Source organism: Carettochelys insculpta, chromosome 1 (genome assembly GCF_033958435.1).
Source record: "Carettochelys insculpta isolate YL-2023 chromosome 1, ASM3395843v1, whole genome shotgun sequence".
In the NCBI taxonomy this organism is placed as follows: Eukaryota; Metazoa; Chordata; order Testudines; family Carettochelyidae; genus Carettochelys; species Carettochelys insculpta.
This window is the reverse complement of record NC_134137.1, coordinates 67,423,182-67,999,897: the sequence shown is the minus strand read 5'-3', so window position 1 is coordinate 67,999,897 and position 576,716 is coordinate 67,423,182. Positions and strand designations below refer to the sequence as shown.

At 44.2% G+C, this 576,716-nt stretch overlaps 2 protein-coding genes across 8 annotated transcripts in view; one reads left to right on the top strand and one right to left on the bottom strand.

Moving 5' to 3' along the window:
* Window positions 1–192,289, bottom strand: part of VWA8 (von Willebrand factor A domain containing 8) — a 279,042-nt gene extending 86,753 nt beyond the window's left edge. For all 6 annotated transcript variants that reach the window (XM_074988426.1, XM_074988442.1, XM_074988464.1 and 3 more), the window contains exons 1-25: window positions 192,104–192,289; window positions 171,133–171,210; window positions 156,036–156,166; window positions 153,099–153,209; window positions 139,668–139,835; window positions 128,366–128,530; window positions 127,729–127,778; window positions 127,296–127,404; window positions 121,727–121,831; window positions 112,251–112,382; window positions 105,075–105,209; window positions 104,909–104,986; window positions 88,700–88,860; window positions 84,277–84,390; window positions 68,992–69,160; window positions 68,494–68,571; window positions 61,828–61,943; window positions 59,129–59,235; window positions 56,439–56,545; window positions 46,394–46,465; window positions 37,766–37,842; window positions 22,850–22,925; window positions 14,540–14,675; window positions 12,751–12,870; window positions 9,330–9,535 (exon numbers count right to left, since the gene is read on the bottom strand). In XM_074988426.1, the coding sequence (XP_074844527.1) occupies window positions 9,330–9,535; window positions 12,751–12,870; window positions 14,540–14,675; window positions 22,850–22,925; window positions 37,766–37,842; window positions 46,394–46,465; window positions 56,439–56,545; window positions 59,129–59,235; window positions 61,828–61,943; window positions 68,494–68,571; window positions 68,992–69,160; window positions 84,277–84,390; window positions 88,700–88,860; window positions 104,909–104,986; window positions 105,075–105,209; window positions 112,251–112,382; window positions 121,727–121,831; window positions 127,296–127,404; window positions 127,729–127,778; window positions 128,366–128,530; window positions 139,668–139,835; window positions 153,099–153,209; window positions 156,036–156,166; window positions 171,133–171,210; window positions 192,104–192,248 (2,946 nt within the window). In that variant the 5' untranslated portion in view covers window positions 192,249–192,289. The remainder of the gene's footprint in view (window positions 1–9,329; window positions 9,536–12,750; window positions 12,871–14,539; window positions 14,676–22,849; window positions 22,926–37,765; window positions 37,843–46,393; window positions 46,466–56,438; window positions 56,546–59,128; window positions 59,236–61,827; window positions 61,944–68,493; window positions 68,572–68,991; window positions 69,161–84,276; window positions 84,391–88,699; window positions 88,861–104,908; window positions 104,987–105,074; window positions 105,210–112,250; window positions 112,383–121,726; window positions 121,832–127,295; window positions 127,405–127,728; window positions 127,779–128,365; window positions 128,531–139,667; window positions 139,836–153,098; window positions 153,210–156,035; window positions 156,167–171,132; window positions 171,211–192,103) is intronic.
* A 69,849-nt stretch (window positions 192,290–262,138) lies between these two features.
* Window positions 262,139–559,874, top strand: DGKH (diacylglycerol kinase eta). Of its 2 annotated transcripts, XM_074988410.1 has the most exons (31): window positions 262,139–262,314; window positions 281,011–281,193; window positions 411,776–411,886; window positions 413,550–413,630; window positions 446,943–447,047; window positions 447,383–447,515; window positions 471,222–471,328; window positions 472,039–472,164; window positions 473,262–473,364; window positions 475,514–475,676; window positions 479,689–479,797; window positions 480,057–480,196; window positions 486,166–486,253; window positions 489,269–489,354; window positions 491,767–491,866; window positions 493,509–493,785; window positions 495,806–495,934; window positions 502,123–502,257; window positions 504,448–504,565; window positions 505,353–505,463; window positions 505,625–505,721; window positions 513,574–513,681; window positions 518,427–518,540; window positions 518,819–518,953; window positions 529,374–529,540; window positions 530,067–530,172; window positions 532,027–532,119; window positions 536,183–536,302; window positions 536,428–536,536; window positions 538,249–538,379; window positions 547,363–559,874. In XM_074988410.1, the coding sequence occupies exons 1-31, from the start codon at window positions 262,258–262,260 to the stop codon at window positions 547,450–547,452; spliced, it is 3,732 nt and encodes a 1,243-aa protein (XP_074844511.1). In that variant the 5' UTR covers window positions 262,139–262,257; the 3' UTR covers window positions 547,453–559,874. The 2 variants fall into 2 exon arrangements, with proteins under 2 accessions (XP_074844511.1, XP_074844517.1); XM_074988416.1 differs by lacking the exon at window positions 538,249–538,379.
* The last annotated feature ends 16,842 nt before the right edge of the window (window positions 559,875–576,716 follow it).

Below are 576,716 nucleotides of genomic sequence, written 5' to 3'. Positions count from 1 at the left end.
TTAAGCACCAGGTCCAAGTTCCACGAAGGTGGAAGCACATTCCGAGGGGGGTATAGGTTTACCGACCCTTTGAGGAACCTGGTTACCATGGGATGGGCAAACACCGTGTGCCCTTTCTCCTCGTGTCTGAACGCCAAAATGGCGGCAACGTGGACCTTTAATGAGGATAGTGAGAGTCCTCCTCTCTTGAGGTCCAGTAAATACTCTAATATTACAGGTATAGGCACCGAAAGGGGGGCCAGCTGTTTGGTAGAACACCAAGCCGTGAAGCGAGTCCATTTCTGCTTGTAGATCTTCCTGGTGGAAGTCCTCCTGCTACTTTCTAGGACTTGTTGCACTTCCTCTGTGCATGTGCTCTCTAGGGAGCTGAGCCATGGATTAACCACGCTTGTAGTCGCAGGCCTTGGGGGTGCAGATGCACTATGGACCCCTGGGCTTGTGTGAGCAGATCCGGCGCCACCGGAAGAGGCATCGGTGGACGGTCCGACATGCGCAGGAGTAGGGGGAACCATTACTGTCGATCCCACGTTGGGACTATCAGGATCATTCGGGCTCCTTCCCTCCTGGCTTCCTGCAAGACTTTGTGGATCAGCACTGTGGGAGGAAAAGCGTAAAGCAGGGGGCCCCTCCACGAGATCGCGAACGCGTCCCCCAGGCACCCCCATCCCAGTCCTGCCCTGGAGCAGAATCGTGGGCACTTCTTGTTGTGTTGAGTGGCAAACAGGTCTATCTGGGGAAAACCCCATGCGTGGAAAATGGGTCATAGCAGATTGGGACGGATCTGCCACTCGTGCGTCAGTGCAAAACGCCTGCTCAGCTGGTCTGCCTTCACATTGTGAGCGCCTGGTAAGTACGAGGCTTTCAAGGTTATATTGTTGGCGATGCACCAGTTCCATAACCGGACTGCTTCCGCACATAAGGCACGGGACCGAGCTCCTCCTTGCCGGTTTATATAAAACATGGTGGAGGTATTGTCTGTACTGATCCCGACGACTTTGCCTTGTATATGGTCTCTAAAGTGTCTGCAGGCATTGAACACTGCTCTGAGCTCCAGTATATTTATGTGCAGTGACTGCTCCGTGGAGGACCACAGCCCTTGAGTCACCTCTTCGCCCATGTGTGCTCCCCACCCTATGAGGGAGGCATCTGTAGTAAGAAAAACCGATATTTGTGGTGGGTGGAAGGGTACCCCTGTTAGCAAGTTCTTGGGTTTACCCACCATTGCAGGGATTTGCGCACCTCTGCTGTGGGCGACACCACCCTGTGAACAGTGTGTGCTGCCGGTTTGTATACACTCGCCAGCCAGTGCTGCATGCTGCGCATGTGTAACCTGGCGTTCTGTACTACGAACGTCGCCGCTGCCATGTGGCCCAGCAGCTGTAAGCACGTCAGGACCGGCACCGTAGGGCTGAAGGTGATGACCTGCACGAGGAAGCCGATGGCCCGGAAGCGAGTCTCTGGTAGATATACTCTCGCTGTAATAGAATTTACACGTGCCCCTATGAACTCTATGTCCTGTGTGGGGTCTATCTTTGATTTTGCCAGATTGATAACCAGGCCGAGCGAAGAGAACGTGCCAAGGTCTTGGTGAAGACTCTGGGGGCCGAGGAGAGGCCAAACGGTAGGACCTTGTATTGAAAATGTTCTTTGCCTACCATGAACCGGAGGAATCGCCGGTGAGCCGGATGGATAGTTATGTGAAAATATGCGTCTTGTAAATCGAGGACTGCGAACCAATCTCCATCGTCCAGTGCCGTAAGGATGGAGGCGATTGTGATCATCCGATAGCGTTGCTTGCGCAGGTACCGGCTGAGGCCTCAAAGATCTAAGATGGGCCTCCAGCCTCCTGTCTTTTTCTCCATGAGGAAGTACCTCGAGTAGAACCCTTTTCCTTGCACTTGCTCCGGCACTCTTTCCACTGCCCCTATGAGCATGAGATGGTCTACCTCCTGCTTGAGCCTCGCTACGTGGGAGGCCTCCTGGAGGTGGGGCCTGGGTGGAGGTCGTGGCGGTGGGAGCGACTGGAAGGGGATGGCGTGCGCCGTGGCTATGATCTCCAGCACCCATTTGTCTGTGGTGATCCTTTGCCACTGGTCGTAGAATGGTCAGAGGCGATGGTGGAATAGCCGCTTCAGATGACCTTGTGCAATGGTAGTGATGGCGCAGCCCTAGATCTGTGTGTCAAACTTGTGGCCTTTGGCCCTGCCCCGAGGACGCACGGCTCTGTTGGGAACGTCGCCTGGGAGTTCTGTACTGCTGGTGCTGTTGATGTCGCCCTTGCTCGTAACCCCTGTGGTACTGGGGACGCTGTTGCTGGTACTGGTACCGTCTTTGTTGAGGGTAGTACTTTTTCTTTCTGTATGGAGGGGTGTAAATCCCCAGGGTCCTAAGTGTGGCTCTTGAATCTTTACTGGAATGAAGGACCGAGTCAGTTGATTCAGCAAACAGCTTCTGCGAGTCGAAGGGAAGATCGACTATCTTTGCCTGCAGATCCCTCGGTATACCCGAAGTCTGGAGCCAGGACTCCCTTCGCATCACCACTGCGGTAGCTGTGGAACGTGCTGCTGTGTCCGCAACATCCAGGGAGATCTGAACTCCCGTCCTCGAGGCCGCGTAGCCTTCTTGCACGATGGCCTTGAGCACCGGTTTCTTGTCCTCTGGAAGCAAGTCCATGAGGGAGGTTAACCTAGTGTAGTTGTCAAAATTATGGTTCGCTAAATGCGCTGCGTAATTTGCCATTCGCAACAGTAGAGTGGAGGAGGAGTAGACCTTTCTGCCGAACAGCTCTAGCTTCTTGGCATCCTTGTCTGTTCCCCCTGTCCTGAATTGAGATGTCTTTGATCTTTGTTGCGACGACTCCACCACCAAGGAATTTGGTTGTGGGTGGCTGAACAGGAACTCCATGCCCTTCGCCGGCACGAAGTATTTCTTATCCGCTCTCTTGTGGACAGGCGGAATAGTTGCAGGGGTCTGCCATATCGTAGTGGCAGACTCCAAGATTGCTTCATCAAGCGGTATTGCTATTTTGGAGGAGGCCGGAGGTCTCAGATTTTTGAGGAGCTTATGGTGTTTCTCTTGCACCTCTGCTGTCTGGATGCCTTGCGTGAAGGCCACCCTCTTAAACAGCTCTTGAAACTGTTTGAGATCGTCCGGAGGATGGACATCCCCCGGGGCCGCAGCCTCGTCTGGGGAGGAGAGCAAGGAACCACTGGGGTACGCCTCTCTGGACCCTTCCGGTTCCTGTTGGTGATGGTACACCCTCTCGCTAGAGGCTTGCGAGGGAAAATCTCGGGGTTCCATAACCAGTTCCCCCTGAGATACTTGAGTCTCTTTCCCCGTTCGCGATTGCCCTCGGGGATACGAGATCGTCTGTAGGGATCTTTCCCTCGTAGATTGCTGGTGGTGTCTATGCCCCGCGTGATAGGGGTGACCATGGCAGTATAGGCACTGTTCTTGGGAAGGTGACCTAGAGCACTCCCTTGGTGCATACCCTCTGTGTCTGGGGGAGCAAGATCGTCGAGAGATCTGGGACACTGAAGAGAGCGATTTTGGATAGTATTCCAGCGGCTCAAACCCCAGGAAGGGTGAAGGTGGTCCCAGCCAGGGCGAGGCTGGTTGTAAAAATGGAAACGGGGGCTCCGGGTAGGCTAGGGGGGACCCCTGCCTTCTGGTTGGAGTCTGCAGCATAAGCGGAGGGCTGAAACAAAGCAACTCCGCAGCCCTGTCTGGAGAGGGGCTGCGGTACCTCGTTTTGTGTGCAGTCTTCCCCCTCCCTTGAGGACGTAACTCCGCCCCCTGGTGTGTAGGGGATCTCTGCCCCGTCCGCGCCGTGCTCGGCACGCTCATGGGCGGTGCCGCACGTGCGGTGTCCTCCGGTGCCTGCAGGCTGCGTGCCTGCGCGCTCTGCACCGCCGGTTCCCCGGGGGTCGGTGCCGCTGCTTGCAGTGCCGCCGGTACCGGCGCTTGTTTAGCCGCCACCCTGCCTGCGGTGTGGGGCGGCTGTTTGATTATCGGAGGCTGAGCCACTTCCACGTGGCTCTCCGTGCCGCTGCCGATCAGATGTTGCTGCGGCTGGGGGCTGCGCGCTCCTCCCGTCCCGCTCGCTGTTGCTGCCGGCAGGGATCAGGCTGGGGAGGCTTTCCTCCGTTTTTGCGCTGATGGGGTGAGGGAGGCGGCTTTCATTTTATGGGCCCCGGAGGGTCCCTCCTGCTGCGGCCGCTCCGGCACGTCTGGCTGGAGGGCCTTGTCGAAGAGCAGCATGTTAAGCCGCATCTCCCTGTCCTTCCTTGCTCTGGCTGTTAGTTTTGCACAGAAGGAGCATTTCAGCGTGACATGGGACTCCCCCAGGCACCTTATGCATTGACTGTGCCCATCAGACGCTGGCATTGTCTCTCGGCAGGACTCACACTTCTTAAATCCTGAAGAGGACATTGTTGGTGAGTCTTTCAGTTGTTAACGGGTACTTAGCACCTTCTCTGTGCTGTTTTTCCCCTTCTCCGATGGCCTGCCACGGCAGGAGGGCTGATGGCCCTAGGCTCCTGGCCTCCGGTGTTCCGCTTGTTACTGGGACTGGACTGAATGCCGTCCCGCTTTTTTTTTTTTGAAAATAACAACTGGCTAACTTGCAGTAGCCTAAGAACTTGAAAACTTTAAAGAAAAAACAGTTAAAACCATTGAATACGCTAACTTGGCCTTAGCCTAGTTCGGATTCCGTCCGCAGCCGACGGCAGTTAAGAGGACCTGGCGGGGACCGGATCGCGCACGTGGCCAGGAGTGTGCAAGGGAGCGGCGCATGCCGGCGCATGCGCGGTCTGGCAGAAACTGCTTGGAAGATCCGATCTGCGGCGCCGGGCGAGCCCGACACCTATTGTGGAGCACCCACGGGGACACTCGAAGAGGAATAGACTCTTTCAAAAGGAAACGTGTAGATGCTGTGTGGGCTGCTCTTTCAAAAGGGCAGTCCTCCATGGCACCAGCCAGCTGGCACATGCAGACGCCCCGGCCAGCAGTAGCTGAGTCTGACTGCGTTTAAAGCTGTATGGACCCAGACACTCTGTGGCAGGAAGCTGACAGCGTGCTAGGAGCAGCCGTAGCACAAGCTCCTGCAGCATGCCCTCATTGCAGCCGCAGAGCAGCAACTGGCATGGATGGCCAGCAGCCAGCCACCCCAGGAGACCCAGGGTCCCCTCTCAGAACCCTCACAGGGCTCACAGCGCTCCAGGCAGCCCCTGAAAAACAAGGGCACCCTAATGAACCGAGCCTGAGCTGAGAGATCTGCTCAGGCTCTGGAAGGAGAAGGAGGTGCTTGAGCAGATGGGGGTGAAGAGGTGGAATGCAGGTGCTTTCACTCACCTGGCAAAGGGTTGTCTGCCTGAGGCCAACCTGTCCGCACCCCAGACCAAGTATGCAGCAAAGTGAAGGAGCAGTGGCAGGGATACACCCAGACCCAGTTTCTGCCAGACACTCAGGAGCAGGTCCCATGACCTGCCCCTATTCCAAGGAGCTCCATTGCCTCCTGGGGCCTAGGGACAGCTCCCCCCAACCCTTTGTCCTCGACACAGTGGCGGATGAACTGCACCCTGAGGATGAGGAGGAGTCCACTCCTGCACAACACCCCATGCACCCGGAGCCAGAGGCTGCCACCTAGGTCTTGAACGAGGAAGGGGACCTGGTGATAAGGGTTCCCATCCCGGTCATTGAGCTGGGCGATGGGCAGCCAGGCATCACCAGACTGTGGTGAGGGACCCTCAGGTAAGTACCTGGCAAGGAACACACCCTGGCCTGTAGGACGGGGGCAGCGCAGCCACCAGTGACCCACCCACATGCCCAGTAGACCTGGGCCGGACACAGCACAGGTGGCCGTGGCTCCCAGAATACCATAACAGCCACCAGCAACATCCAGCACCCACTCCTCTGGATGGCGCTGTGAGTTGCATGCATGAGGAGTGGCGGATGACGACGGACCACGGCCGAGGACAGCCCCTTATTGCAAGGACCCTTGTGGCAAGTGAGATACCCCATGGCCACCTGTGGCTGGACGGGGGCAGGTGCCTGCCTGGGGAGAGGGGGCCATGGCCCTCGTACCATAACATGAGACTGATTGCGTCCTCCTCTACATCCCTGCAGCCACGCCACAGGAGGGCTGGGAGAGCCCTGACCCATTCATGGCCCTAGACAGCTCGGCAGAGAAAGGGGGCCACTGACCACCCCCGGCTGCACCACGAGAGGCCCACAGCAGGAGGGCAAGACGGCAGGCTGGTGAGGATGATGCCACCCATTGCCAGACAGAGCTGGCAGAGCAGTGCCTCTGCATGGACAAGGCACACCATGCATGGCGGAGGGCTGCATGGGTGACATGCTGGGCCGCCTGCAGAGACGTCCGTGGTCCAACAGGAGCACTCAGGGCTCCTGGACCACCTGGTCCCCACACCCCCGGCCGAGCCCCCCTTGCCCCTGCCCCTGCTGTGTCTGTCCCCACAATGTCCTACCTCCCCGTACTGAATGCCCCTTACCAGCCCTGTTGGAGACTCCGGACCAGGGGTGGGAGAGGAACCTGGTGCCAATGTGGCTCGCGGCCATCAACCCCCACCCCGGAGTAGTGCCCCCTCCCCTTCCATGTTGAGATCCCCCCTTTTCCCTCCAGGCTGAGGTCCCTCCCTTCCCCCCTCAGATGCTCTGTCTCCTCCTTGCCCAGACCCCTCATTGTAAATAGTTTGCCCCTGCTCCCTGCTGTAGCTAGTTTTGTTGCAGTATTATTAGACCTCATGAAGTTGATAGTGAAAGCTAAAGTTTTATTTTTGCATCAGCCCTGTGTCCCATGTTCCTGTTAGTGGGGGTGGTGGAGGGTGTATCTGTATGTGTGAATGTTTGTGGGATGGTGAGGAGTGTATGTGCAGGGGCCTCCAAGGTGTGCTGTGGGTGGACAGTCCCCATAGCCCATGTGTGAAGGCCTCCCAGAGGGCCTCCCTAATGCAGCTCCTGTCCTGCTGGGCCTGGCAGGTCAGGGCAGGGACTGGCTGTTCAGGGGCGGGGGTCAGACTCAGCCAGCCACCGCTGGGGGGATGCCTCGCCCTTTCCTTCCACAACGTTGCAGAGGACACAGCAGGTGCCCACCCCCTGCGGGATGTTCTGGAGGCCAACTTTGTCTCAGGGTGGGGGTGAGCCAGTGGCAGAGTTCTTTGAAGGTCCACCTGCTCATGCGGTAGTTTTGCACCCACCTGGAATCATTCCAGTCTCCCACCACCAGCTGCTCCCACCAGTCCATGCTGCTGGGGTGGCTCCAGAGATGGCGGGGTGCTCGGGGGCGGAAGGGGGTTGGATCCAGGCTTGAGGGGCTCCAGAGCCCCAGTGAGAGGGGTTGCCCACAAGAGGAGGTGGAGGGTGGCCATGAGCACTGTGGTCAACTGACAGAGCACGGAGCCAAGTATGGCCAGCTCAACGAGGAGGAGCTGCTGCTGGATGTCCATGGGAATGGATTTCAGGCACCGTCAGACTCTGCAGGGTTTGTGACAGCTCTGCAGGTCTCAGTGTTTGCGGGGCAAAGATGCTTGGGAGAAGCCCTTTAAGGGAGCAGCTGGCTGCGGGGCCTGGAAGGGCTTGTCTACCACGCTACCCCCTCTGCAGTGTTTCCAGGGCCGTTCTTTCAAAAGGGTGCCTGCAGAGCTGTGTGGACGCCCTCTTTTGAAAGAGCAGGCAAGTCTTTCGAAGGGGTAAATTGCAAGTTTGATCTGCTTTTTCTGTGCAGATGCATACTTTCGAAAGGCAAACAGTGGTTTTCAAAAGATTACCTTCCAAAAGCGTGCTGTAGTGTAGACATAGCCTTATTGCGCACTACAAAAAAAACCCTTACAAAGCTGTGTAACCATGTCATTTTGTGACACCCATCAGTACAAAATATATGCTATTTATACAATATTTGGGGCCATAGCATTAGGAAGGAAAAAACAAAAGGGTTACTTTTCTTCTCAACAAGTCTTCCTTTCAGCAGTTTGGCTGCCCCTTCTTCCCTCTTTCACTTCAATTTCACTATTTGTTTTAAAATATTACTAACAACATGGGAGTAGTTTCTATTAATTTAGTACATCACTATACCCTTGCCAATAAGGTATTCCCACTTTCAAGTTTATTTGATGGGAAGATCTCAATTATTAGACCTGTAGTTTATTCATCCCAGGATAGTTATTAATTCATAAACATTTAAATTATCAGCATTGTGATGCTTTATTATATTACAATATCAAGCAATGGCCTCACCTACATTAAACAACTATCGTCTTAGGAACAACTAAGATTGCAAAATGACAAAGTTCCTGCTCCAGAAGTCTAGAATTACTAGGTATAAGTGTCACTGTAACTTAAAAAATACCATATTATTTCTGAGTCTTAATAACCTAGTCACAAACACACATAAATTTGGCACTCCTCCACCCCCTGGCCCACCACCCTGCAGTTCCATTTTACTGTATGAACACATAGGCACAAAAAGCACTTGTGCCAAAGAACTGAAAATAAAAGACATTATATTAAACTAATTATTAAAAGCCTACTTCTGAGAAATATATTTTTAGCCTTTAACATCTTAAATCTAAGGACCAGCAATAAAATATTTAAATTACCTACATCACAGATTTTAAAAATACAAATATCCCTCATTCCAAATAAGCAAAAATATGCATCAAATTATAAAGCTATTCTTTTATTAGCACATATCAGAACCCACCTTTAACCTTTTAATTTTACTATTTCATCAGAATTCAAGAGACTGCACTTAAAACTGCCTTTGTGAGGCAGTCAAGTTACATGACCAACTGTTTGCCAAGTGCAAATTCATGTATAATTTTGACAATAAAATTCGATTTTTGATCTATTATTCTTAAGCAACAGTGTTCAATTTCCCATAAAGGCATTGTAAATCAAAAACAAAACAGCAGGGAACAGTGTAAATCATTATATTATATTATTCTTACAAAGCACAGGGAAATCTATCAGATACACCAATATGAACAATGCATAATAGGCTCCCTTCTTCTCTCACAACAAAGAGCACAATGAAAGATAAAAACGTACTGTATGCATTGTACTCACTTACAAGTAAATGTTCAAAAAATATAACTACATAAGGCCCCTATCCCTGTGCTATCTGAGTATCTAGGTCATGTTACCCTTTTCAAAATGCAGTTATTGGATAAATCCTTCCACCCAAAAGTTAGATGTATCACTTTTTTTTTTTTTTTAAATTGTTATATTTATACATTTTTCAAAAAGTAAACTGCATGACTGTTCATTTAATTTGTTCCACTTCTTTGAATTCAAGATAAAGGATATTGTACCTGTAAATGTTTTACTATATTTACAACTTCTCTGGTTGAATAAGGATAGTTAATAATTCCTTGATCAGCCAAGCTTCTCAGTTCTCCAAAAGCAGCCACCAGTTTCTGAAGGATTGGCTCAGGAACACGTGGACCATATTGTCTAAGCATGGCCAGTTCAGACTGTGGTTTGGGATTATCAACTGCATGGCAGCTAAAAATATCACCTATAATAAAAAGAAAAAAATACATATATATACACACACACACAGAGGCCGTGTCTACACTAGCCCCAAACTTCAAAATGGCCATACAAATGGCCATTTCGAAGTTTACTAATGAAGCACTGAAATACATATTCAGTGCTTCATTAGCATGCGGGTGGCCGCGGCACTTCGAAATTGACTTGGCTCGCCCCGACGGGGCTCCTTTTCGAAAGGACCCCACCTACTTCGAAGTCCCCTTATTCCCATGAGCAGATAGGAATAAGGGGACTTTGAAGTAGGCAGGGTCCTTTCGAAAAGGAGCCCCATCGGGACGAGCTGCGTGGCGGCGAGCCGCGTCAATTTCGAAGTGCCACAGCTGCCAGCATGCTAATAAGGCGCTGAATATGTATTTCAGCGCTTCATTAGTAAACTTCGAAATGGCCATTTGCCTGGCCATTTCGAAGTTTGGGGCTAGTGTAGACATAGCCAGAGAGAGAGAGAGAGAGAGAGCGCGAGAGAGAGCATGAATTTAAGCCTTTATAAAAAAGATTTAATAAAATACTTAAATCTTACACAGTATTCCACCAAATATAGTTGAAAAACCCTGAAAGCTGTCACAAAATACTGAGCACCCGCCCACTGAAAAATCAGGTCACTTGAAGTCATCTCATGTTGGTCACACAAAAATGAGGCATTCACAAATCACTATACACCTTTGAAAACACAAAATTTTAAATCACTTTTCCTGAATAAAGAATCTGAAAACTGAACTAGAAATAAGACAAGACTGGGGGGCATGGGGTTGTAAGGGGGTGGCGATAAACAGGTACCTCTGACCTTGCACCACAGTTCCCCTGAAAGGAAAACTTCTTCATGAATTTCTGTTTTAAGCACTCTGCAGATGACTGCTATCTCCACAAATGCCTGGCTGGCTGTTTAACTGTTAGCATCCAATGAAAGGCCCCAGGGGGTAGCTTTTTACAAAGCTTGTCCACTATCACCATCCCTCAGTCAACAAAGTGGAATGGACAGTAAACTTCAGTACACAGATCATTTCTGAAGGCCCATGGAAACTAGACCGGATCAATTTGGCCACCATGTAGCAAGTCTTTCCTTGAACTCTTGAAGAGAATGAAAAAAAGAGATCTATTATCCTGTTTCTAGCCTTTCTAAATGAACTTTAAATGTGCTTCTGAAGTCAAAGAGATAAGCCGTTTTCCCTTCCTGGTTCAGAATTGGGAAAATCATAAGGGAAATGTTTACATGAACAGGAGCAAGCTTTTTGGCAAAAACTTGGACAAGTAGAAAGGGCCAACTTGGTACTACAAAGAACCAATACTGGCAGCTGCAGGAAAGTACAGAGAATTCTACTATTGTTTTGGCTAAGGACATCATATCTAGAAATTACTGTCAACAATAAGCAGCACAAATTGGCTGACTGAAGACTGGCTGGTCCCAGGAAAGGAAGGAGTTGCATCTGCTCGGTGCTAGCACATATTCTCCCAATTATTAAGGTGGGCTCCCAGTACTGAAACACAAAGGAAAAAGAGCCTCAGAGAAAAAGCCCTTAGGAGGTACTCTCTTAAAGGAATACAGGACAATCCTTAGGCCTTGAAGCAGGAGAAACTGAAAGACAAAAAGTAATGTCCTCAGAAAGCTCTACCCCATAGTGTGATCAGAAATAGTTTTGTTCTTTTTGCTTATATAGGCAAACAGCACTTATCTAACCCCAGGTATGCAACACCCCATTTAAACCGACACCGTCTGAGGCAGTGTGAGATGAAACGGAATGGTGGATAATCAGGGGGGTTTGATAATCTCCCTCAGCACCACACAGCCCAGTCTGGGCAGCCAGCAGCCCCACAGGGGATGGGTCGGGCTTCCAGCCTAGGGCTAGCACCATCTGACTGCCCAGAGCATCACAGGCTGCCCATCCAGGGAGCTGGCTAGGGGAGACGGAGCTGGGGCAACCCGCCTCACTCACCAGGGCTCTACGCCCTGGGGCTGGCGACAGCTCCACTCCCCAGCCACTGGGGGGAGCTAGCAGCCCGCCTCAGACTGGTGGGGGCTGCCCGCCTGTGGCAACTTGGGCTCCATGCTCCATCCGCCAGGGCTCTCCTACCCTGGGCTGGCTGGGGCTCCAGCCCTCGGATCAGCCAGGGTTCAGTGCCCTGGGACCAGCAGTGGCTGCGCACCTAGGGAGCTATTCCCCCATGGCTGGCATCCTGCAGCCCACCCGAGCGATCCAACACCCATAATTTCTGAAGGGGCCCTGGCAGCACCCCTCTCCATCCCCCTGCTCCCCCATTATCCATCATTCGGTCCTGACTATGTTGGATTACTGGGGTTTTACCATATTTGGGAAATGAAAGTGTCACAGAAATGGACTGGGGACAAGATATGGTTTTACAAGAGGGTTGAACAGAAGATCACAAAACCTGAGGAAAATCACTTTTATAAGACATGCAAGGCATCAAGGAGCTACATGAGTAGTGGAGAAAGATCAGTTCTTTCGGGAGTGCTCTGATCCAAACCTCAGAGGCTTAGGGCATAGTGATCAAAACCAACTAGTGGGTCCTGCTAATGGAAATCTTCTCATGAAAGAAGAGCAATTTTGAGCACTAGAAAGGGCATCAAAAGGCAGAACTAAGCTTTAGCTAGCGTTTCTTGGGTAGTGTCCATGTGAGCAGGAGGAGAAGAAATAGTTACCCTGGGAAAGTTCTGTGGAATGGTAAAGATATCCTGAGCGAGCGTTGCTGGGTAAATTTCAATAGAACAGGTCTACACAGTGCCTTTTTTGTAAAAAGAGATGGTACTCGGCCAACTCTCCACCCTTACACCCCAGTCAATCCTGTGGCAGGGGCTGCCAACGTGCCAGTACTCAGTACCAGCAAGTACCAGCACAAAAAATGCACAGGATCTACAACTCCATTAGGGCAGCATTACATTGCTCTTGAGGATCACTTCCCTGGAAGAGTCTTGAATTGCCCATGCCCACCATAAATATGTGGAACTTACTTATCCTGTCGATCCCAAACAGGGTCATGTTTGAAGCAATGAGCATCCTGCATTGAACTTGGAAGCAGTCGATTCAGAGATTTTCTTACCACCCCAGCCACCCTTTGCTTCCTTATACCATGAGATGAAGTAAAACAAAGAAAGCCAGTGTTCTCCCACACTCAACCTCATTTTGTGTACCTGACTTACAGTGCTCCCATTTAATACAAATGACTTACCTAGTGTGCCAAAAAAGTCATTGCCCAAAAAGGGAAATCCCGGTCTATTTGCTAGAACTATCATCCTAAAATCAGGATGAATTACTATTACATTTTCTCTCCCATCTACGTTAGCAGGATCTGCAAAAACAGATGTTTTAAAATGTTTTCAATTTGCAATTTATGAACCAAACACAAGAAATGTGCACATCTTCAAAAAAGCACCAAGGGCTTTATCAGCATGCTGCTCTGCTATGACAGCTCTAGGCACTTGCTTATAATTATTTTGTTTCATAAAGTGCTGGACTTTAACCCTAGACAAATAATTTGTTCCAAGTTCAATGATGAATTGAGTATCTCAGGACCAGAACTACTTGTGCCTTTAGTAAACCTTGTGGGAGACGTCTGGTAGAGGAAATATCCATGAGAAACCCCTTGTTGAGATTTCCACACACTGTCTTGTGTGCCCCGTGCAAGGAGAAGAGATCTGGTGCTTGTCCTCATAGAAAAAACTGCATCCACAAACTTGAAGATGCTGGCAATCTGTAGGCAGGACTACACTGCAAATAAGAGGTAGATCTAAGCTTCAAAATTTGAGTTACATTAGTAGTGTAAATCGATGTAGCTTAGATCTACTTATAGTGGGCCCCATGCCGCAGGCGGCTGACAGAAAAACTTTCCTGTCAACTCCCCTTACTCGTCTTGTTCTGCTGGAGTTGACCGCTGATCACTCTCTTGTCAATTTAGTGGGTCTTTATTAGATTTGCTAAATCGACCGGCAGTGGATCAGTCACTGCAGCATCAATCCATTCCGTAGTGGAGACAAGCTCTGCGAGGAGCCAGAGCCACATGTACAGAAAATGTGCAAACTGCCTTAGGCTGAGCTTCTCCATCAGCTCCTTGGCAGCATACCTGCATTGATACCACAGGAGTCTTCTCATGATTACATAATCAAGATATTAATTTAAGCAGCCAAACACTATTCCTCTTAAATGACACTCTTGAGATTTGTGGTTATGCAGCACAATTTTAGTTTTGAATCATTTGAACACTGAATAATTACTTCATTCACAATTGTATCAGTGCTCTCAATCTGTATAAGAGAAAGAGAACACCTCCATTTTCACCACACATAACATAGTATTGACTAACTGCACATACACTTCAAATACAGTCCCGCTCTGACAAGTAATTGTAAAACTTGCAAAATATTTCATTTTTTCCTCTAATGATTAACATGATGAAGTTTTAATGATGACATTTCCTGAGCATACAACTAAAACAGCAAAAATAACACTCCTCCGCAACCAACAACAATAGCAATAACAAAAGCCACACACACAATGATTTTTGCTAACTGCCAGCCCTGAAAAAAACTGGGATCCAAAACCTTAAGAGACAGGTATCTTCAGAAACCTTAAGATATCAGTGACTAAAATATGCTCTAGGCAATAGTACTGCACAGATGTAACCAAAGGCACTTGGACAAATGCTTCCTTATTACTGGAAGTGATGAAGATAGAGCTCATTTTAATTTGGTTGCCAAGTAGGAAAAACCTCTTTTTTCCCTCCTAAAATGACAAATTTTCCATAACAGTAACTGACATACTTAACATTGTGTCCCACAGACAAGTTTATGGAGTTATTCTGCAGAGAAGTACCAAACTTAATACTCTTTAATTGCTAACTTTTGCACAGCAAACATTTTTTTTCCAACCACTAAGCCCTTTCGAAGCTATGGCTCAGTAAAAACAATTACTGCAATATGGCAACACACTATGTCTTACCAAAGGCTATAAAAGCAACTTACTGGCAATAAGGCGCCTTCCATCTGACAGAACCATTTCTCCATTTTCCACAAGAGTTTTTAAAATACAGGTAACGTTTGTAGGTGCTTTGTCTGCCTCATCGATAACCAGAATATGCCCCAACTTGACTGCTTTCACCTAAAAGACAGAAGAAATTAACTTTCATACAAACACACACAACTGCAGTACTGATTTCTCAGTTCCTTGTGGTAACAACTTGCATCTGACCTCTGTTAGTTAACACAGAAAAACAAAAAAAGCAGTAAGCGACTACTAACGTAACAATATTAAAGCAGTGATAAACCGTTGTTTAATAAACTACAGAAACAAAAGGCACTAGTAATACCAAAAAGAAAGGTTACTCGCTGTAGTAACGGTGGTTCTTCGAGATGTGTCCCTGTGGGTGCTCCACATTAGGTGTCGGGCTCGCCCGGCGCCGCAGATCGGATCTTCCAAGCAGTTTATGCCAGACCGCGCATGCGCCAGTGCGCGCCGCTCCCTTGCGCGCTCCTGGCCACGTGCGCGATCCGGTCCCCGCCAGTTCCTTGACCAACCACCTCGGATGCTCCTGCAAAATACTAAACAGAGATCCGAAGCGGGGAGGATGGGCGGGTGGTGGAGCACCCACGGGGACACATCTCGAAGAACCACCGTTACTAAGCTGAGTAACCTCTCTTTCTTCTTCGAGTGTCCCCGTGGGTGCTCCACATTAGGTGACTACCCAGCAGTAACCCAAGATAGGAGGTGGGTAATCGGATTATGTGCAGCTTGTCCCCGAGAGGACCGCTGTCGAGAGACGGGTATCCTCTTGGAATACCCTGTGAAGGGCGTAATGTTTGGCGAAGGTGTCATAGGATGACCAGCTCGCCGCTCTGCAAATGTCTTTTAGCGCAACGCCCTTGAAAAAGGCTGTTGATGCCGCCACCGCCCTAGTGGAATGAGCCCTGGGCGTGGCCAGTAAAGGAGTCTTTTTGAGTTCGTAGCACATTTTTATGCAGGACACGATGTGCTTCGAGATTCTCTGCGAAGAGAGACCTTCTCCTTTCGATTTGGGAGCGAGAGAGACTAGGAGTCTATCCGTTTTCCGGAAGGACTTGGTCCTGTCTATATAGAAGACTAGCGCCCTCCTCACGTCCAGGAGGTGTAGGCGTGCCTCTTTGTTAGAGTTATGAGGCTTTGGATAAAACAAGGGGAAAACAATAGGTTCGTTAATATGAAAGTCAGAAGAAACTTTAGGAGCAAAGGCTGGATGCAGCCGTATGGTTACCGCCTCCTTGGAAAAAACAGTGCAGGGTGGCGTTGCCATAACTGCTGCAAGCTCGCTCACCCTGTGAGCTGACGTGATTGTGAGAAGAAAGGTCGTCTTTATCGTAAGGAGGCGGAGGGAAACCATGGCCAAAGGCTCTAACGGTGGTCCCGTTAGCGCGTTAAGCACCAGGTCCAAGTTCCACGAAGGTGGAAGCGGTTTCCGAGGGGGGTATAGGTTTACCAAGCCTTTGAGGAACCTGGTAATCATGGGATGGGCAAACACCGTGTGCCCTTCCTCTTCGTGTCTGAATGCCGAAATGGCGGCAAGGTGGACCTTTAACGAGGGTAGTGAGAGTCCTCCTCTCTTGAGGTCCAGTAAATACTCTAATATTACAGGTATAGGCACCGAAAAGGGGGCTAGCTGTTTAGTAGAACACCATGCCGTGAAGCGAGTCCATTTCTGCTTGTAGGTCTTCCTGGTGGAAGTCCTCCTGCTACTTTCTAGGACTTGTTGCACTTCCTCCATACATGTGCTCTCTAGGGAGCTGAGCCATGGATTAACCACGCTTGTAGTCGCAGGCCTTGGGGGTGCGGATGCACTATGGACCCCTGGGCTTGCGTGAGCAGATCCGGTGCCACCGGAAGGGGCATTGGTGGACGGTCCGACATGCGCAGGAGTAGGAGGAACCATTGCTGTCGATCCCACGTGGGGACTATCAGGATCATTCGGGCTCCTTCCCTCCTGGCTTTCTGCAAGACTTTGTGGATCAGCACTGTGGGAAGAAAAGCGTAAAGCAGGGGGCCCCTCCAGGAAATCGCGAATGCGTCCCCCGGGACCCCCGTCCCAGTCCAGCCCTGGAGCAGAATCGTGGGCACTTCTTGTCGTGTTGAGTGGCAAACAGGTCTATCTGGGGAAAACCCAATGTGTGAAAAATCGGTCGTAGCAGATCGGGACGGATCTGCCACTCGTGCGTGAGTGCGAAACACCTGCTCAGCTGGTCTGCCTTCACACTGTGAGTGCCTGGTAAGTACGAGGCTTTCAAGGTTATATTGTTGGCGATGCACCAGTTCCACAACCGGACTGCTTCCGCACATAAGGCACAGGACCGAGCTCCTCCTTGCCGATTTATATAAAACATGGTGGAGGTATTGTCTGTACTGATCCCGACGACTTTGCCTTGTATATGGTCTCGAAAGTGTCTGCAGGCGTTGAACACTGCTCTGAGCTCCAGTATATTTATGTGCAGTGACTGCTCCGTGGAGGACCACAGCCCTTGCGTCACCTCTTCGCCCATGTGTGCTCCCCACCCTATGAGGGACGCATCTGTAGTAAGAAAAACCGATATTTGTGGTTGGTGGAAGGGTACCCCTGTTAGCAAGTTCTTGGGGTTTACCCACCATTGCAGGGATTTGCGCACCTCTGTTGTGAGCGACACCACCCCATGAACGGTGTGTGCTGCCGGTTTGTATACGCTCGCCAGCCAGTGCTGCATGCTGCGCATGTGTAACCTGGCGTTCTGTACTACGAACGTTGCTGCTGCCATGTGGCCCAGCAGCTGTAAGCACGTCAGAACTGGCACCGTAGGGCTGAAGGTGATGACTTGCACGAGGGAGCCAATGGCCCGAAAGCGTGTCTCTGGTAGATACACTCTCGCTGTAATAGAATTTATGTGTGCCCCTATGAACTCTATGTCCTGTGTGGGGTCTATCTTTGATTTTGCCAGATTGATAACCAGGCCGAGCGAAGAGAACGTGCCTGCTGTGACGCGTATCATGCGTAGTACCTCCTCCTTCGAGGCCCCTTTGAGTAGGCAGTCGTCCAGATACGGGAATATAAATACCCCGTCTGTGCAGGTAGGCTGACACCACTGCCAACGTCTTGGTGAAGACTCTGGGGGCCGAGGAGAGGCCAAACGGTAGGACCTTGTATTGAAAATGTTCTTTGCCTATCATGAACCGGAGGAATCGTCAGTGAGCCGGATGGATAGTTATGTGAAAATACGTGTCTTGTAAGTCGAGGGCTGCAAACCAATGTCCATCGTCTAGCGCCGTAAGGATGGAGGCGATTGTGATCATCCGAAAGCGTTGCTTGCGCAGGTACAGGTTGAGGCCTCGAAGATCTAAGATGGGCCTCCAGTCTCCTGTCTTTTTCTCCGTGAGGAAGTACCTCGAGTAGAACCCTTTCCCTTGCAGTTGCTCCGGCACTCTTTCCACTGCCCCTATGAGCATGAGATGGTCTACCTCCTGCTTGAGCCTTGCTACGTGGGAGGCCTCCTGGAGGTGGGGCCTGGGTGGAGGTCGTGGCGGTGGGAGCGACTGGAAGGGGATGGCGTACCCCGTGGCTATGATCTCCAGCACCCATTTGTCTGTGGTGATCCTTTGCCACTGGTCGTAGAATGGTCGGCGGCGACGGTGGAATAACCGCTTTGGATGACCTTGTGCAATGGTAGTGATGGCGCAGCCCTGGATCTGTGTGTCAAACTTGTGGCCTTTGGCCCTGCCCCGAGGACGCACGGCTCTGTTGGGAACGTCGCCTGGGAGTTCTGTACTGCTGGTGCTGTTGATGTCGCCCTTGCTCGTAACCCCTGTGGTACTGGGGACGCTGTTGCTGGTACTGGTACCGTCTTTGTTGAGGGTAGTACTTTTTCTTTCTGTATGGAGGGGTGTAAATCCCCAGGGTCCTAAGTGTGGCTCTTGAATCTTTACTGGAATGAAAGACCGAGTCAGTTGATTCAGCAAACAGCTTCTGCGAGTCGAAGAGAAGATCGACTATCTTTGCCTGCAGATCCCTCGGTATACCCGAAGTCTGGAGCTAGGACTCCCTTCGCATCACCACTGCCGTAGCTGTGGAGTGTGCTGCTGTGTCCGCAACATCCAGGGCAATCTGAACTCCCGTCCTTGAGGCCACGTAGCCTTCTTGTACGATGGCCTTGAGCACCGGTTTCTTGTCCTCTGGAAGCGAGTCCATGAGGGAGGTTAACCTAGTGTAGTTGTCGAAATTGTGGTTCGCTAGATGCGCTGCGTAATTTGCCATTCGCAACAGTAGTGTGGAGGAGGAGAAGACCTTTCTGCCGAACAGCTCTAGCTTGTTGGCATCTTTGTCCGTTCCCCCTGTCTTGAATTGAGATGTCTTTGATCTTTGTTGCGACGACTCTACCACCAAGGAATTTGGTTGTGGGTGGCTGAACAGGAACTCCATGCCCTTCGCCGGCATGAAGTATTTCTTGTCCACTCTCTTGTGGACAGGCGGAATAGTCGCAGGGGTCTGCCATATCATAGCGGCGGACTCCAAGATTGCTTCGTCAAGCAGTATTGCTATTTTGGAGGAGGCCGGAGGGCTCAGATTTTTGAGGAGCTTATGGTGTTTCTCTTGCACCTCTGCTGTCTGGATGCCTTGCGTGAAGGCCACCCTTTTAAACAGCTCTTGAAACTGTTTGAGATCGTCCGGAAGATGGACGTCCCCCGGGGTCGTAGCCTCGTCCGGGGAGGAGAGCGAGGAACCACTAGGATACGCCTCTCTAGACCCTTCTGGTTCCTGTTGGTGATGGTACATCCGCTCGCTGGAAGCTTGCAAGGGAAAATCTTGGGGTTCCATAACCAGTTCCCCCTGAGATACTTGAGTCTCTGTCCCCGTTCGCGATTGCCCTCGGGGATACGGGACCGTCTGTGGGGATCTTTCCCTGGTAGACTGCCGGTGGTGTCTACGCCCCGCGTGATAGGGACGACCATGGCAGCATGGGCATGGTTCTTGGGAAGGTGATCTGGACCACTCCCTTGGTGCATACCCACTGCATCTGGGGGAGCGAGATCGTCGAGAGACCTGGGACACTGGAGAGAGCGATTTGTGATAGTTCTCCAGCGGCTCAAACCCCAAGAAGGGTGAAGGTGGTCCCAGCCAGGGTGAGGCTGGTTGTAAAAATGGAGACGGGGGCTCCGGGTAGGCTAGCGGGGACCCCTGCCTTCTAGTTGGAGTCTGCAGCATGAGCGGAGGGCTGAGAGAAAGCAACTCTGCAGCCCTGTCTGGAGAGGGGCTGTGGTGCCTTGTTTTCTGTGCAGTCGTCCCCCTCCCTTGAGGGGGCGGCTCCGCCCCCTGACGTGCAGGGGATCTAGGTCCCGTCCGCACCGCACTCGGCATGCTCATGGGCGGTGTCCTCCGGTGCCTGCGCGCTCTGCACCGCCGGTTCCCCAGGGGTCGGTGCCGCTGCCTGCGGTGCCGCTGGTACCGGCGCTTGTTTAGCCGCCGCCCTGCCTGCGGTGCGGGGCGGCTGTTTGATCATCGGAGGCTGAGCCGCCTCCACGTGGCTCTCTGTGCCGCCGCCGATCAGCTGTTGCTGCGGCTGGGGGCTGCGCGCTCCTCCCGTCCCGCTCGCTGTTGCTGCCGGCAGGGATCGGGTTGGGGAGACTTTCCTCCGTTTTTGCGCTGATGGGGTGAGGGAGGCGGCTTTCCTTTTATGGGCCCTGGAGTGTCCCTCCTGCTGCAGCCGCTCCGGCACGTCTGGCTGGATGGCCTTGTCGAATAGCAGCATGTTAAGCCGCATCTCTCTGTCCTTCCTTGCTCTGGCTGTTAATTTTGCACAGAAGGAGCATTTCTGCGTGACATGGGACTCCCCAAGGCACCTTATACAGTGACTGTGCCCATCAGACGCTGGCATTGCCTCTCGGCAAGACTCACATTTCTTGAATCCTGAAGACGACATTGTTGGTGAGTCCTTTAGTTGTTAATGGGGTACTTAGCACCTTCTCTGTGCTGTTTTCCCACTCTCAGATAGCCTGCCGTGGCAGGAGGGCTAATGGCCCTAGGCTCCTGGCCTCCGGTGCTCCGCTTGTTACTAGGACTGGACTGAATGCCGTCCCGCTTGTTGTTTCTTGTTTTTTTTTTTGTTTTTTTTTTGAAAATAACAACTAGCTAACTTAACAATAGACTAAGAACTTCAAAACTTTAAAGAAAACAGCTAAAACCATTGAATACGCTAACTTGGCCATAGCCTAGTCGGATTCCGTCTGCAGCCGACGGCGGTTAAGAGGCACTGGCGGGGACCGGATCGCGCACGTGGCCAGGAGCGCGCAAGGGAGCGGAGCGCACTGGCGCATGCGCAGTCCGGCAGAAACTGCTTGGAAGATCTGATCTGCGGCGCCGGGCAAGCCCGACACCTAATGTGGAGCACCCACGGGGACACTCGAAGAAGAAAGTGTGTTTTCCTTACAGCTGTCAATCACCGATAACACAAATAACCATGATAAATCAGAAGTTTAATTGAAAAGTTAAACAATAATGGAACACCAATTGAAATGTATTGTATTTTTTCATGTTTTTCTACATTTTCAAATATATTGATTTCAATTACAACATAGAATACAAAGTGCTCACTTTTATAGTATTATTTTCATTACAAATATTTTAACTGCAAAGGAGATAAACAAAAAAAATAGTATTTTTCAATTCACTTCATGCAAATGCAGTAGTGCTATCTCTTTATTAAATGTGCAATTTAAAACTATAGATTTTTAGTTACCTAACTGCATTCAAAACACAAGAATGTAAAACTTTAGAGCCTACCAGTCTAATCAGTTCTACTTCTTGTTCAGCCAATCGCTAAGACAAACACATTTGTTTATATTTACAGGAGTTAATGCTGCTCCCTTCTTATTTACGTCACCTGAAAGTGAGAGCACGTGTTCGCATGGCACTTTTGTAGCTGGCACTGCAAGGTATTAACATGCCAAAAATGTTAAACATTTGTATGCCCCTTCACGCTTTGGCTATTATTCCAGAGGACATGTGTCCGTACTGATGACACTCATTAAAACAATAATGCATTAATTAATGTGCATACACAAACACAGCAATTTGAATTAAAACATACTTTAGTTGTGTATGAACCCGTTTTGTTTTCCTTTGCATTTTTAATTAAAAATAGGTAAATTATACATCAAAGCCACAATTTCCAAAATTGGATGCCTAAAGTTAGACTCCTAAATCCATGTTCCGGCACTTAAATCAGTGGTCTGAACTCTCAGCAGCTCTCACTAACTTCCATTATCCTTCCAGATGGTGAACGAAAACTGTAGAGTGTTCAGCATTTTGAAAAACTGACTGCTGATGTTGGTGTTTGAACAGGAGGCTCCCATGTAAACAAAAAAAATCTTAACATATATTATTGATGACTCGCCTCTGGATTCTGTCTAGCTAATGGAGTTCATGTAGGGCAAATACTGCTGGAAAAGGCAGCCTCATCTATCACAGCAGAAGCTAAACTCAGTATATGGCACAACATACAGAAACCACAAGATTCTCTTGCATATGTGCACACAACATGCCTGTTGATGGTCTGTGTACAAATGGAAAAGGCTTTGCCAACATGCAATGCAATGGAGTGCAGGAAGGAGAAGCAACAGGTGGTAGTGAAACTAGGAGGGGATTCTACAGGAGGATGAAGAGATGCAACAGCCCTGGGGTGAGGTGAAGCTGACATGACAGGCAAGAGTTATTCTGGTAGAGCAGAACTGGGTGGAACGGGGTACTGGAGGTGGTCAGGATTGGAGGTAAGGTCTGAGGCAAACTGAAGCTAACACAAGCAGTCTGGGCCCTGATTGCTTGGGAGGATGGTGCAGAAGGCAGTACAGGGTTTAGAGAGTAGGGCATAAGTGTTAGGAGGCTGATTCACTGGTTATATAGGATGTGTGTCTAGAAGTTGAAAGAGAGACATGGGAAAATTTCAGTGCATCAGCATATCAGGAGTATCAAGTAATTCCAGAGTTAAATAATATGTTCCTTTTCTTTACACCAGGACCCCAGAATAATACACTGACTGGATTGTGTCACAGGAAATATATGCGAAATGATCAGTAAGTTGTCCAAAACTGCCATTGTCTTGCTACTTTGGATTCTTGCTTCTGAATGATAATATTCTTGTGAAAAATTACAGCACCCAGACCACATGAATAATAATATTATAGCTTAGCCCAGAATTCCCTGGCATTTCAGGAGGCGCCAATATATTTTTAGCGTAATTTTATAAAGGAAAATAGATTTTCAAATCTACAAACATAGCTTAACTACTGACCAGTGGCGAGTCTTCATATGTAATACGTCCATCCTTAACAGAAGGCTGCAGAGTAAGGCTCTGTACAGTGGTATCCCTGAAATTAAAAAAGAAAAGAATTGGAAACATCAAAAATAAAACTGACCAATAATTACAAACTTAAAGGAAAAAACTAAACTGAAAGCCCTATTTGGAATCAATATTGTGGAACTTTCACTCCTGTAAGACGGAAAGCAATGATAACGGCAAAGTCCACGCACCTTGAGCCAACGATACCCAGAGTGCAGAAATTCATGTAGCCAGCCTACAGGGTTGAGTGTCACTGAGATGTCATGCATGACATTTTCAATTCAATTCAATTCAAATTTCAATTAAATTATACTAAGCCCTTGATTCAACAGACCCTGATTTAATGGAAGTCAGAAATAATGGATGCTGTCTACCCCACCCCACCCCAAATAAATGACAGCAACTGTCCGGAGCCACTTGAGCTGGAGCTGCCATCACCCCTGGGGCTGCTGGAGAGGCAGGAGCCAGCAGGGGTTGAGGAGCTGCTGGGGACACTGCAGCGGCTGGGACTGCCTGAGTTGGAGGGGCTGCCACAGTGGCTGGGGCCACCAGGGCCACTGCAGCAGCTGGGGCAACTGGGGCTAGAGGAGCTGCCAGAGTGGCTGGGGCTGTCAGAGGCTTGGGTGGTGATGAGCAAGCGGCTCATGGCAGGAGAGCCCAGAAGCTCTGCTCTGTAAACACTGCAATGAGCCCGCTGCTGAGCTCTCTCCTGAGCCTGCTGTGTTCCTCCCAAGCCTCGGACGGAGCACTCCCTAGTGCATCTTGCAAGGTGCCTCCACTCCTGCAGATTTGGATTTAAAGGACTTTCAACATTAACAGACACCCCTTCCCCCATTAGTCCATTAAATAGAGGGTTTACGATATTTTTCAAAGTAACAGGTGCTTGGGAGAGCATCATTTTTCCGTTCTGCTTTCTAAGAGTGTGAAAAAAAAAACCAGACAGAGGATAGTTAGACCATCCACCTCCATGATCCCCATATGGTCAGAGAAGCCACTGTTCAGCAATTCCTCTTCTTCACTCAAGTTTTTCATAGCAATTCCAAGTCCTTTGAATCTGGAAGTGCGAAATCTAAATGCTGAAGCCCACCTCTCATGTATGGAAGTACACAGTGTTCTCCCACTAGTTCTGGGTATAGCAATGCATGTTTTAAATGATAAATTTTATAGAAAACATTCCCAAATGTCAAAGAATCCCTTGAGGTAAAGCAAACTTCTTAGCTGTGTGAAACTGAAGTCCAGTAAATATTTTAACTGCCTGACTTCATACTCGTATCTCTAAGAGAAAGTGATATAAGAAAATAATTTGTTTTAAAAACTTTACTACTTTAACTGCACCAGGATGGAATAACTATTTTACTAGCACTTGCTACAGCACTTTATGATAAAGTGCTAAATTTAGTTGTTGGGCTTTTTGGTTTTAAATGGCGTGGTGTTTCTTTCTTTTCAAAACAAGATACATTTTAAGTTAAAAAAAAACAGTCTGATGAAAGCATGGGGAGCGTACATCCCATAGGTTCATTTAGTACAATCAACTTCAATTAAAACTAAATGTGCAGCAAATGAAGAATGAGAAAGGTCAAACACAATAGATCTTTATCTGTTTAAACCACAAATCTTATTATGAGACTTAATTTAACAAAAATCACATTTGCCTTTATAGCCATCTATTAAATCAGTGTTGCTTGCTTAATAAGGCTATGCATCACTCAAAACTTCAACATTACATGTATCTTCAGATTCGTCACATGTTTGTAAAAACCAGCAAGAATTCAGATTGGCTTCAAAAACACAGGAAAATCAAACATAGCATTGCTTGTAACAAAATGTAAAATGATCAGCTTCTAATTTTAGCTGAAATCTCGACGTAGTCAACACCAAACTCTCCTTTATTTCCTGTTAGTAGCATTTATATTCCCCTCAACTAAAGCCTTGCTTAATAAAAGTCACAACTGACCATCCCCAAAGTCTCCAGTAAAAACAAAAACTAGGAAAATACCCCAAGCAAGATAATAAAAATACAAACTGTTGATTAAACTTTTACAGTGGGGTATTTTTTGCAAATAAAGGCAACGTGAAACATCATTTTCCTACTATCTTAGACAACACTAGTTCTATCTTGCCCAGAGAACTCAGTGTTAGATACAGCAACAACCTAAACCATGGACATGTTATAAAACCCCCTTTCTTTTGTTTGATCACTAATTATTTATATATACCAAATTCTCAGGTTCTATAATTTGGCATAATTCCATTTATGTTATAATCTTTAGTCCAAATCCATAGTGCCTTAAGGGTACACACACCTTCTGATACATAAACCATGCCAATCAAAAATTAGAAGACACTCATCCAGCGATCAATTAAATCAGAAATAAATGAGTTTTCAAGTCTTTCAAGGGAAGATACTGTTCCTGTACTAACAGGACTGTTCAAAATATTAATGGGGGCATAATAAAAGCACAAATATGGGAGGACTGGGGGAGAGGAGACAAATGATGCAATCACGGAGAAAGCCTGGACAGAACATGAGGTACAGAGGAAGGTGATACAGAAGGCTTTTAAGACCGATCTTCATAAAAAAAGGGAGGGAAACTGCAGACAGAAAAGAAGTGAGGTAACTTCTGTTGACAGATCGCTGTAGTGTAGATGTAACCAAAGAGCAGAAATGTTTTAATTGTCAGAGAGCCTGCAAAATAACTGTAGAATTGCTCCTGCGAGCATGCAGGAGTTACAGCATATGCATAACAAATTCCAATACCTCCTCATAGAAGTGCAGTAAATCTGAAGAAAAACAGTTTGCATGGAATTAGAAACTATCCAGGGAAGCCACAAAGCAGTTTCAAATCCCTTCTCAATTCCCTGGCTATTCTCCATTCCTTCCCTTAGCACAATATTTGCAAAAGAGTATTTGGAGGACTTGCAGTTAATTAGGGAATCTAAATGTCTGGCCTAGCCTGGAACTAATTCCCCCAAAAAACAAAGAGAAGTCCTGTGGCACATTATAGACTAACAGATTTATTCGAATACAAACTTTGGGGGGGCAAAGACCCACTTCATCAGATATTAATTTATAAGGTGCCACAGGACTTCTTGTTTTTGCGGATATACACACTAACATGGCTATCCCTCTGATATGTGAACTAATTCCCATGATTTCTCTCCCATCCTGAAGATCACTACAACTGATTGCCAAAATCCAATATTTGCTTAGAGTATCAGGTGCAGTAGATATTAACAACCTGCTTGATTCTGCTGGCTTTCGTGACTCCTTTAATAAAAACATAAAATATGCAGTTAGATTTTGGTAATTTCCACTTTTCTTCAACCTGTAGAGTGTGGATTAAATGCCTGAAAAGATACACAAAGCTGAGTCTTTTAGAAAATCTTCAGCTTGTGCTGAACTACTTAGAGACATACACGTTGAAGCTATGACTACATTACTGCAATCTGCTGACACAAGTTTTTGTTGGAAGACACCGTCCAACAAAACTTCTGTAAATGGATTGTGGTCAAACTGCCAAGTGGATGGCAAGAGCGATCTGTTTTGTCGTCAGAGAGCACATGAGCTGCCCAGCTGCTCTCTCGAAAAAATGGTCAACTGGAAGCACATCAGACAGGGCTGCCCAGAAGCCCAGTCTGTCAACAGAGAGCCCTTAGGAACATCCAGACCAGATTTATGTCAACAGATCTCTGTAGACAAAGGCACCATGCCTCCTGGGGAGTAGGATAAGACTGTCGACAAAAGTGCTGCATTCTGTCCATTTACTGTCTATTGAATGCCTTGGGAATCTGGACACTCCCCAGGTTTCATTGACAAAACACCAGTTTTGTTGACAAAACCCTCTAGGGTAGACATAGCCCAAGTGACTACAGCAGAACCTCAGAGTTACAGAGTTATGAACTGACCAGTCCAACACACACCTTATTTGGAATATGCAATCAGGCAGCAGCAGACAAAACAAAACTAACCAAAAAAGAAAAACCCTCCCCAGAAACTACTAAACTTCTAAAATAACGTAAAGAAAAAGTAGCATTTTTTCTCTTTGTGGTAAAGTTGTAAAGCTGCATTAAATCAATATTCAACAGTAAACTTTGGAAGACCAATCTCAGTTTTGTTCAGAGTTATGAACATTTCAGAGGTATTAACAACTTTCAGTCCCAAGGACTCTGAGGTTCTATTGTATGCTAAATTTGAAAGACTTCTCAACATTGCTGACTATTGTTTTTTTAAGCTAAAACTATAAATAACTAGCATTTTTATCACCCAAATGCAAAATTTCACATTCACACCACATGCCCTAACTCTCAGTTTCCTTAGTTTATGTTTACTAATTAATATCACTCAACGTTATGTGGGATCTCACAGAGCCTTGCAGCCTCATTATACTCCTCACATAAGCAAGGAAGTGGGAATATAGGAGCAGGTGAGAAAAAACTGTCATCCTGCTTAACTGAGACAATTTGTTCTGTCCTATTAAAAGCAGACTCCAAAAATGACATAGCGTCATTTCCTACTGGCTTATTTTTACTTCTACAAAAAGCAAAACTCTTCTGTATCAAAATTCTGCTGGGATCATGACAGTGTTTCCAAGATGCTTGTTGACAATTTTTTCCTTACTCCATCCCACAACTGGACTTGTTTTACCTAGGCAAGTTGTCCCTCTGGTAGATGTGATTTGCTGCTGGTGCTGCATTTAGCCCAGATTGATTTTTTTTTTTCACCTAGGCCACATCTACACTACAGAGGTTTGTCAACAAAACTGGGCTTTTGTTAACAAAACTCATGGAGCGTCTACACCCAAAATGTGTTTTGTGGACAGTCTCTTGACAAAACAGACCACTTTCCTCAACAGCCTCATCCCTCTCTGTGTTGAGGAATAACGCTTCTGTTGACAGAGCACTGTCAACAAAAGCACAAGGTAGGCACTCTGGGCCCCCTCCGTTGACAGACAGGTCCTCCATGATGTCAGCCAGCTGGAGCCAGGAGGCCCCAGAAACAGGGCTCTATGGCTTGTGACTATGGAGGACCGTTAAAGCACAGGGAGCCCTGTTCCAGGAAGCGGACAGCGTGGAAGCTGCCCAGGCTCTAAGTTGTTGGCAGCTGCACCCCAGCACCTAACAGCAGCAGCCAGAGTGACGGTACAGGCAGCCAGAGGCATGCCCCCTGGGCTTCCCAAGCCCTCCAGGAACCCCACTAAGGGATCGCAAGAGCCACGCCAGGCCACAAAAGAGCTGGTGCCCTCCTGGTCCAGGGCAGAACTCAAGGACTAGCTGGCCCTGTGGGAAGACAAGGCCGAGCTGCTGGACCTGTCAGCCAAGTGGCGCAACGCACTGGGCTATGCCCACGTCACTGAAGCCCTGGCAGAGCGTGGCCACAATGCCTGCACTTTGGAGCAAGGGCGGACAAAGGTGATAGCGCTCCGCCAGGGCTATATGAGGACCCAGGACATGAGGTGGCAGTTGGGTGCAGTGACAGCAACATACCCCGTTTAGGAGGAGTTCACCAGCTCCTGGGGGTGAAGATGGCTCCCCTTGCAAGCGCACTCTGAATACAGGGGAGGTGTCCCCCCATCACAGCCTGAGCTAGAGCCCCAGCAGGCACCCACCGCCCAGGAAGACTCCAATGTTTCAAGCAAGGGGGTCCTGATAATCTCCCTGCAGTCTGGGCAAATTCCAGGGCACTCTCAGACCTATTTGAAGGATCAGGTGAGTACCACACGGACACACACTCTGGGTGTGGGGGGTGGGCAGGTGGAAGCTACAGGTCAGACGCAGGGGCAGCACTCTCACCAGTGGACAGCACCCTGGGCCACACATGTGTTTGTGGCAGGGGGAGGGTCGCCGTGTGCGCTGCTCGTTCACCATCTACCCTGGCACTCCTCAGCAGTCATACACCCTCTGGGCCACAGCCTCATTGGGTGGAGGTGCTGGAGCAGGTTGACACGTTCCTGTGTGGCAGGGGCTGCCACTCACAGTGGGTGGTGAGACATGCCCTTGGGGGCCGTGTGGCAGGAGGGACTCCCCATGTTCCCCTTTCTCCTTACAGCTGCAGAATCAGAGGGCCATGACAGACCGTCCCACAGCCTGCTAGGGTCAGCCAGTCCCATGACTGGACTAGAACTGGATAGCCCCGGAGCACCACCCACCCTGTTGGTTCCAGAATATAAGAAAGAAGACGGGTGAGATAATATCTTTTATTAAACCAACTTCTGTCAGTGTGAGAGGCAAGCTTCTGAGCCACACAGAACTGCTCTTTATGGCTTGAAAGCTTGTTTCCTCACCAATGGTACTTGTAAAATGGGCACCCCTGCCAAACTCAAGTAAGCATGCAGATATAGTTTGCCATTTAAATTGTTCCCTTCTGTCGTAGAGTCTATTAGAGTAAGAGAAAGATGTCCACCAAATATCAGTTTGTAAGAAAAACTATGTCTTAATTGGAATGAAGGGTCCTGTGTCACCTTATAGACTAAGAGAAAAGTTTTCAGCATGAGCTTTGGTGAGCACAGACTCACTTCATCCTGTCTGTGCTCACGAAAGCTCATGCTCAAAACTTTTCTGTTAGTCTATAAGGTGCCACAGGACCCTTCGTTGATGTTACAGATCCAAACTAACACGGCTACCCCTCCGATACTATGTCTTAATTGTACTATATAAGCCGTCCTAGATCACTAAATCTCTTCTTTCTTAAATCAACTTTTTAACTGAAAATTTAAAAAGAAAAAAAAAAAGCCCTGAAGTCGTATTTGAAGGGTAATTTTAAATTATCCCAACTGGGAATACAGACAATTAGATTTTAGAGTGATTATGTGATCTGCAAAGAGCAGAAAGAAAATTATCAAAAAGATTAACACACAATTTACACTAGCCATTGCTTGTAGGGACACCAAACCTTGTTCCCCCTCCCACTTTCATTTGATTGTTAAAGATCCCAAAATAATCCTGTTTATTTTGAAAAGGGCAGCATGTGTCAAGTCAGTTTCTTCTTTTAAAAACTGTAACAATTCAGTAATTTATCAGTGAAGGAGAAAAGTCACAAGACACCCTGTATAGCTTTTCTAAACAGAAATTAATATAATCCCTTTAATTATCAATCACTAAAACAAATATAGTAGCTATGACAGGGAGGTGCAGCTGTACATTACAGTTTCTCAGCTAAAAAGAAGCAAACAGCAAAAATAGGAAAGCCCAGCAGCAAATCAGTGAAAATAATTTTAATAGTAGTAAGAAAGTCTACCAAACACCTAACACTGCTGCATCCCTCTAATATTGGTATTTTGTTACCATTGATAAAAATATCATGTAAAATAATTTACCAGCAAAGCCACTATACACTTCAGCACTTCAGATATAAACAGTGCAGGGGAAGAGGAGAGATCACCCTGATTAAAGCTACTTCTATATATCTATTCAGTTAAAAAAGAGATTCTATAAACTCTAGTTCCATGAAAAGGTACAGTCATCTATATTCTCACAGCCAGTTTCAGTCTTCCAGAGGAGGGCGTAGAGAACAACTTGTGCCTCATAAAGTAAAGGCAAGAGCTAGGATTTTCAGTGTGACCCCCCACCCCCTTTTATAGGCATCAACTCATTTCAGTTTTCTCAGGCACAGGTGCCCAAAGTGGGAGGTGGGCTGTGAAATTTTGAAAAGGACACAGCATGATTGGCTGCTGGGTCTCAGGCTTATCTATCATTACTGTTTTGATGTATGGGTATTCACTTTTACATACCAATTAATAAAGTTTTTACATTCTGCATACTTACTTTCTTACACATACCAAAAGGTTTTGGTTTTTTTTTCGCATTTGAACATAACCAAAATTTCCATTGGTTTGGATTACATCAGACAGGTTGTCGGGGCCTAACTGCTGACTGCAGAGACAAAAAGTAGGGCCTGACATAAAAAGTTTGCTCACCCTTGTTTTAGGGAGTATTCTCTCGATACTCTTCCACCTATAAATATTGATCATCATCAAAAGTAATACTTTTAACTATCAGAGTACATATGGTGAAATAGAGCTTTACACTTACTGACAAATCTAATCCTTCCAAGCACATTGATACATTACTAAATGTTTAAATAATAGAAGATATCTGCCCTTCAGCAAAAGCCATTTTCAATATATAATTGCCTTCTAATGTGATAGTAGAAGAGAAGCAAAATGATTCTCTTCTATTTTATTACATCAAGGGAACCAGCAGACAGCGCTCCATGATACCTTCTTATGTAGCTTTTCTATAGCAGCTGGCAGCTTGCATCTTCACGTTTATCTTTTGCTCTCAGTGCTAAGAAGGGTTTAATAGTCTAACAAGGCATATGTGTTTTCTTGAGTCTTCTGAAAAGGTTTAACATTTTTTCCACTGCAGAATCTTTTTGCCATGAGAGGCTTTGTAAATTTTAAGTAAGTGTTGTCACATTTATTTTTTTCAAACCTCTGAAGGCTTTCCCTTTTCCTGATCTCCTCCCGCCCCAGCCTCTATTTAAATAAAACCATATTTTTAGAGTAATTTATTCTCCTAACTTTGGCATCAGTTTTTTAATACACATTTTTTTCATTTCTCCTCATCTGATGACAATTTTTTAACAACTAATATAACAGACATCAGAAGTTAGCAATGTCAAAAAAAGAACATTATTAACAATAGTTTATAACTTTAAGAAAACCCTAAATACAGGTGGTCCCCTATTCATGAACACATCGATTTCTGACCATTCGTACTTACTACCAACCTCCAATTCACCCCCTCCATGCACCCCAGCTCACCTCCCCCAGCGGGGGGCTCCAGTTGCATGCCTGGGACTCCCCTCCAACCCCTGCGGACCTGGGACCCAACCTCCCCAACCCCCATTTGGCCCCAGATCAGCACGCATGGGACTCCAACCTGCCCCCGCTCAAGCACCCTGCCCCGGTGCATCCCCGTTCAACCCCTCCCCTGGCTAACCCTGCCCCTGCAGCACTAACTCACCCCCCCACCTGGGGCTCCAACTTCAACCTGTGCCTGGGGCTCCAACTCTCATTCCCTGGTGGAGCTTCCACCACTCTCCACTCAACCACCGCACCCCAGTACACCCCCCATTCAACCCTCCCACCCAGCTCAACTCCTCCCTCCTGTGGCCCCAGCTCACACCCACCCCCCCGTGCTTGAAGCTTCGGCTGTCAGCCGCTGGTGGCATGTGCAGGGGCTCTATCCGTCCTGCCAGGTCAACCCACCCCCACATTGGTTCACCCCCATTCAATCTCCCCTCCACCAGGCTCAATGCTCCATCCCCAGCTGACCCGCCAGAAGCACATGTTGGGCTGTCAGCTGCCAGCGCACACAGGGCTCAAGCTGTTAGCCACTGCAGGTGCATGAGGCTGTACCCTGCCGCCAGGTAACCCCCCTCCCCGTCCCAGTTCACCCTGTTCAACCCCTTCAATCCCGCAAGGCCCCAGCTCTCACTCCCTGGCATGGTGGGGGGGTGCTTCAGCTTCAACCCATGCCTCGAGCTTCCAGCCCACGGTGCATGGGGCTCCAGCTCCAACCTCCCTACCCACCACCTCCGCAGCCCTGGCTCTAAACCCCTGGCTGGGCTCAATCACCGCCCCAACCCCCTGCTGCCCGGGTCCAACCCCCTGCAAGCCCCAGATCAACTGCGCCCTCCCACCACCCCTGCTTAACAGGGCGCCAACCCAAGCCCTCCCCAGCTTAGGTGAAATTCAAGGTAAGCAAGGGTTGTGTGGAATGCAACCCTCACATACCTGGAGGGACTACAGTATAAGGGTATTTCCGACTTATGACCAAATCCAGATACGACCAGGTGTTCAAAATGTAACCTGTTCGTAAGTCGGGGACTATCTGTACTTGATTTTGAATTTACATTTTATACACATAAAAACCTTTCATCTAGTGGAATCACAAAGTTCCTCATAAACTTCACTAATGGATTTTTTCCCCTCTGTGTAAGAATCAGTTTAGCCATAAATTAAGTAGTATCTTATATAGGGTGACAAGTGACAACAATTCAACAGCACCACACAACACTAAAGAACAGTTTAGGAGAGTAAGTAAAACAATAAAACAGGCAACTGAAACTAAAGCCAGAACGTAATATCTAAAAAAATGATCCAGACAGGGTTTCACATAAGACTTCTCACTCTTGTAAATAAAAATGTCATGGAATCTTCAATGACCATGAATGGTCAGGATCTCAAAGCTGTCCCTCATTTAAAGCATAATTGCTGATTAGCCTCAACATTGCTTCAGAAGCAACAGTATGACTAACCATATTCATTAACTACAAATGATTTTCTTCTTGGAGGTCTCCCATACTTAATTCAACCTTACTTATTCTATGAGTTCAAAGCCAGGCATTCTTGCATGTCATTTAATAGCTGCACGCAAATTTTACCATAGATAACACCACACCACCCCTGTTTGGGGTTGATGTGGCCAACAGTTTAAGTGATATTTTGTTAGTCAAACATGTTCTGGAGGTTCTTCCCCATTAATTTAATCTACACCTCCCCTAAAAAAAAAATCATGTGTGCCAGTTTTAGTGTCTGACAATAAAAAAATACATAAAATACTCAGGAAATTAGGAAGACTTGGTTAAGAACTGTAAGAATTGCTGGGAAGAATTATTTATGATTTATTTGTGCTACCCCTTGCATGTGAATCAGAAACAATACAAATAAACCCAAATGTCAGAAGGGATCCTGTTTATTCTGCCTTTCAGTTTCCCTCATCGTTCCCATGAACCAATGTATTTATGAAATGTGACTTTAAAATTACTCCTAGTATCAGCTCACAGACTCTCATTAGGAAAGTTTCCTCTGATGTTAGAATGGAATTACAGATACTCTATCATTTACATAATCACACAAAATTCAATTTACATTATGTAAAATAACTTCTGGTAGATCATTAGAACTCTTTATGTTATCGTACCAATGAAATAAAAACAAATATTTCAACAGCACTTTTAGCTGCATAGCTGCCCATTTGCTGAGAAAAGAGTTGGGGATTTCTTACATAACATATACTTACATCTTATAACAAGGCATATTACAGTGTTTTTTTCTATTTCCCACTTAACGGAAAGTAAAATTTTCAACAGTTGTCTTACAGTGTGTCTACATGGGTGCATCCAGGAAAGTTAATCTAAATTAACAGAAGAGGTGAATTTGAAGTTGATTAGTTAAACTGCACAAAGTGTATTTCCAATGGGAGCAGATCAAAGAGTTTTAATGCACAGTTACTGCACATTAGCAGGGTCTATACAGACACCTAATATAAATAAGTGTTAGACTGACCTACCTACATTGCTCACACTACAAAATTTTTTTCACTCTATGCATCTTAGTTAGGTCATCTTATTCCATAGATGCAAATACATCCACTGAATGTCTTCCATCAACCTAGCTTCAGCTGGATTACCTATACTAATGGAAAAATCCCTTCCATCAATGTAAGAAGTATCTATACTACATGACACAGCTGCAGCACATTAGCTATACTGCTGTAGCTGCTATGGAACAGACATACCCGTATTCAGCATGCTAGTTTGGGGTAGAGTCACATGCTAGCTTGTTGAGAACTCAGGCTATGGTTATACTATACCACTCGGTCAACAGAAGTTACTGTTGGAAGAGATTTCCCAACAAAACTTCTGTTGACAGAGTGCAGCCACACACAAAAGCAAATCAGAAGAGCACTCCACTCTGTCGACAGAACAGCCGGGCTGCCTGGCTGCTCTCTTGACAAAATAGACACCCAGAAGCACAGCAGATAGGGCTGCCCATCATTGTGGGTGCTCCGTCTGTTGAGAGAAGCTCTTGGGGGTGGGGGCGTGGGGGGGTGCAGGCAGTTACACAGCTGTTTTGTCGATAGAATCTGTCAACATCTACGTTACACCTCAAAGCATTGAGGCAGAATGCTGCCGGCCAAAAGTGCTGTGTTTTGTCAAGATACTGTCGATAAATCCCATTTTGTGTTTGCATGCTCCACGAGTTTTGCTGACAAAACTTGCTAGTGTAACTGTAGCCTAAATAATTATGTGAATAAGCCCTTAATGCCACTGAAAGTATTAAAACTGCTCAAGAGCTACAGCTGTACCACTGCAACAGCATAGCCTAAACCAGAGTTTCTCAACCTTTTTTTTTATATAGAGTATCCCTTTCAAAAAACAAAAACAAAAACCATACCCCAGAGTTCTCTTGTGTACCCTAAGGGCACATGTTCCATCCGTTGAGAAACATGATCCTAAGGTAATCTGAGGTCTCAAAACAAGTGACATTCAACCTTCCCATCTTACTGTACCCTTTTCAGGAGTAAGATTTGTTTTGCATACCACCAAGATACACCTCTCTCAAAAACTACTTACAAAAAAATGCACAAATATTACAGAAGACTTCTACTGAAAACTTGCTGACTTTCTACCAACTTATTATCAGATGAATGAACTGGAATTAGAAATACTGTACTTACATTTCAGCTTGAGGCATATGAAGCACTAGAAGAAAGTCATTGTCTGAATGAACTTTTAGATTATACTGACTTTGCTAGAGTTTTTTATGTAGGCTGTTGTAAAACTAATCCAAAAGCTATATGGGTTGCTGTACCCTCTGGAAGACCTCAGTGTACTCAAAAGCATGTGGCTGGGGCTGCCGAGGTGCTAGTAGTTAGTACCAGCAACTACTTGCACAAAAAAAGCACTGCAAGTAGGCATCTACTTACAGTAAAACCCCCAAGTTACACGGGGGTTGCTTTCCTGCAACCTCAACATAACTCAAATTTTTGCACAAGCTAGGGTGGGGAGCCAGGAACTACGCTGCCACTTGGTTCCCAGATCCCCGCCACTTGCAGGACCTGGGAAACTGACCAGCCCACCACTATGTCTGCTTCTCCCTGGCCTTCCACAGCCGCGTAACTGTCAGCCTGACAGCGGTGCTGCTGGGGGAAGGCAGGGAGAAAGGGCTGTTAGCCTGCTTAGCTGACCACAGCTGCAGGCAGCTAGGCAGGCGGACAGCTGCAGAGCAGTATCAAGTTGTGTTTACCTCACATTAAAGCAAGTTATGTGCAACTTGAAACCATGCATTTTGGGGGTTTACTGTATCTTTAAAAATCAGGCTCATGGCTCCTACCTTGAGAGCTTCCAGCCCAGCATAAATATTTAATAATATAGTAAAGCAGAGCAATTCAGATGCAAAAGGATATATGCTATGACAGTCACAAAGAAAATAAATTTGTGAAAAACAAGTTGTGAAGAAGAGGTGTTTCATACACAGGAGTAGGAGGGTGTTTCATGCAGAGGAGATGGCATGAAAGCAGGCACAAAGCTAACAATAAGAAGTAATAAATACTGCATTTAGAATGGAAGGTGACAGCAGAGAGACAGGGAGATAGAACTATACCAAGTCTTGACTGTTAGGACAGGAAGCTTATCGTTCATGTGTAAGTAGATCAAGCCAGTGAAGGGAAATGAGAGGGTAGTGATAAATGGCTTATGTGGACAAATGGCAGGAGTGAAACTTTTCAGTAGCACTGCTTTACATACATTGGGGCAGACAGGAGCAAAAACAGACTGGCTGAATTTAAGCACTGTATGAAACTAGGCTAACAGGGATGCAATTTGATCCAAAAATCTTTCTTTATTCAGATAGTCCAATGCATTGGACTACTGATGTCCTAGCCATCATTCCAGTGTCTCCAGATGAAACAGACAGGACCTCTGCAGCTTAACTTCTGAAAACTGAGCATGTTAATTGTTGATATGACATTATATCTCAAAGATTTACCACCTGTTGTAGATTTTGAATGATTTTCGTTTGTGAGTTTAAAGGGTTTTGTTTTTTATTGCTTGCATGTTAGAAAGCATCATACTCCCACCATGCCCCTTCTCTGTATGTTTGTGATGGAAGTGAGGGAGGGATAGACTGAGATGGGGAATAGGTGTGTAAAAAGAAAAAGAGAAAACTAGCTACAACTTCCAGCCTCCACTATCCAGTTGATAAATTCTCAAATACTTTTCTGTTTTTTCTCTTGTTTGGGGGGAGCTCCCTCTAAACATCTGCAAAGTATTCCATCACCTTCCTTTGAATCCTTTCTTAAGGCTCTCCTTTACTCTGATGCTTAAAATAAACCAGATAACAGACAGGGCCAGGTGTAATGAGACAACCATCTATCACAGTGACCAGTACTGTCTCAATGATGAAAGGTCTAGAGAATGTGACCTATGAAAAAAGGTTGAAAGAATTGGGCTTGTTTAGTTTGGAAAAGAGAAGATTGAGGGGAGACATGATAGCGGTTTTCAGGTATCTAAAAGGGAGTCATAAGGAGGAAGGAGAAAACTTGTTCTTCTTGGCCTCTGAGGATAGAACAAGAGGCAATGGGCTTAAACTGCAGCAAGGGAGGTTTAGGTTGGACATTAGGAAAAAGTTCCTAACTGTCAGGGCGGTCAAACAGTGGAATAAATTGCCAAGGGAGGTTGTGGAATCTCCATCGCTGGAGATATTTAAGAACAGGTTAGATAGATGTCTGTCAGGGATGGTTTAGATAGTACTTGGTCCTGCCATTAGGGCAGGGGGCTGGACTCGATGGCCTCCCGAGGTCCCTTCCAGTCCTAGTGTTCTATGATTTTATCATTGTTTCCTTGTACTCTTCCATACGCCTTCTGCAGACAGTAAGTTCTTTAGGGAAGAAAATGTTTTTTTCTGTTTGTGCAGCAGCCAGTCTACTCAGATGCTGCTGTCTAATTAGGGCTCTTATGTATTACAACAATATAAATAATAAAAAAGACTTCAGGAATATCAGATGTAAACAGCTAAAATCTAAGTAATGAAAATAAAGAGGACACTAAAATAAACACATCATATAAAGTGACATTCTTACCTATGAAGCTGTAAATATTCTCGAGGTCTATTTAACAGATGAAGGAATCGGTCAACGATCTTGTTTTTTCCCACGCCCTGTCATAAGGTATATTTAAAAAATTACAAACAAAGAGGAGTGTTTTAACATCCAAGCATTGTCAAGAGTGTAAGATCATAATCCTTTACAACCTAGCAAAATCTCACACAATTATATGATAGCATTTACAATACTATCTTATTAGGTTTACACCAACATTTATTTTGAAAAAGAGAGAGAAATTATATTCTTTGTAACTACATATATTGTCTGTCCTACTATATATCTCCAATAAAATATTATATTATGAAGTATATATTATACAAGTAATAGTTGAATAGAAATAGGTATGCAGCAATTTTCAAATTATGAGTTGTATTTCCTGCTTAGAAATATGATTATTAGTTTTGTAGTTCTTATTTCTACAGGCTTTATTTCATATTAGCCAAGTCTACACTAGCTGGCTATTTCGAAATAGCCGGACCAACTTTGAAATAGCACCCGATGCGTCTACACGTGCCGAGCGCTATTTCAAAGTTGAAATCGACATAAGATGGCGAGATGTTGAAATCGTTATCCCCATCAGAAGGTGGGAACAGCACCCTACTTCAACATCCAACATCGAAGTAAGGCACGTGTAGACGATCCGCATCCCACTATGTCGAAATAGCGGGGTCCTCCATGGCGGCCATCAGCTGAGGGGTTGAGAGATGCTCTGTCCAGCCCCTGAGCTCTATGGTCGCCACGTGCAGCAGCCCCTTAAAGTTCCCTGCCCCCTTATTTCCTGTGGCAGGAAGCTGAGAGCATGCAGGCAGCAGCACAGACACATGCACAGCCTGCACGCCCTCCAGATGTCCCGATCCACCACCCAGCACCCATGGCACCCAGCCAGCGGAGGGGTGGGGGGACGTGGGCTGTCTCCGCTCTTCCCCCCTCTATTCTGCAGCCGCACCATCTGAAGGCCTCGACAGCATGGGTGCTGCATCTGTTGTGCTGGACAGCCCACTGGAGCCATCGCATTGGGGCAGCCCAGCGGCAGAGCAGGGACCGGCCCCAGGACGAGCCCGCCACAGCCGGAGCCAGCCCTGGGCGACCGCTGACCCCCAAGCTCCTTGCCACCCACCGGCGTCAAGTGGAGGTTTCAGAGCACCGCTTGCAAGTGGAGGAGCACTGGCTCCACTTGCAGGAGTGAGTGCTGGCCTGGTGCCAGGAGGCTTGGGGATCCTTCACGAGGACTTTCGAATGGATCGCCGAGCAGATGGCACCCCCTGCCACTCCAGACGCCATCCCTCTCAGCTGCCCTCCACCTGTCCTGCTGGAGCCTGCTGAGGAGGGGGACCACGGGGCTCAGGAACAAGCCCGGCCATACTTGCTGGTTCTCCCAGCCCCCATTCAGCCTCAACGGGGCCTCTGGCCCAGACGTGGGTCACGTCCCCCTCACGCCGGGCACTGGACAGTAGGGGTGAAGGAGGCCAAGGACTGGGCCCCCCAGGCCTCCCTTTGTACATATTTCCCCCCATTAATTGTACATAGTTGCCTTGTCCCACCCTCCTTTAGTAGCTGTCCCCGCCCTCGATGTACATACTTCCCCATTAACGTAAAAGTTCATCGTTTTGTTTCAAGAAGGTTTGGTTTATTTAAAACAAAACAAACGTGTGGTGGTGTGTGCTCTTTGGTGCTCAGTGGTGTGGGCGTGGGGGCAGGAAGTGTTGTGGGGGGGCGATGGGTGGCTCACCAGCTGGCCCTGCCAGCGTTCACCCTGCAGCCTGGTCAAAATGGGCCCGCAGGGCCTCCTGGACCTGGATCCCCTCATGGTCGGCTTGGCGAGTGGGGGCGGCGGGCGGCTGGGCGTAGGCCATGCCAGCCTCCACAGCCCAGCCCTGCACGAATGCCTGCCCGTTGCTCTCCACCAGGTTGTGGAGTGCGCAGCACACACCCACAACCTGGGGGATGTTGGGGAGCCCTGCATCCAGGTGGGTAAGGAGGCACCTCCAGCGGCCTCTGAGTTGGCCGAAAGTCCTCTCGACCACCTGGCATGCATAGTTCAGGTGGGTGTTGAACCGCTCCTGGCTGGCATTGAGGTGGCCCGTGTAGGGGCGCATAAGCCAGGGCCGGAGGGGGGAGGCCGCATCTGCGACAAGGCAGAGGGGCACGGTGGTGTCCCCCAGAGGGATCTCCCGCTGGGGCATGTAGGTCCCTGCCTCCAGCCGGTGGCACAGGCCCGAATTCCTAAACACCCGGGAGTCATGGGTGCTGTCAGGCCAGCCAACATCTATGTCCAAGAAGCAGCCTCGGCTGTCCACCATGGCCTGGAGGACCACCGAATGGTAGCTCTTTCTATTCAGGAAGCATCCTCCACTGTGCTCCGAGGCACGGAAGGGGATGTGGGACCCATCCAGTGCCCCGAAGCAATTAGGGAACCCCATGCTAGCAAACCCCGCGATGGCAGCATCCAGGTCCCCAAGCCAACGAGCCTGCTGAGCAGCAGGGCATTCAGTGTGCACCACCTGCAGGGGAAGGACATGAGCACCCGTGAGGGGTGTGCAAGTTGTGCCTGGCCCTCCCCCTGACACCCCCCAGGTCCCTCCTTCCCTATGGGCTCCCCTCTTGGCTCCCCCCCAACGTTCCCTCCCTGGGTTCCCCCTCCCGCCCAGCTCCCCCCTCCCCCGGTCTCTACCCCTCCCCCTGGGGTCCCCTTACCTCCATGACGACAGCTCCGATGCTGGCCTTGCCCAAACTGAACTGCTGTCCTATGGATCGGTAGCTGTCTGGAGTGGCCAGCTTCCAGACAGCGATGCCAACCCATCTCTCGACGGTAAGGGCACATCACATGAGGGTGTCCTGGTGCTTCAGGGCAGAGGTGAGCCACTGGCAGAGCTCGAGGAACGTCTGCTGGCTCATCCAGAAATTCCGGAGCCAGCGGTCATTGTCCTACTCCCCAAGCACCAGCCATTCCCACCACTCTGTGCTGGTGGGGCACCTCCATAGCCGGCATCCGGCGGGGGGAGGCCGGGAGAGCTACATGGTCTGGGGTGGCTTCTTCATCCCCCGAGGAGGACAGCACATCTTCTTCAGCTCTGGGGGCGGCTGTGTGGGCTTCTGTCTGCTGCTGCTGCTGCTGGGGGGTCCATGCTGCATGCACAGGGTGCAAGTGGTTGTGGGATCTGCAGACCTGTGCTGTGAAGGCAGAGTCTGCCTGGGAGGGGCCCTTTAAGGGAGCAGCTTGCTGTTGCCCTGGAAGGGCTAGTCCACCCTGTGACCCTGTCCACAGGCTTTCCTAGCCCCCTTATTTCAATTGGGGCTGCTTTTGTGTGTAGGCGCTCCCCTGCAGGGCCTATTTTGATTTAGTGCTGTCCTACGTCAAAGCTGAAGGTCGACGCCACCAGCCCTGGAGGATGTGTGGATGTTACGTGTCGAAATAGCTTATTTAGATTTCGCTACGTCGAAATAAGCTATTTCGATGTAGCGTCCCAGTGTAGACGTAGCCATTTAGTGCTACTGATTTAAAACACAGCAGAATAACATTTAGTACCCAAAGCAAAGGAAAAAGCGAACAGCAAATACGGAATGCAAATATAATCTACAACCATACTTTGTCTGTGTTATCAGTATTTAGTTGACTGAACTCTACATCTCCATTTAGTGAATTTCTAGTAATCTAATCCCTGTAATCAAACAGCATTTGTCAAAGATACAGTCAGGGAGGGTTTACACTAAAAACAGAGTAGTAAATATAGTAGTCACGAGATACACTTATGTGCAACTGCATGTGACTTGAGCTTTGCCTTTTGTTCAATGTCTACTTAAGTTAGTGGCAAAAGTGCCAACTCCATAACTGAAGTTAGGGCTCATGTTGATCCACTGTTTCTCTTGGACTATGAGATAACAGTAGAGGCAAGTGAAAACTTTCTCCATCTCTCACTCAGAGGGTGAAATTATTATTATTGTGACAATAACATAGTGGTCACAAACATGACAGATGCGAAAGATACTAGAGTTGTCAATCAGAGAAAAAATAAAGGAAAGCAATCAGGAGGAAAAATAATTCACAGTTTTGGAAAATAAGGAGATTATGATAAACATCTAAGACACTTTAAAGAGACATTTGAAAATGTAAAACTGAACAAAGAAGAAGATTTGAGACACATTTGCATAAATGTAGCAATTGAGATCACAGAAACACATAAGGTTGCCAAGAAAAAACAGATTTAAAAAAACCCCAAAACCGGCGACCAAATAGAACCACAATGTATTTTACAATTAACTTAATATGCAACTGATTGACAGACCACACTCATTGAGTTGCCTCCTGTCAAAATGGAAGGCTATATCTAGCAGAGTCCTGGTACTATCCAATATTTTCAGGAATGACTTGGGATAATGGAGTAGAGTGTACGCTTACAAAATATGCAGATGACACTAAGCTAAGAGAGGTTGCAAGCACTTTGAAGGATAGGACTAGAATTAAAAAATCTTGATATATTGGAGAACTGTTCCAAAATTAACAAGATGAATTCAATAAAGATAAATGCAAACTATTTCACTAAATCAAAGGCACAACTACAAAATGGGGAATAAAAAGCAGAGAGAGGATGGCTGAAATGGATGTGGAAATTATAGTAGATCACAAATTAAATGTGAGTCAGGAACGTGACACTGTTGTGGAAAAGGTTAATATTTTTATGGCTGTGTTAAGGGAAGTGTCCTATGTAAAACATGGGAGGTAAAAGGTCCTGCTCTATTTGGCACTCATGAGGCCTCAGCGGGAGTACTGTATCCAGTTCTTGATACATCATCTCAGCAAGATGTGACTCTGAAGAGTCCAGAACAAAGCAACAAAAAAGATGACCGGTTTAAAAAATCTTGATCTCTGAGGAGAAATTAAAAAAAAATGGGCACATTTAGTCTTGAGAAAAGACAGAAGGTTACAGAATTCTTATCATTGAGGGATTCCCCACAATTTTAAAAATAGGTTAGACAAATCATCTCTTACGGATCATCTAAATTTACTTATTTCTTCCTCAGGATAGGGTGCTGGATTTGATGAGTTTTTGCAATCCATTTCAACTTTACATTTCTATGATTCTGCAATACCTCTATATTTCCTGCTTTAAATTCTACTTATGCATAAATAAAATCTTTCAAGATTTCTTGCCATTAGAATCTGTAAATGTAGTCATAGCTTTATATGCAGATGTGACAAGGGGATAACATATGTTTCATATTAGTGGCATTTTTATTTTCAATAATTGCCAGTATCCTGTAATCACATGCTTAAAAAATTATAGGACTTCTAAAGTCCTCTAGTATTTGGAACCAAACATAATATAGTGAAATCTTAATTTCTATAAAGTTAAAGAACACACATTTTTATCAGGTAGAAATAAAACATAGCTGGATACTTGTAATATCACATATGGAGATGCTTACATACCCATTTGCTGCTTTTACTACTGCTGAGAGATTTTTTAAAAATTTATAAATGGGCTGATACACTAAATTCTCCATCTAGTTTCAGCACAGCTACACCGATGGAGAACTGCATACTGCATTTTTAAAAAGATCTCTATAAACCATGTCAGATAGTTGCAGTCCCTATGTGCCAATCCCCAACAGATTTCATGTCTAATTTTTTTCAGAATGAGTCGCAAGCCAATTGTGGCAGAAACCAAGCTGAACAGAGACTGATCAACATAAGGAATCAGCACAGAATACATCAAATTGGATATTTTACAAGAAGGCTTTTTTTGGCAAGAGAGTGTGAGTTATCTGTAATACTGTTGTAGAAATTCATACACCCACACGTCAGCTATTTCCCAACTTCTAAAGAACGCTGTTGTTTCCTCCATCTCTCTCAAACGGAACACAGGAAAACACGGTTGCCTTTTGTTTACTTCTTCTGAAGCTGTCAGTGACAATGATGCTTAGCCTCCACAAGAATGCTGATGCTAAATGGACTGAACAGAGCTAAATACCACTAAGGGTGAAATCCTGCCCTATGAAGCCAGTAGGCAGGAGCTTCCCATTGACTCCAGTAAAGCCAGGATTTCACCTTAGAATTTGTGTGTGTGTTTCATCAAATACAGGCCCTTTTTTCTTGTAGCTTTATTTTACATCAGTGATAATTACGTGTTTTTAAAATGTGAATATAAAATTCATAAACGAAAAGTCATTCCCCACTAGATCCTAGCAATTATAAAAATGTTAAAGTTGGTCAACTTTTAAACTTAGCTGCCTGAAGGAGTACAATATGTTCCTGCACAGATATTGTGGTGTACCACACAAAATCCTTGTCTGGAAAAAAGTGGTTAGGGAAATCAGAGTCAAAAGCTTTTTCATTCTATTCCTGGTTCTCCCACAGACTTGTTCTGGAACAAGCCACCAGCTCTGTTTGCCTTAGATATTCTTATAAAATGGGAATACCGCACTGGAGCCCAAGAGTGATTAATGAAGTGTTTGTAGACCAGATCCCTGGATGCAAAAGCTTCATGTAAGTGTAAACTAGGCAGCACCGGCACAGTAGCACAAAAGTAAGAGTAACAGCATCACAGCTCCCCTTATCGTAACCTTTTGAACACCAGCCCTCCACTCCCTTTGGGGTGGATCAGGACCCCTACAATCATAATGCCTTAAAATTTCAGCTGAAATCATGAAACTTGTGATTTTAAACATCCTCTGACTATGAAATTGACCAAAATGGAATCTTAATTTGGTTGGGCCCTAACTATGATGTGATAATTATTAGCATTGAAAACTACAATGGAGTGATGAAATTCAGAGCCTGGAGGGAGCAGAGAGCATGTGTGCCTGGTGGTCAGGAACAGGGAATGGCACTGGTGAGCAGGGCTGATGTGGATCATCCTGCAATGCATCTCTGAGTCCCACTCCTTATTCACACAGAGCACCTGAACTACCCTGACTCCTGTTATGGTTTTCTGTCCTCTTCATGGGCAGAGCAATGAAGAGGATACCCATAATTTTGAGAATATTCACACAACCACTCCATTTCTCTCTGGCCATGCCCCCTTTTCTCTACTATGCTACCTGCTGTGCTGCGCAATGGCAGGGACTGCATTACAGATGATATATGCAGGTAGAGAATTACTAAGTACACTGTGCACATGACTTCATAGGTTATGTTTTCTAGACTTTAATCATTTTTGTTAAACTTCTCGGGACCTTCTCCAATTTGTTCACATCTTTTCTGAAATTCGGTGCCCAGAACTAAACACAATACTCCAGCTGAGACCCAGCCAGTGAGAAGTACTGTGGAAGAATTATGTCTGGTATCTTGCTTACAACACACCTGTCAATCTATGTTTACTAAATTAATGTTTTGTTGTAAGTGTAAGGTTGTATTAATTCCAGAACTGGGAGAGCACTTGATGATAGAGAAGATTTAAAACATGACTACTTTGCATTTTCCACAAAGTGTGTTTTGTGGATTCCGAGTGTCCCATGGCTCTCAACACATGGCAGAACCACTTGTGGATGACCTGATACAAGATTATCATACAACCATTCTGACAAAGGTGAATTTTAAACAGGAATTTGAATGAAGAAAATAAAGTGTCCCTGTGTACCAAAGCAGATATTGTTTGTTATGAAACATTTCTATATACTAATTGAGCATTCAAAGAAGGGTTCTTAGGGCACCTCTACACTATAGAGTTATTTAGAAACAACAGCTGTTATTCCAAAATAATTTTGCCAGAGTCTACAGCATGCACATGCTATTTTGAAATAAATTCAAAATAGCAGGCGCCTTATTTTGAAATCGGTAAACCTCAATGGAGCAGGAATAATGCCTACTTCAAAAGAGACGATATTAAGACATGGACTAGTGCTATTTTGACATAAGCCGTAATGACATCCAATGGCGCTATTTCAAAATAGCTGTGTGTGTCCGGAAATGCTATTTTGAAGGGCTGGGTACTATTTTGAAATGCATTTTGTGGGCAGCTGTGGTATTTTGAAATAAGATAAAATATCTAAAGTATCTTAAAATACTTCTGTACCGTAGATATAGCCTTAGAGAACAAGGGACACTAAGGATATGTCTACACAGCAGATATTTTGGGAAAACTTATATCAGTCAGGAGTGTGAAAAAACCACACACACAAACAAAAATATGTCAACTGGATTAATAACCTCTTCTTACTTAAACTTCTGTGATGGAAGTGATCAGCAAGCTGGATTGTACAGACACATATACAACACAAAAAACTGAAGCAAAAATCCTCAGATCCTCAATTCGGAGCAGGATTAACCAGATAAAAGAAAAAGTGTCCTTTTCAACTCTTAAGAGCACATGAAGTGACTGAATCAGATATACAATCAGTTTTCTGTGTTGCTTCACAGAAGTAATTGAGGTACTTTTCCAATAAGGCTGGCTGGATACTAATATATCTGTCTTTCAGTTTTAGATTTCTCTGTATTTGTTTTCTTAATATAAAACTAGATTCCAATAATGTTCTCAGATATAGGCACATGAAACTGAAGGTTAATCAATGTCACAATTGATGCAACTTGAAAGAAGCAAACGAGAGTTTCACCTGCTTATACCAATGGTTAATTGGTCCATGCACTTAAAGAGATATTCAACTTACCTGGTTTCCAACAAGAAGAAGGTGTTCTCCCAACAGAAAGTCTTTTAGCATATCTTCCATCACCATCATATGCTAGATACCAAGGAAACAAGAATTTTGACTATCGTTTTTACACACATTAAATAAAGGCAAGATCATTAATTAAATTATTTTGCACCAGAACCCTTATCACAAGCATTTCCTGTAAGATGTGTGTGCTTGTGCAGCCACTCAGGAGAGATTCAAATGCTGCCCAGCTGATCAGCAGAGCGCCCATGGCTAAGTTTTATTTCTACTGGTGGTGCATGTTCTCAAATGCCTCATAGTACACAATTTTTTCCCTCATGCACAGATAGAAAAGATTAGTGGGAATGATTTATGGATCCTACACGTTTATCGCAACCTGCGGCGTACTTCATTCAGTGCACTAAATGCCCCAATAACAGTTGTGTGAGTGAAACCAGACAACTACTGCATTCTAGAATGAACTCATATGTGATAGTGATAGAAGACAAAACTATCTTACCACCTGCGGATGAACACTTTTGACAAAGCAATTTTTACCTATCTGATTTACCATGCCAGGCCTCATTCCCAAAAGAAATCAGCTCAATCTTGCAAAAGATGAACCTGGGAGCTTAAATGCATAACTCCAATAGACAATAAAAACCATGGACTGAAGACAGACATTGGATTTATAGATTCATTTATTACAAGAATCTGTAACCTACTAACCTCTTTTTGTCCTACCACTGCAGATGTGTTAAAGAGCCACACTACCTCCAGTGGTCCCTTAGAATATGTGCTAACTACTTAATTATATGTTCTGTTCCATCCTTCAGTTACCTGTGATGCTCAATACTTTTCTCAAGGCACCTCTTTATTTATGTGAAGGTTGACTCTCTGGAGGTTGATCTTCTGAGATTCAGTTTAGTGTTTCTACTGGGGACACATTAAATCAAAGGTTGAGGGCATGCCTGCCGACTCTGGTACTCCTCGATGAGAGAATTTTGCCTGTTGACCTCCTGCACTGGGTTCATGGCAGAAATTTAACACAAGGTATGACAACTCCAGCTACACAATTCTTGTAGTTGGAGTTGCATATCTTAAGTCAACTTTCTTTTTTAGCATAGACCTGGCCTCAGATATAGAGCTCTTCTTCAAGTAGTTTGAAAGCTTGTCTCGGCAGCAGAAGTTGGCCCAATATTAGGTATTACCTCACCTGCCTTGTCTCTATAATCACTAACGATAAGATTTAGGCTATGTCTACACTGAGATTCAAATTTATTAAAATCAATTTTGTAATGCTGGGTTTTATAAATTTGAATTTGAGTATTTTCACCGCCCCACAAAGTCAACTTATTGCTGCCACACTCAATTGCCAAACATCAACTGTTGCAGCAGTGCATTGTGGGAACCCATTCAATAGTTCCCTCAGCCCCATAGCATTCTGGATATTTTCATAGTGCAGTATGGGGGAAAAATTGCCCCACAAGTGCTTGTAAGTAAGTGATGTCATCTTCCCATATTGCATTGCCCTCATTCCCCTTTCATGGAAAGCAAACTGTCATTTTTCCAGAAGGAAAGAAAGAAAAGTAGGGAATCACGATGTATATGTGCTCTGGGTTCACCCACACAACTATTCCATGTCAACTGGTCCCTCAGCTACTTTTTCCTGCTTGGTATGGTATAACCTGCCTTAAGAAGGCCATCTGATAAGGAATTTGCCAAAAGAAACCAAAACTGGAAAGAAAGCATCAACAAAGATTGCCAAATTAACTGAAATATCTTGCTTTTATAATTAAATTATCAAAGATTTTACAAAACCCAGCAACTGTCTGTGTCTTCTCAACTGGCCCTCCAGCCACTGTCCCCCTCCTTGATTAAAGAAACATCATCCCTGAAAACATTACAAATCTTGGAGAAAGAGGAGGATAAAAAAGGTTTGGAAAAATGACATTTTGTGATGCAGGGTTTTTGGCTTCCTACTTCGTTACAGAGACATGTCCAACATGGGGGGATGGAGCTCACCAAATTCACACATACATGAATGACTCTGTGTGCTGGGATCACTCAGGTGTCTGTGTCTTTTCAACTGGCCCTCCAGCCACTGTCCCCCCACCTCTTGATTCTAGAAACATCATCCCTGAAAATATTCCAGGAACAATGCAAAACTAAAAGAAAGAGAAGGATAGAAAACATTAGGAAAAAAGACATGTTTGGTGCAGGACTTTTGGCTTCCCATTAGACTATACAGAGGTGTCCAACCCGGGGGATGGGGATCACCAAATTTCAACATGCAGCATTGCTCAGGCAGGGGGCTAGCCCTGAGTGACTGTGACAGAGCTGCCCCTCCTCAGCCCATTAGTGGGATATTGTAGGGTGTGGGGTTGTTGGTTGAAGAGCCAGCTGACATTGTCACTTCAGTGTTGCTCAGGTGCGGGGAGGAGGGCAGACTCAATTGACTGTGAGGGGGCCAGCCCTCCATCCCATTAGGGGGTGTTGTGGGGTCGTTGGTTGAACAGCCAGTTGAAATGGTCCCTTTAGTTTGATCAGGCAGGGGGTGGGACCCCTGAAAATCTTTGCAATGTGGAGAGACTTCTCCTTGGTGGCAGCAAGCACCCAAAAACCTTTCCTGCCTTTGGAACCCTCACTGCATGCAAGCCACGACATGATGCTGCCTGACAGCATGGTCCACACGGAACATCACGCACATCTCTCTGTTGCATGGTTTCCCAAACTGGGGGGCGTGTCCCCCTGAGGTGGCATGAAGAAATTCCAGGGGGGCATGAGATAATTCAGCTCCCCCCACCCGTCATTCCCCCCACTCCAAGAGAGAGACAGCCTTTGCTTCTGCCTCAGTCCCTGCCATTTTACGTGGGGATCCTGGCGCAGCTGCTATAAAAATCAGACAGACGGTGAAGACCCAAGTGGAGCTAGCTATCTCCTGCAAAGGAGTGTGGGTTGTGGGAGGGGGGAGGAAGAGGATGGGGTTAAATGAGGGGCTGGGGGAGTCTGGCTTGGAGGAAGGGGGGCATGACAGTGGGGGGCTGGTGGTGCCTGTCTTTGGGGGAGGGTAGGTGCTTGGATGGGTGGCACACAAGGCTCAGGTGGCTGTCCCCAGCTCGGGTTGCTTAGCCTGGTGGGCGGGCAGCTGGCCCTGGCAGTGTGGGGCTCAGGTGGCTGACCCACAGCTTGGGTATGCAGCCCAGGCAGCTGGCAAGCGGGCAGTTGGCCCCGGTGTCGGGCGGGTGGATGGGCGGGCGGCTCAGAAGAGGCAGGTGGGCAGTTGGTGTGGGCAGCTCTGGCGGCTGGCATGGAGCTCAGGCGGCTGGCCAGCTGGGGCTGCACCAGGAACCCAAAAGGTGGGGGCTGTGCCGTTAGCCTGGCCAGTCTACAGTCAGACTCCAGGCTGGGATGGGGCCAGCACAGTGTCCAGTACCCGGCCAGGACTGCAGCTGGTCTCTGCAGGGCCCAGGCTGCTCCTGCAGCTCTGGGGCCATGCCAGCAGCCCATTCAGGATTGAGCTGGTACTCATAGGGCCAGGGCCATGTCCAGCATGGGGCTGGAACCAGCCTTCGCAGCCTGTGGCTGGGCTGGTGTCAGCCCAGCAGGGTCAAGGTCTGGCAGGAGGTAAGGGGCCCCTGGGGCTGCAGGGGGCACTAAGGCTCTGGCAGTTGGCATGCGGCTCAGGATAGGGCAGCACAGCTTCATTGAGTCTGCTATCCACTATTTTCCAGACAACTTTTCTGTCATAAATTAGTATACAATACATTAAATGTTGATGTCGATACATTGCCAGAAGCATTGCAAGAACATGCACTCGAAATAAAATATGATTCAAGTGCAACAGATAATTTCGAAAACTCAAGCTTGGAGGAATTTTGGATAAAATATTTCCCAACATACTTGGAAGGTGATAAAAGCACTACGTATTATTCTTTCATTTTGAGTGTCAACGTACCTTTGTGAAAAAATACCACAACCTTGGAACGCTTTCCCAGCATGCACTGGACCAAAATAATTTGAATTTGTTGAAATTCAAGGCATGCCGCTAGAGCCAGGTGTGCATGTTGATATGACATAATTGTTGACTTTCTACTCAGAGATTATTTGTATTTAAATATGTAGTTAAATTATATCACTACTATTATTAGAAACAATTTAACATTTAGCAGTTGTTTTTGTCATCTCTCATTTAGTATGTGAATACATATATATTTTCAAATACTTTATTTGAGAATGTTTCTTGTTGAACAGATAACTATTATGCAGGGATGAGTGCTTTTTTGCTGTACACACCTCAAATTTATTCAGCTCAGAATATTACCACCATATAAAATGTGATGCACATTCAAATTATTATAATAATATAACAATAATAATAATAATACTGCAGTAGACCACAAGGGCAAATTTCTCTCTGGTATAATTCCATTGAAGCCAAGAGATGAATTTGATCTAATGTATTTATAATTACACAAATTTATATCACTTCAACCTGAGCCACTGATCTCAAATACAAGTTTATTCCAATTACATTTATTTTCAAGAAAAAAGAAAGAAAATCCATTCCAAATCAAAAGTTTGGGGCCACGCTACAGTTCTCAATTTCTCACTAATTCTCTGAACTAGTCTAGCTAATCAAAGTCACTGTTAAAATGCTTGTGTTGTATTTCATACCCTGTATTTTATTGTAACTAAATGCTTTAAAACATTTTAACACGTAAAATTAGTAATTACGTGAAAACAAAAATCCAGCTAAACAGATTTCTTGCAAATAAAGATGATGCAACATTTTTATGGAGCTTGAAAACATGACAAATGCAGGCTGCTTTACTTGCATAAAAATCTTGTGTATCCTCTGTATTTAGTGAAAATAGGTCACCTGTAAATGGGTCAAATACGATACTCAGAAAAAAGGAGTGACTATCTTTACATAAATGTAACATAATACTATTTTTTTCAACATTATAATCCTGCCACAAGTATTTGCTTCCTGAATTCAGTAACTCCTGTATCAATACTCAGAATATAGAAATATTCAATTTATAACACTGCAAAATCTATTTTGGTTTTCCAAATCTCTCTAGACCAGAACAAAAGACAAAATTCTAATGATGCTGATAATCAAAGCTTAATACCGCAAAATCCTATCTAGTCATGTCAAGAGACTCTCAAATGCATCATTAAATAGGAGGGAAACCTTCAGGATAAATTATTATATTTTCTTGCATATACATACACCGTAAATTTATGGCTGACCAGGTTCATTTTAGTCTAGATTGTACTCCAGCAAGCCAAGTCCATTATACTTTCAGAGTTACTTGCTAAAAACATGTGAATACTTCCTCACATTTCTTTATTTAAACAAACAAATCCCAAACTGCAGAAGTAGCTGTGATCAAGTTGTTTCCCTCAAACAACTGTTTTTGCACAATAAATGTAAGTACTAGAAACTGTCTACTTTTCCCACCAATCACGTCCAAGCTATTATTGTATTGAGATATACAGCAAATGCTTACAATCATGTCATGTTCACATAAAAGATTGGCAAATGGAAATGTCAAAATTCCACTAGCCTTAGCAAGAACTATTCACACACATCCTCCTCCTGCAGTAGCTAGGCTGAGCGGGGCATTTAGTGTGTATCTAAAAATCATTGTTCTTCTTTTGAGCCTCACAATATGCAAACCAGTTCAGACAGCTGGACCTATATCTTCAGTTGCAACATGCTATAGTTTTACAGAAATGCTGAAACCCAAATGGAATACAAAATGTTTTGGGGCTGAGCATGCATATCTAAATACTGGGTTTTAAACCGCAGCACACAAAAATGATATACATTGCTTTACTGCTCATAAATCAGTTTGATTCTCAAGCAGATTTTCATGGTTCTGAAATAATCATGAGAACACTTTAGTGTGTCATACTGGGATGGGAGCTAGCAATACAGGAAAAAAGAAGAAAACTAATTTTAATCATTAAAATACTGCTTTCTGACTGTTTTTGGAAAAAAAAAATCACAAACACATTGCTATCGTTGTTAGCTGTCACCGGATGTCAAGGAGTATGGAGGTCACTGGGCCCTGCACCCCATCCACAGTCAGATGTAACTCTCTTTCAGCAGGTAGAACATAAGTTTTATTTAGGGCCAGGGACCCAGCATTGAACAGACCTGTCAGCACCAAAATCAGAAGCAAGCAATATTATATCATGAGGAGAGGGGAACCAAGGAGGGCTCCTGAGCTGGGGCCCTGGCCCTCCTTCCTTGCTTTCACGTCAGACATGACTGCCCCACTCAACTGCCCAGTTACACTTCAAACCAGCCAGGCCCCTCCTCCCTCCTTTGTCCCGTTTCCCAAGGAAGAAAGGTGTCACTTGGTTGCTTAGGTTACAAATGGTATGGAAGCCCATTGCCTACATGCAAGAAGTCATCACAGTGAAACTCCCATCACCAACTATGCATTGATGTTGTGCATAGGGAAACTGAGGCACACACCTGTTGTCACTACAGCACAGTAGGAAACACATGCAACCTAACCAGGGGAATAAAATCCCCACAACTACTTTGTCGTACCTAGTCAACATGTCTAACGAAAGTGACACCTAAACAAAGCAGATAAAAAATATTCTACCATAAGGTTCACATTTTTTCAGTGCTTTCAATTTGTAATCACTGTAATTATTGTCTCCTTAAACAAGATGGAAAGGGCATCAATATAAGATTTAGGGATTTCAGCTGTAAGAGCACCGAACTAAAAGAACATTACTGAAATGGCAGCACAGAACAAAACCTAAACCATGGAACCGAGTAAGAAAGATTAACAAGATTCTCATAAATTCATATTGCCAACAGGGCCCGTGCAGTGGAGGCTGCATTCATTGCTCTGTAGCGGAACAGGAAGCGGTGTGTGTGGGGGGGGTGATACAAAAATGAAGGGAAGGAAAGTAAAGCACAGTTGTACCTCTCTGACCCAGCTTGGTTGGGACTTGACTGGCCCCGAACAAGAGAGTTCGCCAGACCAGTGGATTTTCCCTGCCTCCAGCCCCCAAGCTGGTATCCCCTACACCTGGCTGCTCACCCTTCTGCTGCTTGGTGGGCACTCTGGCCTGTGCTGCTGCTGGGACTCCTGCCTATGTCGCCCACCACAAGGCTGCCAGGGGAAGCCAGCTCCAGCCACGGCCCCGTGAGGCTGCAGGGGACGTGGCTGCAGCCCTGCAGGGCTGCCTCCAGCCTCAGCCCCAGAGGGCTGGCCAGGACACGGCACCAGCACCATGAGGCTGCTGGGGGAAGCTGGTTTTGGCACCTAGTGGCTGCCACCAATGCCATAGAGCTGTCAGGGGAGGCTGGCTGGGTCCTGTATGGCTCTGCCTCCTCACCCATAAGGTTGCCCACTGTGAGGCTCCCAGGGATGTCAGCTCCAGCCCCCAGGCAGGGCTGCTGGAGGACACGGGCTGCAGCTTGCCCTCCTGCCCAACCCTCTGGCTTAGCAACATTGCTGGTCCTGCTGGACGAGAGATGTTGCCAGACTACAGAGGTGCAACGTGTACCTAAGGAATAGGCCCTGCCAAGGCTCTAAAAGCTAAGCCTAATAGGCAAACACTTCATCAGAGAGCTCTAGCTGCCTGTGTTGCCTTTGTAACGGACAGCATTTTGGAGATTCACTCAGTGGGGAGGTCCTATGGCCAAGCATGCCCTGGGGACCGAAAGCTATAGCTTTAGCACTGTGGTGATCAGAAGCCTATGTTATCTTGTGAACAGTAGTTCAGCTGCCTAGGCTAGAGAAAAACACTTCTCCTTTCACAGCATGAGCTCAGACCTACTTCTTTGCTTTTTTGTTATTCTTAGTCTCTTTCCCCTCATAAACTTTTTGGAATTTCTCTACATCAGCTGAAGAGTGCGAGAGGATGAAGGCAACACTTCTGTCAACAGCCAATCAGAACAGAGATTTCACAGAATCATAGGACTGGAAGGGATCTTGAGAGATATCTAGTCCAGTCCCCTGCACTCATGGCACCCAAGCACCCATGACAGGTGTTTGTCTAACCTGCTCTTAAATATCTTCAATGATGGAGATTCCACAACCTCCCAAGGCAATTTATTCCAGTGTATAACCATCCTGACAGTTAGGAAGTTTTTCCTAATGTCCAAACTAAACTTCTGTTCCTACAGTTTAAGCCGAGTGCTTTCTGTCATATCCTCAGAGGTTAAGAAAAATTTCTTCTCCTGTCCTCCTTGTAACAACCTTTTATGTACTTGGAAACCGTTAGTGTGTCCCCATCTCAAACTTCTCTTTTCCAGACTAAAACTTTTTTTTAATTTTCCCGCTTAGGTCATATTTTCAGGTCATCATTTCTGTTGCTCTTCTCTGGACTATCTTCAAGTTGTCCACATCTGTCCTGAAATGTGGTGCCCAGAAGAGGACACAATACTCCAGTCAAAGCCTAATCAGTGTGGAATAGAGCAGAATACTTCCTGTTCTTTACTTACAACACACCTGTTAATACATCCCAGAGTGATGTTCCCCCCAACCTTTTTTTTGCAACAGTATCACACTGACGACTCATATTTAGCTTGTAGTCCACTATAACCCCCAGATCCTTTCCTGCAGCACTCCCTTCTAGACAGTCATTTCCTATTTCGTATATGTGCAACTGATTTTTCTGTCGTGAGTGGAGTACTTCGCATTTGTCCTTATTAAATTTAATCTTATTTACTTCAGACCACTTCTCCAGTTTGTCCAGATAATTTTGACTTTTAATTCCTTCCTTCAAAGCACTCACAGCCTCTCTCAGGTTGGTGTCATCTGTAAACTTTGTAAGTGGATTCTATGTCATGATATAAATCATTGCTGAACATATTGAAAAGAACCAGACCCAGAACTGATCCCAACACACACCCCTTGTTACACTCTTCCAGTATGACTATGAACCATCGATCATTACTCTCTGGGAATGGTTTTCTAACTTGTTATGCAAGCACCTCTTAGTAGCTCCATCTATGTTTTAACCATTAGTAGACATACTAAAGAGATTTCCATATATACAGCCTAGTCCTTCAGCAATTCTTGAGCTCTGATTAGCAAAAAATGGCTGTCAGCCAATTAGGATCCTTGGATTTGCACATAATATGTCTATTAAAAAGACCATACAGTAGACACTCAGAACCAGAGAGACTGTGCAGGCTATATACCTGGAGGAAAACTGAATGCTGCAGCAACTCTTGTCATACTCCTGCACTCTAATTGGGAGATTCTATCTTAGAATAATAACTAAATATTATTTAAGCAGAAGCACATCAGCCTCAGATTTGGCTCAGTAAGCTGTTGAGAAGCATACTGCTTGTTCAAGGTTCCTTATAAGTTTCTTCTATCCATGGGCAGAATAAATTTTGTTGTGTGTACGAAGGCATCTGGAATGTGCACCACCAGAAGAAATAAATGTTGCCAGCTTTAAATGCAGTGGGAGCTCTGCTAATCAGCTGGGCAGCACCTGAATCTCTGATGTGCAGCTGACCCAGCACTGAACTTACAGGGAATGCTGTGTTTGTGTATTAAAAAGTGTTACATATAGAATTACTATGAATAGTGGTAGATTTTCAAAAATTTATTTGGATTTGTATTTAAAAGGTATCCTTGTAATTCCTAATCCAAACTGTGTGCTGCAAGCAATAAAACTTCAAGCTGCAACCTTCCAAAAATAGGGTCTTTAAAAAGAACTGTTCACCTATAACAAAAGTGGTTTAGGCAACCAGCAATAGTAAATCCTCTCAACACAGTATTTTATTGATTCACTATAAATAAAATACAGGTTCAAGAGCTGTTTGTTTATTTTTTTTTTTAATTTCTACAGGCTTTATATAATCTCTTCATAAAGGGATGGGTTAAGAAACTTGATCTCCAATCATCTGAAATGAGAATCACATTTACCAATAAGATGAAAATGTTTAAGGGTCACTGTTTCAGTCTGATGCACCCACTCCAAAAACATTCTCTTTAAAAAGTCATTATTACACTATTTATCAAACTCTATTGCACTTGTAGTGTCAGACAACTGCACTTACCTGGGTGTTCTCATAAAACAGAACATCAGGCACTTTCATTTTTTCGTTGGGATTATAAACGGGCATTGTGGTAGATCCAATTCTAAGAACCCCATTATTTACTTCACCTATTTTATGAAAAACAAGAAATTACTTATTACACTGATCTGCAGATATGCAGTCAACCATACTGACAATGAGGCAGTGCATACATTTGTTGAAATGTATGGGTAACAGTAAAGCATCCAGAAATATTTTGTTTCTTGTAGTTCAGAAGAAAGAAGATGTGTGTGAAACTTTAAGGCTTAAAATGAGCACTATTTAAAGATATGACAAACTGGTGGTGATAGGGGAACAAATACCAGAAAGAAGTGGGTCTATCCATGAAAGGTTGTCACCTAATAAATTATTTTGTTAATCTTTATAGTGCTGCATGACTGTTTTTTTTGTTTGATGAAGATGCAGACTAACACAGCTACCTCTCTTTGAGTATGTAGACTATGACAACAGCTTTGGCTGAAGCCCTAACGTGGTACTCCCTTCCTCTAATAATTCAGTCATTTCCTTTAAACTTTAAGCAAGATAAAGTCACTGTTGATATCTCCATTCAGTACACTATATACAAATTTGTCAACACCATAAAATAGGTACAAGTAAAATACTGGTGAAAAGTGGCTAAATTTGTTGGAGAAACCTTCAGCAAAAGTTTGGAGAGAAAAATAATTAAAACTACTGTACTGAGCAACCACAACTGTCTAATATAAGTAACTATGCTACAACACAGCAGTTCCAGATAGTCAGCTCCGCTTCCCACAGATGCTTGCCCTTTTCTGCTATTCAGACATCCTGTTGAGTTGGATAAACCTGAACTGTAATACTGAGAAATTGCTCTCCATTGTTTGTTTTGATTTCTTTAGTTTAAATTTGCAAACGGCAGAGTTATGAAATTGCTGGTAATTTGAACTTCCTAAATCTGCTGTATTTTGTCAGTTCTAATGTTGAACATAATAATGAACCAAGTTCAAAACAGATTTATAAAGAAGTATAAGTTGGCATATTAGTGTCAGCTTTGCAAAAAATTAAATGTTAGCACAGGACTGAATATTTAGTTGTATCACTATAATTTAAAATATCCAGTTAAGTACTTGGCACCAATTTCTACCATATATGTTTTGAAACAAAAGAGTCATCTTCAGCTACTGTGTGTAGTAATGCAATTTTTTTACTGGGTGCAGCCATTTTCTAACTATATTTTAAGACATATCCTCTGTTTTAAAGGCCCAGCAAAGAAAAGCAGACAAGAGAAACACATGTAAGACAAAGCCCTTAACAACTGTGCAGGAGAGGAAAAGCAAAGAGAGCACTGGTGAGGCAACAAGGAAATTAAGTATGCGGATAGGATTGAATGGACAGGAAGTGCCAGACTGTGTTACATGACAGAAAGCATGAAGCTGAGTGTGAGAAAAAAAATAGAAAGAAAACAGGAAGGCCCAGGGATAGACATGAGTAAATTTGGAGAGTGAGACAACACAGGAAATGAGATAAAAGATGTAAGCAGAAACGATATATATACAAAATTGAATGCAAAAACAAACAAAAAAAAGCACAAAATTCATGTGGTAAGAAACAAACTCAAAGATGTGAACTAACAAAGAGAAAGAAATGTTACAGATTGATGGGAGAGGAAGTTGTCTATAATGGTAGGATTTCAGATAGTATGGAGAGAGAGAGAGAGAGAGCACTCAGAAGAGGGAAAACCAGATTACCATCATCAGAGTGATAGAAGACCAAGGGCTTGTGCAGATGTGTTAACAAAAGAAAACAGCTTATTTGGATCATAGTGAGGAAGAGGAAGAATAGAGTACTGGGGAGGTGGAAGAATGGAGAAATATACAGAAGACTCAACTACCCAAAAAAATATAATCCTGGTGTAGTTGTCAAGAGTGCTAACAGAGGAAGGTAGCAAAGTGACCCACTAAAACCTACGAACAAACCCACTAATCTCAGAGGCCGTGTCTACACTAGCCAAAAACTTCAAAATGGCCATGCAAATGGCCATTTCAAAGTTTACTAATGAAGCGCTGAAATACATATTCAGTGTCTCATTAGCATGCAGGTGGCTGCAGCACTTCAAAATTGACGCGGCTCGCCGCCGCATGGCTCGTCCAGATGGGTCTCCTTTTTGAAAGGACCCCGGCTACTTCGAAGTCCCCTTATTCCCATCTGCTCATAGGAATAAGGGGACTTCGAAGTAGCCGGGGTCCTTTCGAAAAGGAGTCCTGTCTAGACGAGCCGCATGGCTGCAAGCTGTGTCAATTTCAAAGTGCTGCGGCTGCCCGCATGCTAATGAGGCGCTGAATATATATTTCAGCGCTTCATTAGTAAACTTCAAAATGGCCATTTGAATGGCCATTTTGAAGTTTTTGGCTAGTGTAGACATAGCCAGAGACTTACAAATGTAAAGAACACATATAAAAGTAAGCGGGCCAGGCTACACTAAAGAATCACTTGGGTTTAGGAAGTTTTGCAGTTATGAAAACATAGAGAACATATACAGAGAGATATAGGCACATCTTTCAGCAACATAAGGGCCAAGACATGTACCTAAATCAAATCACGCTTAACTAAGTGAACATTTAATACATCATTGTGTGTTCAAACAATTGAGTAATCTTCATGAAAGATTAAAACAAAAGGTGACAGAAGCTTACAACTATAATCCTTCTCCTCTTGTTTCTGAATATCATCCAGGTTTATCTCAATCCCTGAATCCAGCAGATTCTTATGTAAAGCTGATCTTGCAAGGTTTGGCAAAAATCTAAACAAAGGGGGAGAAAAAAAAAGGTCAGTTTTTACTTTTCTCAGAGTTATTTTTGCCTTCCAAGATGAATGTGACACTATACTGTGACTTCACATGCTCAATTCCTGTCCCACTCTAACAGTTTCCAAATCCTCAACTACTCTATCTGTGCTTAGGAAAGGAAATGGGACATCACGCTACTGGGAACTTTGAAAACTCCTCTCCCCACATCATTAACTCCTAATTCCAAAGGTATCTGGGTACATAAAAAAATACAATCACAACACTAGGAAGAAAAAAGCAGTCCAGTAGCACTTTAAAGACTAACACAATAATTTATGAGGTGAGCTTTCGTGGGACAGACCCACTTCTTCAAACCATAGCCATATCAGAACAGACTCAATATTTAAGGCACAGAGAACCAAAAATAGTAATCAAGGTGGACAAATCAGAAAAAAAATTATCAAGGTGAGCAAACCAGAGGGTAGAAGGGCAGGGGGCGGGGGGGAGAAGTCAAGGATTAGATTAAGCCAAGTATACAAATGAGCCCCTATAATGACTCAGAAATTTCCCATCCCGATTCAAACCATGTGTTAATGTGTCGAATTTGAATATAAAAGAGAGTTCAGCAGCCTCTCTTTCCAGAGTGTTGTGAAAATTCCTCTTCAGTAAGACACAAACTTTTAAGTCATTAACAGAAAGGCCCTCTCCATTGAAATGCTGGCTGATCGATTTGTGGATCGGGGTATTCTTATGTCCGTTTTGTGCCCATTAACTCTTTGTCTAAGAGAGTTTGAAGTCTGTCCAACATACAAAGCATCTGGGCATTGTTGGCATATGATGGCATAGATGATGTTAGTTGAGGAACATGAGAATGTGCCCGTGATTCTGTGACTGACCTGTTTAGGTCCAGTGATGGTATCTCCAGAATAGATATGTGGACAAAGCTGGCAGCAGGCTTTGTTTCAAGGAAAAGTTCCAGGACTGAAGCACTAGAATGAGATGCCACACTCCAGAAGGCCCTAGGTGACAGGTCTGTTCTCTCCTACTGGCAAACTCCCAACCTTATGAGGATTCTCACCCACAACCACAGTCTATACCGCAGGAACATCAGTGCTGGAACTTTTACTTGCAACAAAGCCCACTACCAGCTATGTCCACATATCTATTCTGGAGATACCATCACTGGAACTAAACAGGTTAGTCACAGAATCATGGGTACATTCTCATGTTCCTCAACTACATCATATATGCCATCATGTGCCAACAATGCCCAGATGCTTTGTATATTGGACAGACTTCAAACTCTCTTAGACAAAGAATTAATGGGCATAAAACAGACATAAAAACACTCCTGATTCACAGACCGATCAGCCAGCATTTCAATGGAGAAGGCCTTTCTGTTAATGACTTAAAAGTTTGTGTCTTACTGAAGAGGAATTTTCACAACACTCTGGAACGGGAGGCTGCTGAACTCTCTTTTATATTCAAATTCGACACATTAACACATGGTTTGAATCGGGATGGGAATTTTTTGGGTCATTATAGGGGCTCATTTGCATACTTGGCTTAATTTAATTCTTGACACTCCACCTCCCTTCTGCCCGTCTACTCTCTGATTTGCTCACCTTGATGATTTTTTTTCTGATTTGTCCACCTTGTTACTATTTTTGGTTCTCTGTGCCTTAAATATTGAGTCTGTTCTGATATGGCTATGGTCTGAAGAAGTGGGTCTGTCCCACGAAAGCTCACCTAATAAATTATTGTGTTAGTCTTTAAAGTGCTACTAGACTGCTTTTTTGTTTTGATAGTATATAGACTAGCACGGCTTTCTCTCTGTTACTATTTAACATTAGGAAGGTTGTAGTACTCATGTATTATTTAGATCTAATCTAAACTTCAGTCCCGAAATTATATTAATATAAATGCTTCTTTTAAAAAATTACATTGTTATGTTGGATTTTACTGAAGAAACTGTAACGGTGAATGAGTTAGGATGATGGGAACAATGACCTAGTTCCTTTCACAGTCAGTGGGAGCCAGATCACTAAGCTGTGTCTTTCTTTTTGACTGATGCCAGATGACACAGTCCCCAGGCTTCGACAGCTCAAGATTCTCAGTACCTCGAAGAACTACTCATCACTCATGTTCCTCAAAAATTTTCATAGCTGTTATAGCTTTCCTTTGCAAAATCTGAATTGTTTACAATGTCTTAACAAAGCAAAGCCTAAAATTAAATACAGTTCTCAAACTGGCACTCATTTTAGACTGTATTCCATTAATACAACCCAGAGTAGTATTTTCTCTTTTTCGAGACACCATCACAAAGTTGACAATCATTAGTTCTTAAAACATATTTCTCTAAAGTCAGCAAGTACTTGAAACACATACAGAGACTAAAAAGTGCTGAATGATTTGTTTCAAATAATGTCTGAAGTCTAGGAATTCCACAGAAGTGACATCTAACATGCTGTGATCAGGGAGAATCAGAGTAGTACCTTTGCTAATATTAATGCCTAATTCTTAAAAAAAAAAAAATTAACCATTTTTAGCTTATTAGCAGTTGTTTTATGGAATTTTAAACGGTTACCGTAAAATTAGCATGGCTACCTGGAAAGACAGGCCTTATTGACAGCATGGTAGAGACTTTCATTTGGATACTGTGACAGACGGCGACAAATTCGTAATAGCTGTCGTGTGGACAAAGATGATGCCAATGACTGTGCCTGCAAAAATAAAAGGCAAGTTTATTAACAGTCCTCTTAGATTTTAAAAAGCAACAAACCTGGAAGAAAACCATTTACACTGAAGGCAATTATTTCAAATTATGATCTTAAACACTTGCTTTTTTCCTCAGATCCCAGTGTTAACTGCTTAATCCTTCAGAGGTCTTAATTCTGTGTTTGTTGCAGGAATCAACTACTATGGAAATTAGTAGGTCACCAAAATGTCAGCACTACAATTTCAACTAATGAGCCAACATGGAGAAAAATGTATTGCTACACAAGACATGTTATTATTGTTATTATTATTACTATTATTATTATTAAATAAATTAAATCAAAATGACAAACAAGTGAAAGTTAAATTGTGTGTGTTAAAGCTAATTTATGTGAAAGTTTTTTGCACCAGTGTATGGCAGTGTCTTAACAAATATGACATGCCTCTGCGTTTATTAGAGACATAGCATCCCGATTCAAGATATCGTGTCCATTATTTTTAAATGAATTTAGCATTTGTAACAGAATTGACATCCTGGAAATTGAAGTCTTCTATTTATTACTAGATGAATCTGAGCTCCCCATGTGATGCTCTAGCAAAAAAGAGCTAGTACAGTCATACCCCGTGATATGCCCATTCAGGCTACAAGAATTCAAGTTTACGAGCGGCTTGATTAAGAACCATTACTTCGCCTCATGAGGCATTTACTCAAGTTTACGAGTGCCTCAGTGGGATGCGGACACCCTGCAGCTAGACAAAGTCAGCCCATCCTGTCCCCGCCCCTGCTGTTCACTCCTCAGGTGGCTAGGGGGCCTCCTCCGCCCACCCTGCACAGCTGCGCCTCAGGCGCTGCTTGCCACCTGGCAGCAGTTTCCTGGAGCCCCCAGCCCATCCTTTAGCTGGGGCTGGTCTGGTTTCTGCCTCAGCGCCGCAGCAGTGGTGCGCCCCGGCCCAGCTGGCAGCCGCAGGCTCCCAGGCGTTTCTGGGAGATGTGGCTGCTGGGCACACAGTCCATCCTGGCCCCGCCCTTGCCGCTTGCTCCCTGGGCGGCTAGGGAGCTGCCGCCACCTGCTCTGCGCAGTTGTGCCCTCTGCTAGGTAAGCATAAGTGGGTGTAAATTTTGGGGCTCAGGAATGCATAAAATTTTTTTCCATTGAAATTAATGGTAATTACATTTTCGACTTACAAGAATTCACCCTAAGAGGAGTTTTTCAGGAACGAATTACCCTCGTAAGGCGGGGGAAGACTATATTATACCTTACATAGTACTGTGCAGGCCATTACTGGAACAGTGTGTCAAGTTCTGATAACCACATATTAAAATTAATATTGAAATGTAGAAACAATTCAAACACAAGTTATGAAAATTATTCACAATATGGAATAACGATGCCTTAAAATGATTACTAAAGGAGCTCAATCTGCTTAATTTACCAAACAAAGGGTTAAGAGATAACTTGATTGCAGTCTATATTTATTTGCACACAAAGTTCTTGTTTCATCTGAGGGTACATCTATGCTATGGAGACTATACTGTCATAGCTATGTTGGTGCGGATATGCAAGGATAATCCCATAATTCCAATATGGCCTCCATCATGGCAGAGGTTTTTCTATTGGTATAGAAACACTACTTCCACAAAAAGAAAAGCTACGTTAACAGCAGCATTCTTCCATCCGCACTGCTATGTCTATACCAGGGGTTAGATCAGCACAGTTATGTTGGCTAGGGCCAATGAATGGTTACTAAGCTACTAATGGATACTTTAATCTAGCAACAAAGACAAAAAACGTCTGAAAAGTTCCAAAAGTTGAAGTATAGCGTCCAAGATGGAGCCGTATGTGCTGGATGACGTAAATAGAGAACGGAGGAGTTTCTGGCCAGAGACCAACCTGCGGGCCCAAGGTCTTTAGCCACCTGGGCAGATTTGGGCATTAAAGGACCCAGGAGAAGCTTGCTTCTCCCAGAAGTTGGAAGTGGCTCCCTGGCTGGGGTTCAACAGGGGTGAGAAAACTCTTGACTCATGGGCCACAAATGGTTTATCAGTGTTAGCTGCTGGTGGGCCATAAGATACTTTGTTTAGGAGTGTCTACAGGCACAGCCACTCATAGCTTCCAGGGCCATGGTTTGTTGTTCCTGAGCAACGGGAGCTGCACAAAGCAGTGAGATGTTAGGTGGGAGAGAGATGCAGGCCTCCCACCAAGAGAAGCGATGACTGAGGTGCTGGCAATGTAGGGGTGGTTTCTTTACTGGACCACAAAGGGGAAATACAGGTGTAATTAACCTAAACTGTGAAAGGTGCTGCCCGAGTAGTTAACGTACTTCAACTTGCTTGATATTTTTGCCTTCTAATGTGATGTTACTATTTGATGTATGCATTTTCAGACAAGTTTGGTTTAGCTATTCTGAGCCCTGTTTGATTTGCTATTGCTGGAAAATTGTCTGCCATTGGCTACGTCTACACTAGCCCCAAGCTTCGAAATCGCCACACAAATGGCCATTTCGAAGTTTACTTATGAAGCGCTGAAATGCATATTCAGCGCTTCATTAGCATGCGGGCAGCCATGGCATTTCAAAATTGACGCGCCTTGCTGCCGCGCGGCTCATCCCAACGGGGCTTCTTTTCCAAAGGACCCCACTTACGTCGAAGTCCCCTTATTCCCATCAGCTCATGGGAATAAGGGGACTTCGAAGTAGGCGGGGTCCTTTCGAAAAGAAGCCCTGTCGGGACGAGCCGCATGGCGGCAAGGCTCGTCAATTTGGAAGTGCCACGGCCGCCCGCATGCTAATGAAGCACTGAATATGCATTTCAGCGCTTCATTAGTAAACTTTGAAATGGCCATTTGTGTGGCCATTTCGAAGTTTGGGGCTAGTGTAGACATGGCCATTGTAATGCAACTTTTTGTGAGAGTCACTCAGTAGCACAATATCATCAGCTAAATTTAGGTCTTTTAAACATATGCCAGCTACCTGTCCTAATCCATGTTTGTCTTATTAACAAACTTCTTCATTATCCAGTCTATGGCAATGCCAAATGACAACACAGATAAAATGCAGGTCTATTTCACGCCTGTATTCACAGTAAAACATCCTATTGTCTGATTGTTCATGCTAACAGAGTGCCTCTAACCTCTCACCATGGCCTAGATGTTGCTGACAACTTTAGCTTGGATTCCATAGGACTAAAGACTATTCCACAATTAGTCTGGGGGAATTCTGTAATTTTTAGATTTGAAGCCATAGTAAAATTTCAGAATTCCCCCAGGACTGCACAATGTATGTTTATGCAGGCTGTCAAATGTCTTTTGAAAAGCTTCTCTGGACCCTCACTAAACTTCAACTATCCTTTAAAAATGTGGACACCAGAACTGAAAGCATAAGTCTACTATCAGTCTCACCAGCACTGCATATAGAGGTAAAAATCACTTCTCTGCTCCTTTGTTTACATATCCATGGTATTAGCTCTATTTACCACATCACACATGGAGCTCATGTTGAGTCACTGTGAGTTTTACCGTATAGCATGCAGTCCCCTGATCTGTAGCTATAGCTGCATTCCTTGTTCCTAGAGGACTAACTTTGAACTACTTTGTATTTTATTTCAATGGGCCCAGCTAACTAAGCAATTCACAACATTCTGTATGACTGCCTTGTCTTCATTAATATTTATCATTCTGTCAATCGTTGTTATGCACAAACTTCATATTTACTTTCAGAGCACTGGTGAAAAAATTGAGTAGCTCTGGGCTTAGAACCAAACCCTGAGGAAGCCCACTAGAGATGCCCCTATTCAGTGATGACACCCTCATTGACAATTCTTTTTGAGACCTGTCAGTTAGTTAGTTATCAATCCACTGGCATTGTATAATGCTATTTTTAATCAAAATGTCATATGGTGTTAACTCAAATGCCTGACAAAAAGTCTGAGTAAATTACCTCACTGCACTTTATTAACCAAAGTTGTAATTTCATTCAAGAATGAAATCTTTGTGCGTGTGTGTGATAGACCTATTTTTCTATAAAACCACATTGATTGGTCCTAATTATACTTCTAACCTTCATTTTAGATCAGCTTTTCCATTATTTTGCCTAGGAATGATGTCAGGCCTATACTTACCAGGTCATCCCACGTACCCTTTTTGAATATTGGCCCAATATTAAAATTTTTCCAGTCTTAGGGAATTTCCTCAACATTCCATTAGTTACGAAAAATGAACAGTACCAGGCCAGAGAGCTTCTCAGTCACCTTTTTTGAGGACTCTTGTTGTAGGTCTACACAGCGAAGTTAGCTCAAAATAACTAGCCTAGCAGCTACACAAGGCAAGCACTATTTCAAAATAATTTCAAAATAGCGGTTGGCTTATTTAAAAATAGGTTAAGACAGGGAATAGAGTCTATTTTGAAATAAGCCACAATGCAGCCAATGGCTTTATTTCAAAACAGGCTCTGTGTGTGTAGACCCTGTACTTCAAAACAGCAAAGTGCTATTTCAAAATGCATTTTCGTGTAGCAGCATTATTTTGAAATAAGCTATTTTGGAATTGCTCTTCCAGAACAGCTTATTTCGAAATAAGGTTGCTGTGTACACATACCCTTGGATGGAACTCAGACAGCCCTGCTGATTTTAAAATATTTAATCACGAAGCTCATCCTTTGTTATCAATGGACTACAAAATATTTCATCTCATAGGAAACAAAATTGATGTCTGCTAAGAAGCGGACTATGTACTTTATTTTTTTCCTGTAAAGCAGTCAATCAAAAATATAAACACTAACTTGCTGGAAAACTATTTCTAGTGCTAAACTCCTGAGAGTTGAGGAAAGTAGATTACTCTGTGCAACCTACTTAACCTAACACATATTACTTTTGCACTGATGTAATATACTGACGTTAGGTGAATCCAATAAAATGTTTTAAACATTTTGTTTAAAAAATTGATACACTACATCATTTGCCATTTAAATTAATTTTTAAAACTGAGTTGATTGTATCAGTTTCAAAAGAAAATCTGCAGTTTTTGTACCAGTAATTTTTTTTCCATTGCTGCTTTAATAGAACTGCCTGCCACAGTAATGCTAACACTTCTGAGACCCTTCTCCAACTTCCTACATCCCTGTCTCCATTTTCTAACTGTTAGATAGTCCTCTCTGCTCAAGTAATCGCAAAACAAATCCAGGTATCAAATTTACAATTACTGAAACACTGGATTATATGTAACAGCAGTTTTTACAGGGAGGTAATTTTAAATAATTCAGCAAACAACTTAACCACATGCTTCAGTCCTGTGCTCAGCAACCATTATCACCTTGTGGCACACTTCATCTCTCGCTATAATTCATGGCACACCCAATATACGTAACTCAATCCCCTCCCACTCCCCCAGCCTCCCCAAACCCAGCTCTAACTCAGCGCTCTCCCTCTTCCCCAACACCAGGCAGCCCCAGCTCCTGGCTCTGACCCAACCCCCCTCTCCTCCTCCAGAATCAGGCACTCCCAGCTCCCCACTATAACCCAATCTTCCACTTCTCCCCCAGAGCCAGGCAACCCTAGCCCCCTCCCCATCTAACTCGATGCTGGTGACTCATCAGAGCTGCCACTGCCACTGTCGCTGCCCCAGAGCTGCCTCTGCTGCCACCGCTGCCACCACACACAAGCAGTGGGGTCCATGTGCAGAGCAGCAGACGGCACTCCCAGCATGCGGCTGTGAGGCACACCACTGTCCCACGGTACACCAGTTGAGGAGTACTGCTTTCGTCCATCCCTGTTCAATAAAACAGCTTAGCATATGCTTTTAAGTCCCATTCCTGCTTTATGCATTTGCTTCAGACACATTGACCACAACGTATACATAATACAAGTTGAACCTCTCTCGCTGGGCATGATTGGGACCTGACCAATGCCAGACAAGAGAATTTGCTGGACCACAGAAGGTCAATATTGTCTAGCACATTACCAACACTTCCACCACCTACACAGTTAGGTGTAAATTACAGCTTAATAACAGCACAGAGCACTGAAAACCAGGACTGGCGGTTGTAAACAAATGTTACAGGACCGTGGGAAATTTGTCCACACCTACCATGCCTGATTAAGGATGTTGCCAGACGAGAGAGTTCCGGATTAGAGAGGTTCAACCTGTACCTCATGACTTCACTAGAACTTGAAATCACATGTTTAAAATTATACACATGCTTAAATAATTTGTTAAATCAGGTCCTTTGTATTACAAATAGAAAAGTTTCCACATGTATTATATAGCACAAGAAACCCGAGTTGGCTTTCCAGGGCTTGTTACTCAAATCCTATTGAGGCAGGCATAAAGAGATATTACTGTGGCCATGCAAGAAGTGAAGAGATGGACTCCAGATTGAGCCCAATCCACCCTCCACTGGTCAAGACAGATCAGCATAATGCAAGAAATTTAGGAAACAGGACGCATCCTCACATTGCTGGAAAAAATAACTCCTTTCTTAAGCAGAGATATAACTGACTTTGAAAACAGATATACACATAATGACAACAAGTAGAATGCAAATCTGAAAAACCAGACTCACCGTGGGGTCATTTGTCTCCCGAAGCTTATGTGTTAATAACAACAACTGTTCCACTGCAACCTTGGGCACATTTGGAATCTGTGTGAAAGAAAAAAGAAAGTGTGTGAGTGTGTGTGCATGCACGTGCACACCCCCCCATATATATTTCATGTTAGTGTGCATATGTAATTTACATAGGCACACATATATACACCTGCCTAGACACAGCATGCATATATGCAGTGAATATACATTTATTTTGAATAACCAGAAAGAAGGAATTGTGTAACAAAATATGAGAATATACTATAATAGAAAACTATTGCAATCAATGTATAGTAATTGTAGTAGAAAATACCCTTGACTTAAAAATCAAGAAATCAATTATGTTGTGTGGAGGATTTCACATCACATAAGAAAAGGGAGTATCTGTTGTATATTAAAATATTGCAGTTCATAAACATTCAACATTTTAAATAGAAACCAATACTAATATCTGTCCAAATGGCAAGCACTTACCATTTCTTTAATAACTTGAATTTCTTCATTCCTGGTTAAGGGCTTAACATTATGGAACAGAAACAGAGTTAGAAACTCTGGGCCCAACCACTGTTTTGTGCTGCTTCCTATGACAGGAGGTTCTGCCAAAGCAACTATTCTGAATGAAGAATGGATAGGAAAGATGGACCTGCAAGAAAATATTTTTAAAATGTATTACCTGGTCAAAGCAGCGAACAACAAATCTGAACTAGAAAATACAATCAATCTGCAAGTGAATTATCATTATATTAAAACACAGACATATTTTTATTCAGGATGTTAGTAGTGCAACTTCACAAAAATCCAAACCAACAAAAATTGCATACCGTAACTAGTAATATAAAAAGCTAAATGTATTTTTCATAATTTGTAATGCCTCCAAGGTCACCCAAGTTTTGGCTTCACCTACCACAACTTAGATGCTTCAAGTTGAGTAAATACAGTAATCACGCTAACATTTGTTTACTATTTATATGTATGTATGAAACAGGCAAAATTTACAAATGTGATGAATTTTGAATCATTCTCAATTGGTAGCACCTAAAACAACATTACTAGAACAAAGATCAGTGGGTTCGAATAGATGACCTCTCGAGGTCTCTTCCAACCCCACACTTCTATGATTCTATGGCTACGTCTACACGTGCACGCTACATCGAAATAGTCTATTTCGATGAATAACGTCTACACGTCCTCCAGGGCTGGTAACGTCGACGTTCAACTTCGACGTTGGGCAGCACCACATCGAAATAGGTGCTGTGAGGGAACGTCTACACGCCAAAGTAGCACACATCGAAATAAGGGTGCCAGGAACAGCTGCAGACAGGGTCACTGGGCAGACTCAACAGCAAGCCGCTCCCTTAAAGGGTCCCTCCCAGACACAGTTGCACTAAACAACACAAGATCCACAGAGCCGACAACTGGTTGCAGACCCTGTGCATGCAGCATGGATCCCCAGCTGCAGCAGCAGCAGCCAGAAGCCCTGGGCTAAGGGCTGCTGCACACGATGACCATAGAGCCCCGCAGGGGCTGGAGAGAGAGCGTCTCTCAACCCCTCAGCTGATGGCCGCCATGGCGGACCCCGCTATTTCGATGTTGTGGGACGTGGATCGTCTACACGTGCCCTACTTCGATGTTCAACTTCAAAGTAGGGCGCTATTCCCATCCCCTCATGGGGTTAGCGACTTCGACGTCTCGCCACCTAACGTCGATTTCAACTTCGAAATAGCGCCCAACACGTGTAGCCGTGACGGGCGCTATTTCGAAGTTGGCGCCGCTACTTTGAAGTAGCGTGCACGTGTAGACACGGCCTATGACTGGAACTCAGGGAAGATGTGGCTTTAATTCTCAGCTCTCTCAAATACTAACTTCCTGTATGATTTTGAGCAAATCAGTTAAAACTCTCTGGATGTGTCTACACTAGGAACTAACTTTGCAATTAACTTCAAAGTTAGGCACTACTTCGAAGTAGCCAGCAGACAGTCTATACACATTTTCCCTTACTTCGAAGTAGGGAGCCCAACTTCGAAGTCTTATTCCATTCCCAAGAATGGAGTTGTGCTCTACTTCAAAGTTTAACTTTGAAGTAGGGTGTGTGTAGATGCTCAACTTCGAAGTTCCTTATTTCAAGTTGTACTTCGAAGTAAGCAATGTCAAAGTTATTTTTGAAGTGCAGACACAGCCTCTGTGTCTGAGGGCTTGTCTTCACTCTATGGTGGATTGACAATGCATTAGCTTAGATGCAGCAAATCAATCTACGAGTGCTCTACTGTTGTCTCTAGAACTCTACCAGGATAAGAAAGGTAGCCAGAACCAATGGGAAAGTAGCCCCTCATCCCATGGAAGACATCACAGCAGGTACATCAACTTCAGCTATGCTATTTGAGTAGCTGAAGGTGAGTATGTTAAATTGACAGGGGAATTGAGTGTAGACAAGTACTCAGTTCCCCATCTGTAAAATGGAGATGATACCATCTCCTAGTCTATTGCTCTCTTTTCTATTCAGTTAAGGTCTTCAGGACAGGTATTGTCTTTTAATATGTTTTTATACCATGCCTACCACAATGTGACCATGATTTCAGTTAGGGTCTCAAAATGCAACTGTTTATACAAATAACTATACTAACTACTGGTTGAAGCTCTCTAGACCAGCATTCTCTTGTTCAGCAACATCCATAATCCAACATGATTTTAGTTAGCTGGGTGCCCACTTATCACAGTGTGGCCAAGTTTCTGGTGGTCGCAAAAACTTTGTTTACAGCCACCAGTTCTGGCTCTGGGTGTTCTGTGCTGTTATTTAGCTGTAATTTATCCCTAAATGTCTTCTAAGAGCCCAGCAAGCAGTGCAAATATTGGTAATCCTGCTAGACGATATTTACCAACCGTAGCCTGACAAATTCTCTCGTTTGGCACTAGTCAGGGTGCCGGACTAGAGAGGTTCAACCTGTAGTTGGATTCTGTGATGATATGCAACATTTACTCAACACCTCAATTACAATTCCAGACAAATAATTTAGTAGTCAAAAATGAGAAATTTGCAACGTAATCATTTATATTTCTCCTGTCTATTATTACATGCTATTTTCCACATTTCTGTTTGAAATGAGAATGGACCAGGAAATTCCACCTTTACTCTCTAGGAGAAATGAGGTGTAAAGAGAGTAACTGTAGACAGACTCTGACCCTTTAATTTAAACCAATGTACAGCCTAGTACAATGTACAAATCTGGTAGCTATAACAAGGATTCTGAAATAGCACAGCACAGGCAGTGAACATTCTTGGAAAACTGTTTGCAGTATAGGCTGTTGTGTCTCAGACTCTGAAATCAAAGCAAACCAAGTGGGTGGCATGAGTCTTTCTCATCCTGAAGTCATATGCCCAGAAGCTACACACTTATTGATTAAAAAAATATAGAAGGAAATGTCTGAAATTATGTGAAACATGAACCAATGGGTGTGTCATTGGCTCTATGCACAGAAAAGGCCATGGATCACTGACCAACCTTACAGAAGCAATGATTTTGAAGATAGGATAAGCCATGTTTAATTTTAGATTAACTTCTCTTTTTCATTAGTAATAAAAAACAAACAAACACACATTGAGCTCACTCGTGGCCCTGGTCCTTTTGCAACGTTCCTGTGTCAAAGCATCCAAATACAGTCAGATTTCCTCCACTACGGAACCTACATGGAGGACTCTCCCAGTGCAGCTGGGGCCATTCTGGCATGTGGGAGGGAGTGGAAGAGATGGGTAACGCAGCCACATCACACTGCACTTTGTTAATCCTCATTATGGGTATGGCCAGTTGGGCCCAGGTTTGAGCTGTTCTGAGCAACAAGCAAGCAAAGGCGCCAGAGACCAGGCTTGGGGAGACACAAACAGCATGAACATTGCCCCCAGCTCCTCTCAGGGATAAAGAGCACATATCTGAGGACTGAACCCATTAATTCTTCATTAGCTACTATCAACAATATTTAAAAAAAAACTTTGAATTTGTAAACTGCATATTTTAACAACTTACAAACAGAAATTACCTTGGTAAAGGAATGTTTAGTAAACCAGCTATTCACTCGAGGAAGTTCTCTAACACTAAAGGTGACTGCACTTTGCACAGCTACTTACAAATGCATAGCTTTTTGTTCTCATTAACTAATCTTAGTGCTTTATTTTTATATTCAACTCTTCACCATTTGCTCTGAGGTCTTGTGCAAGTCACAACATCTGCTTCAGTTTCCCAGTTGGTAAATGGGAACAACATTCATGTGCTTCACAAGGGTGTTGGTTGGATTAATGTTTGTGCAATCTCTTTAAAATATAAAGCCAAATATTTAATTACTATTTTACAAGAGTCTTAAATGTACAAGCTGGAGAGAACCTTCCATTCCCCATCACTGTCAGCCGGAGATGACATTCAGTACTGTGCAGGATCAGGCTCTAATCCATCATAGCCACTGTTTCTTTGTGGAGTTATGTTTATTAAATTCATGCACTATTTGATCAATCTGCCGTCAGAAGTCATATGAATAACCCTAAAGCCTAACACACTCAGACCTAGAATATAACTCGCTGAGGGGTTTGGCTATACTTTTTTAATGCTAATCCTTTCCTCTTGCCTGTTCAAGCTGTAGGTCAGACAAATAGGGGAGATATGAGACCATATGGGTGAGCATAAACACAAGCCTGTTTTTCTCCACCAGGAGGTAAGAAAAATCTGACAAAAAATAACCTCGCTAAAGGTCAAGCAGAGAATGCAGTCTCTCCAGTCTCATACTAAAGACAGATATTTTGTTTTTGACACACAGAAAGCATTCCCTTGCCATCTCACATACTTTTCAATTATTTGTATTTTCCTCATATGCAGTTTCACAAGCCATCATTTATTACTGCAAACAAAATAAGAACAAATGTCTGAATAGTGATCTTTTGTAAAAGAGTTTGGCCACGAGAGAATATAAGTGTGTGTCAGAAAGTTAAGTGTTGACATATGATATACATATACAGTTCATGTATTAACAATGCAAACCTAACAATAACTATAATTTAAAGGCTCTTAAGACAGATGATATATATTTCAATTGAAGAGAAAAACTATGCTGTACCTTTTCAAGTATTCCACCATTTAACCATGCCAGAATAAGCAGTTATCAAATATTTTCTGCAACGCATTAAACACAGGCTTGGATCACTGAGGGTTTTTTTGTAAGTAGCTGACTGCTTTAGTGTATGCTCAGATACATTAAAATTAAAAAACAAAGTGAAAATAAACAACTCAGAACTTAAGGGTGATGAACATATTCAGTGAAAAATATAACAATATATGAGTTTCTATTTGCTACGAAATTCATATCCTGCTACATTCCTTGCATTTGTCTCGTCTGCTGTATGTGCTCTCTTTTAGCCTAGTCACATGGGCAGTAATTCATTGCCTTAAGGGTGTAAAGAATACCCACCCATGCAGCATTATAATCAGCTCCTTTCAGCTTCTGAGGCAAATCCGATTATGTAACCATTTCTATCTTTTTCTCTAACAGTTGCCTTTCTGTTTCCTATACTAAATGCTTAACATGTGGAAAAGTCTAAAAGAAAAACAAAAAACCCAAACAGATTAGCATACTGTCTCAGGCTATGTCTCGATCAGAGCAATTTGTCGACAGAAGTTTTTGTCAGAAGATACTTTGCGACAAAACTTTTGTCAACGGATCACATCCAGAAAACAAAGCGGATTAAAAGAGGGATTCACTCTGTTGACAGAGAGCGGCCAGACTCGTTGGCCACTCTACTGCAAAACGGCCACCTGGAAGCACAGCAGACAGGGTCGCAGGTCACCATTGCCTTCCAGGAGCCCCAACAAGATGCTCCCTTAAAGGGATCCCACCCCACCCCACTCCCTACATATGCTGCAGATCATAGAATCATAGAACACTAGGACCGGAAGGGGCCTCGAGAGGCCATCGAGTCCAGTCCCCTGCCCCGACGGCAGGACCGACCACTATCTACACCATCCTTGATAGACATCTATCTAATCTGTTCTTAAATATCTCCAGCGAGGGAGATTCCACAACCTCCCTTGGCAACTTATTCCAGTACTTGACCACCCTGACAGTTAGGAACTTTTTCCTAATGTCCAACCTAAACTTCCCTTGCTGCAGCTTAAGTCCATTGCCTCTTGTTCTCTCTTCAGAGGCCAAGAAGAACAAGTTTTCTCCCTCCTCCTTATGACACCCTTTAAGATATCTGAAAACCGCTATCATGTCCCCCCTCAATCTTCTTTTTTCCAAGCTAAACAAGCCCAATTCTTTCAGCCTTTCTTCATAAGTCATGTTCTCCAGACCTTTTATCATTCTAGTTGCTCTTCTCTGGACCTTCTCTAATTTCTCCACATCTTTCTTGAATTGGGGTGCCCAGAACTGGACACAATATTCCAGCTGAGGTCTAACCAGCGCAGAGTAGAGGTCTAACCTCTACCTTCTTGTGTCTACCTTCTTGAGGAACAGCATAGCCAGAGCAGAGCTTGGACTCTTCCTGGGAGACACAGCTCATTCCCGGGAGCCAATACTGCCAGAGCTTGCAATGGCCCCACAGAGAGGTGCTTCAGCACCTGCTGCACCTCCTGATGGCTGTCCTCCCCCTCACCCAAGACATGAGCATTCAACATAGGCATATCTCGAGTTTAGGTGACGGGTTGGGAAGAGATTGCCACAGGGGGCAGGGAGACCCACAGCCCCATGGCTGGCTCTGCTCCAGCCAAAGAGTCCCTGGCGAGCGTGCAGGGAGATCCGCAGCCCTGTGGCTTGAAGCCGTCCATGTAATGCCTGGCCAGCAGAGTCCCTGGATGGGAAGATCCGCAGCCGGCTCTGCTCGAGTGGTGGGGTTCCTGGCTGGGGAGCAGGGAGATCCACAGCCCTGTGGCAGGAGCCTTCTCCCTCCCTTCCCTCAGACATGCAGTTGTCTGACACCCCTTCAGCTGGGGAAAGAGAGGGAGAAGGCTCTTAGCCTGGTTCCCGGCTCCCCTGTGCTGGTGGGAACCTGAAACTCACCAGCCACGAGCTGATCAGTTTCCTGGTCTCTCAAGCCATGGGGAGACTGGAACCAGCCTGCCCCTGGTTCCCAGCTCCTGCCACTTTGGAAGCCAGGAAACTGATCAGCCCTGGTTGTTCCTGGTTCCCCTCTCGTTGCAGGAAAATTTGAGTTATACAGGGGTTGCAGGTTACTGTATTAGTCCCTCCCACCTGCCCCACACACCTCACCCTGGGCCAGGTTTTAACCCCCCCACATGGTCCCAAACTGCCCCCACCTTTTAACTCTCCCCAGCCACCCCAACCCCAAACCCAAGGTTCACTTACCTTTCAAAAGGAGTGCCACATGCTGCTACTCCTTCCTGGCCTGCAAAGTTCGTTCCTGCCTGACTGCGCATCTCTCCCCTGCTCTCTGGCTCCTGCAGTTTACAATGCAGCAGGGGCACCTCCCTGACCTGCTGCTCTGAAAGAGCAGGTCTCAGTTTAATGGGGTTAAGGACTGGTAACGTGAGTCCTGCTCTTTCAGAGGCAGGCAGGGAGCTGATGCCAGAGCTGAAGGAGCTGCCAGTGGCTGGTCAAAGATGCGTTTTAAAAATGATTGCCCTGGGAAAAAAGGTGGTGAGGAAAAAAAGGCTTGCGTGTGTATCTTGTGATGTCACACACTCCCAGGATGCTCTTCGGTGCATCAGAGTGGGTCTTGTGTTGGTGGTCGCTGTGCACCCCTTAAACACTCTTAAGCTGCGTCTACACGTGCACGCTACTTCGAAGTAGCGGCACCAACTTCGACGTTAGGCGGCGAGACGTCGAAGTCGCTAACCTCATGAGGAGATAGGAATAGCGCCCTACTTCGACGTTCAACGTCGAAGTAGGGACCGTGTAGACGATCCGCGTCCCGCAACGTCGAAATTGCTGGGTCCTCCATGGCGGCCATCAGCTGGGGGGTTGAGAGATGCTCTCTCTCTAGCCCCTGCGGGGCTCTATGGTCACCGTGGGCAGCAGCCCTTAGCCCAGGGCTTCTGGCTGCTTCTGCGGCAGCTGGGGATCTATGCTGCAGGCACAGGGTCTGCAACCAGTTGTCAGCTCTGTGTATCTTGTGTTGTTTAGTGCAACTGTGTCTGGGAGGGGCCCTTTAAGGGAGCGGCTTGCTGTTGAGTCCGCCCTGTGACCCTGTCTGCAGCTGTGCCTGGCATCCCTATTTCGATGTGTGCTACTTTGACGTGTAGACGTTCCCTCGCTGCGCCTATTTCGATGTTGGGCTGAGCAACATCGAAGTTGAACATCGACGTTGCTGGCCCTGGAGGACGTGTAGACGTTATTCATCGAAATAGACTATTTCGATGTCGCAACATCGAAATAAGCTATTTCGATGTTGGCTGCACGTGTAGACGTAGCCTTACAGTGGTATGTTTTATCTTGAATCACCATCTTTATTTTCTGAAACATGGGTCCAAAACTCATTGCAAGTGATTCCCATAATGGTAAACCAAAGAAAGCAAGAAGGCCATTAAGTGTAGCTCAGAAACTAGAAATTATAGAGTATACTGAAAAAGGTGAACGTAACAGGGACATATATGCAGCCATGAACCTATCTTCTTCAACTGTGAGTACAATTATTTCTCAAAAAGATAAGTTGAAAGAAGTTGCTGAGAGCTCTGTTGGTGGTATGAAACTGAAGAGTAGAACACGAACAAGAGATTTCATTGTGCATAAACTAAAAAGACTTTTGACCCATTGAATCGACAGCCACAACCTACATAACATGAATTTGAGCTTTCTTATCATCTAAGAGAAAGCTATATCGGTGTTTCAAGATTTAAAGCTGAAGTCTCAAGGAGGAGGATTGGCAGGTGTGGAGGATCTTAAATTTGAGGCACGCCGTGGTTGGTTTGAGAGATTCAAGAATCATAGTAATTTGCATAGCATTCGTACATCAGGCGAAAGGGCGAGTGCTGATGTCGCAGGTGCAATGAAGTTTCCCCAAGAGGTGATGAAGGTAGTCGAAGAAGGGGGCTATTCAGCCAAGCAGATTTTCAATATTGATGAGAGGGGGTTCTTTTGGAAGAGAATGCCTTCTTGAACATTTATTTCTAGAGAAGAAAAGAAAGCACCAGACTTTAAAGTATCTAAAGACCGTCTCACACTACTACTCGGTGGTAATATTGAAGGTGATGTCAAGCTACGTCTCTACTTGTGAATCACTCACAAAACCAAGGAGCACTGAAAGGATGGAATAAAGCATCAAACCAGTGGCTGTGGAGATCCAACAAGAAGGCATAGGTGACAATACAAGTATTTACAGACTACATAACCAATTCTCTCGCTCTCCCTTTATTGCATCTTATAGTGCCAAAGACAACTTGGACAATAGATGTCTCTTAATAATTGATAATGCTCCTGGCCATCCTATTAATGTGGAAGACTATGCCGATAATATTAAAGTGGTTTTCTTGCCTCCTAATACCACCTTGATCCTTCAGCCGATGGATCAAGGTGTAACAGCAACTTTCGAGGCATATTATTTACAACTGGTCATAAGATACCTCATTTCAGAATTTGACAGTGAAAACAAACCAACAGTATGAGAGTCATGGAAGAAATACAGTCATACCCCGAAATACACCCATTCGGGTTATGAGAATTCAAGTTTACCAGGAGTTTGATTTAAAACCTGTACCTTGTCTTACAATGCATTCCCTCGAATTTACAAGGACCAATTTCAATTTTGTGCGCCTCAGGGGGACGCGGATGCCCTGCAGCGGGAGAAAGGCTGCAGCTCCAGGCAATGGCTGCCCGCAGCTGCTTTCCGCCCAGCGCATCTCTCCGCAGCGCCCAGTGGCGGTTTCCCGGAGCCCCCGGCCCAGCCTTTACCTGTGGCTGGTCTCGGTCTCCGCCTCGGCTCTGCAGCAATGGTGCGTCCCGGCCTGGCCGGCAGCCGTGGGGTCCCAGGTTCTCATGTGAGACGTGGCTGCTGAGTGCGCAGCCCACCCCATCCCCACCCCTGCTGCTCGATCCCTGGGTGGCTAGGGGGCCACCGCAGCCCGCCCTGCGCAGCTGTGCCTCGGGCGCCGCTTGCCGCCTGTGGCATTCCTTTGCATTGAGTGCCTCGGCCACTGCTGGCAGAGCCTCTCTGCTGCGCAGCCCTGCACGAGTGAGGCATCGCCCCTTGCCAACTGGGGGTCTCCTGTGCCTGCCTAACTCCGACGCGGCCAGCCCCTGACACTGCCCCCTCCCCACTTAACCTAAGCTGCACTCAGGCCGGGCAGCCTCCCCGTGCCCTGCTTTGACCTCTTGCACCAGCCCTGCTTCTGCAGCCACAGGCAGCTACCCAGCTTTGTGCCCCTCTCCCAGGTACTCTTTGATTTCCGTTCCCCTGTATCTGCAGGTAAACAGACATATTGTAGAGTAATTAATGAAGGGAAAATGCCTTGTTAGGTTGTGTTATGATAATTAATGTTAACTATTGAAGTAATTGTGTTCATTTTAATGGGATTTGGTTTTGTTTCAGCGTAAATGGGTGTAAATTTCGGGGCTCAGGAACGCATAAGATTTTTTCCCATTGAAATTAATGGTAATTACATTTTCGACTTCCAAGAATTTGCCCCAAGAGGAGTTTTTCAGGAACGAATTACCCTCGTAAAGCAGGGGAAGACTGTACCACATAAAAACGGCAATAGATAATATTGCTTTAGTCTGGAACAAAGTCACTCAAAAATACGAATCGTGTGCAGAAAGCCTAGCTACCAAAATCTGTGCATGACTTCATTGCCTTTGATGAGGTCATGGAAGGCATTCAGGAAAAAATTGTAAAACTGGCACTTGAAGCTGGATTTGAAGAAGTTTACAAAGATGATGTTCAGGAAGTTTTACACTCTCACAAAGAGAAATTGTCCAACAAAGAACGCATTCAACTCGACAAAGAAAAGTAAAGAGGATGAAGATGCTGACTCTTATGATGAAGGCACTGCAGTCATGAGAACAAAGACACCAAAAAACTCTCTAAAGTGTTAAAATATTGTGAAGTAGAAATGGCAATACTGGATGAAAAGAGTCCACATTTGGAAAGCAGTTTTGCTTTCAAGCATGAACTAAATGCTTCCCTAGCCTGTTATCGTGAACTTTATAAACGAAAAAACAGACTGCCAAACAGACCACACTTGACCTTTTTTTCATTCAAAAACTTCTGATCCTCAGCCTTCCATATCAAAAAATTCTACTACACCAACTAAAGATATGGAAGTTGATGTACCTGTGGAGAAAGATGCTGACGACCCCTCACAAACTACCAATTGACAGCTGCCACAACAACCCCCACCCAATCAATTCTGACTTCTTTTGGTGACTTAAATTTCTTTTTTCACTTTTAATAAGTAAAATAAAAAATTTAATTTAAGGTTCTAGTATGGAATCTGGTTACTCTAGTCTACGTACATACACTACATCCTATTTCTGGTGCCAAACTATTCACATACTTCAGGAAAGTACCTAATCTCAACTGGTTTATGTCAAGTTACAAGCACTTGGAATGAGTTGGAGACTTTTACATGTATTTTAATGGGAATTTAGTGTCGATCTTATGAGTTTTCACCTACAAGCAGAAATTGGGGAACCAATTGTGCCCGTATAACAAGGGATGGGTGTATTCTTCTCTTTCTTAACAAGGGAAAACATTAAAGAATTCACCCCTTATCATCCAATCTCCCCAATTAATTTGGATTTGAGAACTTTTACAAAAGTTTTGAAACACTGTTCTCCCATGTCTTATATCCACTGACCTAAGAGGTTTTTATTTAAAAAAAAAACAAAAAACAGAATTCAGTTTTAATAGTCCTATAGAAGTCTAAGTGGGTGACCAAAAAATAGTATAAAGTTGCTTTTTTCAAGTCCACTAGAAGTGTTTTCTCACCTACTTTACTACCACTCTACTACAAAGAGTCACCTTATCATTGAGGTAAAAGTTATAGGGAATCATAGGGAAGAACAAAAGAGGGTTTTTTTTTATTTTACTTCAAAATCCAAATATTATATAAAAGACCTATGCAACTGTACCCTTTATATAGTTGACATACAACCCTTAATGTGTATTTTCCTGCTATACATAAGACTGCTCTGATTACAGGCAACCATAATGTTGTGTATATTGTAAAAAATATGCTATTACTCTTGATTGCTTTAAAACAAGTACTGTCATTTATCACAACATAATAAGTATAAAACCGACATTATTTAAACTGTTGTGCCAGCTAAGAATTACAAGAGACTCAGTTCTTCAGAATTTTTGAAAGATTGCATTAGATTACATTTGTTTTGGGTAACGTAAAATAGAACCCTGGCCATTAACTGAAATCAGTCAGTACAATGACTGTGCATCTGTCTGGCCATCAAAGGATTCAAATATTTCAACACAGAATATTTCCAGCAGATGACTGGAAGAAAAAAAGCAAAAAAATAAGCATGACAGGCCTCAACTCATCCTTATGATTTCATGTCCCCATTTTAATTCTCAATTACATACCAGCTTTTCAGCTAATCTTTTGAAAGAATTAAAATAATTCAGCTTCTTGTTTAACTCTCAATGACTCTCAATAAGATGCTTCAAAACAGTGCAGTGCATCTATAGGTATCTACTGTAGCCAGACAAAATCTCCCCACTACAGACCAGCTTTTGCCTCCCCTCTAAGGTGCCTCAGAGCACACAGGGCACTGAACAGCAGTTAAACAGCACAGTCTTTGATGTCGCTCACTGGGGCCCAGATGTGCTGGCTCATCGTGACCCTGAGAAACAGAAAACACAGATAGAGGTCTAGCAGGCTAACTGTCAATAAGGGGGGCCTCAGGAAATGACCCCAGCTGGCATTGATGGATTTGATGCACTCACACAGCCATCCCAGAAGGGAAATCTCCGCCCTTGTAAAAGAATGTCCTGTACTCCCAAATTGCTTATCTCCTGTCTTACAAGTGCAAATTAAGTAAGACTTGCCCTTGTAAAACTGGCGTTACAAAAGACAGACTAGTACGATCTGGCACCATAGATAAGAAAGAGAATACATAACCCAGGGGGTATAAAGATGGGCCCAGCAGCACTCTGACTTTGAGTGCATTCCACCAGCTACCTGCTGGTCAGGTCACGTGATTGCCTCCTGAAGTCTGCAACTGGGGACGCCCAACCTCGTATTCGTCTTTCCATGGAATTGCGTGACTGATCCTGGCTTGGCTACGCAGGTATCGAGAGATGCAAGGAGGGTAAGATACACCCACATTAAGGTCTCCTTTTTGGTGTACACAGATAAAGAATTAGAGCTCTGTAACTAGATGTTGTTGTATTAAGATATCATTGTGTTAGATGGTAACAGATATCTTTTTATTGGATTGTAACGTAACCTGTAAACACCTGTACTCTGCTAGCATATAAGAAGTAGACAATAGCCTTTTGTAACCGCACGCTTATAACTGTAGCTTAATAAACTTGTAACTAGTTAAGATCTGAGCCTGACTGTTGTTACTCTTTGTCACTGCAACACAGCCAGCACAATAAAAAGAACTTTAACCGTTTGGTTACCACAGCCTGGCCATAGGTGAGAGTGCTAGGAGCTTCCTGCTCTAGCAGTAAAAACTGGGTTGTTTAGGACCCAGGGGCATCTGTCAGCCTGGCCTGACTGCCCGCAGCGACGAGCTCCGTGCTCTTGCAGTTAAAGACTCGGATGGTAACAAGGGCGTAGTTGGTACCTCACCGCACATTACCTGGCCACAGGCTAACATCTACATAGCGAAGAAAACCCCACAACTGGCCTATGCCAGCCAACTTGGGCTCACAGTGCTCAGAAAACAGGGCTATTTCACTTTTGTGTAAACTTTTGTGTGTGGGTTGGAACACCAGCTCTGGGATCTTCCTATCCCACAGGGTCCTAAAGCCTAGGGATCCAACCTAAGCCAGGAAGTCTACACAGTGATAATACAGCCTGGAAGGCTGAGCTCTGTGACATTATCACAGGTCCGAACCACATCAGCCACACCATCAGTGGCTCATACACCCGCATATCCACTAATGTGATAAATACCATCTTGTGCCATCAACGCCCCTCTGCCATGTAAATGAGACAAACCAGACAGTCTCTACTTCATAAGAACATAAGAACATAAGAATGGCCATACTGGGTCAGACCAAAGGTCCATCCAGCCCAGCATCCCATCTGCTGACGGTGGCCAATGCCAGGTGCCCCAGAGAAGGAGAACAGAAGACAATGATCAAGTGATTTATCTCCTGCCATCCATCTCCTGCCCTTGTTCAGAAGGCTAGGGCACCATACTTTATCCCTGGCTAATAGCCATTTATGGACCTAACCTGCAAAAATTTATCAAGCTCTTTTTTAAACCCTAATAGAGTCCTGGCCTTCACAGCCTCCTCCGGCAAGGAGTTCCACAGGTTGACTGTGCGCTGTGTGAAGAAAAATTTCCTTTTATTAGTTTTGAACCTACTACCCATCAATTTCATTTGGTGTCCCCTACTTCTTGTATTATGGGAAAAGGTAAATAATTTTTCTATATTCACTTTCTCCACACCATTCATGATTTTATATACCTCTATCATATCGCCCCTCAATCGCCTCTTTTCCAAACTGAAAAGTCCCAGTCTCTCTAGCCTCTCCCCATATGGGACCCGTTCCAAGCCCCTAATCATCTTAGTTGCCCTTTTCTGAACCTTTTCTAATGCCAATATATCTTTTTTGAGGTGAGGAGACCACATCTGCACGCAGTACTCAAGATGTGGGCGTACCAGAGTTTTATATAGGGGAAGTATGATATCTTTTGTCTTATTATCGATCCCTTTTTTAATAATTCCTAACATCCTATTTGCCTTACTAACTGCCGCTGCACACTGCGTGGATGTCTTCAGAGAACTATCCACTATAACGTCAAGATCCCTTTCCTGATCTGTCGTAGCTAAATTTGACCCCATTACCCACGTGTAATTTGGGTTATTTTTTCCAACATGCATTACCTTACACTTACCCACATTAAATTTCATTTGCCATTTTGCTGCCCAATCACTCAGTTTGCTGAGATCTTTTTGTAGTTCTTCACAATCTGTTTTGGTTTTGACTGTCCTGAACAACTTGGTGTCATCTGCAAACTTTGCCACCTCACTGCTTACCTCATTTTCTAGATCATTGATGAACAAGTTGAACAGGATCGGTCCCAGGACTGACCCCTGGGGAACACCACTAGTTACCCTCCTCCATTGTGAAAATTTACCATTATTTACCATCACTTCAAAGGATAAATGGACATAAATCTTACATCAGAAAAGGTTACACACACAAACCTCTAAATGATCATTTTAACTTCTCTGGACATTCAATAATGGATTTAAAAGGGGGAATTCTTCTAGAAAAGAATTTTACAAGATTACAGAGGGAGGCATCTGAATCGGAATTCATTTACAAGTTTAACGCCTTTAAACTTCACCTGAATAGAGCTCTTAACTGGCTTATGCATTACAAGCACAATTTCCCCACCATCCAACTGAACTGCTTCACTAACAGGTCTTACTAGTGATAGGTAACTTCCTTTTCCCTCCCTGCCCCACTAGTTCCCTGCAATATAAACCCTGGATTCTGTTTTTCCACTCCACTTCCATCTGATGAAGGGGTTTTACCCATGAAAGCTCATGACCGAATACATTTTTCTTAGTCCCTAAGGTGCCACAGGAGTGATTATTATTTGTATACCATGTTATTCTCCATTAATTACCTCTGTTGTAGTTCCTTATCTGAGAGCTGCAGTTCTTCTTTCAAACTTTGATACCTGTCTTCCCTTAGTAATCTGGTGCCATCATAAAGAGTCAGTTCTCTGTCATGAATTAGCCTGTTTGGGAATTCAAAAGCAAACAAATTTAGTATTTAATTGCCTTGGTGTTTACAGTTACCTCAAGAAATGTTACTTTAATAAGGTATTCTTTCCAGTAAGTCTTAATTTTAATACTTGAATTATTAACAAAAGTTGGGACCTATAAGCTTTTAGCAAAGGACATTGTGAGGAGAAAAATGCCAGTTAAATTGCATACTTAAGAAAGAATTTAAAATATTTTCTGTAATTACAGCACATAACATCATTTATGATCAAATTTTATTTCATGGCACACCATACAGGCAGGCTTTCTATTATATCATTACAGTGTATGCTACGAAATTCAGAATATTGTTGTCTGACTGGTACACAGTTAGTATTCCTATTTTGCTCCTAGAAACTTTATATTTTAGCAGTCCTCTTAACTGATACATATTCTCCTAGGCTATGTCTACATTAGAAGCGTCTGTCAACAGAGAGAGAGTGTATCTACAGACAAAAGCAGATTAACAGAGTAATGCACTCTGCCAGACTGCCCTGCCATCAGAACAAATGACTGGAAGCTCTGCAAACAGGGCTGCCCAGTGAACAAGAAGCCCTCTCTGTCAACAGAAGTCCCTGCACAGCACTAGTTCACAGAGCGTTATGCCTCAAATTTTCAAGGATTAACACTGCTGAGACAAAGGCAGAGTTCTGTCAAGACTCTGTCAACAGAAACCTTTATGAGTGCAGACGTTCCCTGAGGTGTCAACAAAAAGCCCCTTCATTTGACAAAACTCGCTAGTGTAGACGCAGCCTTAGTGAAAATTAAAAGAATCAGAGATGAACAAAACAAAATGCAAAGGAGAAAAAAATGGACTTATGTCCTGCCCTGTACTGCCTTGTCCTACTTTTTGTAATGTGTTAAGAGGGCATGGGGTTATGCTTAAGTTTTATTATAGAATTTCAGGTTTTATCAGGTTGTGTTTTGTTTTGGTTGTCGATAAAAGAACTACTAACAAGGAATTTTGCCAGCACAGATACCAGGGAAATAAACTCTTGCTGAAAGAGAGGAAATAATTTTTATTTTGAATTTTGGTTTTGCTAAAGCTATGTAACTACAAAACTTGAAATAAAAGCTATTTTTGTTAAGGATTCAACACCATTTCCCCATTAGCACTAGGCTGACAATTTCCCTATAGTTGTAACCTTGTCAGCCACAGGATACTAGTGAAGTTATAAATAAAGTTGACTTTATTAAAGTCGACTTTATACCAGTTGGTTTTTTGAAAGACCATGGTGAATGTTCACACGTTTAGAAAGTCAAAATAGTATGTTCTCATTACTGTTGCTAAGTTTGACTGTGTCGGCAGTGAAATGTGGGTACCTATCCCACAGTTCCTGCACTTCCCATTGCATTCTGGATTTCTGTGCCATTGTGTTATGGGAAAAATGCACCACAAGTGGTTTTGGGAGTCTGATATAATCCAAGAGCACATTGCCCTCAACTCCCTGCTCCTGTTGAAAACAAACTGTCAAATGCATCTCTGCTCCACTTTCCCATAGCCTGCCGCGGCACACGCCATTACAATTTTGGTGGGCCAATCCTGAGAAATGTAAAATGCAGAAATAAAAATTGGATAGATTTCATTTTGGAGCTATTGAAAAGTTGTTTTTTGGTACTATTGAAATAGTTCATTTTGATAGTGTTATTTTGATTCATTTTGACCCGGTAGCACATGGTGGATGGTGAGGGGGAGAACTAGAGAGCCTGAAAGACATGTGGTGTGTGCGTGGGCGGGGGTGGGAGCTGCAGAGCCTGGCAGCTGTGTGGTGCGGCGGACAGGCACCCTGGTGCAGAGGACAGAAGGAGAGCCTGGGATGATTCCTGTTTCCTACTTCCTGCTCACCTGGAGAACAGCAGAGGTGAAAGCAATAGTCAGAACCAACACAATCGGGGCATTGTGGGATACTTCTGGAGGCCAATAAAATCAAATTAAATAATGCTGTGTCTACACTAGCATTAAGTCAACCTTGTAAATTTGAATTTGGTGTTACGCTTCATGAAAAAGCTGGAGTACAAAAGTCAGCCTTAGGGCCCCTTAAAATCAACCTAATATTTGTAGCGAAGATAGTTACTTTATCAAATCAGCCTAACTCCCTTTAACCAACCTTTATGCTCTAGCATAGACAGAGCCGAAGTGTGTGAGGACCAACTGATGTTAGTGAGAGAGACAAGTTTTCGAGTCAGAAAGATCTATAGAGGAGCTCTGTGTACCTCGGAAGCTTGTCTCTCACTAACAGAATTCTGTTCAATAAAAGATACCACCTCTCCCACAGCCCCGCCCCACACATTTGAGTCATCCATGAAGTGCATCATCATGATCAACAACAATAAAGGGAAGACAAGACTTGTCATTCTTGTTATTTCTAGAAAAAACAAAGTACAATATTTTCTTTTTGACAAGAAAGAGGGAAAAACATTCGGGTCTTTATGTAACATATCACAAAGAACCAAACCCATAAGCTTTTCCCTTTTCAGATCACTTGAGTCAAAGAAAAGAAAAGCAGAACAGAAAACAAAGGAAATATTTTTCATGTTTATCAAATTACAGTGAAATTGACAGGGTTTAAGCAATAGTAATTTGGAACTACAGTCTTCCTAATTACATATTATGGTATAAATACGGTTCAAAAATAAAATAGTCTGGGTATGTCTAATGTAAGGATCACCTTGGTGTCTAATTAAAAAACTGAAGATCAGAAGAGATTTTTAAGTTATCAGAAAGTTCAGATGTTAAATGAATTTTCTAATTTATGCAGTAGTAGCAGATTTCCCTGGCATTACTCTAGTCCTTAACTCAAGCGAGCCTTTGAGGTGGGGTGTAAAATGAAGTGGAAAACATTCCCTATTCACTTCCTCCAGACTATTCATGATTTTATAGATCAGGAGTGAAACTACTGGGACATCCTGGTATGCAACCTGGGACAGTCAGGGTCCTGGGCCACGGAGAACGGTGGCTTTCGATCCCAGGAAGGAGAGGAATACACTGAGGACTACAGTCTCCCGGTCAGCCCTTCATGGCTGCCACAGCCACCACGAGCCCCAGGGCAGTGGCAGTAGCAACCAGAAGCCCTGGAATTCTGGGAGCAATTTGAAGAGTTTGGGGCTCTGGCCACCACTGCTTCAGTAGTAGCAGCTGGGAGCCCTGCTTCCTTTAAAAATAGCCAACCCAGCGGCACCTGCCTCTTTTGCTCCCCTTGTCAGTGGCCTCAATGGACTCTACCAGCAGAGCTGACAACAGGGGTAGTGACATTAAAGCACTGCTGCAGTGGCACTTTAACATTATCTGTGTATGGGCTGCTACCAGCAGTGTGCCACACTGGCCCACTTTTACCACTGTCGCTTAACACACACCCCTTCCTCAGTCATCTCTTTTCTAATCAGAACAGGGGCTGATTTAATAAGTCTCTGTACAGAAACTGCTCTTTCGCCAAATCAATTTGACTTTCTCTGCACCCTTTCAAATTCTATTTTTTTAATGGGGTGACCAGAATTGCACACAATAATCAAAGTGTGGGTGTATGATGTATACATATAGTAGCATTATGACATGTTCTGACTTAGTAGTTATCCCTTTCCTCATGGCTCTCAACATTCCATTAGCTTTTTTCACTGCCAGTGCACACTGAGCAGATGTTTTCAGAGAACTATCCACAACCACTCCAAGATCTCTTCCATATTAACGGTTAAGTTAGAGTCCATCATTTTGTTTGTGTAGTTCAGATTATGTTTTCCAGTGTGTTTACTTTCCATTTAGCAACACTGAATTTCACCCAGTTTAATGAGATCCTTTAGTAACTCCAGCACTCAGCTTTGGACTTAAACTGCCTTTTCCAGATTCTTTTACTCAGTGTCCTAAATAATTCCAAAAAAAGCATTTTTCAGAATAAGCTTAATTAATTAGTTATTTATAAGCAGAATACATTTTCAAACAACATTTATAATTTATTTACTACTGAATAAATATTAATCTTAGATTACATGGATATGACAAGGATAGAAACAAATACATTTTCTAATTCAGTTAGTACAGCACGAACAAACAGGTGCCATTTCCAACATTAATAAAGGTTTGCATAATACAGTTGTGGCTTGCTTCTGCTCTCGGATATCTGAGGTCCCAACATGATGTATTGTGTAAACATCCAATACCCTTACTGCAATGCTATAACATACCTGGAGTTGCACAGCTGTGTATTTGCAAACAGGATACCAGCTTCTCAGCATGAATGTCCTACCTAAACAAGTCTCAGTCACTCAGCTTAACACAGCTCCCATACTGACCTTTGTAGTACAGCCAGGGTACCAGCATTGACCCGATGAATACCATCAAGGATAACAAGCTTCCCATCCAAGGCAGCCGTAACAAGTGGAGATGGTCTCCAAGCAGTGTCTCCATTAGGAAGTGTATACCTTTGCTGCACCAAATCTCGAGCTGTCATATCCTATGAGCAGCAATCATTTAAAAATGCATTTAAATTACATTTTACTGACCTTTCGGAGCTTGACTTCACCTGAAAGTACTGTATGTGGGTATCTGCCCCTTAGGAAGCCAAATGGATTTAGGCAAGAAATTTTGGACCACTTTCCCATAGAACTCTAGATGTCAACATTCACAGTGTTTTAAATAAAATTTTAGTTTAAACACACACTAACATTCCCTTTTCAATACTAGAACAAATGGTAAAGATTTAAAATAATTTTTAACTGATTTTTGTTTGTTTCTAATAAATGTTTTTGAGAACTATAAAAGTGCTCAGCAATTGTTACCTGGCATTAACTGAATTCACTCAGACTGCAGAAATTACCATTAAATCAAGTACTGATTTCATTAATGTGAAATATAGGTTAAAAAAATAGGTAAAAAGTCTTACTCATTTAACGCTTCCACAGATATGTAAACTACCATAAAAACACAACTTCTTTTTACTATTGTTCTTATTCACCATTTTGCTATACTACTGAAACACTTCAGGCTAAGTCTATGCTACAGAGATCTTTCAAAAGAAGTCCTTCCGGAAGATTTGTTCCAAAAGAACTTTGTTCAAAAGAATGCATCCATACACAAAAAAGTGGATCAGAAGAGTGATCTGCTCTTTTGAAAGAGAGTGCCCACACAGCCACCGTTCTTTAGAAAGAACGAGCTAGGGATTGAAAAATCCAGCACCATGAGGACTGCTCTTTTGAAAAAAAAAAGGCCTGAGGAGCATCTACACGTTTTCTTTCGCAAGAAGTTTCAAAAGAAGGTACTTTTCCCGAAACAGGAGTGGAAGAGTGTTTTCAAAAGGACCACTGTGTTCTTGCTAAATTAATTTCGAAAGAATGCTTTTTGTGTGTAGACCCTCCGCTGTATTTTGAAAGAACTTGCTGGTGTAGACGTGGCCTAAGTGTACACGCAAAATAAGAAACATATCTTTATGAAAACAAAGAAATATATATCAAATATTTGAGTCCTTGAACTGCCACTTACTTCAGAAATTCACTACACATTTTGTAGTTAGTTAATAACTGATGCACAGAATAATCTACTATAATTCAAAATTAGATTAATTTTCACTTTGTATCACACTCCACTTTATGAATGAAATTAATCATGTGTAGTATGAATTCATTATACTAAGACTAATATTCAAAGCACACCAATACCCCAAACGGTAAACCTAAATTTGGTGAAGATTTAAAAAAAAAAAAGAGAGAGAACAGCAGAGTGCAACACATTGTAATTCAGAAATAAAATCAAACTTCACATCGTATTCCAAATGACTTTAACTGGATTTGATCTGGTTAGGTAGAGATGAAAAATCTATCATTCAATTTCCGTGCTGGAGTTAAAGTTATTCTTTTTTGTCCAAATATTTCTTATTTGTATTTATTTAAACCTCATTAATAATAAAAGTATTAAACATAATATATTCCATACTGTCATATTCTGAAGTTGAAAAACAAGTGAATGTTTAATTTTTTTTTATGTTTTGAGCCAAACTAGATTTGATTTCTAGGATAGAAAAGTTATTCCTTTTCAGTTTGGACTCAAGCTTCTTGTATGTTATTCTATTTCGAAGATATTAATTCGTTTGATTGATTGACTGACTGACTGATTGATTGGTTGGTTGATTGATTTTACACCAAATATTTCAATTAATTCTTCATACTCACTTTGTAACTCTATCTTTACAAGTGATTTGAATTCTGAAAATCTTTTGTATCAAAAGAAGTCTGAAGCAGCAATTCCCAATTTTTTTCATAAAGTAGACTTTTAATCCAGAGATTGCCTTATGGACACCTTTCTCTTGCATATTGTTCTCATGTGCCACCTCATCTCCCATTTCTGACTGCACAAAATCCCTGAAGCAAGTACAGCAATTGCTTACATGGGAAAGTAATTTTAGGAAAATATTTAATTTATTTTTAGCTCTCTTTGAATGCACTTAAGTAACTGGAAATGAGGAGAAGCAGTACCATGTGACCAGCCAGCAATTTGTGGACAATAGTTTGGGAAGGACTACTATAAATTATTTAAAAAAAAAAAAAAAAAACCTTTAAACATTCCACCCCTGCAGATGTTGCAGAAAAATCTAAGATTCTAATAATAGTAGCTTTAACACAATTCTAAACACTTTGGGGTTATTTTAGTAGAAAATAATTAACATTTATATGCATTTTTATGTTTAATAATGTGTATCTTTTACTAAAATAGCTATTTGTTGTTTTGGAATCACAAAATTTTGTCTACTGCTTCATTCTTGCTTTCTGTTTGAGAAACCTCAGAACATTTTCTGTACATCAAAAGTAAAATCCTAAACTCTTAAGTCTCTGAATTCCAAGAAAATGATCACTGTTGGCAAAGCAATGGAAAATGGCTAAGTATGATGTTTCTATTGCCATAATTGCTGATGCGGAGTGAGATGTAATAAAGGATATACTGTTTGTCATCAGATCCTTGGCAGCCATGCAAAGGTCACCAAGTAAAAATTTGCTCCTTTTTTGTTTGTTTATTTGTTTTTTGCTTTATGGAAACATTGTAGGAAATAAATGATAAGATATTTCAATTCCTTCTGCAACCTTTTTCCCCAAAATTAAGAATGAAGCCTAAAGAGGAAAAAATGTATTTCTTGAGCTGAACTTTACTTTGTTATATATATTATTACCTCAGGAATTATAATTAATTATGACAAAATTTATTGAATTTTCGGATTAAGCTGATCACAAGACATTTTGGCCTCTCAAAGAAGCAAAGATGTTTTTCTGACCCAAAATGGTGAAATATCTGATAAAGTTATTAAACTCACTAATATCTAGTTCTTGAATGAGTACATGTATTTAATAACTGTTCCAGTATAAGATTCCATAAATACATTTCTGTGCAATGTTAATTACTTATTACCATACTTTTTTGTTTTTTAAAGAAACCAGACATTTCCTTCCTTTTTTTATGTTTATCTCTAGGTTGTTCCAAGTTCTTAGTAATTTCCAGTAAAAACTGGATATTTCTGAGATATACTTAACATTTGTCTTAGAAAGATTAGCTACAATTTGTGTTTTAATGTTTATGATCCTTTACTTCTTGTCTTGAGTTTGTTATTTCTATAATACAGCTGCTGAAGTTATATAAGAACACCAGTATATATTTCAAAAATATATGGAAAATTACTCCCTACTCTGGAAGACCACACATACGTGTGCAAACACACACTGAATAACAAGTTTAGAAATTGTCATATGTTCATCTTATTAATATCACCTAAGTGTAGCTTTACTATTCCAAAAAGTCAGGGAAATGTCTTTGCAAATTCTGTTTCCTTATAATTTGATTCAACTTGTACTGAAATCATTGCTAAGACTTCTTCTCACTTTAGCCAGATTTGGATCAGGCTCTTTTGTGTAGGCATCACAGATATTCTTTTGAAAGTTGAAGTTTTAACTACTTTACAACGTGAATTCATTTACAGCTGTATCTGGCACAGGCCCACAAATGGTAAGTCCTTAGCTGCCTTTATGTATATCCATACAGGCTTGAGGTGGAGTCTGGAGAAACTTGTCTGACCCATGGGTATTTGTAGCCACATTCCTAAATTTCCAAGACCAGTACGCTTCCCATACTGGTGATGGGTCAATACACTGACACTGTGTATACAAATATCAAAGATTTCCCTTAGTATTTTACAAAGGCCAGGGGTCATCTGTCATGAGTGGATTCATTTGTCAAGCCCCAAAGAGCACATAATCCCTTGACACCCATTAGCTGATATTCTCAGACTCTTATTTTGGATAAACCCTGAGCCACTGTGCAGAGAAACAAGACCCATCTCCTGGGAAACATATATCGATAAACCCATTGAAAGTGAAGAACTGTACAGGAAGGGGAAATTATGTGCACAATAACTAGCTTGAGAGAACTTTAAACATCATCATTTAATTCCCTCTGGGGCATCAGGCATTGGCCTCTGTCAAAAGACAGGATATTGGGCTAGATGGACCTTTGGTCTCACCCAGTGTGACTGTTCTTATGTTAATCCTGAGATAAACACCACAAAAGAGAGGTTGATCTATCCATCACTTAAACACATGTAAATGTGAACAGAAATAAACCAATAGGATTGTGTAGGAAAATCTTTCTTCAATAAATGTTTGTCTTCAGAGTTAGTGTTTGTACTTTATTCAGACATTTGACAGTGCTGGAAGTTTTCTCCCATCACATTCCCTTAAGTGGAATATCTGAAGATATGGAATCACCTGAGGATCTGGAATGTCATGCAGACACTGAGGTTAATTTTGACTTATGTCTCATTCAAAACTGAGTCTTTCAGATGATTCTCAGCAATCTCCTAATCCTCTGCAGGCTGATCATTTGAGGAATATGTGTTTATTTAAAATCTACTTGAACTTCAGGATCCTGAGAAAATTATGAGAGCAATATTACAAAAATAAGGAAAGATATACTTTCATATTCTTTTATTGAAGACCAGTTTTACAGACAGAAAGAAAAAAGGCATGGGTGGAATTGGAAACCAAGCCTTAACTGTAAGAAATACCCCACAGCCATTGTCTATTCTGCAAAATTATGTGACAGCAAATGACAAAAAGATGGTAACCAGGGAATAACTTGTCAGACTCAGAAGTCAGAACAGATATCAACTCTGGATTTGCAATTCTCCCAAATATGTTCCTGTCAACCTTTCCATTGTGAAGATCTAAAATTTAAGTTTGGTCCGTAGGCAGAAATGTGCCAGATTTCAGTTTCAGACAGGATTTCCATAAGCTGTTTTCTTGGTCTTTTTTAGTAATATTTACAGTGATGGTGTCCCTAGCATCTGTTTTCCAGGATGACAGTAAATGGATTGCTTGATGATAACCTGTTCTGTTCTTTCCCTCTAGGTCACCTGGCACTGGCAACTTCTGAAAGACAAGATTCTTGTCTGTCGTCTGACTCAGTGTGGCCATTCTTACACTCCTCTGCTCTTGTCTAACAGCTCTTTACAAAATCTGCTCAAATGGTGAACTATTTGAGAACACATAGATTTCAGAATGTGATTATATCCATCCATTCTAAGAGGAGGAAATAAGCTTTTCAAATTAATGTTTGGAATTTGAGATCTGCTGGCTATAATTTAGCAATTTAAAGAGAGATTTATTATTTCTGGAATAAAATATTTTTATTTCACAGTTATTTGAAAAGAGAATTTAAATCATACACTACTGAGACGGTTTCTTCCATATCCTCCCCTCCATTCCCAGATGGGGAACTTGACAGGTCACTGGTTCTCCTCTTTACCAAGCTCAAGGAGGGTGGCCATGATTGCGTAGGAGGCCTGTGACTAAGAAACGCTTAAGCCTATCCCTCATGCTTGTTACACTGGCAGGTGTCTATTTCAACCCACCAGCTGGCATCCAGCAACTGCCCAGTCAGAGCCTCAGGTACTCTGTACTAAAGAGAAAAAGAGAGATGCAGGGATAAAGGAAGGAGCAAAATTGAAAAAGGACAAAAGGAAATGACAGAAAGAAAGGAAACAGTGCTGCTGGGATTCCCAGTAAGACGAAACATTGGTAGCTAAAAAGTAGGATCTCAGAAGCTGCCCCACCTGGCGACTGTAGAGGCAGAACATTTTTGCGAAGGAATATTGAGGGAGGGTCCTTCTAGACTTGCCAACTTTGACAGGCCTGTGTAATTTCAAAATCTTGACTCTCCCACCATCAGAAGTTGTCCAATAACATAGCATCTCACCCATCTTGTCTCTCTAATATCCTGTGACTAACATACCTACAACACCCCGGCAAACAACTCTAGCTGCCTTAGTCGTTGCAGTGAAAGAAACTTGCTCTGTGATTAAAGATGAGTAAACATATCCAGGTGCTGAAGACTTTGCATTTACACGAGCATTTGCAATACTGCTGTCTTGTAGGACTTGTATTTGTGAACTGAGCAAGACAAGAACCAATTGACACTGAAATCAAGAGAAGAAAGTGGGGATAGATAAGCCACACTCTCAGGAAACCATCATCCAGCATAGTCCATCAAGCTCTCACATGGAAACCACAAGGAGAATGCAAAAGAGGAAGACCTCGGACAAAGTGGCGAAGGTCTACTGAGATTGAAGGACAACAACTGGGGTACACCTTGAACCAGCTAGCAGTTTTGTCCCAAGACAGAGTAAAGTCGAGGAGACTTGTAGATGACCTACCCTCCATGCAAAGTACAAGGCCTAAGTAGTAGTAGTAGTATTTTTGCATAGTTTGTAGTAGCATGAATACTGGAAAAAAAAAGAGTTTCTCTCTGTGCAATCCCACATTCATCTTGCTATCAACTCCTTGTAAATGTCTCCCTGTTTATGTATATGGATAACAGAACAAGAAGCAATGGGCTTAAATTGCAGGAAATACTTGGACTGAACATTCACCCTGCACTGACATAATGAGTTTCCACATCAGAATCTGTCCTCCGTACTATGTTGGCCCTAACTAAGCACCCAGCCCACTCCACAACTTGTCTTGGCCAATCTGATGGTTAGAGAAACAGAGCTTCCCCAGCTCTCAAGAAAAGAGCAACTAACATAATGCTCATGACAAATCATGATAAAAACCTGTGTTTATCTACATTCCCAGTGGAACGGGTGAGTGGGTGCTGTTTTGATGAGTGGAGGTAAAACTTTACCTGACATAAGAACTCGGATGAGAAAATACAATTTGTAACAATTTATCTCAGTGTATCAGTCCTAGCTGAGTATTTTATTTTAGCTTAGTAACTTACTTGGATCTAATTTACTTGAAGACTCTGCCCTTTCTCAGGGACTCTTTCTTTGTCCCACCACCCCCACAAACTTGGCACAGTTCTGCAGGGATCTGGAAGCCTGGGTGTGCCGTCTCTGACTCAGGGAATACTTCCAACATGACAGTGAACAGCACACTGACCCCCATGCTACTGACCTCCCACCTACGGTACAAGAAAAAGAGTTCTTCATGGACTCTCCCTGATGGTTGAAATCACAGACTAGACCTATACGTAGAATGCTTCCACCAACGTGCACATGCAGAAATTGTGGAAAAGCGGCATTGCTTACCCCATAACCTCATCCATGCAGGTTGCAAGGCCATCAACAGCCTCAGAAACAACTCTGACATTGTCATCCAAGAGGACAGCAAAGGAGGTGCTGTTGTCATCGTGAATAAGACAGACTACTAAAAGGAGGCTGCCAGGCAACTCTCCAATACCATATTCTACAAGCCACTGTCCCAGGATCTCACTGAGGAGTACACAAAGAAACTACTGCATCTGCTCAAGACCCTCTCTATAAAAACACTGGAACAAATCTACACAGACATGCCCCTAGAAACCCAACCAGGTTTATTCTATCTACTAACTACGATCCATAAGATCCAAGGAACCCTGGATACCCCATCATCTCAGGCATTGGCACTCTCATTACAGGGGTGTCTGGATAGATAGACTCTCTACTCAGACCCCACACTACCAGCACTCCGAGCTTCCTTCGAGATACCACTGACTTCCTTAGGAAACTACAGTTCATCGGTGACCTTTCTGAAAACGCCATCCTGGCCACCATGGATGTCGAGGCCCTTTACACCAAAATTCCACACGAAGATGGACTTCATGCTGTTAGAAATATTATCCCTGATCAGACCGAAGCACAAACGGTGGTGGAGCTTTGTGACTTTGTCCTCACCCACAACTATTTCAGATTTGAGGACAATTTATACCTTCAAATCAGTGACACTGCTATGGGCACCTGCATGGCCCCACAGTATGCCAACATTTTTATGGCTGATCTGACACAATGCTTCCTCAGATCTCGTCCCCCAGCGCCTCTCCTCTACTTGCACTTCACTGAAGACATCTTCATCATCTGGACCCATGAGAAAGAGGCTGTTGAAGAGTTCCACTGTGATTTCAACAGTTGCTACCGCACCATCAACCTCAGCCTGGAGCAGTCCACACAAGAGATCTACTTCCTGGACACTACTATGCGAATAAGTGATGGTCACATAATACTACCCTATACCAGAAATCCATGGACCGCTATGCTTGCTTACATGCCTTCTGCTTCCATCCCGGGCACACTATAGAACCCATTGTCTACAGCCAGGCACTAAGGTACAACTGCATTTGCTCCAATCCCTCACACAGAGACAAACATCTACAAGACCTTTACCAAGCTTTTCTGAAACTACAATACCCACCTGAGGAAGTGAAGAAACAGACTGCAGAACCAGATGTGTGTACCCAGAAGCCATCTACTACAAGACAGGCCCAACAAGGTAAACAACAGAACACCACTGGCCATCACATACAGCCCCCAGCTAAAGCCTCTCCAGAGCATCATCAGTGATCTACAGTCCATCCTGGACAACAATCCTTCGCGCTCACAGACCGTGGGAGACAGTCCTCTCCTCATCTACAGACAACCCTGCCAACCTTAAAGAAATACTCACCAGCAACTATAGACCACACCACAGTAACTCTAAACCTGGAACCAATCCCTGCAACAAAACTTGCTGCCAACTCTGTTCACATATCTACACCAGCAATATCATCACAAGACCTAACCTCATCAAGCCATCATCAGGGGCTCAGTCACCTGTACATCTCCTAATGTAATATGTGCCATCACGTGCCAGCAATGCCCCACTGCAATTTACATTGGCCAAACTGGACAGTCTCCACACAAAAGAATAAATGGAAATAAATCAGATATCAGGAATGGTAACATACAAAAACCTGTAGGAAAACACTTCAGTCTCCCTGGACACTCAGTAACAGATTTAAAAGTAGCCGTCCTACCACAAAAATTCAAAAATAAACTCCAAAGAGAAACTGCAGAGCTTCAATTCATTTGCAAATTTGACACCATCAACCAAGGATTGAACAGAAACTGGGAGTGGTTGGCCAATTACAAAAGCAGTTTCTCCTCTCCTAATGCTCACACCTCCATGTTAGCTACTGATAATGGGCCACAAGCTCCCTGACTTGATTTCTCCTTTCTTGGGGTGCATCTACACTAGCCGGCTACTTCGAAGTAGCCAGCACAACGTCGAAATAGCACCCGTAGCGTCTACATGCACTGGGTGCTATTTCGACTTTGGGCGGCGAAACGTCGAAGTCGCTATTCTCATCCTCAGATGGGAATAGCACCCTACATCGTTCAACGTTGAAGTAGGGTGTATGTAGACGATCTGCGTCCCGCTACTTCAAAATTGCAGGGTCCTCCATGGCAGCCATCAGCTGAGGGGTTGAGAGACACTCTCTCCAGCCCCTGTGGGGCTCTATGGTCACCATGCAGCAGCCTTAAAGGCACCACCGACCCAGATTTCCTGTGGCAGGAAGCTGAGAGAGTGCAGGCAGCAGCACAGGCATGTGCTAGCCCTGCATGCTTCTCAGAGACCCCAATCCCTGCTGCCTTCATCCATGGCCTCAAGGCAGCCCCCCGAGCACCCCCAGGGCTCCCCTCCTGAGGGGACCCAGGCACCCCAGCAGCCAGGCAGGGGGTCAAAAGGACATGCAGCCCCTCCTGGTTGGAGGCCGAGCTCCGAGACCTGCTGGGGCTCTGGGGCGAGGAGGAGGTGCTCCATGTGATGGGGAGCAAGCAGTGGAATGCAGAAGCATTCACCTGACTGGCCGAGGGCCTGGCCGCCTGGGGTCACCCCGCCCGCACTCCAGATCATGTCCAGAGTAAAGTGAAGGAGCTGCAGCAGGGGTATGCCCGGGCTCGGGACTCGGCCAGCCGGTCTGGGGCTGCCCCCCACCACTTGCCCCTATTACAGGGAGCTCAGGGCCATCCTGGGCCCCTGGGACACCTCCTCCCCCCGGCCACCCTTGACACCACGGCCGACGAGCCCCAGCAGGCCTCGGAGCCGGAGTCCGGCCCAGAGGCCAGCCCCACACCCCAGGGCCCACCCGAGGAGCACCCCCTGGGGACAGCAGAGGAGGGGTCCAGCAGAGAGGAGGGGGGGCTCCTCATCGACTTCCCCTTCTGGAGCACCAGCCGGACATCCGCCCACCAGGCTTCCCCCAACCGCGGCAATGGACGGTCAGGTACATACCCCACAGAGCACACACCCATGGGCCACAGGGCGGGGGCACCAGCCATGACCGGGAGCCTCGCACACCCCCAGTGGACCCCAACCCGCAACTGCCCAGCCACAGTACAGTCCCAGGACGGCGGCACGGCCATCAGCACCCGTACCCATGGACAGAACTCAGTCCTGACCCCAGGGGTGGGGGGACAATGCCATGGTGACAGCCAACAGGGACATCAAACCCACCGACAGGGACAGAGACCCAGCACGCAAGAGGGGGCGGGGAGAACGGGCCACAGGCCAGGGCACTATACTAATAGCCTTCCCCTCCTTCTCTCCCTCTCTCCAGCTGCAGCATCCGACGCCCCAGGCAGCCAGGCACCCTCTGTTGTCCCCGACAGCCCGCTGGAGGCCAGCCACTGCCAATGCCCGGAGACACCCCCAAGGCCAGTGGGATGGTCCCGCCATCGCCGGACTCTGGGGACGGCCCGGGTGAACCCTCAGCTCCTGGCACCTCTCTAGCGGCAGACGGAGGTGGCGGAGGAAAGGCTCCGTTTTGAGCAGGCAGTGTCCACCCAGCGGTGGACAGCATGGGAGGACTTTATGGGGGTTTTCAGGTACATAGCTGGGTTGATGCGGGAGGCCGTCGCCGGGCTCCCGCCCCCTGCTGCCCCCAGGGCCGCCCTCCCTGCCGCTCCACCTGCCTCGCTGCCTGCTGCCCCAACTGCCGCCCCACCTGCCTCGCCACCTTGCTGACCCGCCTGCCGCCCCACCCACCTCACCACCGCCAAGCTCCACAGAGCCCACTGGGGCTGAAGACCGGCCAGCAGAGGCATCCCGGCCCTACCTGCCAGTCCTCCCAGCCCCCACCCGGCCATGCCGGGGACCATGGACAATGGCGGGGGGTTGGTTGTGAGCCGTACCCACCGGGGCTCACGACCCTCTACCCCCGCCCCGGACTGATGGGGGCCCGGCGGACGGCTCGGCTGTTGGCCCCCTTTTTGTATATAGTTCTCCCCCTTTTTGTAGATTAGTTGCAGTTTCTTTGTTGGTTCACACAAGTTATCCAGTTTAAAAAAAAAAAGGTTTAATTTCCAAAAAGCTGGAGGCGTGTGCTTGTTGAGGGGGTGGCGTGCGGGTGTTGGGGGCGGTGTGCGGGCATTGCAGGCTGTGGGGGGGGGCGGGTCTTCTGGGGAAGGCCAGGGAGGTGCTCAGGGGTCTCCCTGATCGAAGTGGGCCCGCAGGGCCTCACGGACCTATACCCCCTCATGGTGGGCCTGGCGGCTGGGTGCGGCGGCCGGCTCGGGGAAGCCCGTGCCGGCGTCGACCGCCCACCCCTGGACGAAAGCCTCCCCCTTGCTCTCAACGATGTTGTGAAGCATGCAGCACGCACCCACAACCTGGGGGATGTTTTGGAGGCTGACGTCCAGTCGGGCAAGGAGGCACCTCCAGCGGCCCTTCAGATGGCCAAATGTTCTCTCCACCACCTGGCGGGCGTGGTTCAGGTGGGCATTGAACCACTCCTGGCTGGCGTTGAGGTGGCCGGTGTACGGGCGTATGAGCCAGGGCTGGAGGGCGTAGGTCGCATCTGCCACGAGGCAGAGGGGCATGGTGGTGTCCCCCAGAGGGATCTCCCTCTGGGGGATGTAGGTCCCCGCCTCCAGCCAGCGGCACAGGCCCAAGTTCCTAAAAACACGGGCATCATGTGTGCAGCCGGGCCAGCCCATGTACACGTCCTGGAAGCGGCCCCGACTGTCCACCATGGCCTGCAGGACCACGGAGTGGTAGCCCCTGCGGTTTATGTATCTTCCTCCGCTGTGGTCTGGGGCGCAGATGGGGATGTGGGTCCCATCCAGGGCCCCGAAGCAGTTGGAGAACCCCATGGAGGCGAATCCGGCGACGGCTGTGTCCAGGTCCCCAAGTTGGATGACCCTCTGGAGCAACATGGCGCTAAGTGCACGGACCACCTGTTGGGAGGGAACACAGGTGCCCATGAGGCTGTGCAGGGTGCCCCAGGGCCCTTCCCCCAGGCCCCCCTCCCAGACACCTCCCCGGGTACCCCACTTGCACAGCCCGTCCCTCCCCGGTACCCGTCCCTTTCCAGTCCCACACCCGGCCCCTCCCTCCCTCCCTCCCCAAGCCCACACCCAGCCCCACCTCGCCCCCCAGTGGGTGCATGCCCAGGCCTCCTTACCTCCATGACGACGACCCTGACCGTGGCCTTTCCCACTCCAAACTGGTGTCCCATGGAGCAATAGCTGTCTGGAGCGGCCAGCTTCCAGACGGCTATTGCGACCCTCCTCTTGATGGGGAGGGCATGCCGCATCCGGGTGTCGTGGTGCCTCATTGCTGGGGTGAGCCACTGGCAGAGCTCGAGAAAGGTCTGACGGTTTATGCGGAAGTTCCGGAGCCACATATTGTCGTCCCAGTCCCGCATGACGAGTTGCTCCCACCCCTCGGAGCTGGTGGGGTAGCTCCAGAGGCAGGGGAGCAGCCGGTGAGGGAGGAAGAGGGGAGCCCAGTGGTCAGGGGCGTCCCCGTCTGCCTCTGGGGTAGGCTTCTCTGGCAGGAGCCATTGGGTGGCCTCCTGGGCAGCACCTAGCAGGGCGCTTGCCCCCTGGATGACTACCTGGAGGACCTCTACTTCCTGCTGCTGGGCGTCCATATCTGTTGTGACTTGGTCTGCGAGAGAGTGGCTACTGCTCTGCAGACCTCATGCTGTGCAGGCCAGGTGTGTCTGGGAGGGGCCCTTTAAAGGAGCGGCTTGCAGCTGCCCCGGAAGGGCTAGTGTGCTCTGTGACCCGGTCTGCAGTCTGTCCTGGCCCCTTATTTTCAAAGAGGGTGCTTGTGTGTGTGGACGCTCTGCATTTCCTTCCAGGGCGGCTCCTTTCAACATTCCCCGTCACTACTTCGACGTTGAATGTCGACGTTGCCAGCCCTGGAGGACGTGTAGACGATAATCGTCGAAGTAGCCTATTTCGATGTTCTTACTTCGAAACAGGCTACTTCGACGTAATGTGCTAGTGTAGACGTAGCCTTGATGTCCACAACTTCACATTAACTGCTGATAATGGGCCACATCCTCCATGACTGAACTGACCTTGTTAACTCTGGCCCTCCCCTTGACTAAGACTCCCTCTTTAAACCGTCCTCTGGAACGTCCCCACTCATGCATCTGACGAAGCGGATATTTGCCCATGAAAGTTTATGCTCCAAAATATCTGTTAGTCTATAACATGGGTGTCCAACCTTCTGGCTTGCCTGGGACGCATTGAGTGAAGATAGTCTTGGGCCACGTACAAAATATATAATATAGTTAAGGTATATAAATCACATAATAATGTTAAAAGTTTACGATCTTGTGGGGCCGCATTACTAGCTGTCCAGGGCTGCATGCGGCCCACGGGCTGCAGGTTGGACACGCCTGGTTATAAGGTACCACAGGACTTCTTGTTCTTTTTAGTTGGATCTGTCTGTCATCAGTTGTAACCACTTAAATCCTTCCTCTTATATTTAGTAAAATCACTTCTGTTTATTATCAAATCCAGTGTAAATAATTGTTATGGAGCGGGAGTGGGGACAGGGTTATAACAGCTATGAATCTCCCCCTTTCATTGATAAACAGAGCAAACTTTATGAGCGTTCTCTGTGTAAAACTTTTATACAGAGTAAGACAGATTTACCTGGGGTTCTGATCCCACTGGGGCTGTGCATCAAAGTAATGGGTCAAGCACCAGAGCAGAGCTGTCCACACTCCCACTGCTAGGGGGCTGTTACCCCAATTCTGTGCTTTTGCCAGGGAAGACCAGGACTTCTTGCACAGCAGGTCAGGGAAGTGGGGTACCCCAGCAGCCATGTAGGTGGGCTCAATAGTGTGATCAGCCTACCAGGTAGCAGTCAAGGGAAGGTCTGTGACCTTACCCACATTCTTGCAAAAACGTGTCTATCTTCTTCTATTCTCTCCCTGAACAGCTCTCAGTCTTTAAACATGTCCTCCAAATATCTCCAAATTCCACCTCTGATGCAGCACATAGTTTACCAGCCAAACAGTGATGGCTAGGCTGATCAGTGAAAGAGACAGTGGGACTTACAATATCTCTTTACAATGAAAAAGCAGTGCAAAGGCTTGGGGGTACTCAGAGGAAATGAGGGAGAAGGAAGTGATTGCTAGGAAGGAGCCTGTGTGTGAACCTGGAAGGTTGTTGGATGCGAGTGGGAAAATTATGGAAGTTTTTTGGTCAGTGAAAAGGTGGGTTTGTTAGGAAGCCTTCCCCAGCCAAACCCTGGCTGAACTCTAGCCTCTATCATTCAGTCAGACATATCTGCCTCCGTTTTGATGTCTCCCCAAACGACCCACACGCCCACTCAGCCAATCCCCACCCCTCATGTGGTTCTGCACTCTTCTCTGGTTGTCCCATGTGTCCCTGCACCCGCCACTCAGCCACCAGTCTCCCTCATGCCCTCCAGTTTCCCTGTACCACCACTCCCATTCAGCCCCCATCCTAATCTGTCTTCCCACCTCTAGCCCTCTAGAACCACCTGTGGACCCCCTCTCAGTAGCCCTATGTGCCCCACATTGCCCATCCCCTCATATCCCACACTTCCTGACCTAACCCCCACACACAAGGTACCATCTTCTTCTCTTCCCTACCAGAGACGCTCTTTGTTCTGGCACCACAGTATCCCCTGCTGGGCAAAAGGCATAAATAAACCATCTACCAGACAGAACGAATATTTTGAAGAGAAAAGAAAAATTCTGCACAGGACTTGAATTCAGCATGTGTGCAATATCGCAGAATTCACTCACGTGCATATAGAGAATAAAAAGTAATGTAAACAGAATCTCTCTGCAAAAGATAAAAGCATTTATGCATTTTCAACACAATAAAGAAAGTGTCTTCCAAAATAGAAAAAGTGGAGATGATAGAGAACGTCATTTCGTAATTATACAGAAAATGGACAAACAAAATTATAGGAAGGGGAAAACAGGCTACCACTCAGACCCCAGGGCTGGAATCACAGGAGAAAAACATCCTAACACTAGAAGGAAAAAAAACTTCTACTACAGTAACTTATGTCAATTCATAGCATCAGCTTTTTGCAGGTGAGAAATATCTAAATTCACTTTACTGAACAAATCTGCTTACACTATACTCACTGAAGTTTTCTCTGCCTATCTACTAAGGGCCTGAAGTCAATGAGAGCTTTGCTACTAACTTCACTGGATGTAACATAAGGTCCTACACACACAACATAACCTTTCTTAAATTTGTATTTTACACCTTCTATAACAATCTCTCTATGTAGCCTCAGCTTAGCATTCTGACATTAAGCCTGTGTCTACACGTGCCCCAAACTTCGAAATGGCCATGCAAATGGCCATTTCGAAGTTTACTAATGAAGCGCTGAAATGCATATTCAGCGCTTCATTAGCATGCGGGCGGAAGCCGCGCTTCGAAATTGATGCTCCTTGCCGCCGCGCGGCGCGTCCAGACGGGGCTCCTTTTCGAAAGGACCCCGCCTACTTCGAAGTCCTCTTATTCCCATGAGCTCATGGGAATAAGGGGACTTCGAAGTAGGCAGCATCCTTTCGAAAAGGAGCCCCGTCTGCACGCGCCGCGCGGCGGCAAGGAGCTTCTATTTCGAAGCGCGGCTGCCGCCCGCATGCTAATGAAGCGCTGAATATGCATTTCAGCGCTTCATTAGTAAACTTCGAAATGGCCATTTGCATGGCCATTTCGAAGTTTGGGGCACGTGTAGACACAGCCTATGTGAGCAAAGTATCTCAAGAATTACCTACATTTCATTCTTAAATTATTTTTACTTCTTTACTTAGATGAGAGATCTTTTTCCAAAGGTTGTATTCTTACACAGAAATTCCATCTAGTTTCTTTCATCTGTAACCTACACATCAGATGTCGGTCCATTTGTAACACATATATACCACTGAATAATTAATTTTACCTGATACAGCATGACAGGCTCTATGTTGTACCCTAACATATCAGCAAACTCCTTAGCAATCACTGTTTTGCCACAGCCCTGTAATGTAAGCAGTAAAATAAAAATTAAGAAATTATATCAAAATATCTTGCAAGGAAGGAAAAAAAGAAAAATTTACAGTTCTTACTTTTCCACCTATCAAACAGATGTCCTTAACCATATGTGACTGCATCATTTCTGCCAACAGCTGGTTATAGCTGGTGGTCTTTATGAAAGTGTCTGATCCAGAACACAATCTTAGTGGTCTAGTTCCTGCCGGGACCTACAAGAAGGAAAAAGAAGACAAAACAAGTTATACGGAGATAGCTTAGCCTCAGAAGTCAGATTGGTTTACATTGTGCCAGTAACCCTATAACTTTTCACTGGTGACTGCAATCTTGTGCTCCAAAATCTAAACCTTAATAAAGGCTACCATGACATAGGAATTGAATGTAAATCCATGCAATGGTATTTAGTTTGGTTTGCAGTCAACATGAATCAACACTTCTGAGAAGACTCAGATTTACCTCAATGCAGTATTAATATTGAAAACCAATTATGAAGTGAACACTGTCATCAGTTATTGCTGATTTGGGCACAAGGAAAATGATCGTATGGTGAATATATGAACATTCCACTTGGACGAAATCTCACTCTAGAGCCGCGTCTACACGTGCAGGCTACTTTGAAGTAGTGGCGCCAACTTTGAAATAGCGCCCGTAACGGCTACACGTGTTGGGTGCTATTTCGAAGTTAACATCGACGTTAGGCGGTGAGACATCGAAGTCGCTAACCCCATAAGGGGATGGGAATAGCACCCTACTTCGACGCTCAACGTCGAAGTAGGGAACGTGTAGACGATCCACGTCCCGCAACATCGAAATTGCGGGGTCCTCCATGGCAGCCATCAGCTGAGGGGTTGACAGACGCTCTCTCCAGCCCCTGAGCTCGATGGTGGCCGCGTGGAGCAGCCCCTTAAAGCTCCCCGCCCCCTCCCTTCCTGTGCAGGAAGCTGAGAGAACGTGCAGGCGGCAGCCCAGACACGCGGCCAGCCTGCACGTCCCTCAGCTGCCACAGACACACCCCCAGCTGCGATGGCCACAAACCAGCCCCGGAAGCACCCCCAGGGGACCCCCCCCAAGGGGAGCCAGGGCTCCCAGCCCAGCAGCCAGGCGGGGAAGCGGCAGCAGGGCTCCTCCTGGACAGAGGCCGAGCTTCAGGACCTGCTGGGGCTCTACAGCAAGGAGGAGGTGCTCCAGGTAATGGGGAGCAAGAGGCGGAATGCGGATGCGTTCGCTCGGCTGGCCAAGGGCCTGGCTGCCCGGGGTCACCCTGCCCGCACTCTGGATCATGTCCGGAGTAAAGTGAAGGAGCTGCGGCAGGGTTACACCCGGGCCCGGGATGTGGCCGGCCAATCTGGGGCCAGCCCCGTCACTTGCCCCTTTTACAGGGAGCTCAGGGACATCCTGGGCCCACGGCACACCTCCTTCCCTCCGGCCACTCTTGATACCTTGGCCGACGAGGCCCAGCAGGCCCCGGAGGCAGAGTCCGCCCTGGAGGCAAGCCCCGCACCCCGGGGGCACCCCCCCAGGACACCGGAGGAGGAGGAGGAGTCCTCCTCCAGTGACACCAGCCTCCAGATCATCCTGCCATCCAGGAGCTCCAGCCGGGCGTCCGCCCCCTGGGTGTCCCCCGACCATGGGAGTGGACCCTCAGGTATGTACCCGCCCGGTGCACACCCCCGGGGTTGAGGGGTGGGGGTAATAGATATGACCAGGGCCCTCCACATGCCCAGATGACCATGGCCCCAAGGACAGCAGTGGCATGTCCCTCAGAAGAATGCATCAGCCCCTGCCCGCCCCGCCCCGCCCCCCCCCCCAGCATGACAGTGCCATGCCCCATCCCCGGGGCAGGGGGGAGCGGAACCTCGAGGGTCCCCCAAGGGGAGGGGGTGGGACACCCAGCAGCAGCAGCAGCAGCATGTGATGGAGTGGGGGGAGTGCAAATGCGAGACTCAGGCTACACATGAGAAACAAGCAGAATAGCTCCCAGTGGCTAAGGATGATCCTGGGGCTACAACTGGCAGGTTACACCTCTGCCCTGAACAAAGAGGAGGGAGGAGCCAAGCTGGGTTTGAACAGGGGGCGGCAGTTAGAGGCTAGGGGAAGGGAGAGCCAGAAGGCAGCCAGCCTGAGGAGGGGGAAAGCTACACCCCAGAGGGGCACTCCTCGGGGTCTTCTCCCCAGGACGGGTTGGAAGGACTGTCTCTGACTGCTGTACTGTCGCTTCTGTGAGAAACTGGGCATCTGTTGCCTAATAAACCTCCTGTTGTACCTGCTGAGTGAGAGTCACTCCTGCCAGCGGACGGGTTGCAGTGTAGGGGGACCCCTGAACCCCACCACAGCAGCATCTCCCGGGGACGGGGATGGGGAACCTGCAGCAGAGGGGTGAGGGGACAAGGTCCACCGCTCAGGGCCCACACTAACGGCTGTCTCCACTCTTCTTCCCCCCCTCCTGTGTTCCGCAGCTGCACCATCGGAAGGACCGGAGAGCGCCGGCAATGCGTCAGTGGTCCCGGACAGCCCTCCGGGGCCATCACTCCAGGCCAGCCCCTTGGCGGAGGACCGACCAGCCCCACGGCGGGGAAGACGGCGGACCCAGCACCATCAGCCGACGGCGATGGACCCCCAGCTGCTGGCCCTCCACCGTCGGCAGCTGGAGGTTGCCGAGCAGCGGCTGCGAATGGAGAAACACCGCCTCCAGCTGCAGGAGCGGGCGCTGGCCTGGTGCCAGGGGGCATGGGGGGCCTACATGTGGACCTTCAACCGTATCGCGGACTACCTGGCCCCCCATGCCGCGCCGGCCTCCGCTGCGCCTGCCCTGCCTGCTCCACCTGCTGCTCCACCCGCTGCTCCAGCCGCTGCGCCGTCCGCCGTCGCACCGCCACCCGCCACCGAGGGGCCTTCCGCCGAGGGGGACCTGGGGCCAGCTGACACCCGCCGGCCATATTTCCCGGTCCCCCTGGCCCCCAGCCAGGGCTGAGGCCGAGGCGGGGATCCCGGCCGCCCACCCCCAGCGCTGGACTTTAGGGGGTGTGGGGCCCAGGACGTGGCCCCCCACACCCCCTTTGTATATATTCCCCCCAGTTTTAAGTTAGTTTGTGGTAAATAGTTTGTATATTTGACCCCTGTTACTATGCTGATCCTTACCCCCCCATGTAAATAGTTCTCCCCTTCCTTGTCTTCCCCTTTCATCTTATCCCTATTTATAATATATATATATATATATATATATATATATATATATATATAAATAAAAGTTAGATTTTGCCTGTAAATAGTTTGTCTTGTTGATGATAATAATAAGAGTTCTACAGATATCTGAGTTGACGAACAACTGTCTGCTTTTATTTACAAGAAAAGTGTGGGGGGGGGTGCTCTTGGGTGCTCTGTGGTGTGGGCGTAGGGGCAGGGAGTGTTGCGGCGGATGGGGGGGGCAGTGGGGGGGCCTGCCAGCGTTCATCCCGCTGCCTCGTTGAACTGGGCCCGCAGGGCCTCCCGGACCCGGGTCCCTTCGGGGTCCACCTGGCGACTGGGGGCAGCGGGTGGCTGCACATCGGCCCTGCCGGCCTCCACAGCCCAGCCCTGAAAGAAGGCCTCCCCCTTGCTCTCCACCAGGTTGTGGAGGGCGCTGCATGTGCCCACAATCTGGGGGATGTTGGTGGGGCCTGCATCAAGGCGGGTGAGGAGACACCTCCAGCGCCCTTTGAGGAGGCCAAATGTGCGCTCCACCACCTGGCGCGCGTGGTTCAGGCGCTGGTTGAAGCGCTCCTGGCTGGCAGACAGATGGGCCCATGTACAGGTGCATGAGCCAGGGCCGGAGGGGCATGCCGCATCTGCGATGATGCAGAGGGGCATGGTGGTGTCCCCCACAGGGATCTCCCGCTGGGGGATGTAGGTCCCTGCCTCCAGCCGGCGGCACAGGCCCAAGTTCCGGAATACCCGGGCGTTGTGGGTGCTGCCAGGCCAGCCCACATAAATGTCCAGGAAACAGCCCCGGCTGTCCACCATGGCCTGGAGGACCACTGAGTGGTAGCCCTTCCTGTTTAAGTAGCGTCCTCCACTGTGTTCTGGGGCATGGATGGGGATGTGAGTCCCATCCAGAGCCCCGAAGCAATTGGGGAAGCCCAGGGTGGCAAAGCCCGCAATGGCGGCATCCGGGTCCCCAAGCCTCACGAGCCTGTGGAGGAGCAGGGCGTTGATGGCGCGGACGACCTGCAAGGGAAGCACATGGGAGAGCACCAATGAGGGGTGTGCAGGGTGTGTGTGGCCCTCTCCTGCCAGGGCCCCCCTCCCCTTCCCTCCCCCCGTGGGTCCTCTTACCTCCATGAGGACAGCCCTGACGGTGGCCTTGCCCACGCCAAACTGCTGGCCCATGGATCAGTAGCTGTCTGGAGTGGCCAGCTTCCAGACAGCGATGCCAACCCGTTCCTCCACAGTGAGGGCACGCCGCATGAAGGTGTCCTGGTGCCTGAGTGCGGGGGTGAGCCACTGGCATAGCTCCAGAAATGTCTGCCAGCTCATGTGAAAGTTCTGGAGCCAGCGGTCATCGTCGCACTCTCCGAGCACCAGCCGCTCCCACCAGTCGGTGCTCGTGGGGTAGCTCCACAGATGGCGGCGTGTGCGGCGGGGTGGGGGGGGCGGGGTGCTGCACGGTTGGGGGTTGCGTCCTCCTCCCCTGCGGGCAGCTCCTCCTCTGTGGCAAGGAGGTGCTCAGCTGCCTCCTGCATGGCATGGAGCAGGGCGAGCACTGCTCCTGCAGGGGCGGCTGTGTGGACCTCTGGCTGCTGCTGCTGCTGCTGCCGGGGGTCCATGACTGCGTCGCTCGAGGTGTGCATGCCTATGGCTCTGCAGACCGCGTGCTGTGCAGGCTGCGTGTGTCTGGGAGGGGCCCTTTAAGGGAGCAGCTAGCTGTTGCCCCGGAAGCACTAACCAGCCCTGTGACCCTGTCTGCAGCTGTTCCTGGCACCCTTACTTCGATGTGTGCTACTTTGGCATGTAGACGTTCCCTCGCAGCGCCTATTTTGATGTGGTGCTGTGCAACGTCGACGTTGAACGTTGACGTTGCCAGCCCTGGAGGACGTGTAGACGTTATTCATCGAAATAGCCTATTTCGATATAGCATGCACGTGTAGACATAGCCTAGGTTATAAATGAACAGAGCTTTAGAGAGCAGCAACACACTTTTGCTCCAGTTTAACCCTTGCTTAAAACACCAAATTGTTTCTTCCTCCCCATCCCCCCAATCACACTGGTCACTGCTTCCCCTTCTAATTCCTCATCTACACTTGTTCCCAAAGAGACTGTTTACTACTGAGAGAAACTGCTCAATGAACTCTAAGTTCATCCTGTGACCTATTGAAGCTGTTTCCCTCAAACCAGCTTTCCAAATCAGCTTCACATCAATTTTACACAACTTGCTCCTCCTCTCCAACCTCCTTTTTCACTTCCATCACACAAACTCTCTAACAACAACCTTCCCCAGCAATGTTCCTTCTAACCTTTTCCATCCATGTGCAGATTATTTCCATCCATGTGCAGAATAAATTTTATGTGCACCAAGGCACGTGCACCACTAGTAAAAACAAAAAACTACCTCTGGGTGAACTGCTAATTAGCTGGGTGGCATTTGGCTCTGCAACAGCTACACAAGTATCCAGCTTACAGGGAACACTGCTCCCCAGTGTGACTCAGATCTCTTTCTGCTTCCTACTAACTCTCCTCTAGTTATGTTGTTACCTCAGTCTCATTGAATTCATCGTCCACTTTGAGATCAACATGTGTTTTCTACAAACTGTCTTATTTCAAAACCTAGCACACCATAAACTTCAGTGGAAGAAATTCAGTCTAACTGTGGATGTGGTTCCCTCAATCTTCAGAGAGCATGGGTAATGCACCCCCGAAGGGTAAAGCGTTTACTCATTTAGTCTTATTGTAGCTGAGAGCATGACTGAAGAGACCCTCTTGGGAAAGTATTCTGACACATCTGTCACATTTAAAGGTGATGTTTCAACCCTTTGAGCTTTGTCTATTGCAAGCTCTTCTCTCCTCTGCTGATCTGGACTGCTTCTTCTCATAAATCCAGAGACCTTTATTAAGCTTGTTGTTTACAAATCCTGTGGTCTTGCAGGTGATCTTATTTATGCACATTTGAGGACACACTTGCACATATCCTTGAAATGCAATTTTGGGCATCCTTTAGGTAATTTTTCATATGCCAACTGGTCAAAGAGGATGATCTTTGGAATGTGCCCACCACTCACGCGTACATGCCTAAGTCCTGAAGGCATCTCTCATTAAGAAACATTTGCATGCTGGCCCATTTTAGCACCTCAGAGTTGGTGACTCTGTCCCTATAGAAGATTCCACGAAGGCAACACTTAAGAAAACCATTAAGCCTCTTCTCCTCATGAGTGTATAAGGTCATGTCTCACTCCCATGTAAAAGTGTGCTAGTAACACATGCAGGATGCACACAGATATCTTTGTGTGTTCTATCAGTTTGTTGTTTTTGCCATATGCTTTTGTTCAGTTTAGACATTGTTGTAGCAGCTCTTCCAATGTGGACGTTGAATTCTGTTTCACGTGAAAGGTAGTCTGTGACAGTAGGTCCCTGTTTTGTGGACTCATTCTCCACTTCAAGTTCATAGTTGTTGATCAGAGAGGGCAATAACCTTTGATGGAGAAGCTTATCCAAGAATCTGGTAAGTGGTCGAGGGCTGCACTCTTTCATGGTATTAATGGAGCCAGTGCAGAGTCTGGGTCTTTTACTTCATCTTCTCTTTCAATATCCTCTGTTGGAATAATGCTACCAAGCACATTTTATTTGATGTGGTGAACAAAAGGAAAGAAATTACTATTGTTTTTCCAGTGAAATAAACTGATACTTTCAGAAAACACAACTATATAGAAGGCAGCCACCAGAGCTACCCCAAATGCTTTGTGTTGTGCTGTTCAGTGGTGTGACCCAAAACAAGCCATTAAGAAAGTACTTTTCCATAAATACTTAAGTAATTGATTAACTAAAAAGAACACGTTGTTGAAAGACCTGAATGAGTTACTTGAAAATAAAGCCTTACTTTTCATGATCTAATACTCTTCAGTTCATAAATGACTGTTGCTAAATATTACCATTAAAACGGGATATTCACGGACAGTCAAGTTCCTCATCAAAATGTATGTAGGAGTCAACAGAAAGTAGTATAACAAATCTGAGCTAGTGACCAGAAATCAAGAATACAGCCTGTTGAATCTGTGAATTATTACCTGGAATTTCACTTCTTTTTCAGCAATCTGGACAGTTACATCAGCCTGTAAGATCTTGCTTCCAGGTATTCTTTCTACTTTTATAATCCTGCTGGGAAGCAAAGGGCTTTTGGAGTCTTGGAGCTCAAAACGCTGTAAAAATTGATAAAACACAATAATTATTTAATACAGTGCTGTGCTTTCAAATGGTTCCACTAAAAACATGGCAGAAATTGATGGAAGAGTAAGTTAAATATCAATTTGCTGAAAGAACTTTAATACTATAAAAGTTCAAGTGCACCATTTAAGATGTTAATATCAGTATCTACCTATTTAGTGTTTTCTTTCCAACTATGACCTTGCTGCTCCTCTTGTGAGAGCAAATTAAAAATCAAGTCAAGAGCTGAGACAACAGAAATATGTGAATTTTGAAAAATCCACGGCTTCCAGATCTTTGTGTCAAGTTTTCTAAAATACAAGCTGTACCTCATAAAGCCAGCACTCTCTGGTCTGGCAACAGCTGTGATCCGGCAGGACTACAGCTGCTTCTGGACCAGAGAGCCCAGGAGCTTGAGGTCAGCAGGGCCAGGGGACTCAGCAACCCAGCTAAGGGCAGCCCAGTACTGAGGCTGGAGCCCTGCAGCAGTCCCGGGGAGCGTAGGGCCAATTCCTTTGGCAGCTCTGCAGCAGCATGGGGCTGGGCTGGGGGGGTGTCACCTTCATAGACTTTTACATTTCTTTTTGAAATAAAAAATCTAGCTTATTCTGGCTGCAGGAGAGCCGGGCAACTTGTAAACATTGTAAACTTCCCATTGCTGCCATGTTGACTTTGGAGCCAGCCAGACTGAAATAAAGCACCAAGCCTCCAGCACTTATGTTAATTCAACACTTATCTTTAAGAGCCATTAGGACCACTTGGGTACTAGAAACATCCAACTTAAAAATAACATGCATCAGATTAGGATGTTTGTTTAGTTTGACAGCCTTGTGTGTAATGAGAGTTGAGGACTCTCTACACACAAGAATCTTCTATTAAATAACATTTAATATTCAAGGGAATAAATATTGGGCTTTTGCCTTATTACCACCCACTCCGTCTTCTCTCCCACACCCATTTCTCAAGAAGGCTTGAAATATTTTTTGTTAAAAAGGTGGTCCTGTGACTCCCAGAGTCAGCTACCTGAGGCTACCTAAATAGATACCCCAGAGACCTCCAGCCGCTCTGTTCCTAAATTCAGCTGCAACACCCACTGCAGAAGTCACAGAGGTCCCAGAAAAATCACAGAACCCATGACCGCCAGGAAAGATTCTCAGCCTTGGGCTATATCTACACTACCAGATAAATTCAATTTTATTAAATTTGATTTTATAACACTGGGTTTTATAAATTCGAGTTTGAGTATCCTCACTTCCCACAAAGTTGAGTTAGTGCTGCCACACTAAAGTGTCTGAACATCGAATGCTGCAGCAGTGCATTGTGGGAACCTATCCCATAGTTCCCTCAGCCCTGCATTCTGTACCCTCCCCCACACCCTGCTGCAAACCCACCACTGTCAGCGCTCACCCTGCTGCCTGGTTCCCAGGTCCCCACAGATTGGGGGAGCAAGGAAACTGACCAGCACTGCTGTGCCTGGCTCGCGGGTGCTGGGAGACAGGTGCTGCACTAGTTAATTTCCCAGCTCCTGCGAGTGGTGGGGAGCCTGGAGCCAAATGCAGCAGCATCATAGTTTTCCCAGCTCTCCACCAGTGGTGGGAGCTGGGAAACTGATTAGAGCTGCTGCACTGGTCAGTTTCTTGGCTCCTGAGAGTCACAGACAGCCGGAAGCCAGGAGCAACAGCGCCAGTCAGCCTCTAGCTGATGATTTTGATTCACAGACATGGCACTTCCACATTAACCTTTATTCAAACCGTTAAAATTGAGCTTGACACTACACCCAGTTGCTTCTAATGATATTATATCAATATTAGTGCTCCCTAAATCGAGCTAATGGTATTTATGGTGAAGACAGTCACTTGGTACAATCAAGCTAACTGCCTTAAATTCAAATTTATCTCATAGTGTAGATGTAGCCTTAGTTACCAAAGATCAGATCTTTTATTCTGGTAATTAAGACAATGAAGAAGATTGCAGCTTTGATGAAAACATTTGATACAGTGTTGTTGTAACCATGTTGTGTGATATTTTTATTGTAACTACTTCCCTGGTGAGAGAGAGAGAGATAAGCTTTCAAGCTTTGTGTAAGCTTGACTCTCTTACTTTCAGAAGTTGGTCCAGTAAAAAATATTACCTAATACACCTTGTCTCTGGAAAACATTTGAGTAAGCGTCACATTATTTTAAGCACATTTTACTGCTTTTATTACAAGTATGTTGCAAAGAATAAAAACTATTTATCTTTATTTCCATAAGATACCATGGCATTTAAAATTATGGTTAGAAACACAATTATGGTTTGTAATGCAATGAGACACATTTTGGCTCTTCACACTTAAATTCACATTCTGGACTAAAAGACTACAAACATTTCATTTTTAAACATGAACTTCTGAAAAAAGCATAAGTGTATTTTAGTGTAAAGTTCAATGAAGGAAATGAAAAGACTCCCATTGAGTTCAATAGACTGTGGATCAAACCAAAGCTATTTCCACATGCAGTGCAGACAGGCTCTTACAATAAATTCCAGATGCATTTATAACAAGAGAAGAAAACATTGTATTTCCTCTCATTTCTAAACTACAACCATAGATGGCCCTCTAATGCTCTGGGTGACAACAACATAAATTAACAATTACAACATAGGCAAGACTGCCCATAAATACATTAAAATTTCAATCTTCAATCCTTACTATAAAATTAAATTGAAATTAAAGAAAATAGCATGTAACAGATAAAGACTGAATGGGTACAGACCGACAACTTATTCGAGAATAAGCTAGCTGAGTCCTTAACCACCTATTTACATAAGATGTAAGGGAAAATTGTACTGTGTGATTTCAATCTGAGTAACATAATGCTGGTGATTAGGGGTGGTATTTTCAACAGGGAATTTTTCAATTAAATTTCATTTCACAGGAAGACAAGTAATGGAACGCAAAACTTTTCACTGGAAATGGTCGGTTTCAATGAATTTGAGAGGTATCACTCAGTAGTTTGAGCATTGGCCTGCTAAACTCAGGGCTGTAAATTTAATCCTTGAAGGGGCCACTTAAAGATCTGGGGTAAATAGATTTTGTTTTTCTTAAACAGGGGGGATAGTGCTTGATCCTGCCAGGAGGGCAGGGGACTTTATTCAATGACCTCCCAAGGTCCCTTCCAGCTCTATGAGATGTGTGTGTATCTATCTATTAAATTTCTTGATTCAAAACATTTTGAAATGTTTTCAAAATAATTTTATGTTTTGTTTTGACATTTTACACATAAAATATCCAGTCTTCCAGGTCCAAATGAATTCAGTATCAAAGCCTCTGCTAATTATAATAAAATAAAATAAAATTAAGCATTTTGGTTGATCTGAACTTGTTATTTTCCCCAGGATTTTTCAGTTCACAAAAAATTCCAAGATTGATTTTTTTGTCCCTATCAGAAATAAGAAAATACTTCAAAATCTCAAAAATTTTCATAGGATGAAAAAACACATTTTCTGCCCAGCACAGTTCAACACCGCCTGTTATTAATACTAAAACTTCTTTTGATGTAGTATAAATTGTTGCCTGATCCTAGATTAGTTATATATTTCCAGTTATCTTCAGGGTTGACCTTTGTTCCAGAATCAGGCCCAGTATTTAATTATTCTGTAATTGGGAACCCTGATATATACAGTTGCAACATTCACACTATAAGAACTCTTTTATATTTACAAATATAGCGTGTTAATACATTTAGCACAAACACCCATGAAAGATAGGAAATGTACATCTATATTTTCATTCCATATACTTACACCATTCCTTCAAGAACAACCTGAGGTGTCAGTCATCATTTTCCTCATCACCTTCACCCACCCCATCACTACCAGTGGCCATCATTCTGATGCCTCCTAAGGACTACATCTTCCGCTGTCAGCCTAGGATGTCACATTTACCATATGTTACACTCGCATTGTTATGTTTGACACATACAGTCTTCCCCCGCCTTACGAGGGTAATTGGTTCCTGAAAAACCCCTCTTAGGGCAAATTCTCGTAAATCGAAAATGTAATTACTACTAACTCCAATGGGAAAAAAATTTATGCGCTCCTGAGCCCCAAAATTTACACCCATTTATGCTAAAACAACACCGAATCCCATTAAACCTGGTGCAAGGGGAGAGCACGGCAGAGCAGGGCACGGGGAGGCAGCCCAGCCTGAGCACAGCTTAGGTTAAGCGGGGAGGGGGCGCTGCCAGGGTCTGGCCACGCGGGGAGCTAGGCAGGCACAGGGGGCCCCCGGCTGGTGAGGGGCGATGTCTTGCTCACGTGGGGCTGTGCGGCAGAGAGGCCCCGCCGGTGGCAGCCGAGGCGGCAGCAGCGGGCAAGTCAGGCGCTAAATGGGAGGGAGTGCCACAGACGGCGAGTGGAGCCTGAGGCACAGCTGCACAGGGCAGGCAGCGGCGGCCCCCTAGCCGCCCAGGGTGTGAGCGGCAGCAGCAGGGCCGGGATGGGCTGCGCGCCCAGCATCCATGTCTTGCAGAGCAGTGTGATCTACGGCCAGGACTCGGACAAGTCTACCTCTCCGCACCAGACTGCCACCCTCTCGCAAGGTGCCGCTGCCCCCCTGCATGGCCTCTGCGTCAAAACCAATGCAGCCAACTCCACTCCCTCAGTGCTTGCCAACCAGAGCTGCCAGCCTCCAAATCGGCCCTCGTAAATGTGAAGAAATGCCTTGTAAGCTGAAGTAGGGGTATTAAATGAAACTCCTTGTAAAGTCAAATTCTCATAACTCGAATGGGAGTATCTTGGGGTATGACTGTATTCAGTAGGTGATGTTTCCTCTTCTTCTTGTTTCCTCACATTCGTAATAGCGAAGTGGGTCTTTTCCCCTTGTAGAGGGGCAGAGTGACCGCCCCCTACCCAGCAGGGGAGGAACCCTTTCAGGAGCCATTTTGCAGTGGCCCCTCCCAGTCATCTGACCTGAAGTCAGGAGGTGGGGCCAGGACTCTAAAAGCCCAAGCTGAGGACTCAGTTTGGCCTGAGCCTCCAGAGGAGCCAGAGGATGGCTCTGGGCTCCCTGCCTGGGAGACTGAAGAGTGGCTGAACAGGGCTGAGGCCTGAATTGGGCCTCCTGGGCTCCTGCCAGTCCTGGCAACCTGTGGACCCCAGTGGAACCTGCCTGCAGAAGACCAGTCAGACCCTGGGGACTGGCCTGAGCACTGGCCTCAGCCTGAACCCTGTGCCAGCCTGAGGCAGTGGAACTGATAGGCCATGCAGGCCAGGATCAGGCCACCTGGACCCTAGCCAGATCTGGCACCTCGTGAGCACTGAGAAGTTGGCAGGACACTGGGTATGTGCCAGACTCGGGGGGACTGAGAGTGGCCCAGGGGGTAAGAGGACCGTTAAAGGCTCTTGGGTCAGCATGTTGTAGTGTGGATTCCCTGCTGACCAGTGCAGCAGACTGTGCTGCTGAGACCAGGGCCCCTGGGCCAGGACATGGTGGAGTGGGCGGGCCCACATCCCCCCTGCCACCTACCTGCTGGGTGGCAGATTCCCCCATCTCTGCTGGCCTGGGCAGAATATCTGTGCAGGTCTTGAAACTCTGATTCTGTTTGTGCTGTTGCCATGCCGTGAGCTAGGGCCTGGGCCACCAATGAACTGTTGTTTGCCGCGCCACCCCAACCTGAGCTAGGGCCTGGGCATTCTAGACTGTTTGTTGTCCCACCCTGCACCAGGGCTTGGGCCTGCCCCACCTTGCACCATGGCTTAGGCTCTTCTGTTGGTTTGCTATCCCAACCTGAGCTAGGGCCTGGGCATTCTAAGGATGTTGGTTTTGTTGCCCTGCCCTGCACTAAGGCATGGGCTCCTTTTTGGCTGTTTGTTGCCCCACCCTGAGCTAGAGCTGGGAGCCTTCTGAGACTGTGGATTTGTTTTCCTGCCCTGAGCTAGGGCTGGGGCCTTCTAAGATGGGGGGCTTGCTGTTGCCCCAACCTAGGGCTAGGCCCTGAGGTGAGCTAATTTTCCCCAGCACCCGCCTGAAGTAAGGCAAGGCTTTGACTATCACCTCTCAGCCACTTGAGGCAAGGTAGGAGCCCCCTGAACTAGTGACCTGGGGTTGTTGTGGCACTGGTGGCAGTGGGGTGCAGTGGCCACCCACTGACCTGGAAAGGGAGGAACCCTTACAGGAGCTCTGAACCAACTACACCCTATACATCAGTGCATTACTGATCTCAACTTATTATCATATCCATCAATTTGTTACCATGGGCCTTTTGTGGCTGTCTATCACATGTGTTATTTCTGTCCTACCTGGTTATTTAGTCTGGTCTTAACTGGTTGTTTCAGGTTTATCTAAGTAGTAATACACTTGCTAAGTCTGAGCATATTCTTGGACTCTCCTGTGCTGCTCAAGGTTTCTTTATCTAGAAGAAAGGTCCTGAATAGATGCACATTGACTCTGTATCTGGGCGTAAGGTTCCAGACATGTGCATGCTAGCTTTGCCATAGCTCAACATACAGGATATGGCCTGTAAGTCTCTTCTGTTACAGACAAACTGCCAATATGAACCTACTGTAACTTTTGATAATAAACATATAATCAAAACCATAAAAAAAACAGTAAAGCTACATATCTACAGGCAAGCAAGCCGGTTAGTCCTGTAGGCTACAAAATGACTATTACCTAACACACAGAACATTGCATCTAACATAAAAGGAATTCTGTATCAGACAGCTAGCAGAGGAGAAGTGAGCACACAGAAAGCACACTAAGGACTTGCCAGACACCCACCACATCTGCAAGAGATGCAGCAAGGACTGTCACTCTCGTGTGGGTCTTCATAGTCAGACGCTGTAAATGAAGTCCTCGATTGAAACTATAAAGGGCGCGATCCATAGTCTATGCAGACTGAAGGATGCCTACACACTATATTAGACCTCATCTTGACAGACACAGGAAACGATCATAGAACTAAATGTCAGTGGTTGGTTTGGTGCAAGTAATTATATTTGTTATGTGCAAACAGAATATAATTCCAACCAGTAATAAATATACTGGATGCTTTTAATAAGGCCAGTTTCACAGAGCTGAAAACAATTATGAGCCAAATCAGCTGGGAGAATTTAAATAGAAAAAAACAAAACCGTTAATGGAGGGATGTTGAAATACATTTTACTGAATTCAAAACCAAAAAACCACAAGTGAGGTAGAACACTACAGAAGTTAAAAACCAGCCTGGCTCAGGGAAGTAAAAGCAGCAATAAATACATTTTAAAATGGGAAAGAAAGGAGATGTTAATAGTATATATTAATATAAATTAAAAGCTGCACATTGTAGAAAATTAGCAGCAGAAGCAGAACACAAGGAAGTACCCATTAGTAGCAGAGTTAAGGATACAAAAAATGTTTTTATAGGGCTGTCAATCACAGTTAACTCATGTGATTAATTCAAAAATATTTACTGTGCTTAAAAAATAATTACGCTTAATCACTTAACTACAATACCACTTGAAATCTATTATGTTTTTTTCTGTTTTCAAATGTATGAATTTCTATTATGCCACAGGATACAAAATGTGCAGAGTTCACCTTTTATTACTTTTATTACAAGTATTTGTACTGTGAAAATGACAAACAAAAGAAATAATATTTTCCCATTTACCTCATACAAATACTACAGTACAGGTTGAACCTCTCTAATCAGGCACCCTCAGGACCTGACCAGTGCAGGCATGAGGATTTTTTGAATCATGGGAGATCAATATTGTCTTGCAGCATTACCAATGTTTCTGCTGCTTACTGGTCTCTTAAAAGACATTCAGGGGTAAATTACAGCTAAACAACAACACAGAACACTGAGATCCAGGACTGGTGGCTGTGAAAAAACTTTATGGGACCACAGGAAACTTGTCCACACTGCACCAGAGTTCGAAATAAGTGCTTATGTCGAGCTTCCCGGTAACCTTTGTGCAACCCAGGAACGAAACACTGCTATTTCACAACCCTGCTATTTTGAGCACAGTGTTTTGCCGCACAGTTTCTATTTTGTGAAAGAAACGTATCCCGAAATAAAAAAAAATTCCATACCCTTAGCCTCAGTGTGTTTGCAGAGTGATTCTCTGCTGAGCCCAGGGCAGACCACTCTGTCACTGTTTGGGCCATAGGCTGAGATGTGGTGGAGCTAGGCAGGCCCACAATCCCCTTCCCTACCACCTCGTCCTGGTTTGGCAATACTCCCCCACCATCGGCTAGGAGGCCTGCGCTTCTGAGTCAACCCTGCTGGAGCCCCAGAGACAGCGCCTGGCACCCCTCTCTATCAGAGCTGCAGAGACAGTGCTTGGTGCCTCCACCAGGGCCTCAAAAACTTTATTTAGTGCTAAATCTGTGGGTGACTACAGGCCAGAGCCCTTACTGTTTGTGGCCATGCCCTGCTTGCAGGTGGGGCCCATCTGAGTACAACTAATGTCCCCGTTCTTTGTTTTTAAAATGTATTCTAGCGGAACAGACCATGGCCTCCTTTAGAGGCAGATGGGGAGGGACAGACACGCCATCTACAACATCTAAGCACAATCCTAACTTTAAATATGTAAATAGTCCCATTGAAATCAATGGGACCATCACTTTGTTAAAGTTATGCACAGGTTTGAGAACCTTTGTGAATTATACCCTAAATCGACTAAAATATACAAACCACTCATCACCTAATGAAATCTGTTGGTTTACGAAAATATTTTTGAAACTCTTTTTTAATATCAGCATTAACATATACTATTTACATCATCATCACTACTTTGTTGCCTGATTAAAATCAATCAAATACAGCAGTGCCTCAGTTTACGTGAGGGTTCTGTTCCCACACACCCTCGCGTAATTGGGATTTTGCATAAGTCAGGGAGTGGGGTTTTTCCCTGGTGGAATGTACATTCTGCAGCCAGGGAAGCAGCAGGAGCATCTGAAGCTCCTTTTGAAAGGTAAATCCTGGGGTTGAGGGGCAGCTGGGGAGGGTTAAGCCTGGGGTGGATTAAGGCTGCAGGGGGGCAGGGGGGCAGGGGGATAGAGTTGAGCTAGAGCCACGCACACAGGGGGGTGGGGGAATGGTTGAACGGGGGGAGGTGTTTGAGCTAGAGCCACAAAAGCTGTGCTCAGGTGGGGAGGTGGGCCGCAGGGGGTTTGAACTGGGGCTGGGAGAGTTGAGCCAGGCATGGGGGTGTGGAGGGAGTGGGATTTTGAGCTGCGCTTAACTTGAGTTAATGCAAATTAAGTGCAACTCGAAATCGTTCACTTCAAGGGTTTACTGTAGCGTGATTTAGTGGAGCTACCGTAGTAATTCACTACTCTCTAGAATTTGTATACAAAGCATACAGTACTTACTTTTAATGCATCTTCTACTGCAGTCCTGCCTTCCTTTCCTAGTAGGATGTTATAAGGGTAAAGCCATTTGATTATGTGCTGGACTGACATCATAGGGAAGGAATCCTAATTAGAAATAAAAAGCAGGGAGAATTAATTCCATTAACCTAGAACACATTATGTTGACATAACTGCAGAAGAGGAATGACAACAAACAAGTGCACCACACAGCTTTTGAGATAAAACCAGGGACACTTTCATCCATGCTTCTCCTATGGCCATCTGGCCAACTTACCCACCCACACTCCTACTGGGCCTCGCTCTTTTCTGGTGGTGGAGGGAGGGGTCAATTGTTGAAACTCCAGAAGCTAAAAAAAAACCCTCTATCTGAATTGAAGAATGAACCACCAGCTGTTCATTTCAAACATCACGCAGGGGAGGCAAGGTAGCTGTAAGATACGACAGCACCGGCTGCTGTTTTCCCTGCTGGTGCTCTGCCCTACTTGACTCCCTTGAGGTCTTGGAAGAAATCAGGGAGAGTAAAGAGTGTTGCAACTGCTAACTATATTTACCATCCTCCTCTGCAGAACCTGTTGTTTGGAATGCCCAGCTTAAAGGGGGTCCTGGCAGCTCCATTCTGCACCACTGATGGGGCTGTCACAAGTCCAGTCAGCAGTACAGTTGCCCCCTGGCCTGCCCCAGCTTCACCAATAAGTGGCAGCTGTGTCCCAAATCCCTGCTGCCCCTAGGCGCAAGGGTAACCAGGTTGCACCGCATGCAGCCCTCACCCTGAGCACCACCTCCACAGTTGCCACTAGCTGGCTACTGTGGCTAATGGATGCTGCTGACACGGTGCAGAGCCCCCTGGCTATGCCTCTTCCTTGGGGCTAGATGTGCCAGCTGCTTCCAGGAGCAGTACAGTGCCAGGAAAGACATGGCACCTGCCTTAGCTCCACTGTGCCATGGTCCAAGAGCCATCTCAGGCAAGCAGTGCCCAGCTGGAGCACACATGCCAAATTCCCTGCCTCAAGTTCCAATACCTGGCAACCAGCATCCCCACTCCAATCCCCTTCCCGAGCCCTGAGACCCCTTTCTTCCCACCCAACTCCCTTCTGGAACCAGTATTCTGCGCCTGTTCAGCATTCCTACCCCCTGCCACAGGCCTGAGCCTGCTCCCACATTCCAAATCCCTGGGCCTCAGCCTGGAGCTTGTACTCCAAAGCTCTTGTCTCCAACCCAATACCAGAGTCCACACAACCACCCAAACCCTGCACCCCTAAGTTCCAGCCACATACAAGCCTGTACCCCAAGCCAGAGCCCTCATTCCTTCTCACATATCAACTCCCTGCATAACCCCAGTAAAATAAGTAAGTGACGGAGAGAGTGAGTAATAGAAGGAAGGGTCTGGACTGAGTGGGGGGCAGGACCATGAGGAAGGAAAAGGGCAGGGACAGGGCATTTCATTTCATGCAATTAGAAAATTGGCAAGCCTAGTATTTTAAAAAGTGCTGTAACCAAGAAATTTCATATACTTGGACTTTTGTGAGCAAATAAGATTTTGTTCTTGTTGTTTCTGCTGTAGTATAAGCAGGGCTTTATTTGTACCAGTATGGGATGAAATGCCAGCCCCACAGTTAGGAGCCCAAGAGTGCAGAGCCCCACTATCAGCTCCAACTCTGGGGACCCAGGTGGGGGTGGGGAAACCCCCATAGCCCCAGGGCTGGGAGCCAGCCAGGGTGCAGAGCCCCACTAGCAGCTCCAGCCCCAGGGACCTTGGTGGGGGGTAGAGTGGGTGAGGGTGGAGGCTGCAAACCAGCTCCTTTTTTTTTTTACAAAAATCACTGGCTACAGGTGCAAATGGTGCGAAAAAGACAAATCTCAGCCTCCAAGAGCTTAACGTCTATGGTAGGCAACATAATGAGGAAGCTCTGGATGCAACAGTTACATTACTGTCCATTGTAGAGATTAGGCATGCATCTACAGGTTGAACATCTCTAATCTGACACTCACTGATCTGGCAACAGCCATGGTCCTGCAGGATTTTAGTTAGCCGGACACCCACTTATCATGGGTGCAGCCAAGTTTCCCGTAGTCCCATAAAGGTTTTTTACAGCCACCAGTCCTGGGTCTCAGTGCTCTGTGCTGTTCCTTAGCTCTATTTTACCCTGAAATGTCTTCCAAGAACAAGTAAGCAGTGAAAGTGTTGGTAATGCCTCCAGACAATATTGACCTCTCAAGGTTCAGCAAATTCACTGGTTCAGCACCAGTCAGGTCCTGTGGGTGCTGGACTAGACAGATTTAACCTGTAGTAATTGGATTTTAACAATTTGACTGGATTTTAACAGGATTGATAGAGTATGACTATTTAGTAGACTGGGGGTTGTGTAGTGTAGACCTGGCCATAGATAAGAGCAATGTAACTCAATCTCAACAGTGAGAAGGAGGAACATGGACTTCACGTGGAAGCACAGTAAGCCAGCAAGGTGATTCAAACAAGATTGGAAACAAATTAAACCATAAGAAAAGGAAGATGCATTTTGGCTGCAGCATGTTGAAGGCTGAGAGGAGAATAATTATTTAGAACGCAAGCCAAAAAGAGAACTACCATAGGAAAGATCAATAAAATTAATGGCAATAGATGCCATTAAACTCCAGAAAGACACTGTTCCATCAAAGTTGATAGGAGTGTGATACTATAAAAAGGACAGAGAAGACTCATATGAAAGGGAAGACTAAAATTTTCCAATTTTTAAGTTTAAAACTGGATACAGTCTATAAACATTTTAAAACCTGAAACTCAGCTGTCACTTTGCACCTCCCCACTTTTCTTTTATCTTCAGTTTTCCATTTCAATCCATTTTCACATGTAAATCAAGTGATCTGACCCATTTCTCTCACTTCTCATACCTTCACTCTGCTTTTCTTGGGAGTTGAGGCTTAACTTTATATACAGTGACAAAAGAACTTCTCTCAGGAAGAATTACTGATAGTATATAGACTAGCATGGCTCCCTCTCTGTTACTGCTTACAAAATGTTAACATTATTAAATTCTAATGTTTTGGGATCCTATAACGCATACTTTTAACCATTTCTGAGAAAGGAAATAGAACTAATAGTAGCCAACACTGTAGTAAAGCAAGCTTTTCATGAGGAAACTCAGCTGACATTTAAGTTTACACTATACTGACCATTAGGTACTTGGGTCTTAAAAGGCTCTTTCTCCTTCCCTACAATATACTTATAAATTGTCTTATTTCACTGAGACTGCTGTGCTTAGCTGAGACATCCTGTTTACAGCACACCATAATATATATAATAAATTACGCTTACATAAAGTAAACCCTTATACAACACGGCAATTACATTCCTAGAAAACTGTGTTAAATAAAATGAAGAATAAATGGGAAAAACGGTTGCATTCCCAGGCATGACGAAGTTGCATATATTGGGAGTGCAGAAGGTGGTATGCGGCACAGACTCTGGGAAGGTGCTTGGGCGAGGGGGTTAGGGAACAGTAGAGTGCTTAGGATGCCAGATCCAGAGCAAGTTCACATCAGTAGCTCCCTACAAACAACTTTCCATGCATGTTGTTCTTGGCAGAGAAATGGCAAGGCAGGCCTGTGTGCTACCCTCATCCTTTCCTGAATGCTGACTGAAGGTGGAGGCAGGGTGTGGAGCTGCCTGGCGGTGCCTCCATCTCTGCCAGGAATAGCAGAAGCAGGCAGCCCCTTGAGGAGAGTCAACTGAAGCGAGCAGCCCTAATCTGGTCCTCAGCCCCCCATCCCCTGACCTAACCTCTTACCCTGATCACCCTTCCATACCTAAACTCTCTTCTGTGAGCATACACTATATAAAAAAGTGCATGCCAAATAAAAATGGATAACTAAAGGAAAACAATGTTATATCAAAAGCATACCATGTAAACCATGGGTGTCCAACCTTTTGGCTTGCCTGGGCCGCATTGAGTGAAGAGGAATTGTCTTGGGCCGCATATAAAATATATAAAATAGTTAATGTATATAAATCACATAATAATGTTTAAAGTTTACAATCCTGTGGGGCCGCATTACTAGCTGTCCAGGGCCGCGGGTTGGACACGCCTGGTGTAAACGGTGTAAACACTGTTCTGGTCTGGCTATGGTCTGAAGAAGTGGGTCTGTCCCACGAAAGCTCACCTAATAAACTATTTTGCTAGTCTTTAAAAAGTTCTACTTGACTGCTTTTTGCTTTGATAGTGTATAGACTAGCAATGCTTCCTCTCTGTTACTATACACCGTGTAAATGTTCCTTGTAAATATTTACTGTGTATTTTCTAAATATCTCTGAGTAAAGAAAGGCAATACAATGAGCAGTTTCATGGAACTAACTAATAAATAACTGTATTACAGAAATCTGCAGGATGGTTTAGTCAGTTGTAACTATTAAGAATAACAAAATGTTGATTCTATTACATTGTGCAGATTTTATTTCACAATTTAATTACTGAATAGTTCACAGTTAATACTGTTTAGCTTAGAAACAGGTTACTAAAATACTACATTTTTCTTCCAGCTACTTGCAGAAAAAATAAATAGTATCAGTCGTTTAAGAGTAAGTAATAACTAGTTTGTTTCTCTATGTCTACTTTCTTTTGGCAGACGGGATACTAGGCAAGCCCATAAATAACTGAATTGTCAACAAAAACAGACAAAGCTGATCATAGTGAAACACTCTCTCTTTCTCACACACTTTAATAGGAGAAAAAGAAACTACAGAAAATTCAAATGTCAATCAATGCTCAGTTTACCTTATCCAATCCTTACACAGATGAATGAAAATACTTGTTTAAATGCACAGCAAGATTAAGGGTTGCATAATCAAACTCTTAATTAAATAGATTTTTCATTCAAAATTCTCTAGTTTCTTTTGTTTGCAAATATCACTAATGTATAACGGAAAAACAGCAATGAACTATCCTGGCAAAAGGATATTTTTGTGTAATATGTAATTCAGCTCATTTTTTTTATTCCGTGGTGCTCCTTGAATCTGGTGCATTATCAATAGCTGCACTAAAAATCATCCATTTGAGTGCATTCTAGGTAAAATGTATTGCTCGGGTGACCAGACATTTACTTAGTATTATTGCATTTAAAAAGCTCTTTGTGTAAGGGACACCATATTCTTTGCCAAGGTCTCAAAAAGACCATAACTGCAATAGCACACAAGCAATTAGACTCCTCATCACTCCTCACTAGAAAAAGCCTTATGTTTCAGTGGGGAGCAAGCAACAACTGTACCCTTTCCGTACTGCTAACCAGTCAATGGTCTCAGCCAGATGAGGGGAGGAACCCGAGGTCCTTGACAGGAATTATATGGAAGAAACTGAGAACCTGGTTTAAGAAGCTGTAAATAGACCAGAATATTTTGGCTGGATTTTAATGGATGTGCAGAAAGAGATCCCATTAACAGACACTCACTTTTTTTAAATGTTATCAGTCTACGTCCAAACACACTGTAGTAAGGTAGGAACACTTCAAACTGTATCTGAAGACATTCCTCACTTTTAAAATAAGCTCATACAATTTTACTTCACAAGTTACATGCACTTACCAGAATTTGAACTGCAGCTGATAAACTGTCTAAAGGAAAATCTGGAAGTCCCAATGTAGAAGATTCTTGAGAGCAGAGGGTTGTAGCAAAAGATAAGAGCTGAGAGATTCTGGGAAGTAAACAAGAAATGGTAATGTTTCATACATGCAAAATAGACTTTAAAATTTTAATTCCTATGAAAAACACAATATAAGATGTTGTCACTACTTCTGAGTACAAGTGTTTTTATCTGATAAAGTTCTAAAGCATTAAGGATCACAATACGAAAACTGTGACTCTGTATGAAAAACTGTTTCAGAGTATTCTCGTATTTACTAAAAATTCACTCAGTTCTGATCAGGACATATATACAGAACACAAATAGCAAATAATCGTGATAGGATATAACCCTGACTTGCTCAAATGCTATTTTTTCATACTTATGAAAATTTACCTCTGTGCAGAAACATTTGATCCAACCGAGTATAATAGCTTAAGATGGTCCTGAAAATAGAACATAGCATCACATATCAAATTAATTTTTGGGTTATACCACGGACCACAGTGAATACTATTCAAGGCATTTTTTATTTCTCTTCTAATCAGACACCAAGCCTTTTGTAGCAAACAGCCTGGTCTTGGAACAAACAAAGTTGGCATATGTTTGTTTTAGGGTTGTATTGTTTTACTGAGGCTAGTTTTTGCTACAATGTAAGAGTAGCCATTATGGATCAGACCAAAGGTCCAGCTACCCCGGTATCATGTCTTCTGGTGCTTCAAAGGGAATGAAAGGAACATGATGATCCATCATCTGTCGCTCATTCCAAAATTGTGGCAAGCAGAGGGTAGGGACACCTCAGATATATGATTTTCATCCTGCCCATCCTGGTTAACAGCCATTGATAAACCTATCCTCCAAGAACTTACTCTTCCTTTGCAGTACCTAACTGGGCATCCATTTCATCCCCTTCCAAAAAAGGATTAAAATATTCTATTTATGCTCAATTATGTATATTTGAACGAATAATATATAAAATGCAAAATTAAAGTACCAATTAGTTCTGCTACAACTGATCTACAATGGCACATACCTTAAAGGGAAGATGATAAACATCTCTTGCTTGAAATCTAGAACGAAGAGGAGGGTCCAATGGGTTACCAGAATATCTGGGTACCGGTAGGCCCAGTCCTATAACACGAAAATCTTCACTTACTCGAACGATCTTCCATGCATCTAGCTCAGTTTTAGTATGTTCCTGAATCAATTAAAATAAAATAGTAACTAGAATGCAATGACATCTTTGGGGAAGGCCATGATGCCAGACATACAGACTAAAAACCTATAGTCAAGTATCAAAAAATATGGTCTTCCATTTAAACCGATGAGCCTGTGCAAGCTCAAGACGTCATCGTCAGACACAACGGACTATCTACATCTTTAATATGGTCGGGACAAGAGGCAATGTTTCATCTTGATTGGAAGTATTCAGTTTGTGGACTTCTAAGAGAAGGGTGACTGAAACATGCTTCACAAAGTTGATCAGTCAAGCTAATGATGAATCTCCACAGATGCTCAAAGTTAGGAAGCTATGAACTAGAATTACAAATATCTTTTTGTATATAAAGAATAGAACACCAGTGTAATTTTGTTTCTGTATTTCTTTCTATAGAATTAAAAGTCTTTAGCAAGTTTGGGGTATTTTTAACTACAATGAAAGGATGCTCTTCGGAGTAGGAAAACATTTGGTCTGCAAGGAATAATACAGGTTTATTACTGTACTCATTTCTGAAGAGTATATCTATTTAATATTTTATACTTCAATCATGTTGCCAGGAAAAGATTCATTGAGGACAAAGATGAGTTTTGCAGTCTTCCCACATTACAGTCAAGTCCTGCTTGAAATTGCACGACTACTTCCTCCAGACCCAGAATAATGATTCACATAGGAATAGAAAATGAGCCATATCTTGCGTAATACAATATTCCCTAAACAACAAAACTACATTATTAGATTTAATATCACTGTAAGAGACTTATTCAAATGAGATAACATTAGCAGTATACCTAAGGGACTAACTTAGAGCCATTTGATCATTAGCAAGGTAGGAAAAAAATGAACTGTACAATCTCATCAATTAATTTTTGAATGTAAAGTCAGTTTTCATGTCTTCTCCTTAAATATAGTATGCTTTTTTAAAAACACATTATTTTGTATTCCAATAAGTTAATTACACTTTCATGAGTTACTTTTCCTAACTTACACAGACTAGAATGGAGCAGAACGACTCTGAAAGCAGAAAGTGGCATAACCACCAACCACAAATGTTCCAGAGATGAGTTATAGTACTAATGACTTGGTGGGCAATAATACCTAGGAACACGGATGTATTTAAATTGGAGTAGAGCAAACAATTTTGGATGAAGATTATTTGTTGAAAAATGCAATTTTAGGTCATCTGAAATCGTTCATGAATTCAATATACATTTACGAATTGTTTCTGCCAAACATTTCCAAGGCAGATTCATGAAGCAAAAGGAGAAGCAGCTTGTAGCACCAGCCCCATATGTCCTATTGCCTGGAGGCTGAGCAGTCACCTGGAATGCTGGAGACCAGATTCAGCTCTCTGCTCTGCATGATTTGGAAATGGAATTTCAACTTTGATTTCCCAGATTCCTGGTGAGTGCCCTAACCATGTACTGCATATAAGGTATTCTGGAGTCTCTCCCTCTCTCTGTTGCCCGCTCCCCCAACTGAAGCTGGTACACGTGTAAAATACTTAGGGTACAGCTATACTTACCAGGAGATAGACCTAGTCAGGGTGGATCTTCCAGGGTTTGATTTCACATGCCTAATGGGGAACACACAAAATCAAACTATCCGGGCTTGACAGTCGACCCTGGTACGCCTCCTTTGTTCTGGGGATGGCCTGATAAGTTGATGTTAAATAAGTCGATTCCAGCTACGCAGCTGTCACATCTAGGATTGACTTTCAGGTGTTGTATTGACTGGGCCTTAAATAGTCACTGGAGCAGAGACTGAAATCCAGGATTTCCCCTTCCAGGTGAGTCACCTAACTACCACTCTCTCTCTCTCTGTCTCTCTCTCCAGCCTAGTGACTATTTAATTACAGGTTGGATCTCTCATGTCTGGCACCCTCGGAACCTCACCAATAAGAGGCCTCTGACACCGGCCCCCAGCCCTCCTACACCCCAGTTCCAGCCCAGGCTGGCCCTCCTACCTCTGGCACTGGCCTGGTTGCTGCCTGCTACAACCGACTGATGGCAGCCCTAGATCAGCCCCGCTGCTGCTGGCCATGGGCTGCAGCTCCAGATACAGCCCTACCACCCAGGGCTCCAGTCCGGCCATAGCTGCAGCTTCGCAGCTCCACAGCTCCAGCCCCAGCTGCAGGGCGCCAGCCACCACCGAGGGCTCCAGCCCAGAGTTCTCTGGTCTGGGAACAAGTGTGGTCCTGCCACGCCACAGATGTTGCTGAACCAGAGAAAGAGAAGTTACTCACCTGTAGTAACGTGGTTCTTCGAGATGTGTCCCCGTGGGTGCTCCACAATAGGTGTCGGGCTCGCCTGGCGCCGCATATCGGAAATCTTCTAGCAGTTTCTCCTGGATCGCGCATGCGCCGGCGCGCGCCGTCCCCCTGCACACCTCCGGCAGCGTGCACGATCCGGTCCCCGCCAGTTCTTTGACCAACCGCCTCGGATGCTCCTGAAAAACACTAGACAGAGATCCGAAGCGGGGAGGATGGGCAGGTGGTGGAGCACCCACGGGGACACATCTCGAAGAACCATCGTTACTACAGGTGAGTAACTTCTCTTTCTTCTTCGAGTGGTCCCCATGGGTGCTCCACAATAGGTGATTACCCAGCAGTAACCCAAGTAAGGAGGTGGGTAATCGGTTTATGTGCAGCTTGCCCCCGAGAGGACTGCTGTCGACAGACGGGTATCCTCTTGGAATACCCGAGGCAGGGCATAATGCTTGGCGAAGGTGTCGTAGGCTGACCAGGTCGCCACTCTACAGATGTCTGTTAATGCGATGCCTTGAAGAAGGCCGTTGACGCCGCCACCACCCTGGTGGAGTGAGCCCTGGGCGGGGCCAGCAAAGGAGTCTTTCGAAGTTCGAAGCACATTTTTATACAGGACACAATGTGCTTTGAGATTCTCTGTGAAGAGAGACCTTCTCCCTTTGACCCGGGAGCGAGAGAGACTAGAAGTCTGTCCGTTTTCTGGAAGGACTTAATTCTGTCTGTGTAGAAGGCCAACGCCCTCCTCATATCTAGGAGGTGCAGGCGTGCCTCCTTGCCGGAGCTGTGAGGCTTCGGGTAAAACGAGGGTAAAACTATTGGCTCTTTAAGATTGGACTCCAAAGAGACTTTTGCAACAAAGGCTGGGTGCAGCCTTAAGGTTACCGCCTCCTTTGAGAATACTGTGCAGTGTGGTGTTGCCATCACTGCCGCGAGCTCACACACCTTGCGGGCTGACGTAGTTGCAAGGAGGAAGGTTGTTTTTATCGTAAGGAGACGTAGGGGAACTGTGGCTAATGGTGCAAAAGGTGGACCCACTAGCGTGCTGAGCACCAAGTCCAAATTCCACGATGGTGGAAGCGGTTTCCGAGGGGGGGTGCAGGTTTACCAGCCCCTTCAAGGACCCGGTAACGATAGGATGGGCAAATACCGTGGGCCCTCCCTCTGTACGCCGAAAGGTTGATATAGCGGCGAGGTGGACCTTTAGCAAGGATAGAGAAAAACCTGCCTCTCTTGACATCCAATAAGTATTCTAGTATTACAGGTATAGGGACGTCCAAGGGGAGCTAACTGCTTGGCGGAACACCAGGCTGTGAATCGAGTCCATTTCTGCTTGCAAGTCCTCCTGGTGGAGGTCCTTCGGCTACATTCCAAGACTTGTTGTGCTCCCTCCGTACATGTGCTCTTTAAGGAGCTGAGACATGGATTAGCCATGCTTGTAGGTGCAGACCCTGAGGGTGTGGGTGCACTATGGACCCTTGAGACCGCGTGAGTAAGTCCAGCGCCACCGGTAGAGGGAGCGGTGGGCGGTCCGACATGCACAGAAGCAAGCAAAAACATTGCTGCCTATCCCAAGCGGGACTATGAGTATCATGCGAGCTCTCTCCCTTCTGGCTATGTGCAAGACTTTGTGGATAAGAGCTGCGGGGGAAACGTGTAAAGTAGGGAGCCCTTCCATGAAAACATGAATGCGTGCCCCAGGGACCCCCGCCCCACTCCTGGCCTGGAGCAGTACTGGGGGCACTTTTTTTTTTTGTACTGGGTGGCAAACAAATCGATCTGGGGAAAACCCCCATGTACGAAAATGTGCTGTAGCAGATCAGAGCGGATCTGCCATTCATGCGTGATTGCGCAGCGCCTGCTCGGCTGATCTGCATTCACGTTGTGAGCGCCCGGCAAGTGCGAGGCTTTCAACATTATGATGTTGGCGATTCACCGATTCCACGACCGGAGTGCTTCCACACATAGGGCATGGGATCGTGCTCCTCCTTGTCGATTGATGTAGAACATAATGGAGGTATTGTCGGTATTGAATCCTGACTACTTTGCCAGGTAGGTAATCTCGAAAATGTTTGCAGGTATTGAACACTGCTCTGAGCTCCAGTATGGATATGTGCAGTGCCTGTTCCGCAGAGGACCATAGCCCTTGCGTTACCTTGTCGCCGATGTGCACTCCCCATCCCATGTGGGAGGTGTCGGTGGTAAGAAAAATAGAAATTTGTGGTTGGTGAAAAGGCACCCCCACTAGCAGATTCTCGGGGTTTTCCCACCACGCCAGGGATCTGCGCACCCCTGTTGTGGGCAACACCACCCTGTGGACAGTGTGGGATGCCGGTTTGTAAACGCTCACCAGCCAATGCTACAGGCTTGTCATGTGCAACCTGGCATTCTGTACCGCAAACATCGCTGCTGCCATATGGCCCAGCAGCTGTAGGCACGTTAAGACCGGCACTGTGGGGCTGTATGTAATGACTTTCACCAGCGAACTGATTGCACGGAAGCGAGTGTCGGGTAGGTACACCCCTGCTGTGATAGAGTTTCTGCGTGCCCCTATAAACTCTATATATTGTGTGGGTTCGGACTTTGACTTTGCGAGGTTGATGACAAGACCCAGCGAAGAAATGTGTCCGCTGTGACGCGTATCATGCGTGAGACCTCTGCCTTCGAGGTCCCCTTTCAGCAGGCAGTCGCCCAGATCTGGGAAAAATAAACACCCCGTCTGTGCAGGTAGGCTGACACCACTGCCAGGGTTTTGGTGAAGACTCTGGGGGCCGAGGAGAGACCAAACAGAAGAACCCTGTGCTGGAAGCACTCCTGGCCGACCGTGAAGCAGAGGAAGCGTCTGTGTGCCGGGTGGATTGTTATATGAAAGTAAGCATCTCGTAAGTCGAGTGCTGCAACCCAGTCTCCATTGTCCAGTGCCGTGAGTATCAAAGCAACTGTGATCATCCAAAACCGTTGCTTGTGCAAGTAACGGTTGAGGCCCCAAAGATCTAAGATGGGCCTCCAGTGTCCTGTTTTCTTCTCTGGTAGGAAGTAGCGTGAATAAAAACCTTCCCCTAGAATTATTCCAGCACTCTTTCCACCACCCTTATGAACAGAAGGTGAGTCACCTTCGGCTTGAGCCTCGCCTCGTGGCAGCGTCCCTGAGGTGAGGCCTGGTGGGAGGCTTCGTCGGTGGAAGCGACTGGGAAGGGATCGCGTAACCCGTGGCTATGATCTCCAGCACCCATATGTCTGTGGTGATCTTTTGCCTTTGGGAGTGGAACGGTCTGAGACGATGATGGAACATGAGACGAAAATGGCATTGAGTAAGGGTATTGATAGTGCAGCCCCCGACATACCCATCAAACTTGTTGCCTTTGAGGCCTGACCTGAGGGCGTACGGCTTTGTTGAGAACGTCGCCTAGGAGTTCTGTACTGTTGTCACTATTGATAGCACCCTTGGCCGTAGCCCCGTTGATATTGAGCACGCTGTGGTTGTAAGTGTAGCGTCTTTGCTGAGGATAAAATTTTTCCCCTCCTGTATGGGGGAGTATAAATGTCCGAGGTTCTAAGTGTAGCTCTTGAGTCCTTACTGGAGTGAGGGACCGAGTCCGTTGAGTCTGCGAACAGCTTTTGTGTATCAAAGGAAAGGTCCACGATCTTCGCCTGTAGGTCCCTCGAGATACCCGACGTCTGGGGCCAGAATTCTCTACGCATGACCACTGCTGTAGCCGTTGAATGTGCCGCCGTGTCCGCCACGTCCAGGGCAATCTGGGCTCCCGTCCGCGATGCTGCATAGCCCTCTTGAACAATCGCCTTTAACACCAGCTTTTTGTCTTCCGGAAGTGAATCCATGAGGGGAGTAAGCCCGGAGTAATTATAAAAATTATGATTTGCTAGGTGTGCCCATAATTTGTCATTCTCAATCGTAGGATAGGAGAGGAATATACCTTCCTGCCAAACAGCTCTAGCTTCTTAGCATCCTTGTCCGATCCACCGATTTGTACTGAGAAGCCTTTGACCGCTGCTGGGACGACCCAACCACCAAAGGATTTGGTTGTGGGTGACTGAAGAGAAACTCCATGCCCTTTGCTGGGACAAAGTATTTCTTATCCGCTCTCTCATTCGTAGGCGGAACAGAGGCCGGAGTCTGCCATATAGTAATGGCTGACTCCAGAATGGCTTCGTCCAGCGGAATAGCAATTTTGGATGAAGCCAGAGGTCACAAATTTTTCAGGAGTTTGTGATGTTTCTCCTGCACCTCTGCCATTTGAATGTCATGCGTGAAAGCCACCCTTTAAAACAGCTCCTGAAACTGTTTAAGGTCATCCAGGGGGCAGACATCCCCAGGGGCCATGGCCCCGTCTGGGGAGGATGAGGAGGAACCCCTAAGGTAAACCTCCCTCGAACCCTCGGGTTCCCACGGGCGATGACACACTTGCTCGCTGGAGGACTGTGAAGGAAAGTCTCGGGGTTCTAAAATTAACTCCCCTTGAGACAACTGTGTTTCCGTCCCCGATCGGGAGTGCCCACGGGGGTACTGAGCAGCCGGGGGGGGGGGACCTGCCCCTGGGTGCAGGCCTGTGGTTTGTCTGTGTCCAGCATGATAGGACGACCATGGCAGCATGGGCAAGGGTCCGGGGATGGAGACCTGGACCACTCACGGGGTGTGTACCCCCAATGTCTGGGAGAGCAACACCTCCACGACGACACCGATAGAGGTGAAACTGGTTTGTGATAGTACTCCAGGAGATCCAATCCCAGAAAATGGTGAAGGTGGCCCAAGCCATGGTGACATTGGTTGGAGGAATGGAGAAGGAGAAGGAGGTGTTTTGGTTTTTTTTTCCTTTTTCCCCTGATGGGCCAGTGGAGACACAGGCCTTCGGTGCGGCATGTGTATCACAGGGGGAGGGCTTGGTGCTAACAGCAGCGCAGCCCTGTCCAGAGATGGACTGAGGTGCCGGGTTTTTGACGTTGCCTTGCCCCTCTGCTGCGGGGCCGGCAGCACCCCCTCCCGTGCCGGGGATCTCGGCCCCGCCGTCAGCGCCGCGCTCGGCACCATCAGCTGCGGTGCTGCGCGGGTATCCCCCTCCGGTGCCTGGCACCCCTGTACCGCTGGTGCCATGGGGGTCTGTGCTGCCTGTGACGGTGCCGCCACCTGAGTATGCGGTCGGTAGCTGTGTGCTCCGCTCGTCCTGCTCACTGCAGATGCACGGCAAGGATCAAGCCAGGGAGAGTTCCCTCCGTTTCTGCACTGAGGGTGGGGGCGGTCAGAGCACAGTGAGAATGCGGCCGGGTAGCCTGTAATTCCCCCAGGCGTCGGATGCCTTTGCTATGCCCCACGGAGGCCAGCATAGCTTCACGGCATGACTCACGCTGTGTAAAACCTGAAGAGGCCATTGTGGTGAGTCCTTTATTGTTAAGAGGGTACTTAGCACTTAATCTGTGCCTTTCCACCCCAAAGAGTGATCAGCGGCTTGCGGCAGCGGGTGGCCTAATGGCCTTCACGTCCACTCTTTTCTTCTCCGCTCCTCTCTGTTTCCTTTTTTTTTTTCTGGTATTCTCTTTGTCTTTGCTTTCTCTCCTTTTTTTTTTAATAACCGAAAAACAACAAATCACACGTGGGGGGAAAAAAAAAAACCACTAAGTAATCTGACTCTGGCCTTAGCCTGAGTGGATTCCGTCTGCAGCCGATGGCGGTTGAGAAGCAACTGGCGGGGACCGGATCGTGCATGTGGCCGGAGGCGCGCAGGGGGGCGGTGCGCGCCAGCGCATGCGCAATCCAGGAGAAACTGCTAGAAGATTTCCGATCTGCGGCACCGGGCGAGCCCAACACCTATTGTGGAGCACCCAAGGGGACCACTCGAAGAAGAATCCCAGTTTTTAGAGGTACAACTTGTATTTAATGCACATGAAACAGACTCAACAGGCTCCCCCTGGAAAGCCCTACAACCTGGTAGGTTAGGACACTCATTTACAAGGGAGGAGGACCCAAGTTCAAGTTGCTGCTTTGAGTCTTAAACCTAGGACATCCTGGTGAGTGCCCTAGAACAATATAGTATAAAGGAACCAAATCACCACTTCTTCATCTTTGGATGAGTTTGTCAACGGTATTTCTAAATTGCCCTTCCTTTTTTTTTATTTTTTAATTAAAAGTTAAATTACCCAAAAGCCAAATTAACCATTTTAGTCCAACAGAATGTTTTGTTAGACCCAAGGCAATTTTTAATTCCTCTTTTGCTGAAGGAATTTAAAAAGGTTGGTTTCACATTGATCTGAAACCATTCTTTTCCATTTTTTGTTTGGCCAGCAAGCAGAAAAATCAGTTATTCAATTGTTCTATTGTCAGTTTTCCTTCCTATGACTCATGTGGGCTGAGAGCCATTTTGGGTTCCACCTCAGCCCAGCACTGAGGTTTTATGGGAATTTTAGTAACTATCAGAATGAGGAAATTTAAAGTCATGTTTTCAAATGTATTGATTTAATATTTCTAACTTGCACTAGTTCAGAATAAGGAATATCCCACACTAAGACAGGGTTAGAAAAAAGAGAAATTTAAATGTGGAGGGGGAAAAGAGACTACTTGCCCAGTTCAGCTACACTAAAGAGGCAGGAAGGAATGAAGAATTGAAAAGCTGATAAACTACATACATTTCTTAACAGACAAAGTTTTGGGGGTTTTATCTGTGGTTTAAAGCAAGTTTAAGCTACTCCTTGTTTGCCCGGTTTTTGGAATTTCGCAGAAGTATGCCTAGTACTAACTGGCTGTACATTAGCTGCGGTAGAAAAACACTCCATGCAGAGGTATGTGCCCATCTAAGTGAGAAGCTACGTTTTGTTTGCATTCCCCACCTCAGCTTTTCAGTTCCCTGAAGTCACAAGACTGGCCATGTTCCCAGCCAGCCCTGAATGAAGGAATTTGCCTGACTGGGGAGGCCCCTGCCTCTTGAACTCCAGCCTAATGCCCCTCTCCACTGCTGACTCTGCTTCCAGTCTGGCTGGCCACTCTGCCTTTGGCACCTCTATATCCCACCCTGATCAGCACTCTGACCATTGGTCTGGGTGGGTGTCTGGCCCCAGCCCCACTGCAGCCCGAGTCCAGCTCCAGCTGGGCTGCCAGACACCAGATGCTGGCCCCACAGACACTAATCTCATCAGGCTCCCAGCTCAGCAGTGATCCCAGCAGGACTCACAGCCCTTGACCCTCCTGCCACTAGGCTCATGTACCAAGGGCTCTCAGATCCTTGAACTGGATGTCACGGGACCAGAAAGTCCTGGATTTGGGAAGTGCAACATGTACAGAGGTGTTTTCATAAATACACAGACCAAAAGCTAAAATTATTACAAACCTGATATGCTACAGCTCATACAGCAGATGGGGACAGATATAATAAAAAGAAATATGGATAGGTGAGAGTCACGTGGATGGTTCAAACCTGACCAACTATGGGACAGAAAACCATGGGACATGGAAGTGGAGTACAAACAACTGGCAACCACCAGCTCAAACTTAATTTTGCTTCATAAAACTTGAAGAAACACACCAATGGTCAAAGTCATCAGTCACAAATTATAAGATCCCATTTCCTATTCAAATGCTCAACATTCAATAATCTCCCCCCCTCCAGCAGCAGCAAGCCCCCAGATATCTTAGCCACCGAGGGAGACTTCCCCCCCGTGGTTGCAACCCCTGAAATTCTTTCCACTGTGCACAAGCTAGGACATGGTGCTGCCTGGCAGCCTGGTCAGCACGGAATGGCAGGCACACCCATTTATTGGGTTGGAGGCTATGCATGTGATGTGGCTGAGCACAGGAAAGACCCCAACTGCATGGCACCTGTGGGGGAGGAAGGGAGGTTCGTGCACAAATGTAAACTGCTGAGAAGAATTTCTCAGCATCTTATGCAAGCATGACTCCCCCCAAGAGACTTGTTGCCAGACGGTGCGGCAGGGCAGTGGGTGGCTGCCGGGAAGTGCAGAAAAAAATAACAAGTGTAGAGATAAAACCACAAATGCCATGCTGGGGATATTTGTAATGGGTAGATGCGCTCACAGAGCTAATAGCAAAGACAGAAAGACATTTCTCAGGCTCTCATACAAACATCACCCCACAGCCACAGGCTTCCTGGTCCCGATTTAAAATTCATGGTCTTCCTGTTACCTAATTCCTGCTAATCTGGAGAGCAGAGGCTAGAAGGGAGCAGTGAGGGACATTGTGGGTTAAATACAGGGCACCTCTGGAGGCTAACTAATTCGATTTTAAGATGTGGCACTTCCACACTGGCCTTTAATCAAACTTTTGAATTCAAGATTGACACTATAGCCATCAGGTAACAACAGTATTGTAATCTCGATATTAGTGCTCCCTAAATCAAGCTAATGGTATTTACAGTGAACATAGTCATATGGTAATGTTGCACTAACTGCCTTAAATTTAAATTTATCTCCTAATGTAGACACACCCTAGGATTGTTAGAGATTGTAAAGAGAGAAATGTTATATTGAAGCATTAGCTCAACTCTACTGGTACACTTCCAACCTCAAGGTTTTTTTCCACAATTTTTTTTCTCTTAAAATCAGAATACAAGGCACTTACAGGAAGAAAGCAGAATTAAGTTCAAGGTCATGCTTTCTATATGAGAATAAAGGACACAGAGGATGACTTTTTTAAAATTATTTTTAAATGGTGACCTGGCTGATTTTACCCATAACATTTTTAGCTGGCTATCGTCTGGAGTCACACTCTCACACAGGTGAAGACACCTCTTTTGGATGTACCCTGCTTATCTCAGGACAACTCTTACTTTCTGAATAGAATCACTTCCCTGTCAAAAGGGGACAAAGTCAAAACAGCATAATGCTTTCCTGTACCTGTAGCAGCTTGTCATAACGTTCTGCAGACATAAGAAAGCGTCCATCTTCGAGCTGCATTTCTCTGTTCTCCAACAAATTGTTTAACACAGGCAAGACATTCCTCTCTGCCTTCTCCAAACCTTCCAAGACAAGGATTCTGCCTTCTGTAGCTGCCCGGACTGCACACTTTTTCACCAAAAATTGAAACAAAATACACAATGTTGCATTTGAAATCCATCTGAAAATGAAGGGCCTAATTCTCTATGCATTCCAAACATCAATACCGAAGTAATCTGAGCCAGTGGGATTTAGGATAGTAGTAAATACTGTTTGCATTAGTAAGTATTGGAGGGATCTCACCCTTACATAACAATTAATTGAACACATTTTTCTGTAGAAAGAACAGTCGCCGTAACTGTTTCTCTAAGAAACTAAGCCAAGAAATAAAACAGCATCAAAACAAACAATGGAAATTGATCATACAATACATTTTTTTTTAAAAATCTAATAATCTAAAACTAAATATTAAAAGTTAAAACAATAAAAAATTCCAAATAGGGTTAACGTGTTCCATGTTCACAAAGCATAGCTTTGCTACACCAAAAGGTAGGGAAGACAAACACATCTGACAGTTACATTGGGTGGTGCCTCACTGTATGCAAGCAGTCCCATTGAAATCAACCACCCTTATGCATACAAGCTAGTAATTCAAGCCAGAGACAGCACAATGCTAGATACCTGTCTGCTGAACTGGACAGTGAAATGTTGTGTCAGTGAAATGTATTTTAAGTCACTACTCAAGGAGCTAACAAAAATCAGTTAACTGAAGATATTTTGAATGCCTTTTAAAATGTAAAATACTTTGAAAATATAAATAGTCAATATTTGGTGTTAGGTATTCAAATTTGCCAATGAATATTTAGTATTTTGGATGCTTTTGATATTTTCCCTGCATTTTTCATTTACTTTTAGCTTGCTCAAGAACTCTAGACCAAAGATATTTAGAAGTTTAAAAAAAAAGTAGAAAATTCAATATTATTTTTACAATACTCCCACGTTTATAAACTGAATCACCAGTTTCATGACAGTATAACTATATCTCTACTCTGCTGCTCCAGTTTTAGACCAATGCAACTAGATTAAAACCAAAGGTTGATTGCTTATCCTGTGGCAAAACAGAAATAATACAGTGATGACTCAAGCCCAATAACATTTTATAGCAACATATTTAGAAGACATCAACAACAAGATACTTAAACTATTAACTGAAATACTCTGCTCCTAAATGTAGAGAAAAATATTCAAAACATTTGGGGATAGTTTGGAACACTTTCTGAAATTGAAGCCTGCCTCATAATGATGTTCTCTTATCCAGATTTCACAATAGTTTAGTTTGGGGGATTGTTTATTGTTGGATATTGATTTATAGTACACAGTTTGAGACATATTCAAAAAACTGATCCTTAATGCTGTAATTGCCTCCACCCTCCTCAATGCTCATCATCTTAGTTTCTATGAACTTAGAGCACTTCATATTCAAATATTCCAAATTACTATCCTGAATTCTAATACTAAACTATTTAAAATAACTGATTTACACGACAGAGCTACTTATCACCCATGTTTAGAAAGTAAGAACAGAGCCTGGTTTAGGCACAGGCAGCCTCTTACAGAACCACAGCAAAGAGCTTTTTCCTTAAAGCACTTTCCCATATAGACACAGCTAGAAAGGAAAGATTACCAAAGTCCTTTCCCAGAATCTCTTCAAAATATCCTCAGGAGTACTTTAAGTCCTCCCAGCATCAAGCCTTTTGTCAAATAAGAAAGGGAAATAGAGGGAGAGTAAAGCAAGGAGCAGGAGGTGAAGTAGGAGAGCAGGTAAAAACAGGGAGAGAAGACAGAGGAGTGAACTGGAAGAGAAGGCAAGAAAGGAAAGAAATAAGAAAACCAAGAAGTAAAAGTAGGAAAAATTGGAAATCAGAAGAGTTGGCAACTGGAAGAAAGTGGAGAGGCTAAGAACTGGGTGAGAAAGACTGAAATGAAGAGAACTAAGCGAAAGGCATTTAGAAGCAGCAGCACAGACAACAAAAATCAGAATGAAAAATGGAAAGCAAAACACAACGGAGATGAAAAGGCGGCAAGGGACACGATACAGCAGGGAGAGAGAAGGGCCCAAAACCAAGCAAGATGCAATCACATGTGGGTGTGTAGCATTGTGGATACGCTAGGAATCACAATGCAGGCCTCTCACAACAGGCAACTCATTGAGCAATTCCACCCTGAAAAGACCGACTCCATTGTCTCAGTTCTATTTATGCACAGAAGAGTTAAAGTTCAAGGAGCAGCAGTGCAAGCACCTCATATTACTAATAACTTAGTATATCTAAAACTGTTTGGGTCGATGAACTTCAGTGTGGAAGATGATTTCTTCTGAAATCCTCCACTTTTCTGATAAGATTACAAATAATTGCAATGGGTATTTTATAGTATATGTCCACAGGCTCATTTTGCAAAGGTTAGGAAATCATCCGATACTAAGGACTCCTGAATACTATCCTCTATAAACTGGATTGAAGCCAGTGACTTAGAGGAGAGAGGCAATCTGGATATCCTCGTACCTGCCTGCAAATTAAGTCCCCTTCTCTTGCACCTGCAAATAGATTCTATAGAAATTTCTGATTGAGTATCTAGCTTGAAAATAAACATCTGAGGAATATGAAATGAAACTAGCAAACAACCAGCATCCCTCATGTTATTTTCCTTTAAATTGAATCAGTAAGTGGACATAAATTAATGACTTTCAAAAGCAAAAGATTTCTAAATTAGCTTTATTCTGCTGACCCAGAGCAAAAGCTCATTTTTAAAACACCACCCCGACATACCTCAAAATGTCCTCCTATCTCCTACCCTCCCTCTCCAACTATACACTTCTTGTATCAAAATTATTTTTTTATTGCAATAATATTGAAAATTATTTTGATATTCTTTTTGAGGGAAATAAATGGTCACGTCAGTAAAATTCTCCAACTGGCTTAACCGTCAGACTTTAATCTCCAAAGGTGTCTATCCAAGAACTTGCTTGAACAAAATGCTCCTACTTTATGTAAATAGGAGGTGCGAACAAAGGTAAAGTAAACTTCAACAATCTACTAGTTTGCTAACTTAGTAGGAATCCACACACTATAAAGCTATAAAGATTTTATGACTGAGTTTTGCTAGTCAAGGGAAAATACACAAACTGGTCATTACAGTTTCAAAATATTTTGAATATCCATAGTACCTTTTTGCCTTAGTTAAGACATGTAATACTTATGTAGATTTGCAGAATTTATAGCCTACCAATATCAGTGCAAATTCATTGTAAGGGTTAAACATGAAAGGAACCTATGTTTTTTCTTGCATATTGGCTACGTCTACACGTGAAGCCTACATCGAAGTAGCAACATCGAAATAGGCTATTTCGATGAATAACGTCTACACGTCCTCCAGGGCTGGCAACGTCGATGTTCAACTTCGACGTTGCGCAGCACCACATCGAAATAGGCGCTGCGAGGGAACGTCTACACGCCAAAGTAGCACACATCGAAATAAGGGTGCCAGCACAGCTGCACACAGGGTCACAGGGCGGACTCAACAGCAAGCCGCTCCCTTAAAGGGCCCCTCCCAGACACAGTTGCACTAAACAACACAAGATCCACAGAGACGACAACTGGTTGCAGACCCTGTGCCTGCAGCATGGATCCCCAGCTGCAGCAGCAGCAGCCAGAAGCCCTAGGCTAAGGGCTGCTGCCCACGGTGACCATAGAGCCCCGCAGGGGCTGGAGAGAGAGCGTCTCTCAACCCCTCAGCTGATGGCCGCCATGGCGGACCCCGCTATTTCAAAGTTGCGGGACGCGCAATGACTACACGGTCCCTACTTCGACGTTGAACGTTGAAGTAGGGCGCTATCCCCATCTCCTGATGAGGATAGCGACTTCAACGTCTCGCTGCTTAACGTCGAAGTTAACTTCGAAATAGCGCCCGACGCATGTAGCCGTGACGGGCGCTATTTCGAAGTTAGTGCCGCTACTTTGAAGTAGCGTGCACGTGTAGACACGGCTATTATGAGCAGGTGCATGACAGAATCACTAACTTGGACGAATGAGCAGGCTACCATTGAATAATAGGCTCAGAATCTTAATAAGAAACATTTGCTACATAAAGTGTTTTTAAAATTGAAAATGAGTCTGAAGTACCAAATTTTAATAATGAATTAAAATTCTGTGTATAACTTCTTCTGGACATAGCAAATTACTTAAAATTTTCCTTAAATATATTTCTCAATATATAACATAACTTTAAATATTATTGCTATATCTTATTTTACTTCTTATCTTGTATTATAATTTTACTTACTATCCATTTGTCTGCCTATTGCTAATATATTAGCAATATATAAAGTAGTTCTAGTGCATCCATCACTATAAGATGTGTTAATTTTATCACTATCCTATTCATCAGACAATGTTCCCTATAGATTTCCACAGCAAAGCTACGCAATATTAGAAACCTCTCTCCAAAATCCTGTGAAAGATGCACACAGCATTTTATCTAATCTCTAGATAATTCACTGAAAGTAGTATTAACATTATATCCAATGAACGCTACTCCGAAAACTGAGAAAGCTATAAATCTTCTTTTAAAAAATGTTTATGCATTCTGGTGGCTTATAAGTAGAGTCTTTTTAATAAACCACATACACTGCAAAACAACCTTTTAATCATTATTTCAGTTTTCTCTCCATGAATATATGTGTTCTAGCTTCCAAAAAATCTAAAAATAAAAGGGGGAGGAGAGAGGGACAGTAAAAGTTTGCAATCTCTCTCTGAAGATCTTTTAAAAGATGTTTCCAACTAACTGTCTATAGTACATATATAATAAAAATACTGAGATTGTTGTGGTTCCTCAGCCTCCTGCCAGGCTCACTGTAATATTTGTTAAACACGTTCAAAATAAAATATCAATCATGAGGTTTTAAAACTATGCAACAAATCATCTTGACAATCTGGAGATTTGGAATTCTTGTTACAAGGGTGAGGGGAATTAGTGAAATGTTTGTCTTTAGGTTCGTTGTAGATGTAGCTAGGGTCTATTTTGCTAATCTGGTAGAAATGAGTGCTTTCCTTCCAACCACCCACCTGTGCCCAGAAGCAATGACAGCATGGTTACCGGGATACCTGCTTTGGAGGATAGACACTGTAAAGATTCAGTGGGTAAAACAGGCTGATTTGTTGTGTGAAAGAAGAAAACTTTATTAAAATGTTATATTGTTGGTACTGGCTTATAGAAGAAATATGTTATGGATATTGCTTATTACCCTCTATGCCGCACCTTTAAAGTCATGAATTCTTAAAAACAAAAATCCCAGAACCTTGTCTTTAATCTCACAACTCTGTCTTACTTTGTACTGATCTCCAAACGATCAATGCAAAGTAAGACAACTACAAGACTCTGTGAATCCTGCTATGACATAAACAGTGGGCATGGAGCAAACTACATTGTGACAAAATCCATGAACTGTAATTTGTAAAGAGGTAAAGCTAGTGAATGTAATCAGCTGTCGCAGGATGTTGAAAAAAAAGGAGGGAATGGAGCTGTAAGCTGTTAGGTAGCTTAGTTTATAAGAAATATATTAGTAATTATAAAAACTTAAAAAGGTGATGAAAGCACCTCATAAAGGCTACATATACTGTAGAGAGTTTTAAGTATCAGAGAGGCAGCTGAGATAGTCTGTATCTTCAAAGACAACAAGAAGTCCTGTAGCACTTTATAGACCAACAGATCATAGAATCATAGAATGAAAGGACTGGAAGGGACCTTGAGAGGTCATTGAGTCCAGACGCCTGCCCTCATGGCAGGACCAAATACTGTCTAGACCATCCCTGATAGACATCTATCTAACCTGTTCCTAAATATCTCCAGAGATGGAGATTCCACAACCTCCCTAGACAATTTATTCCAGTGTTTGACAACCCTGACAGTTAGGAACTTTTTCCTAATGTCCAACCTAAACCTCCCTTACTGCAGTTTAAGCCCATTGCTTCTTGTTCTAGCCTCAGAGGCTAAGAAGAACAACTTTTCTCCCTCCTCCTAACAATACCCTTTTAGATTCCTGAAAACCACTATCATGTCCCCCGTCAATCTTCTTTTTTCCAAACTAAACAAGCCCAATTCTTTCAGCCTTTCTTCATAGGTCATGTTCTCTAGACCTTTGATCATTCTTGTTGGTCTTTTCTGGACCCTTTCCAATTTCTCCACATCCTTCTTGAAATGCGGCGCCCAGAACTGGACACAATACTCCAACTGAGGCCTAACCAGAGCAGAGCAGAGTGGAGTGGAAGAATGACTTCTCGTGTCTTGTTTACAACACACCTGTTAATGCATCCCAGAATCATGTTTGCTTTTTTTGCAACAGCATCACACTGTTAACTCATCTTTAACTTGTGGTCCACTATAACCCCTGGATCCCTTTCTGTCACACTCCTTCCTAGACAGTCACTTCCCATTCTGTATGCATGAAACTGATAGTTCCTTCCTAAGTGGAGCACGTTGCATTTGTCTTTATTAAACTGTATCCTGTTTACTTCAGACCATTTCTCCAATTTGTCCAGATCATTTTGAATTTTGACCCTATCCTCCAAAGCAGTTGCAACCCCTCCTAGCTTGGTATCATCTGCAAACTTAGTAAACGTACTTTCTATGGCAATATCTAAATCATTGATGAAGGTATTGAACAGAACTGGTCCCAATACAGACCCCTGCGGAACCCCTCGTTATATCTTTCCAGCAGGACTGAGAACCGTTAATAACTACTGTCTGGGTATCCAGCTAGTTTTGCACCCTCCTTATAGTAGCCCCATCTAAGCTGTATTTGACTAGTTCATTGATAAGAATATCATGTGAGACCATATCAAATGCCTTACTAAAATGTAGTTATACCACATCCATCGCTTCTCCCTTATCCACAAGGATCGTTATCCTATCAAAGAAAGCTATCAGATTGGTTTGACATGATTTGTTCTTTGCAAATCCATGCTGGCTGTTCCCTATCAGTTTACCACCTTCCGAGTGTTTGCAGATGATTTCCTTAATTACTTTTCCATTATCTTTCCTGGCACAGAAGTTAAACTGACTGGTCTGTAGTTTCCAGCGTTGTTCTTATTCCCCTGTTTATAGATGGGTCTATATTTGCCTTTTTCCAGCCTTCTGGAATCTCTCCTGTCTCCTGATATTTTGGAGCATCAGCTTTTGTGGGCAAAGACCCACTTTGTCAGATGCATGAGTGGGGGGGAGGGGGTTCCAGAGAAGGGTCTAAATTTATAGGCTTATGAAAAGGAGGGAATCCCAGTCCAAAGGAGAATGAGAGCTGACAGGGTCAATTCAGTCACAAAGAATGTGGCCCATTATCCGATGCTAATGTGGAGTTGTGAACATCAAGAGAGGAGAAACTGCTTTTGTAATTGGCCAACCACTCCCAGTCTCTATTTAATTCTTGGTTGATGGTGTCAAATTTGCAAATGAATTGAAGCTCTGCAGTTTCTCTTTGGAGTTTATTTTTGAATTTTTGTTGTAGGACTGCTACTTTTAAATCTGTTACTGACTGTCCAGGGAGACTGAAGTGTTCTACAGGTTTTTTTATGTTAACATTCCTGATATCTGATTTGTGTCCATTTATTTTTTACATAGAAACTGTTCAGTTTGGCCAACCTATATTGCACTGGGGCATTGCTGGCACATGATGGCACACACTATATTAGCAAATGTGCAGGTGAATGAGCCCCTGATGGTGTGGTTGATGTGATTAGGTCTGTGATAATGTTGCTGGTGCAGATATGTGAGCAGATTTGGCAGCGAGTTTTGTTGCAGGGATTGGTTCCAGGTTTAGCGTTACTGCGGTGTTGTCTATAGTTGCTGATGAGAATTTGTTTCAGGTTGGCGGGCTGTTTGTAGGTGAGGACCAGACCGCCTCCCGAGGTCTGTGAGAGTGAAGGATTGTTGTTCAGGATGGATTGTAGGTCACTGATGATGCACTGGAGAGGTTTTGGCTGGGGGCTGTACATGATGGCCAGTGGTGTTCTGTAGTTTTTCTTGTTGGGGCTGTCTTGTAGCAAGTGGCTTCTGGGTACATATCTGGCTCTATCAATCTGTTTCTTCACTTCCTCAGGTGGGTATTATAGTTTCAGGAAAGCTTGGTAAAAGTCTTGTAGGTGTTTGTCTCTGTCTGAGGGATTGGACCAAATGTGGTTGTACCTTAGTGCTTGGCTGTAGACAATGGGTCATGTGATGTGCTCTGGATGGAAGCTGGAGGCATGCAGGTACGCATAGCGGTCCGTGGGCTTATGGTATGGGGGGTGTTTATGGGACCACCACTTATTTGCACAGTAGTATCCAGGAAGTGGAACCTTCCACTTGTGTATCTGATGAAGCAGGTCTTTGCCCACAAAAGCTTATGCTCCAAAATATCTGTTAGTCTATAACGTGCCACAAGACTTCTTGTTGTCATTAGCGAGTTTTGTCAACAAAACCCCAGTTCTGTCAACAAAAACTGTGGAGCATCCACACTAAAAATGTGTTCCTGCAACAGTAAATAGACAGAACACGGCACTTTTGTCAACAGACAACTGCCTCCAGTGATATTGGGTGTATTTTAGTATCTGGGTTAAGGCTGAGAGAATAACTAGCAAGATTTTGAGGGACAACGGAAAGAATTGAGTTTGTTTAGCTTGTAACAGATAAGACTGAAAGGGGACATCATATCAGCTTTATAGTATCTAAAAGATTGTTAGAAGGAGGAAGAAGAAAAATTATTCTCCTTAAACTCTGAGGGTAGGACAAGGAGCAATGGGCTTAGACTGATGCAGTATGGAAGATTTAGGATTTACAAAAACTTCCTGTCAGGGTGGTGAAACACTGGAATAAATTGCCTAGGGAACTTACAGAATCTCCATTGTTGGAGATATTGAAGATGAGATGAGATAAACATCTGTCAGGGATGATCTAAATGGTGCTTGGTCCTGCTGTGAGGGCAGGGGACTGCACTTGACTTCCTGAAGTTCCTTTCAATTCTAGTGTTTTCTATTAAGCTTTTGTTTAATAATAGTACTCTCATGGCTCAATTTTTAGGTGATGACAAAGAGTCCAGAGTATTTCACACAATATTATCCAGATTTAATGAGAGCCGCAAATTAAGGCATATCCACTCTATAATGGAAAGTCAACTTAAGTTACGCAGTTCTACCATAATAATGCAGTAATAGTTACGCAGCTAGAGTTGACATACCTTAATTTGGGCTTCAGTGCCATTTCCGCTAAGGGAGGTCAACAGGAGCTTGTGCTCCTGTTGACTTCCTTTACTTACTCCTAACAGCAGGCAGGAGTACCAGCGTCAATGCAGAAGTCCTATAAATTCGATTTAGCACATCCTTTCTAGGTGCACTAAATCTAACTCAGGAAAATCAACCATGGTAGGGTCAATCTTCCCTGTAGTGATGTATCCTTAGTTAGGGTAATGAAGATTTAGCAAGGATCCACAGGTTGGTACTGGCATAGCAATTAATTCACAATTAAATGGCAGATCAAGAGACAATTTGCATAAGAATTTCAAGAAACTGTGTTGTTCTTGCCCAAATCTTTTTACTGCAGTACATAATACTTTGTGCTATATGCAGTCAAACTTATGCAATCATCTCAACTCTTTCATGTGATTAACTCCACATCTGATTTCATTTTTCTTAATTAGCTTTTTTATCTTTTCTGATTAAGAGAAACGGAAGTCAGCTCTCTGTGGTGCTATCTTCAGGGACTTCTTGTCACATTCATTTTCTAGACTGGATAGTTTAACTGTCATTTCTGTCACTTTTCACATTTAACTGATTATTACAGTAAATCTTGAAACCTACGGCAGAAAATCCTCTGTTTTTCGACTGCTTAGGCAATCAGAATTATGCAAATAATTTATTTTACAACTTACGATGCAGGTGATACATAAGGACACAAACCTACTGTATTTAAAATACTGTGTTCACATATTTTGCATATGTCCCAGACTTTATGGCTAGCTATGTATTTCCACACACAAAATGGACAATGATATACACAATTACTCCTTCTGTGAACAAAATTTAAATAGCAAATATTTAAAAACCACTGAGGTAATTTTTCTGGATTCCCCATGTGAGGTACCTGGGCTCTTATTCAGAAAAGCACATACATTTGTAGATTCAACTGAGGCAAATGAGATGTTAACCTTCTTCCCATATAGTTTCTTTGCATGCAGTAATTAATACTAAAGTGTATAAGGTCACTTAAGGATTTGCATTGGGTGCAATTTTTAAGTTGACACACATATTATTCACTGGTATGTGCAGTGTAAGAAGATAAATAAGAAAGAGAACAGTGCTACCACAAAAACAAGTTAGATCTAAATCCCGCAAATTTACCAAAGTAAGATATACTTGTATAAGCAGCTTCATACAGATTAACTGTATCCCCAGTAAGGTATTGCACTGGTTTAACTTGAATGTTTTTGCAAGGGGGCCTGGAGTGAGCAGCCTTTGTACTAAGGAGACACACCTGAGCTGATTCCCAGCCCCACAAAGAGCAGCAGAAAATTCCAGAGAGGGGGAATGCTATGGGACACCAAATGGAAGTACAAAGGCTGCTGGGAGCAAGTAGACTCCACCAGAATAAACTTGGACATAAGAAGAGACTACAGATGAGAGAATATGGGGGGGAGGGATAAGGGGGAGACCTGTGTGTGACCTAATCAAAGGCTAAATAAATGGATTTGAGAACTTTATTTTTAAACTGTTTTAATAATCAAACCAGACCTCCAAAGAGAGATGGTATTTCTGTGTATGTGTGGCAGTTAGTTAAGGAGTCCCTAAAAGAGGAAAAGTCAGGCAGGGTGACGCAAAGCCACCCCTGGCTATGAGGGGACACCCAAAAGAATGTATGACCTGACAGGTTCTTAAGAGAGATAATTAAAGTAGCACAAAAACTCTCTGGAGAACAGCTCTTCTATTTATAATAACAACAAAGTATGAAGAACAGGTTATCTGAATGTTTAGGTAACACAAGACAATAAAAAGTAATTACTTCACACACAACATAATTAGCACATGTAATAAATTACAGCTCAAGAGGTTACTTAATTGTCTTCATAACAGCAATGATGACATTTCTGGAGGCTTGTAACAGACATTTAATGACTGAATAGATAAGTTAATGGCCCAAGACAAAGCCAAGAACATAACCGTTTACTGCCATTACCTTGCAGGGGCCAAGTAAGTGGTCATTAACCCATTATACATTTTTTTTATTTTACACGATTTAAAACACAAACTAAGTATAATATACAAATTTGAGGTTTTCCATTATTTCAGCATAGATTACTTTTCTCAGCTTTTGAAGTAATTTACCTATCCAAAAGTAAACACTTGTTCAATCATCAAACAGGCTTTCCTAAGGGCTTGTCTACACTAGCTCCCTACTCCGAAGGGAGCATGGTAAGTAAGGTGCGGGAGATTATTAACGAAGTGCTGTGCTGCATATGTAGCACTTCATTAAGCTAATTCTCCCCAGCGGCAACTGCAACGTGTCAAACTTCAAAGTGCCAGCTCAAGTGTAGCTGCAGCTAACCCACCGGTACTTCCAAGTTTTAGAGGAGTAAAGGGACTTGGAAGTTGCCCAGGCACTTGGAAGTACTGGTGGGTTAGCCGCAGCTACATGTGAGCCGCCACTTCAAAGTTTAACACTTCACAGTTGCCGTGGGGGAGAATTAGCTTAATGAAGTGCTGCATACGCAGTGCAGCACTTTATTAATAATCTCCTGACACCCTACTTGTCATCCTCCCTTCAAAGTATGGAGATAGTCTAGACACAGCCTAAGAGTTTTATAATTGCGGAATCATTTCCAACAGCATCCAGAAAAGTATTAAGATACCATCATTTTAAAAAATATTCAACCCATTGCTTCATAAGAAAAATACACAGATGAGTTTGATATTTCTAGTTAATTAAGATATCTCAAACCTACGTCAAAAATCACATTTAAGATTAGAACCTCATATTTATATACTCTTTGTAAAAAAGACCACATTCAAATATGTATGATTTCTAAGAAGTCAAATTGCAGTATTCTCTCTCTCTGTATTTATACACATAGGTAAAAATTAAACTGAGTGATATAAATAAGAACATTATTTTCTAAGTCTAGAGACACAAGTTCATCAAAATTCTATAGCTCAGGGATACCAGAGCCTAATCCTGATGCACTATTTTACAATAATTTCTGCTAACAGGATGCTAGCAGTAGTTTTGGTACATTATTATTTATTTGCAGCATAAGACTGTAACTAAATGTTGAAAGATGTCAGCTTTCAGTGAAATTATTTTGGCATAAACTGTGCTCGACAGTCTCACTTATCTTCAGCACATGAGAAATACAGAGGGTTTTTTTCCCCCACCAACAGAACTCAGGCCACAGGCTTCCCCTGTGTTTAGAACTTAAAGATAATCTCCATTTTCTGGGGAGGCAGAAGCAGTCGGCACTCAGATATCAGAATGATGGGCCAGGTATAAGAACCTAAATAGAATAGAACACTGCCATAACATTTTCCCCATGGGTGAATCTCACTCTGGCTCAGTTGTGCCAATAGAATCAAATCCAAGGGCTATGCTATACATTAATTTACATCTGACTTTTGAGTTATGTTTCAAGACAGCCTGAACAGAGAGTCCTCTATTTTGAAACGAACCATATTGTTTGGATCACACAAACTACAGGTTAAACCTCCCTGGTCCAGTACCCTTGGGAACTGAGCTGTCCCAGACAAGGGATTTTTCCAGACCAGGGTGATCAAATCTGCTCCACCCCCAGCAGTCAAGCCCCTGTTCCAGGGCTCCCCTCCCTGCTGTCAAGTGCAGCTCTCTAACTCTCCCCTCCTCCTGCCGCTTGCAGGATCCCTGACTGCTGGCTCATGACCCCTGCCCAGCCCTGAGGATGAGTCATCATTCCCCGGCCTGGAGCTTCTCACCCAGCCCCTGCCATGGCTTCCCCAGGCCAGCTTCCTGCCTGGCCAGCCCTGGCCACTGCTCCTAGCCCAGGGCGAGGGTATCTTGCTGCAGCTCCCTGACAACCCTCCCCCACTTGCCACCAGACTAGCTATGGCTGACCTGCCCTGGACTCCTGCAACTGGTCTGGCTGAGGCAATATTTTCAGAAGCAGCAAAATGAAATGGACTACATCAGCCTTTCTGTCTTACATCTTAAGAAAAAAGCATCTTCCATCAGCATTTCTGGAATCCAGATTCACCCACTTGGCATGTACTTCTCTTTAATATTTCAGACTGCAATTTCCTTTGTATTAGCTGTAAACACTAAGACGTTTGGGATGTGATAGCAACTTGCCTGATCAATATAAAAAGCAGTCCCAGCTCGGATCTCTCGGCGCTGTTTGAGATCAGTTTCTGTGGTGTCCCTCGAAAGTGCAATATATTCAACCTCTCGTTTAGTCAGCTCCTGTGGGTAGTAGTGAGAAATTACTACAGAGCCATAGACTTCAGCACAGTCATTTAAAGTAACTCTGAACAAAAGTTTAATAGCTCTTAGTTGTAAGATGTATTTAGTGTGTTTCTTCCTCATACATAATAGTTTGAATTTTTGCCCAATAAATATTTTATACAGATAAGTCCCTGACTTACAAATGGGTTACGTCCGAACACCTGGTCATAACTTGATTTGGTCGTAAGTCGGAAATACCCTTATACTGTAATCCCTCGAGGAACATGAGGGTTGCATTCCACGCAACCCTCGCATACCTTGAATTTCACATAAGTCGGGGAGGGCTTGGGTTGGGGCCCTGGGAGGGGGCAGGGGAGTTAAGCCTGGGATGGGTTAGTGCAGAAGGGGTGGTGGGATGGCACAGTCGATCTGGGGCTTGCATGGGGTTGGACCCAAGCAGCAGGTGGCTGGGGTGGGGGTTGAGCCCAGCCAGGGGGTTGGAGCCAGGGCTGCAGGGGTGGTGGGTAGAGGGATTGGAGTTGGAGCCCCAGGTGCAGGTTGAAACTGAAGCCCCACATGCTGGGGAGTGAGAGCTGGAGCCTTGGGGCAGTGGAACGGGGTGAACTGGGGCAGGGCAGTTAGCTGGGGGGATAGAGCCTCATGCATGTGCAGCGGCTAACAGCTGAAGCCCCACGCGCTCTGGGGGGGGGGTCAGTTGGGTGGAGGGGGCATTGCACAGGGGTAAACTGGGGCAGGGGTGGGTTGAGCTGGCAGAGGGGACAGAGCCCCTGTGCAAGTCAGAGGCAACTGACAGCCAGAGCCCCAAGCACACAGGGGCGGGGATAAGCTTGGGCCATGGGAGGGAGAGGTTGAGTTGGGGGTGGGGGGTTGAATGGGGTGTGCACCAGGATGGGGTGGTTGAGTGGATGGGGTTTGGAGCCCTGCTGGAGCCCCAGGAACAGGTTGAAGCCAGAGCCCCATACATGGAGGACAGCTGGGGCTGCAGGGGGGAGGGGTGAGCCAGGCGGGGGAGGATGTTTGAGCTGGGGGCAGGTTGGAGCCCCACGCTTGCTGAGCTAGATGCATGGGGGGTGATCTGGGGCCACACGGGGGTTGCGGCCAAGTGTGCAGGGGTTTGGCCTGAGTGTGTGTGGGTTGGAGCCGGGGGAATTGAGGCCCGAGCGTGTGAGCGGAGTTCGGGGATGGGGGTTGGAGTTGATCATAAGTACGAATGGTCGTAAGTCAATGTGTTTGTAAGTGGGGGACTGCCCGTATTCCCCTAGCCTTTTCTAAAATTCACCACAACCAGCCACAAATTATCTAAACTGAAAAGTTGAGCCCTGTAAAATACTGTTTCTCCAACATGACTTTCTAGCATTGGCCACTGAAAAGCAATGAGGATCTATAAATTATAAACAAAAATTCAAAGGCTTCTTATTAAGTTCAATAGGAGACATGTAAGTTCCCACCCTGCTTCTGTTCAGTGATGTTAATATTGTTACTCAGAAAGACAATCACTGAATTTCAATATCCTTGTGAGTGTGTTGGGAACTACATTCTTCTACTACTGAATCATGCTGTTAGCTTTTGTAAGCTTTTTGAAGCATGAACTGTTTTTTTTGTTCTGTGATTATACAGTGCCTGGGCACAATGGGGTCCTAATCCATGAATGGGCTCCTGGCTCCTATAATATATATTATTTCTATTAATAACAACTGAAGTTTTAAAATGTGGAAATTAACAAAATTACTTTTGTGAGGAAAAAAATGGGCTTGGGTCATTTTGCTTCTTTATGAAATAGGTTTGAGTTTTTTCCCCTTATGTTTGTATCCTATTTGGCTTTTTTGCCCTTAGAAATAGCAGAAATCCTGTGAAAGACTCTTGCTCTGAAGGCCTCAGTGGGGTCTCAGATATACACCAAGAATGCTCTCAGCTGAAAGACAAGTGGCATCTTCCCAGATAGCTCATTTGAAGAGTTGTAAGCAAAACATTCCAACAAAAGATTTGTAAGCAATCTGAATGCCATTTAATTACATTTTACTGTCTTGACATCTAGTAAGTTATAATGATACCAGTTCTCTCATGGCCCATTCAGCTCCCAAGACAGACACAATCTGCATTTCTAATATAAACAAACAAAATGTGGCAAGTAAACTGCAGGCAGGCTTCTTTTGCACAACATGAGGAAGCACAAAAGGACACGATGCAGTAGTTTTCTGAGTCAATGGGTGAAGCCACAGACTTATGGATCAAAGTGGGGTGGGCCGGAAATCTCAGAAATGGTGCAGTCACATGACTTCCAACAGATCCTTTAAGCTCAGGGTGTGGGTGACACACTGCCTCCTCTTTCCCCAGTGGCAGAGGAGAAAATCCCAAGCACACCTCTCTACCTATGCACTATAAGGAAAACTTGCAAGGGAAATATCAAAATACTCCTTCCCTCTCAAGCCCTTCCCTCGGTTTTTCGATTTGGCTCACTGTATTTTATATCACACAGAGACCTTAATTCTGAAAGATGTGAAACTTAAAGTATACGCTGTTTTTTTCCATTTGTGATTGTGTATGTTAAAACTTTATCAACTGTTCTTTCTTACTACATTTGAGTGCTTAAGCAAACATAATAGTCACTTAAATTTTTGCACTTTTCATACACTGTAAATCAAACTTTGAAAAGCATGTGTATGGAATAAGATTTTGGCAACTAAGTTTTAAAGCAAGTCATATAAACCTAATACTATATTTTACAATTCAACAAACACTAGAATACACACAAAAACACACAACAACTAAATTATCTTAATTACTTCAATTCTCCAGTAATATATATAGGATTTTAAAATGTACCAGGTACTGCATAGCAATAGAGCGTCGAAGAGGTCCTGGGGGGCCTATGAGAAAGACATCTTGCCCCAAAAGATCTTTTTGCATTATCCATCTTAGATGTTGGACTACAGACTGGGCCAAATTGTCTGACACTGTAAGACAAAAAAATTACAAATTAACTCCAGTCTAAATTATGCAGTTTTAAACAAATACTATTAAATGAGGTTGGTGATCGCTAAGGATTACTGATATACTCCTTTATTTAGCCTTTACAACCTGAATAAATCAATCAACCAACTGTATATTTGAAAGAGTTTGCCTGTCTTTCTGTGCTCAAGAATTCTTCCTAAATGGTAAGATGTGGGATCACCAGTTTTGTATGCAGCCTCCTCCTATGTAACTTTAAGTTAGGTAAGTGTTTGATTGTATCAGGAAAATAGACTGTTCCCCGAATGAGACTGCTTCCCCTAAAACCACAAAGAAAGGAGAGACAATCACCAGTCAAGGTGAGAGGAGCTGGACAGTGATACAGCCCATCCACATCCAGAACTGACCCAGCTGCAAGCCTGCTATCCCCCAGGCATCCTTTAAGGACCCAAACATTGCTGGGTAAATTTAGTACAAAAAAATCTTAAATTGAATAACTCAAACGCAGCTAATTTTTACAGTCTCTGTAACCACTTATCTATCCAACCTACCCTCATTCTCCCTGCCTCACTCCATTCGTTTGTTACAATTTGTCTCCATTAGGTTTTAAGCTCTTCAGGGCAGGTACTGTCTCTTATTATGAGTTTGTTCAGCAGCTTGCACAATCTGGCTGCAGTTTTGATTACTGTAACATGAATAATACACGAATGATTATTATTGTTATTAGAGAAACAGGACTTATGTGGCCTGTATTTAATTGCTTTCCATACAAAATGACATTTAATAGGTAATAAAGTCTGTACCAGATCTAGCAGCCTAAGTTTCAGAGACAAATAATGTCTAATTTAGTAAGGGTTTTTAAAATCAAATTTTTCTATACATTATGATCTACTATAATACAGTTAAGTGGCTGTGCAGAGTTAAATATTCTAAGTATAGTCAAATCTTAGTATTTTAGTCTTCAACAATATTCAGTCTCCAAAGACAGACAAACTTACCAGCCTCAAAGCAAACCCAATGGCTCTGCATTAGAGCTGCTGAAGTCAGAGATGGAAGCACACCAGAAAAATACCACTTATCCTGCTAATCTACATTCCAGTATATTCCTCAAAGCATAGTCTGATAAAATTCATAGTTTTTGATTTCAGTATTTCTATTTACTCTCTGAGATGCAAAAGTTGGTCATTTGGAATAGATTTCTCAACCATAAATAAAAACTAACAATCTTCTTCTGTGCCCTTTTTTAATTCTTCCCATGTTTTGCCACAGCCATTTAGCACACAACCATAAATCTGCTTACATTACAGTACATTACTAAACATGGCAATGGACTTACAAACAAAAAATGTGCCCAAAGCATTTGATAAAATTAAAAACAAAAAACAAAAACACATGCAAAAGCAATTGGTTTCTATGAATGGTTACACCACAAACAACTTTACCAGTCAATCTCTCCTGGAGATTGGAACTGTCACAGAAGACACTGTCCCTTCTGCAGTGCATCCAAGCCTCACCTCAGCATATTCCCAAATTAGCTTCCAAGATAAAAGCAATACAAAAGTTAACCTGTTCTTTAACTCCAACATGCTAATAAAGAACTCCTCTGGGGAGCCAGGTGCAACAGTGTCAGGCTCCCAAGCACAATGAATTCGATTCAAAGACATGGTGCTTTCACATCAGCCTTCATTCAAACTTTTAAATTCAAACTTGACACTACACCCACCTGGTTCCGACGATGTTATGATATTGATATTAGTGCTCCCTAAATTGAGTGAAATGGTATTTACAATGAAGGTAGTCACTTGGTATAAGCCAGCTAACTGCCTTAAATTTGAATTTCTCTGGTAGTGTAGATGTAGTCTAAGTGCTGGGCAAGCTACTGAGTCTCTGAGTCATACAAAATAATTAGCTGTTAGGAACTTCATATGTTTCGTCTGAGACTTCTCACTGCAGCAGACTGTGAGCCTGTTTAGAGGCAATGAAGAAACACAGAAAGGAGGCAGGGACAAACCAAGTTCCCTCACTTTTTCCTTCCATTTACAGAGGACTTTCCGAGATGGTGGGTGAAATCCTGATCCCACTCAAGTCAATGAGCATTCAGCCATTGACTTCAATGAAGCAAGGATTCCACCCAGTGCCTTTAGCTGACACGGCACAAACCAAAACTTTATGCTGCCCTTACATGAGCTCCCAGAATATGCAAAGATTGTCACATATCGAACTTGTGTAACTTTTTCACTTAGATTTCACTGTCTCCATCCATGAAAGCAGACAAGTCTGGTAGAATGCAGAAGTGTTAAGGGAAGAAATGGTCCGAGCCCTCTGGTTAAGCTGAACCACAAATTTAGAATTAGCCCTCAAAGATAACAAAGAGTCAAGCATTCAAAAAAAACCAGGACGTGAAGCAGAAAATCATAAATGCTCTGAAATGAAATGTCAGAGTTACCATATCTCCTTTGATTTAAGCTGTACAAATGGTCTTCATTCCCTAAAATCTGTGCCAGAAAAATCCTTTGTATCTTTGGTCCAGAACAATTTCAATCCAAGAATTATCCACACAGGAGTGCCAAGAAGCTGGGAGCACCATCATTACCAAAGAGGGTTACAAATGGATTGGCCATGGGTTTCATATGGAAATGTATTCCATCACCAGACTAGCAAAATGGATATCCAAAGGCCAATGAAAAGAAGGCTGCCTGAAAACAACATGGTGATGCTGAGCTGAAAAATCCATGGCACATCTGGGGAACCACTGAAAGACTTGCCACAAACAGACATGAGCGGAGGTGTTCTGTCACTGCCTTAAACCGTAGAGACATACTGGGTAGTAACTAAACTAGCCTGTACAGTCAGTAAGAAGCATGAATTAATACACACAACTACTTTGTTTCTATCCACGACTAATAAGCACAGAACAGAGCTATCTGCTGTCTTCTGAGGCAATTGCTATAGGCAAGTCTTTGCAGAAACAGGGCCTTAAAGCAAGAGAGGGACATCCCTTAGACAACTTCAGATGCTGGATATGTATCCAAGCTGCGCAGAAGAAACAAAGGAACCAGAACTTGAAAAATAAGTATGTACAAAATTATTTTCTAACATCTGGTTCCCTTTTCATTATTATATTTTATGGGATGATCCAGCCATTTCAACGTTGCTCTGAAAAATTAAATTCTATATGCGTGCCCAAAGCATAAAATGAGCATCTGTTTCAGGGGTGGGGACGCCCTGGCCCGTGGACCAGATCTGAAGCTCAAGACTCAGGGCACCCGTCCACAGAAGTTGGCCCACAGCACAGTAGGCTGTATCTGGCAGGACCCCGTGCCCCTAGACAACTCCTGAGGCCTCCTCCCATCCAGACCTTCACTCTCACACATTTCCTTCACACTCCCTTCCAAACCCCTCACACCACCCTGACCTGTCCCTCCCACCTAGACCCCCCCCCCCCGACACCCCCAACCCACCCAGGCTCCCCATCTGCACCCTGTTTCTGTTCCCTCCCTCTCAGACCCCGCCTTCTAGACCACACTTCTCAAACGCTCCCACACCCTTACTCTCACCTAGACCCATATCCCCAGCCTGTTCATGCTCTCCCCTCAGCCCACACCCCCATCCCTCTCCTCTATCCCCCACTTGCCCACATCCTCTACACCCACCACTCTTTTATACCCCCTACCAGCCAGATCCCCCCCACACAGCCCACTCCTGCACCCCATTCTGGCCCAGATCACCCACCCCCAACCAACTCCAGCACCCTCCCACCCAAGTTCCCAAACTGCTCCTGCATTCTCCCTCCCACCCAAACCCCACAGCCCTAGCCCTCATAGAGTCAGGGACCACATCAGTGAGGTGGGTTTTTTGCTTCTCACTTCTGTGACCCCAGACTGATCTGTGTATGGGCCAGTGGCCCCTGACCTGAAATCTATTTATTTCATAAATCTGAATAAATGCAATAAATTCCAAACACATACAAATTACTTATCCTTTCAGCTTATCTAGATTTTCTGCTAAAGACAGAATTTTGTAGTTATTCATTTTAAAAGCCTTTTAATTCACCTTTAAAGTTAATCGTATTTCTTGTACAAAAGCACCTGTTTAAAGCATTATGTGGATGTAGAGGGTACAGGAAAATACAGCACACTTTTGTTGTTTAGATAAGATTCTCAGTGCAGAACAAAGAGATTCAAAGCTGAATGTTTTTGACCTGCCAACCAGGAAAACCACTAAAAGCTTGATCCTGCTTCCACTGCCATCAATCGGATTTTGCTCACTGATTTTAATGGGAAAAATAGTGGGCCCTAAGCACTAATTGTATAAAAGAATGTGCATATTTGTAACACACAATCAAAGGAAAGCGACAATGCAAGTAAATGTTTTTAAACAAAAGATTATTTATGGACACAAATGATAAAATATGATTTGTTCCATCTGGTGTCAGCAGAGAAACGTAGCTATGCTGGAATAATATTTTCTTCAAATGCAATACGCATTTTACATACATAGAACATACACATGGTGGAATTATGAAAAATGAGAACAGAATGTTGAGAATTATTTAGAAATGAACAGATAGGACAGAAAGTATATTGCCTCTATACAAATCCATGGTACAACCACTTCATCAACACTGTGGTCACCCACCCCATCTCAAAAAAGATATACTGGAATTGGAAAAGACACAGAAAAGGGCAACAAAAATGATCACGGATATGTAATGGCTGCCCACATATGGCAGATTAACAAAAAAGGGATTTTTCAGCTTAGACAAAAGATGATTGGGGATTGGTGGAGGCGCATATATGACAGAGGGCGTAATTGTTGTAGAGAAAGTAAGCAAATACAAATTATTTACTCCTCAGAACACAAGAGCTAGGGGGTCACAAAACACAATAAGGTTACATCTACGATACAGTAGGGAGGTCGATGCACTGGTGGCCAATTTAGCAGATCTCATGAAGCCCCATCAAATCAACCATGGATTGCTCTCCAGTTGACTCTGGTACTTTACCCATGGCAAAAAGAGTAAAGTACTTGATGGGAGAGTTTCTCTCACCAGTCTTTCCGTCCTCTCCTCCCCAACCCTCCATAGTCTACGCCCTGCAGTAACTCTACCTATGCTATGTCAACTCCAGTTACATGAGTTACGTTGCTGGAATTGAAGAATTTAGGTCAACTTTCTGCAGCAGTGTAGACCTAATCTAATAGGCAACTGGTTTAAAACACAAAATAATTTCTTCACACAATGCACAGTCAATCTGAGGAACTCCCTGCCAGAGGATATTATAAATGCCAAGACTAAAACAGGATGGGTAGGGAAGGCAACCCTTAGTCACTGTTAGCCAGAATGGGAAAGATTTCCTCTTCTATTCACGTCTACTGAAGCATCTGGCATTGCCCACTGTTAGAAAACAGCATACTGGCCTATATGGAACTTAAAACTGGCTGTACTTAGACTAATGATCTAATAGCGTGAAACTTTCAAGGACAGCCTGTAGGAAATTTTTAAAAAGCTGCATAATAAAACATGGCTCAAGAAGAGAGGGTTCAAGCAGCAAATCAAACAAACTGCACTAGCCAAAGATTGCTATTGATAATTACTGAAAAAAATATTTCATTTTTAAATTACAAGATGATTTACCCAACATTGCTTGGGTCATTACCTCAATTAAGTTTTGTTTTTTGGGCAAATAAAATTAAAATGTGCATGCTTCCTTTAAATCATAGCTCGGGGTGGGGCTGTGGATAGGCAGATCAGTATGCAGGCTGCCCCAGAGAAAGAGGACTACCCCAGCCCTCTCACTGAAGCAGATTGGGGCCAGGTGAGAAGCACCTTTCCGTGGCCATTGCAATTCCAGAGGGTACAGCTGGGGAAGGGGTGCAGGTCCCCTTCTAGGACTGGTACAAGTATGTCCACCCCATGTGCTCCCCAGCCAGAGTGAAGAATGCAAATAACTGTGCACTTCCCCTTGGCTCCCTGACTATGGGAAAAAGGCAGCACTGTTCCCTTAAGAATTTGAGGGCAGGGAGGAGTAAGCTTCACCCTAAAGGACACTGGTGGTGGTGGGGAGGCTCAGGATGAGGGGAGTCCCAAACAGGAGTGAGACTAGCCCCCAAGCAGCACTTTTCACATGCCTGGTGATTCTATCTCTTTGCTTCTTATAAAACCATACAGAAATCCTGTTCCAGGCCTATCCCATTTACCTGGCACAATCCAACCCTTACCTTGCTTTAAGTGCAATAAAGGGAAGCTGCACAGTAAATTTGATGCTCTTAGCTTTTGGGCTATGTCTACACTACAGTGATCTATTGACAGACATTTCTGTTGGAAAATATCTTCCAACAAAACTTCTGTTGACAGACTGCGACCAGACATGAGAGCAGATTGCCCTGCTGATCTGCTCTGCTGCCAGATCGTGGCTGGACTGCCCAGCCCTTTCTCGACAGAACGGACAATTGGAAGCACAGCAGACAAGGCTGCCTAGTGATCTCGAGGCCCTGTCTGTCCACACAAGGCCCCCCAGACTATCCATACAATTTTTTTGTTGACTGATTTTGTTGAGAAAGGCTGTCAATAAAATATATTGTCTGTGGATGTTCCACAAGTTTCGTCAAAAAGCTCTCTAGTGTAGACGTAGGCTTAATGTTTAGGAGGAGTTCTTGAACAGACAGGATAAACTCTTTAATATAGAGTTTATATTTATATCTATATTTATAGATAGCCACAAAAATAAAACTGTTTTATTTAATAAACTTATTCTGGAAAATGTAAGATACAGACGATCTTTGAAAGACATTAGTTCTAGTCTTTAACCTGTTTCTGAACTTGTCCCGTATGTTTTTTTTGTGATAACTGCTCTTCATTAAGACGGCTACAATATTTATAGATAAGGTTCTAGGTAGGTAGGAACTCTTGCAGCAAAACTGAACTCTTCAATGTCAAAAATCATGCAATAAAAAAGCATGGCAAAGGCAGCTGTCATGCAGCGTGACTGTGAATGCCTCTGGAGTATTTCACAATAATATGTGTAGCCAGTTTTATTTTTAGGGTGGCCTCAGGAAAAAAACTTGGGTCAGACTTAAAAGCAACACCAGAAATAGAAACAAGATTTAAGAATGTACAGCAACATCTGCAAAACAAACTGTCATGCAGAACAGAACATAAACGCTGTACTGCATACAAAAAAAACCTCTAATGTCTCTGGGACATTCCCCTGAAGATTTAATGTACTCCAATGCACTTATGTTCTCTTGATTCTGTTTCAGCAGCTTGTAGTATTTACCCTGGATCATTAATATCCAAAAATACTGGCTACTAAATTCCTACAAAATTTCGTAATTTCCCTTTTTAGGGATAATGACACCAGAAGCAGCATTCTTAATTGACATATTGAGTAGCCAGGAGCTGGAAAAATGTTTCTATGCTTACTCATTCTAAATCATGGTAATAGAACACAGGTTAAATGTCTTTCAATTAAAGTACATTTTGAAAAGTAACAAAAGTTAGTCATAGGTAGTCCGTCATGTCCGACGATGACGTCTTGAGCTTGCACAGGCTCATCCGTCGTGGACTCGCATGTGGCTGAGGAGTCCAAGCTTTGAATGGCATGGGCATTCACAGTGGGAGCAAGGGAATTGTCCTGGCTCTGTTGGTGCAGCTGCTGCTGTTGCTTTCTTCCTCTCACAAGCATCAATGAGGCGTACGTGTCGCTGCTCTTCAAAGTTGTCATGCACATGTCATACGAGAGCACGCCAACCTGTTCAGTCTTTTGCACGCTGCTCCAGCTGATCTGGTTTTAAACCAGCATGAGCAACGTTAGCCTTCATGCAGTCTTTGTACCTCTTGTGAGGCCTACCTTGATTCCTTTGCCCTGGGAGAGTTCACCGTAGAGGAGTTGCTTAGGGATTCTCGACTCCTCCAAAAGTCAGCACACTATTTTGAAAACCAAACAGTGGCAATATGTTTCAAATAAATGTGGAAAAGTCATCAAGAAACCAAACGGTCATAGAATACTAAAACTGGAAGGACCCTGAGAGGTCATTGAGTCCAGTCTCCCATACTCACAACAGGACCAAGCACTATCTAGATCATCCTTGACAGATGGTTGTCTAACCTGCTCTTAAATATCTCCAATGATGGAGATTCCACAACCTCCCTAAGCAATTTATTCCAGCGCTTAACCATCCTCACAGTTAGGAAGTTTTTCCTAAAGTCCAACCTAAATCTCCCTTGCTGCAATTTAGGCCCAATGCTTCTTGTCCTGACCTCAGAGGTTAAAGAGAGTATTATTCCCCCTCTTGTAACAGCCTTTTAGGTACTTGAAAGCTATAATCATGTCCCGTCTCATTCTTCTTTATTTTAGACTAAACAAATATTTGAGGCTGCCTTTTTCCTTGCAAGTGTCACACTCATGTTTAGCTTGTGGTCTTCTATGACCCCAAGGTCCCCTTGTGCAGTACTCCTTCCTAGACAGTTATGTCCCATTTTTATGGGCGAAACTGATTGTTTCTTCCAAAGCGGAGTACATTGCATTTGTCCTTAATGAACTTCAGCCTGTTTATCTCAGATCCTTTCACTACTTTATCGACATCATTTTGAATTATAACCCTATTCTCCAAGGCACTTGGCTTGGTATCACCTGCAAACTTAATAAACACACTCTCTATGCCACTATCTAAATAATTTATGAAGATACTTAACAGAACTGGTCCCAAAACCCTCTTCATGGCTGGGTGTGGTATAATTTCTCTCATCTGTAGGCACCCCCGACCAATGTAATACCAGCAGCTCCCTGTTGACAGTGTGTAGGATTGAGCCTAGGCATTCTAAAGCTAAAGAGGCCCAGGTATTTAGCTATGGCTATAGCAAACTCATTAATCGCTTGGTGTAATGACAGGGGAAGATATTTAACAGAACTGGTCCCACAACCCCACTCCTTATGCCCTTTCCAGCATGACTGTGAACCATTGAAAACTACTCTCTGAGAATGATTATCCAACCAGTCACACACCCATTGTCTAGTAATCCCACCTGCACTGTATTCCCCTAGTTTATTGATAAGAAGATCATGTGAGACTATATCAAATGCTTCAATAAATTCTAGGTGTACCACATCTACTGCTTTGCCTTACCCACAAGGCTTGTAATCCTATCAAAGATAGCTGTTGGGTTAGTTTGACATAATTTGTTCATGGCATGTCCATGCTGAATGTTCTTTATCACCTTGGTATCTTCCAGATGTTTCCAGACAGACTCCTTAAACATTTGCTCCATTACCTTTCCTGGCACAGAAGTTAAGCTGACTGGTCTGTATTGTTCTGGGTTATCTTTATATCTCTTTTTTTTTTTTTATGGGTAGGCGTTGTATTTGCCCATTTCCAGTCTTCTGGTATCTCTCCTGGCTTTTCAAGATGTGAACTCCTTGACAGTCTCCCAGGACATACTCTTGAACTGACAAACATTTTTTCTACACTGAACTAGTCTAACCTCTATACATCACTGATCCTCTCTAGTCACATAGTCTCCATATTAACTGTGCTTAAATTACACAGTTAAGCAGAAATTCAGGAAATTATGAAGTTATGGTTGTACATATGACCTCACCTCTCCTTGTACCTATGCATTACATGAAGTAGGTAATCATATTTTTTCTACACTTTCTTTAGCAACTTACACTCCACAACTGCTTCTCACTTACATTATTTGTTGTGTGCTTATGCTATTTTCATTGTCACAATGATCCAATATGATCATATTGAGTTACTATATTGACTTTGTACATGGTGACGTTTATGGGATGAAGCAAACTATGTGCCTCTTGATGTTCATTATTATTCAGTGTAGCTCTATTGACTTCAATGACACTAAACTGATTAACACCAGTTGAGGATCTGGCACAATATTTTTGAGCCTGTAAGATGTATAAGAAGAGTTTGCAATACATTTTGTGAAAAACAGTCAAAGACCATGAGGCACACACAGAATAATATAGAGTGCTACAGGTTACTATACTTGTATATCTAGGCTGGTGGAAAGAATGTGTGAGATATTATACAGTATTATGTGAGAGGAACAGGACACGTTACAAAGTTTGTATGCATCACTTGTAAAATAAGCAGTCATGCGTGAGCTGAGAATCCTCAAAAACGCCTGTAGGTTGCTCTCCAGCCTCTTTTGAGTGGTAAATTTTTTGAGAAGGGTTAAGGGCCTCAGTTTCAGACTTTGTGCTATAGAATATTTATGTGACCCTGACACAGTGGCCTGTGCTATCAACAGGAGAGACTGCAGGAGAAGTCCTGCATAGCCCCATGTGTTAAAGCATGTCCAGTCAGCAGGTAGGAGCTGCAAGGGAATGGAATACACTCACTACAGAATCTTTAGTGAATTTAGTGGCCAAACTCTAACAAGCTTCTATGGAGTATGCATGAACTGAGATTTTTTTTTCCCCCAAGTCTTATAAATTGGTTAAATTTGACTAAAGTATCCCACAACCAGAAAAAAGAATGTCTGATACTTTCCCCATTCCCATATTTTAAGCCCCTGAATATGCTAGATTTCTGATCTAAATACCTGTAAGAAATGGTTTTTTTAACTTGCCCAAACAACCTTTTTCTCTAAACTTGTTCCCGAAAATTGCTGAATCAGTATATGTGAAACAACGAAGGGTCCTGTGGCACCTTATAGACTAACAGAAAAGTTTAGAGCATGAGCTTTCGTGAGTTAACTCACTTCTTCAGATCAAAAAGAAGATCTGAAGAAGTGAGTTAACTCACGAAAGCTCATGCTCTAAACTTTTCTGTTAGTCTATAAGGTGCCACAGGACCCTTCGTTGCTCTACAGATCCAGACTAACACGGCTACCCCTCTGATATATGTGAAACAAACGCACACACGTACACAGAGCCAGTCTTTGGCAGATACCTGGCTTGGGAAACTGTAGCCCAAACAGTTTAAGTATACCAAAATTATAAGAAACTTAAATCAGAGTTATTTTGGAAAGAGACACATGAAATTTTGGAATGTTTTTGTACTGGGCAGAGGGTGTTAACTGTAGGACGTAACAGGTGCACCAGTGCTCTGAGACACAATCTTCTTTTTTAGATATCTGTCTGGTACATATTGCTTACATGCTCAGGGTCAAACTAATAGTAAGATTCCAGGGTCGTGAAAGAATTTTCATCCCAAGTAATAGTACAGGAACCTTGCATATTTTCACCTTCGTCTTCAGCATGGAATGCGAATCATCCACACTTACTCATATCTCACCTAATCTGCCATTGCATGGCTCCCAGGCATTGGTGGTACCTTAGTCTCACTGCTCTGTCTCATATCTAATACAAAATCTAAAAAGGATGAAAAATTAAGCTAACCAACAGTGCATATCCCTCAACTCCTCTATACCATTAGGTTGGGGGTAAGAGTGCGAAAAACTCATTCTTCTTTAAAATTCAGCCTAATTTAATTTGAGATCACAAACACTAAAACTCCTTAACTGTAATTATACGGCTGTTACATGGTGACACTAAAGGGCAGAGTTTAGGTTTTTCAGGTTACCCAGCTGCACATTTCCATGCCTTAATATGTTTAGATTTTTTTAACTTAATCTTAACTCTAATTTTCTTGTATTTATAATTAGGGCCCTACCAAATTCCAGGTCCATTTTGATTACTCTCGTGGTCATAGGATTTAAAAGTCATACACGTCATGATTTCCACAGTTTAAATCTGAAGTTTCATGGTGTGGTAACCATTAGGGTCCTCCTGACCCAAAAAGGAACTGTGGAGGGGTCACAAAGTTATTGTAGAGAGTGGGTTGCAGTACTACTATTATTATCTCTGTGCTGCTACTGGCAGCAGTGCTGCCTTCAGAGCTGGGCAGCTGGAGAGCTGGCAGCCCAGCTCTGAAGGCAGAGCTGTTGCCAGCGGCAACGCAGAAGTAAGGACGGCAAGTCATGATATGTAGCCAATCTTGCTTCTGCACTGCTGCCTGCAGAGATGGGCCTTCAGTCAGCAGCTGCCAGTCGCTAGCCGCTCAACTCTGAAGGCATCAGCACAGACGTTAAAGTAACATGGTATTACTTCTGCACTACTGCTGGAATAGGCACTACCTTCATAGATGTCAGCTGGGCCAACAGCTGCCCAGCTCTGAAAGCGACACTGCAACCAGCAGCAGCACAGAGGCAATAGTAGCAATATTATCACCCCCTCTATAGCTCTGAAGTGACAATACCACAATATCTCTAAAATAATCTTACCACCCATCCCCCTGCAACTCTCTTTTGGATCAGCACCCCCAATTTAAGAAATACTGGTCTTCCACATGAAATCTGTACAGTATAGTAAAAGCACACAAAAGACCAGATTCTGTCGTCTGGTGAATTTTTTCACAGCCATGAATTTGGTAGGGCCTATTTATAATGTTCAGTTTTGGAATAATTACAACTTCCCTGTTAAGTGTTTTACCCTAAATTACAAACAGGTTCTCTCAAACTTTCGTCTGAACATAGTTTGTCTAACAATACAACTACAACAGCAGCGGCAACATCCTGACATGCAAAAATAGTGAACTGGATTTCTAGTGCTGCAAATATTCCAATTAAACTTAAAAGAAAATTTGGATGTTGTCTGAAGAAAATTAGGCAGGTAGCTAGATACTTTAAAAAGCATTAGGCACAATAATAAAAAATGCCAAAAAATGTCAAATTTTGGTTTGCAGATCAATATGCAAACATGAAAATGAATCTGTTTTTAAACTGAGACAAATTCTATATCTACAAACAACCACAGCACAAGACAACTTTCAATACAGTTTAAAACTTGAAAAATAATCCTCGGTAAATGCAAATGTCCATATATTCTTGATAACCAAGGCATATTGCTCTCAGATATATGATAAAAAGACAAAATTCAAGAAAAGCCAAAAAACTATAATTTCATAAATTATTATGGTTTTGACCTCCCACAGTAATACAACCATTTAAGCTAAAGATTATAAAAACTACACATAAAAGTAATTGTACTTAATTGTATAAAAAGAATAATTTTTCAGCCTTGCTATTAAATGTGTATAGGATAACTGCTACATTCTGACAGAGACCATTTTATCTGCGTTTCAGAAGCAGCTTCACAGTTAAAATTCCAGGAGGCGACGGACATATGTTCCAATGTTTATCCTCTAAATTTTTGCAAAACAATGCCTTTGGAGATGAACATTTTTCACCTTGCAATCATATGGTGAATTTGCTTAGCAAATTCTGTCACTTAACCATATGTCCTCATGCCAAAAACTAAGACACTATGTGACAGGTAAAGCCACAAGTTTAGATTACAGAAAATACATACATACTCATATAGGTTTACAAAACCTAATAAAGTTTAAATATTACAACTGAAAGGAAACCATCTGTAGTAGTGCATCAGGACTGGAAACAGACTAAACAAAAGTGAAATGGACTAGTGTGTTTTCATCGTAAAAATCGGATGAAATGCAAAAATAAATGTACAGCAGAAATGATATAAAGTAAAATTAGATGTTTAGGAATTGTAAAATTTTAAATAATGTAAAGCAGTATTTATCATTTGGTGGGTCACAGCCCCCAGGGAAGTCCTAAGGCACTGAAAGAGTTATTACAAGCTAAAGCAAAGAAATCTCACTTCTCTGCTTCCCGCACACCCTCACCGTTCAAGGTCCAATATTCTCTGTCTACCTCTTGATACAGACAGACCTATTGTTACTGATACGTTTTGTACTCTGACTTGTATAGCAAATGTGTGAAAGCGTTGCGAAAATATTTTACTTCAAATAAGCGGTTGCCAACCTGAGAAGATTGAGAAATACTTATCTATGGTGTTAAAAACACAAAACAGCAGTCGTGCAGCACTCTAAAGACTAACAAAATGATTTATTAGGTGATGGACTTTCATGGTGTTAAAAGTAATGACCATAAGTAACTTAATCTGCCAGCTTTGTCCACATATCTATTCTGGCAATACCATCACTGGACCTAACCAGGTTATTCACAGAATCACGGGCACATTCTCATGTTCCTCAATTAACATCATATATGCCATCATGTGCCAACAATGCCCAGATGCTTTGTATATTGTCAGACTTCAAACTCTCTCAGACAAAGAGTTAATAGGCACATAACAGACATTAAAACATTCCTGATTCACAAACCAGTTAGTCTACATTTTAATGGACTGGGCCATTCTGTTAATGACTTAAGAGTTTGTGTCTTACTGAAGAAGAATTTTCAGTCTGCTTTGGAAAGAGAAACTGCTGAGCTCTCTTTCGTATTCAAATTCAACACATTAACATGTGGTTTGAACCAGGATGCAAATTTTCTGGGACATTATAAGGGCTCTTTTGCATACTTGGCTTAATCTAATTCCTGACTTCCTACCCCACCACCCCTCTGCTCTCTGATTTGCTCACCTTGATAATTTTTTTCTGATTTGTCAACCTTGATTACTGTTTTTGGTTCTCTATGCCTTAAATATTTTGAGTCTGTTCTGGTATGGCTATGGTCTGCGGAAGTGGGTCTGTCCCACACAAGCTCACCTAATAAATTATTTTGTCAGTCTTTAAAGTGCTACTTCACTGCTTTTTTGTTTTAATCTGAAGATACTGTAACATCAAGAGTATATGAAGGATGAAGCAAGACTAAAGAGCCAAGTACTTTAATGCAACCACAGTCCTATCAGAGCAGCTCCTGCCTCCCTAGTGCCAGCCCCATGCTCACCACAGGCAGCATTTCTATTCCCCCAGCTCTCTTAATGGGGATGGCAGGAGAGGGTGAACACCAATTACAGTTTTAATTAGCATCCCTCTAAAAAGATATCCTTCTCAGTTTCTGTTCTAAAACATTGAGCGATAAGTTGAGACACTTTGAGTAAGGGTAAGTATTTGTAGGATTGGGCCCCAATATTCCAGATATATTACGTATTCAGCTAGCCAAAAGAAAGTCATTTCTTACTGTACTTCAGTGGCACAAGTTCAGGACTCTTCGGCGTTTTGAGTTTAAATGATACATCTCCAATAGTAACAGTATCACCTTAAAAAAAGAAAGAAAAGTTATTAAAATATACTGTATACTTAAAAAAAATAGCATACACGTTTCCAATAATGCTGACACTATAGGTCTAAAAGTGAGGAAGGGTAGGGCTGCAGATTCAGGGAACTGCATCTGCTAAGTTTCAGAACTATTACTGGACTAGCATCTAACACTTTCAAGAGCTCAAGCACCAGAATATTTGTGGTTTAATTAATAACTGAACACTCCTACAGATAGTACTTTTGCTGTTACAGCTAAGGCCCTCTGTATTTCACAGCTGTGCAATTTACTCAGACACAGAGCGCTGCTCCAGAACTCAGATTTCATCTTTTAAAAAATAATCTTCTAGCCCTCTTGACTGCAGAAGCTCGAAAATGTGAAATGAGCACTGGTGATTTTTCAGAGCCTGAAACAATACTTCTGAGGTGTGAAATCTAACCCATTCATCTCAAGCATTGCCCCATTAACTCAATAGTTGCATATCTGCAGAATCTGCTGTCTTCCTCAGATGCCACAATACTCTGCATTTTTGCTATGGAGTTCTCTGCTTTCCTGAAGCCAAGCAGCTGACATCTTATTTTCCATCCCCCTGGCTTCCTGGCATCTGTCTGCAACTGCCTTTTGTGCTTCAGCTTGCTGCATGACAGGAAGACAGTTGAATTAAAGGTAACAGAGAGGGAGCCGTGCTAGTCTATATACTATCAAAACAAAAGAGCAGTCAAGCAGTACTTTAAAGACTAACAAAATAGTTTATTAGATGAGCTTTCATGGAACAGACCCACTTCTTCAGACCACAGTCATACCAGAACAGACTCAATATTTAAGGCACGGAGAACCAAAAACAGTAATCAAGGTGGACAAATCAGAAAAAAGTGATCAAGGTAAGCAAATCAGAGAGTAGAAGGGTAGAAGCAGGGGAGGTCAAGAATTAGATTAAGCCAAGTATGCAAACGAGCCCCTTTAGAGACTCAGAAAATTCCCATCCCGGTTCAAACCACGGGTTAATGTTCCGAATTTGAACATACACTAAAAGACAGTTTGGTGGTCTCCCTTTCAAGACTGGCGTGAAAATTCTTCTTCAGTAACATGCAAACTCTTAAGTCATTAAGAGAATGGCCCACTCCATTAAAATGTTGACTAACTGGTTTGTGGATCTGGCGTGTTTTTATGTCTGTTTTGTGCCCATTAACTCTTTGTCTAAGAGAGCTGAAGTCCCTTGCACTGTTGCATGGCTAACGTTCAACTTGAGGCCAAGGAATAGGGGATAACTAGAAGTATAGCTGGCAATCCTGGAGATCAGAAGCTGAGGTGAGTTGCGGAACCAGACAACACACTAGCTCATATGAGGGAAGAAAGCTCTGAACTGGATCATTTGGACAACATTAACACTATTAAAACCATGGAGCCAGCCTGTCTGGGGAGCACAGTGTAAAAAACCACTGTCAGAAATCCCCATTTGCCAAAAATAATCATAAATAAATTTTACATGAGTATTTTCAGCAACAAGCCACAACTCTACTTGCTTCAGGGAGAGAGATGTGAATGAATTTAGAAGCTCTTGATGTGGGACTGAAGAGTTCTTGCCATAGAATTTGGCCCTGTCAAGCCACAACCACAGCCACTAAGTCCTATAAGCTCTTGTGAAGTTTACTGTTATTTATTTCTGAGACACTGGGTTGGTAAATATTTGGCCTGAAGTCAGAGCCAGCACCCAGCTCAGCCCATGTGTTTCAGAATGATCTTGGATAGAGCTGCCTGTCTGCAGCCATTCACAAGAAGCCACGGGACACAATAAATGCATTTATTTATTAAATACATAAAATAAATACATGTATTTTAACATGCATACAAAACGTCTGACATTGATTGTATATATTCAGGGCTTCCAAGTCTGCATTTATCCATGGTTATTTTAGAGGGTCTTGCACCTCCTATCTTGACTCGTTGATTTTTCACACAAACCTTTTTTTAGTTCGTACGGTTCTCTGAGGATTTTTTAGAACGTTTTTAAAAGCTCATTACTTCAGATGATTTGTAACCATGAGATGAAGATATGCCCCTCTACATTTTAAGCCATTAGGGACCACACTATGCAGCAGAATAAGGGAACATAAAAATGCCACAATACAGTAAACCCTTGAGATATGCACAACTTGGGTTAATACAACTGCTGCCCCTGACAGGAGTGGGAGATCGCTCCTGTCAGGGGTGTCAACCAAGAGTAGAAAGTCAGACAACCGAGAGTCAGGCTGCCATCCCTGACAGAAGCAGAGAAACTGACTCTAGCTGACTTTTACCTTAAGCAGTAGAGGGTCATTCACTAAGCTCTAGAGCACGGTTTCCCAAACTGAGGGGGGTGAAGAAATTTCAGAGAGGGAGGTGATGCAACCCAGGCCCCCTCCATCATTCCTCCCACCCGAAGAAAGAGATGGCCTTTGCTTCTGGCTCCCAGGCCCTGCCATTTTACGTGGATCATCCGGCGCAGCCACTATAAGAATCAGGCAGCCAGCAAAGACCGACGTGGAGCTAGCTGTCTCCTGCAAAGATCAATGAATGTGGGTTGGAGTGGGGAGAGAGAGGAGGAGGAGGATGGGATTAGATGGGGGCCTGGGGATGGGGTAAGAGCAGGGACTAGTGGTGCCTGGCTTTGTGGGAGGGGAGTGGCTCAGGCAGGTGGCTTGCAGAGCTTGTGGGGCTTGGGCTGGTGTGCAGCTGGCCCTGGCAGCACCAGGCAGCTTAGGCTGGCGGGCAGGCAGCTGGCTGCAGCAGCCTGGGGCTCAGAAGGCTGGCACATAGCTGGGTTGGGTGGCTGGAGGGCAGGCAGCTGGTCCTGGCAGTGTGGGGCTCAAGATTCTGGCAAAACCATCTAGTCCTTAATAAGGGACTTTCTCTCAGGTCTTAAAAGTTTTCCATAATAAATTCTAAAATCCTAACTATTCCCCTGGACTCTTTGAACCAGCGTGTGCTCATTCTCCAGCTTTGCTGCTTTTATCTTTTCCCAGCACCACTTTATTGACCGTATTGTCGGTAAGTTGCACTTGTCATTTTTCCATTTCCAGTACAGATTTATATTTTATTTTGAACTTAAAGTCCTCACTTAGGTGGGGGAAGGACAGCTCAGTGGTGCAACATTGGCTTTGCAGAACCAGGATTGTGAGTTCACTCCCTGAATGGGCCTTTGATTAGATTATAGATTAACAACAACAACAAATCTGTGAGGGATCTGTGCCTGGGCTGTTGAGAGTGCAGGAGAGAGGACTCAAGGTCCCTTCCAGCTCTTTGAGCTACATATCCCTCAAGAAAGCACACTAGCAACTTCTTCTTACACTCTTCTCTTTTGGATCAACAGTAATGTACTATGTCTGAATTATGATATTTTGTAGACTCCTTTCATGCTACTGTATTTTATTATCATATTCCTCTTGCTATTTCCTCGTATCTGGCTCTTAAAGTACTTGAACAAATCTAACATTCATTATTTAATGCCCTTTAACAGTCTACAAGAAGCACCATATTGATGAAAAAAACTTGGCAGTATTTTCTATAATAACCACACTTACCATCAATATAAAAGACAGTCTTTCCCTGTGGCTATTAAATGTCATTGTACCTTTAAGTTCAGGATCCCTTTAAAACTTACTCTCTCAACAGACTCCTTACAAAAAAATAGTAAACCAGCACTTTAGGTCTGAAAACAAGTCTAAGCTTCAGCTAAGACTCCCCTTATGTGTGTGTGCAGCTTAAAATTCTCAGGAGTAATAATAAAGGGTTTAGAAGCCTGGATTCAAGTAGGTGGAAAACAGCTGAAATCTGATCAAGTGTCCTCAGCTTGGGGGTGCAGTGCTTGTCTGAAGCCCGTATCCCCCTTCTTCAGGTCATCTTCATGAACCTTAAAATTCCTCTTAAAACAGATTTTCTGATTGTCTGCCTCAGGAAATCAGTGTCAGTTTGTTTTCTCACCTTCCCCCAGCCAACAAGAGATTAAACAAGTGTACATGACTGATAAGCTTCTAGCTTCAATCATTTAAATTCAAGTTGCGAACAAACTTGCTCTCCCCATACAAATGGTTCTTTCAAAACACAGAAGGCCTGAGGCACAGGATGAAAGGACAAGATGTGAGATACCAGACAAACAGAAGACTAATTAAAAAGAAAAAAGAAAAAGAAAAAAACCAAAATATTTTCCTTCTATTTCTGATATTTCTGTACACAAAACACAACTCCGTAAGATTTAGGATCACAACAAAAAAATACTTTTACTTCACCAACTGCTCATTAACAGAAGTTGCTCCAATAAAAGATATTACCTCACCCATCTTGTCTTTTTAATATACTGGGACTGACACGGCTATGCTGTATACAACAGAAACTACAGCAGTGTTTTAGCTATTTTATTCACCAAGCAAAGCAAGGTCTTACATTCAACTAGATGGCATCTCTCTGTCTTTCTGGAACATAATATATTCTGGAAACCACGTCCCATCAATTCCAAGAGTTTTATGGACTGGTCTATGTATCAAAGAGCAGAGCCTATTGATTTTGATGAAAATCTGAAAAAAAGAAAAGCCTGAAATTCCATTAAAATCAGGCCCACAGGGTGCCTGTTTGATGACAATGGAGAATATGGAAGGTGGAAGTAGGGGGCCACAGAGCTCCTGGTATCTGGTTAACAAATGCATCAGCTTTCACCAGCTCTTATGTCTAGCCTTCAGAGAACCATAGGTCTGAGAGGGGGACCTCCAACATGCCAGATGTAGGCGGTTCATCAGGGTTAGTTGCTGGTGGGCCACCAGACGGTTTGTTTATCTGAATACCCACAGGTATGGCTGCTTGTAGGTTCCAGTGGCCACCGTTCACCATTCCTGGCCACTAGGAGCCAGCCCTGAAGACTCTCAAGTAAGCAAAACATGTGGGGGCCCACCAGAGGTCAACCCTGATGAATCATATGTGGCCCACGGATTGGAGGTTCCCCATGCCTGCTAAAGATAATTCATTTCCCCAAAACTGGAGGTTGACAGAAGTGTGCTATCAAGCTAGCACAGGAGTGTACAATAAGCCAGAGGCAATTCATCTGGGTTAGTCTCTGGCAGGCCGCTGGCACTTCATTTATCTACCTATCCATACGTACATCCGCTTGCAGCTCCTGTAGCCCATGGATCACTCACACTGGCTAATGGGAGCTGCAGGAAGCAGCATGAACCGGACACTGCTTCCCACAGCTCCCATTGGTTGGGAACAGTGATCCACAGCCAACAGGAGTTGCAAGCGGCTGTACGTATGAATGGGCAGGTAAATACGGTGCCAGCAGATGGGCAGGAGCTAACGCTGGTGAACCACATCTGGCCCAATGGCCACTTAGCACCCAGTCATGATCTAGAGCAGCGGTTCCCAACTTTTACAGTAACACATCATACTTCAGTGACACAAACAATTCCACAGCATACCTACTTTTTTCCTTGTGTGAAAGCCTGCCATGATAGGAGCAACATCTGAGAATTTCAGTGGTTACTTGATTACTTGTGGGGGAGGAGGCAGCTCTCGAGAGCAGGTTCCCCTCCTCACCAGGCCACTCAACCACGGTTGGTCAATTTTCCTACACCCCCTGCACCAACCCTGCAGAGTTACAGCAGGGGGAGGGGGAATGGATGACCCTGCACCAGCTAGGAGATCAAGCAGCAAGGCTGCCTGAGTCTCAGCTGGCGTGTCATCAATTTCCCTCCCCCAGCTGCTTTGCAAAGCCTCTGGAAGTGGAAACTGAGCAGCCCCAAGATAGCTGGGAATCAAGCAGCCTTGCTGCTTGAGCCCCAGCTGGCCCAGGGTTGGTCAATTTCTCCTTCCCTCTCCTTTGCAGAGTGGTGGGGAACTGACCACCCACAAGCATCAAGGCTTCCTGAGTTCCAGCTAGCATGGGATTGTCAAGTTCCCTTCCACAGCTGCTTTGCAAAGCCTCCGAGAGGGGAAAATGACCAACCCTGCACCAGCTGGGAATCAGGCAACATTGCTGCTTGAGCCCCAAGCTAGCAAGGGGTCATCTAAGCAGGCCATGAAATTTCATCAATTCCCACCCAACTTGGCTCTGCAACAGTTTTCACTGCTCACCAGTTGAAAACCACAGATCTAGTGCTGCCTACACTGGGAGTTAGGCTGATATAGCTACTTCTCTCAAATGCATTTTTCACACATCTGAGAGGTAAAGACTACATCTACACTACAGCAGAGATGAATGCTCTGAGATCAACCAATCAGACGACAATTTAGCAGGTTTAGCGAAGGCCTGCCAAATCAACTGCAGATCACTCTGCAGTTGACCCTATGCTCCATCCCTGATAGAAGAGCAAGGGAAGTTAATGGGAGAGTCTGTCCATTGACATGCTCTGTCCCCGCTCAGTGGAGACCCAGCAGTAACTTAACCTTAGGTACATCGACCCCAGCTTCATTATTCACCTAGCTAGAACTGAATACTTTAAGTTGACTTTCTGCAGTAGTGTAGACATAGGCATAGTTATACCAGTTCAAATTCCTAGTCTAGGCCAAGTCCTAGAATGAGCGCAGGTGAACTCCTAAAAACCACAGCTGAACAGACAGCTGGCGGCAGGGGGAGTGTCAGTTTAAAACTGAGCCTTAACACAGCATCTCAACAGCACCTTCCTGCAGCTGTTCAATGTTTAACTCTCATTCATGCACTTCAGAAGCATTGGAAAGTTAGTTTCTAAATAAAGATATTTGTCTATCTCGAGTTAATTTAGCTAATAAAAATTTGACAATCCATAGAAACTAACATACTCTATTTTTCCAGAACTGTAATTTAGACTGAACAAGACATTTAATACACACCTATTCTTACAAGAAGGGACAAAATTCATGTCTACTTGGTGGCTGCTATAGCAAACATTCTATAATCCTATAGTGTAGGCAGAGACTACAGTTTGAAAAGGAGGTTTCCACTGCTGTAAGAACTCTGCCAAACAAGTGTCAGTAAATAGCGTTCTTATATTGACCGAGCTGCAGCTACATGAAGGAATGAGTGACCATAATTGTAACTGAAGACTGTAGATTTTTCTCACCTTTGAGTGCTGTACAGAGGTGACAAGGGGGAGCAAAGGGGACAATTGCTCACGGATCCAGGCAATTTAAAAGGGCTCTGGGACCTCCAGCTGCTGTCAACAGCAGCACAACAGGGCTAAGGTAGGCTTCCTACCCGCCCTCATTGCATGTGGCTACCAGAAACGGTCAGCATGTCCCTGCAACCTGGGGGAAGTTGGTCTCCATGTACAGCCCCTGAGCACCAACTCTGCATCTCTCATTGGCCAGAAACAGCAGCCAATGGGAACCGCAGAGGCAGTGACTGCAAGCAGCAGTGCACAAAGACCCCCTGGCCTCCCTTCCTAGAAGCTACCACCACAGGTGTGTGCCTGTTGCTTTTGGGAGCTGCCAAGGTGACAGCCAACCCCTGACTCCCTTCTACACTGGGGGTGTGCAAACTGAGGGGGCACAAAATCTCAAAAGCGGGGTGGCAGCACAACTGGCTCCCCCCACCAGGGGCTCTCTGCTGCCTCCCTGAAGCCTCTGTCAGCTCAGGAGCCCTGAGCAGCATTGCCTGCTTCCGCAGTCTCTGCCATTGGTAGAGGGGTGACACTTTCCTGTCCCCTCTTCGTCACCCCTCTTCCCCATGGGGGGGCCTCTTGCAGCCTTCCTGCAGTCTCTTTGGGCTAGGCTGACCTGTGTTGCCAGCCCCCTGTCCCCTAGGGATCCACCATCCACTGGAAGGGCTGGAATCATTTCCAGCCTTTCCATAATCTTCCAGCCTAAGCAAGCTTGGAGGTACATGTGGCAGAGGCAGCTGAGTGGGGGTAAGATGCGAGCTTCTACTGGGACAGTCCTTTTGTTCAGCTTCCTGAGTAAGTTCAGGCTTTTTATTTTATTTTTTGAAGTGCAATTATGTTGATCTTCTGTTCTGTTCTTTTATTTAACTTTGCCTGGGAGGGCTGGAGAAGGGGGAGGGAGGGAGGAGCAGGCTCTTTAAACAGCACGGAAATGCCCACCCCCCACACCAACATAAAGAGTTTTTAATACATAAAGCACTCTCCATGTCATCAAAAATTTTGAAATATGCTACTGCTTTTATGTATGTATAGTTGCATTTATATACCGACCAATAAAGTTTACACATTCTACATACTTATTTTCTTATATGTGCTGAAAGTTTTGTTGTTGGTTTTTTTGTTTTTGTTTTTTATTTTTATTAACGTAACTGAAATTTCCATTGGTTTGGATTTTATTAGACAGGTTGGGGGCCCTGGTTAATTGCAGGTACAAAAAGGGAGACGACATAAAAAGTTTGCTCACCCCTGCACTACACCCCAACCCATGTCCCAGTCCCAACTTCTTCCCACCATCACCCACACCCAAACTCTCTCCAAGATCTTGTACCCTGCACTCCCTCCTGCACCCAAACCGTCTACCCCAGCCCAGACCCCAAATATCCTCCCAGAGCCAGACCTTTCACTCCCTTCTGCACCCAAACTTCATCCCAGAGGTTGGGGAAGGTGAGGCACTGGAAGGGAAAGAGGGAGCTGAGAGAGGGACTGCCAGTTGGTGCTCAGCTGGGTGCCCCAGCCCCAGAGCATCCACTGAGTCAGTGTCTGTAGGCCCACTGACGCTTTGGTCCTGAAGCCCATAACTGCTGTCAGTGCATCCGGCTGTACCTAAGTGTTAAATATAGAAGAAGCTGATCATTGGTTTTCCTAATGATCAGAAGTGGTCAAGAATTAGATCTATCTGTCAGACTATCAAGCCCGTGCCCATTGCTACATAATAACAGAATTTCATGTCACCAATATGTATCACATCTGTCCACCCACATGGATCACAATCGCAGGATTGGAGATGCAGGTTTACAAGTCATTTAAAAGCACACATATTACTAAGTTTTTCCACCTCCACCAAATTACTTTTCCTAAAAGTGGAGAATAAAGAGCTAGTGTTACCTCTAGTTTCAATAACTGTGAGACACATATGTTTGATCTATACTTAAAATTAAGATCCACATAGCTGCACTGCTCAGGCATGGCACAATTCACAACCCAGACTGACAGTTATCCCAACCTAACCTAATGTTGCCCTTACTATCATTGTTCATGGAGGTGGCACTCCTAAACTGACATAAAAATCCCTTATGTTGGTATAGGTTGAGTCTACACTATGAGATTATGCTGGCATAGCTATAGCGACATAGCTATGCCAGTATGATCTCTCAAATGTAGACATACACTACAGTGATATGAGTCATATAAAAGCCAAAATAGATTATATCTTCATCACAATTTACAGAAAGCAAAGTAGCAGAAAATATTTACCCTACATTTTCCCTATGGCTCCTTTGGTAAAACCATACATCATGAAAAACAAAAGAAATAATTTAAAATGGCCATTTTAATACAAAGACTTCCCTGCACAATTTTAGACTGCTACCTCTGAAGATGTATATATGTATATAAGTTTACCCTCTGTGAGTAGTCCCACTGAGGTCTGTAATACTATGCATACAAATAATTCCAGGCACATGTGTTAGCTTTTGCAGGATCTAATGAGACTCTGGAAGGTTCAAACTGCATTTTTACTGAGTGATTGAGGGTACTACCTTTTGGCCTCTTTAGGTCTAAAATTATATGACTGCCACATAGGAAAAATTATCTAAAAATAGCTGTAATTCAGTTTAACATGAAATAGTCATCTGGTCCTTGCAATTAACAGCAGACACATTTAAAATATGGTGTTATTCACCGCTAATGCTGACTTCTGTGCAATTATAGCACATCTGTTTGAGAATAGTTCAAAAGTTAAATTACATCTGTATATATATTTTTAGATCCTCATTTCATCCTAAAGGAAAGAAAAAAATAATGCTTCAACTGGTATCATTTACAAAAGGATATGTAGCAAAGAGACTGTCATTTCAGGTTTAGAGATCCAATTTAAGCTTCAAAAGGGTACTAATATTAAGATTTGGGGTTTTTTTCCCCTTTTTCTCAGCCTTTTTGAACAAATTATTACAAAAGCACAGCAAGCATGTATCTTCAGCTGAATGCCTGATTTCATACTCATTGAAATAGTTCTGTACTTCTATTTTAGCTCGCCGACTACAGTCTTTAGTTACAAATGCCATTATGCTTGCAAACCTATTCTATACACATCTGAGGGACAACTGTGGTCTTGAGAGTATGAGGGGTGTTTGGTTCTGTTTTACTGAAGTGTTCCAGAAAAAGCAAAAGCTTGTTCCACTGCTTACTTTCTTGGGTTAACTGAGGAGGTTCTCTTTGTCTTCCCTGCATTAAACAGTCTTCAGACACTGAAAAGTTGGAGGCTACTTGCTAGCAAATAAGGATACCTACTTTGAAATTCTACTTCATTTATTCATGTGATGCTGATTAGCGTAGGCGATCATGGCCCTCCACCCATCTATCACAAGTATTCTGGAGCATCTCCACAGTACTGTGGCAATGCAACCATGAAGTGATACTATCCAATATTTTCTCACGTTGTCTACCTCATCCTCGCTTTCCATTATACTTTCCTGTTGTCACTAAATTTTCAAGTGCAGAATTTCTAATTATATGGCCTATAAATTTTGCCTGACTTGTTCTTATCCTATCTAGCAGTGTTCTTTTGCTGTTGGCTTCATTTAAGACAGACTCACTTGTCCTTTTGGTTGTCCACGAGATGCACAACATCCTTCTTAAAAACCATATTTTGTGGCTTCGACGTACTTCTCAACTTGTTTACTGATAGCTCATGATTCACATCCATACATGAGGACTGGTTCTACATAACATCGCAGCACTCTTTTCCTAACCTCCAACGATAAAGATCTGTTTGTGAGAATGCTTCTCATTTTCTGAAATGCTGCTATCGTTTGAGCGATTCTGCATTTCACTTCAGTTAAACACCTACCATCGGATGTGATGTAGGATCCTAAGTACTTGAATTTAGTCACTCGACGAAGAACTGTTCCTTTTGCTAGTACCTCACATGTTGGCAGTACCTTCATCTGCGTAATAACCATTACTTCCATCTTCGAGATGTTCAGCTTGAGTCCCATCACCTTCCTTTCTTTATTGACAACATTAACCAGTTGCTGAAGATCTTTTTTCACTTTCTGCTATTAAAACAGTATCACTGGCATACCTCAGGTTGTTGATGTTACATCCTCCAATGTTTAATCCTGTCAGACCTTCTATTTTACACATTATTCTTTCACTGTACATGAGTTGCTACCTTGGCATGGTAAGAGGGCTCATGAGTCCCAGTGAGCTATGCCGGCGGGAGTTTAACCCCTGGCAGGGACACCCATGCTGGACAAGTCTGATGGTAGGGGCCAGACAAAGCACAACTCAAGCTGCTGCCTTGCAGGAAGGTACGGGAGTATCAAAAGCTAATGGAGACAATCAAAGATAACTGATGGAAGCCAAGGGGAAACCACCATTGTATCACTCCCAAGCACATCATGAACCAAAACCACTGTCTATTTAATGAGAATGATGTAAAGGGCTGTTGCAAAACATCCTCGTCCACTAGGATATGTCATGTGCTACAGGTGACACCAGACCGTCATCAAGCGACTGTTAGCAAACCGCAAATGAAACGAAAATACAATAACAACATCATAAAGATTGCTACTTGGAATGTGAGAACTATGCTGGAAAGTGGGAGATTGGAGAACATCAAGGAAGAAATGAAAAGACTAAAGGCAGATGTAATGGGATTCTGTGAAGTGAGAAGGAAGGGAGATGGAATTTTTACATCGGATGAGCACAAAATAGTCTATTCAGGAGGAGAGAAACATGAAAGCGGTGTGGGAATCATCTTAAATTCAAAAAAAGCAAATAGTTTAAAGGGTTATTGGACAGTATCCGATAGGGTCTTGTTAGCTAAACTTGAAAGCAAGCCCTTTGCTGTGAATATAATCCAGGTCTATGCTCCAACTGCAGACAGCACTAGGGAAGACACAGACAGATTTTATGAAGAACTCGAACAAACCAAATCAAGTGAAGTTCTAAGCGTTCAAGGAGACTTTAATGCTAAGGTGGTTGGCTGTGTACCGACAGAAGACATAACAGGACCTCATAGTCTAGGTTCAAGAAACGAGAGAAGTGAAAGACTGGTAAGATGGGCTAGAATTCATGATTTGATCATAGGAAACACATGATTCAAGCAACATCCAAGGAGACTATGGACGTGGAAAAGTCCAGGAGAGAACGTGAAGAACCAAATCGATTTTATTCTTATAAATAAAAGGTTTAGAATTTCTCTCATATCAGCTAAAACAATGCCAGGTGCTGATTGCTATAGTGATCATGCCCCAGTCGTAGGCAAACTGAGAGTAAAATTAAAGAAAATTCAAAATGTTGTAAGAAACATCAAACTTGATCTGAAATTGCTCCAAACAGTTCGAGATCAATTTGCCTTAGCAGTCAAAAATAGATTCTGTGCCTTACGAGACCTAACTGATATTAACAGACAATGGTAATTATTAAAAGAATCCATTGTTACATCTGCAGATGAAAACAGTCCAAGAAATAAAACCGTTATTAAGAAGAAGTAGATGACTGAGGAAATTTTGCAACTCATGGAAGAAAGAAGAGTAAAGAAAAAGAAATCCTCTGAATATGAAAAGTTAAATAAAGAAATAAAGTTAAAATGTGCAGCTGCAAAGGAGAACACGTTAAATGAACAGTGTAAGATAACTGAACAGCAAATGGAAGTGATACAAAAGAGATGCATACGCAAATCCAGGAGGTAACAGGAAGGAAAACATGTTCAACATCTGGCTGTCTGAAGCTGAAGGATGGCAGTATAATAGTGGAAAAGGGTAACATTTTGGAAAGGTGGTCAGAATACGTTTCAGAACTCTATGATGATGAGAGAGTGGAAAAACTGAGTCCCTCTAAGAATGCAGATGGTCCACTTATACTCAAGGAAGAAGTAAGAAAAGCTTTGAAATACATGAAGAGAGGAAAAGCACCTGGTCCGGACAAACTCACAAGTGAGATGTTTGAAGCCTTTTCTAGACTTTGGTATTGACACAATTACGAAACTCTTAAATCATATTTACAGTACAGGGCACGTCCCAGAAGACCTATCAACATTCGTTTTTATTGTCTTGCCAAAGAAACCATGTGCAACTGAACGTGCACGGCCTAGGACAATCAGTCTCATGAGTCACATGACCAAAATTGTTTTGAAGATTATTATGAACCGGATTCTAAATCAAATACAGTCTGAGATCTCTGATGAACAATGTGGATTTGTGGAAGACAGAGGTACTGGTAACGCTATCTACATTTTAAGGTCATTAATCGAAAGAACACTGGAAGTTATATATTTGTGCTTCATTGACTATGAGCAAGCGTTCAGAGTAAAACATGAAGAAATGATGAAACTGTTGGAAGAACTGGATATAGAAGGAAAGGATTTGAGAATAATTAAAAACATCTACTGGGAGCAGACAGCAATCCTCAGGGTCAGAAAAAAACTTGGTAGATACGTGAAGATAAAACAAGGAGGGAGACATGGTTGTGTTCTTTCACCTGATCTCTGTAACTTGTACAGTGAAAGAATAATGCACAAAATAGAAGGTCTGCCAGGATTAAACATTGGAGGATGTAACATCAACAACCTGAGGTATGCAGATGATACTGTTTTAATAGCAGAAATTCTACTAAAGTTTCTAAAAAGTCTCCTGCCTTAGTTACCAAAACTTCTGCAAACAAGAACCAATGCTTTTCTGGACCAAATATGTGGAGTTTAATTTCATTCACAGGAAACATAAGTGCTGACTTTCAGCATTTAATGTTTTCATAATATATAATGTCATTTCCAATTAACATTAGCTATGTTAGAACCAGAGAAGTTCTGATTGTTTGGGCTGTCTTATTTTTCTCCTGTGGCCTGTAATGAATTAATGATTTTCTTCACTAGTTAAAGGTCTATAATGTAATTGAAAACAATGTACATTTGCATTTACCTGAGAATGGATTTTAAAGTCAATGATCAGGGCAAGCTGAACTTTAAAACATCAGCGCTACAGCTACACTATATTCCCCTTTCGAAAGGGGAATGCAAATGAGAGATCAAAAATGTAAACGAAGCACTGATCTACCAATCTCACACTTCATTTCCATAATCATGCATGATTGCATTTTCACAAGAGACTTCTTCAAAAGAAAAAACAGCTATGTAGACAGGGTTCTTTTGAAAATAAACCCTGTTTCCGAAAGAATCCTTCTTCCTATTTTGTTTCAGGAAGGAAGGATCTCGTGAAAAGAGGGTTTATTTTCGAAAGAACCCCGTTTTTTCCCCTAAAAAGTCTTCCAAAAACACGATTGTGCAAGATTATTCAAATGAAGCATGAGATTTGCAAATCAGGACTTCATTTGCATTTTCAATCTCTGTCAGTTGCATTCCGCTTTTGAAAGGGGAATGTAGTGTGGATGTACTGTCTTCTCTTGCAGAACTAACAAGTACAGTACTGCTATACTCCTTTTTCTCCCTGTTTCTGAACCTATTATTATGGATTGATATATTCACTGGACACCTAACAATCATTTATATGATTAAAGAAATTAGCATAAAGTAGAATTTATATACTTTCAAATCATTATAAATTTTGGCAGCTTATGAAAACAAGCACAATTACTATAGAATGACTGATGATGCTCTGTTAAGAAACTGTATACTTAATTGATAAATCAATTTAAATATGTTAATACTAAAATAATTACTAGTAATCTTTGTACTTACTGTGCATACCTTGGTTTTGCTCTGTATTTGTAATGTGTTGTAAAAATAGGTTACAAGATTTGTTTTAAATATCAATTCTGACCAAAAAATGAGTTGCCTTCTGTTGTTTTCTCTCAGACCTCCAACTTGAGAGGGAATTCTCTGAATCATAGTGACTTGCAGGGAGTATATGCCAGGCAGTTTATTTGTCCAGTAAAAGTATTAATTTAACAGACAAAAATTATCTGGCTAAGAGAAGATGAGATTGTGGGCTAAACAATTAAGACTAGTCCTGTGCACCAATTAAGTTGTTGTCACTTTCTACTAGCGTGCTTTATCAGCCTTAAGCTGTCCAGCCTGGTCAGTAATATGAACAATAACCTAGTGTCTCAATAAAAAGCAGGATTTTTCAAAGTACCATTTGTTCAAAGTGGAATATCCAAGCTACCAACCTATTCTTAAATGAGCTTAAATATCAAACATAATTGATCACTAGTGTATTTTCAGTGATGTACTAAAAGAAAATAAACCATGTCTGAAAATCAAAGAGACCTATTAAAAAAATCGTCCTTTTGTTGAAAACAGGCTGCAACACCCTTCAAAAATTCACCCTGGAAGTTTTGCTAAAGTGCTAATGGACTGCTTTTTTGTTTTGGAGATTCTTACGTGACCATTAATAAGCATCCTCAAGGCATGCTTGAATTAGCCAAACAAGTTCAACTTCACAATAACAAGGTTTATCTATTAACCCAAGCAATATTTGTAAAACAAATCACCAACCAACCATTGCCATAATTAAACATTTACTAAATATTAGAAATTAAATTTAAAACAATTACCAGATTTGAAGCTCACTGCCTTTTACTGACTTTTACTCACACAGAATGACCAAGAAGCCACAGTTATTGAGTATTTACCCTGTTAAGATGTGCTATGTCTAGGTCTACACAGAACACCTTACAGAAACACAGCTGTGCCTCTGTAAGATATGCAGTGTAGCTACTCTGTATGTAGGCCAGGTCTCCTGCTTACAAAATAAGAACACCCCAAATGAGGCAAGGTAGCTTTGTCAGCAGGAGACTCTCCCACCAACAAAGTGCCATCCACAACAACACTTTTCTTCAGTAAAACTTTTGTCAGGGTATGCTTCCCATGACTTTAACCACCAAAAGTGTTACCAATGAAAGTGCAGTGGGGAGACAGCCTAGCTTACAGCCTCATCTTCCAAAAGTCATATAAAATAGTGGCAAGTATCAGACAGATAGCCATGTTGGTCTGTACCTTTGAGAACAACAAGAAGTCTTGTGGCACCTTACAGACTAACAGATATTTTGGAGCATAAGCTTTTGTGGGCAAAGACCCGCTTCTCTTTGCCCATGAAAGCTTATGCTTCAAAATATCTGTTAGTCTGTAAGGTGCCACAAGACTTCTTGTTGTTCATAAAATAGTGGCATACTTTGCAGTTTGCAAGGTCTGCAATCACTGTATATTCCAGCATCCCTGCAATTTTCCTTAAAAGCTCCCAGTGTACCATCCTCACCTGCTATTTTGGAGACTCCCCACTGCAATTTCCCTACTCCCATCAATATGTCACAAACTCTGTATGTTCCTCCTCCCCATTCTCCTTTTCACCAAATGCCAGGAGCTCAGTCTTCTTCATTTCTCTTAAGACTGATCATCTTACAAGGGTAGCAACTTACAAGCATCTTACAAGGGTGGCACACAGGAGGTGGTTCTTGCGGCCTGCCATTCCCCTCTGCCCTTTGGAATTTGTAAAATTACATCTTTACTATCTGGGACACAAATCATTTCAGGCTGTCAACATTTTAAACACCTTTGAAACAATGGAAAGAGCTGAAAAATGGGATACTTGTTACACCAGAAGGCGTTAATGGCTGTCGTCAACTTTTTTTAAAAAATTCTTTAGAAAACAACAGATCTGATTAAAGCTGAGTGTGTGGTAACCAAATGCTAAAAGCTCTCTGTCCCTCCCACCCATTTCTCATTTTCACCAAAAATCAATATGGTTCTTCCCACTGTTGTCTAGACCAGGGGTCTGCAACCCCCAGCACATGTGCCACTCCTTGAGTTACCTTGGCACATGAGGTGGGAGCTCAGCCTTTCCCCTCCCCTCTATGCAGACAGCATGAAATCAGAAAAACTGGGATCTCCCATTTAAACTGCACACATGTAAATTTCTCACAAGTGTTTTCATTGTGTGTTCTCTCTCCATGACTTCCTCACTTACTGACCCTGGCTACCTCCATCCATTCTACGGCAGCTCTTCGTAAGTTGCCTATTTCAATGAAAGGTGTTGACAGGAGTCCCATCCCTTCGCCTTTACAAAACTGTGACAAGCAACCGTTCTGTCCCAATACTGAGGAGCTACTGCCACCACACCAGTATCTGGGAAGTTTCTCAGCTTCAGGTAAACAGGAAGCCAAACTGATTGCTGTTTCTCTATCTGGCTTCATTTTCCAGCCATTCCCAAAATCTCCTCTGCATAGGGGAAGAGAAGAAAAATTGTATCAAGAAGCATCCTAGCGGGAGCAGCCCCCGAAGACCTACAAAAAAGGTAGTGAAAGTATCCATTGGGGCAAAAGAGGAGTAGCTGGGTATCTAACTGCACATCTAAAGTTTTCTAAGGTACAGGAGTCCTAGGGTCCTGAAAGAGGATGTGGAGAGAACCTACAGAAAGTGAGACCAGGGGATGGGAATAGACAATGCAGAGTGCTCTTAATATCGAGATTTCAAAATTCATAGGAACGTGAGACTTGTCTACTGACTGAGAGCAAAGATCCACCTACACCAGTAGCCAGTCTCCAGTAGCCAGCTTGAGCCCTGCAGCTGGCAGATGTGGAATAATCTTCCCACATACTAGGTCTCATTCGGATCTCTAGAAGTTAGAGTGCCTTAAACACTCCAAACTTAAACTGAAACATAAGACTTATTACTCTTTAAAAAATTATCATAATTAGTTATGATGACAAGAACAGAGGTAGCCATCTTCCTCTGAATCTCTTTCAAATCTTACCTCAGTGCCATGCTGTGGCACAATTTTATAATCTTTTTAAGCATTAAGTTAAAAAGTTTTCCAGTCTAATTGTGGAATGGGTCAAAAACTACTTCTTTTTATCAGGATTTAAATTTTCCACCTTTTAATTTAGTTGAATGCCTTCCTGAGTTATGAGATGGGAGAACTGAGCTCCTGATGTACATTCACTATACTGTTACTTAGGTAACTTTCAACTTGCCCCCCTCTTATGCATCTTTTCTAAAGTAAAAAAATCCCATTCTTTTCATTCTCACTTTTATACATTTTTCCTGTTCAAACATCCTCTGAATATTATACTAGCTCATTATGTTCGTTCCTCAGACTAGCTCCTTCCTTGATTAACTCAAACTTGTTGCAGTGTTTGATTGATTGTCTCATTATCTGGCAGCCAATATGAGTAATAGTGCTGTAAGAATTAAAACAAGTTTTACATTTAAGAGACCATCAAAATCTCTCAAAAGGATTCTAGCTCCATACTTCATAATTAATCATCATTCATTCTATATTTAGGAACTGTGATGCCTTTGGCACACACCCAGAAAAGTAACACCTACCGTTTGCACGTTATTGTTTTCAGAGCCAGTTCTAATTTGTGTGAAACTGTCACATATCTTGAACGTCATTATCAAATATTCTGGGATTGTTCAAGGAATAGCATTGCCACCCACTCCAAAATATGCAAGTTAATCATTTGTCCTCATAGTATTGTTTAAGAGAACGTTTACAGGTCCTGACACCACTTTTTAAACCTGTAAAGTTGCCTCAAGATAGGCACATATTCTACAGACAACTCCAATGCTGCAGAGGTCAAGAGAGGAGGACCCCTGAATTTAGTGGGGTTCTGTCTCCATAGGGTGGCCAACCTCTGCAATGTATCAGTATGGGCAATGACTTTCTAGGCAGGACTGTAGCAGAAAAGGATCTAGGGGGCATAGTACACCAAAAGCTAAATATAAATCAACAGTGTGACATTGTTACAAAAAAGCAAACATCATTCTGGGATGTATTAAAAGGAGTGTCATAAGCAAGACATGAGAATTAATCCTTCTTCTCTACTCTGCTCAGCCTCAACTACTATGTCCAGTTCCGGGTGCCACATTTCATGAAATAAGTAGACAAATTGGAGAAGGTCAAGAAAAAAGCAACAACAAATGATTAGAGGTCTAGAATACATGACCTATGAGGGAAGATGGAAAAAATGGGTCTGTTTAGTCTGAAAACAAGAAGACTGGGAGGAGGCATAACAGCTTTCAAGTACCTAAAAGAGGGAGGGACAAAAAATTTGTTCTCCTTAAGTTCTGATGGTAGAACAAGAAGCAATGGGCTTAAATTGCAGCAAGAGAGGTTTATGCTGGACATTAGGAAAAATTTCCTAAATGTCAGAGTGGTTAAGCAGTGGAATAAGTTGCCTAGGGAGGTTGTGGAATCTCCTTCATTGCAGATTTTTAAGAGCAGGTTAGACCAGCAGTGGCCAGTTCGTAGGCCCCATGGAGACTTTTCATCTGACCCACAGAGCCCCCCAGTGGTGCCATTCTGAAAGCCAGCTGGGCAGCTCTGAGCCACATGAGGCTCTTTAAGGAGCCATTTGCAGCTCTGGATGCTGCTGCCGCTCACTTTTCCTCCAGTTCCCTGCCCTACCGTGCTGAAAGAGTGGAACTCAATTTAGTCGGTTTAACAGCTGACAAGAGAGATCCAGCCATTAAACCAATTAAACGGAGTCCTATTATTTCAGTGCGGCAGGGTAGAGAGCAGCATGCACGACATGTGGGGGAAGGGAGTAGGAGGATGGGGGTCGACATGCACCTGTGGCAAGGAAGAGCTGGCGGCCTGGCAAAGGTCCAGCAAGCAGAGCTCGTCTGCGAGATAAATTAATCTTGGGTTTGGTGCTGAGAGGGGTTAAGCCTGGGGGTGGGGACAGTTTGGGGATGCAAGGGGTTAAACCTGGGTATGTGGGGGCTGAGAGGGGTTAAGCCAGAGGGTGGCAGTTTGGGGCTCAGAGGGGTTAAGCCAGAGAGTGGGAGGTGGCTTGAAATGTGCATAACTTTTTTACAATATGAAATATTAATTGAACAATGATGTTTGAAACGTGCATGTGGATGAAATTACATCCACCCCGTCACTGCAAAGTGACTTGTTTGATGTTTCATGCAGCTAAGCCTGGGAACGGGAGGGGTCAGTCTGAGGTTGACAGGGATTAAGCCTGGAGGCGGCGGTGCAATTTGGGGCTGAGAAGGGTTAAACCTGGGGATGGGGGACTATTTTCTGCTCAATCCCTAGAATATTTAAAAATTGCCATGTGCCTCCCCCCCCCCATGACAAAAGGCTGGCCACCGCTGGGTTGCACAAACAGCTGTCAGGGACAGTCTAGATCAGTGATAGGCCACATGTGGCCCACTGGGGCTCCACCTGTAGTCTGTGAACTCCTTGTCTACTCTCACTCACACAGTGCTGGGCACTGAAACCCCACACTTCCTACTGTTCCTCCTCCCTCCCAGCACTTTTGGAGAACCACAAATCACCTGATCTTCACTCTGTCCCTGCACCTCCCCCACCCTCCCAGACCTAAGTATAAACCCTTTCCTGCTGTAGACTGAGATTTGAGAGTAATGGAGATTAACAGTGAGAGGTGGAAGGGGCATTAGAGGCCAATAGTGACTGGATATGGGTACTGAGAGGCTAACGGTAAATGGAAGGGAAACTAATACTTGGTTTATTGTTGAAGCTCTGAGGGCTGACAGTAGGATCTGCGGTCAGTGGGGGCTGAGAGTGGTGGGAGTTGGGGAGACTGAGAGTTGATGGGGATTCGATTAGGAAGCAATAAGGGCTGACAGTAGGATATGGAGGGGTGGAGTTTAGAGGGGGCCTGATAGTGGGGGATGGAGGAGCTAGTTTGGGGGCTGTGGGGACCGAAAGGGCTGTGAGCAGAGCGGGCGTTCTGGGAGACTGGGGAGGCTGATGGGCCTGTATAGGGAACTGGAGCTTAGGGGCTGTGGAGGGGGCTGGAGCTGGGGGGGCGCAGTCACGCCCGTACCCCCATCAACCCGCGGCGGGCGCAGTTACCTGCGGCGGCTCCGGTGCCGTGCAGCGCCCTGATCTCCGGCTGCAGGTTGCCCGTGGCCAGGCGGCCCGGCACCACCTGCCGCAGAAGCAGCCGGACCCTCCGCGCTGCGGGGCCGCCGCGGAGGCGCAGCAGCCGGGACTGCATAGGGAGGCCGGGCTGGAGACGCGCAGTGAGCGGCGAGCCGGTGCCGGTGCCGGGGGAAGGGAAACGCCGAGGCACAACGTCCCTCCGGAAATAGGCGCCGGGCGGCTAGGCTGCCCGGGGCGGCCAATCCCGCCCGGAGGGGGCATCCCAGCGCCTCGCCAGCCGCGTGGCTGGGAGCCCGCACGGCCCCCACTCCGTCGGGACGGGCACAGGGGGCTGGGCAGGGGACGCTGCTCCGTGCGGGGTCTGCGCCTCCCGCCAGCGCTCAGCGAGCCGCATCGTTCTCTTGCTCCATCCCCGCCCGGTCCCGCTTCCCGGGGCGCGTGGTGGCTTCGCGCCACGGTGACCCTATGTGCGGTTCGGGGCGCCTGGTAACACTGCGGGGCGTTAAGCGAGTTGCCTGGCAATGCAGCAGAGCCCCGCAGCACAAACGGTCAGTACAACAGCAGGTTGCCTGCGCCCCATTAGACCGCGTGCTGCAGGACTGGAACCCAGAGAAGTACAACTTAAAGCCCGGGCTGCAAGTGAGTGGTTACCGGCCTGCACAGTGTGGGCTGGGAGGGAGGAAGGTGCAGGAGCCAGAGCCAGGGCGGTGGCATGGGGCAGGGCTGAGGCTCGCAGGATGACGTTCGGGGCGCCCGAGGATTTCCTGCCTCCTGAGGCGAGTGTCTTACGCGCCTCACCTTTCTTACTCTGCCCCAGGCTGCTCCCGGTAGGGAGGGGGAAGCAGGGCAGGGCTGCGTCGGGGGCAGGCGGTGGAGGTGGTGCGGCCCGAGTCCCGCGCTGGCTTGGAGCCTGTGCTGGGTGGCCACGCGCCACCCGGCTGTGCACGGGCCCCCACCGCCAGGCACCAGTGGCAGGAGGGATGATGCCAACAGGGTTGATGGCAGTGATGTAACATACACTGAACTTACAACACAAACAGGAATCTCAACTAGACACCCCTGCCCCTGTGTTTCTGAAGGGCTCAAGGCGGGAAGACAGAGAGCAGACATTAGCAAAGAGATTTTATAACCAAAATATAAAACCAGCAGGTGTCTGCAATGGACAGCAAGCTCCCCAAAAATATAGTTGGTGTGGTGTGGGGACAGAGGGGTGCTGTGGTCTGCAGCTGCTGAAGTATTCCCCCCCGAATATCTTAGCCACTGGGGGAGACTTCCCAAGGTCGTTGCAAGCCCCCAAATATCTCATCTGTTAGGGGAGACTTCCCCACAATGCCAGCAAACCTCAGGTGTCTTAGCCGCCAGGGGAGACCTTCCCATGGCGGCTGCAAGCTCCTGAATATCTCTCCTGCCCTAGGAGCCGTAAACACATGCAAACTATGACATGGTGCTGCCTGGAAGCATGGTCACCACTGAATGGCAGACACACCCTTTTATTGGTTTGGGGGCTACCCACGTGATGTGGCAGAGTGCGGGAGAAACCCGGACTGCATGGTGCCTGACGGGGAAAGAAGGGGAATTTGCACACAAATGTAAACCAGAGAGAAGAAGTTTCTTGGCGTCTTATGCAAGCACGACCCCTACCATAGCCTTGTTGACATGTGGTATGGTGGGGCAGCGGTTGGTGCCAGGCAGCACAGAAAAAAATAACAGGTGTAGAGACAGAGCCACAAACTCCCTGCTGGGGTTCTCTGTAATGGGTAGATGCGCTCACAGCACTAATAGCAAAGAAAGAAAGAAAGACATTTTCAGGCTGTTTTACAAACATGAGCCCACAGCCAAAGGCTCACTGCTCCCACTTGGAAATTTACGGTCTTTCTGTTACTGGAGAGCAGTAGCCAGAGCAGAACAGAGCAGTGAGGGGCATTGTGCGTTACATACAGGTCACCCGTGGAGGCTAATAAATTTGATTTTAAGATGTGGCACTTCCACGTTGGCCTTTAATCTAACTTCTGAATTCGAGCTTGACGCTATACCCGTCAGGTAACTGCGATTTTGTAATCTCGAAATTAGTGCACCCAACATTGAGATAATGGTCTTTACAGTGAAGACAGTCACTTGGTACTATCAAGCTAACTGCCTTAAATTCAAATTTATCTCATAGTGTAGAAACAGTCATAGTCTGCATTACATTGCCTTCACTTGCATGTATTGCATCACAAAAGGAAGACTCGCTGGTGGAAAATCAAAGACGACCATCTAAAGTCTTAATCCTGCAGTTTACTGTGTGGATGCAATCAGGCTCCTTACATGCTCTGCAAAATGCAGGACTGGGGCCCCAATGAATAAGGCCAGAAATGATTAATTTATAAGGAAAAAGCTAAAATAACTAAATATGAATAATATCTACCTTGGTTCTCACATTCTGTCCCATTTCCATAGTGTCTTAATTTGACTAAGTTATGATAATATTTGACGGACATAAACAATGAAGACAGGAATGTTCTAATATGGCACAGGGTACAACTAGAAGAAATTAGTTAAGATTTTTGCAACAGCAGACAAAAGCTTCACAAGTTACTCATATTTCCTTGTATGAACCAAGAGAGGAATAGTCTTCAAAAATAACTGGTTGAACCGCCATGTGTTTGTATGTATCAAACACTTGGTATCTTCTTCAGGAGTGCCACTAGGGAACAGGCAGAGGGGACAGTAGCCCCTCCCTCCCAAAGAACCCTGCCATCGCAGGATATTGACTCCTGTCCCCAGCTACCCAGGAATGTGAGGAAAGTAGGACACTATGTTTGTGCATCTCTGGCTCTGCTGTATTTCTGAGGCTGCCCACACACACCTGGAGCTGCACTGACTGAGAAATTAGTTCACTCTTCTCTCTCCTTCCCTTCCCCCTGTGCTGGCTATTCTTTGTTCTGTCTCCTAGGAATGCTTCAGTGCAAGAGCAGCAAAGCTAAAGAATGACCCCCTGCTGGGATCTTTCCCTGCTGTCAAGAAACAAACATGCTCTCACACCACAAACATTGCTTAAATTACACATAAAACTTTATTTTTTCAGCTCTCCAGTTTTGGGGGGAATGACAGTACGCTAGGGTGGGGCATCTATTCTTCCATTTGGTTCCACTTTGCGCTTGTCTGAGAGACTCCTTCCATTACAATGGGCTGGGTCAGATTACCAGGTAGGCCCCAGACTGTGACACAGAAATGTTTGGCAGGATAGCAAATGCACTTTTGAATTCTAAGGACTTTTTCCCAGAACATATACTGCTTCTGGTTACTGCTCAGAAACAACAAATCCTTGCTCTAAATAGCTTGCCAGCCATTTTATAGCCATGTGTCTCCTGTCCTAGCCTTCTCTTTCAACTGATAAGTAACCTTAGCTCCTGTTTACCATTTAATGTTTCTGAGGGCAGTCAAGTCTCAAACTTGAGTACCTTCAGGGAATGTCATGGAGGTGATCTTTATACCCTCAGATCCTTAGAGAAGTACTAGGATTGGAACCTCCTTCCAATTCTTTGTATTTATTCATAACCAGGGTGAAGGTAGCAAATTTCTTATAGGTAGTGTATTATCACAATCTGTTCCTTTCCCTTTGGGGTGGGTGTATGTGTGCGGGGGAGGAATGTTGTGATAAAACAGTGCAGGTAGGAAATTTAAGTACTGGGTGGAGTGTGGGGGTTCAGGGCAGAAGAATGGGGTATGTGGGGCAGAGGTGCAGGAGGCAAGGGTTTGGGGTGTGGGCACTGTCCCCCTAAGACTTTTCATCCATGAGTGGAGTGTTTTCTCTTGATACCAATACTGAGGTCATGTGTGCTCATTCAAATGTGTGCCACCATGGCATCGCACCCATCAGTTACTAACAGAGGCCTATTTAATGCGTGTGCGTGTGCACGCACACACACACACACACACACACACACACACAGAAGAAAGAAGGGACCCCAGCCCCCTTCCTCAACCCATAATGAAGAGGGGAGCTCAGCCACAGAGTAGGGGTAAAAAGGGGAAATAACCACTGGGCCAGCCTTTCAAGGATGGCTGGGATCCCCTGGTCTTTTGAACTGCTGTGTGGAGCAGTTCACAGGGGCTGGAGCAGTGCTGTGCTAGGGGATCTGAGGCCTCACTGCCCTCAGCCCTGCCTCTTCCTGGGCATGGAGCCTGGCCTCCTCCCACTCTGCCTGGGGGCCCAGTGTGGCTGTCAACCCCACTGCCCCTTTCCTACCAAACCTAAAATGACACCCCTGAAGCCCTGCACCCAATCTAAAGATGGTGTCTATATCAGGGAAAAACAACTAGCTTATAGTTCCAAGAATTGCCTAGATAAGCTGCCTGGGGTCAGAAGGTAGAAAAAAACATGAGCTGGTTCTTTGCTGCTAGAAATGCCAGGAACAGGCAGAAGTCAGCTACAGCCCAGCAGGTAAAATGAAAAGGATTGGCTGCTTCTTCTAGGGTCTGCTTCTGGATGGGACTGGATAAGGAGGAAGCATATTCCCCAATCTTAACTTACCTGCTCTCATCATTGGCTTCACTCTTAGTGTACTTTTTAAGTTTTCAGCAAAGAATTGTTTTCAGTGTTTAAAATAGACTGCTGTTATGAGTTATCATCAGAGGCTGTGTCTACATTACAAAAATAACTTCAAAGTTGCTTTGAAGTAAGCAACGTCCACATTGAGCATCTACATATACCATGCTTCAAAGTAGGGCACTGCTCCATTCCCAGGAATGGAGTAAGGACTTCGAAGTTGGGCTCCCTACTTCTAAGTTAACTGTGAAATAAGGGAAAATGCGTGTAGACTCTCTGCTGGCTACTTTGATGTAGTGCCTCACTTTGAAGTTAATTCCTAGTGTAGCCACACCCAATGGCTACGTCTACACGTAAAGCCTACATTGAAGTAGCCTATTTCGATGTGGCGACATCGAAATAGGCTATTTCGATGAATAGCGTCTACACGTCCTCCAGGGCCGGCAACGTCGATGTTCAACTTCGACGTTGCGCAGCCCAACATCGAAATAGGCGCAGCGAGGGAACGTCTACACGGCCAAGTAGCACACATCGAAATAGGGATGCCAGGCACAGCTGCAGACAGGGTCACTGGGCGGACTAGCGCTTCCGGGGCAACAGCTAGCCGCTCCCTTAAAGGGCCCCTCCCAGACACACTCAGCCTGCACAGCATGCGGTCTGAGGAGCCATAGGCACACAGACCCCGGGCGCCGCAGTCATGGACCCCCAGCAGCAGCAGCAGCAGCAGCAGCAGCAGCAGCTAGAGGTCCATCCAGCCCTCCCGGCAGGAGCAGGGCTTGCCCTGCTCCGTGCCATGCGGGAGGCAGCTGAGCACCTCCTTGCCCCAGAGGAGGAGATGCCCCCAGGGCAGCAGGGCTCAACCCCTACCCCTGCAGCACCCCGCCCACCCCCACCCCCCCGCCTCACACGCCGGCGGCTGTGGAGCTACCCCACCAGCACTGACTGGTGGGAGCGTCTGGTGCTTGGGGAGTGGGACGACGACCGCTGGCTCAGGAACTTCAGGATGAGCCAGCAGACATTCCTGGAGCTGTGCCAGTGGCTCACCCCCGCACTCAGGCACCAGGACACCGTCATGCGGCATGCCCTCACAGTGCAGAAACGGGTCGGCATCGCTGTCTGGAAGCTGGCCACTCCAGACAGCTACCGATCCGTGGGCCAGCAGTTTGGAGTCGGCAAGGCCACCGTTGGGGCTGTCTTCATGGAGGTAAGCGAACCCACGGGGGGAGGGCAGGGCAGGGCAGGGGAGGCCAGGGCAGGGCAGGGCATGGGGGCCAGGGCAGGGGGGCCAGAGCAGAGCAGGGCAGGGCAGGACAGGGCAGCGGGGCCAGAGCAGGGCAGGGCAGGGCAGGGCAGGGCAGGGCCTGGGGGCCAGGGCAGGGCAGGGCCACGCACACCCTGCTCACCCCTCATTGGTGCTGTCCCATGTGCTTTCTCTGCAGGTTGTGCGTGCCATCAATGCCATGCTCCTGCACAGGCTCGTGAGGCTGGGGGACCCAGATGCCACCATCGCCGCCTTTGCCACCCTGGGCTTCCCCAACTGCTTCGGGGCTCTGGATGGGACTCACATCCCCATCCGCGCCCCACATCACAGTGGAGGACGATACCTCAATCGAAAGGGCTACCATTCTGTCGTCCTCCAGGCCTTGGTGGACAGCCGGGGACGTTTCCAGGACATTTACGTGGGCTGGCCTGGCAGCACCCACGACACCCGGGTTTTCTGGAACTCGGGCCTGTGCCACCGGCTGGAGGCGGGGACCTACATCCCCCAGCGGGAGATCCCTCTGGGGGACACCACCATGCCCTTCTGCGTCATCGCAGATGTGGCCTACCCCCTCCGGCCCTGGCTCATGCACCCCTACACGGGCCATCTCTCCGCTAGCCAGGAGCGCTTCAACGAGCGCCTGAACCACACGCGCCAGGTGGTGGAGTGCTCATTTGGCCGCCTAAAGGGACGCTGGAGATGTCTCCTGACCCGCCTGGATGCGGGCCCCAACAACATCCCCCAGATTGTGGGTGCCTGCTGCGCCCTGCACAATTTGGTCGAGAGCAAGGGGGAGACCTTTTTCCAGGGCTGGGCTGCGGAGGCTGGCAGGGCACACGTCCAGCCACCTGCTGCCCCCAGTCGGCAGGTGGACCCCGAGGGGACCCAGGTCCGGGAGGCCCTGCGGGCCCACTTTGATGAACAGGCCGCAGGGTAAACTCTGCCCAGGCCCCCTACTGCCCACCCCTTCCTCCCCCACACTCCTGCCCCAACGCCTACACCATGGAGCACCCCCCCCCCACTTGTCCTGGACAAATGACAGCACGCACTTGTGGCTGAAAGTAAACTTTTTTTTTTCCTTCCGAAGCTTTTTTTTTTATGACTGTAAATAAATATGTGAACCACAAACCAAAAGCTATGTACAAACGTAGAACAAAAGCAATATGTACAAAAATAAAACAATACAAAGAAACAACTGTCCGCAATAATAAAAAGAAAACCAGGGAGGATAAAGGGGAGAACTATTTACATGGGGGGGACGGGGCAAACTGGGGGCCGAAAAAAACAGGGCCCAACTATATACAAGGGGGGGGGCACGTCCCGGGCCCCTCGCCCCTATAGCCCGGCACCGGGCGTTGGTGGCCGGGAGCCCCGCCGCGCTCGCAGCCTGGTCCGTGGCTGGGTGGGAGCGGGCTGGACCGGAAGGTACGGTGGCCGGCAAGTGTCAGGTGGCTCCAGGGGTCCCTCGGCGCTCCGGCCCTTGCCGGTGGGTGGTGGGGCAACAGCGGACGGGACGGCGACGGGCGGAGCAGCTGGTGTTGGGGCTGCAGGAGCAGGCAGGGCGGGCGATGTTGCGGCCGGCGCGGCATGGGGGGCCAGGTAGTCCACTAGGCAGTTAAATGTGTCCATGTAGGCCCCCCGTGCCTCCTGGCGCCAGGCCAGCGCCCGCTCCTGCAGCTGGAGGTGCTGCTCCGCGACCTCCAGCTGCCGAAGGTGGATGGCCAGCAGCGGGGGGTTCGTCGCCATCGGCGGTTGGTGGCGCGGGGTCCACCGTCTAGCCCGCCGTGGGGCCAGTCGGTCCTTGGCCGAGGGGCTGCCCTGGAGCGATGGTCCCGGAGGGCTCTCCGGGACGACTGACGCCTCGCCGGCGCTCTCTTCCGGTCCTTCTGATGGTGCAGGTGCAGGACACAGGAGAGGAGGGGGGGAAGAAGAATGGAGACAGGCGTTAGTGTGGGCCCCGAGCCGTGGCCTTTGTCCCCCCAGCCCTGTGCTGCAGGTTCCCCATCCCCGTCCCCGGGAGATGCTGCTGTGATGGATGGGGTTCAGGGGTCCCCCTGCCCTGCACCCCGTCCCCTGGTGGGAGCGACTCTCACTTCACCCTGCAGGGTCTGAGAGCAGGAGCAGGAGAGGTTTCTTAGGCCACAGATGCCCAGTTTCTGCCAGGAGTGACAGCACCAGCTGTCGGAAGAGACAGTCCTTCCAACCCGTCGTGGGGAGAAGACCCCAAGGGTTGCCCCTCGGGGATGCAGCTTTCCCCCTCCTCAGGCTGGCTGCCTTCCAGCTCTCCCTTCCCCTAGCCTCTACCTGTGGGCCCCGCCCTCGCCCCCCAAGTCCAAGCCAGCTCGGCTCCTCCTTCCTGTTTGTTCAGGGCAGAGGTGTCACCTGCCAGCTGTAGCCCCAGGATCCTCCTTTGCCCCTGGGAGCTATTCGGCTCTTGGTGCTCATATGTAGCCTGAGTCTCCCTTTGGCACTCCCCCCACTCCATCACATGCTGCTGCTGCGGGGTGTCACACCCCCTCCTCCCTGGGGCCCCTCGAGGTTCCGCTTCCCCCTGGCCCGGGGATGGGAAATGGCACTGTCATGCGGGGTGCGGGGGGGCAGGGGCTGATGGATGCAGTGCTGTGAGGGCCATGGCCCTGGTGTCTTTGGGGCCATGGCCATGTGAGCATGTGGGGGGCCCTGGACACATATCTCTTACCCCCGCCCCTCAAGCCCAGGGGTGTCCACCAGAGGTGGGTACCTACCTGTTGGTCCGCTCCCACGGTCCGGAGATCCCCGGGGGGCGGAGGCCCTGCTGCTGCTCCGGGATGGCAGGAGGAGGATCTGCAGGCCGGATTCTGCCGCGATGTCTCGGGGGTGGCCTCCGGGGGGGGCTCCCGGGGTGCGGGGCTTGCCTCCGGGGCGGACTCCGTCTGCAGGGCCTGCTGGGGCTCATCAGCCGAGGTGTCAAGGGTGGCCGGAGGGGAGGAGGTGTGCCAGGAGCCCAGGATGTCCCTGAGCTCCCTGTAAAAGGGGCAAGTGACGGGGGCGGCCCCAGATTGTCTGGCCGCATCCCAGGCCTGGGAGTAACCCTGCCGCAGCTCCTTGACCTTACTCCTGACGTGGTCAGGAGTGCGGGCAGGGTGACCCCGGGCAGCCAGGCCGTCGGCCAGCCGAGCAAATGCATCCGCATTCCGCCTCTTGCTCCCCATTACCTGGAGCACCTCCTCCTCGCTCCAGAGCCCCAGCAGGTCACGCAGCTCAGCCTCCGTCCAGGAGGGGCCCCGCTGCCGCTTGCCAGCCTGGCTGCCCTGGCTCCCCTTGGGGGGGGTCCCCTGGGGGCGCTGGGGGGGCTGCCGGCCAGCCATCGCAGCTCTGTGGGGCTGAGGGTGGTGCAGGCTGGCCGCGTGTGCAGGCTGCAGCCTGCACATTCCCTCAGCTTCCTGCAGAGGAAGGGAGGGGGAGGGGACCTTTAAGGGGCCGCTCCACGCGGCCACCAGTGAGCTGAGGGGCTGGAGAGAGCGTCTCTCAACCCCCCAGCTGATGGCCGCCATGGAGGACCCGGCAATTTTGACGTTGCGGGACGCGGATCGTCTACACGGTCCCTACTTCGACGTTGAACGTCGAAGTAGGGCGCTATTCCGATCCCCTCATGAGGTTAGGGACTTCGACGTCTCGCCGCCTAACGTCGAAGTTAACTTCGAAATAGCGCCCGATGCGTGTAGCCGCGACGGGCGCTATTTCGAAGTTAGTGCCGCTACTTCGAAGTAGCGTGCACGTGTAGACACAGCTAATATGTTGTAAAATTAAGGCGGGCTTGTTTTGTAGTACAAGTGAACCTGCCTATCATTGGAGATATTTAAAACATACTGGAAAATAAAATGATAGTGAACAATCAAGGCAGTGAGCTGACAATCTAAAATTGTTTTAGATTTTTCCCATTTTAATTTCTGTTATTCCATGAGATGTTTCTGAAGAAAGAGCATAAAGCACTATATAGATTACATTATTTTACCTGAAAAGACAGAAAATAGTGTAATTCCAGTGTTGCTTTCAGGCTCAGTGTTGCTATCCACATTTTTTCTCTCTGTAACCTGTAACCCTGCCTCTTTCCACTCTTCTCTTTCCCTAGATAAGTGCCCTCAGTGACCTAATTTCTTTTATGTTCAAGAGCTTCTAGATATTGTTTATTTGTTCTTTCCTGCTTTCTTGTAACGTAACTTGAATGCCTCACAGAATCACAGAATCATAGGGCTGGAAGGGACCTCAGGAGGTCATCTAGTCCAGCCCCCTGCCTCAAGCAGGATCAACCCCTACTAAATCATCACAGCCTGGACCTTGTCCAGCCGGGACTGAAAAACCTCAAGGGATGGAGAATCCACCACCTCTCTAGGCAATGCATTCCAATGCTTCACCACCCGCCTGGTAAAGTAGTTTTTCCTAATATCTAACCTACACCTTTCCCTCTTCAACTTCTGACCATTACTCCTTGTTCCACCATCTGACACCACTGAGAACAGTTTCTCACCCTCCTTTTTAGAGCTCCCCTTCAGGAAGTTGAAGGCTGCTATGAAATCACCTCTAAGTCTTTTCTGTAAACTAAGCCTCACTTTTCTGCTTTACATAAGAAAATAAGAACAGCTGTAGCACATCAGATCAAAGGTCCATCTAAACCAGTATCCAGTCTTCTGATAGTGGGCAATGCAAGGTGCCCCAGAGGGAGTGTACAGTACAGTCAGTCACGGAGAGATCCATCCCCTTTCATCCAGTCTCACCTTCTGATAAACAGAGCCTAATGACACCATGCTGACCACCCTGGCTAATAGTCAGTGATGGTCCTATCTTCCATGGATTCATGTAGGCTGTGTCTACACTAGCAAGTTCTTTTGAAAGATTTTTCAAAAGAAGGGGGCTGTTTCAAAAGATCCCACGGAGCATCTACACACAAAAAGCATTCTTTCGAAAGAATGCAGAGCTCCTTTCAAAAGTGCTCTTTCACTCCTGTTTCAGGAAGAACTTCTTTTTTTGAAAGCTTCTTTGAAAAGAAAAAGTGTGTAGACACTCCGCAGGGCCCTTCTTTCGAAAGAGCAGTCCTCATAGGGCCTGATTTGTCGATCCCTGGTACATTCTTTCAAAAGAGCAGGAGCTGTGTGGACACTCTTTTGAGCCACTCTTTTGTTTGTGGGGACACACTGTTTCGAAAGTTATTCTTTCGGAAGAGATCTGGAAGGCTTCTTTCGAAAGACCTCTGTAGTGTAGATATGGCCATAGTGAAGGGATAAGAGGAAGGCTTCTCTCATGGATCAATAATTGTTCAAAGACAAGAAACAAAGAGTGGGAATAAAAGGTTGGGTGTTTTTGCAATAGAATGGGTAAATAGTGGGAGTTCTGCAGGACCTGGAATGGGGCCAACATGTTCCTGAATGATTCAGAAGAGGGGTTAAAGGGTCAGATGACAAGTTTTCAGATCATACAAAATTTCTCAGGTTGAAAGCTGACTTTATAAAGAGTTACAAAAGGATCTCTACAAAGCTGGGTGGCTAGATGTCAATGTGGCAGGTGAAATTCCATGTTAAATGTAAAGTAAACATAATCCCAACTATACTTAATCCCAAAATGGTAGGGATATTAGCTCTAAGGGACAGTGAAAGATAGAAATGCAGTGTTGATAGTGATATGGAGGTGATAGAAGGCTTCGTAGAGTATTCTAAGGGGCTAAGGAAGAGATGTAATCACATGTAAAAACACCTGCAAAATCAGAACATGATGTTATGGGGGGGGTACATGGGGGGGTAGCTCAGTGGCTTGAGCATTAGCCTGATAAACCCCAGTTTATGAGCTCAATCCTTGAGGAGGCCATTTAGGGATTGGGGCAAATAGCTGCCAGGGATGGTGCTTGGCTCTGCCAAGAGGGACTAGATGACCTCCCAAGGTCCCTTCCCGTACTAGGAGGTGTGTGTGTGTACTATCAGCTCTCTGTTAAAAGGTGTTCTCCACTTCCGGCAATTGTACAGCATCTACCCCCAACAAAGCCCTGATCTTGATAAAAAGGTTGTCAGCATGACTAATACAGAGGAGAAACCATTCTGTAGAGCAGTAAACAGTATAGATGCATAACCATAAAATTGTGCCAATGCTGTCAAGAATGGGAAGTTTCACCGGGAGAATGTACAAGACCCATTGTTAATTGTGTCTGTTTACCTGTAAAGCTTGTAGTTTAAAGTTCAGTCATTTCTGATTTATGCATGCATAAAAGTCTTAAAGCACTTCAGTATATATTTTTCCATTGTTGTAGCTTTAAAGTGTCCAAATTTTAAAAAGCCATCTATGGGCTAACAACAAAATGTGGAAAATTTCAAAGAAAAATGTGTGTAACAGCAAGCTGATGCCAACTACATTGAATACTAGGACATCATACTGCTAGGCTGCGTCTACACTAGAAAGTTCTTTCGAAAAAAACTGGCCTTTTCCAAAAGAAGCCAAGGAGCATCTACACACAAAATGTGCTCTTTCTAGCTGAAATTGAAAAAACGCAGCACTTTTTCCAGCAGCCCTCTTCCTCTCCCAGATGAAGAAGAGCACCTTTTTCCAAAATATTCTTTCAGAAAAAAACATGTATAGATGCCCTAGGGCCATTTATTTCAAAAGAGCAGTCCTCATGGCCCTGGATTTTTTGATCCCCAGCCTGTTTTGAATGAGCAGGGGCTGTGTGGACTCTCTCTATCGCAAAAGCAGATCGATTTTTTTGATCCCTTTTTTGTGTGTGGATGCACTCGTTTGAAAGAAGTTTTTTTCAGAAGAGATCTTTGGGAAGAACTTCCTTCAAAAGATGGCTGTAGTGTAGACATAGCCCTACACAGTGGTCTTTGAGCAAGAGATTGCTTTATATCCCTGCCAACACTGGCTCTGCATGTAGTTATAAATCTTTTTCTTTTATTGATTTAGTATTCCTTGTGCTGCCTGGCTAATCAAAACTGATTTTGAGCTCTGCACATGTATGACTTTCTGTACATCGTATTCAATCATTCCTCCTTCCTTAGAAGAACAGCTCTTTAACAGTGTTCCTCTAATCGTGTCCATGCATGTGGAGAATAAATTATGTACACCACCACAGAAACACCTGCTGCCGACTATGGGTGGCAGTGGGAGCTCTGCTAATCAGGTGGACAGCAACTGGAGCCCTCCTGGGTGGTTGCTTACCTGCTCATCTTATAGGGAACACTGCTAGTTCTCTTCCCTGATGGAGTGCAAAGCTTGAGCAGATGCTCACATTGATTTTACCACAGATGATTTAACACAGAAACAAACATATTTTGTAGTTTCATTTCCTAGACTTAACAGACTAATGCATTCCTGTTTGGAACTTTGTTTCTTTAAAAAAAATCATTATGTTAAACAGAAAAGATAGATATTCCAACAAACAAGAGATTAAACAGCAGCTCTCTGACAGCTTCCAGACTGTTCTCTCTAGTTGATGAGAGATATTTTGCTGCAGCTGTGTCTCCAGACTAAATTTAATTAGATACAGGTGCAAGATATAAAGAGCAGTATATCATCTTTGTCCCGTTCCCAGTCAATTCTAGCACCCACTGAAGAAAGCAGACACCTGGGATCACAAATCCTGACTGCACTGGAGTCAATGGCAAAATTTTCATTGGCTTCAGTAAAGCCAAGATTTCACACCTGATGTTTTGATTAGAGATGTAAAATTCCATTTAATTAGTTAACTGGTTAAACATTGAAAACTTTGAAACTTTACAAGGAAGAAAAAGTCTGATTCCCTTGAAGTAGTTTTACATAGTACTGTATTTTCACCTTTTGCGGGGGAGGGGAGGAGGGTGTCTCTGCTGCTGCTGCCTGATTGCTTACTTCTGGTTACAAATGGGGTGTGTTGTTGACTGATTAGTTTGTGCCTCTGATGTTCCTAACTCTGAAGTTCTACTGTAGTGTGTGCAGCAGGGTCTACGTGGACCAGTTAATGTGCAATGTTTTAATATGCTTTAGAAATTAAACCATCATCTTCTTTATGGCTCTGTGTAGACAGGCCCTTTTGATACTGTGTTTCTCCTCTCTTAAATCCTGGATGACATTACATAGCCATTCATTGAGAATTTTTTCCTTGCATGTCATGAATTTGAGACTGCACATTTTATTTATGCTTTGATCTAGGCAGGGTTTAAAAAATCAAGCTGTTTATTCCTCCTTGGAATAGCACATAATTGTTTAATTAGGTGAAGGTTGTTTAGTTCTTTGTACTATTACACTGCTCAGGAAGCAAACATTCATTACGTAAAATACTTTCTGGGTCTCTGCTCAGAATTTAATTTCTTTTTGTTCCCTTTATGTAAATTTAAAGAGTTAACTGAGAACATTATTGTTTAAAACTTGATAATGACAACTAGGTCAGCAGGTTTTTTTGGCTATTGATGACTGACTAGAAGAGTTGAGATTTACCTAGCCATTATCTGATGGCTTGGAAATGACTGCTTTGAAGATATAAATCACAGAATTTATGCCTGCTATAATTAAGTGCACAAGGTAATAAAGTATTTTGCCCTCCCCCTTACACACACTTTGTCTGATATGGTGATTGCAGAATGATTCTTTTTCATTTTTTTCAGTTTGAGGAGTTTGTTGTACAAGTCTTTTGACGACCCAAAATATATGTAACTGTAATGGAGTGAGTCTGCTCTGTGCTATGACTTATAGCTCCAGTTGACTGAGGACACCATGGACAAGCTAGCACAGGTAGACACACACCCCTCCCAATCAGCCTGGATGCAATTCTTAACTCAGTATTAAGATTTCTGAGTGGTTACCAGAACAGCAGGAAAAGTACAGCTTCTCTCAGTCGGTATCTGCTCTCACAACCCTGGTCTGTGGACCTCCAGTACCCTGCTCCACACACACATTGAACTCATGCAAGTTAGAATGGCCCAGTCTCATCTCTCTGACGTGTGACACCAGGCCAATGTCTTTAGTGAGAAATCAGTACACATCACTTCTTCCTGTCCTGAGATGTAGACCAGGTCTGCTACAGTCAGGAAATAGAATGGGCTGGGCATCTTCCCCTCAAGACTGCATATGACTTCCACACTTGTTCACCAATACTCCAGCAGCAGCTGATTAGCCTTCTAGTTTTTCTGTGGAAATTCTGTCATGTCAGAGGTCATCTTGATAGCACTAATAGACGCTGGTGCTTCCAGCTATTTTACGGACTCAGTAACAGAGAGGGAGCCGTGCTAGTCTATATACTATCAAAACAAAAAAGCAGTCAAGTAGCACTTTAAAGACTAACAAAATAATTTATTAGGTGAGCTTTCGTGGGACAGACCCATTTCTTCAGACCATAGCCATACTGTGCCTGTGCTGGAGAGAGGGAGAGGTTCCACAGGATATGCATGATGCTAATATTGTAACCTTCTATAAGAACAAAGGAGACAGAAGCGACTGCAACATTACCGTGGTATCTCCCTCTTAAGCATCACTGGTAAACTGTTCACTTGCATCATCCTCGGCAGACTCCAGAAGATTGCTGAGAGGGTGTATCCCGAATCACAGTGTGGATTCCACGCAGAGAGATCTACCGTTGACATGGTCTTCTCTCTGAGGCAGCTGCAGGAGAAATGCAGGGAGCAGAGGAAGCCACTCTGTATTGCCTTCATTGACCTGACCAAGGCCTTCGACTTGGTCAGCAGGGTTGGACTGTTCAAACTGCTCCACAAGATAGGATGTCCGCCACGGTTACTCAAGATGATCCAGTCTTTCCACAAAGACATGAGAGGAACCATCCAATATGATGGCACATTATCGGATGTTTTCAGCATCAGGAACAGCGTCAAACAAGGATGCGTCCTTGCTCTAACATTGTTCAAGATCTTCTTCGCGCTCCTCCTGAAGCACGCCTTTGGATCTTCAACAGAGGGCATCTTTTTGTACACAAGATCTGATGGGAAACTGTTTAATCTTGCAAGGCTGAAAGCTAAATCCAAGGTGTGGGAAGTCCTCATGAGAGATTTGCTGTTTGCAGATGACGCTGCTGTAGTGTCACACACAGAAGACCAGCTTCAGAAACTGCTGGATCGGTTCTCCAAAGCATGCAAGGACTTTGGGCTTTCCATCAGCCTAAAGAAGACAAACATACTTGCTCAGGATCTTGCTGACCCTCCATCAATCAGCACTGACGACTATTCGTTAGAGGTCATCCACGAGTTCGTTTACCTCGGGTCCACCATCACTGACACTCTGTCATTGAAGTCTGAGCTAAATAGGAGGATCGGAAAAGTAGCCACAACTCTGTCCAGACTCAGCAAGAGAGTGTGGAATAACATCAAGTTGTACACCCACACCAAAATGCAAGTCTACAGAGCCTGCATCCTCAGCACCCTGCTTTACGGCAGCGAGACTTGGACCCTGTATGCCCGCCAGGAAAAGAGGCTGAACGTCTTCCACTTGCACTGCCTCAGGCGCATCCTTGGAATATCGTGGAAGGACAGATTGTCCAACACTGCCGTCCTCGAGCAAGCTGGAATCCCAACCATGAACACCCTCCTCAGGCAGCATCGGCTCCACTGGCTTGGCCACGTCCACAGGATGAATGATGGAAGGATCCCAAAAAACATCCTGTATGGCGAGCTAGCCTCTGGCAAAAGACCTTCCGGACACCGCCAGTTGTGCTACAAAGACGTTTACAAGAGGGACCTCAGGGAGGTTGACATCGAGCCGGACAGTTGGGAGGAGCTGGCAGACGATCGCAGCAGATGGAGGCAGAAGCTACACAAGGGCCTTCAGAAGGGTGAGATGAGGATCACACAGCTAGCAGAGGAGAAGCGAGCCTACAGAAAGCACAGTAAGGACCTGCCAGACACCCATTACACATGCAACAGATGCAGCAAGGACTGTCACTCTCGTGGGCCTTCACAGTCACAGTCGACGCTGCAAATGATGATGCCAAATGGAACTACGAAGGGCGCAATCCATAGTCTACGTAGACTGAAGGACGCTACTACTACTACTACTAGTCATACCAGAACAGACTCAATATTTAAGGTACAGAGAACCAAAAACAGTAATCAAGGAGGACAAATCAGAAAAAAATGATCAAGGTGAGCAAATCAGAGAGTAAAGGGGGCGGGGAGGTCAAGAATTAGATTAAGCCAAGTATGCAAATGAGCCCCTATAGTGATTCAGAAAATTCCCATCCCAGTTCAAACCACTTGTTAATGTGCAGAATTTGAATATAATAATTTATAATAAATAAATTGTAAATAATATAATTTAAATTTACAGACTCAGGTTTTGCAAGGTCATGGAATTCTGATGCAGTGCAAAGCCCTCTCTCTCTGCTGGCTGAATCCACTGGACAAATCACATCTCTACTGGGGTCCCATCATGCATGAGATGGCATTCTTACCAATCAGCTCTTCAAGAACACGAAGAAACCCTTCAGTCTGATCTGGTACATTCCCTATCATTCTCCACCCCTGGCTTAGATAGTCCCTGGAAGACTGACGAGATTGGGTTCTACTCAGAATTCTGCCAAGAGTCCTTCCTCCTCAAACCTGGGTTTGTATGGGAAGTGATTCATCATTCAACCTCCAGGACACACTGTCTCTTGGGGATACCAGAACAATAGGGATGGACTGTGAAACCCCAGACATGAGCTACACAATCAATTTTGGCAACACTTCAGGACCTTGCAGAGGTTCAGGACAAGAATAAGTTGTACTCCCTCCCTCGAATTTATGTGACTGCCCCCATAGATCTCCAGCCTGCGGTGCTGTGAGCCCTGTATTGGAGAGAACCCAGACCAGGGATTAATCCAATCTTCCTCGTCAGCTTCCCAGCAGGAACCCCAGTGTTCTTTGTGGGCGAGAAAGATGGCTCCCGGTGCACTTGCCTGGACTGTCAGGCTCAGAACAGATACCCTTTGCTAATCAGTAATGAACTTTGAGAGATTTCATTCCACAAGGATTTTCACCAAGCTAGACCTTTATGGGACCTATAGCCTAATGCATATCTTGGCAGGGGTAAATTGAAGATGGCATTCCACACCCACGACAAGCATTTCAGATACTTGTTAATGCCCTTTGGGCTATATCATGCTCCCGCTTACACCTGTGCCTGCCCTGTCTCTGGACTGACTACAAGCACAGCTGAGTCCCAGCAGGATCTGAGCACTCCACCCAATTGGCTGAGGATGTCAGCAAGTCTCCTGAGACACTCAATGGTAACAAGTGGTCTGACTGCTCAACACTCATTCCTAGTTGCCATCTCTCCTTTGCCTGCCCCTCATCTTGCTCCTGCCTTGTTTCCAGCTTCGCCCCTGCCCTATGTGTTCTAGCTCTGCTTGGTCCCTGACTTGAGCTCTGACTGTTGATGCTGTTCCAGGCCTCTGACTCCATCTCCAACTCTTAGGCAGGACTGTCTCTGGTGCAAGCACTAGGCAAGACCATTCCTGTCCTGGTTCTGGATGCCACCCATGCTAGCCAATGGCAGGAACCAACAAGGGAGATGTGTCATAAGCTATTCTCATGGATAGGCATGAAAAAGCATGAGACTGATTCTGTAGCCTGATGGTGAGGGCACTTGTGGGCAACATGGGTGCAGTCCCCCTGCTCCCATGGGTGACAAGGGAACAACCTTTTAAGGGAGACTAACCTCTGGTCCTTTCCTTCCCCTCAACTTCCCTCTCTTCTCCCTTGCTGGAGTCCAGAGCATTCTGCATGACAGCTCCCATTCACACACTGCAGCCCAGGTGGGTGGGCTTCACAGCCAGAGTGCCAGGCCCCAGACTTTTGAGCACCAGCTCCAGCCTGCCTGCCCCAGCCTCTCCTCCACAGAAGTGCAGGAAGGGAACTGGAAGCAGGAAAGAGGAAGCCTGGGTTTGGAGCCGCACAGGCTATTTGAAGAGGGACAGCCTATGATACCCACCACTAATGCAAGCTCCAGTGACTCTTTATACACAGGGGAACAACTTCAACAGGCGAGCATGAGGGAGACCCAACATCAGAATAACTCAGTAGGTAAAGCCTGCTCCTAAGAGTTGTGGAAGACCCTTATTCAAATCTCCTCTCCTCCTCTGCCTAAGAGGAGAATTGAACCTGATCCTTCTGTATCTCTGCTGAATGCTCTAACCACTGGCCTGAAAGGTATGTAGGATCGCCAGCTCCAACCAGATTTCGAATAGGACCTGATTTGGTAGGCAGAGTCTCCTACTGAATCTGTTGCAAATGCAAGTTTGGTAAACAAACACTCATTGCCCTACAGGTTTTGTAGATCATTCTGGGGCTTAAGGGTACAGGCACCTAGGTGGAGGCAGCATCATCTATGCTTCAGGCAGAAATTTAGTTGCCTAGGGAAATTTTATTAACCCATATACCTTGGCACCTACTGAGTGTAGGCACCTATAGGGGTTAGACACCAGGGGAGCAGGAGTTTTGTGTGTCATACTGTAGCCTAAAATTGGGACTTAGGCACGTAAGAAATTTTATGGACCATTCTTGGCATTATTACATTTCCTAAAGATCAAGGGTTACTTCACAAAAACTACTCCTGTCCCTCCAGCAGTCAACCAGGACTGGCCTTCAGGGGTTGTTGAAAACATGGCCGCAGCCCCATCAATATTTAGGAGGTTCCCAGATCAGCTGCTGGCTCTATGATAGGAAGAAGGCTATGTAAATTAAGCTGTTTACGATGGCCCTGATGCTGCTGCAGGTGCCCTTTAGATGAGCTACCATAGCCAGTGTGCACAGTGGTCACAGAGGCATCATCTAGTAGACTAAAGAGAGGCCTGAGAGTTTATGCTGTGTACTTTGTTTCTGGATCTGACAGAGGCTCTTTCTGTGGTCTTTGTCAAGTTACCAGCTTTTCTGCATCAGTATGATGCAGAAAAAGTATCCGTGGGGATACTTTTGTGGCAATATTTTTAAAGGGCTACAAATGTAGTAAAATTCACCAGAGTGCGCACACAATTCTAATGCCTGCTCATTTGAAGTGTCCTATGCCAAACTTTAGTGTTGACAGTTATTCCTGGGACCCCAGCACGACCAATTAGACTCCACTATCCATTTGCATCACAGCATGAGCAATGTTGACAGGAGTGAGAAAGCTGTAACAGGCGTATCTCCTCTGGACACATGATAGATTCCGATCATCATCAACAATTAGGGGCTCAGTGTCCGTTGGTGTCTGATGCCTCCCTTGCTATTTCCTTCTGTCTTTCCCTGTCCAGTGCTTTTCTGTAGACTAGCTCCATACCAATCTACTGTATCATCTACCTGTTCTCTGTGGCGTCTGCCTCTCCTAGTCGAACCGTCCATTATGCGAAATACTAGGATCTTAACTTTTCTCTCATTTCTCATTCTGGAGATAAGCTGGAATAGTTGTTACTTCCATTGTATAATCTTCTGCAGTAGGTTCTCTTTTGGCTGTATCTTCCTATACAATTCCTCGTTGGTGACCTTCTGCTGCATCCATCCAGGTCTCAGGATCTTTCTCAAACAACTTCCCTCAAACACCAATATCCCTCTCTTTGACTATTTCTTTATCGCCCATGTCTCGCATCTGTATAACATGCTGCTAAATACACAGGTTTTCAAGACATTCAGCTTCTTTCCTAAGCTCATTTTTTGCTTTTGCAGATCATGATACATTCTGACTACACCACTGTATCTAGAGAGAGCCGTGATTCGCAGAGGGGCCAGGTCTCATAGGGACAACAGGGGCAGCCATGCAACCAGTGTGAAAAGCCCCTGAGGTTTTGTAATTGCCTTCTGCTTTCCCTGTGGAACCCAATAATCTGAGGAGTTATCAGTCTTTACTTTGTGAGCCTGCACACCCTTTCCCTGGGTGGGGAGCAGGCAGAGATGCTACTGTAAGGGTAGCTTATGTGAATAAATGGAGAATGTTTCCTGTAACATTTTCCATGACACAGGAGCTTCTGGCCCCCTTCTTGGTTTATGCTTATTAACATGTCTATCTTTTTCTACATTTTATAGAATTGATTTTTTTCTACATGTTTTGATAGAGCTGTTTGATGTAGGTTTAGTTTGTGTTTCTGTCTAGTAACGAAGGCTATTTCTTCTCTGACCTGCAGGTCAGACTACAGGGGTCTGAACAGCAGCACGCTCCACAGTGCTGCACTGTAAACACGCCCCAACAATGTGGCCAGGAACTAAAAGTTTTATAGTTCGCATTAACGTAGTCCTATTTAAAGAGTCACATGGCTCTATTCATAGTCCAAACTCCAGGGCAGTGTAAATAAGCCAGAGGGATCATGTGCATCAACTGCTTAGAAGTTTATTTAAACTGGCGTTAGTCTATGAGAATTGTGGTCTTATGGGTTAGAAGTGCCTGATGATAATAAAAAGATGATTCGCTGTTGCAACTAATATTCTTGATGGCTCCTCAGTTAGAAGATTGCTATCAATGTGCTACTGGGAAACCAAGAAACTGCAGTTTTATCAACTCTGTTATTGACTTTGTGACCGTGAGCAGTACACAAACCTTTAAAAATCAAGACACTTAAGTGTTTTCCTCTGAAACTTGACGTGCTTTGGGAAGGAAGAGCACAGAGTTAGTGACCCATATTTGTGGTCATTTGATATAAGGGTTGCAGACGTAAAAGTTGTGACAAGATAAAAGCTTATTTGGGAAAAAGTTTCTAGCTTTGATTGGGGTTGGTTTTGCTCAGAGCTAAAGCTTAAATGGTTGACATGTTACAGGTGAAAATTATCTTAATCTGGTAAGTTTTCCCAAACACAGGGCACTGCACCCACTAAATCTTTGGGAGACCCGAATTGAGAATGGTATTGAAGAAACATGCAATTGTAGTAGTAGGTGGAATCCCGTGGATGAGAGTAAATGTATTGTAGGAAGTAAAGAGTTTGTGCATTTCAGCAGCTGTGCAACCTAGCCAGTGGAACATTGTTGAAAGAGGACAGTGTAAAGATTACATGGGCAACCTTAATTGCTCATTTTGTGGTTTTCAAAAATTTTGAATTTTGTTCAATTCAGCATTCTGCAAGGGACTAGCGTACCATCAAGCAATCACAGCTATAGTAATATGCTTGGTTTTGCCATTAAATTGGTCATATTTAGGCTTGGCACAGAATTTCTCATCAATGAGACATGGATTGGGCACAAGGCTACACTCCTTTCAAAACCTAGAACTCTCAGCTCTCCTGTGTTGCCAGCAAATAGGTGTGAAAGCTACTGGCAAAATATGTGCCTCAACTTGCTTTGGTGACTAGTCCACAGAGAGGATGACAAACTACTACTGGTGTCACTCTGTTAGCTCAAGTGGCAGAGAACCATGATGTTGATTTAAAGTTTCTAACATTGGTGATCATGATTCAGCATAATGGACTTTGTTGTCCCCCCCACCCCGCATTAGTTTTAAATTTCAGAAACTACTTACAAAACACTAGATTAAAATGTTCAGGTTGCAAAATAAAGTCTAGGAAATACCAGAATTAAATTTTCCTCTGCATCCTTAATTTGGCATATATCTATTATGATGTAGGTGGAACTACAATAAGGTGGGTGAATAACTGGTGGAATAACTATTCCCAGAAAGTACTAATCAGTGGTTCACTGTCATGCTGGCAGGGCATGATGAGTGGGGTTCCTCAGAGATCAGTTCTGGGACTGGTTCTGTTCACTATCTTCACCAGTGATTTAGCTCATGGCATAGAGCAGTGTATCCCAACATGTGGTCTGTGGTCCAGTACTGGTCCTTGCAACAAAAATACCAGTCCTTAGAAAATACACAAATTATTGTGCACATCCTATTAATTTGGTACATTTCGTATTTTCCTGTTAAAATTCTACTGGTTAAATTGTAATTTAGGTAATAACAATAAGTTAGGCACTTAAGTATTTTATATCAAGATTTATATTATTAAGTATTATTACTATTGTGAATACATAACAGTGAACATTTATTCATTTTCTTTTTTTTTTTTTTTTGTATGTGTTTATATTTTTGGGCTGGAAAAAAGGGTGCTGGAAAAAAAAATGGGTTCCAACTATATAAAGTTTGGGAAACCCTGGCATAGAGAGTGTATGTAAAGTTTTCACATGATGCCAAACTGGGAGGAGTTGCAAGTGTTTTGGAGGTTAAGATTATAATTCACAATGATACGCACAAACTGGAGAAATAGTCTGAGGTAAATAGGATGAAACCCAAGGGACAAATAGAGAGTACTTCACTCAGGGAGGAACAATCAGTCAGACACACACAAAATGGGAAATGACTATCTAGGAAGGAGTACTGCAGAAGGAGGTCTAGGGGTCACAGTGGACCACAAGCTAAAAAGGAGTCAACAGTATAACACTTGCAAAAAAAAGCAGCAAACACAATTCTGGAATGCAATAACAGGAGTGTTGTAAGCAAGACAACAGTAATAATTCATCCACTCTACTCTGCACTGATTAGGCCTCACCTGGAATGTTATAGCCCATTCTGGGTGCCAAATTTCAGGAGAGATGCAGAGAAATAGGAGAACGTCCAGAGAAGAGCAACAAAAATGATTTAAACTTTAGAAAAGATGACTTATGAGCAGGCCTGCCAACATGGGGAAGGGGGCAGGTACAAAGGGGGCAGTAGCTCTGGGTGCCTAGTGATTCCAAAGAGCCTGGGGCTCCCAGCCACTGTTGTACTTACTGCAGGAGCAGTGGTAGCCAGAGCCCCAGGCCATTTAAATCACCACTGGAGCCCCATGCAGCACTCTCCAGGTGGTTCTCAGGGCTGGCTGAGAGGGGAGGCGGGGAGAGGGGGGACTAGTGCCTCTGCTACAGGGTTTTTATGGGATGCTGAGCAAGTCATTTAATCAGACCTACCTACATGTGGCCACGAACTGTGGGTTCCTCATTTTCTGGGTGTGTGACTTCAGACTTTGGTGGTTGAGTTGCAGCAGTGTTGAGCCCTCAGTAGTGCAACCCAAGTTAACAAGATCTGTGATTTGAGCATACAATGCTATAAAAAGGTAAGTACTCTGAAGGGAAAAAAAGTCAAGCCCTCACATCGCAAATGGGGCAGCCAAAATTAGGGTTTAACAATTTCTCTGCCCATCCTCCAGCTGTAAAATGGGAATAATTTTACTGCTTTCCCAACACAGGGTTGCTGTGAAGGTAAATTAATATTTCTGAAGTACTCAGATTCTGTCATGTTGAGCACTGTCAAAGAGTCCCAGAGGAAGTTAATAATTCTTCATTTCCAGCAAGGTTTGAATAGCATTGGGTGTGTCTACACTTGCATTCCTCTTTCGAAAGAGGTATGCAAACTAGGCAAATCGAAAATGCAAATGAGGTATAAATTTGCATGTTCTGCACCTCATTTGCATATTCTAATTTTGAAAGAGCTTCTTTTGAAAGAAGAAAGCCAGTGTAGATGCTGCTCTTTAGGAATTAAACCCCATCTTCGAAAGAATCCTTCTTCCCATTAAATAAAGGGAAAAAGGATTCTTTCAAAGATGGGTTTACTTTTGAAAGAGCAGCATCTACACTGGCTTTCTTCTTTTGAGGAAATTAGAATATGCAAATGAAGTATTGAACGTGCAAATTTATGCCTCATTTGCATTTTTCATTTGCATACCTCTTTCGAAAGAGGAATGCAAATGTAGGCACACCCATTCAGTAAATAAGGCATGCCATGATGCACTGAGCTAAGTACCATCCATCCTGTGCATTAAATGAGAGTCGGGCACTACAGGGGTGGGTAGTAGGTGAGCATGCAATAAAAGACTATTGAAATGCATAGGCACAAGGGTTTGAATAGATACTATTAACAAGTGATTTGTGCGTTGGTCTGCTAAACCCAGGGTTATGAGTTCAATCCTTAAGGGGGCTATTTAGGAATCTGGGGCAAATAGTTTTTTGTTTTTTTGTTTTTTTTAAAGGGAGGGTGCTTGGCCCTGCTAAGTAGGTAGGGGACAGGACTCGATGACCTCCCAAGGTCCCTTCCAGCTCTATGAGATGTGTAATTAACTTTTGAGTGCTTGACTTTTCCATCAATTCTATTTTAATGTAGTTTTTTTTGTATGAGTTATTAGTCTGGGGGCAGCTGGACACAACAGAAAGGAGAGTGCTTCCTAGCAAGTTAAGTGTGATGTCTTGAAGCTTGCTAGCGGATCTGAATCTTTCTGAGACCCAGTCCTGCTCCCACTGATTTGAGAGACAAAGGCTGTGTCTACACGAGCCCAAAACTTTGAAATGGCCAAGGAAATGGCCATTTCGAAGTTTACTAATGAAGCGCTGAAATACATATTCAGCGCCTCATTAGCATGCCGGCAGCCACGGCACTTATTGTCATGGCTCGCCGCCACATGGCTCGTCCAGACAGGGCTCCTTTTCGAGAGGACCTCGGCAACTTCAAAATCCCCTTATTCCTATCTGCTGGTAGCAATAAGGGGATTTCGAAGTTGCCAGGGTCATTCGAAAAGGAGCCCCGTCTGGACAAGCCGCGCGGCGGCGAGCCACGTCGATTTCGAAGTGCCATGGCTGCCGGCATGCTAATGAGGCACTGAATATGTATTTCAGCTCTTCATTAGTAAACTTCGAAATGGCCATTTGGGCTAGCGTAGACACAGCCAAAGTGGTGAGATTTCCATTAACTTCAGTAGGAGCTGGATCAACCTATTATTTGATTGTTATAAAGTTTAATGTTTGAGTGGATGTTTCATGATTCTTCCCTATGCATCACTTCAATAGAATTACATAATTACATAATACATTTGGATTCTTTGTTGTCTTCATGTTTTTGGACATTTTTAAAATGAGTCTAGTTACTTTAATATTTGTCGCAGGTGAGGAAAGGGATATAACTGCTTGCATACTGTGAAAGATCCTTAAAATAGAATAAAAACCACAAGAAAGTGATGCAGATTGGAAAGATGCTTCAGTAAAATGTATTCAGTGAATATGGTGTTTTTGAATATGGGCTTAATCCTGCTCCCATTGATATGGGATGAAGTCCTATATGCAGCGTGCACTAATTCCATGCGGTGCATGAACAGTTTACTTAGAGGGTAGTGCAGGAGCTAATATAGAATAGCAATGTACAAAATTTAGTTTTGCTTTAACCTCAGAATTTGCAACATAGGCAATTAGGGCCTGAAAGCAATATGGAGGTCATGAAAACCCAGAGGAAGAGAATATTCATTGTAGTATTCTTGAATGCTTGCAGCTGTGCATCTCTACAGGCAAGAATTCAATTAAAATGGTCAGCCCTTCTCACTGGCCACAGAATTGTTCTGCTGGTGACACATAGTAAAATAATTTAGCTCAGAATTGGGGGCTTAGTGAACATAATATCCTAAGTCCTTGCTTTTGGGAGTAGCTAGTGGGAATCCCTTTGGCATGTGTTCTTGGTCTGAATTACAAAGGGAGTTCATACTCTGCTACCTAACCCCTCAGCCCTGTCACTCCAAAGAAAAGAAACAAACTTGTGCCTTTTGCTCTGTCACCTGCAGGAAGACCCATTACAGGCTACGACAGCTCTACATGAACTTGAAATGTAAAGCTTTCTTATATTGAGCATGCACAAAAGGGTAGAGTTAAATTTGCTTTCAATTGCCTGGTGTATGAAATCTCGAGAAGTGTTGCATTAATATATGCTTTTTCACAGACTATAAATCAACCTGAGCAGGTGGGTGTGTATTTTTCTAGGTGTTTAAACTGAGAATTAAACAAACCTGTATTTACAAAATGGATTATACATTAATTATCTTTGAGAAATGAAAAGAAGTTAGCTATGATGACATGCCAGGATTTGCTTCTGAAGAGAGACCTTGAACATATTTGAAATTCAACTCTTGTAAAGTCTATAACAACTGGAAGGGACTTTCAGAGGTCATTGAGTCCAGTGGGCTGCACTTACAGCAGGACTTGCACATCCTTGCCAGATTTTCATCCCCCAATTTATTTGCCCTAGATCCCTAAATGATCCCCCACAGGGGCTGGGCTCACAGCCCTGGGTTTAATGAGGCCTCTGCTCAACCCACTGAGCTAACTTTCCCCACTTTTGCTGGTTGTAGCCTTACCAGAACAGACTTAATATGTAATGCACAGCGGTCCAAAAATTGTTACCAAGGTTGACAAATCAGAAAAATTGTTATCAAGGTTGGCAAATCAGATAGAAAAGCAGAAAGAAGGGGGGCAAGGCGTGGGGGAAGTTAAGCATTTGGTCAAACATCAAAGTATGTGAAAGAGCCTTCATAATGGGTCAGGTAATGGCTGTCTCTGTTCAAACCACGTGTTAATGTGTCAAATTTGAACATAGGTATTCATTAGCTGTTTAATGTTAGCTTGCTTTGAGTGATGGGGAAGAAGCAGGCTCTTAGGGGGCTTTGGAAATGAGAAGAGGGTGATGGTTAGCTAAACAGGTGTCACTCCACAGGCAAGTGTTTGTATGCTCAGCAGTATAGTTCTGATTCCTAGTTTAGTTGTGCAACTAATTAAACTATCACAAAATCTACACAGTGACCACATAAGATAGTGGTTTCTTTTCAGCATTAGTAATAGAGGAAAGAAATTGGGAGGAATTTAAATGTCTTCACAGAAACAAGAGGTGTGCCTCTCAGAAATGGGAAGAGCGGGAACTGCGAGTCGTATGGGCCCATGATGCATTAATATTGGGGCTGTCTCTCTCTAGCTTATAGAGTTGGAAGGGACCTTGAGAGGTAACCAAGTCCCATCCCCGACACTCACAGCAGGACCTATTACTGGCCCTGATAGATGTTTTTTAATCTATTTGCTCCAGATCCTTAAATGGACCCCTCAAGGACTGAATGCACAACCCTGGGTTTAGCAGGCTAATACTCAGACCATTGAGTTATCTTCTCCTGACCCTACCTGCTGCTCATTCATGTCTTCCCTGGAGCATCCCCCAGCCCTGCCCGTCAGCCCCTACACACCTCTCCTGGCTGTGTCACTTGACCTACACTCTGGCCAGTAGGCTGGAGCCCTCTGCACTACTCACCAGCTGCTGCTGCTGCAGCCTGGCAGTGGCTATAGGGGAGCAGCTGTACCAGCAGGCTGACTGCTATATCTGTGGAGGGAGGAAGTGCATGGAAACTCCCTGCCCTGGCAGGCTACTCTGATTGGACTCCTTTTAGGGACTGTGTGAATGTCAGGAGGGGGGAGTCCTCCTCTCTGGCCCCAGCCCTGGGGAAGTATGCCTGCTGCGCCCCAAAGTCTGAGCTCCTTATTCCCAGCCCAGCCTCACACCCTCACCCCAACTCTGTGCCCAAGTCCTAAGCTGCTCCCACACCCCAAACCCCTCATCCCACCCCAGAGCCTGCACCCCCATACCCCAACCCTCTGCCCCAGCCTTAAGCCCCTCTCATTCCCCAATTCTCTCAATCCCACTGAGCGCCTGCTCCCTTGTAACTCTGTCCTCTGCCCCAGCCCTGAGTGCTTCCTATACTCCAAGCCCCTCAATCCCACCCAGAGCCAAAGCCCAACTCTTACAAGGCAGGTGGAGCCAGAACTTGGACTTTTTCTGAGCACCACCAAAAATTATACAAACCTGACACCCCTGGGAAAGAGACACCAGTAAACAATAGCCGTCTCATAGTCCTCTTCAAATCCACTGTGAATGACTTTAAACTCTCCTCTGCTGCAATGTCTAAAAAATAAGCATCCTGAATCATAACTAGGCAGCTGGTATTCTGTGATCACTTCTTACCAGGCTGACTAGTATTGTCTCATTGTTTCTTGGTACTTTCTGTTCTGTCCACCTGTTGCACGTCCAGTACTTAGTTGATGAGCTACTTTGTGTTATGGTTTGTACAATGCCTTGTGGAGCGTGACCATGAGCCACGACTGTGTCCCGTAAGTACTACAATACCACAGATAAGTGCATTGGAAAGAATTCCCAAGCCTTTAATTCCCAAGCCTTTAATGAGTCTCATCATCATCCAAATTACAGATTGGAACATTAAAGCCAGAGTGAACTGTATTGTCTCTTTTCCCTCGGACACTGAGACACTCCTAGGTCCCCAAAATCCTATGCACATAGGAATGGATGAGATCATTGCCGGGGCTGACAACTAAGAAATGCCCTTATAGTCTGCTTTGTTCCACCAGAGTTTCTAGCTCTCTTCCTGGATCGCCTTTATGTCCACTTTATGGATCTGCCCCAGAGTCATCCATTTTGATCCAGTTTCTGCACTGAACAGGGAGACAGAAGAGACGTTTGAAAATGGGGTGATATGAAAAGAAGCCTCAGGAACATCTCCACACGCTTGAATCTGAACATCTGCAACTGTTATGGGGCATCATGCTACACACCCACTTCTTCCACAGGTAGAGTGCTCCGAGGCCTTCCGGCCCTATTAACGCTGCCATCTAATTTATTTACAGTGTTTTGATCCTTCCACTGTTGCATATTAATATCTCCACACCTTTACACTGTATCTCAGTTTTCTAACCCTTTTGCCAAAAGGAGGGGCTTGAAGTGTCTCTACTCAGACAAGAGATGGTCTGGTTCAGTTCCTCTCTCCTCAGCACCCCTTCCTGCGCACTTTTATACAGCTTCCTTATTAATGTTCTGATTTGACAAGTCTACCTGAATACATACACAGACTGAGCTAATAAGGCAATAAAACAATTAAGCCATTTCCAGGGAAACCTAATTAACAGTGACCAGAGTGCTGGCCTTATCACTTTGTCACAGAGGCACTAAAATCAAATAAAACGTAGCCATGCATGAGGTTCTCATTAGAGGTGAACTTGAAGCATTGGTAGGAAACTTCAAGATAAATGGTCTTACTATTATTACAGACAGCTGCAACAAATGGGAACTGGAAGGACAGAGTCATGCCTGGGTATACTCCTCTTACCCAAATAACTACATTTTAGACATGTAATTGAAACAAACTGATACACAAACACAGGTTTGTTTGCCAAGAAATCAGAGATGCTTGTTTAATGACTGCTGAGACAAGTCATCAAGTGATGGTTGAACCTTGGGTGTTTAGTAGCAGTGAACAGAGACCTACCACTTGACCTAACAGAGTAATGGTATCAGTTGTAGGAGTAGTACATTCCTATCTTCTCTCCAACCAAGAGGGAGATAAGATGCACTTACTACTACTATTAACCCTTGTACTCCACGTGGGGCATAGTTTATCTGTAAGTCTCCTCCACTTCACTCTGTCTTGGGACAAAACTTCTAACTGGCTTCAGGAGTACTCCACTTGTTGTTCTTCAGTGTCAGTAGATCTTCTCCACGTTGTCCGAAGTCTTCCTCTTTTGCATTTTCCTTGCAGGTTCCATGTGAGAGCTTGATGGACTATTCTGGATAATGGTTTTCTGAGAGTGTGGCCTAGACATCCCCACTTTCTTCTTTTGATTTCAATGTCATATGGTTCTTGTCCTGCTCTGTTCCAAAGCTCCTCATTTGTGATGAAGTCTTGCCATTTGTTGTGAAGGATGAACCTTGGGCATCTGTTTATGAATGTCTGTAGCTTGTGATTTGAGGACTCTTTAGTACACCAAGTCTCGCATCTGTACAAGAGCACACTCTTCACATTTGAGAAGATTTGCAGTTTTGTCTTCACAAATATAATTTGTGAACTCCTGAATGCAGCTGTTGCTTTCCCTTTCTTGGCATTGATATCCTTATTTGTTCCTCCATCTATGCTCATAATACTCTCCAGTAAGGTAAACTGCTCTACATCTTCCAGGTCATCTCCTGCCAGCGTGATGGTGTTGTTGTTGGACTGGTTGATTCTCATTGTCTTGGTCTTTAGTTTGTTAATGCTCAATCCAGTCATTGAGGCAGTTTTGTCTAGTGTTGTGACCTTTTCTTTCATGCTTTCATGTTGATGTGAAAGGAGGGTGACATCATCAGCCATATCAATGTCCTCTAGCTGTTTGAAAAGTGTCCACTGAAAGCCTCGTTGATAACCATCCATTGTCCTGTTCATAATCCAGTCCATTGTGATCAAGAACAGGAAAGGTGACAGTAAGCACCCTTGCTGGACTCCCAACAGCATGCTGAAGGATTCTGTCAAGAAACCATTGTGAACAACTTGGCATGTTGATGGATCATACATTGAACATATCAAGTTAATAATTTTGGATGGGATGCCATGGTGTGGCAGCAGTTATAAGATGCACTTAGGCAGTGTTTTAAGCAGCAGTGTCATGGGGCACTCACCTTCTTGCAGTTCAGTGTGGTATTGCAATCTTTTTCTGCTCCTGGCACTCATGTCTAGATTTCCATCCTCACTAGGCAGGACTTTAGAAGTTTAGCCTGGCCAAGTCACACAGTCAAAAATGAACCTGTTCTGGTGTAGCAAGGAACTCACTTGGCTCTCTGGCCTTCCCAGAGTCACCAGCCCCATCTCTGTGCTGTTTAAATCCATCCTTTTGCTTGGGCCTTGTTCCCTTTTCAGGCTACTTTGCTAACAGCTAGTGGAAGAACCCAGGCCCACCCACTACTCTGGGTTCCAATGCAGGAACCATATCAGTAGCAACCCGATATTGCTCCCTTCAGTTAGTTGCTGCTGTATTCCAAGGGCCTTTTCTTAGCTGTTCTCTTTACCTGTTACCTTTGCATTTAAAGTCTCAGATCCTTTCTCCCATGGGCATAACATATGGTGCATAGAGCTCGTTTCGCCAGAGGGTTGCACCCATCTTCACCATCAAGGCCCTGCAGCTCATTTTACTGTAAAAGCCTGCTGGTCTCTGGCTACTTTTGTGGAGCCTTTCTGGGCAGGCCTGCTGGATCCATGTTCACTCTTCTGTCCCAGGGTGTGGGGTAATAAGTAGGACCACAAGTCCTCCTGCAGGGGTACGACTTGTCAGGCAATCCAAGAAGGGGAGTGCTGTGGTGTAGGCTGCCTTAGGATTGCAAAGAATCAGGAAAAAAAGACAAAGGGTCTATAGAGACCAGTTTCTATCCAGACAAACCTTTACATCAAAAATACTGGCTTATTTCCTACTGTAGTTTGTTTAGCATTTTACCTGCTTGTCAGTAAGAAAAGATATATGTATTTCATTGTATCAAGTCTCTTGCTAAATGTGCTAGTTCAAGCAGAAATAATTCCACCCATGTTTAAAAGAAATTGTCCCTCAGCACCAGACTAGTTTGTGATTATTAAGAAATCCATGGGAAAGAGCCATCATTTCAGCTCCCAATGTAGTAAATAGTTTACTATCAGGAAAAAAATGCAGTGCAAAACATTTTATTTATAAAATAATTGCAGATTGCAATTCCATACAGGCCTAAAACAAGCAGCTGTTGTGTCAAGTGAATTAAAGATTGACCAGGCCACATTTATTTCAGAGACCTGTTTCTGCATTGTCTAAGGATAGATAATATAGAGAAAATTTTGTTTTATTTACTGAGATGGTAATTTCTCGGTCAGCTTATCTGTACTTCTTACTTTATCTAGCACTTTTTTAATGATGATACTTACCTGCACATATCATTTGACACATGGACTATAGGATGGACAGAAAGCTGGTTTGATGGTCAGGCCAAACAGGTAATGGTCAATGGCTCATTATGCGGATGGTGATTGGTTTCAAGTGGAGTGCCCCCAGGCTCTGTTCTGGGGCTGGCATTGTTCAGCATCTTTATTAATGACCTGGATGAGGAACTGGATTGCACCCTCAGCAAGTTTGCAGATGACACTAAGCTAGAGGGGAGGTACATTGGAGGGTAGAGACAGGATCCAGAGTGATCTGGATAAATTGGAGGATTGGACCAAAAGAAATCTGATGTGGTTCAACAAGGAGAAGTGTAGAGTCCTGCACTTGGGACAGAAGAATACCAAGCATTGTTATTGGCTGGGGACCGACTGGCTAAGCAGCACTACAGGAGAAAGGGACCTAGGGTTTATAGTGGATGAAAGGCTGGATATGAGTAAACAGTGTGCCCTTGTAGCCAAGAAGGCTAACGGCGTATTAGGATGCATTAGAAGGAGCATTGTGAGCAGATCTAGAGAAGCGGTTGATCCTCTCTATTCGGCACTAGTGAGGCCACGTCTGGAATACTGTATCCAGTTTTGGGCCTCCCAGTATAAAAAGCATGTGGATGTGCTGGAGTAGGTTCAGCGGAGGGCAACAAAAATGATTAAGGGGCTGGAGCACATGACCTATGAGGAGAGGCTGAGGGATTTGGGCCTATTTAGTTTGCAGAAGAGAAGACTGAGGGGTGATTTAATAGCGGCCTTCAACTTCTTGAAGGGGCACTCTAAAGAGGATAGAGGGAAACTGTTCTCAGTGCTGACAGATGGCAGAACAAGGAGCAATGGTCTGAAGTTGAAGAGGGAGAGGTGTAGGCTGGATATTAGGAAAAACTACTTCACCAGGAGAGTGGTGAAGCACTGGGATGTGGTGCCTAGAGGGGTGGTGGATTCTCCATCCCTGCAGGTTTTTAAGTCCCGACTTGACAAGGTCCTGGCTGGGATGACTTAGTTGGGGTTGATCCTGCTTGAAACAGGGGGCTGGACTAGATGACCTCCTGAGGTCTCTTCCAGCCCTATGATTTTATGAATCTATGATGGTTTCAGCAGAGATCTGAGTTCCAGCCCAGTGCCTTCACCACAGGACTGTGCTTTCCCCATGCTTCAGTTGTAAGTCCATGAACTGTCAGAGCCAACCAATCAATATTCTTCTGTGTTTTGGCAAGGGAGTGCCTTAGCTAACTGGCAGATATTAGTCAGATTAATTGTAGTATTTTATACGGCAGAGTCACACATGGACTAAATAGTTCCAGCAAATTTAATAAAACGTCAAAACTAAAATCTTCATCCATCTCCTGAGGTAAACTTTTGCACTTGGTTTCATACTCCTGCTTCACAGTTCTATGGCTTGTCACCACATTTTCCCCAAGATATTTGTAGCCCACTTGTCTATCACAGTGAGATGGTCTTTTGAAGTGATGGAGGAAGAGGGAAAGGCAGTCTTTTTAATGCCCAGATAATATATTTGGAGGATGGGTGGGTAGCCTCCTGCCCTGCTACGTGGAGTTAGACCAACCTATCTATTTATAAGCATTTCTACAGCACCTGTCCCCTAGCTTTTAGGCCTTTTTGGCAGCCAGTGCTCCTATGTAATGGAAAAAGTACAAGTAGGTGGCAAGACTCAGCAAGATTGCTGGTGTAACTATTCTTTCTTGGATTCTAGAGCAATTTGTGCCAGCTCTTTTATTCTGAAACCACATTTTGTAAGAGACAGCGTAACCTCCCACTCTTCCACTTTTCTCATAGCATTTTCTATTTCTTCTGCTGGTCTTTTGGTCTCATAATCTATATATCTAGAAATTGTCTCATAATTACACCTCAGAGTGCACCATGAATAAGAAACGCTAGAACCAAATCTTCTAAGCCTGAGTTTGTTTTTGAACTGTATTCCTCTCACTCCTCCCACCCCCTACCCCAACTTTGTTCTGTTAGAGATTGAAGTCAATGAAAGATCAGTGGGCTTTGGAGCAGGTCATTTTTCTAAGAGACATACAGAAGAGTCATAACTGGTGCAGCTGAAACATTTAACATGAAAGAAGGCAGGATGTTATTGGAAAACCAGAGCTCCATTCAGTCCCCTGTGGATAACATCCACTTGAACGAAGTTACCATCTGTTGTTTTCTTGGATTGTGTCAAAATATATGAAACAAATGGGAGGGGTGAGATGCAATGTTGGAGAGAAAAATGTGAGCAGGAAATAACAGTTAAAATTGTACTATTAAAACAAAATATGTGCGGTGCAATGATGCAAAACATTTTATGTTGAGTCTCTGAACAACATTAGTGTAAAGGGACTGAAAAATGAACAGAAGCAGCCACTGACGAATAATTCAGGCAAAAGAAAGCTCACTTCATAGAGGTGAGCTAATATAGTGGCTCTGTACTGGTCCTCCTCACAGTCCCCAAAGTAGAGGGTGTGCTGGGTACTGCCAATGGAATGGAGAATGGAAAACAGGGGCAGTATAAAGGTAGCATGATACCATTATCATCCCCCATTCTTGTACCAACCAGAGCCTGGCTGGAACATAGGCTCCAGCCTACAGTTCTTGGGCTGGAACAAGTTACAATCTAAGCAGAGACATAATAGGATAGAGGAAGACAAGAGAAGACACAAGTGGGGGTAATGGGAATTACAAGCACAAAAGTGATTTTACTCAGTGATAGTGAACACATTTTGGTGGGGTTTTTTAATAGCTATTTAATTGGGGTGTCTTAAGACTCAAACTTGTTTATCTAGGGGTATCCCTTAACAGTAACTAGCCTGCTGATGAGAGAGAAAAAGAGGAGTTTATCAAAATTACCAGTTTAATCATCCTTACAAATGTACTATGTTCTCTTCTGCTATTAAATTATGTTGAACTTCTCAAGTAATATAAACAACATATATTTTGACACAGATTTCCACAGTAATATAGAGCAGAAGGCACACATTTGTATGCTATATAGAAAATAATACTTTTTGTAAAATAAGATCTATTTCATTAAATGGCTACATCATGTTATCTCTCCCTATAATTTTTTTTCTCCCAGGTGACAGAATGACATCAACACATAAATGCATCCATCTGCCATCCAAGGGGTGGAAGCATGGAGAGGGAAGGGGGGAGAGGGGACAGAATGGGTGGGGGAGGCCTTGGGAAGGCGGGGGAGGCCTTCCTAGAGCTTATCCCCTCACCCCAGACTCTCTCTCTGCCTCTGCCCTTCCCCGCACCCTGCCCTGGGCCCTCTCCCCACCTCCGTGCCATGTATTCAACAATAATTCTCTAAACTGGATTTCCTTGTCATTCTCAGCATACTCACAAAGCTTTTAGATTTGTGTTCAGACAATGAATATAATCAACACCCATGCTTCAGGACTTCAGCAAGTTGCCTGCAGGGGTCAGGAAGAAATATTATTTTCCCCAGTGCACAATTGAGTAGTTTTATTCTGATTCCCCCCATCACTTCTTCTGCAGTATCAGAGACTGGCCACATTGAAGACAGGACACCAGCCAGGATGGATCGCTGCTCCGACATGTTAATGAGAATCTTCTTTCTTAGAAGGCCAAGTGGTGTGCCTTGCTCACATGCTCAGAGTCTAAATGATCACCAGATGGGAGGTTGGGAAGGGGTTTTCCCCCAAAATCAGATCAAAAGTGACTTTGAGAGAATTTTCACTTCCTCTGAAGCATGGGGTATGATTTCACTGCCAGAATCATCTGGGCATATCTCACTGTTAAAGGGCAGCTCCCCTTAACTGGGCATTAGAGGATGTCATGAATGAATGCCTGTAAAGGGAGAGAGTGGTGTTCTCTGCTGGCAAGCAGCCAGGTGAGCCAATGGGAAGAGAGAAGGGGATTTTTAAACTGAAGCAGTTACTTGCTGAGGGTCTTTCTTTTGTGTGGCTATAGGGGAGAGACTAAGAAATGGGTTACGCTTGAGTAGGCTTAAGGAATTCGGTAAATATCTAGGCGTCAAGAAAATCTGGGCATACAGATATGTAAGTAGCAAGGAAATGTTTAGCCAGACAAGATGTAGTTATTTTTTATTTTGGGTTTGGAGTGGGACTTCTCATGCTGGTTGATGTACCCTCTGTAGACTGTAACTTCTAAACTGAATCCCAGGGAAGTAATTCTCTGTACTTTAATCTATCCTTATTTATTTATTTATTTATTTATTAGTTGCGCTGTAACATCTGGCAACCATGTGTATCTTCCTGGGTTTTAAAGGGGATTTTCTCACTTGGGTGGTTGCAGCTCTTTCTCTCTCTCTCTCTCTCTCCCCCCCTCCCCCCACCCTGGGTCAGAGAATCTGTGACCTTGGGAAGCTTTTAAGGAGAAGCCTATAGAGACAATGTATTTTTAAGGTCTCTTGTGGACTGCCACCTTCTGCACTCGGAGAGTCAGAGTTGGGAACAGCCTTGACAGAGGGGAAATCTAAAAGGGAGGCAGAAGCTCCTGGGGAGAGATGGTCCCAGGAAAGGCCTGGGTGGGGAGCCTAGTCAGTTAGCTTTCCAGAGAACCCAGTAGAATGCGGAGCATCTAAAAGGTGCCCTGAGATAGGGCAGTTTCTTAGACAGAGGACTGTGGTTACAAGGTATCCAACAGAGCCTGCTCTCAGCCTGGGGCCTCCCAGACAGTGGCCAGAAGCAGAGCCTGGCAACGATCATTCACGGTTTCTGGGGAAGAGTGGCAGTATACAGAGCTCCCAGGACTCATGATTCTAGAGAATGATATTACCCCGAAAGGGGCCAGGAGCTGGAAAGAAACCCCTTGGAGAAGAGTCTGAGTCGAGGCAAGCACTAGGATCAGGTGGTAGGAGGATGGACTTATGATCTGGTCAACCAATAAAGATAATGGGGTGAATGTTTTGTTTCTGTTCTGCTCTGACTTTGTTAAGACATCAGACCCTCCACAGGGAGGTGCTTCATAGCCTCTAAATGGCTGGTTTGGATGTGTTAATACTTGGGTGGTGGAAAAGTCTGATAAGGGCCCACTTGCAGCAGGATGCCTCTTTGCAAGGGGAGAGTGCTGAGTCAGCTGGAATTATGATACTCCCCTGATAATTCTTTGACATTTTAGGGGTCTTAGGCATTGGCCTTGCTATCTTCTGTTACCTGCCTGTGATAAACTACAGTTCAGAGCATCTAAAGTCATCGGACCCACTATAGGACTATCTGGGTGAAATTTAATGGACTGTGACATACAGGGGTTTAATAGCAAAACAAAGCAAGCAGTCCTGTAGCACCTTACAGATTAACTATTTTATTTATTAGGTAATGAGCTTTCATGGGAAAGACCTACTTCTTCAGATCTGGAGCAAAAATGATAATGCAGGGCACCGGAGCAGGAAAGGAAGAAGAAGAAGGTGGGGAAAGCAGGGAGGTAGGGGGGAGGAAGAGTCACCTGTCATTATAGGACCCGTGAAAGAAGTAAACTAAGTCAAGTGAGATGGGTGCCATTCCAGCAAATATCAAAGGTGCAGAAATTGTCCTTGTAATGCATAAGATAACTGAGATCCCTTTTGAGTCTCTGGTTAAAGGTATCAAGCTTGCAAATGAATTCCAATTCAGATGTCTCCCTTTGTAATCTGGTGTTAAAATCTCTTTGTAATAAAACACTTACCTTCAGTTCCATACAAGTGTGTCCTGCACATTTAAAGTGCTCACCCACAGGGTTATGTGAATTCAAATTCCTGATGTCTGATTGTTGATTCATATGCAGTTTGTGACCTGGTTGTTTTGAGCATATGGACAATCTGCCTCAGGTAGCATGTGACTAGGATTCATTACTGAATTTCATCCACTGGTTGTATCATTAGCTGCCTTGTCTTGGGCCTGGTATGAACACAGACTGCAATGTAAACACTGATCCATGACCTCCTGCAAGCCACTACAACTCACAGACGCTTTTCAGCACTATTACTGTCGAGCCAGTTATTCCTTGTTGTTGGATTTTTTTTTAAATTGTCTTGTCTTCAGAAATTTCTGCAGTAGCCAAAACTACTCTAGATTCTAATTCTGTCTTCCTAAGTGCTCCCAGCTTGACAGTTACAGCACATTCCCCGCTCCATTATCCAAGTCATTAATAAAAATATTGACAAGTGCTGGACCTAGGACAAGCTCTCTGCCTGCATTCCTAGCCACCCGGCTAGTGACCTGCTACAAGTGCACACACAGTGGGAGTCCTCCCACCCCCTCACCCAGGGCAGCAGGAAGCCCTAGTGTGGGAATATCCCCAGCCTCACTCCCTAAGCAGTAGGGAGGGTTTCCAGGTGCTCTGCTCAGACCTGGCTGGCCACATTCCCAACCAGCCTGTCAGCCAGCCCAAGCACCTCTCTGCTCCACTCCAGGTATTCCAAGCTGGGGATGGCAGAGTCCCCACTCTCCCTACCCCACACCCAGGAAATTCCTGTGTGTGGGATGTGGGGAGGGGAACCTTTGCTGAGAGCAGTGCAGGTCATGCAGGTGAAGTGCTGGGGGCTTGGCTGGAACTCAGGAGCCTGGTGTTGCTGGTCACATGTGGAGCTGAAGAAGCAAGTGCCTCACACTTCCTGGGCAGCCAGCAGTGCATTCCAAGTGTTCAGCAAAGCAACTTATGAGGAAGAATGGCTCCTACTGCAGCTCGCCCACCCCAGTGCACTGCCCCCCATAACCCAATCCCACAGATGCCACACACCACCTGTGGTGCTCGGTGGTGAGACTTGACCTGAGGGTTTGCTGCTGCATTTGTCACTCTGCACCCCAAGAGATAAAATTTGGGGTTCCACACCTTTCCACCTGTTCCTCTAGTGCGGCTGGACCAGCAGGCGAGGGTGAGCTGAACATGAAAACGGTCTACAGTGTAGCCATCGATCAGCTTTTAGCATGAATATGTTGTTAGCAATAGAACAGTATCATATCATAAACACTATTATTGGATCTAGACACCCACCACATCTGCAAGAGATGCAGCAAGGACTGTCACTCTCGTGTGGGTCTTCATAGTCACAATAGACGCTGTAAATGAAGTCCTCAATTGAAACTTTAAAGGGTGCGATCCATAGTCTATGCAGACTGAAGGATGCCTACTACTACTACTACTATTATTGGATCAGAGCTATTCCATGTGGCAAGTTTTCCAATATTGTAAGCTTATGTTTGTACTGCTAAGAGCAAGTCTGATGTAGGGGCACCAGTTTAATAGTACTACACAGAGCAGTGGTTTTCAACCAGTTTGCCATGGCACACTGGTGTGCTGTGAGAACTATCCAAGTATTTTGTGAAATTTCATCAATTTCCCCTCTCTGTGTCTCTTTGCAGAGCCTCCAGGGGTGGTGTGTGGGAGTGGGGGGGAAACAGATGACCTCAGTCCCTGCTGGTGTGGAGTTGGTTATTTTCCCTCTGTGGTGGCTCTTTGCTGAGCTGCTGTGAGGGGAAATACCAGCCCTGCAGGAGTCCATTTGCACCAGGAGGCAGCTGAAATGCTGCTTCCTGGCCCGAAAGCTGGGGCAGGGAGCCTGTCTCCACTCCTGGTATCAAGGAGAGAGAAAAGGAAGGTAGGAGCCTGTTGGAACTGGGATGCTATTTAAAAGCCACATCCTGGCTCCAACAGGCTGGCAGGGTGGGGAATCTGCTCCCCCTCCCCCCAGGTAATCAAGTAACTGCTAAACATTTTCAGAAGTTACTCTACATCTCTGGCACTGGCACACATTCACTTTCTCGCCTTTTTTTTTTGACCTGTCGAAGATGGTGTTTTCTTGTGGTGGATTTGAAACATTAATGTATTTGCTCCTTGTTTAGCTTGTTGTATGCACTACTATGTTGCAAACCTCTCTAGTAAGACCAGAACCATAGGAAATGTAAGTAAATGTGATATTTATGAGCAATTTATTCTGCTGAAAAAAGTGGGGTGCAGTGGAATTGTTTGTCTCATTGAAGTGTGCCATCTTACTGAAAAGGTTCAGAACCACTGATTTCATATATCTATCTATCTATCTATCTGTCTATCTAAAAATTTCAAAAGCTGCATCCCATATGATTTCTGCCTTGTCTGCTCGCACTGGCTAAGCAGAATTGAACCTCATCAGTATTTAGATGGAAGATGGTTAACTCAGAATCTCTTCCTTGGTGGTCACTCGATAGCGAATAGGATGTCTTCATGTCAGCCTCCTATTTGTGAGTCCATTGAAAGCTGATCAGCCCTGTTCTGGAGCCTCAGATCTTATCACAGAAGGGGCAAGTGTTGATAGCTGTTGGCAGTTTTTGATGTTTTTTCTTCTCTGCCTCTCCTGGTCTGCACTGCAGCATGACCTCTGGGATTGTGCCACCTCCTCGTGGACTATCGTTCTCCATTGGGGACGGTCTTGGACAGGTTCTTCCAAGTGTTAACACTGATGCTGCACTTTTTCATGCGCGCCTTCAGCATCTCCTTATATCGCTTCCGCTGGCCCTCAATGCTGCTCTGTTCTTCCTCCAACTCGGAAAACAGAATCTGTTTTGGGAGGCACTGATCAGACACCTGAATGACATGACCAGTCCAACTAAATTGTTGTTGAATGATCATGGCTTCAATGCTGGTGATGTTCAGCTCTTCCAGGACACCAGTATTTGGGTGCCTATCCTCCCAAGAGATATTTAGGATTCTCCTGAAGCAGCATTAATGATATTGTTCAAGCGCCTTCAGATGATGTTTGTATGTTATCCAGATTTTGCATGTGTACAGTAGCACTGGAACAACCACTGTACGGTACAAAGGGAGCTTCTTTGTCTTGGAATAGATGTCCTGGTTCTCAAAGACCCTTTGTCTCAGGCGGGTGAAAGCAGAGCTAGCGCTGCTCAGACGATGCTGATTTCCACATCAATGCTGACTCTGCAAAAGCGGGAATCTACAGGAGCTCGTAATTCAGTAGGAGGCATCCTTCCTTATGAGTGCATATTGACCCAATACTACCACAGGACGTTCAGTGCTGCTGATGTGAACTCTGTCAGATGAGATGTGAAGATCAAGGTCCTGACTGATTCAGATTAAAGAGCAATACAAAACTGAAAGAAAATCCAATGCCTACTGGCTAGAAGAAACACAAGGCAATAGATACATTATGTCTTCTTAGGTACTCAACTAAGATCCAGTGTGTATTCATCCAATCTATTGAAACAAGTTCAGTCAGTGATGAAAATGATGTTATTTCTGGTGTGGGACAGATGAGCTGTTCAGCATCCCAATGCTATCTAGTACACACAGAACAGGAAATGAAGAAGAATGTTATGTCCAAGTGAAAATAGAAGAGGATTTCAGTGGGACTGCTCATGGCATTAACAGTAATCACATACACAACTGTTCGCAGGAGTAGGGCCTAAGTAAATTGTACAGGAGCCTTGAATGTCAAGGTTTCACCTACTGCCAAAAGGAGTGATTTCTGAAATATTTCCTTAGTTCGGTATCCCCAGAGTTTAACAAGTACCTGGCATCTTGTTTAAGAAATTTCACAGCCTTTTCTAATTGAATCATAATCTATTCCTGTCACTTCCCTAAACCCTACTTAGTTTTATACTGACATGGTTGACAATTCTCAAAACTAACAAAGTATTCTAGAGTTGACACTACCCCCTCAGTACCTTAATTAAAATACTACTTAATGATCTCTTAGTACTAAAAATGTCTGTTTACTAATCCAACTTTCAGCAACCTCTTTTTCCCTATGTCTCATTTTACCTTTCTGCACCATCTTCCAGCATTGTTGGTACAGATGGAGCAGGGTTGTAGGTCAGTTGCCTAAAGTAACCAAAGCCCATGATACTACACAGCTCAACTGAGGTTAGAATGCTATATACAGTAATAAAAGCTATTACTTTTCTAAGTAAATTGTGAACCAGTCCTCACTGATTGGTGTCCAAGTAACATCAGTTTCTTAATAGTACAGGGAAGGGGCACCAGCTAAAGTGGGGGAGCGAGCACATGACTTCTCCACGTAATCCATGTGACTTCAGCCTAGGTCCCCCCTGCTCTGCTCCTCACCTTCCCACATTGCCTGGAGAGGGGCTGGTGTAGATGCTGGAGGAGCTGTTGGCTTTCTGCTTCTTTCCCTACTGCCTCTCCCAGTGGGGATGGAGCAGAACTACCAACCCAACCCTGTGCCCTTTGATGGAGCTGGGTCTCCTCTGGTATGTCTGTTACACCAGCAGCCCCACGGAAGATCAGAGCTGGGCGTGGGAGGTGGGGCAGGACTGAGGTTTCTGCTTCTTTCCCTGCTGGGAGGGGAGCAGAGGAGAAGGGAGCCAAATGCCAGCAATTCCTCTGGCTGCTGTACAGTCCCCAGCCCCTCTCTCTCATCCCTGTCCTCCAGCAGGACTGCTGCTGTACAGATGGAGCAGGAGGAGACACAGCTTTGTGGCAGAGCAGGGGTGGGGGCAGTACAGCCACGCCAGAGGAGGCACGTGGCTATTGGCTCCTCTTGTGTCTTTCAGGTAAGCTGTACCGGCTATAAATAGCTTGCTGGAACTGTGTACTGCAGCATATCGGCCTACTTCCACTGCTGACTGTGATACATTTATCCTGTAATAGCCCGATTACTGTTGTACAATCCAGCTCTAGATGAAACATTTATCTGCCAGTTCTCCATGCTGCTTCGGTGTTCAAGCAAATTTATTCTCTTGGATAACAAAAAAGTGACTGTACTGTAAAGTACAATATTCAAACCACATTTTATTATATCTATATGACTACTGAAGTGTGTTAGCTTCTCCGAGGGTGCCCAAAGCTGTAAGTCAACTTGTTATTTCCGTGCTTCAGCTGCTAAATTGTCTACCTTTTAGATAATCCAACAAACACCTCAGGACTCAGCCAGCCCTTACTACGTCTTGTAGGCAACATATGGTGCATATTTGTTTTTGAACCCCCTTGAAGAGCTTTGCTTTGCAATATTCAGCCTATGTCACTGGACACTCATGGAAGGTACTGAGGACTTTTCCACACTAAAGTTCTTGATATAGTGGTAATAGATACATTTTTTAGTGACATTCATGCTTTAATTATATTAGTGTGAAGTTTTTAAAGAGTAACTTTCGTGACATTCTTTATAAGCAAATGACAGCAATGTATTATGTCAAGGGTCAGCAACCAAACTAGCAAGAAGAGCCATTTTTTTCAGTCAGTAAAATCTCAATAATCCAAGAGTCGCAGGGCATGTGAATATGAGACAGTCATTAATAAATAACATCAAGCCATACTTTTTGTAACAACTATTTTAAGAACAGTACGCACACAATGATTTGTAGTGTGATACGTGTTAACCACAGGACATTCACAAACTTTTTTCATATTCTATTTCCTCATGTTTTACCTGTGAGTGTTTGTATCACTGTCCTCCCTACTTTCCTCCAGAACCTTTGCTCTCTCTCTCTGCTGGACACTAGAGCTACATCTACACGTGAAGCCTACATCGAAGTAGCTTATTTCTATGTAGCGACATCGAAATAGGCTATTTCGATGAATAACGTCTCCACGTCCTCCAGGGCTGGCAATGTCGACATTCAACATCGACATTGCGCAGCACCACATCAAAATAGGCGCTGCGAGGGAACATCTACACGCCAAAGTAGCACACATCGAAATAATGGTGCCAGGCACAGCTGCACACAGGGTCACAGGGCGGACTCAACAGCAAGCTGCTCCCTTAAAGGGCCCCTCCCAGACACAGTTGCACTAAACAACACAAGATCCACAGAGCCGACAACTGGTTGCAGACCCTGTGCATGCAGCATGGATCTCCAGCTGCAGCAGCAGCAGCAGCAGCCAGAAGCCCTGGGCTAAGGGCTGCTGCACACGGTGACCATAGAGCCCCGCAGGGGCTGGAGAGAGAGTGTCTCTCAACCCCTCAGCTGATGGCCACCATGGCGGACCCCGCTATTTCGATGTTGTGGGATGCGGATTGGCTACACGTGCCCTACTTCGACGTTCAACTTCGAAGTAGGGCGCTATTCCCATCCCCTCATGGGGTTAGCGACTTCGACGTCTCGCCACCTAATGTCGATGTTAACATCGAAATAGCGCCCAACACGTGTAGCCGTGACGGGCGCTATTTTGAAGTTAGTGCCGCTACTTCGAAGTAGCATGCACGTGTAGACACGGCTTAGATGTCATCTGCTTCCGCCTGTCAAATGAAGTAAACAAACAGAGACATCAATTATGTTGTTTCAAACAAATACATGGTTAATGTGAATTCATATCAATGAAGCAGGGCACTTATGTTTTGCATCTTGAGTACACTCATAAAAGTTTTCAACATCGATATTTTCAAAAGTACACACTACTAACGTGAATAGTAACAGAGAGGAAGCCGTGCTAGTCTATACACTATCAAAACAAAAAGCAGTCAAGTAGCACTTTAAAGACTAGCAAAACAGTTTATTAGGTGAGCTTTTGTGGGACAGACCCACTTCTTTGGTTCTGTGTGCCTTAAATATTGAGTCTGTTCTGGTCTGGCCATGGTCTGAAGAAGTGGGTCTGTCCCACGAAAGCTCACCTAATAAACTATTTTGCTAGTCTTTAAAGTGCTACTTGACTGCTTTTTGTTTTGATACTACTAATGTGAGTACACATCAATGAAATGGGACATTTCATTATTTTAGATGTTCACAATTTATTGAAAATGATCAGGAGGTTTTTTCTTTTTTAATTTGCAATTATACCAGCAAGAGTCACAAAGAAGCCCTTAAAGAGCCACATGCGGCTGTGGAGCCACAGGTTGCAGACCACCGTATTAGGTGTATGGCATTTGTCAGGCTTGATACAAGTTGTTGTAAGATGATAGTGAACCCTTTGGCAGTAGGCATAGAGAGGCAGGTCTTCACTTGGAAGATCAACCCGCTCAGGGTTGATCTTCCAGGGTTCAATTTTGCATGTCTAGTAGAGAAATGCGAAATCGACCTCTCAGGGGTTGCAGTCAATCCCTGTACTCCTTGGAAGATGTGAGGAGTAAGGGAGGTCGACAGGAGAAACTCTCCTGTCGATCTTCCTGTGTATAGACAGTCAAGTTAGCCAAGAGCAGATACATAGATTTTTAGCTATGTAATTGCCGTAGGTAGAATTGCGTATCTGCAGTCAGCTTTCTTAGCCTAGTGTAGATAGCCTTAGGGACACAGACCAGACCTAATGTTTGGGATAATTATGTTTTTGTGATTCTTGACTTCAGTTTTAAAACCTGTCTTAAGAGAAATAAACACACTGGAGACTGATTGTTTTACATGTGTGAATTTCACCAGCAGCAATACTGCTTTTAAAAAGCTTGATGAAATGAAAAGTAACAACTGAAAATGAAATTTAGTCAGATTGTACCACTTAAATTGAATCTTAAACATTCAGAAACTGTTTTGGTATTACATTGACTCATAGTAGGTTGCAGAAAAAACAGACCCATAATCTTAACATAAGTATGTCAAATCTAGCAGAAAAGATCTGAACACTGATAAAATGCTGTGGTCATGCAGAATAAATGTATTTAAGTTGTTCTTTTATGCTTCTGATTGGGAAAAGCATCTTATCACTTGAAAAATGTTCTCTTCAAAAGGCGTTTCACCTTTTAAATGTTTTTTCTTTTTAAGTAATTAGGGGGGATGCACTAAACTATTTGATATGCCAACCAAAGTGAACATAGGTCAAATGGTCAACATATTGGGAGTGCAGCTTTGTGAGCATCATGGATATTTCAGCAATGAAACTATTCTTATCAAACCAAAAGTCAAAAGCAGCAATTTGATTTTCCTAAGGCCATGTGAATTGGTATAAAAAAGCCAGCGAAACTGGTGGGAACGTTGTGTATATCCTCAGATTCTTTCTATTTTTCATCATTGCAAAGATAGGACAATCTGATTTGCTCACTGATTAGAATTGTATTTGCTTTTTAACTCAGAGCTCAATTTTATAAATAGTACAAATGTGTGAAATGAAACAATAGAATCAGGCATGAGAGGATACTTAATGTTAAAACTTGCTCCATGCAGAAACTTTGCTCAGATTCTCATCATGGAGGAAGTCAATTAACATCTTAAGAGTTCTTTTCAAAAAGGAAGTCTTGCTCAGACAAAGCACTGGCTAATATAAAATTGTCTGTGGTATTCTGCTTTGATATATAGCAACACTGGGTTTAATTGCTTTAGACAGAATGACATACTGCCCCACACATTAATGAGTTTTTACAAATGATAACGTTGACAATGCAGTATTGCTCTAGCTATGGTGGTAAATGAGGTACCGTTTTTTATTAGACCAACTTCTGTTAGTGAGAGAAACAAGATTTTGAGCTTACCCAGAATTAAGTCAACATAAGGCAGCTAATGTCAGCCTAACTTAGGGGAAAGTAAACATGAGAACTTACTAGTACACCAATCATCCTTTAAGGGGTGAGCATAAGTTTGCACAGCTCTGGATTCCCTTGAAGGGGCAAGGCCTTGGGCAGAAGAGGCAGGGGTGAGGACAGACTCCTCCAGCCAGCCTTCATGGCCACCTACTGTGGTGGCTGGGAGGCCCAGGACTGCAGCGGTGGAAGCCAGATGCCCCAGGACCTCAGCAATGATCTGAAGGGCCTGTTACTCCCAGCTGCTGCTGTGATGGCTGGGAACCCTGGGCTCTTTTATATCGCCAGCCGTGAGAGCTCCTGTCCTTTTTGCTCCCCACCATAGGCAATCGTTCTGGTAGGTTTCAGCAGTGCTTTAACATTGCTGCCCCTTTGCCCTCGGACAAAAATCGTAGTGGAGCACTGCCCAACCCTACCATCAGGGCTGTTAATGTACAGAGTAGGGAACAAAAGTGGCAGCAATTTTAAACATCTGCCATGTGCCAGCCAGTGCCAGTGGCCGGTTGTTACGGGTGCGCTGTACTGTCTCACTTTCACCTCTGAGGTACACACATGGCATGAGTCTTTCCACCGGTTTTACTCTCCTGTTAGATCATTGTAATAGAACTACCGTGACAACCAACATAGAGCTTAGGGTGACATAGTGTGTCGCTCTTTATCAGCCTAAGCATTTCATTGCTTATGTCACTAAGTGCCCTCCAGGCGCTGTCACACAATGCCCATTATAACTGCTCGTCACCCAGCTGAATTCTGCTGCCCTGCAGCCTGGAACACAGACAGGGGCTCCTCCCCTTTGCAAGCCCCAGGCAGATTTGAAATTGCTCAGGCATGGAGAGCTGCCACAGCAACTGCCCCTGTAAGCCTATCAGGTACGTGATACATTCTCTTCATGGACAACAGAGGAGGCGGTCAGTCTCCTGGGTCTGTGGGCAGATGAGGCTGTTCAAGCACATCTTCATTCCAGAGACAGACACTTGCTTGGGGCATGGAAGAGAAGGGCTGTGATAGGGATATGCAGCAATGCTGTGCAAAAGACAGAGAGCTGTGGGAGGCAAACCGGCGCGCTGATGCGGCACCGCATGCCACTTCTACAAGGCCGTGGCTGGGGTCCAGGTGATGGTGCACAGGGTGGGCTGAATAGTCAGGGGTACTTAGCCTCAGGCTTTGGAAAAAGAGGACATTGTTTTAAGGAAGAATGAAAAGAAAGAATTAATAAAAAAAAATCTTTCACTGGAGACTAAAAAACAAGCACTCCAGCAGTCCCTAAATCGCTCCACCCTGTGGAAGCTTAAACACGATAGCCACGCATGCACCCAGCTATCAGAACCTTGGTGGTGTATGTGCTCATGAATTCTCTGCAACTTCTTTAAAGGTCCTTCCCCCTGCACGAGTGACATTTAGCTCAGACTTCACAGTGTGGCAGTGTCAGGTCAGAGAGCTCCTTCAGAATGGGAGAAAGGCAACCCAAAAAGGAGGAAAGATCTGCTAAATACACACAGAGGGCAGCAGGACAATTACAAGCAGCTGGGAGGGAGCTGGCTCAGGCAAATTGGAATCAGCTGACTCCACTGCTGGCTTGATGGAGGCCTTTAAAAACCCTCTACAGTGGGAAAGTGGGAAAGTAGGGGAGAGAGAGTAGGAGGACAGGAAGAGAGGTGGAGGACAGACAGAACAAGAGGGTGGAAGTTGAGAGCAAGACAGACTAGCTTTAGATCAGGAACAACAGAGGAGGGAGTCCCGGGGTAGTGGCTAGGCCCCTATCACAGACACCTATTGCAAGCCTAGCCCCTGGGGGAAGAGGCAAGAGACTGAAGAGATTGAACCAAGCAGTGGCCTATGTAAGAGGGGCCCTGGCCACAATAAGCACGTCTGCATTGATTTGGAATAAAAGAGCATTCATGGAAACTGAATTTCTTTCTTACTCTCCATCCCATAGTGGCGGCTGCTAACATTCAAGACAATTTAGAACAAAAAGCACTCAAGTAGCACTTTAAAGACTAGAAAAATAGTTTATTGGGTGAGCTTTCGTGGGACAGACCCACCTCTTCATAGCCAGACCAGAACAGACCCAATACCCAAGGCACAGAGAACCAAAAACAGCAAGCAAGGAGGACAAATCAGAAAAAGACAATCAAGGTGAGCAAATCAGAGAGTGGAGGGGTGGGGGGGTGTCAAGAACCAGATTAAGCCAAGCATGCAGACGAGCCCTCACAGTGACCCAGAAAGCTCCCGTCCCGGCCCAAACCATGTGTTAATGTGCCGAACCCAAACACAAAAGCCAGCTCGGCTGCCTCCCCCCGAAGAATGGTGCGAAAACTCCTCCCCAGCAACACACATACCCCCAGGCCATCAACAGAATGCCCCATTCCATCAAAACACCAACCAACTGGTCCGTGGATGTGGAGTGCCTTGATGTCCACCCTGTGCCCACCAGCCTCCCATCCAAGGGAGTTAGAAGTTCATCCAACACACAAAGCATCTGGGCATTGATGGCATACATGATGTCAGTAGAGGAGCATGAGAAAGTGCCCACGACCCTGTGAGCAACCTGGTCAGGTCCAGTGATGGTATTTCCAGAGAAGATATGTGGACAAAGCTGGCAGCGGGCTTCGTTGCAGGGAAAGGTTCCAGGACCGGCACTTCTGAGGCACAGACCGTGGCCATTGGTGAGGACCCCCACAAGGCTGGGAGGCTGTCTGTAGGAGAGAACAGGCATGCCACCCAGGGCCTTCTGGAGCGTGGCATCCTGATTAAGGACAGGTTCCTGCACACGTGACTGGGTCCATTGTTTGCAGTCAAGCTCTTGGAGGCAATTGCATTTGCTCTGGTCCAACTGACGGAGACCAAGGACTACAAGATCTTTACCAAATATTCATAGACCTGAGTTACCCACCAGGAGAGGTAAAGAAGCAAGTCGACAGGGCCAGACAAGCGCCCGGAGACCAGCTACTCCAAGATCAGCCCCAAAAGCCTGGAACGGAGCATCACTGGTTATCGCCTGCAGCCCCCAGCTCAGACCACTGCAGCGGGTTATTGAAGACCTGCAACCTGTCCTTAATCAGGATGCCACACTCCAGAAGGCCCTGGGTGTCATGCCTGTTCTCTCCTACAGACAACCTCCCAGCCTCGGTGGGGGTCCTCACTAATGGCCACGGTCTGTGCCCCAGGAGTGCCGGTCCTGGAACCTTTCCCTGCAACAAAGCCCGCTGCCAGCTTTGTCCACATATCTTCTCTGGAAATACCATCACTGGACCTGCCCAGGTTGCTCACAGGGTCGCGGGCACTTTCTCATGCTCCTCTACTGACATCATGTATGCCATCGTGTGCCAACAATGCCCAGATACTTTGTGTGTTGGACGGACTTCTAACTCCCTTGAATGGGAGGTTGGTGGGCGCAGGGTGGACATCAAGGCACTCCAGATCCATGGACCAGTTGGTCGGCGTTTTGATGGAATGGGGCATTCTGTTGATGGCCTGGGGGTATGTGTGTTGCTGGGGAGGAGTTTTCGCACCGTTCTTCGGGGGGAGGCAGCTGAGCTGGCTTTTGTGTTCACGTTCGGCACATAAACCCATGGTTTGGGCCGGGACGGGAGCTTTCTGGGTCACCGTGGGGGCTCATCTGCATGCTTGGCTTAATCTGGTTCGTGACATCCCCCCCCCCACCCCTCCACTCTCTGATTTGCTCACCTTGTCTTTTTCTGATTTGTCCTCCTTGCTTGCTGTTTTTGGTTCTCTGTGCCTTGGGTATTGGGTCTGTTCTGGTCTGGCTATGAAGAGGTGGGTCTGTCCCACGAAAGCTCACCCAATAAACTATTTTTCTAGTCTTTAAAGTGCTACTTGACTGCTTTTTGTTTTGATAGTATATAGACTAGCACGGCTTCCTCTCTGTTACTATTACAAGACAATTTAGGTGCATGTGCATTGTTTCAGTCAGGCACACTCAGCAATTATTTCTGTTCATAGCATGGCACAAACAAAACAATGCCAGGCTCAGCAGATTACAACCATCCATGCTACTTGGGCTCTGCGTTAAAATGCTCCTCCAAGGTCTTCCATGGCCAAATAGCCCCCTGTTGAGCTCCTCAAATACCTTGGTGTTCATAACACACAGTCCAATACTGAAGAGCAGTGCAGGATCCATGATGTGTGACGAAGGCTTGTTGGTTACCAGGGCAATTGAAAAGTAACTGGAAACCTAGTACAGGTTGAATCTCTCTAATCTGGAACTCTCATCTGGCAGCAGCTGTAATCTGGCATGATTTTAGTTAGCCAGATGGCCACTTATCATGGCTGTGGCCAAGATTCTTGTGGTCCCATAATTTGTTTATAGCAACCGGTCCTGGATCTCAGTGTTCTGTGCTGTTATTTAGCTGTAATTTACCCCGAAATGTTTTCTAAAAGCCCAGTATGCAGTGGAAGTGTTAATAATGTGCTAGGCAATTGTAGGGGTTTCTTGTGGAAGAATTTTGTACATGACAGTTTAGGGGTGTTTTGGCAACACACTCCCCCTGCATCTGATGAGCCAGGGACGTGCCTTAGGAATATCCACCACTCAAGATAGGTGGTGGCATTGCAGCAGAACATACGTAAATCAGAAAAAGAGGAAAGGAACAAACAAGTTGTTATCTAGCATAATCAGATGTAATAATCACAGGTCAGCAAATAAGGAAATACCTTAAATGGTGATGAGTGACCTAATGGAACTACATAGCAAGGCAGGAAAAAAAGTGTATATAAGCAGCACAGAAATCAATGTAATTTGAACTTCACCGATGGACCTGGTACTGGTGCCTCAGAACTGTGAAAGGAACTCTTGCTTGTCTACAGCTGCCTGGGCTCCCCAGCTGCCAAAGGGATGTAAGAAGCCACTTTCCTGTTATGCTTGAGAAACAGTTAGTTAAGGGATTTTGCTAAAACCTGTCAGGGAATAAACTGCTTGGCTGTTTCTACACATGCCACGTTCTCTGAAGGCCTTCTGGAAGACCCCCCGGGGGCTGTGCTTCTACATGTCGTTTTGGAGTCCGGAAGAGCATCTTCTGGACTCTAGATCATGTGACCTTATGCTAATGAGGCATCTGGAATTTACATACATGTCTCATTAGCATATTTCGGGCTGTTTATTAGCAACAGCCCTTGTGTTTAACAGATACCTTGTCAGCATGTTTTGTACTCTGAGAACCCAGTGTCGAAACTAAAATACTCTTGCCTGCAACAGCAATATTGACCCCCCATGATTTGGCACAGTATCTCATTTGGCATTGGTCAGGTCCCAAAGATGCCAGACTAGAGACGTTCAAACTGTAGGATGCCCATGGAATGACAACATGGATCCTCCACTGCCCTTCAGTGTTGGGTTGTGTGTTGTGAACACCAGTGTATTTGGTACCCATGGAATGACAAGGACACTACAGCTCTGAGCATAGGTGTTGAACTTCTGGCAATCTGCTGCTGCTGGGCTTAAGAGCATGACACCCTCCAACTGTGCCCCCTGCAGTAAAATGCTCTCAATGGAAGAGAAAATAAGAATTGTATCTATTCTAATCTTTTGCTCAAAGGTGTGGGAACCACTCACAAAACCTGCATCACGTGATGCTGAACCTACTTCCATGAGACATTGCAAACCCTTCCCAAAACCCAGCATCCAGTTCAATAGTGGCATAGCTACCCAGAGGGCATTGCTCTCTGTTGATGCAAGAGATGCTAGTGTGGCTGCACTCTACCAACACAAAGAGCTTAGTGGTGACATTCAACAGCATAATTACAGCAGTGGCTGTATATCTACATAACTTAAGATGACCTAACTGTTGTGCAGACAGCCTTATTCAGAGTATCATTGTTAACAAAACAAAAGCAGTCATGTAGCACTTTAAAGACGAACAAAAATTTATTCGGTGATATGCTTTCGTGGGACAGACCTACTTCTTCAGTTCTGGAAATAGTGCTGTACTGGAAATGGCATGATGGTTTTATAACAGAGGTACAAAAAAATTGAAATAAAAACTGACAAATCAGATACATAGGACAGAAGAAATTACTTTATGCATTACAAAGACAGCTTCCCCATCTTTGATATTTATAGTGATCTCAGCCAGGACACTTAAGCTGCGTCTACATTAGCCGGCTATTTCGAAGTAGCTGGGCCAACTTCGAAATAGCGCCCGCCGCGTCTATATGTGCCAAGCGCTATTTCGAAGTTGAAATCGACGTAGGGTGGCGAGACATCGAAGTCGCTATCCTCATCAGGAGATGGGAATAGCGCCCTACTTCGACGTTCAACGTCGAAGTAGGGCACGTGTAGACGATCCGCGTCCCACAACACTGAAATAGCGGGGTCCTCCATGGCGGCCATCAGCTGACGGGTTGAGAGACACTCTGTCCAGCCCCTGAGCTCTATGGTCGCCGCGTGCAGCAGCCCCTTAAAGCTCCCTACCCCCTTATTTCCTGTGCAGGAAGCTGAGAGCGTGTACAGACAGCAGCACACACACGTGCCCAACCTGCACGTTCTCACGAGCCCCAACCCACCACCCAGCACCCATGGCATCCAGCCAGCCCCCCAGGCGCCCACAGGGCACCCCCCCGAAGGGGACCCAGGGCTCCCAGCCAGCCAGCCAGCGGGGGAAGAGGCAGCGGGGCCCCTCCTGGTTGGAGGCCAAGATCTGGGACCTGCTGGGGCTCTGGGGCGAGGAGGAGGTGCTACAGGTAATGGGGAGCAAGCGGCGGAATGCAGATGCATTTGCACAGCTGGCCGAGGGTCTGGCTGCCCGGAGTCACCCTGCCCACACTCCTGACCATGTCAGGAGTAAGGTGAAGGAGCTGCGGCATGGTTACGCCCGGGCCCGGGACATGGCCAGCTGATCTGGGGCCGCCCCCACCGCTTGCCCCTTTTACAGGGAGCTCAGGGAAATCCTGGGCCCCTGGTACACCTCCTCCCCCCTGGCCACCCTTGACACCTCGGCCGACGAGCCGCAGCAGGCCCCGGAGACGGAGTCCAGCCTGGAGACCAGCCCTGCACCCCAGGGGCCCCCACAGGAGCCCACCCCTGGGGCAGCACAGCAGGAGGAGGAGGAGGAGGCCTCCAGCGATGGGGGACTGCTCATAGACCTCCCCTCCCGCAGCTCCAGCAGGGCGTCCGCCCGATGGGTGTTCCCCAACCATGGGAGTGGACCGTCAGGTATGTACCTTAGTGCACACCTCCAGGGTTAAGGGACGGGGACAAGGGACATGACCAGGGCCCTGCCCACACCCAGATGACCATGGCCCCGAGGACAGCAGTGGCATGTCCCTCAGAAGAGTCCATCAGCCCCTGCCCCCCAGCAGGACAGCAGCATGCCCCATCCCTGGGGATGGGGGGAATGGAACCTGGAGGTCCCCCCAGGGGGGGATAGCACACCCATCATCATCATCAGCATCTCTGGGGGATGGGGATGGGGAACCAGCAGCAGAGGGGTGGGGGGACATGGGCCATGGGTCAGGGCCCAGACTAATGGCTGTCTCCACTCTTCCCCCTCTGTTCTACAGCTGCACCATCTGAGGGCTCTGAGAGCACAGGCGCTGTGTCTGTTGTGCTGGACAGCCCACCGGGGCCATCACAGCAGGCCAGCCCAGCAGCGGAGCCCGGACCAGCCCCAGGATGAACCCGACAGCGCTGGAGCCATCCCCGGGCGTCCGCTGACCCCCAGCTCCTCACCACCCTCTGGCATCAGCTGGAGGTGTCTGAGCACCACCTGCAGGTGGAGGAGCGGCGGCTCCACCTGCAGGAGCGAGCGCTGGCCTGGCGCCAGGAGGCTTGGGGGGCCTTCGTGCGGACCTTTGAATGGCTCGTGGAGCAGTTGCCCCCCCCACCCCTCCCGTAGCTCCGCCTGCCGTCCCTCCAAGCCGCCCCCCACCAGCAGCTGTCCTGGAGCCTGACACCGAGGGGGACCGCGTGCCTCAGGACCCAGCCCAGCTGTATCTGCTGGTTCTCCCGGCCCCCGCCCAGCCTCGACGGGGCCTCCAGCCCAGACGTGGGTCACCCTCCCCCCACGCCAGGTGCTGGACAATAGGGGTGAAGGGCCAAGGACGTAGCCCCCACTCCTGTGTACATATTCTCCCCATCTTTGTAAATAGTTTATTTATTCCACCCCCCCTTTAGTAGCCCCCCCCATGTACATAGTTCCCCCCTTCTTTAATGTTGAGTTCATTGTTTTGTTTAAAAGAAAAAGGTGTTGGTTTATTTACAAAAGAAGTGTGTGGGTGGTGTGTGCTCTCTGGTGCTCAGTGGTGTGGGCGTGGGGGCAGGTAGTGCTGTGGGGGATGTGGGGGGCAGTGGGTGGGTCACCAGCAGCTGGCCCTGCTAGCGTTCACCCCGCAGCCTGCTCAAAATGGGCCCGCAGGGCCTCCCGGACCCGGATCCCCTCAGGGTCGACCTGACTACTGGGGCCAGCGGGTGGCTGGACATCAGCCCTGCCAGCCTCCACAGCCCAGCCCTGGAAGAAGGCCTCTCCCTTGCTCTCCACCAGTTTGTGGAGTGCGCTGCACACACCCACCACCTGGGGGATGTTGGTGAGCCCTGCATCCAGGCGGGTGAGGAGACACCTCAAGTGCCCTTTGAGGTGGCCGAAAGTGCGCTCGACCACCTGGCGTGCATGGTTCAAGCGCGTGTTGAACCGCTCCTGGGTGGCACTGTCATGGCCCGTGTAGGGGCACATGAGCCAGGGCTGGAGGGGGTACGCCATGTCTGCGATGAAGCAGAGGGGCATGGTGGTGTCCCCCAATGGGATCTCCCACTGGGGGATGTAGGTCCCCGCCTCCAGCCGGCAGCAAAGGCCCGAATTTCTGAACACCCGGGTGTCATGGGTGCTGCCAGGCCATCCAACATAAATGTCCAAGAAGCAGTCCCGGCTGTCCACCAAGGCCTGGAGAACCACGGAATGGTAGCCCTTCCTATTCAGGAAGCGTCCTCCGCTGTGCTCTGGGGCACGGATGGGGATATGGGTCCCATCTAGAGCCCCAAAGCAATTAGGGAAGCCCAAGCTGGCAAACCCCACAATGGCGGCATCCGGGTCCCCAAGGCGCACGAGCCTGTGGAGGAGCAGGGCATTGATTGCGCGGACGACCTGCAGGGGAAGGACATGAGAGAGCACCCGTGAGGGGTGTACAGGGTGTGTCTGGCCCTCTCCCCGGGCTCCCCCTCCCCCCAGGGCTCCCTGCCCCGGGCTCCCCATCTTCCCCGAGCTCCCTCTCGTCCCCGGGCACCTACCCCCCCCCGGGCTCCCCCCTCCCCGTGGGTCCTCTTACCTCCATGAGGACAGCCCCGACGGTGGCCTTGCCCACGCCGAACTGCTGCCCTACGGATTGGTAGCTGTCTGGAGTGGCCAGCTTCCAGACAGTGATGCTGACCCATTTCTCTACAGTGAGGGCACATCTCATGGGGTTGTCCTGGTGCCATAAGGCAGGGGTGAGCCACTGGCAGAGCTGGAGGAACGTCTGCCGGCTCATCCGGAAATTCCGGAGCCAGCGGTCATTGTCCCACTCACCAAGCACCAGCCGCACCCACCAGTCCGTGCTAGTGGGGTACCTCCATAGCCGGCAGCGTGTTCGGTGTGGGGAGGCTGGGAGGGCTGCAAGGTCTGGGGCTGCTTCTTCATCCCCCGAGGACAGCTCATCTTTCTCAAATGGAAGATGCTGAGCTGCCTCCTCCATGGCACTGAGCAGGGCGGACACTGCTCCAGGGACGGGTGTGTGGGCCTCTGGCTGCTGCTGCTGCTGCTGCTGGGGGTCCATGCTGCTTACACGGGGTGTGCGTGCTTGTGGCTCTGCAGACCACGTGCTGTGCAGGCTGAGTGCGTCTGGGAGGGGCCCTTTAAGGGAGCAGCTTGCTGTTGCCCCGGAAGTGCTAGTCCACCCTGTGACCCTGTCTGCAGCTTTTCCTGGCACGCTTATTTCGATTTGGGCTGCTTTTGTGTGTAGACGCTCCCCTGCAGCGCCTACTTCGACGTAGTGCTGTCCAACGTCGACATTGAACGTCAACGGCACCAGCCCTGGAGGATGTGTAGACACTACTTGTCGAAATAGCTTATTTCAATTTCGCTACATCTACAGCTATTTCGATGTAGCGTCCCAGTGTAGACGTAGCATTATAGTTAGTAATTTTCTCCCCTCCTCCCATGCCTTTCCCCCCTACTTCCTTCCAGAGATAGCAATTGCCATATGCATTACAAAGACAGCTTCCCCATCTTTGATATTCATAATGATCTCAGGTAGGACTCTTAGAAATTCTCTCCCTTCCTCCCCACCACTTCTGTCCTATGTATCTGATGTCAGTTTTTTTATACAGACTACCATGGCTAGTTCTCCATTACTATCATTGTTAAATACAAGATGGAACAGATTGTTTAGCATAATGTAGTGAACTTATTCCATTCTCGTGGTCCATTCCATGATGTGATCTACTTCTGTGGGTAAGTATCAGAGAGGTAGCCATGTTAATCTGTATCTTCAAAAACAACAAGAAGTCCTGTGGAACCTGATAGACTAGCAGATATTTTGGACCATAAGCTTTTGTGGGCAAAGACCTGCTTAATCAGAAGAAGCGGGTCTTTGCCCACGAAAGCTTATGCTCTAAAATATCTGTTAGTCTATAAGGTGCCACAGAACTTCTTGTTCCCTGGGTAAGTATCCTTGTCTGATGAAGGTGGTTGTGTGTGTGGTAAGGTGTATAACCTGGACTTTCTCCTCCTGTGGTATCTGAGTCCCTGGCTACAGATAACAGATTTTTTGGTGTGTTTGAGGTAGTTACTGGATCATGACCCCTACTAAACAAGGACAGGCCATCTGCAAGCATAAGTGTTGAGCACCTGGTGATTTTTTCAAAGGTATAGAAACTACCCACAAAATCTGCTATGTGCATTCTGAGGAGGGTGAATGTCAGGCAAAGTCTAAAGGAACAGTCTGGCAGGGTGCTGATTTCTCCATAAAGAAGCTTGCATTTTCCCACTATTTACCCTTCTCAGACAAACATGCCTATGCTGTGTAACTTTTTAGTCTCCTCCTTGCTTACAAAACCATTCTTAATAACTTGCTTTGTATACATTGTGGCTCAAGGGCTCATTCACGTCAGTTTTTGCTGTATTTTTCTCAGCCATGCTCCCAGCTTTCTTGAACTCTTTGCATTTGCTTCCTAAGTCCATTGTGCTGCACCTCTTTTCAATTTCCCTTGAGCATCTTAGATTTTTTAAAAAAGTTTTAAAAATAAACTTAATTGTTCCTGATCTAAATAACTTTCTTTTTTAAAGGTGCCCAAAAAGCATAGTGTATTACTCAGTTTATAAAGGGCTAATTTCAACTCTGTTGACCTAAATGGAGCTACATGTGTTATGTTTAACTCAATGATTATAAGAGCACTAAAATCTTGCTTTTTTTTTTTTTTAATTTGTGTTCATTTATATATTTGGCTTGTAAATCTTGTAGCTAAGTCAGTTATGTAAAGGAACAGTACTGAAGAAAAACATTGTGTTCTTTATGGAAAAGTTAAAGGAATGTAAAAAGTAAATACCGTTCATCCTTTCCATTCTCTTTAGTGCAGTGTAAACATGTAGGTGTGTGTGACCCTCCCTTGTTATCCATCTCCAAGAGATGCTACACCTCTGGAGTAACAGTTTTAGATGAGGGGAGGTTAACAGTCTCAGGGGCTCAATCCTTCTGTTGGGTTGAGCAGTGAGTGGTCCAGGGGCCCAACCCCTCAGAGAGGATAGGGCACAAACAGTCTAAAGCCTGACCCTCTTGCAGGGTAGAAACAGGTCATTTTGGGTGAGTGAAGCTGATATGTGGGAAGGCAAAAATCACCCATCTGTGGCCCTGCCCATATTCTACCAGTGTTCCACTCAGGCTCCACCCCCTTCTGCCCAGGCCCCGCCCCTTTCCCATAGTCTCCCTCTTCACCCCTCTCAGCCAAATCCCTGAACCCAAATGTAGCAAATGATTTAACACTCACACACACATACACACACACACACAAAATTTCTTTGCAAAGAAAATGAAGCATGTTTTCCATTGCATACCATATTGTGAAGACAGGACATGTAGAAGGTACCTAATTAAAAGCACTAAATTTGAGGATAAAAAAATGTCAGTCACAGGTTCTTAAGACATATCCTGAACTTTGTCAGAGATTTTATTTGCAAAAGCTTTGTAGTATGGGCAAGTCAGCTGTCCTGCTGAACACATTAAATATTATGTAATACATGATGCAGCCCTTCTGTTTTACATTTTCTTAGTCAGTGTTACTAAGATTTTATATTTTATATATGTAGTCATCTGAAATGATTGTTATGAAAGCTCAACAGACTGAAAAAAAACATTTTAAATTAGTCATTCACAGGGGTTTAGTGTATTCATAACAAAGTTCATTGGTTTTAGAACAAGGAAACGCTTATTTTATAGATCTCCATAACAACAGATATGATTATGAAATTTCACCATATGTTAGTTAAAATCTCCAGATCTGAAGAAGTGGGTCTGCCACGCCAAAGCACATCACCTAATAAATTATTTTTGTTAGTCTTTAAAGTGCTACAGGACTGCTGGTTTGTTTTGTTAGAATACAGACTAACATGGCAACCTCTCATTAGTTAAAATGTGTTTCCAAAGATTTTAGGCATAATAAAGGATTTTATATCTTACTGGGATATCGATTTTGGTGGAGGGTTCTCTTAAAACTAGTTCTTCAAATAGAAGAAAACTTTCTGGAAGAAGAAAAGAATGTTATCCCTTTAGGGATTCTCTTGAACAGAGTGGGAGGGGGAGAATTACAGCAGGGATAGACAGAAAGGACAGGAAGACTTTGGAAGCAAATTTTTGTACTATACTAATTAAAATTAAAATGTGTATTTAGATAAGGGTGGACTTTTGAAGAATTTAGTTTAAAAAAGACTAAGTCTGAAGATCCAGACATTTAAGGCTAAAGCTGAATACTCAGATTGCGCATCTTAAAACAAAACAAAAAAAAAACACTATACAAAGATCTTTAGAGATGTGATTTTATAACCTTAAAAAAAAACCCTTGAAATATTTAAAGCAAATTTTAAATTAAGGTCCCATAGACATGTTACAGTAATGCACAACTCTCTCATCAGTAAATTCAGAAACTGACAGTATAAACTTCTGGGTTGGCACATGCCTGTGAAATGGTTTCATTACTATTTAATAGCTCTTTCACAGGTGCAGTAAGTATTACATAATAGGTCTGGCAAGCTTAAAGCATTTTCATTTTTAATTGCTAGATCCCATCTGTGAGAAGACTCACCAGGCTCCAAAGTCTGCTGTGGGAACCTGCAGGAAGGGTCGGAATAGGAATAAGAAAAGCGGGGAGTTAAGCACTAAGATTCAGAGAAGGCATTGCCTTCCCTTGCCTCTTACAACCACAGCCCAAGAGACTTCCAGTAAGGGGTAAGCACCCAACCCCAGCTAGGGGACCCAGGCAGATGATATACTCCAACAGGATCTGCAGGGGTGGGATAGCAGGGATGTACATGGATTTCTGGTCTGTTCTTCATCTGCCTTGGATGCATTGCAAGTAGTAACCCCAGCCACTACTCAACACTGGGCATGTCTGGTGGCTCAGGCAGTTTGGATGAGGCCACAGAAGAGCAAAAGCATCTACCTCCCTTATCGGGGTCTCCCTAACTGAGCAATGACACCTGCCTTTTATATTTTTTTTTTCTGTCCTGCCCCTCTGCTTCTGGCATGGGGGCGTGTGACTTTCCTGGTTCTATCCACCAGGGGGGTATCTGGATCTCCCTCGCTATCATTCTTCAAGGGATGCCACTGCCTCTCTGTTACATTCAGCTTTCCATCTTCCCTTCACTAGAACTAGCTTCTTAAATAGTTAGAGACTGTATCTTCACAAAACAAACAAGCAGTCCTGTAGTACTTTGAAAACTAACAAAATAATTTATTAGCTGATGAGCTTCCATGGGGCAGACTCACTTACTCAGATCTGGAAATAGTCTGTGTGAGTATTTTTTCATATAGTTGATGGATTTCCATTCCAAAAGGCGAAATGTAGTGCCTTGCATGGTGAATAGTTACAGAGAGGTAGCCATGTTAGTCTGTATCGTCATAAAATAAAAAAGCAGTCATGTAGCACTTTAAAGACTAACAAAACAAAATATTAAGTGATGAGCTTTTGTGGGACAGACCCACTTCTTCAGATCTGGACACAGATCTATTTCCAGATCTGAAGAAGTGGATCCATCCCATGAAAGCTCATCACCTAATAAGTTGGCCTCAAACTGATTTGCATTTTACTGCTGTAAGATATCATCTCCTTTCTGTTATTCAGTCTCACATCTCCATCGTTTCTCATGGCTGCCACTTCCCAATCACTAAATGACAAATCCAGTTCAAGAGTTTCAGGCATCAACCAGGCATCCTCTTGGACACTCCCACATAGACCTCTTTGCTCTTGTGAATCCAAAATGACAGTCCACATGGAAGAAAAGAGAAACATGTAAAAGGCTGAATGGTGCCTGCCTATTGGGCAATATCTAAATCATTGATGAAGATATTGAACAGAACCGTTCCTAACACAGACCCCTGCAGAACCCCGTTTGTTATACTTTTCCAGCAGGATTGAGAACCATTAAGAACTACTCTCTGGGTACGGTTATCCAGCCAGTTATGCACCCACTGTATAGTATCCTCATCTAAGTTGTATTTGCCTAGTTTTTTTATAAGAATATCATGTGAGACCATATCAAATGCTTCACTAAAGTCTTAGGTATACCACATCTACCACTTCTCCCCTATCCACAAGGGTCATTATCCTATTAAAGAAAGCTATCAGATTAGTTTGACATGATTTGTTCTTTACAAATCCATACTGGCTGTTCCCTACCACCTTACCACCTTCCAAGTGCTTGCAGATGATTTCCTTAATTACCTGCTCCATTATCTTTCCTGGCAGTGAAGTTAAGCTGACTGGCCTGTAGGAAGTGCAGGAAAGCCTTCCTTCCTTGCTGTGCACAGCTGCTGAGTAGCCCCTCTGGGTATGTCTACACTGCAATCAAGGAGCCACAGTTGGCCCATCTCAGCAGTTTTGGTCCACAGAGCTTTAAAATGGCAGGGTAGACACCCTCTCAAAGGGGGGATCCCAGAGCCCAGGTTCCAGCCTGAGCCAGCAGTTTGCAGCTGTTCAAGTTCTGGGAAGGAGGAGAAGCAGGGATGGGGTGCAAATGAGGCAATTCATGGGGCTCCAAAAGAGAGAAGTAGGAAATGCAGGGTCCCCAGTACACGAGAAGCATGAGGAAAGGGAACAGAGAAGGGATTTGAAGGCTTCAGGTAGAACTCAGTGGGCAGCAGGCCACAGGTTGCCCCCTAATGCTGGTCGTGCTGCCCACTGTGATGGTGAGCACCCATGCATCCCACTCACGAGTCTTGCCCATCGCTGATCTAAGGATTAGCTCCACTCACATCTGACACTGCCAGCTTTTAATGGTTTGCTCACAGTGTATCCCTCCTCATTCTACAGATTGGCACTCCATTTCTGAGACTCAGCCCTCCAGCCAGGTCACTGTATACTTCTCCCATTGTGGGATATCAGAGTCCCATTGGATGAGTTGTCCACATCCCATTCCAGACAGTCTTCTCTGCTCAAGGCCAGGTTCTACTCTGCTTCCTCATTGGCTAGTAGAGGGAAGCTGGGTCCATCCTCCATTCTGGATGACAGCCTATGGGCCCTCGGTGTAGCAACTATGGTCTGCTTGCTCTTACACCCTGATGTTGTTTCCCTGGTCTCCTTCCCATTTTATCTCTCTGTTGCCTGGCCCCTATTTTGGGGTTTTCAGCCCAAACTCTAGCCTTCCATGGAGTAAGCACATACTACTTCTTTCTTTGGATTTTTGCCAGACACAGTTAGGGGCACTGGAACAATTTGCATAGCAGGGGTGTTGAGAGCTCTTGAACCCAGCTGGAAACCTTGTATGTAATGGAAACCACTTCAAGCCAGCAGGGGTTGCAGCTCTTCCCATACCCCTAGTTCCAGCATCTATGGACATAGTAACCCCAAACATACCTCCTTTGCCCCAGAGAGTGATTGCAGATTACTTTCCCTCCAGGCCTTTCCTGGTCTCAGCTTGCTGGCTGTATACAGTCAGCCTACCTCTGCCTAGATGAGTGCCATCATCAGTTAGACTTTCAGTCCCTGACTGGCACAGGTATGGGCTATAAGGTAAGTTAGCCCAACAACCTGCTGTACGTTATGTTAGAAAAGCTGGCCAGGTGTAAAAGCATTAACTCATCAGCCAAACCACATTTAATTATCCAAGCATCTGAAGACTGTGCTATGAAAAAAGCAGCATAGGATGTAATCAAGTATCAGATGTATTAGTCTTTATTGGTCCATCCTTAGTTGATTGAATAATATTTTTCTGAGTTGGTACGGTCCTTTAATATAGAAAACTTGCAGTCCCTTCCTTACTTAGATTCCTGAACTTCTAATCCTTCCACATGTAGTAGTCATGTTGATTTGAACAGCAGTTATGTGAGCATGCCAAAGGCTAAATGACATAGCAAGCAGTCAATGTAATACCATAATTCTTCGGCCCCACGGTGAAGATGCTTCTCCTCAGAGAAGTGCAAACTACAGACACACATGAGTAATCTTCCTACATTAGACAATGTCACTAGAACAAAAGACATTCTTCAAGGAGAGAGTCAAGTTTGCAGAATGCTGGATCCCACAGCAAACAATTGGCTTCAGAAAATGACTTTCAACATTGGTAAATTTAAAATTAGTAAAGTAATTGGTAAAACTTCCCCTGCCTGCTCTGAGGAACTTAAATGCTTTCTACATCATTGGCTTTAGGAAAGCCTGCTAGGACTTGTTTCCTTCTTCCAGGGTGGGGAGAGATTAGGAAGGGTTTCTGAACTCTTCCAAAGGCCGAACAGGTGAGTCAAAAGGATTTCTGTAACTGCTGCAGAATGCCTAAAGGCTGTTGTAAAGCATGGATCTGGGTTTACTAAGTGAGTCTGGCAGTTTTTGTCTTTACTAAAGAAAACATATTATACATTTAAAGGGGAAGTACTGTACATCCTTAACCATGTTCATTTCTGAACACATAGTAATCTATACAAAACAGGCTGCGTTAGTGGCTCTGAGGAATAAAGGAATCCTGTGGGTAAACTAGAAGTTCTTTGTATTTCACTGGCTGGGAAAATGCAAACATTTTTTACTGTCTTAAGACACAATGATTAATGATTCTGTATCTTAATTTTATCAATAGTTCTTCTGAATCAAACTTTAGATTTTATGGATTCGTGAAAGAGGTTTTTCTATTCTACAAGGATCTGGGATTATCTGAGTCCCACTACAACATGGCACTGAAAAAGCCAATTTAACTAATGGAAAAATAATAGAATAGATTTGGAGGAAGAACTGCCTCTCCCTATGGTCAATACACTGGAGTTCACACTTGTGTAATCAAACTGAGCATGGACAGTGAGACAAGGGAGGTTTTAAAGATCCCAGTTCACGTGTCAGCCCGATCCTCAAACTCCCTCCCAGAGCCAGCACCCCAGATCCCCACCTGCATCCAAACCCTCCAGAGCCCCACCCCTCACCTCTCCTGCACCCAAACTCCCTCCTACCGCCTGCCATCATCCTGTTCCCCCAATCCGCTGATCCATTTCAGAGCTTGCATCCAGCACTCAAACTCTGGCCAGGTCTACACTAGGTATTAAAGTTGATTGTGAATATCCAGTTCTAGCTATGGCAATTGCTTAGCTAGAATCAACTTATCTGCAATCAACTGACTTGGCTGTGTTCACAGAGGTTGATGGGAGAAACTGTCCCCTCAAGCTTCCTTACTCCTCGTGATACTGAGGAGTACATGGGTTGACTGCCAACACCAGATAGTTCGATTTTGCGTGTCCTTACTAGGCACACAAATTGAATCCCAGAAGCTTGACCTGACCAGATTGATCTTCTGCATAGTGAACACATACCATCCCTGTCAGAGCCTTGGGCTCGTATGGTGGAAGGAGTATAGGCCCTGGGCATTCAGGGCAGAACCAACATTTTTCCTTATCTTCCACCCCTATGTACTTAGATACCAGCGTATAATACATAGACCAGTGTAGACAGCTGTTGTCTCTGAAATTTTAGTTTGTACTGATTTGGCTTGTGCTTTTTAGGTAGCCTATTGTAAAACTAGACAAACATCTAGATGAGTTGATGTACCCTTGGAATACTTCTGTGCACCCCCAAGGGTACACATACTAGTGTTTGAGAACCACTTCTCAAAATATTAAGAAGAGAAACAGTAACCACATGTGACGAACATGTTGAGTCACATATTGGTTATTTGAAGGAATTACTGTTATTTTTAAAAATATATTTTAGATTATTAATGCTGAAATATACTTTAAAAGTCCATTTTTGTTTACTTTTTAATTTCATTCAGCTTGGACAATCAAGCTAGAGTGAGTGGTTTGTTTCCTAAAACCATATAGGAAGAAGGGGCTTTTGAAGTCTGGGGGGTCCTTTCAAGAGGCCCCCATCTACATGGGCGGCATGTGATTAAAAAGCAGCCCTATTATGCATATTCATGGCAGTGCCTCATTAGCATCTTCCCAACTCGCTCATTACCATGCCCCTTCCAAAAGGAAGGGGCTACTGTAGACATAGCCAATGGTTCTCCAAAGGCCAATATTTCTCCGACAGAGGTAGTGGGAATTACTGTAGAGCAATGGGCTGCCCCACTGTAGGCATAGGATGCACTTCTGCAGGCACAAGCCACACTGCCTTCAGCTCCAATTCCCACATTTCACATGCACAAGTTCTCCAGACCTGACAAGTTCAGTGGTGGTCATGACAAATGTTGAGGGTTTGCAGATCAGTGTCAACTTATTTTTTCTTCTGTGCCCATAGCCATACCCCATTGACCACATCATGTTGGGATTGATTACTGGGGAGGCCCTGGTTTGGGAGACTCTGCTCCTGGACTTCTCATTGTTCTTGCAGACACAGACTAATGTAGCTACCTCTCAGATACTCTGCTCCTGGAAAATTCACTGCTGCTTGTAAGACAATTTGAAGACTTCATTATAGCCAAGTAGGTGATCTTCAGTGAACCAAGTAATAGGCATATGGTTGAAGCTGCCCTTCAGATATTCAGATAGGGATGACATCATTTGTTAAATATGCAATGGAATTCAGATGCTCAGCAGCAGACAGACTTCTGGCTTGGCCTCAATTCTATTAAAGATGAATTGGTATGAGTGGAATTCCTATCTGGTCTGGATGCTTTACTTGACCTATGCACCAAGGTCAGCAATGGCTGAAAAGATGCTATCAAATAGAATGATGGTCCTAGTTCCCTCCAGCCCTGCTGATTCTGGGTCCCCCTTTACTAGTCTCTCCTCTGTCACCTAAACCCATACTAGTCAATCAGGTCCAATCAAACTCTCTGACATGAAGAAGAATTGACACCAGTCATCAGACCTAGGCCTATACTGCAGAGAATCAGAACACTTTGCATCAAGCGGCCCTGCCAACATCTGGTTGTATTCTTGTCAAAAACAGCAAACCCCAGCCCCAGTTGGGGATCCAAGCTGGTGGTGCCCCTCTCCTGACTTAGTGGAGTCCACAGGTGGGTCATTCTTTTTGTCAGGACCAGTTATTTACCAGACAGCTTCCCTCTAATCTATGCCTTCCAGGGCAGAATAAAATTCTAAGAATATAAGAATGCCCATACTGGGTCAGACAAAAGGTCCATCAAGCCCAGTATCCTGTCTGCCAATGGTGGCCAATACCAGGTGCCCCAGAGAGAGTGAACTGAACAGGTACCAGTCTCTCTCCTGCCATCCATCTCCAGCTTCTGACAAACAAAGCCAGGGACAGAATTCCTTACCCATCCTGGCTAATAGCCATTAATGGACCTACACTTCATGAATTTATCTAGCTCTTTTTTAAACCCTGTGATAGTCCTAGCCTTCACAGACTCCTCTGGCAAGGAGTTCCACAGGTTGACCATGCACTGTGTGAAGAATAACTTCCTTTTATTTTTTTTAAACCTGCTGTCCATTAATTTCCTTTGGTGTCCTCTAGTTCTGATATTATGGGAACAAGGAAATAATTTTTCCTTGTTCACTTTCCCCACCACACTCATAACTTTATATACCTCTATCATATTCCCCGCCCCCTCCCCTGGCCTTGGTCTCCTCTTTTCTAAGCTGAAAAGTCCCAGTCTCTTTACTCTGTCTTCATATGTGCACTGAGATATGTGTGAATATGCACTACCAGTAGAAACGAAAAGCCCCTAGCTGTGAGTGCTCTGCTAATCAACTTGGTGGCTTTTGAGTGTCCCTTAAGTGGCCACACAAGTGCACAACCTACAGGGAACACTGGACAGCTAGCATACAGGCCACTGAGAAGTCCTCCTGTATGAACTAATCTGTGCATTGCATTCATCAGTTATCCTTGGTGTTCCCTAAATTATCACCCATAAGGTGTACATCTCTGGTGGTCAGGCACAATACACATTGGTTCCCCACTTTGCAGACAGTCATTTCCCGCTGTTAGTTATAGCAGAGTTTTGTGCTGTTCTCTCAATATGTCACTAGAGGGCAACAAAGACAAACACTGTGCTGTTGCTGATTACATCAGTAAAAAGTGCACCCAATTTTTCTCACCCTTTTTACTACTAGTTGTAGTCACCATGAACATTAAGGTAAACAGGTCTTCCAGAGGGACCACTACATCAGGGTCACTGACTCTGTTCAAAACTGGCATACAAATATGGAGCTTAAAATCCCAGTGGCAACTGGGAGTTTTCTGCATTACCATGCCTATGGTTGCTACTACTAGTAAGTAGCTACAGTGTGATATTTGTATCATAAAAGCCACATGTAGACAAGGCCAAAGAAGACCTGATGTAAAACAGAAACGACAGTCACACCAAAATCTACTGTAGGTCACCAGTAAAGGAGATGCGCTGAGTAACATCCTTGCAATAGGAGGCTAAAGACACCCATCATACGATTACATCTTCTGGCAACACCCTGGGAACATGAGTAAGGGACAAGAGAGAAACTCGTCAGTCCTCACACTCACTATTCTTGGGAAGTGATGAGACCCCTCCCTTCAAATAACAAGAGGAACCATGTCTACATGAACATGGATTAACTACAATGTGACCATCACCACCTGTCTAGCAACAGATTTCTGATGGCTCAGCTACTATCACGAAGAAGTGCTCCCTTTATCCATTGTTAGAAAACCATCCATCACACTGAGCAGATCTATCTCTATACCATCAAACAGACTGATGCTATAAAAGAAGATGGTATAATCAGTTCAATCCTACACTTTCAAGACCTGATCTATCACTGTCCTGGAGTTTTATACTGTCAGCCATCAGTACAGTAGCTAAGTACTTTCCACACAATACTTAATAGAAGTTTATGGTGGACTTAATGCAGACTCAGGGGTTGCCTACATACACTAATGGCACTGATTTAATAAATGTGGGGGAAAATATCATTAAACTGGTGCAATCTCTTACAGTGGATGCAGTTATACCAATTATCAAAACAAACGATACCCCTATAAATGCCTTTTGTACAAATGTAACTGATCCAAACTTGTAGGCTGCATCAATCTAAATAAAATCTAAAAGCCTGTGTGTAGACTAGTCCACTCATCCTTCTCCCTCTTCTGGCCTGGTAACACTCTCCTTGGGTAGGGTTTCTGTAAATTCTCAATACATTTTTCCAAATGGAGAAATCAGACATCAATGTAGCACTTTCCCAAAGTGTTAGTATGAAAGGAATGTTTTACAAAATCTGTATTTTAAAGTTTTCTCATAAAGATACATTCCCTTCCTGTGTCTTTTGAACTGCAACTATAGTTTAGAAAGAGTAAGTCCTCTTCCTTTGTTTTTGTTTCTGGAACAACAGAAATCGACATATATCTAAAAAGCCCAAGCTGACTGCTTCAAATTCAAAAGGCATGTCCCAGCATGCTGGAATATAAAGGAAAAGGAGTGGTAAGTGTAAAATGGTGGTCTTATTTTTAGCTGTTGTCAACAAATCTTCCCGTTTCATTGGTTTAATCTATCTGTCACTGCAGCTTTTCATATGTGCCAAGCTTTGCCATCTGTCTTGTAGACACTTTGCCAATTCTCCAACAACTGGCAAAGGCAAAAGTGTTACACATGTTGTGGCTCACAAGAGGTACAACAACATCCACTTGAAGCAGTTTAATACTTTGGCTGTGGTTCAAGGGTATCCCAATGACTAAGTAAACCGGAAACTGTAAAGAGTACATGGAGTGTGTTAACAAAAGACTTGAGAGAGGGCAACAAAACCCTACCAGTTGCCACAAAGAAGGCTGTCCCAGGAAACAAAAGGCACGCAGTGGCATTGTACATGCACACATGCCCAGGGAACACTTTTGAAATCAGACCCAGCCACACTAGATCCTGCAGGAGAATTCTGGGGACAATCCGGGTGGGCTGAGAGAGCCATGGCCGATAGACCATGGCAGACTGTAGGCAGTTGGAGGCCTAAAGACACAGTGCCCCACACCCTATCTTGGAGTCCATCAGCTGGAGTTCCTCTCTGGGACCCTAGCAACCCTGAGGCCCTGAGTGAGCAAAGGGCCTAATATATGGTGGTAAACCCATCACATCTCATCGAGCTGGAAGGGCCCTCCAGAGGTCATGCAGTCCAGTCCCCTGCCCTCTGGGCAGGGCCAAGCGCCATCCCTCACAGATCCCTGACCAAGCACCATCCCTGCGGTGAAACCCTCCAGACAGGAGCGCTTGGCAGCGCCTTTCCCAGCGTGACAGCAGGTGGGAGCGCAGGGGCGCAGCCTGAGCCGGCGAGTCCCCCCGGCGGTAGGGGGCGCGCGAAGGAGCAATGCTTCTCCGGGAGTAAAACACCCAGCCCGGCCGCACTCCGCCCCGCCGCATAGCCGGCTCCCGCCACGCCGCGGGCGGGCCCCAGGGCGCGTTTGAACCCGGTGTGAGCCGAGCGCCAGGGGGTGCCAGCCCCGCCGCGGGAGCAGCGCGCAGGCACACGGCGGGAGAGCGGCAGTGCGGCCTGGTCCCCGGCCCGGGGCAGCAGGAGCGAGGCGCGGGGGCCGCGGCGGGGCGTGTCGGAACACGGCCCTTCACCCCCGGCCGGGAGCTGGGGAAGCCGAGCGCGCGCGCGGCGGTGGCGACGGCGAAGGCGACGGCTGCAGGAGCAGCAGCAGCAGCAGCGCCCGCTGGCTGCGGCCGTGACAGCGAGAGCCGCTGCGATTGGTGCAACGCCACAGATGGGCTGACAGGCGGGTCACGTGGTCGCGAGGCAGCTGCCGCCGCGAGTCCCGGGGGAGAGGGATCCGCGCGCGGCGGGCGCGGGCTGGCGCGAGGGAGGGAAGGAGCGAGCGGGGGAAGCAGGAGGCGGTGGCGGAGGAGGAAGGGAGCGCTTCGCGGCGGGGTAGTTTACTGGCCGCAGCAGCAGCAGCAGCAGCAGCCGGCGGCGGCGGTGCCCTGCCTCCCGCAGCCCGCAGGGAGCGAGCCCGGCGCCGGGGCGATGGAGCAGCATGGGTACCCTTCCTACAGCAGCCGCAGCCCTGCCTGGGAGGAGCTGGTAGGTGCATGCCCGTTCTGCGCGGCGCAGGCATTTCCCACGCCCCCCCCCCCTTCCCGGCCGCGGTCGCTTGGCCACGGGTGGGTGTTGTCCTCCTTCCTCCTGACCGGCTTCGCCCTCCCCGGGGCTGGTGTGCGGGCTCCCCCGCGGCTGTTAGCCGTGCCCGTCGGTTTGCGCCGGGTCCCGTCCTAGGGGGAAGTGCGGCTCTTTTGCATATTTCGCCCCATTGGTTCGGCGGGACGCCGGCGCTCAGCTCTGAAGGCTGGCGGACAACTTCGTGAGCGGGGGAAGGGACTAGGATTATCCCCTTGGTATTACCCAGGGCTTTCCCCCGCCGGGCGGAGAGGGAGGGGAGCGGACCAGTTTCTGACCGCAGGGGGCCCTGTCCTGAAAACAATCGGAGCCTCTCAACCTATCCCCAAGGGCGACCGGTCCTCCAGTGGCGGGGATCAGCGTGACAGGCGAGTGGGACTGGCTCAACCTGAGCCTGCTAGCGCCAGGGAGGGTCTCCACTTTCTTGGAGCTGGGGCTTTGGGTCCCCGTGGTTTGAGCCTGTCCAGCGCGCGTGGAAGCGGGGAAGGGGGGGGGGAACTCTCGCCGGTGCGAGCAGATCCCTCCCAGCCAAAGCGACAATGCCCCCTATGCAGCCGCGGGATCACGCGCATTTTCCGTCTTCGGTGTTGGCGGATTCCGTGGCTGAGCCTCTCTCTCTTCTGCAACTACACGCGCGCACAACGTGCCACGCAGGATAAAAATAGCCCGTCGCTGGTGGGATTTAATGCGCTCGCGGGCAGCGGAGGCTGGCTGCGCTCGGACACACTGACCTGATCGCGTGCTTTAAACGGGTGAGATGCAAGGCGAGGCTGGAGCTGCTGGCGGCTGTGTGTGTGGCGGGTTGTGTGTTTTCTTTCCAAGTGGAAGTGTCAGTCCAGCGCTCTCCACCCCAGGTTCGTCGCCACCGTCCGGGGTTTAGCTTCACCCCAGACGCACCCGTGCAGATTTCACTTGGTGTTCCTGTCAGTTTTGTACACATGGGCCAGGATAAGAGCATTTTGGCTGTTTCTTTTCCGCGTTTGCATTTTCACGAGGATAGCAGTCTTGCACTGTATCTCTTTGCAGACAACCACAGTGAATTAAATTAAATTAAATTAAACCCCTAGATGTTGATTTATCTGCCTTACCTTTGCTCTATAGTTATTTGCCTCTAACTCCTGGATACTTTTGTCTATATTGTTTGAAAATTCAGTGCTGTCCGACTCACAGAGTTTCCCAGCCATACGTGGGAAGCTGCTTTGATAGCGAAAACGGCTGCACTCGTTTTTCAATAACGCGTTACTGACACAGAAACAATCAAGCAAATGCGAAAGGAAATCCCTTATTTTTGCTTGAGAGATTAGACGTCGTGGGGAGAAAACGGCGGATCCGATTCCCGTTTAATATGTCATTGTTTTAACCCGTAGTAATTACAGTGAAAGCCACAATCTAAAACTCAGCCGGAACCCAGGACAAAAAGCAAATTCAGCCCCACAAGTTGGAAATCCTAGCATAATTTCTGGTTGAGGGATCCAGGCATGTTGCCTTCTCAGACACAGTGGCTTGAATAAACAAGAAACAAATCTGCTCTCAATCACCCACCCCACCCCCATGGGGAGGATTTGCCCATCTATCACTACTTAACATTTAATTTCTGCATTATCACATCAACTAAAGGAATACAGTTTTAAAGTTATGTGATGCCCTTAGCAAAATTATAACCTCAGAACAAAGGTGGAGTTCTTTTGTTTTAGTTTTGTTTTAGATAGGTTACATCCATGCAGCAAAAGGCATATCACTGTTATTACATCAGTGATTTACAGCTGACTACTTCTTTAAGAAACAGAATAATTTCAGAGTACCTCCAGCATAGAAAATTAGGCAGTGTACAAACCCTGAAAATTATTCCTACAACGTAAACCACCAAAAAATGGGTGATGAATGGAAAACCTAAGTTCTAAAATCCTGGTGGTACTATGTAAAATTTCAAAGGTCAAATTTCAATTATTTTTTGTACTTGGAGTTTTGCTCTTGTAAAAGTGCATCCCAAGTGATTTCAGCAAGAGCTAGATCAGGTCTCTAGTAATTTCAGATATGTAGAAGTAATACATAAGAAGTTCCACAGTCCTCATTCAAAGAATAAATAGCTTTGTTTGTGATAGGCTTGAAGAATCAGCCAATTCTGTGTGTGTTTAAATTAGAAATATAAACCATGTGTGTTACACGTGGTTGGTAAAACTTTAAGGAGTCTGAACTTAATCTTAATACTGGCCATGTATAATGTGTAGATTTGCTTTTCTGCCTGAGGTTCATTATCATGGGACATAATAGCTGGTACTCTTCAAAATAATCCCTTTGTTTTGGGTGATATTGCCTTTTCATGATGATCCATAGCTTTTCATCCATAAGCATCCTGATATGGTTTTGTAGCCTGTGCTTATGGAGCCAGTCAGTCATTCACCCCATAATGAAATCTCATTAGCCTTTCTGCTTAATAACAGTATGCCAGTATATTGTTGTTTTTTTGCTTTATCTTGTTTTATTACTAAGTAGGTCATGTGGAGAGTAACAGAATTCAGGCAGGCAGTGCATAATCACCCGAGCTGACATGTATTTGCTCAGAGATACCAAGGCCAGTGAAACAGGTGTGCTTACCACGATCAACCTCACAATTAGAACTGTCTTAATACTTCTTAAATAGTGAGAGGAACAAGGCTTTATTACTCTAATTGCATTATTATAACAGCCTGTGAGGTGAATAAATAAATATCATCCCCATTTTACATATGGAACGAGAAAGGTGAGGTGACTTGTCCAGCCAAAATCAGGAGAATCAACATCAGAGCTGGAATTCTTTGCTCATATTTCTGTGATCAAATCTTATTTTCTCAGAGTAAATTATAATATCTAACGTTTTTATTGTATATGGATTTCAGTCACGCTGTTCCTTCAGACAATATTAAAAACTGTGTAGCTAAAATCTCACAGTGTATAAAAATGAAGATGATTTGTCCTGCATTTTAGGATTCCTTCAGTATGAAGAAGCAGAATGGCAGATGTTGAAAAGGGTCATACCTGCATTGACTTCAGTGGGATTATGCTAGATTTGACCACTTGTGGATCTGCACTGAAATACTCACATTTTACTTTATTCTTTCCACCAGTCTTCATCTGCTTTAGTTCTGATTAGAAAGTTTATAACTATTTAAAATAGCATGACGTGTCAAAATATATTACACAGAAAGCACGATTAAAATCCAAATATTTTATATATATTTATTTATATTTAATAGTTGAATATGTAAATGCATAAAATATTTCACTTATGTGCCTCATGAATCCACTTCAGATCACAGGAAAGTCAGTGGCTTTTGTAGGTTACCGTTCTACTGTAAATAATGGTCAAATTCACTGGTGGCTATAAATAACATGATGTATGAATTTCAACTTGGGAGCAAATTTCTTTTACTAAAACTGGCTTAAATCAGTTTGAGTAACTTAAGCTATAAGATAAAGTGTAATAATAAAGGTAAAATTGTAGTAGTATAGCAAGATGAGAGCCTAAACCAGCAGTCCTCAGTGAGGCAAATATCATTTACACTTTTGCCTGTATGAGGACTTGAGGCCCAGGTTATGTAGACTAGAGCCTTTCTAGAGAAGAACCAGTAAAAACATTGAGGCTGTGTCTACGCTAGAAGCATCTGTCTCCAGAAACTACTGTCAGAAGAGATGTTCTGACAAAACTTCTGTCGACAGATTCCGTTTACATATAAAAGCTGATAGATCTTTAGATGCCCTCTGTTGACAAAAGGGCCCTCTGGAGCATCTACACAGCATTTCTATTGATAGTCTCTGTCAACAAAACACCTTTTGTGTGTAGACACTCTGTGAGTTTTGTCTACAAAAACCCAGTTTTGTCTATAAAACTCTCTACTGTAGACGTAGCCTGACATTTTTATAAACTGACTCTATCCAGGCACAATGTGTCTCTCCCTTGGTGATCACTCAATAATGAGTAGGACATCTTCATGTCACCCTTCTATTTTTGCACAGTATGTACTTCTACAATAAGAACTTCTTACATTCATACAAATGAACAGTTCAGGGTGATTAACATTTAGCATTTACACAACTTTCTTCACTTTCAAAGCACTCTACAAACTAACTGATTACAGAATAAAGAGCATGTTATTACAAACTTACATTAAAACACTGGAGAAACCATATTATGTGTGCATAACTGGCTGGATAACCGTACTCAGAGAGTAGTTCTTAATGGTTCTCAATTCTGCTGGAAAAGCATAACAAGTGGGGTTCTGCAGGGGTCTGTTTTAGGACTGGTTCTGTTCAATATCTTCATCAACGATTTAGATATTGGCATAGGAAGTGCGCTTATTATGTTTGCAGATGATACCAAGCTAGGAGTGGTTGCAGCTGCTTTGGAGGATAGGGTCATAATTCAAAATGACCTGGATAAATTGGAGAAATGGTCTGAGGTAAACAGGATGAAGTTTAATAAGGACAAATGCAAAGTGCTCCACTTAGGAAGGAACAATCAGTTTCACACATACAGAATGGGGAGAGAATGTCTGGGAATGACTACAGCAGAAAGGGATCTAGGGGTTATAGTGGACCACAAGCTAAATGAGTCAACAGTGTGATGCTGTTGCAAAAAAAAGCAAACATGATTTTGGGATGCATTAACAGGTGTGTTGTGAACAAGACACGAGAAGTCATTCTTCCGCTCTACTCTGCGCTGGTTAGGCTTCAGCTGGAGTATTGTGTCCAGTTCTGGGCACCGCAGTTCAAGAAAGATGTGGAGAAATTAGAGAGGGTCCAGAAAAGAGCAGCAAGAATGATTAAAGGTCTAGAGAATGCGACCTATGAAGAAAGGCTGAAAGAATTGGTCTTGTGTAGTTTGGAAAAGAGAGGATTGAGGGGCGACATGATAGCAGTTTTCAGGTATCTAAAAAGGTGTCCTAAGGAGGAGAGAGAAAAACTTGTTCTTTTTGGCCTTTGAGGGTAGAACAAGAGGCAATGGACTTAAACTGCATCAAGGGAGGTTTAGGTTAGACATTAGGAAAAAGTTCCTAACTGTCAGGGTGGTCAAACAGTGGAATAAATTTCCAAGGGAGGTCGTGGAATCTCCATCGCTGGAGATATTTAAGAACAGGTTAAATAGATGTCTGTCAGGGATGGTTTAGACAGTACTTGGTCCTGCCATTAGGGCAGGGGGCTGGACTCGATGGCCTCTCGAGGTCCATTCCAGTCCTAGTATTCTATGATTCTATGATCTGAAATTGCAGACCATATCCAGCAGAACAGACAGAACTAGAATATCTTAAGAGAAACAATCAAATGGAGCACACAACATCCCCAAACATAATAGAATTATAGAACGGTAACACTCTCAGGAGATAATCAAGTCCACTGCCCTGCACTCATGACAGAACCATATACTATCTATACTATCCCTTACAGGTGTTTGTTTAACCCACTCTCAAATAACTCCAGTGGTGGAGATTCTGCAACCTCCCTGGGCAATTAATTCCAGGATTTATTCACCCTGACAGTTAAGCAGTATTTCCTAACGTCCAGCCTAAACCTTCCTGGCTACAATTTAAGCCCATTGCTTTCTGCCCTGTCGTCAGAGGTTCAGGAGAATAATTTTTCTTCCTCCTCCTAGTAACATGCTTTTAGATGCTTGAAAGTTGTTATCATATCCCCTCTCAGTTTCCTAGACTAAACAATCCCATTTCAATCTTTCCTCCTGGGTCCTGTTTTCTAGACCTTTAATCATTTTTGTTGACCTTCTCTGGGCCTTCTCCAGTTTGTCCACATATTTCCTGAAATATGATGCTCAGAACTGGACACAATAGTTTAGTTGAGGCCTAGAGCAGAGCAGTGCAGAGGACAGCAGAAGAATTACTTCTTGTGTCTTGCTTACAATACTCCTGTTGATACATTCTAGAATGATGTTTGCTTTACGTGCAACAGTATCACTGTGTTGACTTATATTTAGCTTGTGGTCTGCTATGACCTTTAGATCCCTACTCTTTCTAGACAGTCATTTCCTATTTTGTACACGGGAAACTGATTGTTCCTTCCTAAGTGTAATACTTCACATCTGTCTTTATTGAATTTCATCCTATTTACCTCAGACCATTTATCCATTTTGTCCAAATCATTTTGGGTTATAATCCTGTCCTCCAAAACACTTGCCAGTCCTCCCAACTTGGTGTCTTCACACAAACGTTGTAAGTGTCCTCTCTGTGTCATTATCTAAATCATTGATGAAGCTATTGAACAGAACTGGTCCCAAACTGATCATCGTGGAAACCCATTCATTATGCCCTTCCAGCATGTCAGTGAACCATTGATAACTACTCTCTGGCTGCTTCTACACTACAGTTGTGTTTTGAAAGAACGTCTTTCAAAAGAGAACATTGAAAGATGCTCTTTTGAAATGGAGCGTCCGTGCACACCAGTGGGGACTGAAGGTTTGGTCCATACTTTCAAAAGGCCCCCAGCACAATTTCGAAAGAGGGCGTCCACACACGCCAGGGCACTCTTTCGAAAGGGCAGGGACAGGAAGCACCAAGGGCAGGGTTGCATGGCGGACGAGCCCTTCTGGGGCCACCGCCTGCCATCCCCTTAAAGGGCCCCCCCATACCTCAGCCTGCACACACTGAGGGCCAGCAACCCTGTCCCCAGGCAGCGCGTGTGTGAGAGAGAGAGAGAGGCATCAGAGGTGGCATCCCGGTCCCCCATGGACCCTGACCAGCAACCCCCCTCCATCTTAGCTGTGGCCAGTGCTCTGGCCACGGTCCTGGCCACCACAGTAGCCACCCTCCTGGATGCCATCTTCAGGGCGCAATGTCCCCAGCCAGTCTCGCAGATCATGTGTTGCTTGTGAAGCTTCCCCACAAGCAGCGACTGGTGGGACTGGCTGGTGCTGTAGGACTGGGGCAATGACCGGTGGCGACAGAACTTCAGGATGACCAAGGGGACATTCCTGGAGCTGTGCCCCTGGCTCGCCCCAGTCCTCCAGCACCAGGACACACACCTGAGTCCAGTGCTCCCCCTGCACAAAAGGGTGGCCATCGCCCTATGGAAGCTGGCCACTCCAGACAGTTACTGATTTGTTGACCACCAGTTTGGGGTGGGCAAAGCCACCGTCGGGGCCATCCTCATCGAGGTAAGCCATGCCCAGCTCACACCTAGACTGCATGCAGGGGGCAGGAGGCAGCCTGGTGATGGGCACCATCAGGAGAAGGGTGGGTATCCCAGGGCCGGGGGTGGGGATGGGGACAGGGATGGACATGGGTGGGCACCCCAGGCAGGGGTGGGGATGGGGACGGGCACCCCGGGGCCAGGGGTGGGGATGGGGACAGGCATGGGTGGGAAAGCCTCACCACACCCCACGGTCACGAGTGCGCCCCCCCACATGCCCTGCAGGTCATCTCGGCGATCAACAAGGTGCTCCTGAGGGAGCTGGTGCGAGTCAGGGACCTGGACGACACTATCCAGGGATTCCGGGAGCTGGGCTTCCCCAACTGCTTCGGGGTTCTGGATGGCACCCACATTGCCATCCAGGCCCTACAGCACAGCTGCGGGGCCTATGTGAACTAAAAGGGCTACCTCTCGGTGGTCCTGCAGGCCCTGGTTGACGCCAACGGCTGGTTCCAGGACATCTATGTGGGCTGGTCCGGCTGCACCCACGATGCGAGAGTCTTCCAAAACTCAGGGCTGGGATATCGTGTAGCTGAGGGGACCTTCATCCCCTGGGAGGAGCTCCCCATTGGGGACACGACAATGCCGCCCTGCATTGTGGCGGACGCGTCCTATCCCCTGCAGGCCTGGCTGATGCGGCCAGACACCGGGCACACCCAGCAAGCGAAGACGTTTTTAACGAGCAGCTGAACCATGCCCAGGACACTGTCGAGCGGGTGTTCGGTTGCCTCAAGGGGCGTTTTAGATGCCTCTGCACCAGGCTGGAGATGGGCCTCCCCAACGTCCCGGCAATGGTCGGGGCCTGCTGCACCCTCCATAACCTGGTGGAGGTGAAATGCAAGCACTATATGCAGAGGTGGGCCATGAGGTGGGGTGTGGGTAGAACAGCCCCCTGCCGCCCTGTGCCACCAGGCCCAGCAGGACAAGGAGTGTGTAAGGGAGGACCTGTGCCAGGCTGCTGAGCAGGGGCTACGATAACCCCCCCGCACACTGCCCCCCACCCGTACCGTGCACACACATGGACACCCACCAGCACACGTGCACGGCGGGACATAGGTAAACGGTAAAAATAAACCATTTATAAGGAAAAACTGTGCCCCTCATTATTCAGGGGGAACTATATACACATATGGGGGGAGGGTGAAGGGAGAGAACTAGACACGTGTGGGGGGGAACTATTTACATGTGTGGGGGGAGGGTGAACGGGGAGCCGGGGTTGGGGGGGCCTCACCCGTCCAGGGGGCTCGATGGCTGGGAGCCCTGTTGGCTGCACCCGCCCCTTCCTCCCTGGGTCAGGGGGCCCCACAGTGGCTGGGCTGGGGCCAGTGGCACAGGGAGGTAGGGGCATGGCTTGGGCGCAGTCCCCATGCCAGTGCCGGGCTTGGCACGGAGGGAGGCGGAGACTGGGAGCTCAGCCTCCACCGAGCCAGCCCTGGCCAGCAGGCTGTGGGCCAGGTGGATGAGGCTGGCTGGGGGGAGGTGGGGAGGGAGCAGGGCCTCCAGGTTGGCCTCCTCAGGGTGGTTTTGTGGGGGGGGCAGGGGGCTGTGGGATTGGGGTGGGGTGGAACCTCTGCGAGGGGAGGATGCATGGGCGAGCGGGGCATGGGGGGTTATTGGGGTGGGTGGGTGTGGGAGTGACCCATGATGGAGTGGCGGCAGGGGCCAGGTGGCCAATTATGACCTGGGTGAGGGCGTTCAAGTTGGACCCCACCTGGTCCCATACCTGCTGCTCCGTGGCAAGCCACTCCTGCATGACGCCTGTCAGCTCCCTGAGGGTGGCCGTGTCCCCTGCCTCCTCCTCCCCGGCCTGGTGGTGCCAGCAGAGGGACCGGCGACAGCCCTGCGCTGTCCCGGACCAAGGCCTAGGCCGCTCCCCCTCGCCCTCTGTGGTGGGACTCCCCAGGCCTGTCGCGGAGCTGGTCCGGCTGCTGGCTGCTGGAGCTGTGGAGACAAAAGGGGAGAGGAACAGGCCATTAGTCCCGGTGAGGAACCCCCTGAACCCACCCCCGCCAGTCCCGCTCACCCCATACCAGCAGTCCTGCAGGGACTGCATCCACGGTTCCCGGTCTGGGTTGCGGGAGCTCTGTGTCTCCTCTGGCTCCCTTGGTCCCACCGCGGCCTGGCAGCCCATGGTACTGTCCGGCCCGCATAGTGCTGGGTGCCACATGTCAGCCCTGTGTGGCTGGGGCGGTGGGGCTGTCTGCCCTGTCTGTGCTCTGGGGCTGATGTCCCTGCAGGTGGGCTGCAGCCACCTCGGGCGGGACTGCACACCCCCTCTCCCCACCCCGTGGCCACCAGCGTGCATGATACATACCTGTGGGTCCCTCCAGGAAATCGGGCAAGGTGCAGTTGGAGGGGGCTGGGCTGGATGGTCCCAACAGGACATTGATGACGAGGGCCCCCTCGCTTGAGCCCTCATCATCGCTGGTGTCCTGGATCCTTGGGGGGCACCTGCAGGTTGCTGGTGGTCCAGGCCAGTCCTCCCCCTTGGTCCCCATCCCCGTCTCCTCCGGCTCAGTTGGGGGGTTGGCGGTGCTGACGTACATGGCCAGGGGTCCCGCCTCCTTGGACCCAAGGAGGTGGTCCAGTTCTAGATAATAGAGGCAGCCGGTGAGCACTGCCCCAACCACCTGGCTGTGTCCTGAGCCCGGCAGTACGCCTGCCGGAGCTCCTTGACCTTGGACCACACCTGGTCTGGGGTCTGTGTGGGATGACCCTGGCCGGTGAGGCCCTTGGCTAGGTGCTCAAAAGCAGGTGTGTTTCAGTGCCGGACCCCTGTCTACTGTGGGACCTCCTCATCTTCCCACAGTGTGAGGAGGTCCTGCAGCTCGGCCTCTGTCCAGGAGGGGCCCCGATGTTTGGGGGGCTGGCTCCCCTCCTGGGAGGACTCCCCCTGCTCCCTGGCCAGCCACTGGGGTGGGCAGGAGTCCCGGCTGCTGGCCATGGTGCCAGAGGTGCTGCGGCTTCCCCTGGGGCGTCGCGGCTGGGAGCTGTGCGGGCAGCAGTGTGGGCTCCATGCTGCCTGCACACTCTCAGCTTCCTGACTGAGGGCTTCTGGCAGCCTGCGTGCTGGGAGGCGGACAGACACAGGAGCCATAGAGCTCCGCTTGTGCTGTGAGTGGCGCTGCCACCTGCCAGCTGATCACGGCCATGGAGAACCCGCTCTTTCAAAAGAGTGGGCCACGGAGCATCTACACTTGCTTTCTTTTGAAACTGTCTTTCAAAAGAGGGCGCTTTTCCCATCCTGGGAGCGGAGGACTGACTTTGAAAGAACGGGGGGTTCTTTTGAAGTTAATTTCGAAAGTGCCATGTCAGTGTAGATGCTCCGCGGCTTCTTTCGAAAGAACTCGGTCTTCCGATCCCAATTTCGAATGTACTTGCTAGTGTAGACGCACCCTCTGAGAACAGTCATCCAACCAGTTATGCACTCACCATATAGTAGCTCCATTTAGGTTGTATTTCCTTAGTTTGTTAACAAGGTTGTCATGTGAGACTGTATCAAATGCCTTACTAAACTCTAGTTATATTACACCTTCCGCTTCCTCTCCCCTATCCATAAGGCTTGCTACCCTGTTAAAGAAAGCTGTCACACTGGTTTAACGTGATTTGTTCTTTACCAATCCAGGCTGCTACTTATCACCTTATTATCGTCTGGATTAGTGGTCTGCAAGCAAAATCACGAGATCAGCCATTTTTTCAAATTCAGTTACAAAATCAATCCTTCAAGATCCGCAATGTATGTGAATAAGAGACAGTCCTTAATAAATAATGTCAAACTGTGCTTTTTATCACCCCTGTTTCAAATAACAGTGCAGGCACACACAATGATTTGTACCAGTTAGAAAGTTAAGTTACCCTCATCTCCAGGCTTTACCCACCCATCCCACAAACTCCCCTATCCCCATGCTTAACTCCTCTGAGCCCCAAACTCCCCCACCCTCCCAGAATTAATTCACCTCAGTGCATAGTTCCGCTGCTTTCGTGAGCTGTATTGTGTGACACCCCACTGTGGTGAATGGGGAGCATCTTAGACATTGTGGACTTAAGCTGACTGGTCTGTAATTCACTGGGTTGTCCTTCTTTCCCTTTTTATAGATGAACACTATATTTGCCCTTGTCCAGTTTTCTGGAATTTGTCTGGTAGTCCATGACTTTTCAAAGATAACAGCTAATGGCTCAAATATTTCACCAGTCAGCTCCTTGAGTATTCTAGGATGTATTTCATCAGGCCCTGGTGACTTCAAGACATCCAACTTGTTTAAGTAACTTTTAACTTATTCTTTCTCTATTTTAGCTTCTGAACCTGTCCCGCTTTCATTGGCAGTGTAGCTCTTTCCACAGCCGACCAATTTTGTAAAGCTGACATCTGCATTATGAGGTAAAAATCACTCTTTCCTGCAGGGCAATGACACTGCACAGAACAGAATCCAAGCAGCTGCTATGGCAAAGTCTTCTGTAGGGAGTGAAGGATGACAATGGGGACAGCCTCAGGAGGTATCATGAAATACATATTGAAGCTCATCTAGTAATTCCTATCCACTACAAGGAGCGTCAAGGACTATTGTTGAAACTCACAGGGTGGTGTAGCAGCCACTGGGGAGCTGCACTGCATTCCTGCACACTGTTCTTCTAGTCTTCCTGTACTTCACCCACTTACTCGGGGTTTCATAAATTAAAAGCATTTTAAGGCCAGGAGGGAACATTACTTCACCTAACTGACTCTTCTGTATTTCATTGGCCATTACATTTCACCAGGTTATGCCATACTGAGCTGAATAATATGTGTTTGGCTAAAGTGTAATTTCCAGAAAGGTATCCAATCTTGAGTTCAAGATGCTGATATGGAGAATGCACCACTTCCCTTGGTAGCTTTTTCCAGTGGTTAATCACCTTCATTGATAAAAATGTGTGCCTGAATTAGAAATATTGCTAATTTAAATTTGTCTGGCTTCAGCTTCTTGCAATTGGTTCTTGTTATTCTTTTCTCCAATTAGTAGAAATCCATTGGGGTATATTGTCCCCATGAAGTTATACTGTAATCGAGTCACCTCTCAAATATTCTTTTTGATATGCACAACAGAGTCCAAATATGCCCCTTAAGTCTCTCCCGAAAAGCCCCACACCCTTTTTTCTGTCCCTTTGTCATTTTTCAACAGCCTTTAAAGTGTGGAAGTTGGAAACAGATGCAATGTTCCTCTATCCGTCTGACGAATCACATATACAGAGCTAACACATTCCTGCCTCTTCTCACTACACTAGTTTACACGTTCTACCCTTACATTAGCCATTTTTGCCACAACATCACATTAGGCTATTATATGCAGGTGCTTGTCCAGTCTGACCCCTAAATCCTTTTCAAAGTTGCTCTCTCCACTCTGTAGGAATGCATTACATTCCTTGCTCCTAGGTGTATAGCAGAGCTGGGCAACCCTCAGTCTGCAGTCTGGATCAGGGTCCCCTCCCCAGCATTTGGCCCATGGTGGGGTGAGAGGTGGGGAACCAGGAGAAAGGGGGGCAGGAAGTATCTCCAGCTCTGTGCACTACTGCTGTTGATCTTCCCCCTCACCAGCTGGGGGAAGAGGCTTACCCACTGTTCTGATTGGCTGAAATTCTGGCCAATCAGAGCCATGTGGGGGCGGGTGCCCAGCAATGGCTGGAGAAAAAGCTCCCTGGAGTGCCTTCTCTGCTGCTGCCACTGTTTCCCCAGCTATGGGAGGGAGTGACAGTGCCCACATGCTGAGGTAAGTACCCCTACCCTCGGTTTGCTCCTGCCCAGGCACCCCCACCCTCTTGCTCTATGCCTCTCACCCAGACTCCCACCCTCAGCCTGTTTCTGCACCCTCCCTCCTGTCCAGACCTTCATCCTCAGCCTTTTTCTGCTCCCTTCCCCCTGCCGAGAGCTCTCACCTCCAGCCTGATCCTGAACCACCCCACTGCTGCCGCCCAACCCACTTATGCACCTTACCTTCCACCCAGATCCCCAACCCCAGCCCACTCTTGCACCCTCCCTCCCTCCCATGCAGACCACAAACACCCACTCCAGCCCCCTCCCTAACCCTCTGTCCCACTCAGACTCCACACCTGCTTCCCAGCATCCCACTCCTGCACACTGAATCCTGAACCCCCCCACCATTTTTGGTTCCACCCCAAGCCCCAGAGGAGTTAATCTGGCTAGGAGGAGCTGTGAACCTCAGTCTCCCGCTTCTCCACCCTTTTGCCTATTGTGCTGCAGTGTGAGGGGAGTGAGGTGTTCTGGTCAGGGGTCACATTATTAAGGATTTTGTGTGTGTGTGTGTGTGTGTGTGTGTGGTTTGTTTTTTTTTTTGCTTCTCACTTGTATGTGCCCCCCCGCTGACTTTTCTGTAGTCAGTGGCTCCCAACCCCAAAAATGTTGCCCACCCCGACGTATAGCTTTGCATTTGTCTGACTGCAAGAAGCTGTCAGCAGAGTGGTTAAATCTATAGTTCCCTTACATGTGGTCTTGGGCAGGGGTGAGTAATCTTTTTACATCCGGCCCCCCTTTTCATCCCTGCAATTAGCAGGAGCCTCCCAATATCTCTAATAAAATCCAAACCAACAGAAATTTAGGAGGCAACAGAGGGCCACTGCAGGGCAGTGGGGATGGACCAGAAATGAAGCTGGCCCTCTGCTGGCAGGGAGACAGGCAGCACAGCACGTGAGCACAGCAGAGCTGTGCACAGAAGCTATAAGGAGGCAGTGAAGGTCCCCCATGGGGGGGGGGGGCAACTGTGCTGTAGCCCCCTTTGAAATTTCACACCCCCCGAAGGTGGCAAGCCCCCCAGTTTTTACACCCTGGTCTAGGGTCCACTAGGTTCTAGATATGACACAAAAGTGAGAGGTTTTAACTTGAAAAATCTAATATGTATGTATTGTTAAACTAGTCACTTGCTCTCCAGAAGGCTAAAAAATTTGGTTTGAAAATGGAATTTATATTAGATTAATATTCTAATCTGGAAAATACTGATGCTTTGCATTTAAAATGTAAACATTTCCATGTGTGGTCCTGATCCTGGAAACGTACACATGCTTAATTTTAAGTACTTAGTATTTGCGAGACAAGAGACTAAATTACATGCAACTAAATGGTCCTCTGGAAAAAAAATAATCTAGGACATGCTCTTACAAACACTTATGGAAGTGAATAACTACACCCCACTGTGTAGCCCTATTGAGTACAACCTAAGAGTTATACAGTTAGCGAATATACAACCCTATGTATCATGTTTGATGTCTTAATATGGGGTTTTTTTCCTGTCATGTCTTGTTCCTGTTTAGACACTAATCTTGCCATGATGCACCACATGGGAGCCGAAGTCCACTATTTGTAGAGAAAAATGTAATCTATTTTTGGTTCTGTATAGCACTTAGCACAATGGGGCCCCAAACCTCTAATATATAAATAATATTCACATACACAAGTATTTGCAGAAACAGACTCCATATTTGCAAATATGGGACCACAGCCAGTCCAGCTTACCCGTATGTACTGGCCCAATAACTTACTTCTGTGAGATAACTTAAATTCAACAACTGACAGAAATAAGCACTAGTGCAGCAGCAGGTGTTTTAAGATCAGGATAATTTCAGGTAATGTCACCAATGTATTTGAATGTTAATGAAACAGATACCTAAATATCCAGTTTCAATACACATTACTGAAAAGATATTTAAATATTTGTAAATGGTCTCTTCCCCCTTTCCTCCTCCTGCTGTCCTATCTAGCTGATGTGTCAATTTTATTTCAGTTTTTCTATCTTTCTTTTAAATTCTCTTTGTCTCAGTTATCATTTATCAGGATTTTCCAGATCTTAAGAAGCACCTAATCATCAAATAATAAATTATACTGTTTGTCTTTAAGGTGCTACAGAACTGCTTTTTTGTTTTGTGAAGTATTTGTAACTGAGTTAGTCAGTTGTCTACAATCAAAGGCAATAAGTTAAAGAGTGCTATCTCACAGTTAGGGTGGTATGGTGCTAATGGCAGCATTTGGCCTGATAGGTAATATTTCCAATAAATGTCACAGAAAATAATCTGCAAATTCCTGTAAAATATTTCCTGTAGAGTAAGGCATTATTTAACATGAAGCATGGGTGGCAGATTCTGACTATAAGAGCCTGCAAAATTTTATGCAGTGCTTAATTTCCCGTATAGTGAATAGTCTTACTGAAATCAACGGGACTCCTTCCAGTGTGTGAAATTAAGGATATGAGTAAGTTTTTGTAGAAATGGGGCCTAAATTATGCTTTCCATTTTGTTTTGTTCTTGTAACATATTAAAGATTTCTTAGATTCCTTTCTAGAAACCTTAGTGGAACTGTGGATGGAATATACATTTCTTTGTCTTATCTCAAATACACACTGGTGAAACACTGGCAGTGTGTCAAAGAGTTTGAGCTCCAGACAAGAGACTAATAAGAGTGACAGTAAACAAAACATGCAGATGGAGAGAACAACAGAAATATGTCATTAGGGAGGTGGACACTGGAAGTAACTGGAAGCCTCTTGTTGCAGATGTGTAAAATTTCAGACACTGGAGAGGAAAACAAAAGATACTAGTGGTGTCCTATTATTTATAGGGTGGCAGCACTTGGGTGCTCCAATCATGGGCCAGGATGTCAGGGACCTAGGAATCAAACAACTTAAAAGACAAGGTTTACACTGAGACAATGCAACAATAATCTTCTCACTTACAACAACGTAGTCTCTTACTATTAAACCCAATTCCAAGCACTGTTTCATATCTCAGAAAGACAGGAAAAACAAAAAACCTTCATGAAATCCACCAGTGACTTTGTTATTGCTAATTGATATTACATTGAAAGGGCTCAGACTCTAGAGATGGTTGATAGTGTGGACCAGCGTTTCCCCCAACTAATATGACTACATAACACTTGTATACTTGGAATATTTGATTGAACACATACGTGCTGGTTGGGAAGGGTGGAGGATTTCATACCGAAATATTGCCACGCGCAATGCTCAAGAGTTGATTTAAAAGAATTAGTTTTTTTAGATGTCTTTTATTTGACAAAGAACAAAAAATAAGGAGAAAATCATCTGATTGAACAACTAATATCCTTCGTTTAGGGGGACAGTTAGCAACCCCATAACTAAGTATAAAAGTTAAGTACAAACCCAAAACAAAACATCAATATAACAGCGGAAAGAAGAATGGCAAATGGTGTTCTTTGTACAAAAATAGAAAGGACAATATTGTTCAAAACAATATTCTTCAAAGCTTTAAAAACATTTTTATGAAAAAGAAATGCAAAACAACTTGGGCATGGAAATATTTTTAATTGTGTTTTTATAAATTTGTTACTTTTACAGAAAGCTACAGGAAAATAAAAATAAGCAGTGCTTTTTTTTGTTCCAGTACTCAATACCGGCATCTCGGCAGCCCCAGTCATGAGATTGAGTGCAGTTAGGGAGCAGCAAGCCAGCGGCGAGCTAGCTGAATACCAGCTTTATTTAAAAAAAAAAAAAAAGTCACTGAAAATAAGTAACATTTGACAATTTTTAATGGGTGTTTTTTTTCACCTTTTGGTCACAAATCTGCTAAATATTGGGAACAAAGCTGTAGCATTGGATCTTCATATCAGGTGCAGCATTATGTGATTTCTCTGAACGCAGCTTGTGCCGAAACAATCTGAATCAACTCTGATTTGGCATGAGGTAGATACTAATTATACTATTATGAATGTGATACATATTAATATACCTACAATATAAATACTATTTAAGCACCTTAGTATTTTGATTCACACGATTTCATATTTAATATTTTAGTAGGAAAAATATCTATTCACATTGTACAGAACATAGTTTGGGAAACACTGGTGTAGCTCCTTAGGATATGTCTATATTACACTATAAAAATATAACATGAATATTGTGATTTGAATGTGATTTAAAAAAAATCTATTTATTTATACCCTCATAAACCCTACTGTGTACGGTGTATCAGTATAAAGGTATTTTATGCTGGATCAGATTATTCTGCTTCCTGAATCAGAACAAGTTATATCTATATAAAGTACTTTTATTCTGGTTCACAAAGGAAGGCTGCAGCTTTGAAGCTGAAAAACTTTCTAATGCATATAAGCCCACAGCTAGTGTTTATCATATTGGGCATGCTGGATCCCACTTCCACTCAGATTACTGAATCTATCTTCACTACAACAAAGGAGTTTTTGTTGTAATCTATAGGTAGCTATTTTTTTGTAAAATCCTAGTGGAGACAAAGGGCAGAGTATTTTTACTTCAATGTAGCTAGTTGAGATCAACACTACAGGAGTCCCCTCTTGGGTCTACTTCCACTAGTTACGTGGAGAACTACATGTGCCTTGTTACAGAACCATAGGGGTAGAAGAGACCTCAGGAGGTATCTAGTCCAACACCTCCCCTGCCTCAGCCCAAAGCAGGACCAATCCCCAACTAAATCATCTCAGCCAGGATTTAAACATCTCTAGGGATGCTCAACACCTAATAACTTATTTTGTTAGTCTTTAAAGTGCTACTTGACTGCTTTTTTTGTTTTGATAGTATATAGACTAGCACAGCTTTCTCTCTGTTACTGTCTCTAGGGGTGGAGCTTCCACCACCTCTCCAGGCAGCGCACTCCAGTGCTTCACCACCCTCCTGGTGAGATGGTACTAGGAGGATGCTGAGTCCTGGGCAGCATCCCTGCAGCCAGTCTGCCCTAGGAACGAGGTCTGCCCTGGGCTTTGACATCCAGATTAAAAAGTTTGGTGGTGCACTAAAGAAACAGCCATTGACTTCCATGGGACCAGAGCAGATCTCCTCCCAGCTATAGGCTGAAAGCAGTAATGACAAACACCAGCAGCCCGGCTTCCCAGCGCTCAGCATCCCCCCGGGGAAACTCCCACAGCTAACCCCTGCCGGTCCTCCGCCGCCTTAGCGGGACGGGACGGGACGGGACGGGCCGGCCCGGGGGCGTGTTGTGTTGGCCGGGCGGGGGCATGCCCGCGTCCCCCCCGCCTGCAATGCCAGGCGCGCCCCAGCTCAGGCGCCCGCCGCCCTTCGGCCGGAGTAGGTCCCTTTTCACAGCCCAGGAGCGCGGACTCTTGCCCCGACGCACCGCGCGGGGCCCAGCTCTGAGGGGATCGCTGCCCCCCGCTCGAGGCAGCGCCCTGGCCCGGCCCGACCCGGGGCGAGCGTGTCCCGCCACGGTGTGTCCCCTCAGGCGGGCGCCGGTAGCGCGACCGGGGCGCCAGGGGGAGGCGGCGGAAGATGGCGGCCGGGCGGGCCGCTCCTCCAGCGCGGGCTGCGGGCTCCTCCTCGGCTGCTCCCGGCCGCCGCCTCCTCCCCCTGCACCGCCTCCTGCCCGGGGAGGGGAGCGGCCGCGGCAGCCCGGGTCGAGCCGAACCCGTGTGCTCTCTCTCGGCAGGAGTCCGGGAAGATGGCCGGGGCCGAGGCGGGGAGGAGCGGCGGCGGCGGCGGCGGGCTCCAGCACCAGCCCCAGCCCCCGGCGGCGGCGGCGGGCGACGAGTCTTCGGACAGCGAGGGGGAGCACGAGGGGCCCCAGAAGCTCATCCGGAAAGTGTCCACCTCGGGCCAGATCCGCAGCAAGGTAAGAGCCGGGGCGGGGAGAGCTTGTGCCGGCTGCAGCCCCAACCCCAGCCCTGCACGGCGCGCCGCTGCCTGGGGTCTCCTGCCTCCCGCCCCCGCCAGCGGCGGCGCTCGCCTTTGGCCCCGCCTGCAAAGCTCCGGCCCGGGCAGCATCCGTCCAGCCAGCGCCGCCGGGGCTTTCTCCAGCCTCTCTCCGCTCCGTGCCCCTCGGGCCCCCGCGCCGGCTCCGGGGCGTGTCCCGGCTCGTGGGGACCTCCCTGGCCCCCGGCACTCGCTCTTTCCCTGCAGCCAAGCCCACAGGGGCACGGACGATTCCTCTGGGAAAGCGGGAGGGCCCCGGAGGAAGCGTGATTTCCGTTGGAAGTCCACGCGGGTGGGAAGAGAGGAAGAAGCGTCGTATCTGTGCCTCCGGTGCGGCGTGAATGCTTCAAAACAGCTGTCACAGATAGGGTGAGCCAGCGGCCAGAAGGCTTCCCCTGCGAGGCAGAGTGGTGAAGTCCCCGAGGTGGCAGCTGCTTACCTTACTTTGCCAGTGCAGGGACTTCACGCCTTTCCTGGAGGGCTAAGATTGCTCTCCAGGCATTACATAACGGCTTGGTCTACCCTATAGCGATGGGTTGCAGAAGTTGCTGTCAGAAGAGACGGACAAAACTTCTGTGGCCGGATTGTGGCCACACACAAAAGTGGATAGCTCTGTCAACAGAGAGTAGCCAGCTGCTCTTGACAGAACAGGTAACATGGAGCACAACAGACAGGGCTGCCCGGTGACCCAGAAGACCTGGTCTGTCAACAGAGGCCCCACCCAGAGCATCCACGTGGCTTTTTCATCCACATATTCTGTTGAGAAAGGCATTCTGTTTCATGGGGGAGAGACAGAAAGCTGTCAACAAAAGGTCTGTTGACAGCATGTTGACAGAATGCATTTTTAGTGTGGACGCTCCATGGATTTTGTTGACAAAACCCTCTATTGTAGACATAGCCTGTGAATGCTAAATAATTTCCCATTCAGAAAGCTCTCAAAACACTTGATAGGCTATGGAGCTGATCCTGCAATTAAATCTGACAAACTCTGTGCCTGCCCAGCGTTAAAGTTAAAGTTTCTATGGCTGTAGTGAGGACATTGTACTACTGAGCATTTATAGATTCAATCTGGAGGGTCAAAATGACTGCAGGCCCACGCAAGTCCCACTGCAGATTTATCGTGTATGCAACAGGTTGTTATCTCTCCATAAGACTCCTTATTATCAGTAGCTCAGTAAAAAAAATCTAAATTTCACTTAACTTTTTACTAAAGTGCAGCCTCCTGGAAGGCCAAAGCACTAACTAGTCGGCAGCATAGAGAAACAGTATACAACACTTTAGGGTAGGAAGAAATCTTACTCAGAAGTTCTCTGCTAAGAAGGTAGGGTGCCATTCTCTTTGGTTCCCAGAAGTCAACTGTGCTGTTACAAATCTGTACTTTCTGTGTTGTGGGAAATTCTTAAATCGTTATTCAGTTTGCTTCTGCAAATATTGCATATTTTTTTAAACTTAAAGCCATCCAAAAATTTTCAGCCTTCACATCTCATGTATATGAATATTTTCAAAATATTTTAAAAAGTAACAGTGTGACATTTCATATGAGTGTGAAGTGTGTTTGTAATATTCAAACATCTCTGAAAAGATTTATAAGTACAACCCCGTGTGGAGTATATAAATGTGATAGAATCACTTTTGTGAAAAATAAATCACACAAGTCTCGTATTGTCTTGCATGCTAAAGCCACACCTAACTAATTGACATGTACCTTGCATCTTTTGTTCCATTTTTTTATGTGAATCAGATTTGTATAGATAAAATTAACTGCTTATGTTACCTTTGTGTAGTGTGCATTTAGGAAATCTGGGGGATTCTTGCTTTATCTTTACAACTCAGCGATGATATGAAAACCAGAATATAAATAACTCTCTACGTAATTGAGTGATATACTTTTGTTGGAGAAAAGAGTTGTAATAAATACTTCACTGCACTTTATAACTTGTGATGCATCATTTAAAAGTAGCTATATTTAGACAGACAACTCCCATTTAGTTTAAGGGTGTTGTATGTTTGCTATTGTAGTGGTGGGTGATCCATGGTTACATGAAACCACTGGAGTAAAGAACACCAAGGAAGTGCTCTTTGACTCAGCTAGTCCCTTTCATTCAAATTAGATTTAAGATTCACTTACTGAGTCTATTTGTAGGCTAAGGTTTCAATTAAACAGATTGGATTCCCCTGACAGCTAAGAATAGACTTTTGAAAGAGAACCAGAGAGGTATACTACATTCTTGCTCAAGTTGTGGGGAAGTATAGTTTAACATTGTGCTATTTTTCTCAGGTAGTTGTTTACATAGATACTAGAAACATTTCTGCTGCTTTTATTGATTCCTTAGCTCAGAATGCAAAAGCTTCTACTGGTAATTGTTTCTGTTTTAGTTTAAGATAACTTTATTTTTAAAAGTTTTGGTACAATTCATCATTGGTGAAAATTGCCGTATGGTGGTTCTCTGCAGATGGAATCATTCAGTATTGGATTTTTAAAAAATTTTTGTATCATAGCATTAATCAAATATGTGTATGTTAATAAGACTGCTTGCCTTACTCCTTTTATAAACATGTACTTTGTCATTTCTAAAACTGGTAGTGCTCAAAGTGAGCTGCTAAACTTCAGCTCTTCTCCTGAATTAAAGACAGAAAAGTTTGTTTACTTGACTAAATAAAAATGAGATGGGAAATAAAAGAAAGAAAACTATGTTTAAAGACCTCATTGCCCTGCTCCTCAACTAAGATTTCTGTTGCAAAGTTGAAGACTGAAAATATTCTTGGAGAAAGCATCCTTTTTTTTTAAAACATGGAAGCTGTTGGCTTAAGCACATTGCTGTTTTCGAGGGCCAGAGTTACTGCAGGAGGTTATACAATGCAAGTTACAGCAAGTTATACAGCAGGTTATACAATGCAAGTTACAGTTGGGACCCTCCTTCCAGAGGGTGATGTTGTATCCTCTCGTGCCGAGGATACTTCTCCGGGGGAGGGAGCGCCAGCTGTTAGGAAGAAGCAGGTTTTAGTAGTGGGGGATTCGATCATTAGAAATATAGATAGTTGGGTTTGTGATGACCGGGAGAACCGTATGGTGACTTGCCTGCCTGGTGCGAAGGTTGCGGATCTCTCGAGGCATCTAGACAGACTTATGGGCAGTGCTGGGGAGGAGCCGGTCGTCGTGGTACATGTTGGTACCAATGACATAGGGAAGGGTAGAAGAGATGTTCTGGAGGCCAAATTTAGGTTACTAGGAAAGAGACTGAAATCCAGAACATCTTTGGTGGCATTCTCTGAAATGCTTCCAGTTCCACGCGCAGGGCCAGATAGACAGGCAGAACTTCAGAGTCTCAATGCGTGGATGAGACGATGGTGTAGGGAAGAGGGGTTTAGATTTATTAGGAACTGGGGACACTTTTGGGGTAGGGGGAGCCTATACAGGAAGGATGGGCTCCACCTAAATCAAGGTGGATCCAGACTGCTGGCATTAAACATTAAAAAGGACATAGAGCAGTTTTTAAACTAAGAGGTGGGGGAAAGCCGATTGGTGCGGGGGAGCACCTGGATCGGACGGAGACTTCTCTTACACGAGGCTCCATAGACAGGGATTCCCTAGAAGTTAGTCAGATAGGGAACGTGGGAAATAATATATGGGCAAGATCAGATGTGAAACAATCGTGCATAAAAAAATCCACCACGTCTGTGAAAGGCGGACATATAAATAGTGGTAGTTTTCTAACATGCTTTTACACTAATGCTAGGAGTCTGTCTAATAAGATGGGTGAACTGGAGTACCTCATATCAAAGGAGGAAGTTGACATAATAGGCATCTCAGAAACATGGTGGAATGAGGACAATCAGTGGGACACTATCATACCGGGATATAAATTATATCGGAAAGACAGAACAGGTCGTGCGGGTGGCGGAGTGGTACTATATGTGAAGGATAATATAGAATCAAATGAAGTAAAAATCCTAAAGGAATCAAAATGTTCCATAGAATCATTATGGATAACAATTCATTCCTCTAATATGAATATGGCATTAGGAATATATTACCGACCACCTAACCAGGACAGTGATAGTGATGCTGAAATGTTAAGGGAGATTAGAGAGGCTATCAAAATAAAAAACACAGTAATAATAGGAGATTTCAATTATCCCCATATTGATTGGGTGCATGTCACCTCAGGACGGGATTCAGAGATTAAATTTCTTGATGCCTTAAATGACTGCTTCTTGGAGCAGCTAGTACAGGAACCCACAAGGGGAGAGTCGATTCTCGATCTAGTCTTGACTGGAACGCAGGATCTGGTCCAAGAGGTAACTGTTACTGGACCGCTTGGAAATAGTGACCACAATATAATAACTTTTAATATTCCTGTGTTGGGAAGAACACCGCAGCGGTCAAACACTCTGGCATTTAATTTCAAAAAGGGGAATTACACTAAAATGAGGAAGCTAGTTAAACAGAAACTAAAAGGTAGAGTAATTAAACTAAAATCCCTGGAAGCTGCATGGAAACTGTTTAAAGACACCATACTAGAGGCCCAACTTAAATGTATACCCCAAATAAAAAAACACAGTAAGAGACCTAACAAAGAACCACCATGGCTAAACAGCCATGTTAAAAAGGCAGTGAGAGAGAAAAGGGCAGCTTTTAAAAAGTGGAAGTCAAATCCTAGTGAGGAAAATAGAAAGGAACATAAACACTCCCAAATTAACTGTCATAATGTAGTAAGAAAAGCCAAAAAAGAGTTTGAGGAACAGCTAGCCAAAAATTCAAAAAACAATAGTAAAATGTTTTTTAAATACATTAGAAGCAGGAAGCCTGCTAAAAAAGCAGTGGGGCCCTTGGATGATAAAGATATAAAAGGAGCGATCAAGGAAGACAGTGCCATTGCGGAGCGATTAAATGATTTCTTTGCTTCAGTCTTCACGGCTGAAGATGTTACAGAGGTTCCTAAATCTGAGCCAGCCTTTTTAGGCGACAAATCTGAGGAACTCACTCAGATTGAAGTGACATTAGAGGAGGTTTTGGAATTAATTGATAAGCTGAATAGTAACAAGTCTCCAGGACCAGATGGCATTCACCCAAGGGTTCTGAAAGAACTCAAATGTGAAATTGCGGAGTTATTAACAGTGGTTTGTAACCTATCCTTTAAATCCACTTTGGTACCAAATGACTGGAAGACGGCCAATATAACACCAATATTTAAAAAAGGCTCTAGAGGAGATCCTGGCAATTATAGACCGATAAGTTTAACATCAGTACCAGGTAAATTAGTAGAAACACTAGTAAAGAGTAAAATTGCAAGGCACATAGAAGAGCACGAATTGTTGGGCAAAAGTCAGCATGGTTTCTGCAGAGGGAAGTCGTGTCTGTCTAATCTATTAGAATTCTTTGAAGGGGTTAATAAACATGCGGACAAGGGGCACCCAGTGGACATAATATACCTAGATTTCCAGAAAGCCTTTGACACGGTCCCACACCAAAGGCTTTTATGTAAATTAGGTGGTCATGGGATAGGAGGAAAGGTCCTTTCATGGATCGGGAATTGGTTAAAAGACAGAAAACAAAGGGTTGGAATAAATGGTAAATTTTCACAATGGAGGGGGGTAACTAGTGGTGTTCCCCAGGGCTCAGTCCTGGGACCGATCCTGTTCAACTTGTTCATCAATGATCTAGAAAATGAGGTAAGCAGTGAGGTGGCAAAGTTTGCAGATGACACCAAGTTGTTCAGGACAGTCAAAAGCAAAAGGGATTGTGAAGAACTACAAAAAGATCTCAGCAAACTGAGTGATTGGGCAGCAAAATGGCAAATGAAATTTAATGTGGGTAAGTGTAAGGTAATGCATGTTGGAAAAAATAACCCAAATTACACGTACTACATGATGGGGTCAAATTTAGCTACGACAGATCAGGAAAGGGATCTTGGAGTTATAGTGGATAGTTCTCTGAAGACATCCACGCAGTGTGCAGCGGCAGTTAGTAAGGCAAATAGGATGTTAGGAATTATTAAAAAAGGGATCGATAATAAGACAAAAGATATCATACTTCCCCTATATAAAACTATGGTACGCCCACATCTCGAGTACTGCGTGCAGATGTGGTCTCCTCACCTCAAAAAAGATATATTGGCATTAGAAAAGGTTCAGAAAAGGGCGACTAAGATGATTAGGGGCTTGGAACGGGTCCCATATGGGGAGAGGCTAGAGAGACTGGGACTTTTCAGTTTGGAAAAGAGGCGATTGAGGGGCGATATGATAGCGGTATATAAAATCATGAATGGTGTGGAGAAAGTGAATATAGAAAAATTATTTACCTTTTCCCATAATACAAGAACTAGGGGACACCAAATGAAATTGATGGGTAGTAGGTTCAAAACTAATAAAAGGAAATTTTTCTTCACACAGCGCACAGTCAACCTGTGGAACTCCTTGCCCGAGGAGGCTGTGAAGGCCAGGACTCTATTAGGGTTTAAAAAAGAGCTTGATAAATTTTTGCAGGTCAGGTCCATAAATGGCTATTAGCCAGGGATAAAGTATGGTGCCCTAGCCTTCATAACAAGGGCAGGAGATGGATGGCAGGAGATAAATCACTTGTCTTCTGTTCTCCTTCTCTGGGGCACCTGGCATTGGCCACCGTCGGCAGATGGGATGCTGGGCTTGATGGACCTTTGGTCTGACCCAGTATGGCCATTCTTATGTTCTTATGTTCTTATTTGGGCATATTTGCAGAATGAATGACGAATGAAAAATCAAGACCCTGGTGGTATTGAGCATAATGGATGGTTCAAATCGGAGAAGCAGACCCCACAAATAATGCGAAGATGATATAGTAGATTGGTGCGGAACTAGTCTGCAGAAGCTAAGCCACCCTGCACTGGACAGTGAAAGATGGAAGGAAATAGTGAGAGCAGCATCAGACGCCAGCAGGCACTGAGACCCTGGTTGTTGATGTTGATGATGATGATGAGTGCCAGAGTATCATCTGGAGGAAGAGAGAGATTATAAGGTATCCAGAACCCAAGCTTAGTGCTTTTGTAAGTTATAATTAGCAACTTTACACCTTACTCTGGAACCTGCTGCCTCCTGTGGTACACAGGTATAATATACTCTCTGAAGAAAATGCCACTAAATAAACAGTTTGCTATATTCTGCGCCATCTGAAGTTTGAGAAGACTTCAGCTGCAGCCCTAAATAGAGGGCATTACAATAAATCCGTAAATTACGTAAGTTCTCCCACTCTTTTCCTTATTGTGAATGAGGAAGCACACATCTAATATTTAATCACTCGGATAACCTATAAGTATCTCATTTTCATGAGGGCTGTTGAGAAACAGCAGTTATACAATTTTATAGCTGCGTGTGCAGTACTGTACCAACAGTATTATATAAGACAGTTAAACTAAAATAACAGAAGACACTCTTCAGTCCAAAGGCCAAATTCTGATCTTATTTACATTTAGCTTATTTCAGTGCTTTTCAAGGGGATGATAGTTCAAAAGTTTCCTCAAAGTAGACAGTGTGTACTTAGACAGAAAGGCAGCTTAGTCCAGCCTTATGGAACAGCAGTTCCAAAAGTCTGCCTATTGTAGTCAGTATGGGTCTAACAGCTACTTTAAAATTTACAGCTGGGTTTAGTAAAGAGCACAGTACCGTCTAGGACCGTGGTATCCAACCAGTTCTCAAGCAGTAGTTGCTATAGTAAGGTGGCAAATCTGACTTTAATATAGTTATCTCTCCACATATGTTACTGTTGTCATATGTTACAAGATCATGTTCTCTACTATAGTGGCTTCTGCTGAACTAGCCGCATTATTCTGAAAATACATTTATTGTTCAAGCCAACTAGCCACATTCAACTGGGCAAATAGCCACATGTAGTTAGTGTGTTGGACTCTACAGGTCACTAAGAAAACTACATTTTGTCTTGTTTCAGCTCTTAGGAATTGAAGCCTGTTTTAAGAAGAGAGGTATCAGTTTAGAGCCGATATATTTTTTAAAAGTTTGCTTGTCTCAGGGAAATGGTCCCTGAGCACTTGGAAGCAAATTAGATAGATTAGTGTACAGTAAGGTCTCAGAGTAAGCAAACTCAGTGTGCGTGACCCCACTTTTACACGTCTGACCCTGACCCCACTCCCTGGCCCGGTTTAAACCACCTGCAAGTAGGTCTGGTTCAAGCCGCCCCTTCCGCCCCGCGCGACTCCAGCGCAACAAGCCGCCCTCCCCCACCAGGCACGGCTCCGGTGTGATACCCTCTGCTCACAAGCTGCTGCCCACCCGCCTGCCCCATGTGGCTCCTGCATGACCCCCATGCCAGCTCACAAGCCACCCCCACCCACCCCATGTGGCTCCGGTGTGACCCCTCCCCCAGCTCACAAGCTGCCCACCCTGCAGGGCTCTGGTGCGACCCACCTGCTGGCTCACAAGCTGCCCACCTGCCTCCCTTCCCCACGATGTGTGGCTGTGGTGCAACCCGCACTGCCAGCTCGCCACCCAGGCACGGCTCTGGTTCCGGCTCAACTGCCCCCCCCCACAGCCCAGCTCACCACCCGCACTCAACTCCACCTCTCACCCCCCTACAGCCCTAACCCACCCCAGGTTTAGCCCACCCCCCTCCTGCCTCCCACAGTCCCAACCCACCACCAGGCTTAACCTTCCCCAACTGCCTCCCCAACCCAGGACTTACCTTTCTGTTGCTTCCCTGTCTGCAGAACATGTGTTCTGCCGGGTAAAAAGCCAGACCCCAAACTGCGCGTAATCTGGGTTTAAGTGAGGGTGCATGGGACAGAACCCTTGTGTACTCTGAGACCTTACTGTAGTTATAGGTCCTGCTCCCCCCTCTCCAAATGAGTATCGAGAATTGCTCTTCCATAATTCACTTTGCAGCCTACTTTGATTCATGGTTAGCCATGGCAATGTTCTGCTGAATATAAGCTCGCTTGCTCCTGGGTTATTTTTCTAGCCTATGGTTTATTGTGGGATGAAGCTGATGTGCTCCAGGGAAGTGAAGGCAACTGCAGAAATAAAAATTTCGTCAAATAAATAAACTTATGTGAACTGTCTCATCCCTTTCCCCAACACCAAATATTTTGCTTCTTCTTTTATATAAGTGTTGTCGAACTAACTCAAGTAGATGTTCTGAATTTGGGATATGTTAAATTAGCAAAAATTATATGGCATTAATGTTAGACTTCATTAAATATTGTTTTCTCTTCTGTAATATGGTTTGGCCAGGGTTTGACAGGGACAGAGAGTTAGAGAGGGAGTTCTTCAGGTAAAGGAGAAGCAAATACAGGACTTTTAAGTAAGAGTCTCTCTGGGTGTGTGTTGTGTTTGGGGCTTTCTGGCTGTAGCTGTGGTGTTTTTCTGCTCTGTGGGGTGTGTGTGTGTGTGTGTTTTTCCTGCCCTCCCCTGCCCCCCGCGGAGGGTGGACTGGGACTGGCAGCTGGAAACTGTTGGCTTGTAAATAAGCTTAATATCTAGAAGCCTCTGTTGATTGGCTGAGCCTCGGTAAAGGGAGGGACTTTGAGGCAGTTCAAGGCTTTATAAAGTAGTGTCCAAGCGAACAGGTGAGCTTACGAACAGGGGACTGCAAACAGGGAGTTTAGAGAGGGGTTTTGGAAGGGGCCAGGGAGCCTTGCCTTTCTTTTAAATCTCTGTTCTAGGATGGCAGGCATGGATAGCGACAGGTCTGCTATTGTTACCTGCTTGGGATGCGCCATGTTTGTCTTCCTCCCCAAGGAAAGAAGGGGTTTTGTCTGCACTAAGTGCAAGCTGGTCTCCATTTTAGAAGAAAAAATCGGAGGGCTGGAGGCTCAAGTGTCGACCCTATGCTCAGTCAGGGAGGATGAAGATTTCCTTGACAGAAGGGAGCGTTTAATCTTGCAAGCACAGCAGGCGGAAGAACTGGGGAGGGTGGTAAGGGATGAAGCAGAGAACTGGTAGCATGTAACTTCTAGACGAAAAAGAAGGCTGGTACATGAGTCCCCCATTGATATAGAGATAAGTAATCGCTTTCAGGCTCTCTTCACCAGTTCTGCGGTGGTGAGTGCTTTGGAAGGAGTCTCACGGAAAAAATCGGAAGGGAACTGCTTCTGCTGCAAGACATGGGATATGTAGTCCTAGGGGTGGGGGTTCAATGACCACCACCCCCATAAGAAAAAGACAGGTGGTGGTGGTTGGGGACTCCCTCCTAAGAGGGACTGAACCATCCATCTGCCAACCAGACCTGGAATCTCGTGAGGTGTGCTATTTGCTGGGAGCTCAAATTCAGGATGTGACTGAGAGCCTTACAGAACTGCTCAAGCCTTCAGAATACTACCCCTTCCTACTTCTGCATGTGGGAACTAATGATATGGCCAAGAATGACCTTGAGCGGGTTACTGCAGATTATGTGGCGCTGGGAAGAAGTGTTAAAGAATTTGGAGTGCAAGTGGTGTTTTCGTCCATCCTTCCTGTTGAAGGGAAAGGGCTAGGTAGGGACTGTCAAATTGAGGAAGTAAATGCATGGTTATGCAGGTGGTGTCGGAGAGAGGGCTTTGGATTCTTCGATCATGGGACGCTGTTCTGGGCACAAGGATTATTGGGAAGAGATGGGGTCCACCTAACTAAGAGAAGAAGGAGCATTTTTGCAAGTAGGCTTGCAAACTTAGTGAGGAGGGCCTTAAACTAGGTTTGCTGGGGGACGGTGACCAAAAGCCTGAGGGGAGAAAGGAACTTGGAGGCCAGGAAGAAATGCAAAGAGGAATGCACAACAAAAGTGGACCGGTTCGAGTCAAGAAGGTGTGGAGATCGACTGGTTATCTAAGGTGTTTGTACACCAATGCCAGAAGCCTGGGTAACAGGCAGGAGAAATTAGAAGCCCTGGCCCACTCCAAGAACTGTGACTTGATTGGGATAACAGAGACTTGGTGGGATGACTCGCATGACTGGAGCGCTGTCATGAAAGGGTATAAACTGTTCAGGAAGAATAGGCAAGGGAGAAAAGGAGGAGGAGTTTCACTGTATGTAAGAGAGCACTATGATTGCTTGGAACTCCAGCACATAGAAGCCGTGTCTACACGTGCATGCTACTTCGAAGTAGTGGCACTAACTTCGAAATAGCGCCCGTCACGGCTACACGTGTTGGGCGCTATTTCGATGTTAACATCGACGTTAAGCGGTGAGACGTCGAAGCCGCTAACCCCATGAGGGGATAGGAATAGCGCCCTACTTCGACGTTCAACGTCGAAGTAGGGACCGTGTAGTCATTGCGCGTCCCGCAACATCGAAATTGCAGGGTCCTCCATGGTGGCCATCAGCTGAGGGGTTGAGAGACGCTCTCTCTCCAGCCCCTGCGGGGCTCTATGGTCACCGTGTGCAGCAGCCCTTAGCCCAGGGCTTCTGGGTGCTGCTGCCGCAGCAGGGGATCCATGCTGCATGCACAGGGTCTGCAACCAGTTGTCGGCTCTGTGGATCTTGTGTTGTTTAGTGCAACTGTGTCTGGGAGGGGCCCTTTAAGGGAGCGGCTTGCTGTTGAGTCCGCCCTGTGACCCTGTCTGCAGCTGTGCCTGGCACCCTTTTTTCGATGTGTGCTACTGAGGCGTGTAGACGTTCCCTCGCTGTGCCTATTTCGATGTGGTGCTGCGCAACGTCGATGTTGAACATCGACGTTGCCAGCCCTGGAGGACGTGTAGACGTTATTCATCGAAATAGCCTGTTTCGATGTCACTACATCGAAATGATGTAGCGTTCACATGTAGACGTAGCCGGAGAGAGAAAAGCCTGTTGAGAAACTATGGGTCAAACTTAGTGGTGTAGGCAGCACTGGAGATGTGATGGCTGGTGTCTGCTACAGGCCACCAAATCAAGATGATGAGGTAGGTGAGGCTTTTTTTGGACAACTGAGAGAAGTTTCCTGATCGCAGGCTCTCGTTATCATAGGGGAACTTTAATTACCCTGACATCTGTTGGAAGACCAATACGGCAGTACACAAGCAGTCCAGGAGGTTTTTGGAGAATGCTGGGGATCACTTCTTGGTACAAGTGCTGAGGGACCCGACCAGAGGTCGTGCGTGGCTCAACCTGCTGTTTACAAACCGGGAGGAGCTAATAGGGAAGGTAGAGGTGGGTGACAGCCTGGGAAGCAGTGATCATGAGATGGTAGACTTCAGGATCCTGACCAAAGGAAGGAAAGAGAGCAGTAAATTACACACCTTGGACTTCAGAAAAGCAGACTTTGACTCCTTCAGGAACCTGATGTGCAGAATCCCCTGGGATGCTACCATGAAGGGAAAAGGAGTCCAGGAAAACTGGCGGTATTTTATAGAAGCCCTATTGAAGGCACAGAAAGAAACCATCCCGATGTGCAGCAAGAGAAGTAAATATGATAGGAGACCAGACTGGCTTACTTGGGAAATCCTTGGAAAACTTAGGCACAAAAAGGGAGCTTACAAAAAGTGGAAACTTGAACAGATGTCTAGGGAGGGATATAAGTGTACAGCTTGAGAATGTAAGGCAGTTATCAGGAAGGCAAAAGCACAACTGGAATTGCGACTCACGAGGAATGTGAAGGATAACAAGAAAAATTTCTGCAGGCATATTAGCAAGAAGAACGTGATCAGAGAGGGCGTGGGGTCCCTACTGGATGAGGGAGGTAACCCAGTGACAGATGACAAAGGGAAAGCTGAAGTACTTAATGCTTTCTTTGCGTCTGTCTTCACAGACAAGGACAACTCCTAGACTAATGCGATAAGTGATGCACTGTGGGATGAAGGTGAACAGCCTTTGGTGGGGAAAGAACAGGTTAGGAGCTATCTAAAAAGCTAAACTTACATAAATCCATGGGCCTGGACCTAATTCATCCAAGGGTTCTGAGGGAGTTGGCGTATGTCATTGATGAGCCCTTGGCCATCATTTTTGAAAAGTCGTGGCGATTGTGAGAGATCCCAGATGATTGGAAGAAGGCAAATGTCATGCCCATCTTTAAAAAAGGGAAGAAGGATGATCCAGGGAACTATAGGCCAGTCAGTCATATATCAGTCCCTGGAAAAATCATGGAGGGTCTCCTCAAGGAAGTCATTTTGAGGCACTTGGAGGAGGGGAGAGTGATCAGGAATAGTCAGCATGGATTCATGAAGGGCAAGTCATGCCTGACCAATCTGATTAGTTTCTACGATGAGATAACTGGCTCTGTGGATAGGGGAAAATCAATGGATATGATTTATCTTGACTTTAGCAAAGCTTTTGATATGGTCTCCCACAATATTCTTGTCAGCAAGTTAAAGGAACATGGATTGGATAAATTGATGGTAAGATGGATAGAAAGCTGGCTAGAGGGTTGGGCCCAGTGGGTAGTGATCAACGGCTCGATGTCAGGATGGTGGTCGGATTCTAGTGGAGCGCCCCAAGGTTTGGTTCTGGGTCCTGTTTTGTTCAACATATTTATCAATGACCTGGATGAGGGGTTGGATTGCACCCTCAGCAAGTTTGCAGATGACACTAAGCTAGGGGGAGAGGTAGATAACGCTGGAGGGTAGGGATAGGGTCCAGAGTGATTTAGACAAATTGGAAGACTGGGCTGCAAGAAATCTGAGGAGGTTCAATAAGGACAAGTGCAGAGTCCTGCACTTGGGCTGGAAGAATCCCAAGCATTGTTACAGGCTGGTGTCCGACTGGCTCAGTAGTAGTTCTGCAGAAAAGGACCTGGGAGTTGTACTGGATGCGAAGCTGGACATGAGTCAACAGTGTGCCATTGTCGCCAAGAAGACTAATGGCACATTAGGGCTGCGTCTACACGTGCACGCTACTTCGAAGTAGCGGCAGTAACTTCGAAATAGCGCCCGTCACGTCTACACGTGTTGGGCGCTATTTCGAAGTTGAAATCGACGTTAGGCGGCGAGACGTCGAAGTCGCTAACCCCATGAGGGGATGGGAATAGCGCCCTACTTCGACGTTCAACATCGAAGTAGGGACGTGTAGACGATCCGCGTCCCGCAACATCGAAATAGCGGGGTCCTCCATGGCGGCCATCAGCTGGGGGGTTGAGAGATACTCTCTCTCCAGCCCTTGCGGGGCTCTGTGGTCACCGTGGGCAGCAGCCCTTAGCCCAGGGCTTCTGGCTGCTGCTGCTGCAGCTGGGGGTCCGTGCTGCATATACAGGGTCTGCAACTAGTTGTTGGCTCTGTGTATCTTGCACTGTTTAATGAAAGTGTGTCTGGGAGGGGCCCTTTAAGGGAGCGACTTGCTGTTGAGTCCGCCCCGTGACCCTGTCTGCAGCTGTGCCTGGCTCCCTTATTTCGATGTGTGCTACTTTGCCGTGTAGACGTTCCCTCGCAGCGCCTATTTCGATGTTGGGCTGAGCAACGTCGAAGTTGAACATCGACGTTGCCAGCCCTGGAGGACGTGTAGACGTTATTCATCGAAATAGCCTATTTCGATGTCGCAACATCGAAATAAGCTATTTCGAAGTTGGGTGCACGTGTAGATGTAGCCTAGGTTGCATCAAGAGGAGTGTTGCCAGTAGATCCGGAGAAGTGATTATTCCTCTTCATTCGGCTTTGGTGAGGCCGCATCTGGAGTACTGTGCCCAGTTCTGGGCCCCCAATTATAGGAAGGATGTGGATACACTGGAGAGGGCCCAGCATAGGGCAACCAAAATAATTAGGGAGCTGGAGCATATAACCTATGAAGAGAGATTGAAGGAATTGGGACTATTTAGTCTGCAGAGGAGAAGACTGAGGCAGGACTTGATAACATCCTTCAACTTACTGAAGGGAGGTTGCAAAGAGGCTGGAGAGAGGCTGTTCACAGTGGTCACGGATGGCAGAACATGGAACAATGGTCTCAAGTTGTGGTTGGGAAGGTCCAGTTTGAACATTAGGAAACACTTTTTCACTAGGAGGGTGGTGCAGCATTGGAATGGTCTACCCAGGGAAGTAGTGGAGTCTCCATCCTTGGAGGTGTTTAAGTCTCACCTCAACAAAGCTCTGGCTGGGCTGATCTGACGGGTTTGGTCCCACCTAGGGCAGAGGGTTGGACTTGATGGCTTTTTTAGGTCTCTTCCAGCTCTATTGTTCTATCATTCTATGTTAGGCAGTTTCAGACTTGGATATCAGCTGACCAGTTGAAAGACTAAGGGAACTTGAGAAAACATTATTTTCTGTACAAAAAACTGTTATCAGAATGGTAAAGTAGCAAATCTAACTTTAATTTAGTTTCCTCTGCATATATGTTATCTTTGTCATAAGATACACAATCATATACTCATTCTCAAATTCAAAGTTCCTGATGGGCTATGTCTATACTCGAAGATAAAATCAAATTTATATTGATTTTCTAATACTGGAATTTCTAAGTTTGATTTTGATCATCCTAACTTTCACTGTGCTCCCCACAAAGTTGAGTCATTGCTGCCACACACACATTGGCTAACATCAACTGTTGCAGTAGTGCATTGTGGGAAGCTGTCTCACAGTTCCCTCATTCCCATAGCATTCTGGGTATGCTTGCTGGTCTTGACATCATCTTCCCCCCATTGCATTTTCATCATTCCCCTCCTGATCTCTGAAAATATGATCACTGGAAATAATGCAGAGACCCTCAAAATTAGATGAAAGAATTTTTGGTTTCCCCACATATTACATTGCCAACATGGGTGCAGTGACTGAATTCTCAACTGGCCATCCACTGAGTATCCTACTTCCCATCATTGCACAAATGTGATCTGTGAAAATAATGCAGGGCCCGGAATGTTTCGTACATTGAGAAGGAAGAAAGAAGGAATTTTTGGTTTCTCCATACCCTATATTGGTGTTGGGGAGAGTCTTAATGTGGGGTCTGGACTGTTTTTTAAAGTTAGAAGAAAGAGGATAGAAAAGGGGAGAAAAAAAGAATTTTTGGTTTCCCCCCCAGCATCGGCAAGCCCCACTATGGGTGAATGGGGGGTGCAGTGGGTGGCCAGTTGATGTGTTCCTCCCCTGGTGTCAGCCAGCCCCTTAGCCACCAGGGGAGACTTTTCTCCGGCGGCAGCAGCAAGCCCAGTTATGGGCCAACAGGCAGGGGTCAGTTGAGCTGTTCCTTCCCCGGAGGCAGCATCAAGCCCTTTAGCTGCCGGGAGAGACTTTTCCCTGGGGGCAGCAGCAAGCCCAGGTATGGGCCAAGGGTGGGGCATGTCACTGGATGACTAGTTGAAGTGGTTCTCCCCCGTTGGCAGCAAGCACTTTAGCCACTGAGGGAGACTTCTCTGGCAGCGGCGAGGCCTGATACGGGCGAAGGGTGAGGGGTTAGTAGTTGGGGGGCCAAATGAGATGGTCCTCTCCCATGGCAGCAAAGCCCCCAGTATCTTAACCATCAGGGGAGTCTTCCCAAAGGTGGCAGCAAAGCCCCCAGAATCTTAACTGCTGGGGGACACCTCCTCACGACGGCAGCAAAGCCCAGAATATCTTTCCCACTCTTGGAGCCCTAAACGCACGACTGGCAGCATTGTCAGCACTGAATGGCAGGCACATCCTTTTATTGGGGTGGGTTGGGGGCTACCCACATGATGTGGCTGAGAGCAGGAAAGACCCAGACTGTGTGGCTCCTGTGGGGGAGGGTAGGGGGCTTGCACACAAATGTAAACTGTTGAGATGAAGTTTCTCAATGTGTTAAGCAAGCAAGACCCTCAGCACAGCCTTGTTGACATGTGGTACAGCAGAGCAGGTGTTGGTGTGAGGCAGTGCAGAAAAAATAGCAAGTGCACAGACAGATCTGTGAACTCCCTGAAGGGGTATTTGAATGAGTAGATGCACGCACAGGGTTAACAGCATAGAAGGAAAGAAGCCATTTCTCAGGCTGTCATACTAACATGAGCCCACCCCTCTGCCCCTGCTTGGAAATTCAGGCTCTTCCTGTCACTGGAGAGCAGCAGCCAGAGGGGTGCAATGAGAGGGGCGTTATGGGTTACATATGGGACACCTCTTGAGACGAGTAATTCGCTTTAAAGACGTGGTGCTTCCATACTTGCATTTAATCAAACTTCTGAATTGGAGCTTGACGCTATACCCATCAGGTAAATGTGATTTTTTTACTGTCGAGATTACCGCACTCAAAATTGAGCTAAGGGTCTTTACAGTGAATCCAGTCACTTTGTGAAATTGAGCTAACTGATTTAAATTCAATTTTATCTCATAGTATAGGCGCAGCCTTAGAATCAATCATGGAAATACATGTAGCATCTATAAATTACATTATCCTGCATATATTCAAAGGGCAGATATACAGTTAGAAAGTGTGCAGTGGTCCTCCTTAATTTCTTCCATCTGATGCTAGCTGCAGACTACAGGAAATGAGAGTGGGATTGAGAATGCTTGCCTCAGCCCATGTGTACCTGCACTGCTTTCAATGTACTGCTGGGAATGCACACCTGAAAAAATCACATTCTCAGTAAGTTTCAGAAATATTCAAAGTCTCAAACTCCATTTTTAGCTCAAACACATGTCTTCTGATTGCAGGTGTTCTGTAAATTCAGAATCAGCTTTTCAGTTTAGGATGTCTCAGTTGTAGTCTTATTCAGAAACAGAGTAATTAGGTTTATAATTTGAATAGTGTACTCGTTCCTCACTCTGCCCATAAATTCACACTACTGAACCACATTACACAAATTATCCAGGGATAAAAACCACACTTGGAAAAATTTAGCCCAAAACAGAAGCAGGGAGGAAAGGGAGCAGCTTATAAAATCAGTGGTAGATATTTGAAAGTAGCGGTTGAAAGAGACCGTTTGCTTTTGATGAAGTTTTGAGCATTGTATTTTCTTGAAAGGGTTGATACTATTTTGGTTAGAACAATAAGAGAAGTTGAACTGTTTTCTGCTGGCTGGTGAGTTACAGATGTGAAGAAAGGCACGATAATCAGACATGACCTGATGACTGAGAGATTTTCTCAAAGAGGTTGGGCAGCACAGGTCAAAAGAATCTATAATCAGTTGTATGCACTCATGTAAAACCTCCACAGAACTCTGCAGACCTGTTTGTATAGCCTGTCTAGATGTGAAAGTTTTTTTTTTCAAGGCTGCATCCATAATAGTTGTTATAATCTCTTTTTTATAAGTTGGTATCTTTTAAGAAGACAACATTTAATGGCTACGTCTACACGTGCCCCAAACTTCAAAATGGCCATGCAAATGGCCATTTCGAAGTTTACTAATGAAGCGCTGAAATGCATATTCAGCACTTCATTAGCATGCGGGCGGCAGCAGCGCTTCGAAATTGATGTGCCTTGCTGCCGCGCGGCGCGTCCAGACGGGACTCCTTTTCGAAAGCTCATGGGAATAAGGGGACTTCGAAGTAGGTGGTGTCCTTTCGAAAAGGAGCCCCGTCTGGACGCGCCGCGCGGTGGCAAGACGCGTCAATTTCGAAGCGCCGCTGCCGCCCGCATGCTAATGAAGCGCTGAATATGCATTTCAGCGCTTCATTAGTAAACTTTGAAATGGAAGTTTGGGGCACGTGTAGACACGGCCAATGAAATGTAACTGGTAAGTGTATCTTTAAGGCCATAATTATCTTTGTGTCCAACTTTGTATATTTGGGTGTTGCCTTTTAAATATCAGGTGATATTATTATAGTTCAGTATTCCTGTGTTGCTGGTTTAAGAAATGCTGTACATGCTTTAGTTGCTTTCCAAGCCAAGTTTTTTTAAAATCAGAATAATTCCAATTAGTTGAATATAATTTGTAGCAATATATGTATGGGTGTGTTAGAATGGACAAGATCTAATTAACAAATTATTAGCCTTGCAGTGTGTTTTTCCTTTTAACCATGGAATGAAAGTTTAAGTTTCGTTAAAGCTTTTGTTTACATGTGTTAAGACTTATCTTTGGCTAACCAAGATTGTGTAAAGCTTTTTTGGAAACTAACAGTTAATATTAATGTCTTGTAACTTTTTCTGGGCTTTAGAAAATTCTCTTTGTTAGTTCAGATGGATATGACTAGACAGTGCGTGCACTCTATGTAAGAGTAATTGGTGTTAGTTGTATTAATTAATTAATAATAATTAAAATAGATGATACCTAATGACCAGATAATAAGACCTGCAGGACCAAACTGCTTTCTACCTTTTCTCTCCACTTACTGAATAGTCTTCTGGCTAAAGAGTCAGATTGATCGTGCTTGCAGTATGACCTAAAGGTCAGCAAACTGTGGCCTAAAGGAGCGGAAGAGCAAGTGTATTCTTGAAGAAAGAGCCCCCTCTAACAAAAATACCTTGTCCCATCAAATGTGTGTGTCCAACCCTACCCCAGATGGCAAGAATGCCACGCTACAGTAAAGGGGAGAAATGCTCTAGGAAACAGCTGGGTCTCAATCCATTTAATGTTTTATGGATAACCCATCAACATGTTGAATTGTTTCCAGGGGTGGACAGGAATCTAGTGCAGAACATAGGTTTAATTTGATCATATTATACTACCACTTTTTATTATGCACTGGAAGGAACTGTACGGCCTGTACAGGTTGAACCTCGTTCATCCAGCACCTTCAGCACCGTACTAGTGCTGGATGAGGGCATTTGCTGGGTCACGGGAGGTCAATATTGTGTACCAGATTACCAACATTTCCACTGCTTTTACTGTCCTTGTAGATACTGAATTACTTATATCACCTGTTGACTTTCAGCCCCATGTGGTGCTCACAGCTACAGCCTCCCTATCCTGTGCTGTCAGGCCCCTCCCACCAGTGTCCCACTTCAGTTGATGCAAATGCTGATGGTGAGGACATGGCCACTGGTAGAAGGAGGGGAACATGGCCATGAAAACTGCAGTAATTACTCTGCTGCTGATTCATTGACCCAGCTTAGGTCAGATTTATTTTGTAGTGTAGACAGGGTCTTCATAGGGAGGATCAGTATCAGGGGGCAGGTAGTGGAGATTCCAGAGGCAGTTCTTAAATATGCGGGCTCATAAAAAGAAGGGAGTACCAGTCCAGAGGATGGCCGTAGTTGATGAGGTCAATTCAGTCAGGTAGGATGTAGCCCACTTCCAGCAACTGATGTGGAGGTGTGACCACCAGGGCTACGTCTACACATGCACGCTACATCGAAATAGTCTATTTCGATGAATAACGTCTACACGTCCTCCAGGGCTGGCAACGTCGACGTTCAACTTTGACGTTGCGCAGCACCACATCGAAATAGGCGCTGCAAGGGAACGTCTACATGCCAAAGTAGCACACATCAAAATAAGGGTGCCAGGAACAGCTGCAGACAGGGTCACAGGGCGGACTCAACAGCAAGCCGCTCCCTTAAAGGGCCCCTCCCAGACACAGTTGCACTAAACAACACAAGATCCACAGAGCCAACAACTGGTTGCAGACCCTGTGCATGCAGCATGGATCCCCAGCTGCCGCAGCAGCAGCCAGAAGCCCTGGGCTAAGGGCTGCTGCACACGGTGACCATAGAGCCCTGCAAGGGCTGGAGAGAGAGCGTCTCTCAACCCCTCAGCTGATGGCCGCCACGGCGGACCCTGCTATTTCGATGTTGCAGGACGCGGATCGTCTACACGTGCCCTACTTCATCGTTCAACTTCGAAGTAGGGCGCTATTCCCATCCCCTCATGGGGTTAGCAACTTCGACGTCTCGCCACCTAACGTCGATTTCAACTTCGAAATAGCGCCCAACACGTGTAGCCGTGACGGGCGCTATTTCGAAGTTGGCGCCGCTACTTCAAAGTAGCGTGCACGTGTAGATGCGGCCCAGGATAGGAGAAACTGCTTTTGGAGTTGGACAGCCTTTCCCAGTCTTTGTTCAATCTTTGACTGATGGTGTCAAACTTGCAAATGAATTGTAATGCTGCAGTTTCTCTTTGAAGTCAGTTTTTGAGGTTTTTAGTTGCAGAATGGCTACTTTTAAATCTGTTACTGAGTCTCCAGGGAGATGGAAGTGTTCTCCTACAGATTTTTGTATATTACCATTCCTGGTATCTGATTTGTATCCATTTATTCCTTTATTTAGAGACTGTCGAGTTTGATCAGTGTATATAGCAGAGGGGCATTGCTGGCACATGATGGCATATATTGGGGAGGATGGCATTTTCTTGGTTTAACAATGGCTGAAGAAGTCTGAATGGGTCATTGTGGCCTGTTGTTAGTCGCAGCTGCCCATCATGGAGCAATTTCTCCTTCCACTTATGTATTTAATGTTGATCACGGAGGAGATGGATGCACACAGCTGCAGCTGTCCTTGTTTTGAATCTCTCTTAGTAAATTGTACATCCTGACACTCGTCTGCTCTTTCCTGGTTGTGTGTTTGTGTGGTAATTTGCATGTGGAGAGAAGGGGACTGGGCTCAAGGAGGGTTGTTGAGGATGTAGACAGGTTGGTGGCTTCTAATTGATGATACAGTGTTCCCTGTAAGGTGAGAGCTTGGGTGGCCCCCGAGAGAGTGAAATGCCACCCAGCTGATCAGCAGAGTGCCCACAGCTAGCTGCATGTGCTTCTAATGGTGGTGCATGTTTGTACATGCTTCTGTGCACATAGCAAAATTTATTCCACCCATGGATGGCACATATACTTTCTCCTCCATCATCGATGTTAACCTATTTCAGATTGATCATCATGGAACTCTGACACTAGAAGCTAAATACATCCATCCCTTCCTTGCTGCTGCCAAAGTATTGCAACCATTTATTATTATTTGACTATGTGTACAACCCTATATTTGTGATTCATGGACAAACATTATTTGGTCTCCAAAGGAACTAGTAAGTTATATGTAACACAAAGGGTGGCAAAAAGTAGTGGGATGGAGTATGGAAGATAAGGGTTGTGTTAACGATAGATTATGATGTACCGCTTGTTACATACATTTGCAATTTCATTTGTGGGTTAATTTTCAGTTTTATGCATGAATACTGTTGGGGATGAAATCAGGGCCGAGATCTGCAATAGAAGACTCTCTGATAATGAGTCACTTGGGTCAGTGAAAGAGAGCAAACATTTCAAGTTAAATGAGAGCTTATAAGGATACAAAAATGTATTTTTATAGTTCACACAGCTTCTCATTAAAGGTAAAATAAACAGACTTAACCTTTATAGTAATCAGACTTCTGGCTCTTTAGTATTGTTGAACTTGATTTTCCCCCTGCAGTGAATTGTCTGAGTAGACGGTGCATACAATACAGAAGGCTCCATCACAATATAACGTATCTTTGCAAGAAATAGCTAAAGTTAAGAAGCTTACTTCACAAAGTTTGAGTGACTGATTGCTGCCTCTTCTTTGTGACATAAATTAACATTAGGCTAAAGTATTCTGTAGTGAGAGACTGTTTCCTCTCTGTTTCAGGTGTTATCTTTTAAGATGCAATGGAAGGATTTTTCCTTAACTGGATCCCCTGCTTAGAGTTTTGTAGCCTCTTTGCAGAAGCTAATATTGCATTATTTGTTTTATTATGAATTTATTTTTAGTGTTAAGATAGTGCCCACCATCTGCATAAGAGCTTTAGGGACACAAGACACTGTGCAAAGATTTTAAAATCTAGACCTGGGGTTCTCATAAGAAATACTTTGGTAGCCTCAGAGTGTGGCCACCAGCTGTTACTCCTGGTCACTCTTACAATTTTTCCTAAAATCTTTAATTAGCTTTAGGAAGAACAAATAAATATGTTTTCATAGATGTCTAATTGTAATTTATGTAGTTTTTTTATTTTTGTGCAGATACATACTAATATATGGTTTTCTCTGTTTTTTACTGGGCCTACACAAAATAGAAACAATGTGCTTTGCATATTTGGTCTCTTTTTATTGTTGTTTCTTTTGCTTTTTTAAAGTTTTATGTTTTTAAGACTTGCTAACTGATAACTCTGTTTCTGTGAAAAGTGCTATTTGTGTGTTAATATCACCTTTCACAGCATCAGTCTTGCTAGCTAGCCAGGAGGCAGTGAACAGTGATATTCAGAAACATACAAATATCACTTTTCACAACAGATTACTCAGCCCTGGCTAGCTGCTGGATAAATTTAAGTCTTGGATGAGGATGTGAGTTAGAAGGTAGCTGGGGGTGATGGGGGCCCATGAGTATGGGGAGCCTGCAGCTGCTCAGTTCGGGTTTGGAGCCAGAGGATGTAGTGGGGGTCGGGTACGGTGTGTGGGGAAAGCAAGCTTTGAGTTGCAGTCATTATAGTATGGCTGGGGGCCAGCACTGGATCGTGTGGCCCCATGGGGGGTGTCCAAAAACCTGCAGTTGGGGGTCAGAGACCACTGCTGCCTGGGTGGAGCCTGGAGCCAGAGGTGGTGGTGGATGGAGGGTATGTCTGTGTGTATGGATTTAGCCTTGGGCCATGGCTGGAGTCAAGGCTCAAAGCTAGCAGCTAAGGAATGGAGCCTGGTGTTGCATGGCTGGATCCTGCTGCCCACCATCCTAGGTTTGAGTCTCTCCTGCCTGCTACTTTACCATTTGTGGCTCAGGAGGGGGACAAGGCCCAGCCCCTACTGACAGCCCTGAAGTAAGCCATGGTGAGATGTTTTTGGTCCTCTTACTGTTTTTCTAAAAGTGGGGTCTATATTTGCTTTACACATCTATTACAGTGTTTTTTAAGACTTTCCATGTGTCTAGAATACATTTTACTGTTGTGATTGTTCCCTTTAAATATCCATGTAACTAGCCTGATAATTTTTGTGTAGTTCCCCTCTGTGAAATTATACATTACTGTGGTTGGTTTTCTTTTAGCATTTTCCCCCCTACAAGGATGTTAAATGTAATTACATTATGGTCACTATTACCCAGCGGTTCAGCTTTACTAATCGCTTGGATCAGATTCTGTGCAGCACTTAAGACTAAATTAAGAATTGTGTCTCCCTGTGTGGGTTTCAGGATGAGTTACTCCAAAAAGCAGTCATTAATGGTGTGTAGAAATTTTATGTCTGCATCTTAGCCTTAGGTGACATGTTCCAAATCAATATGGTGATTGTTGAAATCTGCCATTATTATTGGGTTTTCTGTTTTTTGTGGCCTCTCTAATCTCACTGAACTTTTCACAATCACATCACCATCCTACTGCAATACTGTTATTTTTCTAGCATGAAATTTTATCCATAGAGATTGCATGATACTGTTTGATTCATTTAAGTTTTTTTACTATAATTACATCGATGCTTTTTTCAGCTGTGGTGTGCCACTCCCACCACAGGACAACCTACTCTTTCATTTCTGTATACAGTGAAACCCCATTTTGGGACCAGAACCAAACTGGATAATCAAATATTTGGATAATGGGGAGAACAGGACGCAAAACTTCAGCCCTGGACATCATGGCTCAGGCTAGGAGTCCAAGGAGACAGGGCTCAACTAAACTGTATTAACTAAATTGGGGCTGACATCAGGAGCCCTGCCACCAGGTTGTCAGTCCTGTTTCTGTTAATACAGAGAGCCAGATACGGCAGGCTTGGGGAAACTCAGTTCTACGGTATTTTGTGTGTTGGTATTACCATATCTATTGATTATCATCATTCTACCAAGTTTCTGTAATCCTTTTTATATCAATATCCTCACTCAATCCCAGGTGCTCAAGCTCACCCGTCTTTGTATTTAGACTTGTTGCATCTACGTGCAAGCACTTGTAATTTATTTTTCAATATTTAGTTGTTTGCTATCACGTAATATAGTTGAACAGGCTTTTTTAAAAATTGTTTTTCTTCAGAACTTGTGTGTACTTTATCAACTTCTCTCTTCTCTTCTTTATTATGATATAGAGCAGTGGTTTTCAGCTAGGAGTCCAGTGTCCTCTAAGAGGCTGTGAGCAGGGTCAGGGGGTCCTGTAAGCAGGGCCAGTGTTAGATTTGCTGTGGCTGAGAGTAGAAAGCCTCACCTCTTGTCAGAACTCCAAATATAAGCTAGATGGCATTCTGGGTTCTTTTGGCAACCTTTTCAGCTTTCACAAAAACATAGAGCCATGCAATAGTGGGTGGAGAAATGGTCTGAGGTAAACAGGATGAAGTTTAATAAGGACAAGTGCAAAGTGCTCCACTTGGGAAGGAACAATCCGTTTCACACATACAGAATGGGGAGAGAATGTCTAGGAATGACTATAGCAGAAAGGGATCTAGGGATTATAGTGGGCCACAAGCTAAATATGAGTCTACAGTGTAATGCTGTTGCAAAAAAAGCAAACGTGATTCTGGGGTGCATTAACAGGTGTGTTGTGAACAAGACACGAGAAGTCATTCTTCTGCTCTACTCTGAGCTGGTTAGGCATCAGCTGGAGTATTGTGTCCAGTTCTGGGCACTGCAGTTCAAGAAAGATGTGGAGAAATTAGAGAGGGTCCAGAAAAGAGCGACAAAAATGATTAAAAGTCTAGAGAATGTGACCTATGAAAAAAGGCTGAAATAATTGTGCTTGTTCAGTTTGGAAAAGAGAAGACTGAGGGGAGACATGATAGTGGTTTTCAGGTATCTAAAAGGGTGTCATAAAGAGGAGGGAGAAAACTTGTTCTTCTTGGCCTCTGGGGATAGAACAAGAGGCAATGGGCTTAAACTGCAGCAAGGGAGGTTTAGGTTGGACATTAGGAAAAAGTTCCTAACAATCAGAATGGTCAAACAGTGGAATAAATTGCCAAGGGAGGTTGTGGAATCTCCATCTCTGGATATATTTAAGAACAGGTTAGATAGATGTCTATCAGGAATGGTTTAGACAGTACTTGGTCCTGCCATTGAGGCAGGGGGCTGGACTCGATGGCCTCTCAAGGTCCCTTCCAGTCCTAGTGTTCTATGATTCTATGATGTATTTTTCCCAATTAACACTCGTCACTCTGTGTCTGTATCTACACTACGAGATAAAATCAAATTTATTAATATTGATTTTGTAACACTAGAATTTGTAAGTTCTGTTTTGACTATCTTCACCTCCCCACGTGCTCCTCATAAAGTTGACTTATTGCTGCCACATTCAATTGGCAAATATGGACTGCTGCAGTAGTGCATTGTGGGAACCTATCCCACAGTTCCCTCATCCCCATAGCAATTTTGGGTACGTTCACTGGTCTTTGACATCATCTTCCCACATAGCATTTTCCTCATTCCCCTCCTGTGTTAAGTGAACATCCATCTTTCCAGTTGGAAGGAAGGAAAAATAGGGCATCAACAAAGATTGCAAAGTTAAGAGAAATCTGTTTGTTCTGTAACTGAATTATCAAGAAATTCATAAAAATCAGCAAGTGTGTGTCTTCTCAACTGGCCATCCACTGAGTGTCACCCCTCCTGTGATTGTATCTGATCGCTGAAAATAACAGAGGGACAATAAAAAGCTTGAAGAAGGAGATGATGGTAAAGTTTTGGAAAAAAAAAAAAAGAGTTGCTGAAGGGAGGGTATTTGGCTTCCCAGTCCACTATACATCTTCTGTGCACAGTCTGTATTCTCAGCTGGCCCTCCACCCACTCTTCCCTCCCTGAAGGGATGCAAAGTTCAAAGAAAGAGGATAGAAAAGGCTAGGAAAAAAAGCTTTTTGTCTTCCCTTTTCACTACACAGACAATGCCAGCACGGGGGATGGCAGTGAAATCTCATACACTGAATTTATAATGGAAACAGGAATCTCAACTGGCCCTCCACCCACTGTTCCATGTGCTTTGAGTTGGGGGTGTCAAAGCATGAAAGAAGAGGATAGGAAAGGTCAGGAAAAAATTTATAAATGAAATTTCAAAGATTTTGCAAAAAGCAGCAGGTGCCTGCAATGGGCAGCAAGCCCCTGGAAATATCTGTGGCAGGGGGGACCCTGTGGTCTGCAGCTGCAGAGCCAGTTGAAATGTACCACTGCCCCTGAAAATCTTAGCTGCTGGGGGAGACTCCACACCCTGGCAGCAGTAAGTCCCTGAATATCTTAGCTGCTGGGAGAGATCTACCCCCAGCGGCAACAAGCCCTCGAATATCTTGGCCTCCCGGGGGAGGCTTCCCCCACATGGCAGAAAGGTCTGAAAATATTTATGGTGGGAGGGGGCCAGTGGAAGTAGTCCCCCCAGGCAGCAGTAAGTCACTGAAAATCTTAGCCACCTGGGGAGATTTCGCCCTGGTGGCTACAAGCCCCCAAAATTCTTTCCTTCCCTTGTAGTCCTAAATGTGTGCAAGCCAGGACATGGTGCTGCTCTTCAGCATGGTCAGCACCAAACGGCAGGCACATGATGTGGCTGAGCGCAGGAAAGACCCAGACTGCGTGGCGCCTGTGGGGGAGGGTAAGGGGTTTGCATACACATGTAAACCACTGAGAAAAAGCTTCTCAGCCTCTCATGCAATCACAACCCCCACATCAGCCTTGCTGCCATGTGGTGCAGTGGGGCAATGGCTAGCACCAGGCAGTGCATAAAAAAATACCAACTGTACAGACAGAACCATAAACTCCATGCTGGGCTATTTGTAGTGGGTGGAGGCACACACAGCGCTAATAGCAAAGAAAGAAAGATTTTTCTCAGGCTCTTATACAAACATGACCCCACAGACACAGCTTCCTGGTCCTGATTTGAAATTCATGGTCTTCCTGTTACCTAATTCCTGTGCACCTGGGGAGCTGTGGCCAGAGCAGAGCAGTCAGGGGCATTGTGGATTACATACGGGACACCTCTAGAGGCTAATAAATTTGATTTTAAGATGTGGCGCTTCCATATTGGCGTTTAATCCAACTTTTGAAGTCGAGCTTGATGCTACACCCAGCAGGTACCAACGATATTAAGATATTGATATTAATGCTCCCTAAAGCGAGCTAATAGTATTTAGAGTGAAGACAGTCATGTGGTAATATTGAGTTATCTGCCTTAAATTTGAATTTATCTTGTAGTGTAGACACAGACTTAGTCTACTTCCTTCGTTCATTTTTTTCTTTGATGTACTGCATCACTCTTGTAGGCTCTAATAAAACATTTCTCAAACTGTTGAGTAGTCTGGCAGTTAAGCCTGTCCTCTCTCAGATTTTAAACTTTGTCTTTGGTTTTATTTGACTGTAATCACCTTGAAGGTGGTGTGTCTGGAGTTGTTAATTCAGTTTACTATAACATTTGGCAGTGGAGAAATACACACTCTACCTGTCAACCTCGGGGTATTAAGTAATACCCAAAGCCTAAATTTTCCTGTGTGTAGAGTATTGTAGTAATAAGAAAATGATCCTTACATTTTTTATTAAGGAGGAGTATTTGAGGTAATTTATTCATGGTCTAGACTAGAATGTAGAAAAAATTATGCAGGAAACCTGCAGAAAAATACATCGGTTTTGTTGCATTTTGGTAAAAATGAAATGCATATGTTCTGAGAACATGTGCAGGGTTGTAATACTGCTGTCTTAGAAACATTTTCAGTAGAGCTTCTGTTCCCTAGCTAGCTGTGCATTGTACAAAATGATTATTCAATTCAGTGGTATAAATAAAGAAAATTGTTCTGACATGTTACATTTAATGATGACTTTTATTTTAATCTGAGAAGGACTTTATTTTAAGGTCGTAGGGCTATAAGTCTCTAGCACTGTATCGTTAAGTGGTATATTAAGATGACTTTTATTTTAGATCCTCTTAAATCTGACTGAGTGCAGCACTTGAATTTCACCTTAGAGAATCGAGCTTGCAGTGGGATTTTTGGTGTCAATTAGAGACTTGGTTGCTATCTTAACTCTGTGGTGGGGGAGTGTCGGGTGGAAAGGGGAGGATTCTCATCATCAGCAATGTTCATTTCAATTTTAAGATTTAGGACCAAAGATGAAGCATGTAGTTCAGGCAGTATCCTGGTGGTACATCATTATGGACCAGAGGTGGCCAACCTTTTTGCATTGGGGGGCCAAACTGGGGGGGGGCAAACACAAAATAGACCCAAACCACCCTCATCCCCAGGCTTAACCCCTCTCGGCCCCACACCTGGGATTAATCCCTCTCAGCCCCAAACCTGCCCCATCCCTAGGCTAAACCCCTCTCATCCCCAAACCTGCCCCTCCATTCCCAGGATTAACCTTCCTCAGGTGACAAGCTCCACCCGCTGCCACTGCTCCTGAGCAGCTGCTGCTTCTGTCCCTTCTCAGCATGGCTGTGTGGCTCCAGCAAGGGCAGACTCAGCTGCCTCTTCCCACAGCTTTCCCGCTTACTTCCCCCACCTGCAGCGAGGGCAGCTTCCTGCCCTGCTGTGCTGAAATAATGGAACTGAATTTAATTGGTTTAACTGCTGGATCCCTGCTGCTGCCTTGCTGACAGTGAAACCAATTGAATTTAGTTCCATTATTTCAGCTGTGGCAGGGCAGGGAGCCGCAAGTGGCTCCTTAAAGAGTCTCAGGTTGCCAGTGCCTGCCCTAGCCTGACTACACCCCATGCCACACACTCACTTTGGCCATCTTAGGTAAATTGGCACCACTGCTGGGGGGGAAAAGGCTTTGCAGGCTGGATAGAAAGGCTTTCTGGGCCAGATTCTGGCCCGTGGGCCACGTGTTGGTCCCCCTTGTTCTGGACAGACCCGAAGGCTTGTATCTTTTGGAGCTGATATTAGTGTGAAAACCCATTTCATAGCAATCAAGAGTCAGTATTGTTAGTCATTATAATGACTCCCAGTATGAAAAACTTCATGCTCTGCACTGAATCACAGCATATGTAGTTAGCAACCTGAGTACTTTTGTTGGGGGCAGGTATTCATACTGGGTTTGTTGTTTTTGTTAGATTTACAGAAGGCATGGGAAATAGCATAACATATAGTATCAAGATCCTGAAAATGAGGACATGGGGACAGATGTGCTGATTGTTCCTGGAAATGTCTGGGTGTAGCAGTGCAGGATAGCCAGGCTACATCTACACTGCAACAGAAGGGCAACTTAAACTGTGCAATCCCAGCTATGAGAATAATGTAACTGGAGTCAGTGTATTGTAAGTTGAGGTACTGTGGTCTCTAACCTGCATAGAGTTCACAGGAGAAACTCTCCCATTGACTTGTCTTACTTTTCTTGTCTAGAGTAGAGTAACAGGGTTGACAGGAGAATGATCTGCGGTCAATTTGGTGGGTCTTAACTAGATCCACTAAATCCACCACCAACGGATTTATCGCAGAGCATAAATCCAGGCTGTAATGTATAGATAGGCAGAGAGAGAGAGTTGCGCCCATGGGCACAGTGCAATTTAAACACCACACTGGTAGCATGCTGCTGTGTAAAGTGTGATGTTGTTTACTTTGGTGCCCCCTCAAGACAGACTTGCAGGAAATTCACTCATATTCTAATAGAAATAGAAGGTTTATCAAAATTTTTGTATCATAGTCAGGCCGATTCACTTGTGTTAGCTCAGTTCAAAAGAAATATTAATGACATTGTCTTCACTTATCTGTAACCTGTTGTTGATTGCCATTACATTATATTATGCATAACTCTGGGACTAATTAACCCTAAATCAAAAGTGTGGTGCCAGTGTTAAGAACATGCTTGATGTTTAAACCTCATGAAAACTAATTATTGTTTGCTATTGTATTACTTTTTAGTGTGTATATACTTGTGATAAAATTTCCCATCAAATGTGATTTGAGCCTTGGAAATGTAAATCAAGAACAATGCTAACTTCAGAATAATGGCTATTGTGTTTAATAATAGAAATTTATAGACTTTGTATTTCCTACTCATCGTTTCACCATGTTGGTGAAAATACCATTAAGATTGTTTTCTAGAGAAGTTATAAATGTTTTAACTTATTAACTTTGACTCAAATGTTGAACTTACTAAAGCAGGTAAGATATGTTGTTAGAGAATGGGCTTGACGAAACAGATATTTACAGCAAAGGAGGTGCCCTTATGTACAGTCTAGCCAGTTGAAATCCAGATGAAGTGTAACAGAAAGAGAATGAGTTCCAGTGTAGAGGAAAGGAAGGACCTAGTGTGGGAACCCAGAGATGGAGATGGAGCAAGAACCAGCTTGCTCACAAGTAGAGATGATACTAGATGGTTGGGCAGAGAAACACACGCATTATAGCAGCAAGACTGTGAGGTTGGGTGCTTACCTTCTAGAGTTAGTGAGGAGACTCATATCCATTTGTACCAATGCCCTGTGTGGATAGTGTGCAGATTATACTACTCGAGGATGTGCATGGCAGGAACATGGATTGATACTGTATGTGAACACCATGGCATCTATAAGTAGCATCTGTAAGTATGCAGGTCATTAGTGCTGGTTTTCGGGTGTGACTAGATGATGCATCACCTGACATTTGTTGTGCCTTAGAACTGTTCCATTGTGATGAGTTTGTAATGTCTCTCCATTGTGTGTGATTGGTTAGTTTTGGTGGGAGTTACATTACACAGTTATTTTCTGGAGGTTGTTTTTATGGTAGATGATGTATAAATTGAGATGTTTAACACCCCCTTGCCCCAGCCTTGTCACTTTGTACCTGGCTGTACAGCTTCAGCTTCTGAGTAAAGTTTCCAAGAGTATCAGAGAGATAGCCGTATTAGTCTGTATCTTCAAGAACAACAAGAAACCCTGTGGCACCTTATAGACTAACAGATATTTTGGAGCATAAGCTTTTGTGGGCAAAGACCTGGGTCTTTGAAGTGGTCTTTGCCCATGAAAGCTTACGCTCCAAAATATCTGTTAGTCTATAAGGTGCCACAGGGCTTCTTGTTGTTTCCGAGAGTGTGTATCAGACATAGGTGGTATGGTTTTACTGACTTGCTCCGCTGGCAGCAGTATGCAAATTGGCGGTCTTGAAAATGCAGATGGCCACTCATTTGTGTATTTTCTCACTGGCACATGCTGCTGCCTGCACAAAAAAAGCTGTGTAAACATGGTTCTGCCAGCGAAACCCCCACTTTGTTGGCAGTCTCTTATGTCTGATTTTTTCCAGGCATAGGAGGCTGCCGAAAGAGGGGGCATTTCACTGGCAGAACCACATTTACACAGCTGTTTTTGTGCTGCTCACAGTATCTGCTGGTGAGTGAATATGCAAAAGAGCAGCCATTTGCATTTTTGAGACCGCCCATTTGCATACTGCTGCCGTTAGTTTGGTTCAGTGTAACCATAGCCCTAGTGTGTAGTGTCCATGCGGTCTCCTTTGTATAGCTGTAAAAGAGCTTTGCACAATGCTCTGAGCATGCGTATTGCACCTGGCATTGGAAGGGTCAGTACTGTTCATATAAAGAATCTTGTAAGTGTTCACCAACCTAGAAACCCTAAACCACTCAATTTTTTCACATGTGGGTCCATGTCCCCGAGTTTATTCTGGCGTTTCAGCCAATGGAGCAAAATATGCAATTTAATTTTGCTCATTATGTAGAAGTCAAAATAGACAGAATTACCTACATTTCTAGAAGCTGGATTAAAAAAAATGTTGTTTTCCCCAAGTAAAATAGTGAAGATACAAATCATATTTTTGGGCAAAAGGCAGCTGCTTATGGACGGGGATTTAGAAGAAACTTAACTCAGGGCCATTTATTTCATAAATGTGCACCACAAGTTTCTGGCTCATTGCTCTGAAGTTGTAAAAGACAGAATACTGAACTAGAAGTCCACTCTTTGATATGCTATGGCTGTCTCTGTGTTCCTAAGAATACTATATACATAATTTTCACTTTACATGTTATGGAATTTATGATTCTTACACATCTGTTCAACAATATGCTGTGTATTATTAATACTTATGATTACCGCAAGAATTTACATTCTAAAGGTTATCTTCTAAACCAGAAGTCCCAGAACCCTTTTTTAAACCTAAATGATGTAATAGATTCTGCAGAAAATGTTGTGACTGCGTCGTGGGAAAAATGAGTTAGCACTCCTAAGTTGAAAGTGGCTGATTTAGATGATATAGTGAACACGTTTCCAGTATTTTCTGGTTTTTAATGGTTTATTGTTATGCATTATCTTACAAGTTAATATGAGAGTTGAATAAAAAGATGGAGCATTTTTAGTTAAAAATGTTGTTTTTACATTGTTATTTTTTCTATAACAGGCTGGTAGACTCTTGCTTGTGAAATTAATTGGACACAAGATTAGGATGCATGGCCATAGTGGTAGGGCCTGGTATGGCAAAGTGCCAATGGCTTCATACTTGTCTTGGATAAATATTATTAGTGGGATAACAATTCTGTGATAAGCAAAACACCTGCTTTGCCTACTTGCTCATTGGTTCTTGGAATTTCCATCCTGCTCTGTTTGCTTTGGGATTTTATAAATCTTTCAGCATCACTGTATGTGCTCTGCGGCTGCATCTAACAAAATGGGCTCCAGCCTATGAAAGCTTATGTCCAAATAAATTTGTTAGTCTTTAAGGTGCTAGTTGTATTCCTTGGGTTTTTTTGTTTTTTTGTTTTTTTTGTTTTTGTTTTTTTTTTGGCTAAAACAAGTGAGCAAATCTATCCCTCTGACATGTCACAAACAAAACAAAACAAAACAAAACAAAACAAGAAAAGCAGTCCTGGAGCACTGTAAAGACTAACAATTTTATTTATTAGGTTATGAGCTTTTGTGGGAAGAGATCTGATGAAGTGGGTTTTGTTTTTGGGTTTTTTTTTTGTGAAGCTACAGGCTAACACAGCTACCTCTCTGAGACTATGTCCCTTTGAAACTTATCTGTGCTGAGAGTTATTTTATATAGTCTATCTGTAATCAGATCAAAGTAACAGTCCAATAACTTAATCACAGTACAGTGTATACAGGTCCATAAGGTATGTTGGGTGGTATTAAATTGTTCAGTCATTAGTTATACTTATCTGGGTGTACTTGTGCTTTCGGTGTAAGCTAGAGAATCTTATTGTGCCTGAGGGATGGCTGCCTCAGTGCTGAAGGAGGCCTTTTGCTCCATCCAGGGAGTCAATCTTTTTTCCTGCTTTTGGCCAGTACCTGGCTCATTGGAGATCTTAGGCTGCAAACATAGGATTGGCCATTCTGGTCAGACCAATGGTCTGTGTAACCTAATGTCCTGACAGTGGTCAATATTTATCCAAGCCAACAGTCAGATGCTTCATATGGAGTGAAATGAAAAAGGAAATTTATTGAGTGATCAGCACTCTTGTTTAGTCCCAGGTCCTAGCAGTCAGAGGTTTAACGATTCCCAGAGCAGGGTGTTGCAGCCTGACCATCTTGGTAATAGCTATTGATGGAGCTGTCCTCCATTAATTTAACTGAAACTGGTAAATTATTTTTAATTATAGCAAACCCCTGAGATACATGCAGCCAAGCTGTGCGTGTCTTGGGAAGCTGCTGCTTGGTTCCCAGCTCCTCGTCACTTGGGGGACCCAGGAAACTGACCAGCAATGAGCTGGAGGTTTCCCATGTCCCACAAGCAGCTGGTTCCCAGCTCTCTGCCACTCTGGAAGCCAGGAAACTGACCAGAGCTGGTGGGCTGGTCAGTTTCCTGGCTCCTGCAAGTCCAGGGGACCAGCCCAAAAATTTGAATTACACGGGGGTTGCAGGAACATAACATCTGTGTAACTCGGGGTTTACTGCATTTTCTGAACACAGTTACAATTTTGGCTTTCACAATATCTCCTGGAAATGAGTTACACAGGTTGATGTGATTGTTTGGAAATGCACTTCCTTATTTTTGTTTTAAACCTTCTGCCTATTCAGTTAAGTGGCCTCTGGTTCTTGTGTTAGATGAATGGGTAAATAATACTTTCTTATTAACCTTTGACACCATTCGTGATCTTCTATACATCTGTCATATCCCTACTCAGTTCTTTCTGAAAATTTTCTCCTCATATGGCTACGTCTACACGAGCCCCAAACTTCGAAATCGCCACGCAAATGGCCATTTCGAAGTTTACTAATGAAGCGCTGAAATGCATATTCAGCGCTTCATTAGCATGCGGGCGGCCGCGGCACTTCGAAATTGACGAGCCTCGCCGCCGCACGTCTCATCCCCACGGGGCTCCTTTTCGAAAGGACCCCGCCTACTTCAAAGTCCCCTTATTCCCATGAGCTGATGGGAATATGGGGACTTCGTAGTAGGCGGGGTCCTTTCGAAAAGGAGCCCCGTGGGGACGAAACGTGCGGTGGCGAGGCGCGTCAATTTCGAAGTGCCGCGGCCGCCCGCATGCTAATGAAGCGCTGAATATGCATTTCAGCACTTCATTAGTAAACTTTGAAATGGCCATTTGCGTGGCGATTTCAAAGTTTGGGGCTCGTGTAGACACGGCCATATAAGTGCTGTTCTATATCCCTAATCATTTTGTTGTCCTTCTCTATACCATTTTCAATTCTAATACATGTTATTTTGAAATGGGATGAGCAGAACTGTGTGCAGTATTCAAGGTGTTGATGTGCTGTGGATTTATATAATGTCAGGAAATTTTCTGTCTTCTTATCTGTCCATGACTTAATAGTTCCTAACATATTGTTAGCTTTTTTGATTGCCGCTACACATGGAGTAGAAGTTTGAGAGAACTATCCACAGTGATGATAAGATCTCTGTTTTGAGTGGTAATAGCTAATTTGGACCCCATCATTTTGTCTGCACGGTTAGGATTACATTTCCCAATGTGCATTTTTCATTATTGAATTTCATCACCATCCTTTTGCCTAGTCCTTAATTTTTTAGATCCCTCTGTAACTTTTGAGCTATTTTATTAACTTTATTTTACTTTGAGTTATTTTAATAACTTCTGAGTTATTGAGTAATCTTGAGTAGCTTAGTATCACCTACTGTGATGGAGTCAGGCCAAATGGCTGCAAGAGAGTGGGAAAAAGCAGCTGGAGTCCAGTAAAAGGCCCCCACCCCTATTAACTAAAGTTGGTTACTGCAGGTCAATCAGGATCAGCTAAAAAGGGGTTGTCTCAGGCAGATTTGGATCAGCTGAGACAGGACTACCTTGGACGAGGTAGGATCAGCTGCTTCCCTTTCAGGGCCGCCTCAGGCCTTTTAAAACCCACCACTGTTGGAAGGAGGAAGTGGGGAAGTAATGGAAGAAGAGAGACAGACACCCACACCGACAAGTGGCTGCTAATCTAGAGTGTGCAGGGAAGTGAGCAACTCCAGGACGGGACACTACCATAGGGGAAGATGACAAGTCTAAGCCTCTGCTGAGGGGGAGGCTGACCTGCTCAGAAGTGGCAGATGGCAGATGGCAGATGGCAGATGGCAGTGGCGGGGAGGTGGGGGTGGGGCTTTATCCAAGGGCCATATCAGCAGTGAGAGATGTGAAAAGGCTGGCAAGGAGAAGAAGGGCTCTTGCCACACTGTGTACTAGGGTACACCTCACTATTCACCCCTTTTTTCAGACCCTTTATGAATATGTTGAGCAGTCCCAGTTCCTGTCTCAGTTCTTGGGCAATCCTGCTATTTATTTCTCTCCATTATGAAAATTGATATTTATTCCTTTCCTTTGTTTCATACATATTTATTTTTTCCAAATACTGATCCATCAGCCAATCTTCCCTCTAGACCCATGACTGCATATTTTGATTAAGTACCTTTGGTGAGGGACATCTCCCCTGAATCCCTTTGTTCACGCATTTTTGATCATCCTCAAAGAATTCTAATACATTGGTGATGCATAATTTCCCTTTACAAAAGCAAAGTTGTTTGTTCCCTGACAGATCATATTCATATATGTGTCTGATAATTCTGTACTTTAATGTTAGCCACTATGCCTGGTAATGAATTTAGACTTACCAGCCTGTAATTGGCAGGACTGCCTGTAGACTAGAGTCTTTTAAAACTCAGCATTATATTAGCTAATCTCTAGTCGTCTGGTACACAGGCTGATTTTAAATTTTAGATTACAAACCACAGTTGGTAGGTATATAATTTTTTTTGGTTAGTTCCTCCAAAACTCTTGGTAAATACCATCTGGTCCTGGTGAATTTTCATAGCTCTAAAATCTCCTTTATTGGTTCAGGTTACACCTCCTAAAACCAGCACTCTCTGGTCTGCCAACATCCCTCATCCAGCGGGATGAGGGATGTTCCTGGACCAGATTACTAGGCAGGAGGGCAAGTGTCAGCCCATGTCCTCAGGCAGTCTTGGCGGGGTTGAAGCTGGTGTGCCTGGCAGCCCCACAGTGAGGGCAGCTGCATTGGCAGGAGCCTGCATTTCCCAGCAACCCCAAAAGTGTGTGTGTGTGTGTGTGTGTGTGTGAGAGAGAGAGAGAGAGAGAGAGAGAGAGAGCAAGCTGCTCAGGGCCTGGAACGGCATTTCTTGGCAGTCCCGAGGTGCTGGAGCCATGTGCCAGGCTGCCCTGTGGGGACGGGGACAGTGCTCTGGGCAGCCTCATAGGGCTGGAGCTGGGTTTGGAGCCAGAGTCACTCCTGTCAGCTCTGTGAGACTGGGGCAGCTGTGCAGGGCTGGTGCTGCATTACCAGCAGCCCTACATGGCCACAGCTTGAGTTGGCTTCCCCCAGCAACCCCGTGGGGGCAGGAGCAGCTGGAGCCAGAGCTGAAGCTAGAGCCAGAGCTGCCTTCTCCTGGCACCCCTGCTGGGCTGGAGCCAGGGTCCTCCAGCAGCCCTAGCAGCATGAACAGGAGCCCCAGCAGCAGCCTAGTCCAGGGCACCCACACAGTACCAGATGAGTGAGCTGGAGGGGTGGGTGGGGGTTGGTGGATTGGGGGCCAGTGGCAGGAAACTTCCCCACATCTGGCAAATTCTCTTGTTGGGGACTAGTTAGGTCCCAGCCATACCGGACCAGGGAGGTACAATCCATACCTGAATTTGGACAGTTCCACCAGTTTTCCACTTAAAAGAGGTGGTTCTGGTGTGGGAATTTCCCTCACATTTTCTGCAGTGAGGACTGATAGAATAAATTTAGCTTCTCCTCAACAATCATGTCCACCTTGAGTTCTCCTTTATCATCTCATTTGTTCAATGGGCCCATCATTTGGCAGGCTTCATGGTTTTGAAATAGCTTTAAAGTATTTTGCTGTTTTTTGGTGGGTCTTTTGCTATTTGATCTTCAAATTGTTTTTTGACCTAATTACATTTTTGTACTTGACTTGCAAAAGTTTATTTTTCTATTTCCTCAGAAGGATTTGACTTTCAGTGTTTAAAAGATTTTTTTTTCTCTCTTTGACTCTTTTATTGTGTTGTTAGGCGCAGTGATTTTTTTTTTTTTTGGTCTTCTGACTTGTTAAATTTGGGTTACACATGTAGTTTGAGCCACTACTGTGGTGGTTTTATTATGGTTGGCATGAACCTCATCTCTTCCCCCTAAAAAAAGCTCTAGATTTTATTGGGCTTACATGAAGATTGAGCCCTCTGAGGTGAGCGAGGTGCCTTTAATTCAACTTGCACATAACATTGTATTGGTAACATGCTCTGAAAGTGAATTTTTGGTTCCTAGCTCATTGTTGGTAGATAGATAGATATGTAAGTCTATAAGGTGCCACAGGACTGCTTGTTGTTTTTGAAGATACAGGGTAACTCGGCTACCTCTCTTATTCTAGGAAGTGAAGATGGTTATTTCCTCGTATAGTGAAAAATCATGTCATGGATAATGAACATTAAGAAAAATCCATATTTGGATTTCATTTTTTAAACATTTGTCTTTGCTCCTCTGTGGAAAGGAGGGAAGAGTGGGGAGTGAATCAATTGACCCTTCTACCGCTCCAAATAGAAATGCCTACATACTGGAAGCATTTACACCTTAACACTTATTTGTATTACAGTAGCGTCTAGCAACTTCATCACAGTCAGGAGGTCATGGACCTAAATATTTTATAATTCTGAGTTAATAAAAACCTAACTTTCTCCCCCCAGCCAATGAGGTAGAGTTACAGTGTAGTTAATCATCACATTTTTGTTGAGGATTGACAAAACCCAGAGAACTCTGTGGAACTACCAACTTTATTTTTTAACTGCTTGGCCTGTTTTTTTCATGCCACAAACTTTTTACTTAAAAATAATTTTCTTTATATTCAGTATATATTTAGAGAAGAAAGTCATCTTTAATGTGAAAATGTTGAACATCTGTGGTTTATCCACAATATATTCAAAGCATTTGCCTTAGGCATTTATATGCAGGGCCACAATGACATTTTTCTTGGCAGCTGTAACCATGTTAACTGAGAATGTCTGTGCCTCTTAATTTTGCAGAAAAATATGAATTCTTATCTTTCTGGTGGAACTTTTGATAGGAAAGTTTTTGCAGTAAACCAGTAAATGCTAAGTCCTGCCAAGTTTATACTGTTTCATTTTTAGTACCAAATTTTTTAAAAGAGTAGAGCTTAAGTGAAACATTAGAAGTAAATTGGAATCTCAGCATGTACTTAAGAAACATCCATCTGCATTTGAGAGGATGAAAGTAGAAAAGTTCAGTCCTATCCCATAATTACATTACAATTATAGAGGTTTAAGTGTTAGTGCAGAGAAATTAGGATGTTAAAGAAATTGATTTTATCTTTATGTAGTAACTTGAGCGTTGACATTTGTATGAAGTATATATAAACATTTATTTTATTAGGTCCTGAGATGTTAAGGAACAATGTATAATTATATAAATCACTTCACTTATGTAAATGCACTAAAGTTTCCATATATATACATAAAATTACAGATTATTTCTTAGTAAAGTAGTACTGTACTTTCTCTGTATAAATGTCTTGGTAAAATAAAATAGTCCTGGGAAACTAAATTTTACAAGAAATGTATATAGCATCTTTCAAAGACTTTACAAACATCCTAAAACAGAGAGGGGAAACCTAGGCAGGTCATATGAGTAGCCTTCCCATCTCAGTGGACCACGAGATTGTTGTAACCATAATATGCTTGTATATATAGAATTTGCAGAGTGTGCTGATTGAACCCTGGCTGCATTTTGATGGCAGAGGGAGCACATGGCTCTCTCAGTCTATGCTGCATGAAATCAGCATGCATCCCATGTAGTGTGTTCCGGCTTCAAGTGCGTGTCATTTTTGTAATACCAGTAGGAAAATAACTGTGGACAGAAATCTGCAGAATCTGGCAACCCTGTGCATGGGCAGTGGTAAACAAAAAATGTTGTGGGCCACACTGAGAACTCCAATGGGCCGCAGGTTGCCCATCACTGTCCAAAAATGTAATACATAGTGGCTGTGTCTACACTTGCATTCCTCTTTCAAAAGAGGCATGCAAAGAAAGGAAATCGAAAATGCAAATGAGGTTCGTGTTTACATATCTGGTGCCTCATTTATATATTCTTTTGAAAGAGCTTCTTTCAAAAGAAGAAAAGCAGTGTAGATGCTGCTCTTTTGAAAGTAAACCCCGTCTTCAAAAGAATCCCTCTTCCCTTTTTTCTGGGAAGAAGGATTCTTTCAAAGATGGGGTTTACTGTCAAAAGAGCGGCATCTACACTGCCTTTCTTCTTTCAAAAGAACATGCAAATGAGGCACCAGATATGTAAATATGCACCTCATTTGCATTTTCCCTCATTTGCATTCCTCTTTTGGAAGGAGTATGTAGTGCAGCAAATAGCGTTTCAGATAAATATTGACCAGATTATCAGACTTACTCAGTATCCAGCAACTCTAATTAGGTGACATTTTGGTGCCTAAATGGAAGTGGTCATAAGCTCTCTTGAAAATTTGGCCTTTGTTTTTTAAAACATTCAGTTGTCAAGAGTTAGACAGTGAGGGACAATCATGAAGAGGTATGGAAAATTGAGAGAAGATAAAAATCTGAATCCAAGGACAAGTTCAGTATATGCAGCCTGCAAATGTATAGCCTATTAAACAGCAAAAATGTCCTAGTGGAACTGAAAAATTGTCCAGTGTGATAATGAAGTTCCCTAGATTTATTGTTCTGGGAGACTCCAACATTCATATTGAAAAGAGTGACCCATATTTTTCTACAGTGACCCTAAACCTAGTCCCTATGCTTTCCCCCAAGTTTTAATGGGTACTTTCACCTTCACACATGCCCTGTCACATCCTGACCTTGATCTGCAGATTTCATATTGCTTATAGAATGCAACAGTCATCAATCTGGAATCCACCAGCCTATCTTTCAGGCTGAGATCTGAAGCCTCACTATTGCCAGTCAAAAGGAAGCAGCCATAATAATCCAGTTTTCAGAACTTTCATTTCATGGCTTTTTGGTGGTATGCATTCACTTGGAAGGATGTTTTAGAATTTGATCGGAGTTTATTAACATCCTAGATTATTATGATTTTAAAAGAGCTAATGAATCAGTGAAGATCTAATGGCCAGTCATTAAATACAGCTATTACCCTGGGAGTCCTTAACAAACAGATCTCCAAGGGTGTCTGATAGCTTGTGAAAGAAGCAACGAGAATCAGGGAGGAAGAAAACTCTAGTAGTGGTGATGTGGGCTGTGCTTTTGTGTGTGTGTGTGTGTGTGTGTGTGTGTGTGTGTGTGTGTGTGTGTGTGTAAAAAGCCGGTCAAGTGGAAGTAGTCTTAGGCACACACTATTTTTGTGAACCTGTGACCTGAACATAGAAGAAACAAAGGAAAGCTCACTTTTACTTCATCATAATAGCTGCTAACTCATGTATTGTTGAACTGTTATAGAGTGAGAAGATTTAGAATAGCTCTTGTCAGTTGGAGAGCGATGATGTGCCAATATTTCTGTAAATTTTTTCACTGAGGTTAGGTCTACACTAGACCTGAAAGTTGATTTCTGATATGCAATTCTTGCCACGGCAGTTGCTTATCTAGAATCGACATATCGGAAATTGACTTTTAGGACTTTATTGATTTCTTTCACTAAGGAAGGTTGATGGGAGTGTTTCTCCTGTCAACCTCCCTTACTCCTCAAAATAGTGAGGAGCACAAGGATTGACTGATGACCCCAGACAGAACAGTTGCATGTCTTTTCCAGATGCATGAAATTGAGCGCCAGAAGATCGACCCTGACTAGGTTGATCTTCCGTACACTATAAACAAGTCCTGAAGTATTGCTTGGAAGTGACACTGACCTTCCTTAGTGACTCAGATCATGGAGCTTTATTCCTTGGTCAGAAAATTCCCTTTGACTTCAATGAATGATGGAAATGGGAGTTTTTTCTGGATAAAACAATCATAGAAGTGTGAAGATTTTGCCTGAAAGCATTAATTAGAAGTTAGTGTGGGGTAAGAGGATATGGCCTCCTTATCTTTGCTGCATCTGGGAGGATTTCCCCTATCTCCAGTTTAAAAATTATTTTATTCTTTATTGAAATGAGTATGCAAACTGTATCACAGATTTCTGCTATGTCTAGCAAAACTCTGATTTCCCAAACATAGGGAATAGAATTAACTAGCCTGTTTTATAACACTATATCTAGACAAAGCATTAAACATTCTTTTTGAAAGGTCTTGCTATTTCTCAGACTATAAACCAGTTCTTGGTTGTTGGTACTTTGCTAAATTTCTGAAATGAGTTCACATATATTTTTGGTCTTTTTTGAGTTCCATTGCCATGTGGTACACACAAAACTGAATTGAAAACCAGGTAACTAACAAGCTGGGGTGGGGATTGGAATCAAAATGTCCGTTTATAAGTAATAGAATAATTGTCAGTTAGGATACTCATGAGAACTATCCGTGGATCCAGTAGAGAATTTTCATTTCAGTAGTTCTTTCACTATGGGTGCATCTACACTCCGAACTAACTTTGAAGTTAACTTCAAAGTTAGGCTGTACATCGAAGTAGCCAGCAGAGAGTCTACACACATTTTTGCTTCAAAAGTAACTTCGAAGGGATCCCAACTTCAAAGTCCTTACTCCATTCCTGGGAATGATGTAGTGCCCTAGTTTGAAGTTTAACTTTGAAGTAGGGTGTGTGTAGATGCTCTACTTCAAAGTTGCAACTTCAAAGTCATTTTTGTAGGGTAGATACAGCCTATGTGTTTTATATTTCTGCAGGATTTTTGTGGTTTTACAAAGTTACTGAGTACAGATGGGGAAGAGTGTCAGTCAGCTTTCTCTCTGTTGTCAGTTGAAAAAAATCAGTGATTTCTTTAGCTTTTTAAAAAATTTTATTGCTACCGTGCTCCAGAATAGTCCACACATGCTGTGTAGGTTCAAAACATCCTGCGGGTTGACCTATAAACAAATTAGCTAGACAATCTGCAGTGTATGACACTTCCTAGGGTTTATTCTTACAACTGCTCAGCCTCAGATTCCAGGTTTTTGTTACTAGACAGGCCGTTTCAACCTCCCTTGAGCTGCATGCAGATGCCCTAGTGAGTTAGCAGAGCTCAATTCTAACATTTGCTAATAGTTTGTTTCAGGAGAAGAATCCAGCCAGGGTATTGCTGTGTCAAAAATAATTAATCAAGACATAACTACTGTATTTTGCTTTATATTGTTGCCTTGTCTTGGGTTGATATACCAGAATTCTTTTCTTCCAGTAGTATGGGAGTCCTTGTGTATGTTTTCCATATTTTCATGTGCTCTCAGTTTTTTTATAGCTCACAAGTAATGAGTTCATCAGGTTCATTTAGCATAAAGCACATTCTGTTTTTTAACACTTAATAACCTTCTGTGGCAATTAACAGTACATGCTGGCAAATAGTTTTGTGCAGATTTTTAAAAAGTACAAGGCATCATAAACTAGGAGAAGATGGAACCCTAACCTTGTAAAACCAAGTATGATCTTAGAGTAAGACTTGGATATTTTAATAATTACACTGTCTGTTTATTTAATCAAATTTTGCTTTTTAAGGTGGTAGAGATTGAACAGAGTTTGAACAGTTTGCCACGTATTGATTCTCAGAAGAATTGTATATACTCATAATTTAATGGTCCAAGGTAATTCTGCTCATCTGCAACAGCAATATCAATGCAATAAATTAATTTGTTGGTAAAACAGACTATCTGACCAGAAAGATCTAAAAGAAGGATAATTAACTCTGACTTTTTGTCTCTGTCTTTTGTCTGACTCACTCTGGAAACAACTTAATGAAATTTTAAATATTTGATCATCTATTAACTGAAACTGCTTTCCTCAATTATATTAATTTTATGTTCTGTAACACTGAGTTAGTACGTATTTTGTTCATAACTGCTAGTGAACATATCCCATTTACATTGTTACTCCTGGGTCTACCTTATGAAAACTCACAAACTAATAAACTTCAGAATCAAGATATAGCAGATGCATCTGGACAAGTGTCTGGTAATTTAAATTAGTAGTAAATACACCAAGAAATGGAAAGTTAATTAGGCTTAGAAGGATTAGATTTTTATCAAGTAGTAACAGAGAGGTAGCTGTGTTAGTCTGTACTCTAGCAAAACAAAGCAGCAGAATTGTAGCACTTTGAAGACTAACAAAATGATTTATTCAGTGAAGAGCTTTTGTGGGACAGACCCACTTCATCAGATAAATCTCATTTCCAATACAGACTGACATTTATAAGTACAGAGGACAAAAAGATAATTGCAATAAAAACTGACAAATCAGATAGGATTGAAGGAAGGGGATGAAGGATGGGGGGATGTTAATTATCCTCTCTGAGATAATTACGAGCATCAAAGGAGGGAAGCAGTCCTTGTGATGTGTGAGGTAATTGATCTCTCTGTTCATACCATATGTGAATGTGTCGAATTTGAATATGAACTCAGATTAGAGTGAGAAATTTGGCAGTTGAAGTTTGTTAGTCTTTAAAGTGCTAGATTTCTGCTGCTTTGTTTTGTTAGATTTTTTTCAGTAAATATAATTACATACCAATTTCACATCACGCAAATGGACAAAAAAGTTTTCTGTAGGTTGTAGTCTGTGTACAGAGAAGCAACATAAGAAGAATTCTGCTTGAGAATTTACTATAGTTTTATTTAGCAGTATTTTCTTTGGGTATTTTGATGTGAGGTTGATGGTTTGTTTTCATGGCTATAAAGCTTTAACTTTTTAATTTCAAAATCTGTAGTCATTAAACAATTAACTTCTGATAGCCTCCCTAATTTCCCACAATTATGAAAATATCTGGTAAAAGTACAAAAAAGCTTAAAAATCATTTATATGATCAAAAAAAAAAACCCAAACCCCTGATGAATTCTGCTGAGAATAGTAATAATGGACAGGCTTTTACCTATTTTGTTATAAAGAACATGAAAAGCATTTTCTCCAGGTTTTCCAGTGCAAACTGCTGCAACTGCTGTAGGTCAAATCATTTAAGTTTCATACCCATGTAACATTTCACCATTAATCACTGGAAAATTGTTCTAAAACCGTCTATTCTATATTAAACATGGTGTGTTCTGATTGGTTCATATTAACTTTTCTTTTTTTAAAATAAGAATTCATACTCTTCTTAAAGGTATACAATGTTAAGGGGTTTAAAATCCTACTTCTGTGCCTTCAAGAAATATCGTATAGTACAAGCAAACATATCGTCGCCTTTTTTCAGTCTTCATGCTGTGAATCTGAATTTAATTCTTTGTATAAAAACAGTGTCTGAAAATTGTTACTTTTTTATTTGTTACAAAGTTTGATTAACATAACCCAATCACATTGGTTGAAATGTATATAGCAGTGTCTGCAGGTATCACTGTGATAAGAGATGAAAATATAGCATTCATTTTGTGAAGTAGGTGTAAATTTTATCCGAAGGGTACACTCTTGATTGATGTTCAGAACTTTTCATTTCTTGGTGTATTTATTGTTAATTTAAATTAACAGCAAAACATAAATCACAGCATAAATTTCCTCTTGAGTTAGATGCACTATATTTTCCTTCATTTTACTTCAAGAATTTATTAAGTCCCCATCAACCACATCATGCCCTATTAAAACAAAAAGTAGTCAAGTAGCACTTTAAAGACTAGCAAAATAGTTTATTAGGTGAGCTTTCGTGGGACAGACCCACTTCAGACCATAGCCACTCTGGTCTGGCTATGGTCTGAAGAAGTGGGTCTGTCCCATGAAAGCTCACCTAATAAACTATTTTGCTAGTCTTTAAAGTGCTACTTGACTGCTTTTTGTTTTGATAGTGTATAGACTAGCACGGCTTCCTCTCTGTTACTATTCATCATGCCCTATTGTTTTCTGATTCCTGAGCACCAAATACACTGTGCTCTTTCCTGGCCTTTCAAGTTCTTCAGGTTTTTGTAGCTTTTTTCATATATGTATGTACTTTATAATTTACTTATAACTGAGCAGATCTCTGCTGTAGATAGTTGACATTCAAGTGTGGATGACTGTTCATGACGTGAAGATTGAGTCCATAGTTCATCAGCAAGAAAAGCACCCAGTGAAGTTGTTATGGTGTTTTATCTGTTGCAAGGAGTATAGAGTTGGGGCCTTGATCTCAGCTCGAGATTTTTGTAGCTTTTTTGTCACTTTTATACCCTGTAATTTAGTTTTCATGCTTGTTTGACATGCTGAAATACATTCTTAATGTACCTATCATTATAGAATATCAGCCTGGATAAGACTGTGAGCAAGATAGCTATCAGTTTGCATAATAAGAAAACTATTCATTCACAAACACCTTTGTCCAATTATTTTAAGATCAGGTTTCACCCACTGTCCAAACGAGAGCTGGTCTGTTGTGTTCCCTGTCCCTTCCCTGGCTGCTGCTAGTTTCTTCATGTGAGAAACTTCATAATAGCGTAGTTGTTACCAGTTTCAAAACATGGCAGGTTCAGGGACAAAATGTGAATGTTTTGTTATGCTTAGTTAATGGCTGTATTGAAAGTTATTGATCCAAATAAGTCAGTCATGGCACACAAAAAAATCACTAAATAAATTATCCGAGCACTGAGTTTACACAAGATTTTACACAAAGGCTGACTTTGACATTAAGTTAAACAACTTCTATATATTATTTAATAAGAAGTTTAATTTGAGGCCCCAAAATATGGGAAGAGTTAATCATCTCAATGTGATTTGATGCTTCAGATGAGTTAATTCCAATTTCTGTTTGTAATGAATCAGAGCAAATTTGTTAGAGAAAAGGCTGATGAGGTTCCTTGACTAAATGCTGAGAAGAGATATTTCAACAAATTTTACTTTATTGGGAAGATACTTAGTCAGTAGGCTTGTCTAGATGAGGGATTAATACTTGTGAGCATATTCATAAATGATCTGGAAAAAAGGGTAAACAGGTGACAAAATTTGCAGATGATGGAAAACTACTCAAGATAATACCATGTTGCCTCTCTTCTTCTTGGTGGTCACTCAACAACAAGTAGGACATCTTCATGTCACCTTCCTATTTGTGAGTCCGTTGATGGCTGATCAGTCCAATTCTGGAGCCACAGCTCTTATCACAGAAGAGGCAGGTGTTGGTGACTGTTGGAGGGAAGTGGGGCAGTTTTTGACGCTCTTTTTTCTTCTCCTCTGCCTGTCCTTATCTGCACTGCAGCAGGACCCCCTCATGAATTACTGTTGTCCAGTGGCAATGGTCTTGGGCAAGGTTCTCCCAAGTGTTGACACCGATGCTGCACTTTTTCATGTGTGCCTTCAGCATGTCCTTATATCACTTCTGCTGGCCCCCCAATGGCTCTACGAATTCTGTGAAGCAATAGGTACCATTTAAAGTCTTGTTCAGCTTAATGATTTAAAAAAAAAGTGTGTGAAAAACAAAAGATATGTCTGGTGTTATTTGTCATTAATTTTTGCAATATAGCTATCTTCAGGAAAAATCATGAGCAACTCAAACTGTTACACATGTTAGATAACAGCATGCTTTTAAATTGTTACAAATGTGACTAGGACAGCTCAATTTGTGTGCGGTAAGGTTATTTTCTCAAGACAATTTATCACTTCTTTCCATTTCTTTTCTATAACATTTTTTCTTTGTTAACACTGTTTCCAACTGCTTTGCTAAATTGTTTTGTGATCATTTTCAGAAGCAAATAAAGCTATTCTTTTTTTCTGTATTTTCTTTTTGAATTTGCCTTTGTTTAAATTTTTGTTCTTAGCCTTTTGGATTATATGTGTATTTCAATTTAATTTTAAAACATTTTAAATCCACTGTTATGTTAACATTAGTTTACTCAGAATGCCTGACAGAATTGTAGTATTTTCTCCTTAGCCTCTCTTGTCTTTTTTTCTTTTCTTTCTGACTTTTTTTCCCATTGCGGTGTAGAGGTTTCAGTTACTTAACCTCATTTTCATGTTTTGTTTTTCATCTTCCTTCCCCCAGCATGAATGTTTCCCTTAGTTTTATTATTGTTTCTTTTGGCTTACTAGTTTTTTTTTTCACGTCACTCTCCTCCTTTTTGTTGTTTAAGTGTCCATGTTTGCACATGGTTGGTTTTGCTGCTCAGAAGTTCATTCATTGCTTTGTAGTTATCGTCATTGAGATGCTGCTGCTCTGCAAAAGTTCTTGGCTCTTTTTTTCCTTCTGGCAAGAGTTAAAATCTAAAGTCTGGTCCATTGTAGGCTCTGCTTTGGAGAGCCTCAACAGCTTGTTGGTGTGAGAGCACTGGGTTTGTCAGATTGTAAAGAATGAGGAGTATACCTATGAAGGAATTTTGTGATCCAGCGTTGGTGTCAGGGGTGCTCAGACGCTATAGAAATGAGGGTTGACTAAGAACCTAAAGGGTAAAGAAGTATAATGTGGTGAGTGAAAGCATTGTGAAGAGTGTGATGAAACCTGACGGAGAAATTTGCACTGACGTTTCTATACATCCATTTTCTTAATATCATCTGAAATTCTTAATGTGATGGTCTGGTAAGAAAAGTTTACTCCTGAGATCTAAGTCATATCTGAATTTATTAATTCCAAAGAGTGAAAACTTAGTATTTTTTACACAAAGAAAAATCTTGCCCTTTTATCTAGATCAATTTTGATATCAGTATTTATTTATTTCAATTGGAGAGGGAACAGAATAAATTTTATAGTAGAAATTCAGTGGCAAGCTTAATTACAGAGTGGCTGCCACTCCTTAATTCTCAACAGCCTGTCTCTAAAATTCATTAAGTTAGTTTTATGTTTAAAAATCAGCAGGAGCAGCAAGTCCTAAAAAAAAGCAGATAAAGACAAGTGGTTTTGCTTTGTAAAGTTGTTTTTCAGTACTTTTAAATGAAAGCTGATCTTATGTAAGAGGAACACAGTTTTAAGATAGTAATCGATGTAAAATGGAGACTATGCTTTGTTTTTATCTCTGATCCTTACGATTGTAGCTACGTGTAGATAAACATCCAGATTGCTATTTAAGGAAGTAAATTTTGAACTATGGCAAAGCACCTAAAAATAGTAACAAGTAACTCACACATTTTCGTCCAAATAAAGCTTACAGAAAACTTCCTTTGAGAGTGCCGCAGGTTTGTTTCATGAAGAGGTATTATTGCAGTAAGCTGGAGGACAGATGCCACTTGCTAAAATACAGACCAGGGCCATGTCTACATAAGTGGCTTTTCCTGGCAATACTGGGCTTTTTCTGGAAAAAAGGTGGAACATCTGTATGGCAAATGTGCTTTCTGACAGTTTGTCGACAAAACCAGGCGCATCCACCAGCAGCATTATACCTCCCCATGCTCAAGTATAACACCTCTCTCAACAGTGTTCTGTTGACAAAACAGATGTGGAGATGCTCTGGGGCTCTTTTGTTGATGGACAAAGCTTCTGGTTCCCCAGGCAGCCCTGTTTGCTGAGCTACAAATTAGCCGTTTTGTCAAGAGAGGGCTGGGCAGTCTGGCTGCTCTCTTTCGACAGAGCAGATTGGTCTTTCAGTCTGCTTTTATGTATAGATGCAATCTGTTGACAGAAGTTTGGCCAGGAAATACCTTCCGACAGTGACTTCTTTCAATAGAGGCATCTCATGTAGATGTGGCCCATATGTGTAACCTGGGTAACACAGAACAGTCCAGCTTCAAAATTGAAAGGGACTTTAGGGAAGGAGAGGTAAGGAGAAGAGGTGGCATGGACCCAGTGTAGAATAACAGAGAGGTGATGGCATAGAAGGGGACTATACGCAGCCTGGAGTTGAGCAATCCTTTGGATTTGTTGAGAAAATACATGCCATTTGATAATTATTGGTAGAACACAGGATTTGGGATTATATACAAGTACTAACAGCCTAGTTGGACAGTTTATTCTCTACAGGTCTCAAGTGTCCCCATGCCTTTTAAGAACAGCTGGTAACTTAATGCAATAATTAATGATTTTGCAGACAAAGCAAATTGAAGAGATATGGACATATGCTTTCTGCCAGCTCTGTGGAAGAAAACTAGAGCAAATGCTACTTCATTAGTTACTTTGTCTTTATTTCTTTTTAAGTGCCAAATTTAAGATGTGCGTGAAGCTGGATGGTATTTTATCTTTGCTGTTATTTGGCTTTACCATGAACTGGATAAAAAAGATTGTATTAACAGCACAAACACTGGCATGGTATGAGTTGATGGCAAATGCATAGAAGAGTGGACTTTGCCAGCACCTTGGCAAAAAAAAAAAAAAAAAAAAAAGCCAAAGTAATCACTACCAGCAGTTTGTCTCCACTAGAATTAGGCTATATCTACACTACGAGATACATTCAAATTTCTGAAATTCACTTTTGCAATGCTGGGTTTTATAAATTCAAATTTGAGTATCCTCACCTCCCTACAAATTCAAATTAGTGCTGCCACACTAAATCACCAAAGATCGACTGTTACAGTAGTGCATTTTGGGAACTTATTGCACAGTTCCCTCAGCTCTCTAGAATTTTGGGTATTTTTGCTGGTGCAGTATGGGGGGAAAATGCCTTGCAAGTGGTTATGGGTATGTGATGTCATCTTCCCATATTGCAACCCCCGAAATCTTTGCCACGTGGAGGGGGAGACTTCCACCTCCCTATTGACAGCCAGCCCCAAAATCTTTCCCTGGGGGCAGGGAGAGGGGGAGAAGGGTCAGAAAGAAAATGAATTTGCGTTCCTGATACCATCAAATTCGCAGGCGTCCTGTTAGCTGTACACCTGCAGAGCATTGGAGATGCAGCCAGCCAGAACGGACCACTGTGGGGCATTGTGAGAAACATGTGGGACTCTTCAGGAGGACAATAAAACTGATTTAAACAGAAGCTGTTTCCACACTACCATTAATCTGAAGATTTACATTTGAACTTCCTGTTAATCCCACTTGGGTTGTCCGAGTAAGAATATTGACTGTAGCGCCCCCCCCGGCAATTTGAAATAATGGTATTTGATATGTGAACAGTCACAATTTAAAATTGAGCTAAGTGCCTTAGATTTGAATTTATGCTGTAGTGTAGACATAGCCTTAGATCCGTGGTTCTTAACCTTTACTGCAGCCTGCATCCCTTTGGTTCTCAAAATATGTTCTTGTACCACTTACCAAAAATCAAAAAGGAGTTGGGAGGGGCCTGTACCCTTTTAAATGCATATTAAATATATGTAAAACAGTTATGTTATTACTCACCACAAATAATAGCAACTGTGCTTAATTTGTGCTTTTGATGATTTACCTTCTAAAAGAATCTGTCATGTCTTGGACCCCCAGAAAGGGCATCATGCACCCCCAGAGCATGTGTGCACCCCAAGTTAAGTACCACTGCCTTAGATTGACATGTTGGATGTATTTGGGCTACGTACTGTTAGGTGGAACACAGACAGCTACTGTTTGGTGGGAAGATAGATTAATTAGGACAAGGCACACAGGTGACCCATAACTAAAGTCGTCTGTCATCTGGTTAAGTGTCAATAAATAACCCAGAAAAGAGAAATCAAGTATGTAAACCGAGCAGACAGACTTTATTTAGAATAAGTAAGCATACAAGAACAGCTGAGAGATAGTCAAAAAGAAAGTCAGAACACTAATTAACAGCACCAACAACAGCCAAACCCCAAAAGACAAACAAGCACCCAAAAATAAAAATTAGCAAATGAGATTATAGCAACTCTCTTCTAGGTTCTGGTCAGTTGTTCCGGACCTTCTACCCTCAGCCTAGTTGGAAGGCTTATGGGGAGGAGCATGGAGGAGATCCCACACTGGAGAGTAGGTGGACACTGGATGTGGATGGTGTGATGTCCTTGTGGCTTCATCTTCTGTTGTGGAGTCAGTGATGTTCAGTATGGGCATCTGGTGGAAGCAAGGAGACAGTCCAGAGCCAGGCTGAGGCTGTGCTGATGTCCTCCTTATACACAGTTTTTGGTGGGAAAAGTCTTTATGTAACTTGGCCCCTTCTGGGAGACCCCTTAGCAAAGGCGGGAAACTCTGGCTATGTAATCATGACTCAGCAAGTTATATAACTAGGTTATATAACCACCTCCATCTTGAATGTCCATATCATGTGACCAAAGACTCCATTTTAAAAACCTTTTATTAATTAAAAACTATTTACATAAGAGGAGAAATCTCCAGATGTCAGTGCATACACTCCTGCATGAAGCTGTCTGTAAGGCCCAAATGGTCTGGAACCTGGGCCTGCAGAGCTGTTAGTTTCCTGACATCTTCAGGGTATCACCTAACAGTGGCTGTAATAAACTTTTGCTCCCCTGCCCGCAACCTGTTATGGACACAGACCATGGGAAGTCTTGTCTCAAGTGGTCTGATATGCAGCAGCCAAATGGCCCATAATTGGCTCCCCACTCTATTTAAACTGACAGGGCATTCCAAGAAGTGTCCAGACAACGGTGTAGATTTCCTATTGCTTCTGCAACCATTGCTTGCTCTTGAACTCATGGCTGTGGCTTTGGCCTTGGCTTGGTTTGGACTTTGCCTTCTGATTTGGACCCTTGTTATTAACCTTGGTCTGAAATCTGACTACACACTGCTGAGCTACTTCCTGCCTTGATTTGCTCCTGCATTGACCCTTGGTTCTGACCGCCTACATTGGAATCCTGACACTATCCAACTGGTGTGACACAGAAGGCACTCAAGAGAAAGCTTGAGAATCTTTAGTAGGGAAGGCAGAACTGTCAGTTAATACCACAGAGCAGATAGAACCAGCAGCTAATGGCAGAAGGGGTGGAAGAGATTTCTTTCCACCCTGATGTGAGAAGGATAGAATAAATGATGAACTTACTATGTAGATCTCTTTTCATATCTTAGAAATTAACAGTTCCTCAGCACAAAACCTACAAATAACTTGAAACACATACACACGCATCAATGCTTCCTTATTGAAAACATCAATATTTATAATCTCTTCTCTTCCAGAGGCTGGGGTCAAACCACAAACCTTGCATAACATGACCTAATTTGGGCTACAGCTGATCAAAGTGGTACAGCAGAACTTCAGACATACAAAAACCAGAGTTATGTGCTTATTGGACATTTTGTGGAGCCAGAAGTCCTCAATCAGGCAGCTGTGCAGACTGTCCCCTCCAAAAGCAAATACTGTACTGCCTCAGGACTAAAAGTCGTGGATTCAGCCATTGTTGGGGAAGAGCTGCAGCTGCAGGGTGGGCGCTCTGGGGCTTAGGGTTTCAGCCTCATGTAGGCTTCTGCTTTGTTAGTATCAGCCCTGTGGAGAGCTCTGGGGCTTGGGCTTTAGCTGCTAGGGGATTCCCTGGTTCAGCCCCTGCTGAAGCTGGGACTAGATCCATGGGGAGCCCCAAGCTGAAACCTCACAGGGCTGAAGCTCTGAGCCCCACTGTTTCCTCCAGGTCCAAATTGATGAGCCCCAGTGATCCAGTGGGGCAGAAACTCTGAGCCCTGCTGTAGTGAGGTGACCCTGAAGTAGAGGAGACCTTATTGAAACCTTGGTGAGTCAGCCCAGAGTACCTATGTCCTGCTCCGTAGCAAGCAGCACCTATGACTGGACATGCTGGAGGTGGGGCCCGGGGCTTATTAAAAGGCTAGTCTCTAAGCTGAGCAGACACTTCTTTCAGGGCTCTTTCAAGTAGGGTCCGAAAGGCCTGCGCTCGATGGCCCTACTGGCCAGAACAACCGGCCAGCCACCCCAGCTGAACCTTAGTGCCAAAGCCAAGCCTGCCTTTGGCCCAGTACCTGGAGTTCCCAGATCCACTGGGGCCCTCTGGCCCATGGCGAACTCCATACCTTGAAGCTGGTGAGCCTACTCACTTCCAGCTACCTCTAGAGCCCAGATCTGCTCATGTTGGTGAGTCTCCCTGCTACCAGTTATCCCGAGGATCAGGCTGGGCCCAAGCTGGGGATCCTATCTGTCACCAGCGACTTCGAGCCCTCAAACCTGCCTGAGCCTCTGGTCCTGTCTCTGGTCCACTACCCAAACATAGGGCAGAAAGCCCAGGCCCTGGGCTGGCCAGACCTGCTCTCAGCTGCATACCCCTAGGATGTCAGCCTTCCCGACCTCCCTGAGGACTCTGAGGAGAAACAGACACCAATGGTTATAGAGGTAGGAAGTGGTGCAGGGAATGCTCCAGCAGACCCCATGTTGGTGTGTTGCATTCTGGATCCCCGCTGACAGGCTCCTGGTGGGAGCTTTTGTTAGGGCCCTGGGCTGGGGTCCAGTGGAGTGGGTGGGCCTGTGCCTCCCTACCCCCTAGAGAGCCAGTTCCTTGCCTCTTCCAATTCACACCCTTGCTTGTGTGGCTACTGCCTTGCCCTGTGCTAGGGCAAACCCCGACACCCTTTTTGGACTGCTCAGCCCTGCTAACAAGAGCCTTATCCTGAACCAGGGCCTGGGCTTTGTGCCCTGTGTTTGTTTGCTGCTCTGCCCTGAACCAGGGCCTGGGCTTTTGGAATCGTGTTTGTTGTTGCCCCACCCTGTCCCAAGGCCAAGGCTTATATACTGTTTGGACAGCTCAGCCTTGCTAACAGCTCAGCCCTGCTAGGCAGAGTATATGCTCCTCCCAGCTGCAGGACTGAGTCTGATTAATTGATTGCTGCCCCACCGTGCATCAGCGCCAGGGCCTAGGCCTGTCTGACGCTGACTGCTTGTTTGGACTGCAGCTAGCCCCACCCAAGGCCAGGGAGCATATATTGTCCATCTGCAAGCCCAATTAAAGGGGACTGGGCCCTGTAGGGACTGCCATCTGTCCAGGGTCAGGCGGCTCCTCGACTTCAGAGAGGTGCTGTGGCCCATTCCGTCCCAGAGGGGGTGCACTCCCCTGGCCTATACCTCTACCCCCGCCCATTGAAAACCCTAGTGCCCCAAGATTCAGAAGCCCCGACTCTGCCTTGAGCATGTACCCCTCCAATCTTGTGTCTACAGTCTTAACTCCCTGTGTGGCTGAAGGCCATAACCTCTTTATCGGAGTTCTGGACAACCTCCAGTCCTGAGGTATCTGTAGCTCAGAGGCTCCACTGTATGAGTGGACTTGGTTCCAAAGCTGAAAGACATGCCTGCTGGTGGCTCCCTATGGGCTCAACTATAGGGCTGTTGTATTAATTTTGACAGAATAAATGGGCCCAGAGAATCAAAAATATTAACATGATTCTGTTACTGTACAACATATTTCAGGTTTGCAATACTGAGACTGTGGCTGCTTATTCCCATAGCAAACACCATAAAAATCTGCCATTAAAGATACAGGAAAGGAGGAAAACAGTTCAAAGCATTTGACATGTAAAATATTAAAGTTTTCTTTTTAGCAGTATTCCTTATTTACTGAAAGTTTTGTGAAGAACTGAAAATTTCCTTATTTACTGAAAGTTTTGTAAAGAAATCCCCTTTGACAGCCTTGTAGTTTGTATGAAAGATAACTTCTTTTTTCTGTGGAAGAGGAAATTGGCTGAGATGGACTGCAGCTGTTGTTGAAGCTGCTGCTGTTAAAGTTCGATTCCATATCCTAAAAGAGGACACAAGACCCATGTGGCACACAAGATAGAAAATGCAGCTCCTGTCACTGGTTTTGGACTTTCATTGAAGTCACATGGGAACAGTGCTTGGCTCCATCAATCATATTCTGAGCCCTGGTAAATTTGTACCAGAGTGAAGTTGTCCAGGGGGTTGCTTTAAGCTGCCTTTTGGTCAAGGGCTTACAGTAGTATTGTAGACAAGATGGCCTTGGCTGGCTAAGCCAGACTGTTGTTAAACAGAAGACAAAAAGACAGAGGAAGGAGGAGAAATGTGGCCGGGGGCAGGCGGGGGGAAGTGTGTGTCTTTGTGTAAAAGAGAAGGACTTGCTACCAAGAAGCTGTGTCTTGCAAATGTTGGTAGTATTTGAGATTGAGCAGGAGTAGTACACAGCTCCTGAGGTACTACTCCACTGACTGAATGGGAGGCTTTTGTTTTAACCAGTTCCAGCCAGCCCTTAATTGGCTCCAGGTATCTCAATCAACCTAACTGCCTCAGCTGAGTTCTAGGAGGTTCTTAATGTTCTTAACCCAGCTGTCTCATTTAACTTGGAGTAACTGCCCTTTGGTTGTTATGGAAAAAGGGATTTGTTTGGCTTAGAACTAACCTTTTATTACTAAATAATCCTTGTATTACTTTCTGGTAGCCATCTGATTTTTCACATCATAATATGTAATTGTTCTAGGTTCGTCAGGTGTGATACCATTGTGTTCATGGGAGAAAGAGTTTTTGAATGATCTCAAACACAGCCCATTTCCAATAAAATTGTATTATTCACCAGCTGGAAATCTGGGAGGTGGAGGGACTAGTGAGTCTCCCCGTCCTGCTGTGGAGGGTGACATTTAGATATTTATTAGCAAAATGACACCACCCTTACCTTTCTATTATTAACTTGCTCGTGGAATTAGTCATGCTCCCAAACTGTCCGTTGCTTTCCACAGATGTCCTCAAGAATGAAAGCATATTAGTTTTTGGTCCAAAAGTTGACATTTATGTTTTCCTGTATTTATTCAGTTCTAGTATAGAACTTTTCTTCTTCTTCTTCTTCTTCTTCACAATTTTACTTAATCAGGTAGAAGGGCTCTTCTGGAGACAAAGTAAGTTATTTGACCTTTGAATCATTGAGAGAAAAGTAGTAGGTTGAAGTTTCCAGTAAAAATATTAATAAAAAAAAATAAACTATTTTTAAAGGGGGAGAAAAAAGTGAGTAAGTGTATGAGAGAGGAAAGAGTGACTTGACATAACAATGTTGATTATGGCTGAACAAGTTCTGACAGAGAGGCAGTAACCAGGAAGTTAAAAATAAACAATCATTAGTAGATTAATTGTGTAAGACGGGGCGGGGGGAAGTACAATTTTTCTGATGTATTGATTCCAAAGATTGACATCTTTATAGAAAGCGTAGTTTAACCTGCTGTCCGTTCTAGTACTCAAGAAATAGTAAGGTTAAAATATGCCCCCAAAATAATATGGAAAGCTAGGGAATGAAGTAACTTCAGCAATAACAGAAATCAAGATCTTGGAAGCACATATGTTTATATTTAAACATACTTCCTCATTTTCAGCATCTTGACAAGGTAATCAGTCATGGTTTATGGAGCCTGTATGAATCTTTTGTGTGAGTTTAACTGTTTTTTGAAGGTACATGAGGAGGAAAGCAGCCTTTCAATGAATGTTAATTATCACAACTGTTTCCTTCAGAAGCCTGTGTTGAACAAAGCTTGCATTTACAACAGAAGAAGAGTTTATGTGCCTTAAATGTTCTGCAAAGCAGTTCCAACTTGTACAAGATAGATTTAAAACAGTTTGCAAAAGTGGATCCCAATATTATAGAAAAAAGGAAGTAATGAAAGAATATGTGTAGTATGGGATATGTTCATTGGGTTATCTTACAACTACTAGGGTTCATTTAAAATTTAAATGGTAAGTACAAAGATTGTCAATACTATTTTGTCTATTTAGTCAGAACATGACCACAGCTGTATAGCGTAGTAGTTCCTCCTATAAATTTATACCTCACCTTCATATTCTCCACTTGACTATGTTCTGAGAAAAAGTAAAATAGGTGCCACTGCTCATCAACCTTAAAAACAATGAAAATTAACCTCTCCACGCCCCCTCAAAACACCAGTTTTTGTGACACAATTGGGAGTGTTTAAAATTGTGCAATACCACAAAGCTTTCAATAAACTGACTGTTCTGACAAACACTGTAACTTACAGGAAATGTGAGAGGTCACATGGGGGGCAAGAAGTTTCTACTGTTTGCTGTGATTACTTTAATAACTGTAATCACTTTAGTGTTGAATTAAGCAGCAAACATCCAAGTGATGACCAATGGTCTGTGCCTGATTTAGGAGATTTGGGTTCACTTTCTAGTTATGCCATATATTTCTTGCTTAAATTTTGGTTAACTGTTTAGAGCCTGATACAAACCTCCGTGAAGTCATTTGAAAACTTTAAGTTGGCTTCTTGCCCCATCTGTAAAATCAACAACAATCTGTTCTACAGAAGTGTAGAATAAATAAATACATTAATGCTTATTGACTGCTTAGACATCCTTGTGATAGAGCTTTTCTTGCTTGCTTTTTTGTCCTCTCTTACTCATCTACTTTTTTTGAGCCTTTGCAAAGTTCCTGGTGAAGAAATCTAGGTGGATAGTATTGAGACAACTTGAAGTAAAAACAGTATATTTGCATGAGACATAGACCTTGGGGTGGGGGGAGGGAAGAGTGTATGGAAAATGGAAAACTACATAGTTTTGGTTTTGCACTTCAGAATTCAGTTTCAGTTCAGATTTCCAATCGTATTATAAATAATTTTGTTTCTACAAGTACATTTTGATATATTTTCTGTCAAACTACAAATAAAAGAAATGTGATGCAGGAGTTTGCAGTGAATTTAAATGGTGGAGGATGGCCGATGAACAACATGTAAAATTTCAAACAAAGTATGTAACTTGAAATTCTAAAGTGAGATGGTGATTACTGTTTGAGATTCTATATTGGAAGTTCCTAAGCTGTGATATGTGGACCACTCATCGTTCCTTGCTGTGCTTAATGGTGGAAAGCAGAATACTGGGTCTCCTTTTTTCCGGGATCATCATTTCAGAGAAGGGGAATGCACATCCAGAGAAATAGGGAAAAGGCAAGATGTGCATACTGGTGGAGGATTATAATGGCACGTGGCAATAATCCACATAGTAACAGAGTTTGATTATTTTTAATTGTTCTGCTATTCCAAACATGTGGGTATGCGCTAGGGTCAGTATCTAGACTTCTAGGATTACTATTGCTTAACAACCAACAAATCACCTTAAGTCAGGGTGGGGAACCACTGACCCGCAGAAAAAACAGTTGGGGGCCACACAAAACAAAAACAAAAAAAATCCCCACAAAACCCTCACTCATGTGGCCCTTGAGTGAGACACCTCACTCCCCTCATGCCCCAGCACCACAGGCAGGGGGATGGAGAAAGGAGGGAACTGAGGTTCAGGGCTTCCACCAGGCCATATTAACTCTTCTGGGGGCCCAGGGTGGGACTAAAAATGGGGTGTTCAGGATTCAGTGTGCAGAGCCAGGAGGGAGGTGCACTGTCAAGTAGAAGGTGTGGGTTCTGAGTCGGAGGGAGGAAGCAAGAGTGGAGTAGGGGAATCTGAATGGGAGGTAAGGTGCAAAAGTAGGCTCTGGGGAGTGGGTGGGGGGTCAGGAACAGGCTAAGGATGGGAGTCTGGGTGGGAAGGATGAGTTGAGTATCAGCAGCAAATTTTGCCACCTCACTATTTACTTCTTTTTCCAGATCATTTGTAAATAGGTTGAATAGGATTGGTCCCAGTACAGCCCTTTGGATAGGGGGGAACACCACTAGTTACCTCTCTCCATTCTGAAAACTTACCCTTTATTCCTACCCTTTGTTTCCTGACTTTTAACCAGTCTTCAGTCCATGACAGGACCTTCCTTCTTATCTCATGACAACTTATTTTACTTGATAGCCTGTGGTGAGGGACCTTATCAAAGGCTTTCTGGAAATCTAAGCACACCATATCCACTGGGTTCCCATTGTCCACATGTTTATTAACCTTTCTGAAAGAACTCTAGTGGATTAGTAAAGCATGCTTTCCCTTTACAGAAACCATGGTGACTTTTCCCCAACAAGTTATGTTCATCTACATGTCAGACAATTTTATTTTTTACTATAGTTTCAACTAATTTGCCCGGTACTGACATTAGACTTACTGGCCTGTCACTGCCAGGATCCCCTCTAGAGCTCTTTTTAAAGATTGGAGTCACATTAGCTATCTTCCAGTCAAGAGGTACAGAAGCTGATTTAAGGGATGATTTACAAACCACAGTTCATAGTTCCACAATTTCACATCTGAATTCTTTTAGAGCTCTTGAGTGAATGCCATCAGGTTCTGGCATCTTGTTACTATTAAGTTTATCAAGTTATTCCAAAATCTCTTCTAATGATGCCTCAATCTTGGACAATTCTCAGATGTGTCACCTAAAAACAATGGCTCAGGTTTGGGAATCTCCCTAACATCTTCAGGTGCGAAGCAGAAAATTCATTTTGATTCTCTGCAATGGTCTTATCATCTTTGAGTGCCCCATTAGCAGCTTGATCATCCAGTGGCCCTGCTGGTTGTTTTGCAGGCTTTCTGCTTCTGATGTACTTAAAAAACATTCTCTATTACTTTTTGGCTGGGTCTACACTACAGAGTTTTTTTTGTCAGAAGTTATTGCTGGGACATATTTCCTGACAGAACCTTTGTCGACAGAATACATCCACACCTAATAGAAACTCCCCCTGCCAACGCCCTCTGTCGACAGAGAGCAGCCAGACTGCCCAGCCCTCTGTTGGCAGAACAGCCAACCAGAAGCTCTGCAAACAGGGCTGTCTGGTGAACTGGAAGCCCTCTCTGTTGACAGAGGGCCTCCCAGGGCGTCTGCACTATTTTTCGATCGACAGAATCTGTTGAAAGAGGCGTTATGCCTTGTACAGGAGCAACTTAACTCTCCTGAGAAAACTACTGTGTTCTGTCGACAGTTTCTCGACACAGTGCATTTGTAGTGTGGATGCTCCTTGTGTTTTATTGACAAAACCCTGTAGCGTAGACACGGTCTTGGAGTTTTTGGCAAGCTGTTCTTCAAACTCCTTTTTGGCTTTTCTTACTATGTCTTTACACTTGCCAGAGTTTATGCTCCTTTCTGTTTTCCTCACGTGGATTTAACTTCCACTTTTTAAACTGTGCCCTTTTATCTTTCACTGCTTCACTTACAGCAACGAAGGGTCCTGTGGCACCTTACAGACTAACAGAAAAGTTTAGAGCATGAGGTTTCGTGAGTTAACTCACTTCTTCAGATGCAGTGAGTTAACTCACGAAAGCTCATGCTCTAAACTTTTCTGTTAGTCTATAAGGTGCCACAGGACCCTTCGTTGCTGCTACAGATCCAGACTAACACGGCTACCCCTCTGATGCTTCACTTACCTGATTGTTAAGCCAAGGTGGCACTTTTTTGATGCTTTTACTGTGTTTTTTAATTTGGGGTATACATTTAAATTGGGCCTCTATTACGGTATCTTAGAAGAGTTTCCATGCAGCTTGTGGGGATTTTACTTTTGGCACTGTACTTTTTAATTTATGGTATCGGAGGAGTAGCTGTATGCATCTGACAAAGTGAGTCTTTGCTCACAAAAGCTTATGCTCCAATACAGTAAACCCTGTCTTACAGATCCCGATTTAGAGGACTTCAGGAACAACAGACGTCCCCCCTCTATTGTTCCTGAAGTCAGCTGGGGTCAGCAAAATTCTAAATCCCTTCCCTTCCCGCCCCCCAACGAAAAAAATAAAGGGACTTACTTATGCCGTGGCTTGAAGGAGCTGCCACTTCTTCGGCTGGAGCTGCCACTCAGTCCTCCCACCAGGGGAGAGGGGTGTACATGGGCAGCCAGCATTCGCGCCTAACTTGTGGTGGGAGGAGCACGTGGTGGCTTCAGTGGTGGCTCTGCCAGCTGCATGCGAGGGTTGCTTCTAGCTGCGCGTGGTGGGGTGCCTCTAGCCACATGTGGTGAGGCACCAGCGACGTGGGAGTACGGCGGCTCCTACAGTGGCAGTTCTGGTAAGCTAGGGTATTTTTTTTGGGGAGGGAGGGTGTGGAATGGAGATGGGGGAACCTGGTGGGGGCAGTTAACCCTCACATTTAATGGACCTTGGGGAACAACAGACAACCTTCCCCCAGATTGGTCCCTTAAATTGAGAGTTTACTGTATATCTGTCAGCCTATTAGGTACCATAGGACTTGTCATTGTTCTTTTAAGTTCTGTTTAATTAACCTCCTTAATTTTGTATAGTTCTCCTTTCTGAAATTAAATGCCGCAGTATTGGGTTGCTGAAGTGCTTTCCCCACCACAAGGATGTTAAATTTCATTATATTATGGTCACTATTTCCAAGCAGTCAAGTTACATTTACCTCTTGGACCAGATTCTGTGCCCAATTTACGGCTAAATCAAGAAATGGGTCTCCCCTTATGTGTTCCAAAACCAGCTGCTCTACGAAACAGTCATTTAAGGTATCAAGGAATTTTATCTCTGCATCCTGTCCCAAGGTGACACGTACCCTGTCAATATGCAGATAGTTGAAATCCCCCATTGCTATGTTTTTAATTTGTCAGCTCTCTAATCTCCCTTAGCATTTCATAGCCACTACCATTATCTTGGTCAGGTGGTCTGTAATACATCCCTACTGCTGTGTTCTTATTATCATAGCATGAAATTACTACACATATTGTGGTAAGATAACCTCATTCGTGGGCTCTGGGCCTCTGTTCAGTCCATTACCCCTACGGCCAGCACACCGTTGCCCTTCTTGAGATGAGGGGAGGGATTGTAGTCTGGGGGGGGACCCAGGCCCCACTCACTCATTCCGGGTTCCGGCCCAGGGACCCTGCGTGGCTGCTACTGGTGGGGAAGGGCTCCCCTCACCATGGATACCGCAGCTCTTCTCCCTGGGCCACTTCCCCAGATGATTCCCCCCGTACCCCCTCCAGGTAATGGCAGCAGCAGCAGCGTTTTCCCCCTCCTGGATTGTCTCCCCCTGTGTGATCAGTCTGTTCCAGCCTCATGCCGAATCTCAGGGCCGCCTGGATAGGGGCCTTAGCCCCTTGCTGCTGAGTAATCCTCCCCTCCTCTGCTTCTTCTAGAAACCTCCCCTTGCGTCTCTCCTCTCTTCCTATACTCTCCTCTGTCACCCTCCCCTCCCATTGGGCAAAGGGTTCTTTTAAAAGGCAGTCTTAAGTGGGGCCAGCTGGCCCCAATTGACGCAGAGCAGCTTCCTCCCCAGCTGCTCACCCTCAGCTTGTTTGCCAGCCTTGCTTTTCCTTCTTGTACTCACCCCGCTGGTCTCACCCTGTCACAATAGAGATTCTGTTGGACAATTTGGTTCATTTAAAATTTTTACTTCATTTGATTCTACATTTTCTTTTATGTATAGTGCCACTCCCCCACTAGCATGACTGTTCTGTCCTTCCAATACATTTTGTACCCTAATAGGGCTGTATCCCATTGATTGTCCTCATTCCACCAAGTTTCTGATACCTATTATATTAATATCCTCCTTTAAAACAGAGCACTTTAGTTCATTCATATTATTATTTAGACTTCTAGTATTTGTATCCAAGCACTTTAAACATTTGCCACTATCTGTTTGCCTTTTCCAGATGTATTAGATTCTTTTTCAGTTAATTGTTTTCCATCTGATCTGACCCATATTTTATCATCTTCAATCCTCTCCTCCTTAGTGGAACACAGGAAATCCGTATTTATAGGCCCTGCCATGAGAGATACCTCTATCCGATCCATGTGCTCCTCTGCGCCCATCGGCTTTCCCTCAGTCCTAAGTTTAAAAACTGCTCTGTGACCTTTTTAATGTTATGTGTCAGCAATCTCATTCCATTTTGGTTTGGGTGGAACCCATCCTTCCCATATAGGCTCTCCCTTCCCCAGAAGTTTCCCCAGTTCCTAATGAATCTAACCCCTTCTCCCTACAACATTGTCTCAACCACAAAGTGAGATTCTGTCTGCCTGCCTGGCCCTGCACATGGAACTGGAAGCATTTCAGCGAACACTAACATAGAGTTCCTTGATTTCAACCTTTTTCCTAGCAGCCTAAATTTGGCCTCCTGAACCTCTCTCCTACCTTTCTAAGTCATTGGTACCAACAGGTACCATGCCCACCAACTCCTCCTCAGCACTACATATAAGTCTATTTAGATATCACGAGAAATCTGCAACCTTCGCACCAGGCAGGCAAGTTACCATACATTTCTCCCCGTCACCACAAACTCAGCTGTCTGTATTCTAATTATCAAATCCCCCATTACTAACACCTGCCTTTTCCTAATGACTGGAGATCCCTCCCCTGGAGGGGTATGCTCAGTGTGAGAGGATACCACATCATCATCTGGAAAGAGGGTCCCAACTGTGGGATGGTTTCCCTCTACTCCAGTTGAATGTTCTCTTTCCCTGAGACTTTCACATTCCTCAACAACACAGGGGCTGTCAGAATCGAGGTGGGACAGCTCTACGGTGTCCTGGAAAGCCTCATCTACATACCTCTTAGCCTCCTTTAACTCCTTCAGTTTTGACCCCCTGGCCTCCAAACCTGTATGTGACCTTTGAGGGCCAGGAGCTCCCTGAATCAAATGCTCATATGTGCCACCTGTCCATAAGGCAGATAATCATACATGCTGCATTGAGTGCAATAAATAGGAAAACCCCCACTCTGCTGCTGGGCTTCTGACTGCACTTCCTCCTACAGAAAATTAGATTTTTAACAGGGTTTTTTATTTAAATCAGGTAGTTTTTGTTTTAGTTTAATTTAAAAGAGGTTTTAAAGAATGCCAAATATATCTAGCCCCCTTCAGAAACTCCCTCAGAACTCCCACACAAAATCTTTGTGTGGGGGTCTGGATGGGAGGGTGCAGGAACAGGCTGAGGGTGGGGTCTGTGTGTAGGGGGCATGAGTGGGCTTGGGGTGGAGGAGATGGGGAGGGACACTTACCTCTGTGCATCACTTCTGCTGCTGGGAAATGGTAGCAGAGAAATGCTCCCTATCTTACTGCCCTCCCATTGCTCTGATTGGCTGGAATTCTGGCCAATCAGAGTAGCATGGTTGATGATACCTGGGAGAGATAGGGAGAAAAGCCTCTCTAGGGATCTGTGAGTGGCCATTCCCCCAGCTGGAGGGTGGGAGGGCAGGAGCTGTGGCAGCGGTACATACAGTGGCAGCACTACTGCTTCCTGCCCTTGCCAGGCGGAGCCTTTGGTCCAGGTCTGGCCTGCGTCGAGGTGGGGGGAAGGATAGCCCCAAACCTTGGGGTCTGGATCCAGACAAGCCATGGTCTGGATCTGGAGTGCAGTCTGGGGGTTCCTCACCCCTGGCTTAAGTGTCGTCCTCAGTCAAAAGGATGGAGGATGTGATATTGTTTTCACATAGTATATGATGTCTTACAGGCATGAACACTGATGTATAGACAGACTGTTGTGGGTGAGGTTGCCTGGGCAGGAGGCGTAGCTGTAGAGATTTTTCCACCTGTTAGCACAAACATCTTTTTTGAAAATGTGGCATGGTACATGTTTCAGCTTCAAAAAAGGGGAAGAAAACCCTCTGGTTCCAAATGTTAGATCCGAAGGCAGTTATGAACACATTTCTGACAAGTTAGTGGATAGGGTTATCTCTAAATGTGTTTGATGTCTCTGTATAACCTGGTTAATACGCTTAGTAACCACGGCTGCTCGCCGTAATATGGTTCCTGACAGCAATACAGGCTGGAATTCATTTCATCATCTTCGTCATAAATAACTGTGGGCTCAGCGCCCATTGGTGTCTGATACCTCTCTCACTATTCCTTCCCATCTTTCCCTGCCCAGTGTGCCTTCCTGTAACCTTTGTCCAATACTTGCACTTTCTTCACTTGCACTCTGTGTAACTGCCCCTGCCACTATTCACTCCATTCCCCACCATCATTCGCTTTCACCAGGGTGGGGCAGGGGTTTGGGATGTGTATGAGGTGTGTGGGTTTGGAGGGCGGGAGTTTTGGGTGTGGAAGTGGGTGTAGGATGTGGGCTCTGGGCGGGGGCAGGGGATTGTGGTGCAAAAAGGGAGTGAAGGTGTCAGCACTTATGGTGATGGCTCCTGAAAGTGACAAGCATAACCCTCTGTCAGCAGCTCTTAAGTGTATGTGTAGTGGGGGCGGGGTCTTTGCATGCCACTGCTTGTGAGCACCACCCTTGCAGCTCCTGCTCATATTGGATGCAATTCCTGGCCAATGGGAGCTGCAGATTTGTGATTCAGGGAGGGGCAACATGTGGCAATACCTCCTACCCAGGGCTCTGGGAACAGCATGGCATGAGTGCAAGCAGGAAGCCTGCCTTAGTCCTGCTGCACTGCTGGTGTTGGCTGGGACCCCCTAGGCCCTTTTAAATTACGTGGGCCCCTGGGCAACTGGTTTGCTTTCCTGCAGTCATTTTCCAGTACTTTAGCAGGCCTAATAATTGTAGAGGACACAAGGGGAGAAAACAGGATGCAAGAGGCTGTTCAAGAGAAGCTCAGAAGAAAGCTCATCATGAATCTGGACTGGGAGCAAGGGCTGCAGGGAAGGCTGGTGTTGCTGGAAGCTTGGGTTGCATGCTGCTATTATGTCAGAGGGAAATAAATGCATACCTTAGAGAAAGATAAACAGCCTAATGTGTGTTTGACTGCAAAACCATCTGAACTGTCCAGTCATTGAGTTTCACTGGGTAACAACGGAGGCACTTGTGACACAAAAGAATTTCCTAGTCACCAGTTTGCATTTCAAATTCTCCTCTGTTTTTTCTCTGCTAGTGAGAAGCAAATAGATTCACCTTCAATTTTGGAAACTATGCATCCTAAAGGCATTCTGAATGCTTTGCCTAAACGTATGTTCACTTTGTACAAGATCGTTACAGAGAACCCAAAAGTAATAGATTTACTCTGACAGTACATTGCTGAAAACTACTTGCATGGTTTTAGTGGTAAAGTAGAAAACAAGTTATGAGAACAGCAAGAAGTCTTGTGTCACCATATAGAATAACAGATATTTTGGAGCATAAGCTTTCGTGGGCATTCGTTTGCCCATGAAACCTTATGCTCCAAAATTCTATAAGGTGCCACAAGACTTCTTGTTGTTCTTGAAGCTACATACTAACACGGCTATCTCTCTGATAAAAAAAAAAAAAAAGGTAAGGTAAAGTAGTAAAATTAACCATTAAAACTTCCAGTCTTTTCTGTTTGAGACTTTCTAGTAGGAGAAGCATCAAGGTCCCAAGAGGAAGAGAGTGAAGAAGGAAGTATATAGATTTTCTTCTGGAAACTTTCAGATCTCCTTTATATTTCTCCTTTCTCTCCTTAGCTGCGTCTACACGTGCACGCTACTTCGAAGTAGCGGCAGTAACTTCGAAATAGCGCCCGTCACGTCTACACGTGTTGGGCGCTATTTCGAAGTTGAAATCGACGTTAGGCGGCGAGACGTCGAAGTCGCTAACCCCATGAGGGGATGGGAATAGCGCCCTACTTCGACATTCAACATCGAAGTAGGGACGTGTAGACGATCCGCGTCCCGCAACATCGAAATAGCGGGGTCCTCCATGGCGGCCATCAGCTGTGGGGTTGAGAGATACTCTCTCTCCAGCCCTTGCGGGGCTCTGTGGTCACCGTGGGCAGCAGCCCTTAGCCCAGGGCTTCTGGCTGCTGCTGCTGCAGCTGGGGGTCCGTGCTGCATATACAGGGTCTGCAACTAGTTGTTGGCTCTGTGTATCTTGCACTGTTTAATGAAAGTGTGTCTGGGAGGGGCCCTTTAAGGGAGCGACTTGCTGTTGAGTCCGCCCCGTGACCCTGTCTGCAGCTGTGCCTGGCTCCCTTATTTCGATGTGTGCTACTTTGGCGTGTAGACGTTCCCTCGCTGTGCCTATTTCGATGTTGGGCTGAGCAACGTCGAAGTTGAACATCGACGTTGCCAGCCCTGGAGGATGTGTAGACGTTATTAATCGAAATAGCCTATTTCGATGTCGCAACATCGAAATAAGCTATTTCGAAGTTGGGTGCACGTGTAGACGTAGCCCTTAGGTGACAAACAAGACAGGTAAAACAAGTCATCAGGTTTAATTCAGTGTTGGGTGTAAAGTAATTATTTTGAAAGCTAGTTTCTCCATCTTCTACTGGGAGTCAAAACAAACTCTTACTTGGAGTCATGGAGTCATCAGGAGAGCCAGGGACTCATTTCATCTTGTGGGCTAGTCCTGCACCAACGCAGCATGTGGCTTGGGGGGGCGGGGGGCGGGGCATGCTTGTAAGTGGGAGGGATGTCATGCTTCTATAAGAGTCTGAGAAACTTCTTTTCTGCGGGTCACATTTGTACGGGGGCAACCCCTCCTCCTGACAGGCGCCATGCAGTTGGAGGTCTATCTCCTGCCCAACCACACCACGTGGCTATCCCTCCACCCAATAAAAACACATGCCTGCAGCGCTTCCAGAGAGCAGCATGTCCTGGCATGCACGCAGTGAAAGCTTCAAAGACAGGAAAGATTCTGGGGCTGGCTGTCTCCAGGGGAAGGCTCCCCTTGCAACAGAGATGTTTTGTGGGCTGGCTGGTTGTTGCTGGCAGAAGTCCTTCTCTGTGGGAAAGATTTTCAGGGGCTGGCTGGCAGACTTTTGCCAGGGGAAGTCTCCCTCAGTGGCAGAGATTTTCAGGGGCTGGCTAGCCTAGTGCCTGCACCATGCTAACAGGAGCCTTGCGACCCACTTGCTCCCCATGGCTCCATAGGGTTGGGGGGATGGCCCTGGCCAACAGGGAATTGTGTGCTGGCCACACACACTCCCCCCTTTCCCAAAGCATGTGTCTTGGGGGGGGGTGCTGCGCATTCAATGTGGTGTCATGTTTGTTGCACAAATTGATGTTCTTTCCACAGGGGCCCAGCGAGGTTCTTGTTAGCATGGCACAGTCAGAACAGGCAGAATATTTCTTGAGGAGGGAACACAGGTGCACGGCCATGCTGAATGCAGAAAATGTACAGCTGCTCTTTACCCAGGTGGACCAGTGAGGTTCCTGTTAGCATGACACAGTCCGAACAGGGTAAGATGACCAGTGGTTTTCAACGGGGAAAGGGAGACTAACCATTAGAAGCCGTGTCTACACGTGCACGCTACTTCGAAGTAGCGGCACTGACTTCGAAATAGCGCCCGTCACGGCTACACGTGGCCAGTGCTATTTCGAAGTTGAAGTCGACGTTAGGCGGCGAGACGTTGAAGTCGCTAACCCCATGAGGGGATGGGAATAGCGCCCTACTTCGACGTTCAACGTCAAAGTAGGGCATGTGTAGACGATCTGCGTCCCGCAAGATCGAAATAGTGGGGTCCACCATGGCGGCCATCAGCTGAGGGGTTGAGAGACGCTCTCTCTCCAGCCCCTGCGGGGCTCTATGGTCACCGTGGGCAGCAGCCCTTAGCCCAGGGCTTCTGGTTGCTGCTGCGGCAGCTGGGGATCCATGCTGCATGCACAGGGTCTGCAACCAGTTGTTGGCTCTGTGGATCTTGTGTTGTTTAGTGCAACTGTGTCTGGGAGGGGCCCTTTAAGGGAGCGGCTTGCTGTTGAGTCCGCCCTGTGACCCTGTCTGCAGCTGTTCCTGGCACCCTTATTTCAATGTGTGCTACTTTGGCGTGTAGACGTTCCCTCGCAGTGCCTATTTCGATGTGGTGCTGCCCAGGATCGAAGTTGAACGTCGACGTTGCCAGCCCTGGAGGACGTGTAGACGTTATTCATCGAAATAGACTATTTCGATGTTGCTACATCGAAATAAGCTATTTCCGTGTAGCGTGCACGTGTAGACATAGCCAGAAGGCGAGGAAACTCCTTTTCTTCTTCTGAGTTATGCTAACCTCTGCACATCAGTGCCCTCTGGGATACCTCACTTTTCCTAATTTCCTTCTGAAAATTGGCCGTTTGGCTTCAGAGGGAGGAGACTGAGGGCAATGCAGGCTGAGAAGATGATAGTGGGTGCTATCAGTGCACATTGGGTTAAAAGGTCCATGATGCAGACTCTTCAAACAATATCTCATTGAGGAAAGAGACTTCTGCAAAATAGCCGTTTGTTTTGCAATGTGGGAAGATGACATCACACTCCCACAACCACTTGCGGGGAATTTTTTTCCCCTAATGCAGCAGCATTTTTTCGCATAATGCAGCAGAAAAAAAAACTCAGAATGCAACGGGGCTGAAGGAACTGTGGGATAGGTTCCCACAATGCACTTTTGCAACAGTTGAACTTTGGTGATTAGTGGGGACACACAAAGTCCAATTTGTGGGCAGGTGTGGACACTCAACTTTGACTTTATAAAATCCAGTGTTACAAATTCGACTTAGATAAATTCAACCTTATTTCATAGTGTAGACATACCCTGAGTGGCTGCAGGCACAGAGCCCTGCAGCTGTCAGTGGCCACGTTTCATTGTTCCTTACCAATGGGAGCTGCAAGAACTAGGCACGGACTGGTCACTGGTACTTCCTGCAGCTCCCATTGTCCAGGAGTGGTGAACTGTGACTACTGGCAGCTGCGGGGCTCCATGTCTGTGGATGGTCAGGTAAGAAAACCATCTGGTGGTGGTCTGCCAGTGGTTAACCCTGATGAAATGCTGGTGGCTAGTGTGCCTGAGGTTCCCCACTCCTGTGATAAATTGATGGAGTCTATCAGTATTCAGCATTTGTGAAAAGCAGACAAGAATCATCTCAAATTAGGCACTCAAAAGCTGACATGCACAAAGTTAGGGATACTCCAGAAAATTTTGTATCGAGACAGTTGCTGTTGCTTAGCAATCAGTAGCTTAGTGAAAGAGGGTAATTAATTCAGTATAAATGTTAATTTGTCTTAGGAAAAATATAACTTAAATTACCCAACAAATCTATTAAAATAATTTTTTCTAGTCCTTCCTCATCTTGTCATTTCTGCTCAGTAGTTGTGTCAAGTCATGTTTTTAGCTGTCAGTTCTGATATACATCATATAAAATAAATAATGTCAGCTTGTTTGGACTGCTTGTTACAAGTGTGGAGTGACATGAAAATGTAAATTCTAGAATGAATAAATATGACTATTTTTAAAGTTCTGCTTTAATATTTCAATGGTTAAGGCATTAAAAACTTCATTTTAAACGTCCTGTTATATTTTATTTCCCCAGATTAACAACTATGCTTTTTATTTTCTACCAAATATAACTACAGTGCATATTAGAAATTGATAAAGCCTAAACCAGGCGTGTCCAGCCCGCGAGCCGCATGCGGCCCTGGACAGCTAGTAATGTGGCCCCACAGGATCGTAAACTTTTAACATGATTATGTGATTTATATACATTAATTATATTATATATGTGGCCGAAGACAATTCCTCTTCACTCAGTGCATCCCAGGCAAGCCAAAAGGTTGGACACCCATGGCCTAAACCTTTTATTCACGCTTCTTGAACTTTAGAAAGGTTTGGACTCTGTGCCTCTGGTATGAAATCAGGCCACTTTTCGGTTCAGGTGCATCCAAAATCTTGCAAGAACAGTTGATATGTGATTTCCACCATTCGCTTGGGCTTGATCATTACTCAAACCCTAGCATGGTTTAGCTCAAATCTAGCTCAAATACAGCACAGATCCAAACACAGCACTTCTCAGTCCACGTTGCTCACTAAACTGTGGTGAATATCTTCTTGGGAGTGTTACTGAAAACTGGCTGATCCTCACAAGCATGCCAGTAGAGAGGTATAAGTAGTATAGGTGAGACAGAAAGAAAAAAAGGACAGAATAGATAAATCGATGTAAAAAGTATTTGCAATGCCAGAAAGATAAGTTTAGAGAAGTGTTCTAATGAAATAGTTGGGTTTATACTGGAAAGAAAGGTTTTGGCCACAGCCCTCTGGGGCTTGTGGAAAGTGTTAAACAAAGGATCATAGGGTACTCATAAGGGATCTTAATTTTAGGTAGCAGAGATAAATTGTATAATCACAAATATTCCAGCTATACAGAATACAATGTCATGATCCACAAAACAGAGATTATAATCAGAAGAGATGCCATGCTCTAGCTGTTTTAGCAGTAGAGAGGAACTGATAAAGGTGATGAGGGAGATGGGAAATAGATTCCTCCAACTTAATTTTATTTTATCTCACTCCTTCCTTCCAAAGTAGATTCTGGCCACATTGATCCATGTATTTTTGTCCCTCAGGGATAGCCTAGCCTGTGGATGAGCAGCCATGCTACAAAGCCTTACCTGAGTGTCTTCACTGGTACTGCATTAATCTGTGTACATTAGGACACTGAGGGTTGTAGCTCATGGTTTTTAGTGCTGCAGTAGGGTGAGTTGCTCCATGGGTTCTCCCTGTGAATTGTGGGAGAAGTGTTGTCCTTGTGCATGTATGAGGGGAATTTGGGGAGGCGCTGGAGGAAATGAGCACTTAAAGATTTAGTCTACATCCTCTTGGCAAAGTAGGTGGATTACCAGTCTGAGTGAAAGCTGAGTGTGGGCTTTAGTTTATATCACAGGATGGGCCGCATAGTTTGGATGGAAGGTATGACCAGTCTTGATTCAGAAGGTAGTCATGTTAAGGACACCACGTGAGTAAGAGCCAGGGTAACAGAGCAGTGATGACATACCACTGTGGACTAGATTACTGTAGCACAGAGGTGCGCAAACTTATTATGTCGGGACCCTGCCATTCGTAGGTCCCCCCAACTCATCTAATGCAATCCAAACTGACAGAAATTTCGGTTATGTTCATATAAACAAACAAACAACAAAAAAAACCCTTTCAGCATGCGTAAGAAAATAAGTCTGTAGAATGCATAAGCTTTATTAACTGAATGTAAATGTGACTACACATACATAAAAACAGTAGCAGATTTCAACACTGTTAATTAGATGGATGAGCCTGAGACCCAGCAGCTGATTGTGCTGTGCTCCCCTGTATGAAATTTCTCCCCTTCTAGGGGTCTGCCCCGTCCACTTTGCTCACCCCTGCTGTAGTGTGTTGTATTTGGGCTTAAAGACAGGTCCATCTTGTATAGAATCTAGCAGTATGTCCTCTCAGCAGAGCTAGCCAATAAGAGTACATCATTACTATGCACTGTGTCCTGGGTGATTCTAGTTCATATCTGTTAGCAATAGAAGAGCCTAGTTATGATTTTCCAAGACATCCGTGGACCGAGACACAGCTACGTTAGAGACTACTGTCTTTGAAAAAATTGCCAAGACAGTTGCAATTCTGTGGGACACATCTGCTGCTAATAACCAGGAAAGACTGCATGAAAGTATAAACAAGGCTTTCTTGGTCAAGGGAATTCATTTTTGGACATGTTACAAGAGGAGATTGGACTGAGCTGAGGTGTGAATGATTTTGAAGCGGCTGCTTCCATCACCTCTTTTGCTAACAACATTCCTGGAGTGCTTTTTAAAAACAAAAGCAGCAAATTCAGTTCTAGGAGAGCTTTTAGAACTGGAAAAAGGTAATGCGTATACACTAGCTGTCAGGATGTGATCTGTTCAGTGCTTTTATCACCATTGATAATTGTTACATAAAAACCTATAAAGACTCTACTGAATTCTTAGAGCAAAGTATAATTAATCCATATATTTTTATGTATTCCCAAACCTCCCCCCATTAAATGAATTAAATATCAGTTATTTGAGGAAATCTCAATCTGTTCGTATTTCATTAGTATTAAGCAGCTAATGTGACAAATGCAGTATCTACTGCATTATTTACTCATTTGAATAAATTAGATTTCCAGATAGTCCAAATTTGTTGGTGTCTGTTTGGGCAGGCACAGAAGATGGCTGAGGTTTATGCAGGGTTAGGATTTTGAGGCACTGAACGGGGATATTTGTGTTTTGTAAACTTTGGGAGGAAATGTGTTTTGGGGGTCAGATTATCCCTCCCCCACAGTGTGCAAAGCTTCAGAAAAGGACTTTGTTCCTGGAAGGCTTTCCAAAGATTCCCCTACAAAGTTTTTTCTCCATGTACCATTGAGAGTAAAAACAATTGCTTCTGGGAATTAAGGCTGCCCCGTGACATCTCCCTCTTTTTTTCTGGACCATGGCTGTCCTAGGGGAAGGACCCTGTGGGAAAAGGAATACAGGCTCACTGTGCATTATCTTAATCGCATAAGGTTTGTGGAAGTGAAGGGGAATTTTGGTGAGTGCCACATAGGCTAGAGCACCCAATTCACTGTGGTGGGATTGATATCTGCACATTGTCTGGACTTTGATTGCTGCTGCTGCTGCCACCTGCTGTTGAACTGCATTTTTAATTTGTCAACAATGCCAAGAGCTTTGGATAGTTATCTTTTTGTTATGGGGCAGGTGAGGGGGCAGCTAGTAGCAACTCTGATATTCAGTTTGGAGATACCTATCTCATAGAACTGTAAGGGACTTTGAGAGGTCATCAACTCCAGTCCCCTGCCCTCACAGCAGGACCTATCACCATCCCTGACAGATGTTTTTTTTTTTAATTTATTTGCCCCAGATCCTTAAATGGCCCCTTAAGGATTCAAATCACAACCTTGGGTTTAGCAGGTCAGTGCTCAAACCACTGAGCTATTCTTCACTTTCAACAATAAAGGATTCCTGTAAGTTTTTTTTGGAAAAGCTTCATCCACTTCATTATTTTCAGCAGGCATTTACAATTCAGCAGGGAGAAATGAATTGCCTAAGAATTGCCTTTTTCTTGTTTCCTACAGTTCCATTCAGGCGTAGGTGAGATATAAACTATTGAAAATGGACATTTTTGTTCCTTCACTTGTCTTGTCAGAAACATTCTGGTAGCTTGCCAAAAGTATGACAACATGAACATTCTAATCCATCTGGTCTCAAACTGTTGCTCAAGACCCCATTTTACTGGAGTTGTTGGGTCTATCTTAGATTTGCTTGGGCCTGGGGCATTGAGGCTCAAGTTACAGGTACCCTGTCCTGAATGGAAGCCCTTGGGCTTCAGCTTTGACATTCCTTCTCCCTCTCTCATCCTGGGTGAAGGGGCTTGGGCAGTGCCATGCTTCTGTCTTCTCTTCTGAGGTTGTGTAGTAATTTTTGTTGTCTGAAGGAGGTCATGGTGCATTTAAGTTTGAGATCCCCCTCTTGTAATCTAAGGCCGGCCCTGTGCTGCTGTCTCCTTTGCAGCAATGTACTTTGCATAAGTGGGAACTCTGGAATCAGGCAGCCCAAAAGCTGGAAGGAGATGATGAAGTGTAGAGTGCCAGGTCTGCAACAACCATATCTCTCAGACTTACTACATAGCTTCAGTGGCCCTACAATACTCTGGGATAAAAAAGGAGGGCTGTATGTTACTTCAAAGGGAATTCTGGTTGTGTATTTGAGGCTCCTGTCTTTGGAACCTTGGCCTTCTTTATTGTAGCGGTTGGTGGATGTATAGTGAATGAAGCAGAGGATTGCAGGAAAGCAAAGGATGTTCTTATGGATGAGGCTGATGAATGTCATGAAGAGAACTTGGCTTACCCCCACCTCTTCTACAAGCTTCCTGTGTGGTGCTGAGCTAGTCACTTAAAGTAAAATGTTGGTAGGCAGGCGCTAACTGTGTGCCTCTCATTTTCTTGGTGCCCAACTTGAGACACCTGCACTCCGATCTAGAGCTGAGCACTTGCAGGTGCAGTAAAAGGCAGTAGGAACAGTGAATGTTCAGGCGATCTGGCAGTAAGGAGTGTGTTCAGGAGGCATGAGCACAGGGAGGCATCTAGAGATCCAGAGGGCTGTTCCTGGCACTGTCATTGGTTCAGTGTGCGTCCTTAGGCTAGTCTCTTTGTCCTCATCTATAAAATCAGAAGAATAATACTGACTCAAAGGGAAGATGTGGATATAAAGGCTACATCTACACAAGAAGCATCTCTTGACAGAAGCCACTGTAGGAAGGGATTTCCCAGCAAAACTTCTGCTGACAGATTGCATCTATATATAAAAGCAGACAGAGAGCAGCCAGACTGCCTGGCCCTCTCTTGACAGAATGGCTGACTGGAAGCTCTGCAAACAGGACTGCTCAGTGAACTGGAAGTCCTCTCTGTTGACCAGAGGGCCCTGAAGCATCCATGTGGCTGTTTTGTTGACGGAACACCATTGAAAGAGGCATTATATCTGAATGGGGGGAGGTATAATGCTGCCAGTGGATGTGCCAGATTTTGTCGGCAGACTGTCATGAAAGTGCATTTTGGGTGTAGATGCTTGGTGGGTTTTCCTGACAAAAGCCCAGTTTTGCCGGGAAAGGCCTCTCGTGTAGGTATAGCCACATTTTTGTGAGATGCTCGTACTGTAGTGATGAACACCTTAGAAAAGATCGTTAGGAAATTAACTTTCTCTTCAGTACAAGGTATGCATTCTGTGCAGTAAGTAAGGTACATTGAATGATGAGGATAAAAAAGTAATAAGAAACAGCTACCTAATTTGTGGAGCATCATCTATCTCGTGCACTAAATGAGGAATGGGCCAAGTGGAGAAAGCAGTGCAGTAGAACCTCAGAGTTACAGACACCTTGGTGGTTGTCCTTACCTCTGAAATGTTTGTGACTATGAACAAAGCACGCTTTGGACTCCAGATCCAGCAGTTGAAAGTCCAGGTCAGGGTTCAAAGCAGCTGAGCTTCTTAGTCAGAGCTGGCATGAATTTCCGAGCTTGTCTCCCTACTGGGGTTACCATATAGAAAGAGGACATCCCTGAGAGAGAGCGTTTCTGTATCAGTATCTATCAACTCACTTTGTATTAATGTGTTATAGTACACATAGTACATTAACACACCATGAGATGGTATCTACTGATACAGATACACTCCCTCCCAGGGATGTCCTCTTTTTTCAAAGGACAGATATGGTAACCCTACTCCCTCTTGGCAGGGTGTCTGTATATGTAAAAACAGTGTCCCCCCCTTGCTGGGAAGTTGGGTAAAACAGTGCATTCCTCTCCTGGTGAGAAAGGGGTGAAAGCATTGCAGACATAGCACTGGCCCTGCTTTGTTGATTCAGATGCCTGGGGCTGGCAGCTGAAGCATCTTGCTGTGTGTAACTGCCCTGTGGTGGAAGTCAGGTGGGGATGAGCATATTTGCCTACCTTTGATGCAATACAGGCACAATACAATATTTGCAGCTTTTTTTTTTTTTTTGGTCTCTGCTTCTGCCTGATGGCTTACTTCCGGTTTCACGCATGGTGTCTGGTTGACTAGTCAGCCCGTAATTCCGGAGTTTGTATCTTTGAGGGACTCTTTTGTGTTATCATGTAATTAAAAGGCTATCAAAAAGTTTATGCACAAGCTTTTCTGAAGTGTGGCATTTCCTAGCTTCAGGTTGCAAAAGCCAGTGCTGAAAATACTGTTTGTTTAATGTAGCTGTTTAGATATATAGTATTATATGGGCAAAATTAAAAATAAAGCAACACAAGCTTATAGTGCTTCGTTTTGCTCCTATTTCTTTATATTTGGAAAGTCTTTAACATATACTGGGTGCTACTGAATAACAAAAATACTTGAAATGAGTGATGCTGACCATGAAACTAGGACTGTGGGTTTCCAGTATTAATGTATATATAAAAAAGGCCAATTTTTAAGTAAGTGGTGTGTGATAGTAAAATTAATTTTTTTCTTTACATAACTTTTAATGGTCAGTCTTTTATCTCTTTTAGTCAGTTACATGTTAAACCTTGGCTTGAACTAGAGTGCAGCTGCAGGAGGCTTAGCTTCTTGTTTCAGCTAAAACTGTTTACCAAGAAATCCTGGCAATAACTTTAGTACAAAAAATTCCTATTTATAACTTCGCTTTCTGTGTGTACTCTTGTATTTTTGTTGTTTTTTCCTAGAGAGTTATAGTAACCATGGAAAGTTCATGTTTATTTACCACAGTATCCCGTATGGAAGTTGATTTAACATGGTACGTACAATATGGTGAATGTTTAATCTGTTCTCTTTGGTTCTGTTTATTTGGAGAGCAAGACATTACCTGTTTTAAGGAAAAAGAACATCAGAAATAGCATGAAAGGCTTTTGCTATCTCAGAATTTGAGCTGGGATAATAATTTACAAGGCAACTCTCAGTTATAAACCGATAACTATTTCCTTTTGTATTTCTGGTGATTTAGTGTAATTACTAGCATTCAGTTTCATCTCTAAGAAATTGCCCTTTTTATGGGAATTTATATCATGCCTTTAGGGGGAGGGGATAGTACTTGATAGTCTAATTTAGTTTTTTTCTGTCTCTTTTTAAATCAGTTTCTAAAAAATAAAGTGCAGCAATTATGAAAATAACAAATTGTTTACCTTATTGATATAAATGTCATAACCTCTAATAATCTAAATTGTGCTTTAATATTTCATGTAGTCCCCTGTCCTGCAATAAGTTCTCTGCATTTGGACCCGGTAACCTGTAGAGAACCTTGTTGAAGTCAGTGGGGATTTTCCAGGAGTGAAGGGGCTTGGCTGTACAGACCCAATTGAGACACATAGACTACACTAGAGTACTCTTTCAAAAGACAGTTTTCCAAATGATACAATCCTGAACACCGTCTTTTGAAAGAGCTCATCTACACACAGAAAGAGGGTGATGGCTGTGATCTTCTCTTTCCAAAGAGCGCTCTGCTCTTTTGAAAGGGAGCGTCCAAATACTCACAGCTGTGCTTTCGAAATAGCAGAGCCGGGAACATCATGGACAGGGTCGCATGGCTGACAAGCCCTTCAGGGACCAGTACCCAGCTGCCCCTCCCTAGTACCCCCACCCTGCACTCACTCAGGCCTGCAGAGCTGCCACAAACCCTGCAGAGGCCCTGCAGAGACATGATGGTGCATTGAAGCCTCTCCCGATGTATCCGCAGCAGTGGCTCCTCATTGAGATGGCCATCCTCCATGCCGTGGTTGACCACCTTGCCATGTTGCTCACTGCAGCCCTCCAAGTCCTCAAGCAGGCAAACCCCCCCACTTGCTCCTCCGGGGCTCTGGAGCTCCTCAACCTAAGATCATGCCAGCACCTACCTGGAGCCTTACAGTGCATGTGGAGCCACCTCAGCAGCTGTGATTGATTGGAGCACTTGGTGCTGGGGGACTGGGACTACGCTTGATGGCTGCAGAATTTCAGAATGACCAAGCAAATGTTCCAGGAGCTCTGTCACTGTCTCGCCTCTGCCTTGAGGCACCAGGACACTCGCATGAGGCCTGCCCTACCCCTTGAAAAACCTGTGGTGATCGCCATCTGGAATCTGGCCACCCTGGACAGCTACCGGTCTGTGGGGCACCAGTTTGGAGTGGGCAAGGCCACCGTCGGGGCTGTTGTAATGGAGGTAAGGCATCCTCAATTCACATACCTGGCACTGGGAGGGGTGAGACGGATCCCAGGCAAGGGAGACCTTTGGCACTTGAGGGCAGGTGCAAGGGGGGAAGGGGGCTGAGTGGGGGAGGGGAGGGGGGGAACTGTTATGCGAAGAGGGTGACCTTATCTCGGGTAGGGAACTATCATGGCAGGGGGAAAGGGGGACCTTAAGCAGGAGTGGAGCTGGGGCGCTATTCTGGGGCAGGGATGGATGACCATGAACCCCATCTGCTCCCAGCTCCTCTCCCACCTCTGGTCTGGGGTCCCCGATGGGGCTGGGAAGAGGCGGGCAACACAGGGGGGTAGGGCCATGGTGGGGGTTCTGGCAGGATCAGGCCTGGCAAGGGGAGAAGTGAGGGGAAAGGAGGGGGCATACTCGGGAGGGTGTGCAGCGGGGGGTGTGAGCAGGCATGTCAGGAGCGCTGTGTGCTCCTTCAGGACCGCTGTGACATCCCTGAGGTGGCCAAGCAAGTCATTCCACACCTTCCTCTGCCATGCATAGTGGCCATGGTCCATTTGAAGGCGCCACTTAGTAACCCCCACCAGGTGGCAGGTCCTGTCGTTTGCATTGGTCCGCCATCATGAACACCTCCTCCCTCTCCTCATGACTGTCCAGTAGCATGGAGGGGTCAGGGCTTTCCTGGCCCTCCTGATGCATGGCTGCAAAGATGAATAGGAAGACACAATCAGTCCCTTGTTACAGCACGATGGCAGTGCCCTCCACCCCCACTTCAGGCACTAGCTCCCCTCCAGTGTCAGGTGGCCTTGGTGTTCCATGGGTGCCAAAGGGGACCCCAGCCATGTGGACCGTTCCCAGTTTGCAGTCCAGTCCAGCCCAGCCCACACCGCCCTGCATGTGTGGCTTATGACACTGTCCCTGGGTGGATGTTGCTGGCAGCCATTTTGGCATAATGGTAGCCACAGCCACCTGTGCTGCACCTGGGTTGGGAACGCTGGGCATGTGGGTGACTTACTGGTGGTTATGGTAGCCCTGCCACCCAAAAGCCGGGATGCATGCTCTGCCATGTACTTACCTGAGGGTCCGTCCCCAAGGTCTCCCAGTGCCCAGCTGGCTGTTGCCCAGCTCAACAACCAGGACAGTATGTGTATGATGAGGACCCCTTGTTGATGGAGAACTCAGTGAAGACTGGTTCCTTCTTTGTCTCATAGATTTCCGGTCTGGGCCCTTCCCCTGCCATGGGATGCAGCTCCTCCGAAGAGGTGTCCAAGAGGATTGGTGGTGGTGGGTGGCTTTCCCTGGGCCCCAGGAGGCAGTGAAGCTCCCTGTAGTAGGGCAGGTTGTGGGATCTGCCCCTGAGTGGCCAGTGGAGTCCCTTGCCTGGGTATAACCCTGCTGCAGCTCCTTAACTTTGCTGTGCATCTGGTTGGCCGTGCGTGCAGGGTGCCCTCAGATTGCCAGCTCTTTGGAAAACTGGGTGAATGCAGCCACATTTCACCTATTGCCCTTCATCTACTTCAGGACCTCCTCATCTTTCCACAGCCAAGCAGGTCCCTCACCTCTATCTCAGTCCTGGAGGGGTCCCTTTTTTTCAGGGACATTCCTGGGTACTCTGTGATGGCTTGGTGGTGGGGAGGGTGGTGCTGGGGCTGTGCAGAGGCTGGCTGCTGGCCTTAGCTTCTGGTTGCTCCTGCTGGGGTGGCTGTGAGGCGTGCTGCAGGAGCTTGTGCTTCAGTAGCTGCAAACATGCTCTCAGCTTCCTGCACAGGGCTTTCTGGGACCTTGGGGCTCTAAACATGGCTGGACATGCACACCACAGAGCCCTGCTTCTGATGTGCAGCGCATCTCTGTACCCCCCATGGCTGGCAACATGGAGGACTCCTCTTTTGAAAGAGTGGACAGTGGAACATCTACACAGGTTCTCTTTTGCAATAATATTTTGAAAGGAAATGCTCTTTCTTATATGGGATCAGAGGAATGTTTTCAAAGGCTGCACTGAGTTCCTCTAATTTTCTTTCTAAAGAGCATGTAATAAGTGTAGAAGCTCCACACGCTCTTTCGAAAGAGAGCTAGATGTTTCAAATTTATTGGCTAGTGTAGACATAGCCCTAATATTTATTGTTACAATGACTAAAATTGTGAGCTGTTTTGGGTACAGTGGATTGATAATTATAATAAAAACCATCAGTATCCTGAAACTGCATTGATGGAAGAATGCTTTCTTTGTATCTCTGGGTTTCCTTGGGCTTTTTCTTTCTTTTTCTTTCTTTCTTTCTTCTTTTTTTTAATCTTTTAAAATCTGTCTTTAGTACGTGTTTATTAGGGCACTTTAATTGAACAATATAATATTTATTCATTATAAAAGGAAGCAAGAGCCATTCACCTCTTCCCCCTCTTGTCCTTTTGCTGTCCCTTCCCCCATCACTTTTGGCTCTGACCTACTTTCCTTTTTCTGGTTGCTTTAATCCTTTTTTGTAGTGAAAATTTAGGTACTAAAAGGGACTTGGCAAATGACAAAAATGTTGTTGTGGGGAAGGAGACAGGAAAATAGTTCAGGGAATAAAACAGTTCAAAATCTTGCAGTTCTGTGACCAAGTTAATACAAATTAATTCACGGTCAATGCTATTTATAATGGGACCCCTGCTAATGTACTACACACTTGAAGGAAAAAAAATGTGTTACCGGAATTCATATCTTCCACACACAGCAAGGTTATGCCCTAGAGGTTTCCTTTGTCTAGAGATAATCTCCATTTCCATTTCTTCCTCATTATTATCCTCATGCAGCAGGCTGTCTCAGAAAAAAAAATAACTGGTTATAGTCAGTTCCATTGACTTTCTTTTGAAACATGTGAAAATAGTCTTTTGATCATAGATAAAGACTGTAGCAATTTCTTTTTTTAAATTAATTAATGGAAACATTTCTTGCAGAAAATGTATTGCTTCAAAGCTGGTGGATCAGACAGCAGTATATAATGGGAGACAAAGTAAAGAAACACTGCTTAGATGAAAGAACAAGGAATCCGGTGGCACCCTAAAGACTTACAAATTTGTTAGGGCATAAGATGAGACACAGCTCACTTCCTCAGATGCTTGAAGTGAAAGAAAGGCAGGCATACAGAAATGGGAGTGTAAGATGAGCGCTAATTAGGTCATGGTGGATGTAGCTCAGCTCCACTGGTGATGAGAAGTTGTGCCTGAAGGGGAAATTACATACTGGAATGAGAGAGCCATTCCATGTCTCTATTTGGACCCATTGTGGTGGTGTCAAATTTGCATATAAATTCCAGCTCAGTTGTTTTGCACTGCAGATCTGGGTTGTGTGTGTGTGTGTAAAAGAATGACAACTTGCAAGTCAGTAACTGATTTTTGAATGTTACCATTCTTGAAATCTGATTTGTGTCCATTTAGTCTTTTGCATAGAGACAGTCCAGTGTACTTGGCTAGGGGCACTGCTGGCATATGATGGCATATATCACATTAGTAGGTGTGCACGTGAATGAGCCTCTGATGGTATGGCTGATATGGTTAGGTTCTGTAATGGTGTCACTAGGGTAGATGTGTCAACAGAGTTGACAATGGGGTTCATTGCAGGGATTGGTTCCTGGGTTAGTGCTTCTGTTGCAGTGTGTGAAGTTGCTGTTGAGTATTTGCTACAGGTAAGTGGGCTGTCTTTAAGTGAAGACTAGCTTGCCTCCCAAGGTCTGTGAAGATGTAGGAGGGTGGGTGCAGGATGAGCGTAGGGGGCAGCTGTCCTGGATCTTGGTGATTTAAAAGAGCCTGGGACTCCCAGTTGCTGCTACTGTGCTAGTGGCATCAGTCAGAGACTTTGGCCTTTAAATCAGTACTGGAGGAGGGAGGCTAAGCAGCATTTAGGGGCTACAAGTGGAAAAGATGGCACATACAAATGTCTCCCATTGCTAACACAGTCTGTTAGTACATGCTGAACCTCTCTAGTCTGGCATCCTTGGAAACTGCTGCAGCACTTCCACTGCTTACTGGGCTCTTTGAAGACACTCAGGAGTAAATTAGAGCTGAATAAAACCACAGAACACAGAGAGCCAGCATGGGTGGCTCTAAACAATTTTTATGGGGCCATGGGAAATTTGGCCACATCTGTGCTAAGTGGTTGTCCAATGAACTAAAATCATGCTGGATTACAGGTGTTGCCAGATGAGAGTGTGCTGGATGAGAGAGGTTCAGCCTGTAGCAGTTATTAAAATGGCAGAAGAAATACAAGCAGGGAGAAGAGTCAAACACTTGTTTGGTAATGGTCAAACTATTTCAGAAATAAACGTCATATTTCAAAACATAACATCTTAATGATCCTGTTGGGTTCCTTAAGGGTTATGAGCTCATGTGCCTATGTCTTTATAGTCTGGATATCAATGTCCCTGCAAATTGCAAGTGAGGGCCATAATTACTGGTTTGTAGCAGGCTGTGGAGTGCAAAAATAACTGGGTGTCATTGAAGAGGTTATATTAACTGTTAACTCTGACAAGCTATAATTGGTTATGAACGGCTCTTTTTTAACAATGAAATTTTGTTTCCAGAGGCTTTTACTTTTTAGTATAAAGTCTGGCTGGAGAACTGATTTTAATTAGAGTTTGAAATTGCTCATTTATTTTTAGCTAGGACAAATATCACTAAAAGAGCTTCACTCAGAAATACAGTAAAATAGTTTAATATCCAGCATTCTATTATCCAGAGCTTTCAAATAACTGGCATTTAAACCAAAAGTAAATTTTAGTTACATTTTCCATAAGTTCAGTATAGTGAAAGTAATTACAAATAAATACAGCAAATACAGTATGAGTTTACAGTGTACAATGCTACTGTTGTTGGTAAATAAAGTACCCTGCAGACATTTTTGTTTGCTTCTTAATATCTAATCTCATTTTACTTTAGTGTTGTGCATTGCTAGATATATCTTTCTATTATCCAGTATATTTGAGTGTCCGGCAACCTCTTGGTCCTGGGCTGCTGGATATGAAAGAGTTTACCGTATATGTGTAAAGGGCAATGACAGCCAAATAATTGAACGTATTGATGCTGGGTAGTTTAATTGATAAGAAGCAAGTGATTTTGAATCCATAGACTGCCTAACACACTCTTTTAACTGATTGCACCTGAGCTCTGTTAAACATTGAAATTTTCATACTCCCTTTGCTGAAGTTTCTGAGCAGTGTCAAGATGTCGCCTCGAGAGACTTCGCCACTAGTTTGGTCTTGAAAATTACAAAGGCATGGATGATGGTAGCAAGGTCTACTTATGCAAGTAATGGTCACATTTGTCTGGTGTAATACTGATGGAGAAAATGCTCTCTTAGATGTATGGATGCTCCTGGATGCTAACAAGGCTAAACTGTAACCTTGTAAACTGTAAATGCCATCTACATACCCTCAGCTACAGGCACCAAGATAATTTCACTGGTTCTTTCAAGCCAAGATTTCCAGAGTAACTAGTGATTTAGGGGCCTGATTTTCTGAAAATGTTGAGAAATCACCTAAAATTGGGCTCCTTTAAGGCACCTTAGGTTGGGCACCCACAACCAGTTGTTGCTCCTGAAGTTGTTGCTACTCACAAAGAGTACTTTGGTCTTACTTTCTTTCTTGTAGAGACTTGCCTGGTTGTTCTGTGGTGTGCTGGCTCCAGGTTTACTTCACATTGTCCTGTTGACTTGAAATGCAAGTATAGCTCTCATTTTGTTTAATTTAAAATGTTTAATCTACATATGAATCTAGTTAGATATGAATAGACATCCCTTTTTCTGGCAAAATCAATTATTTAACTCTGTTGGGCCGTGTCTACACAAGCCCCAAACTTCAAAATGGCCACGCAAATGGCCATTTCGAAGTTTACTAATGAAGCGCTGAAATGCATGTTCAGCGCTTCATTAGCATGCGGGCGGCCGCGGCGCTTTGAAATTGACGCGGCTTGCCGCTGCGCATCTCATCCAGACGGGGCTCTTTTTCGAAAGGACCCCGCCTACTTTGAGCTCATGGGAATAAGGGGACTTCAAAGTAGGCGGGGTCCTTTCAAAAAGGAGCCCCGTCTGGATGAGACGCGCGGCGGCAAGCCGCATCAATTTCGAAGCGCTGCGGCCGCCCACATGCTAATGAAGCACTGAACATGCATTTCAGCGCTTCATTAGTAAACTTCGAAATGGCCATTTGCGTGGCCATTTCGAAGTTTGGGGCACGTGTAGACGTAGCCTTGGGGTGGAGAGAAAGAGCTTGACAAAAATGATTGTCTATTTTTGTATATAGAAGTGACATGAAAATACAGTGAATGTGTGAATTTCATGTTGATATTAATGGCCAGCATGATCCTGGCTTTCTTTTAAGATCTCACATGATATTCTTTATAGATAAATACTTTGACTGTAAGGAGTTTGTCAAGCCACATCTAAGCTGCTGTTGCAGAATAATTAACCCTTTGACAGTTGGCATCAAGGGAGTTCTGTGATTGAAATAATTGCAGATTTTCTGTAATTCTCTGCTTTTCCTGTGAGAACAGAAGTTAATAAAAGGTAATGTGATTTGACACATCCATCACCAAACAAAAAGCAAAACATATTTATCAGCAAATTTTGCTTTGACCCTTAAAAGCCCCTCTGACTCCCCCTCCCTCTGCCCAGTTGTGGAACTAATGTAACTTTTGGAAACCTCCACTGTTCACTGTGTTTGTGTATTATGTTGAGTGATGTAGTGCTACCTTTTATAATGCTCAAATCCCTCAAAAATGATCTCAAGTGGTAATTCTGTCATGTGCGCGAGAGTCTCCAAAAGCTGTCTTGTGTGTGACATCACCATAAGATAACATCCATATTCAAAACCTAAGTAATATTTTGCTCATTTTATCTAATATATCATATTATCTGTGGAACAGTAATTATGAGAGCTGACATATGCTTTGTCAATGACACTATGATTTAATTTGCCCCTAGGGCACATGTCAGTTTTAAAGATTTCTTCAGGTTCTCAGCTCTTGACTGCCCTCTGCCCCTCTGCTCTCTGATTTGCTCACCTTGATAATATTTTTCTGATTTGTCAACGTTGACTACTATTTTTGGCTCTCTGTGCCTTAAATATTGAATCTGTTCTGGTATGGCTATGATCTGAAGAAGTGGGTCTATCCCATGAAAGCTCATCACCTAACAAATTATTTTGTTAGTCTTTAAAGTGCTACTGGACTGCTTTTTTGTTTTGATAGTATATAGGCTATCATGGCTATCTCTCTGTTACTATTCAGTTCTACTGATTTTGGCTGGATGATATCTGTCTAAAGCCTCTTTTAAACTTTGTCCATATTGGAATGGAAGTAAGTTGGCCTCTCTGTTCTCTGAGGAAGAAATTATCACATCCTTGTAACTAAACTATAGTTGGTTGCCATCCACCATTTGGTCCAGGATGATAGTGAATTTCCTCTGGGAACTCACTACTTCTAATTTTTTTTTCATCTTACTAAACCCAACTACAACTGCACTACTCAACACAGTTTCTGATAGATGTTCTAAGCCTGCACTTATTTCTCTTATGTCTTGGAATTTGCCCCTTAAATTTATGTGTATGTCGGAGGGCCTTGAGATAGAACTCATTGACAGAGAGTTTGTAATCATTTGTACAAAAGAATATTAGGCAAGGGAATAAGTTCAGACCGGAGAGCTGAAATAGGGATGAGAAACTTAGAGAGTGCAGTAAGAACAGAGAACCAGTAGGACGGTTTCTTTCTCCACCTCAATAGGTGCCCAGAACCTTTATCCCCCTACCTGAAGTCTTTAATCACACTGGTGCTACACATAAAGCATCTGTGCTAGCCTGATGGGGGGCACTGCTCCTCTGGTGACCTGCGGTTCCTCAGCTACTTGGCCTTTACCTGGTCTTGGGACATATGCGAGCATCACACCAAAGTGGTCACCACAAAACCCCATCCAGCAGTGTGCCTCACACATACAGTCACACTAGGGAAATAGCCTTTCTTCTTTCCTCAGAGTCTTTATGCACACACACACTCCCATCCTGCTGGCTCTTCCTGGCTTCATGGAATCCTCTGCCTTCTTGGAATCCTCAGCTGATCCTCCAGGACGTGGTTGCTTGCATTTAGGTGCCCTCTGCTGGCTTATTATAATATTCAAATCCTTTTTTAAAAATCCATTTTGGAAGGGAAACTGGCCTCCCTATTTTTACAGTGAGAAATTATCATATTCTTTTATCTAAACTTGAATTGTAGCTGGTTGCCATACACAATTTACAATGCTCCAGTGGTCTCCATTAAAGAGTAAAAATTGGGCAACAGAAATCAGACACAGAATATGTGAAAGAGAAGCCATATAAAATTATGAAGTCACCTTAGAAAAATGGTTCATAGCTTAGTCTGCTTGAGAGTTCAATTGATGGTGGACATTCCTCAGTTGAGACACAAGGGACACAATTTACTGAAAACTAGCAAAAGGTATTTTATTTAACTAACAGAAATACACCAGTCAAAAAACGTCTTACCTGGCACAGAAGGGTTGTACTCATTTGTCCTCTCCTGCCATAGTCCAGACTCTTAACATCTTAGCTCCATTTCCTCTTCCTTCAAAGGTGGGCTCAGGTTTAAGCAGTAAACTGTCTTTTGTCTTGCCATTTAAAGGAGAATAAAATAGATAAAGAAGGCCTTTGCTGTTTCCATAGTGAAGAGTAGGTAGACTATTAGTACTATTCTACGTGTAATGGATCTGTTTTATACTGTATATAAATTTCTACAAAAACAGAATGCTCTGTAAGTGCATGCATACATTTGTTTTTTTCATGTAGTGCTGAATCTTCAGTTCATGTGGAAGACAATTTCTGAGAACCATGATAAAGAAATGGGAAAGGGAAGACCAGACATTTCTTTTTTTTATCAAGAAATGACATTGTCCAGTAAATGGCTCTTTTCCACAGAAGTTGTAGACAGTGGTTTGATGTTCTGTAGGAGAAGCATGCAGAATACTACTAAGTTGTGTTTTGAGCAGCATAGTTTCTGCCCCATCATTTAGAACATGTCACTCTTTCTATAGATTCCTTCATGTGCAGTGGTTCTACTGCTAGAGCACGCCAAATACAAGCTTCTGATCCATATCTGCAAGGCCCTTTATAACTCATTCTTGCTTTTAGTGTACTCCACCAGTCATGCTTGCTGTCTTCTAATGTTGTGCTTCTCTGCTTCTCTCAACAGAACTTTTGTGCGTTCTTTCATGGACCACCCCCCCACCCCGAGTGGCTCTGGAAAGAGCCATAGCGAGGGGAAATTATCAAAATTTCACAGCACACGTGGACAGTTCTCACTGCACATGAGTGTGCCACAGCACGCTGTTTGAAAACCACTGGTCTAGATATGCCCACATAGCAGGATTTTTATTGTTTAATCCTGAAAATAGAGACAGGCTTCTTTGTATCCTCACTAGACCCACTAAATTGACACCACTGCATTGATCTTTGCCGTGCCAATCTACCGGTATATTCATGCATGGCTAAAGGTAACAGAGTTCAACCAGATTTGTCAGAACTATAAAGATTTAGTCTGAGTTTGGGGTAATGGTTCAGTTCTAATTTTATCTGAAATGTTTTGTCCTGTCCCTTCAAGATTAAAACAAGATATCTAAACTGGCACAAGAGAGTGCACAAAGGGCCAGGGCCTGCAAAGTGCTGAGTGCTTCTGCAAAGTGTTAAGTACTTCCTACTTCCATTATCCTTAATGTAGGATGTTCAGCACCTTCTAAGATCAGGCCGTTAATGAGGTATTTGTTCATTAATCTGTGGGAAAAAAATCCAAAATGAGATAGGCGTTTTTCAAACATAGTGGTGTCTAAACAAAGGGACAAAAGGCGTGTTTTAAATAGGTGTTAAATAATATATTTTAATGAACTTTCATTTAAATACCAGTTATGACTTGTCTACACTGGGGTGTGAACTGCAGAGCCTATCAGAGTGTTGTGAGTTGGCTGCCCTATGTGGGCGCTGTTGTCACACACTTAAATGCATCTAGTTTATTCTATTGCAGTCCTCTTTGAATGAATGCTTATGATAATGATTATGGTTTGCCTTATTTTTGTAACCATTTTGGTCCCAAGGTTGGTATGGCAGTATCCTTCAGTGTACCAACTATTGCTGGTGAAAGAGACAAATTTTCAAGCTGCAGAGAGCTCTTCTTCCGGTGATTGTAGTTACTCAGATTTCTCATGTTTAAGGGAGGGTTGTGTGTGTGCACATGCCTTTTTTTTTTTTTTAAAGTGTGTTCTACTCTTAAAGGGTTTGAAATGTGGCTGTCATTACCTTCAATGCAGCCCTTGAGCATGTGTTGTATATTTGTTTTTTAAATTCTCATTCCTAGTTATAGATCCCTCTCCTCATTAATCAACCAGTGACATGATTATGATGAACATTGTTATTTTTCACCCTGCTACAGAGATGATATGCATGTACATGGACATGTGACCTAGTGTGGGGTTACAATGTGGGAAAAATCATCGAAGACAGGTATTAGAAAATTTCCTGTAACACTCTCTTTTATCTTGTATGTCTGTATTACTGCTTTTAAAATCTACTAGAGGCCCTGTTACAACTCCACTTGCAAGCAGAAGTTGGGCTGGAAGAAAGTTCTGAATAGAAACCTATTGTAGGGTGCATCCAAAGTGCATGGGTTGTGCCCCATTCTGGCTGGATGAGGAGCTCCGTTGGGGGCTGGGTGAGGCCCCATGCTGGCCGGGGAAAGGGCTTGTACGGTGCAGGAAGGAGGGTGCTACATTGGAGGACTGGGCCAGGCCCCACGCAGGGGAAGGAGAACATGGTAGAACCTTGCCTGGACAGACAGACATATGGACACAGCAAAAATAATATATAAGATTCAATCGTTGATCATTTATTTTTCATTCAGGGGATCTTCATGCTGCTCCTGCTTAATACCTGGCATTTTCACTGATGCGGTGTTTTTTAGTTATTTTTGTGAGGCAGTTGGGACTCCTGTTAGTGTCATCAGCAATGTATTTGAACAGTAGGTTCTCTTTTAGCTAAATGTGTGCGTTTAGACTCTGTATTTTTTTTCCTCTAGATGTCATTTGTGCAGCAGAGGCCTGACAGCTCTATTTTCAAATTCCATTTTTATGCACCCACAAACAGAAAAAATATAACAGTAATTAATAAACTACTTTTCTCTGAATCCCTCAGTGTGCCCTACTTTACCTACTTTACCTATTTTTATGTTTAGGCCTGCATTTGCTATGTAGGTTTATTCATTTTTTAACCAGTAGAACCACTTCCCCATCCCATCTCCTTCTTTGCTGCTGCTTATAAAAATTCTGCATGTCAGTTGTATCAGCATGGGTGTGTGACCCATAAGTATCAGATGGGCTACCAGACAATTTTCTTTTGTATTTTCTGTTTGTCCATTTGGCCCTAACACTAATGTCCTTAAAGTTCTCTTGATGATCAGAATTTTGCCACTGAGGAAGCATATCTGCATTTTAGTTATAGATTTTTATTTTGGAATATTTATAAATATAGCACCTTCTTTGCAAATGTAGCAATAATCTACTTATGATACCATCTACTGGTCCATCTTGATTTTTGTGAAAGCTATGAACAGCACAAAACTTCTGTCGTCCAACACCCTCAGGACCTGACTGGTGCCGAACCAGAGAATTTGTTGAATCACAGAAGTGAATGCTGCTACACAGTATTTGACCAACGCTTCCACTGCTTGCTGGGCTCTTAGAACACACTTTGGGGTAAATTAGAGTGAAATAACAGCGCAGAATATGAAGAGCCAGGAATGGGGGCTTTAAACCAAGCCTACCAAATATGTAGTCTCACTGAAAAGGACAACGAGTCATGAGACCTGCTTTCTGTTCCTGACTGCTAGTTTCTTCTATAACTTTGTGCAAGATGCACACTATTCCTCATTTGCAAAATGCAATAGGGCTAATTCTTGTCTATCTTACAGTCCCATTTTAACTAATTCCATATATGCTCTAAAGCAGTTTTAGTTCTGTTGGTGAAAGGTGCTGTATTAGATAATATTTGTTACTGTTATAAAACTCCTTCTTCCTGTTGTCAGTAAGTGTTTTGGTGGCAATGAGAGAAATACTGTTTCTACGAAATCTACAGTAGAGCCTATGCTCATTCATTAATGGAATGAACAGCATTTCTTTCGTAATGTTTACAAGATGTTGAGTAACACAGTTCAATGGAGAAAAGTTGTTCTCTCTTGCCACAGAGGGCAAAACAAGAGGCAGTGTGTTCAATTTACACCATAATAGAGTTAGATTAAACCTCAGGAGAAGCTTCCTGTTGAACAGTAGGACAGTGAAAAAGATTGTCTAGGAAAGTAGTTGAAGGGAGGCCCTCAACAGAGGTTTTCAAAAGGAGGCTGGATAGCCATCTATCTGTCATAATTTAGATATGAAAAATCCTGCACCTTGGCATGGGTTAGACTAGACCAGCATTTCTCAACTGGGGTACACATACCACTAAGGGTATGCATGGATCTTCCGGGGATACATCTGGACACCTAGGTATTTGCCTCGTTTTACAAAGTTATATAAAGTATAAGCTAAAGTATAAGCTAAATCAGTACAAACTAATATTTTATACAGGCAATGACTTATTTATACAGGACTGTATATATTGTACAGGGAAATGGAAGGGGCATATTTATATTCCAATTTATTTAATATATAGTTATATAGTAAAATGAGAAAGTAGGACGTTGTTCAGCAGTTGTGTGCTTTGACACTTCTGTATTTTTTATGTATTTTTACTTTATTTGCTTCATTAACTGGTCCTGCTAGTGACAGGTAACATCTCCATCCCCCTTGTCTCTCCTTGCTATATAAACACAGGATTTTGTTTTTTCTCTTCATTTTTTATCTGTGGAAGGTTGTTTTGCCCACTTTTTAAGTGAGGTGAAGCTTTGGGGAACCAAGATGACTCAGACTGCTGAAAGGGGTACACTAGTCTGGGAAGGTTGAGAACTATAGCACTGGATGACCCCTCCTGTCTCTTTCCAACCCTATAGAAAGCCAGGTCTCACTTCTAACTGCTGCGTTGAGAGAATGTGTGTGAAAGACCTGTATAAGCATCATTCATATAAGTGTGGAGTGAGAAGAAAATGCAAGTGGTTGTTTTTTGCTTACTAAATAAGTATGATCTATCTGACCCCCTTTCTTAGCAATATGTTTGAAAAAAAACAGATCTGTTCCACATAAGCCTGAAATTAACCATATCTTCCTGCAGCAGGTCACATTTTAACCTTGGCCCCTATTTCCTGTGATCATGGTGCTAAGAGATGTAAGGGACTATCATTTTGACATAGCCCTGTGTTACTGGCTATTACCCAGAAATATTTTAAAAAATCAACATTTTTTCCCTTAGAAATAACCAGCTTTTTGAGTTTTTTCCACTCAGAGATGTAGCAACACAGTCCAGCTCAGGCTGGACTGTATTAGTTTATTGACTAAAATGAACCTGTTACCTGTAATAATGAAGTTATGTTCTGTTGGGTTGTGAATTAATTAGGTTTCTTTGTTTTTATCCTTTAAGCTTCATCTTATAAACTTTTGGAAGGGACTCCTGATACTCAAGCTTTTCATGATCATAAAATGCAAAGTTTAAGATTTAATGATGAATTGAACAATGTTAAACACAATGCATGGCTTTCACAAGACGTTTGGTAGCCCATTTAGAATGTTTAAATTGCTTATGTTCTTTCTGCAAAAGTTCACTTCCCACCACTGAGTAGATTAAGGAATCTTGCTTGTAAGAAATCTTAAGAGAAAAAGACTGTTCAGAAAATGCTGCTGAATTCAGAATACGAGGACTTTTTCTAAAAAGTAATTGAAAGGGTTTTGTTTTCTACTGCAGTTTACATTGCTGTTTTACTATTTAAATAGCAGAATGTTGTAACCTGGAGTACAAGAATATTTTGAACGCCCAACAGAATCTTGGAAACCTTACACGAAACATTATTATTATGTTTATTTTGCCACTGGCAGTCTCCTTGCTTTAATGTTACAAAAGAGGATGAAACTGTGTACTTACACCAGCAATGGAAACCAGATGATTAGTGAGTTAAAAAATGTAATGGATTTTGCCAAATAATTATACTTAGTCAGGGATATTTTATTTGAGATGTTATTTGTGAGACTGTCTATTATAACAGTCTGTTAGGCAATATATTTTTGAAATCCTGGTTTTCAGAACCATGATATTAGCCTAGTTCATCTTTTTGTGCCTGTAGTACTGTAAACATAAATGATTGCATATACTGTATTGTTTTTGCTCAATCTTATATGTATTGGTAAAAAGGAAACCTAGGCTTGAGGAATCTGGCCCTAAATATATTCCACGTTTTTTTAAATTTTATATTACATCCATATTTAAATTTTAAATTAACAAAGGAAAAATTATGTCAGTGGTAAATTAAGGTTAATAAATTTGTAATATTTTTGGTTAGGCTGTAATAGCACTAGTGCCACACAAATCTGAAGCCTACATAAATGTGTTACAAGCCAAATTTCCCTTCACAGATGGTTTTTCTGTGTAGACAGGAAAATAAAGAATTTCTGTTGCACAGTATTTTTTAAATATTTCAGTGTTTGAGGGAAGAGGGTCTTCATTTCTCTCTTTTCCCTTTCCTAAACCCAGTGAAGTGGAAGGGGATACACAGTACAGAACTCACATCTCCCCTGAGATTCATGGGAGGCCTAGGCAGTGATTTGCTGTTGTTATTTTAGCAACAGATATTCACAAAGCTTTCCCTTCCCTTTGTGCTTCCAGAGAGAAGGTAGGGAGGAACTAAGACACCTACTAACTTGTTTTCCTTTTTGAAAACAAATTCTTTCCTTCTTGTAAGCATTACCAAAGAAGGAGGCTAGTCTGGATAATAAAACTGACAACTTAGTTACTTTGTGCCTGATGAACGAGCTAGGGACATGCACTTAAAAATCTTGGATCATTGACTGAGCAACTTATTTAATACAAATCTAAAATTAAAAAAAAAGGCCTCTTGTTTTCCTTGTGAATGACTATCAATTGGCATAAATAATACATTGTTTGCAATCTGCCACTATACTAATTTCCATCTTTTGCTGGTACTACATACTGAGAAGAATGTGTGGAGCTACGTGTGATAAGTCTTTCCAAAGGCTTTCAATACCATTTGGTGGTACAGGTTGAACCTCTCTAATCTGACCCCCCGTGGGACCTGACCCATGCTGGACAAGAGAACTCGCTGGACTACAGGCGGTCAATACTGTCTAGCAGCGTTACCAACACTTCCACTGCTCACTGGGCTCTTGGAAGATATTTGAGGTAAATTACAGCTAAATAACAGCACAGAACACTGCGAACCAGGACTGGTGGCTGTAAACAAACTTTATGGGACCATGGGAAACTTGGCCAGACCCATGATAAGTAGTCATCTGGCTAACTGAGATCATGCCGGTTTATGGATGTTGCTAGACGAGAGAGTTCCAGACTAGAGAGGTTCAACCTGTATTGGCAAAAGCACTAAGATGAGAGGGTTTTTTTTATTTTCAAACTGTTTAGATTCACCAGTTAATCAGTGCATCCAGGTGCTTACTCTGAAGAAGCCAAAGGCAGTCTATTTTTGTCAGACAAGCATGTTAAAAATCAGTATTTAGTTTTCTTTGGATAAGTTTCTTTTATGTTTAAAGTACAAAAAAAAATCCTACCCTGCCTCCTCTTCACCTTTAATTAGGAAATATTGAATCAACCCTCCTACCATGAAGGGAAAATGCACTGAATATGGCTTGAGAGACAAGCTGAAATGTACGTGAATCATAATTATATGCTGATATTATTCCACTGAAGTTAAGTATAAATTGGTTATCTTTAGATCTATTTCCAGATTCCGTAATTGTCCCTCTAAAGTGCTTTTCTTTGGTTTGGTTGGAAGTAAGTTTGTTGGAGAGGTATACTGGTTAGTACACACCATCAATTTTTTCGTCAGAAGAAATTGTGTAATAACATTTACATTAGCAACTGAAAGCTAAAGGTGAGCTTTTTTTCAGTGACCCCACTGTGTGTGGGTGACAATGTATTGATTTTCTTTTCATTTTTGTTTAGTGTCCTTATTTAACCTTCAAGGATGATTGAAGGCTGTGTTAATTATAGACAAGCTTATCACCCAGAAAGGTGCTCTTTTAAAGAATGATATGAATCAAGTTTGTATTTAACACGTTAATGTGCAGCCAAGCATTGAACAAAGCTGTTAATTATGTGTGCTTGATCCTGAAAAATGTATGTAGCTGAGCTAAGCAACATGGGTGAAGCCAATGACTTCAGATTTCTGTCTTTGTTGTTTACTTCTGTTCTGACATTGAAGCAGAAAGGGAAGAAGGGGGCATTCTTACAACTGTTACTACATTGCGGGTGAGAAAATATATTGGTTTTACTAATAACTGAACATCATTGTTACCTATCAAGTTCCTATTTGTTAATGAACATGTGATCATTCAGAGTTAAAAATTAGAGATTTTCTTTTACAGAGTTTTATATCTAAATTGAATGATAAAAACAGAATTTAATTGGCCAGGTAAAAACAGTTAATTAATGCCAAAGGAAATAACATCCTTTACAGGTTTCAAACTTGGTTATCATTAAATCTGATGAAAAGAAATGTTTGGAGGACCCATATATTCATTACTGTGTCATTCATGCATTGTTACTTCTTCTATTTAAAGTGATGTTGACTGTTGGCCTAAGGATGAAACTCTAATGGGTTTCTTCTCTCATCACCCTTCTGCTGTAATTTCATTCATGATAATGGAAATGGCAGGTTTACTGAAGTGGAGACCAGATGTTTTTATAGTCTTGTGTTAGTCATCTTCTGATGCTAAAGTTTCCCACTGGAAAAAGGAAAAAAATGATGAAATTAAATGTCTCCTACATTGTGTGACTTTATCACTTTTGAAGGGTTTAAGTACGTTTAAAAACCTGATTTCTGGTTCTGCAGCAGGCAAATATTGGTTTGAGCATTGGCCTGCTAAACCCAGGGTTGTGAGTTCAATCCTTGAGGAAGCCATTTAAGGACTGAGGCAAATAGATGTCAGGGATGGTGCTTGGTCCTGCCAAGAGGGCAGGGGACTGGATTGGATGACCTCCCAAGGTCCCTTCCAGTTCTAGGAGGTGTGTGTGTGTATCTTTAGCACATACTGTAGGTAATATGATCTACCAGCAGATGGAGACAAGAAGCAAAGTAAAACTTGCTTAGGTCAATTTTCAGTGCATTTCTGTTTTCAGGCAGCTGATGAAGGCTGCAGACTAGCTGAGCTATGGTTTTAATTTGGCTTTTTTTCACATACTTTATAATTCTTTACTGTAGTAAGATTACTTAGGCTAGAAACTCTATTGTGAGAGGTTGGTTTTGCTTTTTTCTCGCAGACTGTGTCTAAACTACAGCGATCTTTTGAAATAAGTCCTCCAGTAGAACTCTTCCAAAAAACTTCTTTTGAAAGAGTGCATTCACACGCAAAAAAAGCAGATCAAAAGACAGATCTGCTCTTTTGATAGAGAGTGTGCACACACAGCCCCTGCTCTTTTGAAAGTGCAGGCCAGGGATTGAAAAAATCCAGTGCCATGATGACTGCTCTTTCAAAAAAAGAGTCTGCGGAGCATCTACATATGCTCTTTTTCGAAAGATGCTTTTGAAAGAAGATCTCTTCCTGATCTGAGAGCAGACTATGGCTTCCAGAAGAAGAGCCATGTTCTTTCGATTTCAGATCAAAATAATGCATTTTATGTGTTATTTCGAAAAAGGGCTGGATTTTCTGAAAGACCTCGCTGGTGTAGATGCATCTCCACAGTCTGGGACAACCCACTATACTCAAGTTTTCCAGTTTCTTTTTAAAGGAAAGTACTGTTTGTGCTGCAACTTTCTGGGTCTCCTCCACCCACCCCGTCCCTCCACCTCTGATAAACAGACTGAACTCTCTTTGCATGTGATCTATATATCCCTGTGTCCTACATGGTTTGCTTGTACTTTGAATTAACAGCTGAAAACTTCACTTATTTGGTTTTGCTGTGAACCTAGTGATTCCCTAAGAGTATAGGTTCCACTTTAAGGAACTGTTTTTTACGCATGATATGCAATCATTTTGTTGGTTAGAGCTCATCTGGAAAGGGAAGATGCTGAAATTGGTAAAGTCAGGTCTTTCATATCTGGCATTCTATCATCCGGAACTCTCCAATAACTGGCATTTTAACCATAAGTAAATTTTAGTTACATTTTCCTTAAGTACAGTATAGTGAAAGTAAATATAAATAAATACAGCAAATAAAATATAAGGTTACAGTGTATAATACTACTGTTGTTGGTAAGTAAAGCACATACATTTTCATTTTTAATCTAATCTTGTTTTTCTTTAGTGTTATGCATTGCTAAGTCTACCTCTCTATCAGAAAGAATATCCAGCATATGTCATATGTGAAATTTACTGTAGTATTCCAAGATCGCAAGGTATAGGTATGTTATTACTGCACAGATATACCAGAAACTGTGTTTTTCATCGTTAACAAGTAGGAAGTGATTCCATTTGCTGTTCACTTTTGTATACATGAATTTTCATGTGGTTGTAAATGTTCAAAACAACCAGGATTTCTGTAGGAAGTAATTCATAAAACTTTTTAAAGGGGTTTACATTTCAAAAGAACTGATAAAGTTTAATTAAATCCCATTAAATGAATCTGTTCATATAGCTATTATTTTTAAAGCAACATGATTTGGAACCATCTTGTGACTATTTTGGCTAATTTTTAAAAAATCTGCCCTGGCACATATGCCTAAAATTGTGGCAAATGGTGGAAACAAGTCAGCTAACAACTCCACTTTTAGCATTTTGCTGATTTAATATAGTGCGTGTTTCAAAAGTAGAGTAAGACAAAATATTTATGGTAAATATTTGGCAGAATTTGATTATGTAATTTTGACAAAATTAGAGCAATATTTTGAAAATCCAAAATTTTTCAACTCACTCTTACACTAATTTTCTTTTGCTGATAAGGTAGCTGAAAATCGAGTGGCAGATTGTTTCCATTACCCTTTTTTTAAATAGTGCTTCCTGGATATATTGATTTGTAACCTGTCAAATCACGTAAGATTGTTTCTAGTTTTCTGATTGGCTAATTTTACCCTTTACAGCCAAGAAGCTTGGCTGCAATTTGGATATGGTCTGAACTAGAGAGGAGAAAAAAATGTTGGTAACAGTGGGAGGTGGCTTTGTACTGCTCCTTGTGGAGTTTGGAAGAGCAAACTTATGTCAATCCTTGATCTGCCCTCAAAGACCATCTAAAAGGAAGGGCTTTTGGCTCTGCATGGCATCCTCAGAACTAGTGGCTAATAGGGACATAGGCTAGGTTTACACTAGGGATGTTAAAGGTTAACCAGTAAGCTTTTTCCTAAGGAGATGAGGCTTACTGGTAACCAGTGCTGGCTAGAGCTAAGATCTGCAACTCTCTTAGTGTGAATTGGGTAACTGAAGTCAGTGCTCCTTACATTGATTTTATGTGCTGTTCCCATGGTCGGAGGTCCACGGGAGAAACTCTCCCATTGTCTTCTCTTACTCCTTATGAACGTGAGAAGTACTGAGTTGATGGGGGTGCCCTCAGCTTTTGATTTAGCATGTCCCTGCTAGGCCCACTAAATTGAATCCCAGAAGATGGATTCCTGAGCGTCAATTCTCCGTTAAGTATAGACCAGTCCTAGCTGGCTGAATTGAAATATACTGGTTGGGGTTTGATAGTTGCACACAGGATATGTATTTATATATTTATTAGCTATTTATCTATTTTCTCTCTTTCCTAAACCTGAGAGGGGGAATAGATTTATGGATAGTCTATTTTGCATTACAGTGGCCGCGTCTACACGTGCACGCTACTTCAAAGTAGCGGCACCAACTTCAAAATAGCGCCCGTCACGGCTACACGTGTTGGGCGCTATTTCGAAGTTGAAATCGATGTTAGGCGGTGAGACGTCGAAGTCGCTAACCCCATGAGGGGATGGGAATAGCGCCCTACTTCGAAGTTGAACATCGAAGTAGGGCATGTGTAGACGATCCGCATCCCACAGCATCGAAATAGCGGGGTCCGCCATGGCAGCCATCAGCTGAGGGGTTGAGAGACTCTCTCTCTCCAGACCCTGCGGGGCTCTATGGTCATCGTGTGCAGCAGCCCTTAGCCCAGGGCTTCTGGTTGCTGCTGCGGCAGCTGGGGATCCATGCTGCATGCACAGGGTCTGCAACCAGTTGTCGGCTCTGTCAATCTTGTGTTGTTTAGTGCAACTGTGTCTGGGAGGGGCCCTTTAAGGGAGCGGCTTGCTGTTGAGTCTGCCCTGTGACCCTGTCTGCAGCTGTTCCTGGCACCCTTATTTCAATGTGTGCTACTTTGGCATGTAGATGTTCCCTCACAGCTCCTATTTCGATGTGGTGTTGCCCAACATCGAAGTTGAACGTTGACGTTGCCAGCCCTGGAGGACGTGTAGACGTTATTCATCGAAATAGACTATTTCGATGTTGCTACATCGAAATAAGCTATTTCGATGTAGCGTGCACGTGTAGACGTAGCCAGTGTGAGTTTAATAGGCACCAAGAATACACATTCATTGCCTGTAGTTGCATTTTAGAACTTTGAAACCGACCAATCAAGAGAGAATATGTTTCAGAGAGATAATACACAGAAGCTACGTCTACACGTGTATGCTACATCGAAGTAGCTTATTTCAATGTAGCGACATTGAAATAAGCTATTTCGATGAATAGCGTCTACATGTCCTCCAGGGCCGATGCCGTCGATGTTCAACGTCGACGTTGGGCAGCACCACATTGAAGTAGGCGCTGCAGGGAAGCATCTACATGCCAAAGTGGCCCACATCAAAATAAGGGTGCCAGGAACAGCTGCAGACAGGGTCACAGGGTGGACTAGCACTTCCGGGGCAACAGCTAGCTGCTCCCTTAAAGGGCCCCTCCCAGACACACTCAGCCTGCACAGCACGCGGTCTGCAGAGCCACAGGCACGCATACCCTGTCAAGGCAGTATGGACCCCCAGCAGCAGCAGCAGCAGCAGCCAGAGGTCCACCCACCCACCCCTGCAGGAGCAGTGCTTGCCCTGCTCAATGCTATGCAGGAGGCAGCTGACCACCTTCTATTTGCAGAAGAGGAGCTGCCCCCAGGGGATGAGGAAGCAGCCCCAGACCTTGCTGCCCTTCGACCCTCCCCCGCCGCACACACCGCCGGCTGTGGAGCTACCCCACGAGCACCAACTGGTGGGAGCGGCTGGTGCTTGGTGAGTGGGACAACGAGCGCTGGCTGCAGAAATTTCGTATAAGCCAGCAGACATTCCTGGAGCTGTGCCAGTGGCTCACCCCCGCACTGAGGCACCAGGACACCTCCATGCGGCGTGCCCTCATGGTCGAGAAACGGGTCGGCATCGCTGTCTGGAAGCTGGCCACTCCATACAGCTACAGATCCATGGGGCAGCAGTTTGGCGTGGGCGAGGCCACCGTCGGGGCTGTCCTCAAGGAGGTAAGAGGACCCAGGGGGGGCCTGGGGTGGAGGGCAGCCCTGGGGGAGGGAGCCCTGGGGTGGAGGGCAGCCCTGGCGTGGAGAGCAGCCCTGGAGTGGAGGGGAGCCCCGGGGTGGAGGGCAGCCCTGGGATGGAGGGCCAGACACACCCTGCACACCCCTCACTGGTGCTCTCCCATGTCCTTCTCCTGCAGGTCATCCACGCCATCAATGCCCTGCTCCTCCACAGGCTCGTGCGGCTTGGGGACCCGGATGCTGCCATCACGGGGTTTGCCAGCCTGGGCTTCCCAGATTGCTTTTGGGCTCTGGATGGGACCCATATCCCCATCCGTGCTCCGGAGCACAGCGGAGGACGCTTCCTGAACAGGAAGGGCTACCATTCAGTGGTCCTCCAGGCCTTGGTGGACATCTGGAGCCGCTTCCTGGACATTTACGTTGGGTGGCCTGGCAGCACCCATGACGCCTGGGTGTTCAGGAATTCGGGCCTGTGCCGCCGGCTGGAGGCGGGGACCTATATCCCCCAGTGGGAGATCCCGTTGGGGGACACCACCCTGCCCCTCTGCGTCGTCGCAGACGCGGCGTACCCCCTCTGGCCCTGGCTCATGCACCCTTACACGGGCCATCTCTCAGCCAGCCAGGAGCGCTTCAACACGCGCTTGAACCATGCGCGCCAGGTGGTTAAGCACACTTTTGGCCGCCTTAAAGGGCGCTGGAGGTGTCTCCTCACCCGATTGGATGCAGGCCCCACCAACATCCCCCAGGTTGTGGGCGTGTTCAGCGCATTCCACAACCTGATCGAGAGCAAGGGGGAGGCATTCTTCCAGGGCTGGGCTGTGGAAGCTGGCAGGGCTGACGTGCAGCCACCCGCTGCCCCCAGTCGCCAGGTGGACCCCGAGGGGATCCGGGTCCGGGAGGCCCTGTGGACCCATTTCGACCAGGCCGCGAGGTGAATGCTGGCAGGCCCCCCACTGCACCCCCCCATCCTCCGCAACACTCCCTGCCCCCACGCCCACACCACAGAGCACCCAAGAGCACACACCCCCACTTTTCTTGCAAATAAAAATGGACCTGTTGTTTTTGAAACCAAAAACAGTGAATTCTCTTATATTAATACTAACAATATATGTATATATAGTAAGAACAAAAGGGGGGAACTATTTACATGGGGGGGCAGGTACCATAAAAGAACAGGGGTCTAACACAAACTATGTACACAAAAATATGATGGGGGATATGTACAAAGGGGGGGGCCACATCCTGGGCCCCGCACCCCTCTACTGTCCGGCGCCCGGGTTTGGAGGGCGTGACCCTCGCCTCTGCCTGAGCCCTGGCCGAGGCTGTGGGGGCCGGGTGAACTGGCAGGTATGGCTGGCGGGTGTCAGCAGGCCCCAGGTTCCCCTCGGCGGAAGGCCCCAGGGTGGCGGACAGCAGTGGGACGGCGGTCGGAGCGGCGGGCAGGGTGGGCAGAGTGGTGGGTGGCACGGCATGGGAGGCCAGGTATTCCGCTATGCGTTCGAATGTGTGCATGAAGGCCCCCCATGCCTCCTGGTGCCAGGCCAGCGCTCGCTCCTGGAGCTCCAGCCTCCGCTCCTCCAGCCGCAGGTGCCGCTCCCACACTTCCAGCTGACGCCGGAGGGTCGCGAGCTGCTGGGGGTCCGTGGCCATCCTTGGGTGGTGGCTCCACCGTCGGCCCCAGCCTGGGGCTGGTCGGTGCTCCGCCGAGGGGCTGGCCTGCAGCAATGTCCCCGGTGGGCTCTCCAGGACCACAGAGTCCTCGCCGGTGCTCTCCGGGCCCTCCAATGGTGCAGCTGCGGAACACGGGCGGGGGAAGAAGAGTGGAGACAGCCGTTAGTGTGGGCCCCGAGCCGTGGCCCTTGGCCCCCCACCCCGCTGCTGGTTCCCTATCCCCTTCCCGGGAGATGCTGGTGATGGGTGTCCCACTCCACCGCCCCGGGGGACCCTAGGTTCCGCTCCCCACATCCCCAGGGATGGGGCATGGCTCTGTCCTGCTGGGGGACAGGGGCAGATGCAGTCTTCTGAGGGACATGCTACTGCTGTCCTTGGGGCCATGGTCATCTGGGCATGTGGAGGGCCCTGGTCATGTCTCTTGTCCCCGCCCCTTAACCCAGGGGGTGTGCACCGGGGGGGGGGGGTACATACCTGACAGTCCGCTCCCATGGTCGGGGGACACCCTCTGGGCGGACGCCCTGCTGGAGCTCCGGGATGGCATGGCGATGTGGAGCCCCCCGTCCCTGGAGGAGGATTCCCCTTCCTCCTCCTCCAGCATCCCAGGTGTGGGCTCCTGGGGGGGCCCCTGGGGTGCTGGGCTTGCCTCCGGGGTGGATTCCGCCTCCGGGGCCTGCTGGGGCTCGTCGGCCGAGGTGTCAAGAGTGGCTGGCGGGGATGAAGTGTACTGGGGGCCCAGGATGGACCTGAGTTCCCTGTAAAAGGGGCAAGTGGCGGGGGCAGCCCCAGATCAGCTTGCCGCATCCCGGGCCTGGGCGTAACACTGCTGCAGCTCCTTAACCTTACTCCTGACGTGGTCAGGAGTGCGGGCAGGGTGACCCCAGGCAGCCAGGCCCTTGGCCAGCCGAGCGAACGCATCCGCATTCCGCCTCTTGCTCCCCATTACCTGGAGCACCTCCTCCTCGCCCCAGAGCCCCAGCAGGTCCCGGATCTCGGCCTCCGTCCAGGAGGGGCCCCTCTGCCTTTTCCCAGGCTGGCTGGCTGCCTGGGAGCCCTGGCTCCCCTTGGGGAGGATGCCCTGGGGGCACTTTGGGGGCTGGCGGGCGGCCATTGCAGTGGGGGTGGTGGCTTGGGGCTGCAGGGAGGCGTGCAGGCTGGCTGCGTGTCAGTGCTGCCGCCTGCACGCACTCTCAGCTTCCTGCACAGGAAGGCAGGGGGCGGGGAGCTTTAAGGGGCCACTGCACGTGGCGACCATAGAGCTCAGGGGCTGGAGAGAGCGTCTCTCAACCCCTCAGCTGATGGCCGCCATGGCGGACTCCGCTCTTTCGATGTTGCGGGACGTGGATCGGCTACACGTGCCCTACTTCGACGTTCAACGTCGAAGTAGGGCGCTATTCCCATCTCCTGATGGGGATAGCAACTTCGACGTCTCGCCACCTTATGTCAATTTCAACTTCGAAATAGCGCTCGCCACATATAGATGTGGCGGGCGCTATTTCGAAGTTGGCGCGGCTACTTCAAAGTAGCCAGCACGTGTAGATGCAGCTAGAGATTCAGATACAAGATTGTATGGATGTCAAGATGTTGTGATGGCTTAGGTAATGGTTTGAACTTGCATATCGTTATGTGGTGGTAACTATAGCCTTGGCTAAGGCTATGTAGAGGCCGGGGAATTATCATTATGACTGAGTTAGCACAGAGCATCCCTAAAAAGCTGGTATAGCTCCATATGCTGTTCCTCCTTACCCTTTTCCCTGTCCCTTCCTTGAGGACCACACCTCTCAGTCCTATATGCTTTTTTGCTCAGGATTATCCCCCACACCTACAAGTAAATTACTTGCTTAATATGAACTTAAAGCTTCCCTTCTGTGATGTGGTTGTTGAAGTATATCAACAACAACACGGAGGGAGCAGTGAGAACGTGCAGAGAGATGGGAAGTTGGTTTAGAACGAGTAGAGATATGAGATGAGATCCAGTATCACTGAGTATCTTCATCTCACACGGAGAGAGAGCAATGAAGAAGATCAAAGAAGAGGTAAAAGGGATATCTATGCATGGAATGAGAATTAACAACTTGAAGTTTGTGGATGATATAGCTGTCATTGAAGAAAATGAAGAGAAGCTAGTGAGAACAGAGCAGGTGATAAATGAGGAAGGGAAGCTGTATGGACTGATTATGAAGATCAATAAATAACAATGGTATTTGGAGATAAGGAAATAGGAAGGAAGATCAGTATAGACAGGATCAAACCAGAGAATATAGGGAAGTTCACATACCTGGGAAGCAACGTAACATATGATTGGGACTGTAAGAAGGAAATAGTGACTAGAATAGTGAAAGCAAGAACGAGTTTGTAGGCGATGGATAAGATCTTGAAAAGCAAAGCGATTAGCTTAGGAACGCAGCTGAGCATCTTGAAAATGAGTGTATTCAGCAGCATGTTGTACAGCTGTGAGACATGGGTGATAATGAAAGATTCAAAGAGAAGGATATTGGCATTCAAGAGGAGTTGTTATAGAAAGATCCTGAGAATAGGATGGATGCAGAAGGTCACCAACGAGGAATTATATTAGAAGATACAGCCAAAAGAGAGCCTACTGCAGAAGGTTATACAATGGAAGTTACAGCTATTTGGGCATATCTGCAGAATGAACAATGAATGAAAAATCAAGACCCTGGTATTCGGCATAATAGACGATTCACATAGGAGAGGCAGACCCTGCTGAGAGTGGGCAGATGATGTAGTAGGTTGGTGCAAAGCTAGTCTGCAGAAACTAAGCCACTCCACGCTGGACAGGGAAAGATGGAAGGAAACAGTGAGGGAGACATTGGACACCAACGGGCACTGAGCCCATGGTGGTTGATGATGATAATGATTCCCTTGTCTTCTTTTTCCAAAAATGAACTGTGAGGGTACCACCTCTTCCCCAGTTCCTTACCTGCCAGTTAGTATCGCTCTTCCTTGCAATAAGGGAAGATGAGAAGCTTTAAAAATAAATACAATTAATTATTAAAAATTACTCTTTGAAGAGGAGATTTAGCTTTCAAGAAGAGCAAGATGCACCACAGGTAGATAGCTTGTTGGGGCATATGGAGTAGTGGGGAGGGAGATCAAAAGTGCTGCATCTGTATTTGTTGTGGACATCTGAGGGTAGTACACAGCACAGTGAAGTTTCATACAGCGTGGTTGGAGAAATAGCCGGAGGTTGCTGTGCTGTGAGTAGATATCATGAGCCTTTGTGCTGGGATTACTGATTTTGTGTGAGTGAGGTGATATTATGACACAGTTGGAATTTGTTGATGCTATTCTACTTCTCTAAACTCTGCTGGGATCTTTGTACTTAGCAATAAACAAATATATTTTGTGATGTCATCAGAACTTCAGTACTTCTATGCTTCTATCAGAATTTGTGCTTTCTAGAATGAACAGTGCCTGCTTTTAATGCATTCATTGGTGTCATGGATTCAGAATGCCCACTGTGAGTGCTGTGGTAGTCGAGGATATCAAATATATAGGATAACCAGCTAAATGTTTTTTGTCAGAATATGCAGTATGAATGCATCTATGTTAATCCCAGGGTATTAGAGAAATAAGATGGATAAGGTTATAATAATATTGGACCAACTTCTGTGGACAAAAGAGAACATCAGTTCAACCACTTTGTCTCTCTCATTTGTCAGAATAGAGTTATTTTGAGGGTAGTTTATGCTTATACTTGGCTGCCAACACTGCTAAACTTCTGTAATGTCAGGTTTTTATATTTGCTGCAATTAATCAAAGTAACTTTTTGGCTGATTGAAGCTTTATGAATGTTTGGTTATATCAATTATAGTATATTTTACATGAAAAAACTCTCACATGAATCTTTAGGATGTTTGCTTATACATTAGATGGTATTTTTGCTGAATGGAACTATAGTGTTTGGTAGAGCTATAGCACATTCTGTCTGAAGATCTCGAAATGTTTGACAAAAGCTAGTGAATTACATCCTCAACTTTCTGAGCATTGGATGTTATCATTGTTTTATACTTGTAATTTTAAGGCTTGCTTCAAAATCACACCACTTTTACCAGCAAAATAATACACAGGTCAGCATTCACATTAATGTTCAACTGGCATTTTGTGTTTGGGTTATTTTAAAATTTAAACAGGTTTTTATTTGGCAAAAGATGAGAGCACATTCAGACTCTTTTATTCAGTAATTTAAGCTTTAATGCAACTGAACATGCACAGTTTCCACAGAGATATTCTGTACGCTTTAGTAGATGTACTTCCGCTTCTGCTGTTTGTGTCTGTATGTTTTGAGATCTACTCTGAATATATTATCATGCAGTTTATATGTCATAAGACATCATGAAAAAATGAAGTCAGTGATACAATATTACTGAGTTGGTTTCTCTTCTTCATATTAAATATATGGGACTTGTGAAAGATGTGTGGAAAATTGCTGTTTGAACTGTTTTCCTGAAAACCTGTTTTTAAATAAAGATGTTAACCTGAACTAGTTAAAACCCTCAGTCTCTCTTCTTTAAAAGTGTGTAGTGATTGGAGGAAATAATCGGATCATATATTTCATACAGATACTCTTCTTGTCATAGCAAGTATGTTAATGGGTGTCAGTTTCCTGTTCCCGCTCCTTTCGTTACCTCTTTTCCTTGTCTTCTGGGTGCTCCTGCATGCTGGGAGTCCGTTTTTTCTAGACAACACCAGAAGTGGAACTGTAACAGTGCTTAGCCACTTAGTGCTCACACAATAACTTTTTGCATCTTCAAAGTCTTTTTCAAGCTATAACGTATAAAATCTTCTAGCATTCAGGTGAGGTAGGTAGTTTCAGCAGTTTTAAATCTTGGGGTGGTGACCCCAAGAGAGCTGGTGTGAGTAGCATTAAAGAAGAGATATGGGTTTGTGGTGTGGGTAAGGAAGGTGAATGTAGTATCTCATAACTACTCATATTCCTTTGAGCCAGTGGTTCACAACCTGAGGTCCGCAGTTCACTGGCATCCTCGAGGGGATTGATGGGGGTCCATGAAAAAAAGTTAAATAAAAATGATCATAGAAAATAATTTTTAAATTGCCAAGTTACAATCAATTATTATTTTTAAATTAAGTATCTTCCAATAATATTAGCTGCTGTCTGAAAATCTATGCTGTGTTTTCCTTTTTCATTTAATGAAGTGTAAATAACAGCTAGAATTGGCTTTGATTGAGATCCACAAATGGTTCGGAGGGATGATTGGGGGTCCATACTAGGGAAAAGATTGGGAACCACTGCTCTGGGCTGTTTCACGTAATTGGTTTTGGATAGTTATACTCTACCTAGATTTTTCTCAGACATCAACATTGTAACATAGTTGCAGCAATTTACTTGAATATTTGTTGGATCCAGGACAACGGACATTGGAAAAACATCTCTGAAGACCCTCATTGCTAGAGGTCAAGTGTAGTGGTTTGGAAAATATTGCCTTAACTAAGGAAGTCTATGGCTCTTTCAGGATTTGTTTTAAATACCTATAAAATATTTAATGTACTTATCTAACTCTTGAATATTGAGTTTGCTTTTATTTTCATTTAGGGATGTAAATGTTTGTTAAAACAGGTCACTGGATAAACAGGTTGTTTAAAATTTTACTATTTACTTTATCTGTTGGGCTGTGTCTACACGTGCCCCAAACTTCGAAATGGCCATGCAAATGGCCATTTCGAAGTTTACTAATGAAGCGCTGAAATGCATATTCAGCGCTTCATCAGCATGCGGGCGGCAGCGGCGCTTCGAAATTGACGCGCCTTGCCGCCGTGCGGCGCGTCCAGACGGGGCTCCTTTTCGAAAGCACGCCACCTACTTCGAAGTCCCCTTATTCCCGTGAGCTCATGGGAATAAGGGGACTTCGAAGTAGGCGGGGCCCTTTCGAAAAGGAGCCCCATCTGGACGCACCGCGCGGCGGCAACGCATGTCAATTTCGAAGCGTCGCTGCCGCCCGCATGCTAATGAAGCGCTGAATATACATTTCAGCGCTTCATTAGTAAACTTCGAAATGGCCATTTGCATGGCCATTTCGAAGTTTGGGGCACGTGTAGACGTAGCCTTGGTGGGCAGCCAGGGGAGAGGTCCCACCAGTGCTGTGGTCCTGCTGTCTCTGTGAGGCAGGGGTTCCACCTGCCAGGTATGGCGACAGCTGCTCCATGCTAGCTTGTCTGCTGTGGGCAATGCTGAAGCTGCTCTGGTGTGGCTGTAGCCGGGGTTCTGCCTGCCACATGGCTGGAGACCCATCTCCTGGCTTGACGCATCCATGGTAAGAGTCCTGCCAATGGGTGCAGTGATAACTGGAGTCATGCCTGCCTGCTGTGTAGCCAGAACCCCACTTGCCTGATATGGATGTGGCCCAGCCTGTTGTCCTGGCACAGCCAGGGTCTAGCTGGCCAATGTGATGCTGATGTAGCTGATGTCCTACTGGCCAGCCTGACACAGCTGGGCTGCTCCGGACTGGCATGGCTGGCCATCTATTGGGGTTTAGACTAGGTCTGGTTAACTGGATGCCTGGTAAGCATTCTGGTAAACCTAATGCTCACCAGGTAATTGGCTAACTGGGAACATTTTACATTCCTTGTTTTCATTTGTTTTCCAAAGTGTTATCACAGCTTTTTGTGTCCATCTTTGAGTCCCATAATTTTGTATGTTATTTGTATTTTCATAACGCCGAGGAGTCGACCAGCTGTGGTATATACTGTAAAAATTAATATAAAAAAAGATGATCCATACCCCAAGAAGTTTACAATTTAGAGATAAGACAAGAAACAGCAGATGGGTATAGAAAAATGGAGGAATGCAAGGAAATGAGACCATATTGGTCAGCATATCTAATAGGTATCTATTTAGCACAGCATACACTTAGCCACAGAGCATCTCCCTTCTTTAGATTATTACACATGTTCAGGCCTTATGCTTTGTGTAGCGGAAATGATTTTTTTTTTAAAATGACAAACGAATATACATTTAATATGAGTCACTGGAATTCTGCAACTTTGCTCCTGGAAATGTGAGGAGTCCCCTATAAAAGTACATTTGCATGTGCTTTGTTAGCACTGTCTTGGCTTTGATGAATGTTGTCAGTGAACCAGCCTCATGTGTGACTTGAGCTCTACTTAAATGCTTAACATTGCTTGCATTAATAAGCCCTGTTTGGATAGCACGGTTTGCCTAATACTTGGCACACTTGTTGCAGGAAGCATAGCAAAAATCTAACCAAAGAAGGATCTAATATGAGAAGGAATGGGAATATTTTTTCATAGCCAGCCTCATACTCAGTAAGATGTGCAAATTACTGAATTATTTTGCAGAAAAGATCAAGAGTAACTGATTATCTCTCCAATTTCAAAGGAAGTGCTAGTGCTGAAAGTCATCCAGTTGAGTTTTGGTCAGACTTTAAAGCACAGATGCTGAAATTATTGAAGATGTTTGCCGCTTATATTTGACTAAGGCCCGTGCTTTTCTTAGCAGTTGAAAGCTTGTTAAGAATAACTAGGACAATTGCTAACTGCTTCCTCAGAGGGGGCATTATGTTAACAACCCTAAAGTATCCAGCAATCCGATTCAAGCTCAGGAAAATTTCACTTGCTCTACATTACTCAGCAATCTTCATTTCATGGATAAAATAATTGGGATGATGGTGACTAACTAAATTTTGCAGCACCTCACCTGCTATGACAGATTTGTTCTTTCCTGTCTGATTTTGTCACTAAGATTATAGTAATAAGACAAACAGCTATCTTTTGTGGATTATGCATGAGCCAAAAAACATGCGTTAGCAGGTTGACCTATCAGCAAATGATGTTTTGTGCAGACCAGAGCTCCCTGTAAGATGAGCGCTTGTGGTGTTTGCCCCAGAGAGATTCAGGTGCTGCCCAGATGGTTATCAGAGCACCCACAGCCACTCAAAATGGGCAGCGTGTGTTTCTATTGGTGGTGCACATCCTTGCGTGCCCTGCTGCGCATAATAAAATTTATACCACCCATAAAATATGTTGTCTGCGCAAAAGGGAGGAGGTCTAGCATTTTAGTTAACATTCCAACATCATTCCCCATAAGCATTACAAAAACATTTCTGGGGGGCAGTTGACCCAACCCTGCCAGGCCAAGTTGGTCACCAACTCCTAAAAGCTCCTTTCTCACCCTCTCCCGTCTTGTGGGACTACATTCTCAATCATCTCCAAAACCCTGTCAAATAAGTCCAATTTTCACGTGTTTAACAATTGGAAAATTTATGAATGTAGGTGTTACTAGTAACAGTTCAGATGAGAAAACTGTACATTTAATAACTGTATTTGTTGCAATACCTAGTTATGTAGCTTACTCCTGTTGATTTATGTCCTGTATCCGCTTTTTCTTTTATTCCTTCTATATTTTCACTCTGTAAAAGTTCAATAACATTTTTAATCTACATCTGCAAGCAGCTTGAGTTTTGCCTGTCAATTATCCCACTGCATGCTTTCTTTCACTTTCATTCACTAGAGATGGTGGAAAGGAAGTAATCTTCCTTTTGAGGCAAGTAAACTATGAATATTGTTCCTTAAAAATAAGTGTATATATTTACAGAAGAAGTAATCAACCACTGATATGTTACCAACCTGACTGAGCAAAATTTTATCCAGCCTCATGACACTTACTTCAGACATGTGTAAAGATCTACTTGCCTGGCACATAGATTCAGTACAACCACATGGTAAATAAAAGCTTGGTGATAATTCTATAAATCACTGCAAAAATTATTTAGACCTTTTCTGTCTGAATGTTACTTTATGACTGTTGTTCACAACAAGCTGTTCACATACAGCAAAGACTGTTTGTTATTTTGGTCCTTTTTATGGCCTTTCCCCACCTTGTTTTAGGACCTTTTCCAACAGTCAAGTGAATATAGGTGCATCCCTCTAGTAGAAGTAAATGTAGCACGCAGGCCCATGAGTGTGCCTTCCGCATAGTGTACTGCAGAAATTGGGCCATAGATGTTTTGTTAAATGACAAAAAGCAGTCAAATAGCACTTTAAAGACTAGCAAAATAGTTTATTACGTGAGCTTTCGTGGGACAGACCCACAAAAATGACAGTGTATACAGTGTTAAATAACAGTGTATACTGAAAGCTACCATAGAAACTAAATGCAAGGCACTGCCTACATATGAGAATTGCCACACCACCACTACCACCTTGTGGTAATCGGCTGTAATTCCATTTTGTACAAGTAAGAACAAAATCCTGTACTTCATCTGAATGATGATACAGACCACATACATAAATGCCTTTTAAATTTAAAAATAAAATAAATTGTGGTTTCTCATAGAAGAAGTACTAGTTTGACATTTTTGTTATCCTTTAGAATTTGATTGCAATGCAATATTAGGCATGTCGAATTAAGAATCAGACCTCTCTGCCAGCACTCTTTGCCTGGTATACGTAAATGTGGGGTGATATATACATTATTTTATACAGTGAAATATAGTATCTAGCAAGCAGGCATGAGAATTAGCTATTGCCAACCACTTCTTTTTGGGTTGCAGAAAAGAATATCTGGGAACTTATGCTCAGAATCTGTACTGCGTTTTACAAAATATTGTCAAACAGAATTATAATAAAAGTTTTAATAACATTTAAAATTTTAGATTTACAGATTTAAATTATCCCAATCTATTTTTTTATCATTGGCAGATGTAGTTAATTTAATTGGAGGACTAGCTTATGGTAATATATTTTCATTACAATTTTCAGTCTTGCAGTGACTAGTTTCACTTATACTACATTAATACAGTTTAATATTGGAAATATTCTTGTTCACTTAATGTCAGAACTACCACTACATTACCAAAATAAAGCTTTAGGTCTTATTAAAATGAGTACTAAATTGGCAATGGGACTGGCTTTATGACTTCCACTCTTACCCCTTGTTTCAAGGCTTGGATTCATTTTAGTAATAGTCTTGGGCAACATAACTGCAGAGTAAAGAAAAAACCCTACGTTTGAATTTTTTTTTATAATTCAAAAAGGTGTTAAACTGGAAGGTGTGGGTGTCATATTTCTTTCACCAAACAAAACAAAAGCTATTTGGTGACCTTTCAGATCTATTTAAATGACAGTTGCCAGATGACCTGTCTTACCATCTGTGTACTTATACCACATAATTCACTGGGACCACACAGTCGCCTCTTGTCAATTCATCATTTACATTGCTTCTCATTTTCAAGGCCCTATATAACTCCATTTCATCTTGTATCGGCCTAGCCTCATGTTGCATACATCTCTGGTAAAGATGCCATGCTTACTGAGTCTTCTCTCAGTACCTCTTTCTATGTTGCTACCTCTGTAAGGATACCCTGTTGTTAAATGCTGTATTCAATCTACCTAGTTTTTGCCTCTCAGAGGGGTATATTTATTACAACAACAGAAAAATCTCTTCTGTCTCTGTTACAAGTGTCTCCATTAGAGATGTCTAATGTCTTTATGGAGCATAATTAGAGCTGTCCCACTGTAGTGCAGGTAGTATAGGCATACTGAATTAATAGCATCTATGTGCAAATGAGACTGTATTGTAATCAGTTTGCTTATGCTGTTTCCTTTAAACTATTTCTTCCATAGTCATCTTGATAAATGAAGTACAGTAACCTATGTTGCACTACAATTTTTTTAAATTAGGCTATAATTAGAGAGAGAATTATACTCTAAGTACAGTTTAAATAAATCACTCTTCTGTTGACTCATTGCTAGTAAAATAAACTTAGTAAAGTTTGGTGGTTGGCATGGTTTTACCCGGTAGAGTTGCCTTAGCCATTTAAAATATGCAGAATACATTTCAGCACGTCTTTATCCTTTTATGCATCTAATTTATCATGGTGCTGGAACAAGTAAAACATCTTTTCAACACTGCTCTAAAATCATGTTGTTAGTCTTTAAAGTGCTAAGTGACTGCTGTTTTGTTTTGTTTTGTTTTGTTAGATTCAGGTGGACAGAGAACAGAGGATTCAACCAAAACCAGCAGACAGAATTAACACACTGATGAAATGTTCTGTTTTCCACAGCTAAGCAGATTGGGATGGTTTAGGTGACTGGTCAAAACAAATGATTGAAGGGATAGGAGCTCAAGTCTGGTCTGTCTTACAAGTAAATGACTTGAACTTTAATGAGCTTTATAGAGTATCCACTGATAACTAGAAAATTGAAATTAGCAGTCAGAAAGATGACCAAGAACCTCAAGAGGAAATCTGATAAAAAATGTTTTTGAGGCAATTTTAATGCTCTCCTTGCCTCCTCCTTTTGTGTGAAAACCTTTTTTGTATGCAAGTCAGTTTGAATGCTTTGTGACAGTGAAAGGATTCCAAAAAGCTTTCTTCTTGTGCCACTGGATTATTGAAATGATGTTCAGTTGGTTGAGTCTATGTAAAATATCCTGTCAATTCTCAGCAGTGATATTGTGGAGGTATTAAGTATAAAGAAATTAGCTATCAAATGGAACTGCACGAGAAATACAGATACGGTATGTGCCAGTTAGCATGACTACACTTCTGTGTCCCTCTTTTAGATTTTAAAATTATTTTGAAAGTTTACATAAAATTGATAGTAGAGTGCCCTAACCACTGACAGATGAACAGACATGGTTCCTTCTCCATGGTGGTTTTTGCAAGGGCAAGTGTGGCATGCAGAAGAGGCATGGATGATTGAGTGGTCATGTCTGAATGCCATTGGTAATTACGAACAGTACTAAAAATCTGCAAAGAAGCTTAACGATATTGTTAGGTTACAAAATGGTATGATGTGAACAGTAGCATTTGCTTTCTCTTTTGCTTTCTTTTGGGGTTTTATAAATGCTAGCAATGGTAGTTGCAATAACCATACTGCACTGCCGAGCTGTCTTTTATATTCAAATTTCTCACATTAACATGTGCTTTGAACTGGGATGGGAATTTTCAGAGTCACTACAGGGGCTCGTTTACATACTTGGCTTAATCTAATTCTTGACCTTCCCCTCCCCGCCCCCGACCCCTCCACTCTCTGATTTGCTCACCTTGATCATTTTTTTCTGATTTGTCCTCCATGATTACTGTTTTTGGTTCTCTGTGCCTTAAATATTGAGTCTGTTCTGGTATGGCTATGGTCTGAAGAAGTGGGTCTGTCCCACAAAATCTCACCTAATAAATTATTTTGCTAGTCTTTAAAGTGCTACTTGACTGCTTTTTGTTTTGATCATACTGCACTGTCTTTTGCTTTTTGCCCCTTTTAACACAGCTCTCTTTTATTTGAACTTAGAGCTCTCCAGGCTACCCCAACCAAATAAACTATATACAAATTAATAAAAACAACCCAAAAACAAAACCAGAAACATTGTAATTTTAGGATTATACTTTGAAGTGTAAGTTTTGGATTTATTTGCTATGGAATTGATTTTCTGTGTAGTAGCTTCTAAGTACAATCTTAGGAGATTTCCTGAGTGCTGCTATGCAAAGCATTGGTTTTTGTATCATAATATTCGATGTAAATGTTTCACATTTACTATATTCTTCTGTCAGGCATGCATAAGAAATTCAGGTCATGTTGCTTGAAAGACTCATAGATGAGTTTTATTAATCCTAGACCTGACAATGCTATGGTGCGTAGGGCTTGAACTACCAAAGGCCCTTCATTAAGACTAAGTGGGATGATCTTGCGTGAGGGCCCTTAGGAAGCCAATTTAATATTATCTCATGAACTATCAGAAAACCCTGCAGTGCTGGCAGTTGTACTCCATGCTAGGATGTTAAAAACTTGCTCCTTCACAAGGCTTCTTTTAAAATCTTAACACACAATTCTAATTTTATTGTGTCTCATGCAGCTGGGCTTTGAACATGGCCCCTAGACCACATGCACAAAGAAGATGGTTCAGCAGTTCAGTACTGTCTCCGAAGGTCGCCTCACTACTTTTCTGAGGACAGTAGGGTAGAATTAGTCACATTTTTTCAGACAGTCCTGAAATGATTGCCGAGAGCAGAGGTGGTCAACCTGAGCTCAAAAGGAGCCAGAATTAACCAATGTGCATTGCCAATAATGAATGAATATAGAGCTATCGCTCTGTGTGTGTGCATGGCTACGTCTACACCTGAAGCCTACATCGAAGTAGCCTATTTCGATGTGGCGACATCGAAATAGGTTATTTCGATGAATAGCGTCTACACGTCCTCCAGGGCCGGCAACGTCGATGTTCAACTTCGACGTTGCGCAGCCCAACATCGAAATAGGCGCAGCGAGGGAACGTCTACATGCCCAAGTAGCACACATCGAAATAGGGATGCCAGGCACAGCTGCAGGCAGGGTCACCGGGCGGACTAGCGCTTCCGGGGCAACAGCTAGCTGCTCCCTTAAAGGGCCCCTCCCAGACACACACAGCCTGAACAGCACGCGGTCTGAGGAGCCATAGGCACACAGACCCCGGGCGCCGCAGTCATGGACCCCCAGCAGCAGCAGCAGCAGCAGCAGCTAGAGGTCCACCCAGCCCTTCCAGCAGGAGCAGGGCTTGCCCTGCTCCGTGCCATGCGGGAGGCAACTGAGCACCTCCTTGCCCCAGAGGAGGAGATGCCCCCAGGGCAGCAGGGCTCAACCCCTACCCCTGCAGCACCCCGCCCCCCCCCCCCGCCTCACACGCCGGCGGCTGTGGAGGTACCCCACCAGCACCGACTGGTGGGAGCGGCTGGTGCTTGGGGAGTGGGACGACGACCACTGGCTCAGGAACTTCAGGATGAGCCAGCAGACATTCCTGGAGCTGTGCCAGTGGCTCACCCCCGCACTCAGGCACCAGGACACCGCCATGCGGCGTGCCCTCACAGTGCAGAAACGGGTCGGCATCGCTGTCTGGAAGCTGGCCACTCCAGACAGCTACCGATCCGTGGGCCAGCAGTTTGGTGTCGGCAAGGCCACCGTCGGGGCTGTCTTCATGGAGGTAAGCGAACCCACGGGGACAGGGCAGGGGGGCCAGAGCAGGGCAGGGCAGGGCAGGGCAGGGCATGGGGGCCAGGGCAGGGGGGCCAGGGCAGGGCAGGGCCACGCACACCCTGCTCACCCCTCATTGGTGCTGTCCCATGTGCTTTCTCTGCAGGTTGTGCATGCCATCAACGCCATGCTCCTGCACAGGCTCGTGAGGCTGGGGGACCCAGATGCCACCATCACCGCCTTTGCCAGCCTGGGCTTCCCCAACTGCTTCGGGGCTCTGGATGGGACTCACATCCCCATCCGCGCCCCGCATCACAGTGGAGGACGATACCTCACTCAATCGAAAGGGCTACCATTCTGTCGTCCTCCAGGCCTTGGTGGACAGCTGGGGACGTTTCCAGGACATTTACGTGGGCTGGCCTGGCAGCACCCACGACTCCCGGGTTTTCCGGAACTCGGGCCTGTGCCGCCGGCTGGAGGCGGGGACCTACATCCCCCAGCGGGAGATCCCTCTGGGGGACACCACCATGCCCTTCTGCATCATCGCAGATGCGGCCTACCCCCTCCGGCCGTGGCTCATGCACCCCTACACGGGCCATCTCTCCGCTAGCCAGGAGCGCTTCAACGAGCGCCTGAACCATGCGTGCCAGGTGGTGGAGCACTCATTTGGCCGCCTGAAGGGACGCTGGAGATGTCTCATGACCCGCCTGGATGCAGGCCCCAACAACATCCCCCAGATTGTGGGTGCCTGCTGCGCCCTGCACAATTTGGTCGAGAGCAAGGGGGAGACCTTTTTCCAGGGCTGGGCTGCGGAGGCCGGCAGGGCACACGTCCAGCCACCTACTGCCCCCAGTCGGCAGGTGGACCCCGAGGGGACCCGGGTCCGGGAGGCCCTGCGGGCCCACTTCAATGAACAGGCCACAGGGTGAACTCTGCCCAGGCCCCCTACTGCCCGCCCCTTCCTCCCCCACACTCCTGCCCCAATGCCCACACCATGGAGCACCCCCCCCCCACTTGTCCTGGACAAATGACAGCACGCACTTGTGGCTGAACGTAAACTTTTTTTTATGACTGTAAATAAATATGTGAACCACAAACCAAAAACTATGTACAAACGTTGAACAAAAGCAATATGTACAAAAATAAAACAATACAAAGAAACAACTGTCCGCAATAACAAAAAGAAAACCAGGGAGGATAAAGGGGAGAACTATTTACATGGGGGGGACGGGGCAAACTGGGGGCCGAAAAAAACAGGGCCCAACTATATACAAGGGGGGGCCACGTCCCGGGCCCCTCGCCCCTATAGCCCGGCACCGGGCGTTGGCAGCCGGGAGCCCCGCCGTGCTCGCAGCCTGGTCCGTGGCTGGGTTGGAGTGGGCTGGACCGGAAGGTACGGTGACCGGCGAGTGTCAGGTGGCTCCAGGGGTCCCTCGGCGCTCCGGCCCTCGCCGGTGGGTGGTGGGGCGACGGCGGACGGGACGGCGACGGGCGGAGCAGCTGGTGTTGGGGCTGCAGGAGCAGGCAGGGCGGGCGATGTTGCGGCCGGCGCGGCATGGGGGGCCAGGTAGTCCACTAGGTGGTTAAATGTGTCCATGTAGGCCCCCCATGCCTCCTGGCACCAGGCCAGCGCCTGCTCCTGCAGCTGGAGGTGCTGCTCCGCGACCTCCAGCTGCCGACGGTGGATGGCCAGCAACTGGGGGTCTGTCGCCATCGGCGGTTGGTGGCATGGGGTCCGCCGTCTAGCCTGCTGTGGGGTCGGTCGGTCCTCGGCCGAGGGGCTGCCCTGGAGCGATGGTCCCGGAGGGCTCTCCGGGACAACTGACGCCTCGCCGGCGCTCTCTTCCAGTCCTTCTGATGGTGCAGGTGCAGGACACAGGAGAAGAGGGGGGGAAGAAGAATGGAGACAGGCGTTAGTGTGGGCCCCGAGCCGTGGCCTTTGTCCCCACAGACCTGTGCTGCACTTTCCCCATCCCCGTCCCCGGGAGATGCTGCTGTGATGGATGGGGTTCAGGGGTCCCCCTGCCCTGCACCCCGTCCCCTGGTGGGAGCGACTCTCACTTCACCCTGCAGGGTCTGAGAGCAGGAGCAGGAGAGGTTTCTTAGGCCACAAATGCCCAGTTTCTGCCAGGAGTGACAGCACCAGCTGTCGGAAGAGACAGTCCTTCCAACCCGTTGTGGGGAGAAGACCCCAAGGGGTGCCCCTCGGGGATGCAGCTTTCCCCCTCCTCAGGCTGGCTGCCTTCCAGCTCTCCCTTCCCCTAGCCTCTACCTGTGGGCCCCGCCCTCACCCCCCAAGTCCAAGCCAGCTCGGCTCCTCCCTCCTATTTGTTCAGGGCAGAGGTGTCACCTGCCAGCTGTAGCCCCAGGATCCTCCTTTGCCCCTGGGAGCTATTCGGCTCTTGGTGCTCATATGTAGCCTGAGTCTCCCTTTGGCACTCCCCCCACTCCATCACATGCTGCTGCTGCTGCGGGGTGTCCCACCCCCTCCTCCCTGGGGCCCCTCGAGGTTCCACTCCCCCCTGGCCCGGGGATGGGGCATGGCACTGTCATGTGGGGTGGGGGAGGTCAGGGGCTGATGGATGCAGTGCTGTGAGGCCCATGGCCCTGGTGTCCTTGGGGCCATGGCCATGTGAGCATGTGGGGGGCCCTGGACACATCTCTTACCCCCACCCCTCAAGCCCAGGGGTGTGCACCAGAGGGGGGTACCTACCTGTCGGTCCGCTCCCACGGTTCGGAGATCCCCGGGGGCGGAGGCCCTGCTGCTGCTCCGGGATGGCAGGAGGAGGATCTGCAGCCCGGATTCTGCGGAGGAGGAGCTCCCCTCCTCCTCCTCCTCCTCCTCCTCCTCCTGCCGCGATGTCCCGGGGGTGGCCTCCGGGGGGGGGGGGGGGCCCGGGGTGCAGGGCTTGCCTCCGGGGCGGACTCCGTCTGCAGGGCCTGCTGGGGCTCATCAGCCGAGGTGTCAAGGGTGGCTGGAGGGGAGGAGGTGTGCCGGGAGCCCAGGATGTCCCTGAGCTCCCTGTAAAAGGGGCAAGTGACGGGGGCGGCCCCAGATCGGCTGGCCGCATCCCGGGCCCGGGAGTAACCCTGCCGCAGCTCCTTAACCTTACTCCTGACGTGGTCAGGAGTGTGGGCAGGGTGACCCTGGGCAGCCAGGCCGTCGGCCAGCCGAGCGAACGCATCCGCGTTCCGCCTCTTGCTCCCCATTACCTGGAGCACCTCCTCCTCGCTCCAGAGCCCCAGCAGGTCCCGCAGCTCGGCCTCCCTCCAGGAGGGGCCCCGCTGCCGCTTCCCAGCCTGGCTGCCCTTCTGGCTGGGCTGGCTGCCCTGGCTCCCCTTGGGGGGGATCCCCTGGGGGCGCTGGGGGGGCTGCCGGCCAGCCATCGCAGCTCTGTGGGGCTGAGGGTGGTGCAGGCTGGCCGCGTGTGCAGGCTGCAGCCTGCACGTTCCCTCAGCTTCCTGCACAGGAAGGGAGGGGGAGGGGACCTTTAAGGGGCCGCTCCACGCGGCCACCAGTGAGCTGAGGGGCTGGAGAGAGCGTCTCTCAACCCCCCAGCTGATGGCCGCCATGGAGGACCCGGCAATTTCGACGTTGCGGGACGCGGATCGTCTACACGGTCCCTACTTCAACGTTGAACATCGAAGTAGGGCGCTATTCCGATCCCCTCATGAGGTTAGTGACTTCGACGTCTCGCCACCTAATGTCGAAGTTAACTTCGAAATAGCGCCCGACGCGTGTAGCCGCGACGGGCGCTATTTTGAAGTTAGTGCCGCTACTTCGAAGTAGCGTGCACGTGTAGACACAGCTCATGTGTACACATAATCATTGTATAATTTGCTAAAATATATTTTGTACATATACAATGTATAGTTAAAGATTAATAAAAACTTAACCTTTTACTTATTGGAGTGTCAGCATTCCCTCAAATATTTGCCTGTGAAACAACTTCACATAGTTCATGAATGCAAATATGCTTTGCACTACATCAGGCAACAGCCAGTGTTTTCATTGTAAGTCGATGTTTGGTTTATCTGTGTGCATCAGCATGTCTGCAAGAAATGTCAAATCCAGAACCCACCCAAGATCTGTAATCTGGGGAAGCTGTAAGCTTGTGCTGCTTCTTCAGAAACAATTTTACTAGTTCCAGGAGCTTGAAAAAAAAAAAAAAAAAGGGGGGAAATCAACTTTTGTCTCTTGAGAGCCATCAAACCGTGCAGTGAAATAGCAAATCATTGGGAGAATCCTCTTCATCCAGTTCTTCAGTTAGGTTTCAAAATTGATCTGAATGAAAGAAATTCACAATATGCAAGACCAGTTTCATGACATGATCCAACTGAGAATTTTTAGATACCATTTGGTCCTGATAAATTATACAGTGCAATGTCCAAAATTTGGGAAGGCTCTCATCACGCTTTAAAAGCCCTAGTAATCATTTTGCAGAACCGCATCCATTGCAATGGCAGTGAGCTTCTGTAAAGGCAAGTTGTTTTTTGTAACTACCAACATGAGTGCCTCCTTCAGATTTTATCCATAAGTTGTGTCCTTCAGTGACATAGTATCAAGTAATTCTTCCCTGGCAACACAATTGTTAGACGAATACTTGTAATTCAGGTGCATTCTGTACATCACGTAACTCATCCAAAGCAACGCTCCAATACACTACTGAAGTTGTGAGTGAAGTTGCCATTGTGTCATTCTTCTTTGAGTAGTGTCCCCGTGGGTGCTTTACTCTGGGTGTCAGTGCGTCCTTGCACCAGTGCTTAGAGATTCTTCCATAGCTGTGGTTTCCGGCACCACACATGAACAGAAGTGCCTCCTTATGCTCTGGCACACACACAGTGCGGGCTCCTCAGTTCCTTCTCTTCTGTCCTCAGCTGCAGACGGAGCCTCACTATTCTCTGCAAAAGAGTTTGAAGATTAGTTAGTTAGTTTGTTACTTTGTTAGCCGTTTCCATGGTCCAAGTTTTTTCACCCTGTTCTACTTGTTGCATTTAAAAAAAAATTCTTTACAAGTTCATAGTTAAGTTGAATTACTGATGCATCTCTGCTATGCTGGGCTCCCTAGGATTTTAGTGGTGCGCCACCTGCAGGGACATCATGCCCTCCACGGACCGCCACGTGTCCCGCATCAAGTTCCTTGGGGAAGGCCACCAAACACAGTCCTGCATGCACTGTTCAAGTCTGACTGTGAGAGCTCACAAGGACTGGGCTAGCAGACTCAAGACTTTCTTGTACAAGAAGTCTTTACAGCCACCAGCTCTGGACAAGCCAGCGTCTAAACTTGTGGCCAAGGGTGAGGGCTCTAAGCGTCCCATGGCCTATAGAGGGTCTTCCGTTGCTGATCTGGGTCCCTCTCCTGCCCATTCCTGGCCTCCATAGCCATCTGTACAGGCTGCACCAGAAGGGAGGACTGTTCCAGGTTCCCCAGTACTGTCCTTGTCAGCACCATCAAAAAAGATGCATTCAGTGCCAAAACATAAACATGTGGCATCGACTTTGTTGGCACTGATGGCACCAGTGATGCTGTTGACAGTGGCAAGCCCACCGCTGGCAAAGGCAAAGTGGACCACTCCAGCGTCTTTGCCTCCTGCCGTGCCTGTCAGAAAACGGGACTGCTAATGCTCTCTGCAGACGAGCACTTTGTGCAAGTCTAGAGGAGAATCCCCTCCGCATTCTCAATCATCGGGGAGGCAGCACGTCACCGCTACCATCATCTACCCCTTCTGCACTGTAAAGACCATCACTGAGGGACCCAGCACCAATATTGGTACCAACTAGCCAGCTATTTGCTATGGCACCACCTTGCCGTCACTGCTCATCATCTATAAATTCTCAAAGCTTTTCGATGTGTCACCTAACAGAAGTTTTATAAACTATAGTTCCAATAAGAGCTTCTATTTGTTATAACATTTATAATTGTCTTATACAGATTTACAGCCATTAAAGTATATGAAACAGTATAGTTGGATAATAGATCGTTTTGTAACCAAAATAATTTTGAAAGGCTTTACTAATTGAAGCATGTGGTACTCACTAATTTTTAATTTCTCCAAAAAAAATCAGTAAATATTAAGATTCTGGGAACACTCTTATCACTTTATAGGTCTTCACAGCATTCATATTGGCTGAGTTATGTCCTAATGGAATTTTTTAGTATTCCTAAAGGGAGAAGACCAATGGAGTAATACAGTAGGTTCTCAACATTCACGAACCTAAAGTTCACAAATTCAGGTATTTGCAGGCACTTCATGTGTTTCCCAGTGCTCCGCATTGGAGAGCACTGGTGGCTGATGCTTCACCAAGGCCTGGGTAGGGAGCGCTGGCAGCTGCGGCTTCCCCGGGGCTCCAAGCCCCCCATAATCGCGAAATCCAACATTTGCAAGGTTTCTCAACACGGAACCCTCACGAATGGTGAGACCCTAGTGTACAAATGAAAAGTTGAATGTTTATTGACCCAGACCTAATCAATATTATTGATTTTATTGTGATTTTTGTTTGTGTTTTCTTTTAAAGAACGATTTGAATTAAAAGTGTGCAACAGTAGTGTTACTATGCCTCTCTGCGGCACTACTGTTATGACATCCTTTAGTAAAGAATGGTTGCTGCTGTTTACATTCTAAATGTTCTGTGAAACCACAGAAATTGTTTACTTTTCCCTGTGGAATTATAATAGGATTTTTGCATTTTGCTTGTGGGAGGCATCTTCTGTTTAATAGTTTTGGTATTTTGTAATATTTTTCCAGTTACCTAAGCACATAAATACACACTTTATACAGGCCTGTATGCAGGGAATTTTGGGGGTTTGTGAACATGGACCCCTCCCCCCAGCAGACTTTGCCCTTATCCTCCCACCCTCAGCTCTTCAGCTGGCGTGGCCCCCCCCCCCTCCAAGCACCTCCAATTTGGGCCCCCAACCTCTGGAATAGCCCCCACCCCCACCTCTGCTAGGCCTAAAGAGCCTACCACCCCCCTCTCGGACCAAGGACTTCCCCTGCATCCCTTCTCAGACTGACCTCCTGGCAGGGCCCCAACAACCCTCCCCCAGCCTGAACACAGCCCCATACACAGCCTGAGCCCTGCCACCCCAGCTCAGCCCTAACATTTCTCCCCTCTCTGACCCCCCAGCGTGGCTCAAATCTTCCAGCAGGGCTTAGTGGGCTGGGAGGCAGCAGTGGAATGCTGTGGGGTGAGTGTGGGGAAGCAAGGGAGACAGTAGGGAGGTGATCCCCTGCCACTGCCATCTGCCCACACACCTCATTGGGGGGGCCTGTACAGAACAACAAATGTGTAGAATACCTATCCTGCAGATATTGAAGACAACAGCAATGCTCCTGGACTTCACATCGTACAGGATCAAGGCTAGAATGGTTTTATTAAGTTAGCCTAATCATCAATATACTTTGATTTTTTTTCTGGAAAAAAAATCGTAGACATTTCTATGATTTTGCAATATTAATTTTCAGAGGTATGTGCTGTTTAAATTGCACTTCCCTGTCTGGGGAAAGAGTCTGATTTACTCATTTTAAACCGTTTTTCTCAGAATTAGTGAAAATAAAATGAATGGTACTTGATATTAGAAGCAGTAGCTGTGAATTATTGTTCTAAGACAGAAGTTAGCTCAGTTGTGAATGCCCAGGACCCTAAATCTTCTGCATTAAATCACAACCTTGTAAGTGGTCTCTCCTTTGTACAACGTTATAGTTGTTCCATTCCCCTTATTAATAAGAACAGTCTGTTCTTTTAGTTAATCATCTTTCATTTATATAGTATCTTCCATTTTCAGAACTTTACAAAGGTGAACTAATTAGATCAGCGTTTTGTGGGTGGGGAAACTAAAGCAAAAAGAATAAAATACTGAGGGCCACACAGAGTGAGGGCCTGGTTATAGGAATTGTTAAAATCTTTTTTGTTACATCAAATTATTTATCCCTTTCCTATCTTTTTTTGCAGTTAGTGTCTTTAAGCATACACATCTATAGCTCTGGCATAGCTATTTTTGAATGTCACCCTTTTGCCAGGGGGCTGAGATATTTGCTGGGCCCCTGGGCACGGTGGGAGGTTTCCATGCCCTCAGAAAGGGCAGGGCTGGGGGCAGCCAGTCGTCTGTGCAGTCTAGAGTGTGCTGCAGCACCCTCCCTGCCAGCCCTGAGAGCTGCCCAGAGTCCACCACGTGACCCTTTGATGGTGATTTAAAGGACTTGGGGCTCTGGCTGCCACTGCTCCTGTGGTAGCAGCATTGGCCAGGAGCCTTGGGCCCTTTTGAATCCCTAGGCCCCAGAGCAACTGCCCCCATAACCCCTCCCATCCCCATCAATGGGCCTGACCTTTTGGTTTTTTTGGGTCACAAGAAACAATAAAAATACAGTTTTACATTGAACGAGTGAAAATTTTGCTCTCTGTAGGTGCAACTTTTTTATTTTGAAACCACTAATAGAGTTTCACATTAAGTGAAAGTAATAGAAAGTGCTGTTTTGAGGTTGTCAACAAAGCATAGATTTGTAAACAAAGACCCCAAACTGATCAAAATTCAAGACTTCTATTGAAAAAGACACATTATTAAAAAATGTAATGAGTTGTCGAAGATTTAGAATGTTAGGGGCAAATGAGTTAATGAGAACCGAGAGAGATTCTTTTTGTGGTGTGCTTAGAATTGTGATTACTCCTGACCATAACTGTGTCCTGTGAACATGCAGAAATCTCACAGCAATACAGATATCATTCATCTGATCTTATATCCAAATTTTAAGAAGGTAAATAAATAGACAGTTCATCTGGAGAGTGTATTTGTGTTATTAGAAACCAAAATATTAACAGTACAGGTTTCTGATGACCCAGGTAAAAATTTAAAAAAAAAAATTAAAATAAAAGGTCAGTTTGAAAAATCATGCTACTGTTTGAATATTTTAAGTCATACCTAAGATTATATAACTGAAAGTGACTATGAAGAATGTAATTTATTCTTTGATTTTTTTCCCTGCGAGTGGTAGTTTTGGTTTTTTGTTTTTTGTTTTGTGCTTGGCAGAATTTTGTACATAGCTCTTTCAGTATTCCCCTCACTAGTCTTCCCCTATTGTTTCATTTTTTTTTCTCACAAATGCATGGAAAGGAATTTTTGTAAAATAGAAAAATGTTATTTTAAAAGGACAAAATTCACTTACAGGGTTGTGTGATGTCTAAAATCACTTCTGACTCATTTTTGACATTAACTCTCTTTAAAGGTTACAGCTCACATTAACAGTAGTCTTGGAAATTTGAATGATATCTGAATATCTAGGAATGCTTTAAATTTTTCAATTGTTGTAATATCCAGAGCCCCCTATCATCTTATAGCTGAGGTTTTTGTAATGAAGAATTAGTCTTCTACCTTTTTCAGTAAAACTGAATACTAATTTGTAAATACTTAATTTTATAAAATGTGGAAATATCTTTTAAATTAAGTTTTGGTGAGAATCTAATAATTTATGCAGTACATTAGCAGTTTAGCAAACTGCAATTAAAGGGTAAGATGTTAAGGATACCACAAAGGTGTTAGTCATTTGTTGAGTGTACAGCCAAGTTTGCTGACAACGAAAGGGAAGTTGATTTGTATTGGCTATTTTATTCATTAGTGTCTGCTCTGTTCCTGAATTCTTACTTTTCATCTGTGTGAAGACTTTTACAGTAACCATGTATTATTAGATTGCACAAGCTATCACAGGGAAGCTGGAGGTTTTAGTAGTTGAATGGGAGATAGAGCTTTTGGCAACCATTGCAGTGACATCTGCCCATTAATTGGATGTTTAGCCAACTTGCAGCAGTAAAGCAGTTTACAGTACAAACAAGTGTTTCCGTTATGTTTTAGAGTTGGTATTCTGTTGAGGTGAATGAATCAGTTCATTCTTCTTTGATATTTTCTTGTCTTCAAGTTAAGGGAAACATTGTTATTGCTTTGGTTTGTGTTCTGCAACTGAAGGCTTTCCTTTCAACCCAAAGATCTAGAAATGTGATATGTATATGATCCAAGGACCTCTGGATGTCAGCTGACAGGAGGGTCGCTAAGGGTTCAAGGAATCCCCAGGATTCACCAAAAAGAATGTTATATAAGGTCTCTAATGAAATCCTGTATCATCCTGGTCATCATAACCATTGCAAAACATACATACGAATGGTGTAGAAGGAGTGTTCTCTGAAAATTGTGTTCTTACATTCTGTGTCTAGTCACCAGAAAGGTGAAAAGTGGGTTTTTCTTCAGTCAAGAAATGTGTATCTACTTGTATGTTTACATGTAAATTAAGTACTGTATGGTTCAAAATGGGCATCCATTTAGGGTGTGAGTAAATACTAATGAAGGATTGTGAAATCTTCCAAGAGAGGAAATGTACAGGAAGAAGTGATCAGTAAAGACAATGAACCTTTGAGGAAATAACTAAGGGGGTTGTAGGCGTACTTTTATTTCTTAATCTGTGAAGACATTGTGCTAGTAGGCTTGGTCTTATGAGATGAAACCTGTGCTAAATTTGTTGAAAATGGTAGGGGGAGGGAAAGCATGGTGTTCTGTTATTGGCATTTTTGGGCCTCTCTTGGAGTAATTGGTTTCTGGGTATTTGTCTGTCCCTGTGATTTGTTTTTTCACTTCTCCCGGTGGATAATTCAGATTTATGAATGTTTGGTAGAGATCTTGTAGTTTTTGGTCTCTGTCAGTAGGGTCAGAGCAGATGTGATTGTATCTAAGGGCTTGACTGTAAATGTTGGATTGTGTGGTGTATGCAGGATGGAAGCTAGAAGCGTGTAGGTAAGTATAGCAGTCGGCGGGTTTCTGGTAGAGTGTGGTATTGATCAGGCCATCATTGATTTGTACTGTTGTGTCCAGGAAATGTACCTCTTGTGTGGAGTGGTCAAGGCATAAGTTGATGGTAAGGTGCAGATTGTTAAAGTCTCTGTGGAATTCTTCTAGAGTCTCTTTACCATGGGTCCAAATGATAAAGATGTCATTAATGTAAATAAAGGAGGAGTAATAGGGGACGAGAGCTGAGGAATCGTTCCAAGTCAGCCATAAATATATTAGCATATTGTGGGGCCATGTGGGTGCCCATAGCAGTGCCACTAATCTGGAGGTATAAGTTGTCCCCAAATTGTGGGTGAGAACAAAGTTAAGAGGTCAGACACCAGATTGGCTGTGTTAATGTCAGGGATGATATTCCTGATCTCTTGTAGTCCATCTTCATGTGGAATATTAAAGTAGAGAGACTCTACATCCATGGTGGCAAGGATGGTGTTGTCAGGAAGTCTTCTGATGTTTTGTAATTTCCTCAGGAAGTCAGTGGTATCTCAGAGATAGCTGGGAGTGTTGGTGGTTTAGGGTTTGAGGAAGGAGTCTGCATAACTGGATATTCTGGTAGTAAAGGTGCCAATATCCAAAATGGTAGGGCGTCCGGGGTTTCCAGGTTTGTGAATTTTGGGAAGTGAATAGAATAATCCAGGTCGGGGCTCAGATGGTGTTTTTGAGTGAATAAGGTCCCAAGTAGCAGCAGGGAGTTCCTTAAGCAGTTGGTGTAGTTTCTTTTGGAGTTCCAAAGTGGGATCAGAGGAGAGAGGTCTGTAAAATGTGGCGTTGGAGAGTTGTCTGGCTGTCCCCTGTTCATAGTCTGACTTATTCATGATGACAACAGCACCCCCTTTGACAGCTGATTTGATTATAACGTCTGGGTTATCTTTGATCCTATTGACAGAGACCAAAAACTACAAGATCTCTACCAAACATTCATAAATCTGAATTACCCACCGGGAGAAGTGTAAAAACAAATCAACAGGGCTAGACAAATACCCAGAAACCAACTACTCCAAGATAGGCCCAAAAAAGCCAATAACAGAACACCACTGGTCATTATCTACAACCCCCAACTCAAACCACTGCAATGCATCATTAAAGACCTACAACCTATCCTAAATCATAATGCAAAACTCCAGAAGGCCTTAGCTGACAGGCTTGTTCTCTCCTATAGACAACCTCCCAACCTTATGAGGATCCTCACTAGCAACCACAGGCTATACCACAATAATACCAATCCTGGAACTTTTCCTTACAAGAAGCCCCGTTGCCAACTTTGTCCACATACCTATGCTGGAGATACCATCACTGGACCTAACCATGCTAATAACAGAGTCACGGGCACATTCTTCTGTTCCTCAACTAATTTCATACATGCCATCATGTGCCAGCACTGCCCACATACCATGTATATGACAGAGTGCAAACAGTCGTCGACAAAGAATGAATGTACACAAAACAGAAATCAAAAAACTCCAAACCCACAAACTTGTCAGCTAGCACTTTAATGGAGTGGGCCATTCTGTTAATGACCTGAAAGTCTATGTTTTACTGAAAAAGAACTTTAACAATCGTCTGCAGAGGGAGTGCTCAGAACTCTCATTTATATTCACATTCGACACATTAACATGTGGTTTGAACCAGGACAGCAATTATTAGGACTCTTACATACTTTGTTTTATCTAACTCTAAACTTCCCCACCCCACACCCGCCTCCTGCCACCCCTATGCTCTTCTGATTTGGCAACGTTGATAACAATTTTTCTGATTGGTTAGTCTTGATGACAATTTTTGGACCTCTGTGCTTTATATATTGAGTCCGTTCTGGTATGGCTATGATCTGAAGAAGTGAGTCTGTCCCACAAAAGCTCATCACCTAATAAATTATTTTGTTAGTCTTTAAAGTGCTACTGGATGGCTTTTTTGTTTTGAAAGAGGAGTATGGTATGGATATAACAAACAAAACCAAAACTCTGTGTGTGTGTGTGTGTGTGTGTGTGTGTGTGTGTGTGCGCGCTGCTGACTACTGCTGACTGCACTGCTAAGAAATTAAAGCCATTAAATCACACGCAAATATCTTACCTTTGTTAGGTATGTTTTGTGGTCATTTTATTGAAAAAAAATCAGATAATTTAGTACATTACTATCTTGTGGATATATTTGATACTTTCTTGTTCCTAGTTTGTGAATGTGAAATAGTTATCTTTTCCTTTTATCTGAGAATGTGTTACGTTAAAGTTAGGGCAAATTTGACTTCCATAGGAAGAATATGCCCTTTATTCAGGAATTATTAAGCTTACAAGGTCCATATCAGTTTGTAAGTGACCTTTGCTTCATGTTGTTGAGAAATTGTACTCTGATCTCCGTGTCATAACATGATACAAAATGGAAACACCATGCTTCAGAGCCCATTTTAGAGCAGAGAGTCCAGATCCATATGTATCTACTTTTCCTTTTTTATAGTGTATACCAAAAGAGAAAATGAGGCATTTGAGACTCATAGTACAGTAGTCCCTCGAAATGTGCAATTTCAAGTTACGCTTAACTCTCATTAATGTGAGTTAAGTGCAACTCAAAATCCCGGTCCCCGCTGGCCCTGGTTCAAACCCCCAAGGCCCTGGTTCAGCACCCCCTCATCCCAGTTCAAAGTCCGCAGCGGTTCCTGTTCAAACCCCCCACAGCCCCAGCTCATCACCCCCCGTTCCTGGTTCTAGTCCTGGCACACTCCTCCGGTGCCCTATGCCCAGCCCTGGCTCCCACCTCCTACCCGACTCACCATACTCCTCATGCAGCTCCAGCTCAACCCTCTGCAGGGCCGCATAGCCCTGGCTTATCTCCACCCGCAGTCCCCTCGCAGCCCTAGCCCACCCAGGCTTAACCCTCCCCAAATGCCTTCCCTGCCAACCCCAGGATTTACCTTTCAAAAGGAGCTCTAGATGCTCCTGCTGCTTCCCCAGCTGCAGAAGGTACATTCTGCTGGAGAAGAACGCTTCCCCCAACTTACACAAAATTCGAGTTAAACAAGGGTGCATGGGAATGCAACCCTCGCATAACTTGAGGGACTACTGTATGGGTCACTGTGTAGAAACATAGAATACCACTGAGTTATAAAATCTCCTTCTCTGAAAAGTGCTTAAAAATCAGTGGTGGGATGAGGCCCAGAGATACTACCAGAAATGTAAATACATTAATTTATTGTGCACATGACATTATTCTTCCAGGTTTGCTGCCTTCCTTTCCATTTTAATAGCTGGAAGAAAAGGGTAGCAAGAGTACAAGAGTAGTACACATGACAGAATTGGAACTTATGTGGTCTAGATTGCTAATGTTTTTTTGAGAATTGTCCCACTGCCAATCGTTGCTCGCTACAATATTGTGGTTTTGCAATTGTAAAAGTAATATGATTCAATAGCAATTTAATCTGCAGAATAATTATTTCATTTTCAGTGTATATATATCTCCACTGACTCTTAAATATATAGACAAAGTAAACATATTGCCAGTGTTCTTATTGTTGAAAATTATGCATAGTTTGATTGACAAATGATATAATCAATCATGTCATATGCATGAATATAAATGAAAAGCAATTAATATAATTGTACAGAAAACTGAAAGTGTCTAAGAATTTTGAAATAGTATATTTAGATAGTTGTATTATTTTTAGCAGGTATGAAATATTTAAATAAATGTATATATATTTGTTTTCAGACAAGTGTAAAGGAAGGGCTACTATTGAAGCAAACAAGTTCATTTCAGAGGTGGAAAAAACGTTATTTCAAACTTCGAGGCCGTACTCTTTACTATGCCAAGGATTCAAAGGTAAGGATATGTAATACTAGGGACTAATGCTTTGTATTTCTAGTTCCATTTGTTTAATCAGTTTATTAAAATTAGAACATCAACTTAAATAGGTGATTGTTTTCACAACCACTTCGCTATGTATAAAAATTAGTATGCAACATTAATTTGAGAAAGAATGCAATTTGCATACACTTCTGAGTTTTTTTAGGGTAGTTTGTTTTTGTTCTTTTACCCTTTTTAAACAGGTTAGTCAGGTAATGTTAATAAGCTGATTTTTTATTTCAATTAGGAAAATAAATTTTAAAAAGAAAGAAAACATTGAAGGGATATCTTAATATTTAAATGTTAAATCTCAAAGTTCAACATATTATTGTCTGAAGGGGATTGTTCTGAAAGATACTTATATGAACTTACGTAAACTAGTATGCTAAATGGTGGTAATCAGGAATTATCCTTGCCTTTTAAGTGGGAAATAAAGTTCAGAAAAACTAAAATTTTCAGTAGGAAAATTTCTGTTTCAGAAATTATTTTCCTTTCTGTCAAGGAAAATCTGAATGAAATATTTTGTTTCAGGTTAAAGTTTGACCAAACAGAAATGGTTTAATAATAAACTGACTTTTTCCAGTTTCAGTTCACTTCAGGTTAGTTTATTAAGCTGCTTCTGCCTGAGATCCTCAGGTGCCTTTTGGGAGTGATATTTGAAGTGCTTCAGGCCCTCATTTGCTCCTATTGACTGTGCTTCTTCATGCCAAATGTTAACTACAGTTTCACAGTATGGTGCTGTTAGGATAACCATTGCCTTGAAAGCTATAGATACACTTTATCTGTAATCTTCACTGCAATAGAGCATAAGTATGGTGCATGAAAGGAGACACATCACATAGGTAAGAATGAGGCCAAGAGTCGTCTAAGCTAGGCATGCTTGTACAGTTGCTGCCCTGAAGGACTATCTGAGGCTACATCTACACTAGGAAAAGATAAGTTGGCCACAGATATGCAATTCTAACTATGGGAGTTGTGTAGATAAAATTGATGTATCTGCACTTGGCTACTTCATTTTATTTGTTCTGAAAGATACCATAATAATTGGGGATACACATCTCCAGGAACTGGAAAGGCCTCAGGAGGTCATCAAGTCTAGTCCCTTGCCCTCTTGGCATGACCAAGCATCCTCTCCCCCGCCCAAAAGTCTCCCACCCAATTGCTCCAGGTCCTTAAATGGCCCCCATCAAGGATTGAGCTCACAAAGCTGTCTTTAGTAAGCTAAGGCTCAAACCACTGAGCTACCCATTGCCTACAGACCTCAGTGAGCCAGCAGAATCCATTTAACCTTAAAATGTGCCAAACTGGTTTTATATCTGTCTTCTTGACTCTATTATGTCATGTTTAAGTGGCCCCTCCCAAAACTGAATAGATTTTAAATTTTCTTGATTTTTTTTAAAGTGAAGATAATTTTTTTTGAATGGTTAAAATTAATTTTCAGCCTGCTTATATTTGAGTTTTCCTACTGATCAGATTGTCACATGGATCTCTTTGAAAGGTAAATTTAGAAAGATTTATCTCTTATTATTGTTTCTGCTTTCATTCATTTGATTCCTAAAACAATAATGTGGAAGTGAAAGTGCTGTAGGTTAAGTGTACTTAAAATATTTAATGTGTTTGTGTTATTTTCCATTCACAGTCTCTAATATTTGATGAAGTTGACCTGTCAGATGCCAGTGTAGCTGAATCAAGCACAAAAAATGTCAACAACAGCTTCACGGTATGGTGCCATTATGATAACTGTAGCCTTGAAAGCTATAGATAGGCTGTAACTAAGACAATCAAGAATGCTCTCAATAAAGATGTTTCTAATTTTCCTTCATTTGGAAGTGTATTACTCAAATAGCCTGTAGTTTCATGTCAACATTGTTAACCATTGGTAATTCAGCTTTTTGTTTCATGTTCATCTTTTATCAGGTTTTTATATATTTGACATTTGTTTCATAAATGCTGATACAGAACATTAAAAGTAGTGAAGGTGAATACCAACTGTGCTTATTTTCTCTTAATTTTATAAAGTAGTTTATATTTTAATGTGTCATATTTTTAAGTTAAATGTCCTGGGTGATTATCAACGAGTGTGTTTTTAATTCCCTATTCTTAAACTGAGAGAATAATAATTCTGATCTTCTACTGTCTTAAAATAACTGGGTGTTTTGTTGACATATTCTTTATTGTTGGTTTTCAACCTCACTGTCTTTATACTTATTTTTAAAAAGGTATATGTGTGAGGGCATTACAAGTTTGTAGAAATCCACATTGGAGTTTTATAAAAAGAATTTTGCCTTCTTTTTATAGTTCCAAGGGAAGGCTGAATGTTTTGTAATATTTGTAGTTATTTCTTTATGAGAAATAAGTGAAAGTAGTACGGTTTTTTGAACAGTCTTAACTTCAAAAATAGGTGTTTTATAGCCAAGGACAATAGTGAGGATGATGATGGATGAAATTTTGCTCCATGAAATCAATGAAAATTCTGCCACTGACTTCCGTGGTACTAGGATTTCAGCTTCTTATCTGCATCTCCTATGAATCTCAATCTAACAGTTATTCTTCGAAAACAGAATTATTATTAGTTATATTATTAGTTGCATCTGATGAAGTGGGTTTTTGCCCATGAAAGGTTATGCTCCGATAAATGTGTTAGTCTATAAGGTGCCACAGGATTTCTCACTGATTTTGTTTTTTGAAAACAAAGAAAGTAATTACTGATAGAGCAAGAGCGCAAGTAATTTATAGTAATGTAAATAGTAAAGCACAGTAGTGTTATAGTTGGAAATTGTTATTATGTACAAATTTGTTACATGGTTGTAACTGACACTGTAATATTGACATGCTGTTTTACATATGCATTCACATATACAATGCACATACAATAATGGTGTAACAGTGTAACACATAAAAGAGTAAATAGTATGGTATAATAAAAGTAGTTATAAGCTAGATATTGTTACTATGCATGAGATACAGAGTCCTATGGATATGTATGAAAGATCTGTAGAATAATGCTACAATATTAATGATGGAATAAACAGAGCTTCTATAAATATGCATGAGAGAGAATGAGAAAGTTATAATATTACAATACGCTTATATCTGCTAAACTCTAACTTTCTGTGAGTGCTAGCAGACAGTTGCAGAATGGGTGAGTTGAAACATTCAAATCTACAAAAACAGCAAGAAGTCCTGTGGCACCTCATAGACTAACAGATATTTTGGAGCATAAGCTTTTGTGGGCAAAGACCCGCTTCATCAGATGCTTGAGTGAGGGGGCGGTTTCAGAGGAGGATTTAAAGAGGAGGGTCTCAGTAAAGGGGAGGTCAGGGTGGAACTGGCCCATTATCAGTGTATATCTCAAGAGAGGAGAAAACAAGTCATATCAGTCAGGGGGGATGTGGCCCATTGTCAGATTGTAATGAACCTCCAGTGGGCCACATCCCCCCTGACTGATCTGACTTGTTTTCTCCTCTCTTGATGTATACTACTGATAATGGGCCATTTCCACCCTGACTGAATAGACCTTGTCAGCTCTGGCCCTCCCCTTTACTGAGACCCTCCTCTTTAAACCCTCCTCTGAACCTCCCACCCGCACAGGACTTCTTGTTGTTTTTGAGGATACAGACTAATACGGTTACCTCTCTGATATTCAAATCTACAATCGTCCAACTTTATTTACAAAAACACCCACCTATGCTCAAAGTAAAATAGAGAAGACAGACTTACCCTCAGGGTTCTAATTGCCTGTAGTTCGTACTCTCTTACTGTTTTGTCTCCTCTGATGTTCTTCTGCTGTGATGGAAGTGGCTGTTGCTACCTTTCTCAGTCTTCCTGGTCATCATCTTTTCTCTCACTCGCTCTGCCACTCACACCAGAGACTAGCCAACTGTCTCCTTATATTCAGTTTCTGGTCTACTCTGATTTACGGACTGGTGGCTGTCTGTGTAGGTGGCAAGTGTCCAGGCAATCAGCTATTGCCCTTTTTACTCCTCCTTTCATTCCTCCCTCTTATTTTTAGAGTGAGTTGGGCTAGACTGCTACTTCTCTGCAGGTGTTTAGAGTGGTTTGAGCTGGTCTTATTGAACTTTGTTTGGCTTTCATTCCTTGCGTGTTGGTTGACTCTCCATTTTGAGACTCTTCAGTAGAAAGTGGTAGTGGTGGCCATGTTGGATTTGTAATTATAAACTATTATTAATTATAACTTATTTAAAACCTTAAAGTACAGTTTTATGCAAGCCAAAGCAGCATGATACTTTCTACATCGTTGTTAAGCTGAGTAGAGAAGGTGAATTTTTCTACAGTTTTAAACCCCTCTAGAGGTTTCTCCTCGCAGGCAAATACATTCTTGTGCTCCTACCCTGTATGCTGCCAAACATTTTATATATATAACCTCCCCACTGGATCATTAAAAGAATCCCTGCCATCACTATAAGCATTTTTCACTAAAAATCTGCCATGAAAGAAACATATGATATGGTCAACATGCTGTTGATTCTCTTTCCCTAAGGTGTGACTCCTAGTATTAACATAAGTTTATTTTGGATTGAAGAAACTCAATCAAGGGTGTCATTGTGCTGCTGTCCAGTAATGTTTGGTCTGGGATAACTCTTTCCTACCTTCTAGGAGAGGGAAACGCAACTTCATGAATATTTACTAGTTTGATTGAAATAGTAATCTAGTTCTATTTAAAAATCTACTCATTTTAAATTTCACACCTGCTTTTTCACTTTTTTATAAAAAAAATCAGCTTTCCATAGAAATCTTATTCTTTCCTCTTCACCCTTCCTAGTCCTTCATTTTTTGGCAATCGAAAGGCTCACATTGAGATTTTCAGTACACTGTCAGTCAGCACTGTCCTCAGGAAGAATCCAAATCCTAACGTCTCTCACAGCCTAGCATTAAGGTTGGCTTTATGTACAAATTCGCAATATATTCACATTGCAGTGTTATATGGCTAAATGTTACACTTATTCACCAGAAGTACTTGTCCTTTCACACTGAAATTACATGGGAAGAGATTTGAAGAAAAATAAAGATAAGACAGCCAATTAAGCATGTTACATAACATGGGCTTGTTCCTTTGTTCACTCTCTATGTTATCCTAGCCTACAAAGAAGAAATGGTCAGAATGTGGATGCCCATAGTTGAACTGGCATGGTTTGATTAGTAGGGTAATGACTGAGCAAACTGGATTTGTTTTTCCATTGTCTTGCACAGTATGTAGGCATCTGGGCCAGAGCAGAGTATGTGCAAGGCATTACCACAATAGAATGCTACTACTTTTCATATCTGCTTTGAACTGCTCTGAATGTCTCCATAAGGTGCAGGGCAAAAGAAGACTAGCCCTTATGAAAGAAAGAAAGGTGGGCTTAAGAAACACCTTTTTAGACATTGTGTTATGGTTGGGGAAGACCCTGTCCCATGTGGGGTGAATATAGAGTACATTCATAATTTCCTGGTTTGTCCCCCAACCGCCATGTCCATAGGCCTACCTATAGGCAGGTAGCAGTATGACTCACTGTCTAAACTCAGTATTCTCGTCTTGATCTCCCACTGTCCAGAGTCAGGAAGTTTGCTCCAGTCCATAGGACAATATGACTCTCCTATTAAAGACAGAAGAATGAGGGTGGGAAGTTAAATCCTGTGGCAGGGGGATCCAGGCCCTTCTTCTCCACTGGACCCCAGACAGGGCCCAGAGGCTGGATGTAGCTCCAGTCAGAGGGGAGAAGCCCCAACTGAAACATGGTGACTCCTGGCATTGCCTCACTCACCAGTTTGCGGTCACCATCCTCTGGACTACTTCCTGCCACTGCAGTCCCCCCACCCTGCCCACTGCAGTCCAGCTCTTTCTCTCCTTCCTGATCTGGAGTTTGTCCACTCCTGGATATCTCCAGTTCTCCCTGAGGCCTGTGGGAGCTTCTTACCATCAGCTGGGATTGTGATGCCTAGGTTTTCCTTGTGGTTGCCTGGAGCAGGTAGTGCATAACCTCTTGCTCTGGCTGCCAGCCCCAAGTGAGCTGAGCTGCTTGCTTTATACCTGTGCAGCTGGGGCACGTGAAGTAAAGTGGAAGGGGTGTGGCTTTCTCAGCTCTCAGTACAGGGTTAGTCCCTTCTCACTCAGTGTAGGGTGTGTGTGTGTCCCATCAGATACATTTTAAAATTGAAAAATTATTTTCAGGGCTTCCATTTTCCTTGTCCATCTGCCTAATGCTAGTAAAGGCAATGAAAGAAAATGTAGAAACTCCCCCCCTCCCCTTCATGGTGGAATGCAGTACCCAATAAGGCATTACCAAAAATCTGGAAATGTCTTTATTATGTAAAGAGTTATCTAGTTGTCATTTCAATACAGGCTTAGGAATGTAAAAGCTGTTCTGTTCATGGGGTGGGCATTAGGAGCCAGACTCTGATACCCATAGATGAATAGGAGGGGGAGCAGTGTCCAATTAATCCTTTCTTTCCTTGGGTCTCAATTCTACTTGGATTTTTGAACAGGAGGAAATGGAAGGTGCCTCATTAACATCATGCCTTTATTTGGGACAATTATGTTATCATTCTGTAAATGTCTCTGAATTCTGTTACACACTGAGGAGTTACCTCGAAGATATAACAGTGAGACTGAAATCAGTTGGACTATTTGAGAGGTCTTGTGTAGGGATGTTAAAGAGTGAGTAATCTGGTAACTGAGTAACCACCAAAATTTCTGTTAGGTGCTCAGTTAACGCTCCCCCGCAACACTTTGCATTTAAAAGGCTGAGCCAGCATGCAGGCTGGCTGAACTTCTGTCTCTATGAATGGGGCTTTTCCCTGATTTTAAATGCAGAACTGCTGTGGTGCATGGACAGAAGCTGTGCCTGCTCAGTCTTTTAAATGCCGAGCGACAGGTTGTGTTTATGTGTGTTGGGGATGGGGTGGGGAGGAGAACCGCCTGATCCCAGCACAAGCAGGGCTAGAGGCCGAGTAAGCCGCTTGCTGTTTACTTGTGGGAGGGAGCTGCAAGTAACCAGTAGCACTAACCAATTATTGATAGTTGCGTACCTGGACACTCTACTAAATCCCTAGTTTGGTGGAGGAATAATTTTTGATTGATTCAGGTGAATTGACTTTGCAGGAATCTTTCTACATTTAATTATTATGATTATAGGACAAGCAGCTCCAAATTAATGCAAAGCTTCTCACAACAACAAATATAACTATTAGAGGTCTTTTTGACAATACAACTTTTGTCTTTAAAGGCTATCACTATCTTCTTTTTAATTTAAAATACATTGAATAACTTCAAAGCATTTTTAAAATGTATAAAAATATTAACCATGTTTATTTTCAGTCACTGATCTACAGGTGTATGTAAAATGCTACCGTTACTGCAAATCCACCTGGCTTAGTGCATCGTCTGAAAAGCTGAGGTACCATGTGGTATACCACCTACTTTTAGATCTGAATGACATTTGGAAAGTTTATTTCCAATATCACCTAGCCTAATAGGTGTGACTGAAAGATGGTTAACAGTAGGGCATGAATTTTAGCTCTGAGCTGTTAAGTTGTACTTCTGACCCTTTTGGCACAGGCCCACAAAACTATAAACGCTCACTTTCTTAATCTCACCTAAATCATCAAGTTATGGAAAAACCCAAGTGGCTTAGTTCTGTGGGTAACAAAGGAAATAATGAAACCATATTTTGGACCACTATCAGGTCCAAGAACAAAGGAATTGCCATACTAGATCAGACCTGCAGTGCACTATTCTGCCTCTGACAGTGTTCACTACTAGATGCTTCAAAGGAAGATGCAAATAATTTGTAGTAGATAGCAGGTGATCTGTGAAGTCTTGTCTTAACCCCTGAAGCAAGAATTTTAATATCCTTTACCATTTTTTGTTATTTATTATTCTGGATAGTCTCGTTATCGAAATAGGCATCTTATCTCTTTGAAGTTTGCTAGGTTTTTGTATTTAATGACATTTTGTGGCAAGTTGTTTCATAGTGTTAATACTGTGTTGAAAAAGTATTTCCTTTTATCAGTTTTGAATTGCTGGTTTTCCATTTCATTGGACTGTCCCTTCTTCCAGTGTTACAAGACAGGGAAATCAGAAGCTTCCAGTTTATTTTCTCTAGCTGGACCGTTTATTATTTTCTATACATCTATTACCTCCCTTCTCACTTGCCTACTTTCTAAACATTCTCAGTCTTTCTCCAGATTAGAGGTTGTCCATTCTCACCAGTAATCTCAGGATCCCTTCAAATTCCACACTATAATATTTGAGTAGAGATAATCACTACTTCACATAGCACTCCAGATGAGAGGAAATCTTTGATGTGTATGATGGGATCATAATATTTTGTATATTTTTCTCTCCCTCCCATACTATCTATATTTATATATCTGTTGTCTGACATTTTGTTTGCTTTCTGACAGCAACTGCACATTACACAGTGGTCTTTGAACTCTTCTCAATGATGCCTCAGCGATGTTTCTTTCCTGAGTTGATGCAATTGACTTGGAATAGTTTAAAAGTGTGTGAATAGTTAAAAAAAAATTCCATTCAGTATGCATTAATTTGCATTTTTCAACAGTGTACTTCATCTCTTGTCATGTTGCACATTCACCTAGCTTGTTTAAGTCCCTCTGATGTTCCTCAGTTTCCTCTGAGCTTGAATACCCAAAATAATTTATCATTACCTTACTTCCTGAGCCACTTTTCAGATTGTTAGTAATGATATTAAAGAATACGGACACCAATACAGAAATGAGAGGTACCAAACTTAACTTTCTGATGTGATGAAAGCTCACCATTTACTTCTGCTTCTTTGTTTTGTGTTTTAGCCAGGTTTCCATCCTTGACAATACTTTGTCTCTCAATGTTTACTTGAGTAGCTTCTTCTGGAAGACTTTGTCAAAGGCTTTTTGAAAGCTAATAAATTATGGAATCATAGAAGTCTGTGTCTGGAACAGACCTTAATAGGTCATCTAGTTTAGTGCCATGCACTAAAGGAAGGACTGTGTAATAACTAGACCATTCCGAACAGGTATTTTTCTCAGAGCCATAACAAGAGTGAGGCAAGTGAGGCACTTGCCTTGGATACACCCTATTTAACACCCTATTTGTCAGTTCAGTGACATGTCCAGTTTCTGAAAGGGTCACCCTAAATCCAGCCCACAGAGTTGGCAGCGGCATCATTTTTAAAAGCCGGCTGGGTGTCTCTGAGCCGCATGTGGCTCTTTACCTGACTTGTCCTCCGTCTCCCTGTCCTACCACTCTGAAAGAGTAGAACTCAACTTAATTGGTTTAACAGCTCTCAGGAGGGATCCAGCCATTGAACCAATTAACTTGAGTCCCATTGAAAAGACTGTTAAGAATTCAAGTAACCTTTCTATTGCTTTTCCCATCAGTTATGTATGAGCATTTTTAATTAAATCCTGTCGTCTGCAATTATGTAAAGGGTGGTGAGTAGTACCTGTTTAAAAGTTAAAACTGGCACATCTAAACACTTGCATATTACAATATATTTAATGTTTGTTTCTAATATAGTGTTAACAAATCACCCCAGGTTAACTGTGGGCAAATGGATGCCCTTTTTTTTAAAGCACGGGTGGCAGCAATTCAAGCTTCAGTGCACACATACCTCAACATCATGACTCATCCATGAGTGGATGGCCTCAGAGAGGTAGCGGAGTTAATCTGTATTTTCACAAAACAAAAAAGCGGTCCTGTAGTACCCTAAAGACTAACAATATTATTTATAAGGTGATGAGCTTTCGTGGGACAGACCCAAGTCTTCAGGTATTGTTAGTCTTTAAGGTGCTACAGGACCTTTTTTGTTCTGTTCCATAAGTGGATAGTTCAGTCTCCATGTCAGTATGATTCTTGACCTTTGTGACTGTTGTCAATGGGATCAGTTAATATCTTTTGTTGTTGTAGTATAATAGTAAGTGAGACCTGATTGTGATCTCCTAGCAATTTATGTTGCTCCTGCTTTGAGAGGTCATTAAATAGCCTTTGGATAATGTCAGGTTTTTACTGGTATTGAGCTGAGTGGCAGTCACGCTGCTGAATTAGCAGGGGAAAGTGCTTTGTATTCTGTTCAGTCCACTATCCGGTGGAGTTTTCCCCCTACTCATGCTGTTTTAAAAACAAACCAACCTGAAATAGCAAATTAATTATGTTGCAGCAAAGAATGGAAGCTGCAAAAAGAATTAGTGTAAATTTCTTACGATGTATTTACATGTTTGCTCCTTATGCTTCTTTTTTCCTTCCTCCTGATGATTTAAAAATGTAATGAAACTGGAAGGTCTTTAGAATAATGCACCATTTTTTTTGATGGGTTTGGGTTAAGATTAAGCATTTTTAGGTCAGACATGGCACGCTGGCTGTCTCCTTCCCTAGTGTGCCTGGAGACAGTGAAGCTCTGAGTTTCAGTATGAAAAAGCAATAAAGCATTTGAGCTGTGAGGCTAATGTCCATGGATAAAGTCTATGGGAATAAGGCTATTACAATGAAAGTTTCAGAAGAGGAAAAAAATGATTATCAGATTTTTAAGATTTTGGCTACCCAAGTAGTCTAATTTTAGTAATATTTTTATGGCTCTTGTTTTGCAAAATTATTTGTCTTAAGCAGATCACATAACTTTATAACTTTAGGAGCAGAAAGGGGGATTATGTGGCATATTTAATTTGCATAATTTGAAAAAAATGTTTAAAACACTTAGATAACTACATCAGTAAATAGATTAATATAGATTAAATATACATTTTATTTTCTTCTCATTTTATGTTACTCCATAAAGTCAATCAGTATAATTGGGAGTGACAAGTGTTTTACACATTAATGCAAATAAAATTTTATTATTTGGAAAATTTTGCTTTTAAAACATTGTCCCAGTCATCCCTATTCAAATCCAAATATTAAGAGGGATCATACCGAAAAACAAAATGTTGGTAATACCAAGTCAATATCTTGAAAAATACTTCTAGAACAGTTTCTGCATGAAAAATAGTTTTTGTTAACAATGTCTTGGATGAATATATTTACTGTTGCAAAAACAGTGATCTCTAAATTTAGGCAGATGTTTTTATGCAGATAAATTACTGTTTCGAGAAAGGAAAATGGTGATCGATTTCATATTGTGTGTTTTGCACACTGATTGAACAAGATATGTAAGAAAGTGCCTTCCTTTAAATGTGGAAATGTTCTGATGCATCAGTTAGGGCACATCTATAGTGAACAGGGAGCTCATGTACTTTGTTTAGCTCTCTAAAAATAGCAGAGATGATGTCACAGCGTGGGGCTCAGTGCAGATTGCATGAACCCATTGCTATGAACTCGTTTGTACAGCCAGTGCTGAAACTCACATTGTGACTAGCAGAGTACAGCAAGTACAGATGCAGCTATACAAACTGTCATTCATACCCCAGTTGTAGTATAAGACGTATCTTTAGACATATGTTTAAATACATTGCTGAAGTAGAATCTCATTGCATAACAATATGCACCAGCTACCTTCTCTAGGGTTGAGACTATTGTGACAAATGTGGTAATCTCATCAAAAAAATCTTAGAAGATGTTATTTTATTAAGTTTGCATTTTAAGGTGGGCTGGAATTGCATAGAGCTTCCCTAGTGGGGAGGTGTGAAAACCATGGGCCCTGACGTGTGTAGGAGTTTGAAAGACTGTTGAAAATGTTCACAAAACAATAAAGCAGTTGTGCCAGACAAGTATGGATTTTTGAGTAATAGGTCTTAAGTGGATTTCCTGGGTAATCCCTAGGGATTGCTTATTACAAATTCTTCTACTCACTGATTATGCAAAATCCCCCTTTTTCAAGCAACCCCCTGAGCAGAGTGCCATTTCCTGCTGATTGCCTGTTGCAGAGAGCGAGATCAGAGGCCTGAGCTGTACAAGTAGTCCTCGGACTTAGCATACAGTTGGTGCCTGAAAATTGCATCGTAAGTTAAAACGTCTTAACTTGGAATCACAGTCTACTCCATTGTAGAATCAGGCATTATAAAGTCTAAACTAGCATTGTAAGTCAAATCAGGGTGTGTATTCAGAAATGTCATATGTACTGTTTGTCATAAATTAGATATTGTAGAGTCAAGAGCTTCCTGCATAAATAAAAGGTGGATCTGTACCTTTTGGTTGTGAATCTAATGCAGATGAACTTGTAAGCACAGGGGGGAAAAAAAAGCAAATCGTGGGTGTTGAAGGACTAAAACCTACTAGTGCCTTAGACTGGAATATGGGGTAACCTCTGGTAAGATGTTAGCATGAATTTAGGTTCTTTTGTTGTTTTAATGTATTTTCTCTGTAATGCTTTTACCTTCAAAATAAATTTGTTTGCCTAGAATGAACTGCATGGGAACTTACAACTGCATATACTATACTAACCATACTATACTAACCTTCAGAAAGAAAAAGAAAAACACAGATTCCAGACTGTTTTTTTAGGCTGTCTGCATCCACTGGGAATCTCACAGTGTAATTCAGGGAGCTATGTAACCTTCAAATCTCCAGTGATCAGCAGAGAGATGTGTTTTTTCTCCCAAGAGATGTGAGAGACAGAAACCTGTAATTGTGTGACAAGTGCATCACTTTTGAAAGGGATGGGCAAGTGGCTTTAAACCTGAAGAGAGTAGGCATTCAAATAATAAGATGATATCCAGAAAATAAATGTTTGTAGGAAAGAAGTTTTGCTAGCAATATTTACTAAACACATTTTTGAGGTGACCCTTTTCATAACTGTATTTCAAAATGTATCTTTTTTGAGACATTCTGTTGAGACACTTTTTGCTGACTGGTGAAATTCTGTTATCAAGGGAATACATGTGCCCAGGCTAGCAATTGTCAAATGAGTCTGATAGAACTACATGCTTTTGCATCATCATTCTACAGACAGGAGACATGATCTTGTGAGTTATTAAGTTTTTCTGAAGCTGATGTTGAATAAATACCATTTTCATTGACTTGACTGGGGATTGAGAGGACTCGATACCTAACATTTTCTTGTCTGGGCTTACAGTGTCCTGAGATACTTTTTGTTTATTAGCTAAGCTGCTACAACATCAGAGGGCACTTGGATATCAAAGACCAATAGGATGAAAGGTTATGCTGTTACTTCATTGAATTTATGACCTGAGGATAATGAACAAAATGTGGATAAATACAGTGTCTTTTTATTGTATGTGTGCTTTGCTTTACTGTGAAGAAAAAGGTCACTGAATTAAAGTACACATGAATCATTTGAGGATGTTGCTTGGCACAGCAGTTCTGCAGCTATTACTATCAAAAGCTAAATAAATGCACTGCAGTATATTTCTGTTTTGAAAATCATATAGTTAGTGCCATAATTTATGTGACTTGTTGTAAACGTAGGTGAGCATTCTTTTGACCTAAAGAGTTTACAGTCAAAGAGTGCTTAGTCATCTCTCTTTGAAGGTGATAGAAAATCTCTCTTTGACTTCAATAGAAGCAGGATTTAAGTCCTAAATAATCAAGAAAAATGTAAAAAGCTAGCTGGAAATGGGTTGTGTGGATTATTGTTAATTAAAATGGATTACTGGGTAATGTGAATTATATTTGGAGGAGGAGAAATTAAGTGATGGATAAAGGAAGAGTCATAAAAGTTGAAGGCTTTGTTTTGGACAGTGAAGTTGGGAGGAGAGAAAGGACTGAATGAAACAGCTTCAAAACAGGAATGAAACTTCAGCTGCAATTTAGAAAGCATGAAATTATACTGGATGTGGGCTTCATAATTCCCAAAGAGCTGACAAAGAGATGTGAGAATAGATTGCAAACTTCTGAATAATATGCACAAATATTGTGTTACTGAAGATGAAAAATGGTTTTACAAGTGAGATGCTGAAATGAAGCAGAAGGAAACATACTGGGAAAGAATCTCTTATCAAAGGAACCTCTCTTCATCTGTCAATACAGAAGCAATCTTCTGGATGATGAAAATAATCCTATGGCTAATTAGGGCATGTCTCCACTACAGTTCAAACTACATGGGTTTAAATAGTACAGTAAACTCTTTGCTATTTGGCAAACCTGGGACCAGGGGGTTGCCAGATAGTCAAATATTCCAATTAATGGACAGCTGCTGGGGGGAGGCACAGGCAGTGGCCAGTGGCCCCCCCATAAGAAAATTCAGGTCCCCCACCCCACCAGTGTTATTTCTTGCTCAACTGCTGCCCCTTTTACCTTTTGGTGAGGACAGCAGGAGCTGCGTACATGGCAGCAGACACTGCTGTTGACATCATCACGTGGTGTGAGGAGCTGCTTGCGTGGTGGTGGAGCCCCACAAGGAGCCACTTGTGGGGTGGCAGGCACAGCAGCACCCACGAGGAACCCTGCAAAGTGTTACTTGCAGGGTGGTGGACACAGCCACACCTGCGAGGAACTGCTTGCGAGACATCAGGCACAGCTGTGCCCGTGAGGAGCCCGGCAAAGAGCTGCTTGCGGGGCAGCAGACACAGCCGTGCCCACAAGGAGCTACTTGCAGGGTGGCGGACACAGCTGCACCCTATGAGGAGCTGCTTGCGGGGGAGACATCGCCACACAGATGTCATGTGTTGCGAGGACCCTGAGGGGCTTCTGCTTAGCCGATGGGGGTTGGGCATCACGCAGCATCCTAGGACTCTCAGAAAAAAAAAAAAAAAAAAGGAAGCCACCTTTGCCAGCATTATGCTGGTTTATCTGAGAGTTCCAGTTGATCAAATAGCAGATAAAGAGTATACTGTAGTATGCACCCAATTGCCACACTGTAACTACCCCAGTGGACCCTGCCAGCACAAACGAAAAGGTTTGTCTTCAAGGAATGTCCCCATGAGTGCTCCATTTTAGGTGATTTTGCACCCCTGTATTTGTAATCAGAGATCCGTAATAGCAGTGCCTGGTTGGGTTGCACATGTGCTGTCTCTGCCTCATGCTGTCTCAGGCCGTTATAAAGTGGCATGTGACTAGTGCTCCCAGCTGCCCCTCTTCCCACAGTTCCTTCTCTGTCGCCTTTGGCGTGAGTCAGAGCATTTTGCAGCACCTCAGTACCCAATCTAAATAGCATAGCTATTGAGTTAAGAGTTAGTTGTTGACCAGTTTATAGTTACTGTTCTTTCCCCATTTGTCCTGATTACCTTTTATTTAAAAAAAAAAAAATTATCTCGGGAGGAAATTAAGTTCCAATTGTCAGTGCCCCTTTTAGAATAAAGTAGCTTTTCTCCCTTCTAGGGAAGAAGCATTCTCTAGGGAGCATGCGTGGCTTCCCGAGTTTTGAACTCTGCATCGCTCTTCCTATTTTAAACTCTGATGGGCACTCCCAGTTTTGTCCACTGCGTTCGCGACTCATGCATCCCACAGAAGAGCTTACATTGCCCATGGTCTGAAGGCCTGCACCTGGAAGGCAAGAGGTTCACAGTTGAAATTCCTTATGATGACAAAGTCTTCTTACTGGAAGACTTGAGCCCAATTATATTAAACCACTTTGTTTATGTAAAACTGTTATTTTTCAATTAAAAACCCACTTTTATTATTCTATTACCTAGTCTAGTATCAAAGGTCGGTTGCCTGCCCTGTGGATTTTCCAGTGAAAAGCTGCTAAGGCTGCCTAGCTGTCCCTTGAAGGACACAGATATGGCCTGCAGTCAAGAATAGACAATGAGCACTACATTCTCCAAAACCAAAAATAATACTTATTTAGAACTGAGGGGTTTATAATAAAAGAGAAGTGATAGAGATAGAAATAAAATAATACAGTACATGTTAAAATTACAGTTTAAAGGAAGCGGCACAGCAAATAATGCAATAACAGTTCCAATTAACTCTACAGCATATAGCAATCTATCTGCTCTCTCAATACTCTCTAACTTACAAGAATCAAGCTTATAAGATAATATCGGTTGGAAACACCAATATAGCTATTAAACGTAGCAATATATCAATGTTAATTATTTAAAGTTCAACATATAGTACATGCTGGCCTAACAGATACCAAATGGGTTAGGGAGATCTTGCTCAAACCTCAGCTTTGTTTACAATTGAAAGCCACTGGGTGTTAAATAGGAAAATATTTTAACTTTCAGAGGCTTCTTTTCCAATTCCCCTGAAGCATCTCTAATTGGTTCTCCTGCTTTGTGAATGCTTTTAGGAACACGGACAGTTGTTGCTAATTGTCACTTCCTGCTGGGTCACTCTGCTGCTGGCTGCTTTTCTGAGGTGAAAGCACTGCTGCTGGCAGGAGAGATGGAAGCGTGTTGGCCACTGCTGCTGGGCTGTTGCAAAGGTCTCCTGCTGGTTAAGAATCGGAAGCGGTTGTTGTTGAGGCAACCATGAAACCTTGGTGTAGTGCTGCTGTTGCTGCTGTGTTGCAGTAGTTGGCTTTCAAGCAGCTCTGTCTTTGCATTGCGCTGATGCTGCTCCTCAGGTGGCTTCTCTTGTGCAGGTATCTTATAGCTGTTAGGAAGCATTCCACCCTCTTGCTGGTTCCTTATCCCTACAGTGCTTTAGACTGCCAGCTACGGCCCAGTCTGCTTTCAGTTTTGCTGTGATGTGATATGCTTTCTAGCAGCCAATCCACTTGCAGCTTTTGCTGGCTCTGTGCCAAAAGGAAATTATGCAGTCCTTCAGCTGTGTGCATCATCGTTGTCTCCCATGCATTCCTGTGGAATTTCGTAGTTGACCTTTAGAGCCTGATAAAGCATTACAGGCAACTGAGGCAGAAATCTCTTGTCACGGTCACTGTACTCAGTGTACAAGCCCAAATCATGGACCCTCTGGCTACTGGTCTCCTACAGCAACCTTCTGTCCACACTCGCTCCCCATGCCTCTTCAGGGACCCCTTTCATGAACATATCCTGTGATGGGAGGTAAACCACTTCATACACCTGTGAGCAGGAGAACTGGGACCAGCACAAGGAGGCGATGTGGTTCACATTACTTCCTAATCTTCAGAAAAACTGGAGATGGAGACTCAGTTCCAACTTATGAAAACTCAACAAATTTGTGAATACCCAGTGTTTCAGGATGGTCACTTGAGGAACCATAAATCTAGCACTGGAGAGAAGGGGACTAGTTCTCAGCCCTCAATATCCAGGATGCATATTTTCCCATAACAATACATCCCCCCTGCGTAGGAGGTTCCTCGGTTGTGTTCTAGGAGCAGACTGATTTCAGTCCCAAGTATTGCCCTTTGGGCTATCCACTGCCCCACGAGTATTTTCAAAAGTCCTCATGGTGCTGGTGGCTCACCTCCACAGACAAGGGATCATAAATTTCCACTATTTGAGTGATTGTTTACTGAAAGCACTGACTCAAGGAGGGATACCAGAAGCTACTCAAACATAGTAACTTTTTAGACTCATCCAGGCCTACAAATAAATGCACAAAAATAAAGCTCTTTGGAGCCTACCACAGTACTCCAGAGGCTACAGTCCCAGCCACTGTTCACAACTTTACTCAATCTGCTCTCCAACAACATTAAATAGTTCTCCGACATTGGCCAGGGCGTTTCTACAGCTGTTCACAACAATCTTCATTGTCAAATACACCTGAATGAACAGGCCCTGCTCGCAACCCTGGCTCTGGACAGTCTGCACAGACACAGCATGAGCAAATACCTCATGATGCTAAACAAGGTAAAGGACTCCTCTAGTAGTGGATACAGCCAGTGCATGTACAGGAGTCTCTTTTGTACAGAACCTTCCAGTGGTGATGATCACTACAGACACTGTCCTATGAGTTTGTGATGCATACTTGCAGATTCATGATAACCCAGGTTGTTAGTCCCCATCAGAATCCTTCTGACACATGAACCAGGATGGACAAAAATTGATATTTTTTGAAAAAAAATTTAAAATCACTTTTATTTAAATTGGATTCTTTATTTTTAAAAATCATCAATAAAATAATAAATTTCTCATTTAGAAGTATTTTGCAATTTTAAACGTGAACTTACAGGCTCGTAAAAATGTATTAATAACTCTAGACCTGCCTGCTTACTAACTCTTGTTTCTTGAAAGTTCTGGGTTTTCAATTTCTGTTTCTCAGCAGGCTAAACAATAGCATGTGCAAAGAACATTTACACACTGGATAAGATTGTTTTTATTCTGTGCTTATGTGGTAGTGGACCTTGGCCAAGCACAGCAGAGAAGTTAGTTAAGACATTGTCTTAAGACAGAGAGACAATCTATAGGAAAAGACGGAGGTAGCATAAAAAGGAACAGTGGACTAGACTAGGAGGAAACTCGGAAGACATTATTCAGCACACAGAGAGCTTCTTATATTCTGCCACACTTCTGCCACAGAAGAGCTATCCTGGCTTCTGGGTGTAAGAGAGATGCTACCAGGGAATATTTTGAAGAAATTTGTTCCTTGTGTGAAAAAAGAAAACATCAAGTGTAAGCAGCGCATGAAGAAATTGGGTCTCTCCATGAATTCCCTCAGAGTATACCTTGCAGTTATCACAGGAGTCCAACATGAAGTGAGTTGTTGATTTTTTTTCTCACCCAGCCACCAAACATTTTCTTGAAAGCCTTTTGTAACATCTATCCTCAAATATAAATCCCTGCATCGTCCTTGTTAGCCTGTATCTGAAATGCTGAATACCTTCGCGTGTTGTTCCAGTTCTCAATTCAATTTGCACATATGCTGCTCCCCTGCTTCCCTGTTGTTAGTTGCTTTCTGTTTAAAATATTTGTGACATAATATTGTGGAAGATCTGTGGCACCCTGTGCCGCAAAGCAATACCCTGGAAACGCATATTCATCACTATCATATAACTGCACGCTTGACCAAAGGGCGTGGGAGGTGTGTGCACCAGTATGACAGTAGCTGGCTGGGGAAAGGGGCTGTGAATGTCACCATCCACCATCCATGGGTAAGGTACCTGTGCTGATGTTGGGCATGGTTGCCACTCCCCTCCGCCCCTATGACCCAGTGCTGGCCCCTGTACTCCACAGCGCAGATCTGTCCTTACAAATTATGGAGCCCTATGCAACTGAGGGCCCCCTAGGCTGCTGCTGGAGTCCTGCTGCTTCCCTCCCCTGCCTCTGCCACGGAGAAGCAGGATAGAACAGGCTGAGCGGTGAGTCTGGAGGAGGGCAGCAACCGATGCTGTGGTGTCAGGCCTCATAATCCCCCAGGCAGCATTGCTGTGGGAGGGAGCGGGAGTAGGAAAGGGGCGGGGCCTGCAGCACCAGAGACGTTTGCTTCAGGCCCTGCACCCTCAAGCACTGGGGACAGGGGTTGCCCAAGGCTCAGCGTCTACATGACCCTAGCTCCTGCTGATTTCCCCTAATCCTCCATGAGCTTCTCTCTCTACAGCTCCTGCTGGGGAATTGGGGCTCCCCCTTCTTTTCCTCCCCCACAGGGCTCCTGCTGGGGGGTCCCCTTCCACCCTCCATCCCTCTCATTCCCCAGGTAGCTCATGTTGGGGGTTTGGGACTGTCCTATGTGGCTCCTGCTGGGGGATCATCTCTCAGCCCCTGCCCTGACCCCCACAGGAACAGCTCCTGCTGGGGGCTCAGTGCTTCCCTTACAACCCTGTTTGGAGTGCTCCACCCACCTGCCCTCCCAGCCCCAACCTCAGGCTGTGACTCCTGCACCCTTCCCCCTCTGTGCTGCAGCTCCCACGCCTCCCAGCTCCCTGCCTTGACTGTAATATACACACACTCTGCTCTGAGTCCTCCATCTTATGCTCTGACTCTTGGACCCACCTGCCCTGATTGCGCGCACACATCCCAGCCCCCTGCCCTGACTCCTGCCTCCTATTTGCTGCCCTGAGCCTTTCTATTGTTGGTTCATTAGCATCTGGTAGAAGCATTCGTGGGACTCACATGCGTCTCTGACCTATGGCTGTCTCTGTACGTAACCCAGGGTGAAAGTAACTTAAATTTCTTACAGGTACTGTTGTATTGGACTCAGGGTAGGGGGCTGGGGGATGTAGTATGACAGTGCCTGTAAAATCTTTAACTACAGGGTGGAATGCAGGGGACTCAGAGCAGAGGGATGAGGAAGGCAGGGGACATGAGGGTCTCAGAGGAGGTGGTGGGGGATTGTATGGGGCAGGGGTGCCCTTTGAGGGGGCTGAAGCACCCCTTGATTTCTACCAACACTGCTTGTTGCTTGCTTTTCCCCTTCTGCCACTGTCAGGAAGCGAGAGGAAAGTGCACAGTGTAGGTCATTCACTCCTTTATCCCCTGCCCGCAACAGCCAGGAGGGGAATACAGGGATGCTGCTGTGTGCTTTTTTCTTGCTCCCTTTGAGTGACGGAAAGGGAAGAGCGAGCAACAAGCAGCCTTGGTAGGAATGGGGGTTGCACTTCAGTCCGCCCCCCGCCCTCCCTAATGATGCCCGGGGCAGGGGTGGGGGATTAGGCAGTCCTGGATCAGTGTGGGGCATGCCCCCAGTCAGCCTCTGTCCAGCCCCATTCACCTGCCTGCTACCTAGCACAGCAACCTGCAGCATAGCCCCAGGAGCTCAGCTGGGAGTGCACCCTGCCTTCTCCTTCAGCAGAGTGCCCTAACCAGCTCTTACTGGAGTGGTGCACCACCACTGTGCACCAGAGTCTGTCTTCCACCTCTGACAGTATCTGACAAAGATTTGTGGTGTAGCAGTAGCATCACAGTATAGGAGAGGGAGCCCAGGTTAGTAGGACAGAGGGCTCAGCAGTCCCACAGTTGAGGTTGTAACCTGAGTACACCCATCACAATATCCCAAATCAAATGCAGTGTTGCCGACCCCAAGATACAAGAAAGATGAGTCAGAGCCCCAAAAAATCATGAGGGCGACATCTACACTAGCATTTCTTTTGAAATATTTTTCAAATATTTCGAAGGATCTTTTGTAAGATCCTGCAGAATGTGTGCGCACAAAACCATTCTTTCAGAAGTACTTTCAAAAGAATACAGCACTCGTTCGAAATCGCTCTTCCTTTCCTGCTTCAGGAAGAGTGCCCCCTTTTGAAAGAATCTTTCATAAGAATATGTGTGTGGACGCTCCACAGCCCGCCCTTTTGAAAGAGCAGTTCTCCATGACGCTGGCCAGCTGGTGTGCGGAGACGCCCCTGTCAGCACCTTCGGGGCTCTATGGTCTCTGCGTCTGGCCACATCTAAAGATGCAGGACCCGTAAAACCCATGGCATGATGCTGAGCGTGTGCTCGCAGCAGGGAGGACACGAGCCTGCAGCAGCACTGCCTCCAGCCAACCCACAAGCCACCTGGTGCACCTGGATATGGCTGGTGCCCAGGAGCCCGGTACCACCTAAGGGTCCCCCTCCGAGCCAGTGGAGGGCTCCCAGGAGTCCAGCCAGGGCTGAAAAAAGAGGCCCCCCTCATGGACTGAGGCCAAGGTGAAAGACCTCCTGGGACTGTGTGGGGATGAGGAGCTCCTCCTCCACGCTGGTGGCTGACACAAGAATGCCACAGCCTTTGACCGCTGTTCGTTGGCGTGAGTGCCCAAAGGCACCCCAGCCGCACGATGGATCAGATGTGGTCAAAACTGAACGAACTGTGGCAGGCCTATTGCTGCACCCGGGATGAGGCCAGCCTCCAAGGAGCTGAACTGCCTCCTCAAGCCAAAGGTAGCAGCCCCCCCACTAGAAGTCCTAGACACTGCCAGGCCAGAGCTGGGGCCTGAGACTGAACTGGAGTCTAAGGACCAGTCAGGACACTCAGCCAGGACTACCATCGATGCCCACGAGCTGGAGCCCGTGTCGGAGAAGGAGGAGGAGTCCCTGGTCATTGCCCTCCTGTCCTTTCCTCCAGCCAGGTCCCCTCCTCCCTGGCCTCCCCCGAATTCCTTGAGGGAGCCCTGCGGTAGGTACCTGGTGCTTCAGACACCCCAGATGGCCGAGTCCCCCAACCTACAGAGAAGGCCACATGCAGGCACTCAGCTCCTGCTCCTGTGGACAGCGCCACAAGCTGCATGCCCAGGGAAGGAGGCGGGGGCAGACTGCACCTAACACGTGACCTCCCATGTGGGGACCCCCGGTGCCTGGGATCCCCCAGGCTGCCGGGCCAGCAGACAGTGGGGTGGGGGGAGGGCTGGCCAGAGGCGTTGTGGGGCAGAGCCCTTGAGGCCAGGTCATGGGACTGATGGGTTGTCTCTCTCCCCTTGTGCCTCCAAGCCTCTGCCATCCCAGGGCTGGGCAAGCCCTGTTGTTAGCCTGAGACAGATAGAGTTACAAAAACTACCAGATTTGTCAGAAGATGGGCTTGTCTGCAAGGCTCTACCCTCTCCGCCTCTGTCATCGGTTAATGTGTAGTTATGACAAGGTAGTGGAGTAAAGATAACGGTGTTTTATTTAACTATAATACAATACAGTAACAGAAAATAGGACTCCCTAGAGCATACAAAATATACTTAATAATGGCTAGGTTGTTAGCTCAATTAACCTTCAAAAGAAAATTACAAGGTAAGGATGGATCGGACAATACCATTTTTCCCAGGCGACAGGAGAGCTCAGGAATTAGCCTTCAGGGATGTTCCAGGCTGAAGGCAGGAACTGTCAAGCGAGGACGTGATCTTCTTCCCTCTTCTGTCTTCAGCTCTTGACTCGCCGTCCTGTGTGTGGAATGCCTAAAGAAAATGACCTTCCGGGATGCGTGTGGGTGTGTGTATAAATTGTCTCTAACTCAAAAATAAGGTAAAGTAAATACCAAAGTAGACTGACCTACGAGGCCTACCAGTCTTCAGACTGCCGCCCTAGCTATCAGCCGGCCTCTCTCTAGCTCTCGCTGTCAGACTGGCCTACGAGGCCAAGCAGCCTGCAGCTGTCGCCCTAGCTACCAGCCCTGACAGGGGGCCCTAGAGTGTGCACCACAGGAAGCTACTACGCTGAGGCAAAAGGTCCTGAAGGGCGGGCTCCACCCCTTTGTATACACTCTTGTCTCCGGGCAGATTAAAATCACTTTCCACACTAATTTTCGCACCTTAAGCTTCCCGCCATGCTTGGGGAAGGAGACGAGCTCACGGCCATCTTTCAAAATGGAATCCGCACGAGGAATCCATTTTGAAACCGAATGCAAAATGGATTTCTATATAAAGAAATTACACAAAGCTGTAACATTCCAACTTAACGCTAACACTGTCCAGGGTCTGGGAAGCCCTTCACCAACCGTCGAGGCTGCTGGGACTCCTTCATCCCCATCACCCACGCAGGTCTGCGGTGGGAGGCCATGCTGTCCCCCACATGACAAGGGGCCCGGCGCCACCCACATGGCTGCCTGGCGGGAGTTAAATGCCATCAAGTAGGAATGGCTGGTGGTGGAGTGGAAGGCTTGGGATGAGGTGGTGGGCGCCTTTCATGCCTCCCCTGGGCTGTGACGACCTGCCTTCCCTGGGCTCCCCTCCCTCACCACCCACTCCTGCATCATCTCCCGCAGGCCTTCCCGCAGCCCCTTCCCTCACTGCCCTACTTCCACCTGACCTTCCCCCAGCCACCCATCTGTAACTCAGTCAGTGGCTCGTGGCTAGTGCAGACCTTAGCAAGCCAGCCCTTCTTGGCCCCCGTGCTCCTACCTCCCCATAAGCCCAGCCCCTACAGGGACCCCAGCCCTGGGGTGTTAGGGGGCTCATGCGGTTGCTGCTACTCACATCCCCCAACCAAGGACTAAAGTCCCCCTCCCCCACCCCGGTCCCCCTCCAAGTTCAGGTACCCCCAGCTCCACCCCAGGACCCCAACTTGTATATAGTTACCCCCCGTTCCCACTGTAAATGGTTCCTGTTTCATCTTTTAGTTATGACACAGTTCAGATATTTAGTTGAAGTGTTTATTGCTCACCATCCTGGTGTCCCTTGTGCATGGTGGGGGAGCAGTGAGGAGTGTGTGTGTGTGTATGTGTGTGCGAGCATGGTAGGGGAGTGGTGCGTGGTGAGTTGGTATGTGGGGGGGGTTTGGCTGGGGGGAGTCTGGGGGAGGGTCATTGGCACCCCCTGTGAAGGCCTCCCAGAGGGCCTCCCTGACCCACACCTCGTCCTGGTGCACCTGGTGACATAGGCCAGCAACTGACTGCTCGTAGCTGGGCCCGGCCTCAGCAGCCCACCCCTGCACAAAGGGCTCGGGCTGGCTCTCCACGATATTGTGGGGAATGCAGCATGCCCTCACACAGTGGGCACGTGGTGGAAGCTGACCTCTAGGAGCATCAGGAGGCACCAAAAGTGCCTTTTCAGGTGCCCAAAAGTGCGCTCAATGCTGTTGCAGGCCCAGTCCAGGTGGGCGTTGAAAATGTCCTGGCTTGGGTCTGTGTGTCCCGTGTAGGGCCGTGTGAACAATGGGTGCAGGGGGTAGGCGGCATTGGCTGCTATGCAGGGGTCCGCCTTCCTGAGCCCGAGCCAGGCGTTCCAGAAGACCCAGGCATCATGGGCTCAGCCCGACCAGTCCATGCAGTTGTCCGTGGGAGTCCGTGGGGGCCTGGAACACCATGGAGTGCTGCCTCTTTCTGTTGATGTACCCTCCAAAGCTGTGCTCTGGAGCCCAGATGGTGATGTGTCCCCAATCCATCATGCCAAAACGTGTGGAACACCATGGCGGTGAATCCCACAAGGGCAGTGCTCGATCCCAGACGTGGACAGCCCTCCATAGGAGGACGGCGTTGCTTGCCCGGATGACCTGCAGGGGATGAAGGGCATATGTGCCCATGAGTGTGTAGTGGGTTGCTCCAAAAGTGGAGTTTTGTCTGCCTGGACCATTTTGTGCCCCAGAGCAACCACAGGTGTCCTCAATTCTCCTTCTTCTGAGGTCTCAGCCCTGGCTCCTTAGTTCCTGATACCATGGACGTTGAAGCTGCTTTATGCCTTCCCCTCCATAACTTCCATCACAAGGTGCTCCTCAAGGTTCTCAGGGTCCGGGCAGATGTTACTTGATAGCTTGGGCTTGTCGGCACTGGTACCCCATGGTAATGTAGCTCTCAGTAGTGCCACCCATTTGGCTTCTCCAGCTTCTGAACTTTACCATGAAGGACCACAGTCTGCCAATCAGACTTTCACTCTTTCACTTCACCTCCATCAAAGCTATGGATGAAAAGGCTAAGCTTAGCTAAGGAAATATGTGTTGTAGGACTCTCAGTTATTGTGAATCTATATTTCTAAGTGCTGCATATGTTCTGGGCAAAATAAATCATGCTTAGTTTTGAAGAAGCTGGTTTTATATTGCTGCAAACATACTAACACAATCTCTCAAAGCGCAATCATGGCAGGGTCCAGTCCCTGTTGGACCTGCTAAGTTACATTTGGAAAGCAGAAGGCTATACTCTAGGCCCTGACCTGAGGGTGGATGAATTGTAACATTTCATCCCAGGATAATTCAAGAATATGTTCTGGGGTCAGGCCCACAGGAAATGCACTCAGAGAGACTCCCAAGACAGATTAGTGTACAGCTAACCTGGTATTTGTGACAGACTGTGCTAAGGGAATGACAAATATTTGTTTTCTTCCTTTTCCTAGTACAAATAGGAAATATTAATATAATAGAAACACTTTAAGCCTCAATTTAATAAAATACTGTAGCTGAATTATAATAACTATGACAGCCATATACAGAACAGACTAATTATGTTGCTATAGTGAATACTAAATAAATTTGATTGCCATGAAAACTGATACTAGTGTAATGCCTACTAGTAGTAGTTTAAAGAAATATATATTCCCAGCAGATGACTGTTTTGTTATCACTGTTGTATCCCACTCTAAGCTGTACACAGTTATTTTCTTCATTAGTATGTGCTGCGTTTGTGCTTTCTAAATTGGTTTTCAATTTGTTATATATGATTGCTGATATCATTCAGCTCTTCCGATATAGTGGTAGTAGTAGGCATCCTTCAGTCTGCATAGACTATGGATCGTGCCCTTTAAAGTTTCAATTGAGGACTTCATTTGCAGCGTCTATTGTGACTATGAAGACCCACATGAGAGTGACAGTCCTTGCTGCATCTCTTGCAGATGTAGTGGGTGTCTGGCAAGTCCTTATTGTGCTTTCCGTGCGCTCGCTTCTCCTCTGCTAGCTGTCTGATCTTCATCTCGCCCTTCTGAAGGCCCTTGTGTAACCCCTGCCTCCATCTGCTGCGGTCATCTGCTAGTTCTTCCCAGTTGTCCAGCTCGATGTCTACCTCTCTGAGGTCCCTCTTGCAGACATCTTTGTAGCGCAACTGGGGGCGTCCGGGAGGTCTTTTGCCAGAGGCTAGTTCACCATACAGGATGTCTTTTGGAATCCTTCCTTCATTCATCCTGTGGACGTGGCCAAACCAGCGGAGTCAACACTGCCTGAGGAGGGTGTGCATGGTTGGGATTCCAGCTTGCTTGAGGACGGCGGTGTTGGTCACTCTGTCCTTCCATGATATTCCAAGGATGCACCTGAGGCAGTGCAAGTGGAAGACGTTCAGCCTCTTTTCCTGGCGGGCATACAGGGTCCACGTCTCGCTGCCATAAAGGAGGGTGCTGAGGATGCAGGCTCTGTAGACTTGCATTTTGGTGTGAGTGTACAGCTTGTTGTTATTCCACCCTCTCTTGCTGAGTCTGGACAGAGTTGTGGCCGCTTTTCCGATCCTCCTATTTAGCTCGGTGGCCAATGACAGGGTGTCAGTGATGGTGGACCTGAGGTAAACGAACTCGTGGATGACCTCTGACGTATAGTTGTCAATGCTGATTGATGGGGATTCAGCAACATCCTGACCAAGTACGTTTGTCTTCTTTAGGCTGATTGTAAACCCAAAGTCCTTGCATGCTTTGGAGAACTGATCCAGCAGTTTCTGAAGATGGTCTTCTGTGTGAGACACTACAGCAGCATCGTCTGCGAACAGCATGTCTGTGATGAGGACTTCTCGCACCTTAGACTTAGCTTTCAGCCTTGCAAGGTTAAACAGTTTCCCATCAGATCTTGTGTGCAGCAAGATGCCCTCTGTTGAAGATCCAAAGGCATGCTTCAGGAGGAGTGCGAAGAAGATCCCGAACAATGTCGGAGCAAGCATGCATCCTTGTTTGACGCCGCTCCTGATTCTGAAAGCATCCGATAATGCGCCGTCATATTGGATGGTTCCTCTCGTGTCTTCGTGGAATGACTGGATCATCTTGAGTAACCGTGGAGGACAGCCTATCTTGTGGAGCAGTTTGAACAGACCATCCCTGCTGACCAAGTCGAAGGCCTTGGTCAGGTCGATGAAGGCTATGTAGAGTGGCTTTCTCTGCTCCCTGCACTTCTCCTGCAGCTGCCTTAGAGAGAAGACCATGTCAATGGTAGACCTCTCTGCGCGGAATCCGCACTGCGATTCGGGGTAAACCCTCTCAGCAATCTTCTGGAGTCTGCCAAGGATGATGCGAGCGAACAGTTTACCAGTGACGCTTAGGAGGGAGATTCCACGGTAGTTGTTGCAGTCGCTTCTGTCTCCTTTGTTGTTGTACAACGTTACAATGTTAGCGTTGCGCATATCCTGTGGAACCTCATCCTCTTTCCTGCACAGGCACAGTAGCTCATGTAGGGGTTCCAGGAGTGTGTCCGTGGCACATTTGATTACCTCTGGTGGTATACCATCCTGACCAGGGGCCTTTCCTGCTGCAATGCTGTTGATGGCTCTCTTCAGTTCATCCACAGTCGGTTCTTGATCCAGTTCGTCCATTACTGGTAGCAGCTCGATGGCATTGAGGGCTGCGTCAACCGCAACGTTCTCGCGTGAGTACAGCTCGGAGTAGTGCTCAACCCAGCGCTCCATCTCTTTGGCTTTGTCAGCAATGACTTCACCACATTTGGATTTCAGAGGTGCCATCTTGTTCTGGGTGGGTCCTAATGCCTTCCTCATACCCTCGTACATTCCTCTGAGATTACCAAAGTCGGCACAGGTCTGGATGCTGCTGCATAGCTGAAGCCAGTGGTTGTTGGCACAGCGCCTGGCTGTCTGCTGTACTGTTCTTCTGGCCTCTCTAAGTGCTTGCTGGGTACTCTGGCTTGGTGAGCGTTTGTACTCCAGGAGTGCAGCATGCTTCTTTTCAATGACTGGAATCATCTCATCGGAGTTAGCTTCAGACCAGTTGTTCGTGTTTCTAGCTCTTCTTCCAAACACCGACAAGGCCATGTTGTAAACTGTATCCCTCAGATGTTGCCATTTGGATGTCGCATCGGCGCCCCCAGGGCCGCTGCGCAGATTTTCCTGGAGGGTCTCTCTGAACTTTTCAGCTTTCTCCGAGTTTGCGGTCTTTCTGGCATCAATGCGGGGCCTTCCAGCAGGTTTAGAGCGGTACAGCTTCTTGGGTCTCAGCTTGAGCTTGGAGCAAACTAGCGAGTGATCTGTATCACAGTCAGCACTATGATAGCTGCATGTCAGAAGGACGTTTTTGAGGTTATTATGCCTAGTGATGACCACATCTAGTTGATGCCAGTGCTTCGAGCGTGGGTGTCTCCACGACACTCTGTGCTGTGGCTTCGTTTGGAAAAATGTGTTTGTGATGCACAGATTGTGGTACGTGCACAGTTCAAGGAGACGCTGTCCATTGTCATTCATTTTTCCCACACCAAAGTGTCCTAAGCAGGAAGGCCATGAGGCCCAATCAGCTCCAACTCTTGCACTGAAGTCACCCAAGATGTACAGTTGTTCATGAGCAGGTATTTGTGCTACAGCAGCACTAAGCACGTCATAGAACTTGTCTTTTACTTCTGGTGTGGCGTACAGGGTTGGAGCATAAGCGCTGATCAGGTGGACAGGACCGGCGCAAGTTTGAAGCGTGATCCGAAGAAGTCTTTCTGATCCTCCCATGACTAAATCCACCATTTGTAGAAGGGTGTTTCTGACAGCAAAGCCAACACCATGCTCTCTGGGTTCTTCTTGGGCTTTACCCTGCCAGGAAAAGGTGTAGTCCTTTTCCTTTAGAGATCCTGAATCTGCAAGTCATGTCTTTTGCAGTGCAGCGATATCAACTCGGAGCCTCTTCAGTTTCTCGTTGATGACAGCGGTCTTTCGGGTGTCACTGATGGCCTGAAGATCTTCAGTCAAGCCGGTCAGCATGGTCTGCACATTCCAGCAAGCAAGCTTAAATTGTTGATGTTTCTCATTTCTTGTTGATTTTCTTATTGGTTTGCCTGGTGCCCAAATTTCAGTCACTTGTCAGGTTCAGGAACCTTAAGCCTCACTCACCCAGCAAGGCAGGTGAACTGTGGCGGGACAGTACCCTATTGGCTGGGGGCTGCCCAGCTTGAGGCGGGTGGTGACTGTCCAGTGAGATGCGAGGATCTCTCCCACTGTCGAAGGCAACCCCTGGCGCTCATTCTCTACGCCAATCGAGCAAGAGCTTATAACCGGTATCTGTTGCCTCCCGTGTTGATGCAACGCTGTTCAGCGATGCCGGAGTACCTCTCCGGGTGCGAGCCTGGGCACTTACTATGGAGACTCTGGGCTGCCCAGATGTTACTGTGTGTGGATCAAGACTTCTTCTGATATACCAAGTTTCAAAACAACGATGGTGGTCCTTATAGTAGTTTTGTGGTACTATAGTCACTCTACGACAGGATTTACTGAGACCTTAAAAATCAGTTGTGAGTGTGATTATTGCAAGGAGGAAGACTGCAAAGCAGATTCAGAATTCCAGACGACCTGCAAATGAGTCGTCATTTTCGGTGAAATATTGACAATATAATTACAATGTCACTTCATGTTTTGTTGAAGTGTGTAAATATTCTAGACAATGTTTTATATAAACTCTATCTGAAATATGTGGTGATATTATTTAGTGTCTCCAAGTCTACCAGAGGCCAAATGAACCAATCAATCTACCTACATTGACATGGCTTACAGATTATGAACTAGAAATTATCTACTTTATAAAGACCTTGGACTGAAGATGAATAATGATAATTTGAAAACAGATTAAAGTCTGTCTTTGCATAGAAATGCAAAGTATATATAGTAGTTATAATGATAATCTTACCACACTGTGCCATTGTGAAACTGACAGTCCTCGTCTACCTGAGGTCTTTGGAAATATGATGTAATTAACTCTTTGAAAAATTATTATATATATGCAATTTTTAAAAAAAGCAAATTAAATCATAGGGATCATCTTATGGTAGCATTGATCGTCTTTATTACTGTCACAATTCTGGCTTGTCTTTTATGGTAGAAACTCTTTGGACTGAAGAATATACTGAATCCTATGGCTGAATTTAGCCCTGGTGAAAGCAGGTGCAGTTCACACTTGCTGCATCTACACTACAGTGATGTGCCAACAGGAGTCACTGTCGAAAGGAATCTTCTGACAAAACTCCCTGTCGACACAATGGCCATGTCTACACTGACAAAAAACTTCGAAATGGCCCTGCAAGTGGCCATGTAGAAGACTACTACTGATGCTCTGAAATGCGTATTCAGCACCTCATTAGCATGCCTCCAGCCGCGGCTCTTTGAAATTGCTGCTTTTCTGATAGCTCTTAGCAGCAGATAGGAATAAGGGGATTTCGAAGTTGGCAGGGTCCTTTGGGAAAGAACCCCCATCTGGAAGAGCCATGTGGCAACGAAAAGTGGCAATTTTCAAAAGCCACGGCCGGCGGCACACTAATGAGGAGCTGAATATGCGTTTCAGGGCCTCATTAGTAATCTTCAAAATGGCTATTTTTATGGCTATTTAGAAGTTTTTTGTCAGTGTAGACGTAGCCAGTGTGTCTACTCATAAAAGTGGCTTGCTCCGTTGACATACTTTGTCAACTGAGAGCTGCCATGCTCTCTGGCTGCTCTCTTGACAGAGCAGTCCCCAGTGACATAGAAAAGAGCCACGCGTGGACAAACCTATCCGTGGACGAAGAACTGAACATCAGAAACAGGAAGGCAGCTACGATTTTTGGCAGACTTACAAAGTGAGCATGGAACAATCCTAGGTTGACAGTGAAAACAAATATACTAATTTACTAGGCATGTGTATTGAGTATCCTGCTATATGGTTCTGAGGCATGGACCACTTACTCGAATCAGGAGTAAAAACTGAACAGCTTCCATCTTTGCATAATTATGAATATCAACTTGCAAGATAAAGTTAGAACTACAGATGTCCTGTCAAGACCTGGCATACTCAGTTTCATAGCAATCTTCAAAAGCAGAAGACTACGATGGCTTGGTCATGTGAGAAGAATGAGTGATGAATGTCTTCCCAAAGAAATCCTCTTTGGTGAACTGTCATGTGGGTTGAAAACAGGAGGAAGACCAAAGGTAAAATTCAAGGATATATGTAAAAACACCATGAAAAAATTCAACATCGATCCAAAATCCTGGGAATCTACATCATCAGATCGAAATACCTGGTGACAATTGCAATGACAGGGCACATCATCCTTTGATAGTATATGTGCAAGCCGCACAAAAGAACTTTGTCTTAGAAGGAAAAACTCTCAGTCTCCAGAATTGAGAAATAGGCTGACATGCAGTTATTGCAATCGACTGTGCAAATCCAATATTGTACGGATAAGCCGCGAGAGAAGCTGCAGACTCAAACACTGTCCATAGATCCTCACTGCTGGTGCTAACCACCATCTCTCGAGAAGAAAAGGGGCCATAGCACCTAGTATATTGTGTGACATATATAACAAAACTGGTTGATGGGGCAAGAATATGGCAGAAGAAATTCAATGATGATAAATGCAAAGTAATACACATTGGAAAATATAAGCTCAGCTCGTCATTGTGGGGAGTTCTCTGGAAACATCCACTCGGAACAGGAAAATTATTTAAGATACACAGCTCCAGCTATGAGAATTGTTTTTAAATGATTTTTGCCACTGTCCCTACAGTGCGAGGTCCATGGGAGACACTCTCCCATCAACTTATGTTTGTTCTAGTGACTGCAAGGAGTACCGGTGTCAATGGTGGTGCCCTGATCATTTAAGAGCACATGGCTCTATTTGGTATATTAATTGAACCCCAGGAGATTAACTGCCAGCGTGTTGATCTTCTGGTAAATATAGACATGCCTTCAGTGTTCAGCAGCAGTCAAAAAAGCAAACAGAATGTTGTGAATCATTAAGAAAAGGACAAAAAGTAAGACAGAGGGCATCTTATTGCCTCTGTATGAATCCATGGTACGCCTGTATCTTGAATACTCCATGCAGCTATGGTCACCTCATCTCCAAAAAGACAGAGTAGAGTTGGAAAATGTTCGGAAAAGGTCAACAAATATTATTTGGAGTATGGAATGGCTTTCCTATGAGAAGATATTAATGGGACTGGGATTTTTCAGTTTGGAAAAAAGACAACTAAGAGATGATGCAATAGAGGTCTATACAATCATGACTGTAGTGGAAAAAATGATTAAGAAAGTAGGGGGTTACCAAATAAAATTAACAGACGTCAGGTTTAAAAACAAACAAACAAAAGGCAGCGTTTCTTCACAGAGCAGATAGTCAACCTGTGGAATGCCTACAATATAGAATATGGCAGAATTCAAAAAAGAACTAGATAAATTCATAGAGAATAAAGTAAAGTAAACTGAGACTACTTTATTTATAAATCAAAGCATCCATACAGTGAGGGATATGAGGTATCATATGGTACATAAGATCAGTCTCAATTTAGGAGACCCCTTAAGAGAACCATTCCTCATAGCTGTACAGTAGACCCCAAACTTATGCAGAGGTTGCATTCTTGTACAACCTGCCATAAGTCAAATTTTGCATAACTTGGGGAAGCCAGGAAACTGACCAGTGCAGCTTCCCACCACTCAGAGTCATGTTAACGTGAGATTCGTGCAACTTGAGTGTGCGTATCTCAGGGTATTGCTTCTCTTGTTTTGAGGTCACAAGTTTAATGTTATTCCAGCATAGGTATTTTTATTTTATATAGCATTGTGTTATCTTCTTTTTGTTTTGTGTATCTGACTCCCTTACAATAACCAGACTGGCTGTTCCTCGAAGCTTGTTGGAAGTGTGTGAAGCAGAAAAAATGCAAGTAGATTAGGTTTCATAGCCTTATACGTCCTGTACCTAAAAATATGTGGGGCTCTTCCAACTCTCCTGTTTGTTTAATAGCTCTAATAATAATTTATCCAACATTCATATGTAACCATCAATTGTATTACTTCATGATTGCTACCGCCTGCTATGATTTATATCAACAAAAATAAAAACTGTATTGTTATGGTTATACATATTAGTTTTTTTGGCAAAGATACTTTTTGACTCTTTCAATTAAGGGATTCTGTATGAATGTATGAATGAACATCAGTAATATATGCCTTTATCTGTATTTTTGGGAAAGATTATCAAGACTTTCTCAAGAATAACTTTGAGTAGCAAAGGTAGTTCAGTGTGTTTGCAGACTAAATGTGTTTAAATGTGTCTGTTAGTAGTCAAAAGACAGAAATTGACATGAAGTGCTTTGACCTAACTGCATGGCCCAAGCAGTCTTGTCCTTATTTTGAAACTATAAAAGGGTAGCTTTATTATGATGTCATACAATATAGTGGGAAATAAAGATTGCGGGAAGCATTGGTACAAACAACATCTAGGCGTTCAGTGAAGCCTGATGCTTGTTATTGGAGTCAGGATTGTATTATGATTTAATGGCTTCTTTGTGCTTCATTTGATGAGCTGTCAGAGAGAAATACTTTGAAGTAATAAAACATCCATTTGGCTATTAGCTAATGAAAGAAGCATTGCTCTTTGCATTAACTGTTGTTCAGGAAGAGAAATGGACAGATCCTAATAAGTTTTATCAAAGAGGGGTAGGGGAGAATGAAGGAAATAGAAAACAGAGTGGAGTCCTTCAGTTTCATGTGCAGCCTGTACATTTAAAGAAAAAAAACTGAAAAGGTTCGTGCTGCCCGTCCATGTGACTTGTAGTCTGCTGTATTTCAGTTAGGTTGCTTGTCAGATATATTAAAGTGCAGTTCGGTTTAATGAAGGGCTGCATAGCACAGACCAGGAGCACAGGATATTTGGTGGTGATTGGGTGAGTAAAAACAGTACTTACTAATAATGCATGTACTATAAATGTTACAAGAATGTTATAACACCATGAGAGAAAATTAAGTTTTCCAGTGGTATATGCCTTTACTTTCCTTAGATAATTTGCAAATGTAAGCAGTGGACAATGAAATCTTACGTTCAGACTGAACACGGTTTTATTTCTATTTTTTGCAGAAGAAGCAAATAACTCTTCCTTTGAATACTTGGATTTTTATTTTAAATTCCTTCATTATTCTCAAAGTAACTACACTGTTTTAATGCAGTGCCCAAAATAATATCTGTGGGAGTGAGCTGATAGGTTTTGGTGCCTTACTGTTATATTGAATTGTTTGTCTTCAAGTGGCGGAAGAAAAAAATTCCTTTACTCTGAATATCCAAGATTCAGCAGCCTTCACATTTCAAGATGAACACAGTATCTAAGATCTAAATCCAGACAACTGAACGCTGCACAACATCAACCTATTCCAAGAGTGCACTGAAGCACTCCATAGGCACCACTACATAGGGTTTGAGCTATTTGTTTTTTCCACGGTATCTTTTGATTATACAGCCTGTGTAGGTGTATTGCTATATTCACTCATAAATCAAGTTTTCTAATTGGTTATAACCATTATGTAAATACAATGTCATCACCAATATAGGAATAAGAAATGTGCAGAATGTTTATGAATCTCTGGCTTTTGTTTATTAGTATGATTTGTCTTCGTCTGTGGTAATTATAGACTTTGCAGTTGCTATAATGTTATGAAACAGAGCTGACATTTGTTTAAAATAATTTACAGAAAAATTTATTAGCAATTTTAGAGCTTCACAGGGAGTTTTACAGTTATTTACTGATAAAGAGCTGAAAAAGAGATCTAATCAATATATATTTAAAAGCTCATATAATAGCCTGATATAAATCCTAGGGATTTAAAATGAGAAAAGTTCATGTTGCCATTTTAAGACAGTGATTTAAAAAACCACAGCTACTTGATATTCCGGGTTTTCATTATCATACAGGTTTTGGGTGTGTATTTCACTTGCATCATCAAAGAGAAAAAAACTGGATGACCAGATGTTGCATTCTGTAATGATCTCTACTATCTATAAATTTCAGAATCATTAAATTGAGGAGTCTCTTTCAGATAATCACTCCATTCCGGAGGCTAATACTGTGTGCTGAGAACAGAAAAGAGATGGAGGATTGGATCAGCTCACTGAAGTCTGTACAGTCTAGAGAACATTATGAGGTAAGATAATATCCCTTTCAGTGCATGTTGTTCTTCTTTCAGAATAAATATTGATTAACATACCAAGCTCCACAGCACACAAAACCACCTGAGATGTATAGTCTTGTGGAGTTTGAAAAACCTGTAAGGTTAACATATACTTTTTAACCTTTATTTTACTAGTACAATTCATAATACTATGTTCTTGTTTAGAGGTTTTGAGATGGCTTTTAGTCTCCTTTCAATATGTTTCTCCCCCTTGAATTTTCCAGCATAAATATGGAGATTCTAAGTACTTAGAGTTTCTGTAGCTGTGTTCTGTACTTGCAAATTTGTCTTAACTTCTCCTTTACTAGACCGCACAGTTTAATGTGGAACATTTCTCAGGGATGCATAACTGGTACGCCTGCTCCCATGCCCGACCTACCTTCTGTAATGTGTGCAGAGAGAGCCTCTCTGGAGTTACTTCTCATGGCCTGTCTTGTGAAGGTAAAGTCAACATATATTTTCTTACAATGTCCCCATAAGCTAATAAGAAAATTAGAACTCTATAGTCAGGTAATAGTGCTGAAAATGTTATGGAGTAATATGAAACTTACAGCTATAGAAAGAACATTTCTATTTGTTAGAAAAATGTTACTTATTATTATTGCATACTGTACATATGACACACATTATTCAGACTCTGGACAGTGTTTTCTAGCTCATCTCAATATTAAGTGTTCCTTGTGCTACAAATATCTTTGTGTGTGTGCTTGTTTTAGTGTAAGGTTTTTGAGAGAAGATGAGATTACTTTGATTTGTACGTGAAAAACAATGTGGAACAAAAGTGCAATTTTTTCTGTCCTTTGGTCTCAGAATTGATATAGCATTCCTTTAAAAGAGAGGAGTAAAAAATAGAAATATTGTTAGTCTTTCATTGACAAAAATCTGGAACAATTAACTCATTAGTTGTGTCCATGACCTTTTTTCTTTACTGTTTTTGCCTGATTTGTTGCTCTCTTTTTGCTGACTGATATTGAAGTAGAGGTGGAGAGGATAGAATGTACTTTTTCACTGATTGTACAGTGGATAAATAAAACATTTATAGCTTTGTTGTGATTTGATAGTTAAATATCCAACATAAATAAAAATCGAATTGTCCTAGAGGGTCCGTATTAAACTAGAAATGATCTAGTACAGAAAAATTTCTGTAATAACTTTGAAAATATTCTGTTTTATTTTACCATTTGTTGCTTTTTTCCAGTATAACTTTTATAAAAAGCAGTGATATGTCTGTCTTGTTTCCTGGAAAGCATCAATAAATTAAATGTCATATATGTCCTTATGGGATATATATGATGTTTACACACAAGTTTTGGTTTTCCTTTCTCAGTAGGGATAAAAATATGTTGTAAATACTCTTTAAATAATGGTAAGACGATCAATTATAAAATAGTTAACTGTTCAGTAGACTCTTGCTGCTGTGTAATAATGTAAATATGATAAGTTATTTCACAATCTATTAAAGAACAGGTTAGGAGCTATATAGAAAAGCTAGATGCACACAAATCCATGGGTCCAGATTTAATGCATCCAAGGGTACTGAGGGAATAGGTAGATGCCATTGCAGAGCCTTTGGCTATTATCTTTGAAAACTCTAGGAGATCAGGAGAGGTCCCGGGTGATTGGAAAATGGCAAATGTAGTGCCCATCTTTACAAAAGAAAAGAAGGACAATCCAGAGAGCTATAAACTGGTCACCCTTACCTCAGTCCCCAGAAAAATCATGGAGGGGATCCTCATGAGATCCATTTTGAAGTACTTAATGACCTGCATGAGCAGATGGATTGTACCCTCAGCAAATATGCAGATGACACTGAAAGGGTTAGGGTCCAGAGAGACCTAGATAAATTGGAGGATTGGGCCAAAAGTAATCTGATGAGGTTCAACAAGGACAAGTGCGGAGTCCTGCACTGGGGACAGAAGAATCCCAAGCATTGTTACAGGCTAGGGACCCACTGGCTAAGTAGCAGTGCAGCAAAAAAGGACCTGGGAATTAGAGTGGATGAGAGGCTGGATCTGAGTCCAGAATGTGCCCTTGTAGCCAAGAAGGCTAACAACATGTTGGGGGTGCATTAGGAGAAACATTTCCATCAGATCTAAAATAGTTGTTATTCCCCTCTGTTCAGCACTGATCAGGCCACATCTAGATTATTGCATCCAGTTCTGGGCTTCCCAGTATAGAAGGGATGTGGGTACATTGGAGCGGGGTCAGCAGAGGGCAACAAAATGATTAAGGGGCTGGAGCACATGACCCAAGAGGAGGGGCTGAGGGTTATTTAGTTTTCAGAAGAGAAGAGTGTGGGGTGATTTAATAGCAGCCTTCAATTTCCTGAAGGGGGTTCTAAAGAAGATGGAGAGAGAGGCTGATCTCTGTAGTGATGGATGGCAGAACAAGGAGCAATGGTCTTAAGTTACAGAGGAGAGGTGTAGATTGGATATTAGGAAAAATTATTTCAGTAGGAGGGCGGTGAAGCAGTGGAATGCTTTACCTTGAAAGGTGGTACAATCTCCATCCCTAGAGGTTTTTAAGTCCTGGCTTGACAAAGTCCTGGCTGGGATGATTTAGTTAGGGGGCTAGACTCAGTGACCTCCTAAGGTCCCTACCAGCCCTAGGATTCTATGCTTCAGTTATTCTGTGATTCTAAGTTGTATATTACCTCACTACCCATGGAAGTCTGATTCTCTTTACCCAGTGCTTTATAGGCAGTAAACTGTTCTAAAGCCAGCCTCTGTCCCTGTCCTTCCGTGCTCCCCATCTGACATCATTCAATGAGATGAAACTTTCCCAAGACATTGATATGAATATATATGTAAACCCCAAGGATGCCACCTACATTTTTGAGGCTCTGTGTGCTGGTATTTCAGGGAGAGATGCACTGTCCATGGTAGAGAAGATGAGCCATGGGCAAACTTAGAGTTGCCTTGTTATCCAGTAAGGAGCAAGACACCCTTCCCTGGGAGATCAGGAGAGAAGATAAGCCGTTTTTGGAGCAGTCAGGGCCAGGAAAAGGGCAGGCAGAGCCGTCCCATCCACAGAATGAGGTGGGGCAACCGACCCAGGCTCCGCACGTTTGGAAGGTCTCCGGTCACATGTGAGAAGCAGGGCTCAGCAGGCTGGAAGGGCACAGTGGAGTGCAGAGTGTGTGCAGATGATGCGGGGGGGGGGGTAGGAGAGGGAATCCCCTGCAGCTGCCGCTGTCATCTACCGCCCGTTCCCTGCCCCAGGTAATCCCTGGCCAGACTGGAGGGGGTAGAGTGGGGGAAGGGGAGGTGACAGTTTGGACCAGGGGGCTGTCCCAGGCCCTGCACCTGGGCCACTGGGTGAGGGTTACCCTGGTCTGCACCCCTCTCGGGACAGGCCTGAGGGCAGGACTGACTTTGGGGGTGGGGGTAGAGGGGAGGAGAGAGAAAGGGAGAGAAGCTACTGAGTCCTATGTCCAACACAAGCAATGTCATCTTCTTTTTGTCTACCTTCGCCATCAGTGGGTACATTAGTGAGTTTGAAGTGGTGTTCGGGGTCATCTTGAGCTTTTTCTGATAATCCATGTTGAGAATTTATTCAGTTTCCCTCGGAAATCAACGGGGTCTGAGTTTAAATGACAGGATCTGAGTCATTAAGGTCTGAGTTTAAATGACAGGATCCCACAAATATCAGAGAGGTAGCCATGGTAGTCTGTTCACCTACTACAAGACAGGCCCAACAAGGAATATAAGAGAACACCACTGGGCATAACCTATAGCCCTCAGCTAAAGCAACACCGTCATAGGACTTAACATCAGCCACACCATCGGGGCCCATTCACTTGCATATCTTCTAATGTGGTATATGCCATCATGTGCCAGAAATACCCGCCTGTATGTGTTCATATACATTGGCCAGGCCTGACAGTTTCTACACAAAAGAATAAATGGACACAAATCAAACATCAAGAATGGTAACATACAAAATCAGTAGGAGAACACTTCAGTCTCCCTGGACACTCAGTATCTGATTTAAAAGTGGTCATCCTTCAACAAAAAAGATTCAGAAACTGATTTCAAAGAGAAACTGCAGAGCACGGCAAACTTGACACCATTAATCTGGGTTTAAATAGGGACTGAGAATGGTTGGCTCAATACAAAAGCAATTTTCCCTGTCTTGGTATTGATATCTCCTCATCAGCTGTTGGAAGTGGGCCACACCAGCCTTGATTAAATTGGTCTTGTTATCACTGGTCCTCCACATGGTAGGGTAACACTCTTCCTTCAGCGTACTACAGGTTGAACCTCTCTAAATTGGAACTCTCTCCTCTATCAAACTCTATAATCTGGCATGATTTCAGTTTGCCGGACGACCGCTTATCATGGGTGTGGCGAAGTTTTCTGTGGTCCCATAAACTTTGTTTACAGCCACTAGTCCTGCCTCTCAGTGTTTTATGCTGTTATTTAGCTGTGATTTGCCCATAAATGCCTTCTAAGAGCCCAGTAAGCAGTGGAAGTATTGGTAATATGCTAGAAAATATTGACCTCCATCTCATTTTCTCATCTGGCACTGGTCAGGTCCTGAAGGTGCCAGATGAGAGAGGTTCAACCGTTAGTCACAGAGAGGGAGCCATGTTATTCTGTGCCTTCACAAAACAAAAAAAGCATTCTTGTAGCACTTTAACAAAGTGATTTATTAGATGATGAGTTTTCATGGCACAGACCCACTTCTTCAGAATTTCCAGATCTGAAAAAGTGGGTCAGTCCCACAAAAGCTCGTCACCTAATAAATAATTTTGTTAGTCTTTAAAGTACTACAAAACTGTTTTTTTGTTTTTAAATTCAACCTGTAATATATCTATAGCAGCCTCTGTGTCTCCACTCCATGCATCTTGGGGTTTTGTCCACAAAAGTTTATGCCTTAATAAATCTGTTAGGTTTTAAGGTGCCACAGGTCTCCTCGTTGTTCTTTTGGATCTCAGTGATATCTCCAAGATAGCACCCCCACCCACCTTGTTCTCTGCTTTAGTATCAGTCCCCTTTTGGCTTGTGATGGACTGGCCTGTGTTCTTCTGAATCCTGCTGTACCCTGCTGAATGTTTAACTTGCCTTTTTTTCCCACGTGAATTTATTTGGCAATGCCTCCACTTCACTTCTCCTTCCTGGCAGGGTCAGCATGGAATCTTGGAAAGCTACCAGCACATAGAGCCTCAGGAATCTAGGTAGTCTCACTGGGGGTAACAGTTGTCACAGGAGTTAGAGATGGTGTAGCTGACCTCCATTGCCATTGCTGTTTATCATTTTTAAATTTCCCTAGTCATTCAGACAGTTTTCAGGCATTCATTAACTTTTTGAAGTATGATTTGTAGGGGCCACACAGTGTTCCCTCTAAGATTTTCCATCCTTGGAGGGGTTGAATTATCACTTAGGCAGGCTGAATTTTCTTGTGTGCAACACCAGTACTGAAGTCATGTACAGACATGCACCATCAGCACAAGCAAAAATCCTAGCTATAAATATATATTTTAAAGAGTTCCTAGGTATGCAAGATGAAAAAATATTTAAACAAGGGATAATTGACAAGGAGGAATGCTTACAATGTTTAATTAATATGAAATTAAACAAAAAGAAAATTAACACTACCTGTAGAGTACATGTATTTTATCATCCTTTCTAACACTTCAAACTAGTAAACACATGAAAATGGTGACAAGTTTCAGAGGGGTAGCTGTGTTAGTCTGCATCTGTAAAAACAACAAGAAGTCCTGTGGCACTTTATATACTAACAGATATTTTGGAGTATAAGCTTTTGTGGGCAAAGACCTGCTTCATCAGATGCAAAATGGGGCATACTGAAAACAGCTGTAAAATAAATCCAAGACATGGCCAATAAGTAAAAGCGAAATATATGCATCAGAATCTCAATTTAGCCATCTGCTAAATGAACTTCTGTGGGTAAGACCCAATTCTTGTTCTATGGACCACTAAATCTTCAGAATCTCCACTAAAGCTGCTCTCAAAAAATGAAACATCTGCCAAAAAACTACTATGCTATGTACACTCACCCCTCATTAAACAAGAACTTTACTTATGAGTAGTTGCTTAAACAAGAGACACATATACCTCCCTTAGTTCACTCGATGAATGAACTCCCCCGGCTAATATGACACAACCCCCTCCCTACAGCTCCACCCCCGCATAGTTTGACCCTCCCTGCCAGCCCTGCAGCCCCAGTCTGCTGAAGCCAGACCCCCCCCACTGGCCCCGCGGCCCCAAACCACTGCAGCCAGATTCCCCCGCTAGCCCCACAAGCCTGAACCCCCACGGTTCCGCAGTCTGACCCCTTGCTGGCCTTGTGGCCCCAAACTGCAACAGCCAAACCCCCTTGCCAGCCCCGCAGCCAGACCCCCTGCCACCTGTACCCTCTCTCTGCTGGCCCCATGGCCCCAAACCGCAGCAGCCTGAACCCCCCTCCGCATTCCCCCCCACGGATCCAACCAACCACCAGATTTTAACCCTCCCTCCCCCTCACAGCCCCAAACTGCTCCCAGCCTTTAACCCTCCCCAACCCAAGGTTCACTTACCTTTGAAAAGCGGTGCAACCTGCTGCCACTCGTTCCCCTAGTTAGGAGCACTAGCAAGCAAGCAGAGATATTTACATGTATTTTAATGGTAATTTTGTTCCCGTTTTATGAGTTTTCACCTACGAGCAGAAAGTTGGGAACCAATTGTGCTCGTATAGCGAGGGATGAGTGTACTTTTGCAATTCACCAATCCATCCCTGTTGCATCCCTGCACACGTAGCTCAGCTTTAAGACATTGAGCAAATCTATGAGTCAGCTAGATGTAGATGTGCTCTAATCACAAATATTGTTTTTTGTTTTTTCCCCCAGATACTGAAAGGAGAGCAAAAGGCTTTCACTCAGGGTCTGGTTACACTAGCGAGTTTTGCTGGCAAAACCCTGGTTGTGTCAACAAAACTGCTGGAACCTCCACAAACAAAACGTGTTTTGTTGACAGTTTATTGACAAAACTCAGCACTTTCGCCAGCAGTGTTCTGCCTCTCAGCCAGATTCTGTTGACAAAAAAGCCATGCGTTCACAATGGGGGGCCTTCTCTCAACAGACAAGGCATCCAGAACAATGGGCATCCCTGCCTGCTGTGCTCCCGGGTGTCTGTTTTGTTGAGAGAGCAGCCAAGCAGTCCAACTGCTCTGTCAACAGAGCTGTGCTCTCTTCTGACTGGCTTTTGTGTGTGGCACCCTCTGTCAACAGAAGTTTTGTCAGGAAATCTCTTCCAACCAGCTGGGTCAACACCAGTGGTTCCCAAACTTGTCAGCATCACGCCGCCCTTTTGATTTTTGAGAAACCCTCACGCCCCTCCCACTTCTTCTTTACTGTCATCCAGCCCCCCTTTTAATAAAAAATTCAATTCATAATTTGAAATAAACAAAAAAATTTGATATAAAATGTTATTTAAAATTAAAAACAAGCACAAATAGTTTTTCTTGGCCCTTCACAGGCCACCAGAGCTGACCATGACAGTCGCCTACCCACCTGAGACCTACGCTGCCAAAGCCGCCCACCTGAGCCCTGCGCTGCTGGGGTCAGCTGCCTTCTCACCCGCCCTCTGGCTGCCTGAGTCCCACCCTCTTGGGACCAGCTGCCTGCCCACCAGCCACCCACCCCAGCCGTGGGCCATACTGCCAGGGCCAGGTTCCCACCTGCCATCCCAAGTTGCCCGAGCCCCACGTTGCTGGGGCCAGCCACCTGCCTGCCAGCCCAACAAACCTGAGCCCCATGCCAGCCTGAGCCACCCAAGCCCTGCCCTGCTGAGGCCAGCTGCCAGCCAGAGCTTCCTGGACCCTGTGATGCTGGGGCCAGCTGCCCAAGCACCACAAGTCTACAAGCCAGCTGGCTGCCCAAGCCCTGTGAGCTGCCCTCCTGAGTCCCTCCCATCCCACAAAGCCAGGACTATCCGCATTTTTACCCAATCCCGTGCATCTGAGCCAGGAATCCCAAGCCTCTCATCTAACCCCATCCTCATCCTTGACCCCCCCACGCCAACCCACACTCACTCCTCTTTGCAGAAGGCAGCTAGCTCCATGTGGTTCTTCGCCAGCTGCCTGCTTTTTATAGTGGCTGCACCAGGTCTCCCATGTAAAATGGCAGGGGCTGAGAGCGGGAAGCAAAGGCCAGCTCTTTCTTCAGGTGGGGGGGAGGATGTGAGGGGCTGGGTCGCCTCACCCCCCTGCCCCGGAATTTGGCAGGCCCCCCAGTTTGGGAAACCATGGTCCACATTAAAGAGTTCTGTCAACAGAAGGGGCCTTCTGTTGACAAAACTAGAGAGCGTCCACACTACAAATACATTCTTTCAAGATTCTGTTGACAGAAGGCAGCAGTTTTCCCAGCATAGTTCTGTCTTGACCCTTATGAGGCATAAAGTCTCTGACAGATTCTGTCAACAAAACAATAGTGTAGACACTCTGGGTGCATCTACACTTGCATTCCTCTTTTGAAAAAGATATGCAAATGAGGGAAATTGAAAATGCAAAATGATGTGCATATTTGGCACCTCATTTGCATATTCTTATTTCAAAAGAGCTTCTTTTGAAAGAAGAAAACCAGTGTAGATGCTGCTGTTTTGAAAGTAAGCCCCATCTTTGAAAGAATCCTTCTTCCCTTTATTTAATGGGAAAAAGGATTCTTTCAAAGATGGGGTTTACTTTCGAAAGAGCAGCATCTACACTGGTTTTCTTCTTTTAAAAGACGCTGTTTTGGAATAGGAATATGCAAATTAGGTGCCAAATATGAAAATGTGCACCTCATTTGCATTTTCGATTTCCTTCATTTGCATGCCTTTTTGAAACAAGAAAGCAAGTGTAGATGCACCATCTGGGGCACCCTCTGTCGACAGAGAGGTCTTCCAGTTCACCAGGCTGCTCTGTTTGCAGAGTTTCTGGTTGGCTGTTCTGTCGACAGATGGCTGGGCAGGCTGGCTGCTCTCTGTCGACAGAGGGCCTTGACAGGAAGAGCCTGTATTACGTGTGGACATGTTCTGTAGGCAGAGATTCTGTCCGGAAGTATCTGTCGACAGTGACTTCTGTCAACAGATCGTTGTAGTGTAACCATAGCCTCAGGCTCATACAATTTCTAAAGGCTATCAGCTCAGTGCCTTACACATAAAATAGTAATCATAAATGAAGCAACACAAAGAGCAAACAAAACTGCAGAGAAATAAATGGCAACACTGAATACAAAGGGAAGTAAACCAAGTGGTTGGTTATGTGTATTTTAAATAAGCCTTTAGGACTCAGAGGCTGTGTCTACACTAGCCAAAATCTTCGAAATGGCCATGCAAATGGCCATTTCAAAGTTTACTAATGAAGCACTGAAATACATGTTCAGTGCCTCATTAGCATGTGGGCGGCCACGGCACTTCGAAATTGACGCAGCTCGCCGCTGCGCGGCTCGTCCAGACGGGGCTCCTTTTTGAAAGGACTCCGGCTAGTTCAAAGTCCCCTTATTCCAACCCCAACTACTTCAAAGTCCCCTTATTCCTATGAGCAGATGGGAATAAGGGGACTTCGAAGTAGCTGGGATCCTTTCGAAAAGGAGCCCCATCTGGACGAGCCGCGTGGTGGCAAGCCATGTCAATTTCGAAGTGCCGCAGCTGCCAGCATGCTAATGAGGCACTGAATATGTATTTCAGCACTTCATTAGTAAACTTTGAAATGGCCATTTGCATGGCCATTTCGAAATTTTTGGCTAGTGTAGATGTAGTCAGACACTGCATATGCAACTGAGCTCTCTAGAATAGTCAAAAGTTTTCCTGGTTTCACCAACTTAAAAAAAATCAGAGTAGGCTCATTGAATTTTTACGTACTCCTTGAAGAAAGTGAGTACCTTAATATATGACTTGGGAGTCTGCATCTCTGCTTCGGAAAGCTTGCAAATAGGTGTTCACTCTACAAAGCTCAACACCAAACCTAATGCTTGCTACTTATGAGTCATTAAAGTAGTCTGAAAAGCCAGAACATCACTAGATAAAAAAAGATCTGGCCTTAATGGTTTTCAATACATGTCCCTAAACTAATTCTAAAACCTAATGGAAAACACTTGTCTGGGATCCAAGTGATTTCCATTAAGTTTTAGAAATTGTTTGGGAAGAGGCATCTCTCCCAGCCAGTACCACTGCAGCCCCCGAGCTGGGTCTCAGACATGGCAGGTTTAACAGAAGAAGAAGGAGAAGAAGAAGAAGAATTTGGATTCCCTTTCAAACACAGTTACTGCAGTTATTCTCCAGCCAGGACTTCTCTCTCCTTCCAGCCCCCGCAGCTGGGGCTGAAGGGGAATTGGACTCCTCTCTTCCTGCTCCCCAGTGTGGCTGGAGCTGGGACTTTTAGTGTCTCCCAGGCCATGCAGCCCAGTGGGGACTGAAACTGAGGCAGACTCTCCCCGACAAGCTGCTCCACTACAGACTGAGATGGGACTTATAGGCTGTGTCTACACTAGCTCCCTACTTCGAAGGCAGCATGGTAAGTTGGGTGTTGAGAGATTATTAACGAAGTGCTGTGCTGCGTATACAGCACTTCATGAAGCTAATTCTCCCCCGCAGCAACCTCGAAGTGTTAAACTTTGAAGTGCCGGCTCATGCGTAGCCGTGGCTAACCCTCCAGTACTTTGAAGTGCCTGGGCAACTTTGAAGTCCCTTTAGTCCTCAAAATTTGTGCCCGGGGTACTTCGAAGTACCGCTGGGTAAGCCACAGCTACATGTGAGCCGGCACTTCGAAGTTTATCTAAATTGTCACGGGGGAGAATTAGCTTAACAAAGTGTCAGAGTCTAATGGGGAGATATTACCACCCAGATCAGAGAAACTGCCTTGGTAAGCTGCAAGCCACCCCAGTCTCTGTTTAATCCATTAAATAGTTTAATCTGTTTAATCTAATATCTCCCCATTAGACTCTGACAGAGGCTCACATCCCCCTGTCTGATCTAACTTGTTTTTTCCTCTTTTGATAAGTACTGTTGATACTGGGCCATTTCCAACTTGCTGAATAGACCTTGTCAGCTCTTGCCTTCCCTCTTACTGGGACCCCACTCTTTAAATACCCCTCTGAAACCACCCCACCCACTCATGCATCTGACGAAGCGGGTCTTTGCCCACGAAAGCTTATGCTCCAAAATATCTGTTAGTTTGTAAGGTGCCACAAGACTTCTTGTTGTTCTCTCTACAGTTTTAGTTGTTTCTTTGAACATGGGGAGTAGTGGGCAAACCACTCAAACTAGACTTATGACTGTATGACCAGAAGGCTCCCAAACAGCTGGTTAAACCAGTATCCATTCCACCCTCCCTTTAGAGGTCTCTGCTGAGGGGAGCCCTGTGGGATCCACATCTTACGCAGCGATTATGACCACCCTATATCCCCTCAATAATTTCAAGCATTGGTGATATTCCACAATTCCTACACTGAGTGATAGCTTAATTTGTGACTTTACAATCAGGTTTTTACAATAGGAGAAACACCACTGCTTTTTCCTCCTACGAAACAAGTAATGTACATATAACAATGAGAAGTCCAATGACAAGCGGGTCTTTGTCCATGAAAGCTTATGCTCCAAAATATCTGTTAGTCTATAAGGTGCCGCTGGACTCCTTGTTGTGTTTGAAGATACAGACTAAACTCAGCTACCCCTCTGATACTTACATTTACACATTCACACGCACACAACACTTCCTATTTGCATCTCTAAAGAACACATTCCTCAGATTCCTTCAGCAGGATTGGGGTCCTGCTGCCACATTCCTTACACTTGGTTTTCCCTTTTGGAAAACTAATATCACATTTATTTTTGTTTTCTGTTATATCTCAATTTATCCATGATTTTTAGATACAATTTTTGGTGATAGTGTAATTTGTTTCCTAATGTCCTTTAGATTCTAAAATGTATGTAATCTGGACTGGTTTATGTATATATATTCAAACATTCTTTCACCTGTTCTTAATTTGTTTCTATTCCTTTCTAATAATTCATATATATAATCTTATTGAAGGCAAATTTCATAAAGGAGCATCACAACTAGTCATAGAATCGTAGAATACTAGGACTGGAAGGGGCCTGGAGAGGTCATCGAGTCCAGTACTGCCTAAACCATCCCTGATAGACATCTGTCTAACCTGTTCTCAAGTATCTCCAGCAATGGCAATTTATTCCACTGTTTGACCACCCTGACAGTTAGGAACTTTTTCCTAATGTCCAACGTAAACCTCCCTTGCTGCAGTTTAAGTCCATTGCCTCTTGTTCTATCCTCAGAGGCCAAAAAGAACAAGTTTTCTCCTTCCTCCTTATGACGCCCTTTTAGATACCTGAAAACTGATATCATGTCCCCCCTCCCAATCTTCTCTTTTCCAAACTAAACAAGACGAATTCTTTGAGCCTTTCTTCATAGGTCATATTCTCTAGACCTTTAATCATTCTTGTTGCTCCTTTCTGGGCCCTCTCTAATTTCTCCACATCTTTCTTGAACTGTGGTGCCCAGAACTGGACACAATACTCCAGCTGACACCTAACCAGCCTAGAGCAGAGCGGAATAATGACTTCTCATGTCTTGTTCACAACACACCTGTTAATGCATCCCAGAATCATGTTTGCTTTTTTTGCAACAGCTGTTGACTCATATTTAGCTTGTGGTCCACTATAACCCCTAGATCCCTTTCTGCTGTAGTCATTCCTAGACAGTCTCTCCCCATTCTGTACGTGTGGAAGTGATTGTTCATTCCCAAGTGGAGCACTTTGCATTTCTCCTTATTAAACTTCATCCTGTTTACCTCAGACCATTTCTCCAATTTATCCAGGTCATTTTGAATTATGACCCTATCCTCCAAAGCAGTTGCAACCCCTCCCAGCTTGGTATCATCTGCAAACTTAATAAGCTTACTTTCTATGCCAATATCTAAATTGTTGATGAAGATATTGAACAGAACTGGTCCTAAAACAGACCCCTGCGGAACCCCACTTGTTATACTTTTCCAGCAGGATTGAGAACCATTAAGAACTACTCTCTGGGTACGGTTATCCAGCCAGTTATGCACCCACCTTATAGTAGCCTCATCTAAGTTGTATTTGCCTAGTTTTTTTATAAGAATATCATGCAAGACCGTATCAAATGCTTTCCTAAAGTCTAGGTATACCGCATCTACCACTTCTCCCCTATCCACAAGGCTTGTTATCCTGTCAAAGAAGGCTAGCAGATTGGTTTGACATGATTTGTTCTTTACAGATCCATGCTGGCTGTTCCCTGTCACCTTCCCACCTTCCCAAGTGCTTGCAGATGATTTCTTTAATAACCTGCTCCATTATCTTTCCTGGCACAGAAGTTAAACTGCCTGGCCTGTAGTTTCCTGGGTTATTCTTATTCCCCTTTTTATAGTTGGGCACTGTATTTGCCCTTTTCCAATCTTCTGGAATCTCTCCTGTCTTCCATGATTTTCCAGATATGATAGATAAAGGCTCAGGTATCTCCTCTATCAGCTCCTTGAGTCATTAAATTAATCTTCCTAATTTATCTATGGATTGACTCTCTCTTTAATATTACAATCATCCCTCCTCACTCCCTGGTATTGTATACCTGTGAAAGCCTCCATTAATCCCCTTTAATTTATTTGGCTAACAAACTAATTTTGGTAGTTTGCCTTCCTGCACGTTCTTTGCAAGTCCTACATGACTAATAAATCCTTCCTTTGTTGTCTCCATTGTTTATGTTTTCAGTTCATTTTTAAAATTCTCATATTACTTGACTTGCCCTTTGTAATGCCATGAAGGCAATTTTTTCTACTTCCCAGTCTTTTACCAGAGGTAATGTAGTGTCTATGTGTCTTTTAAGAGTAACCCAGACATTTTCAATGCTACTTCTTTCCGTTACCTCCTATTAATTCGGTATATTAATTTGCTAAAATGGTTGTGCCTGCAGTTTGACACCCATGTAATTCTGGATTCAGTGAACCAATTTATTTTTATGCTGAATTAGTGCATGGTAAGTTGTTCCAGGCTTCCTTTAGTTGCATCGAATTGCTGATTTTCCCAAATCAGTTGTCCCAGGTTGTCTTTCTTCTTATTGGTGTTTTTGCTTTGTGTCACAAGAATTATTTTCTGTGTAACTTAGATTGTTTATATGCTTTGATTTATGGTTACCCTGTAGGAAAACAAAATTCTGTCAGTATCTTGCAGCTTAAAAACCTTTGAGAAATGATCCAGTTTTCCTCATAGGGTTGGAAGAGACCTCAGGAGGTCTTCAAGTCCAAACCCTGGCTGACATGAGGGCCAATCCCAACAAAATCATCACAGCCAGGATTTTGTCAAGCCAGGACTCTCCAGTCCTGCTGGTCTGAAGCAGATTTTCAGGAGTGTTTCTCCTTTTTGTTTTACTTTTTGTAGCTCACAAATACTTCCAAGGTACCCTGCTGCTTCTCCAGTTTTTCTTTCTTTTTTATCTCTTCTACATATACTATCTCCAGTAACCAAGATCATCCCACTAAATATGCGATGCCAACAAATCAGGATTTGCATCTAGCCATTGTCAGTAATGTGCTGATTCCTATTGCATTTGGGCACAGACAGTAATAAAGAGATATTGCATGATGTGTCTTGCTTTTGGATTCAATGCAGAATAATTTAATTTATAAATTATTCATAATTAAGTGAAAATTGTCATTCCCCATTCCTTCCAAAATTTTCTTTCCCTTAAAGTTGTAAAGTCTGCCTTACTTAGGACTGTTGAAGGTTGGTTAAGTGGAGAGAGAGTTTTTAGACAAGGAACCTTAATAACCCACAGAACCCTAAGAACTCTCGTTAGCCTCAGTCACTCACCACTAATGAGTTTAGTATTTATTGGCGCTTCTATATGCCTGTCTATGCTAGTCTCTAAGGAATATTGCTCTTATGTGTATTTTGAATAGAAATAATACAGTAAACTTAACAAATGTTTAGTTCTGAATAATTGTAGAGCGTTTGTAAATTTTTCATAACAGCTGACATTGACAGTTCAATGTCAGACATATCTGGTAAATTAAGGAATTCAATACAATGAAACCCTTTCATCCTTATTTCTTACACACAAAAATTACATTAAAAGAACACAATTAAAATTGCAAAGTCAGACACTCAAAAGTTAGGAAATGCCAGGGTTAAGGTTATCTGTGCCACCTTAATTTGTCCCCCTTGTGGTGCCTGTGCATTATTTTGTTCCATAGGACCCCTCCTCATTCAGTGCACTGGATGGACCTGCTCTGAGGACAAATCAGGGTTGTGTTGTGCAGGAAGCTGTGGGTGGAAGGACTTCTGCCTCATTTATTGAATAAGTTGAAAGTGAATAATGCAGTGAGTTGTATGAAGAGAAAAGATGGCTGAATGCTCGGAATGACTGAATTCCCTTGCCCACAGAAATTATATATATATATATCTATATATATATATATGGTGCTGTGTGGTGCTGAGTGCATTCAAAAATCAAGTGCTAGGCATCTCAGTTTGGGTGTCTAAAATCAGTGGATGTTTTTAACTTACTCTCTGTGCCTCTGTTTTTCATCTATAAAATTAGGGTAGAATCATAGAATACTAGGACTGGAAGGGACCTGGAGAGGTCATCGAGTCTAGCCCCCTGCCCTCATGGCAGGACCAAGTACTGTCTAGAGCATCCCTGATAGACATTTATCTAACCTGTTCTTAAATATCTCCAGAGATGGAGATTCCACAACCTCCCTAGGCAATTTATTCCAGTGTTTGACCACCCTGACAGTTAGGAACTTTTTCCTAATGTCCAACCTAAACCACCCTTGCTGCAGTTTATGTCCATTGCCTCTTGTTCTATCCTCAGAGGCCAAAAAGAACAAGTTTTCTCCCTCCTCCTTACGACACCCGTTTAGATACCTGAAAACCTCTATTATATTCCCCCTCAATTTTCTTTTCTCCAAACTAAACAAGCCCAGTTCTTTCAGCCTTTCTTCATGGGTCATGTTCTCTAGACCTTTGATCATTCTTGTTGCTCTTTTCTGGACCCTTTGCAATTTCTCCAAATCTTTCATGAAATGTGGTGCCCAGAACTAGACACAATACTCCAAGTGAGGCCTAACCACCACAGAGTAGAGCAGAAGAATGACTTCTCGTGTCTTGTTCACAACACACCTGTTAATGCATCCCAGAATCTTGTTTGCTTTTTTTGCAACAGCATCACACTGTTGACTCACATTTAGCTTGTGGCTCACTATAGCTGTGTCTACACGTGCACGCTACTTCGAAGTAGCGGCACTAACTTCGAAATAGTGCCCGTCGCGGCTACACGCGTCGGGCGCTATTTCGAAGTTAACTTCGACGTTAGGCGGCGAGACGTCGAAGTCCCTAACCTCATGAGGGGATCGGAATAGCGCCCTACTTCGACGTTCAACGTCGAAGTAGGGACCGTGTAGACGATCTGCGTCCCGCAACGTCGAAATTGCCGGGTCCTCCATGGCAGCCATCAGCTGGGGGGTTGAGAGATGCTCTCTCTCCAGCCCCTGCGGGGCTCTATGGTCACTGTGTGCAGCAGCCCTTAGCCCAGGGTTTCTGGCTGCTGCTGCGGCAGCTGGGGATCCATGCTGCAGGCACAGGGTCTGCAACCAGTTGTCGGCTCTGTGTATCTTGTGTTGTTTAGTACAACTGTGTCTGGGAGGGGCCCTTTAAGGGAGCGGCTTGCTCTTCAGTCCGCCCTGTGACCCTGTCTGCAGCTGTGCCTGGCACCCTTATTTCGATGTGTGCTACTTTGGCGTGTAGACGTTCCCTCGCAGCGTCTATTTCGATGTGGTGCTGCGCAACGTCGAAGTTGAACATCGACGTTGCCAGCCCTGGAGGATGTGTAGACGTTATTCTTCGAAATAGCCTATTTCGATGTTGCTACATCGAATAATCTATTTTGATGTAGGCTTCACGTGTAGACGTAGCCCAAAACCCCTAGATCCCTTTCTGCCGTACTCCTTCCTAGACACTCTCCCCATTCTGTATGTGTGAAACTGATTGTTCCTTCCTAAGTGGAGCACTTTGCATTTGTCTTTATTAAACTTCATCCTGTTTATCTCAGACCATTTCTCCAATTTATCCAGATCATTTTGAATTTTGACCCTATCCTCCAAAGCATTTGCAACCCCTTCCAGCTTGGTATCATCTGCAAACTTAATAAGCATACTTTCTATTCCAATATCTAAATCGTTGATGAAGATATTGAACAGAACTGGTCCTAAAACAGACCCCTGCAGAATCCCACTTGTTATACTTTTCCAGCGGGATTAAGAACCATTAATAATTACACTCTGAGTATTGTTATCCAGCCAGTTTTGCACCCACCTTATAGTAGCCCCATCTAAGATGGATTTGGCTAGTTTATTGATTAGAATATCATGCGAGACCATATCTTCTGGGTAATGATGCCTCTTCACATCACAGGGTTGTTGTGAAGGTTAATTCCATAAATGTTTCCATAAATGCATCCACATTCTATAGCACTTAATACCATAGAAGAGCCAGTGAGGAAATTAATAATTGTGTATTCAGAGTTTGGATATTATGGAGTAAATAAGGCTAGAGCCACACTTTGAACACTGAGGATAAAAATAAGACTAAACTGCTTATTTTTTGTGTACTATGCATCCCATGAATTGAATGAGACCAAGGGTTCTTTCAAAAAAATACAATGTGAGATTTTATAGTTAGACTGTATCATAATATAGATGCACAACAGGGTCAAATTAAGGTTGGAGAAGCAACCTTAATTGTGGCATTTCATAACATTTGAGGTCCTGACTATTCAACCTTAAAGATTTTAGCATAGTTTTTGTGTGTGTAGTATATAAATAATTTGTTATAGGCTGACTAAATTCACATATAAATGAGGAAACTAACAAGGAATCGATCTCTGAATTATTTTCCTAATCAGGTTTACCTCACACAGGCTGCAATTGGAGTGCTTTGAATTTTGTTGTTTTCATGTCAGTGTTTGACAGTATTTTCAGTGTAGATATTTAAGCCCTGTATTCTTGGAAACAAAATAACAGGTTCCGTGGACTCTTACAGGACAACTGTTTGTTTCTTGACAACATAAACTATGGGTACCAGAACAGCGATCTTGTCAGTTTCAAAAGTTTGGCTTTGGCTTTTGAAGTCAGGAAAAACATTCCAAATAAGCAGCTGTTCTTTGAAAAGCACCAAAAAGAAACCTTGTAAGACAATACAGAGAGGCTTGGCAGGACATGCAGATTTTTTTCAATGCAGTATAATTAATAAATCAGTCAAGGAAATGAAATAGCTTTAATGCAAAACCATGATATAACAAAGATGTACGTTTTCAAAACAAGAGGGCCAACAACAATGGTCTATTCCACTAACTTCATTTCTATAATCTACTATATATTTTAGCGAGTTTGTCTGTTTGATCAAGAATTCCTTCTAAACTGTGAAAGCTAGGACAACCAAATTTGGTGAACAGCTTCCTCTTATCAAATCTTAAAGCAACTTAAGGGTTCGGTTATGTCGGGAAAACAGGATTTGCCTGGAATGGGATTACTTCCCATAAAACCAAACAGAAAAGAGGAAGAATCACCAAATCAAGTACAGTCCTCTAAACTGACATAACTGAGTGAATATAGAAAGAGACTGAACCAAGATGAGCCAGAAAATAGGATGAACCCAGAATAGGATTGCTTCTCATTAACACTTACAGAAAAGAGATAAAACAGAGGAATTTGGAATGGTGCTCTGTTTTGACACAGCTGAATCAATGCTTAAAGTTTGAAAATTAGAAGAAAATTGTATTAGAAGCCAAATTGAGTATAGCCATTTTTGTTAAAATATAGTGGATACTTAAAGTTTATAGGACAAAGAAAAAAATTCATTTGCTGGAATTCCCAATTTAAAAATTTACTAAAAAAATTAGACAGAAAATTTTAATGACCAATGTTTTAAGAAATCCAAAATAAAAATTAACTTCCTAAAAAGAACACTATATTTTTCAAAATTACAATTATTTACATAAATCTACATTTTTCTTTTATTTTAAAAAAATAAATAAAGGCCTAAGCAACACCAGATTAATCTGCTAGTACCTAATAATTGCTATAGATTTTATTTACTTTATCTGACAATAGATGTTGGTGAAATTGTGACAAGCTAATTAAATAGTCTACTTGATTGCTTTTGCTTTGCAAGGTAAAATGTTGTATACCATAAGGTGTCAGAGTACGCGAACTCAGAGTACACGACCCCACTCCTACGCGTCTGACCCTGATTCCTATAGTAAACCCTGCACCGCAATTTCCAGTTGCTCTTAACTCACTCCCCCAGCCCTGGCTCAACACATCCAGCTCTGCACAGCCCCATCTTAGCACCTCCCCCGCTCTGCTCACCACCAGCTCATAGCTCCTGCTCATCCCCCACCCCCACCTCTGGCTGTAGCTCATCACCCCTCAGGCACAACTCTGGCTCTACCTCCCTGGTCCTGGATCAACACCCTGCCAGCTCACCACCCGTGCGCAGCTCCGGCTCACCCCACACACCCACGCCTGGCTCTGGCATACCACCCCTCATACACGGCTCCAGGTCACCCCTCATCCACCGCCCCAGTTAAAATTACCTTTGCTGGTTCAAACCCCTCACACACTGCTCTGGTTCCATCTTCCTTCCCCAGTTTAAGCTGCATACATACGGCTCTGGTTCAAGTCGCCCGCCCCTGCCCCACATGGCTCTGGTTGAACACCCCCGCCCCTGGTTCAATCTTCCTCCCAGTTAATCAGCCCGTGTGTGGCCCCAGTTCAAGGCACCCACCCTGTGTGGCTCCGGTTCAACCCTCCACCCCCACAGGTTCAACCCCACTGCTAGCTCACCACCCATGCCCGGCTCTGGTTCCAACTCAACCCCTTGCTCCCCCACGGCCTGACTCACCACCTGAGCAGGGCTCCTGCTCACCACCTCTGCACACAGCTCTGGTTCAACTTCACCCCTCTGCAGCCCTAACCCACCCCAGGTTTAGTCCCCCCCCGCCCACCTCCCATGGCCCTAACCCACCACCAGACTTAACCCTCCCCAACTGCCCCCCCTCCCGGCCAACCCAAGACTTATCTTTCTGCTGCTTCCCCGGCTGCAGAACATGTGCTCTGCCGGGGAAAAAGGCGGACCCCCGTTTATGCGAAATCCAGGTTTACACAAGGGCACACAGAATGGAACCCTTGCTTACTCTGAGACCTTACTGTATTAGAATTAATCAGAGCATTGTACTAATCAGTTGTGTATTTTTGCATAGCCTGGTTTCTGACTAGCTTCATTTTTCCTTTCCTTTTTTATCAGCACATTGTCAGCTGACATCCAGAAATATAACTGGGTGCTATGGATGGTTTTTGGTACCACACCTGATTTATTTATCAGCCCCAGTATCATTTGAGATAGGAGCACTTTAAATGTCACATTTGTAAAGCTGTATGTTAGTTATTGTGGAATTCCTACTTTTCTTTATATTTTTACATGATGGCAAAGAGGGAAACTATAAACTATATAGTTAAAAAAAAATCTGTAAAAGCTCCTGACAGATTTCAGGTCGTCTTCATCATTATGCATTTTATCTTTTCCAGAGGTCATTTTTCCTACCAGGCAGCGGGCTTTGTTATGAGGTGGTGGGTGGATTTATATGTGTAACTGTCTTTAGGAAGTCTTATTTGAAGATGGGTAAGAGGCAGGCTATTCAGAATACATATCTGTACTGCCACTTTCCAGAGTATTATCTGCTGGTGATTACTGGACACTTGCCCTTTTACTGGAATACTTGGGATAGGTAGATTTGAGATACTTTTTGGTTGATTCTGGGTCTGAATTTACAGGTTCTAATTAGCACCCATAGTCCTAGCCAATCAGGCAGTGAGCCATCCAGGTTGACAAGACATTGGACCAAGACCTATACCTTCTGATTGGATGCTAGCTTTTGTACTATACAGTAATGAAGTGAGGACATATAATTCTCTCCTACCTCTCATTTCCATCATTAGAGCACCTAAATTCTTCCCAGGTGGTTTGGATCTGTATAACTAGTTCCCAGTGGATTTCATGGCATCTTCATTCCTTTCCCTTCCATGAGATTCTGCTTGGGATGTAGACATATAAACATTTGTTACAAATAATTCCCAGTATGCTGCAGAATGCTTCCTTGGAGCATGCCGTGGAGGTGATCATGGGATGGATTAGTCTCATACCCTTTGGAAGGTCCCTCTGCAGTAAAGCTGTCTCTGCTTCCCATGCTTAGGAGTTTGTCAAGACTTTCATACTCTGCATTATTTCAGAGTACAGCTGTCTTACTAGGCAATGGTGAGTTTGTGCTGTAAGTTATAGCTTGACTGTCAGTTGCTGATGGTTTTGTAGGGCAGAGCCAAGGCACTGAACTGGCCAGAGATGCAGATTGTCAGCCAATGGAAGGATCAGACAGCAATATGATATCCTCACAGCAGCTTATCCACCTGAGGATGTTTGTTGCTGCGTTCTGCCTGACCTTTGCATTGATTCCACCTTCAAGCCTAGATACCAGGCTCAGCTGGGAATCTCTTTTTATGCTCACAAAAGAATAAGGGGACACAAAGAATCCATTTACTCTTACCAAAACTTTACATGTACTTCCCACAATGCAGGTCTATAAATAGCTGTGAGAGTGGGCTCAGTGGTGTTGCTGCTCCTGCATAGGAGGCTAAGGAGAGTTGATGAAGAAATCTGCAGCTCCTTGTCCCTACCCATGTGCCAGCCGTTGCACCTGAGCTCCTGCACAGGGGCAATCAGTGCTTTTTTTGTTGCAGTACACGCCCTGCAACAGTGCGAGCCCCTGGGCCCTGCAGCAGTGCGGAAGCTGGAGCCCCCTGCCCGCCAAGCAGCAGCACAGAGCCAGGAGCCAGACCCCCCACCCGCTCCACAGCAGTGTGGGGCTGGGAGCTGGAGCTACTGCTGGCCCTGCAGCAGCACGGGGGCCTGGGAGGCTACCATGGGGCTGAGGGCTGGAGCCCCCACCACTTCTCCGGCAGCCCCAGCTGCGGCAACCTGGCGAGGGTGAGGAGACAAGGAGCTTGACCATCTCCTTTTGGGTTTTTTGTTTTTTGTTATTAATGTTTTTTTAACAAAAAAAACAACAGAAAACAAAACACACCATTGGAGGGAAGTAAACTATTCTGTGTTAGATGTAGCACAGCTTACTTCCCCTGGGGCCTGGGTGAAGTAGACTCCAGATTGTGACTGTGTCAGTTTTATTTCTGGTCTGCTTCTGAGGCAGTACAAGTCCATGCTGCCTCTTACTGATGGTTTGTGGATGACTCTACGATCTATTCCACAGTGATTTTGCTGTACACCAGCCTGGAGGTGACAAAAGTGTGAATCACTTTGTCTGAGGATGCTCTTGTTTTCATGACCCCATTTACATGAACTGGATTTTCAACAGCTTTCAGCACTCTCTGCCAGGGCTATATTTTCTGAAGTGCTTTGCCTCCCTTCAGGCACCCTGTTAAATGGTGGATTTTTTCAAGTGAGCTGAGCACATGGGGTTCTCCCGTTCTTTGAAATGGCTGTCCCAGACTGTTCCAGTTGGAGCTTCACTTTCAGACTCCAGTTAATTCTGTGCCTCACAGGGCACTTTTGGAAATCTGGCACCTGTTGTGGGTACTGAGCACTTTTGAAAATCTGCTGCTATTCATCAGGCGGAGGCAGGTTAGACCTAGATGCCTCTGGACCTCATGAATGCTGTTTTTGAAATAGCCACAGAGATTGCTAGAGAGAAACTGGGATGCTCTTTCTGTTCTTCTGCCCTTTACTGATCCTTCCTGTTCTCACAAGCCCCAGGCAGGAGCAAAGGTGCCCTGTTCATTTACTAAAATTATTCTGGCAATGGTTCATTGGTATTAAAGATATAAATAAACACATGGCCTAGAGGGGCCTTTAGTGCCAGGACTTAGTACTTTAAATGTTGGACAAATGTTGCGCCTAAGCATTTGATAATTGTATTTGGTTGCAAAGACACTACTGCTACTGTCTGTCCTCTCATAAAACTTTTATTATTATTTCAACTATAATTTATATAAAGTTCTATAAATGGAATGAACTCATACCCTTCCACTAACATAAAACCTCAGCTGTCATCCATCAGTATGTTTGGGACAATATGATTTCATTGCATAGAGTGTTAATTATATCAAACAAAATAAAAATTATTTGCACTTTTAAAATATCTAACCAAATGCAAAAGGCATATACATAATACATTAAAATAACAGTAGATTTTCCAAATGAATCTATAAAAATTACGCTTGTACTTACCCTGCTAACCTGTGATAATCAATCGAAAAACCAAAAAAACCCACCTACTCTAGTCTATTAAATAGCTACACACTCTCCTCTAGGCCTTGTGTTGAACCCTAAAGGGCTGCACTGGACAAAGAGGAAGGTTTGCTTCAGTGTAAAATTCCTTTTCTGGAAATGCCTGGCAAGTGCTCCCTTCATATTTAAACCAGAATTCTAGCTGCTGAAATGCCTCAGGTGATTTCATCTGCTGCTCTCTCACACAAGAAAGAGACAAATTCTCAGGTAGTCAAGACCCAAACAATTTAATTTTTTATAGGTCAAAGTAAGCACATAGAATTGCAGTTGGGGATTAATTAAGAGCTCTTGTGAATCTCAGGACAGGTGTAACATGCTCCTTTCATGAATAACTAAGCAAACTCACTACTGTATTCTGCATCTGCTAAAATTTTCAAATGGTCTCCAAATATAGCCCCATAATTCAGTTTCAAGGTGACAAAGTCATGGATAACTGTAATGAGGGACGCATTCAAAAGACAGTGAGCAAGAGATTTATGTTGTCTCTTTTGTTATGTCAATGGGAGTTATTTCTAAAAGAATTGCCTTTTAAAAAGTCATTTAAAATAATTGAAGTTTACATTTGAATAACTGACAAACAAGATTTAAGGCTACCATCCCATTTAATGATCTGATCTATAGATCTTAAAGTGATTCTGGAGAGCAAAATAGTAATCTTGCAGTCAGCAGACAGTGTGTAATCCCTAGACACGGTTCCATAACTAAAAGGTAGAATGAGAGTTTTAACTCTAAGTTTTCATTATTTTAATTGATTTGTGTTTTGTCTTTCTTTTAGTGTGTAAATTTAAAGCACATAAAAGATGCGCAGTCAGGGCAACAAATAATTGCAAGTGGACTACGTTAGCTTCCATTGGGAAGGATATCATTGAGGATGAAGATGGGGTAAGTATTATTCAGGTATTCAGTACTTCACAACAGTTAATTGTTTGGAGAGTATTTTATTTTATTTTTTAATTGGTAAGTGCAGAAATGTTATGTCACCCATTAAAGTTAATGGTAGTTGGCTATAGTGCTATATATAGTTTGTTAAAACCTGATTCAGAGGATCTTTAGGAGACAATTTTACCATCAGTGGGTTCCAGAAGGAGGAATTCTATGGTACTGAATTCTGTGGGCAGCCTGGAGGGATCCTCTCAGCTTTGAGAATTGCTATGAGAAGCTCCACTCCCTCCTACCACAGACTTGAGGGAAAAAGTTGTATTTATGTTAGTCTTGTTAATGTGCTGTTTTCTCTGGCTGCTTTGTCTATTTTTAGCTGACACTCGTTCCTGAGAAGATCTGTTTGGAATTTGTTGACATGTTCTATTGATATATGTAAGAGTAAAAATTAAAATGTCACAACAGTTTTTTTCTGAGTTGTGTCAAAGTAGATGGACTAATTTTACCACCACTGGCATAAAATTTTTCTCTACTAAGGTAGTGCTAGAATGGCCAAAAATATACATTTCATATGGAATTTTACATCCCTTGACATTTGTGCAAAGAGTAAATTAGAGGAAAGTTTCAGGAGGACATTGAATTGCTGATCTTTTTCAGTTCTAATGGCAAGTTTTTCAGCTGTGGTATTTAATTTTATAACAACTTCCTCACAGATAGCTATGCCTCACCAGTGGCTAGAGGGTAATTTGCCTGTCAGTGCCAAATGTGCAGTCTGCGACAAGACCTGTGGCAGCGTTTTACGCCTCCAAGATTGGAAGTGCCTTTGGTGTAAAGCTATGGTAGGTATCTCATGGCTTGTGAAAATTTCTTAGATTCTGACAGGATAGTTATTCACCCATTATTTTTATTTTTGTCACTTATGTTTGGAAGAGAAGGAGACCAGACAGTTCATAAAGATCTGTGCAACTCATACTCTAACATTTATAATCTATTCACAGAAGTGTAGCCGTGTTAGTCTGTAGCTTCACAAAAAAACAAAACAACAAAAAACAAGCAATTCTATTGCACCTTTAAGTCTAACAATTTTATTTATTAGGTATGTAGCTTTTGTATGGGTCTTACTTACGAAAGCTCATTACCTAATAAATAAAATAGTTTGTCTTTAAGGTGCTGCAGGACTGCTTGCTATTTTTATTCATAGTCTAGAATGTCTGCCCTCTCTTGTCTGTTCTTAATATATCCACACATAAAGCTTTTTTCTAGCTGCATCACGTATCCTTTGCATTTCTCCTAACTCCCTGTGGCCACACCTCCGTGAAATCAATGTTGAGACTTTCTGCTTTTACTGCAGTGGGCTTTGGATTAGGCCACAAGTACTTATGCTGTATTAGAGTTGCTTGTTCATTGAGGTCACCTTCAACAGTTGGTGTCCTGTTCTGTGTCCCTTATAACTTTATATATGTCTATCATGTTGGCTTCCTAGTTTCTTCTAATAAATATAAATCTAATTGTTCTAGTTTGTGCTGAAATATATAATTGCTGAGACTTAATTATCCTTGTTCCTATCTTATGTCCTATTCTTTGTATGATATACTTGTAAATTGTCCATCATTCTGTTACGTCTTCTCATCAGTATACAATTGCATTTCTTCCCTTGATGCCTTTTTCTCTTTATAGCTTCTGTCTTATAATGTGGAGCCTTTCCTAGAAGCGGAAAGTCTGCAGAACTTTTAAGTACAATATAATAGCATATTATGAATATTTTATTTAGAAACAGATAACTAAAGAACATAGAGTTTAATGCTTATATATGTTTGAATATACTGCAGTCTGTTATATATCACTCCATCTCCGAATAATATCTAGCTACTGATTTTTCCATAAAACAAGGTTATATGTTGGAAAACAATTATTCATTTAATATTCTTTCCCTTAGGTTCACACTGCCTGTAAAGATCAGTTTCCTCGTAAATGTCCTCTTGGACAATGTAAGGTATCCATTATACCTCCAACAGCACTCAACAGCATAGATTCTGATGGTATGTAGTATAATGGGCCATTAGTAAATATTCCACAGTAATGGTTTCACTGAGCTATCTACCAGGAGCAGGGCTAAAATTCTTATTTTTGCACAGATAAATTTAGTTTCCAAATTTAGTACAATAACTTTGTGAATGATGATTGAATTTTCCATGTCATTATTTATTAGAAAATACATATTAACTTTCAGTATGGTCTCATGTATCTCTACTATACACCAGCTAAACAACCAGAGTCCTTGCAAACTTCTCACATATGCATCGTGACATGGACCAGTTTTGAAAAATATAAAGAATGATTTCTTTAACTCCTAATCACTGTTTTGTGTTACGCAAAAATTACAACCGAACTCTGCAGTTGCACCAGCTTATGATGTTTTTAAGAGTAAAAAAACAAATTTCATTTTCTATCAAAATTGTATTTTATGCAGAAACACTGTGTAACATTGAAATATAAGAAAATCACCAGTAAACATAGAGAAAATTGAAAGGTGTTTTTTGTTCAGGATGGAAATGAGCTTAAATGTCAATGCAGGAAAGAAGGTGTATTTAGAGTTTGAAAGGTGAATTGCTGAGTGGAATGTTGACAAACTATATTGTTTTATTTCATTTTTTAACTTTGTGTTGGTGTCATAGGCAACCCCTTACCTCTGCGTTAGGCTTTTTTTTTTGGGGGTATAGGGGCTTGTCTACACTAGCCCCCTTCTTTGAAGGGGTCAAGGTAATCAGCCTGAGTGGGGAATACCAATGAGGTGCTGCGATGCATATGCAGAACCTAATTAGGCAAATTTTTGCCACACTAACTTCAAAATTGATAACTTCAAAGCACCGGCAATCCAGGTAGCTGCGGGAACTTCAAAGTGCCCTTACTCCCAAGGGCACTGTGAAGTTGCATGGGTACTTCGAAGTGCCCATGGCTACATGGCTTGCCAGCGCTTCAAAGTCATCAACTGTGAAGTTTGCAGGGTGAAAATTGGCCCCATGAGGTGCTGCATATTCATCGCAGCACCTCATTGCTGTTCCCTACTCGGGCTGATTACCATGCCCCCTTTGAAGAAGAGGGCTAGTGAAGACAAGCCCCTAGGATTAATATAAATCACTGCGAACACTGAATGTGTGAACTTACTGTCTAATGTCTTTGGCTGAAGAAGTACAATTGCTGCTATTTATTATTCATGCTAAGAAGATTACTGTCATAAGTGCAATTAGACTGCTTACTAGTAGAAAAGTGTTTTAAATTATGCATTCACAGAAAGTGGAATTGTATTAAATACCTTACATTTTCAAAGTCCATTTTTAATTAAAACTGATAAGGTTTTTAGCTTTTCAATATGTTTTCAGACAATTAAAAAAGGTAATTACTTTATTCTTGTCTGAAAATTGAGTTGAAACACGGTCACATAGGGCCTGATCAAGGTGGTGCTGATGATGACCATCTTTAACTTCCATTAGGCCCTCAATAAATATGATTTTCATGACATTTTCCATTTAGCATTATTCACTAAAGGTGTATCCTAAAGCTCATCAAAGACAATTGGAAGTATTGCAAAGATTTTTGGATCAGACCATAAGGTTGTATTGTTCTGTTCTTCCTTTATAACTCAGCTGTATGAATTTAACCTGAAATTAAAGTGTTTGTGAAAAGTCTCTGTTGGCAGTCATTTAACAATATAACCTTTTGTGGACATATATGGGGTTTTTTAAATTTGGTGTGAATGGGAACTTTTATAGACTGGAAGACTCAGTTCAACACTACTGCAGTGTGGTGCAACTTGATAGAAGCTTTAAAAATACAAGTCAGAAAAAAATCATGACTTATAGCTGGAAAATTAATTTGGTATTGTGATGAGTACTAGAAAAGATTTTGCTATGAAAAATAAAGCTATTTTCTTTTATTTTGCTAAATGTTGACAAAAATGCAGAAAAAATATGGGAGAGAAAAAGCAATGTAGTAAATTTGAAGACGGTTTAATATAGCACTGCTGTTCTCTTTGCAGCTAATACTCAGTTCAATTTTTGCATTATGCATAGTATGATTGCTTCTCTTTCGTTCTTACATGCATATGCCTCTCCTTTCTTGTGATTTCTCTTGAATATGTTCATCCATAAAGGCCTTACTTAGTTCATCTTTTCCTAACTTTGTTCACAGGATTCTGGAAAGCAACCTGCCCACCATCCTGTGCCAGTCCTCTTTTAGTTTTTGTTAACTCAAAGAGCGGAGACAATCAGGGAGTAAAGTTTCTTCGTCGATTCAAACAGTCATTAAATCCAGCTCAGGTGTTTGATTTAATGAATGGAGGACCTCACTTAGGGTAATGAACATGTATAATCCTTTCAAAGGGAATTGAGTACAAAGTGACTCTGTTGTCCTTAATTTTTTTTTGTTTTTGTTTTTGTTTTCTTGGGTTTTTTTTTTTTTTTTTACAAATCACTGTTATTTGATTTCCTATTGACATTTGTAATGGATAAAAATAAAATAAAAAGCACTATTTACCTGTAACTTCATTATCAGTTCTGAGGGTGTACACGGCTTTATTTAAAAAAAAGGTTCACTTGAAATTAAGATTTTAGGCATATTTTTCATGGATTTTTGTCTAGCTTCAAGCTGCTGTTCTACAGATGCATCTACACTACCAGCTGCAGTGACAGGATGGACCTGTGGAGCTGGAGCTCATGCTGTAAAAATAGCTGAGAAGACAGGACTTTGAAGCTGACAATGAGTCTGGAGCTCAGGTTCTGAAGCTGAGGGAGGGGGCAGCTGCCCCCAGCTGTGTAGGCATATGTTCTAAGGCCCTGAATTAGGAAAGCAGTTAAGCATATGCATAAGTGTTTTCCTGAATCGGGGCATTATATACAGTGAAAGAACTTTTTTGTGCATTTTTAACATAAAGCTCAGCTATGAGCGGCAGCTCCTTATTAATGTTTGTTTGCAGAAATATATCAGTGTAAGTATTTCTCTAATCCCCTAAAATGGCTTTAGAATAATACTCTAAAAAAGCTTTAGGGAAGGTCTTTGGTTGGATATATTTAAAAGAAAAGCCCCCCTTAAGCTGTTCCACCTACTCTCTACCCCAAAGTGCTGTCCACATCCCTGCTGGGGTGGCAGGAAACACTCTCTTGCCAAAATAGCTTCTCTTTCTCACCGAGGCAGTATAATTTTGGTAACAGGAGAGCAGCCGCCTGTCAGCATAGGCGGTGGGGAGAACAGTCTTGCTGGGCCCCTGAGCAAGGTGGTGGAGGTGGGATTATAAAGCAGTAAGAGCCACACAGAACACATGCGGATGGTCTGCTCCCCACTGTCCCCATCCCTCAAGCAGCTCTAGGAACCTCCCAAAGCGCAATGCACCATGCTCTAGAAGCAATTAAAAGAGCCGGGTGTTCTTGGCGGTAGCTGGGAGCCATGGCCCTTTTGAATTGCAGGGCCCCAGGACGACTGCCCCCTTTGCCCCCTTCCCTCACCTCCCCAGCAGGCCTGAGCATGGGACATCTTTACCGTATGTACTACAGTGGCGATGCTGCATTGGTACAGCTGCACTGATGTAGTGCGACAGTGTAGACTTCCCTGAGAATTTTACACACAAATGGAGCTTTGAAAATGCTACAGTAAATCATTTGGTTCGTTAATTATATTAGCTTTTCAGCAGTGGAGACATTTAGCTTACTGTGCAAATGACTTAGTCTGTGGGCTTTACACAGAATTTATATGTCCGTTTGAGACAAAGCCAAGACTAAATTGGTATACAGCAGGGGAATTTGCACGATTGCCATACTTTAAGTGACTTTGATGTTTTCGTAAAATATTAAAGTTATACACAAATGTTTGTGACCTAAACCCATTACACTCAATTATTTCTTTGTTATTAAATATCCTATTCATGTCAGGAAACACCAAGTGAATATATTGATTTTACATTTTTAAAGAAACGGAGCTATGTATGATAAAATTTTAAGGAGCTCTCCCACCCAAAAAAAATAAAAAATGAACATATCTGTATTTGTTACCAATATCTGTATCTGCAAAATAGAGGCAAACACTGCTCCATGCCCCTCCAACAGCTACCATCACCTTCCCCTTCAGTGATAATACCTGCAGCTTGAGAATCATGCTGATCATATATAAGAGGGAAGCATGAAGATGTCCTACTCATTACTGAGTGATCACCAGGAGAAGATCTATATCTGTAACTTAATTTCCATTATAATCCTCAGTTAGCTGCAGACTTAAAAAAAACTCATTTCCACCAAATATTTCACATGTGATCTCTTGCCAGATGGAAAAAAGGAAGTTTCAGTTGAACTGGGCTACTCATTTTTGAGCTATGAAAGGTTAAAAAATGTATCTTGCAGTTTTAAAATTCTGTTTTTTTGTCAACTGTATCTCAAAATCATCTTGGTTTAGAAACTTCACTCAGCGCTAAGGCTGCAGTCTAGTTCACTAAGCAGTGGTTCCCAGACGGGTCTGTGGCACCTGGTCTATTTTGTTTTCACATATTTGAAAGGCGAAATATGATATTCTGCACTTTGTTCTTCTAGAGAATTATTTCTATTCCTGGGTGGCAAATGTCAGTCTGGCATCAGCATTGTGATTCCAAACACTCTGTGAGATGAGTTATATTTTGTCTTGTTTTGAATTTACACATGCATATTATACAGAAGTATTGCAAGAGTATTTTCATGAGAAATGTCATGAGCAATTAAAAAAGCTGGCATTCACACTGGCTGTGGCCACACTAGCCCCCTCCTTTCTAAAGGACCCCCTGATTTCAAAAGCACCATTTTCCCATTTGGTTTTGGGAAGAAGGGGCTTTAAAAATCAGAGGGTCCTTTCGAAAGGCCCTTAGTTACACAGGTGGCATGCATTTTAAAAGTGGCATTTTTGAATCGCATGCGGCTGCCATTATGCTAATGAGGTGCTGCATATTCATGGTAGCACCTTATTAGCATCTGCCAAAATCCCTCATTATCATGCCCCTTCCGAAAGGAGGGCACTAGCGTAGCCACAGCCACTATGTCCTTCTTTCAGAAATATTGTGAAGATGATACATGTTCTGGAAAATAATAGGCATAAGAAATACACAGCCCTATTTTTATCATTTAAAGAATCAGTATTTTTTTAGTATTTTCCCCCTTTTTTTCTTCTTAGCTTTCTGTTCAGTGTATTTGTTAGATCTCTATTTCTTCATGTCTCCTCCATTCTTCTTAGCCTTACCTCTCCATTTGTTCCCTTTCTCCTCTGACCTCCTTTTCTTTAGCACCTAAGAGAGTATTGTATTATTTATTTTGGAAGAAATTGGAGGATGGAAGGAACTGGAGACAGGTCCTTTCTGCCCTTAAAGTCTATGTCTACGTCTACACGAGAGACTTTTACTGGCAAAACTGAGCTTTTGGTGGGAAAAAACCTCACAGCGCCTACATGCAAAATGTGCTTTCTTGACAGTTTGTCAACAAAACCCGGCACATCCACCAGCAGTGTTATACCTTTCTCTGTTCAGGTGTAGCACCTCTCTCAACATTGTTGTGTCAACAGAACAGCCATATAAATGCTCCAAGGCCCTTTTGTTGACAGATGGGTCTTCTGGTTCACTGAGCAGTGCTGTTTGCAGATTTGCCTTTCAGCTGTTCTATCGAGAGAGGGCTGGGCAGTCTGGCTGCTCTCTGTCAACAGAGCAGATTGCTCTTTTGATCTATTTTATGTGTAGACACAATCCGTTGACAGAAGTTTTGCTGGGAAATCCCTTCCAACAGTGACTTATGTTGACAGAGGCTTCTTGTGTAGATGTACCCTATGAGTAAAAACAGCATACTGTTTAAAGATGCAGTATAAGATGTAATTGCTTTGATTGCCTTATAGAGCCACGCTCACCATATTATGCATGGTGATTAATTTTACTTTGGTTTAGAAAATTCACAGGTCAACAGGGGACTGACTGCCCACGCCTTCCACATTATGGACCATTATTTAACCTTTACTGGTGCAAAACTCCCATTGACTCTCATGGTGCCTTAAACATCTGATTGTCATTCTTAGATTGTGGACTTAGCGTGATATTCTTTCAAATCTCATATTAAAAAAATGAAAACTGTACAGTGGTATCTCAAAGAAAAATTTTTTCATTAAAATTCTGCATGTGATTTCCCAGAAAATGCAATAGGTAGAATATTTGGTAATAAAAAAGTATGTTCTATATGGTATAGTAGCGGGAATTATCTGCATCACTGATATCATAAAAGCTAAAGCAGGCACCTGTCTACTATAAGCACATGTGTTTTCATTTAATATCCATTCACAGGCATGCATTCTAATCAGTTGCATTTTCCCTTCAGTTTGCGGTTATTTCAGAAGTTTGACAATTTCCGGATTCTTGTGTGTGGTGGAGATGGAAGCGTTGGTTGGGTTTTGTCAGAAATTGATAAACTCAGCTTGCACAAACAGGCAAGTGTATGTACTTAGTTGTTTTGTATTTTTTCCCCCACAGATAGATATGTAGATAGAGGGCCAAATACTGCTGTACTTACTTAAGTTGCTGGGAAATTTGAAGTGAATAAGGACCATAGGATTAGGCCTCCAGGTTTTAATTAGCAATCAGCTACATAATTAACATTTGCTTCTTGAAAGGGTAAATGTTTGTGTTAGTTCGTGTTTCCAGTCCTTTTATTTGTAATGCGAGCTTTGGCTTCTTGCTATATTTCAGTGTCAGCTGGGAGTGCTTCCTCTTGGTACTGGAAACGATCTTGCCCGAGTCCTCGGCTGGGGAGGGTCATGTGATGATGATACACAACTTCCTCAAATTTTGGAAAAGTTAGAACGAGCTAGCACTAAAATGCTGGACAGGTAAATATAAACATATGTGTATGTATGTATTTGTGACAAATTTCAGAAATAACCACCAAGGTTTCTAATGGCCTAAAACACTTTCGCAGAGGCTAATTTGTTGTTGTTTTTGTTGTTAAACAGCTTAAAAGTTAGGATATTAGCAGCAACCATCACCCGTTGAGACCATTTTCTCAGTTTTAAGAGGACCTCATTGGTTCAAAAGCAGCTGTTCCTCTTCCTTCTTGTTTGCATGAGAGCTGCATGCCAACTGTACCATCCATGTAGCAAAGGGAAATTTTTGAGTTTAAAAAACAAATTGATGTTCTGACAATCCAATGAAGACATCATATTTTGTAGTTTATTGGTGTGTGTATGTATGTGTGTGGTACATGTGAGTGCATATTATACAATAATTGCACACTACCCTTTTCCCATCTCTCTCAAAATCATGAGTCTTTTTTAATTGGAACTTCTCATTTAAACACTTAATCATTTTACAATATAAGAAGTTATGAGCCTTAGTAATGTCAATGTAGGTATTCAGAAGTACACTAGGAAAACTATTAATAAATCACTTTTTGCTGTTTAATTAAAACATTTTGATGTCCCTTTTCCCCATTAATTCCATAGATTGTTTCCAAGGATGTTTTGCAGTAATTACATGTTTTCTTTTGCATATTTTGGAGCACCTTAATTTTAGCAGCTTCATACTGTCACTGGTATGTCAGAAAGAAGTTGACATTGGTGAAGATACTTTGTCCCAGAAATGTTCTAGATTGAGGTGTCAGCAGAGGAGATTTTGGAACAAACTGATACACGAAACAGTAATACATCACCAAGACTAGATGGTTACAGCCCTGCACAAATATAAAATTGGTATCCACATCCTCAAAAATCAGCTGCAGAGATCCACATTCATGAATGGGAAGTGGATATCTGTGAATCTGAAGGGCTCTTTGGATGGTAGTCACCCAGGAGCTCTGAAGAAATTAAAATTTGAGAACTACTAACTATTGTAGGTAACTTGTCACTTAGAGCATCGTCTGTGCATAATGACTGGTGGGTAGCAAATATAGTGATGATTTAAAAAAAAAAAGGCTTCAGAGGGGATCCTTGCAATTACCTCCCTGCAAGCCTAACTTCAAACCATGCAAATTGGTTGGGGGAAATTACTGAAAACCTAAGAATGATTGGGCATAATATAAACATGATATGCTGGGGAAGAGGCATTATGCCTTTATAAAAAGAAACCATGCCTCACCAGTCTGTCAGAATTCTCTAAGGAGAGCCCACAAACATCTGGGAAAGGGGGATCCAGTGACTATAATACACTCATCCATCACTATACAAGTACAATTGGTTCCCAGCTTTCTGCTCCTAGGAGAAAACTCATAAGAGGGACACTAAGTTCCCATTAAAATGCATATGAAAGTCTCTGATCCATTCTAAGTGCTTGTAATTCAGCAAAAGAGCAGCAGCACGTCGCGCTGCGTTTGAAAGGTAAGTGAACTTTGGGTGGGAGGGGTTGGAGAGGGTTAAAGCATGGGGCAGTTTGGGCCCATGAGCGGGAGGGAGGGTTAAAACCTGGAGGTGGGTAGGGTCCATGTGGCAGGTGGCAGGGTTAAGGCTGCGGCAGGTTGGGTCCACAGGGAGGGCAGGATGTTAAGGCTGCGGTGGGTTGGGTCTGTGGGGCGGTTGGGGGGGTGGTGCAGGCTGCTGCAGATTGGGTCTGTGGGGTGGGGGTGGGGGGCTAAGGCCGCAGCAGGTTGGTTCTGCTGGGCTGGCGGGGTTTTAGGGTGTAGTGGGTTGGGGCTGGGGGGCAGGTAGTGGGGTTAAGGCTGCAGCAGGTGGGGGCTCTGGGGCTGGTGGGGTTTTGGGGTGCTACAGGTTGGGTCTGTGGGTCAGGCTGCTGCTGGTTGGGTCTGTGGTGTCAGCAGGGGGTTCAAGCTGCAGCAGGTTGGGTCTTCAGGGCGGAGGGTAAGGCTCGTATTAGCTGGGGGGAGTTCACTCGTCTAGTGAGCAAAGGTAGGTATATGTGTCCCTCGTTTTAGCGAGTACTCGTAAACAAAGTATTCATTTAATGAGGGATGAGTGTAAATTCGTATTTTCAGAGAGCCTTTGACAAAGTCTTTCATCAAATATCAGAGGGATATATGTATGTATGCATATACGGGGGAGGGATAGCTCAGCAGTTTGAGCATTGGCCTGCCAAAGCCAGGGTTGTGAGCTCAGTCCTTAAGGGGACCATTTAGGGATCCAGGGTAAATAAATTAAAAAAAAAATCTGTCAGGCATAGGGATGGGTCCTGCTGTGAGGGCAGCAGACTGGGCTCAATGACTTCTGAAGGTCCCTTCCAGCTCTATGAGGTAGATAAGAACATAAGAACGGCCATACTGGGTCAGACCAAAGGTCCATCTAGCCCAGTATCCTGTCTGCCAACAGTAGCCAATGCCAGGTGCCCCAGAGGAGGTGAACCAAAGACAATGATCAAGCAATTTGTCTCCTGCCATCCATCTCCCACCTTCAGCAAAAGGCTAGGCACCGTACCTTACCCCTTGCTAATAGCCATCTATGGACCTAACCTCCAAACATTTATCAAGCTCTTTTTTTAACTCTGTTAGAGTCCTGGCCTTCACAGCATCCTCTGGTAAGGAGTTCCACAGGTTGACTGTGCGCTGTGTGAAGAAAAACTTTCTTTGATTAGTTTTGAACCTGCTACCCATTAATTTCATTTGGTGTCCTCTAATTCTTATATTATGTGAACAAGTAAATAACTTTTCTGTATTCACTTTCTCCACACCATTCATGATTTTATAAACCTCTATCATATCGTCCTTCAGTCTCCTCTTTTCTAGACTGAAAAGTCCCAGTCTCTGTAGCCTCTACTCATATGGGACCTGTTCCAAACCCTTAATCATTTTAGTTGCCCTTTTCTGAACCTTTTCTAATGCCAATATATCTTTTTTGAGGTGAGGAGACCACATCTGCACGCAGTACTCAGGATGTGGGCGTACCAGAGTTTTATATAGGGGAAGTGAGATATTCTTCGTTTTATTTTCTATCCCTTTTTTAATTATTCCTAACATCCTATTTGCTTTACTGACTGCCACTGCACACTGTGTGGATGTTTTCAGAGAACTATCCACTATAATTCCAAGATCCCTTTCCTGATCTGTTGTAGCTAAATTTGCCCCCATCATATTGTGTGCAATTGGGGTTATTTTTCCCAATGTGCATTACCTTACACTTACCCACATGAAACTTCATTTGCCATTTTGCTGCCCAATCACTCAGTTTGCTGAGATCTTTTTGAAGTTCTTCACAGTCTGCTTTGGTTTTGACTATCCTGAACAGTTTGGTGTCATCTGCAAACTTTGCCATCTCACTGCTTACCCCTTTCCCTAGATCACTGATGAATAAGTTGAACAAGATTGGTCCCAAGACTGACCGTTGGGGAACATCACTAGTTACCCCCTTCCATTGTGAAAATTTACCATTTATTCCTACCCTTTGTTTCCTGTCTTTTAACCAGTTCCCAATCCATGAAAGGATCTTTCCTCCTATTCCATGACCGCCTAATTTACATAAGAGCCTTTGGTGAGGGACCGTGTCAAAAGCTTTCTGGAAATCTAAGTATACTATGTCTACTGGATCCCCTCTGTCTGCATGCTTCTTAACCCCTTCAAAGAACTCTAAGGCTACGTCTACACGTGCACCCAACTTCGAAATAGCTTATTTCGATGTTGCGACATCAAAATAGGCTATTTCGATGAATAACGTCTACACGTCCTCCAGGGCTGGCAACGTCGATGTTCAACTTCGACGTTGCTCAGCCCAACATCGAAATAGGCACAGCGAGGGAACGTCTACATGGCAAAGTAGCACACATCGAAATAAGGGAGCCAGGCACAGCTGCAGACAGGGTCACGGGGCGGACTCAACAGCAAGTCGCTCCCTTAAAGGGCCCCTCCCAGACACACTTTCATTAAACAGTGCAAGATACACAGAGCCAACAACTAGTTGCAGACCCTGTATATGCAGCACGGACCCCCAGCTGCAGCAGCAGCAGCCAGAAGCCCTGGGCTAAGGGCTGCTGCCCACGGTGACCACAGAGCCCCGCAAGGGCTGGAGAGAGAGTATCTCTCAACCCCCCAGCTGATGGCCGCCATGGAGGACCCCGCTATTTCGATGTTGCGGGACGCGGATCGTCTACACGTCCCTACTTCGATGTTGAACGTCGAAGTAGGGCGCTATTCCCATCCGCTCATGGGGTTAGCGACTTCGACGTCTCGCCGCCTAACGTCGATTTCAACTTCGAAATAGCGCCCAACACGTGTAGACGTGACGGGCGCTATTTCGAAGTTGGTGCCGCTACTTCGAAGTAGCGTGCACGTGTAGACGCAGCCTAATAGATTAGTAAGACACGATTTCCCTTTACAGAAACCATGTTGACTTTTGCTCAACAAATCATTGTTCTTCTATGTGTCTGACAATTTTATTCTTTACTATTGTTTCTACTAATTTGCCAGGTACTGACGTTAGACTTACCGGTCTGTAATTGCTAGGGTCTTCTTTAGAGCCCTTTTTAAATATTGGTGTTAAATTAGCTGTCTTCCAATCTTTGGGTACTGAAGCTGATTTAAAGGATAGGTTACAAACCACCGTTAATAGTTCTGCAGTTTCACATATGAGTTCTTTCAGAACCCTTGGGTGAATGCCATCTGGTGCCGGAGACTTGTGACTGTTTCGCGTATCAATTAGTTCCAAAACCTCCTCTAATGACACTTCAGTCTGGGACAGTTCCTCAGATTTGTCACCTATAAAGGACAGCTCAGATTTGGGAATCTCTCTAACATCCTCAGCTGTGAAGACTTAGTCTGTATCTACAACAACAAGAAGAAGTCCTGTGGCACCTTATAGACTAAGAGCTATTTTGGAGCATAAGCGTTCATGGGCAAAGACCCACTTCATCAGATGCATGAGTGGGGATTCCACAGGAGGATCTAAATTCATAGGCTCATGCAAAGGAGGGAGTCCCAGTCAAGTCTGGCCCTCCTTTTCCAAAATATCTGTTAGTCTATAAGGTGCCACAAGACATCTTGTTGTTCCTTTATCAAAGGTTCTTAAGCTAAGTTAGGAGTCATGGGATAAGAGAGGTCTTTTCAAGGATCAGTAAGTGGTTAAAAGAAAAGAAAGGGAAGGAATAAATGGTCAGTTTGCACGTGGAAAGAATTAAATAACAGAGTCCCCCGAGAATTTGCCCTTGGACCAGAGCTGCTCAACACACTAATAAATGATCTGGGGAAAGGCGGGTAAATAGTGAACTTCCAAAGTTGTCAAATGATACAAAATGACTCAAGCTACTGGTTAGGTGGATTGTTGGCCTTTTTAATGTTCTTATCTCAGAGTGTTTTAGAAGCGAAGGTATGTAACATTGTTCCCTTTTTATGATGGAGATACTGGGGCACAGAGAGGTTTGAGGTGATTTTCTGAAGGTTACACAGTAGGTCAGAGGCAGAATTTGGGAATAGTAGCCAAGTGTCCTGACTTGCAGTCCAGTGTCATATCCAGTGTACCACGCTACCTGCTATAACTAGCAGCTGTATAAAGAAGGTTGATGGGAGTTTTTATACAGGAAGCAATATGGATATCATAGAGTAATACATGTTCAACAGATAAACAGGGAAGCATTGTTGTAAGATGACAACAGATTCTCATAGCCCAGTGGCCTGATTTCCAGAGATACTGATAATTCACAATTCCCACTTACTTTTAATAATAGGAGTTTTTATTGTTCAGCTTTTTTAGGATGAAATTCTTTTTGAGGCTGAAAGCCCCAGGAAAGACCCCATATGTGTGTGATTATTTATTAGTTGGTCACTGAATTTTCTTTCTGCTGACAAGCAGATGTGTTTGTTTTGTTGATGCTCTTAGAAGAATTTGATAATTCGGAAAACTTTAAAAGCTGCTGCTTCTGTTTCCTTCAGATGGAGTATAATGTCATATGAACTAAAATTACCATCAAAGCCTTCTCTTCTTCCAGTTACTCCAGAAGAGGAATCTGAGGAATGTCAGGTGAGGCTTTATTTTACATGCACTTGGCTGTTTGAGTGACAACACTGAAAAGATAATGAAAACATTTATGAGAAAAAGTGATACTGGAATAAGAAGTCTGTTCAATTTTACTTTAAATGAGATCTAGTTCATGTCATAAATATACAAATATTATAACGTTTCCAGTTCTTGGTTAAAATATTTCATATAATTTTTTTCCATAAAAGGAGAGAGGTGAGTAGGTGGCTTTCCATCAGAGCAATCAGAAAGAATTCACACCTACAGTGAAATAATTTCTGTATAACAGCAAAACATTTACTGGTACATCTTGAATTTGGAGGAAAATGAAATGTTAGTGTTTTGGGAAGGAGTCTTCTTTCTTGCCAGGAATAAAGGCGTCTTGGACCTGATGAAAGTGCCTTACCAGACCGCATGTTCTTCTATACTCTTTTTGTCCATCAGAAGTCTCCAAGTAATTACTGGACTGGCTTTCAGACTAGCTGCCTACTTTGCTACCATTGTAGCATATGTCTTGGGGTAGGATGAAGTGTTGTGATTAAATTCATGTGGCGTAAGAATGTAGTAATGTCTGGAAATAGGAAAATGTAGCCCTCCTGCAAGGTTTCAATGTGGCTATCAATAATAACTTGAGAATACTCGAGAAGCAGAAATTACATTTCCTGATTATTTAAAGCATTTTAAACACTAGGAAATCTGTTTGGACAGTCAGGAGACTATTCAGGGGCTACATCTACACTAGAAGCCTCTGTCTACAGAAGTTACTGTCAGAAGAGATGTTCCAACAAAACTTCTGTCAGCAGATCCTGTCTACACATAAAAGTGGATCAATCTTTTGATCCACTCTGTTGTCAAAAGGGCCCACAGAGTGTCTACATGGCTTTTTGGTCAACGGTTTCTGTCAACAAAACACATTTTGTGTGTAGATGTTCTGTGAGATTTGTCTACAAAACCCCAGTTTTGTCTACAAAGTCTCTAGTGTAGACGCACCCTTGGAGTTCATTAGATATCTGAAATTCAAAGACGGTTGGGTCCCAACAGCTGAAATTCTCTTGTTCTTTGCAGTGGGCACTCAGACACTTTTTACAGCTGAAAGCAGTGGTCCCCAAACTTTTTCTCTCACACCTCCACCATGCTCAGAGCTCAGGCCAGGTGTAAAGTCAAGGTTCCTGAAGGAGGGGGTGGGTCTCAGACACGGGGAAAGGTGAGACCATGGCTGAGACCACAACTGGGAGCAGGAGCAGAGTCCTGATAGTGGAGACAGCAGAAGAGCTCTGGTGCAGGGCTGGTGGCAGCTGGGGAACCCCAGGCAAGGAAGTAGGAGTGGAGCCCTGGCCACCGACTAGGGTGTTGCCTTCTCTCATACACCCTTATTTCCTGCATTTGTGGTACTTTGCCACACACCATTGTCCCCAGTGGAGAGATTATGTCAGGAATGCACTACAGAGATTCTGTATTTCTGTGTTCTTCCACCATTTTGTAGAACGGCCTGTGCCTTCAAATATATCTTCGTCTTTTACAGTTACGGAAAAGAAAATCTATGGAATGTTCCAGTTAAATCTTCCTATGCATTTTTAAATTTCGTTCCAATTAAAGCTAAAGAAGCTATTTGTATAATGCTTATAACCTTAATATTCAGAGAATTGATGTCATAGGCCATTTTCCTAACTGTAATTATTCTGCATGATGAAGGATCGTTTTCTTTTGGGCGTCTTGAACTCGCTCCTCCTATGCATATTAATATTGTCTACATGCGTTAGTTTGGATTTAACTGAATTTAAAATATTTGAAATAATAGAGACTAATAGAGCAATCGTACTTTATTTGTTCTACCAATTTAAAATGGTAGATACTGACACTTCATTTTCATCATAACCATTCCATTTGGTCCACACTGTGGCCTCAGACATCAGTGCTTACTCTTCCATGCAATATTTTATTTCTTTTTCTCTTTAAAAGTAAAGATGTTTTAATATTAGGGTTCTGGAGCTAATGTGGGTGGATAAAGGAAAGGAAGACGCTATATATCTAGTCATTCTGTATTACAAATAAGAAATCTAGTAGCTAATGTATTTTTAGATGTCTTCAAATGAAGCAGAAGGTACCCCGTTTAAATCTCACAAGTACAGACTCATTTTGAAGCAGAAATTAGTTTTTAAACTAAGAGATTAGATTCATGCCTGTTGCAGGAACAGAGTGAAGCACTGCACCATGTGAAAGAGCATGTCAGAATGTAGAGTGATTCCCTGGTGCATTCAAAATCATATGCTGTTAAGTTGTAGCTTGCTACTCCTGCAGGCCAGTGCAGGGTGAGGTCAATGGACAAGGGTCTTGGTCCATGATGCTTCCAGTTTAACCAGTGCTGTGTATAGGTCATGCTGTTCTGTGTAGTCCTTATACAGATTGTGAAAGGTAGAAGCAGGAGAGGCCTCTATGTTCTTCTCCCCATGCATCTAAAGGCTAAGCAGAATCTTGTCACAAATGGTTTATTTGCTAAAGGCTAGGCTTTGATTCTATTATTCCAGTTCAGTAGCCCATACTCTACAGTTCATCCTGCTAACTTCAGTGGGACAACTTGAAATTAATACTATTTAGTCTTAATAAGGATTTCAGAAGCCTGTCATAGAATGGATTTATTCCTAACCTGTTGTTTTCGCTTTTTTCTGGAAAAAAATTCTCTGCCAATTGTAAATCTGAAATCTGTTCAGACCATCATCTGAAAAAATATGGTGGTATTGTTGGCTATGGAGGGTGATAACATTAAGAAAACCTTCAACTGGATTTTTAACACAGAAATAACTATAATTTTTTTATCCAGAAAAGAGAGCGCTCTAGTTCAATATCTCATAGTCACTGTAATTTTAAATACTAACATGCACTTAAGGGAGGTATCCGACCTTTCTGCACTAAGTGTAGATATGTTGGCAGTAATCCCACTTATCTGGGAAGATAATTACCGCTTTGTGTTAAATACTAACACAGGTGGAATATGAAGACTCATTTTTGCTGCATTTTCAGATATCTGCTTATGAGGATTCAGTTGCTGCTCATCTCACAAAAATCCTTAATTCTGATCAGCACTCAGTTGTCATATCATCTGCCAAGTGAGTTAATGATTTTGATGTATAATGTATAGGATAAATCCCTGTGTTCCATCTTCATATATGAACATCATAACCTTTTCAGTAAGCTCAAATTCCTTCTGACACTGGATCAGCTGATTTGACCTAATGCTATCCTGATTTATATGTTTTAATGTACAATTGGTTTTGTTATAATTTTTGTATTGTATACTTATTTTGTACATGTAAATGCAATTTAAACAGACCAATCATGAAAAAAATTAACATTCATGTAATGCAAAAAATAATTTAGTTAAGATGATAGTATATTGGGTTAAAACATAATCTGCATTGTTACTTCTCCATATAGGAGATCTTAATTTTGTTTTGTTTTGTTTTGTTCATATCCAGTCTGTTAGAAGCACTCACATAACTAAAGTGCCTGCAGCTGTATGGCAGAGTTCTATATCAGATCATTAAATATGAGCCCAAGCCACAGAATTTTGATCCCAGATACAATCACCTCTCCATAGATATGAAGACTATTCTCGTCGGAAATGATGGCTCCTGTCCAGTGTTCCTTTTAATCTTTTTCATCCGTGTGTGGAGTTTTTCCATCCACATGCAGGATGAATCTTTTGTGTGCTTCAAGATGTGCAAATATGCACCACCAGTAGAAACAAAAACCTGGCTGTTGGTGCTCTGCTAATCAGCTGGACAGCATTTGAATCTCTCCTGAGTAGCTGCACAAGTGCACAGTTTATAGGGAACACTGATTCCATATGAAATCATAGTGTTCCATTTTACCTTGTTGAGGAAAAGGGGGCCTTTCATTTTGGCAGTGGCCAGTTGTCTGATAATAGAGCCTAGATGGCATGCAATTGTCATAGTTCTTTTCCACCTAAAAATATATTATTACAATGCAGTTTGTTTCAGCACAGTCTATGCGCTACACCTTTAAAACGGTATCTGCGTCAGATACCCTGGATTTTAATTATTAACTCTTTCTTTTTAAGATCCACCATTTAGTCATTGTGAATTGAAACTACACACAATTAACAAGAACAGGTATTCATTCAGGCTCCAGTACATATATTTGTTTTAGATCTTCAGCATAGGCAACAACGACCAAATTCTGTTCTCAAATACAGTAGTGAAAGCTCACTGACATCATTATCATTTGGCCAGGTATATCTCAGGGTAGCATATGGCTCAAAGGCATTGATCTTGCTTTTAGAACTCTGTAAATGGTCCCAGTAATGGGGTGGAATAGTCCCAGAAACCCACTGCTGAAGGCCTCGGGGTCCTGCCACATCTATCCCAGGAAGGCTCAGAAAAGAAGTCCTTGAAATGGCTTATATTAGTTGCAGGGCTATATAAAAGGAATTGTAGAACAGAGCAGCTGTGAGTTGCTGCCTGGAGCTGGAGAAGAGAGGACTGTGGTTCTGGTTGCCTAAAAGAGCTTTGGTACCATGGACATTTCCGTGTGGGCTGGGATTTGGAGATGGGGTGTGGGGGGGCGGCGGCACCAAAATAACTCATGTCTGGCAGGATCCCTGAGTAAGGATTGAGGCCAGGCCTGGGCCACAAGAAGGTAGTGTCTTTGGAAAGGAAGACTTGGGGGTATGGCCCTGCAGTAGGGCCAGGACTGCTTAAAAACTGAGCCCAGCGAAGGTTAAAGACTCAACAGCTATGGGATACTGAGATCAGGCTCCTTGTGGACTATATAATCTGGAAGTCGTCTGTTCTGATTCACATACAGCTAGAGAGCTGAGTCACTGGCAAACTGCCTGAGAACCACTGACAGGGATCATCAGAACTGAATGACTGCAGACACACTTGACCAGAAGGGGGCACTCCTGAGATGTGGGTACTGTCCCACTGAAGGCTGCATGAATGTAAGGGTCTGCCCACATGGATTTGCAGATTGTGGCCCAAGTCTATATAGGGAGCACAAGTTGCTATCAACTGTTGGTATGGTTGATGATGCTAATGACGAAAGTCGTTCAAACAAGACAATAAATAAAATGACCTCTCAGTTGGAAACAGAATGGAAAACAGAAGAAATAAATAGGAAACCATGTGTACCAAAAGGCACTGGAGACTTCAAGAAAAATGATTATAAAATCTATTGTTTAAAAGTTTTGATGGTGTCCTCTTTGCAACCAGAATGGTCTACAGTAGTGCACACTGGTGAATAATAGCTGCAATTTTATTAATTCATCCACTTCCACATTTTAAAACTCTTGCTATAGAATTTTTTTAATGTCCTCAAGCAAAAGAAGCATGGGAGTTCTTGTCGAGTTTGATGGAATTTTAGTAAGAAACCCCAAAATATGGTAAACGTATGTAAGTGTATGTTAAAATTGTATGTTAAAACACATGCATGCAATAATTAACATTTGATACATCCAGGTAATTTTCTTTCTATATTACTCTTTTTTTTATCCAAAGGGTATTATGCGAAACTGTAAAGGACTTTGTAGCCAAAATAGGGAAGACCTATGAAAAAACAATGGAAAATGCTGGAGAAGCTGATGCCATGGCCGTTAAAGTAAGAACTTTTTGTAATGTGTTTTTTCCAGCTACTATTAGGTTTTTAAAATATAATGAAAACTCAGTTAATTCAGGAGACCAAGTGTTGTCATTCAAAAGTAGTTCAGGGGATCTGTCCCTATTCCCAATGAGATCCGTGGTTCTAAGCTGTTTTTATTTCCACTAAAGGAACCAGTTTTACACTATAAAGCATTCTGCTAAATATACCAAAGATGCCTTTTTTTCTGTGCCCATGCTTCAGGTAGTCTGCTAGTCTGACCCATGAGAATATTCCTTCCCAATCCCAAATATAGCAGTCAGGTTGACCATGAGCAGGTGGGCAGTACTCACCCTCCAGACATCTGGTAAAGAATTCTGTGTAGTAACTCACAGCTCTCCCCATCTAGTGTCCCATCACCAGCCATTGAAGATGTTTGTTGTTAGAAGTCATGGATTGGCTATGTGCCACTGTAGGGAGTCTCATTGTATCACCTCCTCCAGAAATGTAACAAGCTCAGTCTTGAAGCCAGTTAGGTTTTGTGCTCCCATTATTCCCCTTGGAAGGCTGTTCCAGAACTTCTCCTCTGATGGTTAGAAACCATCATCTAATTTCAAGGCTAAACTTGCTGAGGGCCAGTTTATAGCCGTTTGTTTACGTTTATAACCATTTGTTCTTGTATCTACATTGTTGCCTCGCTTAAATACTCCTCTCCCTTCTGACGTATTTATAGTAAGGGTGCCAGTTTAGGAGGGTTGGGAGGGGAGGGGGCAGCAGTTGTGCCTACCAGGATGCTGCTTACTCGTCTTCCTGTTCCCCTGTAAGGGAGCAAGAGGAAAGACCATGGACTGAGTGTATTACTCCTCTGCCTCCTCCTCTCAGCAGCTGGGAGGGAGAGGAATATATGCAACGTGTGTACTTTCCCCTCACTCCCTGGTAGTTAGGGAGTTGGGAAGAAGAGGAGCAGTGTCCCCATGTGCACAGCTACTGCCCCCTCCCTCCCGGCTTCCCGAAACGGCACCCTCGGTTTATAAACTGTAAGCGTAGCCCCCTCAGCCTTCTTTTGACTAGGCTAAATAATGGACTCTTGATATTATTGAAAAGCTTGTCAGCTGAAAAATATTTATTTACTTTTCAGTTAATAAAAGTATGTCTGTAAGCCAAATATTGGAAAGTGAGTAACATGCATAGTTACAACCACAGACATTCATGGAAATGTACTGCTGTAGGAAATGACTTCTCTCTACAAGAGATACTGCAGTGAAACAATGAGATTGTGAAATAAAAATAAATAGATGGATGAGGGGGAACAATAGTACATATAGTGGGCCAGGCTGAAGTCACAGGCCCATGATCCTGAATCGTCTTGAGAGAAAAAAAATTATATAAGCAGAAAAAAAGAGTAGTTCGTCTGATCATGTGATCGTACAGTGATGCCTTTGTTTTTCAGTCTGTGATATTATTTCTTTACCACGGGCTTGAGCAAAATAGAAAATTATTAAAATAGTATTTAGTGAAGAATACAAAAATATCCTACACCAAACAAATCACTGTGCGAGCATAGACTGTTTGGTTCCCAAACTACAATCTGGTAGCTAACTTTTGAACTGACACTCACTTAAGTGATTTTTTTTCTTTTTGTTTGTATGTGTAACTTTGTTAGTGTTCAGAATTAAATGAGAAGCTAGACCTATTGCTCCAGGCTCTTCACACCGAAGCCCAAGCTACACCCATCCTACCACGGATCACTCCCCCCATTGTAGAGGAAGAAATTGAGGAGTTTTCAAGTGAAGAATCCTTGTCTGAAAGCAAGGAACAGTTAACAGAGAGCATTGCAAAGTCTTCCACTCAGAAAATCTTCAAACCGAGAGAACAGTTAATGCTGCGGGCAAACAGTTTAAAGAAGGCAGTGAGGCAAATCATTGAACAAGCAGAAAAAGGTGCACATCCTCAAGGGTTTGCTTGTTAACCAAAGAGTGTCACTGTTTCTGCTAGCATAAAGTTCCACTGTTAAAACTTGAATCCCATATTTTTATGTAAATTCAGTAGATGGTTGTCATAGGCAATCTGGCAAGACATGCCACTTGTTGAAATACTGCCTATCGTACAGAGAGAGAGTCAGGGTGTGTGTGTGTGTGTGTGTGTGATTGTACTGTATTCATTCCTGTGCTATCTTATGGATAAGGTGGAATCTTTATCATGGCATTTGTTTGCTGCTAAAGGGAATACCTAGCAGAAATGTAATCAACAATATATTAAATTCCTACCAAGTGCCACTTTCTTTTACTTTTTTTGTCGCATTGGTCTGGATTCCTGAGAAAATTGCAAGCTTTGGTTGCTGTTTTTTTTAATTTGCAGAAATAAGTGGCATTCCTGTTTTTTCTTAATCTTGCACTAAAACTGCTTTTTAAACATCCAGGTACTAAATTTATTTTCTTATAGAAAAGTCTTATGTTGTAATTTAGTTTACAGGACTATTTTTCTTTAAAAATGAAGAAATTCAATGCCAGAATTGGTCCAGTAGTGAAAAGATTGCATACTTGATCATCAGAAGCTAGGGACCCTTTTCCAGGTGCTACGTAATGTGCAGCTTCCATAGATGTTAGTGTCAGAGTTTGCATGCAGCAGCTGAGAAATCAAAACTATTAATGCTAAATTTTCATTTCAACAGTAGTTTTAATTTTAGTGTGTTACATTAAGTGTGTTTCAGTTACTGTTCCTGGTTTTTTTTTTCTGAATGAATGTGTTGCTTCATGTGTTGTATATCATCAGACGTTTACTACAAAATGGAAGAATGCCATAGGCTATGTCTACACTTGCCCCCTACTTCGAAGGGGGCATGGTAATCAGGCTGATGGGAGATTACTAATGAAGTGCTGCAATGAATATGCAGCATCTCATTAGGCTAATTCTCCCCCGGGTCAACTTCAAAGTGCCAACATTTTGAAGAGTAAAGGCACTTAGAAGTAGCACAGGCCCTTCAAAGTGCCCGTGGCTACATGGCATGCCAGCACTTTGAAGTTTGACATTTTCATCGCAGCACTTCGTTAGTAATCTCCCATCAGCCTGATTACCATGCACCCTTCGAAGTAGGGGGCAAGTGTAGACATAGCCATACTATCCAAATGTTAACCTCAGGTTCCTCCTAGAATCTGTAGAACTAATGTAATTATTTTTACTCAAGCAGAAGAGAAAACTCTGTTTTTAATAGTAACAGAGAAGTAGCCGTGTTAGTCTGTGTCTTCAAAAAAAAAAAAAGCAGTTACATAGCACTTTAAAGGATAACAAAATATAGGTGATGAGCTTTCCTGGGCAGACCCACTTCTTCAGATCTGGAGACAGTACTATTCCAATACAGCACAATCTCCAGATTTGAAGAAGTGGGTCTGCCCCACAAAAGCTCGTCACCTTATAAATTATTTTGTTAGTCTTGTTTTTAAAAGTAGTCAGGTTTACAGAAATGTATGTGTGGGTATGTACATAGTTTGCACTGTTTCTCAAGTAGTTTATGTAATTGTGAATGCAGGTGGCCGGTTTTACATAATGAACCAAATTTTGAAATTTAGATCCAAAAATATAGGGATATTAGAAAATTTGATGCAACTAAATAGCGTATAACTAGCCGATGTAATATGGTTTGCTTATTTTTGTACCTCTCCTTCAGAAAGAAAAGTACTGAAAATTATCAGCAGAAATCTTTTCCAAACCATCACAGAGTCCCATTTGTCAAGTATTATTATCTATATCGTGGCGAATCACCTCTCAATTTACTTTTTCAGTTAACACTGGCACAGAATTGCTAAAATGCTCTTGAAATGATTAGGCAGAATGGTCCCTTTCTTAATATCTGTATGCCCTAAATTAGAGCTACATAAGTAGTATGTTAATTTTCTACAGAAGTTTTACATTATGCATACTTTCTCTGAAAAAGTTTTAACTATTGTTCCTCCTGCTATGCAGTTGTGGATGAACAGAATGCTCATACTGAAGAACAAGAGAATCAGTCTGCTATAGAATATAGTAAGGAAATGGATGAATCCAGAGAAGAAGAAAAAGAAGAAGATACAAAGGAATATGAATCTCAGACAAGTAAATAAATCCAGAGTAAAATTCTTTAAAACTGTATGGAGTATTACTTTTATTTTGAAGTCAAAGTGACTTTGTTAAAGTCCCAGTTAAGCTGGTTAGACAGCTTCCACTTTTAGCCTGATTATGATGCACATACATAAACTTCTCTTTTCTGGGGGAAAAAACTCTACTTTTTGGGTATACTGTCCTGTATATTTCCCAATAACAGCAACCTTGAACTTCATATACTGTTGTCCTGGCTCTTGAAACAGGTCTGAAGCCTGAAAATGGGGTTTGTGGTATAAGCTTTGATTATTGTTTTTGCAAAGCTTATAACTAGGGCTGTGATTAATGCAAAACATACTTAACGAGTTAAAAAAAATTAACGTGCCTTAATTGACAGCTCTACTTTTTACACCTCCCACTGCCTGACTCAAGAGGAGTCAGACTTAGAGCAGAGCCTTTCACAAAACAAAGCATTTTTCCACTCAACTGATTAAACAGCCAGTCACTGTGCAGAGCAGTGGAGCTGGGTTTGCCACCCACAGTGTCTAAAATTGCTGCTGCGCTGGTCAGTTTCCTGGTTCCCGCAGATAGTGGGCAGCCAGGGGCCTGGTGTAGCAACACCAGTCAGTTTCTGGCTCCCTGCCACTCCCAGGTCCTGGGAAAATAATCAGCGCTGCTGTGCCTGGCTCTGGTTTTCCTGCCACTCATGGGAGCAGGGAGCCAGGTGCACCCAGGACAGGGACAGGTGCATCTCAACTTACACGAATTTTGACTTATGCACCGTTGCTCACGAATGCAACCTACACATAAGTCGGGGGGTTACTGTGTTGAAAAGTACAAAAAATACCTTTCATACGATTTATGTACTGAAGATGCTGAAACCTTTTATGTTTTACCATGTTGTTTGCTTTTAAATAAAACAGTATCCAAGCCAATAACAGCAATCTAATATTCTCAAATTCACTTCTGTGTTACACAAGGGAATGTATCTTGGGCTATTTTTCCGCTGGTAACATCAGAAATACAAATAGGAAGAAGGCAGCTTATTTTACAAATGATGTTTGCACAGAGCCTGTTTTATGCATAATGTAGTGGGTAGCAGGTTTTAAACAAACAAAAGGAAGGTTTTGGGGTTTTTTTTTCACACAATGCATAGTAGGCCTGTGGAACTCCTTGTCAGAGGAGGCTTGTAAAGACCAAGACTTTAACAAGGTTCAGAAAAGAACAAGATAAATTCATGGAGGTTAGATCCAACCATGGCTATTAGCCATGACAGGCAGGGATGGTGTCCCTAGCCTCTGTTTGTTAGAGGCTGGGAATGGATGCCAGGAGAGGGATTGCTTTCATGATTACTTGTTCTGTTCACTCCCTCTGGGGCATCAGGCATTCACCTCCACCTGAAGACCAGATACTGAGCTAGATGGGTCTTTGTTCTGACCCTGTGTGGCCATCCTTATGACAGACTCTAAGGCAGGAAAATTTTATGATCATTACATTTAAAGTTTAAATATAAAGAACTAAACTTAGAATTGTATTTTACTTGTATTCTTAATTAATTGATTATTCATTATTAGGAATTGCCTTTAGAATGGGGTTGTGCCATATGCTTTAACTCCCCATTGCCATACATGAACAGAAATGGGGCTGAGTTTAATTATGTGAAGGTGCATAAAGCAAAGAGTCTGTTACACCAGAGAAAGCCAAACATGAAGAAGTCTCTGCTTCATATACTAAACAAAAAACACAACAAAAAATCCCTTGTGCTGAGTTTGTATTTCCATAATTTTTTCTCTTAAAATAAAGGAGGGTTGCATATCAGAGCCACAGTCTTTAAAAATAAATATGCACTTTTATTTAAAGTAGCTTGTGCAGAATTGAACAGCCTCATTATTTCAGTTTTCATTGTAAAAAGAGAGAGTGGAAGCTTAACCTAACTTTGTAATAGTATTTGTTGATTTCATGGCCAATAAACATTCCTGTCAGTTAGGAATGGCCAGCAGTACTGAACTTGTTTGTTCATCAAGTAATCATTGATTCCTAGAGTAATACTAGTGTACTTATTAGGAAGTTGTATTAGTATTCATACATCTGAAGTGTTGGAGTGGAGTACATGTTAGCACTGTCAGTGGGAGATGGGTGTTTCAGGAGAATCCATGAAACATTAATTCAATTAACTGAAATGAAACATCAGTTTCACTCACGAGGGTTGTGTTAGTTTTTATCAGAACATGAGCAGCAAAAGTTTATTTTTACTGCATCTTGTCCCCATGGGTCTCATCTGTCAGTTAAAGAGCAGCTGCTCTGTTAATTCTTCTTTTAATGCAATTGTCTTGTTCCTGAGTGCTGAGAAAACAGATTGTAAGAATAGCACATGTGAATTTTTGAGTAGCATTATGCAGAGTGAAAGATAATTGTGTTCTGAATATTTTTCGTTAATCCTCCGAGAGTCTCCCTCAGTCACTTGATGAAAGTAATAGTTTCCATGCATTAATTACCTTAGTCTAAATAGATAATGTTTAATTAGATACAATTTGAATGTAATTTTCCACCTTTATTTCTGTTAGCCTGCTAACACTTAAAAATGGTCTTTTGTTATACATTTGTGAGAATCATGTTTTTGTGTTGATATTATGTCCTCAAACATCATCGTATTGTAATTGCTGTAGTTAATGAATTTTTAGAAATTAAAGTCTAAAGGGACAATTAGCTGATACAATCTAATTTCCTGTATTTCACAGGCTATAGATCCTCACCCACTTACCCCTGTGTTGGGCTCAGTAACTTGAATTTGACTTAGGCTTAATTTTGGAGGATACTGGAGGATCCATTACTTAATTGGTAGTTTGTTCTACTGGTTAATCACCATCACTGATTTTTAAAAAAAAAAAGGAAGCTTTATTTCTAATTTGAGTTTATCTGGCTTTAACTTCTAGCCATTGGTTATTGTTATGACTTTCTCTGCTAGGTTTGTGCATTATTCATCTGAAGGTATTTACATGCCCTAACAAAGATACCTCTCTGTGTTTATTTCATGAGCTAAATAGAGTGAGCTCTTTGCATTTCTCACAGAAAGACATTTTCTCCAGCCCACAAGTAATTTTTGTGTTTTTTTTTCTTGCCCTCTATTCTGTTGGTCAGCATAATAATTCACAATGGCTGTGGCTACACTACATTTCCCTTTCAGAGGAAAAATGCAAATGAGGGAAATGAAAAATGCAAATAAAGTGCTGATTTACAGATCTTGTGCTTTATTTGCATGATCTCATGTGATCTCATTTCAGGAAGAGACTTTTCCAAAAGCAAAAGCAGCTGTGTAGATGTGTAGACAAGGTTCCTTCAGGGAAAAAAAAACATTTTCAAAAGAACCCTTATTCCTATTTTCTTTCAGGAAGAAAGTTTCTTTTGAAAACAGGAATTTTTTTCCCCAAAGGAACCCCATCTACATGGCTGTTTTTGCTCTCGGAAAAGTCTCCTCCTGAAATGAGTTTGCACAAGATTATGCAAATGAAGCATGAGATTTGTAAATCAGCACTTCATTTGCATTTTTGATCTCCCTTGTTTGCATTCCTCCTCTAAAAGGGGAATGTGGTATAGCCATAGCCCATTATAAAATGCCAGACATTTTCACATTGTTCTTTGTAATGTGCAAAATTATATTAATTGTTGACTTTTTATAGTATATATCCTGTGGACTTTTTGAAACCATGATAATATAAATGGTGAGAGAAAATGTTCAGGTCAACTAATTTCTGTGTTTGTTTTTCCTTTTTCTTGTACCTGGAGGTAAGCATGATTTAGGCTATCAGAAGTAGAAGTAGTTTGGGCATGTACAATAAAGTAGAGAGGAGATGACTGAGAGCTTTCAGGAATGTGATCATTTTCTGTACAAGAACTATGCAGGCACACAGAAGTGCTATGTTAAAAGCCAAAAGGTGTTACAAAATTGCTCTTACCGAGATCAGTGGTGACCTCTTTCTGACTTATGGCTGAGTGCCTCTTTTCCATTCTTTCATCTTTGCTGTATCCAGCATCTTTTAACATTGACAGTTGGATGGACTGCTTAGTTCTTCTGTGTAGCATGACAGCTTGTTGATCCATTCTTCTTCATTTTATTAGCAATTACTTCTGCTGATCACTTCCATCCGTGTGTGGTCTTTGAGAAAGGGTCAGCTTTTCCCCTTTACCAAATCCTTTTTCATCAAAAGTAAGGAGACCTCAAAAAAAGCTTCCTCTCCCCTGTTGAGTTCAGTTTGCATTTGGAAGAGGAAAGTCATTACTTTTCTGATTTCCCAGCAACCCAACACCTGGATGGTCTCTGACCCCACATCCTACTTTCTTGATACCACTTTTGACAGTTACTGTCAATAATTAGCTTAGGGATTCTCTATGCAGGAAGTTGCACCAGTATATAGTAAAGTATGCATTTAAACTGTTACAGTTATCCTGGTCTAATTCTCCAAGAGGGCACTTTTATTGTGTAAAAATACGCCTTTTCCTCTTCTATCTTATGTTGATTTAGAAGCAGCTTAAGCTAAAATGGGAAAAGCCATGTTTGTTTTGGAATGAAAGTGTCTTCATGGGGATTTGGTGTAGTTTAACTGCAGCTGTACAATTATACCAGTGTAACTTCCTGTGGTGACAAGCCCTCACAAAGATTTTTATTAGATGTGTTTATAATTTATTAAGAAAATATTCTATGGCACTCTAAGAAGTTCAGATGTGGGTTAGTGCCATTTACATAAACAAAGGATTTATTATAATTACTATTACAGCAAATCTTTAGAATTAATTTTGCTTTTTTTCCTTCTTAATTCTGCATTTTTTCAATGGGCAAATTAGCATGTGCCCTAATGACTTTTAGTAGGGATTGAGAACACCAGAGATTTTGTTCCATGTATCTTTGAGGATTTCCATTTGGGATAATCACTCGAACATCCTGAATCTTAAGGTTTACCATAAGTAAAATAAATTAAATAAATATGCCACGAGAGATATTTCTGGCTGTCATCCTACTTAGGCTATCCCTTTTGAGATCTTTTTCCAGTTCTCTTAGTTCACCTTTTTGAGGCATGACTGTGCCTCTACTTCTCTTTGCTGGGGATATCCATGATCCAGCTACTCTCTTGACTGGGTTTCTGGGTCAGTTTTCTCCCTACCCCTGATTGTCATTTGAGTTATCTAGCAGCCTGAGGCAGTAATAGTGACATGAAAGCAGTTTCTTTAAAACAAATTATGTGTTTGCCAGGGGTACATAGAATTCTAGTAAGTGGATTTAAAATACCAAACCTGTATGCTGCTTGTCTGAACTATGGTTGGCATTCCTTCTGACACTCTTAGGATAGGTGACTTAGCTCTGTTTCCAGCATTGTCTTGGGGAAAGCATTGTGCTTTCAGCAGACCCAGACTGTCTGTCAATCTGTGTCAGCTTGCAGTCCCCCTGACAGTCTTTTTCCCCTACTCCTTCTCTGTAAGGCCGGTCTATTAACAGATGTCTTTTGATCTCTAAAATCAGCTACATCACAAATGTTGGGGCCACTTCTTCACAGCTACATTTCTGGTTATGGTTAGGGCAACCATATCTCCCTGTCCCAAATGCGGGAGAGGGAGATATGGAGGGAGGGGTGGCTCCTTCCAGCTCCATCAGGCCCTGGGGAGCTGGGAGGGATGCAGCAGCCACCAGCCCTCTCTGGGAGCCCCACGGAAGCGGCAGGGACACAACAGCTGCTCATACTCCCCTGCTTCCCCAAATTATGACATGGGCTGCTGCTGGCAGAGAGAGTCAGCTGGGGAGGGCCCAAATGCGGGTCAGTTAGTCCCTTTTAAAAAATAAGTAGGGATGCCTTTTTGGTGTCCCAAATACGGGACCATCCCGTCCACTATGGGATGGATGGTCACCTTAGTTATGATGGTTGCACATCCTGGGTTACTGCTTAGTTAGGGCATTTCTCATTTTTCAACAGTTCCTGCTGATTTAACTCCATTACAAGTAATCCATCGCAAACAAACACACACTATTCATACAAAACAATACAGGCATTTGCTGGTTCTCCGGAGATCTGAGGGTTAATAGGTTAGATTAATATTTCACACTAGTACAATATGTTGAGGCTCTGACTCTTAAACAAACACATATGCATATCTATATTTGCAGCTTGTGTGTGTATGTTGTTCTAACTTTCTTTCTTTATATTTTTTTGGCATAGTTAAAACTGCACCAAAGTCTCCAGATCAACAAACAAGTCGGGGTATCTCCTCCCATACTGGCTCTTTTTCTGCCCCAGCTGTGGCAGCCAGCAAAGAAAACCTCCCCGTACTAAACACCAGGATAATCTGCCCCGGTAATGAGGGTTTTGAACTCTGCTAGTCCTTTCAATGTCTTGGTATAGCCACAATTAGTTGTTAAATAACAATACATCATCCATTACTGGCTGATTAATGGAGTCAAAGGAACCTTGCTTCCCTAATGGATGAAGACTGTCCTAGTTTAGTATAGTCTGGTGGGAAATGTTCTTTTGACTGAATGAAATGCCAAGGGCGCATTCCTATCATTAAAGCTGTAAGTTAAACTGTGGAAAAAAAGTACTTTGCAACAATGGCAGTTAGGAAATCTGTGCACATCCCAAATCAAAAATATATACCAGAAAGCATTGCTAAAACACTAGCTTAATGAGCTTCCATTGTAAGTATTAGCAAATATTGAAACTAATTATATATTGTTTGTAGACTAATTTAATTAAAAGTATTTGAAAGCAAATTTCTGTCTGCGTTAGTTAAACACAGTTGTGCATGTTACTTTGATATTTGCCAATATGGGCATGACTGGGTAGAACAAATCAAACTTTGACCCTTCTCGTGATAAAAACAAAACTTGTTCCTTAGCCCAATAGTTAAAAGTTGTCTCTGCCAGCCTCTCCTCTTCTGCCTTTACTTGTTTTCATTTAACTTGTATGCTCATCCCTTGTTAAACGAGTACTTTATTTATGAGTACTTGCTTCAACGAGGGACACATATACCTCCCTTGGTTCACTCAATGAGTGAATTCCGCCCCCCCCCCCCCCGCTAATACGAGCCTTACCCCTTGTCCCCACAGCTCCAACCCCTGGTAGCCTAACCCCCCGGCCAGCCCCACAGCCCCAACCCACTGCAGCCAAACCCCCCACTGGCCCCACAGCCTGAACCCCCGTGGCCCCACAACCTGACCTCCCGCCGGCCCTGCATCCCTGTACCATGGCAGTGTAACTGTCCCTCTGGCCCCACGGACAGAACACACCCCCCATCAGCCCTGCACCGCAGCAGCGGCAGCAAACCGGCCCTGTAGCCAGATCGCTCTTCTGGCCCGTGGCCCCATACCACGGCCGACTAACCAGCCCCTCAGCCAGACCCCTCTGCTGACTCCTACGGGCCAGAAGCCTGACACCCCCACCCTGCAAGCCCCAGACCGCAGCAGCCAGACCCCCCCTGCACCTCCTGTACCCCCCACAGCCTGAACCCCCCACCAGAATTTAATCCTCCCTCCTGCTCACGGCCCCATACTGCTCCCAGCCTTTAACCCTCCCCAACCCAAGGTTCACTTACCCTTCAAAAGCCACGCCATCTGCTGCCACTCCTTCCCCGAGTAAGGAGCTCTAGGAGCCAATTGGAGACTTTTACCTGTATTTTAATAGGAATTTAGTGTCCCTCTTATGAGTTTTCACCTACGAGCAGGAAGTTGGGAACCAATTGTGCTCGTATAGCGAGGGATGAGTGTATTTCTGTTTTCTTACACATCTGTCTTTCTCTTTTTCCTACCCATCTGACTTGTTATACGCCCTCTCTTTCCAGAACTGTCTTTTTGTTCTCTAGATCCCTTACTCTCATTTTTCCATCCATATTTGTTTGTTTCCCTACTTTGTCCTTCTCTTGCTTGTCTTCAACCCCTTCCTGCATGTTGAAGAGATCAAAGTGTAAATACATTTTTCAGGGAAGTTCTCTGGAATGAAAAAGTGGCAAAGGAAGAACTCCTGGTTGGCCTTACATTTATCAAACTGAATTAAAGTGTTCAACATCTCTAAAAGTTTGTGTGTTGACAGACTGCGTGAACAATTGGCCTATTGTGGAAGCCTACACACCCCCACAACTCTTCTCCCAACCAACCCAAAATAATTAAACAGTTTGGAGACTTGGGCAGGTGGTTTAAGAGCTGAAAAATATGGTAACCTTCAGTAGCAATAGGTGAGCCAGTTAATTACTGTGCAGCCTATCACCTCAGCAGACTTGGATTGAAATCCAGACATTTTTCTCCAGTGGTGGACCATGAACCACCGCAGAATTCAAATCAATTGTCTTTCTGCTCAAGAGATGCCAGGAGTAGAAGAGAGAGGTGATGTAGATAAGAACTGGGGTGTGGTAGCAGAGCTGTCCAAGTGCAGTTCCTGTCTACCCTGTGCTGGACTACAGACAAAATTACCTCTCAGAACTGCATTGGTTACATTACAAAGTTGTTATGACTCTGTTTTTTAATATTCTTTTGTTTGTGGTTTCTCTTTCAGGTTTAAGGGCTGGATTAGCTGCCTCTATTGCAGGGAGTTCTATTATCAGCAAAATGTTACTTGCAAACATTGATCCCTTTGGTGCTACCCCATTCATTGACCCTGATCCAGATTCACTGTAAGAAAATCTCTTTGTTTTCTCAAATTGACTTTGTTGTGGGTTAGTCTCTTTTCCTTAATCATTTCTCCAGGTAATCGTACTTTGTAATTATGAGACTGAATAGCACAAATCTTAAAGCATAATTTTTATAGATAGTAGTAAATTCAGGGAGCCAGATACTGTCTTTTAGAATGAGATCCTAAGTTAGACAATGCAGAGTTGCGTTGCGACAGCAGGACCATTGGAAGGAAAAATGGAGCTCCTTGACCATGCGTGGAGCATGCCCTCTGCCCACCTTAGGAGTATGCAACCTCTTCCACCACTGAGAAGCCACCCTCTGCAGCAGTGTGGAGCAAAGGCCTTGTCTCTTCCCTGTCACTTTTAAGGTGACTTAATCTCCATAGTCCCTGTGACTGCTATAGAGCAGAAGGATGATCCAGTGATTATGGGACCAGCCAAAGACTTGGGCTCAATTTACTGCTCCGCCGTGGACTTTTTGTGTGCCTCAGTTTCACATCTGTAAAATAGGGATAATAGCATTTCCCTCTCCCTTTCAGGGATGTTGTGAGTTAAAATTCATTACATTTTGTGAGATGTTCAGATACTGCAGTTCAGGTACTGCAGCGACAAAGCCCATATAAGTCTAGGATCAATCAGTAAATGCTTTGCACCTTGCCTTGATTGCAAGCCTATGCTAAGGCCAGCCACAATCTACCTCAATGCCCTAAAGTAATGGTTCAGATAACTTCATAACTGAGTACTTAAATATAAGTATTTCCTTAAATATATGTATTTCCTTTCACAGGGAAGGATATTCAGAAAAATGTGTCATGAACAACTACTTTGGAATTGGATTAGACGCAAAAATTTCATTAGAATTTAATAATAAACGAGAGGAACACCCTGAGAAATGCCGGTAATGGAGTACTTAATGATAAAGCAGAGGCATTTAATTTTCCTAAATGTTATCATTTTGCTTGCTTGATCTTATATCTTTAATTTTTTACTCTTTCCACAGCTGCACTGTATGACAAATTGCATGCTTCAGTATGTTATTTTTTATTTACTTGTTTCTAGGAGTCGGACAAAGAACATGATGTGGTATGGGGTGCTTGGTACCAAAGAGTTACTGCAAAGGACCTATAAGAACTTAGAGCAAAAAGTTCAGCTTGAGGTAATATTGATTTTATTTATAGATTTGATGAGTTTTCATCACAAAAATTTATTGTACGCTAACTGGGGATCAACTGGAAATATCTCACTTGTTTTGTATATAACAAGTTAAGTGAATCTATGAAAAATCTGCATCTCAGAAATGTACTCTATGAAATCTGGGTGAATGAGAAGTTAATCACAATTTGAATGTTTAGAAACATAAGTATTTTGAAATCTGCACAAGTATGGTGTTCAGTGTTTCCAAATAACTTCTATTATTGTCACTGTTATTAATTTTTGTGATCTAAGGGATCTGTTTTCTCAAAATGCAAATCCCACAGATACCAGTATGAGGTTTTGATGGTTTTTGAGGCATACTGAATGGAAACTAGGTCTCAACAGCACCAAGGCTACGTCTACACTAGGACACTACATCGAAGTAGCCTATTTCGAAGTAAGAACATCGAAATAGGCTACTTCGATGATTATCGTCTACATGTCCTCCAGGGCTGCCAACGTCGACATACAACGTCGAAGTAGCACCGGGGAACATCGAAAAGAGCCGCCCCGGAAGGAAACGCGGCGCGTCCACACACACAAGCCCCCTCTTTAGAAATGAGGGGCCAGGAAAGCCTGCGGACTGGGTCACAGAGCACACTAGCCCTTCTGGGCCAGCTGCAAGCCACTCCCTTAAAGGGCCCCTCCCAGACACACTCGGTCTGCACCGCATGAGCAGCCCTGCGTTGGTGATACAAGCCTCGCAGACCTCGAGCCCACAGACATGGACGTCCAGCAGCAGCTGGAAGCCCTACAAGCTGCCTCCCGCAGAGCAAGCACCCTTCTAGGTGCTGCCTGGGCAGCCACCTAGCAGCTTCTGGAATGGGAGCCCTCCCCAGGAGCACCAGGAGACACCCCCAACCATCGGGCCCTCCTCTCCACACCCCACCGGGTGCCCGACTGACTCTGGAGCTACCCCTCCAGCGCCGAGTGGTGGGAGCACCTGGTTATGGGGGAATGGAATGATGACCAGTGGCTGTGGAACTTCCGCATGAGCTGGCAGACCCTCATGGAGCTCTGCCAGTGGCTCACCCCCGCACTCAGGCACCACGACACCCGGATGCAGCGCGCCCTCACCATCGAGAAGAGGGTCGCAATAGCTGCCTGGAAGCTGGCCACTCCAAACAGCTACCGCTCCGTAGGAGAGCAGTTTGGAGTGGGAAAGGCCACAGTTGGGGCTGTTCTCATGGAGGTAAGGAGGCCTGGGGCTGAAGCCCCTGGGGAGGGGAGCCTGGGGAGGGGGGCCTGGGTGAGGGGGTCACACTCTGCAAACCCTCACAGGCACCCATGTTCCCTCCCCACAGGCGGTACGTGCACTCAGTGCCCTGCTGCTGAAGAGGGTCATCTGAGCTGGGGACCTGGACGCGGCCATTGAGGGGTTCGCCGCCCTGGGATTCCCCAGCTGCTTTGGAGCCCTTGATGGGACCCACATCCCCATCCACACCCCAGACCACAGTGGTGGCCTCTACATCAACAGGAAGGGCTACCACTCTGTGGTCCTGCAGGCCATGGTCGACACCCGTGGCCACTTCCAGGACATATACATGGGCTGGTCTGGCTCTACCCACGACACCCACATTTTCCGGAATTCGGGACTATGCCACCGACTGCAGGTGGGGACCTACATCCCCCAGAGGGATCTCCCTCTGGGGGATACCACCACCATACCCATCTGCCTTGTGAGGGATGCAGCATACCCCCTCCAGCCCTGGCTTATATGGCCCTATACAGGCCACCTCACTGATAGCCAGGAGCGCTACAATGCCCGACTCAACCATGCCCGACAAGTGGTTGAGCGAGCCTTTGGGCACCTGAAAGGCCGCTGGCGTTGCCTCCTGGCATGCCTAGACCTGGGCCTCCCAAACATCCCCCAGGCTGTGGGGGCCTGCTGCACTCTCCACAACCTGGTGGAAAGCAAGGGGGAGGCCTTTGTGCAGGACTGGGCACAGGAGGCCGCAACAGCCTACCCCCAGCCAGCTGACTCCCCGAGCCGCCAGGCCCACCAGGATGGGGTACGGGTCCAGGAGGCCCTAGGGGAGTACTTTGAACAGGGGACCCAGTGAGTGACCCCCCCGGCCATACCTGCACCCCGCCCCAGCACCCACACCCCACCCTCACCAAAAGCACACGGGACACAGGTTTTTGGAAAAATAAAACTATCATTATTTACAGGAACGAAAATGTCGCCTCTTTTCGGCATATAATATTAGCAAATAAAACAGATTCAATGAAAATAATAACTATATACAAGTGGGGACATCTCTAATATACTATGTACGGGGGAGTCAACTATAAATAACTATATACAGGGTGGGGACAACTATGTACAGGGGGGAGACATGGGCAGGCCACACATCGGTCCATCATTCTGGGGCGGGGTTGGAAGGGCGCGAGCCCCACCGCGTTTGGCTGGCCAGTCCCCCTCTCAGCCGGGGTCCCCAGTGAGTCTGGCTGGGGGCTGGGAGGACAGGGAGGTATGGCCGAGGCGGGTCCTTGGCCCCAGGTGGCTCCTGCCCTGAGGAGCTGGTGGGTGGGGCGGCAGGCGGGACATCAGGTGGGGAAGCAGGCGGGACATGAGCAGGCGGGGCAGCAGGCGGGACATCATCAGGTGGGGCAGCAGGCACGACATCAGGTGTGGCAGCAGGCAGGACATCAGCAGGCGGGGCGGCAGGGAGGGCAGCACGGAGGACATTGGGTGGGGGCAGACGGGCCACCAGCTCCTCAAAGGTGTCGGTCACCCGGTTGAAGGTGGTCATAAACTCCCGCCAGGCCTTCCAGCGCTAGGCAGTCTCCCGCTCCTCGAATTGGAGCCTCTGCTCCATGAGGTCCTCCTGGCACCGGAGGGCCACAGCCACCTCGGGGTCATATGTGGTGTGGCAGTGGCCCTGGTGGGGATGGGCCCGTCCAGGGGCAGGCAGTGACCCCGGGCGTTGGTGTTCCGGTGGTCTTGGAGGGCTGTCTGGGACCACGGATGGTGCGGCTGCAGAAATAGGGGGAAAGGGGGAAGGGAGGCCGTGAATACCCAGCCTTGACCTGTGGCCCACCCCCCATCCCCCCAGGGCCGGTGTCCCCCACCATCCATTTCCCATTGGTGCGTGCAGTGATCCTGTGGGTGGCCCCTTCCAGTGGTCCGCCCCTCTCCCCTCCCACTGGGGGTGGGGCACGGCACTGTCTATGGGTGGAGGTGCTGCTGGGCACTGGTGGCTGTGGCACCGTCCCTGTGCCGTGATGTGCCCGGGCCATGGCAGGCTGGGGTGTTGTGGGGATGTGTGGGGCCCATAGTCAAGTGGTGCCCCCGCCCCATGCTCAGGGGGTCTGTGCCCTGTGGGGTACGTACCTGACGGTGCACTGCCAGGATCAGGAGATGCCCATCTAGCAGACACCTGGCTGGAGCTGCGGGACGGGATGTCCAGCATGAGCTTCCCCTCCTCGCTGGACCACTCAGTGGCTGGGGTGGAGGGTCCCAACTCTAGCCCTGGTGGGGCAGGGCTGGACTCCGGACCTGACCCTGGCTCCGATGCCGGCTGGGGCTCGTCGGACGTGGTGTCAAGGGTGGCTGGTGGGGAGGAGGTGCCCCAGGGGCCCAGGATAGCCCTGATCTCCCGGTAATAGGGGCAAGCGGTGGGGGCAGCCCCAGACTGGCTAGCTGAGTCCCGGGCCCGGGCGTGGTCAGGAGTGCAGACAGGGTGACCCTGGGCAGCCAGGCCCTCGGCCAGCCAGGTGAAAGCCTCTGTGTTCCGCTGCTTGCTCCCCATGATGTGCAGCACCTCCTCCTCACTCCAGAGCCCCAGCAGGTCACGGAGCTCAGGGTCAGTCCAGGAGGGGCCCCACTTCCTACCCCACTGGCTGGAGGCCTGGGATCCCTGGGATGGCCCGGAGGGGGAGCTCTGGGGGTGCTCGGGAGGCTGGCTGGCTGCCATGGTGTCCCTCTGGGCTGTGCAGGGACACCTCGTGGCACGGCTGCTGCGTGCATGGTGTCAGCTTCCTGCTACGGGGTTTCCGGGTCCGTGCAGCTTTAAGAACCGCTGGGCGCAGAGATCATAGAGCCCCGCAGGGGCTGGCCATCACGTCCCAACCCCTCAGCTGATTGCCGCCCTGGCGGACCCCGCTATTTCGAAGTAGTGGGATGCAGATCGTCTACACACACCCTACTTCGATGTTCAACGTCAAAGTAGGGCGCTATTCCCATCTTCTGATGGGAATAGCGATTTCGACATCTCACTGCTTAACGTTGATTTGAACGTCGAAATAGCACACAGCGCATAGTAACATAGACTTTATGGCTGTATCTACACGTGCCCCCTCCTTCATATTAATGAGGTAGTTTGGAAGATGCTAATGAGGAGCTGACATGAATATGTAACACCTCATTAGCATAATAGTGGTCATGCGTGATTCAAAAGTGCTAGTTTTGGAACACATCCACCCATGTAGATGAGGGCCTTTCAAAAGGACTCCTCTGACTTCAAAAGCCCCTTCTTCCTAAAACCAAATAGGAAGAAGGGGTTTTTGAACTTGGGGGTCCTTTCAAAAGGCCCCCCCATCTACAAAGGCAGATGTGTTCCAAAAGCAGCAATTTCGAATCATGTGCAGCTGACGTTATGCTAATGAGGGACTGCATATTCATGTCAGCGCCTCATTAGCATTTTCCAAACTGCCTCATTAACATGCCCCCTCCAAAAGGAAGGGGCATGTGTAGACAAAGCCTATGTGTGTGTCTGTGGGCGGGGAGATCATTAATCCTATCTGGTTGGTTTAACCTTCATGGAACCTGGCTACATGTCTATAGAGTACATAAAAACATCTTGGAAAAGAGGGCTTAAGAATTATTAAAAGTGACTTCAAGGTAAATTATAGATGAACATGAATTTAGTACATAAAGAACTAGCAAATCAGATTTTCTTAACTCCATTAGTGATGGAGCTGTGTAGAAGCAGCGAGATACTGTCTTGCCACAGAACAGATACATGAACAAATCAGTTCAATTTGACTAGTACCTGCTCTAGTTCTAAAACCATATTTAAGCCTTTTTCAAAATACTGGGACCTTGAAAAAGACATTTAGGGTTTTTCTACACAAGCCCCCTCCTTTTGGAAGGGGCATGTTAATGAGGAAGTTCAAAAGATGCTAATGAGGGGCTGCCATGAATATGCAGTGCCTCATTAGCATAATAGTGGCCATGGTGATTAAAAAGTGCCGCTTTCGAAGGTGCACTGCCCATGTTGCTGGGGGCCTTTCGAAACGACCCCCCAATCTTTGAAAGCCCCTTCTTCCCAAACCAAATGGAAAGAAGCGGCTTTCGAAGGAGGAGGCTTATGTAGACACACCCTTACAGCTTAACATGTTGAGATGTATCAAGAGATTAACGCTATATAAATGTGAAACTGTTATATAAGTTTTCTTCCAAACTTGTCTTTCTTTCTTTGTGCTAAATATTTTCTCTGAAAGTTCATGTTATTTATATGAAGATATTCTTTAAGCTGAGGGAGTAATTTTGAATTATTGTAACTTTTTTCTTGAGTGAGGTTTAGAAGGGTTTAGTATAATAGAAGCAAATTTCCATTAGCTAAGGATTTAGCAATTATCTAGAAATTGTACTATATTTAGTGAAGATGATGATAGGAAAGAACATTATGTGTGCTTCAGGTGGATTTCTAATTTAAGAACCTGCAAATGTAACATTTCTTTTGAATAAGATATATTATAGCCGTCAAATCTGACCTTTTCATAACTATTTCTGAATATTTTGGGAAGTAAAAGTCAGTGGAAGTGTCATATTTAGTACAGTATAAACTTATATAATCAGTCTTATCTGCTGTGTTAAAGGACATGGCATTGAGGAATGAAATACAATTATTCATTTTCAAGCGTTAGAACTAATTATATATTATATTACATATATTATAATTTGAAAGTGGCACTGTCACATCTCATGCCATACTTCTGATGCTTTAAATTTTTATATTTTGATTTGTTGCTAGGGTGGAATACTGTAAAATCAGACATCACAAGTGTTACTGCACATATTTCTAATGTATTTTTGGCCACATTTCCATAAGTGGGTTCAATGTGTTGCACTTTCGTAATTGTTTTCACTCACTCACTGTAGGTTTACTTTTTCATACAAGTCCAGCTGTGTCTACACTAGCAAGTTCTTTCAAAAAAACCTGTGCCTTTTCCAGAAGAGCCCATGGAGCATCTCCACACAAAATGCTCTCTGAAATCGAAAGAACGCAGCACTTTTTTCGGCAGCCCTTTTCCTCTGCCAGATGAGGAAGAGTACCTTCTTCTGAAAGGTACTTTTGGGGAAAAAACATGTTTAGATGCCCCGGTTGGGGGCCCTTTTTTTGAAAGAGCAGTCCTCATGGTGCCAGATTTTTTGTTCCCTGGCCTGTTCTTTCAGAAAAGTGAGGGCTATGTGGAGGCTCTCTATTGAAAGAGCGGATCCATCTTTGGATCTGCTTTTTTGTGTGTGGACATGATGTTTTGAAAGAAGTTTGTGTGGAAGATCTCTTCCAGAAGAGCTTCTTTTGAAAGATGGTTGTAGTGCGGACACAACCCCTGAGTTGTTTCAGGGGATGGAAATGTAGAAAGAGTGACTGGCAGTTCCAGAAACTGTTTGCACATTTGTAATTTCATGAATAGCTTCTGACAGGCTGTGTTTCTGTAAATTGTCTGAAGTGGACATTGCCATGTGCCAGGGAAATGGTGAAAGTCTTTTCATCATGGGATAGCATTTGAGCATGAACAGCTCAGAGCACTGAGGAAGATACAGAAGAGAAATCAAGCATGTTAAGTGCTAAGAAAATTTTTGCTGAACTCCATCTTTTTCCTTTGTATATTAAATCCTTTCCTTCCATCTTTCATTGTTTGTATGATTAGATCATAAGCACTTCAGGGTAGGAAGTGGTCATCTTGCATTGTAAGTAAAGTATGTGGTATACTTTGGATGCTACCTAAATAATGATAGTTTAGCAGGACTATGAATACATGTGCAGGGTGGGATTCTAATGGGTGAGTGAGACCTTTTGTGAAATAACGAAAACTGAAGGTGGCAGCATGCAATGGAATCTCAAATTTAAAGTGGCATCTCACAGTAAATACTTTTTCTCATTGTTTGTGGCAATTTTTTCTAGGTTTTATCCCGCAGTTAATGAGAAGATATGCTGCAGTGGGTTCTTGTCATTATGTGGTTAACAAATGGAATGTCACAATATATTAGTTTATAAAAGTAGTATTCCTCTTTTTACCTATTTTACATACCTTTTACATTTTATTATCATTGTATACATTCTAAATGTATTAATTTAATTTTAACTTTATATTTGTTTATACTATTTTATATTTTTGTTTCTAATATTTTATGTATAATTTCTTTTCACTTCGGTGGGATAGTTATTTTTCCAGCAGTGAGATCTCAATTGCATCTAACCATTCCTGCTAGCCCAGTATTCTGTCATGAACAGCAACCAAACCCATATTGCTAATAGGTAGAGAGATTGTCATAGCTATGGCTGGGAACTTGAGCAGATTTCTGTGAAGGGACAGAGAGAGAGAGCAAGAGTTACCTTTTGACATTGTTGCACATATTTGTAGCTTAACTATTTTGAAATTTAAGAAAAAAATCCTGATTACTGCTTGAAGAGTACATTCATGTAAAGTTACTCCCCAGCATCAGAAAAATAGACTTCAATGCAGTATTGACATTAGCTTCCATTGCTGGCTTTGTTGAAATGTTTTGCGAATTAGAAATGGTTATTTATTTTATCAGGTCATTTGTCTTACATTCTCACGTAGATTTTTATGCATTACAGTGTGATGGACAATACATTCCCTTACCCAGTCTTCAAGGCATAGCTGTGCTAAATATTCCAAGCTATGCTGGTGGCACTAACTTCTGGGGTGGAACCAAAGAGGATGATGTAAGTAACTCTAAAGAAAAGAAACCTTTGAAGCAAAAATTACAAAAAGTACTTTGCACTATTGTTGTTCTCCTTTAATTGTAATAGTCCAGGTATGTCATTTGGATAACTACCAGGAAGCCCTTGTTCCATAACAATATCTTCATTAATATCTTCATTAATGATTTGGATATTGGCATAGAAAGTACGCTTATTAAGTTTGCAGATGATACCAAGCTGGGAGGGGTTGCAACTACCTTGGAGGATAGGGTCATAATTCAGAATGATCTAGATAAATTGGAGAAATGGTCTGAAGTAAACAGGATGAAGTTTAATAAAGATAAATGTAAGGTGTTGCACTTAGGAAGGAATAATCTGTTTCACACATACAGAATGGGAAAAGACTGTCTAGGAAGGAGTACAGCAGAAAGGGGTCTAGGGGTTCTAGTAGATCACAAGTTAAATATGAGTCAGTGTGATGCTGTTGCAAAAAAAGCAAACATGATTCTGGGATGCATTAGCAGGTGTGTTGTGAACAAGACACGAGAAATCATTCTTCCGCTCTACTCTGCGCTGGTTAGGCCTCAGCTGGAATATTGTGTCCAGTTCTGGGCACCCCAATTCAAGAAAGATGTGGAGAAATTAGAGAAGGTCCAGAGAAGAGCAACTAGAATGATAAAAGGTCTGGAGAACATGACTTATGAAGAAAGGCTGAAAGAATTGGGCTTGTTTAGCTTGGAAAAGAGAAGATTGAGGGGGGACATGATAGCGGTTTTCAGATATCTTAAAGGGTGTCATAAAGAGGAGGGAGAAAACTTGTTCTTCTTGGCCTCTGAGGAGAGAACAAGAGTCAATGGACTTAAGCTGCAGCAAGGGAAGTTTAGGCTGGACATTAGGAAAAAGTTCCTAACTGTCAGGGTGGTCAAGTACTGGAATAAGTTGCCAAGGGAGGTTGTGGAATCTCCCTCACTGGAGATATTTAAGAACAGATTAGATAGATGTCTATCAGGGATGGTGTAGATAGTGGTTGGTCCTGCCGTCGGGGCAGGGGACTGGACTCGATGGCCTCTCGAGGTCCCTTCCGGTCCTAGTGTTCTATGATTCTATGATTCTGTAACATGGTTTCAGTTTAGAAATATGTGTGCTCCTGCATTAAAATTTTCCATTTGTATTGCAAATGTATCACTTTTATTTTCATTTCATTTTTTTCTTTCCTTCCCCCTCCCCTTAAATCACCAAAATTTTTATTTAGGGTTCAATACTTAGAGAATATGTGGCCATGGACTTTTTATACGACGCCTTTTCAAACAATGATGAAAGTTAATAACAATTCCTCCCCTCTTTTGTGCACAAGTTTATGATCTGGCATAATCAGGGTTTCCCCATTCACTCACTTTTATGTGCACTGTATCCAACAGAAAAGGGAGGCAGTCAGCAGGTTTATATCTGCATTTTGCTCCCATGCTTTAAAACGTTGGAGGTGGATTGTTGAATCTCAAAACAGGAACTGAATAAATAAGTACACTAAAGAGAGGATTAAATATGATAGAATTCATTAGTTACTGTGTCTATGTCTTGTATACATTCTGTGTCTATATCTTGTATACACTGTTGCCAGCAAGCTTATGGGCTGATTCAAAATGGTCCTTTTTTTTTCTTGACAGACCTTACACTTCACAGACACTTTACTGCATACTCTACTGTTTCACTCCTTTGAGGGTATGCCAGATGGGATACTTACGGTTGAAGTATACTTTATGCACGAAAGATCTAGTTTGATTGCTGTGGGATTACCATAATTTTGAGTTTCCCTGGTTAGTGTGTGTGACGTCTGAATCACAGCATTGTTTTGACATGGTTTTGTACTTTTAATTATCATTTAAAATTCGACCTATTAGTAAGATTGTGTTTTAACATAGACTGTCCCTAACATTTTCCCCAAAGTGCTTAACCTTCTTACCACTCACAATCCCACACCTTTTTTCCTTCTTCTTCATCAAAAACATTATTTCTTTGGAGATTTTTTTTTTCCTATTCATAGTACATGTCTTTTGAGAATGGCAGTCAGTTCAAGCTGCATTTGAATAAAGATATTTACAGTTTTGACGGTCTCCGTATCCATGTTACATCATGGAAATTTCTCTAACATCCACCCAGGTTATGTTCAGGAATTTCTGCTTTTTTTCAGCGGGTCAAGAAAAAGAGAAGACTGTTTTAACAATCATATTTGTATGCAGCACACGTGTGTCTGTGTGCAGCCTTGCTGCCATTCATAACCAAAGTCTTATGAAGGTGACAGTTTATTCTGTGAGAGGTTAGATGCACAACTGATTGCTGATCTAGAAAGCAATACTGGTGGCAGTCTTTGAAAAGTTGCTGGGTCTCCATTTCTGAACAGAAAAAAGGTGTCATGACAGCCATGTCTGTTCCTAAAAGATTGCTCAGTGAGCGTAGCTGGGTTTGCCACAACACACTCACTGCATTTTGTATATGTGGAGTTATCCCAGGGAGTTTGTTAGTTGAGAATGGGCAGTGAGGATTACAAGCAAAGCCTGGTGGGGAGGAAAGGGCAGGAGGGAAAGGGTGGGGGCGATCCTAATTCTAAAATTTGAATTCTTACAAGTCTATTTTTTTCTTAAAAAAGCACAGAACAGAAATTTTGTGCAAGTAAATTATACATACAAATAAACCAGAATGTAACAGTATCCATCCCTGCACCAAAGACAAAACAGTAGCTGAACTGGCTTTGTAAGCAAGCAAAGGGAATGGAATTCAACCCAGCTTGTGAGGAGGCTGTCATCCGGCTGCTGGAAAGATGGAAAAGTGGTATCCTGGAATACCTGTGGTCCACTGGTTACAAGCAAAGGGCAAACTGAGTGCCTTTCAAATGCAGGAGTATGGCAGCTGTGTTATTGAGTGTAGGCATTGCATTCCTCATCATTAAAATGAGGTCCAAAAAGGCATCCTCCTCAGGTCACATTGAATGGAGGATGCCATTTTGTTGAACATCACCAAAAAGGCATAGCACATGGATCAGCATTCACATTACAGAATACATACTGTCACAAAGAAATTGAAGTAAACTAAAGTAGACAGAGAACATTGCATATTAAGACAGCAGTATCTAGTCATCACCTTTCAATTTAAATTGAAAAAACAGAAATAAGACAGACTCATTCAGTTAAAGAGGAGTCCAAAAGATTCACCAAATTAACGAGTATTAAAAAAAGCTTAATGTCTCACATTGAATTACTTGATGTCTCTAAAGGGTGTTTCTTCTGTTAATTCATCCTACATAGTATCTTGATTTTTCTTTTGAAAGGTGGTGGTCCAGTTTGTAGCACAGAGCAGAAAAGTTAAAGCCTCACAGGTTACTGTTCCATGCTTTGGAGCAAGCATAGTAATTTCATGCCTGCTTTTTTAAAAAATTCAGGGGTACAGGAAATGCTTTAATTTTTTTTCTTTAAGGTAAATAAGCTGAAACTGGACTTATCAAAATTTATTAGAAACAGAAAGAGAAGCACATGGCAAAATATAACCCTTTGTTCTATATTCATGTAAGACATTTGCATGCCACTGGGGGTTATATAATATATCTTGAGGGGAGAGGAAGAGAGAAATTTTATTTTAGGGCACTGCCAAGCTAAGATGAAACAATTGCTTTTAGTGTTAGGTTCTGGTCCTGCAAAGACTCAATTCACATGCGTAACTTCTGTGCTTTGTGATCAGTTCCACTGAAGTCAACAGACATGTACTTAAGTCTTGGCTGCACTGAGCCATTAATTTAGTACAAAAACAGGAAGTTCAATCAAAGTTTACATTTTCACAATAGATGAATTTTATGGTCTAAAATGAGATTCATCTTTAGCTTTAAATGAAGTGGTGTTGAGACATCATTTACCAATGTAAATTTGAAGACAGTGTAAACAGAATTCTGGACAAAGAAGGATACACAATTGAGCTTAGTTAAATAATAACACTGTCTTTCTTCATTTGAAAGCCCTCTTGGACTTTAGGAATATTGATCAGATGGAGATTAATATAGTTATGTTTGCCACATTAATCTTGACTAATACTTCTCAGTATGTGCTTTTATTCCCGTCACTTATGCTATATATGGACAATAGACTGTGGCTTTTAGTTACTTTAATTGCCATTGTGGTCACCCTTGTTATGGCAGTCCTTTGCTATGTTCAAGTTAGGGTATAATTTATACACACCTGAATCTAGAATTTTAGTTTTCAAATACATTAGTTTTAGTATTTAACTACTTAAAGGCCATGTCTACACATGCCCCTCCCTTTTGGATGGGGCATGTTAATGAGGTACTTCAGAACAGGTTACTGAGGCTCTGACATGCATATTTAGCACCTAATTAGCATAATGGCAGCCAGTCACACTTCAAAAGTGCTGCCTTTGTAATGCAAACTGGCTATATAGACGCAAATGGGGAATAAGGGGATTTCAAAGTGTGGCACTTATTTTGAAGGACCCACATCTATGCAGCCAGTCTGTGTTTCAAATGCAACACTTTCAAAGCTTGACTGGTCACCATTATGCTAGTGAGGTGCTGAATATGCATGTCAGCGCCTAATTAACCTGTTCCGAAGTGCCTCATTAGCATGCCCCTTCCAAAAGGGAGAGGCATGTGTAGATATGGCCAAAGTATGCATGGAATTGCATCAGACATAAAAGGAGACAGGATCTGTGTAGATTGCAATCTAAATAAGAGCATAGATACAATAGTAATCTTTTTTTCCTCTCAGATATTTGGGGCACCGTCATTTGATGACAAAATCTTAGAAGTTGTTGCAGTATTTGGCAGCATGCAGATGGCAGTTTCAAGAGTCATCAAATTGCAACACCACAGGATAGCTCAGGTATGAATCTTGTTGGAAAGCAACTAAGATAGCTGGGACAGTGCAGAGAAAAGAGGTAGTTTAGACAGACACTGCATTATACATTAATAAAATGTTGACTTTGTTTTAGTTTTAATGGGTAACAAATCATCATAAAAGATGAATGAAGTATGACAGTGTTTTACCCTCAAGATAAACCTGGATAGAGGCCACAGCTGCTAACAACCAGTCTAGTGCAGATGGACTGCCAGTTTCATTAATTTATTACTCTGTGAAATAAGATGTTTATTCTCTTTCAGTGTCGATCAGTAAAGATCACCATACTTGGAGATGAAGGGGTTCCAGTGCAAGTAGATGGAGAGGCATGGATCCAGCCCCCAGGGGTTATTAAAATTATACATAAAAACAGAGCTCAAATGTTAACACGAGACAGAGTAAGTAACAGAAAGCATTTTATCTTTTGTATGGATTAGTTCATTGGTTTCATTATTACAACAATTTCAATCAGTTATAATAAGAGAAAATAACATGAAATAATAAATAAAAGATTACTACGGATATGGTCTTTCACACAAACAGCTTACCTCAGATCTTTGTCACCTGCTAGAATGTCTGCCCATAACAATAATTCTCTTTTGTTAAGATGAAATCATCAAATAGCCACAAGTAAATATTCTGATTATCTATCTTTACCAATAGTAACATCCCTGCTTTTGATTAGGCATAGAGTATCTGTGATATACTTTTCTCTTTCAGACACTACCTTTGTATTTATCATAAATTGGAAGTTTTAGCTACACTTACATAGGAAATAAGGTATATAATGTGCCTCTTCATGATCTTCACAGTAAGACTACAGGTACTGTCAAATAGTAACAGAACCCACTGCAAACTAGTTCGTCTACAGGGGCTTGTGTACTAGTCTAGCACTCTAGAATCAAGAGTTTAAATGTTCTCAGCTTCCCCAAACTTCCTGAGTGGATGCTGAAATCAGTTCTTTACCTTCACCATGACTTACGTTGTGATAGCTACTTTGCCATTTAAACAAGTTTATTCTTCTTCGAGTGATTTATCATGTGCATTCCAAACTAAGGGTGTGCTGTGTAAGGACCCTCTTTGGTAGAGTTAATACACATTGTAGTACAAGCTTGCTATATGAAGCAGAAGAGAAGCACCTTAATTATGTATTTAAGTCAAATGGTTATTCAATGAATTTTATTAGAAGGTGTTTATATAAAAATCAAAAACCTATAACCATGGAATCTCCAGTTAAAAGAATAGGATTACCCTACATTAAAAATGTCTCTGAGATTACATCAAGGTTACTAGAGCCATTTGGGATTAAAGTTGCACACAGACCGACAAATACATTGAGGAACATCTTATCTAAACCAAAAGACTCAGTTGAACATGCTTGTAAAACTAGCGTGATTTATAAGATCCAATGCTCAAATTGTTCCAAACATTATGTTGGACAAACCATAAGGAAGTTAAGTACACATATATACAAACATCAAATGGCTGTAAAACGGCATGATCCCTTATCATTGGTTTCATTGCATGAAGATAACACCAGCCATATATTTGACTTTAATAATGTGAAGGTGATAGGACAAGTTGGATCTAGGCAGGGAAGAGAATTTTTGAAGGCGTGATTTTCTGGAAATGATGCAATTAACCGGCATATTAACTTGGACCCAGTGTTTGAACCCATGAGATCAACAGATAATAGAAGAACAATTAATGAGAACGTGGTCATTGGCAATATGTTTAAATTGGAAGGCATGAGTAACCAATGAAGAACTAATCATTGATTAGGACTATGTAAAAAGGACTATATAAAGACCAGTTTTAGTGTATCTCTCACTAGGCACTGATGATGTTACTTTGTTTAGTAATGAAAAGTTTGTAATTAAAATTGTTAAGCTAGTCGAACATTTGAATATTAAATGGGGTTATGGGCTGGTGCATGCCCAGTTGACGGGAAGCTTTTTGCCCTAGCCAGTAGCCATCGGGTTGGAGTGGCATCAATATGGCAACCAATATATGCACCACCCACCCTGCCCCCTGCTCAGTTCCTTCTCACAGTGCTGTCCATTGCTGGATCTCTCTTCTGTCTCTCTCTTTATAGTCATTAGCTGTTAGCCTTTGTTTATAGTGTAAATAGTTTGTAGTTTGTTGAAAATAGTTCATAGTGTTTGGTAGTTAACTGTTCTATTGTTATGAGAGCTGAGGCAGGAGTTTCTGCCCCTCTTGGCACCTCTGTGCCCAGAGTTGCCTGGCTCTCCAGGTTTTAAAAACGGCTCTAAACGTGGCAAGCGGATGCCCAAAAGTGATCCACACCAGACTTGTCTGAGCTATCTGGGTGAGGGGCATCTTGGAGATCGTTGCTCCATTTGCAAAATTTTAAAACCCAGGACTCCGAAAGACAGAGCACAGCAACTTAAAGTCCCGCTCATGGAGGTAGCCCTACAACCAGACGTGGCCCCACCGGGGACTTGTGGTGGAGCCTCATTGGTGCAGAGTGCACCAGCGCCATCGCAGGGTTCGGCACCATCCAAAGACTCGGCACCGTGAACAGGTGCAGGCACCTAGCGCTGCAAGGCACCATAAGAGCCAGTCCCTTGTTCCTCGGAAGAAAAAGAGTCATGATAGGGGCCGGTCCCCTTTGGGGGCAAAGCACTTGGCTGGCCCCAAGAAGTCTGCTCTGCTGTGCTGTGGACTAGAGTACGAGGCACGTGCATTGACACCGGTGCAAGGCAGGAGCCCACGCTGACCTGGGCTGCCCTTGATGCCAGAGGCATTTAGTGTGGCACGGGGCTTGCTACAGATCGTAGTGCTGGGCCCATCACTGATGGAGGGAACTATGTCCATGCATGAGGGGCTGCCCACGGGGCCAACGCCAACCCAGGGTGCCACACAGACCCCTTCTCTGTTGACATCGTCGACATCTTTTGTAGTGCCGAAGCACTTTCATCAGCCTAGGACATCGACGACAGCTCCATTTCACATACATTATTCAGCGGCAGTGGCACAGGTGCCAGTCCAGCAGGGGTTGGTGCAAGTATCGGAACCTATGGTGCCTCCATGGTCTTCTGCATTGGAGTCGGTGTTGGAATTGAACTCCTATTACTCCATCTCAGTGCAGTGTGGGAGTACATGGACATCGCACTGCAGCTGTTGTAGGCACCAGAGCCAGTGCTCAGGCAATAACAGGTGGCCACTGACCATACAGGGAGCAACACAGTGGCCTTTTCAGACCCCTTGAGCATTTCATGAAATGCAGGGGCAGTCTGTAGGATTCCCATCTAGGGTGCTGGGAGCCCCCCAGGTGCTGCACTCGGCATCCTCAGCGTTGCTGGGCACACCTCCACTGGAATAGCTGCAGGATCTGCCCTGCAGGTTGGAGGCTTCCTCATTGGCTCATGTGATATCACTGCTCCCAACATCATTGGCACTGGTGGAGGCACTGTCTCCGCTGTTATGGGCACGATCTTCATCAGCTCCTACAATGCCTACAATACTGTCAGTTCCCTGTCTTGCTTTTCAGAGCTGGTTTTTCCCGAGGCCAAGCCAGAGTTTCCACAGTGGTGACAGAAAACAAATTCATATCCTGGGTACCACTGCAGGTGGCATTGGATGCGGTGGATGCAGCTACCTGGGTTATGGCCTCAGGGGTGGCTATGTGTAGGGGGACATGGCTACAAATGTCCAGCCTCCCAAATGACGTCCAACAGACCATATCGGACCTTCACTTCAAAGGCCCTTCATTGTTTTTGGAAAAGACCAATAAAAGGTTTCACAGCCTGAAAGATTTGACAGCCACTTTATGGTCATTGGGCCTTCACACTCCATCGACCCAATGCAGGTGCTTCACCACTCAACCTTCTGTTAGACAATCCCCCGCAACAGCAAATAGCTACTAAAAGGAGGAGGAACTGCCTGAGCAGAAGTTGCCCTGGCAATCAGACCCAAGGACAGGGTCATCAAAAGCACCCACCAAGGCTGAAAGAAGTGTTTTGATGATGTGGTCGGGAGTGGTACAACCAATTTCCATGGCAGTTCCAGCATGTCCCTTATTCTCCTTCCACCTACCCCCTTTATACCCTGCTTGGTTCAACATAGCTTCAGATGGATGGGTCCTACACATGGTAGAAAGGGTGTATGCCATCCAATTTTCTTCCTACTCCCACTCCCACCCTCCTTCCCCATCCCTCGTCAGGGACCTTCTGATAGAGTCTGCTCAGGCAGGAGATGCAATCTCTTCTCCAAAGGGAAGAGGAGGTCCTGTATTCGTTTCAGGGGCAGAGGGTTTATTTCCGATATTTCCTAATTCCAAAGTCAAAATTGGGGTTTAAGACCCATACTGGAAATACGAGACCTGAACAAGTTTGTAAAAAATACAAGGTTTTATATGATATCCTTGGGTCTCATTATTCCAATGTTGGAACAGGGGGATTGGTTTGCCACTCTTGACTTACAAGACGCATGTTCTCACATAGCAATTCATCCTCCTCACAAGAGGTTTCTTCAGTTTGTGGCAGATGGGGTTCATTATAAGTTCACAGTCCTCCCGTTCAGTTCTTCCTCTGCCCCAAGGGTCATTACCAAATGCATGGCGGTGGTGGCGGCCTTCTTACACAAGCATGGGGTACAGCAGTTCCCGTACCTGGACAACTGGTTGGTCAAAGGCCGTTTGCAGGACCAAGAGCACCAGCACATGCAGCTGATCCACCAAATGTTTGTCAGTCTCGGCCTCTTGGTTAATGGGGCAAAGTCAGTTTTGGTTCCCAGTCAGACAGTGGAGTTCATGGGGGTTCTCCTGGATGGGGTGCGCGCCAGGGCCTTCTTGCCAGACAACAGGTTTCAGGCCATCGTGTCTCTTATCCACAATATGATCAGGTTCCCCACCACAAATGCCGGGTGCTGCATGAGGTTGCTGGGTCACATGACAGCATGCACATTTGTCGTCCAGTATGCTAGACTCTGGATGTGCCCTCTTCTGCTGTGGCTTGCCTTGGTGTACTGTCCCATCAGAGACAGCATAGATTTGTTGGTAATCTAGACACCACAAATGTTGTCAACCCTGCACTGGTGGCTAGATTCATAAATGGTTTGCGCAGGAGTTCTCTTCATCCCCCTGCAGCCTTCTCTCTCCCTGGTATTGGACGCCTCGGACCTGGGGTTTCATATGATATCCTTGGATCTCAACCTGGTGTGGGGGGGTGCACATTTGGGGGGACATGAAACTCAGGCTCTGTGGAAAGCAGACCTCCAGCTCCACATAAAAGTTCAGACGCTCAGAGCTATCAGGTTCACATGTGAAGTGTTTCAGGACAGTTTAGCAGGACATTGTATGTCAGTGAGCACAGACAATTCAACAGCAATGTACTGTATAAACAAATGGGGGTGCATGCTCCTCTCCCCTGCATCACAAGGCTCTCAGGCTCTAGGAGTTTTGCATTCACCATCAGATTCCTTCTAAAGGCCTGTTACCTCCTGGGAGTCCCTAGCTCACTGGAAGACCATCTCGGTTGTTACAGATGTGCTGCACTCAATTTTCCAAAAGCGGGGGCATCCCCATGTGTGAAGTGCCACATGTTTTGTTCTTACCAGAACTGGATCCTGGGCAGATGTGTGAGTTCCGATACTATGCACATTCCTTCCAATTTTGCTTGTCCGCAGGGTCCTACTCAAAATTCGGTCAGATCAGGTATCTGTCATCCTGGTGGTCCCAGTGTGGGCCTGGTAGCACTGGTACTTGGTCCTCCTGGAAACATCAGTTTGCAAACCAATGACACCCCCATCATTCCTGGCCCTGTTGAAGCAGGAGGAGGGGCGACTGCAGCACCCCAACCTTCCCTCCCTGCACATCACAGTTTGGAGGCTCCATGGTTGAAGGCCATGGAGCTCTCATGCTCGTGGCCTGTGAGGGAGGTGTTGTTGAACAGTAGGAAACCTTCCACAAAGGCGGCCCATGTGGCCAAGTGAAAAACGTTCTGTATTTGGGTATCTCAGAGGGGACTGTCTCCGTTATAAGCCTCGATACTGGTGATTTTGGACTACTTGTGATATTTAAATCAGGAAGGAAAGTCATTATCAAATGTCATTACTCCATCAAAGTACATTTGGGAGCCATTTCAGCCTTTCACCCCAGCCCTGGGATATCCTTAGTTTTCTCAGACTCAGTGGTTAAAAGATTTATGAAAGGGGTGGGGAGGGTCAAACTGCAGGTGTGGGCCCCTTCACCCATCTGGGATCTTAATCTGGTGTTGTCAAAACTTATGCGGGCCCCCTTGAAATCCCTTGCTTCTTGTTCTCTGCTGTTTCTAAGTTACAAAACAGCATGTCTGGTGGCCATTACCTCAGCCAGGAGGGTATCTGAGTTGAGGGCACAGTGGACCCACTTTATATGGTGTTCCTCAGGGACGAAGTCAGACTAAGATCCCATCTGGCCTTCTTAATGAAGGTGGTCTCCTCTTTCCATGTCAATCAGGGTATTTCCTTGCCGTTTTTTTACCCAAAACCTCATCCCTCTTCCAGAAACAGAGTTTACATACCTTGCATATTCGAATGGCCAAACCCTTTAGGAAGTCACAGCAGCTGTTTGTAGTTGTGGCAGATAGAATGCGGGGCCTCCCAGTCTCCTCCCAGCGGATCTCCTCCTGGATAGTGACTTGCATTAAAGAATGCTATAGGCTGGTGGGGGTTCCCCTCCCCCAATTAGGACTCACTCTGCTTGAGCACACACGTTCTTTGCAGCATATTTAGCCCATGTCCCTATCCAGGGCATCTACAGAGTGGCCACCTGATCCTCGGTTCACACATTTACGGCCCATTATGCACTGACACCGCATGCTAGGGAGGTGGGCAGGACTGTCTTACATTCCTTCCAGGGCTCTGACCCCACCTTCTAGATATTTTGCTTGTATTCACCCAATTTGGAATGCACATGAGCAATCACTTGGAGAGGAAACAATAGTTACCTGTTCTGTAACTAGTGTTCTTCAAGATGTGTTGTTCATGTCCATTCCAAAGCCCACCCACCTTCCCTCTGTCGGTATAGCCAGCAAGCGGGAACTGAGCTGGGGCAGGGCAAGCGGTGCATATATTTTGGTTGCTGTATTGGCATCACACCAAGGGGCACCACTCTGATCCAATGGCTACTGGCTAGGGCCAAAAACTTTCCAGCAACAGGCATGCGCCCGCGCACACACCCAGTTTGGAATGGACATGGGGAACACATCTCGAAGAACACCAGTTACAGAAAGGGTAACTGTCTTTCAGGGCTTTTTCATGTTTGCACTCTGCATAACTATTAGGTTCTCTGGCTGCGTCTACACGTGCACGCTACTTCGAAGTAGCGGCACCAACTTCGAAATAGCGCCCGTCACGTCTACACGCGTCGGGCGCTATTTCGAAGTTAACTTCGACGTTAGGCGGCGAGACGTCGAAGCCGCTAACCTCATGAGGAGATAGGAATAGCGCCCTACTTCGACGTTCAACGTCGAAGTAGGGACAGTGTAGACGATCCGCGTCCCGCAACGTCGAAATTGCTGGGTCCTCCATGGCGGCCATCAGCTGGGGGGTTGAGAGATGCTCTCTCTCCAGCCCCTGCGGGGCTCTATGGTCACCGTGGGCAGCAGCCCTTAGCCCAGGGCTTCTGGCTGCTTCTGCGGCAGCTGGGGATCTATGCTGCAGGCACAGGGTCTGCAACCAGTTGTCAGCTCTGTGTATCTTGTGTTGTTTAGTGCAACTGTGTCTGGGAGGGGCCCTTTAAGGGAGCGGCTTGCTGTCGAGTCCGCCCTGTGACCCTGTCTGCAGCTGTGCCTGGCATCCCTATTTCGATGTGTGCTACTTTGACGTGTAGACGTTCCCTCGCTGCGCCTATTTCGATGTTGGGCTGAGCAACGTCGAAGTTGAACATCGACGTTGCCGGCCCTGGAGGACGTGTAGACGTTATTCATCGAAATAGCCTATTTCGATGTCGCAACATCGAAATAAGCTATTTCGATGTTGGCTGCACGTGTAGACGTAGCCTCTGAGTCCTCACCTGTTTAGAGTGCACTTAATTTTGGAGTAAGCCCCACTGAATTTGCTGTTACTTCTGTCTTTTGAGAAAACAAGTATCAGATGGGGTTCCCTTGGAAAAGCTGAGTTATGCTGAAGTAAAATAAGGAATCAACATTGTGGTCAGTGGCCACAATGGTTCAAAATAACAGGCAAGTATTCTGTAATATAAAAAGCAAAAAATTACACTGAGTGACAAAGAGCAGCTCTGGACCCTTCTTCAAGCCTTGCTCATATCTCTTTGACTGTGGCCACACTTGGCCAAAACTTCAAAATGGCCATGCAAATGGCCATTTCGAAGATTACTAATGAGGCGCTGAACTGAATATTCAGCGCCTCATTAGCATTAGGACACTTCCGGCCATGGTGCTTTGAAAGTGCTGCTTTCGAATGGGTGCGGCTTGGCGTGGCTACACGGAGGGTCCTTTTCAAAAGGACTCCGCACCTTTCAAAATCCCCTTATTCCGTTCTGCTGAGATGAATAAGGGGATTTCAAAAGTGCAGGGTCCTTTTGAAAGGACCCCCGTGTAGCCGTGCTGAGCTGCAAGCATTCAAAAGCAGCACTTTCAAGTGGTGCATGACTGCTGGAAAGTTGTACCCTAGCTGCTACCCATTGGATCAGCTGTGGAGCTTCTTGGAGTGGTACCAGTGCAGAACCCTAGATATGTGGGGAGGGACAGCTCAGTGGTTTGAGCATTGGCTTGCTAAACTGAGGATTGTGAGCTCAGTCTTTGAGGGCCTCATTTAAGGATCTGGGGCAAATAGATTAAAATTAAAAAGATGTTAGGGATGGTGATAGATCTTGCTGTGAATGCAGGGGACTGGATTCCATGATTTCTCAAGGTCACTTCCAGCTCTATGAGAGAGGTATAGCTCCATATTTATGACTCTGCCAACCTGACCATCTCTCAGTTCCTCCTTACTGCTTGTTTGGATTGTTGGTACTGTAGCTGAGTATTTGCTGCTACACCATGCTTCCCTAGCTCTTTATTGTGTAAATAGTCATAAATAGTTCTTTAGCATAGCCATTATTCTGTAGCTAGTTAGTGTTAGGCAGTCAGTGAATGAAAAAGGGTTTCCCTTTTTTTCTCAAGTCCCCTCTGGGACTGGAGCATGAACAAGTCCCAGGGCTTCTAGAAGTGCAGCCCCTTGCTTGAAGTCTGTGCTGACAAGCAACCCCCACAACTCCTGCCTTCATTGTTTGGGGGAAGCTCATCATGCTGATAAGGGCCCAATTTGCGAGGCTCTTAAACCCCAGTCTCACAAGGAGCATGACTTTCAGCTCCATCAGCTCTTCATGGAATTGGCACTTCAACCTCTGTGGCAGAAACTGTGCCCTGCTCCTTCCCCACTGTCAAAGTAGCCGGGAACAGAGGAATGGCTGGTTCAGCAGGGTCATATATAGGGCTCTACAGCCAACCTGATGGGTAGCAGCTAAGGTAAAACTTTCCATCAGTCATGCATCTAGTGCGCACACACCTAACTGGACTACATATAAGTAACATATCTTGAAGAACAACAGTTAAAATGGTGAGTAACTTTTTTTTCTCTTTGCTGCAGCTTTCTGTACTGCAGGGGTGAGCAAACTTTTTATGTCGGGCCCCACTTTTCATCCCTGCAATTAGCAGGACCCCACAACCTGTGTAATGTAATCCAAATCAAAGGGAATGTTTGTTATGTTCATAGGGAAAAAAAACCTTTCAGCATGTGTAAGAAAATAAGTATGTACAGGTTGAACCTCTATCATTCAGCACACTCAGGACCTGTCCAGTGCCAGATGAGAGAATTTGCTAGATGACAGGTCAATGTTTTCTAGCACATTACCAGCACATCCATTTCTTACGGGACTCTGAGAAGACACTTAGGGTTAAATTACATCAAAATAACTGCACAGAACACTGAGAGCCAGGACTGGTGGCTGGAAACAAACTTTATGGGACTGTGGGAAACTTGACCACACCCATGATGGTGGTCGTCTGGCTAAATAAAATCATGCCGGATTATGGAGTTTGCTGACCATGAGAATTCTAAATTAGAGAAGTTCAACCTGTAAGATGTAGCAGAGGGGTAGCCATGTTAGTCTATATCTGCAAAAACAACGAGAAGTCCTGTGGCGTAAGCTGTCATGGGCAAAGACTCGCTTCATCAGATGCATGACGAGTATGCATTTGGTAAAGTGAGACTCTGTCCGTGGCAGCTTATGCTCCAATAAATCTGTTAGTTTGCAGAATGTAAGAACTTTATTAATCTGTGTATAAATGTGACTACACATACATAAAAACTGTAACATATTTCAACAGCTGCTGATCATGCTGCATCCCCCCTATGAAATTTCAGACCTCCCCAGGGGGCTTTCCCCCTATTTTGCACATCCTGGTCTTAACTAACTCCTTTGCTATGCTTAGCCAAGATCCACCACTACATAGGCACAGAGCAACACAATCCTATCAAACTTGTGGCTTTTCTTTGCACATGTTACTTTTTAGTCTGCTGAGAAGTAGAAATTAATGTCCCAGAACTTTTAAGAAGCAAGAGCTAATAGTTAGTCTGGACAGACTAGAACCATTCATATATTTTTATGAGACTCTAAGTGCATGTGTAGCATGTTTGTGGTGAAATTCAATTATAACTGTTATTTTTAAAGGATAAATTCAGTATTTTGTTGATAATTTCTAAAAATTAAAAATCCATTTATTTTTAAAAAAATCAATTTTTATTCACCCTTAAAACTTAAATAAAAACCTGCAAGTGCTGTGAGCTAATATATACTACCATTTTCATCAGGCTTTTGAAAATACCCTGAAATCTTGGGAAGACAAACAGAAGTATGATTCCTGCAAGCCTGTCCTCCGATCTCACTTGTACCCTCAGCAGGCTGTTGAATTGGCTACAGAAGAGGAAGTTGCACAAATACAGCTCTGTTCTCAAGCTGCAGAAGAACTTATTACCAGGTACAGTAGAACAAATAGGTTTGATGGGATAGTAGCATACTACCCTAGGTAGAATTATTTACAGAGTTCAGGAGGGTTCTATTTTTTTTTTACTAAATATTTTTGTGATCACTATATCAGTATTGCAAAAGTCTGTTTTATGTGTTACAGCAGATCAGCATATGTTGTTTTCCTCCTTGAAATTTTTGATTGTGTGTTAATAAATCAAAAAAATTCAGTCAAAAATTGAACATTTTCAGAGGTTTTACCAGAAGGTTTTTGATGAAAATCGAGTATTTTCTGCTGAAGCCACAGACTTTTTCCACAGAAATACTTGCTTAGCTGAAAATATAATTTTCTGTGCTTTGTCATGTAAGGTGTTATATGTAAGCTTTGGATAGTTAGAAACAAGGACTCTTGTACAGTTAGTGTAAATGTTCTGTGAAATATTTCTCTTCCATCTGCCATTTTTTTTTATTTCAAGCACCTTTTAACTGGTTATCAAGAAAGTGATGAAGTATCTTTCCTGGTTTTTATATTTTTGTAGAATCTGTGAAGCAGCAAAAATACACAGCTTGTTGGAACAGGAGCTGGCTCATGCCGTCAATGCATGTTCCCATGCATTAAATAAAGCCAATCCAAGGTTTCCTGAGGTAAAGGAACAGCAGAGCCTTATTTAATAACATGTCAGCTATAAGTAACCCTTGTGTGAGACACATCTCTGGATACCCTGTAGTAGTCCAATACTCTCAATCACCAGTTTCCAACAGCTATCATGTTAACTAGTGAGATCATTGATATCCCAGGCGCCTATCCTGCAAACGTGGTTCAAGTGATGAGAGTGACCTAGGTGCAACCACTGAAAGGAACGGGAAGGAAACCAGCAATACCTTTGCTCCTGCCCCCACAGCAGCAGCCTCAGCATTCCTTATGCTAGTAGGGCCACTTAATGGACTCCATAGAGATTCTACTTCAGTGGGTCTGAAAGCAGAGACAGTATCAGCAAAGGTAACCAGAAAGAACTGGAAAGAGGACAAAGACTCCCCTCCCCATGGATTTGGAACATATTGGAGGAAGCCTGACAGCCCTCATTTCACCCTCCTCAGTCGGGAAGAGGAAGGTACTGGTGGGTGGAGAAACGTTGCCTTTTATGGAGACTGGACCTAAGCGGGAGTGAAACATTAAACATACAGGAAATAGATGGGGGAAGGGTGCAAAGGAGGATACAGTGGCATAGCAGATCATACCATTAAAAGCATGATGCAGAATGCTGGAAGATGGACCCAGAACTATACTCAGCTGTAGTTATGCAGGCACACACACACAGATGTAGACACACCTTACTGGTATGTATGGAGGACATGGTATTTCTGAAATCATTTCAGGAGGAGCAGAACTGAGCTCCTTATCTCCCAGCCTCTACAGTTTAAGCCTTTGCAGAATTTGGGCGCTAACATGATTTCACAAACATGAGTTTATCGGTCTAATTTTATCTAACCTAATGTACTCTACTAAAAGTCTCATCATCATGGTATGCAGACCATCCAGTGCAAGTTAAAGTGGCAGCAGATCTGCTCTACTCCTTCAAGGGTTATGTGAACAATCATTAACAATCCTTGATTATAAAGACCCAGAATTTCTCTAGTGGCCTTAGCCAGCTGTAAAGAACGAGTGGCTAGTCACTTGATACTCTAGCACAGGGTGTGTGAAATTTCATAAGCGGGGGATGAGTGCAATCGGCTTGTCTCCTTCCCCATGGCCTCCACTATCACCAAGGGACTGTAGCACAGCACTTCTGGGAGACCACTTGAGTGCTCCCTAATACAGCACAGCAATTAAGTACATGCGTAGTGTTAAGTGTGATTGGAAGCAGGGACATTGTACTCAATGCTCTGCAGAATGAAGCCTGAAGCACCGACAAAGCTTTATAGTGCTACACTAGCTTAATTAGCCTGTAGCTGCTAATATTCCTGACCTTTCACAGTTCTGTAGGTTTGAAGACAGGGAATTGAGGTAAGCCCTAACATATCTGAAATTTCTGTAGGTTTGGATTACATTAGACAGGTTGGGGGGCCCTGCTAATTGCTGGGATGAAAAGTGGGGCCCGCCCTAAATAAGTTTGCTCACACAGTTCTAACACATCTGAGACCTCAGTAAACAAAGTCAGGTGAAAACCCTCTAGCAAACACTGGACATCCTCCTCTTTCCCTCCTCTCCTCATGTCCATACTGGATGCTTACTTAAACTAATACAGTCTACGCTGTCCCTAACTAGACAGGTGACATTCCCACAAGGTTTGGTGGCAGTTTCAGAGATGCATCTGAGATCAGATTTTGGCCCACATACATTGATCTATTTGGTCTGATTGATTCATCTCTGCTTGAGAAATTTATTCTATCTGATTATTTTACGAAAGCTGGCTAAGGTTGCGGTTGTAAATTCAGTGCGCTTGTGCTCACACTTTAACTTACAGTCCTTCATTTGACTGTTCTGTTTTTATTCCCCAGAGTCTCACCAGAAACACTGCCATTGAAATAGCTGTCAATGTGAAAGCACTACATAATGAAACTGAATCACTACTAGTTGGAAGGGTTCCTTTGGTAAGAACATAAAAATAAATGTTTTATTTATTTATTCATAAACATCTTGTGTAACTTCTCCCTCTGTACAATGCAATGAAATACTGTGCCCTAGAACCTATGAAAGGGTGAATCAGAGATGTTATTTTACAACTGTATTGGCAATGGAATAGATTATGAATTGTTCTTCTAGTCCATTGACCTGCAGGAATTAGTTTAAAATATAAAATGTAGTTGGAGATGCATGTCTCCTAGACCTGGAAGGGACCTTGGGAGGTCATCTAGTCCAGTCCCCTGCCCTCTTGATAAGGCCAAGCACCACCCCTGGTATCTATTTGCCCCAGTCCCTAAATGTCCTCCTCAAGGATTGAGCTGACAACCCTAGGTTTAGCTGGCTAGTGCTCAAACCACTGAGCTGTCCTTCCCTCAATTTTAATCTAATGAGCTGCACATCCCATAGAGCTGGAAGGGACCTTAGGCAGTCACTGAGTCCAGTCCCTGCACTCTCTGCAGGACCAAGCACCATCCCTCTTTTTTTGGCCCCAGATCCCTCAATGATTCAGTTCACAACCCTGGGTTTAGCACATCAATGCTCAAACCACTGAGCTAGTTTTATTTCCTAAGTCATTATTAATTAATAATTGTCCAGTAAAGCTTTGTTGGTGTTGAAAGTTATATCTCTTCTTTGGTTGGTTGGTTGGTTGTGGATCTAGAAATAATGAAGTTCTTCAGTAATAGTACATTATGCTCTGGACCTATAGTTAGAAATTGGTATATTGGATATGGCAAGGGGAGGAGGGAAGAAACAGGGTTCTTCGTGCTTTTCTGTCACTTGATACATTAAGATTCTGGAGGAAATGTATTAATATTTTATTACGTACTCTAAGTGTGTGATACTTAAAAATGGATATTGATTGGAATATTTTTCTGTAGGTGGACATGAGTCTGAAAGGAATGGCATTAAGATAAATGCCTTTGCACATCCAGAATAAATGCTACAAATGCTATTTCCCTTATGACTAAAAGTCATTGCCATCTGAAAACTATGTCAGCTGTTCATTTCTAGAAGTATTATCATATCAGGCACATGCTCTGTGTTGTTTACCTTTAGGAAGGGAACTTTAGATAAATGTTTCCAATACTGAGGAAGAAATCTGCTGAGATTTCGAATTCTTGTATGTTAATGGGGAGGCAAAAATACAATATTTGGATTTAAAATTGTTTCAAGAAAGGGGTTTGGTTCAATAATCTTTAGATGGTGATTGTGATGCAATGGATGAAGGGTCGATAGAGTATGTTTAAACGATGAAGTCCTATACACTGAAACCCCTCATTCTTTGAGTTTTTGCTCATGTCCATTCAACATATGTGGGTGTGCTTGCAACATGCACTGTTGCCAGAAAATTTTCCCTTAGCAGTACCTGTAGGGGAGGCGGTCCTGGCCCCCAGGGAGCAGCGTACACATGCCATGCTATGAAAGGTGCCACCAGCCCCCTCAGTTCCTTCTTGCCAAAGAACTCAGACAGTGGGGAAGTTCAATGGACATGAGCAACGTATCTCAAAGAGCACCAGCTATGGAAAATGATAACTGTGCTATATATAGAGATATATCTGTCTCACAGAGCTGGAAGGGACCTCAAGAGGTCACTGAGTCTAATTCCCTGAACTCACAGCAGGACCTATCACCATCCCTGGCAGATTTTTTTTAAATCTGTTTGCCCCAGATCCCTAAATTGCCCCTGAATAATTGAACCACTCCATTTATTGGCTTTAAAAATAGAGCCAGAAGGGACCTCAGGTCATCAAATCCAGGACCTATCAACATCCCTCACAGATATATGAAATCTAACTGGCCCCAGACCCTTGCAAGGCCCCCTCAAGGGTTGAGCTCAGAACCATGGGTTTACAAGTCTAGTACTCTAATAACTAAGCTATCCCTTTTATGCAGGTGTGTGCTTCCATCAGTGCTGAAACAACATTTACGTTGGTCTGATCCATATCTACGGATGCATCTGAAACTTTTGGTTTACTCCCACTTGCAGTCATGCACAATTTCTCTCTCTCCCTGGCAAAGAAGCAGATCTCTTGAGTTTTTCCCTTCTTATCTTTTTTTGTAACCTCTCCAGTTCTTCATCACTCCTCTTTTCTGTTCCCAATGTTCCTGACAGCCATGTAGCTGATGCCAGCATTGCCTGTACTACCTGTGAATCTTTTTTTGGGAGGGAAGCAGGCAGCTGGGACTGTCTCACTACAATAGTTTCTCCTTCCTCATCAAACTTCTCCTCCCCCAGCTGAGGAGGCTTAATGACAAATTCACCAGGCTAATATTGCCATTAGAAACATGAAGATTCTAAGACCTCATGGTCTGTTAGGCATTCAGGGAAGAGGTCTTGCATTAATTTGGTAAATTCTCATATCTCTGCTGAAGTTTCCACATTGATTTCAATGAGAGCAGGATGAAGTGTACCTCTTAGTGTACCTTCTCACCAGAAGTTCAAAACTAACTGATTTTTTCCACTGCAACTACCAGCACTAAAAAGCACTGCCAAGGAGTATATCTTATTCATTAATCAAGTCCCCTCAAAGTAGAGAAGTTTCTGCCCCATTATCCCTCCATGCAGGGAGGACTTGGCCATTCAATGCAACAGACTTTATGTGTTTACTGCCTGGCTTTTTTAGCCAATCGTAGAATAATAGAACTGGAAGGAACCTTGAGAGGTTGTCAAGTCCAGTCACTTGCATTCATGGCAGGACCAAGCACCATCATCCTTGATAGGTGTTTGTCTAAACTGCTTTTAAAAATCTTTAATGATAGAGAATCAACAGTATCTGTAGGCAATTTATTCCAATGTTTAATCCCTCTGACAGCAAGTTTTCCTGGTGTCCAACCTAAACCTCCTTTGCTGTAATTTAAGCACATTCCTTCTTGTATCATCAGAGGTTAAGGAAAATAATTTTTCTCCTTCCTCTTTGTAACACTTTTTTATGTACTTGAATGCTGCTATCATGCCCCCACTGCCTTCTGTTCTATACTAAACAAATGCAATTCTTTCAGTCTTCCCTCATAGAATACAGTGCTCCAGTTGGCCTAACTGGTGCAGAATAGAGTGAAAGAATTACGTCTCGTGTCTTGCTTACACCATTCCTGTTAATACGTCCCAAAATGATGTTTGCTTTTTGTGCAGCCGTGTCAGATTGTTGGCTTAGTTAGCTTGTGGTTCACTATGACCACTGGGTCCCTTTCCACAATACTCCTTCCTAGTGGGGAGGGATAGCTCAGTGTTTTGAGCATTGACCTGCTAAGCCAAGGGTTGTGAGCTCCCTACTTGAGGAGAGTTGTAGTGGTGGGCCAGATCAAATTAAGCCATGGGCCAGATCCAGAGGCTCTCCCCCAACCCCCTGTGGCTTAATTTATTAAAGGGGCATTGAAATCGTGGGAAGGCCTTCAATGGAGAATCCTGGTTATTCCACCCATTCCATTTCTGCTTCTTAAGCAGAGAAGGGCTGTGCATCATGTGAAAATATTTGAAGAAAGTCAGCCTTGGACTTCCTGACACAATAAATAACATTTGTTTTCTCTGAGTCCTGTTTTTTCTCTAAGTTTTCTCCACACCTTTGGTCTTTATTAATTACCTCCCTTGTTTCGTGAAATCATAGTCCAGCAATAAGAGGATACATCCACGAGCTTATAACAGAGTTGGGAAAAAATCAGACTATTAATAGTTCTACATTTGGCCCTGTGCTGACTACCAGTTGTGCTTCTGGACTGATGGAGATAGAAGGCCACACGAGTATGGAATTTCTTTCTTTAAATGTGTTTTCTCAGGGTTTGGTCATCCATTAATTGGGGAGATTCTGCCTTGTGCTGTAAGTCTCCATGAGTAATGGCAGGCACTGATAGGGAGGCACGTACCAAAGTTGTAGTTGTTTCAGTCACTCTTGTATTAAGGACTAACCAAAATATAATCTCCAGTTTGGTGAAATTCATTCACAGGAAATTAAATTTGGTAAGAAACTCCGCATTTGTTTACTTTCAGTATAAGCCAGTCATTAAACATTATTTTTTTGGTTTGTTTATAAATAGCAGTTGGATCCCCCACATGAAGAGCTGCTGTCTGATGCATTACACAGTGTGGAGATTGAATTGAGAAAACTTGCTGAGATTCCATGGCTTTATTATGTTTTCCAACCAAATGATGATGAGGTAGGTCAGATTAATACTCCTAAGTAAACATTTTTTTTCTCAAAACAGTAGCAAATTGGAATTCCGTATCATCAAGCGTAGCAGTTCTAAGGTCTAGTGGCTGTCTCCCATTTCTTTCTGTGCAGGATCCCCCTCTGGATTATGTTAAAAGAAACAACAGAAGTACGGTATTCCGCATAGTGCCCAAGTTTAAAAAGGAGAAGGTCCAAAAGCACAAGAGCAGCCCTCAGCCTGGTATGTGTTTTGACTTTGCAAGAAAGGTCATAACTTTTGGAAGAAAACACAATTTTATATCTTTCGTCACAGCTACAAATAATGTGCTACTCCTAGAGAATAAAATCTGAGTCCCGCTGAAGCCAGGGCGAGTTTTGCTGATTGATTACTTCAGTAGGGTGAGGATTTTATGCAGTATGCTTAGCAGGTGTGTATCAGTAGGAACCCCAAAAGAGTAGGTGAATAGAATAAATATTTTAAAAAATACTTAAGTTATTTTGTCATCTAATTTTGGGATAAAACATCCAATGTGTTTGTTTGGGTGCTTGTATCTAACTAACTCCATGCCAACAAAAGTAATTGACAAACCAGTTCTGTTTCTGTGGGTATGTCTACACTTACCAGGTCGAAGGATCAATCTCCCAGAGTTCAAATTTGCGTGTCTGGTAAAGATGTGTGAAATCAGTTTCTCTGGGGTCCACAGGCAGCCCCCTATACTTCTGTTCTTGCAAGGAGTAAGGGAGGTTGATGGGAGAAATGCTCCCATCTACCTCCCTCAGTGAAGAAAGACAGACCTTACAGTCAACTGCAGATGTGTCAATTCTAGCTATGCAGTTGCCGTAGCTAGAATTGCATATCTGGAATTGACTGTAAGGTCTACTGTAGACCAAGCCTGTATAAAGCACTGATTCCAACTTTTCAGGGTGGGCTAAGAGGCTGCACAGTAGCTTTCATTAACACTGGTTTAACTTAATCAGTTGTCTCTTAAAATCCCAAGTAAGTTTTTACTAGTTAATTATGTACATCAAACACAACGCTTTTCTCATCATTCAGTGGATGAAGTTGAACAAACTCCACTCTCCTCTCTCCCCACTGTTATCTGTGAACATACTGCCTTAATGTTATGCCCTGAAATAACTGGTGTCACAAGAGACTAAAACTGCTCCAGCACCTTGGTCTTTCAGCTGACAGTATGTTACACTGCCCTCAAATGCAAATCAAGCGCCTTACAGTTGGTAATCTGAATTTAGCTTCTCTGTTCACTAATATGTTAAAGCATAAACCATGTTAGAGTACTTCAGTCTGAAGCTAATCAGCATTGAACGAAAGGGAAATCAAGATGGAAAAGAATAGCAGTCAGTAGCATAAAACCTACTTTCTTTGAATAAACTTGGCCTATTAAGACTAATGTGGGCAACTAACCTTAGAGAACAATGTTGACGTAGAGATTTTTAATGACCTGTGCAACTGGTGTGGTTAATAGCATATGTGTTGCCTTAAGTAAGAGCACTAGAGAAACTTCTAAAGTTGGACCTGCATGCTGTGATCGCTATTGGACTACAATATATATGTTGATTTCTACTTTTTAATATTTTAATGTTTTTTTCCTGGCTGCACTACAACCAATAAAGTGTTGTTAATGTATAGTGGACTAAGATGATCAAAAGAGATATATGAGGTTTGATGGCTTTGTTGAGGAACCTGGAGTAAAGCTGAAAGCACGGCTGCAGAGCAAAGAACCCCATCTTTGTTTGGAGACCTTCTCGTGTTTATTGCTCACCTCTAACCTGCATGTAAAAAGATACTCCATTTTTATGGAAATTATACCTTTAACCTTTCCCTTTCCTAGCACGGCGGTTCTACTCTGTTTTCCATTCTCTTTGGCCTAACCTTTGCTTGTAATGCATTTGAGCATGTAGAAATTAAGGGGGTTTTGCTCTTAACTTTGGTAGTTCAAAAATGGGGCACAGATGAAGTTGCTGCTTGGCTGGATCTGCTCAGTTTGGGAGAGTACAAAGAAATCTTCATCAGCCATGACATCCGAGGCTCTGAGCTTTTACACCTGGAAAGGCGAGATCTTAAGGTATTTCCTTTGTGCTACTTTCTGCTCTTGAGAATTTTCTTTGTCAAAAACCAAATCAAGCCTTTCTGCTGTCCTTGCTTCTGTTATGTGCTTGTAGCTTGGCTTATACTGTGCAAAATATGCAGTAAATTTCTACACAGACCTGTGGCCTGAATTCCTTCTATGTTGACCTGTATTTTTAAGCAAAGGATATCAGTAATATTGGATATTATCTTTTCTTATCCTTCATATAGGAAAATGTTTCATTAGGCTCAGGGAAGGCACTGCCATTGTCTTATTTACATCAGTGTGTTATATCGTTAATTTAAAATCTCAGTTTTACCTAGATTTATTAAGGAGGATCAGTGTAAAAGGTTAATTGTTCATAATCAATTTATTAGGCTAGTGATAATTACTTTAAATGTATATAGTGCAAGGTCATTGAGTAAAAATTCATTTAAAGTAATGGATACAGTACTTCAGGGGCCAGTTTGTGAAAGATGAATGAATTATAGTAGTCTTCAGCACTGGTCATTTGCAGGCTTATAAGTTTGTCAGATGTTGAGGTATATCCTTCAGAATAGCTTTTTCTTCTGTGTTTGGTCAGTTTTTAATTGTGTGAAAAAATCAAGCATTCTGTTTTCTTGAGATCAATTATTTAAAATTAAAAATCATTCTTCTTTGCTCAGTTCAAATATATAAGAACTTTGTTTTGGAAGAAGAAACATTTGTGTTTTGAAAAATATTAGGCTGGCATATATGTATGATAGTTACTTTGCACTTTGAAATGGTGATATCTGAGACAGCTGGTCTTTGGCAGGATTTACTTAAGTGCATCCATTATATGTAATAGAAACAGTATCTTTGGGGATTCAGGAAATTACTTTTTCCTGGAATAGAAATAATGGCATCTTCATAATGTGTTTGAGAAATACTCATGCAACAAATTGCAACTTCTCATACTGCATAAACCCAGTGGTTTCAACTTATGCAACAACCTAACATTTTAAATGTAAAATGCAAGTCATTATGTCCAGCCATGTTTGAACGTTGCTGCAGGTCTTGGCTATGTTTCCATGTGAATGTCCATAAGGATATTCCATTAAATTGTGCAAAAATTGTTCCCATAGTTTGCAATACTTCCTTGTAAGATATGCTGATGTTGTGTGTCTGCCATGGGAGGAATACCATTGACAAAGGTAGCTGTGTTTTTGTAAAATACTGAGAGTTGTGCGATACACGTTACTGATCCTTCTGTTTTATCCTACATCAGTGATGCCCTGAGCCTCTCTGTAACCGCGTTAAATGCTTCCATTGCGGCCTCACAGAGCCCAAACAGGCAAGAGCCCTGAAACAGAAAATTATCCAAATGTTACCTCACAGACAACATTCCAGTCTCTGATGTAACTACCCATTGTCCAACTATACTGAAAGGAGAACTGGAGACCTAGATATGGATTTAAGCAAGCTGCAGCTTTAGTATTAAATGGGACTACCCAGCAAATGAAAATGTACAGTACAGGCAATTCTATGGGTCCTCTGTCAGTCCCCCTTCATTTTCCATCAAGAGGCCTCAGCGAACCCCTGCTTGGATCTTAGCACCCGTACACACTACCCCAGAGGTGAGAGATAATGTGAGCTCTGAGAAGTGGGGAGTTGGTTGTCTGCCAAAGGAATCTCTGGTCTGAACTTGACCCAGCTGCCCATTCTGTTCTTTTAACTGGCACCTCCTTTTTAAATCCTTTGCCAACCCATTTATCTGGTCACTGGATGCCTTTTCAGTGGAGCACTTGCAAAGGATATCTTACAGACTATGTTGCAATAGATAGCCCAATACCTTTTGCTCCTCCCAGCAAAATAGATCCTCCCAGACACCTACTGTGGGGAAGAAAAAAAAAATTTTTTTTTTCACTGAAACCAATTTAGTGGTGAGATAAAAATTCCTTTCTAGTGCCCCTCAAAAGGAGGGACTAGCACAATGCCCACAGTAGGTCCTAACCCAACCTGATATATGCACCTTGACAGAAAGAAGGATGAGTGCTGCCTTGCTTGCTGTATGGTGAAAGTGTGTCTAACACCTGAATTTATCTTTTCTAGATCCTTCTTCACTTAGATTCCAGGGGATGAGTCAGCCTTGCCATGCTGACCGTACCCACCCTTTTTACAGCAGCTTCTGACTGTTCGCTCCCACCCCCTGCCCTTCCCCATAAAGCTAGTTTCCTCCAGCAAGCTCAGACAATGTTCGCACTCCCCCAGCTTCAGGTGCAGCGTGGTCATTTGGAACAGGGACCAGATGATTCCAATGCCAGACAGGAAACTTGGCATCCCAGGTCTGTGGCATTTGCAAAATAAAAAAATAAAAAACCTTGGAATGAAAAACCCAAGAGATCAAAATTATTAGAGTGGACTGGTACTAATCAGCATTGCAGTAAGCAAGGAAGGTCCCTGTGGCCTTGTGTAAGGGTCATTTTGATTGCACAGTCAAGCAACTGAAACTTAACCAAGCAGCTTTCAACTGACTCTTCTTGAAGCTAGATAAAATGATGAATCAGATTGCCAGTGGCCACTGTCCTGGTGCTACAAAAGGTGATAGGTCATGTGCCGTAACCCCAGTATACTGTCAGGTGTGTTTCATATTTTTGCTAAAGTATCTGTGGACCTTCCAGTAAAATGCTTACTGTCACCCAGCAGACCCTTTGGCCAAGAGTATATGGGTTTTATTGTATTCTAGCAGCATATCTGAATAGTTGAGTGAAGCACTCACTTGTCTGTTGCAAACCTTACTGGCATGAATTCTAAATGCAAACAGTCAATTAGAGACAGTTCTTGGCACCTGTGGTCTTGACCAAAGTTGTATGCCTGTGCTACAGTGATGTTGGAAAATATATCCACAAATTTCCCCTGCCATATTTTTCTCCCGTGTTACTACTGAGATGTGAAAACTAAATGAGGTCTTAAATACACATGGAAGTTAGGGTCCACCTACATCCTTTCCTCATGGCAACCCACACATGTACAAAGCTTGCATTGTACTAGATAGCATGGTCTTGATCCCCAACCTGTGCGTAACTGTCTTGTTCCCTAGACTGTCTGGAGTAGATTTACCTCTCACTATATATGACCTATGGGAAATGGCTCCTGTCCATCACCATTTTAAACTGAGCCCTCTGGCCAATGTTCTGATTTTTTCCATGTGTGAAATAAACTTTGTTATGTGCACCAAGGCATGTGTGGATCTGCACCATTGTAGAAACATGCTGGCTGTGGGTGCTCTGCTAATCAGCTGGGCGGCATTTAAACCTTTCTAGGGTGGCTGCTGAAGCACTCAGCTTACAAGGAACACTGCTACCAGCCCACCTTTCTACTCTCAGGAGGTTACTGCAAAACTATAGCACCAGGAAGGCCCTTTGGTGAACCAGATCCCTAGTGCTAAAATGTGACCACTTTCTAATCACCTTTTCCAGGTGGGTTGAAAGTAACTCAACAAGCTTAGGAACCCCTGACACCATTTTTCTCTCTGCCATAGTTGTGTCCTGGACTCGGTTTGTGCCTCTCTGTGAGATCTGTTCAAACTAGAGAACATTGCAAGCAAGCTTCTGCCCTTCATAATGCCCTTTTCTGAGCATCCACTGCCTGATCTTAGCATGGACGTTCCTCCACAAGATCTTTCCCTTCCTGTGCTGGCGCAGGGGAGGAGGGAACTGAAACAGTGCCAATGACACAGGAGCTGGAGAATAAAATCCTGACATCCCAGGAAGCCCCAACAGTCTGCCCTGTCATTGCTTTGCCCTGCAATTTGGTGTGGGAGGAGGAGGGGTCAGGAGAAACAGAGTGGAGGGCAAGGTTGGATTATTGAATTGTTATAAGGCAGCATAACAGGCTCACAGAGCCTGGTAGCTTTGGGCTGCTTTTGAACTCACACACCAGTCAGAGACTTGTGCAAGCACCCATACTCTTCATTGTCCATGTTACTTCCCCCCAGCTTCTATATGTTCAGGAATGGGTCACTCCTGCCTCAAGTCAAGTCAAGTCAAGTCAAGTCAAGTCAAGTCAAGTCAAGTCAAGTCAAGTCAAGTCAAGTCAACAGGCAGGGAAGCACAGCCTTCTACTCCTTGTCTCTTCCCCTTTCTTTCCCACTACTTCCTTCCTGCCAGGCTTATATAGCCCTGTGACTAACAGGGCCTGCAGCTTTTCCCCATTTACCTCTCAGGTTTTGGCTTACTCAGCCAGCACCAATTACCCTTACAGCTGCAGCTGACAGAGCTCCAGCTCACTCTTCTTAGCCAGCAGTCTGTCACAGGCAGGGCTTCTCAAAATCTAGTGTGTGCCAGAAGCACTGTCATAAGGTTACATCCAGTTTTTAATACAACTCCTTCACTTCACCTTTCTCCATAACTTTTAGAAAAGTTATCAGTTCAAATTCTGGTTGCAGAGTGCTTCGTTTTCTTTCAATGGTTGTGCAAAATCTATTCACCCATTTTATAAGGTTTTTGTTTATGAGACTAGAAAGCAATATATACTAGTTTCTTCTGTACTCTCCAGCTGCTCTGTGCCACTCAGGAGCAATAAACCTGTCTTTTGCGGGACAGACAAGTTTGAAGCAGCCAGAGTATAGTACTGATTATGGCCCTTTAATTTGATATTGTAAGTGCATTTAAGACGCTCATTTGCACATCAATTACTCAAAAATGGGAAATCAAAACAAAAAAGCAGTCCAGTAGCACTTTAAAAACTAACAATATAATTTATTAGGTAGTGAGCTTTCGTGGGATAGACCCACTTCTTCAGACCATAGCCATACCAGAACAGACTCAGTATTTCAAAAACAGGAAAAATTGTGAGCACTTCTCCTTGAGGATTAACCTCTGCTAATTTACTGAAAGAAATTAATAGGAATTAAGTGTTTTTGTAGCTGAATTGATCCCAGGATATTAGACATAAATAGTGTGTAAGGTCATATTTATCAGGTCAGTTTCCATTGGAGAGCTAGATAAGCTTTCAACCTCACACAGAGCACTTCTTCAGGTCTGAGAACTGTATTCAGAGTGTCACATCTAAATACAAAAGGAAGTATGTTGTTTAGCATAATTAGTTAACATACACTTCAATGGATCATTAAAGATTCAGTGGCACTTTATCACACTCAGAGGGAAAGGAAGGGGATTCTGGGAGGCAGCTTGGGAGAGGGGGTTGTTAAGGGTACAGCTGGTATGACTATTGAGTCTATGATTCTTAGTGCCTAGCACAGTTGTGAATTTAAGCTCCCAATTCATAACTTTGCTAGAGTTACGGTGTGAATTTTTCATACCCCTGTGCAATATAGTTATATTGATCTAGTTTCCAATGTAGACCACGCCTAAGTACATTTTTCACACCTGAAGAAGAGCTGTAGGGCCTGCTCTGTGCTTGAAAATTCAATCCATGTCACTGGGTGGCCTAAGTGAGCCAACCAAACCCCCATCAACCTGACTCTGCTTCCTGGGAAGATGATTACCTGTTCTTAAAAGAGAACCCCTCTTGTCAGTATGGGGAATATTGACCCTGAAGCTTGTCTTTCTCACCAACAGAGGTTGATTGAATAAAAGCTGTTACTACAACCAACTTGTCTCCCTAATAGCAATTAGAATTTTAAAAAAATTAAATCTTTTGAGATTTGTTGGATTTTAGACTCACTGAATGGCTTTGTCAAACAAGTAGTGCAGGTGGGCAAAATCTCTGCTCTTGAAGATGGTAACACAGAACTCTGTGTATGTCCTAATTGTTTGAATGTATTTAGAATGGAACACTTTTGGTCAAAGATTGAAGGGCAAGCTTTTGAGTGAGTGGGGAAGCTGACTAGGTAGCCTACCCTTCTCTGCAGAGTATAATACAGATGAAGATTTCCTGATGGCGGTTTTAAGAAGACATTTGTTGCTGTAACTTTCACCAAGTGGCTCTTCTCCAGCTTTTTTGTCAAGGATCTGTTGAGTATTTACATCATTGGGTGCTATGAACTGTAGGGTGGACTGGCAGCACAGCCTACCAGTGTGGCATGGAAAAACTTTGGTGGTGGGAGAAGGTGCTTCTCCCATGCTAAACTTGAACTTGTGCTGCAGGTCCCCCTCGCAAACTATATTAGCCTGCTGTCTTTGGAAACCCAGAGGGTGGAACAAATGTTGGTTAAATATAAATTCATTAAGCAGATGTCAGTTAAATAATGACACCAGATACAAGGTAAATAATGTATGCTTTTTTTCTAGTGGGGTGTGAATTGTAGATGATCTGCAGTGTTGTTCCAGATCCCTCCCTTTGTAGCAAATGTTAAAACAAAAAAATCCCTGCAACTTTTTAGCATTGTTAGAAGTCGGGAGTACTGCTTATGTCATAGTATGTGCTGCCTTCTAAACCAGTTTGTGGAAGTCTCCAGTAGTGAAATTCAGAGTTTTCTTACTGTTGTTTCTCTTGAGGCTCGCAAACCTCTGGGTGGACAAGAGAATTTGCAATGAGGGCAAAGGCCTAGGTTGGGGAGAGTGCTGCTGTTGTTCTGGAGATGTCACAAAGTGGTTCTATCATCTTTTTAATCCTTCAAGTCTGATAAAATCTTGCTGCCATGTGCATCTCACAGAAACCTTATGAATTAAATCCCTGGTAAAGCCTCATCAAATTCATGCCTATCCTTGATGGTAATGGTGAAAGATGCATATTTTAATTCTGTTTTGAAGTAACTATAATTTAGATGGAAACAGTAAATCATCAGATAAATAGTTACAAAGAGGTTTCTAAGTAGCTGCTTTGAACTTTTAGTGTAGTGTAGTCAGAGGTGCCACAAGTTTCTTAGCATAAGTCTGTGAATCCAACTAGCTGTGCAGAATTCTTGTAGAATAGTAACAGAGAGTAAGCCGTGCTAGTCTATACACTACTGCTTTTTGTTTTGATAGAATTCTTGTAGTTTTAGTCGTGGGTCTAATCTGAGCAGGGCCTTCTAATTACAGCTCAAGGCTATCATGTATAGTGATTTGGCACTGGGTACATGATAGTGCATTAGGAAATCAAACCAATTTCTTTTAATTTTCAACCCAGCCAGAATTGGAACTCAGCTCTCCAAAAGTAAAGAAAGGCCAATATGTTCAGTTTGTACCCACTTACATTTTTATAAAATTAAGGGATTTTTTTCAATATATTATACCATACTCTCCTTGTCTCAGGTTGGTAATGGAATTAAAATTATACAGTAACTTAAGTATCAGTGCATACTTCCTGAGTTTTTGATGATCTCAGAAGAAGTATATATAAACTCTTTGTAGAAAGTGTGTATACCATGATATATGTTGTTACCAAGGTTTTTACAATACATCACAATAATAATAATAATAATAATAATAATAATAATAATTTTATACTGCCCTTCCCCTCTGTATTATCCTTGATGTGGAAAAATTATCTTCCTAAAGTAGAAAATTTTATATTTCAGAAATATTTCATATGGTCATAATTTTTCAAATGACTTTGATATTTATATCATGGACCTACTTAGAATCATTAATCCAAGGCTTCCAAAGTGTTTAACGAAGGTGGGTTCTGTATGTGGGGTTGCTGAGGCTCAGAAAGCTTAAATAAATTGCTTGAAATTACACTGTCGATAGCAGAGTTAGGATTCTCATTTGCTGCTCTGACTGCTTAACAGAGATGATATTCCTTTTTTATTTCAACTGAACACTTTTTACAAAAAATGAAAAATAAATTCCATAAGCAACCCAGAGTGGGTTGTATTAAATAAATGTATGATGGCTTCTGTAAAAAAGTAGACAAATAGTTGAAATAAAGTGAATGAAAATGAATCAGGTGAAACAAATAAGTAACCTTTGCTCAATGCCCTTGAAATTCTACAAATCCACTGCCAAAGAGGCTGAGTTCCAAAGGTGTGAGTGGTTGGGGAAAGGGATGGGGCAGGGAGGCCTCTTCTTAAGAGAGCCTTGTTACTTCCAGTCCTGAAGAGCTGGGTCCCGGAAACCAATATCAAGAACATTTTAGCTGATCTGAAATGCCACATTGGTGTACAATGTACATAAAGCTGTACAACACATTCAGACTTGTTTCTTGCATACTTTCCCATTTTCCTTTTGGATGTCATTGTCATGTTTGCTAGAAATGTTCCTTTAATCACCAAGCATATTCATGTTAAGATACTTTCTCTTCTTAATTGAGGGTATGTCCTCACTTCAGGGAAGATTGGCCAGAGTTTGATTTAGCACTCGTAGTGGGGATGCGCTAAATCAAATTTAAAGGGGACCCCTGTTGACTGTTGTACTCCTGCCCCCCCCATTAGGAGAAAGGGAAATCAAAGGGAATGCAGGCTCCCATTGATCTCCCTTAATGGAGATGGCACAGAAGCCCAAATTAAGCTATGTCAACTCGAGCTATGTAATTAACACAGTTGGAATTGCCTACCTTAATTTGACCTTCCCCTGTAGTGTAGACCTGCCCTGAGAAATTCACTGTAACCTTGGCTCTTGTTCTCTGAAGGAAAGTTGTCCTACATATCTGTAGACCTACATCCACTTTCCCATGGGAGACTGCAGATGTCTGTATTTGCAGATCAGATGGGCATATTAGGGCCACAGATAAAATAAAAATTGATGGATGGAAGCTATGATCTATCACATTCCTCGAAGCCAAGAACTGTCATGTTAGAGAGGAGAGGGAGATTGAGCAATTTCTGGATATTTAAAATGCCTCATGGCTGTGCACAATAGTCAGCAGAACAAAAAGTAGGAGTTTGTATAAGATATCAGCAATTATTGCAGGTAAGTAATTTCCTCTGTGCTGAATAGAAAGATGTTCATGAGAAGTTTCTGTAATATATGTTTATGCGACATTAGATAGCACTCTGCTATTTCCACATTTAGAAATGTTTAGAGTTGCAAAGCACTTAAAATTAACTAAAGGTTCTGTGTCTGCTGCATAGCTGAATCATATTAGATTTTCTCTCTTGTAACTAAAACCTTCCTTTCCTTTTCTTTTGCAGGACCTGGGGATAACGAAAGTGGGTCATATGAAGCGAATTCTCCAGGGAATTAAAGAGATTGGCAAGAACGCTCCCTTGTCTGAAGTGTAACTGTAGGGGTGCTGTCCTTGGAAAGAGGGAGAATTGCTAGTTGAGCTAAGTGGAGACACTTTGCTGTCTTTTAGTTTACTATGTGATTGACTAAGCACTGGTGTATGATGCAGGTTAATATATCCGCATTCTTGTGTGGTGATGAGGATGATCTGAGAATCAGAATGGTTTTGTGCCAAAAAAAAAAGGTTGTATGTTCTGTGAAGATTTTTCTTTAGAGTGCAAAGTTGGCTAGTTCAAGAAAGCACAATTTGGTAAAGAGGTTGGTATATAGTGAACTGTATTGCCTGGAAAAAGTAGTTAAGTAATTGCTTTTCTTACATATGGCCCAGTACAGTTCTCTTACAGTGCAGCAATGTACCACTATAGAGCCTGAGGTTGCTGGTTAACATTCTGAGACACAGCTTGCCTAAAACATTTTGTATGGAAGACTGAGAGATGGAATGTTCTTGGTTTTGCTTGCAAGACCAACATGGCCTCAGGTACTTAAGCACTCACTGGCCGAGGAGTATGGTTGCAGACACCACAAATGCAAATTGTGATGCATGGTGTGCCTGTCTAAATTGCCTGTCTTTCTTTTGCATGACACATCTGATACTTTAAACACTTGAACAATTTTTATATCAGTTTTAATACAATTTAATTTATTAATGTTTTCTTGTCTTTTATTCGGTTACAGGCACTTTTCTATTCTTCAGTGTTGTATTTTACCTAAACATGTTATGTGGCAAAGGACTTGTGGATGTGAATGCTTAGCATCTGTGCCATATTCAGCAAATGATGTGCATTACATATAATTGACACATTCTATAGTTACATTTTTAAATTACCCATGTAAAGTAGGTAATTAACTCTTGAGTGTTTTGAACAGACAGGTACCTCACAAAATTATCAATCAGCTTCCCAAATGAAAAATTATTAGAGATCTTTCTTATGGTGCATTTTAATATAGCTGGTCCATTATCTTGAATATCTGTAGCATATCTGAGCTTACTTGCGTTATTTATTTTGTTATGCAAAAATAGGATTAAAAATGTTAGAGAAACATTTTTAAAAGCCAGAAGTAATTTATTGTTATGTACTATGTGCATAATTTTTTTAATGTTACAGCTGATTTGATTTTGTGAGGTAAACTTACTGGGTTTGATACAAGAACTTAGCCATGTGCACTATTTTAATATTGATTTTTAAGAGTTCATTAAATACCAAAACAATGTATGCATCTGCTCCACATATCTATAATTAATCTGTTTCTCACCAGTACTATTGCATTGGTAGATCATACAGATTTAGAAAAAATGGTAATCCTTTCCCAAGTATTGTACGCTATGCATGCATAGGTAAATCACGGGCAAAACAATTGTACAGAGTGTAAACAGGTTCATTTAAAATTACTCTGATATTAAACATTTCATTAGAACAGGGTTTATGAAATTCAGCTGGGGTGCATCTAAAGAAGATGTAGTTTTATAATTGAGTTCCCAGATCATTTTTACTAAGTATTTTATCTAAAGGGGAAATAATTTAATATCTCTGTAAATAAAAATAAAGGAAGACTACTTATATATTTAAGGATATCATGATGATTCACAGCTTGGGCATAGTCACATAGTAAGGTCTGAGCTATACCGACAACTTACATCAGTATAGCTATGTTTCTGTTATGTGAAAAATCCACAACTCTGAGAGATTTAGCTATGCTGACCTAATCGCCAGTGTAAAGAACACTAGGTTGATAGAAGAATTCTTCCAATGACTGCCTGTCAGGGAGGTGGATTAAGTACAGTGATGGAAGAACCCTTCCTGTCAATAGGAAGTGTCTACTCTGAAGTTCTAGGGGAGCACCAACCACCTTTTAAGCTTCATTATATTCTAACTGAACTTGCATAAAATGGACTACCTCCTTGCTGTTTGCAAGAGCACAGCACATCAGCAAAAGAGGCATGGCTTTAAATTCTCCCTTTCAACACCAGAGCTTTAGTCCCCTGTTAGCTAAAGAGTAGATTAATATGTGATTTCTTTCTGATATTTGAGCAGACTTTTGTTTAAAAAAGTTTTTTCCATAATTTTAAAGGGAACAGTGCCAAGTCATTGGTCTGAACTTTGACTTACCTTTCTCATTTCATAGGCATTATTGTCCCATGGAAGGCAAATATCTTTATTTTTTTCCTAACATTCTTCTCCATTCTGTTGCCAGGAAATTTTAATTAAAAAAAATAAATACCAAATCTCTCTGTCTGATGCACTATGTGCTTTTTACCATAGAATAAATAGAATGACACAATTCCGAGAACTATGCTGACATAACTGCTTATGCTTGTAAATAAACAAAAGAAAGAAACTGAGTTCCATTAGGTTTTCAGCAAAAACCAAATCAAAACAAAAATTGTTTGTCAAGTGCATCATTTTCAAGCTTCTGTACTAAAAGGGTATGAAACAATGGAGAGATTTTAATATGGCCTTGACACTGACCCCTTTAATTACGTTGACATAACATCTGTTATGTCTCCCTAAACTACATTTTCTTTTTCTTCCAACTTCACTGTAATTTGTGGGTGTTGTGGTAGAATATATAATGATCTTTCTTGTAAAATCAAAATTATAATTCACTAAAAGGTTTTCTTTGCTTTCCTACTCACCATACAATGCATAATATGGGGCATATGCAGCAGGATTTCTTAAAACTATAGAGAAACTGAGAAAGAGGACTAAAGTGACTGCCTTTGAAAAGGGTTAAGTCCTTTAGAATGGGAAAGAGTGTTATTAATGATTCTTCTTTGTAAAAACACTCCAAAGATTACCTCAGGATAGGACAACTTTTTAACTGTTGTCTTTCTACCAATAGTCCTGGCTTTTTAAATGCCAAAGAATTTAACTTCAGTTACCTAAGTGGAGGCTTTTAAAGTACAAGTAGACTAAGAATTTCACAGCTTATTTATACTTTATTTGACAGGAGAACAAATTTTTCATGAAAGCATGATTTAAAAATGTAGTGTATCAGTTCCAAATGCATTGATGAGTAGAACCAAAATAACTAAGGAAGATATAAGTCTATGGCTGTGGCTACACTAGCCCGAGTGGGGAATAGCAATGAGGTGCTGTGATGCATTCTCGCCACAGCAACTTCAAAGTTGCAAACTTAAAAGCACCAGCATTTGGGATAGTAACAGAGAGGAAGCCGTGCTAGTCTATACACTATCAAAACAAAAAGCAGTCAAGTAGCACTTTAAAGACTAGCAAAATAGTTTATTAGGTGAGCTTTCATGGGACAGACCCACTTCTTCAGACCATAGTCAGACCAGAACAGACTCAATATTTAAGGCACAGAGAACCAAAAACAGTAAGCAAGGAGGACAAATCAGAAAAAGATAATCAAGGTGAGCAAATCAGAGAGTGGAGGGGTGAGGGGGAAGATCAAGAATTAGATTGAGCAAATAAAATAGTGGAAGAAAAAAACCCAAGGTTTAATGCACTTAAGATGACTCTTCCGCTCCTCTATGCAGACAAATCACCTCCGCCCCATTGCAAATATGTGCAAGACAAAATAGAGCAGTCAGTGTCATTAGTGAACAAGCGACAGGGCTTATTCAGATGACACAGCTGAGAAGGATGAAAGGGTTCAAAGGGTAGCCTATTGCCATGGGTAGATATATTATCTTACAACCAGGGTTTGATATTTTACATTTTTTTTACTTTCTTCTATTCAACTGTTGTAGCAACCATTATTTCAGAGGGTACATATGTCGTTCTTATGATACACAATGTCTTCTTTTAAAAAGTCAGTTCAAACCACAAATGCAAACTTTATTAGTTTTTACCATGTTGTGAGGGGAGGCATATGTACACAAATGTGAAATTATTGTTTTCCTTTTCTCTATATTTTTGTGCATTTTCCCATTTCTACTTTTTTTCATGTAAACCCCCACTCCCAAGTATATTTCTGTTTAAAATGAAAAGATTTTATACTTAAGGCAAGGAGCTAAAACCAATAATTAAAAAAGCCCAGCTGCATTGTGTCTATTTCAGCATAATAGTTCTCTATTAGGGCGTGTCTACACTACAAAATTAGGTCTGTTTTATTTAATTTGACTTTGAGCCGCTAAATTAACAAATGTGATTTTTGCAAGTCTCCACTAGGTGGCAGTGGCCGACACAGAACATCCTTACTGCCAGGGTTTGCATCCACTCAAGGAGTGATGCACTGCAGGTAGCTATACCATGGTCCATGCAACAGATTGGAATTCTGGCCTAGGATCTCAATGCCTCATGGGATGAAAACGCTGTTATGGGTGGTTCTGGGTGCATGTTGTCACCCTTCATGCCTGTGACTCAGAACCAGCCCTATCCTGTGCTACACTTGTCTACGCCCCTTTACTTTTATACAGCATTTCTATGTGTTGCTGGGATATCTCTTTTGCACCATGCATTTTGCAATTTTGGCATACATATCAGCATTACTTTTGCTGACTCGGAGCTCTGCCTGCACAGACTTTCCCATCTCCCCCTACTCTCCTAGGAATCAGATCCACGGTTTCCTGAATGCTCCCTGCTGGAGGCATTTGTGACCCTGTACATGAATGAACAGCTGTGGTGGTGAGCTCTCCATGCTTCTTGATGGGAAGTGAACATTCAAAAGTTCCTGGGTTTTCTCCTGCTCCCCTGGTTGAAGAGCACTGGAGTTCAGAGTGCTTGCCAGAGCATTTACACTGCCTTTAATTCAAAGCAAGGATTTTGTCTCAGTCTTTACTCCACTCCGCTCCACTCCAGGTGGAGTACAGGGGTCGACTGTAAAAGCCTTAGGTCAACAGAAGGGACTGGGCCGTGTAGACACACTCATTATAATTTTGATTTAATGCTGAATATATCAACCTAAGGTTGTAGTGTAGACAAGCCGTTAATCTCATCTGCTCTGGGAAAAGAGTAACAGTAGTACAGCTGGTGTGCACTAAAACATTTTAATGCAAGTAAGGAAAATTATTTTCCTATCTATAATGCCCATATTTAATTTTCATGGATTTCTCTGCAGTCTCAGGTATTTTTTCTATACAAATATGTACTCTGCCAGTTTATACTTTTTAATTAGATTAATTGATATCAGTTCACCTTATGAAAACTGCACAATGCCCACATGAGACATTTTTTCCACAGGGTATCCTGGTAAAGATTGTCGGCATTCTGTCATTGTATCATAGCCCTGCCTTCTGGTAGGGTGGCAAAAAACCTGTTTCACACTGATTGGTAAATTAATATATAAACCAAGGCATAACAGAAAGTATGGGAGTGTTACTTTTTAAAATGTTATTTAAGAATAGTTTAGAAAATATATTGTACATAAAAATGACAATTGGACATGAAAGAGAGACAGAGAATATATTTTGCTTGATTCCTAATGTTTCTGATTGCACTATTAATGTTTACCACTGTTTATTCATAGCTATATTTGTACCTCTAAGTATTAGGCTCTTTCATTTGTTTGACAGTTCTGGTAACTAGTAAATTAATGGTGTAAAAAGTGTTGATATTTGTGAAAGTTTCAGCTCTGTGAGATATATATTCTTGAAGATAAATGAGTTGGAATAATATATTTATCTTACAACTGAGGAATTAGCTGGGTGAGTAATTCAAAGCCACAGAGACTTACGTGGAATTTTTCTTCTCCCAACAGGATAAATATCTCACTACCGCATTTATTGCGTTACATTTATACAGCAAGATCTTCCTTTTGCTGATGCATGGTAACAGGTTATAAATTTTGGAGTATGATTTTTATATCAAAATGCTGCTCATTCAAGCTGTAAAGATTTTAATATTTTCAGGAATTGTACATGATTGTGTTCTTGGCTTGAGTAAAATAATTGGCTGGATTTTTTTGGTGATTTGAGGTAATTGAGGAGTTTGGGCAGGAACTGAAATTTGGCTGATATAGCATTACAGACAAAAATCTGATATTGGTATCAGCAATGTTGATAATACAATGTATCACTTGATAATCATCGACAGAAGGTCTTCACTGGTTGTATAAATCTATATTTATCTATATATGGGATATTGTGTGGAATTTGATATTTTATACAAAAATGCATTTTCTAGTTCTTTTTCTACTGCTGTTGTGTTATGTTTAATAGCTCTGTTAATGGTTTGCTTATGTACTTGAAATGCTCATTTCTGCCATACAGAAGCCCAGCTTATTTCTCAGAAATTATATTACATTTGAAAAGCTTCCTATCTTCATTCTTCAAAAAGAGTTTTCAGAATTCCCAGGGTCCAACTCTGCAACCCATTGAAGTCAGTGGCAAAACTCTCATTAAATTCAGTAGAAATAAGAAAAGGACCTGTTCATCTGATTTATTGAATTAAAGGCTCAACTGTAGGCACTTAAATACCAATTCATTTGTTTTAAAAATGAATGTAGTAAAGGACAAAATAGTGAAAAAAGAAGTAAAATTGTCAGAAGCACAGGATTTTAACATTTCCAGCATTCACAGGCAGGGTTCACTAAATCTTAAACTTTCACGTGTATTGCTGTGCTAAGTATTACAACAAAAGAAGTATTTAACCCAGTCAGAATCCCCTCCCCCACAAAAAAAATTATCATCTTCATCAATGACATTGACATCCTTGAGTAAATTTGCAAAACTATTGACATCTATGCACATGAGCCTGTGGTTGTGCTTTAACATTTACAGCTAGTGGCGCTTAAACACAAAGGATCAGATTTTCAAATACCTGAGCTCCCATTTATGAAGGGAAATGAAGCAGCTTTTGCCTCTCAGCTACCACTGATAAGAACTTGGCCATGCCATGATGAATGAACATCCAGCTAGCTAAAATCATGCCAGGCCATGGATGTTGCCGGATCAAAGAGTGACATATTCAACCTATAATTTAATCTACAGATGAAATACAGACCCCATTGAAGCCAGAGGGCTTGAGACCAGGATTCCGCCTTAAGTACATAAGCAGAAGTTCTGCACTTTTAAAAATCTGGCCTCTTATTTCAGTGCCTATAAAGGATCTCTTTGATGAAAATCTGATCCAAGTATTACTGCATACCTGAATGAGAGGAGGGGCTGGGGAAGCTAAGTAATCACACAGGTGCACTTTGATTAAACCAGTATTGTCTGTATGTGACAGCAGCTGTGTTAATAAAAAGTGCTGGGTATTGGATGGTTGTGCACAGATTTGTATTTGAGTTGAAATTAGTTTACCATGAAATTTTTATAAATCTAAAAATAGCACATCACCAGAAGTAACAAAAACTAAAATAATAAAAACCCATACAGAACAATACTCAGTAGAAATCTAATCCAAAATTGGACCTGATCTTGCAGCCCTAATTGATGTGAGGAATCCTTTGAGTTTCTAGTAGACCGTTCACATATGCATTACATATATGAATGAGGGCTGCAGTAGAGTGGACCGAAAGCTGCCCTTAGTTATACTTGCACATTACCCAACTGAGGCAGCATTTTACCTGCTGTTCATTAGACATGACTTTTATAGCCACAACTAATAGTTAACCAGATAGCAGCATATTTTTTGAAAGAAAAGGCTTAATATAAACCCCAATGACCATTTATAACTATTTTTAAAGAACTAAAAACAATTATGCATTTTTTTAAATTTCTAATAGTCAAAGTATATAAGGGTTAGCCTATTTAGTTCATTTTGGGGAATAATATTTCAGAAGTTAAAAACAAATTAATATCAGTGAGAAATTGGAATGGAAACACTCAGGATCAATGACATACAATAAAATTAAAACAATATTTTACAATACCTAAGACAAGTAGAAATGTTTTTGATTTTTTTTAAGTTCTGGTAAAAGAAATCGTTATTCAAAGCTAATGTTTGCAACCCAAATATTGCAGCATTGGGTTAGAGCATCAGTGGGCACCCTTGGCTAGTGAGTGGGCCACATGACTGGGCCCCTTTATCTCAGCAGATTACAAGGTTGTTCTTACAAAGTCTCCTGGAATAGGGTAGTTTTGCTAACTGAACTTGCATACCTAGAATTTGTGGGGTGTGTCAACTGACCATAGCAGCACTTTGATCAGATGCAGAGAGAGTGCATGGCTCTCACAGTCTCACCTAACTTCCCATGCCCTTGGTTTATGTGTGGGTCACTTTAGTAATACTGATAGGAGAAAAAACAAAACAACAAACAAACAAAAAAACCCTCTGTGGACAGAAACCAGTGAACTGGGCAAGCAGGTGTGTGGCCAATAGTGAACAAAATGTCTCACAAGCCACACCCAGAACCTTGATGGGCCACAGGTTGCCCACCACTTGGACTAGAGCATGAGAACCAGAAAATGAACCTGACATGAAATGAACTAGCAAAAGAGAATCTGATGAGTCAGTGTTTTTACTGTGAAAGCTGAGAAAAATGCAACAATAAATCATGAATCTGAATAATAAGGAAGAATTTAGAATGTTAAAATCATTGTCATAAGCTGAGGAAGAATCCTGTCTAGTATAATTATTGTTCTACAGTCCTTTTAAAAACTATTAACATTTTTCCGTCAATATCTCTGGAAATAGGGTTTGTTTGGCACTAATTTTCTTTTTGGTTACAAAGGCATCTGTTTGTGTTAATGAGGTGGTTTAGGAAAACCCACTGAAGCTATTTACTCTTCCATGGGTCAGATGAGGACATAAATTAAAGAGAATGTGTATGTTGATGACCAGTAGGTGAATGTGAGAGTATATGCTTTTCTTTGAACATCTTGGAAAAAAAGGGATATTTAGCATGTGTGAGGAAGTGTTCAGGAACGGAGGTGCACACACACAATTCTAGTCACCCTCGTCTCACAGAGTTTCATCTCCCTACATTTGAGTGAGCAGTAGGATATTACCTTCTAGTTACCCAGCTACCTTAGGGTTTTGTAGTGTCACCCGTCATTGGAGTATCTGAGTGCTTCCTATCTTAGGTTGGCTATATGTTTAAAACAGACACTTTGGAAAACTTAACCATATATACGATAAAAATCATCATTGTTTCACACAAGTTCCACTCTCTTTCAAACAGTTGATCTCTGTCTGAACATTGAAACAATTACTTAAGGTACATCTACACATTGGGGGAAAACTGACCCACTTGCAGTCTGTCTTCCAGGGTTTGATTTAGCACATTGGTGGAGGCAGGGTTCTAAACTGAATTGTCGTGTTGCAACCATTGACCCGGTGCCCCTAGCAGTCATGTAGAGTAAGGGAAGTAGACAGGACATTTCTCCTGTCAATCTCCCACTGTGTGGGCAGCAGCAAAAACTGATTTTAGATACGTTGACTTCAGCTACACAATTCTCATAGCGGGATTTGCCCGTCTAAAATCAGTTTTATCTCCTCATGTAGACCTGACCTTAGTCCAACCACTCTTATATTGTGTACTGAGAAGGCTGAAACACTGAACCTTCCTAGAGCAGGCAAACCATCTAGCTGGTCAGGTAGTTTGTTTTAAAGGTAGTATGTTTGGTGACGGGAGACGTCTTGTTATCCAGGAGAAATAATGTTCACAGCAGAAGATTATAGTCACAATAAATGGGATTTGCTATTATGAAAACCTTCATTTAAGCTAGGAAGCACTGAATAACTTAGGAGAGGGGAGGAATGCCCCCCCTTGGTAACGCTCAAGGTTGGACCTTGACACACCAGAAACATCATCTTAATGCCTCTAATTGGTCTAGAACCAGAAGCCCCATGTCTTTATCCATAATGGCTTTTCTATACTTTGTTAGACAGTTTAAAAGTTTTCTTTTTGGTCAAAATGTGGTCATTTAAAATGATAACAAAGACATGGAGCATTTTGACAGCTTAATCCTACAATGGATTTTTTTCTTTTGAGATCCATAAAAATGTATTGCATAAGTATGCAGCGGTAGGGCTGAATGTGACAATCAGTTATAGTGAATGGAACTGTCACACTGGAGTATCAGGTCCTTGATATGCAGCAATAGAAGAGAAATACAACAGACCCCCGACTTACATGTTTTTGACTTATGTGTTTTTTGCAATAATGCTAGTCAAAATCGTGAGTGGCAGGGAGCCAGGAACCAGGTGGCAGCCTGGCTCCCACCTCCCCTCCACTTGTGGGAGCCAGGAAGCAGGCAACAGCCTGGCTCCCCTTTCCTTGCACTGCTGGTCAGTTTCCTTGCTCCAGTGAGTGGCGGGGAGCCAGGAACCAAACAGCAGCCTGGCTCCTGGCTCCCACCAGAGGAGGGAAGCCCACAGCCAGGTGCAGCAGTGCTGGTCGGTTTCCCAGCTCCCAGGAGTGAGGGAGAGCCAGGGAACTGACCAGTGCTGCTGTGCCTTGCTCCCAGCTGCCTGCCACTCCCAGGAGCAAGGAAACTGACCTGCACAGTTCCCAGCTCCCACAAGTGGACAGGAGTAGGGAGGCAGGCTGCCGCCTGGTCCCCACCTCCCCACCACTCCTGGGAGCAAGGGAGCTGACCAGCACTGCTGAGCCTGGCTCTGATCTCCCTGTCACTGCCGCCCACAGGAGCAGAGAGCCAGGCACAGCCAGGACCAGGGGACCCGAAGGCGGCAGGGCCCCTCCTCAACCTGGTCACTACTTACGTGAAATTTGACTTACTTGGGGTTGCCCAGGAATGCAACCTACGCGCAAGTCATGAGTCTATTGTACAACAATGTAGTGCTTCTTGAGTCCCTTGTAAAGGAATGTGTGAACCTGTGTGTACTTCAGGTGGATGCCCCATGCCACTTGCCATGAAAAGATGCTATCTTGTGAAACATCTAAATAAACATACCTTGATATACGTACTGTAATACCTTAATCTAGCCCTAAATATATTAATTTTAGATAAGAACCACTGTTCACTTTGGCATATGCACATCTAAAACCGATCAGTGTTTGTCACAGGTAGTCACTGGTGAAGAACCTCCAAGGAATATGATAGGGTTCTTAAAATTATGATTCTGTACCAATGTTATTGAAAGCTGAAGAACTGAGAAGCTAAATTCTTTCCTGTGGAAAGGAAGTTCTAAACACGTCACTTCCTGATGTTTCTTTAGGAGAAAAATTAGTTAGGTTCATGCATTTTTAGGGGCTTTTGTTTGTTTGTTTGTCCTTCCCCGTTGGAAAATGACCTTATCTGCCACTCTGAATGTGTGGAGAGTTTTGTCTGGTTGTTGTATGCAGGATGAGACCCCAAAAGACTGAACATAAAGGCCTTGATCCTGCAATCAGGCCTGCAAAGGCTCACAACTAGGCTGGTGGAAAGAATTTCCTGAGGCTTTGCGTGGATGCTCCAAATTCAATTGTGTCCCCATTGTTATCAATAGTAAAACTTCCATCACTGTCAGTGGGAGCCGATTCCCATCTATGTGAGCAATTAACTCTACTACACATACTCATTATCTCTCTGTAATTATACTTGGGAATTGTGAGTGCAGGACTCCAAACGCATACGAAGAGACACATCAAATCAAATCTCACATTAGGAGAGTGTGTGTGTGTGTGTGTGTGTGTGTGAGAAATGAGGAAGTATAGTCCAGTCGGTAGAGTGCCAGACTGGCAATTGGGACTCCTGAATTATATTCGTAGTTCTCTGCCATTGACTTCCTGTGTGATCTTGGGCAAGTCACGTAACTGCTCTGTGCCTCAGTTTCCCCTTCTGTAAAATGTAAAATGTAAAATAATAATGTTTATCCACCTTTGTCGAGTACTCTGCTCAATGAATGAAAAATGCTGCATAAGTGGCTAAAATTTATTGACACTATTATATTTAATGTAATTCAGTTATTTTTGTCCAACCATAACACTGCAAAAATTGCTTTTCTTAAATTTAAGTTCTGACAATCTTCTAATTAATATTTAATGACTTACTACATTTCAAGTATTCAGTTTCAAAGCATAGTAATGCTGTAGTACTTATTTCTAAGAATGTGACACACAGTGGGCTCTGTTTGCTGCAGAAAAGAGCAACTTTAAACTGCCTGAAAAACTTGCCAATGAAATATATCTAACAGAGCAGGGTTATAACTTTTGGCTTTCTTTACTTTTAATAATGGTAAGGAACAGTGAGTTTTGTTTGTTTACATACTGTTTACAATGGCACAGTTTTATTTTTAATATATAAAACAATTGAGGTATTTATTGCATATACTATTTTAAAGATGGTTTGTGTTTTCACCTTTGGAATATATTGTTACATTTCCTTGTACAGATAATTTGAGTGGCTTTGTTACTATAGCTAGTAATTTTTATGACTACTAAGTGACCAGTTTTCTGTGCCTTTTTATTGTTGGATGCATGGTTACATATTTATTATTGTATGGAAGTCACTGAGATGTGTATTTTTGTATTCTGCTGGAAGCAATGGTTGATTTTATTGTACATTAAGAGAGATGCCTCCTGTAATGGACACTCACTTGAGATCTTCCTTCTCGAATAAACAGAATACCTTCAATGTGTGTAATAAGTCTTTAGGTTATTTGTATGGGGGGATGGTGACTGAAGTCTTGGACAAAGCCATAATTTCCTGAGTTTTACATGTTAGTGGAGAGGGTGCTTTTTTTTAATGCTAAACAGTGAAATTGAGAACTTGGGACTTTATCAGTGCCATCAGTTTTAAAGTAAAATTCTCCATTTAAATCAATAGGAGATTCTGCTTCAGTCTACACAATTTAGCTTTTGTAGTTTAAAATAAAACTGTAAATTCAAATGGAATAAAATGCGGATATGTGGCTCTCATGCATCACTTCCTTGCAGTATGCCCCCACAAGGCCTTAAAGTTGTTGTAAATTACAGACTTTAAATAACGGCTTTCTTTATGCCTACGTGCAAGTGAGCATGCTATTTCTAAGTAGGTCACTGTGTGTGTAGGTGTTTTCTTTTGCAGGGATCTTGTGTTAGATGTTGCTGACATACAGCAAATTAAATATAAAAAAAGATGTGACTGTAAATCTCGAGTAAATTTGACTTTAAATTCAAATATACAATAAGTAAGTGAAAGTAGCTCAAACATTTCTTTTAGAAGTACATATTGAACACTGTTAGCCAATGGCCGGGTTATGAGTGGTCTGTGGGCCTTATTTCACTCGAGTCTTTAACTGCTAGGACACACTGTCCCTTCTCAGCAGGCAGCCAGGGTGGCTGACGGGTGCCCCAGGAGTTTGTCCCATGGAGGCGACACGACTCAGCGCTCAGCTCTCACTGCAGCTTACCACTGACCATGCTAATATAGCCAAACCGGCTGGGGTTCTTTGTGTTCAGCCGAGTTACAGTAACTGGAAGGAGTCAGGATGAAGCTTAAATGGTTACTATTTATTAAAAAGCAGAAATAAGAATCTTAGCAGTTACAAGGTTATTGCTGTATCTTCTTAACTACTAGTAGGATGATACGTATGGCATACCAATTAGATTATAAGTTACACGGATAAGGACAAAACACCTTAGCTTACAGAGCTCTTCCTATTAAACGTGCACAAAAGTACATTGCAGGTATAATTCTCACCCGTGCGTCCTCTGACTCCTGGCGTAGCCAAACGTCGTTCACTCAATCCCTCGGGAAGAAGAGTACGAGGAGGACGTCCCCTGTGACCTCGGGAGGCAAAGACCTTACCCGACCGGCAGGTATAGGTAATTGGAGCTCAGTTAGAGTGGGCTGCCGGACCCTTCTTTATACCCCTTGGGTCACGTACACTCTTCCTTATCTAACGGTGCCAATTGTACTGGTTCGCCTTTGTGACGCCAGTTCTTACAAGGGAGTTGCAACTTAATTTATACTTGTAAGACAGAGATAACTAAATCATTAAGACAGGACATTCTTTTCGTATGGGCGTGAGATTCCTCTCCTCGGATGATGTATAGGCGTCTCAATTATCAGTACCAGCCAAGGGCAGTTTGAGGCCCTTTGGTCATCAGCTGGCCTGTTAGTTCTCTTATCTGTGTTCTTCCATTGTCCAGGGTCGTGATGAGGCAGCACATCTGTGCTCTGAGGCATCAAAGACTGTGCTTGAGATTAGCTCATCTGCGCTCCCAGGCATCAAAACTGTGCTGTTTCCTTTTGTCCTTTGTGCTCTGAGGCACCTAAGAGGGGTAAGATGGAGTAGAGCAGGGGGATTCTGTCTGGCTACAACACCCCAGCTAAACAGATGAATGATCTGATCTCTTGTCAAGATTCAGAAGAGACTTCCTCTGCTTCTGTTCTGTATCAGTTGGCTACTGGCCTAGTGCTCCCAGGGGGTAGGATGTGAAAGTAGCTGTGCTGATCATGGTGCATCCAGAGGAGAGCCTTTTCTTTTTCCCATGAAAGGCCAGTGAAAGATTAACCCACTACAGTTCTCTGACATATGGGCCTGCTCTTGGGGTAGTGAGCACTTGGTTTTATTTGTTCAGGACTTTGTCTCCAACCTGAGAGCCTTTGCTGAGCATAAATACAAAGGTGTGGAATCAGAAAGTCATTCTCCTAGTAACCCAGATCTTTTCAATGTCAAAACTAGCACGTTGAATACTATGGGAGCTCCAGATGCTCACCTCTTTTTGGGATCCAAGCCCATAGTTGAAATGCTTTTCATTTATTTATTGGTGTGTATTATTTTTGAAGTAACCCAAAATGATTTGTTGTACAAGTTGAACCTCTGTCATTGGGCACCCTCAGGACCTGACTGTTGCTGAATGAGAGAATTTGCTAAACCACGGGAGGTCAGTATTGTCTAGCACCACTACCAATATTACTACTTCTTACTGAGCTCTTAGAAGAAATTTAGGCGATTAACAGCACAGAACACTGAGAGGCAGGTTTGGTGCCTGGAAACAAACTTTATGGGACCACAGGAAACTTGGCCACATCCAGGAGAAGCGGTCATCTGGTTAACTAAAATCATGCTGGATTACAGAGGTTGCTGGATAAGAGAGTGCCGGACTAGGGAGATTCAACCTGTAATATTCAAAGCTTCACCTGAATCCCAGTGAACAGTTAGCCTGAAATGGCAAGAAGGAAAGAAAATAGCAGACGTTAGCTCTTAGGCTGGGTCTACACTAAGAGAGAAAGTCATCAGGAGAGCCAGGGACTCATTTTGTCATGTGGGCTAGCCCCTGCCCCAACACAGCACGTGGCGGATTGGCTGTAGGGGTCACACTTGTGGGAGGCGATGGGGTCATGCTTGTGTGAGAGCCTGAGAAACTTCTTCACTGCAGGTCACATTTGTATGGGGGGAGCCTCCCTCCCTTACAGGTGCCACTCAGTCAGGGGCTATCCCCAACCAACCGCAACATGTGGCTAGCCCTCCACTCAACAGAAAGATGTGCCTGCTGCCCATTTTGGTATATGCTTCCAAACGGCTCCTGGCCTGTGCGTGGTGAAGGCTTCAAAGGCGGGAAAGATTTTGGGGCTGGCTGTCACCAGGGGAAGACTCCCCCCTGCAGCAAAGATATTCAGGGGCTGGACGGCTGTCACCGGGGTGCCCTGGCCAGTGCTGAACTGTGGGCTGGGCCCTTCGAATCTCGTGCCTTCTCCATGCTAATGGGAGCCTCACAGTCCCCTGGGTCTCTCCTTGCCCCACAGGATTGAAGCATCAGCTCTGGATATAACTGCATTGTGGGCTGGGCCCCAGTGCCTGCACCATGCTAACGGGAACTTTGGCGAGCCTCGGCTCCAAAGGATGCAGGGGCCGGCCTTGGCCATAGCTGCTTTGTGGGCTGCCCCACCCTTTGCCCCCGCCCACACTTACAAAGTGTGTGGCTCAAGGGAGCCACACAGTCTGTGCAGTGTCCTGTTTGCTGCATGTTCACAGAGGGACAACAGCTCCCTGACCTGCTGCTCTGCCCTGTGAAACGTGTTCTATCCCCAGGGGAGAACTGAGGTACCTGGTGGCATGGCACAGTCAGGACAGGGAAAGGCACCCTTGCTATTTGCAGGCAGAATAATTACTGAGTAGAAAAACAGGTGCCCAGCCCCACTGAATGCAAGTAAATTTATAGGTTTCATGAAATGCTCACAGGTTATTGTAGCCTGAGCAACTTTACTGATCCATTTGGCTACTGTACAGTTTTATCAGGAAGCTCCCACTCAAGGTGTTTGTTCTTTCACCGGAGACCACTGAGGTTCCTGTTAGCATGGCACAGACACTAGAGAACAGGCCACCTAATACGTGAGATTAGACAGCTCCCTGGCTTGCTGCACTGTGAATGGAGCTTGTGTGCTCTCTGCCTTCCCTCTCACACACTGGCAGTTACTTTACTGTACACCTAAGCCCTCTGGCATTCTCTCCCAACCTTGCTGTATGTAATCAGGTGCCTGTTCACGTGGTTTTCAATGTGGGGGAAAGAGCCTAACCACTAGAAAGGAAGACACTGTCTTTCCTTCTGAGGGATGCTAACTTCTGCACACCAGTGCCCTCCAGGATTCCCCACTTTTCCTAATTTCCTTCTGAAAACTGGCCGTTTGGTTTCAAAGGGAGGGAAATGAAGGCAGCACAGTCTGGGAAGATGACCAGCGGGTGCTGTCAGGGCACATTTAGTTAAAAATTCCGTGATGCAGATGACACAAAAAATATCTCATTGGGGAAAGAGACTTCTGAAAAATGGCCATTTGAGGGCAACGCAGTGTGGGAAGATAACATCACAATCCCACAACCACTTGCAGGGCATTTTTTTCCCATAATGCAGCAGCAAAAAACCCAGAGTGCAACAGGGCTCTTGGAACTGTGGGATAGGTTCCCACAATTCACTGATGAAGCAGTTGAACTTTGGCAGCAACCAAGGGTCCTGTGGCACCTTATAGACTAACAGAAAAGTTTAGAGCATGAGCTTTCGTGAGTTAACTCACTTCTTCAGATGCTGGAGTTAACTGAAATTAACTGAAGTTAACTGAAGAAGTGAGTTAACTCACGAAAGCTCATGCTCTAAACTTTTCTGTTAGTCTATAAGGTGCCACAGGACCCTTCGTTGCTGCTACAGATCCAGACTAACACAGCTACCCCTCTGATACTAGTCGAACTTTGATGATTGGTGGGAACACATTGTCGACTTTGTGAGAAGGTGCAGATGCTCAACTTTGACTTTATAAAATCCACCAAAACAAAACAGCAGAAATGTAGCACTTTAAAGCCTAACAAAATGATTTATTCGGGATGAACTTTCGTGGGACAGGCCCACTTCTTCAGATCAGATCTGAAGAAATGGATCTACTGTTCTGTTTTGTTGGAGTACAGACTAATATGGCTACCTCTCTCTGTTACTATTTATAAAATCCAGTGTTACAAATTCAACTTTGTTAATTTTGACTTTATTTTGTAGTCTAGACATAACCTCATACAGCATAAGAGTAGATCTATCATTGTTGATAGTCTGACTCACTTCACAGGATACTTGGGAGGCATCGGTAATGATAAACGTTATGTACTTACTTGTAGGTTTCACACAAAAAAATCACCATCCACTGTTACGTGTGTCTGAACAAGGAAAAAAAAGACGCCGAATAAGATTAATAGTTTCATTATAACACACTCACCTTGTGATATACAGGTAGATTTCTGCAATTTCCATTTAAAAGAATCTGGTTAAATGTACGTGATGTTAAATTTAAACTGAAAACAACATAAAACGATAGGGTTTTTTGTTTAATTATTTATCCCCGTCTCATCATGATTGTATTGAATGCAGTGAATACAACTAAAGGACACGAAATTATGACAACAAATGTAAAAATCCAAAAGCAACATGAATTGTCAGGCCTGGAGGAGTTGGAACTGGAACTATTGCACAAATAGAACTTTAATGAGCAAACCTAAAAGTCACCCCATTCTTATTTATGCTCTTTAGTGAAACAGTTGGTGAGGCATCTGCTCTTAATAAGTTAAAGCCAAATGGGGATGGCTGGGGTGGGGTGCAAATACACAGTAGGAAAGGCAAAAAAGCACTACACATCTGTCATTTCACATTAATGCTATGAGTGGGCGCAGCACCAAAAATGAAAAAATGACGCCATTTGAACCACTGAAACAGTCCACCTGTGTGCATCAGTTAAAAATCTACCACTGTTCTGGAAATAGTTGTGGGAGTATTGTCTAGTTACGTGTTTAACTAGTTGTCTCCTTGGAGCTATTACAGGCCACTCTAATTACATAATTGCAGCTTTTGAATATATATCCCAGAAACCAAAAAAAAGTTTACAAAATAAATAAATGGAGCCAACTGTTGTGGCTATCTGATGGTGGCACAGTGCCATGGCTCAGTGTTTGTATTCTGAGCACATCAAGGTGTGAGGGATTTAGAATCTTCTTTGTGGGAAGGCAGAACATAATGGGATGCTTAAGCTGCAGATGTGACAGTCTTGATTTTAGTAAGGTTACTGATGCAGTTCCACCTGACATTCACAAAGCAAACTAGAGAAGAGTGTTCTAGATGAAACTGGTGTAAAGTGGATGCAAAACTTGATGTACACTCACAGTTACCGATGGTTTGCTGTCACACTGGGAGGAAGAATCTATTATGATCCTGCTGGGATCTGTCCTGAGTCCAGTTCTATTCAACTGTGTAACTAACTATTTAGACAATGGAAAACGAGAATGTGTAGCAGGTGACACCAAGCTGGTAAGTGCTGGCGTTTTGGAAGACAGGAGTCAAATTAAAAATGATCTTGATAAATTAGGGAATTGCTATGAAATCCGTAAGATAAAAATCAATAAAGGCAAGCACAAAGTACTGTGCTTCGGGAGGAAAAGTCACATGCCCAACTACAAAATCAGAACTAACTGGCTAGTCAATTTTTCTGCTGAAAAAGATCAGGGTTATATTGGATCCCACACTGAATATAAGCCAGCAACGTGACATATTCTTGGTTGTGTTAAAACTGGAATGCTGTATGTAAGACATAGGAGATGATGAGTCTGCTTTGCTGGGCACTGCTGGATTACTGTGCCCAGTTTTGGGTGCCACGCTTTGCAAAAGATAGTAGCAGAGAGTAAGCCGTGCTAGTCTATACACTATCAAAACAAAAAAGCAGTCAAGTAGCACTTTAAAGACTAACACAATAATTTATTAGGTGAGATTTCATGGGACAGACCCACTTCTTCAGACCATAGCCATACCAGCACAGACTCAATATTTGCTTCTTTGTGCCTTAAATATTGAGTCTGTTCTGGTCTGGCTACGGTCTGAAGAAGTGGGTCTGTCCCACGAAAGCTCACCTAATAAATTATTTTGTTAGTCTTTAAAGTGCAACTTGACTGCTGTTTTGTTTTGCAAAAGATGTAGATGAACTGGCAAGAGTCTGGAGAGAACCAAGATAAATGCTAAAAGGTTTAGAAAACTCACGCCCGCCGACAGGCTGGGAGCAATTGTCCCAGCATCCTATGAGTCAAAGGGGCCAGGGTCTCCCAGCTGCTGCAGTTGTGGCAGGGGCCAGAGACTTGGCAGGGGCCAGAGACTTGGGCTCTTTAAATTGCTGCCAGTGCCCCTACATGGTGCACTTCCGATGATGCTGAGGGAGATGGCGGCAGCACCATCCCGGCAGCACTGAGGGCTGGCTGTCCTGGCCCCACCCTTTCCACGGGAGTCCATGCGTCCTTCTGGAGTGCAGAGCCAGCCCTCCACCACCACGTTGCCCAGGGGCCTAGCAAACCTGTCAGCTCACCTCAAGAAAACCTGACCTGAGAGGAAAAGTTAAAAAAAATGGTCATGTGTAATCTTGAGCAAAGATGACTGAGGAGGGGACCTGATGGCCAGTAACATATATGAAGACTTATTATAAAGAGGATAGGGACCAATTGTTCTTCATGTCCACTGAAGGTCGTTCAAGAAGTAAATGGTCTTATCCTGCAGCAAGGGAGCTCTGAATGTCTTCATTGTTAATATTTTGAATATAATCACATCTCCCTGCGGCTACTCTACCATGAAGTGGATTGCTGCTTCTTCAAGGGTCCCCGCGGGTGCTCCACCTTAGTTGCGTCAGCACCGCGGCGCTCACAGCCGAACATTTTCTCAGCAGTGCCCCTGCACAGGCTGCCCGCACGCGCGCGGAGCACAGGCTCCAGAGGCCTGTGACAGCAACTGCACGTGCGTGGGCCGCCGGTCAGCGCAGGTCTTCCCTTTGTGCCTCTGGCTCTGGTCGCATTTTACTACTTCTTCGAGTGGTCCCCGTGGGTGCTCTACAATAGGTGTCGGGCTTGCCCGGCGCCGCAGATTGGAATTCTTCTAGCAGTTTCTATTGGATCGCACATGCGCCGACACGCGCCGCTCCCTTGTGCGCCCCTGGCTATGTGCGCGATCTCGTCCCCGCCAGTTCCTTCTCAACCGCCATCGGCTGCAGACGGAATCCGCTCCAGCTAAAGCCATAGACAGATAAGATAGTTGTTTTTTACATGTAGTTCGTTTGTTTTGTCACTATTAAAAAAAAAAAAAAAGAAGAGAAAGAAAGAGAATATTAGACGGCAGAGAGAAGAGGAACGAAGGAGAGAGGGGCAGGCAAGAAGGCTGTTAAGCCGTCCGCTGCCCTGAAGGCCGTGAATGTTATTTTGGGTTAGAAAGCACTGATTAGTGGCTAAGTACCCTATTAACAGTAAAGACTCACCGCGATGGCTTCTTCAGGGTTTAAGAAGTGTGAGTCATGCTGTGAGGCTTTGCCGGCCTCAGATGGGCATAGTGAATGCATTCGCTGCCTGGGAGAGTCGCATGTTACCCAGAAGTGTTCCCACTGCGCTAAGCTTACAGCCAGGGCCAGGAAAGACAGAGAGATGAGGCTCAAAATGATCTTGTTTGACAAGGCTCTCCAGCCTGAACCACCGGAGAAGCCTCACACAGAAGGGCCCTCTGGGTCGCATAAAAGGAAGGCAGCCTCTTTGACCCCCTCCGTGCAGAAAAGGAGGAAACTCTCCCCAGCTCGATCCTTGCTGGCGGGCCCAGCAGGCAGGATGAGTGGAACGCAGAGCCCCCAGCCGTGAGCTCATGAAAGCAGCAGCGCAGCAGCGCACGTGGCAGAGGCCGAGCCTCTGATTACACAACAGGCGGCACGGAAGGCGCCGCGAGCACCAGCACGGCAAGCACCGGAATCAGTGGCACCGACACATGCAGCACCAACTTCTGCGGTGCCAACAGCGCAGGGGCACCCGGCACGGAGCCTATCAGCGCTGGAGGAAGCTACCCGTGCAGCACCACTGCTGACGGTGCCGAGTGCGGCGCCGACAACGGGGCCAAGATCCCCGGCATGGGAGGGGGCGGCGCCCACCCCACGGGGGGCACAAGGCAAAAGCAAAAACTCGGCACCTTAGTCCATCTTCAGGCAGGGCCGCGCTGCCCTTATCACCCAGCCCCCGCCCCGAGATACACAAGATACAGCCGCACCGCTGGGCTGTAACTCCACCGGCTTATCTCGGGCCTCTCTCTCCTTTCCTCCAACCAATTTCGCCGTGGCTTGGGCCACCTTCACCATTTTTGGGCATGGATCCCCTTGAGTACTATTACAAACCGGCTTCACCACTATCTGTGTCGTCGCGGAGGTCCCGCTCTCCCAGACATCATGGGTACACTCCCCGATCGTGGTCCAGGTCTCCATCACAGGGCCCTTGCCCATGCTGCTATGGTCGTCCTCATCATGCTGAACACAGACACCGCAGGTGTAGATCCAGGGGCAGGTCCCCTCCTACTACTCGTCAATACTCCCATGTACACTCTCGCTCTGGGACAGGAGCACAGTTGTCCCAGGGGGAATTAGGTCCAGAATCCCGAGACGTCCCTTCACAGTCCTCCAGGGAGCAAGTATATCACTGAACTCGGGAGCCAGAGGATTTGGGGGAGGTTTACCCCAGTGGTTCCTCCTCATCCTCCCCAGATGAGGCCATGGCCCCCGGGGATGTCTCCCCTCCGGATGACCTTAAACAATTCCAGGAGCTGTTCAAAAGAGTAGCTTTCACGCAGGACATTCAAATAGCAGAGGTGCAGGAGAAGCACCATAAACTCCAGAAAAATTTGAGACCCCCGGCTTCATCTAAAATCGCTATCCCACTGGACGAAGCCATTATGGAGTCAGCCACTAACATATGGCAGACTCCGGCCTCTATTCCGCCTACGAACAAGAGAGCGAATAAGATGTACTTCGTCCCAGCCAAGGGCATGGAGTTCCTCTTCAGTCACCTGCAACCCAATTCTTTGGTGGTCGAATCGTCCCAGCAGAGGTCGAAGACGTCTCAGTACAAATCAGGGGTGTCAGATAAAGATGCTAAGAAGCTAGAGCTGTTTGGCAGGAAGGTCTATCTTCCTCTACCCTATTATTGAGAATGGCAAATTATGCGGCACATCTATCAAACCATAACTTTGACAATTATTCTAGACTCATTCCCCTCATGGATCCACTCCCGAAGGACAAGAAGCCAGCATTAAAGGCGATTGTTCAAGAGGGCTATGCGGCGTTGCAGATGGGAGTCCAGATTGCCCTGGACGTGGCGGACACAGAGGCACATTCAACAGCCGCAGCAGTGGTAATGCGTAGGGAATCCTGGCTCCAGACGTCTGGTATCCCCAGAGACCTACAGGCGAAGATCGTGGATCTTCCCTTTGATAAGCAAAAGCTGTTTGTGGACTCAACCGACTTGGTCCTCCACTCCAGCAAAGACTCGAGGGCCATACTTAGGACCTTGGGTATTTATACTCCCCCATACAAGAAAAAGAAATTTTATCCTCAGCAAAGACACTATGCTTACCAACCACAGCACGCTCAATATCAGCGAGGCTACAACCAAGGGCACCATCAACAGCAGCAGCAGCACAGGGCTCCCAGGCGACGTTCTCAACAAAGCCGTACGCCCTCGGGACAGGCCCAGAGACAGCAAGTTTGACGGGTATGTCGGGGGCTGCACTATCAATACCATCGCTCAATGCCATTCTCATCTCATGTTCCATCATTGCCTCAAACCGTTCCACTCCCAATGGTAAAAGATCACCACAGACAAATGGGTGCTAGAAATTATAGCCACGGGTTACACGATCCCTTTCCAGTCACTTCCACCAACGAAGCCTCCCGCCCGGCCTCATCTCAGGGACGCTGCCCACGAGGCGAGGCTGAAGCAGGAGGTAGATCACCTCATGTTCATAGGGGCAGTGGAAAGAGTGCCGGAACAATTCCAAGGGAAAGGTTTTTATTCATGCTACTTCCTAACAGAGAAGAAAACAGGAGGCTGGAGGCCGATTTTGGATCTACGGGGCCTCAACCGTTACTTGCACAAGCAGCGCTTCCGGATGATTACAGTTGCCTCCATATTTACGGCACTGGACGATGGAGACTGGTTTGCAGCCCTCGACTTACAAGTGTAGGGAATGTGGCAGAAGGAATGCAGTGCTGCTGAAGGCTGGGAGGAATGAGTCTCCCAGAGGTCATCTGCATAAGAATGCAAAAGGTGTGCATGTGTGATACCTTTTCAGGCAAAGCCTAATGGGTAGCAAGTAAGCCATGAGATTTGGTCTATTGTAAACATGTAGTTGTAAAATCACAATTTAAGCTGACACTTAAGGTGGGAGTTGTGAGATCTCACCAATGCTCTGGGCTGTTGTGGGGGGACAGGGCAGTCGCCTTAGCTGCGTAAGACATTGATTACACAGGGCTCCCTGGTTTAAAGCATTGTGAGAGAGCAAGGGGAGGGGTATGGGTTGAGCCAGCTTGCTGAGTGCCTTGGCCCTGCCTATGCCTTGGCCATATAGCTGTAAGCCTGGCTTGACTAACCCTCCCCACCTGTTAAAAGATAGAGCTGGATACTAGGGTGTTTGTGAAACCCCACACTAGAAATACCAAGAGCTGAAATCACAGAGTGGCAGCTGAGGCCACACAGAGCTGCAATCACTGGGTTCTGCCTTAGGGCAGTCCCAAGCAGTGGGGTTAGGACTGGCGGACAACAGCAGGACCAGCGGGCGGCCGGTAGGAGCGGCGGCGGTAGACGGTAGACACCGGCAGGCGGCTGGTGACAGCAAGGGGAGGCTACAGACAAGTGGACAGCTAGTATTGCCCTGGTGATGTATCTGTGGGCTTTGAGTTTGGGACTGTACCGCAGAGGGTACACCCTGTAACTGTGTGTGTGTGGGGAAAAGGGCCAAGAGCCCCAGCAAGAGAGTGGGTTCTACTGCATATGGGGATGGTATCTGGGTAAAAGGGGTTTTGTCTCTTCTGTGCTGAGATATACTGCACCTGTTGCTGTAACCTTGGGGTAGGTTACGGTCATTAAACAAGCCATTTCTATCTCAGACTCTGTGCTTGCGAGGGGGCGGAGAACCGCCTTACAGGCACCCAGCACGGGGGTGAAATTGTCCCAGGCCACTGGGTGGGGGCTCGAGCCGGTTGATTGTATCCTTGATAGGAAAACCCCACAAGAGTTGAACCCGGCCCTTCTGGCAGGCATCTGGCGTTAACAGAAGGGTTACACAAGACGCTTACTTTCATAAAACAATCCACCTGGCACACGGACACTTCCTCCGCTTCACGGTTGGCGGGGAACATTTCCAATACAGGGTTCTTCCATTCGGCCTATCCTCGGCACCCAGAGTCTTTACCAAAACCCTGGCAGTGGTATCAGCCTACCTGCACAGACAGGGGGTGTTTATTTTCCCATATCTGGATGACTGTCTACTGAAAGGGGCCTCAAAGGCAGAGGTCCTACGCATGATACGCATCACCGCGAACACATTTACTTTGCTGGGCCTAGTTATCAACCTTGCAAAGTCAAAGACCGAACCCACGCAAGATATAGAGTTCATAGGGGCACGCATAAACTCTATCACAGCAAGAGTATACTTGCCCGATGCCTGCTTCTGCGCCATCAACTCCCTGGTGCAAGTCATGACGTACAGCCCCACGGTGCTGGTCCTAACGTGTCTGCAACTGTTGGGGCGCATGGCAGCAGCGACATTTGTGGTACAGAATGCCAGGTTACACATGCGAAGCCTGCAGCATTGGCTGACGAGTGTTTACAAACCAGCATCTCACACTGTCCACAGGGTAGTGTCACCCACAACGGAGGTGCGCAGATCCCTAGCATGGTGGGAAAATCCCGAGAATCTGCTAGTGGGGGTGCCTTTCCACCAACCACAAATTTCTATTTTTCTGACTACTGACGCCTCCCACATAGGATGGGGAGCGCACATCAACAACAAGGTAATGCAGGGGCTATGGTCCCCTGTGGAACAGACACTGCACATAAACATACTGGAGCTCAGAGCAGTGTGAGATGCGTGCAGACATTTTCGAGAATACCTGCATGGCAAAGTAGTCGGGATCAATACCGACAATAGCTCCACTATGTTCTACATCAATCGACAAGGAGGGGCACGATCCCGTGCGTTATGTGCGGAAGCAGTCCGATTGTGGAACTGGTGCATCGCCAGCAACATAACGTTGAAAGCCTCGTACTTGCCGGGCACCCACAACGTGAAGGCAGATCGGCTGAGCAGGTGCTTCGCACTCACGCACGAATGGCAGATCCGCTCCAACCTGCTACAGTGCATATTTCGTACATGGGGTTTTCCCCGAGTCGATTTGTTTGCCACTCAGTACAACAAGAAGTGCCCCCAGTACTGCTCCAGAGCAGGAATAGGGCAGGGGTCCCTGGGGGACGCATTCATGATTTCATGGAAGGGCCCTCTACTCTACACGTTTCCCCCCACAACGCTTATCCACAAGGTTCTGCAGAAAGCCAGAAGGGAGAGAGCTCGCATGATGCTCATAGTTCCAACTTGGGACCAGCAACAATAGTTTCCCTTGCTTCTATGCATGACGGATCGTCCACCACTCCCCCTACCGGTGGCGCCGGACTTACTCACTCAGGCTCAGGGGTCCATAGTGCACCCGCACCCTCAGGGACTGCGCCTACAAGCATGGTTAATCCATGGCTCAGCGCCTTAGAGAGCACGTGTACGGAGGGAGTACAACAAGTCTTGGAGTGTAGCCGAAGGACCTCCACCAGGAGGATTTATGAACAGAAATGGACTCAATTTACAGCCTGGTGTTCCGCCAAACAGTTAGCTCCCCTTGACGTTCCTAGAACCGTAATACTAGAATACCTATTGGACATCAAACGAGATGGGCTTTCTCTATCCTCGCTAAAGGTCCACCTCATTGCTATATCAGCTTTTCGGCATACAGAAGAAGGGCCCACTGTATTCGCCCACCCTGTCATCACAAGGTTCTTGAAGGGGCTGGTAAACCTTTACCCCCCTCGAAAACCGCTTCTGCCATCGTGGAGTTTGGACTTGGTGCTCAGCACGCTATCGGGACCACCCTTCGAACCATTAGCCACGGCACCCCTCTGACTCTTTACGATGAAAACAACCTTCCTCCTTGCGATTACGTCAGCCTGCGGGGTGAGCGAGCTCGCGGCAGTGATAGCAACGCCGCCCTGCACAGTATTCTCAAAGGAGGCAGTAACCTTACGGTTACACCCAGCCTTCGTTCCAAAAGTTTCCTCGGAGTTCCATCTTAACGAACCAATAGTTTTACCTTCGTTTTACCCGAAGCCTCACAGCTCCAGCAAGGAGGCGCGCCTACATCTCCTAGACGTGAGAAGGGCGTTGGCCTATTACATGGACAGAACTAAGTCCTTCCGGAAAACGGACAGGCTTCTGGTGTCTCTCGCTCCCAGGTCAAAAGGGGAAGGCTTCTCTTCACAGAGAATTTCAAAGCACATTGTGTCCTGTATAAAAATGTGCTACAAGCTTCAAAAGACCCCTTTGCTGGCCCTGCCTAGGGCTCACTCCACCAGGGTGGTGGCGGCGTCAACAGCCTTCTTCAAGGGCATCGCGTTAAAAGACATCTGTAGAACGGTGACCTGGTCATCCTACGACACCTTTGCCAAGCATTATGCCCTGCATCGAGTATTTGAGGAGGATACCCGTCTGTCGACAGCAGTCCTCTCGGGGGCAAGCTGCACATGAATCGATTACCCACCTCCTTACTTGGGTTAGTGCTGGGTAGTCACCTATTGTGGAGCACGCACGGGGACCGCTCAAAGAAGAAAGAGAAGTTACTCACCTGTAGTAACGATGGTTCTTCAAGATGTGTCCCCGTGGCTGCTCCACCACCCGCCCATCCTCCCCGCTTCGGATCTCTGTCTGGTGTTTTTCAGGAGCATTTGAGGCGGTTGGTCAAGGAACTGGCAGGGACCCGATCGCACACATGGCCGAGGGCGCGCAAGGGAGGGGCGCGCGCCGGCGCATGCGCGATCCAGGATAAACTGCTGGAAGATTTCTGATCTGCAGCGCCGGGCGAGCCCGACACCTATTGTGGAGCACCCACGGGGACACATCTCGAAGAGCCATAGTTACTACAGGTGAGTAACTTCTCTTTTTGCTCCCTCGGCCCTAAAAAAACAGACAGACAAACAATGAAGATCAGACAGACAGAAACTGACTGACTGACGGGCTGCAAGCAGAGCTGCTGAAGCGGCTTCTCCTTAAACGGCCCCTGCCCTTTGCCGGCTCCACTTTAAAGCACAGCCAGCCACTTACTCATGCCCCGTTTCCCGGGCTTTAAAAAGTGCTCTGCCTGTGGCGTCTCACTTTCTCCGTCAGATGTCCGCTCTGGCTGTGTCTGGGGCTTGGGACGCCAGCACACAACTGAAGGCTGTCCTCGCTGCAGGAGCCTTGCAAAAGGATCGGGCGGAGCCCGAGAGCAGCAGCGCTGCGGGGCAGGCTTTGGCTCCTGCCAAGCTAACAGACTTCCCCCCCCAGGCGCAGCCCATGGGGCATCGAGAGCACTGACTGGGCTCTGGCACTGGCAAGCCCCACAAAGAGGGGAAAGGTCGTCTGTGGGGCTCTGTGACCCCGAGAGTGCAAGGGACCGCCTGGAAACACCGCGCTGCCACCCTCCCTGCAGTTAAGGGGGCAGTGCAGGTGTCCTCGCCCGAGAGGGGAGGTCCAACCCCTCCTTACCAAAGCGGTGAGACTCTCTGACGCACCCTTTGCGTCAGCTCCGCAGACTAAGCCGCTAATTGACCAGAGCACAGCGGCGTCTGCTTTCACTGCTCCAGAGCCTGCAGGGAGAACCTCAGGAGCCGGGACCGAGGAAGTGCGCCTCTAGGTACCGACCGCACAGGGGGCTCCAGTACCGATTACCCGCACCCCCTCGCCATTCCTGCCTTACACTTTGACGGAGAAGCTGTTGATTACCTCCACTGAAGATAGTCTATAAGGTCTATGTTAGTTTATAAGGTGCCACAGGACTTCCTGTTGTTACCTTCACTCCAGGCACTCTCTGCTACCTGCAAGCTCTTGACATAGCCCGAGGCTCTCCTATTCTGAGAGGAAAGCAACACAATTACAGGGTCAACCTTTGGGACAAAGACCGAAAAGGCTGTACGCAATGGGGAAGAAAGCATACTTCTTAGCCAGCCTACAATTGCGAATTGCCGATTATATGGCCCTGCTAGCCAAGGCACTCATGACTGAAGGCTATCTAATCACAAAACCAGCCCTGCAATCTGCATTAGCCTGAGCAGATACTGCGGCCGGGTCCCTAGCTTCTGCACTAGTCGTGGGTGCGTGTCTCAGCTACAGCTGTCCAGGTTCACCAAAAAGGTCCAGGCCATGGTGGAAAACCCGCCCTTTGAGATGTCTCACCTCTTTGCCCGAGAGTGCTAATGAGACTTTACACGACATCAAAGAATCAAGGGAAACCTTGCATACTCTGGGCTTCCATTTGACCACCTTCAAGCACCCTCAGAACAGACAATCCAACTACAGATACAAGGCACCGGCCTTTAATAACAGGAAATGCGACACTAGGCAACACCAGAAGAAGCCTATGAGGAGGTAATCCTCAACCCAGTCCCTGGCTCACCAGGCCCCTTTGCACCAGTCATTTTGAAATATTGGTCGACAGTTGGACAGCCCCCTTACATCGTGGGCCCCAGATGGAGCCACACACCATCTTTCTCTCAAGGCTAGCAGCATTCTTCCCCGCATGGTGAACTGTCACAAACGACCAATGGCTCCCAGAGATTGTGCAAACAGGCTATGTGATCCTGTTTACCTCCAAGTCCCAATCCTATTCCCTTTCCCTGTTCCTTTTCAGGGACCCCTCTCATGAGTTACTGCTCGCGCATGAGGCACAACAACTTCTTTGGTTGGGGGCCATAGAAGAGGTACCCACTGAGAACAGGGGAATGGGATTCTATTGAAGGTACTTCCTCCTGAAGAAGAAATCAGGGGACTGGAGACCCATATTAGACCTCAGATACCTGAATCGGCACATTCTCTGTCAAAAATTCAAGATGGTAACGCTAGCCACTATTATCTCCACTCTGCAAAGAGGGGACTGCCTGTCCAC

Coding starts and splice junctions, on each gene's coding strand:
- DGKH (XM_074988410.1), top strand. CDS start 262,258: ATGGAGCAGCATGGGTACCCTTCCTACAGCAGCCGCAGCCCTGCCTGG. Junction 479,798..480,056: donor AACTCAGCTTGCACAAACAG/GCAAGTGTATGT, acceptor GCTATATTTCAG/TGTCAGCTGGGAGTGCTTCC. Junction 495,935..502,122: donor GGAATATGAATCTCAGACAA/GTAAATAAATCC, acceptor TTTTTGGCATAG/TTAAAACTGCACCAAAGTCT.